The 576,716-nt window shown below is 35.6% G+C and overlaps 3 protein-coding genes across 16 annotated transcripts; all 3 read left to right on the forward strand.

Annotated features, from left to right (window-relative positions):
* The first annotated feature begins 14,685 nt into the window (after nt 1–14,685).
* Nucleotides 14,686–33,697, forward strand: LOC145694433 (uncharacterized). 2 transcript variants are annotated; one of them, XM_081770641.1, is made up of 2 exons: nt 14,686–15,250; nt 29,738–33,697. In XM_081770641.1, the coding sequence occupies exons 1-2, from the start codon at nt 14,892–14,894 to the stop codon at nt 31,137–31,139; spliced, it is 1,761 nt and encodes a 586-aa protein (XP_081626767.1). In that variant the 5' UTR covers nt 14,686–14,891; the 3' UTR covers nt 31,140–33,697. The 2 variants fall into 2 exon arrangements, with proteins under 2 accessions (XP_081626767.1, XP_081626768.1); XM_081770642.1 differs by having other exon boundaries at nt 29,764–29,895.
* A 74,120-nt stretch (nt 33,698–107,817) lies between these two features.
* LOC145694434 (uncharacterized) lies at nt 107,818–346,077 on the forward strand. 12 transcript variants are annotated; one of them, XR_014133009.1, is made up of 3 exons: nt 177,355–177,826; nt 186,160–186,401; nt 202,445–203,285. XR_014133009.1 is itself a non-coding variant. In XM_081770647.1 (2 exons), the coding sequence occupies exons 1-2, from the start codon at nt 108,025–108,027 to the stop codon at nt 203,424–203,426; spliced, it is 1,341 nt and encodes a 446-aa protein (XP_081626773.1). In that variant the 5' UTR covers nt 107,818–108,024; the 3' UTR covers nt 203,427–203,723. The 12 variants fall into 12 exon arrangements, 11 of the variants coding, with proteins under 11 accessions (XP_081626773.1, XP_081626776.1, XP_081626780.1 ...); XM_081770647.1 differs by lacking the exons at nt 177,355–177,826; nt 186,160–186,401 and adding an exon at nt 107,818–108,383 and having other exon boundaries at nt 202,445–203,723; XM_081770650.1 differs by lacking the exons at nt 177,355–177,826; nt 186,160–186,401 and adding an exon at nt 107,818–108,383 and having other exon boundaries at nt 202,366–203,285.
* A 154,293-nt stretch (nt 346,078–500,370) lies between these two features.
* Nucleotides 500,371–520,392, forward strand: LOC145694437 (uncharacterized). Of its 2 annotated transcripts, none has more exons than XM_081770660.1 (2): nt 500,371–500,947; nt 516,552–520,392. In XM_081770660.1, the coding sequence occupies exons 1-2, from the start codon at nt 500,589–500,591 to the stop codon at nt 516,553–516,555; spliced, it is 363 nt and encodes a 120-aa protein (XP_081626786.1). In that variant the 5' UTR covers nt 500,371–500,588; the 3' UTR covers nt 516,556–520,392. The 2 variants fall into 2 exon arrangements, with proteins under 2 accessions (XP_081626786.1, XP_081626785.1); XM_081770659.1 differs by having other exon boundaries at nt 516,526–520,391.
* Nucleotides 520,393–576,716: the final 56,324 nt, after the last annotated feature.

Raw genomic sequence — 576,716 nt, forward strand, 5'->3', positions numbered from 1 at the left:
TCTCCACTCGGATCAAAGCACATCTGCGAGTGTATACAGAAATTCCTCATCATATCACGGATCATGTCTCGTGGTATTGCCCCAGTCTCTGAAAACAGTTCACAAAACTCTTAAAGGTTTTTGTCAACCAGCTGTAGCACAATGGATGATAATATAAGTCTTCTTTCAAAATGCCACGCACTGATGTTTGCGACATGTGTAGTGTTCTTGCATTGTGACGAGCTGATCTTTGCGAACTTCGCTGCAAAGCCTGGCGTACACGATTGATGTTTTCTGGTGTACGGACTGTCCTTGAAGGTTCTTCATGCTTCTTCTTGATGACAGAACCAGTTTCTCTTCATTGCTTCATCCACTTGGTAATTGCTTTCCTGTTTTGTACACTAAAGCACCAGTCTTGCACACGTTGCAGTACCCATTGAGCAGCAAAAATACTCTTCTCGCGAACAAAGCCTTCCACCGCTTTAACACTGGCCAACGACTTATAGTAAACTAAATGGCAGACCTCTGTGATATAGTTGGCACGACAACTAGCGCCATCACGTGTTTCAATTTCGCAGTGTTGCCATTTCCAAATGTTCCATTTCCCCTGACTCAGCCTGTATTTATAGAATAATAATTGAAATGACACACATCTACAGAAACAAAAATTGTTAAACATAATTCAATATGTATAAAATATGAACTTTTACGCACTGTACTAAATAATACAACAAACAAAAATTACGCTCATAATCACACATACATATCACATACACATAGGTTACTACAAATAGGGGACGCGGTGTCTCAGTGGTAGAGCGTTCACCTCCGGTGCTTGGGGTCTTTGGTTCGATCCCAGCTCGCGCCGTGTGGACTTTGTGGTGGACAAACACCGTACTCGTGTGTTTTCTCGGGGTTCTCCCGTTTCCTGCCACTTTCTTCGTTCCACCATTTCATTCATTTATCATCATCACTGTCTCCTTTAGCCCAACCGGCATAAGCGTGGGACGTAAAACGGGAATATTGCATTTCATTTCATTACTACAAATAAACATATAATATGTTGAGATACATTTAGAGTGTGAAAGAACTAATGAAAGGTAAGAAGAATTAAAATAAACATTTTTGTCAGATATCTGTAAACCTAGAGAGACTCATGAAGGTTCATGCTCAATCGACTTCTTGAATAGATTGATTGATATTGTCGTATCCTGTGTGGAAGATCATTCCATGCACAGATAGTTGATGCAAAAACCGCATTTGAGTAATATTTTGACCAGTGTAGGAGGAGAGAAAGGTGTTTATACTTGATCTGGTATTGTGATCGTGGTGAGTATTTAATGGTTACAATCGTTCAAATAAGTAGGAATACATATGTAGACAAACATTCATTCAAAACTACATGATATAGTGTTCCTATTCCGTTTCAACTTAACTCTTTCCAGGGTGCAAAATTCAAGTGGTTGGGGAGAATTCTCTCCACTTAATATTCTTGAAAAAACTGTCCCCTCCCAATAACACATTGGAGGGAGATAAAGAGACTATTGTCAGAAGTTTGCATATTAATTATAAACAGCAAAAAATGAGGTGTTGAAATAACACAAAATGACTATCACTTTAGCGTGTTATTTGTGTGTCAATTCAACACCTCCCACATGGCCTTCAGAGCATATCAGAAATACCTCATTACTGGCTGTAAGTATTTGCATTGTTTTTTATTGTTTGGTATGAGCAAAGCTTTGCGAAACATACTTCGCATTTATGGCAAGTAACTAATAACATTCTGTTTTCTGTAATCGGTCACAATAACATTGTTGTAAACCTATGAATCATCTGACAACAGTTACACAGATAGCTGTGCTTCCATCTGTTATTCTTATGTTTTAGCATATATGAACATAAGATGGCAGAACTGTTGCCTATGTAACTGTTGTCAGACGATTCATAGGTTTACAACAATGTTATTGTGAACGATTACTGAAAACATAGAACATTATTCGTTACTTGGCATAAGTGCCAAAGATATTTCGCAAAACTTTCCTAATATTAAACGATAAATACCAATGCAAATTCTCTCAAGTAGAGCCAGTTATTTCCGATATGCTCCGAAGGCGATGTCCTGGTTCTGAATTGACACACAAGTAACACGCTAAAGTGGTAGTCATTTTGTGTTGTTGAAATACCTCATTTTTACAGTGTAATTACCATACTTCGTATGTAATTAATAAAAGGAAACATATATACAATATTAATTAATCACAAACGATTGAAGCAATAAATGTATTAATCTGTTGTGTAATGGTTTCGGCAATATAAAATGCCTTTATCAGATATGTTATGTTATAAACATGCTTACCATAATGTGCCTGATGGAGGCTATGTTACACGCTGAAATTGTTAGAAAAGAGTTATTAATAGCAGGTCTTCAAGTTTGTACTGTACCTGTTTGGTGATTCATGTGTTTTTTTCGATGTTCGTTCCTGAAACATTTCTTTAAAACTAATATCTGAAGAGCAATTAGTTAGTAATTGTCAGAACAAAACCAACTACTATATTAGTGTTCGTTCTGGTGGCAATCAATGTTTTCACTTAAATCAGCATCGCTAGAAACATAGAAAATGACAAATTCTATTTCACATTTTGTCACAGGGCTCAAAGAGACAAGTAGATCTTTTTAATTACAAACGGCCGCCAGTTTGTAACTTTATTGTTGAAATATGGTGATGTTCCTAATCGCCTATGGTGTTGCAATTACCCATTTTTGTTTCAAGTTTGATTCGTATCGGTTGATAATTGCGGATATTACGATTATTTGGAAAGTTTAAATGGCTGGCATTTTCATTTCTTTCGATGGATCGTTCCCATTTTCACCCCCAAGAATTATATAGTAAAACGCGCACTTTTGGGCCATTTTTTGTTCTAGTCCCTTAATAATTGTGAAAATTATAATTGTTTGTAAAGGTCGGACGGCCACCATTTTCTACATTTTTCATCCCATTTGACTGATGATGCTTGTATGCGATTCAGCGTACCAAGAAACCTATACATATACACCTTACACGCCTATTTCAGACAGTAAACTCCGTTATTTTCGCCTTCCCCCTCCAAAGCATTCTTTACTTAAAATTTTATGAACTCTTCGGTTTTGTAACCCTCATGTCTAAGGAGACATATTACTAAAGTTTCATGGATAAAGGAATTCTTCATTTTTAAAACTCTCTTTTATTTGTACTATCGCTACATATTCAAAAATTCGCAAAATATCGGAGCACCAGCCCTCCCCTTATTCCTCTATATCTTCGGAACGGTTGAGATCGAGGCTTTGTCCCTCTAAGGGGTTTAATAATACACAAAAACACTTCCTTTGCGCATAAACTCGACCACAATTTCGTGTCACACTTGAATCGGTTTTCTCGTTAGTCTTGTATTGGCATCCAAAATACAGGTACGTAATCTTGTAAAATATTCGAAGTGGTCTTTAGTTCGTCATTTTCCTTCTAAGGCGAACAACTTAGCAGAAAAGAGATCGTGAAGTGAAGATGTAAAGATCATATTTTACATTCATGCAAAATAACTAAAAGAGCTCTGAGATCATCGCTATTACGAACTAGTGATGAATCTTGCATACGCGTTAATATAATGCACATGACGCTCTAGGAAGAAATACAACTTCAATGTATTTTTCTGAAAGAGTTTCTTTTTTTTTTATTTTTTGCGATAATTGATTTGGTTCGGTTGAAGTTCATCTAACGTTTCTTTCAGAATGATGTTAGTTAGTCGTTGATGTAATACCCAAACGACATGAGGTCTAGCAGGAATCGAATCCGTGTCTTTCGCTTCAGAAGCAGGCAGGTAAGTAACACTATATATACATGTCTCTTGTGTATGTGTGTGTAATATATATATATATATATATATATATATATACAATAATTCTGTGCTGTTAGTTCTCGTGAGATCAGTAATGAACCAGTGCTGGATGTCGGTCAGAGGAAAGATGAATGACATTCGTGCTCACCAGATGGTTTTGGCATTGCGGTACTCACCCAGCGTCGTAAGGATAAATAAGGACCTACACCAGATTGTTGGCATTGTCACGTCTACACAGCGTCGAGAGGACAATTAGGGAGCTGCTTAAAAGAAAGAACTAGCAAAGTTGTTCCAGAAATCGAGAATTAATGGCAAAAGGGAGCCTTCATACCGACCACACATTACCTTAGAAACTTGAGTACCACAAGCCGTTGTAAAATCTACTCCCACCTGAGGGCAGTTGCATCAGGGGTTGACTTTGGTTTAATTTCATATTCTAAGCTTTACATCCTCAATTGTGCGCGGCTGTAATGTTATGACTCTCAACAATCTTCGTGGATGGACACATTTGTGGCTTCTGTCAAGAGAGAAAAGTGAAATTTAGTTCACATTTACGAGATCAGAAAAAAAGAAAGATCTCCGCCAGATCTCCAGGCTTGTACAAAGACGCTGTCTTTTACAAAGCCCCATAAAATGAAGTCGCATATTGCCATGTCTTTAGACCTTTCCCCGCTTTGTGAACCGACTTCATGGAGCTTCGTTGAAAGAATTGCCGAATACATTGTCCCCTCTGAATGGAAAGGACGGCCGCTGCTTTTGCCTTGGCATAAGCAACCTGTCTCCATGAGTTGTGTGTGTATGTCAATGCTTAGTGGAATTCTTGTCAGATGGAAGTGTCGTCGAAAGTTGCGTTTAACTGTGATAACAGACGTTATCTGTCACAGCACAATGCCTTGTGTTGTTGTGTGGGCGCCATCTTGAAAGAATTGTGGTCTTGAGAACGGCGAGTACTCCAATCAAAACTTAGCGAGTACCTAATAGCAATCATTGTCACTGACACCTCCCCGCACAATGGGCACCTAAAAAAAAAGAAAAGGATACATTATTTTCGGACACCCGGTATTCTAATGTCGTTTATTATTATTATTATTATTATTATTATTATTATTATTATTATTATTATTATTATTATTATTAACAATTAAAAATTTCATTTTTCACCTTGCTTATTTTACGTCTAAAGTGCGTCCTTAGGCCTAGACGTATTGATTATAGTGAAAAATAGTGGTAAACCTATATAAATCTAGCCCTCTGTATAAGTATAATGTATGATTGTCATATAAATATACGTATTCGTTTTCTGCGTTTAATAGAGTTGTTGAAACTGTTATGGAGTCTCCGATTTCAATAGTTGAGAACCATTGCACTGTAAGATTATTTACGAGTGAATACAGTAACATACATATACTAGAGGTCAGCATATAACACGGCTAATAAGCTGCCATATTCACCACCGAAGACAATAGAGAATGGTCGTTAAAATACACGTACCTTTCAATCTATTCCACTTGCTGACTTTCACAGCGCATTTTTTTGGTCCATTAAATCTCATGTGCTATAAGGTTTACATTTCGTTCTCTGAAGAATAATGGTCAGCTGTAATAAAAAAGGACATTTGCTATTGAACTGTTCATAAACAAGACAGAGAAAATGTGTCATGCCAATTGAAGGAGAAGCCTTAAACCAAACTTAAGATTAATGTTCAACTGGACTGATTAAGATAACGATATGAGCTTTCAATAATTTTATTAGCATATTAAACTATTCATTGTTTTTGAAGATTATATTCATTCAGGACGTTTATAACGCGCTGAAACAAGCTCTGAGGAGTGTAACGTCAACTTAGATAAAGCAAAAGAACCTGAAGAAGGGAAGAACGTAGGAGAAAAAAAAGAAAGAAGGAAGATACTTTGATTCGTTGATTTGTATCTATATTCTAATATCAGCAACATGGGCGCCCGAAGAATATTTTCTAGGGGGGTATCTCCCTAATCTTAAAAAAAATTAAGTTTTCGTGAGTCAGGGGAGACGGCACCCTTTTGGGGTTCCTCTGATTAGCAGAGAGGCTATACAGTTTATAATTGGGACGAGTTTCAAGTAGGGTTGCCACCTTTTCAAAGCAAAATGTAAGAATACTCTATGTGCTGGGTGAAAAGTGGCTCAGTGGTAGAGCATAGTGGTGGGGTAAGATTCCAACTCGCACCGAATGGGCTTTGTGGTGGACAAACACGGTGTTTGTTCATTTTCTAGGCCTTCCCCCGTTTTCTCCCACTTTATTCATTCCACCATTGCATTCATTTCTCAGCACCGTCTGCTTTAGCCTAGGCAGCATAAGCGTGGGACGTAAAACTTAAAGATTTCAATGCATTTCATATCCACGTAGCTCTTGGAGGGCCGAGGGGGGTGAAATGAAATAAAATTTTTCAGCTCATTCCGTGATTATGCGCTTCAGGCTAAGAGATACGATGATTAAGGCAAATGATTGATAATGGGAGAATGGGGGAATGAGAAAGTGGGAGGAAACAGGAATATCCCGAGAAAACCTACAGTCACCATGTTGTCTATCACAAGCTTACTTAGCCGGGGTTCGGACCATGGACCTCACATACCAGAAGTAAGTGCTTTACCACTGAGCCATCATGCACGCCAGGGAAGGAGGAGGAGGGGAAACACAACCGGTCCGTTTTGTGTAATATACTGACACAGTTTAAATCTCATAAACTGTACACAAGTTTATCAAAATGAATAAGCAATTAAAATACTATGTAAAATAAATAACAGTGCCACGTGTACGTCATATAAATTAGTTTGGTTTCTATGAAGTAATATTTTGTAAATTTATATTGAAACCGGAAGTGTAGTAGATTTCTACAACTTCCGGTTTTAGCAGGAAGAGTGGGATGAAGATAAAATATATTTTTGGAACGCTTAGTTGATTCCAGAAAACACATTCACGCTATGTATTACCGTTTTCACTCAGATCAACATCCAAACCGGAAGTGGATGATTTCTGCCGCTTCCGTTTTGAAGAGAGAGTTTAGAGTTTAGGCCGTGGGACGAAAAAATCGAAAGAGTTCATTCCATGAACTCGATCGAAAATTTGTTATCATGGAGATAAACACTGTTATAACGGACAATCTTCTAAGATTTATATCTGCGTAGATATCTCTAAAATGGAAATAGATAAATGATACGTTTGAGAATTTCGAGTGAGGAAAAAAAATCACCAAAACAACCAACAACCGTCAACTGGAACGGTTAACGAATCTTCCCCCTTTCTCCCTTTATTGACAGTCATGCAGAGACGGATAACCAACCTACAAGAAACTATACTTAAATATCAGAACTTTTTAATTGGATGTTTTCTTATTATATTAATTCTTTTCAAACATTGTGTACAAATTGACGAATGAAAAGAAAAATGCTCAGAAGTGGTGGTTAGTCTGCTTTCGTGCGCTTCCAAGTGCATTTAAGGAATATAATACATCAGAAAAAAAAATTAAAAAAATACAAGTAGTGGGTTTTTCAGGCATTCGCTGAGAATGATTTCCCTTCCCGGATTAATAGATAAAGTATATTGCGTAACACCAAAATCAACAAGACTGTCTCAGTGCAGTCTCGGCATACTCCTGCGGAAAAAAAAACATTCTGGAAAGTAGCCTAATTTAGTCGACAATGTATAAAATTACTTATATGTTGTACTATAATAATATAGTGTAATGTTTAAATACTAAACTGCCACTATTTGAAGAATATTTCATTAAACAGAAAGCTTTACATTTCTTTCGAATTTTACCTTAACGTTCCGAAACTATAATCCAAGGCTAGGGGAAACGGCATTGTTGATATTGAACGAAATGGCGCATTGAAGAAAGTGAAGAGGAACGAGAAATCTCCGAGAAAAATAAACGCACCTGGTGTTTGTTCACCGCATAGCTCAGTTGGCTCCAATTGCGATTAAACCAGGGACTCCACGCAAAACGGATGAGGACTTTACCATTAAGCCGCCACGTCTCCTAACCTGAAAGCTCTTTTCTTTTCGACTAAAAATCGGTTTCACTGAATCATATACATATAAAGGTAACCAAGAGAGTTCTGTCGCTTTTTGTGGAGGTCTGTGTTCTATTGGCCATCACACCGTGAGTTGAATGCGAATGGAGATAAGGCGAAGGTCAATTGTTCGTGTGGGTATATCCAATATACTACCTGATTGTGGAAGTTCAGTTACACCGTGAACTTGCGTCAAGACAGGGTGAACATGGCACTTCCACAGAGTGTCATAAGAGCGTGTATACTGTACGAGTTCAAACTGGGGTCAAAGGTCGCTGCCCGTTGCGAAATATATGCCAAACCATTGGTTATGGTGTCGTGACTACGCAGTCGATGCAGCGATTGTTTAACAAACTTAAAGATGGTGAAGAAACACTCAAAGACGCACCACGTGCCGGAAGACCAAAACATGTGCAAAGATAAGATCGTCAGTCTGTAATTGAGGCGAACAATAGCCAGGCATGTGAGGAACTGGGACTACAATTTAATGTGAGAGGAGAAACCATTCGGCAGCACCTCCATCAACTTGCGAAGCGTTACAAGTTGGGTCGATGGGTCCCACATGATTTGACTCAAGGCCAGAAGGCAACGGAATCTGTGTTTCTTTGCTGTCTCGTCTGAGTAAGGAGCCATTTCTGGACAGAGAGTTGCCATGTAGTGAGAAGTAGGTCTTGTACAAAACTTCACGGTGCCACCATCATTGCATCCCATGAACCGGCTCACAACAGCCGAAACCAGCACTGCACCAAAAGAAGGTCCTCCTGTGTGTTTAGTGTATGGCTCGCAGCATCGTGCATCGGGAACTGCTACCAGGTGGTCAGAGCATCAATGCAACTGTGTAGTGTCAGCAGTTGAGCCGTGTTCAAGAAAAACTCAAAACTCTGGAGCCAGCACTCCTGAATCGTAAAGAGGTCCTCCTGTTACAGGACAACGCTAAGCCCATGTGGGTAGGATGACCTGGGACACCATTCTATGCATTGGATGGGAAACACTACTTCATCCGCCCATCTTACATAAACCGTTCGATTATCACCTGTCCCATTCCTTGGACAATCACCTTAGAGTACGTCAGTTCAAATCCGTATTAGGGGTGCAAAATGCACTTGATACCTTCTTCACTTCACAGCTCACCAAGTTCTTCCGCGATGGATTCCATGACTTTCTAGAATGTTGGCAGAAGGCAGTCGATGCTGATGGGGATTATTTTTTATCTTCCAGGACACTCATGCCCAAAATGATTGTAGCATATCTATAACTGTCTTCTTGTAAGAATATAATTTGTTAATGATTTTGCCGGGTATTTTAATACTGATACTATGTGTATAATCGGAAAATGTATATTTGTGGTAAATTTCATAGGAAAAGAATTATAAATACGAAAATTAGAATGAGTAAAACAAAATGTTGCTAAATGAACCAGAAAGTTTTATTTTCGTTTTATTGTTCTTATTTACTGCTCTTTTAACATGAAATTTGCCACATACATGCCTTTGCCGATTATACACATACTAATACTATAAGAAATACTGGGCGAATTTGTTATCGCGTTTTGTTCATGATAAGGAATCCTGCTAGATTTCGCCTCTGCTGATTTTTTAGACTAAAACCCATATGATTTTTTCCACAGTGCAGAAAGTGTCATATCTATTTTTGGTTTAAATGTTCTTCCTATCAAAAAAAAAAAAAAAAAAAAAAACATTAAACCGTTCAAACCTTGAGAATAACTCTACAGTACGTAGGTTATCAAGTAAAATACAGTGCAGTACAGAGTTATCAACTTTTGCTAAATATATATATGCCTATATAGGTGCCTATAAAACACCTAAATGTAATCTTGATGCCATAGCGTTTAAAGTTTCTTGAGATATTTGGAGAAGGTTGGTGACTGTATACTTATTTTTGAAAACTGATATTTAATGTTAAATTGAATGGTCCTTATGCAGAGTCGTTTTGACATATGATTAGCGTCATACTAAAGGCCTGATTACTGCAGGAAACTTTTGTTAGTAAACTCTTTAGTATGGCACTAATCACGCTTCAGAACAACTCTGCATAAGGTCTAATATGTCTATGAATTATTAAGAAACTTACTAAATGCTGTTGCAATTGAGGAGTTTGATGCAATAAGGGCGTAAGTCTCAAACATGTAGTTGGAGAAAACCGATGTTGAAAATTTAAGTAGTTTTTTTCTTACATGTAATAAGCAGCATTTCATTCCGATATTGAATGGAAATGTTACCAAGAGGCTAAACAAACAAAAGCCACAAATGCGTTTGATGCAAAAAGGGCGTAAACTCGCTTAGTAACTAAGCTAAGTAAGTACACACGCACTTCACTGACACGTTTTGTCAAATGCATGCATTTTCATTAAGGCTCAATAGATGTCTCTGAGATTTTACATTGCGTAAACTTCTCTCAATAGATGGCGACTGTTACATTAAAAGACAATAATTTTTCTTCGTGAATTTGTTGATAAGAGAATTTATTATGACTTGGAAATGTTCATTGTTAACAACCAATTAAAAAGCCATAATTTTATTTAATGGAAATATTCATCACCTTTCCGTTCCCTGAAATGATAGAAAAGAAAAGAAGGAAACAAACGAGCTTCATGAAAGTAAGCAAACGACGTATTAATACAATCTACACTGAAACAAATAATATAACAATTCCATTCTAATGCTTCAAATACGATTTTATATCTTATTACCTTCTTCATTAAATGCGTGACAATGTAACAAAAACTAAAATTTGTTCAGGAATTAAATCTTAATTTGTCAGTGCCTTCTATGAACTACTACAAAATACTTTTCCCTTGTATTTTAATTAAGATGGAGCGAGAAAGGTTGATTTTTCAAAATTGGTCTTTTTTAAAAATTAGGTTTATTCCGTGGAACTCATAGTATAAGATTGGGAAGTTTTACTGGAATTTCGAAAACAATTTATTTTAAGAATCTGAAATATGTTCTGCTTTTATAAAAATCTACATATTTCTGAAATTAATTTTAAATGTGTGCAACTCTTCCCTGGGTCCCATAACTCACCACGAGATGATGTCTCAGTGTCAAGTTCTACCCGTATCCATCCCAATCAGCCTATATTTCGACACTATTTTCTCAAGTTGTTCGTTCGTTTTCAGATTATATTTCGAGAATTGGAATAATTTACCTTTCCTAAATGCTTAGTCTGATAAATCGATCTCGAGCTAAAACCCCACACATTTCTGAAGAAGCCTCGGTGACGGTAATTTAACGCATTTTTCACCTACTACGGCGAACGAAGTGGAAAAGAAATAAAAGAATAGGTAAAACTTTCCATAATAAGCTTTTGTAGATCATTCTTGAATACATAAAAATATGTCAAGGATGGATCTGCGAACAGTTATGTGATGTTGTTGGACCTCTGTCATTGCCCCGTCAATAATAATAATCTGTCCTCTCGAAGAGATCAAGCAGGCTGTACCAAATACTCTTCTTTGAATGAATGGGAAAACGAGATTATAATTAATTTTCAGGTGAAAGTTGAAGTAAATTCATGTATGACAACTACACACGACGAAGTCCAACAGGTAAAGAGACCTACTCAGAACAGTGGTGTATTGTGGGGATGGCGACAGGCCGGTAGCCAGCCCAAAAATGTAAGGGGGGCCGGTAGGAAATAACTAAGTTTAACGTGGGTGGTATCTTCTAAATTTAGGAGGGCATACACTTAGAAAGTGTAACCGTCTCACAAACCATCCACTGCTCAGTCCATTCTTGGTCAATTCTTAACCGGAATGTAATAAATGTAAAATATCATGAATATTTAATGTTGTTGTAGATTTAAGTAAAATTTTTGATATCGTAACTAATATTTTGAAAATATTTACGTGTATTTTTACCTGAATTTAAATTGTGTGCGATATCTTTTTTCATAGTAGTAATGATAACTAAAATAATACTACTAATAAAAAATTAATGAAAACGAATATACATTTATTGAGTTAGTTTTCCAATGTGTTCGAAGATGTTTCTAATGAAAGTAAATATTGAAAATGAATGTTTTATTATAGCAGTAATAAAATTAATTCATGTGAAACTTGAGAGTATAAGGCACTACATTAGTAAATGTTTTATCTTACTATAACTATACAAATATAATATTTTGTGTTTAATGGTAAACAATGCTAGTAATTAGTTATACAAATCCTCAAATATCCTATTTTGAAAGAAAATATTAATAACTTTGTTTATATTTTATGTGTTTAAAATTGTGGCACTTAAGTATATTAAAACAACAAATAATAATATAATAAAGACATTAATAAACTTTATTAGAATTATGGCCCAACCGTAATCCGAAATTTTTTTTGTATGGCCAACGTGTTTGTTACCGTACTTCCGAATGGACTTTTAAAAATGTTTTCGTCATACTAACACAAGAAGATTTAATCGATGTTAACCTTTTGAAGACCAGTGGAAGAAATTTGGTGACAATAGTGAAGTGGTCAGTACTGCAGGGTTCTGTTTGTTTTTCAGTCCCGTCAAAACAAACGTCTTGTCGAGCGCCTATGTAACCATATGGTCCAGCTAATCGAATATTGATGAAGAGAATTTTAATTTTTAAATAAACCTCGTATAAAAGCACTCGTAGAAATTTTTCTGTCAGCAAACAGATTAATATGTATATATGTGTGTGCGTCGCGTCTGTGACGGAAATCATGGTGATCCTCTCGTCTCCCCATATAAGATGCTGAACTTCAGCACAGGGAACAAACTTCGTCTCTAAATATTCCTTCCTATGGGTTGTCATAGCTATTTTTAGCTTTGATATCACCAGGCTATATAGAGAGCTTGTCCACTGCGTAGAATCGCGAGGAGACGGGGAGAAAAATTCAGTTAGTCTGACAATTGCTCCTGGTGTGACAACAACCAGTAGTTACCATGAAGGCTGGTTTGGACGAGTAAACGCATAACACTGAGTGTATTATTGTACATTAGTTACGTTGTTAAGTACAATGCTTTAACACATTAAAAGTGCGTTGACGATAATAAAAATGTTGCCTCAAAAGTTAAATCTAAAGTAATAGCGCAGCGTAAAATTTCCAGTCTATCAAAAGAAGACAAAATGGTAGGAAAGGGAATGCACCTCGCAACCTTCAGGACATCCCACTTGGAATCACCAAAATTATTTTACTTAAGCATCAGAGCGAGTTTAAAGTGCCAGTGTGAAATTGTAGAAAATAACGATGTAGCGAAATACAACCGGTAACCCGCAACTACCGCGTCTTCCGCGATTGCAATAAGAATAAGCGGGCCAAGTGTTAAATTCTACTACCATATTCAGTTATTCAAATCAAAGTGCCAAAATGTAAAGTAGTATGTGTTTGTGCAATTTTAGTGTTGTTTATTAAAGTGAAAAGCAAAATCTTGCATATCCTTTACCAAAATAATTATCATAATATAAATTTATATTTTCTAATTTTAAGAAATAACCTAATTTTATTTCCTTTCCAGCATAGATAACTAATGCCTACGCAACATAATAATTTTCACATTATTAAATTCCATCGGCATTGAGAATACAATTAGAATCAGCTTTTATGTCGATTACCCAGAACGTTCTGACCCGAACTCTCAACCGAGTTGTCCAGTGGCTATATGGTTAGCTTTGGTAAACGATCCGAACTGTTATTAAAGTTAAAGGAGACGCACAAAACATAGAGGGCGGTATTCAGAGAGAATTCGTTAGCCGAAGGTTAGTCACAGATTAGTTAGTAAGCATACTAAATATTTTCTAAGGAAGGTGCACTTTTTGGTATTCAGAGTCTTCTTTGAGTACAACTAGAATGATGATTTGAGTATGAATTACTTATAGAACCCCTATGCATCGGTGAGTAAAATAAATGTGGCAACTACGGAAAAGTAGATAAGCGCATGCGTAGTCTGTAAAAATGAAAATACATGAATTACGAAATACGAAATATTGTGTAACCCTAAACCATGGGTAAAAGATTTGTCTCTACTCTAGATTAATTAATCATATTTGATTAACTTCCTCCAATACTACGTCCTATTCAGAGACTCTGAATACAATTTTGATAATCATTCGTTAGGCAAACCCATAATATGGTGTTAATAAGACATCAAAACGACACTTCATAAGGCCCAGAGGATCGAATCCCGGACTGTTGTAATTGCCCAAGGCTCCCTAGGGAACTGCTGGACACGAACCACATACAGTAACAAAGTATTCCACGAAATTGACTTAACTTTGACGGAAAATCTTATACGTGAAATCTTTCAAATTTTGGCGGCCTTTACAGTGACTGCTTCCAATACCTCTAAAAAATAAATAAATAAATAAAAACCTTCGGTAATTAGAACTTATATTACCCTTTTACATTCTAGTCAAAATACGGTTAGATGTTCTATCTTACATTGCCAGTTGATACTTCCACATTTCTGTTCATGGTTTTGCCGATAGAGGACTGTGCAACTCTTTTCATATTTTGTTCAAAGTAATGCCTGATGTGTAAAGTAACCACGTCTTACGGTATATTAGCGTAATTTGTCCCCGTTGTTGGCTGGATATTCTTGAACTTTTGTATAAAAAAAATGTTAAGGAAAAAGTGAAAAAAATAGAAGCAAGAAATGAATGAAACGACTTTAGTCGATGTTTCCATGCTAAATTAATCATATCATGTATAAGTTCTTTCATAGTAATTAGGCACTCAACAAATAGGAAAAATTTTGTGTGAGGAAAGGGAAATTTTGTAAGGGAAACTTACCAACACTGATAGGCTTTTGGAAGCAAACAACGAAGTTCTTCAAACGTTTTGATTAAAAAGAGTAATTATTCTGTAATTTTTAAAGATCTGATTGCATGTTTGATTGCAAGTATAAAATTGCTTCTATGAACGTTCTTGTAAGTCATTTCATTAACACTGACAGCATAAAATAATATGGAAGTATCAAGCACAGTTGCGATTTCGTATTAAATTTGTAGCCATAATGGCTGGTGAAGCGTCTGTTAAGGTGGAATTTTTGTGCAAAGAAGAAATTGATTATGGTTTTCCTCAGGAAGATCCACTCGAAGGGAAAGGATGGACGTACGAAATAACTGATAGCAAAGAACTAATATTATCTACAACCGAAGGAGAGCAAACAAGAGAGAAAGATGTTGCTGTGTATTCTTCGGATGTTAAATTAAACCTTGATACGGTGAAATCTGAATTTGGAGTAAAAGATCCTGCCTTTGAAAATAATATAGAAACACTAAGAAAAGTAGAGGTTGAAGATACTTGCGCTTCTTACTGTGATGACTATAAGCAATTAACGACAAGTAGTTCAAATTCAGTTTGGCCAAAAAGGTAATGTTAAATTCTATACACACTAAGTGGTTCAGATTGATTATACAGTTACATGGGTTCGACATTTTATAGTTGTAAGCAATACTTTTCGAGAAATAAATACGGGAAATAGGCCTACGTCGAACGTAAATTAATAATCAACAGTTTGGAAGTGGCGCGGTCCACATAGACTATTTGTACCCGGAAACACAATTGGGTGCACCCATCTTAATGAAGGAATGATTACCTAATTATTGAATACACATTTCAAGACAATTCTTGTAGATATTGTTGATATGGGTACTTTGCGATAGTGTTCCATATATAGAGGCTTGTTTAAGAGAAAACTTCCGTGGCTGAATGGGATCTGAAAATTTCCGACATTCAAACGTGATATTTTTTATACCGGACCAAACGTATAGATGTTTGTAGCTTTATCCCCAAATTATCTCGAATACGCCAGTTTTCCGAAGATCTTCCATGGGCATTAATAAAACATAAGATATAAGTCTAACTAATAATAGGTGGATATTTAATGAAAAATGTTTACATAAATTCATGGGAAGGTTCTAGATTACTGGTCCCCCATATAGGTTAGTAGGTGGGTTTGTTTCTTTCTGTACTAAAGTATATATATTTAATTTACACAGTATTGCCGAGCGAGCGTTAGCAAGTAAAGGCGGGTTAGAGCCCTGCAGGGCACGTTGTTTTCTGTCTTTGTTACTACTGAATGGGAAGGGGGACCAGTAATCTAGAATCAGTTGCCTAAATTCATTGCTTATTTTACTTGATTTTCTGAAAGTCGGCTGTTTTTATTTTCAACAATGATTTTTGGGAGACGGAGTTGCATTCATGCATATACTTTCACATTATAGCACTCCAGTGCACATACACAGTAAGAATTATTATGTAAAAGTCACGAATCAAATTGTGGTAGTTTGCATGTTGGCCGGAGAGGTAGCGAAGTGTTGCGTCGTTAGGAAACAGGCGCGTTACCAAAGGTCAATTTACATGTGAAAAAAGGATAGGACGAAACAATGTATATGGCATAAAGTGTATTATTCTTCATGCTGAATTGTGTATTTGTACGCTAGTAAAGATGTTATATGAAACATTCCAATAAGATACCACTGCTTACATATTTGTGTTCCAATATAGTACGTTACTAACGAAAATTTTGCAATTATGTTGATACCTTTAGTCTCGGACATTTCTCTAGTAACGCAACATTTACTTTTTTACTTCAATTCACTTACAATGATTACTATCTACTTTGTTTGTGAATCAGCGCATAACAGGTTCGATCTTGATTAATTTATTTTTATGAAGGTAGGCATCTTACAAGTAAAAACACAACATATTTACGATATCTATGTACTAGTCTATTAAAATATTATTTCGAATTGAGTCAAGATTTTACTTTGACTCGGGCAGTGACTTCAATCGGTTCTTATGGGTTCAGTCACTTCCTGGAACTGTTTCTGCCTTAGTCAGTTGTTGGAACTGTTTGTGTCTTTAATGCTTTCACGTGGTATATAGTCCACTTTTCGGACGAAAATTCATTAACCATTTAAGGACCGGACATGTATCCACCGGTGCGAATTCTTCAAAATTTCCAATTTCTGTCCTTTTTTCACCCCTAGTTAAATTTCTGTTTTGATTTGTCGCGTACTACATGCCAAGATTTTCTAACGAGATTGTCCATTTTGAGAATAATGGTACCTGGCGTTTGCAGAATTCACGTCTTAGTTTTACTTTCACAATACTTTCTCTAATTATTTTATTAATTAATTACATTAATGAATTTCATACAGACTACGTTTCTATGACTTCATTACACAAACACACGCATATATATACATATACAAAATACGAATTGCGTATCTTCCCTACACATTACATATATATATATATATATATATATATATATATATATACAAATACTTAGAAGTAGAACAAGACATTGTTTTTACACAGGTCAAATTCAAATGTGTCTAACATTTCTTTTCTTGTTACATTTGTGGTAGATATTAGGCTAAATACATGTTGGAGGGCTCGATGTTTTTACGTATGAGTACACTTGCGTACCTACAAGCTTTTATTTTAGATATATATTTACTATTCTTGCTATTGACTTACTCTTAGTATATGTACATGTATTTATTAGTGTTTTTTGTAAACTGTATCTATCTAGTCCTTTTTAGGAAATTGAAAAACGTATATTCGGAAAAAAATGTTTTTTCAGTTCGATGCTAGTCATGAGTTTTGCTGAGCATAACTAACACTCTTTATTCAAGTCTTTGAAAAGATGTTTACAACCCATGGTACTATGTAACCTCTTTTGACACAGAAAACACATTTTTTTTTGTATTAGATTTGCGCACTACTCAGCGTTTTCGTGATGCATCTACAATGTAATGGGTATCAGATTTTCGAGCTTCGATAGTGATATGCGATCTTGGACCTGGCCTAATTGTTTTCATGTTTCCAATGCGAAGAAGACACATGGTAACTTCCGTCAAAAACTGTAGATGCGTGAATTCGTTGTTTGTGTAGAATTCGCAATGCAATTTCCAAGAAGTAACAACGGCTAAATTGAACGCATTGTTGAAAATATTCCACCACCATTCCTTGGATCTGAGTTTGGGTCTGTACGTTGCGAGAAGACGATCCAGAACGTCAACTCCTCCCATTCTTTCATTGTACTTTTGAATAACGAATGGTCGACTAATTGGAACCTTTTTCTTATGTACACGAGAGTATCTCCTCACTGATCCTAGTGGCAAGTGTGTAAAACAGTTTGATCCAACAGTTACAACCGCACTGTGATTCCACCTTACAAACCACACATTACCATCACTTTTGACGGCAAACTTTCCTCTTTCGTCCTTAGCAAGTTTTTCTGTGGAGTCAGAGGACACTGTTGAAGACGATTATCTTTTACTGTCCTTGTTGCTCGATTGCCTTTTCCTCCTAATTCTAAAGGAACATCAAAAGACATGAAGAAATTATAGAAAAAGTTTTCGTGCTGGTCATTATTTTTTATGATTGATGTGAGACTACGAATAACTCGTTGCTAATAGGATATTCTTATTAACGTTATCAGTCCTATTGTCTTTTGCACCATAGAGATCCATTGCGTATAGATAACCAATAGAAGAACATAAAAACCTTATTTGGTTACCAAAACGGATTGGTTTTCCTCTAATAAACATTTTGCAGGTGTGATGCCCATAGTACGGAACCATGTTTTCAGCAATGCTCAGAGATTGGTGAAAGATAGCAAACTGCTGCAAGTTCTGTAGTTCATCGCATATAGGTCTTATTTTCCCAAATTTGCCACCTCTTGGTAAGTTAGAATTGTCAACAATATGGAAATATTTCTTTGTTCGAAACGGGCTCTTTGCATTACGGATGACACAATCGGTTATAGGTCGTCTGCTGTACTCCAGTAGGACCCCTCAGAAGGAGAACATGATACCCACTGAGAAGTAATAAACCAAAAAATTGTAGTGATTGTTCATATGATATTTTTATGTGTGGAGCTCACTTCTGCTGTGCGTACAAATTAGACATTTGAACAAGGTGCTCGATGTATGATGAAGGCAAGATCTTGAAGAAAATATCTATCAGAGAACTAACATCAAGCTGAGGATGAGAAACCACAAGTTTTTCTGCTAAACAGGAAATGGGATTGAGGCTATTTTTCGCAACATTTTTCCACTTAGGCACACACTCTTTCCCTTTATTTTTAGATCATTAAGTTGATGGTATATTTTGGAGCTCATTTGCGTTAGATGTCATTATTCAATGCCACTATCAACTCACCACGTACGTCGTTATTCATAACAGGAACTAATTTTGTCTTCATTTATGTGTTCCTCGTCTGATATGTCATCTGTTTCATCTGGAGGGAGAATGGAAACATCCGTTTCCTCATTATCAAAAACACAAAGTGTCTAACGTGTCTACTATTTCATCCAGCGTAAGAAATTTCCTTGCCATTTTGCGATTTTAGACAACATATATTCAAACTAACTCGCTACGTACCGATGTTACCAAATGGGAACATTAAAGTATTTCAGTTGCACAATAAAAAACGATGGTCTCAGACGCACGTTCACTCACACTACAAAAAAGTACTCACATTGAACTCTCAACTGGCTACAAACATTCTTACCAACTTCTATATTACGTCGTAAGTACGCAGTATTGCAACCTGTTGTAAAAAGCACGAAAACTTCAATTGTAAAAAAAATCGAAAGAAACTATTTAATATACTTTGTTGTGAAATTAAGGCAAGTAAAATAATTAACAGTTGATTCGTTTATAATACCACTCAATGTCGGGCAGAAATATAGAAAATATACACCGCTAGAGCACTGAAAATTTCCTGTTTCCAAAAGGGAACAATGGTACCTAAACGGTTAACAAAAAAGTTAATTACGTATGTTACGAATTAACTGAGCGTTTGAAGGGAGTTAGAAGCTACGCAGCTGTAAAATCATCCCACGTTTACCACCATGATAATACCGCACGGCGTTACGTCACGATCTTGTGGAGCGAATGGAATGTAATTTCAAATCTGCTCCGGGAACCAGGTCAGAGAAATCGGTTGCACTGTCTGAGTCAAATTAAAACTTGCCCGAATTTGTTATATATTGTTTACAATTCTGTGAATTTTACAGTTAATCTGTAAAAAGTGAATGCTTGCGTGTTAATTCCTCTGGTATAGAAATTCACAGAGTAGAGTTTGAAAATTTTAAAGTAGTTATATCTAAAACATCATAATTTGGAAGAAATCGTAGCCTTTATATAAATGTTTGGTTTTAAACTTTAACTGGAGAGAAGGAAACATCAAAGTAATGTTGGTTCAAAATTTGCACACACTCCTATTTTATATATATATATATATATATATATATATATATATATATATATATATATATATATATATATATATATATATATATATAAAACTAATCAATCACATGTGGGACATGGAACTCGGTTCGTAGTCTGATTTCAATCACTGTATTGAAATACACATGTAAATTACGAATCAGGAGAAGAGTACTTTCAAGTTGAGAGACACCCTTGGGTTTGGAATGGGGGGAGATATGGAAATAATCGAAAAGGGCAGCTGTCCGTGTCGAGTCCATTGTTTCGGAGGTCACTAAACTAATCGGTGATAGATTCAGTAACACTAAGCCCAAAGTAAGTCAAGAACAATCTCAATTTGCAGATCGATATTTATTTTGTTCATTTATAATAATAATAAATATAATATTTATTATTGTTATTATTAATAGTGAATTGTAATTTTACCGAATCAGACACGGATAACGCAAAAATTTTACTCCCCTGTATTTATTTTCGTCAGTTGTTATAAAAAATTTTTCATGCAACTGCTGGTGTTTCAACTGGGGATTATGGAACAGAACTTAATGTCGTTCACAATAACCAACTGCAATAAAAATTATTTATTTTAAATTGGTTTTTGCAATAAAGCACACAAGAAATGTAATTGTAAATTTATATTGATAATCGTACTCGTTGAGTAATTAAGGAAAACACAGCATGCGGTTTATTTACTGATATGAAGAACAAATTTCAGAAATACTCTCGCTCTTTAATATTGAGAATGTCGCCAATGATCCGTAATGTTTTGAAACTTGTTTCAAGGAGAAAAGCTAGGAAATAGTTCGTGACATATCTAGGTCGATATTTACACTCCTATAGATTCTAGAAAAGATGTTAGCCCATTTCATTGGTCTAACAAAATTGACGTGATTTCAAATTGTACCCTATATTAAAAGAGAATATCCGCCATTAGTTGTTCAGAATTCTAGACGTGTATATAGTAGAACTATTGGTAATTTTTTCATGCGTAATACCTATGCATTCTTACACTTTTCCAAATTCTAAAAAAAAAAAAAAAGATCAATTTATTTCATTCTTGAAGTGTCAATTTGAGTATTTAAAATGAAACACTTCCATGATAGTTTGTCATATTGGCGTAAATAACAGGTCAAAATTTAGAAGAAATGGAAAATAGAAAAAAGGAAAGATTTTCGTTGCTGTTACCTAATGACATTTTTACAGTAGATTGGTTAAAATTATAGGAAATCTTTTGTTTTTTTTTTCACCCAGGTAATAGGTATAAGAAAATTTCTAATTATCTTTTGCGCTTAGAAGCAGAAAAGCTACCGTTACAAATTCGAAGTTCGATAAGACTTCAAATAGAATGATTGGTAACTTTTTCGTAACGTTTTCTGGACTTGTAGTTTTTAATCGGAACCATTCTACTTAAAAGTGCGAAATGTATAATTTTTTATCTTGTAATTTTTATGAGATAAGTGTAGTAAATTTCCAGCTTTACCTTTCCGTAATTGAGAAAAATATAAGAATGTACTTAGTTACAAGTTACAAAGAGAGTTTAGTTCGTTCTATATCAAACACATACGGGATTAGAATATCTTGTTTGCACCTTATTGGAACCCAACGTCGAAGTACATATTTGACATCATGCTAACTCTACTGGCAAGCTATGAGAAAATCCTGGATCGTTGTATATAATCTTGTTGGACGGTTGAGCATCTAAAGTGCTGCTTTTCGTCTTGTGTAACTACGGATGGTTCAAATTGAGATCCTTACATTTTTTTCGGTGAGTGACGTAAATTAACATCATTTTTGGGAATTTAAGAAACGTAAAAGATCCCTAGTACAGGCCACGAAAAATTTCCCGACTGCTCTATTTCAAGTATATTTTGAGCTTCAACCATCTACAATATTTCATTTTTCTTTTGCTTCTAACTCAAGAAAATGGAACCTGAGGCCAGGTATGACTTACTAGATGAGCAAAATGAATTATGTGTTGTTTTTTTTTCTAAATTTTGGGCGTGAGAATGACCCTAGATACAAAACAATCATTTTCTTATCTGTTTCGTTTCAAAAGTCTTTTCACATTATGCGGATTATTCTCTCTGTAGCTTTTAATCGTATGTACTTTCTGCCATATTTTACTTTTATTATAGGAGTGAAATAAATATTTTTGTGATCCCTTCACAGTGAATCAATCACACTCTGCATTTTATAGAAATGTTTCTTGTATGCTTTAGTAGAAAATATATTGTAAAATCAAGGATTTTTTTTTCGTTTCTTAAAATTTTTTCGAATCTGAAATTTGAAAATTGTTTCTTCTGGTTTCGAATCTCATATAATTCCACCTCTAATTTCTGAACTGTGCCTCTGCCTCTGCTATAATTCCACAATCTCTTTCATTTCTAATCATCACTGTCTCCTTTAGTCTAGCCGGCGGAAACGTAGAACATAAAACTTAAAGAATTTTAAAATGGGAAGTTGATCACATTTACAATTACGTCCAATTTCAGAACTGATTTTCTTACAGCAAAAGCGCTAAAAGATATTAACTTGCAGTTTCTTGCAATCGATTTGACATTTAAAAAACATGTCCAATTCCTCCGTTGAGATTCTATTCAAACAAGAAGTGATTAGAAATAACGATGTGTGGTTTCAACATTTTCCTTTACACAACAAACACGGTAATAGATAAGGAGAAGTATTTTCTTCAAACGGTTCAACGTGACTATTTACTGCACTATATTAAAAACAGAAGTCTTAGATTTACCATTGCGGTTTGAACACTGATTTCCGTAGATCCAAAACGCTAAAAAAATAGGGATGTGTTTTCCGAGTCGAGTTTGCTGGTCGAAAAACTTTACGTTTTCCCGTTGAAGCTCTATTCAAACCATAAGTGTTTAAAATTACCAGTTTCTAGTTTCAACTTTTATTGACATGAAACAAACATTGTATCTGATAGAGTGCAATTATTTTCTTTAAAATGATTTCAGCCATTTTCAACGTCTCAGAACAAGTTTGCCTAACTATCGACAACGCTGTTCCTAAACAGAAATTGTTTCATGCTTACCATTATTACCAGTTTAACACTTACATCTGTAGAGCAAAATCGATAAAACATATCGATATGAGTTTTAATTCATTTAGTTTGACAAGAATTCTCTACTCTAAGATGAAACCGAAAGAGGTTGAAATTGTGCATTTCTGGTTTCAAAGGTTATAATAGAACCCAAATGATAATAGATGTCGATAAATTATACTTGGAATGGATATAACTTCTGCTTCTTATATAAAACCTTACACCCCGGAGCAGCGTATCGAAACCAGAAGTGGTTGAATTTATTAATACATGTGGTGTCAGATTTTCATCGAGAAAAGCTCGAAAAGATGTAGAGGAAGTTTTTGCGAACTTTTTGCTGTCCCAAGTGTAGCTTTTATCTCACCCCTCCACCCTCTATTCAAATTGGAAATGATTCAAATTAACGATAGTTTTCAACATTTATCTGCATAGAATTAATAGAGTAAAGGAGACTAACGCCTTCTATACATGGAATCCGTGTCCAAGGAACAAACACTATCTTTGGCCCTGTTCTCTATTGCAACCAGTATTTAGAGATGTATTTCCTCCAGTCTGAATATTGAATTCGCTTAGTTTGGAAGTCTTAGTTTGACACTTCAAAACTATATTCACTTGTTTAACTTGTGTATTGGTACTGATATCTCGTGTAATATATGTCATTAGGTTGACTCCTAGTCATAGATGAAAAAATTCGAGTAGTGAAACAGATTTGTGGCAGACGTGCGAATTGTGAAGGAAGATGTAGCTCCTTCACCTTATTTCCTCCAGTGCCACCAGTTATTGTTATTTCAACTAGTGTCCTAAAGTAAAGCAACGATATTTAATTCGTTGTTAAGACAATGATATATGTGTTACCCACCCACATTCTTACTATTTCGACATTTACCTTGTATATTTCACACATTCGCTAACATTCCTATCACTTATTCAATCAATTAAAAGCATTTTACAAACTCGTTTAACTTGATCATTTGTAGTTTTCTTACTGTAAACAAAATATTTCTGAGAGTTTTTTAAAGAGCTTTTTATTTCCTCATTTTCATATGTACGCAATAATTTGTCTGCTTCTATCATTCTGCTAAATATCTTATAAATAAAAGCTAAAATTATTGGGCCTTATGCAGAGTTGTTCTGACGTGTCAATTGAGCCATGCTGAAGAGTTCGACGGCCTCTAGTATGACGGTAATCATACCGTGAGAACGACTCTGCAGCAACTTGCGATAAAGCACCGGACTTACAAGTGTAAGTTCGTGAGTTCGATTCAAATTTGGGTCACACTTTTTTGGTATGCAATGATATATTCGCTAGTACATGTGTAATTATATCTGTAAACTTTCGTCCCGTTCTATGAATTTTATTCATGTGTGTGTTACCAATATTCGCTTGTAAAATTCTAAAGCAAAATACCAGTGATGTGTTATAGAAGAAATTTCCTTTGGATGGATAATAACTTATGTAAGTGATAGTTGATGCAATCATGGAGATAAATGTAGTATTTGTATAGACCTATCACACAGCTACAGTTGTATTTTTAACATATGGCCTCTAAACATTACTTGCAATCGAGTAGAAAGGAGATACTGTCTGTTGACCAGATTCACAAGATATATCAACTGTAAATATTGCACATGCAATTCTACGTTCAAAGAAAGATAATTTACCCAACTATACAGCCTTTAATTGAGCTGAATAAAATTACATTGTGCAATATATTGTATTATATAGATGGTTAATAACATGCAGGAAAGAAGACCTACGAATTTTCAAAACAAAATTTTGAGTAAGTTACTTAACGTTATGTGAACTAAATGAAGGTTCACGTCGCTAAATGTATAGTTGAAATTTTCAAATGAAAGATATCACATATATTTACAAAGTAATGCAATCAAATTTGTCTAAGGTAGTAGATTCACTTTGTTTGCGATAGAAATATGCATGGGAATTGTAATATTCTTCTGAAAGTATAAAATTATGTTGACGGGTTTGTAGGTCAGAAGCGACAAGAGTATGTTATACAACAGGAACCTATGAAAGTGCGTGTTAGGAATCCAGGGTAGCTTGGTTTAATCGTAGATTATATCCAGGAGAATTCTTTTTTCTGACGCCATGAGCCTACGGGACCGCTTAATTACAGGGTGTCTGTGTTTTTTATATTACCGATGTGTACTAAATTTTAAAGATAAAGAGTATATTGCATTTTCTTCACTTTTCACATATGCAGGAAATATTACACAGCAAAAATTACTATCAAAACTTGTAATGGAACTCGGGTCTGTTGGAAATACTTAAATCTTTAGATCTTCATTCAAACTTTCCTGAACGTATGCACAACAAGTTCTTTGCTTGTAGCCAGCGAAACAAACACCTGATAGCGAGGGTGGCACTTTTAGAACAGTATGTCCAAAAAACCAATGGTTAACTTCAACTTTGGTTATTGTACCAGGGTATGGTTGTTGTACCCTGGCTCAGGATCGTTGCATTTTCCCAATCTTACTTTTGGCTGGATTGAAATATTGACCAGTTTCAAGACAAATTTCTACAAAGAAAAAAAAAACTTTAACTAAGGAAATATAAGTGTAATGTGTACTTTCTTCGGAATCCGTTGGTGAAGCCTCGAAATAAGATATGTTTTAAATTTTTATTTTAAATGTGTACTTCTTTTCTAGTTTCGGCCTTTTACATATTTATATATGTTAAGTGTTCATCACAACATTAAGATTATTGTATCATAATTTTCAATCCCTTTATCGTGTGTTTAAAAAGGTTATACCATGTATGAACCCTTAAAAATAAGTAGAAGTACTGCAGAAAAAATTTACACAAATTGTTCTTCGGTGAACATTTTTGTGTATTAACTCGCGAACAAAACCGGCAATTTGAACTAGATTTACTCAGGAAGAAATTGTGATTCTGTGACAGATTTTGCCAGTTCATATAAATAAACGGGAAATTGCGTTATTTAGATGAAAAATAATGAAAATACTTTGTTTGCCTGATTTTTTTTTTAATTTTGTGCTACGAGACCTGTAGTTGAAGATGTTTCACATGTTATAATACCGAAACTACTCTATATGTTGTGTTTAAGGTGTATGGGTTCACGGCTGAATTATTTTTCATTATATTCCAACGGAAATGTAGATATCCTAATTTTTTTATACATGCTGGCAAAGCTGCGATCACTAAACTCCATCAGATGATGTGTAATGGATATCTGTGAAATACATTCTATTAGGAGGGCAGATCGGAAAGTAACGCGCAATAAAACAAAGCACTAATAAAGTCAAGTATTTGATCCACTTTTCTACAGTCACCAACTTTCTCTATACGTTAATATCACCGTGACACCAGTTTCAAGATGCCTAGTTCGTGAAACTCGAGTATAGAATGTGCAGACTGCTGTTTTCACTTTCGCATCTGTCTCAAAATATTGGCCAGTGAGGAATTTCTTCATGAGACCAAACTGCTGTGAAAGTGTGAGACCAAAGAGACGTGTGGAATGGCAGTAATGATGAAGTTTGACGTTGTCGGCCTTATTGTAGCGGCGTTTGTCGCACCTGGCGCGCCGCAATATTAACCAAATTTTAATTTACGCTGCAGCATTTACAGTGGTCCCGTGTTTAACAAATTCCCCAATAAAACTACAAACGTCCCAGAACACTCTCACAAGAACTTTTCTCGCAAATTGAATCACGTTTAGTTTTTTTCGTGTTGGGAACCAGTATGTTTCCACTCCATAAAGACCTTGGTCTCGGGCGTCTAATATTATGCCCCAGACATATCACCATTGACGATTGCTTACATATGGCATAACGCGTTGGGTGATCCAAGCATGTCATCATTCGCTGACCTTCTTGGTTATCTTTCAGGTCCTTAAGCACCTAGCGAGCATCAACTTTACGGAATTGCAACGTGTCCCTAGCAAGGTCGTACACTACAGCATATGAAATGTTTAATTTCTGCGATAAGTTTCGCAGGTACACGACGGTCATTAAGGATTACTGGCTGGATGGCGCGGATAATCTGCGGTGTTGAAGGTGTAACGGGTACCCGGAGCGTGCCGGAATGCACAATGAATGGAAACATTGCAACAGTTCATACAATCGTCCCCATATACGGTACGCATGTTACAGTAATTTTCTCTTGGTTTCTGCCCCTTGATTCATTGAAATATAATCATAACTGGCTTCTTTTCACATGTGGAGGACAGTAACAGGATCCCATACTTGTTTCGTTGTACAAGTTTCTGTCGCTAGAGCTACATAGGAAAAGAAGGAAATCTCTTTAGCGCAAATTCCAAACTCTATCGACATCCAATTCCACCATTCCAGCTGGAATACCTGGGGAGAAAAAATTATTGTGGTTTACAATTAGCCCTCGAATTTAAACCATATGGTAATTTTATGTATTACGGAAACTACGGAAGTTTCCCGTTTTCGTTCCTTAAAAACAATAACACTTGCCCACTGGATTTAAGTAAATACCTTAACTACGAGGTCCGACAATAACGTAAGAAGAATTTCTTTTTTAGCTGATGCTGGCGTCCCTGCAAACTTAAACCGCCACTACAAACGGGGTGAGGGAACTTGTGGGAGTTAGTTAATATCAGACGCACATTTTCTTGATTTATGTTCAGTTCATCCGCAATCATTTTCAAGGTTAATCGTCTATCCAGTCGGAGAAGTTCCCTCTCTCTGTGCTCTCTTCCATTCATATAGTTTTGAGTCGCCTACTTCGATGTTCATCTTCGATTTCTGTTCTGCCTTCTGCAAACATTTTGTACCAACAAACATTTTGTACACCCCTGCCATTGATAACAATTTATTTCCAAAGCCTTGCTGAATCTTTCGGTACGTTATTGAGGCAATCTCACCAAGTTTCATACAGAAGGAGATTGCGTTGCACTGGTCAGTATAACGTGCTTCCGTTGTTGTGACGGGGGTCCAACACACGATCGCACCCCTTAACTTCTAACTTCACAATGAAAAATTCTTCGTGCGTGACACATGCTGCCCTATTGGAAAAGGCCCATGGGCACACGCTAGGGGACGGTTTCACACTGGAGCGGTGTCAGCAGAAGATGAAAAAATTTTCTTATTAGTTTATTGTCGGACTTCGTATGTTGTAAATTTCACCTTCGTAACATAATTCACTTGTCAGATACTTTGCTTTTGGCGTACAATTGAAAAGTGTTCTGTTACTCATAGAGCTTTGATTCTAATGATAGTAACGTGAAAATACAATAGAAAGTATAAAAAGGGGAAGACAGAGTGTTCATCTGTGTAAATTATTCTTTCAAGCTATTCATCCGTTTCCTGAAATCATAGCAGACAAGCTGTATCTCAACTGTAATTACTGATAATTATTATGCTGAATGTTTTTCTTCTCAATCTTAAATATAGCATTTTCCCATACACCTTTGCATTTGTTTTGCGTTTATTTTAAACGAAAAGCTTATGTTAAATTTTCCTTCTTTAAAAGAGAGATATATGAGATGATATTTTTGACGTATATTTCTTGATTCTCCTTCTCACTTCCGTAACATGATAAAAACTCAGTTAAAGGTACGTACTCAACATATGAGCTAACTTATTTCAAAAAGTAGAGCTGCCTTTCTTTTATAATTAAATGTACACCAAGCTTCTTTCATTTTCTTAATATTCACGGTGTAGCATTGTCAAAAGTTTTTATTTAAAAAGAGTGCTTATTCACTTAGATGAATATCCATAGACTTAAAGATTGTAATAGGATTAATATTTAATATTTCAGAGCATTCAAATGATTTTAGAAGCACTACTAGAGATTAGTATACTTTTTGGAATGCCATATCTTATTCAAAATTTTAAAAATGGTTATAGTCTTGTTTTCTTTTTTTGTCATAATACGAACAGTTTTTGGTAGCTGTAATTGCAAAAATCTCTCCCAATTACTAAATTTTCTACCACAAAAGTTAATGATATAGTACACAATCACTGTCAGTGAGTGTACCACCATTTTCACCTGTAATAATCAGATGTTCATTCCATGGTGTAACGTATGTATGTTAGTATGTATTTGAGTTAAATCCCGATAACTCATAGATAAATGTAGATTCGATTTGAGATAGTAAAGGAAAGGACATCCTTTGGTTTGGAGAGTTGAAATGATACTGAAAACCCTCAATAGTTCTCTTCTCTTAATATCTACAAGATTTTATGTAATATTATATAGTATTATAGATAAGTTTATCAGGCGAAAAAGCAAAACCTCGTATCTCCAGTTTTTATAAAGTTTAGATTTTGGTTGCACTAACTTTTAAAACCTGGTATCGCATATAAGATAATGTTAAAGCACAACAGTTTTATTGCTCCTGAAATTTTGGTTTTGATTAGTTACGAGGTTTTACACTTTCGCCCTTGTAAAACTTATGATTACCTTGAAAAGTCTCACGTTAGAAATGCAATATTTTTGTTGCTCTATTTTAGATGCAAACTTTTGCATTTCTTTGTTTTTTGTTGTTCCATATAGTGTACCTAGATTTCCACTCTCTAGTTTACTGAATTTGTTATAGGGTCCATACACATACTCTCTCCACAGTTGAAAAATCTCATTCTTGCAAGAAGTTTAACCCAGGAACTACTAGGTCACATGTAGCAAGGCATACGTTAACACATGACAGTGTTAAACATTTTCCTTACCTAAAGTGTGATAAAGTATTTTGTCGAAATTCAATTATGACAAGGAACGCGTTAATACATACCGGTGAACAATCCCACAAGAACCAAGAGTATTTAAAGGGATTAATTGACTCTTCAAATTCGGTTATACGTATGGGCATACATACAGGTTTAAAGAATCTGAAATGCGAAGAGTGTGGTAAGAAATTTATACAGCGCTCAAATTTAACTGCACACATGTCAATACATACTGGTGAAAAATCTCACACATGCAGTGAGTGTGGAAACAGATTTAGTCACCGTTCGGGTTTACTTAGACATATATTAATCCATAAAGGTGAAAAACCTCACACATGCGTAGAGTGTGGTAAGAAATTTAGACAGCAATCAGCTTTAAATGCACACAAGTCAATACATACTGGTGAAAAATCTCACATATGCGAAGAGTGTGGTAAGAAATTTAGACAGCACTCAACTTTAAATACACACATGTTAATACATACTGGTGAAAAATCTCACACATGCAGTGAGTGTGGAAACAGATTTAGTCACCGTTCAAGTTTACTTAGACATATATTAATCCATAAAGGTGAAAAACCTCACACATGCTTAGAGTGTGGTAAGAAATTTAGACAGCGCTCAAATTTAACTGCACACATGTCAATACATACAGGTGAAAAATCCCTCAAATGCCAAGAGTGTGGTAAGAATTTTGGTCAACGTTCATATTTGTCTGAACACATGTTAATACATACAGGTGAAAAACCTCACATATGCGAAGAGTGTGGTAAGAAATTTATACAGCGCTCAAATTTAACTGCACACATGTCAATACATACAGGTGAAAAATCTCTCAAATGCCAAGAGTGTGGTAAGAATTTTGGTCAACGTTCATATTTGTCTAAACACATGTTAATACATACAGGTGAAAAACCTCACATATGCGAAGAGTGTGGTAAGAAATTTAGAAAGCACTCAGCTTTAAATGCACACATGTCTATACATACTGGTGAAAAATCTCACACATGCAGTGAGTGTGGAAACAGATTTAGTCACCGTTCAAGTTTACTTAGACATATATTAATCCATAAAGGTGAAAAATCTCACACATGCAGTGAGTGTGGAAACAGATTTAGTCACCGCTCAAGTTTACTTAGACATATATTAATCCATATAGGTGAAAAACCTCACACATGCGTAGAGTGTGGTAAGAAATTTATACAGCGCTCAAATTTAACTGCACACATGTTATTACATACAGGTAAAAAAACCTCACAAATGCCAGGAGTGTGGTGAGAAATTTATACAGCGCTTAAATTTAACTGCACACAAGTCAGTACATACAGGTGTAAAACCTCAGAAATGCCAGGAGTGTGGTAAGAATTTTGGTAGACGTTCAAATTTAGCTAGACATATGTTAATACATACAGGTAAAAAGCTACACACGTGCTAAGAGTGTGGAAACAAATTTAGCGTTCAAGTTTAGCTACACATTAAACCATACAAGTGAGAAACTTCACATGCCAAGAGTGTGCTAAGGAATTTAGTTGATGTTCATGTTTAGCTGCACACATGTTAATACATGTAGGTATCGGACATTTAACCCACGTTGAGACTTGACTAAACATATCTTAGCACACACTTAAGAACCTTGTACACGACAAGACTGTGTGTGTGATTTGGTTAAACTGCTTTTTTTGTACAAACGTTGATACAAATAGATGAAATTCTCATTCATGCGAAGAGTTTGGAGTTGGTTTTTAGTTCAACGTCTCGTTCGAGAGACTATATGGGCCTTCTTATTAGCGTGTTATCCAAACCACGAGCTGCCGCCGGGAATCCAACCCGGGATTTTTCACACCAAAGTACCTACGGTAACCACTTTGCCATAAAGAAGCTCTCATGCTAAAAAGTATGTGAAAGGATTTGTGCAAAGTTAACGTTGGGCAGAACGCGTTAATTAACACAGAACAAAAGGCTCAGTGTGCGAAAATGGATTTAGTTTAAGTTCAATTTGGCAAATCATATGTTAGCACACACTAATGAGAAAGCTGATGTATCCAAGCAGTGTGGAGAAAAATGTTGGAAAAGAACAAAAAATGAGAAAGATATTAAAACATGAAGTTTATAAAGCTCAAATGCCATGAGTTTATAAAATTTTCTTGCCAATTCAAATTTTCCAAAACACCCACACAACACAGGCACTTCCAAATATGATCAAGGAATTTGGCTGACTGAGGTCGTCTCAATGTAAGAGAAACCAACATCTTACGTAGGTCTTGCGTGAATGAGAAAGTGAGCGTCCATTGATACTTCACCATGAACATATAGTGTACCTTAATAGAACACTAAGAGCATGTCCACTGAACGTTTGTATAGATCTTAATAGTACCCCATGCAACTTCCATTACATGTCCGCTTTTTGGAGAGCAAGTAGGTCAGTGAGGGACATTGCGGACGTAAAATGTTCATTATATATCATGGAGACATCGATGTCTACGTTTACAGACGTTCACTTGTCATCGATGTGAACCTTAATAGAGGTAAATCTTTTGTCGAAAATTTTCCGTCCACTGGAAGATTCATGCGTATATGGAGGGACGTCCACTAGATGTTGGACAATATGTGTGTGTTTGACTGTAGATGTGAACGGATGTCGAATGTCCAAACTAAAGGGAGCTCATAAGGGAAATCATGTCGAAGAAAATAAGGTTTTCTCGTGTCGAACTCATCCATTAAACCTACATTTTATTATAACAATATACAACATGTATTCAGTAGAAGAGGTTGGTTTTGTTTCCTTAGTTCCAAACTAGAAACCTTTTGGTTTTACCGAATTTTTTTCCCTTAAGAGACACCTCTAATTTTGCCTACATCCGACGTCTGTAGCAGTAAAACACAGCTAGTAATACCAGCGTAACTGTGGAAACAAAAATGTCAATCAAAATTTTGAAGTCTACAATAAAGGCTACATAAAAAGTGGATACCAATGGAGCAGCACTTGTAGAAACATTGTAAAATGTACTTCAGCAATCAGATCTTTGATTTTTACACGGTATTATATTTGTATTATATTAACTCTAGAATACGTTCAGTAGCTAAACCACTGTTAAGCATTACTCAACAACATTTTACAAATCTTTCACAAACAAAGAAAAAAGCGTATACGCCCTTGTTTTGGATTTACTCTTCAAGGAATATCTACTACAAAACAAAGCCTTAAACATGGATAATACGTGTAATTCTTCCTCACGTGCAGGCAAAGCGTGATTGTATAATTATGAATGTTTGGATTCGATGTAATTTATAATTGACAGAGGTGACTGTATTTACGTGATTGACTGTACAAAATTTACTTCAATTTTGGTTATTATGTCCACTTGCTTCACAATTTTTGCCCTACAAATGAACCTTACCTTTCTTTGGTCTAAACATTCTATCAAGTCAAAAGTATGGTAAACATTTAAATATCAAAAAGATCCACTAAAGGTTTTTTTTTGTTTTGTAATTTTCAACTGACTGTCTTCACCAACGGAACTAAAATAAAAAATCACTTATTAAGACATCAATAATGTCATTAATCCCTGCACACTCAGTTACACATACACATTCACCAATATAGTTATAATTGAAATTAAACAGGTAATTGGCATGAATAAGAAGACACAACACACACAGCATACATATGCCTTAATACGTCCAGCGAAGATTCAATGTACTTATAGAGTGCTTTAATCATGGGGTTGGGACACCCAAGAATGTGCCCTCTTACGACGCGCTAGTTTTCATTTACCGGCTACATCATTTTCTAGAGAGATTAAGTAGTTTGCCAAACAATCATACATGAAAAATTAAAGCATTTATTTGTTCTGTTAGATATTAATCAGATACTTTCCTCTGTATTTTTTAACTTTAAAAATTGAATATTTTATTTTGAGTGCGCTGTGTATAGTGCGAATTCTTCCTACATTTCCATGCCCAAACCTACTGCTGGACTCCATATTTGCGGAAGAAAAGTAAATTATTACGGAAAGATTTTGTAATTTTGAGATAAAAATAACCCAGCAGGCTATCTATTTCGGTGATCCTGTAAGAGTAATTCCATGGGAGTATATTTTTGTGTAAATTCTGACTCAACCTGAAATCAAATTTAGAACACTGTTGCTATTAAAATAACCATAATTTTAACGGTTATTAACGAAACGCATGTTAACAGATCGTCAAGAAGGTTAACATTAAGCTTTCTCACTCTCACACCCGACACGCTATATGAATATGTATATGTATCAAAGAGAGAGACAAAACACTTATCCATGCTCACCTTTTAACAAGATCCATGCTATGCGCTTGTACGTATATGTACCTCTTAGTTGTTCCGATCTGTTATGGATTTAGCAATGGGTGCGTTGCGACGTTGTCATCCAAATAAGTGTGTTTAGGTCCGTGGATGTAACCTGGACACTGCGGTAGCATGTGGATATTAAGACCATTTTGTGGGAAAAGGAAATATTTAGCAAATATGTATCCTGAATTAAGCATACTACTTTTACGGGTGCTTAATTTGAAAAGTATTTTCAAAGAAAGCTGTGTCGTCAAAGTAAGATTCTTGGGATGTTTCTCAAGGGTAGAACGAGTCCTGGGACCGGACGACACCCGTCTGATTTTAAAAGAAATAAAAATGTGAATTTTAGCTTTTTTGGAGAGAGAGATTGTAGGTAGGTGAGAGGTAAGGAAGAGAAAGAAAGAAATCTGACGTCACAGTACCTGTAGCTTCATCTTCTCTGCTGGGCTTCCTCCTGTTGTTCGTCTGGTGTTCAATATGTCGAAAACCGAATTATAAACTGTTTGGTTTGTTTTCCAAATTACTCCCGAAGTGCCCGATTGTCTGCCGTGCACTCCCCGGACCGACTCCGATAACTTCGCGACTAAAGACCTCGATAACCAACTCCAATGTCTCCAAGCGACTCCAAAGGTTCCGTGTGACTTCGAAGGCTCCGTGTGACTCCCTATTTCCGGGATGGAGGGAGTATTTAAAGACAAAGATCTTCTGGTAATCCTGCTGACTCCAGACACGTGTAGATGAGATGTTTTCGTCCCAACAGGTACTCATGACGTCAGAGATGGACAGATAGTTCGGAAAGTAGCTCTCTCAGCTTTATTACATAAAATACACATTGACATAATACATTATATAACATAAACAAACACTTCCACGATTTAGCCACGAAAACACAAAATTACGGAAGAGAAACGTAGACTAAATTCTCAGACATACATGAATTTCATAAACTAAGACATCCGAATAACTAGCGTTCTTCGACACATAAGAGATAGCTTTATGTTATTAGGAAGAAAAGAAAAATATAAGAAAAATCTCACAACACCGAAGATAAGTCTTAAAGAATAAATGATTTTGTGCGAGATCAACGAAAGTCAATAAATATTAGTCTCTTCACACTCCCACCGCTAAACTTAGACATGCGGTTTTAAAGAAAACACGCATCGTCGTAACCATTATTTTGATAATTGACTGTATATATTGTTTTGATTAACATCACTATACGAAAAATAAAATACATGAAGTGCACTGTAGCAACAAACAAAAACAAGAAAAAAAAGGAGACTGAATATCTGTTCTTCAGTATCTCATTAAAAAAATAAATAAATCACACGCAAAAGAAAACGAAGATAATCAATAAATCATTCACCAAACACTGCACATAAACACATAAAGCACTGAATAACATTCTATGTTTCCAATGTAGCTAATGACACTTGATGTCAACAAAAACATATGGAAAAGCACGTGTAGATGTTGAGTGAACTTGAATAACACCTTGGTTAGCAGAATTGAGCATCTTCACTGGGTCAGTGTTCTGAAAATAACGCAATGCTGGGAATGTACGTGGCCTTGTAGTTTGAGAAGAATCACTGGCAAGGTGGCCACAAGTTGGCAGCACTAATCAAACTTCTTGACATCCATTGTCTGAGAGGGAGGGGGGAAAAGATGACGCTAGCAGCCATCTTGACGGAAAGACCATCTTCTTAGAATGGAGGAACAATGATATTTTTTCGTTTATTTTCGTATATTTCGTGTTTGTATTTTGTTATTGATGAAGAGAGAAATAGAAAGTTGTCCAAGGGGCGTATAGGTGACGTCTTGGCTGATGAATCAGGTGAGAAATCTGAAGATTATAGTTAAAACTGGTGGGGGGGGGGGTCTGATGCTAAGTGTTGTCATATTGAAAAGTTCTTGGTTCGGGTCCATCCAAATTGCAATATGGAGAAGAATTAGTGTCCTCTTCATCACTTCTTAAAGCTGTGGAATCTTCTTGGCTTCAAACAAGCTGCGTACTGTGAGGGTTGAAGGGGTATAATTGTTAAAAATAAGGAGGTTATGGATGTGAGTAGGACCATGAGGGGGATGGAAATTTGAAATGTTCAGATTTAAAATTAGGGTTCATTTGGTACAGGGTGATTGAAATATAACGGGGAAGAGTCATCAAAATATACAGCAGAAGTGTGGTGGGTAAAAAGAGAGAGAAAAACAAAAATTTAATGGTGGGAAAAAACGAAAAAAATTTCTAAAATGGCGGCTGAGCGTTGATGCCAGTAAACGCAAGGTATTATGGGCTTAAAGATGGCGACGACCATGAAAGTGCAAGGCTAAATACAAGAACCGGTAAACTAATGTAGGTAGGATCTAGGAAGGGGGGAGGGAGTAGAAAAAGAAGAGAAAAACTCGAGCAGATATAAATACACATAAGTAAAACGATAAACGTAGTGCCCAAACTCTTAAATCATACAACTATTTATAATAATGACAAAACTCTAATTTCGGGGGGGGGGCATCATTATTTCCAACATAAACCTAACCCATTTCCTGATTAGGTTTTGAACTTAAGGTAACTAGAGGTTGGATTGGGTTTTATCGCCGAATACTCGATTGTGTTAGTAAAATTACGTTGGAAATAAAAGTTGGGGGGAGGCAGAAGGTCTCTAAATTCATAAAAATTGGTATGTGCGGTAATGATTCTCAATTTTATATGGTCGTGCGTATATACGTTCTAATATCTTCTTCTAGATGCTGTTTCACAAAATGCGTGAATTGCTCGACATCTCAGTTTCCGTATCCACTTTTAAGAATACACTATATAGTTGGAAATATACGAAGATTTTACGTTAGAATTCGTTAATTCCAAGACGGTAGAAGGCGGCACTATGATCTCTGTACCAAAACTTCCGTCACTAACTATCAATTTTTCCGGAGGAGGAGGTAAACTCAATTCTGACACTGAATGTGCATCCTCATTTCTGCTCGAAGTGGTGAACTTTTCTGGGGTCACTTCAGGTTCTTGATCTCTTTCTTCAGACCTCTCGTTACATATATTTTCAAAACTCTTCATCTGCAGTGGCGTATCATCATCAATTTTTTTCATTAAACTTTTCATTACTCTATAGAGCAAAATTAGACTTACAATTGCAATAACGGTTTGCACAATGTCTAAAAAGTAGCTCAACTCTTGCAAAGAAAATTCCGTAGACGCACTACATTTTCTACAAAACCATATAAAATTGAAAATCCCATGTTCCCTTAGGAAATAACTAAGTAGAAGAGTGATGATGATATTCCAAATAATAATAATTCCTGGTATAAAATACTCATGCTTATAGATAGGCATCTTAATGGGCGTCTGGTCAATTATCGTAAATGCTGATATATTCATATGTCGGATCGAAGAACTCCAAACATCGTTAAGTAAACATGAAACATTAAAAAATTCATTCCCTTTATACGTAGATCGTAATAGCATCAGATCATTAGAGACTAGCTGGCTCGGAAAAAGATGTAGAAATACAGGTTCTGTAAGATCATTGTCGAGACACGGAAAATCCGATCTGACGAAAAGATTTCTCTCCACAATTAATTTAGTATTGCATGGTATTCGAATTTTAAGGGCTCCGTATAATCTGGCTTCTTCTGGAACTCGAATAGTTGACACATTTTCTCTAATCTTCAAAGTTAGAAATTCTGGCGGGTGTGTTAAAACAAACTCATGCGATCCAATGTCTATAATCTGTGCCTCTTTCGAATCATAGCACGTATGGTCACAATTGTGTAATATTTCCCTGACTGTACTGGCAACGAAAGCTGCGTGAGCACAGTTTATTAAACGAGATCGTGTCACAGTGTGTGTAGGTATCTTACATAACTTTGATTGGCTGTAATGACAAGCAAGTAGGCTTGTTCCTGTTATTGGTATAAGATCTTTTTTATCTTGAACTACCATAACTAAAGGTTGGATATCAACGGTACAAGTTTGGTTGTATACAGCAAACGGAAGTGGCTGCACATCATATAACTCAAACGAAGGCTTTATTTCAACGATCGGAATTTTCATCTGTAGGTAAATGTACGTGTCGGTGATTGAACAAGTCAAAACATTAATTGAATAATACATCTCCAATAACGACTTATCTATGGCTAAGTTATATCCATTTGTCAAAATGATATTCTGAAATTCAGATAAATGTGCGTGCAACACTTTATAAGGAATAATATTAGGGTTCAGCCTAGCATCTGTACACATCTGAATTGTCAGATCATATTTAAAATTTTGTAGAAACTGTACAAACTGCGTTGAAATAGAATAAAACTCTTGAATGAACGAAATGACCTCTTTATGGACTCGATTTGCAAGCTTATTAAGATGATCTCCCAGATCATGTTCTTGATCCAATATTTTTGCCGAAAAGTTTCTAATTTTATGAAAATTATCCTGTATCTGATCTTGAAAACTTAAAAATTCTGAAGTTGTGTTCTGAATATATAAATTGTTTTTCAACAATTGTTTTTGTAAACCCAGTACTGTCTGTTCCAAATGAAATTCCTTCTTGTTTATCGAATCAATAGATGTACTGTCAGCTACGCCACAACACCAATTCAATGCTTTCCCAATGAACCCTAGCAGTGCATGCGGAGATCTGGTTGATAATCGATGAAATCGTGGATTTGGAGGCTTTAAAAAATAATCGTTAATATGGACTTGCAGATTATGTAGGTCTTTCGCAGGTTCGCAGACATCTGGAGCTAGAGTGTCATTTTTGTTGCAAAGCAGAGATTCAAAAAGAGAAGAAACCTTAACATCATGCGGAAAGGAAAATGTCAAATTAAAAGATATCGGTAAAGAGTGTTGGTACAAAATAACATTAGGGAGTTTACGGAAAAATAAACCAGATGTTATTTGGACCTCGGTGTTGTTAGACGTCACATGTGGGAAAGAGAAAGATAAGATAATGCAGCTTAAAACAAAATAGGTTATCTGAAACACAAATTAAATATAATGAGAAATTTAGAATTTTCACATGTTCTATTGATTATTATCTCTGCTAGCCTAAGTATATATGTTATTGTTAAATTGCGTTACTTATTTCAATGTTTCTTTTTTTTCTAGGTAAGTGGAGAATCTGAAATTTCTAAAATAAAGTTGTCCCAAAAAATGATAATAGGAGACGGATATGATGACGAGAGCAAAAGAAAACTGCATAGCACTGATGATGAATAACTATATCCTTTCCCATATTCTAAATATATTGCTAGCGTTAAGATAGCTTTAAGTCAATTAACCAGTAACATACTAATACTTTTTCTTCCAGCTATTTTATATAGGAAAATAGAGGTGCATAATTGTTCATAGATTTTTTGATTCTCTTTGTCATACTGCACGAACACTATTCTTTCGATAGAGTCAAGATGTTCTTCCAGGAAAAGACGTACTGTCTGTAAAGCAACGCGACAAGCATCTTCTTTAGGAAAACCAAAAACTCCTGTAGAGACGTTGGGGAACGCAATGGATGTTATATCGTTGTCTACTGCTAATTGCAACGTTTTTTCGTAACACATTTTTAACTTCTTAGGATTTCGATCATCAGGTGCGCTAACATGAATCACAAAATCCACGGGTAGATTGTAACCCTGTGTAATGCATACGTTACCCTGGGAAAGATGGGAAATTTTACGACATTCCTGCAAGACTTTCAATTGCTTCGTCCACGCCTCATCGTTGCTCTAGAAAGGAATTAGACGAGTTTACTATACAATCACCAGCTAACGTCGTGATTGAACCGTAATAAAGCGCAACTTTCTTATTAATGTCGTGGTTGATGGCAAACTTAGGTCTCTCCAAACCTTCCACTGAACTTGTTTTCGGACCCACCTGATCCCAAGATGGTAGATCGGACATGAAAACAACTTTCCTTATAAACAACGATTCTAATTGCGTTTCGTTATCTGGATCTTGGAATTCCATCAAGAAGGAATTTACCTTATCCACTTCTTGGAGATTTTTATCCGGTACTCCCTCTCCTACTACATCAAACTCAGATGTTTCTAATTTACGTAAATTTTTAGGCAGTCCTTCTGGAGGAGGATAATACTTTTTTAACCTGTCTATCGCTATAGAATCAATCTTTATTTGACCTCGGGGAGTTCGGTATTTTACATAGTAACTATTGTCATGCTTACGGGATACTATTTGTCCTGGTCCAAAATATTTTCCAGAGAACGCATTACAATCACCTTTCCGTTTCGTCGCATCGTAGATCCACACAAGTTGACCCTTGTTAAATGTCTGCTGCTCCCTCTTCTTATTATGTGACTTTATAGAAGTCAGATGTCTATTGTACAAGTTTTCCTGGGCCTTGTCCCTTATGTACTGAAGTTGCTTAATTCTGTCTTGATTCTCAGAAAACTGACATTGCGTGGCTAATATAGCAGAATGTAATAGCCGTGGGGAATATCCATGAAGGGCTTTGAAAGGACTAAAACCCATACTCAAGTTACCAGTCACGTTGTACTGGAACGTAACCTGTGGAAGTAATTCTATCCAATTCGACTGATCATATTTGTCCAAAGCTAACTTCAATTGCTGTTCTATATGCCGAATTATGACTTAACTGTTCCGATACCGTAATACCCTTGTACATCTGCAAAGTGTATCTTTGTTCCTAGGATGTGATAAAGCTCTTTAAACACAGCACTAGTGAAAGCTGCTTCGCGGTCACATGCGATCTCTGTTACTAATCCATATTTCAGAATAACGTTCTCGTATAGAAAAGAACTAACGGAAGCCGCTGAAGCATCTGGTAAAGATCCAGTGATACAGAGTCGTGTCCCTTCATCCACGACAACAATGAGAAACTTGTGTCGTAAGATATTATTACAGGGGTACACCCCTCCTAAGTCAACATAAACTCTATAGAAGGGTGGAACACAAGAGTGTGTCTGCAGACTTCCATAAGGTTTGCCACTACGCTTTTTCAATACTTGACAGCTAATGCATTGTTTGAATTTTTCATAAACGAATTTCTTCATGTTTACAAAATAAACAGATTTCACTAGGAGGTTATACGTCTTACTGAAACCAGCGTGATTGGCACCTAATTTCTCTGAATGGGCCTTCTCGAATACTACATCCCTTAACTTGGTGGGCACTGCTAATAGAAAAACTTTTCCCAATGGCGTCTTGTTAATGTTATACAGGATGTTGTTACGCAGGGCAAAATGCGATGCTCTCCTCTCATACTCCGGGTCTTTGTCGGGACTATCCTCCAAATACGCGATGATTTTACTCAGAAATCCGTCATTCCTCTGCTCCTTCTTAAGGTCAATGCTATCCAAGTCCTCGATCATGAAGATCCTTGGGTCTGAGGCACTCGCTTCTTCGTCCTCCTCGTCTCTTCGATGTTTTACAAAGCGGCTGATGGCGTCTGCTTCTAAATTCTCGGAACCAGCAACATGAGAAATCGTAAAGTCATGAGAATCAATCTCTGACAACCAACGAGCGAGTTTCCCTGTCAAGTTCTTACTATGGCGAAGAAATGTGATAGCCTTCGAATCAGTGTGAAGATGAAAATGACGTCCGAGGATAAAGTAACGAAAGGAGCGTAAAGCGTAGAGTAGGGCTAAAAGTTGCAAGTGATAGACGGACAAATTCTTCTCCGATGGAGCAACTGCTCTGCTCGCATACGCAATTGGCACCAATTCAGCATCCGGCTCATCTGTAGCTGGTTGTTTGGCTACACAGGCCAAACCTTTCTTGCAAGCATCTGTAAAAATGTGCAGCTCTCTTTCAGGCTTGTAGGCCATTAAAGTTGGACTCTCCAAAATCGCATCTTTTAATGCTTCGAAGGATTGCTGCTGTTCGAAACCCCAAATAAATTCTTCGTCGCGCCTCATCAATTTCTGTAAAGGGTGCGCTATCTGGGCAAAGTCCGTGACATACCTTCTCAGGAAAGAACAAACGCTGAGGAAACTCTTCAAGTTCTTCTTTGTCCTTGGGCGTTGGTAGTCCTTGATCGTGTCCAGCATCCGGTCAGAGATCTGTAAACCATATTTCGAAAGTTTATGGCCTAAAACCATCATAGAGTGATGTGCTATTTTCGTCTTCTCGGGTGACAATTTTAACCCACGTTCTCGAAGTTTTTGGAAGAGGATGGTGCACCAGCGTATCATCTCGTCCACAGTAGAGGCCACTACATAAAAATCGTCAATGTAATACATTATATTCGAACTCGGGACGCCTGCGAGAGTCAATTTCACTAATCTATTCAAAGCAGCTGCCGAGGACACATGGCCCATAGGCAGAACTTGGTAAACATAACTCGAAGCACCTGGTACGGAGAATCCTGTACACACCTGACTCTTTTGTGATAGGAATTTGGAAGAATCCCTGCTTCATGTCACTAGAAGTGTAAAGAAGACGTCCAGCCATACGGGCAAGCAAATCGTCAATCGATAGCGTCGCAAAGTTCGAGGGGAGAGATTGCCCATTGAGATGGCGCAAATCTGAACTGTCCATTGCGTTTTTTCACTAAAAGAATAGGGTGGTTCCATGGAGACGTCTGCTCACGAATCGTTCCTTGTCTTAGCATAGTATCCAGCTGTTGTTTGAGGACTTCACGTAGGTGGTAAGGTACTAAATAAGGTGTTTTGTTTACTGGCGTGGGGTTGGAAAGTCGTATTTTATGCTCAAAACCACGGGCGAGTCCCACATCGTCTTCCGACCAACTCCAAACATCGGCAAACTGGTGAATTAGGTCATAAAAACGCTCCCGGTCTTTTGGAGACAAATCTGGGTTGACATCTGTTCTTTGCGGGTCACATCTTTTTAGACTGTTCCAACTTCTCTAGAGACGGTAAAGATTCTTCTGACGCTGTCAATGTCCTTTTTTCTGGTTCATCTGGTACTTCCTCGAACTCCTCTGCATCGCCTATCTTCGTTCCTTGGCGCAACTTCACGGTGTTGACGGTGGGATTCGTTACAAACACCACTGGGAACTCACAATCTACTATTACCCTCGGGATAAAAATTCCCCACATTTCCTCTATACGCTGAGATGGTAACAGTAACGCCTTTTTCCCCGTAATGCCCCAACAGGAACGTAACTTCACTAAAGTGTGCCAACGAGGTGGTAAAACAGTATTCTCTAAGACTCTAAAAATATCTCTAGATTCCCGAGCGATTCTCGCTGTTAATACTTCAGATAAGTTGACTTCTAAATTCCTAGGTGGTAACTTCCTGGACGGAGGACGTCCAAAACGATACAAAGTCAAATTTTGCTTATCATAACTTAAGATGGCTCTATGTTTTTCTAAGAAGTCCGCACCAACCAAAGGACCATAATCAAAATTCGGGATTATCCTAAAAACGTGAGTAAAACACCTGTTGCCAAGGAAAAATTTCAATTAAGCAATTTCGGATACTTGAATGCTTTTTCCCGTAACTCCCTTCAATCTGGTGTTAAGACGAAAACGTCTTGCGTTCTTCGGAACGAGATTCTCCCCGAGATAACTTATTTGGCTACAAGAATCTATCATGATCTTAACTTGCTGACCATCTAAAAGGGCCGAAACATGTGGTAAGTCGTTAGAAGATACAATGGGGACTATAACGCACCTCCGAGCATATTCGTCCCTGTCATCTACTCTGTTTTTGAGTTTAAAGACGCCCTACAGTACCGTGCAATATGGTTAGGCATGTTATTTTTATAACAGACAATAGGACCCTTACTAGGAGTCGAACTCTGGGTCTGTGAAGAAGATTGCGTGGAAGAACCTGAATTGTTTTTATTATTGTTATTATTGTTTCTACGGTTTTGACGATTATCATTTCTCGTTATTACCCTGACCTACATTCCTTTGCTGACTTTTCTTATTTTGTCCATAATCGCTACCTTGATTGTCATCATTTGAGGTTAACGCGGATATCTGAAGAGTCATTTTAGCTAATTGCTGTTGCAAGTCATTCATTTGATCACTAATTGCCTTAGTCTGTTCTTTCTGAGCTGTAGCTGACTGAACAAAAATCTCTTGCCTGTACAGCGGACTTTGGACTGCTGACTCCGCACTTTTACATAACTGACTATCAACTTGGCTTGGCGGAAGCACTGACGAATGCAAGACCGCAGAATTCTTTTTAAAGAATTTTTCCAACTCTTTTCTCTTGAGTAATAGCCGAGTCTTTTCTTCCACTACTAAATCACCCAATAACGTAGCTACCGTATTATATTCTTTACGAATGACAACCTTGAAAAAGTCGGGCAATAACCCTTCTATGATCAGTTGTATTTGTTTTCTCTTAGGCGCGTTAGGATCTGCTCTCAGAATGAGATCCTGTTTTGCATATACATAATCAACGACTGACTCATCATCGCCCTGTTCCCGTCCTCGCATTTGGGTCTCTGTCAACTGAGGAACCAAATTATCCTTAAACGCTGTTATTAACGCCTGCTTAAATTGCTCATAAGACAGCTGAGCAAAATCCGGCTTTCTCTCCATAGATGTAAACCATGATTCAGCTGGACCCCTAAGCAAATTCCCAAGTACAAGCTTCCGTCTCATCCCATCCCAACCATTGATGTCAGCAATAGATTCATATTTACGCACAAAACGTTCCACGTCTTCCCCTAACCTAGCGTAGAAAGGCTCTGGTCTTACTATGGTATTAAAAATAGGCAACGGTTGGTTATCGCCTCCTGACGCCATGTCTAAACTGGGCTTCTCAACGGTAACTTCTAAAGAATCGGGTATAATATCGGATAAGACCTCAGAAAATTCTAACTTTTTCCGAAGCTGTTCTAAATAATTTCTGGTAAACTTAGCCGATACAGGGGACGAACAAGCCGCGGGATCGAAATAAATCGTGTCACTAAGATTTAAGAAGTCATCACCCGGTACTAAAAATTCGTCAACAAGACGTCGCAACATATACACAAAAAATTAACTAAAATGGGCACTAGTTTAACGAAATACACAGTGTACATATATAACTACTTAAGTCTAAATTACACATGCAAAAACTTAGAGGGAGGAAGAGAGATAACAGAATGTCTTAAAGCACAAGAGGTATTTGGGGTTTCTCCACCACTCTTCAAAGGATTGAAGAGAAAAAAATCTTGCGAATAAGAAAAAAAATAAACTAATAGCGTTTGAGAAGCGTAATACAGAGAGGGTGGGGGAGGGGTAGCGGTGGTGAAAATGATTAGAAAAAACTTAATTGAAAAGTTGTAAAGAAGAAACCAGTATATCCACAATTTTACGGGGGGAATAAAGAAACAATTACTGATAAAAGATCAGCATCTCCGCCATTTTACGGGGGGGATAGAAATTACTAAGAAAGAGCCAGCATCTCTACCATTTTACGGGTGCTTAATTTGAAAAGTATTTTGAAAGAAAGCTGTGTCGTCAAAGTGAGATTCTTGGGATGTTTCTCAAGGGTAGAACGAGTCCTGGGGCCGGACGACACCCGCCTGATTTTAAATGAAATAAAAATGTGAATTTTAGCTTTTTTGGAGAGAGAGAGTGTGGTTAGGTGAGACGTAAGGAAGAGAAAGGAAGAAATCTGACGTCACAGTACATGTAGCTTCATCTTCTCTGCTGGGCTTCCTCCTGTTGTTCGTCTGGTGTTCAATATGTCGAAAACCGAATTATAAACTGTTCGGTTTGTTTTCCAAATTACTCCCGAAGTGCCCGATTGTCTGCCGTGCACTCCCCGGACCGACTTCGATGACTCTCTTTTGATAACTTCGCGACTAAAGACCTCGATAACCAACTCCAAAGTCTCCAAGCGACTCCAAAGGTTCCGTGTGACTTCGAAGGCTCCGTGTGACTCCCTATTTCCGGGATGGAGGGAGTATTTAAAGACAAAGATCTTCTGGTAATCCTGCTGACTCCAGACACGTGTAGATGAGATGTTTTCGTCCCAACAGGTACTCATGACGTCAGAGATGGACAGATAGTTCGGAAAGTAGCTCTCTCAGCTTTATTACATAAAATACACATTGACATAATACATTATATAACATAAACAAACACTTCCACGATTTAGCCACGAAAACACAAAATTACGGAAGAGAAACGTAGACTAAATTCTCAGACATACATGAATTTCATAAACTAAGACATCCGAATAACTAGCGTTCTTCGACACATAAGAGATAGCTTTATGTAATTAGGAAGAAAAGAAAAAAAAAGAAAAATCTCACAACACCGAAGATAAGTCTTAAAGAATAAATGATTTTGTGCGAGATCAACGAAAGTCAATAAATATTAGTCTCTTCACACTACGTCAGTTATTTCCAACGGAATGTTCCGTGACATCACACATTGCTTCTCTGATTTTTAATGAATATTTCTCCCAGAGCAAAGAAAATGCAATATAGATGGCCAAGATTGTTTTGGCGTAGTCGCTAGTTTTACTGGTAAACTGCTCGTGCGACTAACGAAACAACCAACCTTGTTTTGTTCAATTCCATTTACTTAGTTTCCATCTTCTTTGTCAACATGTTCTCTTCAGTATCATAATAAAAGCAAGACACAGACGACTGAAATTAGTATACCAGAATATTCGCTGGATATCTTCTTCAACGGACCATGTAAGTTTCTGCAGATGAGTCCTTGTTTCTGCTATAACCTGAAGATGTTCGCAGAATAATTACGAAAGGAATCGTCCATTGAACACGACAGAATTCCTATTCCTGGTTAGTTTCGACTGTCGATTTACTTTAAAAATAAACAAACAAATGAACTCTAGTAAATACCGTAAAGAGGATCATGGTATATTTCTCAATATGGAAACCGGATCTTTTCTTCCGGTTTGAGTATAGAGATTAGTATTGATATGGGATATAATCTTGGGCACTTCATGAATTACACAAAAGCCTTTCTAGCTGCATTATACAGAGATTAACGTTAAAACCAAAACTGTCTTATTTCCCACACCTTCGGTTTTGGTAGAAAGTTAGGGTCGAGATAGAACATTCTTGAAATATTTGATTACACAAAACTCTTTTTCGCTATCTTTTACCATTTTTGATCTAGCTATACCGAAAGGTATCACCACTACAAATCGGAAGGTTTCTTCTTTTCACCACTTGTGGTTTGATTAGCAGTTTAACAGAGAGGATGATAAATACTCCCAGAACGCTAAATTGATTCCCAAAACAACAACTTCCTGCATCTTTACTTTATGATGTAGGTTAAACTGGAAGCGGAAGTTTCAGAGAACTTCTACCACTGGAGTTTCAGTGAATTTCTATTCCATAACGATACTCGCAAAATTTGTGGACTGCAATATGCAAAGAAAAACGTATTAAGCATAAATTCTATGTTGATATCGTCGAATAAAACACTCATTCCGTAACGATTTGCGTTGACGCTGAGAAAATTTGTGGTAATCTTAAACTGAAATTCGGTATACCTCGGGATCATTACAGCTTAGCGACATAAATTTGGTATTTACACTGAAATTCGCGATATATACCTGTTATCGCAAACTAAAACGTAAATTTTGCTATGCATTGATACCTAAGCCGTACGAATGTGGGTAGAATAAAACGCAGATAAATCCGCACTCATGATGACTCGTCTGAGAAACATTATACATTTTTCGGTCGAGTTGCACCCCAACGTACGGACACATTGGGGAAATAGTCGAGAGATGACATAGATAATTTCCGGTTAGCAGAAAACCGTGGACTATCGAACTGATCGGACGTGTTAGAAGCAGTCTCCGATAAATCAAGATATGGCGAGACTTAATCTTTTTGCTGACCCTCACTGTAGCATGTAGAGTTCGTCTTCAAGTAAGTAAGGTGCATCACTCTTCACACAGCAGAAGGTAGTCCAACACACTACTCTTTCCTTTCGAGTTTTATTCCAATCGACTATGTCTCTTTTCGCTGTCTCTTACTACTTTTCGCTCATTCCCGAAATTGAACAATAAGTTAACGGAATAACAGAAAGCGTGGACATATTCTTAAACTCGATTTACCTCCCACTTTCTTTATTTCACCATTTCATCCATCACTCATCATCACCGTCTTCTTTAGCCTAACCGGCATAAACGTGGAACGTAAAACTTGTCGCAGTACGTTTACACCCGTAGGTGAGGACAATACTCAGTCGGTATCAAGAGAATAAAAACTAACCGCGTAGAAAAGAAGAAGAAGAAGAAGAGAGGAATGGTAGGTGTTTTTCGGCCGACTGATGTGCAAAAAGGCAAACTGAAAGTATTAAGTTCTCCGGGCTATGACGAAGACTGTGTTATTGTGAAAAGTAAATATAGACAACGTAGATTGTGTTAGATATATAGTTTGTCAAATACATAGTAGTGTAAAGATTGTGAGTAAAACTTTTGTCACAGTGGGAACAGTGTGCAAGTAGTTCATGGCGCATGCACTTGTGTAAGCTAACTACGTAATTCCAATAAATCAAATGTGTAGAGGAATGTACATAGTTTATTACAACAAACACAGTCATTAATTTATAACAAGGTAAGTGGTGTTTCTGCACTGAACTACCATAACAGATTATCACACGCTAATCACGCGCCAAAGGTGAGTATAACAGCGTGTACCTGCTGCAGTTTATTCATACGTTGATTTACTCATGTTGTAGCACGTGACCTTCACGGGCTGTAACTTTCATCTACCGGCGGCGACATAAAGATTATGTTCGACTCAAAACTCACACATATCCGCGTGTGAATTAGTGCTATAAGTGTGTTTACATCTGAACGGTATTAGTGTGACAGTGCATCGAAGTTACTAAAGCCAACATTAGGCTTAGAAGTGGTAAATTATACAGTGTAAGTATGGAGGCGAGTGCAGACAACCAAACAACGACAGAAAACATGGACACTCTTCAAGTGTTGCTGAAAGATATGGCCGAACAGTTACACTCATTTCAACAAGACGCAACAGTAAAGTTGCAATCACTACAACAAGGTAATGAAAACATTCGCAAAGAAATTGGTGAGCAGTTCAAGTCATTCCAAGACGACACAGCACTGAAGTTACAATCATTACAACAAGGTAATGAAAACATTCGCAAAGACATGGCTGACCAGTTCAAGTCATTCCAAGAAGACACAGCAGTGAAGTTACAGTCATTACAACAGGATTTGAGTACCGACATTATGTTAGTGCAGGCTGAATTAAATAGTAATCAAGAAGAGGTGAAAAATCAATTACAGACACTCCGTGAAGAGATATCTGATTGCCGTGACACTACAGAAGAGCAGATAGCAGGCTTACGCTCCGGATTAAACGAAGTAAGTCAGATTATGCAAACAGTGCAAGAAGGTGTCAGTCGATTGTATATTGAAGTGGAAACACTGAAGACTACTAGCAACGAGCTGCAGGATCAGCAGCAGACAATGAGGAAGGACATGGAAGAGATGCAAGTAAATCAGGTGGAAATTCAGAAACGTCAAGGTGAACAGGAACTACAAATCCAAAATTTGAATCAGAAATTTGACCATATGATTAATCACCAAGTTGAACTACCCAATACATCGAAAGCGACAGAGGGACCATTGAACCAAATCGTTGATCCAAGCCCAGACAGTGACTCAGAGGGTTCTTCGAATCAAGATGAGTTATTTTCACGATGTTGTAGAAATAGAAAACACCGAAGACAGGAATCATCACACCATAATATATCAGAAGTAAATTCAATTACCCAAGATGGACGACCGAGTATTTCTGTGTGGTCTAATGACGAATCGCCAAACATGCCCAATTGGAACAATGACCAACCATTTAATGGTACACCCAATAAAAAGAAAAGAGTCTATCCAGGAAAAGTCGTAAAACATATTAACCATAAGGAACTACCGTGTTCAAAGGTTTCCAGTGGAAGTGTAACGCTATTGAGAATGAGTGATATCAAGCATCTTTCACGCTTCTCAGGTGAATTTAACGGTCCCTTGGTATCGTCATTTTTAAGCAAGATTGAAGAAGAAGCTAAAGTTATGAATATGTCCCATGCCCAGTTACTAAGTATCATCCCATTAGTACTTGACGAACCGGCACAGTCGTGGTTCAAACTACAACCGAAGCCATTTAAGACTTATCAAGAATTCAACATATCTCTTTTAGATACGTTTCAATCAACTCAGGTTATATCGAGTAAGTTAGCAGCTTATAAGAACACTAAGTTTGACCCAAGGGTGAACCAGTCTGTGAAGCAGTTTGCAATTGAACAGTTTGCGTGAATTGCGTGTTGCGTGAATTGTGTCCTACGTTATCGGAAACGTATCTGTTATCAGACGTCACTGCGTTACTACCATGGAAATACCGTGAGGTGTTTGTGATTAAACCAGCGCAGTCTTTCCCCGAATTTTTGACTACTATCAAGCGTGTAGAGTCTTTACGAAATTGTGAGATGAAGAACCGTCAAGACAAGAGTTACCATAAAGCGAGTCCTAAACCTAGTGTGCACCAAGTTGTGAAGAGCAAGCCTAGCAAGCGGACTGCACAAAGTGACGAGGAAGGAGGCTACCAACAGCAGAAGAAATCGACGCGGGGCAACAAACGCAAGGGGAAACGATTTCAGCGGAGAAGATACAAGAGTGACGGATCGGCATCCGAAGAAGGGATGAACGAAGAGATCAGGAACCAGTTTGAAGTAAGATCCAGACAATGTGATCCACCTGCGGTTAATAGCCTTTTGAGGGACAATAGTAATTTAACCCATCATGCACAATGGAATCAGACGGAACACATCAGAGGAAAAAACAGCAACCAACCGGGAAATGCATCGACCGTGGGTTGGTAGGCCCGCAACCCACGCCCACAGAAAGGCTTAGGGCCCCTCAGCAGAGATATCTAGTGTGCTTTTCACATGCTAGGAGTAACCCCGAAGAACGAAGTGATGTTGAAGATGATTATGATAAAGGACTGGTAGAAGAGGTGGTACACTCAAGTTCAAAGATTAAGGTTAAGGTAAACGGAGTGACATTAGTCTCAATCTTAGACACCGGAAGTGAAGTGTCATTGATGACTCAAGAAGCGTGGCAAAAGGTGAGTTATGATGTGTCTCATCCTCGGTTATTTCCTGCATCGGATATCACTTTAGTAGATTACTCGGGTAAAGGTAGAAAAGTTCTTGGTCAAATTGAAATCTTGGCAAACATCGAAGATATTGAAATGAATATACGAGTGTTTGTTGTTAAAAAGATGAGCCAAGACTTGCTATTAGGATTAGATACCCTGGAGAAGTTAGGAGCCATTATAAATTTCCGAGATAAGACTGTAATGTTGAAGTCGTTGACAAATAATAGTATATGCAAGATGATACCTATATTACCAGATGAAGAGAACGCTGAAGAAGTCTATCTGTGTCATAATCAGAAGAAGGACAAGTCATGCCAGTCATTGTATGACATGCCCAATGAAGAAGAGCTGAAAGAAGTGGTTCGGAATGCAGACGCCTTAGATGAAGACCAAAAAGGAAGATTATTTAATTTACTTAGCGAATATCGTGATATATTTAAGGATCATCCAGGACGTTGCAGAGGTTATCAGTATAAGATGGAGGTAAAAACGGATGGTGCAATTGTACGCCGGCAATATCCCATCCCTTTGAAGTATCGCCCACAGATTAGACAAGAGATACAGAAACTTTTCGTAGCAGGGTTAATCCAGCCCAGTGAGTCTATACATTGCAATCCGATCCTTGTCGTCCCAAAGAAGGGAACGGACAATATAAGAATGTGCTTAGACCTCCGTGAAGTGAACAAGCACGTATCTTTGAAACCTATTAAAGCGGAGCCTATCGAAGATATATTTCCTAAGATTCAGTATAAGCCCTACCAAACACAAATTGATCTCGTCCAAAGTTACCATGGGATACCATTACATCCCGAGTCCAGACAGTTTACCGCTTTCAATTTCGAAGGTGAAAATTGGGAATTTACCGTCGTGCCCTACGGTTATATTAATGGATCATCGGCTCTGGCTTTGGCTTTGCAACACGTGCTACCGATCCAACAACTTGGTTCATCGTTTGTCAGGTATATAGATGACCTTCAAATTGCAGACGACAGCTTCGATGAACATCTAAAACACCTCAGGATATTATTCCAAGCTATTCGTAAAGCCAATCTCAACCTGAATTTAAGGAAATCAAGTTTTTGTCGAATGGTTCGCCGTTTCCTAGGGTATCTTGTAACACCGAAAGGGATAAAGAAGGATCCGGAAGCCATCAAGCCAATACTTCAATATCCTCGGCCCACCAGTATAAAGATGCTACAACGCTTCTTGGGGTTCCTGCAGTACCAACATCGGTTCCTAGAGAATTTAGCTGAAGTAGCCGCACCTCTGTACTCTCTCCTGAAGAAAGGCAAGAAATGGAGATGGAATGAAGAATGTGAGCAGTCTTTCGAGAAGTTGAAGCAGATGGTAGGCGAAGATGTCATGTTAGCCCATCCTGATTTGAATAGTGAATTTATTATTAGAACGGATGCTTCACATGTTTCGCTAGCAGCATCCCTCCAACAGGTTCAGTGTGGGAAAATGAAGGTGATACACTATGTTAGTCGTACACTAACACCGGCTGAGAAGAATTACTGCTCTTCGGAACTTGAATGCCTAGCAATAATATTTGCAGTTCGAAAGTGGTCCAAATTACTGCTAGGACATAAATTCAAAATTTTATGTGACAACCAAGCCTTGTCCTGGTTAAGAAATGCTAAGAAATGGAACTCGAGGTTGCTCAGATGGAGCGTGGAACTGCAGCAATATGATTATGAAGTTGTGCACGTGAAAGGGACACACAATATAGGACTAGATGCTCTCTCCCGAGTAGCAGCCAAAGATGAACAAAAATACCACATCCATACATACCAGACGTTTAGAAATGAAGTTCTTGCAGTCAAACCACGTGAACTACAGGATGCACAGAGAAAGGATGAACGGCTCTTACCTATTATTCAGGCTTTGGAAGGACACAACGACTCAGAAGATAAACTCAGGAGATATAAAGAACACTATCAAATCGACCATGGAATACTAAGGATAAAGGACTATCACTTTCCTGACAAGTGGAGAATATGCATACCTAAGGTGTTGGTGCCATGTGTAGTGAAGGCATACCATGATAACGCTGGACATTGGGGATTTGACAGAACATTGGCCAAAATCCAAGAATCGTTCTACTGGAAGAGTTGCAGAGTTGACGTGAAGAACCATATAGCTAATTGTGATCATTGCATGAGGATAAAACCTGACTATCACCCTACGGCTCGTTTGTTGAAACCCATGCACCCTGACAGAGTGCGACAGTGGATTTGTAGGTCCTTGGCCTACAAGTCATAATGGCTATAAATACGTTCTAACTGTAACAGAAGGATTCACAGGTTATTTGGTAACTTATCCAGTTAGAAATGCAAACACGAACGCAGTCCTACGTAGTCTGGAAGATTACTTTAAACATTTAGATATCCCTGAAGCAGTAGTATGTGATAATGGCATGGTATTCAAAAGCAAGAAATTCGTAGATAGAATGGACCAATGGAACATCAAAGTTCACTATACCACTAGATACCATCCCCAAAGTAACTACGGTGAAAGGAACCACGGAGACCTGGTTAAGTTGATACGAAACTTGTGTAGCAGCCATCATGACAAGTGGTATTTTCATCTCCAACAGTGCGTCAGGCTGATGAACCATGCGATTTCTAGTTCACTGGGGACGTCGCCAGCTGCCCTGATGCTGAATATAGATGACAATGCAGCAGCCAATCGCTACTTCGGAATGCAAGACCAGATTATTGATCACGAAGTGTATCAGAGAGACTGGAAAGGAAAGTTATTAATGGCCAGCATGAGAAAGAAGTATAAGATAAACCGGGACAACGATCGCCATAACAGCCAGCAAAAGCATAGACCCATAGTCCATAGAGGAGACCTTGTTTTTGTCCGGCAGCATAACTTAAGCAACTTACCTCAATTGAAGATCAAGAAATTCTTCAACATTTTCAAAGGTCCTTATATATGTAGAGATATTTTAAATGATAAAGTTCTTCTTCTGGAAGATCCACAGAATGGACCAACCTTACCACTTGAATCCATGGACAATGTGAAAATTTGGAACCCAACCCCAGAAGTTAAAAGAAATGGTTGGAGCGGAGTGAGCAGAACCACAATGGACGTGTGTAAATAGTAATTGTTCGGACAGTCCAGAAAGTAATAAGTTGTATGTAAAGTGTGTTAATAGTGATTTTTCGTGTATCTTGCTTGTCTTTTCTTTGTTTTTTGTTCAAGTTAGTATGTTCATGTCTTAGTTTAGCAGTATTTAATTATGTTTCATACAGGGTGTCACTAAAGTAAAGATGTTGAAAGATGTTTATCCACAGTAAGGAGAGTGGGTTCGAATCCACAAGGATTTATTGATCATTGTGGAATAGCCCCGCTGGGCACCATTTGTCGCAGTACGTTTACACCCGTAGGTGAGGACAATACTCAGTCGGTATCAAGAGAATAAAAACTAACCGGGTAGATAAGAAGAAGAAGAAGAAGAGAGGAATGGTAGGTGTTTTTCGGCCGACTGATGTGCAAAAAGGCAAACTGAAAGTATTAAGTTCTCCGGGCTATGACGAAGACTGTGTTATTGTGAAAAGTAAATATAGACAACGTAGATTGTGTGAGATATATAGTCTGTCAAATACATAGTAGTGTAAAGATTGTGAGTAAAACTTTTGTCACAGTGGGAACAGTGTGCAAGTAGTTCATGGCGCATGCACTTGTGTAAGCTAACTACGTAATTCCAATAAATCAAATGTGTAGAGGAATGTACATAGTTTATTACAACAAACACAGTCATTAATTTATAACAAGGTAAGTGGTGTTTCTGCACTGAACTACCATAACAGATTATCACACGCTAATCACGCGCCAAAGGTGAGTATAACAGCGTGTACCTGCTGCAGTTTATTCATACGTTGATTTACTCATGTTGTAGCACGTGACCTTCACGGGCTGTAACTTTCATCTACCGACGGCGACAAACTCAAAGGTTTCATTTCATTGGCTCTCACCCTCGTTTACCCTTTCCGTCCCAAAGGGAATTGTCCATCGTCCCTCGCGCACACTCGTCTCCGTGGTGACAGCTATCACCCTCGTTATTATCGCCCTCATTCTGGAAACTCATCGCGTACACTCGCCCTAGCGAAGAGAGTTGTCTATCACCTTCGCCTCGTAGTGGAAGCTGGCCCTCGCCCTCGTTCATCCACGCTCTCGCAATGGGAATGGTCCATCGCCCTCGCTTGCCCTCGCAGTGAAAGTTAAGTCTCGACTCGTTCAAACTCGTCCTCGTGAGGATGGTTGTCCATCGCCCTCGCGTTCCTACTGGAAATTTCTCCTTGCCCTCGTTCATCGTCATCCTCACGTAGGGAGTTGTCCCTCGCCCTCATATCATTGTGGGCGAAGTTATTTTAGGGTGAGAAAGCCCTCGCGAGAAACAGATCCTCAATTTTGTAACATATTTCGTGAATTATTTTCTTAAAATACCTCCTAAACAAACAAAAACACCATCGTATAACTTACTCCGGATCACCTACAATGGAACAAATCATTCACCACTCGACGGTTAATAGTACCATGAATATGTTCAGGTAAAATTTGACTAGATTTTCCTTTACATCATTCGGTGCAAAACTGGTGTTTTCCATGAGACGTGTCGATACAAGAAATAAGAACACGGAAGTGAAATATTTGAGTTTTACGTCCCACGATATTGGGGGTTAGGCTGAAGTAGGTGGTGATGATGAGAAATAAATAAAATGGTGGAATGAAGAAAGTGGGAGGAAACGAGAGAACCCCGAGAAAACTCATTAGCACTGTATTTGTTACCACAAAGTTCACACAGTGCAAACTGGGATCGAACCAGGAACTCCATGCAACGGAGGTGAACGATCTACCACTGAACCACCGCGCCCCGTACGAGAAATAAGGTTTATTATTTCGTCTTGTACATTTTATAGACGCCTCGTCTCGTCTCAATTCTTCGAACCTTCTTTATTGTCTCGTTTCTCGAAAATTCCCTTCTCGTCTCGTTCTGTAAATTTACGTACAAAATGTATTACCTTATCTAGATGTTCTAAGAATACTTCTGCGTCACTAGAAATGTAGGAAGTGCGTATCTAATAAAATTTAAACCATATTTATTATTGGGATATATTGTGTAACGATTAGTGTATCTTTAAACGTTCATAACTGCTTTTCATTGTGATCGCACAATGTATTTTATCAATTTATAGGTTTTACACACGGATCACTTAGCAAAAAAAATGTGTTTGAGACCTAAGACTGGGGTTAATAGTGTTGATCTCGGGATTCAAAAAAAGTTTCGTCTTGCCTCATAGTGCAAATTAAAAAAGTGGTAATGGTGATGAGGTTTAAAAAGTGTTGTTTTATTATATTGTTTTTTCGATGAACTATTAGCGTATAAGGAAATATATAAGATTTACGTAAAAGATTGAGTTAGATATTTGCACGAAATTAGCTTGGTGAATTTTGTTTACAATTCCAGTAATTACACCTTTGTAGTATGTGGTATATATTTCTTATTTGCAAAAATAATTGGCCCATTTTTAGTGTTACTTTTGTGTGTAGAAGTTAGTTTCTATTTTTGCTAAGGTGATGAGGAAGACACCTCTACTAAATTCAAAGAAATTGTTGCGTCATTCCAGGACGAAGTGTCGTTTGCCCCTCTCTTTAGTGTTCCTATTGTGGTAGTTTCAGATCATCGGAGAAACCTTTCTCTGACCTCAAGGAGTACGTCGTGAATCCAGTCCTAGATTGCCTGTAGGCGTTAAAGCTGCAGATAAAATCTTTTCTTCGGGTACCATAAATTGAAGGTTCGTTCTGACAACTTTTCCAAAAAATGCGTATTGGTTGGTCAGTAGGTAATATTGTCTATTGTCTAATAATAATAATCATAATAATAATCATAATATGTGTCCGAACGAACTTTATACTACTGCATAAGCACTATTTAAGAAATTATCATATTTAATGTATTTTTTAGAAGGACAATATGTCTTCAAACACATAATTAAAAGTAGAGGCTGTTCTTAGTGTAGTCATAGTTACAAAGTTAAAGCTTTGTTGCTTCAAAGTAAGGGGCGGAAAGGTAATATTATGGACTTAGAAGATGCAAGGTCCGACTGGGAACACTATTCCGGGACCACAGGTTCTCAAGTAAGTTGCATATACAGTATATTGCATATACTGTAGTGCCCCAGGACACACACACACACACACACACTCACAAAATACACAAATCCATATACATACATACATACATATATATATATATATATATATATATATATATATATATATATGTAGATCAGTGTGTGTGTGTGCCCTGACCATATAAAACTTGGTTTTGTGTGGAAGAAGAGAAAGAAAAATCCAAAGAATTCTCACTCAGGATATACCATCGAGGTGTGTTCATGGACGTATCATATCACTTAATATCTATTTTTATAACAGAAGTTGGAAACGTAAAGAAATAAACTACTGCTCAATCAAATTCAGAACATATTGCTTCTTTCCAGAATCTTAATATGAACTATTCGTCCAAAAATTAAGCGCGAGACGAACTGAGAGAACTGAACCCGAGCAACCCCAGTGCAATATGGCAATCTATGATCAAAGCTTATTTCATCAAGTCTTTTTCCATCTTATCTACTGCATTATGTTGGTTCTCTCACTGCTTGTGTTTGTTGAGATATTAGCGCTCTTAAGATTATGTCATTTACTGCTGAATGACGTGAGTGACTGTCTGTCCATCAGTACTTTTTAAACGTGGGAGTGTAGACACTTTATAACTAAAAAAGTCTTTAGCACAGGCCAGACAACGAGGCAAACTCGCTTCTAAACGTAGCGCAATTTCTATCCGGAAACTTTTGTGACAAACATGTAAATATTATATTCATTTGCGTTATTATTTTTAACAATTATGTAGAAGTACACAAGAGAAATTGTCTACTGCAATTAAGTGAAAGAAAAAATATGACCATTCTATAATCTTACTATAACATCAACTATCATCTAGGGGACATTGCAGATTTTATTTTAAATATTATAATCTTCTAAAAGTGGTCAAACTGCAAATTCAAAGTAGTTGTTGTTAAGAAGACTTGTCCGTCTTCCTAGCTTCCCCCTTGTTCTAGCGATGGAAATTGTTCCTCTCCCTCGCGCAAACCACGCCCTCGCACACCCTCACCCTTCCAGTAACAATTGGACCTCGCCCTCGTTCACCCTCGTCCTTGCGAAGGGATTTGTCCATCGCCCTCGCCCTCGTGCTGAAGACGTAACCTCGCCCTGGCGAAGGTAGTTGTACATTGCCCTCACTCGCCCTCGTATTGGAAATTTCCCCTAGCCCTTGCGCATCCTTGCCATTGCTGCCGAAACTTCTCCTCACCCTCGCGCACCGTCGTCTTCTCGAATGCAGTTGTCAATCATCCACGCTCGCCCTCGCCTTCGTGTTGGGAATATCTACTCACCCTCGCGAACCCTCAACCTCGCTTCATTGTGCGCGAGGGAATTTGAGGGTGAGGATGCCCTTGAGAGGGCCACCCTCGCGAGGGTGAAAATCTCTGGTTTGGAATAGTTTATCGGGCAAAATTATAGACGTTAATCTTAGCGATTTATGTAATCACGACTCATAAAAAATTCATGTTTCACATAGTTATGTTTCCTCTCTTGCACTCATCTTGTATATCTATTCTAATATTGTAATAAACCCTATTATGTCTCATTGAACTTCTCCTAGGGGGATATTATGATAACACGGTTAGAGACAACAAACAACTAAGCTACGACTTCGATATGTATTCTCTATGAGCTTTACTTCATACCAGCGAATCAAAGAAGATAAGAGTATCTGGATTAAATGCGGGATGTTAACTAATTACAGTCCCGTTTGGAAGGAAGGAGAGAGAGAGAGAGATAACGAATTCCAAATCCATACAAAGCAAAATTCTATAATGAAAATTCTCCTAAATGGAATAGTATGTGCTCCTTGCCACGAACACACACTATGTGGTTCGTATCACGCCTCTTAATTACGGTGGAGCCCTCAGATTGTTAGTGATCGTCTGTCGGATTACAACCGGAGGACCGCGTCATCTTCAGTCACCAAATCAGTACACCACCGTAGAGGTTGATGGAATTTCGTCAAGTATGAATTGTGAACTCTACACAGTAACTATACACCCCAACTGTAATAGTTGGTGGCAACCGCCGGTGGTACTACTGTTTTATTTTTACACTCGTTACCTCGTTTGCCCAGGCTCGTGCATCGTTGAGGCCAGTGCTACAGAGGTAAAGTTTCATTTTTTTTATTCTTTGCGAATTACTTTATTTCTGCTGTATGCATGTTTTGTAGTAGGAACTAGGTTAAATCATAGCGTTGCTACGGATATATGTTGAGCGACTAACGAAATAAAAAGGGCAAAATTGAAGATTAGAACCATCAGTTTTCCGCAGTAAATAAAAACGCTGGCGCGAACTTGGAAAATGACATTGCCCAGCTGGCGATGGAAAACATTATTATATGTGGGATTCATACGGCAATGTTTATTGTTTATATAGTGATAAAGTTAAAGCAAAAGGACACGCTATTCCTCAATTTAGTCGATGGTAACATACTAATGCGCCGATGTATATTGATACGTGGGATAGAACCTTGTATTTAGATCCTTCCACTCCGACTTCTGACGTGCAAGAACCACCTGAGATCGGTTGTGAAACAACCCGCTTAGCAGTTTTTAGTCCTGCAGGACTTGCGCTTAATCCTGCAGAAGGAAACAAGAAACCGTTTCCTTTATTTCGGACTTTGGTTCTTGAATCGGAAATAAACGAAATACCGCCTGGAATGAATGCTAGGGACTTGAGAAAGAAAAATAATTTACAAGAGTGATTAGAAGTAACAGAATGTTGGCTTTTCAGGTAGATACGAGGATCACTATTGAGTTATAATCTACCCCAGGCGTTTTTCTTATTGTAGAGTCGAACCCAGTTCATCAGACAGGAATAGACAACGAAATTTTAGAAAATAAATCTCCTAAAACCGAAAATGGCAGTAGGAAAGAAGCTTACCAAAATTTGCGTGAACCTGGCAGTCCGGAAACAATTTACTTCCCAGTAGAGTACGAACAATCTGAGATTCCATCTAACCTGCGTTAGAACAGTTTGACTAGGAAACTCATAATACTGTTATTAGTAACGAACTTAGCGGTGTCTATATAAGCGTTAAACCTGACTTGGCTGATACGTGTATCGAACCCAGAGCCTCCAAACAGCAAGTACTAAGTTAATATAAAGAAAATGACCTGTACTACTCAAATATTAGTCAGAACGACGAAATAGTAAAACGACTTAGGACATCATTACAAACTGACTTATTGCCAGTGATAGGAGCCGTAGCACAACCAATGATTAGAGGAAAGAAAAATAAGAAGGTACATACCACCGTTGTTCGTTGCATGGACTAGGGTGTAGAAATATTATGGGTACTTTTTCTGGCAGATGCAATCATTCCTAACGAGCACTTATCACTAACATAACATGTAATAGGGAATATCGACATCAAGGTTCAAACTGAATATCCCATGCGGAAATCGAACCGTAGTGTTCAAACCGACTTTAGGTTCCCATAAATGATTAGCATCGAGACTAATCCGGATCTCAAAGCGTTATGTAGAGTTTCTACTCAAACCAAGCCCGCAAGCTTTCCGCTGAAAGAAAAACTGTCGCACCTAGAAGGCATAGATAATTTGCTTGGTGTAGCTAGGCGAGTTAGATGTTCAGACGGAACCGTTAGTAATTCCGAATCCGAGGATGATGATACTGTAACGGAAGCGCGGTTGGAATATAAATTCAACCGATTACAAGCTGAAGACGAGTCTCCCTCCGAGTTGGAATTAAAGCATTCCAACAGAACTAACCCAGAGTTAATTCCTACCTTATTGAGTAACGAAGCAGCGACGTTTACTCCGTTGAGCCCAGAAGACGACCTTACCTATTCTAATCGCACGGGACGGGGAAGCAATTTGTTGTTTTTATTAATTGAGAAATTACAAGTGTAAGAAGGAAATAACAGACAGCAATAAGACTTCCTAGTAGGAAAGGCAAATGAACTTAGAAAAAAAAATCGAAAAATGATTTAACATTAAATGAATAGTTATCCTTTTCATTGTAATGTTTTTTTAAAATAAAATGTCCCATAGTTCAAAATAAGATATTTTGTCATGTGTCTAAATACACATATCTTCACAGTACCATTGCTTATTTGATTACTAGCTAAGTTTCGGGATAACGATTTAATTATAATTTAAATCATATTATATTACAATTCATAGTGTTTTAAAGTATGTATAAGCACTCTAGCCTAAAACACACATTTCCCATTCCCTGTTGAAGCCATCTTTTATTATTCTTATGTTTATCTTTTCCGCAGCCAACCTTCGTTAGTACAAGTTTCAGTAAAGGCAACATTGTAAGCTAATTTGCAAACTGTGCTCGCTAGTGCAGCTTATCGCGCGCATGACCAACTGTCATTACTTCTCTAAATCATTTGCAGTTAAAATTATTACAATCCTAAATCGGCAATTTCAGCCGGATTTGGTTTACATCCACCTAACGCACGATTTTATAGAATCATTGGAAGCCATCTGCGTTGGTCTCATTGATAGGAACCTGTCAGCTGACGTTCTAACAGACGCTATTAGTGCCCTAACAGAGAATATTATAGCAGGGTTACACTATGTCCAGGGTCAGTCAATGGCCTGTACTTGTTATTGTCATCAGGAAATGGATGCCTCCAAGAAGTCCTAATCTGGAAATCCGTATTACCGTATTACAAGTAATAGAGGCAGTATCATTACCTTAGGGGTATGGGAGTACATAACATTTTCGGTACGGAAACGGAACGCAAAAACTCTTCGCTTTCATTCCTCCCAGACAAGCATCTAAAGTGTTACCACCCTTTTCCCCTAGTGTCTGCAACGATATCTTGCATTGAAATATAACAAGATAGGAAATTGTCTGCTATTCAAAAATGGCTACATACATTTGGTTCCCCAAGCACAATTTAGTTTGCCTTCTGTTTCATTTTGTCTTTTATTTTGATTTGAGTTTAACGTCCCCTTCAATATCGAGGCTATATGCGACCTGGAGTTACTGATTAACGTGGAATCCGAACCACATGAACTCCCGCCTGGAATCGAACCGGAAACTCCCAAGCAAGAGGCGCCTACGCTAACCGCTCAGCCAAGAAGGAGTTCCATTATTATCATTATTATTCTTATTATTATTGAGTTGATTTCAGTTTAACGTCCCTTTCAGCAGCAAGGCTACATGAGACGTGGACCTACTGATGAACGTGGAATCCGAACCACATTAGCTCCTGCCGGGAGTCGAACCCGAATCTCCCAAGCAAAAGCCGCATACGCTTGTTCTGTTTCATTTACTATGGAAGATGAATTCAAGAGATATTCCACAGTACCTGAACTCAAAAAAGACTCAATAGACTTAAGTAAGCAGCAAGCTGTTTACAAGGTTATGTTTTTTTTTTTTCAAAAATACGCTATAATAAGTGAGATTTCGTTCCTGTTCATTGTAAATTGGTTCGCTATGTAAGCTTTTAAGTTACCATATTATTTCGAAACTGCAGACATAGCAGAACATTAATCACTACCGTAATTTTTGTTAGGCTGCTGTTCATTTCTTAAACGTAATGTTAACTGACTACTTTCTAAACACACTAAATTTGTATGAACTAATTTAATGACGGTTTCAGAATGTATGGAGATGTAAGAGAATGTTGGAAAATTTTATGTTTTTTCAAAATTTTGAAAATATTGCTTTCTGAAGAATCAAAAGGTGAAAATTTTGAGAATTTTTGAATACAATTTTCTAAAAAAAAGAATTTGAGTTATATATTTCATATGAAAGTCTATTTCAGAAGATTTAGAATAAGGCAAAGATAAGCTCTTCAGGAGAAATGTTTACAGAGATAGAGTCATTTTTGTATACCAGGTTGTGCCAACTTTTGGCAATTTTTCGAATTTTCATTCATTTTAATTTCAAAAACTAACGGCTCGATAAATCTAAACAAAATTGGATTTTTCATATGCTCCTCAGGCTAGCTTACCAAAAATCATTCCAATCAGAAGGCGTGAGGTAGAAAAGGTGTTAAATTGACGCAACTCTTGAGTATCTCATTAATTTTGAATCGAATGAAATATTTTACGTAAATAGAATATGCAGAAATTCACAAATTTGTCCTAACCTGTACAAAATTACTTGCTGTTTAAAGGTTGGGTTTTGCATACCTTGTTTGTAATCAAAGTAATTAGTTTTGTAGTGGTTTCTATAATAAATTTGACGGTTATTTCAATGATCTGATACAAAGTTGGCGGTGGAGATTTTTTCATTTATCTTTATTCATAGTGTTGTGTGCGATTACTTGAAATGCAGTCCTGACTCATGTATACTGCTTATAAAATCAACGCAGAATAAAAATGGTTTTTGTTGGAATATTTTGGTTATTTTCCATACTTTATTAAGTTCGTTTGATAATATACTGACAAACTGCCAGTGTCCCTTTGGTACAATGCTGTACAGTCGTAAATTCCTACATAAAGGTCTTTTAACTTAAATGAAAAAGGTAATATTAGTATCGACGGTAAGGAATGTTGTGATGTGAGTTTTTACGTAAAAATCTCTTACTGTAATTGTCAGTCAACGCTATATAGTTCAAATGTATAGTACATTCATCCTTTTTTGGATATATCACACCAGCCTCTCTCCAAATACGCACAGTTATTAAAGTAACCGATAGGGAGCTTTTCCTTTGACCGTCTAGCAAGTATCTGATCCTTGTCCGTTTTTCTGATGTCACCAAAACCTGTTCATTTTGAAAGCTGTAGTCATAATTTTTTGGCTTTTTTAATGTACTGTTCCTCTGAAATTACGACAGTTCTTCATAACGAACTTTTGTTTTTAAGATAATACTATTAAAGCCACACAGAAATTGAAGCAAGCAGAAAGCGATTTAGAATTACTATCCGCAATAGAAGAAGGGGAAAAGAAGAAGCGAAAAATAAGGAAGAGAATATTGTCTTGTTCGGAAAGTAATTCAGATAGACCTGATGATGAACGTGAGAAAAGAAGCCGAGGGATAGGTCAAAATCAACTGAATGCCATCACCACTAAGTGCATCACATAAGGTCGTCATCTGAATTTAATACTTACGTAAGGACTGAGCAAACCTTGAATCGCAACGAGACTACTGAACACCTGTTTTCATCACCTGCCAGTAAGTTTGTTTAAATCATTGCAACTACTATTAGAATACATCAGTGTTTACACAAATGAATAAATTACGGTACCACATGATTTCATTTTAATAAAACATCTACGTTAAAGTAAGACTTCTCGCTTTAGGGAATCACACTCAAAGGAGTACCCAATACAACTATTCCAGCAAATTCTTTTCTGCATGCACAATTTTTCCCACAAATTCATTTGTCACAAAATCTGCATGGTTTGATAAGGTATGTGTAGAAACCTAAGCACTATTACCAAACCATAAAGTTTGCTGAAATAGAACCATTGGCTACAAGTTCCGCTGTGATTTGCTAAATTGGTACGGCTTTGTAGATATATTAAGCCATTTGTGACGATGCCAATACAGTTGTACGTAGATGTAGCTGCAAAACTTTCGAATTTTTATCGAGAACATTATTCTTGTTTTGGTGTGTGGAATTCAGGTTAAAATTTTAACAATTAATTTCTATCCATCGAGTATATATATATATATATATATATATATATATATATATATATATATATATATATATATATATATATATATGTGTGTGTGTGTGTGTGTGTATTTGCGTTCTTAAGATAAACCTTTAGCTCTTCGTTCACATGTTTATTCGTACTTTACACAGTTTCTAATATGCATCACAGGTTTTTCTTACATCTTGCCGATATATGTGTGGAAACAAAATAGCCTAAACAATAATTCAATGCAGATCATAGAGGATAAAGTTGTTTATAGAAATATATGATGAGTCATGAGAGTGTGTGTGTAGTCAGTTGTCTCTGTTTACTCATTTATTACTGTTTTGTGTAAATAGTGTGTATCTTTTAATAAAGTGAGAGGGATAGATGGCTATTAAGGGATCGAGTGATTAAGAGACCGTTAATAATTAAATACCGTCTCATTGAAGCACAGAATCTGTTGAAACTTCAACGTATGCTTGTAATGGGTACAGTCCGCGCCTTAGAAATTGTTACAAAAATTCTAAATCTACCCAGCCTTCTATAGAAAAATCGAACAAAACAAACTCCAGTTGAACTAAATTAACCTTGCTTTCTTATGTGCATTCTAAACATTCTAAATAGACAAGATAATTCAACGAAATATTCTATTCATTCTAAACTTGTATATTGACTTACAATTGTAACAGTAAACTGAAAAGATTTCTTAACACATTGATAAATTTGGTTACTTTTGGCACCATGCTATTCCCCCTCATACAATCACGGTAAAATTTAAAAATTTTTCTAAAAATACAATCACACTGTGTTCCGTTTTCAGGGTGTTGTTGGCTCATTACGACCACGATCAGTTTCTGTCTGCGCGCTGCCCTGTCGCGACAAAACGCTGTAACTTCGGCGGAGTAGTTTTGAGAAAAAGAGCCGTAAAGTCGCTACAGACCGGCTAATTTCCTACTTACATCGAAATTCTCATTGGTATATTTTCAAACGTATTTGACTCAGCTCAATGGTGGGCCTGGTGAACATAAATATCGGCAGCGGGAAATTCAAAAATGCTTATAGCGATAAAACAATGAAACTTAAGTTACAGCGTTTAGTCGCGACACGGCAGCGCGCTTCACGTCCAATATCTCTGTCTTTAATGTGGCGAAACCAGTTGTGTATTACAGAATACACTTCACATTCAGAAGCATTCGACGTGTATGGGTTTCTCCGAACTGCATCTGAAGACAACTACACAGAAATTACTGTCGCGGTTATGTTAACATATCCTAAAGTATATTACATGTAAAAATACAATGTGAAAAATTGACACACACTCTTAAGAAAAACTGTGAAGCACTGACATTTTAATTTGATCAACATATTACAATCAGGAATTCTATGCTAATGGAATTTTTTTTCGCCTCGCCCCTATCAACCACCTTCCATACTTTTCGGGACACTTTGGGACAGATGCATCTCACTCACTGGACTAACCTCGTTGAAACAGTTACTCTGTCGTCTACTCTGTAGGGGTTATTTTTTAAAACTATAGTTGTCCATTCACGGATGGCTTTGGTCTAGTTATTCTTAAATAACACTACCTCATTACAGGAGATTTTTGACTAACAAAGTAACTTTCTTACTTTGTGTTAACCAATATCCGTTAGCTATTTTTGTTTTGCTCCAAGATTAATTTTGCGGGATTCAATTATTTTTATTTAGCGATGTTTAGATTGGAGGAGAGAGTGAGATGGTTGGAAGAAAGCCTTATTAATACGGTACGATCGGGACATATGCCTGGTGTTGCTGAGGAAAAAAACTAAAAAATCTCAGCAAAGATAAAGTTATCCTCTTCATGCTTATCTCCGTTCTGTAGGTATGCCGAATTTATATAAAATGATGCTTCGAAAGACGTCATTTGCATTAATAGTAGTAATAAGTATATTAACTTTTGAATTTTTAGAGTGCTGTATGTAGCTTTGACTAAACCGATAAAACCACGGACACGGTGTTTTCCACCACCAGACCTACACGGCATAAAGCCGGGATCAAACCAAGGACTCTTAAATTTTACCGTGAGCGCTCTACCAATGACCACCCAAGCCCTGGACGCCGTACCGTAATAATGCTACCATAAAACAATTAAAGCCTCTTAAGTACAGGTGCTAAAAGAAACATGTTTGTCATAAACATATTTAGGAACAAACATATGGAATAAGAAATGGATAAATAAATGAAAAGGATAAATAAATGTAGAATGGAATTGAGGTATTTCAGTAAAAAAATGGATAACATGATTTGGCCATGTAAAAGCAATCAAGAAAGAAACGTTACCACAGAGAATGTTGGAACACAGGAGTAAAAAAATAGAAATACATGATTAAACACAGTTATAAATGAATGAAAGGGAGTGGAAAATGTGTACAGAGCAGAGGTTAAACGTAAAGTGTGATTGTAACGGTGGGTATGTAGAAAAACACAGCAAATTGGAGAGGAACAGACCTTGCCGAACCCAAATATTATAAATGACTATTTTATCACCGCGTATGACCGCACAAAAGATCTTGCAAGAAAATGGCAGTGAATTAGTCCTTTCCTGAACTGGTAATTAGCCTGATCTTTAACCGTGTGAGACAATGCTTCGCCCTGTTCACATTTGTTCAGGTCATAATATCGTGGCGGACCTCAAGTTCGATCTGTACTCTTTCTTCTTTTCGATCCGAATCATAAAGGACTGCGTTCTGTAACTTGTAATGTTTTTGTTTTCTTATTTTATATTCAATAATGAAAAAGGTACAAAATATGCGTTTTAAGATACACTTCCTACCTAAGTTTTTATATATCAATAGAACTTACATTTTTTATACAGTTTGTCAGTAAATTTTCATATGAGATTACTTACAGGGTAACTTTCATGTAAGAAGTAAAGACAATGTATAGGGATGATACCGGACTCCTGACATGCGTGTAAAACGCTACCACTTTTTAACAAGCCTAGGATGTTTATTATTACTCTAGTAAAATATGAATAAGAGAATGCTTACAGTTAATTAATTCACAATCTAATTGTTTTTTTAATAACGGGTTTCACATACTTATTTGAAACATGAATTCCCCGACTCTTCCATATTTTCCCCGAGTATTAACAAACAATCCCCTGTCCTCTTATTTACATTGTTCTATATTGTACAGTTCGCGGATTAGAAATTGTTACAAAAATTCTAAGTTCAAATTAATAACAAACTCTTGACCCGTTTTCTTATGCAATCCAGAAATACATGTCTCGATCGATTAGTTATTTCTTGTCTTCAATCCAACTCACTCCCTCCTTCACCTCTTCTCGTCTAAAGCAGCGTGTGCGACGTAATACACACTTCCCATTCAGACGAAAAAAGAAAACATGAATCAAATTTACAATGTTATAGCTCTAAAACAGTCTTTTCCATTCGTTTGTTCTGAAATATCTTTTAAGAGCCTATTCTTTAAAAATGTCACACAATCTTCCCATAGCTTCATTAATACCTTTAGTTTCATTTTTTCCCTTCTTTAAAGACTGTAAGCTTTAAATATGCTTTAAAGATGCTCCTTAAGAAATCCATGGAAATTGCCAATAACGGTATTAAGTTTTGTGCTTCCTAAAGTCTGTAATGCACGCACTGAGCTCGAAAATATCTACTGCCAGAAATGAATGATATTCAATGATTCATTTAATTTCTTTTCATGAATTACAAGCAAATGTTCCAATAGCGTCATTTGTGCAGGATAGGAGGGTGTAATTTCCCCTCTCTTGAGCTTCATAAATACATATTGTTTGAGCAAATATTTAGTAATACGCTAGTAAAAAAGTGAAAATTTTTTGTCGGCCGAAACTCTCCCCACCCCGAATAAAATCTAAAATGACGCTGCTTTTATCAAGAAACCTATAGAGTTACGGTAGCACATTGATAGAGAGCTTACAATTTGTTTCAAGAGTGGAAGGTTTGATCTCAAGCCATATGTGTTCCTGGACGACATTGAGAGAGACAGACTGAGAGTGAGATTGAAATATGGAGACAGAGAGGAATGATTTATATACATATATGTAGAACTGAGAAAAAATTATCGAACAGCATTGGTATTATGACAAAAATTGTGATTTTGTGAAACAGAAGAAGGGGAGGTTTCGAACTGCGAGGATCACATTAGGCAGTTGTCAAAATAAGGTGGAGAACACTTTTAACAGCATCAGATGATTACGAGTGGAGAGAAAGATCTTGAGAACTGAGGAATTAAGAATTTTAAAAAATCTGAAGGTTCCGAGATGGGTTTCGAACCGCGAACCTTGTAGTTCTCGAACCATGACTTTATCCATTCTGCTACGGAGAACTCTGTACTCATGCACATACGTTTCCTTTCGCTACGTTGAAAGCAAACTTAATGGAATATTCCAAAAATTGACTTGATGGATGCGCTATTCTGATAGGATATAAACCTCATGTAGCTTAGTTACAATGTGCATAATGAACTTCTTCTTGTTCAGAACACTTTTTAGGGCAGTACAATTTGTTACTATTGTGTTAATTAGGTTACATTTGATAGAACCACCTGATAAAGTAGTGCCAAACGGTGTGCGTCATCGTCTGTTAGGTGAATGGTTAATATAAGTTACTCCTACTTGTATGGTCCGCTTTCGAACCAAGACCATTCTTATTGATTATTTTCTTTGAGCTACGCTCACACTGTGCATTCCACAAATTCAATTTCGAAGTAATGTAGTCACAGCTAGTTTATTTCGAAATCATTTTCAAATATGATATTCGTTATTACATGCGTTTCTTTAACTTGCGATGTTTGAAACGATATTAAATATTACAACCTTAATGTAACTCATTTCTCTACGGCATATCATCATGAATGTTTGCACAACGACGACAGGCAGACGTTAATACAAAATTCAGTTCTTACTGGAATGTATATATATATATATTTAGAAAGTTTGACTTAGAAAAAAACGTACAGTGCATCATTGACTCTTGAAGGAATTTCAAACGAATTTACTATACGTATGAATTACCATCTCAACAATCTACTGTAGGGACTAAGACAATGAAACCATTCCAGGGAGGGAAAAGGGTTATAAGTTAAAAAAAAGTAATAGAATACAAAAAATATTGGTGTCAAATTCATAGTTTTCTGGTTCGAAGAGATGAATAGTGGCTACCAGATGGCACTCCTCACTTGTTTTTAGCCTTGCATAAATGGAATTTTTTTTAGAAGTATATTTTACATTCAAGTATAATGGTTTTAAAAAAGCTTCTCCTTCAACATTGTGATTTATAATTATTTTCTACTGTATTTGTTATTTATAATAACATATTTTCTATATACGCTGTATTCTATGTTATACGTTTCTTAATTACATTTTACGTTTTACATTTGAAGAGGAGCTTATGACAATTCAGAGCAGCAGGGACATACACAGAATACAGGCCTTGGCAATCCAGAGCTCCTGCCCCACGAAATCACTACTTGTCTGTAAATTATATCTAATTTTAGAGATGATGATAGAGATTTTAGTAAAACATGCCCTCAAAAAGCCTTGTACAAAGCAGTGAAATTTTAGAAAGTGAGAAGTTAGTAATGTTTCCCCAGAAGTTATATCTCCGTTTTTTCCGAGTGTGATACCAGTATCTGTGCATTATCACTTTTCACCCGCAGTATTGAAACGTACTAAAAAGAAACTGTTCTGAATTCCTTACTGTTTCCCCCTATGACCTCGGGCCAATGGGGACAACCTTGGACATATCCACATCTAAAATATCACCTTTTATCTCAGATATCACGAAAACTATCCATTCGACACAAATATAGGATATTTTCGATTCTTTTTGCCTGTCACTCTCCCATTGTCAACTCTATTCCAACCAAGGCTTAATTTGGACTTACGCAGCATCCACAGTGTCACTATTCACCTTTGCACATGAATTCGACACTAATATCGTTCGTATTTGACGTCTTTTACATGTCATCTTCACCTCTTGGTAGGGGTGGTTTCAGTGTCTCGCCCCCATAACTATGGAGAAATTTCAACCAACGTAAGTATAATTGTAAATTACCATTTGAAAAATAAGAGTACAGGCGATCTTTTTCGGAGAGGTATTCGTTAACAACTTTTTCAATATCAATGTATTGCCTTTTTTAAGGGAAGATCCTATACTCAAACACAAATCATGTCTTTCAAAGCTCTAATGCAAAACGAAACGAATCGTCGTATACATGTTACGTTTTTGAAAAGAAAAAGAGCAAAACACTGATTGCACAAACGTATAATGGTATCATTTGCATGCAAATTTATAACTTATAAAACGTGTTGGCTTGATAGATGAGGCGTTATTGAACGGGTTTTCTGCTGGTGATCCTACCTTCAAATCTCGTCCATTCCTTTTGCGTTTTTCTTTTAGCTGCACTAAGTCTGTGCATTCCAGATCTTCAAGCTTGAACCAAATCTAATACCAGTTAGTGAATTAAAAGTAGCTGACATTATTTTAAAATACGCTACGTTATTACATGCTCTGCGTTAGCTTACAGTACCCAACTTTGATATCAACTCTTTCATCCTTCATTTGATTCATTTCTTGACGTCTTTTGTTACAAAATTCATTAATCCTGACGGAATAATTGCTTTACCAGTTAATGGCGACTGCTTTGAAAGCAAGTGCAAAGTATTTGAATTAAATTTGTCATATCTGTAGTTTCGTGTGTAGAAGAAACAAACTTGTGAACCAAAGGTCTAAGAACAACTTAAATTATTAATATAAACTTTGCCGGAGATTATCCACTTATATCATCATAAAAGAAATACGAAAGACGTTCTGAAACGAAGAAATATAACATACAATTTAGCAAGCGGAGGCAAAGAAACCTAACGTAACAAGACTAAAGACGATTTTTTTACGGCATAGTGATCGTGGTTGAGTGCTCAAGACACAGGATCAGTAATCTAGAGCGTCGTAGTTCGAATCCGCATCGGGCACTTTTTTACTTTAGGTTTTTTGATGGTCATTGATCGACGATGACACACGTTTTATTATAATTAGATATTTGAATACTCGGATGTTTCAATACTTGAACTATCAAATCTTCAGGGATAATAATAGTAATAATAATACTTATTATTATCTCGTAAAAGATTAAAAGCTAGGAGCTAATTATCTCTGCGATCATACCGTTACAAGCAGAAACGTGACATTTGGCAGGAATATTTCTGTTTTGTTTAATGTTGCCCACGAGAAGAGAAATTTCTCATATTGTTTCTAAAACAAACAAAATAACATGAGAATTAACACTTTACATTTGAAACGGGATAAGGGTAATTCAAATTATCATGTCGCTTTAGAGATAAACATCCAGACGAGATGAAAAAGTATCGTAAACATTTCTCGTCTTGTTACGATTCTAGAAATAGTGCGTGTCCATTGTTAAAGTAACAATTGCTCTGTAGACGGAATCTTATAAGCTTTTTGTTACTTTGTATTTTACAGCTCATTGAATTATGGTCTGTGTAGGTATTTTTTTTAGCAAAGCTTTTATACTTACCTCTGGATATCCTAAAAATTAGTATATTATATCCCTTACTGTTGAGTGATATTTAATTATTTCTATTACATTTATGTTTCTTAAAACATACAGTAGAACACTTTCTACATGAAACGTTAGTGGAAAACGTTTGTTTAAAGTGCGGGTAGTTGCAGAGGTGTATCCTGAAGGTACGGAAACCCTTCTCCGAAATCCCTACATTTAAGTAAGATTTTCTAAATTTTAGACCTACTTTAAAACTTTTAATACCATTATTATTATTATTATTATTATTATTATTATTATTATTATTATTATTATTATTATTATTATTACTGAATATTTGAGACCTAAATATTACGTCTTATTCCAATGCAAATTAGCATACTGAAGTTAAGAAAAATAAAAAAAATTGTTGGACCCTCTATAAGGATGAATTGCTTTATGAAATACTTTGGAAGGAAAGGATTGGGGGAAAGAAGGTGTCAGCTACTAAACAATATGAAAATCGAACCTTCGGATGTCTTAACAGAAACTAATTAGGATTTATCTTTATCACGATGCATAGTAACGCCCTTTCTTTGGGTAAAAGACATTGGATTATGTTTGCGTTATATTCATATTTTAAGAAAATATATATACAAAGAAATAGTTTGTATTTAGCAATTTTGGTTGAACGAATATATGGAACGTGTTTGAAAATGACGAACGGAAATATTATTATTATTTTAAGTAAGAGTGGAAGAACGTAGAAACAATTTCACAATGTCGTTTCAGACAAATTTATGACTCATACTAGACCTTAAGGATGACCGTTTTGTATTCATGAATTCTTTGCGAAATACGTCGTTTTCAGACAGTAGGAATCGAGAGTGTAGACTGTGACGTCATGTTAGTTTTACCCCTGTGAAGGAAGTCGTTTCAACTCTAACTTGTAAGAACGAGGGAAATTAAATATGTTTTATGTTATTATACATAAGAAATATCATCTTTGTAAATTATAAAATGTTTCGGAATTTCGTCGTCGGGAGTCGAACCGCGGACGCCTGACTCACGGAACGACTGCTCAAGCCACCACCCTAGGACTGCTCTTCTAAGTAAGAGTCAAGAAACACTCGTCTATATAACAAATTGCAAACGTTTACGATTGCAATATTATATTAACGATGAAATACTGATTTCGGTCATGATAAAATACTATAATCCAGAGAATTTAAGTTTATTTTAAAAAAAGACCGAAAGCATATCCGTAAGTTATCTCTCTTATATTCTGTTATTCTCGTTTTACATTTATTTCCAGTAATGTTGAACGACAGGGACACGAACACAAATACATCGATGACGTGTAATAATTCAAAACTTCTTCCATCGGGAACGATGGGTGGGGTGCCTGGTTTGTTTCGAAGGCAAGTAAGCTTGAGACGGATAACATCGTGCTCGTGGGTCTTCTCGGGACACTCCCACTTTCTCATTTTACCAATTTGGCAATCATAGTTCACTTGCTTTAATCATAGTTTTCCTCAACCTAAAAATGCATAATCGTGGGACATTAAACGTAAAGATTACTTTTCCTAGCTGATAACCCAAACCAATCCGAATCAAAAAGCAGTTGCATATTATTGCTCATTAAAATGTTTTCACAAAAAATATGTAGAAAAAAAAACGGGGAATCCTAATCGTGTTTCGTTTTGGGTGAAGGTATTATGAGTCTGCTGTTTCACTTTTGAATGGAATTACGATTCCCCGTTTCTTTTCTACATACTTTTTGTGAAAACAAGTTAATGAGCTATAATATGCAACTGTTTCTCGATTCGGATTGGTTTGGGTTAACAGCTTGAAAATATATTTTTTACGTTTAATGTCCCACGATTATGCCTGTTAGGTTGAGGAAGACTATGATTAAAGGAAGTGAATTATGATGGACGAATTGGTGGAATGAAAAAATGGGAGTGTTCTAAGAAAATCCACGAGCACAATGTTGTCCGTCTCAAGCTTACTTGTCTTGGTGACGAACTAGGGACCTCATCCATCAGATAGTTCAGAAGGGGGGTCTCAGTTACGATTCCCGATGGGAGAGCCTATGTTGAAATGTTAAATGTCCTCGATGCATCTGTGTTCGTGTCCCTATCGTTCAACGTTACTAGAAATAAATGTAAAACGTGAATAACCAAATATATAATAGAGATACGTTACGGAGGTACTTTCGGTCTTTTTTTTTAATTAAACCTGAATTCTCTGGACTATAATATTTTATCATGCCCGGAATCAGTGTTTCATCGTTAATAGAATATTACAACCGTAAACGTTTGCAATATGATATATACATGACTGTTTCTTTACTCTTAAGTAAAAGAGCAGTCTTAGCATAGTGGCTTGGGCAGTCGTTTCGTGAATCAGGGGTGCGCGGTTCGAGTCCCTCCGATGAAATTCAGAAATATTTTATAATTTACAAATTTGATATTTCTGATGTATAATAATATAAAACAGTCAATTTCTTTCGTTCTTACGACTTCCTTCACAGAGGGAAAACTAGCATGACGTCACAATCTACCCTCTCGATTCCTACTGCCTGAAAACTTGGCGTGTTTCGCAAACAATTCATGAATACAAAGCGGTCATCCTTAAGGTCTAGTATAAGTCATAAATTTGTCTGAAACGGCTTGTTTCTACGTTCTTCAACTCTTACCAAAAGTAATAATAATATTTCCGTTCATTATTTTCAACACGTTCCATATATTCGTTCAACCATTATTGGTAAATACGAACTATTTCTTTGTATATAAATTTTGTTAAAATATGAGTATAATGCAAACATAATCCAATGTCTTTTACCCAAAGAAAGGGCGTTACTATGTATTGTGATGAAGACAAATCCTACTTATTTTCTGTATAGGCAATTGAAGGTTCGATTTTCATATTGTCCAGTACCTGACACCTTCTTTTCCCCCTCTTTACCTTCCAAAGTATCTCTTATAAGGCAATTCGTCCTTATAGAGGGTCCAAAAAAACTTCTTTTGTTTTTTCTTAACTTCAGTATACTTGTTTGAATTGGAATAAGACGTAATATTTAGGTCTCAAATATTCAGTAATAATAATAATAATAATAATAATAATAATAATAATAATAATAATAATATAGAAGACAAATTCGGTATGAGGACAGATTATATTGAAATCTGTAAAATCGCCCCTAAAACTCATGACCTTACTTAACGATCGTGTGAGAGATAACTTGCCCTTAGGTCAGGTTGAAATTTTCTGCTCTCTCTATTTGGATCCTGACTTGGAAGAAATAGAAGCAGTTTCTATTTTCTTCTGGACTTCGATACAACTACCAATCACAAAAGAGTAGCGCCTGACGACATTCAACTTTATTTCTCGCTGTAATTTCAAAACAATGCTGCCTGGACAAGAGAAATATTAATAGAATCATATGAAAAATATGAATTTTTAGATAATGTGAAGCACGGTTTATATTATTTTAAAAAAGCTGCAAGAATAAAGACCTTAGAGAAGGTATGCAGTGAAGTAAGTAGTGTCTGCCCGAACAGAACAGGTGTGAACAAATGTAATTAATTTTTTTAAAAGAAAAAAAGTAGCTCATTTAAGTATGTTGTGCACCTTGTATACCAAAAAATGTTACATGTTTTAAAAAAGCGTGCAGGTTTACTTTTGGCGCACCACTCAAAATAATTGTTCAAAAATTAGAATTCCTTTATTAATTTCCTTCTTATTGTTTCCTAAATGATTTGTGCTGGGCGACATGAAAATATCTACAATGCATAGTTAAAATTCAAGGTGGTATCATAAGCAATTGTTGAAAACTTATAATTTTACTATTTGCCTATAAATACAGCATCCGGATGCATGCATAAAAACTACAGCCCAAAAAATACAAAACTTGTGATAGGTCGCCACTAAAAAGCACGAATGCTATCTAACCGACGCTGGGAGGCCCGAGTGTTAGCGAGAGGGTGCGTCAGTGAAGGTGGGTATCCGCATAAGCGAGGGTAGTGGAAACGAATGGGTTTTGGCAGTGATATGAGTTTTAATAGCATTTGTCATGGTTTCATACTAGTAACGTTTCACTTTTAAACAGAATACAACTTCTGTACACTTTAACAAAAGAGACACTGACCAAAGCTTAAAACTTTACTTTATTTTAAATTATAATTTGTAACTGTAAAGGGCCCTTATAAGAACCAAAAATAAAGGAAGTGATTAATTGGAAAGTGGTCACGAAGACTTATAGGATGGGCTGAAGGTCTCGGTAAATAAGAAAAATAAATAAATAAATAAAAATAAAAAAGTACAACAATGACTCTATATATGACTGTTAAAAGAATTTAAAATTTTTTATAACAATGAATATATATATGACGGTTAAAGAATTTAAACTCTGTTATAACAACATTTATATATATGTCTGTATATTCATTAATTTCGATCGTGTCTGAAGAAGGATATGCTAGATATCCGAAACAGTTACAAATTATAATTTAAAATAAAGTAAAGTTTTAAGCTTTGGTCAGTGTCTCTTTTGTTAAAACAATTAATCCAAAGCCATGAATAGTCTTACTATTCTGTACACTTGTGCAGAAATTCACCGCCGGTGGAAAATAGTTTTTATTCAGGCATCTTTCATATGAACTCACTTATTTTATCCGTCGTAAAGCATTTGTAATAATTTTACACTAGTAATCCTACACATATAAACATAAAATTCAGGTGTGGTACGCGAAAAGTAAACCAGCACCAGAAACAGAAACAATGGGAGTTAATTGTCATCAATGTTGTGTGGCCTTCGTGCAATTTTAGGGAAGTCCTACAATGCTGGTACAATACAGAAAGTCCTGGTGTAGTACATGAGAGGAGTCTCGGCGCGGTATAAGTTTACTTTATGGGTTATGTGGGCATTTTTGTGGGTAGTGAGCTGAGCGGATACACTCAGTACCTATGCTAGAAAATTGCTCTTTCTTTATTTTAGCTTTCCGCGTCTGATAACTGTCCTCATTTACATATGTGGACAAGTCATTTGATGTTCCGTTCTACAATCTGGTAGATACAAGGATTAGAGATGCAAGGGCTCGAAAAGAAAACGGCTTTTTTGAAAAAAAACTCGGTTTTTTCTGCTTCGCTTTTTTGCTTCGGAAATTTTGGGCTTTTTTGAAAATTTTGCTTTAAACTGATAAAGCAGACTTTGTTTTGCTTCTCTACAAAAAAAAAAACTGGTTTAATTAGTGATTGATGCAAATAATAATATGAAACCTCGAAAATAAACCATGAATTACAAAAAGATTTTTTTTTAGTTCTTAACATATTTACATTATGAATTCCAAAGGATTAACTAATATATGTAATAATATTTTAACCTCTTATATACAATAAGTACTTTAAAAAAAATATACACAAATAACTACCAAAATTTTATGTAGTATTTTTACTTCAAAATATCACACACCGTCTTTTTGAAGCAAAATAAAGAAAAACATGAGAGAAATCTGCACATCAAGAGCTTCGTTTCGGGTGGTTCTGTATATTCTTGAAATTTTTCAGTTAAGTTTTAACATTCATATACATTGTGTGAATATTTCGAACAAATTTTGCACTGTTTGATCACATACGTAATAATATGTTACCACCTATCAGATGCTTCGAATTCGCAAAATCGGTAAAGTTCCGAATTCTGTAATGCACTGACTGTTCCTTAAGCTTGTTCAGAATCGGAAAAGTACTGAATTTTCTGTTCATGAATCATATGCGTAATAGACTGTTCATCGGAGCTTGTGGTTTCGTAGGCTCTAGAATATATAACCGCTATCATGGTTTACCTAGTCCTGAAGGTTTCTGAATTTTTAACAAGAAAATTCAATATATCATTACGAAACTTTTATTTATTTATTTATTTTATTTTATTTCATTTTATTTTTACAAAAAAAGAAAAACTATGGAATATATTTAAAAAGAGTGGAAGAATCAGTCACTGTTCCAGTTCACAAGAAAGACGAAAAAATTGATTGTAATAATTATCGAGGCATTTCTCTTAACATTCTATTAATAAGATTGACCCCATACGCAGATGAAATTATTGGAGATTGTCAGTGTGGATTTAGTCGAAATCGACCAGATATTTATCATTCGACAAATACTCGAAAAGAAATGGGAATATATTACCCAGTACATCAACTGTTTATTGACTTTAGAAAGGTTTACAACTCGGTTAGGAGGGAAACATTGTACATCATTCTTACAGAATTTGGAATACCGAAAAAGCTAGATTTATTAAGTTTTTAAATGAATCCCATAATAAAGTTCGAGTAGAAATATGCGAGCTTCCACGTCGAGATTGGCCTGAAACAAGGATATGCGTTATCACAGTTATTATTCAGCTTTGTTCCGGAGTGCGCTATAAGAAAAATAAAAGATAGGAACCAGGGCCTTGAGTTTACTGGTTCACCAGGTTATGGTGTACGCTGATGATGTAAATCTGATAAAAGAAAAATCGAAAGAAATGCAGAGGCCTTATTAAACACTTGCAGGGACATGAGTAAATGCAGAGAAATCTAAATACAGTAAAGTTCACAAGGGTCGTAATACGGCAAATTATGAATGCGTTAAAATATCAATTAATACTTTCGACACAGTGGATACTTTCAAATATCTTGGGTCAGTATTACCAGACCAAATCATACCCACAAAGAATTTAAATGTCGACTGAAATCAGGAAATTCAATGTTATTATTCAGTTCCAAATGTTTTTTCGTCGCGAATTCTGTCAAGGAATTTAAAGCTTCTTATATAAAATGATAATCATGCCTGTTATGCTTTATGGTTGTGAAACATGGTCGCTTAGGCTGAGGGAAGAACGCAGACTGAAATTATTTGAGAATAAAATTCTGGGACGAATATTTGGACCCAAGAGGAACGGGAATGGGGAAAGGCGGAAACTTCATAAGGAACAAATACATAATTTATACGGTTTACCAAACATCGTTAGAGTCATCAAGTCTAGGAGGCTCAGGTGAGTAGGTCATGTAGGCAGAATGGAAGAAAGTAGGAACGCTTTCAAAGTTTTAACTGTAAATCCAATCGGGAAACGTCCATTAGGAAACCCTAGGCCCAGATGGAAGGACAATATTAAGATGGATCTAGCTGAAATAGGAATACAGAGTAGAAACTGGATTGAATTGGATAAGGAGGATACGGACAAAATTTCGCGAGCCAAAACCTCGCCGCCCAAAACCTCGTGGGACAAGATCTCGCCGCCCAAAATCTCGCGTTACCAAAACCCCGCCGCCCAAAATTTCGTGGGCCAAAATCTCGTCTATTCAAAACCTCGTGGACCAAAATCTCGCTTGGCCAAAACCTTGCGGAATGAAACCTTTCCTTAAAATTTACTCAATGAGTTTGTTAATATGCAATTTTATATTAATAATAATAATAATAATAAAAAGAAGATAAAAAATATCGTGATCATGGGCTTTGGGCTATACCCGTTTCCTCCTACTTTATTCGTTGCATCATTTCCTTCATGCTGATCATCTACGTCTCCTTTAACCTACAAAACATAATTGAGGGATGTAAAAATTCAGATATTATTTCATACTTTCATAAATATTATTAGATTTTGTTAGAATTTCCTAAGGTCAGCGTCAAAGTGAAATAAAAACCATCCCACGTTCAAACCCCATATATGTTGCAAATTTGATCAAGACCAATCGAGTGGTTCAAGAGTTATTAAGTCACAAACGCAGCCACTTTCATTTTTATGTATCTCTATATGTCTCCACCTTCCCCTCCCTCTTCCCGTCAAAGTGAAATGATAAACACCATCCCAGGGTCTAACTTAATGTGTGTGGCAAATTAGATCGAGATTGGTCTCGTGGTTCAAGAGTTATTAAGTTTTATTTATATTTATATATATCCCCCTCCCCTTCGTTGTGCCGCCAAAATGAAATTCTAAAATACATCCCAGGCACAAACCTCATCTGTGTTGAAAATGTAATCGAGATCGGTCGAAAGGCTCAAGAGATATGATGTCAAAAAAATAGTCATTTTTATTTTTATATAGGTTAGATTTTCAAAGCACGCGTTAAAATATTTCTTCTCACTATTCAAAATGCAATTATGTGTTATTGCAAAATACATACAAACAGCAATAGAGCATTCAACATCGAAGGAATCATCGTGACGACGTTTTATACTGACGACATTTCCTCCACGCGAGATTACGTCCTGCATAGTTTAGACCAGGCGAGATTCTGTATCCCGAGATCAGGACCGCGAGGTTTTGGCCAGGCGAGATTTTCGGTATGACGAGATTTTGGGCGGCGAGATTTTCGCCCGCGGGTTTTGGATAGGCGAGGTTTTGGCCCGGCGAGATTTTGGGACGCGAGGTTTTGTACCCAAACCTGGATAAGGACAGAAGTCAATGGAGAGCTTTTGTCCTAGAGAGAGAGAGAGAGTACATTTAAGTTAAGCACAACTGCACAACAAACATGAGTGAGTGGTTAGCTTTCGCGCTTCTATCGTGAAGTCTGGGATTCAACCCCGCATTGGACCATTTTGACAAAAGTTTTTCTTAATTTCATCTGTGAATGTAGAGATAGTGAGTGTATTGTAAGTCCTGGCCGGCTTCCTTTGTAATCATTTTTAAATCTTTGTTATTACTAATTAGCAGCAGTGATGGATTTGCGAAGAGGGTTAGGGTGGGGATATCTTTCGGATTGAAGCCTCTACCCCGAAATTATGGAATTTCTAAAACAAACTAAATATTAGTTTTGCCTTTACTCATAAACTTCAAGCTGTCCTCAAATAAAAAAATAGGAATTTTTAGAAAAACTAAGCATTAATAAGAAAAGCCCCTCCCAAAATACTTTTCTAAATCCGCCACTGATTATCAGTATAAACTGGTCTTCAAGGTTGTATCTGGAAGATTATAGCTGAATATACAAACGAAACGAAATATTTGTTATGCCTGTACTCACAAACTTAAGCTCCTTTTAAATAAAAGTGTTTTAGATAAGAATTTTTAGAAAAACCAAACATTATTCAGAAAAACCCCTCCCAAATATTTTTCTAAATCCGATACTGATTATTTCTATCAAATCGTATTCAAGCTTGTGTCAGGAAGATTATTGTTAAATCATTGCACAACTACAGTATAACGGAAATCTGGAAGTACGCTTTTACGAATATATTGAAAAACGTTCGCTCTGACGGATATATTAAGAAACATAAGTTTAATTATGTGCTAGAAGCTAGAGTACTAAGCTCTAAGAATTGAAACACGGATGACTAAAAAGAAGTGATCTAGAGAAGAAAAAAATGTCGATAATTCAGAAGTTAAAATCAAGTTAAATAGCTTCTAAAATTGCCCTCAAATACTACGTATTTTATTTTTACTTTAATTCATAAACCATGTGCTCCATCCATCATGATGGTGAATTCCAGAGCGAAATATGGCATTCAGGTCATGGAATCTTACTTAACTTTAGAGTATACTATAAGGAAGCTATTTAAACAGAAAAATCATGAAAATGAAAAAAGCCAAAATTTCCAAAATTCTCGCTTTTTATGTGCAAAAAACCATCGATTGAAAAAAGCCGGCTTTTTTGCATCTCTAACAAGGATCTACAGACCTTTTTCCAACTGATACAGAACCCCTCTTGTTCGTATCTCGCTGCCGAATTTTGGGAGTTACTAATTTCAAAAGCGTGTGGAATTTTGAATAGTCCACTCTGTAGATTTTTTTTTATTTTTGTAGGAACGATGATCTTCTGTATGTAGTTCATTATTCACCATTGAAAATACGGTGCTTTACTGTGCATTATTGGGGCGAAGAATTCACTCCCTGACCAGCAGCTACTCTTTACTCTTTCTCTTTCGTTTTATGGGGGAGGGGAGGGCGGATTTTGTATCAACAACGGAGAAGATATCACTGCTACGGCTATTTCATCTTCGGATGAACTCATATTCTGAAATATATAAACAATAATATTTACATTAACGACAGTTGATTGCCATGTGCGTAACACATTCTTCAAGTGTTTTTGTCTGTTTAAAACATCGATCACGAGAGGCTCTGCTGGTAAAACTTAACTAGTTTTAAGGATCGTCTGAGACCCCTACATCACCTCAGGATAAAAGGAATTGTATGGAAGTTCGAGTTAAGCAACACTGTTAAGTTGTAGCCTGGATTGCGGCCCTAGTTCTGATCCGTGTGAGACGGGCTTTATTAATATAATAATAATAATAATAAATATTAATTCTTATTAATAATAATTATATCTAAGAATATTCCGCTCTTTCGAAGAAATTTTGGTGTATCTAAAAATAGCATTGTCTTCGTATAACACATTTATTTACAATCTAATTACAGAGCTTATACATAACACTTGAAATATATAAATTATATACATAATTTCCTATTAACAGTTTAGAAGTGCAATGAAGAATATACCGGTAAGTGTTATGTTTAAGTTCGATTAATCATTGTCATTAGAGACCATATGTTTAGGCATTAAAAACCTGGAAAATAGGTGGGCAAATAGGCACTTAAACTTTACAAAATAGGCAGTAAAATAGGCACTAAAATGTAACAGAAAACAATGAAGATAAATGCTCAATACAATTTTAAAAAAATAAGTGATAAATAATGTTCAAAGAATATAGAAACGTGTATACGTGGACACACGCAAATTATTATTATTATTATTATTATTATTATTATTATTATTATTATTATTATTTAGTAGACTGTGATAACAGATGCTTCAGTTTTTTTCTCCCTTGCTTCTTCGTCGCACTGCACTATGACCTTCCTTATTACTTCTATAGCTTCGGTGGGTATAGTTTGCCCTCTCCTACGCTGTGAAGCCATTGTCAAATGAATAATAAGCAACAAAACCGCGACCACAAAAACACCCAACAAATAATCAACTAGCTCTTCTGAATGACATTCATGTGACATTTTTTTTTACGACTGGCAACGCTGACAAAGAGTAGGAAGGTAAGGGAGTATCGCAAGAGTCAGGCAGAAAAAATGTTGAAAATTTTTCCCCTCTACCTCAACCCGGCTGCATATTTTTTTTTTCACGCCCGAGAATCCACAACCGGAGAAATTTCGCAGTTCTGATTGGTTGAATTGTTCATACGCTATAATTCCATTCTGTGACAGAAACGGAGTAGTGATACAAATCGAATCGTTCACTTGGATTGGAAGTAACTAGTGGAGTTGTGGAGGGCATAATGGCAGGAAGAGTAATGTATATTCTACCTATAAATATGAATTACGTGAAATTAGAAAATAATGTAATTAGATTTTGTATAAGAGAAAGGGAGGAATGGATCTCCTGGTTTAAAGAATTTGAAACATTAAATCGAGTTACATATAGTGATGGGATTTTTACCGGTAAATACTTTTTGGCTATTTACCTTGGGTAAATACCCAGGTATTTACCCAAATTGGGTAAATATAGGTTTTTTTTTCCTTTTCAATCATATCTGTGATACAAACGTTCTTGAGCAGCACATAAAAATAATGAAAAGGTAACATTAGATCCAGTAGGAGATAGAACAAACGCCAAAAGGCATTAAATTTATTATTTTCATTAATCGAAGTGAGTTATGTGGTCGTTCTTTTTTTGATATTTCTCCAAAGAACATATTTTTAAGAACTGATGACGCTGGAAAAGACTAAATTTATTTTTTCTACGAATAAAGAAACTAAACAATTACATGGAACGCGGAAAAGTGCTTTTCTTTTAATTTACATTCTGTAAGTGACTATGGGTGACAAATCATTACAACTGACGAGACTTGAAATATATTTTCTGTTACATCGTACATGCTTTACTAACTACGAATGGAACATAGTAGGAGTAGGAGTATATACGAGGACTTTCACACTTCACTACACTTGCTAGCTAGGTAAGAAATATAATTTAAAAAGTGAGCTGTCTGAAGCCAGAATGAAGTAACTGCATTTTCATGTTTGCTAGAAATTAGCATTCTTGAAATCAAAATTGTTAATATGCCATTTGATAATGGGCTTCATATGATGTTTACGTCAGTTTCTTTAATTAGTTTCTGATTGGGTAGCATCAGATTCATACGCCTAATTCAAATTATTTCATGTTTTAATTTCGAATTGGGTAAAGTTTTATTTAGTTAGTTTTCAAACACCTTAAATTGGCAGCATCAAGCTAATAAAAGCACAAAAGAATTACAGAATATTCAGAACTTAATAACGTTCTCGAAATATTCTATACACATAAGGGCAAAACGTTATCTCGTTATGAGATGGGATTTCTACCAAGATTACACATCATATTCATCGGATACATGAAACGAATATATGGAATCATCGCTGATAATGTCTCCATCTGTCTCACACACGGAAAAAGTGTCACTGTCACTGTGTTCTTCAAGGGTTCTCCTTTTTCTTGGTACCATGATGCATTTCAAGTGTGATGAACTTGTGTCTCCCGATAACTTATTTCTAAGTCTTTCTGCTGTTCTGACTCAACAGTCTTCTCAGTCTCTTTACGCTGTGTTGATACTTTTGGCTTCTGTTCCCGGTGATGCAACTTCCAGTTATAAACTATATACGTATTTTTTCCGGCTCTGGTAGCAGTCAGTCTATTCCTTCACTTGGTGTGAATTTTTGAGAAGGTACTGAAGGATCTTTCTGTGGCGGCTGATGATACCGATGTTGTTAATATCCGCTGTGCGACTTTAGATAATGGGTACTTCCACACAAACCTTGCCACCAAATTACTGGGTTCATTTCACCAGAACTTGTCGAAATGAACTTCTTGCCCCAAAAACTTTTTTTTGCCGTTAATGTGCGAAATCTTTTATAAAATTTACAAGATCTGTTTTCATGTTCTCTGCAACCTTGTATGTGAACTTCAATCAATGGACATGTTGTTCTGGAGTCAAGTCCCTGTGATGATGGATCTAGCAATGCTGCGGCATAGTAAATCGGTTGCAATGCTGTAGCTTTTCTGCTTTCGAAATTATTAAGAATATTTGTTTCTTCTGCTTTGGACAATGGGAATTCGGGAACAGCCTTTCTAAATTGTTTTTCGATTTCTTTGACAACAAGTTTGTTACATTCATCTCATTCTAATATATTTATCCAGGACACTTTTGGCTTAAGAACATATATTAGTTTTTCGACTGTCCCCCAGAAAACCTCATCATCAAGCAACCTTGCTTTGTGGTCTTTGATAAATGCTGTATACCTTGCAGTGGTTTCATGAACAGCTAAGTTCTGTAGAGTGATTTTTGTAGCTTTTGTAAGTTCTGTAGACTTTCAAGAGATTGTAAATAGCTTCCCAAGCGGGTTTTACATGGAAGAGTAAGAGAAGTGTGAATGTTTTTCTTATTGTTAATCGCATGAAAAGTGCATTCATTACCTGAGTATTACTAACCAGTTTAATGACGTCTACAACATTTGCCATAAATGATGAAATTGAAGAACACTTAAAAATATCACTGCAGATAAGGTTCAAGGTGTGTATTTTACATAACAATGGTTGCAAATGGATATACTTTTCTTGGACAAGAGAAAAAGCCTTCTGCATATTTGCTGCATTATCACCAGTGAGAACAAAGAACTTGCTGGGGTCGTATTTTCAATGACCTCAAATACTTGATCTCTGATGCACTCAGCAGTGTGACGGTTATCTTGCTTGTTGATAAAATGAACAAATATTGGATGGGGGTTTGTAATATTGAGGTTGATTATTCCCTCATTACGAACATTACTCTAAGCGTCACATTGAAGATTTAGGTACTTCGAATGTTTTAGCTCTACGCACAGCTGTGTTTGTATTTCATTAAACTGGGTATCAAGTTGTTCCTTAAATTTTTAACTTATTTGACTATGTGGCCATTATTTTGCAAAATATAAGCTATTTGAAAATACTTGCAAATTGTTTTACGAACCCTCTTTTCAGACATCGTTTTTTGACTCGTTTTACAACGTCATATGGCAAGTCCTTGAATTATATGAAATAAAATAAAATCACCTGTACAATAATAGAAAACACTTCCGCTGGGCTAGGGCAAATGCAATGGCATATATAAGGAATTAATTGTTGAATTTATTACATAAGTAGTTAACTATCCTTTGCCATTTTCAGTTTTTATCTGAACTTTGAGACAACTTATAGATACCGCAAGCCAGCAAACTACTCCCTTATCGTTCAACCCAAAACGTAACTTGACATGTGACGTGTGTGTGAGCTCATTAACTCATTAACTTACATGTGTTACGGTACGCATATATAGGGTACTTACGTTTTCATCAGCTGTCATTATAAATATAAAAGTGGTAATGCTACTAGATGAACATTGTATGTTGATGGAGGAACTCTTCATATATGAAACCGCATCAAAGTTTTATCAGCCACCCTCGTCACTAAAGAGGCATCAATGCTTTATTGTTACTACAACTTGTCACAGGTTGTTCATTTTCATTCACTTGTTCTGTTCCAGTATTTTGCCAACAATCAAACAAACTTCTCCCTTGTAAACCTTTTAAAATTATTTTCTTTAGACTTTCAGGTCACTTAAAACATTTACGCACATGATCTGACATTTCATTTACATTTGCGTGTTTATAGTTTTTACCACAGTAGTTTTGTTACTGATTTATCACTTCGTACATAATATGTGCTCCAAACATTACTTTTATTTCTACCCATTTTCAGGTTTTGTTCTCCCTGAATGACAGAAAACTTAGGATATTCAACTAAGATAAGAGGCACGTCTACTCTCAACAAGTCTCAAATCAGCACCAGTACTGAACTTAATTAGAAAAGGAATTGTTCGAAGCAATGGTACCAGATATAAATTATAAGTTTCCAGTGTTTGAGATTTGCATCTTTCTTTAAACGCATTTGTATCTAGAAGATTTTATTCTGCTATTTTAAAACCCACTGTGTCTTCTTATTATGTAATCTTGCAGTTTATAATAAATACCCATTTTTTGGGTAGGTAAATAAAATTTCGGTATTTAGCGGGTATTTACCCAATTTTTATTTACCTACCCAATGGGTAAATGCCCAAGTCCCATCCCTACTTACATATCGAGTTGAACGAGGAATTAACAATGATGGAAGACAAACAATATATAAGGTAAGTGAACTCAATGATTTGATTAATTATAACCCTGTAAATCTATTCCATAATTTAGTTGCGTATATAAGTTAATGCTATATACATTTCAGACAATATCTTATAAAAGAACACATTTAAAACAGGAGTAGTTTCCAAGTTCAACAGGCGTCACATTGCAAATACTGTGCAGTGTATAAACATTGCAATGGAAAAATTTAACTGTAAGTATCGTAGTGTAATTTTCAGCGCAATAATGGTGCAGATTTGCTGTACATGTTTGTACACTTTACAAAACAAATTCGTAATAATATTTTAATAGTCTAGTGTGTAAATCTAAATGGTTGTGTTCTTACCTATGAGACACGTGTCTACGTAGAAAACATTTAAAGTCGATCTTAAGCACGGATTCACCCATAAGGTAGCTAGTAAGCACAGGATACGAAGTGAAGTATCCGAAGTCAATGTACTAACTCATCACGCGCTACTATAGAAAGTCCGAGAGTTGAGCGATTCATGAAATTAAGAAATTTACGCTGGTAATGTGTTATGTTACTTTGCAACACCAATTTGTAATGTCTTTAGTAACGCACAAATGCATAATTCAATACGTAAAGTAAGAGATTTTAAGCCATATACAATGTCTTGCGCCAACCTCTATGTGTTCACCTATCTTCGCTGACGCGCCTGCTCCATGTTCTACGGCGAACGATGTGGAAAAGAAATAAAAGAATAGGTAAAACTTTTCATAATAAGCTTTTGTAGATCATTCGTGAATACACAAAAATATGTCAATGATGGATCTGTGAACAGTTATGTGATGTGTTGGATCTCTGTCATTGCCCCGTCAATAATAATAATCTGTCCTCTCGAAGAGATCAAGCAGCCTGTACCATTTACTCTTCTTTGAATGAATGGGAAAACATGAGATTATAATTAATTTTCAGGTGAAAGTTGAAGTAAATTCATGTATGACAACTACACACGACGAAGTCCACCAGGTAAAGATATCTACTCAGAACAGTGATGTATTGTGGGGATGGCGGCAGGCCGGTAGCCAGTCCAAAAATGTAAGGGGGCCTGGTAGGAAATAATTAAGTTTATCGTGGGTGGTATCTTCTAAATTTAGGAAGACGTACAGTTTAAAAAGTGTAACCGTCTGACAAAGCATCCACTGCTCAGTCCATTCTTGGTGAATTCTTAACCGGAATGTAGTAAATGTAAAATATCATGAATAATTAATGTTGTTGTAGATTTAAGTAAAATTTCTGATATCGTAACTAATATTTTGAAAATATTTACGATTATTCTTACCTGAATTTAAATTGTGTGCGATATATTTGTTTCATAGTAGTAATGATAACTAAAATAATAGTACTAATAAAAAATTAATGAAAACGAATATATATTTATTGTGTTAGTTTTCCAATGTGTTCGAAGATGTTTCTAATGAAAGTAAATATTGAAAATGAATGTTTTATTATAGCAGTAATAATCATGCATGTGAAACTTAAGAGTATAAGGCACTACCTTTGTAAATGTTTTATCTTACTGTAACTATTCAATATATATACAAATATAATATTTCGTTTTTTGTACAAATCCTGAAATATCCTATTTTGAAAGAAAATAATAATAACTTTGTTTATATTTTGATGTGTTTAAAATTGTGGTACTTAAGTATATTAAAACAACAAATAATAATATAATAAAGACATTAATAATCTTCATTAGAATTATGGCCCAACCGTAATCCGAAATTCCTTTTGTATGGCTCACGTGTTCGTTACCGTACTTCCGAATGGACTTTAAAAAAATTTTTTCTTCATACTAACACAAGAAGATGTAATCGATGTTAACCTTTTGAAGACCTGTGAGTAGAGAGGGAATTGGGATTCTGCAGAGAAATTTATTATTAGCCCATTTTAACTATATGTCACCCTATCATCTCTAATAACTTCTAATCTACCCCTAATAATTTCTAGCGCACTCCCTATCCCAAATAACTTCTATCACATCTCAAATAACTTCTATCTTACTCATAATAACTTCTAATGCATTCTATCACTAAATCTAGTTACAAAAATTACTAAATCTGGTTACAAAAAATCACTAAATCTAGTTACAAAACAAAAAAATCACTAAATCTAGTTACAAAAAATCACTAAATCTAGTTACAAAAACAAAAAATCACTAAATCTAACAACATTTAACAAGAATGAACAATTGCATTTTAAACTCTAATACATACTCTTTTAAATGCCGTTTGAATTATTAAAATCGGATAAAAAAATAACGAATTTAGCATTTTGCCGCCTGTATTTATACAACCCAACACAGAAGGTTTGTGCACACTCTAGCACATGCACATATATATCCAGTTTATAAGCAAGTTGAGAGAGGCAACAACATATATGTACATGAGATTTATAGTCTCTCTCTTTCCTTCTCCTAACACCAACAGAACTTTTTAGCTAGCACTCGTGAGATGGAGCTGTATACCGATGACGTTGTATAATAGCTGTTAGACGACGTCACTGAATCCACAAAAAATATCTCTCGAGTCTCTTTCTCTCCTTCCTTCCCATTAACACTCAGTGATAAACTACATGATATGCAACACCATCTATTGAGTAGGTGAGTAACTTATTGATCATAGCCACCTAGCTGGTAAATATAACAAAAACATTAATGTTCAAAAAAGAAAAAAAGTCTGTGTCTCCAACTCAATATTTTTTTCGGAACGTTCCAGGATTTTAATTTTTCAAGATATCGCTTTAAAACATATAGGGATGAATTCAACCCATTACTAATAAATATGATAATTGTTAAAAATGAGTTGGCAACACTGGAAGTCACCCCCAAATAACGTTATTATTTAATACCTCGATCCCTAATTAACAGATTTAAAAAATTCAAACGGTAAATGAATACTAATAACATAACCAATTTTTTAAAATGCATAAATCGTTGCATAACCCACAGCATATGTCTTCCTTTTTCAATATCTCTACAAAATTTCAACAAATCGAAAAAAAATACTACCATAATTACAATAAAATTTTAAGACTTTTTTAAAGAATAACATTTTCCCGAAAACTCAAAAATAAACCCGTAAAAAATCCCGAAATTTTGAACTTGTTATAATTTCGTCAAATATTAACCGATTTTCAAAATTCAAACGGTAAATGGTTTCTATTTTCTTACAATTTTTTTCTAACACGTTACTGGTTGTCTTTGTCTAAGGATAAAATTATAAAAAATCAAAAATCTTCACTATGTAAGAATGTATTAAGGAAATGTAAACAGGACATAAATACCAGACTACAAAACAATTATTTTCATGTATTACTGGTTGCCTATGTCTAAGGATAAAATTACCAAAACAACTTTTATGACTTAAAAATATAAATTTTACTTAAAACTAAACTATACATAATTACCCACTAACACCTATCAACTACACCACACATAAAAGTGAACTAAATTTTACCTAAAACTAAACTATACATAAAAGTTAACTAAATTTTACCTAAAACTAAACTATACATAAAAGTTAATTAAATATGACCTAAAACTAAACTACACCACACATAAAAGTTAACTAAATTTTACATAAAACTAAACTATACATAAAAGTTAATTAAATATGACCTAAAAGTAAATTACACCACACATAAAAGTTAATTAAATATGACTTAAAACTAAACTACACATAAATACATTTTAACTATATCTTATAATGCCCCCAAGCTAATGTACTTACACCATCCTCTAGTATATATCTTTTGTCATCATTTGAATCTAATGCTAACTTATTTACAGCTATGGTATACACACCATGCTTACAACTTCGAATTAGATTTATATTTTTATATGTTTTCACATCATTGAATAGGGTTTGCTTATAATCATCAAACTGTAACTCTTTTGCTACTACACATTTTGTTATTCCTTTTGCTTTTTTCTTCTCTTTATTTTCAACTTTAAATGCATACATCTTTGATCTTAACCCCGGAAAGCTAACATGTTCAAAAAGTTACGTTAAAGCTAACGTATCGTAAAATTTACGACTGGTTACTAAAACTTAACTACATACATATTTTTTGCAAACTGGGACTTTAATGATTACAGTTGATGAGAATACATATAAGTGAACATTTTTGCAGCCAGTTTGCTTTTTCAAACTTTTTCCGCGCAGTACACCCAGCATTTCCCACGATGTTCTCCACAGATCGGCCTTTTGCAGCAGCAGCAATACATTGGCGTCATTCTCCTCTTCGCTGATGGACAAATCCCACAAATTGTGCGAGTCTGGTTTTTAGACTGGACAACATTCTTCTCTGGCACCGGTATTTTCTGGATATCAGCAATGGATTGCCAGAGTTTCCGGGCAAATTTGAGTATTGAATCCGTTCTTGGAGCCATGGCTCAATAAGACTGCCGTGAATTTTCATGGCGAATTTTCTTCTAGAAAGAGGCTTTTGACCTATTTTCACAACATTGTGAACATAAATGAAGTAGGCATTAACCAGGGTTTTTTATCATCCCAAAGAAGACACATAAGGTCCATCGTTTGGTCTTACGGCTGCACGACACATTTGGTCCAGTGCATCAATGGTCACATCTGCTTTCGTTGCATTATAAGTCTCGATAAGGTCACTGTCACTAATACTCGTTCGATTCATTTTTTAACTTTCCTTGAATAAATACTATAAAATAAAACCAACATTTTCCCTAAAATGTATCTGTATGTTCACTCTAGAAGTAGAAAATAATAGTAAACAATATTAAAAAATCCAAGCGTTATTCCTAATGTATCGTAAATCTTACGACCAGCTAACGAGTTCATATAGAAATACAGCCGGAAACTAAGCAAAGTAAATACTGCCCAACAATGCAGGCTTATTAGAAAACGGAACTCAGCGGACTAGTCCATTTTCGCCGGGCGAGGGGGAAGGAACATCAAAATAATACAACTCGCTCGTAAAATTTACGACACGTTAGCTTTCTCGGGTTAACCCAATAAATTCTGTCATTATTTTACCATTGTTTTCATCCTTCATCTTTCCTAATACTTTTTTGTTTACTAATGGTATTCCATATTGATTATCCTTTCCATATTCACTTGTATCAAATAAATCAACCATTTCTCTTAAGTCTTTGTAGAAGTCATCTGTCTCAATTTCATATTTAAAACTATCAGTATCCATATAACATAAGCCTATATCAATATCATATTTAGGTTTCATAATGTTGTAATGGAAGTCATACATTAATAGTTTTGACAAATCTAGCACACTCATACCAACATATAAAGGTTTGTTGAAGGTCAATTTTTCTTTTCTCATATGTATCGTACACAAATCTTCAGTAAATATTGTTCTATAATCAAAGTTCGGTTTCGCTATTAACTTCTCCACCCTGGCTGGATCACATTCTAAGGTAATAGATGGTCTCTTTCTAATGTTTTCCATTGTCTTACCAAATATGCTATTGTTCATTAACTTGTAAAAATCTTTCTCGAAATCATTCTTAGCTTTTGTTCTCATATTTGTATTTAGATCAATATATTCCTTTAACCAGTTTGATTGCTTGAACTCCAATATTCTATGAATTTTCTTTAATATCATCCCAAGTGACATATATAGTTTTAAGTTTCTGTAGTGAATAACATATCTCTCTTTATTGTAAAGCGTTGTTAATAATTTTGAATGTTTCGATCCTGGTGGACACATATTTTCTGGAGCTAATGGTAGATCTGAATGTTTATCATGTAAGTATTCTGGATATTCTAAATCAACTTCTAATATGTAGCCAGTTTCTGAATCATCTGGAATATTCATTATGTTTATGTAAGGTTGAACCCATTTAAAGTCTTTGTAAGGCATGTATTGACTCATAGCCCATCCATATAAATTATTTGCATCTAGATATGCTAAATATTTTGAAGGTTCGTCTTTGTTATAATTTCTCATATACTTATTATTTGCTTTTACATATCTCTTACTACATTGTGAAATTCCACCTCTTAAACCTTTTTCTATCATTAATATTTTGTCATAGTCAGTTAACATTTCTAGTTTGATCTTAGTCATCTTTAACATTGAATCCCACGATAAACCAGGAGCAGTGAAATACCAAGCAGGATTTAAACCATATGCTTTTAAACACACATCTCTAAAACTTTCAAATACATCAGCTAATATTAATACATCTGTCTTGTTATAAAGTTCTGTATATTCACCTAGATTTTTAGTATTGAATAACTTCCAAACATTTTCCGCATGCTCATAATCTTCATTACTGATGTGGGTTTTAGTAAGTTTATTAAAGAACATTTCTTTTGAAGGTAGTTTTGTTTCTTCTAATCTTTCAATTGAGTCAATATAATCATATGGGTACACACCTTTTTTAATTACTAAATCTAACAAATCATTAGGGAAGTACTTTGATGTTTCTCTATATTGTTCTTTTGTAAGGTTATTTGCTAGTTCTGCTAAACTCCTTGGCATAAACCTAAATGAATCTAGAAATCGTAAATTAATTCCATTCTTTTTATCAACCTTCACATATTTTGAGTATGTTATATATTTTTCCTCATTATTTGCAATTAGTTTTATTTCATTCTTATCATAAGCAAGTTCTTTAACAAACAGGTGAGTATCATAACCACTTAAGTTGTGAATAAATACTGGAATAAAATTAGGATTTCGATAGCTTAAGTTACAATAACAGTGAGCTGCACCTCTAAACTTTCCAGTTAAATGATCATGATCTCTTACTTTTGCTTTATTTTTATTTATATCCTTTAAACATTTTCCTAATTCATGTTTCCATTCTTCTAACTTTTCAATCATGCTATCATTATCTTTAGCGAATTGTATTTTCTTATTTAACATATTTATTTGTTTTTCAATTGCTGGTGGTAAATCATTGAAGTTTCTCTCACATATATGACAACTATTGGAATTATTATATATCTCGTTCTCATCTTTAGTTAGGTTATTCATTTCAACTTTTTTGTTATATATTTTCTTTATTTCTATTGCTTCTTGTTTTAACTTCTTCACAAACACCTTTGCAGCATCTAAACCAATATAACTAACAGGACTTTTATACATACCATTTGAGTACTTGACGTAATAACAGAAACTCATTGGTAAATGCTTTTGATACTTCACAGTTTTAGAACAATTATGGTCTACTTCCATTTTACATAACAAACATTCAAAATCGGCATATATCGTAAATGGTACTCTTAATGATCTATTATAATTTTGGAATTGTATTTGATTGTCATATGGTTTTGGAAGTTCTATTCTAACAGATTCATGCTCCTTACAATATAGCTCATGTTGTTGTAATTGCTTCTCATTTCTAAAATGTCTTACCAAACATCTATCACAAAAGTACAATTTCTCCTTATGTTTTGTTACTTGACTTCTTATTAATCTCGATAAATCCTTTATCCAACAAAAATGACTATTATTTTCATCTTTTACATATAATAAATTGACGTGTTTGTCCTGCTTATTTTTTGTGATTTGAAGTGGGTATATATTATATTCATCATCATAACTATACACGTTAATGGATATGTTACTTCTCTCTTCAAACTTTACTATATCTTTTAATTGTACAGGAAATTCAATACCATTACAATATTTATCTTGCAACTCATTCACAATTTCTGTATAGTGTGAAGGTCGTTGATATTGAGAACATCTATCAATAAGTTTTAAATAACTTGCAATTGAATATAAGAAACATTTATTATCTTGATTTTTAATATTGATTACTGCTTTCTTATCTTTAATTGGTTTAGGAAGGTCAATATAGGAAGAAGCTCGTAATGGTACATATTTATTTAGTCTGATTTCTAAATGTTTAATTTGATGTAATGTCCATCCTGATCCTGTACCTTGAAATTCCTCCATCTCTTTACATAGTTTTTGTTTAGCATGGGTTATATATTCTTCTAAGTCAGTTGATTGTAATATTCTTTCATTCATAGTTTTAAAATTACGTTCTTTTACTTCTTTATCTTTAATATAATCACAAATGAATACAAGGTTGACTTTTAATGGGTGGTGCTTTAATTCTTCCTTGATTTTGTTAATAACTACTTTCCCACTTATATTTAAAAACTTCACCGGATCTTTATATCCTCCTATGTTTTCAATTGTGATAGTTTGTAATCGTTTCTGTATTGCCTGTTTCCTTTGTTTTTACTTTAATTGGTATTCGTTGTGGTTTCGATTCTTCAAAAACATCTTGTTTAAATGGAAATATGTTTCTAAGTTGTGATCTGTTTTGTTCATCTTCATATTTTTTAATACGGTCAATAAGTTCAGCCTTTCTTAATTTAGAATAACCTTTTATTCCTTTCCTTTTACAATGTTGTTTTAATTCATCAACTTTCATTGTGTATATAACTTTCAATTCATCTGGTTCATTTTGATATTGTTCGATTTTTTTGATTAATTCACTCTTATTTAAAGAACTATAGTTACGGATTTTCTTGACTTTACATATTTGTTTTAGTTTTGTAATCGACATCTCCTTCATCTCCTCACCAGTAAAATTAACATTATTTATACTCATTTTATATGAAAAGATACTGTGTCGTTCTTTTATATTTACCAAATTTTTTAGTTCATTTTCATAATATTTTTTCATGTTATATGTACCAACATTAGCATACTTATTTTTCCTAACACAACTGCTAATACTTGTACACTCCTGCCATTGTCTACATATATTAGTGTGTTGTGTTAGTATAGGGCTTTTATCGGATCACCCAATCAAAGTCATTATTAATATGATAAAAACTGAATTATTTTCATAAACTCACTCATCATCATAATTATCATTCACCTTCTTATCCTATTTACCTCTAATGAAATAACTATAAAAGATAACATTTAGAATATTATATTACTTTTATTTAATTAATTATTATGCAAATTATTAAACCCTAACCATTTAATAAACCCTAATTATTTAACAAACACTTTATTACCTTTTATGAAATAACATTTATAATATTATATTACTTTTATTTATTTATTTAATTATTATGCAATTATTAAACCCTAACCATTTAATAAACACTTTATTACCTTTTATGAAAATATTCATAAAAGTTAAGCACATTAAATTTACACTACAACATTTTCCTTATCTTATCAAACTATTATGTGAATTATTAAACCATAAAATATAACATTTACAATAGTATATTATTTAATCATTATGTGAATTATTATACTATAATTATTACATTTATTATATTATATTACTTTTATTTATTTAACTATTCTGTGAATTATTAAACCATAAAATATAACATTTATAATATTATATTACTTTTATTTATTTAATTATTATGTGAATTATTAAATCATAAAATATAACATTTATAATATTACATTACTCTTATCTATCCAACTATTATGTGAATCATCAAACCCTAACCATTTAACAAACACTTTATTACCTCTCTTTCTCAATATTTTTTCAACCAAATACTCATCCTTATATTTAGTTTTCAATAATTCTGGTTCATAAAATTTTCCTCTAACTTCTTCATTGTTTAAATCTTTAATTTTATATGTTGGTGGATTAGATGGTATAACCTCATTAATAATAAACACTTCTGCTGACCAATTAGGTGTATATCCTTTTCCAAACAAACCTTTAATTTTACTTATAGGAACATAATCACCAATCTTATACTTTAACTTAACAGACTTATATTCTTTCTTATACACTTTTTTCAATATCACATGCTCATTATTCTTATTCACTTCTACAGGTTTCACTCCAATTGTTCTATGTACTTTGTTATTATATTCATCAACCAAACCTTGCAATATTTTTAACCACTTATAATTACCTTGAACAGTAAATTTCTTCCACGTATTTTGTTTAAGTGTTTTGTTAAATCTTTCACAACAGCAGCTTTTTTACCACTATATGTTGAGTAATGATTGATATTGTTTTTTCCCATCAAATCTTCCAATTCTTTATTGTAAAACTCTTTCCCTTGATCTGTTTGTAAATTATTAGGTTTTCTTACTTTTAACACTGATTCAAATGCTTCTGTAACATTCTTACCACTCTTATCTTTAACAGGAACAGCAAATGCATATTTTGAAAACACATCTATAATCGTTAGCAAATACTTATACCTTTTATTGATTTTGGAAATACCTTTTAACACACCACTATCCATTTCCACAAGATCTGCTTGCCATAAATCATCTATACCTTTAACAATAACACTTAACCTAGGATAATTTTTTCTAGATGGTTTATGAATTTCTTCTATAATATCTTCTCTAATACCTTCACCTTCATATAGTCAATCGGGCTTTTTAATGAATTGGGATTTTTTAGTACCACATACAACACATATACCTTTCTTAACATATCTTCCATTCTTTGTTTGTTCTACTCCAATGTTATCTATTTTTGTATCTGTTGATTTCTTACACTTAACACAATACATCATTATTTATTAAAAGAAAATAATTAAGGTTCTCTTTCTATATACATAATAACTTCCACTAAAGGAAAATTTACCACTAAAGTATTGTTCAAAAATTTATCTAAAAAGTATTTATCCAAACTTAATTCCATATCCATTATTTTTCCATTGTAGAGAAACTCATAATCATTAGATAAATTAAATATTCTGAAGATTGGATTTGGAACATTTCTAGTTCTCAATCGACATAATAAATTTATAGTTTCTTTTTGCATAATTAGTTTAAAAGCTTCCTTCTTCATCATTTGGAAATCTTCTTTTGTTGTAAGTGTATTTAATTGGGATGATATTTCTGACTTATATTGATTAAATTCTGAAACAGGAACTTTTGCTTTAAATAGAATAGTAACATTATTATTGGTCTTTTTAAATTCTTCCATATATTCACCTTTTAAAACCTCAATATCATCTTTCTTTATATGTGTGTCTTGTAATGATTTTAATACATCTTCAAATTTGTTTCTATCACTTTCTAATTGGCTGTTAATATCGCTTTTCACTGACTCGAGCTGGTTTAACGTAATAGCATCTTGTTGATCAATACCATTAGTTATATTAACTATTCTTTTTTGTGTAAAATCAATCCACGATCTATAATTTGTTGTGAAAATTTTATTTAGTTCAGATTTAAAATTTGTACGACTCATTAAATTTTGATGTGTGTAATAATTTTCTCTTTTATATTTTTCAAATTCTTCATTCTTAACAACATTATCTAAATTCCTTAACTGTTTCAGCTGCTCTTCACTAATATCACTTACCTTACTTTTAACATTACCAAAAATATCCATGTTTATTATATAATAATTTGAGTTATTTAACAGCAAGTAAAACAGTTATACGAGCTCCACCAAAATCAATCAAATAACCATTCTCATCTTTAATTTAAACCTTGAAATTATTAAATTTATTGTGATGTATTGGGAAAAATATCTTTTCTTTAGGTTCATATATAATTGGTTCTCTAACCTCTGCATTTGTTCTAAATGTTGCAATTAAGTCTGTTTCGTTGTGTGTTGGATCATTGTGTTTTAAAATCGTACCTTCTGCTAAATCACAGTGAATATTTATAGTATCAAACGGATGAAACCCTGGTGGCTTATCTCCAACATGTTCTATCTTTTCAGTCAAGTTCTTTTCACTAAAACCTAATACAGTATTAATGGTATCTAAGGTTATATCACATTGCTGGCTAAATATTTTAACTCTATTTTTCCTTCTATCCTCAGTAAATTGAATATTTTTAAAAGGATCGTTGGTATATGGAAGGTTTGATTTAATATATTCTTCTAATTCTTGTAAACTATATTGACCAGGCTGAATTATGAGTTGTTTTGTAAATTTTAAGTTACTATTAAAAAATGTTAATTTGTTGTTCTTTTCTGTAGTGTTTGGAGTTAAGTATGTTGTGTAAAATCCTGCAACAGCTACTTCTAAATCGTTTTCAAATGGGTAATGCAATGACATGTTTAATACAGATGAATAACCATTTAAATTAAATACCTTCATTTATTATATAATAAATAACTAATATGGATAATTGGGATATTAAAGTAAGGTTAACAGAAGAAACGGCGAAGAGGAAGAGGAATGGTGAGTTATTACCTGATGATATAAAATTTTTAATAGTTGGGCCTAGTGGTTGTGGTGAAACGACGTTAATGATTGATAATTTTTTGTTGGCACCTAAATGGTTAAAATATGCAATTGTTTATATCTATTCTAAAAGTTTAAATCAACCTAAATACCAACACTTAATACAACTTTTTCGAGATATAGAACGTAATATTAAAGACACAGTAGCAATAATAAAAGGAAACAATGAAGAGATTATTCCATTAGATGAATGTGAGGACTATTCTGTGGTAGTATTTGATGATTTCATATTAGAAGAACAAAACCACGTTAGAGAATATTTTACTCGAGGTCGTCATAAGGGTTTGAACTGTTTCTATCTTGGACAAACATATTCTAAAGTACCAAAACAATTAATTAGGGACAACTTAAACTTTCTTTGAATATTTAGACAGGACAATGTAAATTTAAAACATATATATGATGAACTTGTTGCATCTGATATGTCGTTTGAAAAATTACAATTATTATGTAGCAAGTGTTGGAGTGAAGAACATGGCTTCTTAACAATAGATATGACTAGGAAGGTGAATAATGGTAAATATAGAAATAAAATTAAAGAATTTCTAAAAGTGTAAGCTAAACGTATATGAATGCAGGTGAACGTATATGTTATGTTACGTTATGTTTTTATTTTTTCTTTATATAATAAATGGATGTTAATAAAGCTAAGAAGTATATTAAGTTAAGAGAAGAACTTATTAAAAGATTTAAGGAAATCAAACAAAGTAATCGAAGTAAGTATGAAAAATTTAAAGAACAAGATCAGCCTGTTATTGATGCAATTAAAGATTTAGGGCAAGATATATCAAAAGTAGCAGAAGAAAATAAAAATCTAATTCAAGAGTTAGTTCCAGTTGTACATAAAAGTGCGAGAGTGGATTCAAGCTTATTAGAAACACCACCTATGTATGATAGTTCTATAAATGAAAGTGATACGCCTATAACAGAAGAAATAAAACACATGAAAAAACAAATTAAATATAAAGTAGAAGGAATAGAATCTTTAGCAACAACTCATTTTGGTAAGATTGCCTCAAGATATTATGCAACTAGAGATGATAAAAGTTTTGGAATACAACCATATGATGAAGATGGGAAAATTATACATATGATAGGAAATGCAGAAGTTAAAATTCATGGTGATGATTTAGTTATTAATAATCGACATTATACAGGAACAGAAGGTTTATGGGAATTATTGACAAAACATAATCCAGCAAATTATAATGATGATGATCTAGAAAAATATAAACAAATAGTAATTGATTCTAGTGTTGCATTTCATAATAATGATCCAAGTACAAGAAAAAAAATCTAGTAGAAGTAAAAAATATAAAGAGATTATCAAACCTATTTGGGATGAATATATAAAACCAACAACACCTTCAAAAAAGACACCAAAATCTGGAGAAGGAATAAAGGTATATAACGAATTATCAAAAGAATACATATGGATGGATGATGTGAGAAAACTGATTGATCGTTTGATTGTTATTGATGGGGAAGAAAAATCTGGAAATGATAACTTTTATAATGAGAAAGTAGGTATTATGGATATGTTTAATTCTAATCTCATACAATTTATTCCTAATGATCCAAAAGGTATATGTTATTTGATAAAGATATTGAATACGCTGCCACCAAAATTTTGGAATAGTGAAAAGTATGGAAAAGGATTAGTAAATGATTTGATTAATAAACTTCCATTTGAGTTGCATATTCCAGGATTTGGATTTTGCGGGCCTGGGACTAAGCTTCAAGAAAGATTAGAAAGAGGTGATAAAGGTACTAATCCATTAGATGAGGCTTGTAAAGAACATGATATATACTATAGGGATAATAAAGATACAGAATCAAGACATATTGCAGATAAGGAATTAGAAAATAAAGCTTGGGAAAGAGTTTTTGATAAAGATTCTAATTTAATAACTGAAAAACTACCTGCTCTTAGAACTGCTTTAGTGATGAATACAATAGTAAGATTTGGTTTAGGTTTATAAGTAATGAAAGTAAGATTTGGTTTAGGTTTATAAGTAATGAAAGTAAGATTTGGTTTAGGTTTATAAGTATTTTTTAGATTTAGGTTTATATGTAATTTTTATGGAAATTTTTCATAAAAAGCTTTTAATTATATAATAAATATGCAGTTAAAATGTTTTGCATTTACGATTCCTAATCAGGAACTTAAACAATTAAATATAGATCACATTTTAACTAACAAACAACTCAAACAAAAGGAAGCAAAACTAAGTAAAGGACAATGTATGTCTCTATCTCTTTCTATACCACAACTTAAGAAAATAAACAAAGAAATGAAGACAAATGATAATAAAGTTCATTATGGTGGTTTTATATTTACTATTCCAACGATTTTAGCTTTAATAGGTGCTCTAGGTTCTGTTGCTGGAGGTGCGGCTGCTATTGCTAAGACTGTAGATGATGCAAAAAAGAATAAAATGGAATTAGAGGGACAAAAGCGACATAACTTAGCAATGGAAGAAAAACAAGGTGGTAAGCTTTCAAAAAACGTAAACTCCAAAACAGTAAAGAAAAAGAAGAAATTAAACCTTTAAGTAATTTAGATCTAATACAACTTGTTAAAAAACTTAAGATAAGAAACTTTAGAGGTGTATTTATGAGTGAAGAATTGCCTAAACAACCAAGCAAGAATGAGTGTGGTATTGTTAATTTTGATACGTCTAAAAATATAGGAACGCATTGGATTTGTTATTGGAAAAAAGGAAATAGAAAGTATGTGTTTGATTCATTTGGAGGTAATCCGCCAAAAACACTCGTAAAATATCTTGGTCATAATATAGAGTACAATAGCAGCCGTATACAACATTTTAACGAGGTAATTTGTGGACATTTATGCATTACAGTGATAAAAATGTTTACAGATGGGTATAGTTTTTCAGAAATTATTAGTCAGGTGAATAGGAATAAGGATATTTGGAGAAGTTATATTTAAGTTTTTATGGGCTTAATTCATAAAACGGTTACAAATATTTTTTATAATAAATATGGATAAGATAGAATCATATGAATTACAATCCTTTAAACCTAATCAAAAAACAATCGAGAATTTAAATAAGCCAAACAGGTCTATTGAATTTGATATTGACGTGGGTGATGGTTTCATACATCCTTATTATGCTGATAGTTATGTAACTTTTGAAATTAGAGGTAGAGACGCTGATGGAGAATATACTACTGGTCAAAATATTAGACTTATTAATAATTTCTTCCCACATTTGTTTTCTCAAATTCAAGTTAGTAAGCATGGACAGATATTAGATATTATAGATTATCCTGGTTTAACTTCAACAGCTGTAAACACATGTACGATTTCAAAACCAGAGGCAAATCACTATGATGAATGTGGATGGGAAGGAATTACGTGGGCATGAACAGATGAAGAAATAGTGTTTTTGCTCAGACTTTTGCCAGGATTTTGTTCAGATTTTAAAGATATTATGTGGAAAGGTGGATTAAAATATATATTTAAAAGAAGTGGTTCTGATGATAACGCATTTGCTATTTGGAAAACAAAAAAGCAGGATGGAACATATGAGAATGATCAACCGCATCCAGGTAAAATTAAGATTACAAATATGGAGTTAAGAATGCCTATTGTTAATTATGAACCTAACTATGCCACCTTGTTAAGATCTAATATGTTAAAAGAAGGTAAGATTCCTATTTCATTCAACACGTATCAATGTTTGCAGAAGACTGTTAGTGGAAAGTATTTAGAATTCGATTTAACTACACAATTTAACTCAAGTGAATTTGAAATGCTTAATTTCTTGATTGCCTTTTTCCAAACTGATAGAAATGATAATCAAGAAAGAGATTCAAGCTATTTTGATTATTGTAAAGTTCAGAATATCCATTTTCGTAATTCCAGAAATGAATCTTTCCCATTAGAATCTTTAAATTTAGATTTTGCAAAACATAAGTATTTCAAAGTTTATGAAATGTATACGGTATATAAGCGAGCTACAATTGGAAATACTGAGATGTTTTATTATCCTAAAGAATTTTTAGAAAATAGGCCGATGTTCGTAATTAACACAAGCAAGCATAAATCAGTAACTGTAAGTGATAGAACTAATTTGAAATTAACTGTTAATTTTGAAAGCCATGTACCAGATAAAACAATTTGCTATGTTGTTATGATTGGTAAGAAAAATTTAGAGTATGATGTTGAGAAAGAAAAAATAATTGAGAGGATATAAATCAATTATATGTTTATTAGATTTGTTTAGTTTGTAAGTGTTTTTTTGACAATATCATAAAAACTTATTTAATAAAATGACTATTCCAGATAACATTCCACGTGAGAATTAAATTGTGTTAATTGAAGATACTATATTAAATCTTGAGAAGTTATTAATGAAAAACAAAAGGAAGTTCAAGAGAATAAAATGTGTTTATACTACTCTTATTACGTTATCAATTCTATTATCAGCTTCTACAGGGTTCATCAATGTATTTATTCCTGTTACAGTGTATTCAATTATTACAACTGCATTTGCTTCGGCTTCTGCTGTTATCACTGGTCTATCAACACGGTTTAATATAGCTTCAAAGAAAGAATATTATAAAAATATGGTGAATTGGGCTGTTTAAAGATGAGCTTAATGTAATTAAGCTCATGAATGGTGAATTAACAGATGAAAATGTAAGAGATATTGTTAACAGAATCAATGACATACTTAACGAAATTCGAGACTATTAGAAAAAATTCTATATAATAAATATGGCAAAACACGTTGATTTTTTAAATAAACTTGGAAGTCTTGAACAAAAACAGGTTATTGGATTAAGGGAATTAGAATTAAATACAGAATATAAGATTGTGAAAATGGAAAAGATTAAAACTAAGTTTGGAAAGAGCATTTTAGTTGAATGTGAAGAGTTTAAGGTGTTTCTTCCACCTAGATTTACAAAACACTTAACAGATAAAATGATTGATGAGATCGTTAAAGATGGAATAAAAATTAAATACACTGGTTTAAAAGATAATTATCCAACTGTTGAGTTCTGTATGTGAATCCAAAAAATAATAAAAATGATCAAAAATATGTCGTCAGAAGTAAAAAATTGAGTGGATAGAATGGATCCTCAAAAGAAACTTATACTTACTAATAATTTCAATGTAATTGTGAAAAATGTGCAGACCGAAGTTCAAGTAGTTTTTAATATTAACGGCTGTCTATTCAGCTTGAATTATGATCAGTGGACAGAGTTTAAGAAATCATTGTTTTCTATTGAGAATGAAGTTAGCAGAAGATTTCACTATCAATATCCTAATTTGTAACTATCAATATACTAATTTGTAACTATTATGTAATTATGTAGAATTTAGTTAACTTTTATGGTAAAATCATAAAAGTGTTTTTATAATTTTATTTTTAGTAAATTTAGTGATTTTTTGTAACTAGATTTAGTGATTTTTTGTAACCAGATTTAGTGATTTTTTGAAGTCAAAACCGGTTTTAACCAGATTTTGTAGCCAGATTTAGTGATTTTTTTATTTTTAACTAGATTTAGCGAATTTTTTGTAACTATATTTAGTGATTTTTTTGCTTTTGTAACTAGATTTAGTGATAGAATGCATTAGAAGTTATTATGAGTCATATAGAGAGTTTTTTGAGATGTGATAGAAGTTATTTGGGATAGGGGGTGCGCTAGAAAGTATTAGGGGTAGATTAGAAGTTATTAGAGATGATAGGGTGACATATAGTTAAAATGGGCTAATAATAAATTTGTCTGCAGAATCCCCATTCCCTCTCTACTCCAGTGGAAGAAATTTGATGACAAGAGTGAAGTGATCAGTATTGCAGGGTTCTGTTTGTTTTTCAGTCCCGTCAAAACAAACGTCTTGTCGAGCGCCTATGTAACCATATGGTCCAGCTAATCGAATATTGATGAAGAAAATTTTTATTTTTATATAAACCTCGTATAAAAGCACTCGTAGAATTTTTCAGTCAGCAAACAGATGAATATGTATATATGTGTGTGCGTTGCGTCTGCGAAATCATGGTGATCCTCTCGTCTCCCCAAATAAGGTGCTAAACTTCAGCAGAGGAAACAAACTTCGTTTCTAAAAATTCCTGCCTATGGGTTGTCATAGCTATTTTTAGCTTTGACATCACCAGGCTGCATTGAGAGCCTGTCCGTTACGTAGAAACGCGAGGAGACGGGGGAAATACTAAGTTACTCTGACAATTGTTCCTGGTGTGGCATAGCTCGTTACCATGGAGGCTGTTCTGAACGAGTAAACGCATAACACTGAGTGTATTATTGTACATTTGTTACGTCGTTAAGTACAGTGCTTTAACACATTAAAAGTGAGTTGACGATAATAAAAATGTTGCCTCAAAAGTTAAATCTTAAGTAGTAGCGCACCGTAAAGTATGCAGTCTATCGAAAGAAGACAAAATGGTTGGAAGGGGAATGCACCCCGCAACCTTCAGGACATCCCCCTGGGAATCACCAAAGTTATTTTACTTCAGCATCAGAGCGAGTTTAAAGTGCCAGTGTGAAATTGTGGAAAATAACGATGTAGCGAAATACAACCGGTAACCTGCAACTACCGCGTCTTCCGCGATTGTAAAAAGAATAAGCGGGCCAAGTGTTAAATTCTACTACCATATTCAGTTATTCAAATCAAAGTGCCAAAATGTAAAGTAGTATGTGTTTGAGCAATTTTAGTGTTGTTTATTAAAGTGAAAAGCAAAATCTTGCATATCCTTTACCAAAATAATTATCATAATATAAATTTATATTATCTAATTTTAAGAAATAACCTAATTTTATTTCCTTTCCAGCATAGATAACTAATGCCTACGCAACATAATAATTTTCACATTATTAAATGGCATCGGCATTGAGAATACAATTAGAATCAGCTTTTATGTCGATTACCCAGAACGTTCAGACCCGAACTCTGAACCGTGTTGTCCAGTGGCTATATGGTCAGCTTTGGTAAACGAACCAAACTGTTATTAAAGTCTAAAGGAGACGCACAAAACATAGAGAGCGGTATTCAGAGAGAATTCGTTAGTCGAAGGTTAGTCACAGATTAGTTAGTAAGCATACTAATTCTTTACTAAGGAAGGCGCACTTTTTGCTATTCAGAGTCTTCTTTGAGTACAACTAAAATGATGATTTGAGTATGAATTACTTATAGAACCCCTATGCATCGGTGAGTAAAACAAATGTGACAACTACGGAAAAGTAGATAAGCGCATGCGTAGTCTTAAAAATGAAAATACATGAATTAGGAAATACGAAATATTGTGTCGCACCCTAAGCCATAGGTAAAAGATTTATCTCTGCTCTAGATTAATTAATCACATTTCAGTAACTTCGTCCAATACTACGTCCTAATCAGAGACTCTGAATACAATTTTGATAATAATTCTTTAGGCAAACCCATAGTATTGTGTTAATAAGACATCAAAACGACTCTGCATAAGGCCCAGAGGATCGAATCGCGGACACTTGTAATTGCCCAAGACCTCCTAGGGAACTGCAGAACACGAACCACATACAGTAAGAAAGTGTTCCACGAAATTGACTTAATTTTGACCGAAAATCGTATACGTGATATCTTTCAAATTTTGGCGGCCTTTACAGTGACTGCTTCCCATACCTCTAAAAAAATGAAGACTTTCGGTAATTAGAACTTTTATTAAAAGTCGACATTATAGCCAAAATACGGTTAGATGTTCTATCTTACATTGTTAGTTGATACTTAAGGAAAAAATGAAAAAAAAAGTAGAAGCAAGAAATGAATGAAACGACTTTAGTTGATGTTTCCATTAGTATAGCTAAAATAATCATATCACATAACTTCTTTCATAGTATTAAGCACTCAACAAACTAGGAAAAAATTTGCGTCAGGAAAGGGAAATTTTGTAAGGGAAACTTACCGACACTGATAGGCTTTTGGAAGCAAACAACGAATTTCTTCAAACGTTTTGTTTTAAAAGAGTAATTATTGTGTAATTTTTAAAGATCTGATTGCATGTTTGATTGCAAGTATAAAATTGCTTCTATAAACGTTCTTGTAAATCATTTCATTAACACTGGCAGCATTAAATAAAATGGAAGTATCAAGCACAGTTGCGAGTTCGTATTAAATTTGTAGCCATAATGACTGATGAAGCGTCTGTTAAGGTGGAATTTTTGTGCAAAGAAGAAATTGATTATAATTTTCCTCAGGAAGATCCACTCGAAGGGAAAGGATGGACGTACGAAATAACTGATAGCAAAGAACTAATATTATCTAGAACCGAAGGAGAGCAAACAAGAGAGAAGGATGTTGCTATGTATTCTTCGGATGTCAAATTAAACATTGATTCGGTGAAATCTGAATTTGGAGTAAAAGATCCTGCCTTTGAAAATAATATAGAAACACTAAGAAAAGTAGAGGTTGAAGAGACTTGCGCTTTTTACTGTGATGACTACAACCAATTAACGACAAGTAGTTCAAATTCAGTAGGGCCAAACAGGTAATGTTAAATTTTATACACACTAAGTGGTTCAGATTGATAATACAGTTACATGGGTACGAAAATTTATAGTTGTAAGTAATACTTTTCGAGAAATAATTACGGGAAATAGGCCTACGTCCGTTCTACAATCTGGTGGATACAAGGATTAGAGATGCAATGGCTCGGAAAAAAACCGGCTTTTTGAAAAAAAACTCGGTTTTTTCTGCTTCGCTTTTTTGCTTGGGAAATTTTGGGCTTTTTTGAAAATTTTGCTTTAAACTGATAAAGCAGACTTTGTTTTGCTTCTCTACAAAAAAACTTGTTTAATTAGTGATTGATACAAATAATAATATGAAACCTCGAAAATAAACCATGAATTACAAAAAGATTTTTTTTTTAATTCTTAACATATTTACATTATGAATTCCAAAGGATTAACTAATATATGTAATAATATTTTAATTTCTTATATACAATAAGTACTTTAAAAAAATATACACAAATAACTACCAAAATGTTATGTAGTATTTTTACTTCAAAATATCACACACCGTCTTTTTGAAGCAAAATAAAGAAAAACATGAGAGAAATCTAGTAGGGGTGGGATGGGGATTCTGCGCCACCTCATCATTTCCAATAACAATCTAGCACACCATCAATAATAATAGCGCACTCCTAATAACAATAGCGCATCCCCCTACCTCCAAATAACTTCTAAACTACCCCTAATAATTTCTACCGCACTCCCTATTTCCCAAATAACTTCTATCACCATATCAAATAACTTCTATCTTACTCATAATAACTTCTAATGCATTCTATTACTAAATCTAGTTACAAAAAATCATTAAATCTGGTTCAAAAAATCACTAAATCTAGTTATAAAAATCACTAAATTTAGTAAAATAAAATTACAAAACACTTCTATGATTTTACCATAAAAGTTAACTAAATTCTACATAATTACATAATACTTACAAATTAGTATATTAATAGTTACAAGTTCGAATATTGATAATGGAATCTTCTGCTAACCTCGTTCTCAATAGGAAACAATGACTTCTTAAACTCTGTCCACTGATCATAATTCAAACTGAATAGACAGCCGTTAATATCAAAAACAACTTGAACTTCGGTTTGCACATTTTTCACAATTACATTAAAGTTATTAGTAAGTATAAATTTCTTTTGAGGATCCATTCTATTCACTCCATCTTTTACTTCTGACAACATATTTTTCATCATTTCTATTATTTTTTGGATTTACATACAGAACTCAACAGTTGGATAATTATCTTTTAAACCAGTGTATTTGATTTTTATTCCATCTTTAACGATCTCATCAATCATTTTATCTGTTAAGTGTTTTGTAAATCTAGGTGGAAGAAATACCTTAAACTCTTCACATTCAACTAAAATGCTCTTTCCAAACTTAGTTTTAATCTTTTCCATTTTCACAATCTTATATTCTGTATTTAATTCTAATTCTCTTAATCCAATAACCTGTTTTTGTTCAAGACTCCCAAGTTTATTTAAAAGTTCAATATGACTCGCCATCGTATTTATTATATTAAAACTTTTTAAAAATCAGTTTCTAATAGCCTCGAATTTCGTTAAGTATGTCATTGATTCTGTTAACAATATCTCTTACATTTTCATCTGTTAATTCGCCATTCATGAGCTTAATTACATTAAGCTCATCTTTAAACAGCCGAATTCGATTCACCATATTTTTATAATATTCTTTCTTTGAAGCTATATTAAACCGTGTTGATAGGCCAGTGATAACAGCAGAAGCCGAAGCAAATGCAGTTGTAATAATTGAATACACTGTAACAGGAATAAATACATTGATGAACCCTGTAGAAGCTAATAATAGAATTGATAACGCAATAAGAGTAATATAAACACATTTTATTATCTTGAACTTCCTTTTGTTTTTCATTAATAACTTCTCAAGATTTAATATAGTATCTTCAATTAACACAATTAAATTCTCACGTGGAATATTATCTGGAATAGTCATTTTATTAAATAAGTTTTTATGATATTGTCATAAAAACACTTACAAACTAAACTAATCTAATAAACATATTATATAATTGATTTATATCTTCTCAATTATTTTTTCTTTCTCAACATCATACTCTAAATTTTTCTTACCAACCATAACAACATAGCAAATTGTTTTATCTGGTACATCGCTTTCAAAATTAACAGTCAGTTTCAAATTAGTTCTATCACTTACAGTTACTGATTTATGCTTGCTTGTGTTAATTACGAGCATCGGCCTATTTTCTAAAAATTCCTTAGGATAATAAAACATCTCAATATTTCCAATTGTAGCTCGGTTATATACCGTATACATTTCATAAACTTTGAAATACTTATGTTTTGCAAAATCTAAGTTTAAAGATTCTAATGGGAAAGATTCATTTCTAGAATTACGAAAATGGATATTCTGAACTTTACAATGATCAAAATAGCTTGAATCTCTTTCTTGATTATCATTTCTATCAGTTTGGAAAAAGGCAATCACAAAATTAGGCATATCAAATTCACTTGAGTTAAATTGTGTGGTTAAATCGAATTCTAAATATTTACCACTAACGGATTTCTGTAAACATTGATACGTGTTAAATGAAATAGGAATTTTACCTTCTTTTAACATATTTGGTCTTAACAAGGTGGCATAGTTAGGTTCATAATTAACAATAGGCATTCTTAATTCCATATTTGTAATCTTAATTTTACCTGGATGCTGTTGATCATTCTCATATGTTCCATCCTGCTTTTTTGTTTTCCAAATAGCAAATGCATTATCATCAGAACCACTTCTTTTAAATGTATATTTCAATCCTCCTTTCCACATAATATCTTTAAAATCTGAACAAAATCCTGGCAAAAGTCTGAGCAAAAACACTATTTCTTCATCTGTTCTTGCCCACGTAATTCCTTTCCATCCACATTCATCATAGTGATTTGCCTCTGCTTTTGAAATCGTACATGTGTTTACAGCTGTTGAAGTTAAACCAGGATAATCAATAATATCCAATATCTGTCCATGCTTACTAATTTGAATTTGAGAAAACAAATGTGGGAAGAAATTATTAATAAGTCTAATATTTTGACCAGTAGTATATTCTCCATTACCATCTCTACCTCTAATTTCAAAAGTTACATAAATATCAGCATAATAAGGATGTGTAAAGCCATCACCCACGTCAATATCAAATTCAATAGGCCTGTTTGGCTTATTTAAATTCTCGATTGTTTTTTGATTAGGTTTAAAGGATTGTAATTCATATGATTCTATCTTATCCATATTTATTATTAAAAAATATTTGTAATCGTTATATGAATTAAACCCATAAAATAAACCCATAAAACTTAAATATAACTTCTCCAAATATCCTTATTCCTATTCAACTGACTAATAATTTCTGAAAAACTATACCCATCTGTAAACATTTTTAAAACTGTAATGCATAAATGTCCACAAATTACCTCGTTAAAATGTTGTATACGGCTGCTATTGTACTCTATATTATGACCAAGATATTTTACGAGTGTTTTTGGTGGATTACCTCCAAATGAATCAAACACATACTTTCTATTTCCTTTTTTCCAATAACAAATCCAATGCGTTCCTATATTTTTAGACGTATCAAAATTAACAATACGACACTCATTCTTCCTTGGTTGTTTAGGCAATTCATCACTCATAAATACACCTCTAAAGTTTCTTATCTTAAGTTTTTTAACAAGTTGTATTAGATCTAAATTACTTAAAGGTTTAATTTCTTCTTTTTCTTTACTGTTTTGGAGTTTACGTTTTTTGAAAGCTTACCACCTTGTTTTTCTTCCATTGCTAAGTTATGTCGCTTTTGCTCCTCTAATTCCATTTTATTCTTTTTTGCATCATCTACAGTCTTAGCAATAGCAGCCGCACCTCCAGCAACAGAACCTAGAGCACCTATTAAAGCCAAAATCGTTGGAATAGTAAATATAAAACCACCATAATGAACTTTATTATCATTTGCCTTCATTTCTTTGTTTATTTTCTTAAGTTGTGGTATAGAAAGAGATAGAGACATACATTGTCCTTTACTTAGTTTCGCCTCCTTTTGTTTGAGTTGTTTGTTAGTTAAAATGTGATCTATATTTAATTGCTTAAGTTCCTGATTAGGAATCGTAAATGTAAAACCTTTTAACTGCATATTTATTATATAAATTAAAGGCTTTTTATGAAAATTTTCCATAAAAAGTACATATATAAACCTAAAACTAAAAATACTTATAAACCTAAACCTAATCTTACTTTCATTACTTATAAACCTAAACCAAATCTTACTTTTGTATTCATCATTAAAGCAGTTCCAAGAGCAGGTAGTTTTTCAGTTATTAAATTAGCATCTTTAGCAAAAACTCTTTCCCAAGCTTTATTTTCTAATTCCTTATCTGCAATATGTCTTGATTCTGTATCTTTATTATCCCTATAGTATATATCATGTTCTTTACAAGCCTCATCTAATTTGTTAATACCTTCATCACCTCTTTCTAATCTTTCTTCTAACTTAGTCCCAGGCCCGCAAAATCTAAATCCTGGAATATGCAACTCAAATGGAAGTTTATTAATCAAATCATTTACTAATCCTTTTCCATACTTTTCACTATTCCAAAATTTTGGTGGCAGCGTATTCAATATCTTAATCAAATAACCTATACCTTTTGGATCATTAGGAATAAATTGTGCAAGTTTAGAATTAATCATATCCATAATACCTACTTTCTCATTATAAAAGTTATCATTTCCAGATTTTTCTTCCCCATCAATAATAATCAAACGATCAATCAGTTTTCTCACATCATCCATCCATATGTATTCTTTTGATAATTCGTTATATACCTTTATTCCTTCTCCAGATTTTGGTGTCTTTTTTGAAGGTGTTGTTGGTTTTATATATTCATCCCAAATAGGTTTGATAATTTCTTTATATTTTTTACCTTTACTAGATTTTTGTTTTCTTGTACTTGGATCATTATTATGAAATGCAACACTAGAATCAATTACTATTTGTTTATATTTTTCTAGATCATCATCATTATAATTTGCTGGATTATGTTTTGTCAATAATTCCCATAAACCTTCTGTTCCTGTATAATGTCGATTATTAATAACTAAATCATCACCATGAATTTTAACTTCTGCATTTCCTATCATATGTCTAATTTTCCCATCTTCATCATATGGCTGTATTCCAAAACTTTTATCATCTCTAGTTGCATAATATCTTGAGGCAATTTTACCCAAATGAGGTGTTGCTAAAGATTCTATTCCTTCTACTTTATATTTAATTTGTTTTTTCATGTGTTTTATTTCTTCTGTTATAGGCGTATCACTTTCATTTATAGAACTATCATACATAGGCGGTGTTTCTAATAAGCTTGAATCCACTCTAGCACTTTTATGTACAACTGGAACTAACTCTTGAATTAGATTTTTATTTTCTTCTGCTACTTTTGATATATCTTGCCCTAAATCTTAAATTGCATCAATAACAGGCTGATCTTGTTCTTTAAATTTTTCATACTTACTTCGATTACTTTGTTTAATTTCCTTAAATCTTTTAATAAGTTCTTCTTTTAACTTAATATACTTCTTAGCTTTATTAACATCCATTTATTATATAAAGAAAAAAATAAAAACATAACATAACATAACATAACATAACATAACATAACATAATATAACATAAGATAACATAACATAACATATACGTTCACCTACATTCATATACGTTTAGTTCACACTTTTATAAATTCTTTAATTTTATTTCTATATTTACCATTATTCACCTTCCTAGTCATATCTATTGTTAAGAAACCATGTTCTTCACTCCAACATTTGCTACGTAATAATTGTAATTTTTCAAACGACATATCAGATGCAACAAATTCATCATATATATGTTTTAAATTTACATTATCCTGTCTAAATATACAAAGAAAGTTTAAGTTGTCCCTAATTAATTGTTTTGGCACTTTAGAATATGTTTGTCCAAGATAGAAACAGTTTAAACCCTTATGACGACCTCGAGTAAAATATTCTCTAACGTGATTTTGTTCTTCTAATATGAAATCATCAAATACTACCACAGAATAGTCTTCACATTCATCTAATGGAATAATCTCTTCATTGTTTCCTTTTATTATTGCTATTGTGTCTTTAATATTACGTTCTATATCTCGAAAAAGTTGTATTAAGTGTTGGTATTTAGGTTGATTTAAACTTTTAGAATATATATAAACATTTGCATTTTTAACCATTTAGGTGCCAACAAAAAATTATCAGTCATTAACGTTGTTTTACCACATCCACTAGGCCCAACTATTAAACATCTTATATCATCAGGTAACAACTCTCCATTCCTCTTACTCTTCGCCGTTTCTTCTGTTAACCTTACTTTAATATCCCAATTATCCATTTTAATTATTTATTATATAATAAATGAAAGTATTTAATTTAAATGGTTATTCATCTGTATTAAACATGTCATTGCATTACCCATTTGAAAACTATTTAGAAGTAGCTGTTGCAGGATTTTACACAACATACTTAACTCCAAACATTACAGAAAAAAATAATAAATTAACGTTTTGCACTGAAGAACCTGAAGTTACAAGACAAGCCATAGTTCAACCTGGTCAATATAGTTTAAAAGAATTAGAAGAATATATTAAATCAAACCTTCCATTCTACACTGATGAATTCAAAGATACTTTTGAAATTACAGAAGACAGGAAAAGAAATAGAGTTAAAATATTTAGTGAGGTTTGTGATATAACCTTAGATACCATTAATACTGTATTAGGTTTTAGTAATAAAAACTTGGCTAATAACATAGAACATATTGGAGATAAACCACCAAGGTTTCATCCGTTTGATACTATAAATATTCACTGTGATTTAGCAGAAGGTATGATTTTAAAACACAATGACACAACACACAACGAAACAGACTTAATTTCAACATTTAGAACAAATGCAGTGTTTAGAGAACCAATTATATATGAACCTAATGAAAAGATATTTTTCCCAATACATCACAATAAATTTAATAATTTTAAAGTTTCAATTAAAGATGAAAATGGTGATTTGATTGATTTTGGTGGAGCTCGTATAACTGTTTTACTTGCTATTAAATAATTTGAATTGTTATATAATAAATATGGACATCTTTGGTAATACTAAAAGGAGGACTACAAACCTCAATCATGTAAGTGAAGTTTTTACATCAAATATAACATGGGTTGATTTTAAAAACAAAAGACTTGTTAATGTAAGTGATGCAATTGACCAACATGATGTAGTAACTTTACAACAGCTAGATTTAATAAATAGTAATGTTAATAGTCAATTGGAAGGTGATAGAAACAAATTTGAAGATGTATTAAAAACATTACAAGACACATACATAAAGAGAGATGATTTTCAAAAGATTAGGATGGATACTACTAAATTGATTATGCAGAAAGAAACTATACCCCTAATATGTCGATTGAGAGTTAAAAATGTTAAGGAACCAATCTTTAGAATATTTAATCTCTCTAATGGTTACAAATTTCTCTATAATGGGAAAATAATGCACATGGAATTAAGTTTGGATAAATACTTTCTAGATATATATTTAGGTGATACTTTGATTAAAAATTTACCTGTAAACATTAAAAAGGGTGATATAATTACGTTTCAAGCAAATAAGAATTCAGCTATGGAAGAAGGGCAACCATTGCAAGTTATTATGTATATAGAAAGAGAGCTTTCATAAAACCATATGCTATATTCAATCTATATAACAACATTCTAATTCAATATATATAACAACATTCTAAATTGAATTATACAGATGAATTATAAATTGTTATATAGATTGAATTATTGTTCGAATTATAGATTAAGTTATAGAATGTTATATTGATTAAATTATATAGATGAACAGTGTTTGAATTGTAGAAGTTATTAACAGATTGATTATAGATTGAATTATAGATTGAAGTTCATGATCAATTATAGTATTAATCAACAACAGCATTAATTACAGTATTAATCATCAAATACCGACACCTGTTAATTATAGTATTAATCATCAAATATCGACACCCGTTAATTATAGTATTAATCATCAAATATCGACACCCGTTAATTATAGTATTAATCATCAAATATCGACACCCGTTAATTATAGTATTAATCATCAAATATCGACAACAGCATCAAACAAACATATGCTTAAATTATAGTTTGAATTAGGCTAATCTTTAGAATTATATTGTTAGTTGAATTATAGTTTGAATTAGGTTGATCTTTAGAATGATGTTGTTAGTTGATATAGTGTTTCAATTATAGATTGAGGTTAATAATTTTCCATATAATAAATAGTATGATGTATTGTGTTAAGTGTAAGAAATCAACAGATACAAAAATAGATAACATTAGAATAGAACAAACAAAGAATGGGAGATATGTTAAGAAAGGTATATGTGTTGTATGTGGTACTAATAAATCCCAATTCATTAAAAAGTGCGATTGACTATATGAAAGTGAAGGTATTAGAGAAGATATTATAGAAGAAATTCATAAACCATCTAGAAAAAATTATCCTAGGTTAAGTGTTATTGTTAAGGGTATAGATGATTTATGGCAAGCGGATCTTGTGGAAATGGATAGTGGTGTGTTAAAAGGTGTTTCAAAATTAAATAAAGGTTATAAGTATTTGCTAACGATTATAGATGTGTTTTCAAAATATGCATTTGCTGTTCCTGTTAAAGATAAGAATGGTAAGAATGTTACAGGAGCATTTGAATCAGTGTTAAAAGTAAGAAAACCTAATAATTTACAAACTGATCAAGGTAAAGAGTTTTATAATAAAGAATTTGAAGATTTGATGGGAAAAAACAATATCAATCATTACTCAACATATAGTGGTAAAAAAGCTTCTGTTGTTGAAAAATTTAACAAAACACTTAAACAAAATATGTGGAAAAAATTTACTGTTCAAGGTAATTATAAGTGGTTAAAAATATTGCAAGGTTTAGTTGATGAATATAATAACAAAGTACATAGAACAATTGGTGTGAAACCTGTAGAAGTGAATAAGAAAAATGAGCATGTGATATTGAATAAAGTGTATAAGAAAGAATATAAACGTGTTAAACCTAAATACAAATTAGGTGATCATGTTCGTATAAGTAAAATTAAAGGATTGTTTGACAAAGGTTATACACCAAATTGGTCAGCAGAAGTGTTTGTTATTAATGAGGTTATACCATCTAATCTACCAACATATAAAATTAAAGATTTAAACAATGAAGAAGTTAAAGGAAGATTTTATGAACCAGAATTATTGAAAACTAAATATAAGGATGAGTATTTGGTTGAAAAAATATTGAGAAAGAAAGGTAATAAAGTGTTTGTTAAATGGTTAGGGTTTGATAATTCACATAATAGTTGTATAGATAAAGAAAATGTTGTAGTGTAAATTTAATGTGTTTAACTTTTATGAATAATTTCATACAAGGTAATAAAGTGTTTGTTAAATAATTAGGGTTTATTAAATGGTTAGGGTTTAATAATTTACATAATAAATAAATAAAAGTAATATAATATTATAAATGTTATCTTTTATGATTATTTCATAAAAGGTATAAATTGTTTATTAAATAGTTAGTGTTTATTAAATGGTTAGGGTTTAATAATTTGCAATATAATTAAATAAATAAAAGTAATATATTATAAATTTTATCTTTTATGGGTCTTTCATAAAAGGTAATAAAGTGTTTATTAAATGGTTAGGGTTTAATAATTTACATAATAATTAAATAATTAGGGTTTATTAAATGGTTAGGGTTTAATAATTTATATAATAATTAAATAATTAGGGTTTGTTAAATGGTTAGGGTTTAATAATTTGCATAATAATTAAATAAATAATTTGCATTAATAATTAAATAAATAAATAATTTGCATAATAATTAAATAAATAATTTGCATTAATAATTAAATAATTAGAGTTTATTAAATGGTTAGGGTTTAATAATTTGCATAGTAATTAAATAAATAAAAATAATATAAAATTATAAATGTTGTAATTTAATTTGTTTAAACATGAAAAATATTATGAAAATGAATTAAAAAATCTGGTGAATATAAAAAACGATACAGTGTTTTTTCATATAAGGTGTGTTATTATATGGAAAAACACTGTATCATTTTTTTATGTCGACATTAACAGCTGTATTAGAAAAATAAGTTGCTAATGTTGGGATAAAAATATTATGAAAATGAATTAAAAAAATTAGTGAATATAAAATTATGATACAGTGTTTTTCCATATAAAATGAGTATGAATAATGTTAATTTTACTGGTGAGGAGATGAAGGAGATGTCAATTACAAAACTAAAACAAATATGTAAAGTCAAGAAAATCCGCGGCTATAGTTATTTAAATAAGAGTGAATTAATCAAAAAAATCGAACAATACCAAAATGAACCAGATGAATTGAAAGTTATATACACAATGAAAGTTGATGAACTAAAAAACCATTGTAAAAGGAAGGGGATAAAAGGTTATTCTAAATTAAAAAAGGCTGAACTTATTGACCGTATTATAAAATATGAAGATGAACAAAACAGATCACAAATTAGAAACATATTTCCATTTAAACAAGATGTTTTTGAAGAATCCAAACCACAACGAATACCAATTAAAGTACAAACAAAGGAAACAGCAATACAGAAACGATTGCAAACTATCACAATTGAAAACATAGGAGGATATAAGGATCCGGTGAAGTTTTTAAATATAAGTGGAAAAGTAGTTATTAATAAAATCAAGGAAGAATTAAAGCATCACCCATTAAAAGTCAACCTTGTATTCATTTGTGATTATATTAAAGATAAAGAAGTACAAGAACGCAATTTTAAAACTATGAATGAAAGAATATTACAATCAACTGACTTAGATGAATATATAACCAATGCTAAACAAAAACTATGTAGAGAGATGGAGGAATTTCAAGGAAGAGGTTCAGGATGGTCATTACATCAAATTAAATATTTAGAAATCAGATTAAATAAATATGTACCATTATGAGCTTCTTCCTATATTGACCTTCCTAAACCAATTAAAGATAAAAAAGCAGTGATTAATGTTCAAAATAAAGATAATAAATGTTTCTTATATTCTATTGCATGTTATTTAAAACCTATAGATCACCAATCACATCCTCAACGGCCTTCAAACTATACATTAATTGTGGATGAATTACAAGAGAAATATTGTAAGGGTATTGAATTTCCTGTACAATTAAAAGATATAGTAAAGTTTGAAAAAAGAAGTAACATATCCATTAACGTGTATACCTATGATGATGAATATAATATATACCCACTTCAAATCACAAAAAATAAGCAGGATAAACACATCAATTTATTATATGTAAAAGATGAAAATAATGATCACTTTTGTTGGATAAAGGATTTATCAAGATTAATAAGAAGTCAAGTAACAAAGCATAAGGAAAAATTATACCTTTGTGATAGGTGTTTAACAAGACATTTTAGAAATGAGATACAATTACAAGAACATGAACTATATTGTAAGGAGCATGAATCTGTTAGAATAGAACTTCCAAAGCCATATAAGAATCAAATACAATTTCAAAATTATAATAGACATTGATGGTACCATTTGCGATATATGCCGATTTTGAATGCTTGTTATGTAAATTGGAAGTAGACCATAATTGTTCTAAAACTGTGAAGTATCAAAAGCATTTACCAATGAGTTTCTGTTATTACGTCAAATACTCAAATGGTGTGTATAAAAGGCCTGTTAGTTATATTGGTTTAGATGCTGCAAAGGTGTTTGTGGAGAAGTTAAAACAAGAAGCAATAGAAATAAAGAAAATATATAACAAAAGAGTTGAAATGAATAACCTAACTAAAGATGAGAACGAGATATATAATAATTCCAATAGTTGTCATATATGTGAGAGAAACTTGAATGATTTACCACCCGCAATTGAAAAACAAATAAATGTGTTAAATAAGAAAATAAAATTCGCTAAAAATAATGATAGCATGGTTGAAAAATTAGAAGAATGGAAACATGAATTAGGTAAATGTTTGAAAAATATAAATATAAATAAAGCAAAAGTAAGAGATCATGATCATTTAACTGGAAAGTTTAGAGGTGCAGCTCACAGTTATTGTAACTTAAGCTATCGAAATCCTAATTTCATTCCAGTATTTATTCACAATTTAAGTGGTTATGATACTCACCTATTTGTTAAAGAACTTGCTTATGATAAGAATGAAATAAAACTAATTGCAAACAATGAAGAAAAATATATAACATACTCGAAATATGTGAAGGTTGATAAAAAGAATGGAATTAATTTACGATTTCTAGATTCATTTAGGTTTATGTCAAGGGGTTTAGCAGAACTAGCAAATAATCTTACAAAAGAACAATATAGAGAAACGTCAAAGTATTTCACTTATGATTTATTAGATTTAGTAATTAAAAAAGGTGTGTATCCATATGATTATATTGACTCAATTGAAAGATTAGAAGAAACAAAACTACCTTCAAAAGAAATGTTCTTTAATAAACTTACTAACACCCACATCAGTGATGAAGATTATGAGCATGCGAAAAATGTTTGGAAGTCATTCAATATTAAAAATCTAGGTGAATATACAGAACTTTATAACAGGACAGATGTATTAATATTAGCCGATGTATTTGAAAATTTTAGAGATGTGTGTTTAAAGGCATATGGTTTAGATCCTGCTTGGTATTTCACTGCTCCTGGTTTATCGTGGGATTCAATGTTAAAGGTGACTAAAATCGAACTAGAAATGTTAACTGACTATGACAAAATATTAATGATTGAAAAAGGTATGAGGTGGAATTTCACAATGTAGTAAGAGGTATGTAAAAGCAAATAATAAGTATATGAAAAGTTATAACAAAGACGAACCTTCAAAGTATTTAGCTTATCTAGATGCAAATAATTTATATGGATGGGCAATGAGTCAATAATGCCTGACAAAGACTTTAAATGGGTTCAACCTTACATAAACATAATGAATATTCCAGATAGTTCAGAAACTGGTTACATATTATAAGTTGATTTAGAATATCCAGATAATTACATGATAAACATACAGATCTACCATTAGCTCCAGAAAATATGTGCCCACCAGGATCGAAACAATCAAAATTATTAACAACGCTTTACAATAAAGAAAGATATGTTATTCACTATATAATTTTAAAATTATATATGTCACTTGGAATGATATTAAAGAAAATTCACCGCGTATTAGAGTTCAAGCAATCAAACTGGTTAAAGGAATATATTGATCTAAATACAAATATGAGAACACAAGCTAAGAATAATTTCGAGAAAGATTTTTACAAGTTAATGAATAATAGTGTATTTGGTAAAACAATGGAAAACATTAGAAAGAGGCCATCAATTACTTTAGAATGTGATCCAATGAGGGTGGAAAAGTTAATTGCGAAACCGAACTTTGATTATAGAACAATATTTACTGAAGATTTGTGTGCGATACATAGGAAAAAAGAAAAATTGACCTTCAACAAACCTATATATGTTGGTATGAGTGTGTTAGATTTATCAAAACTATTAATGTATGACTTCCATTACAACATTATGAAACCTAAATATGATATTGATATAAACTTATGTTATACGGATACCGATAGTTTTATATATGAAATTGGGACAGATGACTTCTACAAAGACTTAAATGAAATGATTGATTTATTTGATACAAGTGATTATGGAAAGGATAATCAATATGGAATACCATTAGTAAACAAAAAAGTATTAGGAAAGATGAAGGATGAAAACAATGGTAAAATAATGACAGAATTTATTGGGTTAAGGTCGAAAATGTATGCCTTTAAAGTTGAAAATAAAGAGGAGAAAAAGCAAAAGGAATAACAAAATGTGTAGTAGCAAAACAGTTACAATTTGATGATTATAAACAAACCCTAATCAATGATGTGAAAACATATAAAAATATAAATCTAATTCGAAGTTGTAAGCATGATGTGTATACCATAGCTGTAAATAAATTAGCTTTAGATTCGAATTATGATAAAAGATATATATTAGAGGGTGGTGTAAGTACATTAGCTTGGGGGCATTATAAGATATAGTTAAAATGTATTTATGTGTAGTTGAGTTTTAAGTCATATTTAATTATCCTTTATGTATAGTTTAGTTTTAGGTCATATTTAATTATCTTTTATGTATAGTTTAGTTTAGGTAAAATTTAAATAACTTTTATATATAGTGTAGTTTAATTTTAGGTCATATTTAATTAACTTTTATGTATTTATGTGTAGTTTAATTTTATGTTATATTTAATTAACTTTTATGTATAGTTTAGTTTAGTTTTAGGTCATATTTAATTAACTTTTTTGTATAGTTTAGTTTTAGGTAAATTTAATTAACTTTTATGTATAGTTTAATTTTAGGTAAATTTAATTAACTTTTATGTATAGTTTAGTTTAGTTTTATGTCATATTTAATTAACTTTTATGTATAGTTTAGTTTTATGTCATATTTAATTAACTTTTATGTATAGTTTAGTTTAGTTTTATGTCATATTTAATTAACTTTTATGTATAGTTTAGTTTTAGGTAAATTTAATTAACTTTTATGTATAGTTTAGTTTTAGGTAAATTTAATTAACTTTTATGTCTAGTTTAGTTTTAGGTAAATTTATATTTTTAAGTCATAAAAGTTGTTTTTGTAATTTTATCCTTAGACATAGGCAACCAGTAATGCATGAAAATAATTGTTTTGTAGTCTAGTATTTATGTCCTGTTTACATTTCCTTAATACATTCTTACATAGTGAAGATTTTTGATTTTTTATAATTTTTTCCTTATACATAGACAACCAGTAACGCGTTAGAAAAAGATTATAGGAAAATAGAAACCATTTACCGTTTGAATTTTGAAAATAGGTTAATATTTGATGAAGTTATAGCAAATTCGGAATAGTATCCTTAGAGGTATGCAACCCACAATACATTCAGAAAATGGCAATTTTTTTTCTCTGTCGAATGTCGTTTGAATTTTGAAAATCGGTTAATAAACTACAAAGTTATAACGACTTAAAAAAATAACATCCCTCGAGTACGCCATTAAAACAGGGTTGGTTATCGTTTCCAAAAAATTATCATATTTACCTTATTTGGTACTAGTTCATTCGTAATAATTTCAGAGCTTAATTCATAATTTTAACAATTCTGGAAAAACATGATAAAAAGAATTAGTTTCCAACCCTGTTTGTCACGTGAAAGTAAAAATCATCACGTTACAACTAAGAAGTTTTAAAAAGTTTAAAAATTTTTCGACTGTGAAGAGAGAGAAAATTGTAACTGCATAACGTGACTATATAACGTGACGTGACAGTTTTGGTGTTGTTATTACTACACTTTCCATATACTGCTTGACTACTAAAAAGAAAGAAAAAATGTTGTTGCTGCTCCGGTTGACTGAAGAGAATGTGAGTGTGGATGAGTGTATGATGATGTAAGCAAGTCACGTTCCCATGCTAAGAAAGAAAAAAAGAAGGAGAATGATCGTAAATCTCATGTACATATATGCTATTCCTTCTCTCAAGCAAACTGAATTGTAAATGTGTGTGTGGACAAACCTTCTGTGCTGTGTTGGGTTGTATAAATACAGGCGGCAAAATGCTAAATTCATTATTTTTTATCCGATTTTGATAATTCAAACGGCATTTAAAAGAGTATGTATCAGAGTTTAAAACGCAATTGTTCATTCTTGTTAAATGTTGTTAGATTTAGTGATTTTTTGTTTTTGTAACTAGATTTAATGATTTTTTGTAACCATATTTAGTGATTTTTTGAAGTCAAAACCGGTTATAACCAGATTTTGTAACTAAATTTAGTGATTTTTGAAGTCAAAACCGGTTATAACCAGATTTTGTAACTAGATTTAGTGATTTTTTTTTGTTTTTGTAACTAGATTTAGTGATTTTATAACTAGATTTAGTGACTTTTTTGTAACCAGATTTAATGATTTTTTGTAACTAGATTTAGTGATAGAATGCATTAGAAGTTATTATGAGTAAGATTAATATTATTTGAGATGTGATAGAAGTTATTTGGGAAATAGGGAGTGCGGTAGAAATTATTAGGGGTAGTTTAGAAGTTATTTGGAGGTAGGGGGATGCGCTATTGTTATTAGGAGTGCGCTATTATTATTGATGGTGTGCTAGATTGTTATTGGAAATGATGAGGTGGCGCAGAATCCCCATCCCACCCCTACTAAATCTGCACATCAAGAGCTTCGTTTCGGGTGGTTCTGTATATTCTTGAAATTTTTCAGTTAAGTTTTAACTTTCATATACATTGTGTGAATATTTCGAACAAATTTTGCACTGTTTGATCACATACGTAATAATATGTTGCCACCTATCAGAATATGTTATCACCTGCTTCGAATTCGCAAAATCGGTAAAGTTCCGAATTCTGTAATGCACTGACTGTTCCTTAAGCTTGTTCCGAATCGGAAAAGTACCGAATTTTCTGTTCATGAATCATATGCGTAATAGACTGTTCATCGGAGCTTGTGGTTTTGTAGGCTCTAGAATATATAACCGCTATCATGGTTTACCTAGTCCTGAAGGTTTCTGAATTTTTAACAAGAAAATTCAATATATCATTACGAAACTTTTATTTATTTATTTATTTTATTTTATTTCATTTTATTTTTACAAAAAAAGAAAAACTATGGAATATATTTAAAAAGAGTGGAAGAATCAGTCACTGTTCCAGTTCACAAGAAAGACGAAAAAATTGATTGTAATAATTATCGAGGCATTTCTCTTAACATTCTATTAATAAGATTGACCCCATACGCAGATGAAATTATTGGAGATTGTCAGTGTGGATTTAGTCGAAATCGACCAGATATTTACCATTCGACAAATACTCGAAAAGAAATGGGAATATATTACCCAGTACATCAACTGTTTATTGACTTTAGAAAGGTTTACAACTCGGTTAGGAGGGAAACATTGTACATCATTCTTACAGAATTTGGAATACCGAAAAAGCTAGATTTATTAAGTTTTTAAATGAATCCCATAATAAAGTTCGAGTAGAAAAATGCGAGCTTCCACGTCGAGATTGGCCTGAAACAAGGATATGCGTTATCGCAGTTATTATTCAGCTTTGTTCCGGAGTGCGCTATAAGAAAAATAAAAAATAGGAACCAGGGCCTTGAGTTGACTGGTTCACCATCGGATAATCATGCCTGTTATGCTTTATGGTTGTGAAACATGGTCGCTTAGGCTGAGGGAATAACGCAGACTGAAATTATTTGAGAATAAAATTCTGGGACGAATATTTGGACCCAAGAGGAACGGGAATGGGGAAAGGCGGAAACTTCATAAGGAACAAATACATAATTTATACGGTTTACCAAACATCGTTAGAGTCATCAAGTCTAGGAGGCTCAGGTGAGTAGGTCATGTAGGCAGAATGGAAGAAAGTAGGAACGCTTTCAAAGTTTTAACTGTAAATCCAATCGGGAAACGTCCATTAGGAAACCCTAGGCCCAGATGGAAGGACAATATTAAGATGGATCTAGCTGAAATAGGAATACAGAGTAGAAACTGGATTGAATTGGATAAGGAGGATACGGACAAAATTTCGCGAGCCAAAACCTCGCCGCCCAAAACCTCGTGGGACAAGATCTCGCCGCCCAAAATCTCGCGTTACCAAAACCCCGCCGAGCAAAATTTCGTGGGCCAAAATCTCGCCTGCTCAAAACCTCGCGGACCAAAATCTCGCTTGGCCAAAACCTTGCGGAATGAAACCTTTCCTTAAAATTTACTCAATGAGTTTGTTAATATGCAATTTTATATTATTATTAATAATAATAATAATAAAAAGAAGAAGATAAAAAATATCGTGAGCATGGGCTTTGGGTTATACCTGTTTCCTCCTACTTTATTCGTTCCATCATTTCCTTCATCCTGATCATCTACGTCTCCTTTAACCTACAAAACATAATTGAGGGATGTAAAAATTCAGATATTATTTCATACTTTCATAAATATTGTTAGATTTTGTTAGAATTTCCTAAGGTCAGCGTCAAAGTGAAATAAAAACCATCCCAGGTTCAAACCCCATATATGTTGCAAATTTGATCAAGACCAATCGAGTGGTTCAAGAGTTATTAAGTCACAAACGCAGCCACTTTCATTTTTATGTATCTCCACCTTCCCCTCCCTCTTCCCGTCAAAGTGAAATGATAAACACCATCCCAGGGTCTAACTTAATGTGTGTGGCAAATTAGATCGAGATTGGTCTCGTGGTTCAAGAGTTATTAAGTTTTATTTATATTTATATATATCCCCCTCCCCTTCGTTGTGCCGCCAAAATGAAATTCTAAAATACATCCCAGGCACAAACCTCATCTATGTTGAAAATGTCATCGAGATCGGTCGAATGGCTCAAGAGATATGATGTCAAAAAATAGTCATTTTTATTTTTATATAGGATAGATTTTCAAAGCACGCGTTAAAATTTTTCTTCTCATTATTTAAAATGCAATTATGTGTTATTGCAGAATACATACAAACAGCAATAGAGCATTCAACATCGAAGAAATCGTCGTGACGACGTTTTATACTGACGACATTTCCTCCACGCAAGATTACGTCCTGCGTAGTTTAGACCAGGCGAGATTCTGTATCCCGAGATCAGGACCGCGAGGTTTTGGCCAGGCGAGATTTTCGGTATGACGAGATTTTGGGCGGCGAGATTTTCGCCCGCGGGTTTTGGATAGGCGAGGTTTTGGCCAGGCGAGGTTTTGGCCCGGCGAGATTTTGGGCCGCGAGGTTTTATACCCAAACCTGGATAAGGACAGAAGTCAATGGAGAGCTTTTGTCCTAGAGTGAGAGAGAGAGAGAGAGAGAGAGAGAGAGAGAGAGAGAGAGAGAGAGAGAGAGAGTACATTTAAGTTAAGCACAACTGCACAACAAACATGAGTGAGTGCTTAGCTTTCGCGCTTCTATCGTGAAGTCTGGGATTCAACCCCGCATTGGACCATTTTGACAAAAGTTTTTCTTAATTTCATCTGTGAATGTAGAGATAGTGCGTGTATTGTAAGTCCTGGCCGGCTTCCTTTGTAATCATTTTTAAATCTTTGTTATTACTAATTAGCAGCAGTGATGGATTTGCGAAGAGGGTTAGGGTGGGGATATCTTTCGGATTGAAGCCTCTACCCCGAAATTATGGAATTTCTAAAACAAACTAAATATTAGTTTTGCCTTTACTCATAAACTTCAAGCTGTCCTCAAATAAAAAATTAGGAATTTTTAGAAAAACTAAGCATTAATAAGAAAAGCCCCTCCCAAAATACTTTTCTAAATCCGCCACTGATTATCAGTATAAACTGGTCTTCAAGGTTGTATCTGGAAGATTATAGCTGAATATACAAACGAAACGAAATATTTGTTATGCCTGTACTCACAAACTTAAGCTCCTTTTAAATAAAAGTGTTTTAGATAAGAATTTTTAGAAAAACCAAACATTATTCAGAAAAACCCCTCCCAAATATTTTTCTAAATCCGATACTGATTATTTCTATCAAATCGTATTCAAGCTTGTGTCAGGAAGATTATTGTTAAATCATTGCACAACTACAGTATAACGGAAATCTGGAAGTACGCTTTTACGAATATATTGAAAAACGTTCGCTCTGACGGATATATTAAGAAACATAAGTTTAATTATGTGCTAGAAGCTAGAGTACTAAGCTCTAAGAAGTGAAACACGGATGACTAAAAAGAAATGATCTAGAGAAGAAAAAAATGTCGATAATTCAGAAGTTAAAATCAAGTTAAATAGCTTCTAAAATTGCCCTCAAATACTACGTATTTTATTTTTACTTTAATTCATAAACCATGTGCTCCATCCATCATGATGGTGAATTCCAGAGCGAAATATGGCATTCAGGTCATGGAATCTTACTTAACTTTAGAGTATACTATAGGGAAGCTATTTAAACAGAAAAATCATGAAAATGAAAAAAGCCAAAATTTCCAAAATTCTCGCTTTTTTTCCAAAAAAGCCGGCTTTTTATGTGCAAAAAACCATCGATTGAAAAAAGCCGGCTTTTTTGCATCTCTAACAAGGATCTACAGACCTTTTTCCAACTGATACAGAACCCCTCTTGTTCGTATCTCGCTGCCGAATTTTGGGAGTTACTAATTTCAAAAGCGTGTGGAATTTTGAATAGTCCACTCTGTAGATTTTTTTTTTTTTGTAGGAACGATGATCTTCTGTATGTAGTTCATTATTCATCATTGAAAATACGGTGCTTTACTGTGCATTATTGGGGCGAAGAATTCACTCCCTGACCAACAGCTACTCTTTACTCTTTCTCTTTCGTTTTATGGGGGGAGGGGAGGGCGGATTTTGTATCAACAACGGAGCAGATATCACTGCTACGGCTATTTCATCTTCGGATGAACTCATATTCTGAAATATATAAACAATAATATTTACGTTTACGACAGTTGATTGCCATGTGCGTAACACATTCTTCAAGTGTTTTTGTCTGTTTAACACATCGATCACGAGAGGCTCTGCTGGTAAAACCTATCTAGTTTTAAGGATCGTCTGAGACCCCTACATCACCTCAGGATAAAAGAAATTGTATGGAAGTTCGAGTTAAGCAACACTGTTAAGTTGTAGCCTGGATTGAGGCCTTAGTTCTGATCCGTGTGAGACGGGCTTTATTAATATAATAATAATAATAATAATAATAATAATAATAATAATAATAATAATAATAATAATAATAATAATAATAATAATAATAATAATAAATAATTCTTATTAATAATAATTATATCTAAGAATATTCCGCTCTTTCGAAGAAATTTTGGTGGTTCTAAAAATAGCATTGTCTTCGTATAACACATTTATTTACAATCTAATTACAGAGCTTATACATAACACTTGAAATATATAAATTATATACATAATTTCCTATTAACAGTTTAGAAGTGCAATGAAGAATATACCGGTAAGTGTTATGTTTAAGTTCGATTAATCATTGTCATTAGAGACCATATGTTTAGGCATTAAAAACCTGGAAAATAGGTGGGCAAATAGGCACTTAAACTTTACAAAATAGGCAGTAAAATAGGCACTAAAATGTAACAGAAAACAATGAAGATAAATGCTCAATACAATTTTAAAAAAATAAGTGATAAATAATGTTCAAAGAATATAGAAACGTGTATACGTGGACACACGCAAATTATTATTATTATTATTATTATTATTATTATTATTATTATTATTATTATTACTATTATTATTTAGTAGACTGTGATAACAGATGCTTCAGTTTTTTTCTCCCTTGCTTCTTCGTCGCACTGCACTATGATCTTCCTTATTACTTCTCTAGCTTCGGTGTGTATAGTTTGAGCTCTCCTACGCTGTGAAGCCAATGTCAAATGAATAATAAGCAACAAAACCACGACCACAAAAACACCCAACAAATTATCAACTAGCTCTTCTGAATGACATTCATGTGACATTTTTTTTTACGACTGGCAACGCTGACAAAGAGAAGGAAGGTAAGGAAGTATCGCAAGAGTCAGGCAGAAAAAATGTTGAAAATTTTTTCCCTCTACCTCAGCCCCGGCTAGTAAACAAGCTAGCTCCCTATAATATTCGTTTTCATGTCCGTGAACCTGGCCCCACCCACATCGGCACTAATTTTAAAACATATGCCAAAAATTAGTGCCCAATTAGTGCTGACGACCTGTAATGTTTAAAAAAATGTGTGCCGTTATACAGACTTCAAAAAACAGAAAGGATTTTGGGTGGGGCTAGGTTCACGCTAGCCCCACGCACTCAACCGATTGAGATGAAACCTATTCACAAAGCTACTGCTAAATCAGTGCTGTCGATACCGTATAAAAGGAAAATTAGTGCCATTATCTCAAGCCCAAATATATTGGAAAATCTAATATAGCGGCATCATCAAAGAAAACAATCGGTTCTCATTTTTATCGTACTATACATAGCACTAATTTTCTTTCTATATGGTATCGTCAGCACTAATTTAGCATTAATTTTTGGCATAGTTTACAAAATTAGTGCTGTTACACCAACGACAAAAAAAAGCAAGAATATGTGGGCGGGGCTAGCGTGAACCTAGCCCCACCCAATCAACCGATTGAGATGAAACCTATACACAAAACTAGTGTTAAATTAGTGCTGTCGATACCGCATAAAAAATAAAATTAGTGCCATTATCAGAAGGCCAACTATATTCGAAAATATAATATGGCGGTATCATCAAAGAAAACAAACCATTCTTCATGTTTATGATAAGATATATAGCACTAATCTTTTTTCTATGCAGTATCGTCAGCACTAATTTAGCACTATTTTTGGCATAATTTACAAAATTAGTGCTTTTACACAAACCGCAAAAAACGCACTAATGTTTCCTTTATTGCCTGAAGTGGACGTGCAGAGTTATATGTCATGAAACTCCCATATGAAATACATGGGGATATTTTATTGCGCCAAATCCTATCACATTTGAAAGCACTAATTACCTCTAATAGTGCAATTGTTAGTGATTCGTAAGTGCTTCGTAGTGCACCAACAACTGAAGTTAATGCTTTATTAATATAGGTGCTACAAATAAAATAAGTTTATACGTTAGGGTGAAGTTAGTGCTCCCACTTCAAGTACTAACTAAAAAATGGGTGGCATTCATTAGTGCGTCGTTAGTGCTTAAAAAATTAACAGTTTCAATAATGTTAGGCAATTAGTTTAGTTATGGCCAATTACATGTCACGAAATTCACATAAGAAATTTATGGGGAATTTTTCATTCCATCAATTTACGGCAAATTCAAATGCACTAATGATCTCTTCTAAGGAAATCGTTAGTGCAATTTTATTTCTTCTTTGTCCACCAACACCTAATGTTAGTGTTTCGTTAGTATGGGCCGTGCGTGAACTTGGCACCCCCACTTCAAGCACTAACGAAAATACTAGTACCATTCCTTAGTACATCTTTAGTGGTTGTATGAAACACTAACAATTTCGTTAGTGCTTCACTGTTAGTGTAATTATGGACAATTACATGTCAGGAAACACAGATTAGAAATGTATGTTGAATTTTTCATTGCGTCAAATTTTCTGCCAAATTCAAAAGCACTAATGATCACTTCTAGTGCAATTGTAAGTGCATCATTAGTACTTCTTAGTGCAGCAACCACTAATGTTAGTGCTTCATTCGTGTAGGTGCTAAAAGTAAAATATCTTTGGAGGTTTGCTTGAACTTGCCCCGACTTCAAGCACTAGCGAAAAAATTAGTTATATTCGTTAGTACAGGGTGAGCACAGAAACACTCCCAGGTTTCAAATTCGTGTAAATTTAATATGCGAAGGAATATTTTGCTGAAATTTTGAACAGTGATACATAAACTAAAAAAGTTTTTGTAGCAATAATTGAAATCACAAACATTAGATGTGCGCACCACCTGTAATGCGGGAAATATCGAGGCGGTAATCTAGCTTCAACCACACGTTGTGAAGCATATCCTGTGTGATGGAATTGACAGCATCACTGATGCGTTCTTGGAGATCGTTCAGAGTTGCGGGTAGTGGAGGTGCATTCACTTTGTCCTCACAGAAAGAAATCACAAACAGTGAGGTCAGGTGATCTTGGAGGTCACTTGCAAAGAACTTAATCATTGACTGCAGAGCGCCTTAGTCCATCTGTTTGGGAGGTTCTCGTTTAGAAACCTGCGTACAGCACGATGCCAGTGTGGCGGCGCTTCGTCTTGTTGTAGAACGAAGTCGTCTATCTTTGCATTACTAAGTTGCCGAATCAACCAGTTACGTAGCAATGCTAAGTAATTTTCACCTGTGATTGTTTGTTCCTTAAAGAAGAACGAACCGTGCACCCGACGCTCTGATACTGCACAAAAAAGCACTGATTTTCGGTGAGTCACGTTTCACATTTACATTTGCATGAGGATTCTGGGATCCCCATATCATTACATTGTGTCTATTCACCTTCCCACTTAAGTAAAATGTCGCCTCATCGCTGAAAATGATCTTCGTCAGAAAGTTTTCGTCGTTCTCCATGAAATTTTGCATAGTCTCACAGAACTCACGGCGCTTTACCTTGTCTTGTGGGTATAACTTCTGAACCAACTGCAGTCGGTACGGGTAACACCGCAAACGCTTGTGTAAGATCTTGCTTACTGTTGTTTGTAGCATCTGCAACTCTCTGCTAGCTTTACGTGTAGACTTCTGTGGGCTGTGTACGAAGGCTGCTTTTACGCGCTTCACAGTTTCCTCGGAGACTGGACGTCGCCCCACGTCTCAATAAACGTTCTATGCCACTTCACAATGGATTTGCATGTGGGTGGATCATCATTAAATTGTCGTTTGAAATCACGCTGCACTCTCACAAAACTGCTTGTTTTTGCAGATTGTAAAACGCACCAGCTTCGTTGCTGTGGGGTGAACGCCATTTTCGATGTTACTGCCCTCTAGCTGCTTTGGTCAGAACTAGGATTCTGAAAAGATAGATGGGAAAATACTTTGAGTTTACTGAGCTCTGTACAAAATTTCATGTAAATATTCAATTAAATTTTAATTATATGGCACTTTAAAATCAGGTACTGTTTCTGTGCTCACGCTGTATATCGATAGTGCTTCCATTAAACACTAACAGCTTGTATGGGATTTGATATTTCTGAACGGTGCGCCTCAATAAAATTCTTTAATAAATCACAAAATATGGTAGCACTAACGTTAATGCTTAGTACGTTTAAATGCACTAACAATGCTATAACGATTGACGTTAACCCCATGTTTCTACATCAATTTGTATAGATATGGATATTTCTGAAGTTGTCCCTCAACCAAAAATCTCCAATAACTCGTAAACACTGATACCACTAACGTTAGTGCTTAATGCGTTTACGCGCACTAACGATGCACTAAGGATTGCCATTAACCCCAAATTTCTACGTCAATTTATATGGAATTTGATATTTCTGAAGTTGGCCCCATCAAAAATTTTGATTAAATCCCAAAATATGGTAGCACTAAGGTTAGTGCTTAGTGCGTTTGAGTGTACTAACGGCACACTAACGATTGCAGTTAACCCCGTATTTCTACATCAATGTGTATGGAATTTGATATTTTTGAAGTTGCCCCCCACCAAAAATCTTCAATAACTCGTTAACTCTGATATCACTAGCGTTAGTGTTTAGTACGTTTAGTGCACTAATGATGCACTAACAATGTGCGACGTTTGTTGTAATTTGGAAGGTGGGGGGGGGGAAACTTGAACGTGCTTGAAGTTGGCTCCCCATCTCTTTCAAATTACACCAAACGTCGCATATCGTTAGTTAATCGTTAGTGCACTTCAACGCACTAAGCCCAAAGGGTAGTGCTATCTGAGTTTACGAGTAATTGAAGATATTTGGTGAGGGGGCGAACTTCAGAAATATCAGATTCCATACAAATTGATGTAGAAACATGGAGTTAACGACAGTCGTTAGTGCACTTAAACGCACTAAGCGCTAACGTTAGTGCCATCATATTTTGTGATTTATTGAATATTTTTGGTGGTGGGGCTACTTCAGAAATATCAAATTCCATATAAATTGACGTAGAAACATGGGGTTAACGGCAATCAATAATCCATCTTTAGTGGGGAGAATAACTTCATATGAAGTTAGCCCCTACATAAAATCTTCAATATCTCGTAAATTGTGATTGCACTAACGATGCACTAACGATGTACGACGTTTGTTGTAATTTGGTAGAGGTAGGGAGAGGGTAACTTCACTTCAAACACGTCGCATAGAAATAAAAATATTGCTATGTATACACGTGCTTGAAGTTGGCCCCCCACCTCTCTCAAATTATACCAAACGTCGCACATCGTTAGTGCATGGAAAGTGCAGTTAAACGCAATATGCAATAACGTTAGTGCTACCATATATTGGAATTTATTCAAGATTTTTGGTGAGGGCAGCTTTATAAATATCCAAATTTTTACAAATTGACGTAGAAACATGGGTTTAATGACAAATCGTTAGTGCATCGTTAGTGCACTTAAACGCACTAAGCACTAACGTTATTGCTACGACATTTTAGTATTTGTTCAAAGCTTTTGGTGGGGACCAACTTCAGCATTATCAAACTGTATACAAGCTACTAGTGTTTTCTTCTAGAACTAACGAACTTTCGCGCTGAAACAAGCTCTGAGGAGTGTAACGTCAACTTAGATAAAGCGAAAGAACCTGAAGAAGGGAAGAACGTAGGAGAAAAAAAAAGAAAGAAGGAAGATGCTTTGATTCGTTGATTTGTATCTATATTCTAATATCAGCAACATGGGCGCCCGAAGAATATTTTCTAGGGGGTATCTCCCTGCGTGCTATATTACGTTCGGTATTTTTGTTATTTGTATTAAGAAAACCTTAAGAAATTTAAGTTGTTTTCGTGAATCAGGGGAAGCGGCCCCCTTTTGGAGCTCCTCTGATCAGCAGAGAGATTATACAGTTTATAATTGGGATGAGTTTTAACCATTGGCGGATCCAGGGGGGGGGGCGATCGGGACGGTCCTCCCAGAAGAGGGAAGTTTTTTATTTTATATATAAATAAAACCCATCCCTGAGTTTGAAGCTCTTTAAAAGCAGTATTACAACCCACCGACCCCTCTCAGAAGTCCGTCCTGGATCCGCCTCTGGTTTCAAGTAGGGTTGTCACCTTTCCCAAGCAAAATGTAAGGATATTCTATGTTCTGGGGGAACAGTGGCTCAGTGGTAGAGGCTAGTGGTGGGGTAAGATTCCAACTCGCACCAAATGGGCTTTGTGGTGGACAAACACGGTGTTTGTTCATTTTTTAGGCATTCCCCCGTTTTCTCCCACTTTATTCATTCCATCATTGCATTTATTCCTCATCATCACCGTCTGCTTTAGCCTAGCCGACATAAACGTGGGACTTAAAACTCCAAGATTTCAATGCATTTCATATCCATGTAGCTCTTGGAGGGCCGAGGGGGGTGAAATGAAATAAAATTTTTCAGCTCATTCCGTGATTATGCACTTTGGGGTAAGAGATACGATGGTTAAGCCAAATGATTGATAATGGAAGAATTGGGGAATGAGAAAGTGGGAGGAAACGGAAGAATCCCGAGAAAACCTACAGGCACGATGTTGTCTATCACAAGCTTACTTGGCCGTGGATCGAACCATGGACCAGATATAAGCGCTCTACCACTGAGCCACCATGCACGCCAGGGAAGGGCGAGCAGGGGAAACACCACCGGTCCTTTTTGTGCAATATACTGACACAATTTAAATCACATAAACTGTATACAAATTTATTTAAAAAGTAGGCAATTAAAATACTATGTAAAATAAATAACAGTGCCACGTGTACGCCATGTAAATGAGTTTGGTTTCTATGAAGTAATATCTTGTCAATTAACATTGCAACCCGAAGTGTAGTAGATTTCTACGATTTCCGGTTTTACTAGAGAGAGTGGGATGAAGATAAAATATATTTTTGAACGCTTAGTTGATTCCAGAAAACAAATTTTCTCTGTCTATTACCGTTTATACCCTATACAGATCAACATCGAAACCTGAAGTGTATGATTTCTGCCGCTTCCGTTTTAAAGAGAGAGTTTAGAAATCTTTGAGTCTTACGTCCCACGCTTATGCCGGTTAGGCTAAAGGAGACGGTGATGATGAGTAATGAATGAAATGGTGGAATGAAGGAGGTGGGAGAAAACGGGGGAAACCCCGAGGAAACCCACGCACGCGGTGTTTGTCCACCACAAAGTTCACTTGGCGGCGGCTGGGATCGAATCCGGGACCCCAAGCACCAGAGGTGAATGCTCTACCACTGAGCTGCCGCGGCCCCTGAGTAGTAGAAAATGGATCGATCTGGATCAGACCTGAGCCAGTTTTAGCCAACTCACAAGCCACTGAGAAAATGACCATCATGCACCGTGAGCCCACGGTCTTTTACGACCTCCATTTTAGGGGTGAATTCGTTCTCTTTTATGACCACTTTTAAGGGGGTGTATTCATTCTCTTTTACGACCTCCATTTTAGGGGGTGAACTCGTTCCCTTTTACGAGCATATTTTTCAACTCCTATTTTAACATAGCAAAAGAACATGGTTTATTTCCTAACATAGCTGAGACTACGTAACACACAACAGCCTCCATTTTAAGTGGTGAACTCGTTCCCTTTTATGAGCATATTTTCCAACCCCTATTTTGAACATAGCAGATAACACATAGAACTATTTTAACATAGTAGGTAACATAAGATTACGAACACATATAAGAGCAGGGGTGAACTCGTTCCCTTTTCCAACCCTTATTTTAACATAACAGAGAATACACTGAGACTATGAACACACAGCACAACAGATAATACATAGCACAGCTAATAAAAGAACATGGATTATTTTCCAACCCCTATTTTAACATGACAGTGACTACGAAACATAGTGAAGATTAGATAACACATAAGAGTACATAACACAACAAGGGTGTATTCGTTCTCTTTTATGAGCATATTTTCCAACCCCTATTTCAACATGCCAGAGACTACGAAACATGGCGGACATAGCACAAGGGGTGTATTCATTTTCTCCACCTCTAATTGAACATAGCAGAAATTACACTGAGAGTACGTAACACACAACATCCTCCATTTTAAGGGTGGACTCGTTTTCCAACCCCTATTTTAAGACAATGAATACCTATGTAACATAGCGATTGGATACGCTCTTTGAACCGATTTGGATAAAACTAGGCATATGGGGGTTTTCGATCATGCTGGGTACGAATATCATACCATTTTAGGGGTGAATTCGTTTTCAACCCCTATTTTAACATAACAGAAATGACATAAGAATACGTAACATAGCAGTGGGCCTATTTTTCCACCCTTATTTGAGCATAGTCCATTTTAAGGGTGAACTCGTTTCCAACCCCTATTTCAACATGACAGAGACTACGAAATATAGCAGAGGTGAACACACAGCAGATACATAAGACTTGTTCCACCCTTCCAACCCTATTTGAATCCATCATTTTAAGGGGTGAACTCGTTCTCTTTTATGAGCACATTTTAAGGGGTGAACTCGTTCCCTTTTATGAGCATATTTTCCAACCCCTACGAACACATAGCAGAACATCAGACTACATAACATAACGAACATACAGCAGAGCAAATTGAACTCGTTCTCTTTTATGATCACATTTTAAGGGGTGAACTCGTTCCCTTTTTCAACCCCTATTTTAACATAGCAGAAATTACATAGCACAGCTAATAAAACTTAACACTACGTAACACACAGTAGAGCACATAACACTTTTTCAAGGGTGTATTCATTCTCTTTTATGAGCATATTTTCTTTTACGGGGGTAGCAAGACCCCCAACCCTCCTCCTTTCTCATCCAGGGCTTGGGACCGGCAATGGCGGAGTTTAAAAAAATAACATCATCATACTCTCATAAATGAATGAAGCATAATATCATTAGCATCAATAGTAGTGAGTGAGAATTTGTTTAAAAAATCCTGCATCGAATAACCAGATGCACGACATGCTAAATATAGGAAACAGTAATGTCCACAAAATTGAGATAAATCACCTTGAATACGTCTATTATTCCATGTATAATACAGACAGTTTCGTTTTAAAAACCTTATATGATGTTGTATATAGGGAGGTATACCATAGCTATCGAAATACTCTCCCACACACATATTAGATATATAAACAGCAACCCAATGTTCACCAGGCTTATCACTAGAATCAGTGTTTATAATTATAGCGGCTGGAAATGTATGAATAAACAAAGGTAACTCATCAGCAGCATACACACCAATAAAATGATCTTTAGGCAAATTTTGTTGTAATGCTTCATAAAGCTCAATTGTATTTAACATTTTCTTTCTTTAATTAATATATATTTTTCTCTGAAAATCAATTTCTAATTCTGAAGAGAATTCACCATAAATAATTGTTGTTACAGGAGATGGCAGTGCTTCTTTAAAATGAACCTCTAAACGTACACTTCCTTGCCGTTGTGGACTAGTATGAAATGCAGCACTTGCGCTTGAATCAGGAGTTAAATCAAACACCAGTAGAGTATAACCATTAGGATATTCAGCACGTGAAATATCATTACCTTGATTAGAATAATAAATACCTGAACCTGTAAATAACGTAGAATATGCTTGTACATATAGATTATTATCAAAATCCGTTTGTAATGGTTTGAAGGGGACTGGATTTCCATCAACATACAATGTAAAAAATGACATACTAAAATGTTGAAAATTGAATGGATTTGTTTGATAATTACCATTAAAAGCAGTATTAGTAACAAAACCAATAATAATACGTTTAGGCACTAGGCCTGAAAATAGATCTGGAAGTGTACTATCCATAATTCCTTGTGGCAGAGTTTCAGTCTTCACTTGCACTTTTGTTATAGGATATTTTACTCTAAATTTAGGATTTTGTAATACTTTATTTTGTGCTATTTTAACGGCCGGTGATACATCAACCTTTTTCACAAGCAATGTTGCATCTGTAATTACAACTTTTCCATCAGCATCTGCGTCGCCCATTAGACAAAATGTAGGTTTAGCTGGAATTAGTTTAATACGCAATTGTACACCATTCAGTAAAAATTTATCCTGATTGAAAATATCAGCATGAATATAGCCCAATAATTCAAATGACTGACTTAAAGCAGTGAGAAGAAAACGTTGTTTAAATCCTACATTAGCATCGGCCACACTGTCCATATGCCCTGCAGTATCTTTAAACCACATTGATGTTTGAAGATGCGTTGATTTAGCTTCAGTATTATAATTTAGTAGTTTTTCAATATACGATCGATATGGATATGTATGTGAAGAGTAGGAAATAAGTTGATTATTTAAATATACTTGCAATTCACTGAACATTGCATTGAGAAAATCATTTACAGGGCCGATTTTCTTATCGGCAGAAGTTAAATTAGAACCATCTGATTTAGTAATTTTACCTTTAACATATAACATTGTGTGCGGTAAGTCAATATAGTCATCCCCATGACCGGGGACTACAAATTCTATTGGTGCATTATCAGCTAATGAAGCCACAGGTTTATATGGAACTATTTTATTACCTATAATACTGGTTTGAGTGGGTAAACCAGCAAATAAATCTAATTCTGATTTCATACACTCACACTGCATTTTTTTTCTCTCTTTTCTTACTATTATATTCACACATGGTAAAATTTACAATACCGTATTACGTCTACGAAAATGTAATTTTACACATACACTACCATATTGGAAAGGAAGTGGATTACCTGTACTATCTCTTAAATCAATAATAATTTGATCAAATTGTTTACGTTGCACAGTGACATAATGAGGATTATCAAAAATATGTACATTATTAATACCATGCTCTGTAATATTTGTATTTATAATACGTAACAATGGAGCTACGGTGTCACCCACCATTTGTGGTTCTACAATATCACTGTAAATATACATAAGTGTAGGTAGCGCTTTTTGTAAATCAGGTGGATAACGAGCATGATGAACAACTGCAATATCTTCTTGTTGAATATGATCAAAACCTAGTATTCGGGCTAGTTCAGGAGATAGGCGTACTTCTATATGCTTCTCTTGATCTTTTATTACTCTATTAACCTCAATTCGTTTCACTGATGCTTTGACTTTTAATTGTAAATTTAATATATCACTTTTATGATTAACTTGAGATAGAATATCATCAACATTATAATAGTGTCCTGGTAAGATTTTAGTTATGTTCCAGCTTTCTGTATTTATGAGACGATAATAAATATTATTTGTATATTTGGAAACATTCTGAAATGAACTTGTATAATGCACTTCAACAACAGCTGTTTCCCACACTCCTTTCTCCAGTACAATAGGTTGATATAATTTAGTAGTATAACAAGCAAGAGTATTTTGAGGAAAATATTTCATAGAACTATTGCTAGGAAGTGTGAGATAAAAACTATCACTTTGCTCCATAATTAATCAATCAAAGATATCTTTGGATCTTTTTATCCGTTTCACACCAGCACCACCACTAAAATGAACGTTCTTTCTTTTTCTTCTTCCAGATCCTTCCAACACCTGATTTAATTTATTTTGAGCTTTGTTTTTTAAATTTGTTTTGGCTTCTTGCCATCGATCTTGTAAAGACTCTTCAATAGGTCTATTATTATCTAGTACATCTCCTGCTACATTAATTCCTGTACGTATCAATTCTTTACCAACAGTTTTTGCACCTTGTTTTAATAAAGGAAATACAGTACGAAATAAACCTCCTAGAAAACTACCAATGCCATAACCTTCTTGATATGGTGCACCTCTATACACGTTATAATCACTTCCTGCTTGGTGTATGTAGTAATTGAGATAGGGCTCATTCATCTTTCTTTCTTTCTTTCTATATACTTAAAAATATCAATAGATAACAATAGATTATTATTATTATTATTGCTTATAAGTACACCATTTGCGTTTACGGGGTGGAGGACCATCTTCTTCTTCGACTTCTTCGTCTTCTTCTGTTAGTTTTCTAATATAATCTATTCGTTGAGGATTACCAATGTACTCTAAAGGTATATTGGCTTTTGCTAATAATGTAGCAAAAGGTTTCCAGCCAGCAACTGAAATATTTTTCTTACGACATCTAACAAAATCGGATATCAAATCCACTATATTTGCACCTGGAATTAATTTATTATTAATATTCACATTTCCATTATCGTCCCATTGAATATTTGGATTTTGTTTCAATTTACGTAATAAAGGTCTCGCTTTACGTTTACAAATTTCAGGGAGAGTAGATATTATTTCATCATCATCCTCCTCATCCTCGTCCCCTTGTTCTTCCTCGGTAGTAGTAGTGGTAGTTGCTGTTGTTGTTGTAACTGCTGCCGGTTTTTGAATTATATTTAAATATTTTTGTAAGACTTCTCTATATTTTGTCCATTTATCTTCTACATTTAAACTTTTATTATTTAAAATTTCTTTCATTTCATCATCAAGATTAAATATCGTTTGATAATGATGTAATTTTTCTGGTGTGATTAAAATAAGTTTTTGTGCGTTTTGCATAATTATTTAATTAAACTAGATAGTATACCTCCAATAATAGGTGCAAGCAAAGCAGTAAGAAAACCACCTTTTTGTATAATTATTCGTTTTTTCTTTTGTTTTAATGACGGACCTTTTTTCACCAAATATCTCAGTTCCTTTTTATATTTTTTTAGCTTATTTATCTCTGTTTTATTTAATGGAACATTTCCCTGTAATACGTTATAGGAACATTCACAAATAGAGCGAATTAAATCAGGATCTGCATTTTGTAAAATTGCCTTACGTGCTTTCGGTTTTGACTTTGCTAAAAGTTTTAACATATGTGCATTTTCCTTACTAATCATTTTTACGGCTATTAAAGCACAAATAGTTGTTAGAATATAAACCATATTACAATTATTATTTTTTTACAGGTACATAAACATAATTAAAAGAATCTGTTGGAAAGATATTTGTTCGAACTCGCTGCTCATCAGGAGTATTTTGTTTTAAATCAAAGAGTAAATAACCATGAGCAATTCGAGTTGCATCTTGATATGCTTCTTGAATAAATTTTGTATTACCTGGATACAATTGTCGTGCGAGATAATTAATTTGAGCTTGGTCTCTAGGATTTTTAAAACAAACAATATAATGACAATTTAACGAAATATCCCGCATTCCTTTTTGTTGATGGAAAATATTCTGTGTGATAAATATTACACTTATATTTCTATGATGACTACCCTTAGTAAATATATCTACAATCCGATGGTCACACTCACGCATTAAATCATCTATAATGACAAGATGTGGACCCTCGTGTGCTTGAAATTCATTATTTTGAGGTAAACCTTCTTTAAACGTACAGTTTGAAATAGTATCATACAATGGTTGCCATTCACCATAACACCATAAAATATTTTTAAATAACTTGCTATAATGGTCAAGAAATGTTTTAACAAAATATGATTTTCCACAACCTGTGGGACCTGCTACCATACATGTAAAAGGAATTTTCCATTCCATCTCTATTACAGATATATTGAATTTATTTTAAATAGCGTTTTTAAATATTTTGCTTTCTTTTCTCCTTTACATAAAAAAACAGCGTTTGTGGAAGAACAAATTTGGTTTAATATACTTTTTACTTGTGATACTGATAGACCTCGTGATGATGATGATGATGATGACAATTTAACTAAGCAACGAAAATTTACAGTGTTGCTAGAATTTAAAATATAAAATTCACCTTTTGAAATTATAAAATCTACAAGAAATACTTGTGACGACATGCTTCACCTATAAATTCTTGACTTCTCTTTTTTTTTACAATATAGTATGTTTTAAATCGATCCAAGAATTTTCACTTTTTGGCAGACCTAACCATTTCACATAGGCCTTATTACTTTTCTTTCGCAACACTTTTTCAATTAAATATGTGTTTGGAAATTTCGTTAATTGTAATTCGTGTCCGTAAAATCTTCCTTCAATAGGTTTATTATTTGAGTCTACTAAGTGATATGTCGGAGGATTAGTGAAGAAAACTTTAGCAATTCGAAAAATTTCTGTACTCCAATTGCGTGTAAAACCTCTATCAAAACCAGGACGCTTAAGTTTACTAATTCTTACATATTCACCTATCTTAAATTTACTTTTTCTTTTTATCACAGAAAACTTTTTGCAATAGATGTTTGTCAATAGATGTTTTTCATTTTCTTTTTTAATAGCGTCGATAGGTTTCATTTTAATAGTGGAATGAATAGTATTATTATATTTATGTAGTAATTCCGGCAGAATGCCAATCCATTTATAATTTCCCTGCAGTGTAAATTTTCTCCACATTAAATTACGTAACGATCTATTAAATCTTTCAATAATACTTGCTTTCACATCACTGTACGTGGAATAATGTTTAATGTTATTTTGGTTCATCGCCTTCTGAAACTCTGAGTTATAAAATTCTCGACCCTTTCAGTTTGTAAAAATTTAGGGCTTTTGTTTGCTTCTCTCAGCACTGTTATAAATGCTTGTGTAATTTCTTTCCCAGTTTTATTTTTCACAGGAATAGCCCAAGCATATTTAGAGAATGTATCTATCACAGTTAATAAATATTTGAAATTTCGATTAATTTTTGCTAGACCTTTCAATTTTCCACTGTTCATTTCAACTAAATCAGCTTGCCATAAATCATGAATCCCTTTCGTTATAACGGGTATTCGAGGATAGTTTCGTCTTGCACTTTTATGTAATTCTGCAACTATTTGTTCTCGAACTGATTGTGACATTTTTTTAATACTAATATATCAAAAAAAAAATTTATATCGTATTTACAATATACAAATCGTACATTTTACATCTTTATTATTATAATACCCCCAAGGAACAGTGTGTATATTACAATTTAAAATTTTTCTTTTGTCATCATACGGATCTAATGCTAATTTTCTTACCTGATTTGTTGTTAAATTATGGTATTTACTTTTAATTTCAAATTGTGTTTTATAGATCGTTTCGTTTTTAAATATACATGATTTATAATCGTCAAACGTAATTTGTTCTTTAACTATATTTTTCTTGATCCCTTTACATTTTTCAATTCTTTATTTTCACCAGTTTTTATAGCATAATTTTTTGCTCGTAACCCAACATATTCAATCATAGGAACTCCACCTAATTCGTCTTTCATTTTACCCAAAACGTGTTTATTTCTTGTGCTATATAAAGAATTATTTTCAGGATAATTTGAGGTGTCAAAATACTCATTCATATCTTTTATATCGTTATAAATATTGTTAGTTTTAATTTGGTAAATGAAAGAGTCAGTATCCATATATGCAATTCTAATTTTATCTCCATATCGCGGTTTCATTATATTATAATGGAATTCATACATTGCTAATTTTGATAATTCTAAAACTGTCGCTCCTACGTAAATTGGTTTATTAAGGGTTACCGATTTTTTTACCATATGAAACAATGCCAAATTATCAGCCAATTTTACCCAATTTTCAAACTGATTTTGCGCTACTAATTTTTTACACTTTTTTTCATTGTTAATTAATTTTATATCAATTCGTTTTCGTACATTCTCCATTGTCTTTCCGTATACCGAATTATTTAATAACTTATAGAAATCTTTTTCAAATTCAATTGTAGCATTTGCACGGCGTTGAGTATTTTCTTGAATATAAGATGCAAGCCATTTAGATTGACGAAACCATAATATTTTATGTACTTTTACCAATATTAAACCTTGTTTTAGATAAAATTGTAATACTCTATAATGCAAAATATAATTCGATTTCGGTTTAAGTGTCAATAGTAATTTTGAATATTTACCATTCGGTGGAACTTCATTAGTTGGAGCACACGGAAAATCAGAATGGTATTCGTGTAAATCAGTTGGATACTCTAAATCCACTTCTAGAAAAAATCCCCATTCACTATCCGTGGGCCAATTGATAATTTTATGTTTGTCTTGCCAGTTGTCAATTTTATCCTCCCACCGAAAACCACCATATGGTAAATAGTCAATCATTGATAGTCCGTACAGATTATTCATGTCAATATACAGTAAATAAGATTTTTCTTTTTCCGCATCAAAATCATGTACGTAAGGATTATTAGCTTTGGCATACCTTAACACAGCTTGAGTAATACCTCCGCGAATCGATTTTTCTACAAACATATACATATTGATATCTGATAAAAGTTCAAGTTCAATTTTTGTTCTATATAACATGGCTTGCCATGCCAACCCAGGTGCAGTAAAACAATTAATCGGATCAATACAAAAAACATTTAAACATGTCTTTCTAAAATTCTCCAACACATCTGCTGTGAGAAGTACATCACATTTTAAATATAGATCGTGGTAGTCCCCTAAATTTTCACATTTAAACACACGCCAAATCAGTTTTGCATATTGATAATCAGTCTCGGAAATTTGTGTTCCATTCAATTTGCTACTAAACGCCTCTCTTCCAGGAAATTCAGTTTCTTTAAATGTATCTAAATTTGTTATGTATTCATAAAAATAAATTCCCTTACGGAGAATTAAAGGAAACTTTTCATCGGAAAAATATTGCTTTGTGTAGACAAATTGCTCAGGTTTTAATTTTGACACCAAATTTTCGAGACTATACGGTAGGAATTTAAATAAGTCTACAAAACGTAACTCGATAGGTCTACCATTAAAATTAAAGTGCTTAGAGAATGTTATGTATTTCTCAGTGCTTTCAGCAATTACAAAAATATTTCCCGGGGTGCAACCTAATTCTTTCACAAATAAATGTGCATCATACCCAGACAAATTATGGAAGAAGACAGGGATAAAATTACTTTGACGCTTAATTTGTAAATTACACTTGTTGCACACCGTGGCAATAAATTGACCAGTTAAATGGTTATGATGTTTAACTTTTCTATTGTCACTCGTATATTTACTATCACAAACTGAGCATTCAGTGGATAGGTTAAACTCCTGTAACTGAGAACTAGTTAATGGTATTAATGGTTTTTCTTGATCTAATATGTTTATGATTTTTCTTCATTCATTCTCCATAGCAGACATAAACTTCATCGATACATTTTCTCCCCGATAAATAACTAAATCTGATTTCATATAGTTGTTACTCCAACATACAATATAACCAAAACTGCATGGTATATGTTGGTGAATTTGTACTGTATGAGATCCACTTTGTTTATTTATAGGTTTTAATAAACTTTCCATATCTGCAATTATTATCACATCATTCTGTAATAACAATTTCAATTTTCGAAATTTTAAAACTTCTCCTTGTTTCGGCATGTTAATTTTGGTTGGAGTGTGTTCTTTACATAATTTGTCATGTTCATCTAATTTTGATTTGTTATAAAATGATATTAAACATCGTCTACAAATAAATGTTTGATGACTACCTAACTGATGTCTGACTAAACCATTTAAATTTGTAATTAAACAATAATGAGAGTTTAAATATAATAAATCAATATGTTTACCTACAGCTGTGTTTTCGCTTATATGTAATGGGAAAATAGTTTCATGATCATAATTAATGCCATATATATTAATGGAAATTTGTTCTTTAGGAAATACGGAATTATACATATGTTCAAATTTGCTTATGTGTGCTACTTCGACGGGAAATTGTATATTGGTTTTTTCAAATAATGGTAATAAAGTATTACTATATTGTATGTAATTATTCACACGATTTGTATTTTCTTTTACTGGATATAAAGCAGCTAGAATACTATACATAAAACTTCTGTTATCGTTATTTTGAATATTTAAAACACATTTTGTGGATAAAATCCATTGAGGCAATTTTATATGACTCTTCAATAACGCATTGATATTTTTTATTAGACAATAATGAGAGTTTAAATATAATAAATCAATATGTTTAAATACACCTGCATTTTCGCTTATATGTAATGGGAAAATAGTTTCATGATCATAGTTAATGCCATATATATTAATGGAAATTTGTTCTTTAGGAAATACGGAATTATACATATGTTCAAATTTGCTTATGTGTTCTACTTCGACGGGAAATTGTATATTGGTTTTTTCAAATAATGGTAATAAAGTATTACTATATTGTATGTAATTATTCACACGATTTGGATGTTCTTTTGCGGGATGCAATGCAGCTAGAATACTATACATAAAACTTCTATTATCGTTATTTTGAATATTTAAAACACATTTTGTGGATAAAATCCATTGAGGCAATTTTACATAAGTTTTCTCTTTATGACTCTTCAATAACGCATTGATATTTTTTATAAGACAATAATGATTGTTGCAATTTTCTTCACAATACAGTAAATCAATATGTTTAAATACACCTGCATTTTCGCTTATATGTAATGGGAAAATAGTTTCATGATCATAGTTAATGCCATATATATTAATGGAAATTTGTTCGTTAGGAAATACGGAATTATACATATGTTCAAATTTGCTTATGTGTTCTACTTCGACGGGAAATTGTATATTGGTTTTTTCAAATAATGGTAATAAAGTATTACTATATTGTATGTAATTATTCACACGATTTGGATGTTCTTTTGCGGGATGCAATGCAGCTAGAATGCAGTACATAAAACATCTATTATCATTATTTTGAATATTTAAAACACATTTCTTTTTGGATAAAATCCATTGAGGTAATTTTATAAAAGAAGAAGCGGAAAGCGGATCATATTTACTGATTTTAATTTCTAAGTGATGGTTTGGTTCAGAACATAAAGACCACCCTGATTTCTTAATTGCCCTATTTTCTTGTTCAACTAAAATTTTATTAAATAGTTTTTCAATTATAGAATTCAAATCTGTACTCGGCAAAATAATTTCGTTACCACTATTTACAAAGAATCTACATGTTTCTAAATCTACTGGTTTTACAAAAGTTGTAGCCAACGAAAAATTTACTTTAAACGATGTCTTAGTTTGTTCTTGTTGTAATATATCTAAACAGTCTTTTCTTTTATTCTTTAAAAAACATCCACTATCCTCATTTAAATCAGTATCACATTTTAAAATAAAATTTTTTAAATTATTATTAAATAGAGTATCAGAATTGATAATATTTGATTTAACCTTTTTTGTTGCCATTTTTTTTTAAAAAAACTAACTCTTCAAAGTTACTATAATAATTTTGAACTGAGTTTTTATAATATAATATTAATAGTATTATTATAAAATGTCTTACTTACAAAAGAAAACAAAACCACACTATTAATAAACCACACTAATAATATAAACGCACACACACAAAAAATATCTGAACTTTACGCTTCACACGGTAAACATGAAGTGATTACAAAAAAACATGTCGGTCAGTCTTTTATACCTGTCTGACAGTATTACGTCATGTTGCGCAATAGTATGAGTCATCCTCTGGGGGATTCCCCTCTTTTTTTTTATACCTTTGTGATTGATTACATTACGTTCAGGGATTCCTATCGTTGAATGACGACAAGTTATTGTCTGTTAAAGATAAAACTAGGTCAATGTTTTTTCAAATCCGGATGAATGACGTAATGAGAATTATCTACATATGGCGGAAGTTATTATGTAACTGATAACAAAACACGGAAGTTTCGCATTCTTTAAATAATCATCTCTGCTATGTTCAAATATAGGTTAGAACAAGTTCACTCCTTAAAAGAATCTTTGCTATAAGGTTCGAATGTATTATCTGTTATGTTCAAATAATGATTGAAAAATGAGAACGAGTACACCCTCCCTCCGTAGCTATGTATTATCTGTTGTGCTGTGTGTTCATAGTCTCAGTGTATTCTCTGTTATGTTAAAATAGGGGTTGGAAAAGGGAACGAGTTCACCCCCCTAAAAGACCATGGATTCAAATAGGGTGGAACAAGTCTTATGTATCTGCTGTGTGTTCACCTCTGCTATATTTCGTAGTCTATGTCATGTTGAAATAGGGGTTGAAAACGAGTTCACCCTAAAAATGGACTATGCTCAAATAAGGGTGGAAAAATAGGCCCACTGCTATGTTACGTATTCTTATGTCATTTCTGTTATGTTAAAATAGGGGTTGAACACGAATTCACCCCTAAAATGGTATGATATTCGTACTCAGCATGATCGAAAACCCCCATATGCCTAGTTTTATCCAAATCGGTTCAAAGAGCGTATCCAATCGCTATGTTACATAGGTATTCATTGTCTTAAAATAGGGGTTGGAAAACGAGTCCACCCTTAAAATGGAGGATGTTGTGTGTTACGTACTCTCAGTGTAATTTCTGCTATGTTCAATTAGAGGTGGAGAAAATGAATACACCCCTTGTGCTATGTCCGCCATGTTTCGTAGTCTCTGGCATGTTGAAATAGGGGTTGGAAAATATGCTCATAAAAGAGAACGAATACACCCTTGTTGTGTTATGTACTCTTATGTGTTATCTAATCTTCACTATGTTTCGTAGTCACTGTCATGTTAAAATAGGGGTTGGAAAATAATCCATGTTCTTTTATTAGCTGTGCTATGTATTATCTGTTGTGCTGTGTGTTCATAGTCTCAGTGTATTCTCTGTTATGTTAAAATAAGGGTTGGAAAAGGGAACGAGTTCACCCCTGCTCTTATATGTGTTCGTAATCTTATGTTACCTACTATGTTAAAATAGTTCTATGTGTTATCTGCTATGTTCAAAATAGGGGTTGGAAAATATGCTCATAAAAGGGAACGAGTTCACCACTTAAAATGGAGGCTGTTGTGTGTTACGTAGTCTCAGCTATGTTAGGAAATAAACCATGTTCTTTTGCTATGTTAAAATAGGAGTTGAAAAATATGCTCGTAAAAGGGAACGAGTTCACCCCCTAAAATGGAGGTCGTAAAAGAGAATGAATACACCCCCTTAAAAGTGGTCATAAAAGAGAACGAATTCACCCCTAAAATGGAGGTCGTAAAAGACCGTGGGCTCACGGTGCATGATGGTCATTTTCTCAGTGGCTTGTGAGTTGGCTAAAACTGGCTCAGGTCTGATCCAGATCGATCCATTTTCTACTACTTCCCTGAGACAGTTTAAAGTTTAGGCCGTGGAACGTAAAATCGAAAGAGTTCATTCCATGAACTCGATCGAAAATTTGTCATCATGGAAATAAACACTGTTATAACGGATAATATTCTAAGATTTATATCTGCGTACATATCTGTAAAATGGAAATAGATAAATGATACGTTTGCGAATTTCGAGCGAGGAAAAAAATCACCAAAACAACCAACAATCGTCAACTGGAACGGTTAACGAATCTTCCCCTTTTCATTTTCTATTGACAGTCACGCAGAAACGGATAACCAACATACAAGAAACTATATTTATATCAGAAATCTAACTGAGTGTTTTCTTATTTTATTATTTCTTTAGAAACTTTGTGTACAAAATTGATGAATAAAAAAATGCTCAGAAGTGGAGGTTAGGCTGCTTTCGTGCGCTTCCAAATGCATTTAAAGAATATTATACATCGGAAAAAAGTTTTTGTTTTAAAAAAAATATATTTTAAATGTGGGTCTTTCAGGCATACGCAGAGAACGACTTTCCTTTCCGGATCTGAGATAAATTACATTTCATAACACCAAAATCAGCAAGACTGTCCCAGTGATTTTCGCACATCTCTGCTCCAATTCCGATTGAATCCACGCACCAAGGATGAGGACTGCCCTTAAGCCACCACGTCTTCTAACCTGAAAGCTGTTTTCCTTCAGACTGAAAATCGGTTTCACTGAATCATATACATATAAAAGTAACCAAGAAAGTTCTGTCGCTTTTTGAGGAGGTCTGTGTTCCATTGGCCATCACACAATGACTTGAATGATAATGAGATAAGGCGAAAGTCATACATTGGTGTGGGTATATCCAATATACTACCTGGTTGTGGCAGTCCAGTTACACGGTGAACTTGCGTCAGGACAGGGTGAAAATGGGTCTTCCACAGAGTGTCATAAGAGCGTGTATGCTGTACGATTTTAAATTGGGTCAAACGTCGCTGCGGCGGAAGAAATGCCAGGCACTTGATTATGGTGTCGTGGCTACGCGAAAGTGCAGTGACTGTTTAACAAGCTTAATGGCGGTGACAAAATACTCGAAGACGCACCACATGCCGGAAGTTTAAAACATATACAAAAACATCTTCAGGCAGCTATTGAGGACAGCAGCGGCCAGACATGTGAGGAACTGAAACTACAATTCAGTTGTGACAGGAGAAACCATTCAGCAGCACCACCATCAACTTGGGAAGCACTATAAGTTGGGTCGATGGGTCCCACATGATTTGACTCCGGATGAGAAGGCAACACTAGCAGACACCTGTGTTTCTTTGCTGTCTTGTCTGAAGAAGGAGCCATTTCTGGACAGGATGTTGCCATGTAGTGAGAAGTAGGTCCTGTACAAAACTCCACGGCGCCACCATCATTGCATTCCATGAAAAGGTTCAAAACAGCCGAAACCAGCACTGAACCAGAAGAAGGTCCTCCTGTGTGTTTGGTGGATGGCTCGTGTCATTGTGCATCGGGAACTGCTACCAGCTGGTCAAAGCATCAATGCAACTGTGTACTGTCAGCAATTGAGCTGTGTTCAAGAAAAACTCAAAATTCTGTAGCCAGCTCTGTAAAGGGGCCCTTCTGTTACAGGACAACGCTAAGTTCCATATGGGCACGATGACCCGGGACACCATTCTATGCATTGGATGGAAAACAGTACTTAATCTGCCGTACTCATTGGACATGAACCGTCCGATTATCACCTTTTCCAATCCTTGGATAATCACCTTAGAGTACGTCAGTTCAAGTTTCTATTAGAGGTGCAAAATTCACTTGATACCTTCTTCACTTCACGGCTCACCAAGTTCTTCCGCAATGGAATCCATGGCGTTCTAGAATGTTGACAGAAGGCCGTCGATGGTGAAGGGGGTTATTTTTTTATCTTCCAGGTACTTTTAGGTTACATATCGACGTTCGAAATTGGTGGGTGAGAAAACGACAGACCTTTCTTGGTTACCTTTATACATACCTAGAATATGTAGATTGTACTTTGACATGCAAGTATTTTTTAAAGAAAATATTATTATTGATAAGTAGGTTACCTGACAAACCTAATTCTTGTCCTATCTGCTGTTGCCAAATTTTATCTTTTTCGGAAGTGACGAACTGAAAGTGACTATTGTCGTCACGTATTCACATTATTTAATTGTATCTATACATGAAACGATGTACCAAAGTTTGAACCATCTTCACCAATATGGGCACAAGTTTCTGGTGCAGCCACGTGGTTATGCGCAGTGACAAAACACAGAAGAATGCTTCGTCTTTTGTTCCATGCCACACGTTACTTCCAATCAAGTAGGACAAAAGTATTGCTAAAACCAAATGTTTAACATTCAAACTCTTTTATAATTACATACGTATTTCATTTGATGAGTGCGTTTAAGATAGTACTATGGCAGAGAAGTCATTTTAGACCGCAAGTCTTACCCTCTGGAATTTGAGGGGTATATATACGTTTTATGAATAGTATAGAGTAAGTTCGGGTATTATGGAATAGTCGACTAATACGGAATACCCTTTTCTAGCCTGGGATGTGTTCCAAGCTGAGAGGAAATAAACTACACCTCACGTTCCCATGATGCTCTACAGTCAGTCTTCCAGTGATTGTGACATTCGTTGTGTTGGTAGACGTGAAAATCTGATTTCTTATTCGTGAAAACTTTTACAGGTAAATGTTTTCAACCTGTAGTTTCATATTAAAATGTAATAGAACAACAATTCTTTATTTACTATGACATTGGATATATAGAGTGCTAGTTTGATAAGCGCCATTATCCTATACGCCTTCGGATGAGTTTGAGAGCTCTTTCGTTTCCAAGATAGCATGGAGGGCAATATGGAATACCCACAAGAAAAGCATGGTATTCCGTATTCCGTATGGTATTCCGATTACAAAAAATATCTATCGGTATTAGAGAATTAAACATACATTTATGATGATAACAATGCTAAGCGTATTTTATATTACAGTAAATTTTCTGATGATACAAGGAGTGAGCTTGGGTCCAGCGTTCATCATGTTTAATGTGAGCACACAATGACTGTGCCGATCCAGAAGCAGAGTATTATATTTATGACTTTTGAAAGTAATCACATTCAGTTATGGCTTGGCATTCAGAATTTTCATATATTGTCACTGTATTCATTGTATGTTCAAGAGAAAACTCATTTCTTTTCTATATAGCATTTGTATTCCATATTATCCGACTATTTCATATTACCCTCCAAAGTGGTTTCTTTACAAATTATAAATTTTGCCGACCCCTGTAACAAAACTTCTTTATCAAGATACGCATAAATAAAGCCAAATATGTAAAGCGTATACTTGTTTTCGTTTTTGTTTGAATTGCAATTATTAACTGAGTTACAAGCGAAACAAAAATGGTATTACATAATACCCAAACTTCCTCTACTTCTATACATCAGCTATTAATAAGAAGTCTTTTAATCCAAATGGGTTTCTACAATGCTAAACAGAACCCATAAATCACCTCCATCGACATTCGTACTTGGAACTACATGCTTCGAAGGTACGCATGTTAGAAAACAAGTTAATATTTTTCAAGATATATAGGCTGTAAAATCAAAGAATAAATCATTATTACAAATCTTGCTTTTTCAAAACCTAACGAACAGTTATATAAGTACTACTTCGTTGCTTGCAAAACAGTGGCGGATCTCGCCCGGGTCCGGGGGAGGGCTAGGCTCCCCAGTTTTTGAGTTTTATTATTTATGTATATATTTTTGAAAATCTATAATAAGCGTTCCCTTTAATTCTTTATTGCAAAATTTTTTAAGCAGATATAGTTTCAGTTGCAGTTTTTGTATTATGCAATGTGTAAAACAATACTTGAGGTCCTCAATGCCAACGTCTAACCTAGCCATTCTTTCCTCAGTGCAGAAAATGTTATATCTATTTTTGGTTTAAATGCTCTCCCTGTCAAAAAACCATTAAACCGTTCAAACCTTGATAACAACTCTAGTACATAGATTATCAAGTAAAATACAGTGCAGTACAGAGTTATCAACTTTTGCTAAATATATATGCCTATATAGGTGCCTATAAAACACCTAAATGTAATCTTGATGGCATAGCGTTTAAAGTTTCTTGAGATATTTGGAGAAGGTTGGTGACTGTATACTCATTTTTGAAAACTGATACTTAATGTTAACTTGAATGGCCCTTATGCAGAGTCGTTTTCATATATGATCAGCGTCATACTAAAGGCCTGACTACTGCAGGAAACATATGTTAGTAAACTTTTTAGTATGGCACTAATCACGCTTCAGAACAACTCTGCATAAGGTCCAATATGTCTATGACTTATTAATAAACTTACCAAATGCTGTTGCAATTGAGTTTTTATGCAATAAGTGCGTAAGTCTCAAACATGCAGTTGGAGAAAAACGATGATGAAAATTTAAGTAGTTTTTTCTTACATGTAATAAGGAGCATTTTATTCCGATATTGAATGGAAATGTTACCAGGAGGCTAAACAAGTAAAAGCCACAAATGCGTTTGATGCAAAAAGGGCGTAAACTCGCTTAGTAACTAAGCTAAGTAAGTACACACGCACTTCACTGACACGTTTTGTCAAATGCATGCATTTTCATTAAGGCTCAATAGATGTCTCTGAGATTTTATATTGTGTAAACTTCTCTCAATAGATGGCGACTGTTACATTAAAAGACAATAATTTTTCTTCGTGAATTTGTTGATAAGAGAATTTATCATGACTTGAAAATGTTCATTGTTAACAACCCAATAAAAAGCCATAATTTTCTTTAATGGAAATATTCATCACCAATCCGTTCCCTGAAATGATAGAAAATAAAAGAAGAAAACAAACGAGCTTTATGAAAGTAGGCGAATATAACGACTCTATAGAAAAGCGTCGTCAACCTGGTTCGTCTTGTAAAATATCAGTTACGAAGCGATAATTACTATTCTTTATACAAGAATCAACTCAGATATTCAAAAGATCATTAGTCTCACCTTTATTGCTTGATATGTCTTAAATATTCTTTTTAAGACCGTAAAATACATAAATTCACTTGACTAGGTCAACACATAACATGTACATAGCCATAACTATCCCATAATAATCTCTTACATATCTTAAAAACATTCTTCTTTTTCTGTTACTTTAAAATGAACATTCTACTAAGTATATTACATATTTATGAGCACTTTTTGCCCACGGTACAGGTAAATATTATACAAACTAAAGTATTTCGTTATAGAAAATGTCGCCCGACAAAGGGACTGAATATAAAAGTCATGAGTAGGCTTGGCTTTTATATTCAAGAACCACTGGTCTGATTAGATTAATGTTCGTACATTACATATGTTCTTTATATTTTGATCACACCTCGTATATATCTTCATTACTTTTTGGTTAACCCTCATATATATATAAAATATTAGTTATTATAATTCACATAAATACATTTACAATAAATCTTTGATTTCATTAATATTTCTCTTTTATTACATTATTATTTATTCTTTATCATTAAAAACATCGTCGCTTAGAAATATAATTAACGAGGGTGAAACACAAATTATCAAGATTACTAGTTTCGATCATTATTACAAACGATGATGTGACAAATAATATTTATTCTTTTCGGGCGCATTGTATAACAAATAAGTTAGATGTTGCAATTGTAATGTATACATAGTAGCACTAAGATGTCATAAATAAAGAAGAATTTCATTCAAGGTAGTTATTGAATAATTGATTTTATAGAATGGATCTTATTCTTAACATAATCTTTGACAATTAAACACAAATCAATCTGATATAAAGTAATTTTTGCCTTTAACTAATTATAAAGTGAATTATGATTCTTCACATTAATAAGAAAGAATAAAAATTAAACATAACCTACGTTTGAATAATCAAATGGAAATAAATAAATTTATTTTACAGAAACAAAAGACACCTTTTTGTTATTAAATAAACACATTTTTCATTATTATTGTTATTTTTCATTCTTATTTATTTGATCAAGAATGTTGGGTGCTACTAACTCTTTAACTAGATGCATTTCAAATATTTATAACCATCGTTTTCATTATTAATATTAACACAAACTTTAAAACGAAAATCCACAAGAATCTATAACCAACATGGGTTTAACCTAATTTCGTTAACGGTAATCATGTTACATTCGCACTGGCATATGAATCTAATAAAGTGCATTGTACCGCACAATCGTGGTTAGGTTCTACATTAGGTTGTACATGTCTTTCATCGTGATTTGAATTTGGATACGAAGTACCATCTCGTGAACAATGATTATATCTATACATAGGATTGATAGCATCTCTAGGATTTCGACATGTATTTCTATTATTTTTGTATCTACTTCGGTTGATTAGGTTAGGCGGATTCCTTACATAGCCTTGTCTATTTTGTTCATTTTGATTGCTAGAGTATACTCGTCTTAGGTTCGGTTCATTATTATTCACACTTCGGATATTCAAATTCCGAACAGGGACCAAATGATCAGAATTATTCTTATTTTTACCCATTCCTGATTGTGTTAGATTCATAGCATGGTATTGGGTTTCGTAGCATTGTACAAGCATTAATAAATGACTGAAACTCATACACTGTGTGGAAAATAAGATCTGCTGTAATTTAAATGGAAGCAAATTGCGAATCGATGCAATTATTCTTGATTCCGATTGCAAGGGATTAACAACCTTTAATTCATTATAGACATTTATAACAAACTCTACAATAGATTTGTGCAATCGAGGATTGAAATGTTGATTTCTAAGAGTGGCATCTCTGTTTGCCAGCAAAAAGTCATTTTCGTAATTCGCGATCAATGCCGCTTTAAATTCCTCATATGTACTAATGTGATCACGTATTGCCTTAAACCATAAGGAACAAGGTGGGAGTAATACATGGGGTATTAACTTCATGTATTGTGATCGGTCGATAGACATTATATTACATTCGTCTTGGAATTTCTCTAAGAAAGAACTAGCATTTTCATTGCACTTACCACTAAATTTACTCATGGCTTTGATTTCGCTCATCTTGACACTTAGCTTTACCTTTCTTTTCTCACTCCTTGTTCTTGTGGTGTGATTGTTCCGGTTCGTAGCGTGCTGTGTCATGATACCATTTATATTTCGTTCATCAGTGATCTTCGGACAATTTTCCTCTAATATAATATCCTCCTCAGATTCCGGCGAAGGCGTATTTATATCCGGTGATTGGGGAAACTCGAAGCGATCACTGCCCAGATTATTGCGATAAATGGTGTCTTTAGCCTGTAACGTTTTAATTTCTTCCTGCATAGTAGCCAACTGGATCTGTTGATGTTTAACGGAAGATTCTATTAACGTTAAATCCTTTTTTACAGCACAGATTTCATGATTTTGATGATCGTGCTTTTCTTGACACTCATCGGCTAACCTTTTTAACTTCTCTTCAAACTGCGAGGATATGTCGTTCATCACCTGGACGATTGTTTGTTTCGTATCGTCTGATTTCAGTTCTATCCGTTCTATTCGTTTACTTAATTCTTCATACTGCTTGCTAGCTTCATTAAATTTCAGTTCTATCTTCTGTTCCATGGTCTGGTTAGCTTCATAGAACTTCAGTTCTATCTTCTGTTCCATGGTCTGGTTAGCTTCATAGAACTTCTGTTCCATGTTGGTGTTAGATTCATTGAGCTTCTGTTCCATGGTTTGTTTTATCTCAGTCGTCATTTGCATAATTTGTCGCTGCACAGCTAACAAAAGTCGATCCTCAGATGACAAACTTGGTGTTGCACTAATTTCACCTGGATTACTGGTATTAGATTCCTGTTGCACTATTTCACTATCCATTTTTCTTTTGATGACCTTACCGCTTCGTAATACGGTTAAGTTCGTATTCATAAATGGTAATATCCAAGTAAATTCAGCCCTACTTTCCTTCTTCGGGAACTGAATTTTCAAAAGGTCCCGGGTTTGGTAAACCAAATTTTTATAACGACTCTATAGAAAAGCGTCGTCAACCTGGTTCGTCTTGTAAAATATCAGTTACGAAGCGATAATTACTATTCTTTATACAAGAATCAACTCAGATATTCAAAAGATCATTAGTCTCACCTTTATTGCTTGATATGTCTTAAATATTCTTTTTAAGACCGTAAAATACATAAATTCACTTGACTAGGTCAACACATAACATGTACATAGCCATAACTATCCCATAATAATCTCTTACATATCTTAAAAACATTCTTCTTTTTCTGTTACTTTAAAATGAACATTCTACTAAGTATATTACATATTTATGAGCACTTTTTGCCCACGGTACAGGTAAATATTATACAAACTAAAGTATTTCGTTATACGAACGACGTACCTATATATATATGGGATTTGATAGGGCCAGTACTGATGGATAGAAGATTAATTCTACGGCGCAAGTTACAAATGACAACCTTGCATAATGTGCTTAAGAGGCCTTATACAAGCGAAATTAAAATACCACTAATTTTACAGTATTTATGCGATATCTTCAAATAGATAAAAGACAATTGAAATGTGGAACAAGAGCGCTCTAGACAATATTATTTTGCGTGAGGTACCGTTATCACAAGTCACCTAGTAGCTTTCCGTTTTCAGCCATTTAGAAACACGAAAATAAATGCCGATTTTCAAAATGGCTTGAAATCGTGAGTCGTGATAACGGTATCTCATGTAAAATGATATAGTCTAGGGCGCTCTTGTTCCACATTTCGATTATATTTTTATCTATTTGAAGATATCACATAATTATTGTAAAATTAGCGGGATTTTAATTTCGCCGGGATGAGGCCTTTTAATTGGCTCGAAGAAATGTTCGTGCTACAAAAACCCCATTCTTGTTTTGAAATTTAAGTATAATTTGTTCTTCACAAAAATTTAGGAAAGTAAACAAGTTCAGAAAAATAAAGCGATGTAAGTGCCCTGTAGGTTAAAGGAAATAGATGATTTATGAAAGAAAACGAATATAAACGGAATGCATCTTTTGAAGATGTGCGAGAATCCTTACCTTGGAAAAGGACCAGATAACTTTTGCACCAGAGATGAGCAGTGCTCAGCCGTTGACAAAAGAAATATTTGGGTTCGAACAAAAATATCTGAATGAAAATTTATTTATAAGACTATTGCATAGCTATGAATGTGTTGGTGAGGGTAATTTTCCTGCAAGACTCCGCAAATGTTCGCTAGACGTCGCTGCAGTGGTCATTGAAGAAACCAAACTCAATGCAGGTATCTTAATTGGAAAATCCAAGTGAGAGTGAGGATGAATAACTATTAAGCGCACACTTAGGAAAAACAAGTTGGTCAAATGCTTGCAATTTCAATTGATATTCCGTAATATCAACTCTGAACGCCAGACTAACAAGGGAAGAGAGGGAGATTATATATCGAAGTGGAAGATGGTTCATACGCCAATCGAAAGCACTAAGGACACCTATTAAGAAACAGTAATCAAAGACCCTGTACATTGTAGCCACCGTTCTGCTGTTAGCAACGAAGCATTAGTTTATATAGTACTTCCAGAGAAAGTTGATTGTAGGTGATAGAGTGCTAATTCAGGATCAAATAGCTGTCGAACATTGTATTGACAACTCTCAGTTGCATTTTAGTAAATAAATAAATGAAGGATTTCTAGACAATGCTTTTAGTTTTCGTATGAAATGTTGAAAATATTTACTAAACTAGGTTTCAATGCGTTTATTTAAAGCCAATGATTAGGGCAACCCAAAAGCGTTAAAAGCATAAAAACCATAACAACAATTTACTCATATGGTTGGTACCTTAAACATGGGTGTGGTTGGCTAAGGGTCCAGAAGAAATTAATTTTAAAAGCATAATAAAGCATAATTTTAGAAAATAAAGCATAAAGCACAATTTAAAACATATAGCACAATTCTTGGAAAATTGTATTTAACTGCAAGTTTAACATACTGTATTAATATATGTTTTAAAACTAATATTTACAATGCAAAATCATTGAGAACATAACAATGCAACAATGAAAAGCTTATTTTAATTTCTGTAAATTTTCCGGTATAATCCTTTGATGTGGAGAAAAAAAGGAAAAGAAGAAGAAAACTTTCCACCATCAATGAATAGTACACAAGAACTCCACACTATATTGTTATGTGTACCTCTTGAACTTGAACACTTTCTGTACTTTTTGATAGCATCTTTCACTTTCCCTTTCTGTATATATGCACCTCTAAGGCTCACACAAGTGATAAAAAAAACCGACTGGCCTAAAGCATATATCTTTACAGTGCATTAAGTAGAAAGTTCATTAAATATGAAAGAAACTGGTTGCATAAAATATTAATAAATAGATCAAGATAATTAGAATATTTAATGTATAGTAAATATTATACATTATAAACAATTAATGTATAACAAGGATTGAAATTAACAATAAAGCATAATAAAGCATAATTTGGAAAAAAAGAAAGCATAATGAAACAAAAAATAAAGCATAATGTGGGTTGCTCTTCCAATGACTATTTAAAGCAACTAATTTTAAAATGAAGAAGCATAACACACCCTTTCAATTCCGCTTTATTTATTGAAAGAAATCCTCTCCCTTTTGGTGACGTTAGGTGCGAGGATGTTTAGAAGCGCGGCGCGATGGTTGAGAACTAGTGCTAAGAACAGCATCGAGTGTTGTTTTCGTGTCACTGTCGGAAGATTCTAGTTGTTCTAATATTGTAGCAATGTCTAAACATTAGATTCATCGTCCGTTTCAAAAGCATCGGAGTCGCTATCATCTATTATTTCCGTAATTCTCCGGGCGAAAATACGCCACTATCATAAGAACCACGACTTGTTGCGGTGGTATTCACGGCCAGAAGCTCAACTACAAAGAGGAAGTGAAGCCTAAGCAAATTACAAGAAGGATGTTGAAACAATAACACACACTTCCACTGGCTTATAAAACAGGAGAAAAAAATAACTACATGATTTTTTCCTTCTGAGTACTGATATCTTTTTGGGGAATATACATTTGATACAGCATGTCATATAAATCTACGCAGTACGTGACCTATAGGCATGAAGGTGATAAATATTAGTGAAAAGTAAACAAGGGATTAGCTGTATGAAGCTGTTGGCTTCTTTCGTCAACTGCGTGCTGAAGTGCGGGAGCTGACCTTGATGTGTGCACGGCAACTAAAGTTGTCTCCGGGACTGAACGCCTCGTAACAAGAGGGCAACTATAGTTGTCCATGGGTCTTTAAGTGTTAAAAGTTGCAGTTTAGATTGTCTAATCTCTTTACGCTTAATAAAGAACGCCATAAGTTATGTAGTTGTAGTGAAGCATTCCTGCAGTAATGCAGATGTATTGAGAATAGTGATATGTAAATGGAAATTACCAATTTAAGAACAACATAGCACAATTAACAATTCAGTAAAAGTTCTAGTGTTTCTTGTGAGTACTCTACAATTTGTTTCCTCCGATGATTTTTTGCCCCGAGATTTACTTGAATTTGTCCCTATGCATATTTTATAGACTTAAAATACTGGACAGTCACCAACAAATAATAAGTACGTATCCTACATATCCTCTCGTCAAAAACTTCGGAACGAGTCGAATCAACCAATTTTAATTAGTTTTCTTTGCTACAGAGAGTACCTGATCCTTTGCAGAATACTGAGATTAATTTGTTCGCAAGGTAATATAGAGGGTGTTTTTTTTTTGTTACTCAAAATGTTCTGCAAATAACTTCAATAACAATTGAAGCTGTTTGTTTTAACTTGAGCCAGGGTCGGATCCAGACTGAATGTTTGGGGTGGGCGGTCGTTCGAAGTCAAATCAACGTAAGAGTGTATTAAAAAAAAGTAAAACAAATTTAGAAAAGGAGAAGTAACTATTGTCTGCAATTTCTAGAACAGAAATGGCTACCTGCGATTTCGAACGTGGACATCTTTTTGAGCAAGAACGCAAAGGTAAATAATTTCTTGGTGTTTATTGCTTTATTTCTGCAACGTAAAACAAAAAAAGTAAGGCCTACCTATTTTAGGTTTTATTTTACCTTTATAATGCAAAGGTGAAAATTCTTAGGTTTTATTTTTAAAATAAAAAAATATTATATTCTATGGGTGGGGGCAATCGCCTCGATCGCCCCGCCCCCTGGATCCGCCCCTGACTTGAGCATATGCGTGAAGTGTTTTATTATGAACAGGACATAAAGAACTGTGATAGATTGATTACAAGTAATCCGGTTGGAAACACTGCTGCTTGCATTTTAGTTCCAAAAACGGCCGCCCGTACTCGTTCGCTGGTCAAGTAATAACATTGAGTATCGCATTGACCTAAACGTTTGCTTTTTCGTTGTGTTACCTCTGTCATACTCTCTAAACTAGAGAACGGAATATTTCCCATTTATTTCAATGAAAATATTTGACATAATTCGTTATCAGATTATCTAAAGCTGGATTTCCTTTCGACCAGCTAAACAATCAAAGCGATGTAGATGTGCCTATGAAGCTTCACATATTCTATTCCCTATTGACTTAGGATTGTGAGTGTTTTCAATCTCACGAGACTGTCGTGTTTCAATCTCGCGTGTTTATTAGTGACATAGAGTAAAGGTTTGTAGAGTCTTAAGGATAAACTATACCCACTAGCACATTCAGAGGCATGTACACACTCATATCCAAAATGATTGTCGCATATCTATGTCTTCTTGTAAGAATATAATACGATAATGATTTTGTAGGGTACTTTTAATACTGATACTATATATATAATCAGGAAATGTATATTTGTGGTAAATTTCATAGGAAAACAATTATAAATACAAAAATTACAATGAGTAAAACAAAAGGTGGCTAAATGGACAAATTTTTTTTTGTTTTATTGTTCTTATTTACTGCTCTTTTGACATGAAATTTGCCATGTACATGTCTTTGCAGATTATACACATACTATCATTATAAGATATACCGGGCGAATTCGTTATCAAATTATATTCGTACCACAACATATTTATAGACATGCGACAATAATTTTGAACATGAGTGTATCTTCCACAAAAGTTCATACATATATGTTCATTCGAACCCAAATACTTCCCTTAGTTGAAGTGGTTATATTTCTGGATAATTCATCAAACCTTATGAAACCTGCATTGGGAGAGGTTTCTGGTAACCTAAACTAACTTTTTATTCTACTCTTAATAGTAGAGTTTTATGACAAATTAAACTTGATAATTCTAGGCGTGAATAAAAGATACAAGCCTCAATGTGTAATTAGTTTAATAATTCTGATTATTGTTATCTGGTGTCTCTGAACTGTTGGTATGGTATGACATGCATAGTACTTGATAGATCACATTTAAGCACATACCTGCATATTTCCAATTGAATTGATTTTTTGCTAAGTTGGTCACATAGAACATAATCTCCGCACAGGTACTTGATCTAGTAGAAGTTCACAGTGATCGCTGCTTTTTGATGGTAACTGTCACTCTACCCAACGTTCACGGATATTGACGAAGATCAGGGGCGCATCCAAGTGGGGGATCCACCAGGTTCGGAACCCCCCAAACTTAGTAACTCGATATATACGTGTACATTTTCTTAAAATAATAAAAGTATTCTTGTGTAGCAAAGAAATGATTCGTGTAGCCTACGGATGTTGATCTTACATTTTATTTGTACTCTTTCTTCTCTTAAAACAATCTAGTTGTATAATTTTTCTCATAATGTAAATGGCAGTATTTAACAAGTACTTATTGTTTATGGGGTGTAAAATAACATGGATACATAGGTGTAGTGTCTTGAAGTATTGGACACCCCACACTTTTGGACCCAGGCCGGTAGCCAGCCCAAAAATGCAGGGGGGGGGTCCGGTAGAAGTTAAGGGCGGACGATCCAACCATATTAAAGTATATATCCATATTATAGTGTATTTGCAAGCCTACATGAACTATTCTAGGGGGCCGGTAAAAATTTTGGGGGGCGGCACCCTAGAGCACCCTTGGATACGGGCCTGTTTGGACCTCTTCCAAGAAAAACATCTGGATGCGCGTCTGACGACGAAGTTAAAAGTTGCAAGTTAAAATATAACACCAGTTACAGAGCGATATAAAGACAGCGCACGATGTAATATCCAGCTGCACACTATACCGTCCTGGAAGTATCTTAAGTTTTTATAGGTTGTTAGCCAAAGGCACTTGGTTATGACGTAGAGCTACTCGCTTCGAAAGACGGACCCAAATATCCCTGTTCATGTACAGATCGGAATTTGGTTCACACAATGAAATCTGTCAATGCAAGATCTATTTAATGAAGAAGTTCATTACATAAGTTCAACCGTCTTCAGCACATAAAGCGAATTCACAGACGAGGTTATATAATAATTCTTAACGTCTTATAATGTACTGTAAAAAATGAGGTGTTGAAATAACACAAAATGACTACCACTTGAGCGTGTTACTGGTGTGTTAATTCAGCACAATTTGTTTTTGTTCGTCGTCCCGTTTAAAGGGTTATGCCCTTTCTTTGGGTAAGTGCTGTAATGTAGATCAATTGTCTCTATGGAAATGTAGGTGGTCTAAGGGTTGTCAGGTTTATTATTTCTTTATTCATCATATTTATATAAAACATACATGGATTAAAATGATTCCAGAGGAAAAAATATATATATAACACAAGCAGTAATAGGTTAATTGCTAGAAGTGAATATTGGCAGTTATTACATAAACACAAATTATGAGAGGAAAATAAAGTTGAGGGCTGCAGTAAGAAAATTAGGAAATGTAATGAATGGATGAAATGCAGTGCTTTGGACGTCACATCACAAGGTTATGTTAGTTCAGACGAATGAAGCTATCTTCTGTTCCTGGGGCGATTCAGGAACTAATGAAGACGGTGGGGACCCTTGTTAATAGGTATTACTGTACATATGATGGATAGGTATGAGATGAAAGTTCATTCAGCACAAAGATTCTTTTTTGCCGTTTACCCAGTTAAAGGTTTTGTCCTTTCTTCGGGGAAGTGATTCATATACATTTTGGACTCCATAATATTATATTGGGTCTATGGGATTTTTCTTTATTCATTAATAATTAAATAATTTATACATATATTCAATACTGATAATGATTAATCAGGGGAACGATAACTAAACAATAACATTAATAACAAAAGGTAATAGGTGCACAAAAGAATTATAAGGTGATAGGTGCACAATGAGGCTAATAAAGGGAAAAAGCGGTGACGAAGTAGAAAACATAATATATAACTGAAAGGACGGTATGATGAAATGAATTGAAATGAAATAAAATGAAATTTTTGAGTTTTAAGTCCCACAGTTATGCCGGTTAGGCTAAAGGAGACGGTGAAGATGAGAAATGAATGAAATGGTGGAATGAAGAAAGTGGGAGGAAACGAGAGAACCCCGAGAAAACCCACGCACACTTTGTTTGTCCACCACAATGTTCACTTGGCGGGAGCAGGGTTTGAACCCGAGACCCCAAGCACCAGAAGTGAACGCTCTACCACTGAGCCACCGCGGCCCCCGACGGTATGATGAAATGATAATGAATGAATTGCACTAGACGCCACATCACGAGATTTTGTTAGTAGACAGATGCAGTTATCTTCTGTTCCTGGGGCCACTCGGGAACTGATGAAGACAGGGGAGGCCCACATTAGTTGGTAATCACTGTGCGTATGATGAATAAACATGAGGTAATAGATGACGTGGATGATACATGGCAAAGATCTCTGGGTCTCTAGTGGCAGGGTCCAATTGGAGGTGATATAGTGTCATATAGTGTTGCAGCGGAGAGTCGATGTATCGTGGTGGTGGATCGTCATGTCTATCGTAGCGTATAATGTCCTGTAACATTACATGGTGTAACTCAAACCGAGTAGTAATGTATCGGGTTCGAAGCTGCTCCAAGTGTGGGAGTAAGGACGGAAAATCGATAAGATCGTACAGGAGCCTAGTTGGACTTGGTAACCTGATTCTATACGCTAACCGTAAGGCATGTCTTTCCATGATACACAATTTTTGATAATATTTATCAGATGCAGAGACCCAAGCCGTGTGGCCATATGTTAAGGTACTTCGCATGAAGGCTTTGTAGGTATGTAGTACTGTAGAGGGCTGTAAGCCCCAGCTTGTACCAACTAGCCTTTTCAGCAAATTGAGTCGATTTTGAGCCTGGGTGATAACCTCCTTAACATGTGGGATCCAAGATAGTTTACTGTCAAAGACGATACCAAGGTAGGTCAGAGTCGAATGAACCGGAACTGGTGTATGCTCAACATGAAGGCGTAGTAAAGTCGGGTTACGGTACACTCTGGAGCGTCGTCCTGGTGGTAAAAATACAATTGATTGTGTCTTCTCAGAGTTAATACTCAGTCTCCATATGTTACACCAGTCGAAAAATCTATCAATAGCAGTTTGCATAAGGCGATTAATTTGCTGAATAGTACGGGCTGTTGAAAGAAAAGCTGTATCGTCAGCAAACTGATAAATTTGGATATTGGCTGGTAATCTGAGATCGGCAACGTATAACAGATAGAGGAGAGGCGTCAAAGACGAACCTTGAGGTACTCCAGAGTGTAAGAAGATTGGATGAGAAAGAGCGCTGATTAAATCGACTCAAAGTTTCTGAACAAATTACATTTTTTTTGAAACGGTCGAGCGGCAATTTTTTTCTCAGTCAGTATGGATTGACCCAGGTAGAAGCGTTTGGGTAAAATGTAATATGACTTCTGAAATAAGGGAGTCTCATTTCTCAGTATGGTATACTCCCCAACTATGCCAATCCAACATTAAATAGGAAACAGTGGATCTAAAACTTTGATGGATAAAGTCAGAGATGAAACTAAATCCATACATACTATAGGGCAGGGTAAAAGTGGATCTTAAAAGGTATGGAGACACTTTACGCCACGCCATTCTCCGTGCCCATCTTTGTCCAATGTAATTGTTTGGAAAGTGGGGAGATGCCATAGATACTTTTTGGAAGTAAGGAATGACGTCCGCCCGAGTTCCCTTTCACTTTTACCCCTGCTGTAGGCTCTCTATATAAACGTGTACAAAACCAAAGGATGAAACTGAATTTCGCTTGCTGTGTCACTCCCAACATACATAGATTGCTGAAACTTGAATCGTGCATAGAGTTACATTACGATGTGATACAGGAAACAACAGCAAGAAACACAGAATTAGAGAAACAAAAAAAGCACTTTTAAAAATCGCACTAGTCACTGCGACTCCTAGTACCTCTCTTACATTACAGAAAGAGTGCAATAATTCTTAGTATGAGCTGTAATCACCACTTATATGCGATGATCACAGAAAAGATAAACGGGACGGACGGACCAACATAACCATTCTACGGGACTTTTTATACTTAAGTATAGCTGGAAGTGTAATATATGTTTTGTTTATCATTATAAATGCATAGGAATTCTTACGTCCAGTTGATGACTCTTACTTCTTTTTCCATACGAAAACGTTAAATTTTCGATCTTCACTGGTCCCTTTCCTTCCCATCTAATTTCTTGAACTCTTACAAGGCCAATCCTATCTGTAACACTCGATACAGATTTTAAACCGTCTGTCCTTATAAAGACTTAATATTATCCATGTTTCAAATTTGGTGCCCATTTTACTTTGCTTAGGTCCTGCTAAGTTATCTGTTCTAATCCGCAACATCTATGAACGTTTTTGAACAAGTGTCTTACCTTTTGTTTCCGATGACGTTGATAGCCCACTGTCGTATTGGAGGATTATCCGATTTAGGATACGAGGTTTAAAAATACTTTCTTGTCTCTTGATTCAGTGACGGGAGTGTTCAGCTCAATTTGAAATTTTCAAATATAGTACTTCGACTGGACGATAACTAGTAAGTTATTTTTATTCTTTTACACAATAATATATGATTAAAAGTTTAGTTGCTGGAAATTTCGGAGTAATATTATTCAGATCGTCAAGCGCAGTCTTTGCCAACTGGGGATTCAAGGATCTCTGAGAATCCATGGAACAAATTTAGGAGATTTCTGGCGTTCTTTACGTCTCAAAATTTATAAAAGATATAAATAACTCAGTGAATTCCTGTAGATATGGAGTGCATAATGTGTGTTCCTGGAATTATGTTTCTTCAGCACAATTTTAGTGTTGTTTGAGTATCGGTCGATGGACCAATGATAGAATGCTCTGAAGGTTCGGGTCCTTGGTTCCATCCCAGTCTCCGTCAAGTAAACTTTGTAGGGACAAACATTGTGTGCGTAGACTTTCTTGGCGTTTTTCCGTTTCCTCCTTCTTTCTTCATCCCATCGTTCTATCTATCTCATTATTACTGCTCTTTTTGTCTGGATGCATTATCGTAGAACGTTAACATAATATTACCTGCGTTCTTCAAAAATAATTTTAAAAGCAATTGGAATTTTAGATTCTTACATGCTTATAGATTGAGCATACGGGGACAAATTTGTACAACAATGAAGGAACTCCGAAGATAATTATTTGAGGGGACTACAAGTCAATGTCGTTTGTCTGTGGTTATTGACTCCACAGGTCTATTCCTTGGTGAGAACCTAACGCTTTTGACCTCAGCGCATTTGAAAGGAATAATTCATTAATATACTTATGCCTAATTGAAACTAGCTTTTTATCATGTTCCCTTCATTGAAATCCACATCATAAGCGATTGCGTTATCAGAATTGTCAAAAATAGTAGAACGTACAAGCCCATAATTTAGGGATATCATTCGTGGAATATGACCTCATCGTTAGAAATAAGAATAGACACGTATTACACCTTTTCGAAAACAATGTTTATAGGGGAAGGGGAGCAATTTATATATTAAACTTTATCGTTATATGTTCAGAAAATGACCAAACGTGACGATTATTCTCGGAATTCGGTGTGATATTCGGTATTCGAACTCTTAACCAAAAATAATCGAATATGTATTTCAACATGCTGGAAATTGCGGTTCTAATGAAAATGGAGTGAATTTCATAATTATTAGAATCTACGACTATTCATTCTGAAAATGTCAAATAAGAGTATTCGCTTGCGATGGACGTGCGAAATTTGGTATTTAAACTCTAAACCAAGAGTAAGGGACTACATGTTTCGACGTTTTAGAAAATTCTGTTCGCTAAGAAGAAAAGACAATCTATACCATTATATGAAAGAGTAAAAGTGGCGCATTCATCGACACCAAGACCCTAATATGAGATAGTCTGAAGTATTTTGAGCCTTTGGAGTACGACATGTCGTTATCGTCCCAAGTGTTGCGGTTCATGGTTCGCTGCGATTCAAACCTAACACCATTTGACAGCTGATAGTTGAAAGTTGTAAATGTGAAAAAAGTTGGATTTCTGGACGGCAGACATGAGATACTGCGCTGTGTATATGTGTGAATTTTCCATAAAACTGCGCCACATTTTACAGTTGTAACAGGGGATAGAGTTGTATCCACCTGTCTCACCAAACGAACCCAAAACAAAAATAATAAGAATTAAGATCGCCTGATTGCTCCGGACTCACTCGAAAAGAACGTTCGGTAGACGAAGCTAAGATGGAAGCACAGGTCTCAGCCGATTGTTCTTTCCACAGTTATCTATGTTCCAATATCCTGATACACAATTAAATATTTAACAATGAAAAAACAATAACAAAAAAAAACAAGATTTTCAAACACTTTTGTTCAAGTGAAAATTGCGATGGTGAATATGTAGCAGCCAATGGTTAGTCTACAGTATATTCACTGTCAACAAATAAACGCAGATACAGTAAATCAAAAACTTGAAATCGATTAAATAGGAATTAGCATTAACAATCCTGGCTTCAATTTTATATGTAGAAATTCAAAATTTCCTATCAAGTCTCAAATCTGATTAATTCCGTTTTAATATACAAATCTCGAATCGATTAAACTTCAAACCTTACAAAATTTAACTATAAGACAAAAGTGTGAAGGTAAATATGCAGCCAATCGTTAGTCGACAGTATATTCAGTCAACAAAATACAAAATAATTAATGTATTCCAAATACACTTAAAACTTGTCAAATCAAATAACCATGAATAATTCTGGCTTTGATTTATTAGCATCAGTTCAAAATTCTTAATAAATTTCAAAACTGGAAACAATTTAAAAATCTCACGTCTTATTAACCTTCAATCATGACAAAAGTTTGCTACTTTCGTAACAAATATTTTGAAATTTATGAAAATCTCATAACAATCTATCGCAGGGTCCATGTAATGGAGTATACCTAAAAAATGTGGAATCTCTAACAAAACAGACGCAAAAACAACACAATAATAGCATTCCACTAAATGTATACAACCTTTGGAATCAACCTAAGATTCGAGAAAAATCTATTAGAATAATGAAATTCAGTTCTAACAAGAAAATCAGGCACTTCAATGTAAATATTCTAAAAATCAAGAATTTCCTAAAAATTATCTTTCTGCGTATAACTTCAGGAATATACATTCATAGTTCTGAAGAGTCTAGCCAAATAGAAACAAAATAAAGCAATAACATTATTCAGTAAATTTGAACACGAGCTTTTGAGTCATTCTAAGATTCGCTTAAAATTATTTAATCAGAAAATTACTCAAATCAAAATCACAATTTATATAGTTCATAAATCGGATTATTTCTATAGAAGCAATGGAAATTATTTAATCCTAAACTCTTTCTTAATTATTGTCAGAACGATAGAACAAAAGTAAATAGTGTTGAAAGCTGTAACTCGCGTTTTATGGCAAAATTATTACTTCTCTCCAAAAAAATATTATTTCTCTCCAAAAACTATTACTTCTCTCCCAAAAAATTATTACTTCTCTCCAAAAAATTGCGAAAACAGTTCTTACATCTAATTGGAAACGGGATATATTAGAATATTGAATCATACTGCGCGTTCACAATTTTCGAAAAAACAAATTATGAGGGGAGAAAAATCCAAAGGTAAAAAATAGCAAAACATGAGACAAGAAATCACAGAAAGGAGCGGAATAACTGATTGGATCAACAACTATACAAGCGAACTCATTTAGAAAAAAACACATTTGCACAAGTACACATTCAGTTTAAGTAGTTCTCTTCCAATGGTATTTTGATTCTTAATTTTTTACTCCTCCTGTCTTTTACCTGTCCAAAGTTATAAATCTACACCCTTAGGAATCTTCTTTGGCCTTTCACTTTCTGAACAACTGACCGTTCGAATAGGACGGCAATGTACCGTAGTTTAGTCAAAGTGAGCAGTTTAGAAGGAAACAAAAGTTTCGACAAATATGATAAAATCGAGAAATAAATTAATAGTAGTAACTGTAATAAATATTGAGCAAAAAGGCACTGAAGAAAGACAGAAACATCACTAATATTAGCTTGTAACACAGCTTGAAACAAGAACTCAATCAAACTTTGCTGCCCACTAGTATCATACACGCGACCCATTTCATTCAATTTAAAAAAAGAAAATAAAGAACTGAATTAATAATACTTCACACGCATTGAACAAACTATAAAAAGCACTAAATTTCATTATATGTTTGCGTTTTATAACTGCACTCACTTTCCAAACCACGTCACACTATCAGTTTGCCGCCAATTTTATCACACAAAAACGTAAATACAGTCAAGAGGAAGGCACGGGAATAGGAAAGAACTCGAGGCAAAGACATACTTTCCACACAAATGTCGGCAGACAACTTATCGCCTTTTACTTTCTGACTACCAAACGACAACTTGCTTTTCTGTTTTTCAAGGTTCCCAGCTCTTAATACCATTCACTCCTTTTTACTTTTTTTTTAAAAAAAGAAAACACCAAGCAATTAACAACAAAAGAACTCAACCATTTCATTCCTTATACAATTTTTGCTCAAATATTAACGTTCTTTCTAACGACCACAATTAATAACAAATCTATAACACGTAAAATCCTGCTAATTTCGTCACAATTAACAAACAAAATCCATAACTCGATTCTCCATTGGTCCAGTCCATTACAGAAAAAGGGAGATCTGGAATGCCAATGTAACAATTCGTTACGCAGTGTAAATGCTGTCCAGGTCCTGGAAAAATATGTGATGTATACGGGCAAGATACGTTATAAATGACAAAACACAAAAATTGGTTCGACTTCTTTCGTTCTAGAAATGTCGATGTCCAAGATGCTCCTCGCACTGGGCGACCAATCATAGCAAAAGTGGACATAAACTGATAGGCCTTTGTCAGCAGGCATTTCACGGTCAAGTACCTATACTTCTTTTACCATACAGTGTTACGTAAACCATTTGGAAGAAGCTGGCTAAAAAGAACAGCTCGATGTTTGGGTACCACATGATCTGACTCAAAAACACTTACACAATCGAAGGACCCTCGAACGTATATACGCAATTGAAATGATATGCAAAAGGGAAAAAGCAAGATTGAGTGTATAAAATTTAAGAAAAACTTTAGGGTACTATAATGATACAGGAAAGAAAAAAGAAAAGAAAGCAACACAGCGATAATATAATACGGTAAATATTATTCAATATCTCAGAGAACAATAAAATCGCAGAGTATTTGGTGATTCATGTGCTGTTATGAACTGTATGACGCGATCACTGTAATTATCATTTGTTTACATATTAGTTACATTTGTAATATATGCTAATTACATATAATATATCACCTTAATAAACTTCAAAACATTTGGTAACAGTCTCACTAAATTCACACAGACTTACACACCTTACCGAGTAAGCCATTAGCAATACAATTTTCTTTAAACAGTATTGAATAAATAATTCTACCACCTCAAGATTTCGTTTCCAATCTGATACAAAAGTTTTACAAGATAAAGGGGTTAGATGCCCTGTTTGAAGAAGCTTCCAACGCTCTCTGTCAAAAATTCGCATTCACTGTTTTCTGTTATTACATTCTCATCAGGAAGTTATTCATACGTTATTTCAAGTACGTCTAGGGGTAGAGATTTAATGTGTAAAAAATATTCAAGTATTTATAATTTACACTGAAACAAATAATATAATAATTCCATTCTAATGTTTCAAATACGATTTTATATCTTATTACCTTTTTCATTAAATGCGTGAGAAATGTAAAAAAAAAAAAACTAAAATTTGTTCAAGAATTAAATCTTAATTTTTCAGTACCATCTATGAGCTACTATAAAATACATTTCCCTTGTATTTTAATTAAGATGAAGCGAGAAAGGTTGATTTTTCAAAATTGGTCCTTTTTAAAAATTAAGTTTATTCCGTGGAACTCATAGTATAAGATTGGGAAGTATGTGAAGTTTTACTGGAATTTCGAAAACAATTTATTGTAAGAATCTGAAATTATATTCTGCTTTTATAAAAATCTACATATTTCTGAAATTAATTTTAAAAGTGTGCAACTCTTCCCTGGTTCCCATAACTCACCACGAGATGGTGTCTCAGTGTGAAGTTCTACCCATATCCATCCCAATCAACCTATATTTCGACACTATTTTCTCAAGTTGTTCCTTCGTTTTCAGATTATATTTCAAGAATTGGAATAATTGACCTTTCCTAAATGCTTAGTCTGATAAATTGATCTTGAGCTAAAACCCCACACACTTCTGAAGAAGCCTCGGTGATGGTAATTTAAAGCATTTTTCACCTACTACGGCGAACGAAGTGGAAAAGAAATAAAAGAATAGGTAAAACTTTTCATAATAAGCTTTTGTAGATCATTCATGAATACACAAAAATATGTCAAGGATGGATCTGTGAACAGTAATGTGATGTTGTTGGACCTCTGTCATTGCCCCGTCAATAGGAATAATCTGTCCTCTCGAAGAGATCAAGCAGGCTGTACCAGTTACTCTTGTTTGAATGAATGGGAAAACATGAGATTATAATTAATTTTCAGGTGAAAGTTGTAGTAAATTCATGTATGACAACTACATACGACGAAGTCCAACAGGTAAAGATATCTACTCAGAACAGTGATGTATTGTGGGGATGGCGGCAGGCCGGTAGCCAGTCCAAAAATGTAAGGGGCCCTGGTAGGAAATAATTAAGTTTAACGTGGGTGGTATCTTCTAAATTTAGGAAGACATACAGTTTAAAAAGTGTAACCGTCTGACAAAGCATCCACTGCTCAGTCCATTCTTGGTGAATTCTTAACCGGAATGTAATAAATGTAAAATATCATGAATAATTAATGTTGTTGTATATTTAGGTAAAATTTCTGATATCGTAACTAATATTTTGAAAATATTTACGTGTATTCTTACCTGAATTTAAATTGTGTGCGATATCTTTGTCTCATAGTAGTAATGATAACTAAAATAATAGTACTAATAAAAAAATAATGAAAACGAATATATATTTATTGTGTTAGTTTTCCAATGTGTTCGAAGATGTTTCTAATGAAAGTAAATATTGAAAATGAATGTTTTATTATAGCAGTAATAATCATGTGAAACTTAAGAGTATAAGGCACTACCTTAGTAAATGTTTTATCTTACTATAACTATTCAATATATATACAAATATAATATTTTGTTTTTTATACAAATCCTCAAATATCCTATCTTGAAAGGAAATATTAATAACTTTGTTTATATTTTGATGTGTTTAAAATTGTGGTACTTAAGTATATTAAAACAACAAATAATAATATAATAAAGACATTAATAATCTTTATTAGAATTATGGCCCAACCGTAATCCGAAATTCCTTTTGTATGGCTCACGTGTTCGTTACCGTACTTCCGAATGAACTTTAAAAAATTTTTTTCTTCATACTAACACAAGAAGATGTAATCGATGTTAACCTTTTGAAGACCAGTGGAAGAAATTTGATTTAAAATAGTGAAGTGATCAGTATTGCAGGGTTCTGTTTGTTTTTCAGTCCCGTCAAAACAAACGTCTTGTCGAGCGCCTATGTAACCATATGGTCCAGCTAATCGAATATTGATGAAGAAAATTTTTATTTTTATATAAACGTCGTATAAAAGCACTCGTAGAAATTTTTCAGTCAGCAAACAGATGAATATGTATATATGTGTGTGCGTTGCGTCTGCGAAATCATGGTGATCCTCTCGTCTCCCCAAATAAGGTGCTAAACTTCAGCAGAGGAAACAAACTTCGTTTCTAAAAATTCCTGCCTATGGGTTGTCATAGCTATTTTTAGCTTTGACATCACCAGGCTGCATTGAGAGTCTGTTCGCTACGTAGAAACGCGAGGAGACGGGGAAATACTAAGTTACTCTGACAATTGTTCCTGGTGTGACAACAGCTCGTTACCATGGAGGCTGTTCTGGACGAGTAAACGCATAACACTGAGTGTATTATTATACATTTGTTACGTCGTTAAGTACAGTGCTTTAACACATTAAAAGTGAGTTGACGATAATAAAAATGTTGCCTCAAAAGTTAAATCTTAAGTAGTAGCGCACCGTAAAGTTTGCAGTCTATCGAAAGAAGACAAAATGGTTGGAAGGGGAATGCACCCCGCAACCTTCAGGACATCCCCCTTGGAATCACCAAAGTTATTTTACTTCAGCATCAGAACGAGTTTAAAGTGCCAGTGTGAAATTGTGGAAAATAACGATGTGGCGAAATACAACCCGTAACCTGCAACTACCGCGTCTTCCGCGATTGTAAAAAGAATAAGCGGGCCAAGTGTTAAATTCTATTACTATATTCAGTTATTCAAATCAAAGTGCCAAAATGTAAAGTAGTATGTGTTTGAGCAATTTTAGTGCTGTTTATTAAAGTGAAAAGCAAAATCTTGCATATCCTTTACCAAAATAATTATCATAATATAAATTTATATTATCTAATTTTAAGAAATAACCTATTTTTTTTCCTTTCCAGCATAGATAACCAATGCCTACGCAACATAATAATTTTCACATTATTAAATGGCATAGGCATTGAGAATACAATTAGAATCAGCTTTTATGTCGATTACCCAGAACGTTCAGACCCGAACTCTGAACCGTGTTGTCCAGTGGCTATATGGTCAGCTTTGGTAAACGAACCAAACTGTTATTAAAGTCTAAAGGAGACGCACAAAACATAGAGAGCGGTATTCAAAGAGAATTCGTTAGTCGAAGGTTAGTCACAGATTAGTTAGTAAGCATACTAATTCTTTACTAAGGAAGATGCACTTTTTGATATTCAGAGTCTTCTTTGAGTACAACTAGAATGATGATTTGAGTATGAATTATTTATAGAACCCCTATGCATCGGTGAGTAAAACAAATGTGACAACTATGGAAAAGTAGATAAGCGCATGCGTAGTCTTAAAAATGAAAATACATAAATTAGGAAATACGAAATATTGTGTCGCACCCTAAGCCATAGGTAAAAGATTTTCTCTGCTCTAGATTAATTAATCACATTTCAGTAACCTCGTCCAATACTACGTCCTAATCAGAGACTCTGAATACAATTTTGATAACAATTCTTTAGGCAAACCCATAGTATGGTGTTAATAAGACATCAAAACGACTCTGCATAAGGCCCAGAGGATCGAATCCCGGACTGTTGTAATTGCCCAAGACCCCCTAGGGAACTGCAGAACACGAACCACATACAGTAACAAAGTGTTCCACGAAATTGACTTAATTTTGACCGAAAATCGTATACGTGATATCTTTCAAATTTTGGTGGCCTTTACAGTGACTGCTTCCCATACCTCTAAAAAAATGAACACTTTCGGTAATTAGAACTTTTATTAAAAGTCGACATTATAGCCAAAATATGGCTAGATGTTCTATCTTACATTGTCAGTTGATACTTAAGGAAAAAATGAAAAAAAAAAGTAGAAGCAAGAAATGAATGAAAAGACTTTAGTTGATGTTTCCATTAGTATAGCTAAATTAATCATATCACATAACTTCTTTCATAGTAATTAGGCACTCAACAAACTAGGAAAAAATTTGCGTCAGGAAAGGGAAATTTTGTAAGGGAAACTTACCAACACTGAGAGGCTTTTCGCTTTTGGAAGCAAACAACGAATTTCTTCAAACGTGTTGTTTTAAAAGAGTAATTATTGTGTAATTTTTAAAGATCTGATTGCATGTTTGATTGCAAGTATAAAATTGCTTCTATAAACGTTCTTGTAAGTCATTTCATATAACACTGGCAGCATGAAATAAAATGGAAGTATCAAGCACAGTTGCGAGTTCGTATTAAATTTGTAGCCATAATGACTGATGAAGCGTCTGTTAAGGTGGAATTTTTGTGCAAAGAAGAAATTGATTATGGTTTCCCTCAGGAAGATCCACTCGAAAGGAAAGGATGGACGTACGAAATAACTGATAGCAAAGAACTAATATTATCTAGAACCGAAGGAGAGCAAACAAGAGAGAAGGATGTTGCTATGTATTCTTCGGATGTCAAATTAAACATTGATTCGGTGAAATCTGAATTTGGAGTAAAAGATCCTGCCTTTGAAAATAATATAGAAACACTAAGAAAAGTAGAGGTTGAAGAGACTTGCGCTTTTTACTGTGATGACTACAACCAATTAACGACAAGTAGTTCAAATGCAGTAGGGCCAAACAGGTAATGTTAAATTTTATACACACTAAGTGGTTCAGATTGATAATACAGTTACATGGGTACGAAATTTTATAGTTGTAAGGAATACTTTTCGAGAAATAATTACGGGAAATAGGCCTACGTCGAACGAAAATTAATAATCAACAGTTTGGAGGTGGCGGGGCACACATAGACTAGTTGTACCCGGAAACACAAGTGAGTGCACCCATCTTAATGAAGGAATGATTACCTAATTATTGAAAACACATTTCAAAACAATTCTTGTAGATATTGTTGATATGGGTACTTTGCGATAGTGTTCCATATATAGAGGCTAGTTTAAGAGAAAACCTCCGTGGCTGAATGGGATCTGAAAATTTCCGACATTCAAACTTGATGTTTTTTATACCGGACTAAACGTATAGATGTTTGTAACTTTATGCCCAAATTATCTCGAATACGCCACTTTTCCAAAGGTCCTCCATGGGCATTAATAAAACATAAGATATAAGTCTTAACAAACAACAGGTGGATATATATTGAAAAACCTATACTTAAATTCATGGGAAGGCCCTAGATTATTTGTCTTCCATGTAGGTTAGTAGCTGGGTTGGTTTCTTTCTGTACTAAAGTATATAGATTTAATTTACACAGTATTACCGAGCGAGCGTTAGGAAGTGAAGGCGGGCTAGAGCCCCGCAGGGCACGTTGTTTTTGTCTTTATTACTACTCAATGGGAAGGGGAACCAGTAATCTACAACCTTGCCTAAATTCATTGCATATTTTGCTTCATTTTCTGAAAGTCGGCTGTTTTTATTTTCAACAATGATTTTTGGGAGACGGAGTTGCACTCATGTATATACTTTCACATTATACCGCTCCAGTGCACATACAGAATAAGCATTATTATGTAAAAGACACGAATCAAATTGTGCTAGTTTGCCACTAGAAAGAAGTAAGGCTATGTAAGTCAGGACAGGACCGCAACATGTTGGCCGGAGAGGTAGCGAAGTGTTGCGTCGTTAGGAAACAGGCGCGTTACCAAAGGTCAATATACATGTGAAAAAAGGATAGGACGAAACACTGTATATGGCATAAATTGTATTATTGTTCATGCTGAATTGTGTATTTGTACGCTAGAAAAGATGTTATATGAAACATTCCAATAACTTGCCATTGTTTACATATTTGTGTTCCAATATAATACGTTACTAACAAAAATTTTGCAATTATGTTGATCCCTTAGGTCTCGGACATGTCTCTAGTACCGCGACATTTACTTTTTTACTTCATTTCATTTACAATGATTACTAGCTACTTTGTTGTGAATCCGCGCAAAACAGGTTCGATCTTGATTATTTTTTTTTATGAGGGTAGGCATCTTACAAGTAAGAACACAACATATTTATGATATCTTTGTACTAGTCTATTAAAATATTATTTCGAATTGAGTCAAGATTTTACTTTGATTCGGGCAGTGACTTCAATCGGTTCTTATGGGTTCAGTCACTTCCTGGAACTGTTTCTGCCATAGTCAGTTGTTGGAACTGTTTGTGTCTTTAATGCTTTCACGTGGCACATAGTCCACTTTTCACACGCAAATTCATTAGCCGTTTAAGGACCGGACATGGATCCACCGGTGCGAATTCTTCAAAATTTTCAATTTCTGTCCTTTTTCCACCCTTAGTTAAATTTCTGTTTTGATTTGTCGCGTACTACATGCCAAGATTTTGTAACGTGATTGTCCCTTTTGAGAATATTGGTACCTGGCGTTTGCAGAATTCACGTGTTAGTTTTATTTTCACAATACTTTCTCTAATTATTTTATGAATTAATTACATTAATGAATTTCATACAGACTACGTTTCTTTGACTTCATTGCACAAACACACGCATATATATACATATACAAAATACGATTTGCATACCTTTCCTACACATTATATATATATATATATATATATATATATATTATATATATATATATATATATATATATCTTACATATATTAATACTTAGAAGTAAAATAAAACATTGTTTTTACACAGGACAAATTCAAATGTGTCTAACATTTCTTCTCTTGTTACATTTGTGGTAGATATTAGGATAGATATATGTTGGAGAGTTCGATGTTTTTACGTATGAGTACACTTGGATATCTACGAGTTTTTATTTTATATATATATCTACTATTCTTGCTATTCACTTACTCTTAGTATATGTACATGTATTTATTAGTGTTTTTGTAAACTGTATCTAACTAGTCCTTTTTAGGAAATTGAAAAACGTATATTCGCAAAAAAAGTTTTTCCAGTTCGATACTAGTCATGAGTTTTGCTGAGCATAACTAACACACTTTTTTCAGGTCTTTGGAAATATGTTTACAACCCATGTTTACTATGTAACCTCTTTTGACACAGAAAACACATTTTCGTGTATTAGATTTGCACACTACTCAGCGTTCTTGTGATGCATCTACAATGTAATGCGTATCAGATTTTCGAGCTTTGATAGGGATATTGGATCTTGGACCTGGCCTAATTGATGTCATGTTTCCAATGCGAAGAAGACACATGGTAACTTTCCTCAAACACTGTAGATGCGTGAGTTCGTTGTTTGTGTAGAATTCGCAATGCAGTTTCCAAGAAGAAACAACGGCTAAATTGAGCGCATTATTAAAAAGATTCCACCACCATTCCTTGGATCTTAGTTTTTGTCTGTACGTTGCAAGAAAACGATCCAGAACGTCAACTCCTCCCATTCCTTCATTGTACTTTTGAATAACGAATGGTCGACTAATTGGAACCTTTTTCTTATTTACACGAGAGTATCTCCTCACTGATCCTAGTGGCAAGTGTGTAAAACAGTTTGATCCAACAGCTACAACCGCACTGTAATTCCTCCTTACAAACCACACATTACCATCACTTTTGACGTCAGACTTTCCTCTTTCGTCCTTAGCAAGTTTTTCTGTGGAGTCAGAGGATACTGTTGAAAACGATTATCTTTTACTGTCCTTGTTGCTCGATTGCCTTTTCCTCCTAATTCTAAAAGAACATCATAAGACGTGAAGAAATTATAGAAAAAGTCTTCGTCCTAGTCATTATTTTCTATGATTGATGTGAGACTACGAATAACTTGTTGTTAATAGCATATTCTTATTAACGTTATCAGTGCTTTTGTCATTTGCACCATAGAGATCCATTGCATATAGATAACCGTTAGAAGAACATAAAAACCATATTTTGTAATCAAAATGGATTGGTTTTCCTGTAATAAACATTTTGCAGGTGTGATGCCCATAGTACGGAACCATGCTTTCAGCAATGCTCAGAGATTGGTAAAAGATACCAAACTGCTGCAAGTTCTGTAGTTCATCGTATATAGGTGTTATTTTCCCAAATTTGCCATCTCTTGGTAAGATAGAATTGTCAACAATATGGAAATATTTCTTTGTTTGTTCGAAACGGGCTCTTGGCATTACGGATGATACAATCGGTATACACAGGTCGTCTGCTGTACTCCAGTAGGACTTCTCAGAAGGAGAACATGATACCCACTGAGAAGTAATAAACCAAAAAATTTTAGTGATTGTTCATATGATATTTTTATGTGTGGAGCTCACTTCTGCTGTGCGTACAAATTAGACATTTGAACAAGGTGCTCAATGTATGATGGAGGCAAGATCTTAAAGAAAATATCTATCAGAGAACTAACATCAAGCTGAGGATGAGAAACCACAAGTTTTTCTGGTAAACAGGAAATGGCATTGAGGCAAGTTTTCGCAACATTTTTCCACTTAGGCACACACTGTTTCCCTTTATTTTTAGATGATGAAGTTGGTGGTATATTTTGTAGCTCATTTGCGTTAGATGTCATTATTCAATGCCACTATCAACTCACCACGTACGTCGTTATTCATAACAGGAACTAATTTTTTCTTCATTTATGTGTTCCTTGTCTGATATGTCATCTGTTTCATCTGGAGGGAGAATGCAAGCATCCGTTTCCTCATTATCAGAAACACAAAGTGTCTAACGTGTCTTCTATTTCATCCAGCGTAAGAAATTTCCTTTAGATTTCGCGATTTTAGACAACAAATACTCAAACTAACTCGCTACGTACCGATGTTCCCAAATGGGAATATTAAAATATTTCAGTTGCACAATAAGAAACGATGGTCTCAGACGCACGTTCACTCACACAAAAAAAAAAGCACTCACATTGAAATCTCAACTGGCTACAAACATTCTTGCTAACTTCTATATTACGTCGTAAGCACGCAGTATTGCAACCTCTTGTAAAAAACACGAAATCTTCAATTGTAAAAAAATCAAAAGAAATTATTTAATATACATTGTTGTGAAATTGAGGCAAGTAAAACAATTAACAGTTCATTCTAACGACCACAATTAATAACAAATCTATAACACGTAAAATCCTGCTAATTTCGTCACAATTAACAAACAAAATCCATAACTCGATTCTCCATTGGTCCAGTCCATTACAGAAAAAGGGAGATCTGGAATGCCAATGTAACAATTCGTTACGCAGTGTAAATGCTGTCCAGGTCCTGGAAAAATATGTGATGTATACGGGCAAGATACGTTATAAATGACAAAACACAAAAATTGGTTCGACTTCTTTCGTTCTAGAAATGTCGATGTCCAAGATGCTCCTCGCACTGGGCGACCAATCATAGCAAAAGTGGACATAAACTGATAGGCCTTTGTCAGCAGGCATTTCACGGTCAAGTACCTATACTTCTTTTACCATACAGTGTTACGTAAACCATTTGGAAGAAGCTGGCTAAAAAGAACAGCTCGATGTTTGGGTACCACATGATCTGACTCAAAAACACTTACACAATCGAAGGACCCTCGAACGTATATACGCAATTGAAATGATATGCAAAAGGGAAAAAGCAAGATTGAGTGTATAAAATTTAAGAAAAACTTTAGGGTACTATAATGATACAGGAAAGAAAAAAGAAAAGAAAGCAACACAGCGATAATATAATACGGTAAATATTATTCAATATCTCAGAGAACAATAAAATCGCAGAGTATTTGGTGATTCATGTGCTGTTATGAACTGTATGACGCGATCACTGTAATTATCATTTGTTTACATATTAGTTACATTTGTAATATATGCTAATTACATATAATATATCACCTTAATAAACTTCAAAACATTTGGTAACAGTCTCACTAAATTCACACAGACTTACACACCTTACCGAGTAAGCCATTAGCAATACAATTTTCTTTAAACAGTATTGAATAAATAATTCTACCACCTCAAGATTTCGTTTCCAATCTGATACAAAAGTTTTACAAGATAAAGCGGTTAGATGCCCTGTTTGAAGAAGCTTCCAACGCTCTCTGTCAAAAATTCGCATTCACTGTTTTCTGTTATTACATTCTCATCAGGAAGTTATTCATACGTTATTTCAAGTACGTCTAGGGGTAGAGATTTAATGTGTAAAAAATATTCAAGTATTTATAATTTACACTGAAACAAATAATATAATAATTCCATTCTAATGTTTCAAATACGATTTTATATCTTATTACCTTTTTCATTAAATGCGTGAGAAATGTAAAAAAAAAAAAAACTAAAATTTGTTCAAGAATTAAATCTTAATTTTTCAGTACCATCTATGAGCTACTATAAAATACATTTCCCTTGTATTTTAATTAAGATGAAGCGAGAAAGGTTGATTTTTCAAAATTGGTCCTTTTTAAAAATTAAGTTTATTCCGTGGAACTCATAGTATAAGATTAGGAAGTATGTGAAGTTTTACTGGAATTTCGAAAACAATTTATTGTAAGAATCTGAAATTATATTCTGCTTTTATAAAAATCTACATATTTCTGAAATTAATTTTAAAAGTGTGCAACTCTTCCCTGGTTCCCATAACTCACCACGAGATGGTGTCTCAGTGTGAAGTTCTACCCATATCCATCCCAATCAACCTATATTTCGACACTATTTTCTCAAGTTGTTCCTTCGTTTTCAGATTATATTTCAAGAATTGGAATAATTGACCTTTCCTAAATGCTTAGTCTGATAAATTGATCTTGAGCTAAAACCCCACACACTTCTGAAGAAGCCTCGGTGACGGTAATTTAAAGCATTTTTCACCTACTACGGCGAACGAAGTGGAAAAGAAATAAAAGAATAGGTAAAACTTTTCATAATAAGCTTTTGTAGATCATTCGTGAATACACAAAAATATGTCAAGGATGGATCTGTGAACAGTAATGTGATGTTGTTGGACCTCTGTCATTGCCCCGTCAATAGGAATAATCTGTCCTCTCGAAGAGATCAAGCAGGCTGTACCAGTTACTCTTGTTTGAATGAATGGGAAAACATGAGATTATAATTAATTTTCAGGTGAAAGTTGTAGTAAATTCATGTATGACAACTACATACGACGAAGTCCAACAGGTAAAGATATCTACTCAGAACAGTGATGTATTGTGGGGATGGCGGCAGGCCGGTAGCCAGTCCAAAAATGTAAGGGGCCCTGGTAGGAAATAATTAAGTTTAACGTGGGTGGTATCTTCTAAATTTAGGAAGACATACAGTTTAAAAAGTGTAACCGTCTGACAAAGCATCCACTGCTCAGTCCATTCTTGGTGAATTCTTAACCGGAATGTAATAAATGTAAAATATCATGAATAATTAATGTTGTTGTATATTTAGGTAAAATTTCTGATATCGTAACTAATATTTTGAAAATATTTACGTGTATTCTTACCTGAATTTAAATTGTGTGCGATATCTTTGTCTCATAGTAGTAATGATAACTAAAATAATAGTACTAATAAAAAAATAATGAAAACGAATATATATTTATTGTGTTAGTTTTCCAATGTGTTCGAAGATGTTTCTAATGAAAGTAAATATTGAAAATGAATGTTTTATTATAGCAGTAATAATCATGTGAAACTTAAGAGTATAAGGCACTACCTTAGTAAATGTTTTATCTTACTATAACTATTCAATATATATACAAATATAATATTTTGTTTTTTATACAAATCCTCAAATATCCTATCTTGAAAGGAAATATTAATAACTTTGTTTATATTTTGATGTGTTTAAAATTGTGGTACTTAAGTATATTAAAACAACAAATAATAATATAATAAAGACATTAATAATCTTTATTAGAATTATGGCCCAACCGTAATCCGAAATTCCTTTTGTATGGCTCACGTGTTCGTTACCGTACTTCCGAATGAACTTTAAAAAATTTTTTTCTTCATACTAACACAAGAAGATGTAATCGATGTTAACCTTTTGAAGACCAGTGGAAGAAATTTGATTTAAAATAGTGAAGTGATCAGTATTGCAGGGTTCTGTTTGTTTTTCAGTCCCGTCAAAACAAACGTCTTGTCGAGCGCCTATGTAACCATATGGTCCAGCTAATCGAATATTGATGAAGAAAATTTTTATTTTTATATAAACGTCGTATAAAAGCACTCGTAGAAATTTTTCAGTCAGCAAACAGATGAATATGTATATATGTGTGTGCGTTGCGTCTGCGAAATCATGGTGATCCTCTCGTCTCCCCAAATAAGGTGCTAAACTTCAGCAGAGGAAACAAACTTCGTTTCTAAAAATTCCTGCCTATGGGTTGTCATAGCTATTTTTAGCTTTGACATCACCAGGCTGCATTGAGAGTCTGTTCGCTACGTAGAAACGCGAGGAGACGGGGAAATACTAAGTTACTCTGACAATTGTTCCTGGTGTGACAACAGCTCGTTACCATGGAGGCTGTTCTGGACGAGTAAACGCATAACACTGAGTGTATTATTATACATTTGTTACGTCGTTAAGTACAGTGCTTTAACACATTAAAAGTGAGTTGACGATAATAAAAATGTTGCCTCAAAAGTTAAATCTTAAGTAGTAGCGCACCGTAAAGTTTGCAGTCTATCGAAAGAAGACAAAATGGTTGGAAGGGGAATGCACCCCGCAACCTTCAGGACATCCCCCTTGGAATCACCAAAGTTATTTTACTTCAGCATCAGAACGAGTTTAAAGTGCCAGTGTGAAATTGTGGAAAATAACGATGTGGCGAAATACAACCCGTAACCTGCAACTACCGCGTCTTCCGCGATTGTAAAAAGAATAAGCGGGCCAAGTGTTAAATTCTATTACTATATTCAGTTATTCAAATCAAAGTGCCAAAATGTAAAGTAGTATGTGTTTGAGCAATTTTAGTGCTGTTTATTAAAGTGAAAAGCAAAATCTTGCATATCCTTTACCAAAATAATTATCATAATATAAATTTATATTATCTAATTTTAAGAAATAACCTATTTTTTTTCCTTTCCAGCATAGATAACCAATGCCTACGCAACATAATAATTTTCACATTATTAAATGGCATAGGCATTGAGAATACAATTAGAATCAGCTTTTATGTCGATTACCCAGAACGTTCAGACCCGAACTCTGAACCGTGTTGTCCAGTGGCTATATGGTCAGCTTTGGTAAACGAACCAAACTGTTATTAAAGTCTAAAGGAGACGCACAAAACATAGAGAGCGGTATTCAAAGAGAATTCGTTAGTCGAAGGTTAGTCACAGATTAGTTAGTAAGCATACTAATTCTTTACTAAGGAAGATGCACTTTTTGATATTCAGAGTCTTCTTTGAGTACAACTAGAATGATGATTTGAGTATGAATTATTTATAGAACCCCTATGCATCGGTGAGTAAAACAAATGTGACAACTATGGAAAAGTAGATAAGCGCATGCGTAGTCTTAAAAATGAAAATACATAAATTAGGAAATACGAAATATTGTGTCGCACCCTAAGCCATAGGTAAAAGATTTTCTCTGCTCTAGATTAATTAATCACATTTCAGTAACCTCGTCCAATACTACGTCCTAATCAGAGACTCTGAATACAATTTTGATAACAATTCTTTAGGCAAACCCATAGTATGGTGTTAATAAGACATCAAAACGACTCTGCATAAGGCCCAGAGGATCGAATCCCGGACTGTTGTAATTGCCCAAGACCCCCTAGGGAACTGCAGAACACGAACCACATACAGTAACAAAGTGTTCCACGAAATTGACTTAATTTTGACCGAAAATCGTATACGTGATATCTTTCAAATTTTGGTGGCCTTTACAGTGACTGCTTCCCATACCTCTAAAAAAATGAACACTTTCGGTAATTAGAACTTTTATTAAAAGTCGACATTATAGCCAAAATATGGCTAGATGTTCTATCTTACATTGTCAGTTGATACTTAAGGAAAAAATGAAAAAAAAAAAGTAGAAGCAAGAAATGAATGAAAAGACTTTAGTTGATGTTTCCATTAGTATAGCTACGTTACGTTATAAATGACAAAACACAAAAATTGGTTCGACTTCTTTCGTTCTAGAAATGTCGATGTCCAAGATGCTCCTCGCACTGGGCGACCAATCATAGCAAAAGTGGACATAAACTGATAGGCCTTTGTCAGCAGGCATTTCACGGTCAAGTACCTATACTTCTTTTACCATACAGTGTTACGTAAACCATTTGGAAGAAGCTGGCTAAAAAGAACAGCTCGATGTTTGGGTACCACATGATCTGACTCAAAAACACTTACACAATCGAAGGACCCTCGAACGTATATACGCAATTGAAATGATATGCAAAAGGGAAAAAGCAAGATTGAGTGTATAAAATTTAAGAAAAACTTTAGGGTACTATAATGATACAGGAAAGAAAAAAGAAAAGAAAGCAACACAGCGATAATATAATACGGTAAATATTATTCAATATCTCAGAGAACAATAAAATCGCAGAGTATTTGGTGATTCATGTGCTGTTATGAACTGTATGACGCGATCACTGTAATTATCATTTGTTTACATATTAGTTACATTTGTAATATATGCTAATTACATATAATATATCACCTTAATAAACTTCAAAACATTTGGTAACAGTCTCACTAAATTCACACAGACTTACACACCTTACCGAGTAAGCCATTAGCAATACAATTTTCTTTAAACAGTATTGAATAAATAATTCTACCACCTCAAGATTTCGTTTCCAATCTGATACAAAAGTTTTACAAGATAAAGGGGTTAGATGCCCTGTTTGAAGAAGCTTCCAACGCTCTCTGTCAAAAATTCGCATTCACTGTTTTCTGTTATTACATTCTCATCAGGAAGTTATTCATACGTTATTTCAAGTACGTCTAGGGGTAGAGATTTAATGTGTAAAAAATATTCAAGTATTTATAATTTACACTGAAACAAATAATATAATAATTCCATTCTAATGTTTCAAATACGATTTTATATCTTATTACCTTTTTCATTAAATGCGTGAGAAATGTAAAAAAAAAAAAAAAAAACTAAAATTTGTTCAAGAATTAAATCTTAATTTTTCAGTACCATCTATGAGCTACTATAAAATACATTTCCCTTGTATTTTAATTAAGATGAAGCGAGAAAGGTTGATTTTTCAAAATTGGTCCTTTTTAAAAATTAAGTTTATTCCGTGGAACTCATAGTATAAGATTGGGAAGTATGTGAAGTTTTACTGGAATTTCGAAAACAATTTATTGTAAGAATCTGAAATTATATTCTGCTCTTATAAAAATCTACATATTTCTGAAATTAATTTTAAAAGTGTGCAACTCTTCCCTGGTTCCCATAACTCACCACGAGATGGTGTCTCAGTGTGAAGTTCTACCCATATCCATCCCAATCAACCTATATTTCGACACTATTTTCTACTACGTTTCTTTATTAGTAAAAAGATTCCACCACCATTCCTTGGATCTTAGTTTTTGTCTGTACGTTGCAAGAAAACGATCCAGAACGTCAACTCCTCCCATTCCTTCATTGTACTTTTGAATAACGAATGGTCGACTAATTGGAACCTTTTTCTTATTTACACGAGAGTATCTCTTCACTGATCCTAGTGGCAAGTGTGTAAAACAGTTTGATCCAACAGCTACAACCGCACTGTAATTCCTCCTTACAAACCACACATTACCATCACTTTTGACGTCAGACTTTCCTCTTTCGTCCTTAGCAAGTTTTTCTGTGGAGTCAGAGGATACTGTTGAAAACGATTATCTTTCACTGTCCTTGTTGCTCGATTGCCTTTTCCTCCTAATTCTAAAAGAACATCATAAGACGTGAAGAAATTATAGAAAAAGTCTTCGTGCTAGTCATTATTTTCTATGATTGATGTGAGACTACGAATAACTTGTTGCTAATAGCATATTCTTATTAACGTTATCAGTGCTTTTGTCTTTTGCACCATAGAGATCCATTGCATATAGATAACCGTTAGAAGAACATAAAAACCATATTTTGTAATCAAAATGGATTGGTTTTCCTGTAATAAACATTTTGCAGGTGTGATGCCCATAGTACGGAACCATGCTTTCAGCAATGCTCAGAGATTGGTAAAAGATACCAAACTGCTGCAAGTTCTGTAGTTCATCGTATATAGGTGTTATTTTCCCAAATTTGCCACCTCTTGGTAAGATAGAATTGTCAACAATATGGAAATATTTCTTTGTTTGTTCGAAACGGGCTCTTGGCATTACGGATGATACAATCGGTATACACAGGTCGTCTGCTGTACTCCAGTAGGACTTCTCAGAAGGAGAACATGATACCCACTGAGAAGTAATAAACCAAAAAATTTTAGTGATTGTTCATATGATATTTTTATGTGTGGAGCTCACTTCTGCTGTGCGTACAAATTAGACATTTGAACAAGGTGCTCAATGTATGATGGAGGCAAGATCTTAAAGAAAATATCAGAGAACTAACATCAAGCTGAGGATGAGAAACCACAAGTTTTTCTGGTAAACAGGAAATGGCATTGAGGCAAGTTTTCGCAACATTTTTCCACTTAGGCACACACTGTTTCCCTTTATTTTTAGATGATGAAGTTGGTGGTATATTTTGTAGCTCATTTGCGTTAGATGTCATTATTCAATGCCACTATCAACTCACCACGTACGTCGTTATCCATAACAGGAACTATTTTTTTCTTCATTTATGTGTTCCTTGTCTGATATGTCATCTGTTTCATCTGGAGGGAGAATGCAAGCATCCGTTTCCTCATTATCAGAAACACAAAGTGTCTAACGTGTCTTCTATTTCATCCAGCGTAAGAAATTTCCTTTAGATTTCGCGATTTTAGACAACAAATATTCAAACTAACTCGCTACGTACCGATGTTCCCAAATGGGAATATTAAAATATTTCAGTTGCACAATAAGAAACGATGGTCTCAGACGCACGTTCACTCACACAAAAAAAAAGCACTCACATTGAAATCTCAACTGGCTACAAACATTCTTGCTAACTTCTATATTACGTCGTAAGCACGCAGTATTGCAACCTCTTGTAAAAAACACGAAATCTTCAATTGTAAAAAAATCAAAAGAAATTATTTAATATACATTGTTGTGAAATTGAGGCAAGTAAAACAATTAACAGTTCATTCGTTTATAATACCACTCAATGTCGGGCAGAAATATACAAAATATACACCGCTAGAGCACTGAAAATTTCCTGTTTCCAAAAGGGAACAATGGTACCTAAACGGTTAACGAAAAAGTTAATTACTTACAGTTACGAATTAACTGAGCGTTCGAAGGGAGTTAGAAGCCACGCAGATGTAATTTCATTGCACGTTTACCACCATGATAATACCACACGGCGTTACGTCACGATCTGTTGGAGCGAATGGAATGTAATTTCTAATCTGCTCCGGGATCCAGGTCAGAGAAATCGGTTTCAATGTCTGAGTCAAATTAAAACTTATCCGAATTTGTTATATATTGTTTACAATTCTGTGAATTTTACAGTTAATCTGTAAAAAGTGAATGCTTGCGTGTTAATTCCTCTGGTATAGAAATTAACAGAGTAGAGTTTGAAAAATTTAAAGTAGTTGTATCTAAGACATCATAGTTTGGAAGAAATCGTAGCCTTTATATAAATGTTTGGTTGTAAACTTTAACTGGAAAGAAGAAAACATCAAAGTAATGTTGGTTCAAAATTTGCACACACTCCCACTTTTATACACTCCACACACACACCACACTCTGTATATATATATATATATATATATATATATATATATAAAACTAATCAATCACGTGTGGGACATGGAACTCGGTTCGTAGTCTGATTTTAATCAATGAATTGATATACACATGTAACTTACGAATCAGCAGAAGAGTACTGTCAAGGTGACAGACACCCTTGGGTTTGGAATGGGGGGAGATATGAAAATAATCGAAAAGGGCAGCTGTCAGTATCGAATCCATTGTTTTGGAGGTCACTAAACTAATCGCTGGTAGATTCAGTAACACTAAGCCCAAAGTAAGTCTAGAACAATCTCAATTTGCACATCGATATTTATTTTGTTTATTTATAATAATAATAAATATAATATTTATTATTGTTATTATTAATAGTGAATTGTAATTTTACCGGATTAGACACGGATAACGCAAAAATATTACTCTTCTGTATTTATTTTCGTCAGTTTTTATAAAAAAAATTTTCATGCATCTGCTGGTGTTTCAACTGGAGATTATGAAACAGAACTTAATGTCGTTCACGATAATAATTTTTTAGCTAACCAACTGCAATAGTTTTTTTTTTAAATTGGTTTTTGGAATAAAGCACACAAGAAATGTAATTGTAAAATGTATATTGATAATCGTACTCGTTGAGTAATTGACGAAAACACAGCATGCTGGTTATTTACTGATATGAAGAACAAATCTCAGAAATACTCTCGCTCTTTAATATTGAGAATGTCGCCAATGATCCGTAATGTTTCGAAACTTGTTTCAAGGAGGAAAAGCTAGGAAATAGTTCGTGACATATCTAGGTCGATATTTACACTCCTATAGATTCTAGAAAAGATGTTAACCCATTTCATTGGTCTAACAAAATGGACGTTTTTTCAAATTGTACCCTATATTAAAAGCCAATATCCGTCATTAATTGTTCAAAATTCCAGGCGTGTATATAATAGAACTAATGGTAATTTTTTCATGCGTCTTACCTATGCATTTTTACACTTTTCCAAATTCTAAAAAAAAAAAAAAAAGACATCAGTGAAACACTTCCATGACAGTTTCTCATATTGGCGTAAATAACAGGTCAAAATTTAGAACAAATGGAAAATAGAAGGAAGAAAATATTTCCGTTGCTGGTACATAATGACATTTTTACAGTAGATTGCTTGAAATTATAGGAAATCTTTTGTTTTTTTTTTCACCCAGGTAATAGGTATAAGAAAATTTCAAATTATATTTTTTTGCGTTGAGAAGCAGAAAAGCTACTATTAGAAATTCGAAGTTCGATAAGGTTTCAAATAGAATGATTGGTAACTTTTTCGTAACGTTTTCTGGACTTGTAGTTTTTAATCGTAACCATTCTACTTGAAAGTGCGAAATGTATAATTTCTTATCTTGTAATTTTTATGAGATAAGTGTAGTAAATTTCGAGCTTTACCTTTCCGTAATTGAGAAAAATGTAAGAATGTACTTAGCTACAAGTTACAAAGAGAGTTTAGTTCGTTCTATATCAAACACATTCGGGATAAGAATATCATGTTTGCACCTTATTGGAACCCAACGTCGAAGTATATATTTGACATCATGCTAACTCTACTGGCAAGCTATGACAAAATCCTGGATCGTTGTATATAATCTTGTTGGACGGTTGGACATCTAAAATGCTGCTTTTCGCCTTGTAACTACGGATGGTTCAAATTGAGATCCTGACATTTTTTTCGGTGAGTGACATAAATTGACATCATTTTTGGGAATTTAGGAAACGTAAAAGATCCCTAGTACAGGCCACGAAAAATTTCCCGACCGCTCTATTTCAAGTATATTTTGAGCTTCAACCAGCTACTATATTGCATTTTTCTTTTGCTTCTAACTCAACAAAATGGCACCTGAGGTCAGGTCTTACTTACTAGATGACTAAAATAAATTATGTGTTGTTTTTTTTTCTAGATTTTGGGCGTGAGAATGACCCTAGATACAAAACAATCATTTTTTTTATCTGTTTCGTTTCAAAAGTCTTTTTACATTATGCGGATTATTCTCTCTGTAGCTTGTAATCGTATGTACTTTCGGCCTTATTTTACTTTTATTATAGGAGTGAAATAAATATTTTTGTGATCTCTTCACAGTGAATGAATCACACTCTGCATTTTATAGAAATGTTTCTTGTATGCTTTAGTAGAAAATATATTGTAAAATAAAGAATTTTTCTTTTTCATTTCTTAAAATGGTAGCGAATCTGAAATTCGAAAATTGTTTCTTCTGGTTTTGAATCTCATAATTCCACCTCTAATTTTTGAACTGTATACAGAAGTCTTTTTGGTATGTTATTGTACATAATGTGCATAAAACCAATGCAGCTTTTGAGACTTTTAAACTGTTACGTGCATAAGTTGCAGAAGGATTATAGAACGGTTTTCTGTCCGTTCGTCTGTCAACAGCTATCCGAACAAAAATTGCAAAAGAACCGAGAAATGGATTTCGGAATCGGTTGAGCGTCCGAAGAATAGTTTCCATCTTCTCTGTTTACTGTATTCAAGCCTGAAGTGGTTAAAATTTTTCATTTTCAATTTAAACGTTTATTCATAACAGACGGAAATTTTAATATAACTAGAAGCGGACGTCTGTGCACGATTCATCGTCTTAGCACAACATTCAAGGCTATTCAGATTATTTATTTATTTATTTAACAATCACCAAATACAGCTCAGAGGGCATTTTATAGTGGATACCTAATAACCACAATAAAATTCAAAATTAATTGGGAAAATGTCGGCCAGGGCCTCTTTAGTTGGTACTAGCTTGGTATTTGCCTAGTAGGACAGAGGGAGACTGGAAAACCCCAGTCAGGATTGTCGGCAACGGGAATGGATGGAACCCACGACCTCCCGAATGCGAAGGCAACGCTTTACTACTTGAGCTATTTCTCCTCGGTTCTCCCGAAACCGAAAGTAGTGCAAATTTACTATTACTTCAGGTTAGTGACTGATTCCCGTGCAAGGTAAACGGTCAGTACTTTCAAGATTATTTTATTATGAGTATTTCAGTCTCTTTAGAATAGGTCCCATTTCGTCCGTTAACCCTGTTTTCAAACCGAACTTTATTCAGTTTAGTCATTTTGATTTTAGCCTTTATTGCCACAGAAGGTAGCTGTAACACATAACGAGAAGCGGTTGTTGGTAAATCATTCAGTATATGTATATGACATACGTACCATGACTGCCTATAACTCTGTCAAAACCGGTTGTTGTTCGAATTCACTATTACTTCAGCTTTCACATTTTCTGCTAACTCCTATTCAAACCGGAACAATTGAAACCGAGTATGATGCATTTCGGTTTAAATATTTTTCTCCATAGAACGGGGACGATAACAGATATTGACAAACAATTTTTTACATTCAATAGACGGTCTAAAGAGGACATACTACACGCGCAACACACTAGCAAATTCGGAAGTGTTTGAAATTTAATAATATAATTCGTTTCTATAATGACTTCTATATACAAAAGACGGTAAGGGATATCGAGATATGCTTTGTTACAATTGGTTCGGCTTTCAAAAAATAGGTTCCATCATCTTCGTTAACCCGCTAGTTTTTTAAATGACCGTTTCCAGTTTCAACATTATGGCTTCTGAACAAAGACAGACAAGCGTGTGTATGTGGATTTTTCTTGGTTCACCTTTTTTGTTCATTCCAATATTTCATTCCTTTCTCATCATTCCTTTGTCCTTTAGCCTAGCCGACCTATTCGTGAGACGTGAAACTCAGGAATTCATTTAATTTAATTTTGAATGGACACGGGTCAATGGTTGAACATTCACCTCTGATACACGGGGGCCGTGCTGCGATTCCAGCTCGCGCCAATCGGACTTTGTGGTAGACAAACACGGTGTAAGTAGGTTTTCTTGGGGTTCTTCTATTATCTCTGTTTCAATATTTCTTCCATTTCTCATAATCCCTGTCTTGTTTATCCTGGTCGGCATAAGCGTGTGACACAACACTTAGATTTCATTTTCGTATCAAAACGAGAACGGTAGCAGATTGGGTAACGCGGGTTTCTGAAAACAATTCGGCGTTTAATTGCAACATATGATAACGAGAAACACTTTTGTGCAGTGGATTCAGCTTCGGAACACAATGTATACTGACTATTCTCAACAATCTTAAAGTGAGTCCACACTGGCTCAGTATTACAGCTTTCGCTTCTGGTGCGTGGGTCCCTGCTTCGACCGTAAGTCTTGCCAAGTGAACTTTGTGTTGGACAAACACCGTGTGCATGGGTTATGTCGGGCTTACCCCCATCCCTCTACTATAATTCCACAATTTCTTTCATTTCTAATCATCACTGTCTCTTTTAGCCTAACCGGCGGAAACGTAGAACATAAAACTTAAAGAATTTTAAAATTGGAAGTTGATCACATTTATAATTACGTCCAATTTCAGAACTGATTTTCTTACAGCAAAAGCGCTAAAAGATATTAAGTTGCAGTTTCTTGCAATCGATTTGGCATTTAAAAAACATGTTCAATTCCTCCGTTGAGATTCTATTCAAACAAGAAGTGATTAGAAATAACGATTTGTGGTTTCAACATTTATCTTTACACAACAAACACGGTAATAGATAAGAGAAGTATTTTCTTCAAACGGTTCAACGTGACTATTTACTGCACTATATGAAAAACAGAAGTCTTAGATTTACCATTGCGGTTTGAACACTGATTTCCGTAGATCCAAAAGGCTAAGAAATAGGGATGTGTTTTTCGAGTCGAGTTTGCTGGTCGAGAAAACGTTACGTTTTCCCATCGAAGCTCTATTCAAACCATAAGTGTATAAATTACCAGTTTCCAGTTTCAACTTTTATTGACATGAAACGAACATTGTAACAGGTACAGTGTAATTATTTTGTTTAAAAAGATTTCAGCCATTTTCAACGTCTCAGGACAAGTTTGCCTAACTATCGACAACGCTGTTCCATAACAGAAATTGTTTCAAGCTTACCTTTATTACCAGTTTTAACACTTATATCTGTAGAACAAAAACGATGAAACATATCGATATGAGTTTTAATTCATTTAGTTTGACAAGAATTGGTTTTAAGTTTTACGTTAACTCTAAGATGAAACCAAAAGAGGTTGAAATTGTGCATTTCTGGTTTCAAAGGTTATAATAGAACCCAAATGATAATAGATGTCGACAAATAATACTTGGAATGGATATAACTTCTGCTTCTTATATAAAACCTTACAACCCGCAGCATCGTATCGAAACCAGAAGTGGTTGAATTTATTAATGCATCTGGTATCAGATTTTCATCGAGAAAAACTCGAAAAGATGTAGGGGAAGTATTTTGCGACCTTTTCAGCGTCCCAAGTGTAGCTTCTATCTCACCTCTCCACCCTCTATTCAAATTGGAAAGGTTTCAAATTAACGATAGCTTTCAACATTTATCTGCATAGAATTAATAGAGTAAAAGAGACTAATGCCTTCAGTACATGGAATCCGTGTCCAAGGAACAAACACTATCTTTGATCCTGTTCTCTATTGCAAGCAGTATTTACAGATGTATTTCCTCCAGTCTGAATATTGAATTCTCTTAGTTTGGAAGTCTTAGTTTCACACTTCAAAACTATATTCACTTGTTTAACTTGGGTATTGGTACTGATGACTCGTGTAATATATGTCATTAGGTTGACTCCTAGTCATAGATGAAAAAAATCGAGCAGTGAAACAGATTTGTGGCAGACGTGCGTACTATTTTGACATTTACCTTGTATATTTCGCACATTCGCTAACATTCCTATCACTTATTCAATCAATTAAAAGCATTTTGCAAACTCGTTTAACTTGATCATTTGTAGTTCTCTTACTGTAAACAAAATATTTCTGAGATTTTTAAAGAGCTTTTTATTTCCTCATTTTCATACGTACGCAATAATTTTTCCGCTTCTATCATTCTGCTAAATATCTTATAAATAAAAGCTAAAGTTATTGGGCCTTATGCAGAGTCGTTCTGGCGTGTCATTAGAGCCATGCTGAAGAATTCGACGGCCTCTAGTATGACTTTAATCATACGTCAGAGCGACTCTGCATCAACTTGTGATAAAGCACCGGACTTACAAGAGTAAGTTCGTGAGTTCGATTCTAATTTGGGTCACACTTTTTTGGTATGCAATGATATATTTGTTAGTGCATGTGTAATTATATCTGTAAACTTTCGTCCTGTTCTATGAATTTTATTTATGTGTGTGTTACCAATATTCGCTTGTAAAATTCTAAAGCAAAATACCAGTGATGTGTTGTAGAAGAAATTTCCTTTGGATGTAAAATAATTTATGTAAGTGATGGAGATAAATGTAGATATTTGTATAGACCTATCACACAGCTACAGTTGTATGTTTAACATATGACCTGTAAACATTACTTGTAATCGAGTAGAAAGGAGATACTGTTTGTTGACCAGATTCACAAGATATCTCAACTGTAAATAATGCACATGCAATTCTACGTTCAAAAAGGGATCCTTTACCCAACTATATTGCCTTTAATTGAGCTGAATAAAATTACATTGTGCAATATATTGTATTATATAGATGGTCAATAACATGCAGGAAAGAAGACCTAAGAATTTTCAAAACAAAATTTTGAGTAAGTTACTTAACGTTATGTGAAGTAAATGAAGGTTCACGTCGCTAAATGTATACTTGAAATTTTCAAAAGAAAGATATCACATATATTTACAAAAGTAATGCAATCAAATTTGTCTAAGGTAGTAGGTTCACTTTGTTCGCGACAGAAATATGCATGGAAATTGTAATATTCTTCTGAAAGTATAAAATTATGTTGGCGGGTTTGTAGTTCAGAAGCGACAAGAGTATATTATACAACGGGAACCTATTAAAGTGCGTGTTAGGAATCCAGGGTAGCTTGGTTTATTCGTGGATTATATCCAGGAGAGAAGTTTTTTTTTTCTGACGCCATGAGCCTACGGGACCGCTTAATCACAGGGTGTCTGTGTTTTTTATAGTACCGTATGTATACTAAAGTTTAAAGATAAAGAGTATATTGCGTTTTCTTCAGTTTTCACATATGCAGGTAATATTACACATCAAAAATTACTATCAAAACTTGTAATGGAACTCGGGTCTGTTGGAAATATTTAAATCTTTAGGTCTTCATTTAAACTTTCCTGAACGTATGCACAATAAGTTCTTTGCTTGTAGCCAGCGAAACAAACACCTTATAGCGAGGGTGGCACTTTTAGAACAGTATGTCCAAAAAACCAATGCTTAACTTCAACTTTTGAACTCCAGAGAACGTGCAGCATATACAGCCAGGGTATGGTTATTGTACCCTGGCTCAGGATCGTTGCATTTTCACAATCTTATTTTTGGCTGGATTGAAATATTGACCAGTTTCAAGACGTATTTCTACAAAGAAAAGGAAACTTAACTAAGAAAATATAAGTGTATTGTGTACTTTCTTCGGAATCCGTTGGTAAAGCTTCGAAATAAGATATTTTTTAAATTTTTATTTTAAATGTGTACTTCTTTTCTAGTTTCGGCCTTTTACATATTTATATATGTTAAGTGTTCATCACAACATTAAGTATATCGTATCGTAATTTTCAATCCCTCTATCGTGTGTTTAAAAAGATTATACCATGTATGAACCCTTAAAAGTAAGTAGAAGTACTGTAGAAAAAATTTCCACAAGGTGTTGTTCCGTAAACATTTTTGTGTATTAACTTGCGAACAAAACCGGCAATTTGGACTAGATTTACTCAGGAAGAAATTGTGATTCTGAGACATATTTGGTCAGTTCATATAAATAAACGGGAAATTGCGTTATTCAGATGAAAAATGATGAAAATACTTTGTTTGCCTGATTTTTTTTTTTAATTATGTGCCACGAGGCCTCCTGTAGTTGAAGACGTTTCACATGTTATATAACCGAAACTACTCTGTATGTTGTGTTTAAGGTGTATGGGTTCACAGCTGAATAATTTTTCATTATATTCCAACGGAAATGTAGATATCGTAATTTTTTTTTTATATATGCTGGCAAAACTGTGATCACTAAACTCCATCAGATGATGTGTAATGGATATCTGTGAAATACATTTTATTAGGAGGGCAGATCGGAAAGTAACGCACAATAAAGCAAAGCACAAATAAAGTCACGTATTTGATCCACTTTTCTACTGTCACCAACTTTCTCAATACGTTTCTATCACCGTGGCACCAGTTTCAACATGCCCTGTTCGTGAAAGTGGAGTATAGAATGTGCGGACTGCTGTTTTCAGTTTCGCATTTGTCGCAAAATATTGACCGGTGAGGAATTTCTTCATGAGACCAAACAGCTGTGAAAGTGAGACCAAAGAGACGTGTTGACTGGCAGTAATGATTAAGTTTGACGTTGTCGGCATTATTGTAGCGACGTTTGTCACACAGGGCACGCCGCAATATTAACCAAAGTTTTAATTTACGCTGCAGCATTTACAGTGGTCCCGTGTTTAACAAATTCCCCAATAAATCAACAAACGTCCCAGAAGACTGTCACAAGCACTTTTCTCGCAAATTGAATCACGTTTAGTTTTTTTTTCGTGTTGGAAACCAGTATGTTTCCACTCCATAAAGACCTGCTTGGTCTCGGGCGTCTAATAGTATGCCCCAGACATATCACCATTGACGATTGCTTACAGATGGCATTACGTGTTCGGTGATCCAAGCATGTGATCATTCGCTGGCCTTGGTGGTTACCTGTCAGGTTCTTAAGCACCTAGCGAGCAACAACTTTACGGAATTGCAACGTGTCCTTAGCAAGGTCGTACACTAGAGCAAATGAAATGTTTAATTTCTGCGATAAGTTTCGCAGGTGCACACGACGGCCATAAGAATTACTGGCTGGATGGCGCGGATAATCTGTGGTGTTGAAGGTGTTACTGGGGCCCGGAGCGTGGCGGAATGCACAATAACTGGAAACATTGCAACACTCCATACAATCGTCCCCATATACGGCACGCATGTTACATATACGGCACACCAGATTTTCTCTTGGTGTATGCCGCTTGATTCATTGAAATATAATCATAACTGGCTTCTCCTAAGATGTGGAGGACAGTAACAGGACGCCATACTTGTTTCGTAGTACAAGTTTCTGTCGCTAGAGCTACATAGGAAAACAAAGAAATCTCTTTAGCGCAAATTCCAAACTCTCTCCACATCCAATTTCACGATTCCAGCTGGAATACCTGGGGAGAAAAAATTATTGTGGTTTACAATTATCCCTCGAATTTAAACCATATGGTAATTTTATATATTACGGAAATTTCCCGTTTTCGTTCCTTAAAGCCAATAACACTTGCCCACTGAATTTAAGTAAAGACTCTAACTACGAGGTCTGACAATAACGGAAGATGAATGTCTTTTTTAGCTCATGCTGGCATACCTGCAAACTTAAACCGCCACTACAAACGGGGTGAGGGAACTTGTGCGAGTTGATATCAGACGCACATTTTCTCGATTTATGTTCAGTTCATCCGCAATCATTTTCAAGGTTTATCTATTCTCGTCTATCCAGTCGGAGACGTTCCCTCTCTCTGTGCTCTCTTCCATTCATATAGTTGTGAGTCGCCCACTGCGATGTTCATCTTCGATTTCTGTTCTGCCTTCCGCAAACATTTTGTACCAACAATACACCCCTGCCATTGATAACAGTTTATTTCCAAAGCCTTGCTAAATCTTCCGGTACGTTATTGAGGCAATCTCACCAAGTTTCATACAGAAGAAGATTGCGTTTCACTGATCAATATCACGTGCTTCCGTTGTTGTGACGGGGGTCCAACACACTATCGCACCCTTTAACTTCTAACTTCACAATGAAAAATACTTCGTGCGTGCCACATGCTGTGCTATTGGACAAGGCCCATGGCCACACGCTGGCGACAGTTTCACACTGCAGCGGTGTCAGCAGAAGCTGAAACAATTTTCTTATTAGTTTATTGTCGGACTTCGTATATTGTAAATTTCACCTTCGTAACATAATCCACTTGTCAGATACTTTGCTTTTGGCGTACAATTTAAAAGTGTTCTGCTACTCATAGAACACTGATTCTAATGATAGTAACGTGAAAATACAATAGAAAGTAACAAAAGCGGAAGACAGAATGTTCATCTGTGTAAAGTTTTCTTTCAAGCTATTCACCCGCTTCCTGAAATTACAGCAGACAAGCTGTATCTCAACTGTAATTACTGATAAATATTATGCTGAATGTTTCTCTTCTCCATCTTAAATATATTATTTTCCCATACACCTTTGCATTTATTTTGCGTTTATTTTAAACGATAAGCTTATGTTAAATTTTCTTTCTTTAAAAGAGAGATACATGAGATGATATTTTTACGTATATTTCTTGATCCACCTTCTCTCCTTATTATACCAACTTGAATGAAAGTAACGTAATAAAAACTGAGTTAAAGGTACGTACTCAACATATGAGCTAACTGATTTCAAAAAGTATAGCTGCCTTTCTTTTATAATTAAATGTATACCAAGTTTCTTTCATTTTCTTTATATTCACGGTGTAGCATTCTCAAAAGTTTTTATTTAAGAAGAATGCATTTTTCACTTAGGTGAATATTAATAGACTTAAAGATTGTAATGGGATTAATATTTAATATCTCAGAGCATTCAAATGATTTTAGAAGCACTACTAGAGATTAGTATACTGCTTGGAATGACGTATTTTATTCAAAATTTTAAAAATGGTTATAGTCTTGTTTTCTTTCTTTGTCATAATACGAACAGTTTTTGTTAGTTTTAATTGCAAAAATCTAACCGAATTACTAAATTTTCTACCACAAAAATTAATGATATAGTACACAAGCATTGTCAGTGGGTATACCACCATTTTCACCTGTAATAAGCATATGTTCATTCCATAGTGTAGAGTATGTATGTTAGTATGTATTTGAGTTAAATCCGATAACTCATAGATAAATGTAGATACGATTTGAGATAGTAAAGGAAAGTACATCCTTCTGTTTGGAGAGTAGAAATGATACTGAAAACCCTCAATAGTTCTCTTCTCCTAATATCTACAAGATTTTATGTAATATTACAATATTATTATAGATAAGTTTATGAGGCGAAAATGCAAAAACTCGTATCTCCAGTTTTTATAGAGTTTAGATTTTGGTTGCATTCAATTCCCCAAATTTGATTCTACGTTTGTGGAAAAGCTCCTAAACGAAAACTCGATTAAAAAAAAAAAAAAAACGTAAGAAAACTAAGTTTTAAAACCTGGTATCGTATATAAGATAATGTAAAAGCACAACAGTTTTATTGCTCCTGATATTTGGGTTTTGATTAGTTACGAGGTTTTCCACTTTCGCCCTTGTAAAACTTATGATTACCTTGAAAAGTCTCACGTTAGAAATGCAATATTTTTGTTGCTCTATTCTAGATGCAAACTTCTGCTTTTCTTTGTTGTTCCATATAGTGTACCTAGATTTCCACTCTCTAGTTTACTGAATTTCCTACAGGGTCCATACACATACTCTCTCCACAAGAGGTAATATGTTCAGAACACAAAGGCTAATAATTTCTCATTCAGATGAAAAATCTCATGCATGCAACAACTTTAACCCAGGAAATAGTAGGTCACATACACCAAGACATACGTTAACACATGACAGTGTTAAACATTTTCCTTACCTAAAGTGTGATAAAGTACTTTGTCGAAATTCAATTATGACAAGAAACGCGTTAATACATACCAGTGAACAACCCCACAAGAACCAAGAGTATTTAAAGGGATTAATTGACTCTTCAATTTCGGTTATACGTATGGGCATACAAACAGGTTTAAAGAATCTAACATGCGAAGAGTGTGGTAAGAAATTTAGTCGGCGTTCACATTTAGCTAATCACATGTTAATACATACAGGAGCAAGACCTCACACATGCGAAGAGTGTGCAAAGAAATTTAGTCAGCGTTCACATTTAGCTAGACACATGTTAATCCATGCAGGTGATAAACCTCACACATGCGAAGAGTGTGGTAAACAATTTAGACAGCGCTCAAATTTATCTGCACACATGTTAACACATACAGGTGAAAAATCTCTCAAATGTCAAGAGTGTGGTGAGAATTTTGGTCAACGTTCATATTTAGCTAAACACATGTTAATACATACAGGTAAAAACCATCATATATGCAAAGAGTGTGGAAACAAATTTACTGAGCGTTCAAGTTTAGCTACACATATGTTAATCCATACAGGTGAAAAACCTTACACATGCGGAGAGTGTGGTAAGAAGTTTAGACAGCGCTCAAATTTAACTGAACACATGTTAATACATACAGGTGAAAAACCTCTGAAATGCCAAGAGTGTGGTAAGAATTTTATTCAACGTTCACATTTAAGTGCACACATGTCAATACATACAGGTGAAAAATCTCACACATGCAGTGAGTGTGGTCGCAAATTCAGTCGTAGTTCATGTTTAGCTAGACACAAGTAAAACATACAGGTGCGAAACCTCACATATGCAAAGAGTGTGGAAACAAATTTAGTCAACGTTCAAGTTTAGCTACACACACGTTAATCCTTACAGGTGAAAAATCTCACTTATGCGAAAAGTGTGGTAATAAATTTAAAGACCGCTACACTTTAACTGCACACATGTCAATACATACTAGTGAAAAATCTTTCAAATGCGAAGAGTGTGGTAAAAAATTTGGTCAACGTTCATATTTAGCTAAACACATATTAAGAAATACAGGTAAAAACTGCACATTTGCTAAGAATGTGGAAGCAAATTTAGTCAGCAATCAGGTTTAGCTACACATGTTAAACCATACATGTGAAAACCTCACACATGCGAAGAGTGTGGTAAGAAATTTAGACAGCGCTCAAATTTATCTGCACACATATCAATACATACACGTGAAAAATTGACAAATGCCAAGGGTGTGGTAAGAATTTTATTCAACGTTCACATTAAACTAGACACATGTTAATACATACAGGTGAAAGCTACACATATGCTAAGAATGTAAAAACAAATTTAGCGTTCAGGTTTAGCTACACGTGTTAAACCATACAGGTGAAAAAATTTACACATGCCTAGAGTGTGCTAAGAAATTTAAGTGACGTTCATGTTTAGCTGAACACATGTTAATACATGTAGGTGTGGGACATTTAACCCGCGTTGAGACTTGACTAAATATATCTTAGCACACAGTTAAGAATCTTATACACGACAAGACTGTGTGTGTGGTTTCGTTAAACTGCTTTTCTTGTAAAAACGTTGATACAAATAGGTGAAATTTCTCATTCATGTCAAGGGTTTGGAGTTGGTTTAGCGTGTTATCCAAACCACGAGCTGCCGCCGGGAATCGAACCTGGGATTTTCACATCAAATTGTGTACGGTAACCACTTTCCCATGAAGGAGCTCCCATGCCAAAAGTATGGGAAAAAATTTGTGCGTTTTAGCATTCGGCAGAACTCGTTAATTAACAGGAAAAAAGGCTCAGTATGTGAAAATGGATTTAGTTTAAGTTCAGTTTTGGCAAATCATATGTTAGCACAGCTGATGTATCGAAGGAGTGTGGAAAAAAAAGATAAAAAAGTCGAAAGATATAAAAACATGCAGTTAATAAAACACAAATGCCATGAGTTTATAAAATTTTCTCGCCAATTCAAATTATCCGAAACAACCACAAAACACTGGCACTTCCAAATATGATCAAGGAATTTGCTGACCCAGGTCGTCTTAATGTATGTTGAACCAACATGTTACGTGGGTCTTGCGGGAATGAGAAAGTGAGCGTCCATAGATACTTCACCATGAACATATAGTGTACCTTAATAGAACACTAAGAGCATGTCCACTGAACGTTTGTATAGATCTTAATAGTCCCCCATGCAACGTGCATTACATGTCCGCTTTTTGGAGAGCAAGTGGGTCAGTCAGGGACATTGCGGACGTAAGATGTTCAGTATATATCATGAAGACATCGTTGTGTACGTTTACAGACGTTCACTTGTCATTGATCTGAACCTTAGTAGAGGTAAATATTTGTCAAAAATTTTCGACTAAACATTGAGGAAGTCGAATGTGTGACCAGTGGACACCAAATACGTATCTGTATAAAAGTGCAAGACATGTGTGGATGTCAGTAACTGAGTTTTATGAACGTACACAGACGCCCAATATTCTGCCCTAGACGTAAAATGCATGCAAAATGAACGTTGAGTGTGTATCAACTGGACGTTCCTAAGTATGTAGAGGTACGTCCACTGGAAGATTCATACGTATATGGAAGGACGTCCACTAGATGTTAGACAATATGTGTGTGTGTGACTATGGATGTGAACGGACGTCGAATGTCCAAACTAAAGGCAGCTCATAAGAAAAATCATATCGGCGAAAACAAAGTTTTCTCGCGTCGAACTCATACATTAAACGTACATTTTATTATAACCATATACAACATTTATTCAGTAGAAGAGGTTGGTTTTGTTTCCTTAGTTCCAAACAAGAAACCTTTTCGTTTTACCGATTTTTTTTTCCTTAAGAGACACCTCTAAGTTTGGCTACATCAGACGTCTGTAGCAGTAAAACACAGCTCGTAGTACCAGCGTACCTGTGGAAACAAAAATGTCATAATCAAAACTTTGAAGTCTACAATAAGAGCTACATAAAAAGTGGATACCAATGGAGAAGCACTTGTAGAAACATTGTAAAATGTACTTCAGCAATCAGATCTTTGATTTTTACACGGGTATTATATTTTTTATTACATTAACTCTGGAATACGTTCAGTAGCTAAACCACAGTTAAGAATTACTGAACTACATTTTACAAATCTTTCACAAACAAAGAAAAAAGTATATACGCCCTTGTTTTGGCTTTACTCTTCAAGGAATATCTACTACAAAACAAAGACTTAAACATGGATAATACGTGTAATTCTTCCTCACGTGCAGGCAAAGCGCGATTGTATAATTATGAATACTTGGATTCGATGTAATTAAATTATATTTGACAGAGGTGACTGTATTTACGTGATTAACTGTATAAAATTTACTTCAATTTTGGTTATTATGTCCACTTGCTTCACAATTTTTGCCCTACAAATGAATCTTACCTTTTTTTGGTCTAAACATTCTATCAAGTCAAAAGTATGGTAAACATTTAAACATCAACAAGGTCCACTAAAGTTTTTTTTTTTTTGTTTTGTAATTTTCAACTGACTGTCTTCACCAACGGAACTAAAATAAAAAATCACTTATTAAGACATCAATAATGTCATTAATCTCTGTACACTCAGTTACACATACACATTCTCCAATATAGCTGTAATTGAAATTAAACAGGTAATTGGCATGAATAAGAAGACACAACACACACAGCATACATATGCTTTAATACGTCCAGCGAAGATTCAATGTATGTATAGTGTGCTTTAATCATGGGGTTGGGACACCCAAGAATGTGCCTCCTTACGACGCGCTAGTTTTCATTTACCGGCTACATCATTTTCTAGAGAGATTCAGTAGTTTGCCAAACAATCATATATGAAAAATTAAGAGCATTTAGTTGTTCTGTTAGTTATTAATAAAATACTTTCCTCTGTATTTTTTGACTTTAAAAATTGAATATTTTATTTTGAGTGCGCAGTGTATAGTGCGAATTCTTCCTACATTTCCATGCCCTAACCTACTGCTGGACTCCATATTTGAAGAAGAAAAGTAAATTATTACGGAAAGATTTTGTAATTTGGAGATAAAAATGACCCAGCAGGCTATCTATTCCGGTGATCCTGTAAGAGTAATTCCATGGGAGTATATTTTTGTGTAAATTCTAACTCAACCTGAAATCAAATTTAGAACACTGTTGCTATTAAAATAACCATAATTTTAACAGTTATTAACGAAACGCATGTTAACAGATCGTCAAGAAGGTTAACATTAAGATTTCTCTCTCTCACACCCGACATGCTATATGAATATATATATGTATCAAAGGGAGAGACAAAAAACTTATCTATGCCCTCCTTTTAACAAGATCCATGCTATGCGCTTGTACGTATATGTACCTCTTAGTTGGTCCGTTCTGTTATGGATTTAGAAATGGGTGCGTTGCGACGTTGTCATCCAAATAAGTGTCTGTAGTTCCGTGGATGTAACCTGGACACTGCGGTAGCATGTGGATATTAAGACCATTTTGTGGGGAAAAAAATAATTATCAAATATGGATCCTGAATTAAGCATACTACGTCAGTTATTTCCAACGGAATGTTCCGTGACATCACACATTGCTTCTCGGATTTTTAATGAATACCTCTTCCAGAGCAAAGAAAATGCAATATAGATGGCGAAGATTGTTTTGGCGTAGTCACTAGTTTCACTGATAAACTGCTCGTGCGACTAACGAAACAACGAACCTTGTTTTGTTCAATTCCATTTACTTCGTTTCCATCTTCTTTCTCAACATGTTCTCTTCAGTATCATAATGAAAGGAAGACACAGACGACTGAAATTAGTATACCAGAATATTCGCTGGATATCTTCTTCAACGGACCATGTAAGTTTCTGCAGATGAGTCCCTGTTTCTGCTATAACCTGAAGATGCTCGCAGAATAATTACGAAAGGAATCTTCCATTGAACACGACACAATTCCTATTCCTGGTTAGTTACGACTGTCGATTTACTTTAAAAATAAACAAACAAATGAACTCTAGTAAATACCGTAAAGAGGATCATGGTATATTTCTCAATATGGAAACCGGCTCTTTCCTTCCGGTTTGAATATAGAGATTAGTATTGATATGGGATATAATCTTGGGCACTTCGTGAAGTACACAAAAGCCTTTCTAGCTTCATTATACAGAGATTAACGTTAAAACCAAAACTGTCTTATTTCCCCCACCTTCGGTTTTGGTAGAAAGTTAGGGTCGAGATAGAACATTCTTGAAATATTTGATTACACAAAACTCTTTTTCGCTATCTTTTACCGTTTTTGATCTAGCTATACCGAAAGGTATCAACACTACAAATCGGAAGGGTTTTCTTTTTCACCACTTGTGGTTTGATTAGCAGTTTAACAGAGAGGATGATAAATACTCCCAGAACGCTAAATTGATTCCCAAAACAACGACTTCCTGAATCTTTACTTTATGATGTAGGTTAAACTGGAAGCGGAAGTTTCAGAGAACTTCCACCACTGGAGTTTCAGTTAATTTCTATTCCATAACGATACTCGCAAAATTTGTGGATTGCAATATGCAAAAGGAAAACGTATTAAGCATAAATTCTATGTTGATATCGTCGAATAAAACACTCATTCCGTAACGATTTGAGTGACATAAACTTCGTATTTACACTGAAATTCGTGATATATACCTGTTATCGCAAACTAAAACGTAAATTTTGCTATGCATTGATACAAAGCCATACGAATGTGGGTAGAATAAAACGCAGGGAAATTTACACTCATGATGACTGGTTTGAGAAACATTATACATTTTTCGGTCGAGTTGCACCCCAATTTACGGACACATTGGGGACATAGTCGAGACATGACATAGAGAAGTTCCGTTTAGCAGAAAACCGTGGACTATCGAACTGATCGGACGTGTTAGAAGCAGTCTCCGATAAATCAAGATATGGCGAGACAATCTTTTTGCTGACCCTCACTGTAGCATGTAGAGTTCGTCTTCAAGTAAGTAAGATGCATCACCCTTCACACAGCAGAAGGTAGTCCAACACACTACTCTTTCCTTTCGAGTTTTATTCTAATGGACTCTGTCTCGTTTTGCTATTTTTATCTCTTACTACTTTTCGCTCATTCCCGAAATTGAACAATAAGTTAACGGAATAACAGAAAGCGTGGACACATTCTTAAACTCGAATTTCCTCCCACTTTCTTCATTCCAACATTTCATCCAACACTCATCATCACCGTCTTTCGCCTAACCGACATAAACGTGGGACGTAAAACGTAAAGGTTTCAATTCATTTTTAAACTCGATTTTTTTTGAACAGAATGTTAATTTTACTCCGACCTCACTCACACTCGTTCTCACAGTGGCAGTTGGCTCGCCCTCGTTCACCCTCTCCGTCCCGAAGGGAATTGTCCATCGTCCCTCGCGCACACTCGTCTCCGTGGTGACAGCTATCACCCTCGTTATTATCGCCCTCATTCTGGAAACTTATCGCGAACACTCGCCCTAACGAAGGGAGTTGTCTATCACCCTGGCTCTCGCCCCCGTTCACTCACGCTCTCGCAATGGGAATGGTCCATCGCCCTCGCTTGCACTCACAGTGAAAGTTATTTCTCGATCTCGTTCAAACTGGAAATTTCTCCTCGCCCTCGTTCATCGTCATCCTCACGTAGGGAGTAGTCCTTCGCCCTCGCCCTCATATCATTGTGGGCGAAGTTATTTTAGGGTGAGAAAGGCCTCGCGAGGAACTGCTCAATTTTCCAACATATTTCGTGAATTATTTCCTTAAAATACCTCCTATACAAAGAAAAACACCATCGTATAACTTACTCCGGATCACCTAAAATGGAACAAATCATTTACCACACGACGCTTAATAGTACCATGAATATGTTCAGGTAAAATTTGACTAGATTTTACTTTACATCTTTCGGTGCAAAACTGGTGTTTTCCATGAGACGAGTCGATACAAGAAATAAGAACAATGAAGTGAAATGTTTAAGTTTTACGTCCCATGGGTATGGGGGTTAGGCTAAAGTAGGCGGTGATGATGAGAAATGAATAAAATGGTGGAATGAAGAAAGTGGGAGGAAACGAGGAAACCCCGAGAAAACCCATTAGCACTATTTGTCCACCACAAAGTTCACACAGTGCAAGCTGGGATCGAACTAGGAACTCCATGCTACGGAGATGAACGCTCTACCACTGAACCATCGTGCCCCTTACGAGAGGTAATGTTTATTATTTCGTCTTGTACATTTTATAGACCTCGTCCAGTCTCAATTCTTCGAACCTTCTTTATTGTCTCGTTTCTCGAAAATTCCCTTCTCATCTCGTTCTGTAAATTTACGTAGAAAATGTATTACCTTATCTAGATGTTCTAGGAATACTTCTGCGTCACTAGAAATGTAGGAAGTGCGTATCTAATAACATTTAACCCATATTTATTATTGGGATATATTGTGTAACGATTAGTTTATCTTTAAACGTTCATAAATGCTTTTCATTGTGATCGCACAATGTATTTTATCAATTCGTAGGTTTTACATACGGATCACTTAGGAAAAAAAAGTGTGTTTGAGACCTAAGACTGGGGTGAACTAGTGTTGCTCACGGGATTCAAAAAAAAAAAAAAAAAAAATTTCGTGTGTCTCACAGTGCAAATTAAAAGAGTGGTAATGGTGATGAGGTTTAAAAAGTGTTGTTTTATCATATTGTTTTTTCGATGAACTATTAGCGTATAAGGAAATATATAAGATTTACGTAAACGACTGAGTTAGATATTTGCGCGAAATTAGTTTGGTGAATTTTGTTTACAGTTCCAGTAATTACACCCTTTGTAATATGTGGTATATATTTCTTATTTGCAAAAATAATTGACCCATTTTTAGTGTTACTTTTGTGTGTAGAAGTTAGATTCAATTTTTGCTAAGGTGATGAGGAAGACACCTCTACTAAATTCAAAGAAATTGATGCGTCGTTCCAGGACGAAATGTCATTTGCCCCTCTCTTTAGTGTTCCTATTGGGGCAACTTCAGACCATCGGAGAAACCTTTCTCTGCCCCCAAGGAGTACGTCGTGAATCCAGTCCGAGATTGCCTGTAGGCGTTATAGCTGCAGATAAAATCTTTTCTTCGGGTGCCATAAATTGAAGGTTCGTTCTGACGACTTTTCCAAAAAATGCGTATTAGTTGGTCAGTAGGTAATATTGTCTATTGTCTAATAATGATAATAATAATAATAATAATAATAATAATAATAATATGTGTCCGAACGAACTTTATACTACTGCATAAGCACTATTTAAGAAATTATCATATTTAATGTATTTTTTAGAAGGAACATGTCTTCAAACACATAATTAAAAGTGGAGGCTGTTCCTGAGTGAAGTCATAGATACAAATTTAAAGCTTTGTTGCTTCAAAGTAAGGGGCAGAAAGGTAATATTATGGACTTAGAAGATGCATGGTCCGACTGGGAACACTATTCCGGGACCACAGGTTCTCAAGTGAGTTGCATATACAGTATATTGCATATACTGTAGTGCCCCAGGACACACACACACAAACACACACACACACACTCACATAATACACAAATATACAAACATACATATATATAGGTCAGTGTGTGTGTGTGTGCCCTGACCATATAAAACTTGGTTTTGTGTGGAAGCAGAGAAAGAAAAATCCAAAGAATTCTCACTGAGGATATACCATCGAGGTGTGTTCATGGACGTATCATATCACTTAATATCTATTTTTATAACAGAAGTTGGAAACGTAAAGAAATAAACTACTGCTCAATCAATTTCAGAACATATTCCTTGTTTCCAGAAACTTAATATGAACTATTCATCTAATAATTAAGCGCGAGACGAACTGAGAGAACTGAACCCGAGCAACCCCAGTGCAAGATGGCAATCTCTGATCAAAACTCATTCCATCAAGTCTTTTTCCATCTGATCTACTGCATTCTGTTGGTTCTCTCACTGCTTGTGTTTGTTGAGATATCAGCGCTCTTAAGGTTATGTCATTTACTGCTGAATGACGTGAGTGACTGTCTGTCCATCAGTACTCTTTAAACGTGAGAGTGTAGACACTTTATAACTAAAATAGTCTTTAGCGCAGGCGGGATAATGAGGCACACTCGCTTCTAAACGTAGCGCTATTTCTATCCGGGAACTTTCATGACAAACATGTAAATATTATATTCATTTGCATTATTATTTTTAACAATTATGTAGAAGTACACAAGAGAAATTGTCTACTGCAATTAAGTGAAAGAAAAAATATGACCATTCTATAATCTTACTATGACATCAACTATCATCTAGGGGACATTGCAGATTTTATTTTAAATATTATACTCTTCTAAAAGTGGTCAAACTGCATTTTCAAAGTAGTTGTTGTTAGGAAGGCTTGTCCGTCTCCCTCGCTTCCCCCTTGTTCTCGCGATGGAAATTGTTCCTCTCCCTCGCGCAAACCACGCCCTCGCACACCCTCACCCTTCCAGTAACAATTGGTCCTCGCCCTCGTTCACCCTCCTCCTTGCGAAGGGATTTGTCCATCGCCCTCGCCCTCGTGCTGAAGACGTATCCTCGCCTTGGCGAAGGTAGTTGTACGTTGCCCTCACTCGCCGTCGTGTTGGAAATTTCCCCTAGCCCTTGTGCATCCTCGCCATTGCTGCCGAAACTTCTCCTCACCCTCGCGCACCGTCGTCTTCTCGAATGGAGTTGTCCATCGCCCACACTCGCCCTCGTGTTGGGAATATCTACTCACCCTCGCAAAATCTCAACCTCGCTTAATTGTGCGCGAGGAAATTTGAGGGTGAGGATGCCCTTGAGAGGGCCACCCTCGCGAGGGTGAAAATCTCTGGTTTGGAATAGTTTATCGGGCAAAATTATATACGTTAATCTTAGCGATTTATGTAATCACGACACATAAAAAATTAATGTTTCACATAGTTATGTTTCCTCTCTTGCACTCATCTTGTATATCTATTCTAATATTGTAATAAACCCTATTATGTCTCATTGAACTTCTCCTAGGGGGATATTATGATAACACGGTTAGAGACAACAAACAACTAAGCTACGACTTCGATATGTATTCTCTTTGAGCTTTACTTCATACCAGCGAATCAAAGAAGATAAGAGTATCTGGATTAAATGCGGGATGTTAGCTAATTACAGTCCCGTTTGGAAGGAAGGAGAGATAGAGAGAGAGAGATAACAAATTCCAAATCCATACAAAGCAAAATTCTATAATGAAAATTGTACTAAATGGAATAGTATGTGCTCCTTGCTACGAACACACGCTATGTGGTTCGTATCACGCCTCTTAATCATGGTGGAGCCCTCAAATCGTTAGTGATCGTCTGCCGGATTACAACCGGAGGACCGCGTCATCTTCAGTCACCAAACCACTACACCACCGTAGAGGTTGATGGAATTTCGTCAGGTATGAATTGTGAACTCTACACAGTAACTATACACCCCAACTGTAATAGTTGGTGGCAACCGCCGGTGGTACTGCTGTTTTACTTTTACACTCGTTATGTCGTTTGCCCAGGCTCGTGTATCGGTAAGGCCAGTGCTACAATGTACCAGAGGTAAAGTTTCATTTTTATTTTTATTCTTCGCGAATTACATTATTTCTGCTGTATGCATGTTTTATAGTAGGAACTAGGTTAAATCATAGCGTTGCTACGGATATATGTTGAGCGACTAACAAAATAAAAAGGGCAAAATTGAAGATTAGAACCATGAGTTTTCCGCAGTAAATAAAAACGCTATCGCGAACTGGGAAATCACATTGCCCAGCTGGCGATGGAAAACATTGTTATATGTGGGATTCATACCGCAATGTTTATTGTTTATGTAGTGAAAAAGCAAAAGGATACGCTATTCCTCAATTTAGTCGATGGTAACATACTAATGCGCCGATGTATATTGATACGTGGGATAGAACCTTGTATTTAGATCCTCCCACTCCGACTTCTGACGTGCAAGAATCACCTGAGATCGGTTGTAAAACAACCCGCTTAGCAGTTCTTAGTCCTTGAGGACTTGCGCTTAATCCTGCACAAGGAAACAAGAAAGCGTTTCCTCTATTTCGGACTTTGGTTCTTGAATCGGAAATAAACGAAATACCGCCTAGAATGAATGCTAGGGACTTGAGAAAGAAAAAATAATTTACAAGAGTGATTAGAAGTAGCAGAATATTGGCTTTTCAGGTAGGTAGGAGGATCACTATTGAGTTATAATCTATCACAGGCGTTTTTCCTATTGTAGAGTCGAACCCAGTTCATGAGACGGGAATAGACAACGAACTATAAGAAAATAAATCTCCTAAAACCGAAAATGGCAGTAGGAAAAAAGTCTTCCTCTATTTGCGTGAACCTGGCAGTCCGGAAACAATTTACTTCCCAGTAGAGTACGAACGATCTGAGATTCCATCTAACCTGCGTTAGAACAGTTTGACTAGGAAACTCATAACACTGTTATTAGTAACGAACTTAGCGTTGTCTGTATAAGTGTTAAACCTGACTTGGCTGATACGTGTACCGAACCCAGAGCCTCCAAACAGCAAGTTCTAAGTTAATATAAAGAAAATGACCCGTACTACTCAAATATTAGTCAGAACGACGAAATAGTAAAACGACTTACGATATCATTACAAACTGACTTATCGCCAGTGATAGGAGCCTTAGCACAACCAGTGATTAGAGGAAAGGAAAATAAGAAGGTACAGACCACCGTTGATCATTGCATGGACTAGGGTGTAGAAATATTATGGGTACTTTTTCTGGCAGATGCAATCATTCCTAACGAGCACTTATCACTAACATAACATGTAATAGGGAATATCGACATCGAGGTTCAAACTGAATATCCCATGCGGAGAACGAACCGTAGTGTTCAAACCGACTTTAGGTTCCCATAAATGATTAGCATCGAGACTAATCCGGATCTCAAAGCGTTATGTAGAGTTTCTACTCAAACAAGCCCGCAAGCTTTCCGCTGGAAGAAAAACTGTCGCACCTAGAAGGCACAGATAATTTGCTTGGTGTAGCTGGGCCAGTTAGATGTTCAGACGAAACCGTTAGTAATTCCGAATCCGACGATGATGATACTGTAACGGAAGCGTGGCTGGAATATAAATTGAACCGATTACAAGCTGAAGACGAGTCTCCCCCAGAGTTGGAATTAAAGCATTCCAACAGAACTAACCCAGAGTTAATTTCTACCTTATTGAGGAAGGAAGCAGCGCTGTTTACTCCGTTGAGCCCAGAAGACGACCTTACCTATTCTAATTGGGACACCTTAGTAGAATCTATGCCCTTGTGAACAGCTCGAGAAAATATAGTGACAGACCTAGTAGTAGTTTATTATGTGCAGCTTACACGAGCTCGAAACATAGTAACAGTTAATCAGCGGCCATTAAAGAAATGAAGAGGTGCAGGAAAGTGGACAGTATATCCCGCTAAAATAGTGCGGGCTCTTCCACTACTAGTGGGCCCAACATGTTAGAAAATGCAGAAATTAGACCGCAACAAAATACAGAGTCACAGAGTAGGGATTTGAGTAGGTTAGATTCGACGAAAACCTTCCACAGAAAAGTCAGAGTACATGATTACTGAATTTTCTTCGTATGAAAGCGATTGAAAGGAAATGATCAGCAGTCAAAGGTCAGATTCAATTCAGGACACTAGTTCAAAACAAAAACATAACATTACTAGTAAATCTGAAACATAATTTAAGACTAGTCCGGTTACAGAACGTTTCGTCTCAACCTCGCTGAGAGAAAGCTCAGATTCAAAATTTAAATTTAGAAGAAAATTGGCCATCTCCGCCACCGGCAGGTAGTCCGCATACCCTATTATTTTACTCAATCTCGAGCATATCGTATTTATCCGGATGTAAAAATCCCGTTATTTTCAGTCGGTACATGAGGTTTTAAAGAATTTTCTTTCTTCCTAGGAAATGACGGTACGTATATACGATTGGACAGCCCAGGAAATGGTGAAATATTTCCCTATTTGCTTAAAAGCCCGGACAACCACTTAGTAGTTTGTGGAAATAGCAAATCAGCCTACGTTAAACTATGCAGAGCTAAGAAGTAAGGAACAATTTGCGTTCCCGTCTATTCCTTATCGCGCTAATATTGAATATGACTTAGAACATAGACGAAAAAGGTAGGCAAAGATACCATACCTTTTTTAAATACTTGAGAAAGATTTTAAATACTTGTATGGAAGTACAGATGAGTCGGAAGTGTTGCATAGGCTCAGAGTGAATTTACTATCAGTGATTTTACAGCAACGAATGCTTAATGTCAAAGACATAGATAAATTAGAGCAATGCATAGAATACCTGCGAAAATATGAAATAGCGAAAGGAACTCGTGGACATATTTGCATACTAGTCCTGGCGTCATCCGAAAAAATGGTCGTGTAGACTGTCCTTGCTTGAAACTACTGTGCAATCTGAATCTGTTTCAGTTTGCTATTACTCTCCGGATTATGCATTGCCGAAAAGTGATCAGAAATACTACCGGAATAATTACTCTAATGACTATGAGCTGGGCGCTGACCGAGGTCAACTCAGTACAGTTAAAATAAATATAGGAGACCACTGGACGTCACATGTAATTGACAGGGGGATAACCATTTGATTTGTACATAATGAATTCCTGTCACTTAAGTTATCTGTGTTGATTCGATTGAAAGGTTACGTACGAATACAAGTAATAGTATACCAGCTTTCAGACTACCTACCGGAGGTCAGAACGGCATGCTACATAAAAGATCACTTAAAAACCACTTGTCGAAAGTGCATTGATGTAGTATGCCACCGCTATTCACCGTAAATATTTAGCTCTCGCGGATAGCGATGGAAACTGGAGAATAACGCTGGTTCGAGATTTCTCAGAATCTTTGAAATTTCCGTAAGAGCGCGGTCTGTAATCTAGATTTAACACCCGTTGAAAGATATACAAGAACAAAACAAGCGAGAGCTTCCGAGACACAGATATTTTGTGAACAATTGCGGGAAGGAAAAAAACTAACCACATATATCATACAACGATCCCAGTAATCCCCCTGCTCAAATACGGCACTTTAGGAACCAGAATTTCAGTAAAAAGAATCAAAACTTCTACAATTTGGAGGGACGCCATATAAAGATTTCGCAAGGGTAAAGGAGCAAAATGTCCGCCATACGACTATTTGGTCACGAGTACTTGTACGCTCAAGGGAGCCCCGTAAAGTGTCTTTTCCGAAGCCTATAATTACCTTAAAGAGGCCCTTTCAAGCGAAAGGAAGAGCAAATGGTTTCAGACACAACGAAAGGAATATTAACTGCAGACTCATGAACTGGATATTGGCAGCTCAATACGTTGGTAGAAAATGTTTCTTACTCTGTTAACGGTGGAAGAAAAACCAACAAGCCTGTCTCTTCGAAACAACTGAGGAAGAAACATTCTCCTAGAACCGCCATTGCCAACAGTTCGATAGAATCATCTACCGAGGGCTATCAGACTTGCTCAATAGGTACGAATGATGAAATGTGTGAAACATATTCTAATGAGAAGGCACCTCTAAACGGCGACTTGTCCGGAGGTAAATTTCTAGAAATCTCATAGCAGGGTCCCTTCGAAAAGGGCTCTCAAGAAACGAACGTTGGTCTAAGTGATTAGGTGGTAAAACTTTACACCAACAGCGTTTTTAAGAAACAATTACCAACCAACCTGCGTGTCCCAGCCAACGCATGCTAAGGAAGAGTTAGGTAAAGCTCTGAATATAGAGCCGAACTTAGAACCCCATGAGAAAGACCAATTATTGGACATGCGTATGGTATTCCGAGATGTCGTCGCCTGCGACAAACCGTGTCTCTCGGCGGCAACAGACAAATTTATGTGCTCGCTAGAGATAACTACAGATGTTCCTGTTTTTCAGCCTCCTTATATTGGTAGACTCCCGAAAAGAGGGAAATAATCACGGCAGATGTGCAGAAAATGCTGGATGGCAACATTATAAGAAGGAGCCAGAGCACATACTCCAGCTCCGTCGTTGTAGTTCCTAAAAATGAAATACGTATCACTTCTGTATCGGTTATCGAAAACTTAACCTTATTCTGAAGCCAAATATTTACTCGATACTGCGTATAGACGAGGTTCTAACGTTCCTCAATGGTACACAATGTACTACTACGTTGGACCGTTTATCGAAATACCACCAAATGCTCATAAAACCTAGCGACATAGAGAAAACTGCCGTATCAATTTAAGATTGAATATGTAAGCGGCAGAAACAACGTGACGGCCGACCTCTTATCGCGATGCCCACTAAAAAAGGAATTATCCTCTAAGTACGGACAAGAAGAGGGTTGCGTAGATATCTGTCCTCTGACCATGAGTCTAAGATAGATTGGAAGAAATTACGGTATGAAGATCCCCATATTAGGGAACTGATTCAGAAAGACAGCTAATACTACTGACGGTACGCTAAAACCCTATGTTTTAGTCGATGGCTATTACATCGAACCATGAAGGACGGGAATAAGTTAGTGGTACCAGACCAAGCTATTAACGATGTCTTGAAAGACGCTGATATCTCTCCTTTTTGCACAGGTCATTTTAGTTTTTCCCGAACATACTCAAAACTGAATGAGCGGTAGTATTTCCTGAACATGGGAAGAATTATCAAGGAATAGGTCTGCTCTTCTGACGATTGTCATAGAGTGAATATTCCGCCATAAAAGAAACAAGGGTTCTTCACCTCCTACCAGTGAAAGATGAGTTACTCACAAGATGGAGTATAAATTTTATTCGATATATTTGAATAAAATCACCGTAGTACCGGTTACCAGTATATATTAGTCACGCTCGAATATCTTATCAATTTCGTAGTGTTACTATTCTTAGGTAACGTAAAGGCACCCACCGTGACTGTAGGCATCTGGATTAATTAATTACCCGATATGGCCAAAAACTATTTTGACGGATCAGGCATCCTATCTCTTCAACTATAATGAAAGAATTGAACGACCTGTTCGACATAAAGCATGTGCGAATCGCAGCAATTAATCCTATCATTATGTCCTCTTATAATATGCACCTTTATGACCTGGAGTCCGGGCGGAACCCCATCTTTTAATAAGTAGATTTCCCATGAGTTGCATCTTTGAAACTCACTTTACCTTATGCTTTAGTATGTTTATTGGTCTAGTACTTAATTCTTATTATGCATTTTCTTATTGAAATCTATTTTTATTATTATTACCATTTATTTTCATTGAAAACACCAAATCCTCATACAAATGTAATAAATCAAAGTAAACTGAGTACATAACGCTATTATCATATTTTTTTCAAAATGTTCTTAATGTGCGATAACTTACTCTTAGCCACTTACTATCAGTATTCACCTACATATCATTTTACCAATTAGGTTTCAGCATTTTCTAAATGATCGTATGTTAACCTAAGCAACATATTTTCCAACTAACATTATTACAATAGGTTTTATCACGTACTAAATGTGCCATATGTTAACAGAACCTACTTACTACTAGTATTCACCAAGTTCAACATCATTTATTTCACATGTTTTATGTGTTCCGTGCGCAATTATCACATATTGTGTAGTCGTGTTTCGGACAGCAAGGAGTGAGGCAACACTTGCATTTTGTCTTCACCTTTCTATCCAAGGAACGTGGACACTGTTGGCAACGCATCCTTTTCTGGCTTTTCTTAACTACCAGTTTCAGCAGATGCAGCTTGCAATTTTGGAGTTTCCATCCCTAGAGATTTAAGTGATAGACGAACTCCAGACTGCAAGGTTTGTGGTTTCTGAAGTCTTAGTCGAATCTTGTCATTGACCAACTTGCTTCCAAGTTCTTTGAGAAATAGGCGACGTCTATGTCGCTTTCCACGTTCCCAATCTGGAAATTTGAAATCCAAATAATGTATAATGCTACCGCTACAAAAATTAGAAGAGAGCCAGGTAAGAGAGGAATACCAGATTGAAGTTTCGAATAGATTCTCGGTTTTAGAAGATTCGGAGTGCACTAGTGTTGAGGATACTTGAATTGAAATTAGAGATAGCATTAAAAGGTCAGCAATAGAAAAATTGGGACACGCGGAAATACGTAGGAACAAACCATGGTTCGACCAAGAATGCATTAAACTAGCAGAGAAGAGAAAACAGGCAAAATTACGGTGGCTACAAAATCCGAATGAAATAACTACACAAAATTTCGCAGACATCAGGCGGGAAACTTCCAAAACTTTTAGAACAAAGAAACGGGATTTTTTGAAAGCTAAAATTAAGGAGCTTGAAGATAATAGTAAAAATAAAAATATTCCGGACATGTATAAGGGGATCAGCGAATTTAAGAAAGGCTATCAACCTCGTGCTTATATTTTAAAGAAATCTGACGGTACAGTTCTCACTGATACGGATAGCCTCTTAAATAGATGGAAAGATTTCTTTGACGATTTGCTGAACACGCAGCCAAAAACTAATGTGCGTGGAGAAAAGGAGATACACACCGCAGAACCGTATATTCCAGAACCCAATCGAATAGAAGTGGAAGCCGCTATAAAGAAATTAAAGAAACACAAATCTCCGGGTGTAGATGAAATTCCGGCTGAGTTAATTTTAGCTGGAGGCGAAAAATTGTGGAATAAGATACACAAACTCATTCTCCTTATCTGGAACAAGGAAGAATTTCCACAAGAGTGGAAAGAGTCAATCATTGTTCCAATTGACAAGAAAGGCGACAAAACTGACTGTAATAATTATCGAGGCATTTCTCTTCTGTCAACATCCTATAAAATCCTTTCAAATATTCTGTTAGCAAGATTGACCCCATACGCAGATTAAATTATTGGAGATTATCAGTGCGAATTTAGACGGAATCGATCAACCATCGACCAAATATTTACCATTCGCTAAATACTCGAAAAGAAGTGGGAATACAATACCCCGGTACATCAATTATTTATTGATTTTAGCAAGGCTTACGACTCGGTTAGGAGAGAAACATTATACAACGTTCTTACAGAACTTGGAATACCGAGAAAGCTAATTAGATTTGTAGCGCCCCAGAGGGCCCTAATCCCTGGCAGGCTACGGCTAAGTTTGACGCTCAGTGCCTGAGCACCGAGTTAATAGATGAAAGAGAGGGGTCGCCACCTGTGAACTGCTTAGAACACAGGAAAGAAGTAAACAAACACCAAAAACAGGATAAACCTGCATTTAAATGATCTAAAAAAAAAAGACATAACACAACTATACAACGGTAAACGAATCCAACATGTGCGAGACTGTCCCCTGTACACTCTACGCGTGCACAGAGAACAGCCCTTTCCTCGTGTAGTGATTTCTTTACCTATAAGTAATCCAAGAAAACTCAGTCGCTAAAGATAACCCTGTAAAGCTTGGTTTCATGGAATATAACACTAGGGATTATGTGGGTTGTAATATTTATTTGGCTAAGTATATTTTCACAAATAAGATTGCTCATTATTCATTATACACAAGTAAATGGAATGATGTGGTTTACTGAAATTGAGACTAGAATCCGTCAATGAACTTTCTGTGACATTCTCAACTTGCACAGGCACATGACTAAATAGACTTATACCGGATACAACAAAACACTAATGATAAATTAAACATACTATATAGTTAAACAAACACGCAAATAATATACACTACAAGAAAATTGTTATGCTAATGAGTTCACCATAGTTTTGACATGTATTAGGACAAAATAGCTCGAGCAAATTAACTTTACTAACCACGACTAGTCGGGTGGACATAAAGCTGAGTAATACATAAGTATAAATAAACATCATATACCAATGAATTATTACTAGAATACTAATAAGCCCCCAAGAGAAACATCATGCTAGATTGGTTTTACTTATAGTAAACGTTGGCAAAACGAACAGTTGATCCTGACGGAGTGAAATTATCTAAGGTGGACAGGAGGTGGACAAGTTAGACGACACAGAATATAAACATTGCAGTACGTTACGTCGATTGACACTGCGACATGCCATAATAATATAGACATTAGGACACGAATAACAAGAACCCATGTAATCAATTTGCAGTGGCACACTGCTGTGGCTTAGACACTCTCAGGCAGAGATTAAAAAGAAAGAACTAGAGAGAGACCAGTATGAACTTGCAAAAGTTAAATCAGTTGTAATACCACTATAATAATCTACGAAGACAACACTCTTGACCAACCTGTGCTAAGTGGCCAAGCAAACTTTAAACGGTGGAGACGTGTTCGTGGCTTGACAATAATGCTCTTGAAGGATAGTTATAAGTTATACGCTCTACTTATAAGCTGATTCTGACGTAACCAAGACTTCTAACAAGTACAAGTAATTACCTGCAAATCAACATTTTAATGGCGTACTGGCAAATCCACAAGAGGGTGCAATATGTACACATTATGTCGATAGATCACTAAGAAAGTGAAGGCAAATTCTGTGCGAAGCAGAATTGTTAGCCGGCTGCGAAGGCGGGCTCTAATCACATAGGGTACTTACCCTTATGGCAGGCATTGGAATCATATGACATACTGTCAGATACTCAAGTACACTCTCTACACAAACAAGAAACATTTCCAAAAGAACACTGATTACACGAGACACAAGAATCACTACATCACTCACACACGAAACATTGATGCTTGGATAAATTGACCAATCACTACCGCTGGGTTGATCCTTCGGATTATTCAGCACAGGAATTTGATAGTAGGAAGACATACGCATCTCCGGTGACCTTTCCTGGGCAGGGAGAAGCTGGTGATGCATCCACTTCCAGGACGACAATGGACAGTCTCAATAATACGGTGAGGTTGCACCAATTTAAGATTATACGCCTGAGTGAACTATATGGAAAGCCTGAGCGCTGGGTTATCACAACCTGATTAAGGCTGGCTGCTTTATAAGATACTGAGTAAACTTCTGAATAGAATACACACAAATAAACTTCATGGCTTGGATCTCTACACCTCCAAAGTAGAAGATTCTACTCCATTCATGGGAATTATTGTTATATGTTCAACTTCACACATAGCAAACTAAAACAATGGCTTAGATTGACCACAAGGTTACACGAACTCTGACCGCTGGGCAATAAATTCAAAATTGTCATAAAGACGCGATGATCACTTAACCATACGGACTGAACACTTGGCTTGCCATGTAGGCAGCTTACTGGAATACACTTGCAGAAGACTAGTTTGTCCTTGATGGGTTGACAGTATACTCTTAGAACTTCCATGGTAGGCAGCTGAATCGTTGCAAAGTGATAATGCAGATGGACAGAAACTAATTAAACATTGCGTTGCTTCGTCGCCGAAGTGGATGGGTTGGGGGCCCCGCTACCAAAAGCTTAGCTGCATGCTGAGATTTAGTTTAAGCCACAAACTAAATATGCACGATAATACTGGCATAGTGACAAAGTCACTCCTTAAAACTGCACACTATATATGCGAATAAACTTCTACGAAACCACTGAAGATAGCTTGAGAAATGCACGCACACAATGTCGGCTCACGTGGTAGACTAAGGCAGGAATCTGTTTTCCAACTCCATCCAAATATTGCTGCTATTCTAACTAATTGCACAAACTAACTGTGAGGAATCGTCCTCTATATTGCAAAGTTAACTAAATCCAACTTGGATGCTCTGATGACCACTAATAAACAAGATTTGTCGAAAATATGTCGGCAGGCGAAAATTACTATCACCCATCACGTTTTCATGTTTCTGGCTGAGTACCCAGAATCCTTTTCGCGAACCCGCGAACATGATGTTTCGACAGGGTTGCCAAATGCAAAAGGCTACAAGAGGTATATTGTAGATTGTACTAGTAATACAATTGTAAATAAGTTATATAGGGGCGTTACAGATTAATTAAGATATGTTTAAGTGAATCCCAAAGTAAAGTCCGGGTAGGAAAATTTTTTGTCCACGAGCTTCCACGTCGAAAATGGCCTGAAACAAGGAGATGCGTTGTCGCCATTATTATTTAACTTTGTGCTGGAATACGCCATAAGGAAAATCAAAGATAGCAACCAGGGCCTAGAGTTGAATGGCATTCACCAGGTTATGGCATATGCTGATGATGTAAATTTAATAGGGGATGATAGGAGAACAGTAGAAATAAATGCAGAGATCTTATTAAACGCTTGCAAGGACATGGGTTTAGAAGTAAATGCAGAGAAAACTAAATACATGGAAGTGTGTCGGGACCGTAATACGGCAAATTGTGGAGGCGTTAAAATATTAAATAATACTTTTGATAAAGTGTTTACTTTCAAATATTTAGGATCAGTATTAACAGACGAAAATCATATTCGCGAATAAATTAAATGTCGACTAAAAGCAGGGAAGCTTTACGTGTAGACTTCTGTGGGCTGTGTACGAAGGCTGCTTTTACGCGCTCCACAGTTTCCTCGGAGACTGGACGTTGCCCCACGTCTCAATAAACGTTCTATGCCACTTCACAATGGATTTGCATGTGGGTGGATCAGCATTAAATTGTCGTTTGAAATCACGCTGCACTCTCACAAAACTGCTTGTTTTTGCAGATTGTAAAACGCACCAGCTTCGTTGCTGTGGGGTGAACGCCATTTTCGATGTTACTGCCCTCTAGCTGCTTTAGTCAGAACTAGGATTCTGAAAAGATAGATGGGAAAATACTTTGAGTTTACTGAGCTCTGTACAAGATTTCATGTAAATATTCAATTAAATGTTAATTATATGGCACTTTAAAATCAGGTACTGTTTCTGTGCTCACGCTGTATATCGATAGTGCTTCCATTAAACACTAACAGCTTGTATGGGATTTGTTATTTCTGAAAGGTGCGCCTCAATAAAATTCTTTAATAAATCACAAAATATGGTAGCACTAACGTTAATGCTTAGTACGTTTAAATGCACTAACAATGCTATAACGATTGACGTTAACCCCATGTTTCTACATTAATTTGTATAGTTATGGATATTTCTGAAGTTGTCCCCCAACCAAAAATCTCCAATAACTCGTAAACACTGATACCACTAACGTTAGTGCTTAATGCGTTTACGCGCATAACGATGCACTAAGGATTGCCATTAACCCCAAATTCCTACGTCAATTTATATGGAATTTGATACTTCTGAAGTTGGCCCCATCAAAAATTTTGATTAAATCCCAAAATATGGTAGCACTAAGGTTAGTGCTTGGTGCGTTTAAGTGTACTAACGGCACACTAACGATTGCAGTTAACCCCGTATTTCTACATCAATGTGTATGGAATTTGATATTTTTGAAGTTGCCCCCCACCAAAAATCTTCAATAACTCGTTAACTCTGATATCACTAACGTTAGTGTTTAGTGCACTAATGATGCACTAACAATGTGCGACGTTTGTTGTAATTTGGAAGGTGGGGGGGAAACTTGAACGTGCTTGAAGTTGGCTCCCCATCTCTTCCAAATTACACCAAACGTCGCACATCGTTAGTCAATCGTTAGTGCACTTCAACGCACTAAGCCCAAAGGGTAGTGCTATCTGAGTTTACGAGTAATTGAAGATTTTTGGTGAGGGGGCGAACTTTAGAAATATCAGATTCCATACAAATTGATGTAGAAACATGGAGTTAACGACAGTCGTTAGTGCACTTAAACGCACTAAGCGCTAATTGCCATCATATTTTGTGATTTATTGAATACACTAGTTAACAAAGGCTTTGTTACATAAAAGGAAATACCTGTTCTTAAAGGAACTTTTTTGCGCTGAATTCGAATATGCACTCGGTTTTTCTCCATCACGTACGATTTTCCCGTAAGACAGGGATTTTCGGGAAAATCCCTCAAAAATTTCCCTTTTCGTTTATTTTACACCCCAAGATCTTGTCCCCTTGCATATACTAACATAGACATTATACCTAAGTATACTTTGATTCATATTTAACAAACCCTCCAAGTTTCGTAATAATCGCTTTATTCTTTCTAGAGAAATAAATATGTTTGTATGTATACTGTGTGTACTGTTTATTGCACCTTATAGTAATGCTTTTAGATCTCTTAAGTTGAGGTAAAACGTTTTGCTTTATTACCACAAACACATATATAAAATATAATACAATATAATTTACAAGTTTGACAATTTATAATAAACAATAATACAAATGTACCAAAAGGTCATGAAAAGACAATCAAAACTATCACAATATATGAAACTTCCATTGGGTTACAAAAACGTACACTACTTCCTTCTTTTGTAAGAAATGTTGCATTCTCTAACAAGACCCCAACAATAGTCCCCCATCATTGAAGGATCCCATCGTCCCTGGTACCTTTTCTCCATTGCCATTATATCTTGGTGGAATCTTTCCCCCTGTTCGTCGCTGAGAACACCTAGGTTAGCAGGAAAGAAGCTGAGGTGGGAGTGCAAAAAGTGGATTTTTAAAGACATCCTACAACCCAACTCTTTGTATTTCTGTATCATGTCCTGTACGATTTCTGTGTAACTCTCAGCTTTGTTATTGCTCAGAAAGTTGCGCACAACACACTTAAATGCTGTCCAGGCAGCTAGCTCAGCACTGTTTAATTTGCTGTCAAAGCTATCATCAAGCATTAATTTCCTAATTTGGGGACGAATAAACATTCACGCTGAAATCTTAGCATCACTCAGGTTAGGGAACTTATCTCGCAAATACTTGAAACCTTCACCAGATGTGTCCATGGCTTTGACAAAGTTTTTCATAAGTCCTAACTTGATATGAAGTGGCGGTAGTAATATCTTATTAGGATCTACCAAAGCAGCGTATTTGACGTTGCATTCTCCAGGTACGTAATTCACTCTAGGTTCCCATTCCTTCACTTCATAATGTTTGTTATCAGCTCGGCTATCCCATAAACATAAAAAACATTGGTACTTCGTGTAACCGCACTGCAGTCCTAATAAAATACCAACTACCTTGAGATCACAACATATTTGCCAACAATGGTCCTTGTAATTTATAAGATTTAGCAAAGTTGACATGGTGTCATAGGATTCCTTAATCTTCACTGAGTGCGCAAGTGGTATAGAAGGTTTTTTTATTTCCATTATGTAAAAGGACAGCTTTAAGGCTCGCCTTTGGCGCGTCGATAAATAACCTCCATTCTTCTGGAACGTAAGGAATTCCTAGCTCCGCCATCAACCCATTTATATCCGTACATACGTACACATTATCTTGCATTGAGAAATAGCTTGAAAATTGAACATGCCTTTTCCTGTACACTGATATGTTCGTTTCTGCATCCAATAAGTTCCACTGCTGGAGCCTTGATCCTAGAAGTTCCGCCTCTTGTTTTGTCAGGTGCAAATCACGGACTAGGTCATTAAGTTCACATTGCCGGATGAAATGTGGCTCGCGAACACAGTCAGGGATGAACGTTGGATCCTTGGATGTATGTGTTGATGTCGATGGTTCATCAAGGTCATGATCATCATCAGAGTCTTTTAGCCATATCTCTTCCCAGTTGGTAGGGGGCTCGGGAAGTGGAAGTTCATCCCCGTGCGGAATAGGTCTAATTGCGGATTTAACGTTGGGATAACTTATTGTGTATTTGCTTTCTTTAGAATGTCCCTTAACTACTGTGAGACAAAAATAACAATCATCCAGATGGTTGGTGGGTTCTCTCCACACCACTGGTACAGCAAATTTCATGAACCTCCATTGGTACAGCAAATTTCATTAAAATATACGTTGGAAGTACATTCTATTTTTATACACGTTTCTAATTTACAGAGAGCAATACAAGTGTGTTGTTGACTATTGTAAATATTCATTTTTATGTCTGTGTTTGTAGTAATAAAGCAAATCGTTTTTACCCCAACTCAGGAGATTTGAAAGCATTACTATCAGGTGCAATAAACAGTGCACACAGTATACATACAAATATATTTATTTCTCTAGAAAGAATAAAGCGATTTTTACGAAACTTTTAGGGTTTATTAAATATAAATCAAGGTATACTTAGGTATAATTTCTGTGTTACTATATGTAAGGGGACAGGAGCTAGGGGAATAAAATATCTGAAAAAGGGAAATTTTTGAGGGAATTTCCCGAAAATCCCTCTGTTACGAGAAAACTGTACGTGATGGAGAGAAACCGTGCATATTCGAATTCAGCGCAAAAAGTTCCTTTAAGATCAGGTGATATATAATTTTGGTGGTGGGGCTACTTCAGAAATATCAAATTCCATACAAATTGACGTAGAAACATGGGGTTAACGGCAATCAATAATCCATCTTTAGTGGGGAGAATAACTTCATATGAAGTTAGCCCCTACCGAAAATCTTCAATATCTCGTAAACTGTGATTGCACTAACGTGCAATAACGATGCACTAACGATGTACGACGTTTGTTGTAATTTGGCAGAGGTAGGGAGAGAGCAACTTCAAACACGTCGCATAGAAATAAAAATATTGCTATGTATACACGTGCTGGAAGTTGGCCCCCCACCTCTCTCAAATTATACCAAACGTCGCACATCGTTAGTGCATGGAAAGTGCAGTTAAACGCAATATGCAATAACGTTAGTGCTACCATATATTGGGATTTATTCAAGATTTTTGGTGAGGGCATCTTCAGAAATATCCAAATTTATACAAATTGACGTAGAAACATGGGTTTAATGACAAATCGTTAGTGCACTTAAACGCACTAAGCACTAACGTTATTGCTATCATATTTTGGTATTTGTTCAAGGCTTTTGGTGGGGACCAACTTCAGCATTATCAAACTGTATACAAGCTATTAGTGTTTTCTTCTAGAACTAACGAACTTTTTCGTTAGTGCTTGAAGTGGCGGAAGTTCAAGCCGACCTCCAAAGATATTTTACTTGTTGCACCTATACTAATGAAGCACTAACATTAGGTGTTGGTGCAATAAGAAGCACTAACGATGCGGCAACGAATGGCACTATTTTTTTAGTTAGTGGTTGAAGTATCTGTAGCAGCGAGAAATTGTCCCACGAAAGGATTTTCCTTGTAACACCTTCACTTAAGAAGCACTAACGACGTCCCTGAACATAACCTCCACATAACGGACTAACGATAAATTTAGTGTCAATCGCTAGTGCATCGTTAATGATTCTTAGTGCATTAACGTCTATCGTTAGTGCTTTATTACTATAGGAGTTACAAATAAAAACCTTTTGTGGCGCCAAGTTCTCGCTGTACCTGCCACTCCAAGTACTAATGAAAAACTTCGATAATGCTTCCTAGTGCACCGAGAACTAACGTTGGTGCTCCATTAGTGTAGGCTCTACAAGTAGAAAAACATTTGGGGCTAGCGTGAATTTGGCTCCCATTTAAAGCACTAACGAAAAGTAAGTGTCATTCGTTCATGCATCGTTTGTGCTTCTAGAAAATACACATAGTTTCGTAAATGCTTAACTATTGATGTAAATATGGCTAATTACTTGTCACGAAACTCCATAAGAAATTCATGGGGAAGTTTTCATTGCGTTAAATTTCCACCAAAATCAAAAGCACTGATGATCCCTTTTAGTGCAATTGTTAGTGCATCGCTAGTGCTTCTTAGTACACCACAACCTACCGTTCCTGCTTTATTAATGTAGGTGCTACAAGTAAAAATAAATCTTTGAGAACAGCGTTAACTTGGCAGCAATGACGAAAATATTAGTGTCGTAAAATTAGTGCTAAATTAGTGTTCACGATATCGCATAGAAAAAAAATTAGTGATATGTATAGTATGATAGAAATGAGGATCGATTGTTTTCTTTGATGATGCCGCCATATTATATTTTCAAAAATATTTGGCCTACTGATAATGACACTAATTTTCTTTTTATGCGGTATCGACAGCACTAATTTAACACTAATATTGTGTATACGTTTCATCTCAATCGGTTGAGTGGGTAGGGCTAGGCTCACGCTAGCCCACCCATATATTCTTGGTTTTTTGACGTATGTGTAACAGTACTAATTTTAAAACTATGCCAAAAATTAGTGCTGATGATACCATATAGAAAGAAAATTAGTGCTATGTATAGTATGATAGAAATGAGGATAGATTGTTTTCTGTGATGATACCGCCATATTATATTTTCGAATATATTTGGGCTTGAGATAATGGCACTAATTTTCTTTTTATGCGGTATCGACAGCACTGATTTGGAACTAGCTTTGTGTATAGGTTTCATCTAAATCGGTTGAGTGAATTGGGCTAGCGTGAACCTAGCCCCACCCAAAATCTTTTTTGTTTTTTTGAAGTTTGTATAACGGCACACATTTTTTTTAAACATTACAGGTCGTCAGCACTAATTGGGCACTAATTTTTGGCATATGTTTTAAAATTAGTGCCGATGTGGGTGGGGCCTGGTTCACGGACATTTCGTTTTCTGCGTTTAATATAGTTGTTGAAGCTGTTCTGGAGTTTCCGATTTTAGGAGTTGAGAACCATTGCACTGTAAGATTATTTATGAGTGAATACAGTAACATACGTATACTAGAGGTCAGCATATAACACGGCTAATAAGCAGCCATATTCACCACCGAAGACAATAGAGAATGCTCGTTAGAATACACGTACACTTCGATCTATTCCACTTGCTGACTTTCACAGCGCATTTTTTTGGTCCATCAAAATCATGTGCTGTAAGGTTTACATTTCGTTCTCTGAAGAATAATGGCCAGCTATAATAAAAGAGGAGATTTGCTATTGAACTGTTTATAAACAAGACAGAGAAAATGTGTCATGCCAATTGAAGGAGAAGTCTTAAACCAAATTTAAGATTAACGTTCAACCGCACTGATTAAGATAACGATACGAGTTTACAATAATTTTATTAGAATATTAAACTATTCATTGTTTTTGAAGATTATATTCATTCAGGACGTACATAACGCGCTGAAACAAGCTTTGAGAAGTGTAACGTCAACTTAGATAAAGCGAAAAGAATTTGAAGAAGGGAAGAACGTGAGAAAAAAGAAAAGAAAGAAGGAAGATGCTTTGATTCGTTGATTTGTATTTATATTCTAATATCAGCAGCATGGGCGCCCGAAGAAAATTTTCTAGGGGGTATCTCCCTGTGTACTCTATTACGTTTGGTATTTTTGTTATTTGTATTAAGAAAACCTTAAGAAATTTAATTTGTTTTTGTGAATCAGGGGAGGCGGCCCCCTTTTGGGGCTCCTCTGATCAGCAGAGAGGCTATACAGTTTACAATTGGGATGAGTTTCAACCATTGGCGGATCCAGGGGGGAAGCGATCGGGGCTATCCTCCCAGAAGAGGAAAGTTTTTTAAAAAAAATGTTATATATAAATAAAACCCACCCCAGAGTTTGAAGCAATTTACAAGCAGTATTACAACCCACCGCCCCCCCTCCCAGAAGTTCGTCCTGAATCCGCCCCTGGTTTCAAGTAGGGTTGTCACCTTTCCAAAGCAAAATGTAAGAATATTCTATGTGCTGTGGGAACAGTGGCTCAGTCGTAGAGCCTAGTGGTGGGGTAAGATTCCAACTCCCACCAAATGAGCTTTGTGGTCGACAAACGCGGAGTTTGTTCATTTTCTAGGCGTTCCCCCGTTTTCTCCCACTTTATTCATTCCATCATTGCATTCAATTCTCATCAACACCGTCTGCTTTAGCCTAGGCGACATAAACGTTGGACGTAAAAGTTAAAGATTTCAATGCATTTCATATCCATGTAGCCCTTGGAGGGCCGAGGGGAGTGAAATGAAATGAAATTTTTCAGCTCATTCCGTAATTATGCGCTTTAGGCTGAGAGAGATGATGATTAAGGCAAATGATTGATAATGAGAGAATTGGGGGAATGAGAAAGTGGGAGGAAACGGGAATATCCCGAGAAAACCTACAGGCACATTCACAAGCTTACTTGGCCGGGGATCGAACCATGGACCTCACGTACCAGATATAAGCGCTCTACCGCTGAGCCACCATGCACGCTAGGGAAGGGGGAGGAGGGAAAACAACACCGGTCCTTTTTGTGCAATATACAGACACAAATTTAAATCACATAAACTATATACACATTTATTTAAAAAGTAGGCAGTTAAAATACTATGTAAAATAAATAACAGTGCCACGTGTACGTCATGTAAATAAGTTTGGTTTTTATGAAGTAATATTTTGTCAATTAATATTAAAACCGGAAGTGTAGTAGACTTCTACGACTTCCGGTTTTAGTAGGGAGAGTGGGATGGATATAAAATATATTTTTGGAACGCTCAATTGATTGCAAAAAACAACTTTGTTTTGACTCTATAAAGAGCAATGTCAAAAGCGGAAGGGTCTGATTCCTTCCGTTTGAAGCAAGAGTTGGAAGTTTAGGCTGTGGGACGTAAAATCAAAAGAGTTCCTTTCATAAACGCGAGTGAAATTTTGTTATCATGAAGATAAACACTGTTATAACAGATAATCTTCTACGATTTATATCTGCGTAGATATCTGTAAAATGGAGATAGATAAATGATATGTTTGCGAATTTCGAGTGACGAAAAAAATCACCAAAACAACCAACAGCCGTCAAATGGAATGGTTAACGAATCTTTATTGGCAGTAATGCAGAGACGGATAACCAATCTACAAGAAACTATATTTAAATATCAGAACTTTTATTGGATGTTTTCTTATTTTGTTATTTCTTTTCAAACTTTGGGTACAAATCGATGAATGAAAAAAAAATGCTCAGAAGTGGTGGTTAGCCTGTTTTCGTGCGCTTCCAAATGCATTTTAGTGATATTATATATCAGAAAAAAGTTTTTTTTAATGTAAGTAGTGGGTCTTTCAAGCATACACTGAGAATGAATTCCCTTCCCGGATTATTAGATAAATTACATTGCGTAACACGAAAATCACCAAGAGTGTCCCAGTGCAGTCTCGGCACACCCCTGCGGAAAAACATTGTGGAAAATAGCCTAATTTAGACGACAATGTGTAAAATTACTTTCATGTTTTAACATAATAATATACTGTCGTGTTTAAATACAAAAACGGCCACTTTTTGAAGAATATTTCATTAAACATAAAGCTTTACGTTTCTTTCGGTTGTTACTTTAACGTTCCACGACTATCTTCCAAAGCTAAGAAAAACGACATTCTTGATATTGAACGAAATGCTGCATTCAAGAAAGTGGAAAGAAACGGTAAATCTTCCAGAAAACATACGCACATGGTGTTTGCCTATCTCATACCTCACTTGGCTGCAATTGCGATTGAACCAGGACTCCACGCACCAAGAATGACGAGGACTTTACCATTAAGCCGCCACGCCTTCTAATCTGAAACATCTTTTCCTTCAGACCAAAAATCGGTTTCACTGAATCATATACATATAAAGGTAACCAAGAAAGCTCTGTCGCTTTTTGTGGAGGTCTGTGTTCTATTGGCCATCACACCGTGAGTTGAATGCGAATGGAGATAAGGCGAAGGTCAGTTGTTAGTGTGGTTATATTCAATATATTACCTGATTGTGGAAGTTCAGTTACACCGTGAACTTGCGTCAGGACAGGGTGAACATAGGACCTCCACATAGTGTCATAAGAGCGTGTATGCTGTACGAGTTCAAACTGGGGTCAAAGGTTGCTGCTCGGGGCGAAATATATGCCAAACCCTTGGTTATGGTGTCGTGACTACGTGGACGATGCAGCGATTGTTTAACAAACTTAAGGATGGTGAAGAAACACTTAAAGACGCACCAAGTGCCGGAAAACCAAAACATGTACAAAAAGATCTTCAGACAGCGATTGGGACGTACAATGGCAGACATGTGGGGAACTAGGACTACAATTGAATGTGAGAGAAGAAACCATTCGGCAGCACCTCCATGCTCCGGAACTTGGGAAGCACTACAAGTTGGGTCGATGGGTCCCACATGATTTGACTCCGGGCCGGAAGGCAACGACACCTGTGTTTCTTTGCTGTCTCGTCTGAGTAAGGAGCCATTTCTGGACAGAGAGTTGCCATGTAGTGAGAAGTAGATCCTACAAAAAGCTCCACGGTGCCACCATCATTGCATTCCATGAACCAGTTCAAAACAGCCGAAACCAGCACTGCATTAGAAGAAGGTCTTCCTGTGTGTTTGGTGTATGGCTCGCGGCATCGTGCATCTGGAACTGCTACTAGGTGGTCAGTGTATCAATTCAACTATGTAGTGTCAGGAATTGAGCCGTGTTCAAGAAAAACTCAAAACTCTGGAGCCAGCACTCCTGAATCGTAAAGAGGTCCTCCTGTTACAGGACAACGCTAAGCCCCATGTGGGTAGGATGTCCCGGGTCACCATTCTATGCATTGGATGGGAAACAGTACTTCATTCTCCATACACATCGGACATGAACCGTCCGATTATCACCTTTTCCGTTCCTTGGATAATCACCTTAGAGTACGTCAGTTCAAATTCCTACTAGAGGTGCAAAATGCACTTGATACCTTCTTCACTTCACGGCTCACCAAGTTCTTCCGCGATGATATCCATGACGTTCTAGAATGTTGACGGAAGGCCGTCCATGCTGATGGGGATTAGCTTTTATCTTCCAGGTATTTTAAGGTTACATATCGACGTTCGAAATTGGTGGGTGACAAAGCGATAGACCTTTCTTGGTTATCTTGATACATACCTAGAATATGTAGATTGTACTTTGACATGCAAGTATCTTTTTTAAAGAAAATATTATTATTGATAAGTAGATTACCTACTAATCCTAATTCTTGTTCAATCTGCTGTTGACAAATTTTATCTTTCGGAAGTGACGAACTGAAAGTAACAATTGTCGTCACGTACTCACATTATTTAATTATATCTATACATGAAACGAAGTACCAAACTTTGAACCATGTTCATCAATATGGGCACAAATGTCTGGTGCAGTTTCTGGTGCAGCCACATGAATACGTGCAGAGAAAAAACTCAGAAGAATGTTTCGTCTTTTGTTCCATGTCACACGTTACTTCCAATCAAGTAGGACAAAAGTATTGCTAAAATCAAATGTTTAACATTCAAACTATTTTATAATTACATACGTGCTTCATTTGATGGGTGCCTTTAAGATAGTACTACGGCAGAGGCGTCATTTTAGGCCGGAACTGTTACCCTCTGGAGTTTGAGGGGTATATATACGTTTTATGAATAGTATACTTCTTTGTATACATCAGCTTTTAACATGATGTTAAAAGTCTTAATTTAAATAGGTTTCTAACTGTCCCACATTGCTGAACAGAAACCATAAATCACCTACATCGACATTCGAACTTGGAACTACGTGCTTCGAAGATACGCATGATAGATATGGCGAAACAAGTTAATATTTTTCTAGATTTATATAACATCACCGAATAAATCATTATTACAAATCTTTTTCTATAAAGCTAACGAACAGTTATATGATCACTACTTCGTTGCTTCCAAACAAGTGGCGGATCTAGACTGGGGCCGGGGGCCTCGTCTCTCCAGTTTTTTAGCTTATTGCTAATAAAACTTCAACTGACCAAAGCAGTATATGTATTTTTTAAGATTATATATGTAAGTTACAGTTTCAGCTATGTAACATAGCCTTCCTCAGACACATTATGAGAGAAATATCCCATTTTGACAGCTTATATACAATCTAAATGCATGTCACGCCCACTTACTCTTTACAAAACGTAAACTTTTAATTGGCTCTAAAAAGTTAATTTTTAATTAGATTAAGTCACTTTCTCTTTTCGCGCAAATGTTATGAAACTTTTAATTAGATGTTTGTCACTTACACTTTCTATTCGCTAATGCCCATCTGATGTTCTTCATAGTATACCTGATCCAACAGCTCCTGTTGATCCTTTTAATTCTTTCTTCCTATTTTGTCTTTCATCTTTTCCCATAATTCATATATCACAAGTCCACTAGACCAATTCATCAACTTCTTCTTCCTGTATTTCTTAATTTAGTGGGCTTCTTTCCATTTTCTTATCACATTCCTTTTCTCCCTTTCTAATCCTTTTGTTCCTTCCCTATCTATCTCATGTCCCGTTTCTTTGATGTGTTTATATATTGCCTTATACTCTCTTTTTAGTCTAGCATCGTCCTTATCTTGTTTTATCATTTGCTCTAATCTCTTTCCCGTTTCCTCTATGTACTTCATATCGCACTCTTTACAATCAACCTGGTACACTACTCCTTCGTCTTCTAATCTTATCTCCATTTCTTTCTTCTTTATTTTCTCTCTCACTATGTCGATTATCCTGTTCCCCCTTTTCTGTATGTTTTAATCTCTTCCTTCCTGAACAGGTTCTTTAGTATTTCCGTTTTCTTGCTTAAACTTTCAATACCAAACCATCCTTTTTCTTCTTTCTCTGCTTCGTCGTCTTTCTTCCTCTTCTTCTTTCTTCTAAATCTTCTCTTCTGTATCCGTTTCCCTTTAATAACTGGCACAGTATTTCTATTTCTTGTTTCCTTCTTTCTTCGTTGCTATCTATAATTTCTATTCTCTTTTTCATGTTCTGTATAAAATTCTTCTTAGTTCCCCTGTCTAAGTCACTCCTCTTGTGGCAGTATACCCCGGCATCGCATTCTTTCCTGTACCACCTCGTTTCGATTTTTCCTCCTATTTTCTCTACAGCCATGTCCATGAAGTTGATTTTCCTCTCTTCTTCTATCTCCATTTCTAGCCTAATTCCTTTTTCTTCGTCCTCAATTATTTTAACAAATTTCTCAATTGTCTCTTTGTTCCTTTCTACATTCCAAGGCAATCATCTACATATCTACAAAACATTATATGATTTTGTCCTCCTTCTTCTTTTACTTTCTTTTCCTACCTGTTCATTACAATCTTTGCTAGTACCAAACTCAGTCTCGAACCTATGCTTAGCCCCTCTCTTATTTACACCAATTTTTTCATCAACCATGCATACACTATTCTTGCATATCAGTTTTAGGGCCTTCAACACCCTCCTCTTTTTCAACACCTTAATCTTATTTTCCATTTCTTCTTCTATTGTTTTTAACAAGTACTCCCTCTTGATGCTCGGAAACATTGCCTTTACATAAACACTGAACAATATGGTTCTCTCTCTTCTTCCTTCCACTCGTTGTAGGGCACGTTTTACCTCCTTTGTGTTTTCACTCTGCTACTCTCCTGTCCTTCTCTTATCTCTTCTGCAATCTGTATTATTTCTTCTTCCAACAGCTCGAAAATGTTGTTCCTACAATCCATCATCGGTCTTAATTTAATTTCTTTTTTTTTTATGTATTTTCGAGAAGCCTTTCATATTCGGTATTCTTCCTATTTTATTGATTAATTTCTTGAAACCTTGTTTTTCTTCCTTCTCAGTTATTTTGATTCGTATATATCATCTTTCACATCTCTTTATCTCCCACTACTTCATACGTGTCATCTCATAGTTCTTCCAGTTTCTTTTTGTACCATTACTTTTCCATTACCATTGTCGTCCCTCCTTTATCTTCTTGTTCTACCACGATGTCCTTTCTGGTCCTTAACATTCTTTAACCTTCTTTCTCTTCTTTCTTAAGGTTTCCTGCTTTTCAATTTATGATTTGTTTTACTATGGCTACTGCTTTCATTCTAATTCTTTCCCTCTGCTCTGGTTCTTTTATTTCCATAATTGCTTGTTCTACTGTGAATACTACTTCTTTTACTTCTATCTTCTCTTCTTTCACTTTAAACTTGTAGTCTTGTAAATTAGTTTTATTATTTATGTATTTATTTTTGAAAATCTATAGTAAGCGTTCCCTTTTATTCTTTACTAGTTGAATATACCCATGCTTCGCACTTGGTCTGTATTTGGAAGCCAACGACTGTGGGAGTATCACCATTGATCTCAGCGACCGCGAAAACTATGGTGATACTAATATCGGTCATTTTAGGCTATTTTTTGCATGTCTCGGTATTCCCCCCGGTGACTTCTGGCCTGCATAAGATTGTAACTAAATTTTCAAGTTATCGCTAATGTAAGTGTCGCTATTGATTTCAGCGACCGCGAAAATTATGGATTTGACACTAATATCGATCATTTTGGATTACTTTTATATGCCTCGGTATCTCACAGCCCCCTTCCGGTGACCCCCGGCCCGGAGCCGAATAGCGTGAATTTAGAAGTTAATGCGATCGGAGTTTCACCATTGATTTCAGCCACCGCGAAAACTATGAATTCGACATTAATATCGTCCATTTTCTACTACTTTTACATGAGACCCTCCTGGTTCGAATTTTGACAAAAACGTTTAACTCTGGTCTGGAGTCTGGACCAAGGTTTTCGTGACTAAAAGTTGGTAACTCTTGGTCAATTTGTCTGGTTCCCAAGCGTTCCGGTAAACGCCCCCACCCTGAGACCACCTGCTTCGAAATTAAAAAAAAAAGGCTTCGTCTTGATTTGGGGCCTGGGCCAGGGTACTCCTGATCAAAATTTGGTAATTCTCGGTCCACTCGTCTGGTCCCCAGGCCGCACACAGGCAGACAGACAAACACACAAACAAACGCTTTATTTTATTTATATTAGATAGATTGCAAAATTTCTGAAGAGATGTAGTTTCAGTTGCGATTTTTCTATTATACAATGTGTAAAACGATATTTGAGGTCCACAATGTCGACGTCAAACCTAGCCATAATATCTATCAGGAGAGACTTAAGCTGGGAACTTCTACAGGACGCATGAAGAATTGAATCGTTAACCGTATATAACATATAGGATTATTTTCATTTTTGGCAAGTAGAAAAATGTCAGTTCTACAGTCCGAAAATGAAAACAGCCCCATATGTCAGATACATATTGACTAATTTAGTTTAGTTTGTCACTCCTCTCAAATTAGCTTTGATGGAGATGAACCGCCTTTCGAACTCAGATTCAATTGTAAACTTAAGAAATACTTATCATAGTAGGTATTTCATAACACCTACTATGAAGACAATGAACCTTTACAGCTACCCGATCTCCAAGTGTCTTACGAAGGCCCTCGGTATTTATTGCAAACAGAACTTAATAAACCGAAGCGACCAACCTTCAATGCTGTGCACATTAATGCACAGAGCCTTGTCAGACATTATACTGAGTTCGAAGTTATTTTTCATTCCGTTGAGAACTTGCATGCAATATTAGTTTCCGAGACTTGGTTAAAGCCAACTCTTTCTAATGATCTGGTATTGTTAAATAACTTCAAAATTATCCGAAACGATCGCATTAACAAAGGTGGTGGTGGGGTTGTAATCTTTCTGCGAAATGACATTGACGCAAAAATTCTTTGTCAATCAGGTGATCATTATAGCTTCGAATCTGAGTACATCATAGTTAAGATATGTATTGAGAGCCAAAAATTACTTTTGGCTTTAAGAATTTCGAAGAAGATATTTCTCGTATCTCACCACTTTATATGCATAGTCTGATACTTGGAGACATGAACTTTGATTTATTGTCATCTAAACGTGAAGTAGAAACATTCCGCGAGATTACTACATCCTTAAATTTTCCCATCTGTCCGCTCGAAGCTACGTTTCATACTACCACCTCAGATTCACTTCGCGACTTAATCTTAACTTCCGACATTGATTGAGTTCTTCATTTCGGTCATTTTTCAGTACCTAGTATTTCGTGTCATGATCTTATCTTTGTTTGCTATTCTATTAAGACTCCCAAATTCAAGCCTAAAGTTGTTTTATACAGAGATTTAGCCAACATTAACAATGAAGCACTCTTGCGTGATGCTACGTTATTGCCTTGGCATCTAATAAGTTCTTTTCCTTCTGCGGATGACCAACTATCTTATTTCAATGAGTTATTTTTTATCTTCTTAATATTCATGCCCCCTTGAGAGAAAAACGTGTTTCTCATTCTCCTTCGCCCTGGATTACAAATGAAATTCGAAGTTTAATGGCTTGTCGCGACAGAGCGTATAGTAAATTTAAGAAAGTACGCAAATTGAATCTACCCAACTTAAATGACAAATTTGAGGAATATAGGATCATTAGAAATAGATGTAATCAAGCCATGCGTAATGCGAAATTAAAATTTTCCTACACCCTGTTTGAGGACAAGAATCCCTCTCATCTTTGGAGAAATTTGATGCTACTTGGCATTCGTAGCAGCAAAAAAGTCCAGCCGGATGTAGCTGCTCTTTTCACTGCCGATTATCTTAACAATTATTTCTGTAGAATTGATAGTTCTAGCTCACAGATAAATGCAAGATCTGATAATACAGGACAAATCCCTAATTTTGAAGAAAATGTTTTCTCTTTCACTTGTGTTACTCCACAGGATGTAATGAAAGCGATTAAGAGGATAAAAGCCACTGCTATAAGTGCTGATGAAATAAGCATAACATTGATCAAGAAAATATTACCTTTTTCCTCTCTGCAATTACCAATTTATTTAATCTTTCCCTTCCTACCGGAACATTCCCAGTTTTGTGGAAGACAGCACGAGTTCTGCCTCTCCCTAAGACTAAGGATGTCCGGTCTGCAAAAGACTTAAGGAATATTTCAATATTACCTGTCCTATCTAAAGCTCTTGAATATATTGTAAGTGATCAAATATGTGAGCACCTTCGAACGTATAACCTTTTAGACACTTTTCAATCCGGGTTTCGTAAACATTGCAGCACTTCTACAGCCCTTACCAGTATTACTGATGATATACGTTCTGCTTTGGACAAGAGAGAGATAACCACACTTACCTTACTGGATTATAGCAAAGCATTCCAGTCAGTAAACCATGACATTTTGCTACAGAAACTTGTACAAAAATTTAGTTTCTCTACTTCAGCTGCTAAGTGGGTCCAAAATTACTTATGCGACCGAAAACAGTACGTGGTGGTTGCCAACTTAGTTTCTGGTCAGCGTAACCTCCTTTGTGGGGTTCCTCAAGGTAGTGTTTTAGGGCCTCTTCTTTTCTGCCTTTATATTAATGACTTACCACAATCTCTAAAACACTGTAAGTATCACATGTATGCGGACGATGTTCAGTTGTATCTATCTTCTTCACCAAAGCAAATAGATACTTGTATAACAAAGATGAACGAAGACTTGAGTAATTTGGCTAAATGGTGAGCAAATAATTGTTTGATTATAAATCCAGTCAAATCAAAGTCAATTTTAATTACTTCTAAACGTGCAACGATGTTAATAGACGCTTCACTTGTTCCCAATATAACTTTAGAAGGCGTAAATATTCCCTTGAAAAATCTGTGAAAAATCTTGGCGACATACTTAACAAATATTTAACTTGGTCCAATCAAATTAACGCATCATGCAAGAAGGCTTTTGGTATTCTTCATTCTCTCAGCAAATTAAAAAATGCTAAATATATATGCCTATATAGGTGCCTATAAAACAACTAAATGTAATATTGGTGACATAGCGTTTAAAGTTTCATGAGATATTTGGAGAAGGTTGGTGACTGTATACTTATTTTTGAAAACTGATACTTAATGTTAAATTAAATATGTCTATGACTTATTAATAAACTTACCAAATGCTGTTGCAATTGAGCAGTTTGATGCAATAAGGGCGTACGTCTCAAACATGGAGTTTTTTTTACATGTAATAAGCAGCATTTTATTCCGATATTGAATTGAAATGTTACCAGGAGGCTAAACAAGCAAAAGCTACAACCGCGTTTGATGCAAACAGGGCGTAAACTCGCTTAGTAACTAAATTAAGAAAGTACACACACTTACGCACTTCACTGACACGTTTTGTCAAATGCATGCATTTTCATTAAGGCTCAACAGATGTCTCTGAGATTTTACATCACGTAACTTAAACTTCTCTCAATAGATGGCGACTGTTACTTAAAAAGGCAAGACTAATTTTTCTTCGTGAATTTGTTGATAAGAGAATTTATTAAGACTTGAAAATGTTCATTGTTAACGACCCATTAAAAAGCCATAATTTTCTTTAATGGAAATATCATTCATCACCTCTTCCTTAACTGAAAGAATACAAAAGAAAAGAAGAAAGAAACAAACGAGCTTTATGAAAGTAAGCAAACGACGTACCTATACATATATGGGATTTGATAGGACCAGTACTGATGCATAGAAGATTAATTCTAGAGCGGAACATACAAATGAATACCTTGCATAATGTGCTTATGAGGCCTCATACCAGCGAAATTAAAATACCGCTAATTTTACAGTAATTATGCGATATCTTCAAATAGATAAAAAGATAATTGAAATGTGGAACAAAAGCGCCCTAGACAATACTAATTTGCGTGAGTTACCGTTATCACAAGTCACCTAGTGGCTTTCCGTTTTCAGCCGTTAAGAAACGCGGAAATAAATGCCGATTTTCAAAATGGCTCGAAATCGAAAGCAGATACGTGAGCCGTGATAACGGTATCTCATCTAAAATAATATTGTCTGGGGCGCTCTTGTTCCACATTTCGATTATCTTTTATCTATTTGAAGATATCACATAATTGCTGTAGAATTAGCCGCATTTTAATTTCGCCGGGATGAGGCCTCTTAATTGGTTCCAAGAAATGTTCGTGCTATAAAAACCACATTCTCGTTTTGGAATTTAAATAGAATTTGTCCCTCACAAAAATTTAGAAAAGTAAACAAGTTCAGAAAAATAAAGCGATATAAGTGCCCTGTACATTAAAGGAAATAGATGATTTATCAAAGAAAATGAATATATACCGAATGGTTCTTTTGATGATGTGGGAGAATTCTTACCTTGAAATCGGACCAGGGAACTTTTGTACCAGAGATAAGTAGTGCTTAGTCATTGGCAAGGGAAATATTTGGGTTTGAACAAAAATATCTGAATGAAAATTTACTTATAAGACTATTGCATAACTGTGAATGTGTTGGTGAGGGTAATTTTCCTGCAAGACTCCGTAAATGTTCACCAGACGTCGCTGCAGTGGTCATGGAAGAAACCAAACTCAGTAGAGATATCTTATTTGGAAAATGCAAGTGAAAGTGAGGATAAATAGCTATAAAACGCAAAATTCGAGAAAAACAAGTTGGTCAAATGCATGCAATTAAAATTACAAATTCCGTAATATCAATACTGAACGTCAGACTAAGGCGATGAGACTCTAAAGTTACTTAGGAGTTCCTGAATATCGTATTATATATATATATATATATATATATATATATATATATATATATATATATATATATATATATATATATATATATATATATATTGTTGAGGAAGTAAAGTTAAATGGATTTATATTTAAAAATTTATAATAATTGGCTCAAATAGAGACTAATAAATGTGACAAAATTAAAGACAAAATTAAGAGATAAAATTAAGAGTCAAGAAATTACAACAACGCAGAATTAGGTTAAGAAAATAGATTTCAGAATTATGTTGTCCAAGTTATTGTTTTGGTTTATGTTAGATGTAAATACAGACATGTGAATGTGCAATGTTTTGATTACGAAGGACAACAAAGAAGTAATGCAGAGTCAGGAATATTGTGAGAGTCGTTGTAATATTTATTTTGTTATTTGTTAATTGTTAACATCAACACAAATTTTAGGATGTGAACAAAATTGTCAGATTACGGAGATAGACGTCTGGAGATTTTGTCTATTTGATGATCATTGCAGAAATGTGAATTTCGGCAATGAGATAGCAAACACGTGAAGTGACGTGAAGCAAGGTGGCAGTTTGGGAATTGACATGTTGGAAATAAATACCCTACCAAGATTGGAAGGGGATCATTCGGAGAACAGACTCTCAGTTCATTCATTCGAAGAAGCACAGTCTAAGAGGATCATTCCACGACAAGCATTCTAAGACGATCAGTCGAGGAATAGCTTTCCAAGTATTACGATTCGACGAGATTTATTTAGAGAATATTTACTAGCTACGGTGAACTGGTCTACAGGACAATTTCTACAACTATTCTACATTCTAACATCTTGGTAGCATCATCATTACAAGTTGTTGGAGTTAGCTCTGCTGCACCTTTGCTTCCTGAGGACCATCATCAACATCGATTCTGAAGGTATGTGTTTGCTGTCCGATCATCGTTGTCAAATAGAGAAAATAGTCAGACTTTGCGGATTGTGATCTGATAATGTTCTGTACATTTTCTACACAACACACAGTACACTTAAATAACGAAGTTATTTACTGAAAATACAATGTTTATTAATGAAACTTGGCATGTGTTTATTTTCTCGAAATTAGTCACTGAATTTTCCCGGACATTATAGAGAATGTTTGGAGGACAATCTCCCTGCGTTTTGAGTTACGCATTTGCTATAGAAGGCACACAAAGGGGGGTTGACAATATATATATATGTTTCGAAATAACGCCGACAATGTTTGGGAGGTGATTCCTGACATCAAGATAATGCAAAAACTATAGTCCAACCTCGATGCAGAAATCCGCCATTTGGACGTTATAAGCTGCGAAAATATGAATGAATGAACTCTAAAGGTCCATAGCTAAAATACTATGGGACCTACCATAGTCAAGTCAAGATTTCACTTAGAACTTGTCTGTACCCTATCCAAATATCAATGTTTCAGATTTCTTACTTTCACAACAATTTTTGTAGAGGGAATTGGTAAGTACTTCCAATTATAGGCCCATAGCCAAACTCCCTATATAAAAAGTTGTTGCAGAAGTACCTCAGGGTTCTTAAACATGGATATTTGGATAGGGCATGTACTCGTTTCTAAGCAATGTCTTAACTAGACTACGGTAGGTCCCATGGTATTGGAGCTAGGACCATTATAGTTCATTTCTTCATGTTTTCGGCAGCCTATAACTCGGAAATGATGGATTTCAGCACAGGGTTGTCTAAACTTTTTGTTTTGGCTTGGTGTCAGGAATTACTTCCGAAACGCTGTCACTCCCAAAACGCTGTTTTCAAACACCCTGTACATTGTAGCCACCGTTCTGCTGCTCGCAACGAAGCAATAGTTTATATAGTACTTCCAGAGGAAGTTGATTGTAGATGATAGAATGCTAATTCAGGATAAAATAGCTGTCGAGCATTGTATTGACAATTCTCAGTTGCATTTTAGTAAATAAATAAATGAAGGATTTCTAGACAATGCTTTTAGTTTTCGTATGAAGCATTGAAAATATTTACTAAACTAGGATTCAAGACATTTATTTGAAACCAATGACTACAGCAACCCAAAACCATTGAAAGCATGAAAAGCATAACAGCAATGTACACATATGGTTGGTACCTTGAATATGGTTGTGGTTATCTAAGGGTCCAGAGGAAACTAATTTTAAAAGCATAATTTTAGAAAATAAAGCATAAAGCACAATTTAAAATATATAGCACAATTCTTGTAAAATTCTATTTAACTGCAAGTTTAACATACTGTATTAATATATCTTTTAAAACCAATATTTACAATGCAAAATCATTGAGAACATAACAATGTAAGAATGTAAAGCTTATTTTTATTTCTGTAAACTTTTAGGTGTAATCCTTTCATGTGGAGAAAAGAAAAAAGGGAAAGAAGGAGAAAACTTTCCGCCAACAGTGAATATTACAGAAGAACTCCACACTATATTGTTATGTGTATCTCTTGAGCTTCACCACTTTCTGTATTTTTTGGTTGCATCTTTTACTTTCACTTTTTGTATATAGGGTGTTTGTGCCAGTCTTCGACCACCCTCTAGTTGCCGACCACTTTTCACTTTAAAACCATGTATTAGGCTTATTTTCCGATAAAAAAAAACATGCTTTTCAGTTATAATTGAATTGCAGCTTATTCTGAAAGAATCACAAAGATACTGTCAAAATATATTCCACATACATTCGGTAATAGCCAATCAAATGTATGCCTACGGAAGACGCACTGAGTTTTCGACTGTTTTTCATACTTTTCCATAGTTTTATCGCAGTAGGTAAGAAATGCACATATTATTCTGTTGCATGGAACTGCTGACCACATTTTAGTAATCAAATTTTGGTGATAACTGTAAGGTTTAAAGAATAAATCGATAAAATGTAGTGGTCGCTGGTCGGACAATGACTGATGAAGTTTTCTTTGTTAATTCTTTGTTCAAATATTTGTTGAAAAATTGTAGAAATGTCAATAACGACTATTTTTCAATTCATCTGCATGAAATGAGTTCCTAGTTACCAATTTTGAAGTTATAATGGAATACAAAAACATTTAACAGTGTTCGACCACTACGTTCCGTGATACATTTGTACTGGTCGAGGATTAACTTTTTTTTTCAATGTCCGACCATGACTTGCGTTTGTATTTTCTCGCAGAATTTCTTGATTCAAGCATTAATTCAGTGATCAATTCAATGTATAATCATCTGCTGAGTCTTACCGTTAGTACGTGAATATTCACCAAATGGCCGTGGCTCAGTGGTAATGGTGAAGAGGCAATCCATTGAGGGTTCGAAACCCTCTCAAGAGCAAGGATATTTTTAATTGTCCTCGATATTTCTGTGTTCGTGTCCCTGTCATGATTGGATTACCTCCAATTGGCTCGAGGAGCATTCAGGCTTAATGTCTCGGCTGAGACGAACTTTAAAAAAATAGTAAAGCGTTGGCTTAGCATTCGGAAGGTCCTCGGTTCGATCCCAGCGGTCGACCATCTTGACTGAGTTCTTTCGGGTTTTTCCTCACACACAGGCAAATGCTGGGATGATGCCTACAAAATAGGCCCTTGCCGTGTATCTTCCAACATCCTCTCCCCCACCCTATTCCGGCCGGAACCTCAGATGCCTAAAGGCCATAAAGTAAATTCAAATTCAAGTAAACTGAATATTCATGCAGTTTCCCAACATTTTCATGGAAAATTAACGACACTGTATTTTACATGGAAAATTAAACATTGTATTTTCAGTAAATAACTTCGTTATTTAAGTGTACTGTGTGTTGTGTAGAAAATGTACAGAACATTATCAGATCACAATCCGCGAAGTCTGACTATTTTCTCTATTTGACAACGATGATCGGACAGCAAACACATACCTTCAGAATCGATGTTGATGATGGTCCTCAGGAAGCAAAGGTGCAGCAGAGCTAACTCCAACAACTTGTAATGATGATGCTACCAAGATGTTAGAATGTAGAATAGTTGTAGAAATTGTCCTGTAGACCAGTTCACCGTAGCTAGTGAATATTCTCTAAATAAATCTCGTCGAATCGTAATACTTGGAAAGCTATTCCTCGACTGATCGTCTTAGAATGCTTGTCGTGGAATGATCCTCTTAGACTGTGCTTCTTCGAATGAATGAACTGAGAGTCTGTTCTCCGAATGATCCCCTTCCAATCTTGGTAGGGTATTTATTTCCAACATGTCAATTCCCAAACTGCCACCTTGCTTCACGTCACTTCACGTGTTTGCTATCTCATTGCCGAAATTCACATTTCTGCAATGATCATCAAATAGACAAAATCTCCAGACGTCTATCTCCGTAATCTGACAATTTTGTTCACATCCTAAAATTTGTGTTGATGTTAACAATTAACAAATAACAAAATAAATATTACAACGACTCTCACAATATTCCTGACTCTGCATTACTTCTTTGTTGTCCTTCGTAATCAAAACATTGCACATTCACACGTCTGTATTTACATCTAACATAAACCAAAACAATAACTTGGACAACATAATTTTGAAATCTATTTTCTTAACCTAATTCTGCGTTGTTGTAATTTCTTGACTCTTAATTTTATCTCTTAATTTTGTCTTTAATTTTGTCACATTTATTAGTCTCTATTTGAGCCAATTATTATAAATTTTTAAATATAAATTCATTTAAATTTACTTCCTCAACACGGCCCCCTTTGAAACTCAAAGGTGCTTCTCATCTGATCCAATCGAAGCATGAGATTGGAAAATACAAACATACAAACAATAATATACTATGAACCTTGTTCCATCACCGCAAATTTAACATACAATCATGATAATATTAACAAGATAAAAATCAAAACATAAGGTACTGCATTAAATATTTACAATTTCGCGCGTCTATCTACATAACTACAGGTATAACAATGTTCACAGGAACATTTTCCTGCCATCTGTCGGTTTATTTATGTATTACAAACACTTAGACACTCGCTGAGTTCTTGAACATATTGTTCTCTTCATTATTATATATATATATCTTTAATCTGAGGAGTCCTACATGAAAATTCCTTTTGCTCTTCCACATGCATTGTCTCCAACTGCTACATTTTTACTGAACTATCTCAGTTTTTATTCCACTACAACACACTGTAAAGATATACTAAATAAATTATTAATTATCAATTCCACACACTCGTAATAACACTTAATTATTTATATTTCACACTGATCATTTTATCTTTTCTCCATCACCACAAAATTTTATAACACCATAATTATTAGTAAAACTATGATAATCCATCATCATGTCTTTTGCAACACTGTCACTTCCGCAAACTTGCTGAGTGTTCGAAATTCTAAAGCTTGCCCTTGAACGAAATCAAGAACAAGTTTCCGCTTCCAGTGCGCGTCTCTTCTAGTTGCGAAATAGATCCACTGTGCGAGTACCTGCCTATTTTCAATAATTTTACGGTTATATCAATGATATTTCACAAGGCACGAAGTAACTTTTATTTGATTTTGTGTCCTTGACCGTCGATCCTGTTTTCACCTCATTCTCGGTCCGTGAACAACAAAAATCATCGTGTTTGGACGTACTCGTGGAATCCGCTGCTTTCTCTATACATTTAGTGGTGTCTTCTTGATCTTATTTTGTGGCTTGCTATCTGAATATTCGCTATCATGTGAAATAACCATTCTCAGTGAATTGTGATCTGTGTTACTGTGAATAGTGTTTTGGAAAAATAGTGTGTGTTTTTATATGTTCATGTGTTAACTTCTCTGTGCTTTTTTTATTATTCTTATTTACTTTTGCATATGTCGGTACAGAGATGTAATGTTTACTTATTGGTGGGCCTATAATCGGTTTTTCATATAAACCTTCAGAATTAGTTTCGCTTCTGGTGAAAAGAATCTTACAATTTTTACTGTCTAACTTCCTTATTTTAACCAAAATATAGCCTGTAATCATAATAATTATGATTACTAGTACAATAAGTATGACAATCGCAACGTAAAACATAACTTGCTTTTATCCATTATTCACGATAATCTTTAATAAACAGAGGAAAAACTATAAACTTTATTGACTTGATGGTACTATCAATTAATTTTAGATACTTAACAATAATATTACTCATATTTCTGTCTACCAACTCATTTGATCGTATTTTACAATCCCGTTATTCGTACGGTAGGCATTTCCTGTTCTCATTTCTCATTGCATTTCCTTACGCATAACTTTGCTTCCTAGATGCAATGCGTTTCTTATCGTTCTCCTATTATGTGTAACTTCTCATAGTACTAAAATAGTCTCTTGAATTACATATTTATTTTCGTCATTTTTTTCAACTTGCACATAACGCTACATTTCTGTTGTTATATTCCTAAATAAGCTTTATTTAAATTCGTATTTAAATATCTAATACTATAACTCAACCATTACTAACCCCCATATATGCGTGGTCCGGACGGAGAATCATGGCGTAGATTTTTTTAAAGGTTAAACCGATCAAAGAGTTATGCCCTTTCTTCGGTAAGAGGAAATCTAGATATAGGGTTTTACTTTATTCATAGTTGGGCATTGAGAGTTTGAGGAGCATTAAATTATTTTATTATTTTGTGGTCATTTTTTTTTCAGTATGGCTTTGGAGGCATTATTGGTATAAGGGAGGCATCAGTATCCATTTATTATTCACTATTGCATTAAGGAGGCCGGGCTATGGTTGTAAAATGAGAGATGAGGTGAAGTGCTGATAGACGCCACAACAAACACAGGGATATGGTTAGTGTAGTCAAATGAATGGTTATCTTCTGCCCTGGGGCGTCACAGGGCTGATGATGACAGATGAAGCCCGCTGCTAACAACATTGATGAAAACACTAGTGCAGAGATGGATAAATGCATGGACTAAGATGAGGTGGACGGTATATAGCAAAATCGGCCTTGTGCGGGTCATTATCGTCTAAAGTCTTATGGTAAAGAGTAAGAAGATGTTGAAGAGGTGTGGCTTGATGTTGAGGAGGGGTATCATGAATGATGTCCGGGTGAAAGGTGTCGAGGAAGAGCGGATTACCTTCGTTAATGACTTTTGTTATGTATTTTGTGCGGAGTGTTTCCAAGTGCTGTAAGATGGTGGGAAAGTTGATACGGCGATAGAGATCGGCAGTTTGTGCTGGCAGTCTTATGCGATATGCAAGGCGGAGAGCACGACGTTCGGATATTGCAAGTCTAGTATATAGTGCGTCAGGGGCAGAGATCCAGCATATATCGCCATGTGTGAGAGCAGGTCGAAGGAAAACCTTATAAGTCTTAATAACAGTGTCAGTATGCAAGCCCCAAGTGGTGCCCACGAGCCGCCGAAGAAGGTTTAATCGGTTTGTGGCCTGTGATCGGATTTTCTGTAAGTGAGGTTTCCAGCTGAGTTTTGAGTCAAAGATGATTCCGAGGTATGTTACTTGTGATGATGGGCGTATGAAAGTGCCATTTACGTGAATATGTAGAAGAGCAGGATTGCGATAAATTCTTGATCGACAGCGAGGTGGAAGAAAAATGATAGCCTGTGTTTTGGGGGGATTTATGGTTAGGCGCCACTTGTCACACCAGGAAGTGAAGGCATCAATTGCTGGTTGGAGTGTTCGATTTATGTGTTGAACAGTGTTGGCTGTGGTGAAAAAAGCTGTATCGTCGGCATATTGATATAATGAGACGTTTTGTGGTAGAGGGGGCATGTCTGTTACGTATAATACATAAAGAAGGGGTGAAAGAACAGAGCCTTGAGGAACACCACAGTGAAGAAAGATCGGATGTGAAAGTGATTGGTTAATGGTAATGTAAGTCATACGATTTGAAAGGAAAGAATGGATACATCTGATGTAGGAGAAAGGAAGATGAAAAGAGTGAAGTTTTGCGATGAGGCCGGCATGCCAAACTTTGTCAAAAGCCTTTTCAAGATCGAACAGTAACAGGCAGGAAGATTTGGAGGAATTGTAATGATTAGTTATGGCAGTCGTGAGGCGTAAGAGTTGATCGGAAATACTGATGTTTGGGCGAAAACCAGCTTGATGAAGAGGAATGAGGTTTCGTTCAGAAAGATGGGTATGAAGGCGACGGACAAGAATGCGTTCAAAGATTTTGCTGAGTACTGATGTCAGTTGTATAGGACGGTATGATGAGAGTTCTGTAGGAGATTTATTGGGTTTGGTGAAAAGCAGAGTTTTTGAAATTTTCCATTGTGGTGGATAAAAGCCGGTGCGGAGAATGAAGTTGTATATGGCTGCAAGAAGTGTATATAAGACGGGAGGAGAGGCTTTTATGAGTTTATAAGTTATATGGTCAAAGCCAGGCGCCGTGGTACGTTTCGATTTGATGAAGGCTGAGATATCTGCAGGAGTAATGGGATCATTAAGAGGTGAATCGGTGAGTTGATGGTGAATGTTGGGTTGTAGGAGGGAGGAATGCGGATTTGTAAGGCGTTCGACACGTCGGGTGACAGTTGGATGTGATAGTTGTACGGTAGGGGTAAATATTTCTTGGAAGAAGAAGGCAAAAGCATTTGCTTTATCAGTATGGGTTTGGAGAGCATGATGATGTGAAATGATAGGGTATGACGTATGTCGAGTTTGACCAGTTAACTGATCGAATTTTTGCCAGAATTTGGTAGGATGCGATGTAGTTGAGAGGGAGTTGCAGGTGGAGATCCAACGTTTTCTTTTATAAGCAGTATGGTAATTATGAAGCATGCGAGTCCAACGACGATGCTGTGCTAAGGATATAGGATTATGAGTACGTTGAAAGTCACGGAAAGAGCGGCGAGAAGCAGCAAGGATGGAATGATATTGTGGAGGGATCGGAGGTTTGTGTGGATGACGTATACGTAGGGGTATGTTATTGTGGGTGGCTGTGTCAAGAGATGCTGTGAGTTGGTCAACAAGATCATAGAGTTCGTGCTCTGAGGTAGGCTCGTGAAGATGTTGTATCGAATTTGTAAGATCCGCTTGGAAATTAGCCCAATTTGCATGATTATAATCAAAGTAGTGAAAGGGTGGTGGTTGTCATTGAGCTGAGTGGGTGAGAATAATATCGAGTAGGATTGGAGCATGATCGCTGCCGAAAGGTGGGAGAACCCTAAGATTTTGAATATTCAGAGACGCAGAGCTGATAACTATGTCTAGGGAGGTGTTGCTGATGGCGCGAGATGGCGATGGGAGATGATGAAAATCGGCGGTAAGGATATTGGAGATGTAGTTGTAAAACTGTTGTTTCTCAGCCTGCGGACGGCAATGAATATTTATATCTGCCATGATGATGTAATGCCTAAAAGTATTGTCAATGTATTGAAAAAATTCATATGGGATGGGGTGGCCTGGTCGAATGTAGATAGTGCATAGAGTGATGATTTTGGTGCGAAAATATAGTGTGACTATGGAATACTCCGGAAGGTTATGTGGCTTTGGAAAATAGTGAGTGCGTACAGGGATATTGTGATATGTTCCAATTGCAGTGCCTCCATTTCCTCGTTGGTATGGTCTAGAGCAATCATGACGGTGTAGTTGAAACTGTGGAAAACGGACATGATGTGTAGGTTTGAGATAGGTTTCGTTCAACGCAAAAGCCTGTATTTGTTTCTCCCTTAGGAGTTGTTCAAAAACTGCTTTGTGAGTGAGGAGAGATCTGATATTAAGGAAGAGGAAAGTGACTGCCATGAAGATTGATAGTGTTTTAGAAGTTGTTGGGCGATGGTTGTAAATTATAGAGATGGCCATTCTGGATCTGTTTTAGTAGAAGTGATGGAAAAGTGGGCATGTGGACCGGTGTAAGTGGCAGAAAGTTGCAGGCCAAATAGTTGTTGGGCTATGTGATCGACCTGCATAAGAATGTGTGGGCGTAAGAAGGGGTGGATATTTTGATGATCAAGAGTGGTGAAACGGAGCAAGTCTTCAGCTGTGATGGGTTCTCGTAAGGAGTTAGCAGGTGGTGTAGCGGAATCAGTGGTGCGGATGGGAACGGATAGTTCCGGTTTATCAGTTGGTGGAGCAGGTTTTTGATGGCATTTGTAACTATAGGTTGGGTGTTGTTGATGGCAGGTATTGCACAGAGGTGGTTTTTTCAGGTTAGGGCAGTTGTTAGTGGAATGGTCCTCATTGCAGTGTCCACAGCGGGGTGAGTTTGGACAGTTTTTAGTCAGATGTGAGGCATATGTTTGGCATCTTTCACAGCGGATTGGAAGTGGTGGTGAAGTGCGGGATGGTTCTACTCTATGGCGTCTGCGATAGATATAAGCACCATTTTGCAGCAGATCGTCTACTGTTTCCTTGGATGCTGTAAGAACTCGAACGAGATAGGTGGGACCTGACTGACACTTGATGCGAATGCATTTGTGTACTTCATAGCATTCGAGTCTTAATTCGTCAAGGATTTCTTCATCGGAATATGCTGGTGGAATATACGCCTTTTATCACCACTGAAAACATGGGTTGGCGTCGAGGTGGCGGTGGTTGCTTTTTTCTGGTTTGAGATAGAGCTTGGATGTTAGCTTTGTCGCCAAAGATGTGAAATCCTGCTTTGTTTCTTATTGTAGTAAGGAAGTTTTGATCTGGAGATTTGATAATTATTACGTTTCTAGTGAAGATGATTTCTGAAACATTAGCTCGCGGATTGTATTTCATAAGTTGAATTAGAATGTGTTTAGAATTAGAGTATTTGTTGTCACCATTAGTGAGAAGATAATTGAAGGTTGCTGGAGGTTGGTTCGAAGCGATGTCCATAGCTAGATCATATAGGTCACTTTCGGAAGCCTGACTGACAGGAGATCTTGATCGAGGACGAGGTTGCTTTTTCTGATTTTGTGATTGTAGTGTTTCACCTGATCGTTTTTGGGAATTGGGACCCGTTCTGGGTTTGGCCCCCTTGCACTCCATCGAGTTCACAGGGGACACACCCACGGATCGCGAAGACTGCGGAGTGGCCGAAGCCAGTACAATATAAGAAGAGAACAATGATCAGTCAGGATGATGGCGATGATATGATATGATGAAACGGTGTACAACGATGATGATGGTTTCACCCTCCAGCACTGAGAAGTACTGTCAATCCCAGTGAGAGCGTATGCGTGCTGGTCTCTATTGTGCGTATGCAACACAATATCCTCCAAAGCACGTTAACGATTCTCAGCTAGGCTAGGCTTGGTACAAAATACAGCTTGTGACGTATGGTACGTCTGGCTGTTAAGAGAGTAAGTGGCGTAGAAATTATATTTTGGTATAATATAAAATAACTAGTTACTACCCAAGAGAATTTGCATTGATATTTATCGTTTAATATGAGCAAAGTTTTACGAAATATCTTTGGGACTTCTGCCGAGTAACAAATAATGTTCTATGTTTTCAGTAATCGGTCACAATAATATTGTTGTAAACCTGTGAGTCGTCTGACAACAGTAGCACAGGCAACAGTTCTGCCATCTTATGTTAATATATGCTAAGACACAAGAATAACAGATAAAGAAAACAGATGGAAGCACAGCTATCTATGTAACTGTTGTCAGATGATTCACAGGTTTACAACAATATTATTGTGGCTGATTACTGAAAACGTAGAACATTATTCGTTACTTGGCAGAAGTGCCAAAGATATTTCGCAAAGCTTTCCTCATATTAAACGATAAATATCAATGCAAATTCTCTCAGGTAGTAACTAGTTATTTTTGATATGCTCGAAAGGCGATGTCTTTGTGCTTCATACATATTTAACCAAGAAGCCTAGCCTCTCTTGTGTTTCTTACGGTGTCAGCGAGGACCAAGTATTGCAACACGTACTTGCGAGCATAACACAATTAGGGCACTTAGAGGATTGACGAAAGTTTTCACTTTCGGAGGGCGCTTGCTTTTTGAATCTCATCTATCATCCTTCTTTTCGTTTGCATCTTCATTTGGGCTTCGGCCCCAGGTTCCTTACCTATCATGATGGATCTTAGCAATGCTCCCGGCTCATCGCATCTCGGTCAAAAAACTCCAGCTAATATAGGGCCAAACGGTCGGCAGAAAACTCAACCCCGGATTGTTACCGGAATGGTACGGTTAGGACCTACCAACACTGTTTCTTCTACTTACGCAGACTGCATTACTAAAGGGCAGCGCATTCGCTCTCGGTCTCTCTCGGATTGTGAGCAATCCATAGATCCGAAGAAACAGCGAGTTACATCTATTATTGATCCAAGTATGAGCAATACCATGGATTGGGCATCATCTAATTCCGTCGATAACTCAAACTCACATCACCAACCAGAACCTATATATAACTTCCTGCTGACAGATTATGACCAAAAGTATAACACCGTTAGAGCAGTTTTTCAGCAGTTGATTAAATATGTGCCTCGTCCTGAGATACACGAAATCGTCAAAACTCGCAGAGGCATTATACTAAAATCTACCAACTCAAATTTTGTATCGCATGTGCGAAACAAGGCCACTTTTGAGATCTTTGGACCAAAGGCTAAACTCTCCGCACTAACTCAAAGTGCACGTAAAACTCCTCCTCCTCCTAGGCGACTGCCAATGCTATCCGTTGTTATACGAGGAGTTGAACCAGATCTCACCGATGAGGAAATCTACGAGGAATTACATCAGGAAGGATTTCCTGTAAAGCGATGTATCCGGATAAAGAACGCTAACGGTGCAACATATCCTGTACGGGTTCTCACCGATCAGCCACAGTTGATAGACCAGCTTTTGTCCACTGGAGCTTACATCTATCGATGACGTTACAAAGTAGAACCTTCTCGCACACCTCATCCTCTTCCGTTAAGATGCGAGCGATGTCAACTCTATAATGCACATCCCACATCCGAGTGTACTAATGATAATAAGTGTGGCTATTGTTCATTACAACATGCTACGAAGGATTGCCCCAATCAAAAGGCGCCCCCACAGTGTAGTGCGTGTCCTGAAAAACATCCAACATACAGTTACAGATGTAAAGCTAAGGCACAACCGGAACCTTCTAAACCAGAACTTGTTGCACACATAAGGTCTGCTGACCGTCCCACTCCACCTGCAAACTCTTTACTTCATCCCGTTACTGTTGAAGATCTGCTCCGATTCCTCACGATTAGTCTACAGAACATTCATCCGTTTCTTCGCACTCACATTCTCAACCAAATCATCCATGCAGCTAAAATTCTGTTTAACCTTCAGCTCCATGCAACCTATTCTGGACCAACAGTTCATTTTCAGATCCAACCTATGGAAGTTTACGTTTAATATGGCAGCTTCCATTTGCAAATATTTTTTTGTATTTTCGTAATGACATATAGCTTCTTATTTATGAACATACGCTCACTATTGACACATCAAGTACTATTCACGCAGTTATTACAGGAAGAACACATCTCAGCCTAATAATCCACTAACTCAGGCTATAGACCCAGATGACATCAGAACTATTTTAGCAACTAAACGCAATACGGCGCCTGGATTTGACTCCATTACATATACTCTCATCAAACATACACCTCCTTCTTTCACTCTGATTCTCAGTCATATTTATACGTTCATCCTTCGAACTTGCTTCTTTCCGCTCGATTGGAAATACTCCAAAGTTCTTTTATTTCCTAAACCAAAGAAACCACCATCTGATATCCAGTCGTATCGTCCAAACCATTTAACAAGCTCTCTTTGCAAAGTATTCGAACGTATACTCGTTCGACGGCTTCACGAACACCTCCTTACATACAATCTTCTGCCAATCCATCAAGCTGGTTTCCGACCGCGTTTCAGCACACTAGATCAATTATTGCGACTTACCACTGCAATTTATAATCAATACAATAAGGGATTTGCTTCTTGTTTAGTTACATTTGATTTGGGAAAGGCATTTGATCTTACACTCTGGCATACCTCAAGGTTCTTCTTTGTTTCCATTGCTGTACTTACTTTACGTTACTGATCTCAGACTCACTCCTCAAGTCCAAGCCTATCAATTCGCTGACGACACAGCATTTCTAAGAACGGCTCGTACTTTCCAGCGTATCAACAGACTAATGCAGCCAGCCATCGACACATTTGTCCACTGGTGTGACGTATGGAGACTCAGTATTAACTCTGCGAAAACACAATCTATTGTATTTTTATCATCTGGTAGACGATCCAGAGTGTTTCGCAATCCAAATCTATTAAACATTCATGTGGACAACACGCCAGTTCCTCTTTCATTTTCTCTTACCTACCTTGGGGAGATATTTGACACAAAGCTCACTTGGAAGCTGCATCTTCGGAAAATTATTACTCAAGCCAAGAGCAGACTAAATCTCCTTAAACGCTTAGTTGGAACCAGCTGGGGTTTACTACCACCTACTGTACTCCATACTTACAAAGCTTTTATGAGGACTACTTTAACTTACGGCCATACAGCTTGGGCCGCTGCCCCCGACAAATTTTATAAACAACTATCTATAACGGAGCGATATGCTTTCAGATTGGCCTATCGAATTAAATTATCATGTCCAACTAGGCTCCTGTATGACCTCATAGATTTTCCACCATTGCTATCCCATCTAGAACAGCTTCGCATCCGTTATATTACGCAGCGTTTTGGCTTACAACACCCATGCTTCAGGACGTAATACGCTATGACCGAGACAGTGATGCACCACCACGATACGTCGATTCTCCGCTACAGCACTATCTTAGATTGTACCACTTGCAAATAGATCCTGCCGACCGAGACCCAGAAGTATTTGCTATATATCATACACGTCATCTGTCATCTTCCATATATCCATCATATGCACAGTAAATACCTACTAACATGGGCCTCTCCTGTCTACATCAGTTCCTGAATAACCTCAGGAACACAAGATAACCGCATCTGTTCACTAACAAAAACCTCGTGTTGTGGCGTCCAGAACAATTCATCCTCATTCCATCATCATTTCAAATAATTACTCCTATGAGTTCTATTATTCCTGTTATTATGTTTTTGCTATGAATTATTATTGCATTTTAATGTTTTCATATTTGGTGTCATATTCACGCACTGAACCTTTATGCACTGCACTAATTTTGTTATTTTGTTGTTTCATATTACTAATCGCCTCCATGCACATTTTTCTGTTATTATTCAGGAAAGGGACACAAAGGAACAGGGCAATTGGCCCTTGTATTCACTAAATCACATTCTTAATTCAAACTGTTTAGTTAATGCCCAAACTATTTATTGAAAAAATATAGGCCCCTTTCCTGAAGGGAAAAGAACTTTATGACAACTACACATTCAACCCATCCCTGCTGGAAGCTGTACCCCCAAGTTGGGAGTAAACAGGAGCCCTCTTGAAACTTTACACATGCATTATGGTCACTATCCTAACTACAATGAAATTAAATACCGCCATGTTACTTCTAGATAAGTAAAAAATCACATTCACTACATAAACGAACAGAAACTGCACCGGGACAGGCCTTACGTAACCCTAAAAGGAATAATTTTCAGGATAAAAGATTTTAAGGGAGAAACACTACTCTTCCGAAACTGTTTAGGGATCTTTAAGGACAACAAATAAACTGACGCACTTCACTTGGTAGAACCTGCCCATCACTAATTATATCTGCAAAACATGGCGTCACTGACTTACACTTTCTATTTCAGCTTTTCAGTCCGTTTTTTTTTACTCTGATTTTAGTAGATTGTAGTAGTAGTAGTAGATGACTCCCTGGCTTCCTGGATGGTATTTATTCAACTCTTAAACTAGATTTACCTTATTAATTCGGCTTTTGTAACTAATTTCTACCTTTTTCTGAGCCGAGAAAATCTGGGTCTGCTGTCTTCGGCTTCTTGGTGTATATATCGATGCTCTCGCGTCGGTAACTGCACCAATCAAAACAAAGGTTTTTGGCGGTGGAGCATTTGAAACGAATAAAAAATGGTAAAATCTGGATTAAACTAGATTTTAGACAGACATAGATATCTAAAAGTGGTCCAGACAATTCTGCCAAAATTTTAGATTGGTTAATTATTCTAAAATTTCGATCCAATGGTGGGCCTATATTTCCGAATAGCACTGACACTGTGAGATTTGTAATCAATACTTATTGCTTCTTCCTGAGCAAGTTTTCGAAGTGGTTTATGGGGGCTACGTTGCATTGCATCCGATATGTGTAGCATTTTTTCTTCATCCAGCACTGACGGTCTACCACTTCGATCATAGTCCATTACCGTTCCATTGTCTCTAAATTTATCGATCAGTGCCCTTACAGTGTAACGATTCAGAACAGATGTATCCGGAAACCTAGCTTCAAACTTATCTTTGACTGTTTGTTTGACTCACCTTGTTCACGGAACATATGTGTGTCAGAGACAGATAACTAGATGCAAAAATCACTTGAACGTCACTTTGCCGATTTGAATCTAAGAAAGGAACTTCACGCAAGGCGATAATATAGCAGTGTTGCAAACCTTCGCATAAAATTTTATTTCATGTGACTTTGAATGCGACTTTGACTTGCTACGATTCAGGTGTATATAGACTTTTTGAACGCTCTGTATAATGTTATTCTAGAGCAGAAAATATGAATCTGAAGAATTTTCAGTGTTGCTATCCATAGAAATTGCAGAGTTGCCATAATAACATTTCCTAAAAATCTAAGTTAAGGCTGGGACTAGAGGAACGAACTCAACGGCATTTGATTGCAAATCATGTTGTTTTCGTATTCTATGAACTATTTTTTTTAAATAATAGTTTTATTTAGTTTGTAATAAAAAATAGTTTTTACATATAGCTATTAAATAATAATGTTATTTAAAAGTAGTTCACAGGATACCAAAACAACATGATACGGAATCAAATACAGTTTAGTTCGTTCCTCTAATCCCAGCTTTAACTTAGATTTGGGTGAGAAATGTTATTCTGCCAACAGTGTAATTTCTATGGATAGCAAGACTGAAAATTCTCTCTTGAAGAATAACATTATAGACCCTGTATGATTGTTGTAGGTTGCATTTCATTACCTCCGTTCACTCATGCAAAACAAGCATAAGAAAAATGGTGTATTTTGTATTATTTTTTTAGAATGTTAGGCTTTTAAGTTACATATTTGCTTACACATGTCCACTAAAAGCGTAAAATGTACAAAGGTTTCTTATATCTTATAATAAAAACAGCTCCTAAAAGGGAGTTACTCATTATATGTGACATTTTGGCAAACTGAAGACTAAAATAGGAAATATGGATAGGTATACATTTGTAAAGTAAAAAGTAGCTACTTTTGTCTGAATGCTTTTTATGTAACAACTGCACAACTAATCAACAACTTTTTTAAGTTCTTATTTTCCTTATTAATTCATCAATGCCAATCTACACATCTATCTCCGATATAGTGACCTCCACTGCTTTACACGCCGCTAACCTACCTGTGTGATGGTTACAAAAAGAAGGAAATTCGGACAGTAGGAAATTTTCATTCGATTATTCATTCAAAAAATGAAGAACACTTTACATAGTTTATCGTCTTAGACAAAGAGAATACTTAGAAAACAGAAAATTAAAAAAAATGATGAAATTTGCTTGTATACTTTAGGCCTATAGGCCTATACATACTATATATGAGCATATGATGAAATAAAGCAAGTTATTTCGAATGGTCTACTTTGTCTCAAAACTTTCGTGCAAGTGCATTAAAAAATAACACATTATTTCCAGAAATAATCTTTCATATTAGTTATTAATAACACATCAATTGCTAATTGATTACGAATTGAAATCATTCTTTGCAACACATTTAGTTTTCTTTCATCGAAATGTGTATACATCTTTTTGACTAAGTTAATATTTTTATCGCATGACATGTAACAGAAAAGTTTAATAAACAATAAGATTTGAAACATATACAGAATACTTGGCATAAAAGGGTGGATTTGGTTTTAAACGGCTTTGGAAGTTTTACTGTTCGATTCGACAGTAGCCATCGGTCATTTTCGATCATTTTTAAAAATCTCCTCCTTCCCCTCCCCTAAGGTGCTCCGTCGAAGTGAAATGATAAGAACTATTTGAGAACCGAGTCTCATCTATGTTCAAAATTTCATCAAGATCGGTCTGATGGTTCAACAGGAAAGAAATCAAAAACATAGTCACTTTCATTTTTATATATCCTAGCTGAACATGCGCTCTCTACATAGCACTTCATTCACATATGAACATGAATCACCTAGTCATTCCTCACAACCTCTGTACATGTCCTTTTACAGCCACAAGTGAAAGACGTCTTGATAAAAAATGGCAAGAGGTATTATAAAGTGTAGATTTTTTCGATTATTTTTTCAATATCTCGTACCGTTTGCCATATTTGAGCCTACTTCCTACATGTATGATCAGTGTTTTCTTTCTTCTTGCATGCTGTATGTAATATGCAAACATTTTTTATTCCACTTAAACTGATGTTGCAACATTCTTCTTGCACCGTTTTTTAATGACAGAAACACTAAAGTGGGCGTCATAAAGAGCCACAACAAAGCATTCCCAAAACCGGTTTAGTTTGGGCGGCAGTTTGGTCACAGAGCGGAAACCCACACACTTGGAAACAAATTTATCACAACACTCACAACAATGGTCCTGTTTTGTGCATTATTGTTGTCCGCGCGGAAAAACAACTCCGTTCCCAGGAAGCCACTGTACAACACTGCAGGTCGCCACGAGCCAGATTGGGTGAGTCCATTCTGCCCGGAAGGGAAAAGAACAAAATCGGTCAAACGTAGGTTGAACAACCTCTGTATAAAGCATGTATTCAGATTTCAGAACATGTTCACGGCAGTGATTTGTAATACTGATAGGTACTAGTACTTCATCTACATCGCCTAATATATAATATACTTTACAACAGGTTCACCTCTGATTAATCTACCGTAATGTGAGTTTTATTCCCTTTCCCTAGAATAAGCCTCAAATCTGCCCACCTGCCAATGTTGAAGACAACCAATGGCGTATTTAGGATTTGGTTTCGAGAAGCTATGCCCAACACAAGGAAGGAAGTGGGCAATTGCCCACCTGAGTTTGAGAATTAAGTATATTTTAATTTATGCATGAATTGAAATTATAATGGCAAGAGTTGCAGACCGATAAATAATATATGATATGATACAAAAATTTACGAGTGAATCTAACTCTTTATTCTATTCATAGAAGAAAAAGGAAGCATCCTCTAGGCCTACCTAATTTGCCGGGCTAATTATTCCTCCATTTTCATTTTCTTTAAATCAAACATTTCCTTCTTTTAAAACTAACTAAACGATATAATTTTTCCTTTGTTGCAATAACTAAAGTCCCGTCATGTTGATATCCCTGAAGTTGGTGTGGAACACCAGTTTCGCTTATCAAGTCCTCTTAGTTTAGGTGTTACTGATGACGGCCGACTTGAATCACAGCTGACAACGGTCGATAAAGTATGATAGGCGAAACGAAAGATAGCAGCATCAAGAAAAAGAAACAGAAAAGTAGAAAGGACGAAAGAAAGAACAAAAGGACGCAGTTCTTACATGGAATGAAATTTAACAAATACAGTATTATTTCTGAACAAAGACCATAAGAAAATTGAAAGTCAATGACATTCTTAGAAATGCTAAGAAGGATTATTGTTGTACGTGGAATGCGAAAAACTAACAAATTTATTTCGGGGGGAGCTTGAGCCCGATAGCCCCCTAAATACGCCACTGAAGACAATTTGGCTCCCCTGATCCTCCACAGCATTGTTTTCAACTTCATAAATATTTTGAACATCACTTATATAGATAGATAGATATAGATATGGGAACGGTCTTACCCGTCTCCCCAATGTTGAAGACAAATTTGCGCCGATGGTTGGTACGGATTTAGATTTAGATTTGGAAGTAGGCATAATTGACCTCCCCAAAATGCTTGCTATGATAAACCTATCTCGAGGTAAGATACAACCCAAGTAGCACAGTCACGTCATAAACACGTCTTTTTTTGGGGTTCGAATTCAAAATGACGTCTTTTGAAAATTTGGAACGTCTTTATCACGTACCAAAATGGTGACAAAAATGACGTGTCAAACATGACCTAAATTGTACGTGTTTATCACGTGCCAGAATGGTACAAACAATCACGTGTCGAACAACACCAAAAATAGACGTCTTTTTTAGGTGCTAAAAAGCGCGGACGTTCCCCGTACTGTAACCACAGTTTGAGCAGTGCATGCTGGGAATCGTGAGCCATTTGCAGAATCGTGTTTTGATTGTATTCTTCGTGAATATAAATAATGTGTTTTGTTAAAGACACCTGTGATAAAGGTCAGCTTTAAGACAAGTAAGTATAATTCCTATCCTATTTCTATCTAGGGGCATTCTGTGTAAAATTCAGCAGATTGAGCATTGTAATTGTGAATATTAGCTCCTCATACAGCGTTGCCTACGGTTTCTTATTACAGTGTATTAAAATACCGTAGAAAGAACGAGGATACCTACATTGTTAACATTTGCAGACGCCTGTATCAAATTAAATATTTTAGGTAGAATACTATATAAAATATTAATAGTGAAGGTAGTAAAATGATAATGTATGTGTTTTTATTCTCAATAAACCGTATATGGGAGTGAATATGCATGGGAAAGTATGTCATTCTGTGGTGCAGTCTTACTATACAGATCCATAGATTGTAAAATGTACGAAAAAAAATTGACAAGTCGAGAACAGGACCAACCAACCTCCGCGGGGCTTCTAACCCGTTCCTACTACTACTATTTATACTATGAATCCGTATAATAAAAGCTGCACGCATTGTGGTACTATTTGCCAAGGCGAAAGACTGCTAAATACAAGCAAACAACGAGATGCCAGTAAGTGTATGCTTTTAGAGGCATTACTGGAACAGAAGGTTCTACTAAATTTTGATACATTTCTTACATTTTCAGGTTAGGTTAGAGCATTGTATTTCCTATAGCAGAATATGCACTAAATGAGGAGCTGCATTACTACTTGCAGATTGACTTCACGGGGGTTAGTATAAATATAGAGTAGACGCATGGGGCAAGGTTCTAGAACAGAGGTCCCCCTTTCCACTTAATTGTAACAAAGACAGAAAACAACGTGCCGTGCGGGGCTCTAACCCGCCTTCACTCGCTGACGCTCGCTCAACAATACTATGTGAATTAAATGTTAAACTTTGGTACAGAAAAGAACCAATCTAGCTGTTAACCTATATGGGGGGACTTGTGTTCTAGAACCTTCCCGACGCGTGGCATATTAAGTACAGTGCATAAAACACGAAACAACTTTTGCTAGGTGCCCACTAAAAAGCACAAATTCATTCTATTGGAATCAGTGCAGGAGCACAGCAAGAGGGCCCGAGCGGCAACGAGGGGGTGCGTTGGTAGGGAACAGGCACGTCAGCGACGGGGACTATGCGCGTAGAGAAGGATAATGGAAAAGCACACTTACGCTTACAATGATTTCACTATCACTCAAAATGCGGCTTCACTCGAGCAGCCGGTTCTACCAAATAGAAAATTTATAGGTAAAATATTATAAGAAACATTTTTCGTGAAGGAATGGGAGTGTGAATATAAGTAATTACTGTCAGTGTACAGCATATTGAAATGAATTTTAAGTGATCAGTGAAAGTATTGCATATGTAAGCACGAGCTGGGATCGAACCAGGAACCCCACGCACTAGAAGTGAACGCTCTACCACTGAGGCACTGCAGCCCGATCAGTAAAAAAAAAATACCTCATTGCTTCGAGGCTTACATATCTGCTGCCACCAAAAGGAAGGTGTGTACACAACAGGGGCGGATCCAGAGCAGGATATTTTTTATTTTTTAAAAAAAATAAAACCTACCCCAGAATTGGAGCTCTTGATTTTTTCAAGCTTGTATTATAAATTTAAAATAAAAACTTTTTTTTTACACGTTGCAGAATTTAAATGAAACAACACATAGCAAGAAATTACTTGCCTTGGTGTTTTTGGTCAGACAATGTCCGCGTTCGAAAACGCAGGTAGTCATTTGTGTTCTTTGTGTTCAAGATGCGATATTTTACGCTCTCACTCCGTTCTCAAATCTGATTCCTACTAGTTATGGGGCCGCGGTGGCTCAGTGGTAGAGCGTTCACCTCTGGTGCTTGGGGTCCCGGGTTCGATCCCAGCCCCCGCCAAGTGAACTTTGTGGTGGACAAACACCGTGTGCGTGGGTTTTCTCGGGGTTCTCCCGTTTCCTCCCACTTTCTTCATTCTACCATTTCATTCATTTCTCATCATCACCATCTCCTTTAGCCTAATCGGCATAAGCGTGGGACGTAAAACTCAAAGATTTTCCGATCCCTGCTTCTTGTTAACAACGGGCAGATAATAATCCATAAAATCTATCTGTCCACAAGTTTGTCAATATTTATTTTACGTATCTTTCCATTTAAGAAGTGGCCATTCCTGCACCGAGGTTGGGACGATTTCGGACTCTTCTTCACACCGTCCTTTACGCTGAAAATATCCAGAACAGAAAGCATGTGAAATTTATGGCTATTTTCCTGCGAACTCATTTTTCTTTCTATAAGCTCTTTTTTTTTATGATACAAAATGTAGTAAAAACCCACTGCTTCATTTCATGTTAAATGTATTTAGTCGTTGTAATAAGCCTAGGTGTAAATACATGTTATTTCTCAAAATAAGCCTTGCATGTACTCCCACTTTCCAGAGCGTGTGGCCAATGCTCCTGCAAATGATGAGTTGATCAACAGCAGACCACCTAGCACGGAATCTTTCTTAACTAAACTTGAAGCCGTTACCCTGACCCCTTTCTGCTCGTCGAGCTGCTCTAGAAATATCACTGTGGAGGATGATATACATACCAAAGATGCGACAGGTGAGTTTTTGACATGTTATTTTATAATACCCATGTAAGAAAATGCCGAGTAAAAAGAAAAGAAAGAAAGTAGTAATATTTTATTAGTACTTAACTAAAATTAAATAATTGTTGAACAAGGCAATACTTTTATGTAAATGAAATATTCAATTTAACGTTCCACGATCAGGCACTGAGGCTAAGGGAGTCGGTGATGATGAGAAGTGAATTAAATGGTGGAATGAAGAATGTGGGAAAAAATTGGAGAACTCCAAGAAAAGCCGCTTGAAGTGAGCTGGGATCGAACCATTGGCCCCAAGCACCAGAGGTGAACGTTCTATCACCGAGCCACAGCTGCGCCAATTTTATTTAAATGTAACTGTTTCAGCAACTACCTTTGTCTTCTTCAGGTACACTCTATTTATTTATTTATTATTTTAGATTTTTAAAGATTTCCTTGTTTATAAAATTTTATTCCTTCAGCAATTATTTTATTTGACTTGAGTATTTATATATAAGCAAAGCTTTAATATGGAATGCATCACATGTTATAGTGTTCGCGGTTTTTTTTTTTTGAATGGGTAAAAGTACCCCTCCCGAAAATATTTTTCTCAACAGAGGGGTAAAATATAATTTTCACCAAAGAGAAGTTTTATTATTATTATTATTATTATTATTATTGATAATAATAATAATAATAATAATAATAATAATAATAATAATAATAATAATAATAATAATAACTGCCGCAACTTCTAATCTTGCTCAGAACAAATAATGTGACGATTTTCACCCTACTGCTTGTGACAGAATTCTGGTTCTAGAAGTCTTATTTTTTAAAAATACTCCAGTAACAAGTAAGGGGGAGTTTGCTCACAATTTTTTATTTTTCGGAATACATAAGTTATGCACCATTTTGTTTGTAATTTTCACTTTATTTTTTGTCATATTTTGAAATGCTAATATATGTTTCGTCTTGCATCATAAATTTAACTTACTAAATCGTATCCAATCAGGATGAAATTTCTTATGACAGTAGAAGGATACCTTTACTGGTTAATTCCACCTGTGTGCATCTTGTCAGATTGCTGCATCCGATAGCGCAGTTCTGTCACGATATGTAAATGCGGAATTTTGACTTAATTTTGGGGGTTACATAGCAGTAGTGAAAGATAATACATGTAATTTCTATCGTTGTCTAGTTGTGTTTGATAAATGAGTAGCTATATTATTTTATTATTAGAAAGTTCTTTGTTTCATACCATAAAAACTATTCTTACTGCATGAGTCTGCATCAGTTATGATCCCAGTCCCCGCAAAGTGAACTTTGTGGTGGACAAACACAGTGTGCGTGGGTTTACTCGAGGTTCTCCCACTTTCTTCATTCCACCATTTCATTCAGTCTTCATCATCACCGTCTCCTTTAGCCTAACCGACATAACTGTAGGACGTAAAACTCGAAGTTTTTTGGGGGGGCGCGGTGGCTCAGTGGTAGAGCGTTCACCTCTGGTGCTTGAGGTCCCGGGTTCGATCCCAGCCCCCGCCAAGTGAACTTTGTGGTGGACAAACACCGTGTGCGTGGGTTTTCTCGGGGTTTTCCCGTTTCCTCCCACTTTCTTCATTCCACCATTTCACTCATCTCTCATAATCACCGTCTCCTTTAGCCTAACCGGCATAACCGTGGGACGTAAAACTCAAAGATTTCATTTCAAAGTTTTTTTTTTTGCATCAGTTGTAATATCGTATCAATATACTTGATCGTCACTTTTAGCTCACATCCTAAAGTTGGTCTTGAAGTGTAATTTTATATTGTGAGCACATACGTAACGTAGCCTTCTATGAGTGTTTCAGAATTATTTGTCATGTATCTGTGTATACAAAGTTTTATATCCCCCAACTTGTTTGATCCTCCTGAACAATCAGAATTAACAAGTGCAATAAAATCAAAAGTTAAGCTATTACAGAATAACTAAAATTAATGGTAGTTTAATTTCGCTGTATGGAAGGCCGTTAAAAGTGGGACTTCATGCAAGCGAGTGCAGTAACTAATCGTTTTATTGCGTATTGATTGTAGTTACACATGACGTATTGTAATTATTTTTTAAAATTTTCTTTCAACCTGAAAAATTGCACTATGATTGTTCATGATTTTTTTTCTGTTTCAGTGTTCCTATCTGTCATCGTTGGGAGGAAAAAGGACCTTTCTCTGATGCTTGGTTTCCAAAGAGCTGGCGATGAAATTTAACTCCCGCGGAAAAAAGAGCATAGTTCACGTTGTGCAAACTAGCCTTAAAGACACTTATCATTCGTGAGTAAAAATAAAGATTTTCAAATGAACAATTGCCACAAATCTTCAAAACGTTAGTAGAAAGATATTCACTTCCATCTGCCTTGTTGTTTGAGGATGAAAAGGATTCGGCATGCTTGAAACATGTTGACCTGTTCTTCCTCGCTTTGTTTGGAAATCAATGTAAAGGCGTCTCTTTCGAAAACTAAAAGATGGAAGAAACTGCTACTGGTATAATAGATGAAGAAGTGGGATATTTACCGCAGTCCCCATTTTTAACCTACTTAAGCACGTGAGGCTTTTTTGATATGATGCTACATTTCTGTACTTTCAATAACTATGAAAGGTGTTTTCCTTCATACGAAATTTATAGGAAAATTTAATTCTTTTTACTTTATATTATTAAAAGATCTCTGTAAGTTTTAGATTATAACCAACAGATTTGCATTGTCTACATATTTCTTGTTTGTATTACAAATCATATAGACAATCAGTGTTTCTTGTTGCATTACAAATAGTATGAATATTATTTTATACGACAAACCGTGCACATTGTACATATAACTAATAAATGTAGAATTCAAATTAATGGTTATGTGTTTTCGCTTTCATCCCTCAGAGATTAATTAATTTTAAAATGTACTTTCTTTTTCGATTTTTCACCTCCAAAATAAAGGTGTCTTAAATTGGAGTTATAAAAGTTTAGTCCTAAATTTTGCACTGTCAATAAAACCCATTGTTCTTCGTTCTTGATTATGTGAGTGTGTGTTGGATGTGGTGGTTGCGTTTGTGTGTATGTGTGCGCATACTAGCGTAATAATGGATAGCTATAAAATTTATGGAAGCACGTGTTGTACCGTAATTTCATTAAGAAGAAGGTACTAGTAAATGCACATGAATAAATTCTAGTGACAAAACGAGTGGATTCTTCTTAGTACTAAGGGCCGCGGTGGCTCAGTGGTAGAGCGTTCACCTCTGGTGCTTGGGGTTCCGGGTTCGATCCCAGCCCCCGCCAAGTGAACTTTGTAGTGGACAAACACCGTGTGCGTGGGTTTTCTCGGGGTTCTCCTGTTTCCTCCCACTTTCTTCATTCCACCATTTCATTCATTTCTCATTATCACCGTCTCCTTTAGCCTAACCGGTATAAGCGTCGGACGTAAAACTCAAAGATTTCATTTCATTTCATTTTCTTAGGACTGTAAGTACAATGTTCCTTTATTTTTCCATTTCATTCTTTGTTTTTACCATGTTTATTCGTCTTTTCTCATTCTTAAAAGTTTTGTAGGGCTTTTTATTCCGCCAAGGGTGAGTCTTACATTCGAGGGCTTTTTTTTATGTTTTTCAAGTCGATCCAATGCGTCTCGGTTTTCTTTTTAATGTATGGCTTTAAATTTATCCTTTCGCGGAGCAAGCGCTGGCGTTTCTTTCCTGTAGCACTACGTATATAATTATTCCTTGACAGCTATTGTATATTCGCTTCTTAATGTGTAGGTAAATATACCACACATTAAGAGGCGAATATATACTCTTCAATATGTTACTATCCAAATACTAAAAAAATATAAATCAACAACACTAGAGGTGGTCAATTGGATATGGAAATCCCCAATGCATAGATAATACGAACCTTCGGAGAAGCGAAATTTCCAAATTCTTGGTACAGACCAATCAAATAGACCACAATACTTTGACGTTCCCCAATGTTTGCTTCCGAGAGAGGGTGGTGATGTATTTCACTGTGGCAAGATCTAGGGTTCTTAGGGTCGATCCTGATCAATTATTTATTACAATAACCCAGTGGTCTTACTTATCTGGTATAGGAGCTTATAAATTATTATGCAAATTACAACACAATGGTGAAAAATCAAGCAGCAGCCACAAGGGTAAATTTATTTTCATTATTGTTTTTACTTATAATAATCGTTGTCAAGTTGTTATTCGTAGACTTTTTTTTTTACCCAAGAAAAGTGTTGCGGCCAGAGATCAGTTCAGAACTGTCAAGAAAAAAAACGCAGTTAAGAAAAAAGAAAAAGTATGATTTTTTCTTTTTTATCATTTTTTTAAATGTGTTGTAAGCTGTGTGTTTTAGAGTAGATATTATTATTATTATTATTATTCAGTTCCATATGTTCAAATAATCATAAATTGATGTGTATCCAGTGTTGACATTAGGAATCTCAATCTATGTATAGTAGGATCTCGATTATTCGACACAGTTTCAGGGTTATTTGTTTCAACCACTATTCAACCGATCTATTTCAAAATTTACGGGGCCAAAACTAGGTAGCCCTAGTAGCCTAACCCCTAACTTTGGTGCAAAACGATTGAATAGGGGCTGATAAATAGCCTCAAAAGTGTGGCGAATAATCAAGGTAGTACATGTATTGAAATTCCTAATATCAAAACTGCGGATGCACATCAATTTCTAATGGTTTTGACATTTGGAACTGAACAATCCTGTCAGACTTCCATGACATTTGAGGTAGCGAGAAGCAAAGGGGTGTAAGTGACATTTTCAATAGAGTATGTATGTCTCTAAAATGGATTCTGCATTGCAAAATATACAAACTGCATAATGAAGCTCGGCGTAGAGCATTCATGGGTAGACTTTCTATTGGACTGCGACGAGCTTCACCATCCAGTTTGTATATTTAGCTGTGCAGAATCCATTTTTAAGACATCCATACTTTATTGCAAATATCACCTACACCCCATTGCTTCTCGCCGCCTCATTTCGAGAACGCCCCCCCCCCAATTCACATGAAGGGTGTGAAAAAGACGTGATTTACACGTGGAAATCACGTAAAAAAGACGTGAGTTTCACGTCATTTCTATGACGTGTAAAAGACGTCATAAAAATCACGTCATATTCTATGACGTGTAAAAGACGTCATAAAAATCACGTCATATTCCCGGACATTTCCACGTGGGAAAAGACGTGTAAATCACGTCATGTTCGGTGTATTTTACGGTGTTTTACACCAAAAAAACCACGTCTTTTCGACGTCGGTGTGCCGCTTGCGAACTCACAGTTCTGCAGAAGCCTAAGGTGACGGTGATTTAATAAACATTTGAAGTGCTTGGGTATGATATGAGAAATGGATAACATGTGAATGGATAAGTCAACTTTCCCTAATACATTTTTGTATATCATTCTGCACTACATGAAATGATCCATGTACAGTTTTGTGATGTAATTTCATGACTGTCATTGCCCTGTTAATAATAATTTCTTTCCTCGCTTCAGAAACCAATCTGGCTGCGATTGATTTGCTCAGTGAACACTCATTTGCTGTAAATACTGATTGAAGAATGTATATCAAACGAACTGAAAACACTATCATGCATGAGTTAATAGTTAAAACAAGAATAAACAGGATAGCATATCATCGATATAGCAAACAGCAAGAACAATGAGTACTTGCGGACTTTTTGTCAAGTGTGCATTTTGACTTGTCTCGCTTTCTGATGATAACGGCATTCTTCACCAGTGCTGTTGCGGGTGTAATAAGATAGTGTTACAACTAGAGGAAAGAAACGAGCTTGAGAGCCTTGACTGGACTAACAATTCATTCTACTTTATTTTACTTCACAACAAAGAATTTCCAGATGAATTTATGAACAAAACACCTTCTTGTTAGAAGGGAAGCACAAGTCTCAGCTGATTGCTCTTTTCACAGTTATCTATGATCCAATATCCTGATACACAATGAAATATTCAACAATGAAAAAACAATAACAAAAAAATCAGATTTTCAAACATCTTTGTTCAAGTCAAAATTGCGATGGTGAATATGTAGCAGCCAATGGTTAGGCTACAGTATATTCACTGTCAACAAATAAGCGCAGATACAATAAATCAAAAACTTGAAATCGATTAAATAGAAATTAGCATTAACAATCCTGGCTTCAATTTTATATGTAGAAATTCAAAATTTCCTATCAAGTCTCAAATCTGATTAATTCCGTTTTAATATACAAATCTCGAATCGATTAAACATCAAACCTTACAAAATTTAACTATAAGACAAAAGTGTGAAGGCAAATATGCAGCCAATCGTTAGTCGACGGTATATTCACCGTCAACAAATACAAAATAATTAAGGTAGTCCAAATACACTTAACCCTTGTCAAATCAACCATGAATAATTGTGGCTTTGATTTATTAGCATCAGTTCAAAATTTCTAATAAATTTCAGAACTGGAAACAATTTAAAAATCTCACGTCTAATTAACCTTCAATCATGACAAAAGTTTGCTACTTTCGTAACAAATATTTTGAAATTTATGAAAATCTCAAAACAATCTATCGCATCGTCTATGTAATGGAGTATACCTAAAAAAATTCGTAATCTCTAACAAAGGAAACGCAAAAATAACACAATAATAGCATTCCATTAAATGTATACAACCTTTGGAATCAACCTAATATTCGCGAAAAATCTATCAGAATAATGAAATTCAGTTCTAACAAGAAAACCAGGCACTTCAATGTAAATATTCTAAAAATCAAGAATTTCCTAAAAATTATCTTGCTGCGTATAACTTCAGCAGTATACATTCATAGTTCCGATGAGTCTAGTCAAATAGAAACAATATAAAGCAATAATATTATTCAGTATATTTGAACACGAACTTTTGAGTCATTCTAAGATTCGCTTAAAATTATTCAATCAGAAAGTTACTCAAATCAAAATCACAATTCATATAGTTCATAAATCGGATTATTTCTATAGAAGCAATGGAAATTATTTAATTCTAAACTCTTTCTTTCTTAATTATTGTCAGAACGATAGAACAAAAGTAAATAGTATTGAAAGCTGTAACTCGCGTTTTATGGCAAAATTATTACTTCTCTCCAAAAAATTATTACTTATATCCAAAAACTATTACTTCTCTCCCAAAAAATATTACTTCTCTCCAAAAAAAATTGCAAAAACACTCCATACATCTAATTGGAAAGGGGATATATTAGAATATTGAATCATACTGCGTGTTCACAATTTTCAAAAAAAAAGAAAAAAAATGAGGGGGAGAAAAATCCAAAGGTAAAAATGTAGCAAAACATGAGACAAGAAATCACAGAAAGGAGCAGAATCACTGATTGGATCAACAACTATACAAGCGAACTCATTTAGAAAAAAATACATTTGCACAACTAAACATTCAGTCTAAGTAGGTCTCTTCCCATGATATTTTGATTCTTAATTTTTTACTCCTCCTGTCTTTTACCTGTCCAAAGTTATAAATCTGCACCCTTAGAAATCTTCTTTGGCCTTTCACTTTCTGAACAACTGACCGTTCGAATAGGACGGCAATGTACCGTAGTTTAGTCAAAGTGAGCAGTTTAGAAGGAAACACAACTTTCGACAAATATGATAAAATCGAGAAATAAATTAATAGTAGCAACTGTAATAAACATTGAGCAAAAAGGCACTGAAGAAAGACAGAAACATCGCTAATATTAGCTTGTAACACAGCTTGAAACAAGAACTCAATCAAACTTTGCTGCCCACTAGTATCATACACGCGACCCATTACATTCAATTTAAAAAAGAAAATACAGAACAAAACTGAATACCTGAACAAAAATAATAACCCTTCACACACATTGAACAAATTATAAAAAGCACTAAATTTCATTATATGTTTGCGTTTTATAGCTGCACTCACTTTCCAAACCACGTCACACTATGAGTCTGCCGCCAATTTTATCACACAAAAACGTAAGTACAGTCAAGAGGAAGGCACGGGAATAGGAAAGAACTCGAGGCAAAGACATACTTTCCACACAAACGTCGGCAGACAACTTATCGCCTTGGACTTTCTCAGTACCAAACGACAACTTGTTTTTTGCTTTTTCAAGGTTCCCAGCTCTTAATACCATTCACTTCTTTCTTACTTTTTTCAGAAAAAAGAAACCACCAAGCAATTAACAACAAAACAACTCAACCATTTCATTCCTTATACAATTTTTGCTCAAATATTAACGTTCTATCTAACGACCACAATTATGAACAAATCTATAACACGTAAAATCCTGCTAATTTCGTCACAATTAACAAACAAAACCCGTAACTCGATTCTTCATTGGTCCAGTCCATTACAGAAAAAGGGAGATCTGGAATTCCAATGTTACGCAGTGTAAATGCTATCCAGGTCCTGGAAAAATATGTGATGTATACGGGCAAGATACGTTATAAATGACAAAACACAAAAATTGGTTCGACTTCTTTCGTTCTAGAAATGTCGATGTTCAAGATGCTCCTCGCACTGGGCGACCAATCATAGCAAAAGTGGACATAAACTGATAGGCCTTTGTCAGCATCCATTTCACGGTCAAGTACCTATACTTCTTTTACCATACAGTGCTACGCAAACCATTTGGAAGAAGCTGGCTAAAAAGAACAGCTCGATGTTTGGGTACCACATGATCTGACTCAAAAACACTTACACAATCGAAGGACCCTCGAACGTATATACGCAATTGAAAGGATATGCAAAAGGGAAAAAGCAAGATTGAGTGTATAAAATTAGAAAAAAAACTTTAGGGTACTAAAATGATACAGGAAAGAAACAAAGAAAAGAAAGCAACACAGCGATAATATAATACGGTAAATATTATTCAATATCTCAGAGAACAAAAAAATCGCAGAGTATTTGGTGATTCATGTGCTGTTATGAACTGTATAACGCGATCACTGTTCTAATCATTTGTTTACTTATTAGTTGCATTTGTAATACATGCTAATTAAATATATCACCTTAATAAACTTCAAAACATTTGGTAATAGTCTCACTAAATTCACACAGACTTACACACCTTACCGAGTAAGCCATTAGCAATACAATTTTCTTTAAACAGTATTGAATAAGTAATTCTACCTCCTCAAGATTTCGTTTCCAATCTGATACAAAGTTTTACAAGATAAAGGGAGTAGATGCCCTGTTTGAAGAAGCTTGTAAAATTCGTATTTACTGTTTTCTGTTATTAAATTCTCATCAGAAAGTTATTCATACGTTATTTCAAGTACGTCTAGGGGTAGAGATTTATTGTGTAAAAATAGTCAATTTTTACAATCTACATTGAAACAAATAATATAATAATTCCATTCTAATGTTTCAAATACGATTTTATATCTTATTACCTTTTTCATTAAGTGCGTGACAAATGTAAAAAACCAAAATTTGTTCAAGAATTAAATCTTAATATGTCAGTACCACCTATGAACTATTATAAAATACTTTTCCCTTGTATTTTAATTAAGATGGAACGAGAAAGGTTCATTTTTCAAAATTGGTCTTTTTTAAAAATTAGGTTTATTCCGTGGAACTCATAGTATAAGATTGGGAAGTTTTACTGGAATTTCGAAAACAATTTATTTTAAGAATCTGAAATATGTTCTGCTTTTATAAAAATCTACATATTTCTGAAATTAACTTTAAATGTGTGCAACTCTTCCCTGGGTCCCATAACTCACCACGAGATGATATCTCAGTGTCAAGTTCTACCCGTATCCATCCCAATCAGCCTACATTTCGACACTGTTTTCTCAAGTTGTTCGTTCGTTTTCAGATTATATTTCGAGAATTGGAATTATTGACCTTTCTAAATGCTTATTCTGATAAATCGATCTCGAGCTAAAACCCCACACACTTCTGAAGAAGCCTCGGTGACGGTAATTTAACACATGTTTCACCTACTACGGCGAACGAAGTGGAAAAGAAACAAAAGAATAGGTAAAACTTTCCTAATAAGCTTTTGTAGATCATTCGTGAATACATAAAAATATGTTAAGGATGGATCTGTGAACAGTTATGTGATGTTGCTGGACCTCTGTCATTGCCCCGTCAATAATAGTAATCTGTCCTCTCGAAGAGATCAAGCAGGCTGTACCAAAAACTCTTCTTTGAATGAATGGGAAAACGAGATTATAATTAATTTTCAGGTGAAAGTTGAAGTTAATTCATGTATGACAACTACACACGACAAAGTCCAACAGGTAAAGAGACCTACTCAGAACAGTGGTGTATTGTGGGGATGGCAGCAGGCCGGTAGCCAGCCCAAAAATGTAAGGGGGCCCGGTAGGAAATAACTAAGTTTAACGTGGGTGGTATCTTCTAAATTTAGGAGGGCATACACTTAGAAAGTGTAACCGTCTGACAAACCATCCACTGCTCAGTCCATTCTTGGTCAATTCTTAACCGGAATGTAATAAATGTAAAATATCATGAATAATTAATGTTGTTGTAGATTTAAGTAAAATTTTTGATATCGTAACTAATATTTTGAAAATATTTACGTGTATTCTTACCTGAATTTAAATTGTGTGCGATATCTTTGTTTCATAGTATTAATGATAACTAAAATAATACTACTAATAAAAAAATAATGAAAACGAATATACTTTTATTGAGTTAGTTTTCCAATGTGTTCGAAGATGTTTCTAATGAAAGTAAATATTGAAAATGAATGTTTTATTATAGCAGTAATAAAATTAATTCATGTGAAACTTGAGAGTATAAGGCACTACATTAGTAAATGTTTTATCTTACTATAACTATACAAATATAATATTTTGTGTTTAATGGTAAACAATGCTAGTAATTAGTTATACAAATCCTCAAATATCCTATTTTGAAAGAAAATATTAATAACTTTGTTTATATTTTATGTGTTTAAAATTGTGGCACTTAAGTATATTAAAACAACAAATGATAATATAATAAAGACATTAATAAACTTTATTAGAATTATGGCCCAACCGTAATCCGAAATTCCTTTTGTATGGCCAACGTGTTTGTTACCGTACTTCCGAATGGACTTTTAAAAATTTTTTCGTCATACTAACACAAGAAGATTTAATCGATGTTAACCTTTTGAAGACCAGTGGAAAAAATTTGATTTAAAATAGTGAAGTGATCAGTATTGCATGGTTCTGTTTGTTTTTCAGTCCCGTCAAAACAAACGTCTTGTCGAGCGCCTATGTAACCATATGGTCCAGCTAATCGAATATTGATGAAGGGAATTTTAATTTTTAAATAAACCTCGTATAAAAGCACTCGTAGAAATTTTTCAATTTGCAAACAGATGAATATGTATATATGTGTGTGCGTCGCGTTTGTGACGGAAATCATGGTGATCCTCTCGTCTCCCCATATAAGATGCTAAACTTCAGCACAGGGAACAAACTTCGTCTCTAAAAATTCCTTCCTATGGGTTGTCATAGCTATTTTTAGCTTTGATATCACCAGGCTATATAGAGAGCCTGTCCACTGCGTAGAATCGCGAGGAGACGGGGAGAAAAATTCAGTTAGTCTGACAATTGTTCCTGGTGTGACAACAACCAGTAGTTACCATGAAGGCTGTTCTGGACGAGTAAACGCACAACACTGAGTGTATTATTGTACATTAGTGACGTTGTTAAGTACAATGCTTTAACACATTAAAAGTGCGTTGACGATAATAAAAATGTTGCCTCAAAAGTTAAATCTAAAGTAATAGCGCAGCGTAAAGTTTCCAGTCTATCAAAAGAAGACAAAATGGTAGGAAAGGGAATGCACCCCGCAACCTTCAGGACATCCCCTTTGGCATCACCAAAATGATTTTACTTCAGCATCAGAGCGAGTGAAAAGTGCTAGTGCGATATTGTAGAAAATAACGATGTAGCGAAATACAACCGGTAACCCGCAACTACCGCGTCTTCCGCGATTGCAATAAGAATAAGCGGGCCAAGTGTTAAATTCTACTACCATATTCAGTTATTTTAATCAAAGTGCCAAAATGTAAAGTAGTATGTGTTTGTGCAATTTTAGTGTTCTTTATTAAAGTGAAAAGCAAAATCTTGCATATCCTTTACCAAAATAATTATCATAATATAAATTTATATTTTCTAATTTTAAGAAATAACCTAATTTTATTTCCTTTCCAGCATAGATAACTAATGCCTACGCAACATAATAATTTTCACATTATTAAATTGCATCGGCATTGAGAATACAATTAGAATCAGCTTTTATGTCGATTACCCAGAACGTTCTGACCCGAACTCTCAACCGTGTTGTCCAATGGCTATATGGTTAGCTTTGGTAAACGATCCGAACTGTTATTAAAGTCTAAAGGAGACGCACAAAACATAGAGGGCGGTATTCAGAGAGAATTCGTTAGCCGAAGGTTAGTCACAGATTAGTTAGTAAGCATACTAAATCTTTTCTAAGGAAGGTGCACTTTTTGGTATTCAGAGTCTTCTTTGAGTACAACTAGAATGATGATTTGAGTATGAATTACTTATAGAATCCCTATGCATCGGTGAGTAAAATAAATGTGGCAACTACGGAAAAGTAGATAAGCGCATGCGTAGTCTGTAAAAATGAAAATACATGAATTACGAAATACGAAATATTGTGTAACCCTAAACCATGGGTAAAAGATTTGTCTCTACTCTAGATTAATTAATCACATTTGATTAACTTCCTCCAATACTACGTCCTATTCAGAGATTCTGAATACAATTTTGATAATCATTCGTTAGGCAAACCCATAATATGGTGTTAATAAGACATCAAAACGACACTACATAAGGCCCAGAGGATCGAATCCGGGACTGTTGTAATTGCCCAAGGCCCCCCTAGGGAACTGCTGGACACGAACCACATACAGTAACAAAGTATTCCACGAAATTGACTTAACTTTGACGGAAAATCTTATACGTGAAATCTTTCAAATTTTGGCGGCCTTTACAGTGACTGCTTCCAATACCTCTAAAAAAATAAATAAATAAAAACCTTCGGTAATTAGAACTTATATTACCCTTTTACATTCTAGTCAAAATACGGTTAGATGTTCTATCTTACATTGCCAGTTGATACTTCCACATTTCTGTTCATGGTTTTGCCGATAGAGGACTGTGCAACTCCTTTCATATTTTGTTCAATGTAATGACTGATGTCCAAAGTAGCCATGTCTTACGGTATATTAGCGTAATTTGTCCCCGTTGTTGGCTGGATATTCTTGAACTTTTGTATAAAAAAATGTTAAGGAAAAAGTGAGAAAAAAATAGAAGCAAGAAATGAATGAAACGACTTTCGTCGATGTTTCCATTAGTATAGCTAAATTAATCATATCATATATAAGTTCTTTCATAGTAATTAGGCACTCAACAAATAGGAAAAATTTTGTGTGAGGAAAGGGAAATTTTGTAAGGGAAACTTACCAACACTGATAGGCTTTTGGAAGCAAATAACGAAGTTCTTCAAACGTTTTGTTTTAAAAGAGTAATTATTCTGTAATTTTTAAAGATCTGATTGCATGTTTGATTGCAAGTATAAAATTGCTTCTATGAACGTTCTTGTAAGTCATTTCATTAACACTGGCAGCATAAAATAAAATGGAAGTATCAAGCACAGTTGCGATTTCGTATTAAATTTGTAGCCATAATGGCTGGTGAAGCGTCTGTTAAGGTGGAATTTTTGTGCAAAGAAGAAATTGATTATGGTTTTCCTCAGGAAGATCCACTCGAAGGGAAAGGATGGACGTACGAAATAACTGATAGCAAAGAACTAATATTATCTACAACCGAAGGAGAGCAAACAAGAGAGAAGGATGTTGCTATGTATTCTTCGGATGTTAAATTAAACCTTGATACGGTGAAATCTGAATTTGGAGTAAAAGATCCTGCCTTTGAAAATAATATAGAAACACTAAGAAAAGTAGAGGTTGAAGATACTTGCGCTTCTTACTGTGATGACTATAAGCAATTAACGACAAGTAGTTCAAATTCAGTAGGGCCAAAAAGGTAATGTTAAATTTTATACACACTAAGTGGTTCAGATTGATTATACAGTTACATGGGTACGAAATTTTATAGTTGTAAGGAATACTTTTCGAGAAATAATTACGGGAAATAGGCCTACGTCGAACGTAAATTAATAATCAACAGTTTGGAAGTGGCGCGGTCCACATAGACAATTTGTACCCGGAAACACAAGTGGCTGCACCCATCTTAATGAAGGAAGGATTACCTAATTATTGAATACACATTTCAAAACAATTCTTGTAGATATTGTTGATATGGGTACTTTGCGATAGTGTTCCATATTAAGAGGCTTGTTTAAGAGAAAACTTCAGTGGCTGAATGGGATCTGAAAATTTCCGACATTCAAACGTGATATTTTTTATACCGGACCAAACGTATAGATGTTTGTAGCTTTATCCCCAAATTATCTCGAATACGCCAGTTTTCCGAAGATCTTCCATGGGCATTAATAAAACATAAGATATAAGTCTAACTAATAATAGGTGGATATTTAATGAAAAATGTTTACATAAATTCATGGGAAGGTTCTAGATTACTGGTCCCCCATATAGGTTAGTAGGTGGGTTTGTTTCTTTCTGTACTAAAGTATATATATTTAATTTACACAGTATTGCCGAGCGAGCGTTAGCAAGTAAAGGCGGGTTAGAGCCCTGCAGGGCACGTTGTTTTCTGTCTTCATTACTACTGAATGGGAAGGGGGACCAGTAATCTAGAATTAGTTGCCTAAATTCATTGCTTATTTTAGTTCATTTTCTGAAAGTCGGCTGTTTTTATTTTCAACAATGATTTTTGGGAGACGGAGTTGCACTCATGCATATACTTTCACATTATAGCACTCCAGTGCACATACACAGTAAGAATTATTATGTAAAAGTCACGAATCAAATTGTGGTAGTTTGCATGTTGGCCGGAGAGGTAGCGAAGTGTTGCGTCGTTAGGAAACAGGCGCGTTACCAAAGGTCAATATACATGTGAAAAAAGGATAGGACGAAACAATGTATATGGCATAAAGTGTATTATTCTTCATGCTGAATTGTGTATTTGTACGCTAGTAAAGATGTTATATGAAACATTCCAATAAGATACCACTGCTTACATATTTGTGTTCCAATATAGTACGTTACTAAAGAAAATTTTGCAATTATGTTGATACCTTTAGTCTCGGACATTTCTCTAGTAACGCAACATTTACTTTTGTACTTCATTTCATTTGCAATGATTACTATCTACTTTGTTTGTGAATCCGCGCATAACAGGTTCGATCTTGATTAATTTATTTTTATGAAGGTAGGCATCTTACAAGTAAAAACACAACATATTTACGATATCTATGTACTAGTCTATTAAAATATTATTTCGAATTGAGTCAAGATTTTACTTTGACTCGGGCAGTGACTTCAATCGGTTATTATGGGTTCAGTCACTTCCTGGAACGGTTTCTGCGTTAGTCAGTTGTTGGAACTGTTTGTGTCTTTAATGCTTTCACGTGGTATATAGTCCACTTTTCAGACGAAAATTCATTAACCATTTAAGGACCGGACATGTATCCACCGGTGCGAATTTTTCAAAATTTCCAATTTCTGTCCTTTTTTCACCCCTAGTTAAATTTCTGTTTTGATTTGTCGCGTACTACATGCCAAGATTTTCTAACGAGATTGTCCATTTTGAGAATAATGGTACCTGGCGTTTGCAGAATTCACGTCTTAGTTTTACTTTCACAATACTTTCTCTAATTATTTTATTAATTAATTACATTAATGAATTTCATACAGACTACGTTTCTATGACTTCATTACACAAACACACGCATATATATACATATACAAAATACGAATTGCGTATCTTCCCTACACATTACATATATATATATATTTTACATATACTAATACTTAGAAGTAAAACAAGACATTGTTTTTACACAGGTCAAATTCAAATGTGTCTAACATTTCTTTTCTTGTTACATTTGTGGTAGATATTAGGGTAAATACATGTTGGAGGGTTTGATGTTTTTACGTATGAGTACACTTGCGTACCTACAAGCTTTTATTTTTGATACATATTTACTATTCTTGCTATTGACTTACTCTTAGTATATGTACATGTATTTATTAGTGTTTTTTGTAAACTGTATCTATCTAGTCCTTTTTAGGAAATTGAAAAACGTATATTCGGAAAAAAAAGTTTTTTCAGTTCGATGCTAGTCATGAGTTTTGCTGAGCATAACTAACACTCTTTATTCAAGTCTTTGAAAAGATGTTTACAACCCATTGTACTATGTAACCTCTTTTGACACAGAAAACACATTTTTTTGTATTAGATTTGCACACTACTCAGCGTTTTCGTGATGGGTATCAGATTTTCGAGCTTCGATAGGGATATGCGATCTTGGACCTGGCCTAATTGTTGTCATGTTTCCAATGCGAAGAAGACACATGGTAACTTCCGTCAAAAACTGTAGATGTGTGAATTCGTTGTTTGTGTAGAATTCGCAATGCAATTTCCAAGAAGTAAAAACGGCTAAATTGAACGCATTATTGAAAAGATTCCACCACCATTCCTTGGATCTGAGTTTGGGTCTGTACTTTGCGAGAAGACGATCCAGAACGTCAACTCCTCCCATTCTTTCATTGTACTTTTGAATAACGAATGGTCGACTAATTGGAACCTTTTTCTTATGTACACGAGAGTATCTCCTCACTGATCCTAGTTGCAAGTGTGTAAAACAGTTTGATCCAACAGTTACAACCGCACTGTGATTCCACCTTACAAACTACACATTACCATCACTTTTGACGGCAAACTTTCCTCTTTCGTCCTTAGCATGTTTTTCTGTGGAGTCAGAGGACACTGTTGAAGACGATTATCTTTTACTGTCCTTGTTGCTCGATTGCCTTTTCCTCCTAATTCTAAAGGAACATCAAAAGACGTGAAGACATTATAGAAAAAGTTTTCGTGCTGGTCATTATTTTTTATGATTGATGTGAGACTACGAATAACTCGTTGCTAATAGGATATTGTTATTAACGTTATCAGTCCTATTGTCTTTTGCACCATAGAGATCCATTGCGTATAGTTAACCAATAGAACAACATAAAAACCGTATTTGGTTACCAAAACGGATTGATTTTCCTCTAATAAACATTTTGCAGGTGTGATGCCCATAGTACGGAACCATGTTTTCAGCAATGCTCAGAAATTGGTGAAAGATAGCAAACTGCTGCAAGTTCTGTAGTTCATGGCATATAGGTCTTATTTTCCCAAATTTGCCACCTCTTGGTAAGTTAGAATTGTCAACAATATGGAAATATTTCTTTGTTTGTTCGAAACGGGCTGTTGGCATTACGGATGACACAATCGGTCACAGGTCGTCTGCTGTACTCCAGTAGGACCCCTCAGAAGGAGAACATGATACCCACTGAGAAGTAATAAACCAAAAAATTGTAGTGATTGTTCATATGATATTTTTATGTGTGGAGCTCACTTCTGCAGTGCGTACAAATTAGACATTTGAACAAGGTGCTCGATGTATGATGAAGGCAAGATCTTGAAGAAATTATCTATCAGAGAACTAACATCAAGCTGAGGATGAGAAACCACAAGTTTTTCTGCTAAACAGGAAATGGGATTGAGGCTATTTTTCGCAACATTTTTCCACTTAGGCACACACTCTTTCCCTTTTTTTTTTTAGATCATTAAGTTGATGGTATATTTTGGAGCTCATTTGCGTTAGATGTCATTATTCAATGCCACTATCAACTCACCACGTACGTCGTTATTCATAACAGGAAATAATTTTGTCTTCATTTATGTGTTCCTCGTCTGATATGTCATCTGTTTCATCTGGAGGGAGAATGGAAACATCCGTTTCCTCATTATCAAAAACACAAAGTGTCTAACGTGTCTACTATTTCATCCAGCGTAAGAAATTTCCTTGCCATTTCGCGATTTTAGACAACAAATATTCAAACTAACTCGCTACGTACCGATGTTACCAAATGGGAACATTAAAGTATTTCAGTTGCACAATAAAAAACGATGGTCTCAGACGCACGTTCACTCACACTACAAAAAAGTACTCACATTGAACTCTCAACTGACTACAAACATTCTTGCCAACTTCTATATTACGTCGTAAGCACGCAGTATTGCAACCTGTTGTAAAAAGCACAAAAACTTCAATTGTAAAAAAAATCGAAAGAAACTTTTTAATATACTTTGTGTTGAAATTAAGGCAAGTAAAATAATCAACAGTTCATTCGTTTATAATACCACTCAATGTCGGGCAGAAATATAGAAAATATACACCGCTAGAGCACTGAAAATTTCCTGTTTCCAAAAGGGAACAATGGTACCTAAACGGTTAACAAAGAAGTTAATTACTTACGTTACGAATTAACTGAGCGTTTGAAGGGAGTTAGAAGCTACGCAGATGTAAAATCATTCCACGTTTACCACCATGATAATACCGCACGGCGTTACGTCACGATCTTGTGGAACGAATGGAATGTAATTTCAAATCTGCTCCGGGAACCAGGTCAGAGAAATCGGTTGCACTGTCTGAGTCAAATTAAAACTTGCCCGAATTTTTTATATATTGTTTACAATTCTGTGAATTTTACAGTTAATCTGTAAAAAGTGAATGCTTGCGTGTTAATTCCTCTGGTATAGAAATTCACAGAGTAGAGTTTGAAAATTTTAAAGTAGTTATATCTAAAACATCATAGTTTGGAAGAAATCGTAGCCTTTATATAAATGTTTGGTTTTAAACTTTAACTGGAGAGAAGGAAACATCAAACTAATGTTGGTTCAAAATTTGCACACACTCCTCTTTTATATATATATATATATATATATATATATATAACTAATCAATCACGTGTGGGACATGGAACTCGGTTCGTAGTCTGATTTCAATCAATGTATTGAAATACAGATGTAAGTTACGAATCAGGAGAAGAGTACTTTCAAGTTGAGAGACACCCTTGGGTTTGGAATGGGGGGAGATATGGAAATAATCGAAAAGGGCAGCTGTCCGTGTCGAGTCCATTGTTTCGGAGGTCACTAAACTAATCGGTGGTAGATTCAGTAACACTAAGCCCAAAATAAGTCAAGAACAATCTCAATTTGCAGATCGATATTTATTTTGTTCATTTATAATAATAAAAAATATAATATTTATTATTGTTATTATTAATAGTGAATTGTAATTTTACGGAATTAGAAACGGATAACGCAAAAATATTACTCCTCTGTATTTATTTTCGTCAGTTTTTATAAAAAATTTTTCATGCAACTGCTGGTGTTTCAACTGGAGATTATGGAACAGAACTTAATGTCGTTCACAATAACCAACTGCAATAAAAATTATTTATTTTAAATTGGTTTTTGCAATAAAGCACACAAGAAATGTAATTGCAAAATGTATATTGATAATCGTACTCGTTGAGTAATTAAGGAAAACACAGCATGCGGTTTATTTACTGATATGAAGAACAAATTTCAGAAATACTCTCGCTCTTTAATATTGAGAATGTCGCCAATGATCCGTAATGTTTCGAAACTTGTTTCAAGGAGAAAAGCTAGGAAATAGTTCGTGACATATGTAGGTCGATATTTACACTCCTATAGATTCTAGAAAAGATGTTAGCCCATTTCATTGGTCTAACAACATTGACGTGATTTCAAATTGTACCCTATATTAAAAGAGAATATCCGCCATTAGTTGTTCAGAATTCTAGGCGTGTATATAGTAGAACTATTGGAAATTTTTTCATGCGTAATACCTATGCATTCTTACACTTTTCCAAATTCTAAAAAAAAAGATCAATTTATTTCATTCTTGAAATTTCAATTTGAGTATTTAAAATGAAACACTTCCATGATAGTTTGTCATATTGGCGTAAATAACAGGTCAAAATTTAGAAGAAATGGAAAATAGAAAACAGGAAAGATTTTCGTTGCTGTTACCTAATGATATTTTTACAGTAGATTGGTTAAAATTATAGGAAACCTTTTGTTTTTTGTTTTTTTCACCCAGGTAATAGGTATAAGAAAATTTCTAATTATCTTTTGCGCTGAGAAGCAGAAAAGCTACCATTACAAATTCGAAGTTCGATAAGATTTCAAATAGAATGATTGGTAACTTTTTCGTAACGTTTTCTGGACTTGTGGTTTTTAATCGGAACCATTCTACTTGAAAGTGCGAAATGTATAATTTTTTATCTTGTAATTTTTATGAGATAAGTGTAGTAAATTTCCAGCTTTACCTTTCCGTAATTGAGAAAAATATAAGAATGTACTTAGTTACAAGTTACAAAGAGAGTTTAGTTCGTTGTATATCAAAGACATACGGGATTAGAATATCTTGTTTGCACCTTATTGGAACCCAACGTCGAAGTACATATTTAACATCATGCTAACTTTACTGGCAAGCTATGAGAAAATCCTGGATCGTTGTATATAATCCTGTTGGACGGTTGGGCATCTAAAGTGCTGCTTTTCGTCTTGTGTAACTACGGATGGTTCAAATTGAGATCCTTACATTTTTTTCGGTGAGTGACGTAAATTAACATCATTTTTGGGAATTTAAGAAACGTAAAAGATCCCTAGTACAGGCCACGAAAAATTTCCCGACTGCTCTATTTCAAGTATATTTTGAGCTTCAACCATCTACAATATTTCATTTTTTTTTTTGCTTCTAACTCAAGAAAATAGAACCTGAGGCCAGGTATTACTTACTAGATGAGTAAAATGAATTATGTGTTGTTTTTTTTTCTAAATTTTGGGCGTGAGAATGACCCTAGATACAAAACAATCATTTTCTTATCTGTTTCGTTTCAAAAGTCTTTTCACATTATGCGGATTATTCTCTCTGTAGCTTGTAATCGTATGTACTTTCTGCCTTATTTTACTTTTATTATAGGAGTGAAATAAATATTTTTGTGATCCCTTCCCAGTGAATCAATCACACTCTGCATTTTATAGAAATGTTTCTTGTATGCTTTAGTAGAAAATATATTGTAAAATCAAGGATTTTTTTTCGTTTCTTAAAATGGTTTCGAATCTGAAATTTGAAAATTGTTTCTTCTGGTTTCGAATCTCATATAATTCCACCTCTAATTTTTGAACTGTATACAGAAGTCTTTTTGGTATGTTATTGTACATAATGTGCTTAAAACCAATGCAGCTTTTGAGGGTTTGAAACTGTTATGTGCATAACTTGCAGAAGGATTATAGAACAAAAATTGCAAAAGAACCGAGAAATGGATTTCGGAATCGGTTGAGCGTCCGAAGAATAGGTTCCAAATTCTCTGTTTACTGTATTCAAGCCTGAAGTGGTTAAAATTTTTCATTTTCAATTTGAACGTTTATTCATAACAGACGGAAATTTTAATATAACTAGAGGCGGACGTTTGTGCACGATTCATCGTCTTAACACAACATTCAAGGCTATTCAGATTATTTATTTATTTATCTAACAATCACCAAATACAGCTCAGAGGCCATTTTATAGTGGATACCTAACAACCACAATAAAAATCAAAATTAACTTGGAAGATGTCGCCCAAGGCCCCTTTAGTTGGTAATATCCTGGTATTTGTCTAGTAGGACAAGAGGGAGACTGGAAAACCCCAGTCAGGATGGTCGGCAACGGGAATGGAACTCAGGACCTCCCGAATGCGAAGGCAACGCTTTACTACTTGAGCTATTTCGCTCGGTTCTCCCGAAACCGAAAGTAGTGCAAATTTACTATTACTTCAGGTTCGTGACTGATTCCCGTGCAAGGTAAACGGTCAGTACTTTCAAGATTATTTTATTATGAGTATTTCAGTGTCTCAAGAATAGGTCCCATTTCGTATGTTAAGTTTGTTTTCAAACCGAACTTTATTCAGTTTAGCCATTTTGATTGTAGTCTTTATTGCCACAGAAGGTAGCTGTAACACAAAACGAGAAGCGGTTGTTTGTAAATCATTTAGTATATATATATGACATACGTACCATGACTGCCTATAACTTTGTCAAAACCGTTTGTTGTTCAAATTCACTATTACTTCAGCTTTCACTTTTTCTGCTAACTCCTTTTCAAACCGGAGCAATTGAAACCGAGTATGATGCATTTCGGTTTAAATATTTGTCACCATAGAACGGGAACGATAACATATATTGATAAACATTTTTTTACATTCAATGGTCAGTCTAAAGAGGACATACTACACGCGCAACACTCTAGCAAATTCGGAAGTGTTTGAAATTTAATAATATAATTCGTTCTATAGTGACTTCTATATACAAAAGACGGTAAGGGATATCGGGATATGCTTTTTTACAATTGGTTAAGCTTTCAAAAAATAGGTTCCATCTTCTTCGTTAAGCCGCTAGTTTTTTAAATGACCGTTTCCAGTTTCAACATTATGGCTTCTGAACAATGACAGACAAGCGTGTGCATGTGGATTTATCTTGGTTCACCTTTTTTGTTCATTCCAATATTTCATTCCTTTCTCATCATTCGTTTGTCCTTTAGCCTAGCCGACATATTCGTGATACGTGAAACTCAGGAATTCATTTAATTTAATTTTGAATGGACACGGGTCAATGGTTGAACATTCACCTCTGATACACGGGGGCCGTGCTGCGATCCCAGCTCGCGCCAATCGAACTTTGTGGTAGACAAACACGGTGTAAGTAGGTTTTCTTGGGGTTCTTCTATTTTCTCTGTTTCAATATTTCATCCATTTCTCATAATCCCTGTCTTGTTTATCCTGGTCGGCATAAGCGTGTGACACAACACTTAGATTTCATTTTCGTATTAAAACGAGAACGATAGCAGATAGGGTAACGCGGGTCTCTGAAAACAATTCGGTGTTTAATTGCAACATATGATAACGAGAAACACTTTTGTGCAGAGGATTCAGCTTCGGAACACAATGTATACTGACTATTCTCAACAATCTTAAAGTGAGTCCGCACTGGCTCAGTAGTAGAGCATTCGCTTCTGGTGCATGGGTCCTTGCTTCGACCGCAATTCCTGCCAAGTGAACTTTATGTTGGACAGACACCGTGTGCTTGGGTTATGTCGGGCTTATCCCCCATGCCTCTGCTATAATTCCACAATCTCTTTCATTTCTAATCATCACTGTCTCCTTTAGTCTAGCCGGCGGAAACGTAGAACATAAAACTTAAAGAATTTTAAAATGGGAAGTTGATCACATTTACAATTACGTCCAATTTCAGAACTGATTTTCTTACAGCAAAAGCGCTAAAAGATATTAACTTGCAGTTTCTTGCAATCGATTTGTCATTTAAAAAACATGTCCAATTCCTCCGTTGAGATTCTATTCAAACTAGAAGTGATTAGAAATAACGATGTGTGGTTTCAACATTTATCTTTACACAACAAACACGGTAATAGATAAGGATAAGTATTTTCTTCAAACGGTTCAACGTGACTATTTACTGCACTATATTAAAAACAGAAGTCTTAGATTTACCATTGCGGTTTGAACACTGATTTCCGTAGATCCAAAACGCTAAAAAAATAGGGATGTGTTTTTCGAGTCGAGTTTGCTGGTCGAAAAACGTTACGTTTTCCCGTTGAAGCTCTATTCAAACCATAAGTGTTTAAAATTACCAGTTTCTAGTTTCAACTTTTATTGACATGAAACAAACATTGTAACAGATAGAGTGCATTTATTTTCTTTAAAATGATTTCAGCCAGTTTCAACGTCTCAGGACAAGTTTGCCTAACTATCGACAACGCTGTTCCAAAACAGAAATTGTTTCAAGCTTACCATTATTACCAGTTTAACACTTACATCTGTAGAGCAAAAACGATAAAACATATCGATATGAGTTTTAATTCATTTAGTTTGACAAGAATTCTCTACTCTAAGATGAAACCGAAAGAGGTTGAAATTTTGCATTTCTTGTTTCAAAGGTTATAATAGAACCCAAATGATAATAGATGTCGATAAATTATACTTGGAATGGATATAACTTTTGCTTTTTTATATAAAACCTTACACCCCGCAGCAGCGTATCGAAACCAGAAGTGGTTGATTTTATTAATACATGTGGTGTCAGATTTTCATCGAGAAAAGCTCGAAAATATGTAGAGGAAGTTTTTTGCGACCTTTTTGCCGTCCCAAGTGTAGCTTTTATCTCACCCCTCCACCCTCTATTCAAATTGGAAAAGCTTCAAATTAACGATAGTTTTCAACATTTATCTGCATAGAATTAATAGAGTAAATGAGACTAACGCCTTCTATACATGGAGTCCGTGTCCAAGGAACAAACACTATCTTTGTCCCTGTTCTCTATTGCGACCAATATTTAGAGATGTATTTCCTCCAGTCTGAATATTGAATTCGCTTAGTTTGGAAGTCTTAGTTTGACACTTCAAAACTATATTCACTTGTTTAACTTGTGTATTGGTACTGATGTCTCGTGTAATATATGTCATTAGGTTGACTCCTAGTCATAGATGAAAAAATTCGAGTAGTGAAACAGATTTGTGGCAGACGTGCGAATTGTGAAGGAAGATGTAGCTCCTTCATCTTATTTCCTCCAGTGCCACCAGTTATTGTTATTTCAACTAGTGTCCTAAAGTAAAGCAACGATATTTAATTCGTTGTTAAGACAATGATATATGTGTTACCCACCCACATTCGCTACCCACCCACATTTCGACATTTACCTTGTATATTTCACACATTCGCTAACATTCCTATCACTTATTCAATCAATTAAAAGCATTTTACAAACTCGTTTAACTTGATCATTTGTAGTTTTCTTACTGTAAACCAAATATTTCTGAGAGTTTTTTAAAAAGCTTTTTATTTCCTCATTTTCATATGTACGCAATAATTTGTCTGCTTCTATCATTCTGCTAAATATCTTATAAATAAAAGCTAAAATTATTGGGCCTTATGCAGAGTTGTTCTGACGTGTCATTAGAGCCATGCTGAAGAGATCGACGGCCTCTGGTATGACGGTAATCATACCGTGAGAACGACTCTGCAGCACCTTGCGATAAAGCACCGGACTTACAAGTGTAAGTTCGTGAGTTCGATTCTAATTTGGGTCACACTTTTTTGGTATTCAATGATATATTCGTTAGTACATGTGTAATTATATCTGTAAACTTTCGTCCCGTTCTATGAATTTTATTCATGTGTGTGTTACCAATATTCGCTTGTAAAATTCTAAAGCAAAATACCAGTGATGTCTTGTAGAAGAAATTTCCTTTGGATGGATAATAACTTATGTAAGTGATAGTTGATGCAATCATGGAGATAAATGTAGATATTTGTATAGACCTATCACACAGCTACAGTTGTATTTTTAACATATGGCCTGTAAATATTACTTGCAATCGAGTAGAAAGGAGATACTGTCTATTGACCAGATTCACAAGATATATCAACTGTAAATATTGCACATGCAATTCTACGTTCAAAGAAAGATAATTTACCCAACTATACCGCCTTTAATTGAGCTGAATAAAATTACATTGTGCAATATATTGTATTATATAGATGGTTAATAACATGCGGGAAAGAAGACCTACGAATTTTCAAAACAAAATTTTGAGTAAGTTACTTAACGTTATGTGAACTAAATGAAGGTTCACGTCGCTAAATGTAGAGTTGAAATTTTCAAATGAAAGATATCACATATATTTACAAGGTAATGCAATCAAATTTGTCTAAGGTAGTAGAGTCACTTTGTTTGCGATAGAAATATGCATGGGAATTGTAATATTCTTCTGAAGGTATAAAATTATGTTGACGGGTTTGTAGGTCAGAAGCGACAAGAGTATATTATACAACAGGAACCTATGAAAGTGCGTGTTAGGAATCCAGGGTAGCTTGGTTTAATCGTAGATTATATCCAGGAGAGTTTTTTTTTCTGACGCCATGAGCCTACGGGACCGCTTAATTACAGGGTGTCTGTGTTTTTTATATTACCGATGTGTACTACAGTTTAAAGATAAAGAGCATATTGCATTTTCTTCACTTTTCACATATGCAGGAAATATTACACAGCAAAAATTACTATCAAAACTTGTAATGGAACTCGGGTCTGTTGGAAATACTTAAATCTTTAGATCTTCATTCAAACTTTCCTGAACAAGTTCTTTGCTTGTAGCCAGCGAAACAAACACCTGATAGCGAGGGTGGCACTTTTAGAACAGTATGTCCAAAAAGCCAATGGTTAACTTCAACTTTGGTTATTGTACCAGGGTATGGTTATTGTACCCTGGCTCAGGATCGTTGCATTTTCCCAATCTTACTTTTGGCTGGATTGAAATATTGACCAGTTTCAAGACGTATTTCTACAAAGAAAAAGAAACTTTAACTAAGGAAATATAAGTGTAATGTGTACTTTCTTCGGAATCCGTTGGTGAAGCCTCGAAATAAGATATTTTTTTTTAATTTTTATTTTAAACGTGTACTTCTTTTCTAGTTTCGGCCTTTTACATATTTATATATGTTAAGTGTTCATCACAACTTAATAATATCGTATCATATTTTTCAATCCCTCTATCGTGTGTTTAAAAACATGTTATGTATGAACCCTTAAAAGTAAGTAGAAGTACTGCAGAAAAAATTTACACAATTTGTTCTTCCGTGAACATTTTTGTGTATTAACTCGCGAACAAAACCGGCAATTTGAACTAGATTTACTCAGGAAGAAATTGTGATTCTGTGACAAATTTTGTCAGTTCATATAAATAAACGGGAAATTGCGTTATTTAGATGAAAAATGATGAAAATACTTTGTTTGCCTGATTTTTTTTTTAATTTTGTGCGTCGAGACCTTCTGTAGTTGAAGATGTATCACATGTTATAATACCGAAACTACTCTATATGTTGTGTTTAAGGTGTATGGGTTCACAGCTGAATAATTTTTCATTATATTCCAACGGAAATGTAGATATCCTAATTTTTTTATACATGCTGGCAAAGCGGCGATCACTAAACTCCATCAGATGATGTGTAATGGATATCTGTGAAATACATTTTATTAGGAGGGCAGATCGGAAAGTAACGCGCAATAAAACAAAGCGCAAATAAAGTCAAGTATTTGATCCACTTTTCTACAGTCACCAACTTTCTCTATACGTTTCTATCACCGTGACACCAGTTTCAAGATGCCTAGTTCGTGAAAGTCGAGTATAGAATGTGCGGATTGCTGTTTTCACTTTCGCATCTGTCTCAAAATATTGGCCGGTGAGGAATTTCTTCATGAGACCAAACTGCTGTGAAAGTGTGAGACCAAAGAGACGTGTGGAATGGCAGTAATGATGAAGTTTGACGTTGTCGGCATTGTTGTAGCGGCGTTTGTCCCACCTGGCGCGCCGCAATATTAACCAAAGTTTTAATTTACGCTGCAGTATTTACAGTGGTCCCGTGTTTAACAAATTCCCCAATAAAACTACAAACGTCCCAGAACACTCTCACAAGCACTTTTCTCGCAAATTGAATCACGTTTAGTTTTTTTTCGTGTTGGGAACCAGTATGTTTCCACTCCATAAAGACCTTCTTGGTCTCGGGCGTCTAATATTATGCCCCAGACATATCACCATTGACGATTGCTTATATATGGCATAACGCGTTGGGTGATCCAAGCATGTCATCATTCGCTGACCTTCTTGGTTATCTGTCAGGTCCTTAAGCACCTAGCGAGCATCAACTTTACGGAATTGCAACGTGTCCCTAGCAAGGTCGTACACTACAGCATATGAAATGTTTAATTTCTGCGATAAGTTTCGCAGGTACACACGACGGTCATTAAGGATTACTGGCTGGATGGCACGGATAATCTGCGATGTTGAAGCTGTAACGGGTACCCGGAGCGTGCCGGAATGCACAATGAATGGAAACATTGCAACAGTTCATACAATCGTCCTCATATACGGTACGCATGTTACAGTAATTTTCTCTTGGTTTCTGCCCCTTGATTCATTGAAATATAATCATAACTGGCTTCTTTTCACATGTGGAGGACAGTAACAGGATCCCATACTTGTTTCGTTGTACAAGTTTCTGTCGCTAGAGCTACATAGGAAAAGAAAGAAATCTCTTTAGCGCAAATTCCAAACTCTCTCGACATCCAATTCCACCATTCCAGCTGGAATACCTGGGGAGAAAAAATTATTGTGGTTTACAATTAGCCCTCTTATTTAAACCATATGGTAATTTTATGTATTACGGAAACTACGGAAGTTTCCCGTTTTCGTTCCTTAAAGACAATAACACTTGCCCACTGGATTTAAGTAAATACCTTAACTACGAGGTCCGACAATAACGTAAGAAGAATTTCTTTTTTAGCTGATGCTGGCGTCCCTGCAAACTTAAACCGCCACTACAAACGGGGTGAGGGAACTTGTGGGAGTTAGTTAATATCAGACGCATATTTTCTTGATTTATGTTCAGTTCATCCGCAATCATTTTCAAGGTTAATCGTCTATCCAGTCGGAGAAGTTCCCTCTCTCTGTGCTCTCTTCCATTCATATAGTTGTGAGTCGCCTACTTCGATGTTCATCTTCGATTTCTGTTCTGCCTTCTGCAAACATTTTGTACCAACAAACATTTTGTACACCCCTGCCATTGATAACAGTTTATTTCCAAAGCCTTGCTGAATCTTTCGGTACGTTATTGAGGCAATCTCACCAAGTTTCATACAGAAGGAGATTGCGTTGCACTGGTCAGTATAACGTGCTTCCGTTGTTGTGACGGGGGTCCAACACACGATCGCACCCTTTAACTTCTAACTTCACAATGAAATATATTTCGTGCGTGACACATGCTGTCCTATTGAAAAAGGCCCATGGGCACACGCTGGGGACGGTTTCACACTGGAGGTGTCAGCAGAAGCTGAAAAAATTTTCTTATTAGTTTATTGTCGGACTTCGTATATTGTAGATTTCACCTTCGTAACATAATCCACTTGTCAGATACTTTGCTTTTGGCGTACAATTGAAAAGTGTTCTGTTACTCATAGAACTTTGATTCTAATGATAGTAACGTGAAAATACAATAGAAAGTATAAAAAGGGGAAGACAGAGTGTTCATCTGTGTAAAGTATTCTTTCAAGCTATTCATCCGTTTCCTGAAATCATAGCAGACAAGCTGTATCTCAACTGTAAGTACTGATAATTATTATGCTGAATGTTTTTCTTCTCAATCTTAAATATAGCATTTTCCCATACACCTTTGCATTTGTTTTGCGTTTATTTTAAACGAAAAGCTTATGTTAAATTTTCCTTCTTTAAAAGAGAGATATATGAGATGATATTTTTGACGTATATTTCTTGATCCTCCTTCTCTCCTTATTATACCAACTTGAATGAAAGTAACATGATAAAAACTCAGTTAAAGGTACGTACTCAACATATGAGCTAACTTATTTCAAAAAGTAGAGCTGCCTTTCTTTTATAATTAAATGTACACCAAGTATCTTTCATTTTCTTAATATTCACGGTGTAGCATTGTCAAAAGTTTTTATTTAAAAAGAGTGCTTTTTTCATTATATGAATATCAATAGACTTAAAGATTGTAACAGGATTAATATTTAATATTTCAGAGCATTCAAATGATTTTAGAAGCACTACTAGAGATTAGTATACTTTTTGGAATGCCACATTTTATTCAAAATTTTAAAAATGGTTATAGTCTTGTTTTCTTTCTTTGTCATAACACGAACAGTTTTTGGTAGCTGTAATTGCAAAAATCTCTCCCAATTACAAAATTTCTACCACAAAAGTTAATGATATAGAACACAATCACTGTCAGTGAGTGTACCACCATTTTCACCTGTAATAATCAGATGTTCATTCCATGGTGTAACGTATGTATGTTTGTATGTAGTTGAGTTAAATCCCGATAACTCATAGATAAATGTAGTCTCGATTTGAGATAGTAAAGGAAAGGACATCCTTTGGTTTGGAGAGTTGAAATGATACTGAAAACCCTCAATAGTTCTCCTCTCCCAATATCTACAAGATTTTATGTAATATTACAATAGTATTATAGATAAGTTTATCAGGCGAAAAAGCAAAACCTCGTATCTCCAGTTTTTATAAAGTTTAGATTTTGGTTGCACTAACCTTTAAAACCTGGTATCGTATATAAGATAATGTAAAAGCACAACAGTTTTATTGCTCCTGAAATTTTGGTTTTGATTAGTTACGAGGTTTTACACTTTCGCCCTTGTAAAACTTATGATTACCTTGAAAAATCTCACGTTAGAAATGCAATATTTTTGTTGCTCTTTTTAGATGCAAACTTTTGCATTTCTTTGTTGTTTGTTGTTCCATACAGTGTACCTAGATTTCCACTCTCTAGTTTACTGAATTTCTTATAGGGTCCATACACATACTCTCTCCACAGTTGAAAAATATCATTCTTGCAAGAAGTTTAACCCAGGAACTACTAGGTCACATGTAGCAAGGCATACGTTGACACATGACAGTGTTAAACATTTTCCTTACCTAAAGTGTGATAAAGTATTTTGTCGAAATTCAATTATGACAAGGAACGCGTTAATACATACCGGTGAACAATCCCACAAGAACCAAGAGTATTTAAAGGGATTAATTGATTCTTCAAATTCGGTTATACGTATGGGCATACATACAGGTTTAAAGAATCTGACATGCGAAGAGTGTGGTAAGAAATTTATTCGGCGTTCATGTTTAGCTAATCACATGTTAAGCCATAAAGGTGAAAAACCTCACACATGTGAAGAGTGTGGTAAGAAATTTATACAGCGCTCAAATTTAACTGCACACATGTCAATACATACACGTGAGAAACCTCTCAAATGCGAAGAGTGTGGTAAGACCTTTATTCAGCGCTCAAATTTAACGGCACACATGTCAATACATACAGGTGGAAAACCTCACAAATGCCATGAGTGTGGTAAGAATTTTAGTAGACGTTCACATTTAACTGCACACATGTTAATACATATAAGTGAAAAACATCACATGTGCAGTGAGTGTGGAAAAAGATTTAGTTACCGTTCAAATTTAACTGCACACATGTCAATACATACAGGTGAAAAATCTCTCAAATGCCAAGAGTGTGGTAAGAATTTTGGTCAACGTTCATATTTAGCTAAACATATGTTAATACATACAGGTGAAAAATCTCTCAAATGCCAAGAGTGTGGTGAGAAATTTAGACAGCGCTCAAGTTTAACTAGACACATGTTAATACATACAGGTGAAAAATACTACATATGCAGTGAGTGTAGAAACAGATTTAGTCACCGTTCAAGTTTACTTAGACATATGTTAATCCATAAAGGTGAAAAACCTCACACATGCGTAGAGTGTGGTAAGAAATTTAGAGCGCGCTCAAACTTAACTGCACATATCTTAATACATACAGGTGAAAAATCTCTCAAATGCCAAGAGTGTGGTAAGAAATTTATACAGCGCTCAAATTTAACTGCACACATGTCATTACATACAGGTGAAAAATCTCACAAATGCCAGGAGTGTGGTAAGAAATTTAAACTGCGCTCAAATTTAACTGCACACATGTCATTACATACAGGTGTAAAACCTCACAAATGCCAGGAGTGTGGTAAGAGTTTTGGTAGACGTTCAAATTTAGCTAGACATATGTTAATACATACAGGTAAAAAGCTACACACGTGCTAAGAATGTGGAAACAAATTTAGCGTCAAGTTTAGCTACACATTAAACCATACAAGTGAAAAATTTCACACATGTCAAGAATGTGCTAACGAATTTAGTTGATGTTCATGTTTAGCTGCACACATGTTCATACATGTAGGTATCGGACATTTAACCCACGTTGAGACTTGACTAAACATATCTTAGCACACACTTAAGAACCTTATACACGAAAAGACTGTGTGTGTGATTTTGTTAAACTGCTTTTTTTGTACAAACGTTGATACAAATAGATGAAATTCTCATTCATGCCAAGAGTTTGGAGTTGGTTTTTAGATTAACGTCCCGTTCGAGAGACTATATGGGCCTTCTTATTAGCGTGTTATCCAAACCACGAGCTGCCGCCGGGAATCCAACCCGGGATTTTTCACACCAAAGTACGTACGGTAACCACTTTTCCATAAAGAAGCTCTCATGCTTACAGTATGTGAAAGGATTTGTGCAAAGTTAACGTTGGGCAGAACGCGTTAATTAATACAGAACAAAAGGCTCAGTGTGCGAAAATGGATTTAGTTTGAGTTCAATTAGGCAAATCATATGTTAGCACACACTAATGAGAAAGCTGATGTATCCAAGCAGTGTGGAGAAAAATGTTGGAAAAGATCAAAAAATGAGAAAGATATTAAAACATGAAGTTTATAAAGCTCACAAATGCCATGAGTTTATAAAATTTTCTTGCCAATTCAAATTTTCCGAAACACCCACACAACACAGGCACTTCCAAATATGATCAAGGAATTTGGCTGATTCAGGTCGTCTCAATGTAAGATGAACCAACATGTTACGTAGGTCTTGCGTGAATGAGAAAGTGAGCGTCTATAGATACTTCACCATGAACATATAGTGTACCTCAATAGAACACTAAGAGCATGTCCACTGAACGTTTGTATAGATCTTAATAGTACCCCATGCAACTTCCATTACATGTCCGCTTTTTGGAGAGCAAGTGGGTCAGTGAGGGACATTGCGGACGTAAGATGTTCATTATATATCATGGAGACATCGATGTCTACGTTTACAGACGTTCACTTCTCATAGATGTGAACCTTAATAGAGGTAAATCTTTTGTCGAAAATTTTCCGTCCACTGGAAGATTCATGCGTATATGGAGGGACGTTCACTAGTTGTTAGACAATATGTGTGTGTGTGACTGTGGATGTGAACGGATGTCGAATGTCCAAACTAAAGGCAGCTCATAAGGGAAATCATGTCGAAGAAAATAAGGTTTTCTCGCGTCGAACTCATCCATTAAACGTACATTTTATTATAACAATATACAACATGTATTCAGTAGAAGAGGTTGGTTTTGTTTCCTTAGTTCCAAACGAGAAACCTTTTGGTTTTACCGAAATTTTTTCTCTTAAGAGACACCTCTAACTTTGCCTACATCCGACGTCTGTAGCAGTAAAACACAGCTCGTAATACCAGCGTACCTGTGGAAACAAAAATGTCATAATCAAAATTTTGAAGTCTACAATAAAGGCTACATCAAAAGTGGATACCAATGGAGCAGCACTTGTAGAAACATTGTAAAGTGTACTTCAGCAATCAGATCTTTGATTTTTACACGGTATTATATTAACTCTGGAATACGTTCAGTAGTTAAACCACTGTTAAGCATTACTCAACAACATTTTACAAATCTTTCACAAACAAAGAAAAAAGTGTATACGCCCTTGTTTTGGATTTACTTTTCAAGGAATATCTACTACAAAACAAAGCCCTAAACATGGATAATACGTGTAATTCTTCCTCACGTGCAGGCAAAGCGTGATTGTATAATTATGAATGTTTGGATTCGATGTAATTTATAATTGACAGATGTGACTGTATTTACGTGATTGACTGTACAAAATTTACTTCAATTTTGGTTATTATGTCCACTTGCTTCACAATTTTTGCCCTACCAATGAACCTTACCTTTCTTTGGTCTAAACATTCTATGAAGTCAAAAGTATGGTAAACATTTAAATATCAAAAAGATCCACTAAAGGTTTTTTTTTTTTTTTTTTTTTTTTTTGTAATTTTCAACTGACTGTCTTCACCAACGGAACTAAAATAAAAAATCACTTATTAAGACATCAATAATGTCATTAATCCCTGCACACTCAGTTACACATACACATTCACCAATATAGTTATAATTGAAATTAAACAGGTAATTGGCATGAATAAGAAGACACAACACACACAGCATACATATGCCTTAATACGTCCAGCGAAGATTCAATGTACGTATAGAGTGCTTTAATCATGGGGTTGGGACACCCAAGAATGTGCCCTCTTACGACGCGCTAGTTTTCATTTTCCGGCTACATCATTTTCTAGAGTGATTAAGTAGTATGCCAAACAATCATACATGAAAAATTAAGAGCATTTATTTGTTCTGTTAGTTATTAATCAAATACTTTCCTCTGTATTTTTTGACTTTAAAAATTGAATATTTTATTTAGAGTGCGCAGTGTATAGTGCGAATTCTTCCTACATTTCCATGCCCAAACCTACTGCTGGACTCCATATTTGAAGAAGAAAAGTAAATTATTACGGAAAGATTTTGTAATTTTGAGATAAAAATAACCCAGCAGGCTATCTATTCCGGTGATCCTGTAAGAGTAATTCCATGGGAGTATATTTTTGTGTAAATTCTGACAACCTGAAATCAAATTTAGAACACTGTTGCTATTAAAATAACCATAATTTTAACGGTTATTAACGAAACGCATGTTAACAGATCGTCAAGAAGGTTAACATTAAGCTTTCTCTCTCTCACACCCGACACGCTATATGAATATGTATATGTATCAAAGAGAGAGACAAAACACTTATCCATGCCCTCATTTTAACAAGATCCATGCTATGCGCTTGTACGTATATGTACCTCTTAGTTGTTCCGATCTGTTATGGATTTAGCAATGGGTGCGTTGCGACGTTGTCATCCAAATAAGTGTGTTTAGGTCCGTGGATGTAACCTGGACACTGCGGTAGCATGTGGATATTAAGACCATTTTGTGGGAAAAGGAAATATTTAGCAAATATGTATCCTGAATTAAGCATACTACTTTTACGGGTGCTTAATTTGAAAAGTATTTTCAAAGAAAGCTGTGTCGTCAAAGTGAGATTCTTGGGATGTTTCTCAAGGGTAGAACGAGTCCTGGGACCTACGACACCCGTCTGATTTTAAAAGAAATAAAAATGTGAATTTTAGTTTTTTTGGAGAGAGAGAGTGTAGGTAGGTGAGAGGTAAGGAAGAGAAAGGAAGAAATCTGACGTCACAGTACCTGTAGCTTCATCTTCTCTGCTGGGCTTCCTCCTGTTGTTCGTCTGGTGTTCAATATGTCGAAAACCGAATTATAAACTGTTCGGTTTGTTTTCCAAATTACTCCCGAAGTGCCCGATTGTCTGCCGTGCACTCCCCGGACCGACTCCGATGACTGTCTTTTGATAACTTCGCGACTAAAGAACTCGATAACCAACTCCAAAGTCTCCAAGCGACTCCAAAGGTTCCGTGTGACTTCGAAGGATCCGTGTGACTCCCTATTTCCGGGATGGAGGGAGTATTTAAAGAAAAAGATCTTCTGGTAATCCTGCTGACTCCAGACACGTGTAGATGAGATGTTTTCGTCCCAACAGGTACTCATGACGTCAGAGATGGACAGATAGTTCGGAAAGTAGCTCTCTCAGCTTTATTACATAAAATACACATTGACATAATACATTATATAACATAAACAAACACTTCCACGATTTAGCCACGAAAACAAAGTTACGGAAGAGAAACGTAGACTAAACTCTCAGACATACATGAATTTCATAAACTAAGACATCCGAATAACTAGCGTTCTTCGACACATAAGAGATAGCTTTATGTAATTAGGAAGAAAAGAAAAAAAAAAGAAAAATCTCACAACACCGAAGATAAGTCTTAAAGAATAAATGATTTTGTGCGAGATCAACGAAAGTCAATAAATATTAGTCTCTTCACACTCCCACCGCTAAATTTAGACATGCGGTTTTAAAGAAAACACGCATCGTCGTAACCATTATTTTGGTAATTGACTGTATATATTGTTTTGATTAACATCACTATACGAAAAATAAAATACATGAAGTGCACTGTAGCAACAAACAAAAACAAGAAAAAAAGAAGACTGAATATCTGTTCTTCAGTATCTCATTAAAAAAATAAATAAATAAATCACACGCAAAAGAAAACGAAGATAATCAATAAATCATTCACCAAACACTGCACATAAACTCATATAGCACTGAATAACATTCTATGTTTCCAATGTAGCTAATGACACTTGATGTCAACAAAAACATATGGAAAAGCACGTGTAGATGTTGAGTGAACTTGAATAACACCTTGGTCAGCAGAATTGAGCATCTTCACTGGGTCAGTGTTCTGAAGATAACGCAATTCTGGGAATGTACGTGGCCTTGTAGTTTGAGATAAATGACTGGCAAGGTGGCCACAAGTTGGCAGCACTAATCAAACTTCCTGACATCCATTGTCTGAGAGGGAGGGGGAAAAAGATGACGCTAGCAGCCATCTTGACGGAAAGACCATCTTCTTAGAATGGAGGAACAATGATATTTTTTCGTTTATTTTCGTATATTTCGTGTTTGTATTTTGTTATTGATGAACAGAGAAATAGAAAGTTGTCCAAGGGGCGTATAGGTGACGTCTTGGCTGATGAATCAGGTGAGAAATCTGAAGATTATAGTTAAAACTGGTGGGCGGGTGTGATGCTAAGTGTTGTCATATTGAAAAGTTCTTGGTTCGTGTCCATCCAAATTGCAGTATGGAGAAGAATTAGTGTCCTCTTCTTCACTTCTTAAAGCTGTGGAATCTTCTTGGCTTCAAACAAGCTGCGTACTGTGAGGGTTGAAGGGGTATAATTGTTAAAAATAAGGAGGTTATGGATGTGAGTAGGACCATGAGGGGGGTGGAAATTTGAAATGTTAAGATTTACAATTAGGGTTCATTTGGTACAGGGTGATTGAAATATAACGGGGAAGAGTTATCAAAATATACAGCAGAAGTGTGGTGGGTAAAAAGAGAGAGAAAAACAAAAATGTAATGGTGGGAAAAAAAGAAAAGAAAAAATTCTAATATGGCGGCTGAGCGTTGATGCCAGTAAACGCAAGGTATTATGGGCTTAAAGATGGCGACGACCATGAAAGTGCAAGGGTAAATACAAGAACCGGTAAACTAATGTAGGTAGGATCTAGGAAGGGAGGAGGGAGTAGAAAAAGAAGAGAAAAACTCGAGCAGATATAAATACACATAAGTAAAACGATAAACGTAGTGCCCAAACTCTTAAATCATGCAACTATTTATAATAATGACAAAACTCTAATTTCGGGGGGGGCATCATTATTTCCAACAAACCTAACCCATTTCCTGATTAGGTTGGGAACTTAAGGTAACTAGAGGTTGGATTGGGTTTTATCGCCCAATACTCGATTGTGTTAGTAAAATTACGTTGGAAATAAAAGTTGGGGGGGGGGCAGAAGGTCTCTAAATTCATAAAAATAGGTATGTGCGGTAATGATTCTCAATTTTATATGGTCGTGCGTATATACGTTCTAATATCTTCTTCTAGATGCTGTTTCACAAAATGCGTGAATTGCTCGACATCTCAGTTTCCGTATCCACTTTTAAGAATACACTATATAGTTGGAAATGTACGAAGATTTTACGTTAGAATTCGTTAATTCCAAGACGGTAGAAGGCGGCACTATGATCTCTGTACCAAAACTTCCGTCACTAACTATCAATTCTTCCGGAGGAGGAGGTAAACTCAATTCTGACACTGAATGTGCATCCTCATTTCTGTTCGAAGTGGTGAACTTTTCTGGGGTCACTTCAGGTTCTTGATCTCTTTCTTCAGACCTCTCGTTACATTTATTTACAAAACTCTTCATCTGCAGTGGCGTATCATCACCAATTTTTTCATTAAACTTTTCATTACTCTATAGAGCAAAATTAGACTTACAATTGCAATAACGGTTTGCACAATGTCTAAAAAGTAGCTCAACTCTTGCAAAGAAAATTCCGTAGACGCACTACATTTTCTACAAAACCATATAAAATTGAAAATCCCATGTTCCCTTAGGAAATAACTAAGTAGAAGAGTGATGATGATATTCCAAATAATAATAATTCCTGGTATAAAATACTCATGCTTATAGATAGGCATCTTAATGGGCGTCTGGTCAATTATCGTAAATGCTGATATATTCATATGTCGGATCGAAGAACTCCAAACATCGTTAAGTAAAGATGAAACATTAAAAAATTCATTCCCTTTATACGTAGATCGTAATAGCATCAGATCATTAGAGACTAGCTGGCTCGGAAAAAGATGTAGAAATACAGGTTCTGTAAGATCAACTGTCGAGACACGGACAATCCGATCTGACGAAAAGATTTCTCTCCACAATTAATTTAGTATTGCATGGTATTCGAATTTTAAGGGCTCCGTATAATCTGGCTTCTTCTGGAACTCGAATAGTAGACACATTTTCTCTAATCTTCAAAGTTAGAAATTCTGGCGGGTGTGTTAAAACAAACTCATGCGATCCAATGTCTATAATCTGTGCCTCTTTCGAATCATAGCACGTATGGTCACAATTGTGTAATATTTCCCTGACTGTACTGGCAACGAAAGCTGCGTGAGCACAGTTTATTAAACGAAATCGTGTCACAGTGTGTAGGTATCTTACATAACTTTGATTGGCTGTAATGACAAGCAAGTAGGCTTGTTCCTGTTATTGGTATAAGATCTTTTTTATCTTGAACTACCATAACTAAAGGTTGGATATCAACGGTACAAGTTTGGTTGTATACAGCAAACGGAAGTGGCTGCACATCATATAACTCAAACGAAGGCTGTATTTCAACGATCGGAATTTTCATCTGTAGGTAAATGTACGTGTCGGTGATTGAACAAGTCAAAACATTAATTGAATAATACATCTCCAATAACGACTTATCTATGGCTAACTTATATCCATTTTTCAAAATGATATTCTCAAATTCAGATAAATGTGCGTGCAATACTTGATAAGGAATAATATTAGGGTTCAGCCTAGCATCTGTACACATCTGAATTGTCAGATCATATTTAAAATTTTGTAGAAACTGTACAAACTGCGTTGAAATAGAATAAAACTCTTGAATGAACGAAATGACCTCTTTATGGACTCGATTTGCAAGCTTATTAAGATGATCTCCCAGATCATGTTCTTGATCCAATATTTTTGCCGAAAAGTTTCTAATTTTATGAAAATTATCCTGTATCTGATCTTGAAAACTTAAAAATTCTGAAGTTGTGTTCTGAATATATAAATTGTTTTTCAACAATTGTTTTTGTAAACCCAGTACTGTCTGTTCCAAATGAAATTCCTTCTTGTTTATCGAATCAATAGATGAACTGTCAGCTACGCCACAACACCAATTCAATGCTTTCCCAATGAACCCTAGCAGTGCATGCGGAGATCTGGTTGATAATCGATGAAATCGTGGATTTGGAGGCTTTAAAAAATAATCGTTAATATGGACTTGCAGATTATGTAGGTCTTTCGCAGCTTCGCAGACATCTGGAGCTAGAGTGTCATTTTTGTTGCAAAGCAGAGATTCAAAAAGAGAAGAAACCTTAACATCATGCGGAAAGGAAAATGTCAAATTAAAAGATATCGGTAAAGAGTGTTGGTACAAAATAACATTAGGGAGTTTACGGAAAAATATACCAGATGTTATTTGGACCTCGGTGTTGTTAGACGTCACATGTGGAAAAGAGAAAGATAGGATAATGCAGCTTAAAACAAAATAGGTTATCTGAAACACAAATTAAATATAATGAGAAATTTAGAATTTTCACATGTTCTATTGATTATTATCTCTGCTAGCCTAAGTATATGTTATTGTTAAATTGCGTTACTTATTTCAATGTTTCTTTTTTTTCTAGGTAAGTGGAGAATCTGAAATTTCTAAAATAAAGTTGTCCCAAAAAATGATAATAGGAGACGGATATGATGACGAGAGCAAAAGAAAACTGCATAGCACTGATGATGAATAACTATATCCTTTCCCATATTCTAAATATATTGCTAGCGTTAAGATAGCTTTAAGTCAATTAACCAGTAACATACTAATACTTTTTCTTCCAGCTATTTTATATAGGAAAATAGAGGTGCATAATTGTTCATAGATTTTTTGATTCTCTTTGTCATACTGCACGAACACTATTCTTTCGATAGAGTCAAGATGTTCTTCCAGGAAAAGACGTACTGTCTGTAAAGCAACGCGACAAGCATCTTCTTTAGGAAAACCAAAAACTCCTGTAGAGATGTTGGGGAACGCAATGGATGTTATATCGTTGTCTACTGCTAATTGCAACGTTTTTTCGTAACACATTTTTAACTTCTTAGGATTTCGAGCATCAGGTGCGCTAACATGAATCACAAAATCCACGGGTAGATTGTAACCCTGTGTAATGCATACGTTACCCTGGGAAAGGTGGGAAATTTTACGACACTCCTCTTGCATTTCTTCTCCTGCAAGACTTTCAATTGCTTTGTCCACGCCTCCTCGTGGCTCTAGAAAGGAATTGGACGAGTTTACTGTACAATCACCAGCTAACGTCGTGATTGAACCGTAATAAAGCGCAACTTTCTTATTAATGTCGTGGTTGACGGCAAACTTAGGTCTCTCCAAACCTTCCACTGAACTTGTTTTCGGACCCACCTCATCCCAAGATGGTAGATCGGACATGAAAACAACTTTCCTTATAAACAACGATTCTAATTGCGTTTCGTTATCTGGATCTTGGAATTCCATCAAGAAGGAATTTACCTTATCCACTTCTTGGAGATTTTTATCCGGTACTCCCTCTCCTACTACATCAATCTCAGATGTTTCTAATTTACGTAAATTTTTAGGCAGTCCTTCTGGAGGAGGATAATACTTTTTTAACCTGTCGATCGCTATAGAATCAATCTTTATTTGACCTCGGGGAGTTCGGTATTTTACATAGTAACTATTGTCATGCTTACGGGATACTATTTGTCCTGGTCCAAAATATTTTCCAGAGAACCCATTACAATCACCTTTCCGTTCCGTCGCATCGTAGATCCACACAAGTTGACCCTTGTTAAATGTCTGCTGCTCCATTTTCTTATTATGTGACTTTATAGAAATCAGATATCTATTGTACAAGTTTTCCTGGGCCTTGTCCCTTATGTACTGAAGTTGCTTAATTCTGTCTTGATTCTCAGAAAACTGACATTGCGTGGCTAATATAGCAGAATGTAACAGCCGTGGGGAATATCCATGAAGGGCTTCGAAAGGACTAAAACCCATACTCAAGTTACAAGTCACGTTGTACGAGAACGTAACCTGTGGAAGTAATTCTATCCAATTCGACTGATCATATTTGTCCAAAGCTAACTTCAATTGCTGTTCTATATGCCGAATTATGACTTCAACTGTTCCGATACCGTAATACCCTTGTACATCTGCAAAGTGTATCTGTGTTCCTAGGATGTGATAAAGCTCTTTAAACACAGCACTAGTGAAAGCTGCTTCGCGATCACATGCGATCTCTGTTACTGATCCATATTTCAGAATAACGTTCTCGTATAGAAAAGAACTAACGGAAGCCGCTGAAGCATCTGGTAAAGATCCAGTGATACAGACTCGTGTCCCTTCATCCACGACAACAATGAGAAACTTGTGTCGTAAGATATTATTACAGGGGTACACCCCTCCTAAGTCAACATAAACTCTATAGAAGGGTGGAACTCAAGGGTGTGTCTACAGACTTCCGTAAGGTTTGCCACTACGCTTTTTCAATACTTGACAGCTAATGCATTGTTTGCATTTTTCATAAACGAATTTCTTCATGTTTACAAAATAAACAGATTTCACTAGGAGGTTATACGTCTTACTGAAACCAGCGTGATTGGCACCTAATTTCTCTGAATGAGCCTTCTCGAATACTACATCCCTTAACTTGGTGGGCACTGCTAATAGAAAAACTTTTCCCAATGGTGTCTTGTTAACTTTATACAGGATGTTGTTACGCAGGGCAAAATGCGATGCTCTCCTCTCATACTCCGGGTCTTTGTCGGAACTATCCTCCAAATACGCGATGATTTTACTCAGAAATCCGTCATTCCTCTGCTCCTTCTTAAGGTCAATGCTATCCAAGTCCTCGATCATGAAGATCCTTGGGTCTGAGGCACTCGCTTCTTCGTCCTCCTCGTCTCTTCGATGTTTTACAAAGCAGCTGATGGCGCCTGCTTCTAAATTCTCGGAACCAGCAACATGAGAAATCGTAAAGTCATGAGAATCAATCTCTGAGAACCAACGAGCGAGTTTCCCTGTGAAGTTCTTACTATGGCGAAGAAATGTGATAGCCTTCGAATCAGTGTGAAGATGAAAATGACGTTCGAGGATAAAGTAACGAAAGGAGCGTAAAGCGTAGAGTAGGGCTAAAAGTTCCAAGTGATAGACGGACAAATTCTTCTCCGATGGAGCAACTCTATGCTCGCATACGCAATTGGCACCAATTCAGCATCCGGCTCATCTGTAGCTGGTTGTTTGGCTACACAGGCCAAACCTTTCTTGCAAGCATCTGTAAAAATGTGCAGCTCTCTTTCAGGCTTGTAGGCCATTAAAGTTGGACTCTCCAAAATCGCATCTTTTAATGCTTCGAAGGATTGCTGCTGTTCGAAACCCCAAGTAAATTCTTCGTCGCGCCTCATCAATTTCTGTAAAGGGTGCGCTATTTGGGCAAAGTCCTTGACATACCTTCTCAGGAAAGAACAAACGCTGAGAAAACTCTTCAAGTTCTTCTTTGTCCTTGGGCGTTGGTAGTCCTTGATCGTGTCCAGCATCCGGTCAGAGATCTTAAACCATATTTCGAAAGTTTATGGCCTAAAACCACCATAGAGTGATGTGCTACTTTCGTCTTCACGGGTGACAATTTTAACCCACGCTCTCGAAGTTTTTGGAAGAGGATGGTGCACCAGCGTATCATCTCGTCCACAGTAGAGGCCACTACATAAAAATCGTCAATGTAATACATTATATTCGAACTCGGGACGCCTGCGAGAGTCAATTTCACTAATCTATTCAAAGCAGCTGCCGAGAGCACATGGCCCATAGGCAGAACTTGGTAAACATAACTCGAAGCACCTGGTACGGAGAATCCTGTACACTCCTGACTCTTCTGTGATAGGAATTTGGAAGAATCCTTGCTTCATGTCACTAGAAGTGTAAAGAAGACGTCCAGCCATACGGGCAAGCAAGTCGTCAATCGATGGCGTCGCAAAGTTCGAGGGGAGAGATTGCCCATTGAGATGGCGCAAATCTGAACTGTCCATTGCGTTTTTCACTAAAAGAATAGGGTGGTTCCATGGAGACGTCTGCTCACGAATCGTTCCTTGTCTTAGCATTGTATCCAGCTGTTGTTTGAGGACTTCACGTAGGTGGAAAGGTACTAAATAAGGTGTTTTGTTTACTGGCGTGGGGTTGGAAAGTCGTATCTCATGCTCAAAACCACGGGCGAGTCCCACATCGTCTTCCGACCAACTCCAAACATCGGCAAACTGGTGAATTAGGTCATAAAGACGCTCCCGGTCTTTTGCAGACAAATCTGGGTTGACATCTACTCTTTGCGGGTCACACATCTTTCTAGACTGTTCCAACTTCTCTAGAGACGGTAAAGATTCTTCTGACGCTGTCAATGTCCTTTTTTCTGGTTCATCTGGTACTTCCTCGAACTCCTCTGCATCGCCTATCTTCGTTCCTTGGCGCAACTTCACGGTGTTGACGGTGGGATTCGTTACAAACACCACTGGGAACTCACAATCTACTATTACCCTCGGGATAAAAATTCCCCACATTTCCTCTATACGCTGAGATGGTAACAGTAACGCCTTTTTCCCCGTAATGTCCCAACAGGAACGTAACTTCACTAAAGTGTGCGAACGAGGTGGTAAAACAGTATTCTCTAAGACTCTAAAAATAGCTCTAGATTCCCGAGCGATTCTCGCTGTTAATACTTCAGATAAGTTGACCTCTAAATTCCTAGGTGGTAACTTCCTGGACGGAGGACGTCCAAAACGATACAAAGTCAAATTTTGCTTATCCTAACTTAAGATGGCTCTATGTTTTTCTAAGAAGTCCGCACCAACCAAAGGACCATAATCAAAATTCGGGATTATCCTAAAAACGTGAGTAAAACACCTGTTGCCAAGGAAAAATTTCAATAAGGCAATTTCGGATACTTGAATGCTTTTTCCCGTAACTCCCTTCAATCTGGTGTTAAGACGAAAACGTCTTGCGTTCTTCGGAACGAGATTCTCCCCGAGATAACTTATTTGGCTACGAGAATCTATCATGATCTTAACTTGCTGACCATCTAAAAGGGCCGAAACATGTGGTAAGTCGTTAGAAGGTACAATGGGGACTATAACGCACCTCCGAGCAGATTCGTCCCTGTCATCTACTCTGTTTTTGAGTTTAAAGACGCCCTACAGTACCGTGCAATATGGTTAGGCATGTTACATTTATAACAGACAATAGGACCCTTACTAGGAGTCGAACTCTGGGTCTGTGAAGAAGATTGCGTGGAAGAACCTGAATTGTTTTTATTATTGTTCTTATTGTTTCTACGGTTTTGACGATTATCATTTCTCGTTATTACCCTGACCTACATTCCTTTGCTGACTTTTCTTATTTTGTCCATAATCGCTACCTTGATTGTCATCATTTGAGGTTAACGCGGATATCTGAAGAGTCATTTTAGCTAATTGCTGTTGCAAGTCATTCATTTGATCACTAATTGCCTTAGTCTTCTTTCTGAGCTGTAGCTGACTGAACAAAATTCTCTTGCCGGTACAGCGGACTTTGGACTGCTGACTCCGCACTTTTACATAACTGACTATCTACTTGGCTTGGCGGAAGCACTGACGAATGCAAGACCGCAGAATTCTTTTTAAAGAAATTTTCCAACTTTTTTCTCTTGAGTAATACCCGAGTCTTTTCTTCCACTACTAAATCACCCAATAACGTAGCTACCGTACTATATTCTTTACGAATGACAACCTTGAAAAAGTCGGGCAATAACCCTTCTATGATCAGTTGTATTTGTTTTCTCTCAGGCGCGTTAGGATCTGCTCTCAGAATGAGATCCTGTTTTGCATATACATAATCAACGACTGACTCATCATCGCCCTGTTCCCGTCCTCGCATTTGGGCCTCTGTCAACTGAGGAACCAAATTATCCTTAAACGCTGTTATTAACGCCTGCTTAAATTGCTCATAAGACAGCTGAGCAAAATCCGGCTTTCTCTCCATAGATGTAAACCATGATTCGGCTGGACCCCTAAGCAAATTCCCAAGTACAAGCTTCCGTCTCATCCCATCCCAACCATTGATGTCAGCAATAGATTCATATTTACGCACAAAACGTTCCACGTCTTCCCCTAACCTAGCGTAGAAAGGCTCTGGTCTTACTATGGTATTAAAAATAGGCAACGGTTGCTTATCGCCTCCTGACGCCATGTGTAAACTGGGCTTCTCAACGGTAACTTCTAAAGAATCGGGTATAATATCGGATAAGACCTCAGAAAATGCTAACTTTTTCCGAAGCTGGTCTAAATAATTTCTGGTAAACTTAGCCGATACAGGGGACGAACAAGCCGCGGGATCGAAATAAATCGTGTCACTAAGATTTAAGAAGTCATCACCCGGTACTAAAAATTCGTCAACAAGACGTCGCAACATATACACAAAAAATGAACTAAAATGGGCACTAGTTTAACGAAATACACAGTGTAAATATATAACTACTTAAGTCTAAATTACACATGCAAAAACTTAGAGGGAGGAAGAGAGATAACAGAATGTCTTAAAGCACAAGAGGTATTTGTGGTTTCTCCACCACTCTTCAAAGGATTGAAGAGAAAAAAAGATCTTGCGAATAAGAAAAAAAATAAACTAATAGCGTTTGAGAAGCGTAATACAGAGAGGGTGGGGGAGGGGTAGTGGTGGTGAAAATGATTAGAAAAAACTTAATTGAAAAGTTGTAAAGAAGAAACCAGTATATCCACCATTTTACGGGGGGAATAAAGAAACAATTACTGATAAAAGATCAGCATCTCCGCCATTTTACGGGGGGGGGTAGAAATTACTAAGAAAGAGCCAGCATCTCTACCATTTTACGGGTGCTTAATTTGAAAAGTATTTTCAAAGAAAGCTGTGTCGTCAAACTGAGATTCTTGGGATGTTTCTCAAGGGTAGAACGAGTCCTGGGACCGGACGACACCCGTCTGATTTTAAAAGAAATAAAAATGTGAATTTTAGCTTTTTTGGAGAGAGAGAGTGTGGTTAGATGAGAGGTAAGGAAGAGAAAGGAAGAAATCTGACGTCACAGTACCTGTAGCTTCATCTTCTCTGCTGGGCTTCCTCCTGTTGTTCGTCTGGTGTTCAATATGTCGAAAACCGAATTATTAACTGTTCGGTTTGTTTTCCAAATTACTCCCGAAGTGCCCGATTGTCTGCCGTGCACTCCCCGGACCGACTCCGATGACTGTCTTTTGATAACTTCGCGACTAAAGACCTCGATAACCAACTCCAAAGTCTCCAAGCGACTCCAAAGGTTCCGTGTGACTTCGAAGGATCCGTGTGACTCCCTATTTCCGGGATGGAGGGAGTATTTAAAGACAAAGATCTTCTGGTAATCCTGCTGACTCCAGACACGTGTGGATGAGATGTTTTCGTCCCAACAGATACTCATGACGTCAGAGATGGACAGATAGTTCGGAAAGTAGCTCTCTCAACTTTATTACATAAAATACACATTGACATAATACATTATATAACATAAACAAACACTTCCACGATTTAGCCACGAAAACACAAAATTACGGAAGAGAAACGTAGACTAAATTCTCAGACATACAAGAATTTCATAAACTAAGACATCCGAATAACTAGCGTTTTTCGACACATAAGAGATAGCTTTATGTAATTAGGAAGAAAGAAAAAAAAAGAAAAATCTCACAACACCGAAGATAAGTCTTAAAGAATAAATGATTTTGTGCGAGATCAACGAAAGTCAATAAATATTAGTCTCTTCACACTACATCAGTTATTTCCAACGGAATGTTCCGTGACATCACACATTGCTTCTCTGATTTTTAATGAATACCTCTCCCAGAGCAAAGAAAATGCAATATAGATGGCCAAGATTGTTTTGGCGTAGTCACTAGTTTTACTGGTAAACTGCTCGTGCGACTAACGAAACAACCAACCTTGTTTTGTTCAATTCCATTTACTTAGTTTCCATCTTCTTTCTCAACATGTTCTCTTCAGTATCATAATAAAAGCGAGACACAGACGACTGAAATTAGTATACCAGAATATTTGCTGGATATCTTCTTCAACGGACCATGTAAGTTTCTGCAGATGAGTCCTTGTTTCTGCTATAACCTGAAGATGTTCGCAGAATAATTACGAAAGGAATCGTCCATTGAACACGACAGAATTCCTATTCCTGGTTAGTTTCGACTGTCGATTTACTTTAAAAATAAACAAACAAATAAACTCTAGTAAATACAGTAAACAGGATCATGGTATATTTCTCAATATGGAAACCGGAACTTTTCTTCCGGTTTGAGTATAGAGATTAGTATTGATATGGGATATAATCTTGGGCACTTCATGAATTACACAAAAGCCTTTCTAGCTGCATTATACAGAGATTAACGTTAAAAACAAAACTGTCTTATTTCCCACACCTTCGGTTTTGGTAGAAAGTTAGGGTCGAGATAGAACATTCCTGAAATATTTGATTACACAAAACTCTTTTTCGCTATCTTTTACCATTTTTGATCTAGCTATACCGAAAGGTATCAACACTACAAATCGGAAGGGTTTTCCTTTTCACCACTTGTGGTTTGATTAGCAGTTTAACAGAGAGGATGATAAATACTCCCAGAACGCTAAATTGATTCCCAAAACAACAACTTCCTGCATCTTTACTTTATGATGTAGGTTAAACTGGAAGCGGAAGTTTCAGAGAACTTCTACCACTGGAGTTTCAGTGAATTTCTATTCCATAACGATACTCGCAAAATTTGTGGATTGCAATATGCAAAGAAAAACGTATTAAGCATAAATTCTATGTTGATATCGTCAAATAAAACACTCATTCCGTAACGATTTGCGTTGACGCTGAGAAAATTTGTGGTAATCTTAAACTGAAATTCGGTATACCTCGGGATCATTACAGCTTAGCGACATAAACTTGGTATTTACACTGAAATTCGCGATATATACCTGTTATCGCAAACTAAAACGTAAATTTTGCTATGCATTGATACCTAAGCCATACGAATGTGGGTAGAATAAAACGCAGGGAAATCCGCACTCATGATGACTCGTCTGAGAAACATTATACATTTTTCGGTCGAGTTGCACCCCAACGTACGGACACATTGGGGAAATAGTCGAGAGATGACATAGATAATTTCCGGTTAGCAGAAAACCGTGGACTATCGAACTGATCGGAATTGTTAGAAGCAGTCTCCGATAAATCAAGAAATGGCGAGACTTAACACATTCGAGTGGGAGGACATCTTTACTTGGTTTCTCCCTCAGGACGGCGGTTTTACCTTGTTTTTGGAATTTTGTAAAAAATCTGCTACAAGGAATACAATTATAAAATATTTTATTTCTGAGCATATACACGTAGGACTATTGAATACACAAATCTCAATTCATTTGTTCATTTCTATATATCTTTATTTATTTGTTATAAATGAGCGTTTTTGCAATTATAAGAAAAGTCCGACGAACAACACAATTGATTACTGGGGTATATATAATAACTTTTACAGGCAGTTACATCATTGATAATGAAATAGAAGAACCTTACAGTGATTGGATATCATGAAATTGCAAAATATTAGTTTACACTAAGAATTTAGTGCAAGGTTGATTTGTGCTGCAAATCAATCAAACCGGTACAAACAAGATATAGGAGTTATGTATGTTGATGAGGTCGAATCTCTATATACCCTATTGTATCTTGATAAGGTCCATTCTGTATATAAAATTTACAATGTTTTCCTTATAACAAAAAAGTAATTCGCCTTGCACTAAAATATTATATTCATTGCATTTACAATTACAAGGATAATTATTTATTTTGAGTGTACTTATTTTTATTCTATTAGTAATCAATCAAAACCGATACAACCTATATAAATCTGGAGGTTGCAAAGATTTCATGTACAAGGCACTTATTTTCAAAGTTTTAGTAATTAGCCTTGCACTTCATTGCTACACGCATTACGTGCACAAAATTGGCTGCTTATAAACTGATGACATTTTACTTTTCATAGCTGGTTCTCTGATAGTATATGTTGAAACAATCTTTCATACATAAAGTTACACAACATTGACCGCACTCCCTGCTTGTTTCTTTTCGTACCTTTCATCTGTGGACACTTTGAATTTATCTGCACTGACTTACATTCGCGGTAAATATATTTCTCCCAAAGCTCCCGAAAATATTTTTCTAGATACGCCACTAACTATGTAAAGAAAATGCTATAAACAGCCAGATGCAGGAAATTCTCCTATCAATGCCTGTAAACTTGAAACATTGGTACGACAAAATATCCAAGCGGTATGTCAAAATATCCGCGACTTCAATAAAATAACATTTCTAATTCAACACTCCCAAATATTTTTCTAAATACGCCACTGTCTGTCCGTGTGAATAGCTCCATATTTCAACACACCATTGCTGTATATTGTTGTATATTACAAAGACAGACTTTTGTCTCCATGCCAAAACCTTATTGTTCTAATTATTCCGGAGTAAATGAAAGAAGAACTTCTCTCGCATATTATCATCGTGTACGTAATCCGGATAATTGTGCCAGTCATCGATTTCAGATCCAGAATCCAAATCCATCTGATCTAGTATATTTTGTATCTCTTCTTCAACCAAATTGTCCATTATGAATGAAAACAATCTACTAAACAGCAAGAGCAATCATTCCCAGCTGCTTCGGTTGAACCACAATTGACAAATTCACGCGGAAACAGTCTCTCAAGGCCAACAACTCTCCCTCATTCTGGATTGGTCGGACTGCTATCTCGATTTTTTTTTACAAGTACTAGAGGCATCACAAAGTATAACAGAAAAGTCGAAACCCAGCTACGGACATGCGTTTGCCATTCGAAGTAACGAAACCTTGAGCCCGCCGGGTAGGCGGGCTCCGTCCACCGAAGAAAAGAAAAGTAGCCCGCCTACGTGGCGGGCTCCGTCTCGAATGTGTTAATCTTTTTGCTGACCCACACTGTAGCATGTAGAGTTCGTCTTCAAGTAAGTAAGGTGCATCACTCTTCACACAGCAGAAGGTAGTCCAACACACTACTCTTTCCTTTCGAGTTTTATTCCAATCGATTATGTCTCTTTTCGCTGTCTCTTACTACTTTTCGCTCATTCCCGAAATTGAACAATAAGTTAACGGAATAACAGAAAGCATGGACACATTCTTAAACTCGATTTACCTCCCACTTTCTTTATTCCACCATTTCATCCATCACTCATCATCACCGTCTTCTTTAGCCTAACCGGCATAAACGTGGAACGCAAAACTCAAAGGTTTCATTTCATTGGCTCTCACCCTCGTTCACCCTTTCCGTCCCGAAGGGAATTGTCCATCGTCCCTCGCGCACACTCGTCTCCGTGGTGACAGCTATCACCCTCGTTATTATCGCCCTCATTCTGGAAACTTATTGCGTACACTCGCCCTAGCGAAGGGAGTTGTCTATCACCCTCGCCTCGTAGTGGAAGCTGGCCCTCGCCCTCGTTCATCCACGCTCTCGCAATGGGAATGGTCCATCGCCCTCGCTTGCCCTCACAGTGAAAGTTAAGTCTCGACCTCGTTCAAACTCTGGAAATTTCTCCTCGCCCTCGTTCATCGCCATCCTCACGTAGGGAGTTGTTCTTCGCCCTCGCGCTCATATCATTGTGGGCGAAGTTATTTTAGGGTGGGAAAGCCCTCGCGAGGAACAGCTCAATTTTCCAACATAATTCGTGAATTATTTCCTTAAAATATCTCATAAACAAAGAAAAACACCATCGTATAACTTACTCCGGATCACCTAAAATGAAACAAATCATTCACCGACACTCGACGCTTAATTATACCATGAATATGTTCAGGTAAATTTTGACTAGATTTTACTTTACATCTTTCGGTGCAAAACTGGTGTTTTCCATGAGACGAGTCGATACAAGAAATAAGAACAATGAAGTGAAATGTATGAGTTTTACGTCCCACGTTATGGTGGTTAGGCTAAAGTAGGCGGTGATGAGAAACGAAAAAAATGGTGGAATGAAGAAAGTGGGAGGAAACGAGAAAACCCCGAAAAAACACATTAGCCTCCCTGTCTAAATGGTAGCCCCCCACCAACATGTCCTACTCAATCACAAATTGTCGCAATCGTTTCTACGTCGTTTGTACAGAACTGTACAGGCAAAATTTTCGTTTGTACGCAATTAGGAGCGCCGCCAGAACTGAAAAGAATGGTGGCTGTCTAAGTGGTAGCCCCCCCCATCACGTCCAATTCAATCACAAGTTGTCGCATTCGTTTGTGCATCGTTTGTACAGAAATGTGCAGGCGAAATGTTTGTTTGAACAATCTTAGGGGCGCCGCCAGAACGAAAAATAGTGGGAGGTTGTCTAAATGGTAGCCCACCCACCATGTCCAATTGAATCACAAATTATCGCAATCGTTTGTACATTGTTTGTACAGAAATGTGCAGGCCAAATTTTCTTTTGTACACTATTAGGGGCGCCGCAAGAACGAAAACAAATTGGGGGCTTTCTAACTGGTAGTCCCCCACCAGCATGTCCTATTCAATCACAAATTATCGCAATCGTTTGTACTTCGTTTGTACAGAAATGTGCAGGCGACATTTTCGTTTGTATACAATTAGGGGCGCCGCCAGAACAGAAAAAATTGGGGCTGTCTAAGTGGTAGCCCCCCCACTATGTCCAATTGAATCACAAATTGTCGCAATAGTTTGTACTTCGTTTGTACAGAAATGTGCAGGCGAAATGTATGCTCCCACGCAATTAGGGGCGCCGCCAGTACGAAATAAATTTTGGGCTGTCTAAGTGTTAGCCCCCCACCAACATGTCCTATTCAATCACAAATTGTTGCAATCGTTTGTACTTCGTTTGTACAGAAATGTGCAGGCGACATTTTTGTTTGTACGTAATTAGGGGCGCCGCCAGAACAGAAAAAAATGTGGGCTTTCTAAGTGGTATACCCCCCACTATTTCCAATTGAATCACAAATTGTCGCATTCGTTTGTGCATCGTTTGTACAGAAATGTGCAGGCGAAATGTTTGTTTGATCAACTTAAAGGCGCAGCAGAACGAAAACAAAGTGGGAGGATATCTAAGTTGTAGCCCCCCCCCCATCATGTCCAATTGAATCGCAAATTATCGCAATCGTTTGTACATTGTTTGTACAGAAATGTGCAGGCCAAATTTTCGTTTGTACACTATTAGGGGCGCCGCAAGAACGAAAACAAATTGGGGGCTGTCTAAGTGGTAGCCCCCACTATGTCCAATTGAATCACAAATTGTCGCAATAGTTTGTACTTCGTTTGTACAGAAATGTGCAGGCGAAATGTATGCTCCCACGCAATTAAGGGCGCCGCCAGAACGAAAAAAATTGGGGGCTGTCTAAGTGTTAGCCCCCCACCATGTCCTATTCAATCGCAAATTGTTGCAATCGTTTGTACTTTGTTTGTACAGAAATGTGCAGGCGAAATTTTCGTTTGTACGTAATTAGGGGCGCTGCCAGAACTGAAAAAAATGGTGGCTGTCTAAGTGGTAGCCCCCCCGTCACGTCCAATTCAATCACAAGTTGTCGCATTCGTTTGTGCATCGTTTGTACAGAAATGTGCAGGCGAAATGTTTGCTTGAACAATCTTAGGGGCGCCGCCAGAACGAAAAATAGTGGGAGGCTGTCTAAATGGTAGCCCACCCACCATGTCCAATTGAATCACAAATTATCGCAATCGTTTGTACAGAAATATGCAGGCCAAATTTTCGTTTGTACACTATTAGGGGCGCCGCAAGAACGAAAACAAATTGGGGGCTGTCTAACTGGTATTCCCCCACCAGCATGTCCTATTCAATCACAAATTATCGCAATCGTTTGTACTTCGTTTGTACAGAAATGTGCAGGCGACATTTTCGTTTGTACTTAATTAGGGGCGCCGCCAGAACTGAAAAAATGGTGGCTGTCTAAGTGGTAGCCCCCCCCGTCACGTCCAATTCAATCACAAGTTGTCGCATTCGTTTGTGCATCGTTTGTACAGAAATGTGCAGGCGAAATGTTTGTTTGAACAATCTTAGGGGCGCCGCCAGAACGAAAAATAGTGGGAGGCTGTCTAAATGGTAGCCCACCCACCATGTCCAATTGAATCACAAATTATCGCAATCGTTTGTACATTGTTTGTACAGAAATGTGCAGACCAAATTTTCGTTTGTACACTATTAGGGGCGCCGCAAGAACGAAAACAAATTGGGGGCTGTCTAACTGGTAGTCCCCCACCACCATGTCCTATTCAATCACAAATTATCGGAATCGTTTGTACTTCGTTTGTACAGAAATGTGCAGGCGACATTTTCGTTTGTATACAATTAGGGGCGCCGCCAGAACAGAAAAAATTGGGGCTGTCTAAGTGGTAGCCCCCCCACTATGTCCAATTGAATCACAAATTGTCGCAATAGTTTGTACTTCGTTTGTACAGAAATGTGCAGGCGAAATGTATGCTCCCACGCAATTAGGGGCGCCGCCAGAACGAAATAAAATTGGGGGCTGTCTAAGTGTTAGCCCCCCACCAACATGTCCTATTCAATCACAAATTGTTGCAATCGTTTGTACTTCGTTTGTACAGAAATGTGCAGGCGACATTTTTGTTTGTACGTAATTAGGGGCGCCGCCAGAACAGAAAAAAATGTGGGCTTTCTAAGTGGTATACCCCCCACTATTTCCAATTGAATCACAAATTGTCGCATTCGTTTGTGCATCGTTTGTACAGAAATGTGCAGGCGAAATGTTTGTTTGATCAACTTAAAGGCGCCGCAGAACGAAAACAAAGTGGGAGGATATCTAAGTTGTAGCCCCCCCCCATCATGTCCAATTGAATCGCAAATTATCGCAATCGTTTGTACATTGTTTGTACAGAAATGTGCAGGCCAAATTTTTGTTTGTACACTATTAGGGGCGCCGCAAGAACGAAAACAAATTGGGGGCTGTCTAAGTGGTAGCCCCCCACTATGTCCAATTGAATCACAAATTGTCGCAATAGTTTGTACTTCGTTTGTACAGAAATGTGCAGGCGAAATGTATGCTCCCACGCAATTAGGGGCGCCGCCAGAACGAAAAAAATTGGGGGCTGTCTAAGTGTTAGCCCCCCACCAACATGTCCTATTCAATCGCAAATTGTTGCAACCGTTTGTACTTTGTTTGTACAGAAATGTGCAGGCGAAATTTTCGTTTGTACGTAATTAGGGGCGCTGCCAGAACTGAAAAAAATGGTGGCTGTCTAAGTGGTAGCCCCCCCGTCACGTCCAATTCAATCACAAGTTGTCCCATTCGTTTGTGCATCGTTTGTACAGAAATGTGCAGGCGAAATGTTTGTTTGAACAATCTTAGGGGCGCCGCCAGAACGAAAAATAGTGGGAGGCTGTCTAAATGGTAGCCCACCCACCATGTCCAATTGAATCACAAATTATCGCAATCGTTTGTACAGAAATATGCAGGCCAAATTTTCGTTTGTACACTATTAGGGGCGCCGCAAGAACGAAAACAAATTGGGGGCTGTCTAACTGGTATTCCCCCACCAGCATGTCCTATTCAATCACAAATTATCGCAATCGTTTGTACTTCGTTTGTACAGAAATGTGCAGGCGACATTTTCGTTTGTACTTAATTAGGGGCGCCGCCAGAACTGAAAAAATGGTGGCTGTCTAAGTGGTAGCCCCCCCCCGTCACGTCCAATTCAATCACAAGTTGTCGCATTCGTTTGTGCATCGTTTGTACAGAAATGTGCAGGCAAAATGTTTGTTTGAACAATCTTAGGGGCGCCGCCAGAACGAAAAATAGTGGGAGGCTGTCTAAATGGTAGCCCACACACCATGTCCAATTGAATCACAAATTATCGCAATCGTTTGTACATTGTTTGTACAGAAATGTGCAGGCCAAATTTTCTTTTGTACACTATTAGGGGCGCCGCAAGAACGAAAACAAGTTGGGGGCTTTCTAACTGGTAGTCCCCCACCAGCATGTCCTATCCAATCACAAATTATCGCAATCGTTTGTACTTCGTTTGTACAGAAATGTGCAGGCGACATTTTCGTTTGTATACAATTAGGGGCGCCGCCAGAACAGAAAAAATTGGGGCTGTCTAAGTGGTAGCCCCCCACTATGTCCAATTGAATCACAAATTGTCGCAATAGTTTGTACTTCGTTTGTACAGAAATGAGCAGGCGAAATGTATGTTTGTACACAATTAGGGGCGCCGCCAGAACAGAAAAATTTGGGGGCTGTCTAAGTGGTAGCCCCCCACCATGTCCAATTCAAGCACAAATTTTCGCAATCGTTTGTACTTCGTTTGTACAGAAATGTGCAGGCGTAAAGTTTATTTGTACAGAATTAGGGGCGCAGCCAGAACGAAAACAAAGTGGGAGGGCAGTCTACATGGAAGCCTCCTACCATGCCTAATTCAATCACAAGTTTTCGCAATCCTATGTACGTCATTTGTACAGAAATGTGCAGGTAAAATTTTCGTTTGTAGACAATTAGGGGCGCCGCCAGCACGAAAACAAAGTGTGGGCTGTCTAAGTGGCAGTCCCCAACCAACATGTCCTATTCAGTCACAAATTGTCGCAATCGCATGTACTTCGTTTGTACAGAAATGAGCAGGCGAAATGTATGTTTGTACACAATTAAGGGCGCCGCTAGAACAGAAAAAAATGGGGGCTGTCTAAGTGGTAGCCTCCCACCATGTCCAATTCAATCACAAATTGTCGCATTCGTTTGTGCATCATTTGTACAGAAATGTGCAGGCAAAATTTTCTTTTGTACACAATTAGAGGCGACGCAAGGAAGAAATTAATGCGGGGTCTGTCTAAATGGTACCCCGTCCATCATGTCCAATTCAATCACAAATTGTTGTAATCGGTTGTACAGAAATATGCGAGCGTAATTTTCGTTTGTACACAATTAATGGTGCCGCCAGAAGGAAAACAAAGTGGAGCTGTGTAAATGGTAGCCCTCTCCATATCCAATTCAATCACAAATTATATCAATCGCTTGTACATCGTTTGCACAGAAATGTGCAGTCGAAATTTTCGTTTGTACTCTTTTAGGGGCGCCGCCAGAACGAAAACAATGTGGGGGATTGTATAAATGGTAGAAACATTAAAAAAAATGTGTCACATTTATGGAGTATTTTTCTAACAGGACTTTGTTCCACTTTTGTGTGGTTTGGTATGTTCACACTATCGTGTGATTCACTATATTGATCTTATCCTAACGATGATGGAATTAAATGTTTTTTTTTTGTTTTTTTAATATTTATACTTATATTAACAATCATTATTGCTGAGTTAGTTTTTCACTCCTCGGCTCTTATTATTAAACTTATTCATTATTTCTTACCTGAACTGAATCCTTATGAGAAGAATTTATTTTTTTCTTTCTATCTTGCGCAGAAACCGTTATTCTCATCTCGTACAGGAAATTGATAAGTGGAAGATATAACAAATTCACAAAGTAGACTGTTAAAGGGAAAATTATAACACAGTATTTTGTTTTATTTGATCATCTTCATTAAACTCATTTTGCAGAAACTATAGAATGTATGGTGAAATATTTTGTTGCATTCAGCATTCTGATTTACGAGTAGAGTTGCTAACTGGCCGGTATTTGCTGTGATTTTGATTAAGGCCGGTGAGCGGTACAAACTTATTAGCCCCCTTCTGACGGGTATTTTGGAATCTGCAATCCAGAATATAACATTAAACATCGAAATTTATCAACAGTGCCTTTACAAACACAAATTTCCGTTGTATTATACATTACCGATATTTTTTTAATGTATGGCAGTTTTTTTATTTATTTAACATAACAAATTTGATAACACTTATATTTTATTGTAAAAGGATTTTATACATTTATTGAGAGTAGAAAATGACATTTTAAAGCAATTTCCTTTGTTTGAAGTGTAAGTTTATAGAGCAAATTTCATTTTATGAATCAACTATTGTTACATAAAGATTAATATCCAGTCTTATTCATCTGTTTCGAAAATTTTAAACAAGTGGCAATTGCTGGTAAATAAAATAACGATCAATACAGTCTTCAGTTTCTCATTTGTACAGAGAATTTTGAGGGTCTGCCGGTAATTTTGTTTTCCTGAGTTGGCAACCTATTTACTAGGTTTTGTTTCAACTCTGCTACGTAGTGGCTCCGTACTGACACTCCGCATGCAAATAAGTATGTAAGGCTACCATACGCCCCGGTTTCTTAAAATTTGTTCCGGTGTGCAGAAATTTTCCTTCTTGTCCTGTTTTTTTTCTTTATTATTATTATTAATTACATATCAAAATTTCTGAAAAGATAATGAAATCGACTTATTCCTTTTGCTTTCAATTCCGACAATACTATAGGAACAATTTCATTCTAATCTTTACTATTATTCCAATCGCTGCTTCCCCGGATATAACATGCAATATTTAAATCCTCCTAAGTAGCACTCTTATCACTAAAAGTAAGAATGTATACCCCGAGGTGGCAACAAATTCTTGTGACGTTGCAGACCAGCCCCGAAAACATTTTTTTCTGCTTCAGAAAAAAAATTATGCAAATTGCTTTCTTTTAGTTCGCATTTTAGGTTAACAAAAATAAATCAGTCTATTGAAATTTGGAAACAACTTCATAAATCTGGATTTTTTTTTCTTTATAGACATGTAGAGCATGTAAAGGTGGTGTGTGTAATAATATTGAAAATATAATTTTTGCCTAAATATTGTATGTTCACTGATTGCGTTTATATTGTATAACAGCTTCTAGCTTGTATAATAATTTTTAGAACTGTTGATTAAGTATGGACTATATTAATACATTATTTTAAGTTGTATAACTAGTGCGATACTGTAGTAAAATTGGAAAGATAAAATTAATACAAAATGCAATATTTACTACTATTTGTAAGATGTCCCGTTCTTTCTGTTTTCAAAAAGTATGGTAGCCTTAAAGTATGCTAAACCATACAAAATAAATTGTACTGTAAATTGTACCCCTCTGATAGTGCTCTCAAACGGGTCGGGTCGGGTGGAGTCGGGTTACGGGTCGGGTCGGGTCGAGTCGGGTTGTCGGGTCGGGTCTTTCGGGTTAGCTCGTGTCGGGTCACTCGGGTTGAGTCGTCACATTCTTCACCTATTTTCTATACGGAATACTATAAGGAGCTTTGTTGTAGAATTCAATTCGAAGTTGGTGAATGAATGATAATTGTGACTAATTGAAGGTGAAATAGTAACAAAATTTTAATTTAACCCTATATTAACTAATTGGCATTGTAATTGTAATTAATATTACTACTGACTTTTTTCCTTTCTGCGTTTCTATGTCAAGTTGAATGTCACATTAAGTGAAATTGAAAGGAAATATCTAGTTAACGTCCAATGTTATGCAGCAACGCTAAGAGAGACAGCGATGATGAGAAATAATTGAAGTGGTTGAATGCAGAAAGTGGGAGGAAATGGGAGAACACCGAGAAAACCCATGCACATGGTGTTTGTCCACCAGAAAACTTACTTGGTACGAACTGGAATCAATACCCATGGATCTTCGGGTCAAAAATCTGCCTTTGGGCAGGACACATTATTATTATTACTATTATTATTATTATTATTATTATTATTATTATTATTATTATTATTATTATTATTATTATAACTTTAAGAGTGCCCAAGAAAGTTCCACCGCCTTTTCACCAACACCTTCGAACATTGGTATGTAACCTAAGACGTACCTGGAATATCAAAAATCGTCTCCATCAGCCTCGACGACCTTCTACCGACGTTCTGGAAGGCTATGGATTCCATCGCAGTCGAACTTGGTGGGACGTGAAGTGAAGAAGGTATCAAATGCATATTGAACCTCTACTAGCGATTTGAATTGGCGTCCTCTAAGGTGATTGTCCAAGGAATGGAACAGGTGATAATCGGACGGTACAATGTCCGTGGAGTATGGCGGATCCAATAGTGTTTTCCATTCAAGGCGTAGAATGATGTACTGGGTCATTTTCGACACGTGGGGCTTAGCGTTGCCTTGCAACAAGAGGACCCCTTTGCGATTCAGAACTGCTGGATCCAGACAGTACACAGTTGCATTGATGATCTGACCAGCTTGTAGCTATTCCCGATGGACGATGCCTCGAGCAGTCCACAAAATGCACAGGAGAACCTTATTCTGGTGTAGTGCTGGCTTGGGCTGTTTTCAACCGGTTCATGGGATGCTAACCAACAATGACGGCGCCGTGGATCTTCGTACAGGACCCACTTCCCATCACACGTCAACACCCTGTCCAGAAATTGCTCCTTCCTCAGACGAGACACCAAAGAAACACAGGTGATGCTCGCGTTGCTTTCTGGCTCCAAGTCAAATCATGTAGGACCCATCAACCCAACTTGCAGTGCTTCCCAAGTTGATGGTGGTGGTGCCGAATGGTTTCTCCACTCACACTGAAATGTAGTACCAGTTCCTCACATATCTGTCTTCGCCTCAATTCCTGCATGAAGATCTTTATTTTGAACATCTGTTTGTCTTCCGGCACGTGGTGCGTCTTCGAGTGTTTCGTCACCGTTCTTAAACCGTTATACCACTGCACTCTCCGCGTAGTCACGACACCCTCACCAAAGGTCTGTCATATCTTCCGCTCCGCGGAGCAGCAATTTGAACTCGTACAGCAAACAAGCCCTTATGACGCTCTGTGAAGGTCCCATGTTCACCCAGTCCTTACGCACGTTCACGGTGTATCTGAACAGCCACAACCAAGTAGTATGTTGGATATACTTACTAGTGTTGCTCACGAGACCAGGTTTGGGGCATTCTCGTCTCGAAAATGTGTCGTGAAGGTAGTTTCGTCTCGAAAAGTGCATATGTTTCTATTGAAAGAGCTCTGTCTCATCTCGTACCCCTTCATGAAAATTCTGTCTCGTCTCGTCTCGTCCAACAACTGACCTTCACATTACAGCCATTTGCATTCAACTCACGGTGTGAGGGCCAATTGAACACAGACCTCCACAAAGAGACAGAACTTTCTTTGTCATCTTCAGATTATTATTATTATTATTATTATTATTATTATTATTATTATTATTATTATTATTGCTGCGGTAGTGATTTGACTTTCTCCGCAATAAAATACTTGCTAATTTTATATAATGTTGCAAATATCTTCTAGATAAATTAATCAAGAAAAAATAAAAGGTAATTCCCTACAGAATGAAATTTCAGTGCAATTAGTTCCTTATGATTCTATCAGACAGCAACGCTGTTTTTAAATAGAAAAATCGAGATGTTAACGTGATGAAATTTTTGTTTGTTACACAGCAAAAAATATTAAAAGAAGTTCTATATACTTTCCTTACTAGAAAATAATGTTGTCTTCAGAACTTTTATTCTTTTAGTCTTCAGAACTTGTCTTCAGAACTCAGTCAAATTTTATTTTGATTTTCGAAGTTGATTGCCTAAATTTTAACCTTGGAAATTTGGATGTGGAGTAAAATAAAGAAGGTTAGCAGGGTAGAAAGGAAAACGAATTAGGAAATGCTGAAAAAATGCAAGAGACGAGAGCAATATTACACGATATAAGGAAGCGAAAAAATGGACGGATCACAAGTTTCGATCTTGCTAAGGGATTGCATTCTGAGAGATGTAGTAAAGGGGGTGATATCAGGAGAGCGAGAGTGTGTAAGAAGGTAGCAATTGATAGATTGTAATAAGGAGGGTGGTACTTTATGTTGGGTTGCGAGGCAGATATTAGCGGGAAATCGCAAAGATGGAAGCTTCTTACCTAGTTCACGGAAACTGGCCTGTCATTAATGGCAGAACACTGAGGAGGAGGAGGAGGATAATTATACTACAAATAAAAAAGCCGAAACAATGGTTTATGCATAAGAATTGGTCAGCATTTTTTTCTGGTGGCAGTTTTGTAAGGTTCTAGCTCTCTCAAACTGATTAGATTGTAAGGTCAGGTCACTCGGGTCGGTTGTCGGGTTAGGTCACTTCGGGTTGGTTCACTCGGGTCACTTTGGGTCGGGCCAATCGGGTCAGCTCTGGTCGGGTTGTCGGGTCGGATCAGTCAATTCGGGTCACGGGTGGGGTCGGGTCGGTCTTCAACACATATAATTTCCACGAAAATTACAATATACCACGGTTTATACCTCATTGGACTTCCAATAAAACATTTTCAATGATGTGTACACCATGTCACCATTTTTGTATGAGGAAATTTCTAGAGGGATTTTTTGGGAATTTGATGGAGTGTAGATTCCTGTGTGTGTGTGTGTGTGTGTGTGTGTGTGTGTGTGTGTGTGTGTGTGTGTGTGTGTGATACGTTACAGGATACAAGATGTCGAGGAAGTGTGTAATAAACCGGACAATTTCTGTTATGTATGTGGGGAGCTGATATTTAAATCACAACGTCGATGTTTTACTCCACTTGTGAGGAAGTGTTATCAGTTATATTTTGGTTGCTGTGTAGGAGACCAGGATAAGAACTGGGTTCCTCACTACATTTGTTGTACTTGCGGGAAACGTCTGACTGGGTGGGCAAATGGTGGACGAAACATGAACTTCGCAGTACCGATGATCTGGAGGGAACGAAAAGATCATTCCTCAGACTGCTACTTTTGTACGACACAGATAAAAGAAATAAGCAGTAAATCTAACCACACAGTACAGTACCCTAATTTGCCATAAGCAATTAGGCCAGTTTCACACAGTGCAGAATTACCTGTACCAGTACCTCCTCCTCATCTTACAGTAAATGAGGATTACGTACTTGAGGCAACTATTGAAGTTCCAAATGAAGCTGATGATCCTACTTATGTAGGAAGCACATCTACATTGGATCCCAATCTGATAACTCCGGGTGAACTAAATGACCTCGTACGGGATTTAAAACTCTCCAAGACACAGACAGAACTTCTTGATTCTAAACTTAAGGCTGGATTCTGCTCCATCGTGACACTAAAGTGTGTATTTTTCGAAACCTTCATACAGAGTTTCAAAACTATTATTCTCAAGAAAATGATTTAGTGTATTGTAATAACGTCTGTGCTGTAATGGATAAACTTGGACTTGCACATATAAGTACAGAGTAGAGATTGCTTATTGAAGAGATACCAGTGACAGTGAAGTTCAAAAATGCTAGCCGATTACTATTAGACACTTAAAAGAGATGTTCTAGAAACCAAACACAGAAGAAAGTCGACAACTAAAACATATTAGTTGAGGTAAGTAAGTGTCCATTTATTAAGAAGATACCGCTCACTTCTATTGTATTATTTATTAAGTAGATATAAAATGCTGACACGGTGTATACATCATTGAAAATATGTTTTATTTCAAATCCAATAAGATATAAACCGTGCTTATATTGTAATGGAAGTTATATGTGATTTTATCTGCACTAATGAATATTGTAAAATGAACAGTACACATAGCATATTTTTATATAAATATGTTTATTTCTCTAGATAGAATAATGCTACTTAGAGGGCTTACTAAGTATAAATCAAGCTAACATACAATATAATTTGTGTGTTTATATACCTAACGTACCCAAGCTACAAGTATGAAAATGGTTTTTAAAAAAAGAAAAAGAAAAGAAATTTGAGGGGAAATTTTCCGAAAACACCTGGTCACGGAAAAAACTGAGGGTGATAGAGAAAAACTGATTGCAGATTCGAATTGTACGTGAAAAGTTCTATTAGAATCAGGTATTTTCTTCCGTGTGCCAGAGAAAAAGAATTTTTTTTTTCGACTAGTGTAATAGGTACCATTTTCAAACTCAGCAACCGTTATTCAAACCGGTTAACGTTGATCGCAGATATTAAAAATACTCACATCCGTATATTATTTAATACAAACGAAAATTTTACCTGCACATTTCTGCACAAACGATGTATAAACGATCGCGACAATTTGTGGTTCAATCGAACATGGTGGGGCTAGCACTTAGACAACTCCCCTTTTTTTTCGTTCTGTCCACGCACCTGATAGCGTAGAAAAAAAAAAACTTTCGCCTGCGTATTACTGCCCAAACGATGTACAAACAATTTAGATAATTTTCTTTTGAATCGGAGTAGGGAGGTGCTACCAATTAGGCAGCCTATACTTTGTTATCGTTTTGGCGGGGCCACATTTATGTGCAAACGAAAATTTCAGCTGCACATTTATGTACAAAGGCGTACAAGCAAGTGCGAGAGTTTGTGGTTGAATTGAACATGGTGGGAGGACTACCATTTAGACAGCCCCCACTTTGTTTTCGTTCTGGCGGTGCCCCTAATTGTATACAAACCAGGGCCGGCGCGAGGGGGGGTCGAGCCGAGCCACCACCCGGGCCGGCAAGTCTGATGGGCGGCAAAATTTGAAAAAAGGAAAGAATACAGGGGCGGCAAAATTTGAGAAAGAAAACAATAAAAGGGGCGGCATGTGAAAGAACCGCCCAGGGCGGCAAAACTTCTAGCCCGGCCCTGGTACAAACGAAAATCTCGCCTGCACATTTCTCTATAACTATATTCAAACAATTCCGACAATTTGTGGTTCAATTGCACATGGTGGGGGGCTACCATTTAGACAGCCCCCACTTTGTTTTCGTTCTGCCGTCGCCCCCTAATTACGTACAAATGAAAAATTTCGCCTGCATATTTCTGTACAAACGATGTACAAACGATTGCGACGATTTGTGATTGAATTGAACATGGTGATTGGGCTATCACTTAGAAAGTCCCCCACTTTGTTTTCGCCCTGGCGGCGCCCCTAATTATGTACAAACGAAAATTTCGCATGCACATTTCTGTACAAACGATGTAGAAACGATTGCGACAATTTGTGATTGAATTGGACATGGTGGGGGGGGGTATCTTTTAGACAGACCCCCACTTTTTTTCCTTCTGGCGGCGCCCTTAATTATGTACAAACGAAAATTTAGCCTTCACATTTCTGTAGAAACGATGTGGAAACGATTGCGACAATTTGTGATTGAATTGGACATTTGGGGGGGGGGGAGGCTATCACTTAGACAGCCCCAATTTGTTTCAGTTTTTACGGCGCTCCCATTTATGTACAAGCAAAAATTTCGCCTGCACATTCTTGTACAAATGATGTAGAAACGATTGCGACAATTTTTGCTTGAATTTGACATGGTGAAGTGCTACCATTTAAACAGCCCCCACTTTGTTTTCGTTCTGGCGGCGCCCCTAATTGTGTGCAAACGAAAATTTGGCCTGCACATTTCTGTACAAACGATGTAGAAACGAATGCGACAAATTGTGATTGAATTGGATATGGTGGGGGGCTACCACTTAGACAGCCCCCACACTATTTTCGTTCTTGCGGCGCCATTAATTTTGTACAAACAAAAATCTCGCCTGCACAGTTCTGTACAAACGATGTAGGAACGATTGCGACAATTTGTGATTAAATTGGACATGGTGGAAGGGAATACCATTTAGATAGACCCCACATTGATTTCGTTCTGGCGGCGCCCCTAATTGTGTACAAACAAAAATTTCGCATGCACATTTCTGTACAAACGATGTAGGAACGATTGCGACAATTTGTGATTGAATTGGACATGGGGGGGGGCTACCATTTAGACAGCCCGCACTTTGTTCTCGTTCTGGCGGCGCCCCTAAATGTGTACAAACATAACTTTTGCCTGCACACTTCTGTACAAAAGGTGTAGAAACGATTGCGATAATATGTGATTGAATTGGACATTTTGGGGGGGCTAACATTTAGACAGTCCCCCACTTTTTTTCGTTCTGGCGACGCCCCTAATTGTCTAAAAACGAAAATTTTGCTTGCAGATTTCTGTACAAAGGATGTACAAACGATTGCGACAATTTCTGATTCAATTGTACATAGTGGGGGACTACCACTTAGACAGCCCCCACTTGTTTTCGTTCTGGCGGCGCCCCTAATTGTGTACAAACGAAAATTTGGCTTGCACATTTCTGTTCAAGCGATGTAGAAACGATTGCGACAATTTGTGATTGAATTGGACATGGTGGGGGCTACCATTTAGACAGCCCCCACTTTGTTTTCGTTCTTGCGGCGCCCGTAATTGTGTACAAAGGAAAATTTTGAATTCACATTTCTGTACAAACGATTGAGACCATTTCCGATTGAGTCTGATAAGGGGGGTGTGTCTAAATGGATGTCTCCTCACCTCTACTGTAATTAAATTCTTCCTCGAGAAAATCTGTAATCAACACTGTCAGTAGCTGCGTCGTCGACTAATATACCTTAACAAGTACAGCTTTATTTTCGTATATTTTTGAACAGTTAACTAATTTAAAACTATCGCAAACAAGAATATGTAGTCAACTTCTTAAATACTTCGCTCGCAGGAACCCGTTCAGCGCGTGCAACAAGCAAAAGCAACATGTTTGGCGTCTCACAAATGAAAAAGGGGAAAAAAGAAAAGCAAAAGCAGCACGGCAGTGCCTTATCGCAGTCAGAGCTGACAACATAGTTTCGGTCGTCACTAACGCCAATAGACCTACTAGCGGTGTACAAGAGTTATATAGTTACAATATACGTTGTGCCACAGTAGCGCTACAGGCGGAATGTGCACGAACTACAAATGAATATGTTCCCTTACAAGCATCAGACACTGTTGCACCCTCTTTACATTCTACACATCATTTTTTCTCCCACTTTTTGACCTTGACAAGCAGAAGTACCAGGCTTTCCGAGTTCACAACCATAAACTGTTTGTGTACAGAGTACGTTTTCAGTTCTTCCAATGACTCTGCGCGCGAAGAACAGGGGTGATGATCGGGCTACCGAATACGGCAGTCAGAGACACCCGGTTGCGACTTTAAATGTATAATACAAATATAGAGCCTTGGCAATGCCGTGAGGATGAATATATATATATATATATATATATATATATATATATATATATATATATATATATATATATATATATATAGATCAGTGTGTGTGTGTGCCCTGACCATATAAAACTTGGTTTTGTGTGGAAGAAGAGAAAGAAAAATCCAAAGAATTCTCACTGAGGATATACCATCGAGGTGTGTTCATGGACGTATCATATCACTTAATATCTATTTTTATAACAGAAGTTGGAAACGTAAAGAAATAAACTACTGCTGAATCAACTTCATAACATATTGCTTGTTTCCAGAAACTTAATATGAACTATTCGTCTAATAATTAAGCGCGAGACGAACTGAGGGAACTGAACCCGAGCAACCCCAGTGCAAGATGGCAATCTATGATCAAAGCTCATTCCATCAAGTCTTTTTCCATCTGATCTACTGGATTCTGTTGGTTCTCTCACTGCTTGTGTTTGTTGAGATATTAGCGCTCTTAAGATTAAGTCATTTACTGCTGAATGACGTGAGTGACTGTCTGTCCATCAGTACTCTTTAAACGTGAGAGTGTAGACACTTTATAACTAAAAAAGTCTTTAGCACAGGCAGGACAACGAGGCACACTCGCTTCTAAACGTAGCGCAATTTCTATCCGAAAACTTTCATGACAAACATGTAAATATTATATTCATTTGCATTATTATTTTTAACAATTATGTAAAAGTACACAAGAGAAATTGTCTACTGCAATTAAGTGAAAGAAAAAATATGACCATTCTATAATCTTACTATGACATCAACTGTCATCTAGGGGACATTGCAGATTTTATTTTAAATATTATACTCTTCTAAAAGTGGTCAAACTGCAAATTCAAAGTAGTTGTTGTTAAGAAGACTTCTCCGTCTTCCTCGCTTCCCCCTTGTTCTAGCGGTGGAAATTGTTCCTCTCCTTCGCGCAAACCACGCCCTCGCACACCCTCACCCTTCCAGTAACAATTGGTCCTCGCCCTCGTTCACCCTCGTCCTTGCGAAGGGATTTGTCCATCGCCCTCGGCCTCGTGCTGAAGACGTATCCTCGCCCTGGCGAAGGGAGTTGTACATTGCCCTCACTCGCCCTCGTATTGGAAATTTCCCCTAGCCCTTGCGCATCCTTGCCATTGCTGCCGAAACTTCTCCTCACCATCGCGCACCGTCGTCTTCTCGAATGCAGTTGTCAATCGCCCACGCTCGCCCTCGCCCTCGTGTTGGGAATATCTACTCACCCTCGCGAACCCTCAACCTCGCTTCATTGTGCGCGAGGGAATTTGAGGGTGAGGATGCCCTTGAGAGGGACACCCTCGCGAGGGTGAAAATCTCTGGTTTGGAATAGTTTATCGGGCAAAATTATAGACGTTAATCTTAGCGATTTATGTAATCACGACTCATAAAAAATTCATGTTTCACATAGTTATGTTTCCTCTCTTGCACTCATCTTGTATATCTATTCTAATATTGTAATAAACCCTATTATGTCTCATTGAACTTCTCCTAGGGGGATATTATGATAACACGGTTAGAGACAACAAACAACTAAGGTACGACTTCGATATGTATTCTCTATGAGCTTTACTTCATACCAGCGAATCAAAGAAGATAAGAGTATCTGGATTAAATGCGGGATGTTAACTAATTACAGTCCCGTTTGGAAGGAAGGAGAGAGAGAGAGATAACGAATTCCAAATCCATAGAAAGCAAAATTCTATAATGAAAATTCTCCTAAATGGAATAGTATGTGCTCCTTGCCACGGACACACACTATGTGGTTCGTATCACGCCTCTTAATTACGGTGGAGCCCTCAAATTGTTAGTGATCGTCTGTCGGATTACAACCGGAGGACCGCGTCATCTTCAGTCACCAAATCAGTACACCACCGTAGAGGTTGATGGAATTTCGTCAGGTATGAATTGTGAACTCTACACAGTAACTATACACCCCAACTGTAATAGTTGGTGGCAACCGTCGGTGGTACTACTGTTTTATTTTTACACTCGTTACGTCGTTTGCCCAGGCTCGTGCATCGGTGAGGCCAGTGCTACAGAGGAAAAGTTTCATTTTTTTAATTCTTTGCGAATTACTTTATTTCTGCTGTATGCATGTTTTGTAGTAGGAACTAGGTTAAATCATAGCGTTGCTAGGGATATATGTTGAGCGACTAACGAAATAAAAAGGGCAAAATTGAAGATTAGAACCATCAGTTTTCCGCAGTAAATAAAAACGCTGGCGCGAACTTGGAAAATGACATTGCCCAGCTGGCGATGGAAAACATTATTATATGTGGGATTCATACGGCAATGTTTATTGTTTATATAGTGATAAAGTTAAAGCAAAAGGACACGCTATTCCTCAATTTAGTCGATGGTAACATACTAATTCGCCGATGTATATTGATACGTGGGATAGAACCTTGTATTTAGATCCTTCCACTCCGACTTCTGACGTGCAAGAACCACCTGAGATCGGTTGTGAAACAACCCGCTTTGCAGTTTCTAGTCCTGCAGGACTTGCGCTTAATCCTGCACAAGGAAACAAGAAACCGTTTCCTTTATTTCGGACTTTGGTTCTTGAATCGGAAATAAACGAAATACCGCCTGGAATGAATGCTAGGGACTTGAGAAAGAAAAATAATTTACAAGAGTGATTAGAAGTAACAGAATGTTGGCTTTTCAGGTAGATACGAGGATCACTATTGAGTTATAATCTACCCCAGGCGTTTTTCTTATTGTAGAGTCGAACCCAGTTCATCAGACAGGAATAGACAACGAAATTTTAGAAAATAAATCCCCTAAAACCGAAAATGGCAGTAGGAAAGAAGCTTTCCAAAATTTGCGTGAACCTGGCAGTCCGGAAACAATTTACTTCCCAGTAGAGTACGAACGATCTGAGATTCCATCTAACCTGCGTTAGAACAGTTTGACTAGGAAACTCATAATACTGTTATTAGTAACGAACTTAGCGGTGTCTATATAAGCGTTAAACCTGACTTGGCTGATACGTGTATCGAACCCAGAGCCTCCAAACAGCAAGTACTAAGTTAATATAAAGAAAATGACCTGTATTACTCAAATATTAGTCAGAACGACGAAATAGTAAAACGACTTAGGACATCATTACAAACTGACTTATCGCCAGTGATAGGAGCCTTAGCACAACCAATGATTAGAGGAAAGAAAAATAAGAAGGTACAGACCACCGTTGTTCGTTGCATGGACTAGGGTGTAGAAATATTATGGGTACTTTTTCTGGCAGATGCAATCATTCCTAATGAGCAATTATCACTAACATAACATGTAATAGGGAATATCGACATCAAGGTTCAAACTGAATATCCCATGCGGAAATCGAACCGTAGTGTTCAAACCGACTTTAGGTTCCCATAAATGATTAGCATCGAGACTAATCCGGATCTCAAAGCGTTATGTAGAGTTTCTACTCAAACCAAGCCCGCAAGCTTTCCGCTGAAAGAAAAACTGTCGCACCTAGAAGGCATAGATAATTTGCTTGGTGTAGCTAGGCGAGTTAGATGTTCAGACGGAACCGTTATTAATTCCGAATCCGAGGATGATGATACTGGAACGGAAGCGAGGTTGGAATATAAATTCAACCGATTACAAGCTGAAGACGAGTCTCCCTCCGAGTTGGAATTAAAGCATTCCAACAGAACTAACCCAGAGTTATTTCCTACCTTATTGAGTAACGAAGCAGCGACGTTTACTCCGTTGAGCCCAGAAGACGACCTTACCTATTCTAATCGCACAGGACGGGGAAGCAATTTGTTGTTTTTATTAATTGAGAAATTACAAGTGTAAGAAGGAAATAACAGACAGCAATAAGACTTCCTAGTAGGAAAGGCAAATGAACTTAGAAAAAAAAATCGAAAAATGATTTAACATTAAATGAATAGTTATCCTTTTCATTGTAATGTTTTTTTTTTTTTAAATAAATTGTCCCATAGTTCAAAATAAGATATTTTGTCATGTGTCTAAATACACATATCTTCACAGTACCATTGCTTATTTGATTACTAGCTAAGTTTCGGGATAACGATTTAATTATAATTTAAATCATATTATATTACAATTCATAGTGTTTTAAAGTATGTATAAGGACTTTAGCCTAAAACACACATTTCCCATTCCCTGTTGAAGTCATCTTTTATTATTCTTATGTTTTTCTTTTCCGCAGCCAACCTTCATTAGTACAGGTTTCAGTAAAGGCAACATTGTAAGCTAATTTGCAAAATGTGCTCGCTAGTGCAGCATATCGCTAGTGCAGCTTATCGCGCCCATGACCAACTGTCATTACTTCTCTAAATCATTTGCAGTTAAAATTATTACAATCCTAAATCGGCAATTTCAGCCGGATTTGGTTTACATCCACCTAACGCACGATTTTATAGAATCATTGGAAGCCATCTGCGCTGGTCTCATTGATAGGAACCTGTCAGCTGACGTTCTAACAGACACTATTAGTGCCCTAACACAGAATATTATAGCAGAGTTACACTATGTCCAGGGTCAGTCAATGGCCTTTGTCATCAGAAAATGGATGCCTCCAAGAAGTCCTAATCTGGAAGTCCGAATTACCGTATTACAAGTAATAGAGGCAGTATCATTACCTTAGGGGTATGGGAGTATATAATATATTCGGTACGGAAACGGAACGCAAAAACTCTTCGCTTTCATTCCTCCCAGACAATCATCTAAAGTGTTACCACCCTTTTCCCCTATTATCTGCAACGATATCTTGCATTGAAATATAACAAGATAGGAAATTTTTTGCTATTCAAAGATGGCTACATACATTTGGTTCCCCAAGCACAATTTAGTTTGCCTTCTGTTTCATTTTGTCTTTTATTTTGATTTGAGTTTAACGTCCCCTTCAATACTGAGGCTATATGAGACCTGTAGCTACTGATTAACGTGGAATCCTAACCACATGAACTCCCGCCGAGAAACGAACCGGAAACTCCCAAGCAAGAGGCGCCTACGCTAACCGCTCAGCCAAGGAGGTCCATTATTATTATTATTATTATTATTATTATTATTATTATTATTATTATTATTATTATTATTGAGTTGATTTCAGTTTAACGTCCCTTTCAGCAGCAAGGCTACATGAGACGTGGACCTACTGATTAACGTGGAATCCAAACCACATTAGCTCCCGCTAAAATATAGCACATATGGTTCTGCACTATAATGAATGTAATAAGCTATACAGGGTGGCTGAAAACACTAGTTTATTTTCGCTCATTGTTCCCCTGTAATAACATTAACTCTTATCATATTTAGCAACACTAGTTCACATCCGGTCACTCTGGATGATGAAATACTTCTGAAGCGTCACTTCGTCATGGGGTTTGTTCCGTTAAAGACTCCATGCTACTCGAAAGTCTGATTTTTAGCGTTTTATGTAGAAAACTGGACTAAATCAAGCGAATTTTACATGGGACAATGCCAATATCATGTTGTAACTGAAGAAGTTCCCGTTGTATAACATTTTTATTGAATTTAACATATTTTGAACTGTTTTTAGGAACATACTTCTCCACTAAGTCCTGTTCGGGCGTGGAAATCAGCTCGGAAACGGTGTTCTGGCTCGACTTCTTTGCTTGTGCTGTGCTCCTAGTGCTTTCGTCGTGTGTCACTGCTGTGCTTTTTGTGGAATCTGTATTTTCAAAATTAAGTGTGTGCAAGGAATGAAGGGTGTATAAATTTGCTTGAGTAAGAGGGGAGGGGGGTGGTGGAAACGAATTTGAAATATTGTTCTGTTCGTTCAAGATGGCTGTATTGTGCGTTAGTGACTCCTCATTGTGCATAGTTGTGTGCGTGTCTGAATGTTCCCCCTTATTTGTGTTCGTGAATGAAGTAGATCCCTTTTCAGTGTCGCAGTGTTCAGTGTCAATGTAAAAAAGATTCTTGAATGAAATAATGTCGTCATCATTCTTGTGTGTTGTAGAGCTTATGCTATTTTGCTCTTTGCTTTGTGGTGAGTCCAGTATAAAAATATGAGGAATAGACGTCTCACAGGAAATTACCTTCTCCGCTTTTCTAGTTGCTTTCTTATAAAGAAATATTCCTATCGCTACTAACATAATGCCTAGGAGGGAGGTTACTGCGATTGCTGCCAAGAAAATAATTACTAATTTTTCCATTTTTCTTTTCTGTAATAAAGACAAAATATGTTTTCGTCAGGCTTGTTATATCCCTAAATATTATATATTGCTAAATTCTAAATACTTAATATTTTAAAAATAATATATTTATTTACATATTCATGTACTTAAATCTGGCTTTTATTAGCAACTGAATCTCGCGTCTCACGAGATCATGCATTGAGCTAATTTACATGTAGGTTCTGTTTCGATATTATATACTGAATCAACCTCAAAATTGATTTATTAGAATAATATCTATTTTGATTTCAGACTTTAACGTAGTTACTTTTGATAGGCTAATACCTCATCTATTGTCTACGTAATATTTTCTTCTTTTTTTTCATATTACACATAATAGTCAATACTTATCATTAAATACTAATATAATATAATGGTAAAATAAATAGTAATTGCCATTATTAGTACAAAATAGGGTATCTTAAACATCTAATACATATATATATATATATATATATATATATATATATATATATATATATATATATAAATTCTTGTTTCTATCACCTATAATAAAATATCAGGCCTATACTAATAAATAATAAATCATCAATCGATTGATAGGTGATACTAAATATCAATAATTATTGATTGATTGATTGATTGGGTATTGATTTATTGATTACTTATTATTTTTTTACAATCCATTACCAAATAACACATTCTTACTTTAATACTCTATTACGTATTTTAGCTTGACGAAAAACATATTTGTACTCTATTCATTGTAGCTTATTAATGTATAACTTAACCTAATGTATAGCTTATTAATGTATAACTTAATCTTTATCTACTTCTTTTCCTTTCCCGTTTTCCGCGGTTCGCGATTTCTTTCAGTTTTATATAGCCGTTCGGTAACGTACCATGCATGTTTTCTTGTTTGCCATTTTTTTATACTTGTTAATTTAATGTTTGGTTTCCTTATTTATTACATTTTCAGAACACTTCAATATTTCCAAATTATCAACTTTTATTTCTTTCTTTTCTTTTATTTTTCTCTACTCATTTCAAAATTTCATAATTAAAATATTTCAATTTAAACTGAATTTCCCACTTAGTGCTAAAACATTATGTAGATTCAATACAAGCAAAATACACTTGAACTCATTAGTGAAAATAGATTTTGCCTATGTAGTTTAAGTTTAATTTCAAATAACCTTATCACTCTATTAAAATATTATTCAAACTTTATTATTTCAAATCTATGTTCAAGAATTTTGGATATTATTGATAATATTTAAAGTAGTCGTAAAAACTTTTAATTCTATAATCGTAGATATAATTTTCAAATTGATAGTCAATTATTAAAAGAAATCCGCATGCATCTGCGCACTATGCAATTGGGATTCAAGTCATTGTTCGAGAATATATACATGTTAAAATCCCGAATATTAGCTTACAATTTCTCTGCGTTTGTTGGCCATTAAACAACAGACAATTTTGTTTCGTCTAAATTCAAGTTAGAACAGTATATATTGAATTTCCTGACATAATCGACTATTTATTGTCTATCTATAGATATTTCCTTTATTATTATTATTAGTACTTCTATTACATTATAGTTCATTAATTTATATTTATCACTTATCTTGCAAAAATAATTGTCTAACTTCAGTAATTATTTACTTCTAATGTCTATATTTCTATATGTTGTTATTCATTTACTTTCCTATTCCTAATATCTATGGTAATTAGTTGAATTGTCGATAATTTAACTTTATCATTTACGTTACATAACGCGACGTTGCATTTCAGAATCTAGTTCGATTTACTATGAACTACTCACAATAATGTTTATATTTCAAATGTTTATTAGTTTTTTAACAGTTCTAAGAGCTCATTAATAATTTAATTTTGACTTTTTGTATTCCACTGATCGTTTTTCTAGATAAGTAAGATTCTACAATTAAATAAATTATCACTGCTTTACAAGCGATCCAACGAGGCTATAATCTTACTATTTCTTCAGATGCATTTAGCTACCTCTTTCAATGTTGTCGCTGAAGACTCATGTGATTTGTAAACAAAAAATTCTCAATGAAGTGAGGTCCTATGCCATTCTTTTAACTTCCTGAGAAGTCGAATTCTTACCTATCTAGGGACTTATCTTAGGAAAAAGTTTGATCTAGACTTAATTGCTAAATATACCAATGATTTAAATTTTAATTTAATCGACAATTAACCTAACTTACAATAATCCACTGAATTCCGGAGTTTTGCGATACGATTTTCAAAAGAAAAAGGTCGGTTTTTTGTCCGGCCCAGATGGGGCTTTGGTTGAGGACGAGCGGCCCTACTCGCTCGCTAAATCGACTCGCAAAACTACGGTCATGTACCCTAAAGTACTTCATTATAATCACTTGGTGTTACTTTAATAACAAACATTCTAATTGACATTAAACATTTTCTTTTCTAATTATTAGTCTCTGTTTTTTTCTATGTTTATTCTATTTCTTCATCAGTTATGTCTATATGTATGTATATTTCCAGAATATTAATACTATGTGCATAAAATATAATATTTAATCTAATACTAAAAATAATATTTAACCTAAATATAAAATATCGTACTTTAATAAATTAATAACTTCCCTTAACCTATAATAATAACTATTTACATACTATATGCTAGATCTGTTTAATTGAAAAGCCATGCATTACGCTGCATGAACAGCTCGCCAAACGCAGCTAAATCCAAATGTGTTTGGTCGCTAGATATAACTATTTTTGCTTGTTTGTCAAATTGAGCAAAAGTCTGTACTAAACTAGCTATTTCAATAGCTGGAGAGCATTTAAAATTATTTCTAAATTTCTCTAACCATGTGTCTACTTTTAGTTGGTTTACACCAGCCCTAAAAATAGCACATATGGTGTAGTTTGGTTCTGTCGATTTGAGTGCAAAAAATGTTGCATTACGCAATGTCAAAGAGGTTTCAACTACTCCTGAAGCTGTAGACAAAAAATATCTTCTAAAACCCAATTCGATCAATTCCTCTAAATCAAAATTCCTTCTAGAGAATTGAATCAAAAACCACTTCTTATATCTTAGTGACAAAATATTGTCTCTAAAAACTCCTTCTTTGTTGCTAAAAGTTGGAGAATACTCTTTAAAATTACGTAATACCCCTAAATTCAAGTAGTAATATTTCGATGACGAAAACATCGTGGCTGGTTTTCCGTCATCTTTTGCCACCGGGTAATGAATTCTGTGATTGTTTCTTAAAGATAACATTTTTCCTTTAGCTAACTAAGTTCTGAACACAACATATTTCTAAATGGGATTAATATATTGACTAGGATGTTACTCAAGAAATTCTTATTGCTACTTTTACCTTATTAACTACCCATATAATAATTATTGTCACCAAATGGAAAATTTAGTCATTATTATTATTATTATTTAACTTCATCGCTGTTTTAAACATTTCGCGAGGGTGGGCGAGAGGGTTTAGCAACTGTCACGCAAGAGTGTGGGATGCAAACAATCATGCCAATGGCTAAATGTTTATAAGCATGGGATCTTAACAAAGGCGTAAGCCACCAACAATCTTTGCCATGCCTTGGTGGTTATACTAAACTAGATCTACTTATAATTCTTGCGGTGGTAACAACTAATTACGCCGGGAATCGAACCCTAAGCATACTCCACCATGCCAGGGTGGGTAGGGAGGGACTTACTATATTTACTGAGATCGCTACACGGCATAAGCCTCACAGCATTTCCACCATGCCAACCTGGGTTGGTCTTGATAAAAATTTAGTAAACCTTGAATATGTAGAGCACTCTGAGCTCCCCAGATTGATCTAATTTGCATGAAGCAAATCTATATTTACTTGCATTTATATGAGAGGTAAGTTTGGGGGATACTCCACCACTGGTTGCATTGATTGAGGGCCAACCAGAGCCCTATTAAAATGATAACAACAATGTCTACTTGAACATGTGTATTTTAACAGAACTAGTAATCATTTATGTGTGAAGGGTTGTTTGTGTAATGAAGACTTAAGAAAGTGTAATTTAATGTGTGAATCATGTATAACGAATTGGATTAGCACTTAATTTGGTTGTGACACATACCTGTTGTTGGAGATTAGTCGAACCAAGCATTGAATGATCGTATACCAGTGACAGCAGTCGGTTGTATTTCAACGTTGTTGCGTCTTAGACGATTCTCGTAGTAATAAAGTTAATAATGCTTAACTCGCTTGACAGAACTTTGAATGCTACTCTTCCAAGTATTGATCCTCTTGTAATGATGCTCTAATAATGATACCATTGAATAAAATAAAAGGTTTTTATACAACTCAAACTGCTGACGTTCCAGTAATACGGTTTCAGCACTCGGGCCGATTTTCATCCACGTGCGTCCCAGATCTAAAAAGATCTTATTCAACCAAATTCTCATAACCTCAATTCAATCATGATGACACGAAACAATGTCACTTTCTTGATGTCCTCATTGTCCGAAGAAAAGTGTGGATGTTAACAAATTTATTACATAACATTACAAGCTCTTGTTGATAGACTATAATTCATACAATTTGAAGTATACACATGCTGTATTTTTTGCACATATCTCTAGATAAACAAGAGTAAATTAGGTCTCCTGAAACTCAAGACCATACTACAATTAAACTAAACAAATTAAACCAATAATTGATAATTATCTATGGTCTTGACACTATTGATGTACAACGTATATGGATATAAGATTTACGTATACATCTGGATTTGCATAAAACTAGCAATGTGCTTGCTTTTCATAGATACCAATCAGCAAATGAAGACTTAATACCTCACAATCATTGGTATAAATAGCAATCATGTTTATGTCTATAAATAGCAGTCAGAAGTTTAAAACTTATATACGTATCAATCATTTATTTATTTATTTATTTATCGACGCAATAGGCATTACTGCCCAATTACAGTGTCTACATATGAACTTCAATACATAATGTTAGAGTATAACGTAAAACTTAAAAAAATAAATTATAATGAACATAATGCTTAAATATAGAATATCAAATTAAAATAATACATTTTACTTTAACTGTTTTTCTTACAGAACACTCAATAATGTCCGTCCATCCTTCTTTCTGGTCAGCTGGTCGTTCAAGTAGTTGAGAGTTAAGGGTTTGCGAAACCAGGGCAGGAAAACCAACGTTGCGAATACAGTAAATTTAATCAAAGTCGAAATTACTCTTCAACGGATTATCCATTGCAACTGATAACTACAACGTTTGCTAAGGCAAAGTGCTCTCTAAGTCAGAGCAAGGTGAACTTCTTGTAAACTCGGAATCGTGGTTCGTGCTTGTACATGTTGACTCGTCTCTCATACGATCCGGACTACTCCGTCCAAAAGTCTCTCAATGGTTTTTGTTCGATGTCCCTTCCTGGTTAATGTCCTGGGTCGTTGACTATTTCTTCAGTCCCGACGAAAAGTGCGTGCTCATAGATTAACCAAAGGTGAGGTGATGATAGAAATGCTGACAGTAAAACAATCTGTCGTTTTTATTGATTAAGAAATTACATGTATAAGAAAGAAATAACAGACAGCAAGAAAAGTTCCTAGTAGGAAAAGCAAATGAACTTAGAAAAAAAAATCGAAAAGTGAATCAACATTAAATGAACGATTATGCTTTTCACTATAATGAATTTTGAAATAAAATGTCCCAAAGTCCGAAATAAAATGTTTCGTTATGTGTCCAAATACACATATCTTCACAATAGTTTTTTGAATGACTTTTCTAAACAACGAAATATATCTACATCTTCATCTCTCTTAATGATTTTATTGTATGTAGCACAAATTCTCCATGTAGATGACATGTGCATTTGTACGTGTCTTCCTGCAGTAGAAGAGACCACTACTATTTCCCTTTTTTGAGGGTTGGTATTTTAAGCACCTTCTTGAAGGGATATCTTAAACACCTTCCAGCAATAGAACAGACAACTACTACTTCCGTGTTTTGAGGGATGGTATTTTAAACAACTTCCTGCAGTAGGACAGACCACTACTACTTCCGTGTTTTGTGAGATGTTGTTTTAAACACAACATCATTGTGTTTATACACAATCATCGATTTAAGTTTTGCACAGATATTAATGTTTATGTATTACAAATTGAAAGTTTAATTACATTATTAGTCATCCTTGAAGATTTATACAGACAGCAATAACATAGTGTTGAATTACATAGAGAACAAATACAAAGTGTTCTTCAACCGGTTTAACGAGAGACTTCGAAGTACTGTCATGTCGGTTTACTAGAATTTTTAAGAAAGAAGCAAACGTTTAAGTACATGGTGGTACAAAAAAAAAAAAAACGGGAAAATATCAATTGATGTAAAATGCACTAATCCATACAGGGGAAATATATTTGATGATTGGCATACATGTTGAGAGTATGCCATTAACAACTACATTAGCTATTTCACTTTAGTTCTTGAAGGCGACGTGCTCCATCTCGGCGTACCGTACACATTATGATAATATGCTTTGAGAATTCGTTGAAATATTCAGTGAATTATGTCAGTGAGTGCTTGTTTAAGCATAGGCTTTAGTTGAACGATGGTCGCAGTACGCATACTGTACTCTTTGGTTTGGAGATGTTCCCATAAATTCGCCACCGGGAGAAACTGCAAACACTGAGTTCGGGGGATCCCGTAGAATGTCACCGTTCTTATCAAATGCTTTCACAGCGAACATACGTTCCGCTAAACTTCAACGCTTCATTATTATTAAATGACAAAATCTTCTCAATACTATCTTGCCGGTCCCGAACAAATGTCTGTCACAGTGTTCCTAATTCTAGATTTGAAATTTCCCTTTTCTCTGCACCACCTGGTATAATGTCTTGATATTCTAAACTATTTTTGAAGAATGCTACGAGCTTGAAAAGGTTGGGCATCCTGTGTAATATAGTATTTGTCCTTTATTCAAAATTTGTGAGAAATGTTATTACTTACGTAACTAAATTATGATCTTTTAATAATAACTTAAGAAGCAACTAACACAATTTATTTTTAATTTTTCAGTTGAGCAAGCTCGACATCCAGCGGGAAGAACTACGCCAGACTATAATTAACTCAAGTTGATGTCTCACATACCCAAATTATTCATTGAAATTGAAGAATATAATCCTTATTGTAATAAAAAAGAGTAACTATGAATAATTAATCAAATTTGTAACTTGTAGAAATAATTTGTACAAAAATAATTTTAATATAATTACTACCATGCCAATGTAAATGTTAACTCCTTCAATCCAATCTAGAACTATTGATTTGTTTTCAAAACTAGGTTTCAGACGCGGTTCTTGAGGGAAGTTTCATCAGTAAACACTGAACTTTTGTAGCTTCAAATTAAGGTAAGAAAGTTTTCCAAATGTTTTAATTCTTACATACGGAATTAGTATACTGAGAAAAAAGGACTAAGATTTCCGTGTGGATATATCGTATTTACGTGAGTGCGCTCCGTAAGTAATGTAATTTCATGTATAAAAGTACAGCAGGTTGGAACACCATGCCAAGTCTGGAGTTCGGCGTCGTGTTAAAACATCTTTCCTCTCTTTCCTTCTCACAGAATGATATAACGTCTTATTACTCTCGTAAGGTAGGGAATCACAGATTTAGAAAGAACCAAGAGGGGACAGTCATAAGAAGGTGGTAACAACATTATATACCTAAGTTATCACCGTCGGAATGGGTATGGCGTTAATTCTAGATTTGAAATGATGGTCCCATAATACAAAATTTTCGCTGGACGGCGATGTAGATCGTACTACGGATGAAACAACATTACTTAATGTGGTGACGCGCGTAACCTGGTAAAAACAGCATTTACATGCCAACTGGATTATGCATTTTTCTCCGTGTACACTACTTAAGATTTCTTTCCTTATTTCAGGATTGCAAATAACCACTCGCCCGGGGCGTGTGCTTCAACGGTGCGGGCTAGTTTTTAAACAGTAAAGACTATACAAGACACGCTTGGGATGTGGGCTAATAGCTTTTTTCTTGGGCTAGTAAAATTTGGTTGCTTATTTGCATCCCTGCCGTAGTCCGAGCGGTAAGAGGTTGTTTTACCGATGTCTCTTGCCTCAAGAGTAGTCATTGCTAGAATTGTTACTATTATTATTATTACTTATTAGCAAACATTCATGGAGTTACTAAAACGGTTCAAAATAATCAAATTTAAGAATGAAATAAATATATAATTTTAATGTCCTGCTAATTTTCATACCCTACTTCTCTTATTATTTGTATAGAAGCTACGACAATAACATTCTCGGAATATATATACGAGGGCTGGAACTTAAATAGTGGCAACACTGCTGTGGAGACACTATGCAATGAAATGTACTAGTGGCGCTGATAGCGCACGTTGTTGACATACCTGCCTAACCTCCAAGCAAATAGACTCGCCCGTCCCACGTCACCGGAAGGCGCACAAGCGAGGGAAGCACAGTCATTTGTGAGCGAGCAGTCTAACGTAAAGGTGTCACTATGTTTTCGAAACTGGAACAACGGAGTTGGATCAAGATTGAATGTGCCAGAGGTCGTACAGCACGACAATGTCATCAATGGCTTCAAGAGGCGTGTGGGGAATCTTCATTGCCGTACAGAACAGTGGCACGGTGGGTAAAAGCCGTCAACGAAGGTCGGCAAACTGTGGCAGACATGCATCGGGCAAGTTGTCCTAGCGTCTCTGAAGAAGAGGTGCAAGCTGTTGCCGCGTTAGTGGATAGTGATCGACGCCTGACGATTCGTGAGCAGCAGTGTTGCAACTATTTAACTCTCGTGTATTTTATTTATTTAGTCGTATTTTACATAGCGAAGTTAAAACTAATTATGCTTTGTCTCCTACTTGACAAGGAATTATCATAATTAATATTACAGTTACAAGTGCAGGACGAGCCACGAGAAATGGAAAAAATTAAAACTTACATTAAAAATGATAGTTAGACCTACAAAACTTTTACTAGCCTCACTACATGTACAAGTATTGCCATTAACAGTATAATTTGCAAAATACCACAATGTCATTATTTTCGTAATATAACATCATCTAAATATTTTCCACTCGGATCAATGTACATTTGCAAGTGTATTCAGAAATTCCTCATCACATCACTTATCATGTCTCGTGGTATTGCTTCAGACTCTGAAAACAGTTCACAAAAATCTTCTTAAAACTTTTTCTCAACCAGCTGTAGCTGTTGCACAGTTTGTATCTTGTGTGGATGATAATATAAATCTTCTTTCAAAATGCCACGCACTGATGTTTGCGACATTTGCAGTGTTCTTGCATTGCGAGAGCTGATCTTTGCGGACTTCGCTGCACAGCCTGGCGTACACGATTGATGTTTTCTGGTGTACGGACTGTCCTTGGAGGTTCTTCATGCTTCTTCCCGATGACAGAACCAGTTTCTCTCCATTGCTTCATCGACCTGGTAATTGCTTTCCTGTTTAGTACACTAAAGCGCCAGCCTTGCACACATTGCTCTACACGTTGAGCAGCAAAAATACTCTTCTCGCGAACAAAGCCTTTCACCGCTTGAACACTGGCCAACGACTTGTAGAAAACTAAATGGCAGAGCTCTGTGATATAGATGGCATGGGAACCAGCGCCATCATGTGCTTTAGTTTGGGCAGTGTTGGCACATTCAAATGTTCCATTTCCGCTGACTCAGCCTGTATTTATAGAATAATAATTGAAATGACACACATCTACAAATACAGAAACAAAAATTGTTGTACATAATTCAATATGTAAAAAATATGAACTTTTACGCACTGTACTAAATACAACAAACAAAAATTACGCTCATAATCACACACACATATATATCACATATACACATAGATTACTACAAATAAACATATAATATGTTGAGATACATTTAGAGTGTAAAATACCTAATGAAAGGTAAGAAGAATTAAAAAAAAACATTTTTGTCAGATATCAGTAAACCTAGAGAAACTCATGCTCAATCAACTTCTTGAATAGATTGATTGATATTGTCGTATCCTGTGTGGAAGATCATTCTATGCACAGATAGTTGATGCAAAGAACGCATTTGAGTAATATTTCAACCAGCGTAGGAGAAGAGAAAGGAGTTCATTTATACTTGATCTAGTATTATGATAGTGGTGAGTATTTAATGGTTACAATCGTTCAGATAAGTAGGAATACATATGTATACAAACATTCGTTTGGAACTACATGATCTAGTGTTCCTATTCCGTTTCAAATTAACCCCTTCCAGGGTGCAAAATTCGGGTGGTTGGGGACAATTCTCTCCACTTAATATTCTTGAAAAAAAAAATGGTCCCGTCCTAATAACACATTGAAGGGAGATAAAGAGACTGTCAGAAGTTTGCATATTAATTATAATTACCATACTTCGTACGTAATTAATAAAAGGAAATAGATATACAGTATTAATTAATCATAAACGATTGAAGCAATAAATATATTAATCTCTTGTGTAATGGTTTCGGCAAAATAAAATGCTTTTATCAGATATGTTATGTTATAAACATGCTTATCATAACATGCCTGATGGAGGCTATGTTACATGCTGAAATTGTTACAAAAGAGTTATTAATAGCAGGTCTTCAAGTTTAATAATTACTTGAGACAAGCATCGCAATGCATTTGAACATGTCACCATGGAGTTCCTGGATCGTTCATGGATACAAATTGAATATCGACTGGACGTTATCCATGACAGTAGGCAGTATATCTTTGAGGCATGTTTTCTGGGGGCAATGCATCCCCGGAGGAGATAAGGTTAATACGTACTAAAATAGTACCAGCAGTGGGACATAGTTTCAGAATACAATAAATAAATAAATAAATAAGTATCTACTTATTTTAACGCTTCTATTTTACAAGTGTTCTAAAGCTGGTGCTGAAGCTATATATATATATATATATATATATATATATATATATATATATATATATATATATATACAGAGAGAGAGAGAGATTATATGGTACTTTATGTCTGGAACTGCGAACCTTGTACAGAAAAGTGACAATTCAATGTCTTGTTGCGCGTACTTTAGAAAAATACAAGGATCTTATAAAATAGAGGATCTGGCTATACAACAAAGTCTTGAAGCCATACGTCACAGTTTCGTCACCCCTACTCTGCCCATTCTGTCTAATAAGATCGCAATGTTTTGAGCCAACATTCATTTCGGAAATGAAAGTAGCCAATCAGACGATGGTGGAAACGAGAGTGGCCAATCAGATGTGCCGATGCTTGCTTGTTTTTCGGGTTCATTGAGTTAATAAAATGAAGATATATATGGACAAATCCTCTATTTATAACATCCATGGAAAAATGTAAGACAAGTAACCGTACACTTTATTAAGGCTCCGTCATACAAGCGAGAAAACTTAAAACCGAGGAACAGGGGTAAAAAGGGCGTGATTTTTGAGATGTTATTTGCGTTTTACCACTGACGTAGCAGATACGTCACGAGATTGACAGATTCTCTCAAGCCAAAATCCCTTGCACCGCCGCAATGGTCAGAGTCCGAGTCAGGAAATAGTCCGTACATTCTACACGTTGAAGCCCACGGCTCAGCTGACGAGAAAGTCTTGGACTTGGGGGTGAAACAAACTATTCTGTGTGGGGCGAGTGCTGCGGAAATTGTGGTGTGGACGAGAATCCGTGTAATCCCGGCGAAGACCTTTTTTGTCCTGTGTGCTCGCATATATCTGCTTCAAAATGCAACGGGCAGGGGGAGGGAGAAGTTGACACTTGCTTGCAGGGGGTAATGCTGAAAACCTGTTTGGCTCGAACATAGAAGCATCAAGTGCCCATCAGCCAACAAATCCATCCATACGACACGATTGCCGTGGCGCATAGAAGAGCCAGTTCAAATTGTTCAAAGTATGCGAAGAGAAAAGAAGGGTGAGGGCAGCCCCCTGCAAGATTATACCGAAGACTTTCTGACGACCCATAATCAACATTCTCCGTAGCAGAATGGTAGATAATTTAATTATAACTAGGGCAAGTATATATATATATGTCGGTAACAAAACAAAATACATTAGCTGTCCATATATTGAGAAAAATAACGCTCTTGACTTTCATCGTAAAAGTATTTTTGGCATTCTTGCTGTTTGCCTTTTTAGAACTTTTCTGCACATTTTTCGCACTTTTCAGTTTATTATTATTATTATTATTATTATTATTATTATTATTATTATTATTATTAAGAAGAAGAAGAAGAAGAAGAAGAAGAAGAACGCGACTACAGTTTCCCTATTGGTTTTCCACAAGTCGATATAACATTCGCACTATATAAAAACTGCACTACAGTTCAACAATGACCTCTCGTGTGAACCTATAATTTTGTTTCGCTGCATCAAACATATCATAAAAGTATTGCGTAGGTATAATTTTACGTTGCAAGGAGACGTACTTTAATTCTAACTTATTTTGACGTACTTTAATTCTAATATTTGTAGTAAATCTCAGCTAACGTACAGTGAAAATAGCATATTTTAGAATAATATTTGACGTCATAATATATTTTAAGGCTCTTTCAGTGCATTTTCCACGTTTATGACAAGCATTTTTTTACGCGTTTTTAGTTTATCGTATTTTTTAAAGAGCTAGTCGTAATTATAGCAAATATCTGAGCTCTAATTACAAAAAGGACTGCTATATCTGTGAATAATGTGTAAATGCATACAATCACCAAAAATTCATGAAATGGAAACCACTGTGTTACACACGTGCAATGGTTGCGTTTCCGAAAACTTAGGATTCATCTCTTATAGGGTTCATACACGATCCACGGTTTGTGCAAACAGTTTAACCGTGTATGGAGCTGTATGAACTGTTTGCGCAAACGTTTGTGCAAACATTTTCCACATCGAACTCGTTCGAAAATTGTTTACACGAACATGATGTTTGCGAGTAGTATCGTTGATACCAGTTCTGACGCACTTTCTCCATCCAACCCCAAACCCTCCACTGACCATAGTACTTAAACAAAGTTACAGAGCGCAAAAGTAGATTGAGTATTGTACCTTGTGTACTTGCTTTTATCACATTTTAAATGATAAAAACTTACATCTAAATCTTACATCTAAATCTTACATCTAAATCTTACATCTAAAATTACTTACATCTAATTTAACTCTTCTATTCGTTGTATTTCTCTTTCTTGTCTACTCTTAGCATATTGATCATATAACTCTTTTAACTTGGGAATCAAATCTTCTTCCCTTAATTCTATATTATAATGACCCCAAGCTAGAGTATGTATACCATCATTCAACATATATCTCTTATCATCATAAGCACTTAAAGCTAACTTGTTTTCTTCTACCGAGTATACATTATGCTTTTTACTACGAATATGATTTTGTATTCTATATAACTCTTTCTTTTCTGAAACACAGCTCTCATAATCCTCAAATGATATATCTTTTATAACTACACTTTTCTTTATGCCCTTTGCTTTTCTAATCGGTTCATCCTGATCTCCTTTCTTTTTAATAGCATACATTTTTGATTTTAGACCGACAAACTTTTCTATTACAACACCTTTCAATTCATCTTTAAATTTTCCTAATGCCTTTTTATTAACTAATTTCAATCCATATTCATTGTTTTCTTTATAATCAGAAGTATCTAAATATTCATACATATCTTTCATATCTTCGTAAAGGTCTTCTGTTTCTATATGTGCTATAACAGAATCAGTATCAGTCATTAACAATTTTACATTGTCTTCATATCTCTTTTTCAAAATATTGTAGTAAAAATCATACAAACATATTTTAGAGATATCTAGTACTGTCATTCCTACATAGATAGGCTTGTTAAATACAATTTTAGTTTTATACATATGAATAGCAGCTAAATTCTCAGAGATTATCGTTCTATCTTTAAAGTTAGGTTTACCTACTAAATCCTCTAACAAATTTTCATTATGTACTAATCTTACATTTATTCTTTTTCTTATATTTTCCATAGTTTTACCAAAGACAGCATTATTAGCTAACTTATAAAAATCCTTCTCAAATTCATTCTTTGCTTGTGACCGTATATTAGTATTTAGATGTATATATTTCTTTAACCAGGCTGATTGTTTAAAAGTTATTACCTTATGTATTTTCTTAAGCTTCATTCCTTGTGACAAGTAGAATTTAAGGTTTTGATAGTGCAGTATATAATGCTCTTTATCATATAGAGTTGTCAATAGCTTTGGAAGTTTTTTGTTATCAATATAGTTTTCTGGAGCTAAGGGAAAATCTGAATGTATATTATGGAGCTCCTTTGGATATTCTAAGTCAACTTCTAAAATATAACCATCTTCAGAATCATCTTCTGTTTCTAGTATTGTTTTTGCTAAATGTTTCTCATTATACTTATTAACATATATCCATTGAAAACCACCATACGGCATGTGATGATTCACCGCCCAACCATACTCGTTATTTGCATCCATGTAAGTTATATAAGAACTTTTTTCTTCTTGTCAAAGTTATCTAAGTATTTATTATTAGCAACTGCATATCGATTTGAACATTGAGAGATTCCACCTCTTATACCCTTCTCTATAAGTAGTAATTTGTCATAGTCAGTTAATAATTCTAGTTTTTGTTTTGCCATCTTTAACATTGCATCCCAGAAAAACCCAGGACCGGTAAGATACCACGCTGGATCCAATTTATATGTTTTAAGAGCTGTATCTCTGAAATTTTCAATAATATCTGTTAGTTGAAGAACATCTGTTTTGTTGTAATGAACAGTAAAGTCATCTATTAACTTCAGATCGAATTCTGTACAAACTCGTACATGAAGGTTATGACGCTCAGGACTCATTTTTTCTCCTGTTAATCTGTTTGTAAATTTGTCTGGAGATAATGGAACAGGCTCCTTTAACTTTTCCTTAGAATCAACATAATCATATGGATAATCACCTTTTGTAGTAACTAGATCAAGCTTATCAATTGGAAAAAACTTTAATGTTTCTCGAAATTGTTCTGGCTTTAAATTCTTTGCTAACTCTGCTAAGCTTTTTAGTAAAAATCTGAATGAATCAATGAATCTTAACTTGATAGATTTATCTTTTCCTTTTGCATCCTTATATCGAATGGTTTTTGAAAATGTAATGTAGTTTTCTTCAGTGTTAGCTATTACATCTATTTTTTCTTTCTCATCTCCACCTCCTAAGCTTTTTATAAATAAATGTGCATCATACCTAGAGAGATTGTGGAAATATACAGGAATAAATCTTGGATTTGTATATTTTAGATTGCAATAAGAGTGAGCAGCACCTCTAAATTTACCTGTTAAATGATCATGATCATGCACTTTTGTTTTACATGACTCTACTATTTTTAAGCTTTTTATATTCATTCTCACAATCTACTAGGACTTCTTTTATCTCTTTTCTCTGCTCTTTTATCTCTGTTATGCCATCATCCTCCTCATCTTCTATTTTGAGATGATGTTCTTCTTCCAAGTGTTTAGCTCCTTCTTTTATTTTCTTCTTTAAATACTCAATTTTAATCTTTAAACCTTCTATTTTCTTTACTAATAAACGTGGTAGATCTTCAAGACTTCCTTCACAAATATGACATATTGTGGCTGATTCATATATTTTTTCTTCCTCCTTATATAATGGAATCATAGGTGTATAAGTATCATATATTTTTGCTATTTTGATTGCTTCTTCTGTTAACCTTTTTATAAGCTCTTCTGCTACATTATCCCCTATGTATTCTACTGGCTCACTTTTATAGGATTCCAAAGTGCTTTTTACATAGTAAATAAAACTATTAGGTTCATGTAGTTGATAAGCATTTGAGTAGGATCTTTCAGGATCAGGCTGACATGTACTTATTCCTCTTAGTAATGATTCTAAGTCTGCTATTATTGTGAATGGTATTCTTAAAGAACGCCTATCATTTACAAATTCTAATATCTTATTCCACACTCTAGGCAAAATGATTTTAGCAGCAGAATGTAAACCACAGTATTCTTCATGTTGTTTTAATAATTCTTCTGATTCAAAATGTTTAGCTAGACATCCCTCACATAAAAACCTCTTATGTCCATCTTTTGTTATTTGACTTCAAACAAGCTTCCATAAATCATTAATCAAGCAGTAATGTGTTTTATCTTTTTTCTTTAGATATAAAAGACGAAAATGATTTTGTTTTCTTTCTTTAGGTATTTTAAGTGGGTAAACCATTTCATTATCATCTAGGGCAAAGACACTGATAGATATATTAGCTCTATTTTCAAATTTTGGTATATCTGTAATTTGCACAGGAAAGGGGTTATCTTTAAAATATTTATCTAATTCATGCTCATATTGTCTAGGAACTCTTTGTGGATCTTTATTAACAGGATGTAATGCTCTTAGAACAGACCATAAGAAACATTTTCGATCTTTGTTTTTAATATCAATGCATGCTTTTCTTCTTTTAATTGTTTCTGGAAGTTCTATATATGATGATCCATTCATTGCTACGTATTTATTAATTCTTAACTCAAGATAATTAACAGAATGCAAAGTCCAACCTGAACCCTTTCCTTGAAACTCTTCCATCTCTGTTCTAATTTTTCTAGTTGCATTTTCATAATACTCATTTAGATCGGTGAATTGAAGTATAATTTCATTTGATGTTTTAAAATTATGTTCTCGAATCTGCTTATCTTTTATGAAGTTACATGTGAATGACATATTTACCTTAAGTGCATTAAAATATTTAAATCCATTTTTAATCATACTTTTAACTGGGTTGCTAATTGAACGTAGGAATTTAGAAGGCTCTTTATATTCACCTGTGTTTTTTATTTTGAAAGTGTGTAATCTATGTTTAAATGCTGTTTCTTCTAATTCTACTTTGATGGGTATACGTGCTGGCTTCGGTCTTTCAAATACTTCTTCTTTAAATGGGAATATATTTCTAATCTGTTCATCATCATATTGTTTAAGAAGGTTTATTAGTTCTGCTTTTCTTAATCGGGAATATCTTTTGATTCCCTTTTCTTTACATAAGTTTTTAATCCAACAACAGTATGTTTAATTAAACTCATAATTACTCTATCGTTTTATATAGAAAATCTTACTATTAGTCAATTTTTTATCTTCGCCGAATTATTTCTAGTCATTTTTTTGTATTATTTTACTTCCATATATCCTAATACAACACTTAACATTGTACACTCCTGCCATTGTCTACATATTACGCGTTGTATTAGAACACGACTTTTATGGGAATAACCCATCAAAGTTACATATACACATATTAAAATTACATCATTTTTGTAAACTTATATTCATCATCACTATCCAAATCAGATGTTTTTTGTTGTATTATTAATAATTCTTTTCCTTTAACAGTATTTGCTTCTCTAGTAGTGCTGTTATGAGTTTAAGATCATGATGAATTAGTTTAAGTCTATCATGTAATAAATCAAAATGCGTCTTCATATTTATTATATAGAAAATTAGCAAAAATGATCATTATTTTTTAAAATTTATATATATATATATACGATAGAGTAATTATGAGTTTAATTAAACATGCTGTTGCTGAATTGAAAAACTTATGTAAAGAAAAGGGTATACGAGGTTATTCAAAGCTTACAAAAGCAGAACTAATAACCTTAATCAACGAACACAGAACAACTACCACAAGTTCACAACAACTAACTGAACTTATAAAAGACATGACTCAAAAATTAAATCCTGAACATATCGTAAACTACTTTGAAAATCCGCTTTGTAAAAATATAGTTATAGATGTACTTAATAATCGAAATGTCGAAGAATGGAGACAAATTTCAAAAATAAAGGATTTATCCGATAACTTTCTACATACTTTCAAAAACAAGATAAATTGGTATTCAGTTACATCAGCGCATAATCTATCACTTTCTTTTATTGAAAATCACAAAGAATACATTGATTGGGTTAGATTATCAAGAAGAAAAGATCTGACTAAACACGAATGCATTATTAGTAAGTATGGCGATATGATTTTCTGGGATGAATTGTGTGAGCCAAAGTTTGATTCAAGGAATGGGCGATATTCTCATCTAAAACCAGAATTCGTATTAAAACATAAAGAACATGTAAGACAACATATAAGATGGTATTACTACTCTGATGAATATGCTCGACAAATGACGGAAGACTTTCTTAATGAGTTTAAAGAAGAGATTGATTGGCCTGCATTCACTGAAAAAAATAACTGGAGAAAGCATACAGAGAAACAAGCTATTAATTTTTGTACACAATTCAGAGAATACTTATATTGGGAAATAATCTCTTATCTTACAAATTTGCTCACACTTGAGTTCCTAAGAACCTTTAAAGATAAACTCTGTCGGGACGCAGTTTCTAAAAAGTGTCATATTGAAAGAAAAGAACAAACAGCCTTCTTGAGCGAATTTAATTCTCTTATCAATTGGCGAGCTATTACACCGAAACTAGATGAAACACATGTAAGAAAATACCAAAATAAAGTTTATTGGCCATATGTTAGTTTAGATGATAAAAGCGAAAAATTCATTCTCGAGTTTGAAAGCAAAGGTTTAAATTTAAATGAGATAGCATATAATTGTTGGAATAGGAGCTTTTTGAAAGCTTTATAATGAGAATCAAAGACAAGATCAATATAGTTGAATTCTTAAGACTCAATAGACATGTTAGCGATAACCTTAGAAAGAAATTAATGTTACTTTCATCAGGTTTACGCTTAATAGAAAACTCAAAAGAATGTCCAATATGCAAAGAAACAAAAACTCAATTGTGTAAAACAGCATGCGAACATGTGTTCTGTGTTGAGTGTATGGTTACCTGGTTAGGAAATAATAACACTTGTCCTTTGTGTAGAACGGTTATATATAATAATAACAATTGATACCCGGTTTATTCTAGATATTGATAGCACGTTTTTATGAAAAATTAGGTTAGTGTAGATTAATGTTAAACTTACCTTTAACATAACCCTTACCTTTATAAATATCTCATCATCATCTTCTCCATCCACATGACAATCATACTTTTCTTTTACTTTATTTAGAAGGTTGATTGAGTTTGGGTACTCCCTTACAACTAAAACAATCATCATTCATCTTAGCTTAAACACAAGAGGAATGATTCACTATTCATACTAACCTTTTATGTAATAATAACCATAAAAGACATTATCTATTTACACTACAACATTACTCTTATCTATCCAACTATTATGTGAATCATCAAACCCTAACCATTTAACAAACACTTTATTACTTTTCTTTCTCAATATTTTTTCAACCAAACACTCATCCTTATATTTAGTTTTCAATAATTCTGGTTCATAAAATCTTCCTCTAACTTCTTCATTGTTTAAATCTTTAATTTTATATCTTGGTGGATTAGATGGTATAACCTCATTAATAACAAACACTTCTGCTGACCAATTTGGTGTATAACCTTTTTCAAACAAACCTTTAATTTTACTTATACGAACATAATCACCAATCTTATACTTTAACTTAACAGACTTATATTCTTTCTTATACACTTTTTTCAATATCGCATGCTCATTTTTCTTGTTCACTTCTATAGGTTTCACACCAATTGTTCTATGTACTTTGTTATTATATTCATCAACCAAACCTTGCAATATTTTTAACCACTTATAATTACCTTGAACAGTAAATTTCTTCCACATATTTTGTTTAAGTGTTTTGTTAAGTCTTTCAACAACAGAAGCTTTTTTACCACTATATGTTGAGTAATGATTGATATTGTTTTTTCCCATCAAATCTTCAAATTCTTTATTGTAAAACTCTTTCCCTTGATCTGTTTGTAAATTATTAGGTTTTCTTACTTTCAACACTGATTCAAATGCTTCTGTAACATTCTTACCACTCTTATCTTTAACAGGAACAGCAAATGCATATTTTGAAAACACACCTATAATCGTTAGCAAGTACTTATAGCCTTTATTTAATTTTGAAACACCTTTGAACACACCACTATCCATTTCCACAAGATCTGTTTGCCATAAATCATCTATACCTTTATCAATAACACTTAACCTAGGATATTTTTTTCTAGATGGTTTATGAATTTCTTCTATAATATCTTCTCTAATATCTTTACCTTCATATAGTCAATCGGGCTTTTTAATGAATTGGGATTTATTAGTACCACATACAACACATATACCTTTCTTAACATATCTTCCATTCTTTGTCTGTTCTACTCTAATGGTACCTTTCATTGCACCTGTTGATTTCTTACACTTAACACAATACATCATTATTTATTAAAAGAAAATTATTAAGGTTCTCTTTCTATATACATAATAACTTGCAATGATTTTCCTTCTTCCATAGCTGAAATTTTTGTGCTTGAAACATAATTGTATCACCCTTTTTAATGTTTAAAGGAAAACTTACCACTAAAGTATTGTTCAAAAATATATCTAAAAGTATCTATCCAAACTTAATTCCATATGCATTATTTTTCCATTGTAGAGAAACTGATAATCATTAGATAAATTAAATATTCTGAAGATTGGATTTGGAACATTTCTAGTTCTCAATCGACATAATAAATTTATAGTTTCTTTTTGCATAATTAGATTAAAAGTTTCCTTCTTCATCATTTGGAAATCTTTTTTTGTTGTAAGTGTATTTAACAGGATGATATTTCTGACTTATATTGATTAAATTCTGAAACAGGAACTTTTGCTTTAAATAGAAGAGTAACATTATTATTGGTCTTTTTAAATTCTTCCATATATTCACCTTTTAAAACCTCAATATCATCTTTCTTTATATGTGTGTCTTGTAATGATTTTAATACATCTTCAAATTTGTTTCTATCACTTTCTAATTGGTTGTTAATATCGCTTTTCACTGACTCGAGCTGGTTTAACGTAATAGCATCTTGTTGATCAATACCATTAGTTATATTAACTTTTCTTTTTTGTATAAAATCAATCCACGATCTATAATTTGTTGTGAAAATTTTATTTAGTTCAGATTTAAAATTTGTACGACTCATTAAATTTTGATGTGTGTAATAATTTTCTCTTTTATATTTTTCAAATTCTTCATTCTTAACAACATTATCTAAATTCCTTAACTGTTTCAGCTGCTCTTCACTAATATCACTTACCTTACTTTTAACATTACCAAAAATATCCATATTTATTATATAATAATTTGAATTATTTAACAGCAAGTAAAACAGTTATACGAGCTCTACCAAAATCAATGAAATCACCATTCTCATCTTTATTTGAAACTTTGAAATTATTAAATTTATTGTGATGTATTGGGAAAAATATATTTTCTTTAGATACATATATAATTGGTTCTCTAAGCTCTGCATTTGTTCTGAATGTTGCAATTAAGTCTGTTTCGTTGTGTGTTGTATCATTGTGTTTTAAAATCATACCTTCTGCTAAATCACAGTGAATATTTATAGTATCAAACGGATGAAACCTTGGTGGCTTATCTCCAACATGTTCTATCTTTTCAGCCAAGTTCTTTTCACTAAAACCTAATACAGTATTAATGGTATCTAAGGTTATATCACATTGCTAGCTAAATATTTTAACTCTATTTTTCCTTCTATCCTCAGTAAATTGAATATTTTTAAAAGGATCGTTGGTATATGGAAGGTTTAATTTAATATATTCTTCTAATTCTTTTAAACTATATTGACCAGGCTGAATTGTGAGTTGTCTTGTAAATTTTGAGTTACTATTACAAAATGTTAATTTGTTGTTCTTTTCTGTAATGTTTGGAGTTAAGTATGTTGTGTAAAATCCTGCAACAGCTACTTCTAAATCGATTTCAAATGGGTAATGCAATGACATGTTTAATACAGATGAATAACCATTTAAATTAAATACCTTCATTTATTATATAATAAATAACTAATATGGATAATTGGGATATTAAAGTAAGGTTAACAGAAGAAACAGCGAAGAGGAAGAGGAATGGTGAGTTGTTACCTGATGATATAAGATGTTTAATAGTTGGGCCTAGTGGTTCTGGTAAAACGACGTTAATGATTGATAATTTTTTGTTGGCACCTAAATGGTTAAAATATGTAAATGTTTATATCTATTCTAAAAGTTTAAATCAACCTAAATACCAACACTTAATACAACTTTTTCGAGATATAGAACGTAATATTAAAGACACAGTAGCAATAATAAAAGGAAACAATGAAGAGATTATTCCATTAGATGAATGTGAGGACTATTCTGTGGTAGTATTTGATGATTTCATATTAGAAGAACAAAACCACGTTAGAGAATATTTTACTCGAGGTCGTCATAATGGTTTGAACTGTTTCTATCTTGGACAAACATATTCTAAAGTACCAAAACAATTAATTAGGGACAACTTAAACTTTCTTTGTATATTTAGACAGGACAATGTAAATTTAAAACATATATATGATGAATTTGTTGCATCTGATATGTCGTTTGAAAAATTACAATCATTATGTAGCAAGTGTTGGAGTAAAGAACATGGTTTCATAACAATACATATGACTAGGAAGGTGAATAATGGTAAATATAGAAATAAAATTAAAGAATTTCTAAAAGTGTAAACTAAACGTATATGAATGCAGGTGAACCTTTATGTTATGTTATGGTATGTTATGTTATGTTTTTATTTTTTCTTTATATAATAAATGGATGTTAATAAAGCTAAAAAGTATATTAAGTTAAAAGAAGAACTTATTAAAAGATTTAAGGAAATTAAACAAAGTAATCGAAGTAAGTATGAAAAATTTAAAGAACAAGATCAGCCTGTTATTGATGCAATTAAAGATTTAGGGCAAGATATATCAAAAGTAGCAGAAGAAAATAAAAATCTAATTCAAGAGTTAGTTCCAGTTGTACATTAAAGTGCGAGAGTGGATTCAAGCTTATTAGAAACACCGCCTATGTATGATAGTCCTATTAATGAAAGTGATACGCCTATAAGAGAAGAAATAAAACACATGAAAAAACAAATTAAATATAAAGTAGAAGGAATAGAATCTTTAGCAACAACTCATTTTGGTAAGATTGCCTCAAGATATTATGCAACTAGAGATGATAAAAGTTTTGGAATACAACCATATGATGAAGATGGGAAAATTATACATATGATAGGAAATGCAGAAGTTAAAATTCATGGTGATGATTTAGTTATTAATAATCGACATTATACAGGAACAGAAGGTTTATGGGAATTATTGACAAAACATAATCCAACAAATTATAATGATGATGATCTAGAAAAATATAAACAAATAGTAATTGATTCTAGTGTTGCATTTCATAATAATGATCCGAATACAAGAAAACAAAAATCTAGTAAAGGTAAAAACTATAAAGAGATTATCAAACCTATTTGGGATGAATATATAAAACCAACAACACCTTCAAAAAAGACACCAAAATCTGGAGAAGGAATAAAGGTATATAACGAATTATCAAAAGAATACATATGGATGGATGATGTGAGAAAACTGATTGATCGCTTGATTGTTATTGATGGGGAAGAAAAATCTGGAAATGATAATTTTTATAATGAGAAAGTAGGTATTATGGATATGATTAATTCTAAACTTGCACAATTTATACCTAATGATCCAAAAGGTATAGGTTATTTGATAAAGATATTGAATACGCTGCCACCAAAATTTTGGGATAATAAGAAGTATGGAAAAGGATTAATGAATAGGATTTTAAACAGGAAAAGAATTCCAGAGTTACATATACCAGGTTATGAATTTTGCGGACCTTTTACTAAGTTACAAGAAAGATTAGAAAGACGTGATAAAGGTATAAATGCATTAGACGAAGCTTGTAAAGAACATGATATATACTATAGGGATAAAAAAGATACAGAATCAAGACATATTGCAGATAAGGAATTAGAAAATAAAGCTTGGGAAAGAGTTTTTGATAAAGATGCTAATTTAATAACTGAAAAACTACCTGCTCTTGGAACTGCTTTAGTGATAAATACAAAAGTAAGATTTGGTTTAGGTTTATAAGTAATGAAAGTAAGATTTGGTTTAGGTTTATAAATATTTTTAGATTTAGGTTTATATGTACTTTTTATGGAAATTTTTCATAAAAAGCTTTTAATTATATAATAAATATGCAGTTAAAAGGTTTTACATTTACGATTCCCAATCAGGAACTTAAACAATTAAATATAGATCATATTTTAAGTAACAAACAACTCAAACAAAAGGAAGCAAAACTAAGTAAAGGACAATGTATGTCTCTATCTCTTTCTATACCACAACTTAAGAAAATAAACAAAGAAATGAAGACAAATGATAATAAAGTTCATTATGGTGGTTTTATATTTACTATTCCAACGATTTTAGCTTTAATAGGTGCTCTAGGTTCTGTTGCTGGAGGTGCGGCTGCTATTGCTAAGACTGTAGTTGATGCAAAAAAGAATAAAATGGAATTAGAAGAACAAAAGCGACATAACTTAGCAATGATAGAAAAACAAGGTGGTAAGCTTTCAGAAAACGTAAACTCCAAAACAGTAAAGAAAAAGAAGAAATTAAACTTTTAAGTAATTTAGACCTAATACAACTTGTTAAAAAACTTAATGCAACGCATTGGATTTGTTATTGGAAAAAAGGAAATAGATAGTATGTGTTTGATTCATTTGGAGGTAATCCGCCAAAAACACTCGTAAATATCTTGGTCATAATATAGAGTACAATAGCCGTCGTATACAACATTTTAACGAGGTAATTTGTGGACATTTATGCATTACAGTGTTAAAAATGTTTACAGATGGGTATAGTTTTTCAGAAATTATTAGTCAGGTGAATAGAAATAAGGATATTTGGAGAAGTTATATTTAAGTTTTATGGGCTTAATTCATAAAACGATTACAAATATTTTTATAATAAATATGGATAAGATAGAATCATATGAATTACAATCCTTTAAACCTAATCAAAAACAATCGAGAATTTAAATAAGCCAAACAGGTCTATTGAATTTGATATTGACGTGGGTGATGGCTTCATACATCCTTATTATGCTGATATTTATGTAACTTTTGAAATTAGAGGTAGAGACGCTGATGGAGAATATACTAAGACTTATTAATAATTTCTTCCCACATTTGTTTTCTCAAATTCAAGTTAGTAAGCATGGACAGATATTGGATATTATTAATTATCCTGGTTTAACTTCAACAGCTGTAAACACATGTACGATTTCAAAACCAGAGGCAAATCACTATGATGAATGTGGATGGGAAGGAATTACGTGGGCAAGAACAGATGAAGAAATAGTGTTTTTGCTAAGACTTTTGCCAGGATTTTGTTCAGATTTTAAAGATATTATGTGGAAAGGAGGTTTGAAATATACATTTAAAAGAAGTGGTTCTGATGATAATGCATTTGCTATTTGGAAAACAAAAAAGCAGGATGGAACATATGAGAATGATCAACCGCATCCAGGTAAAGTTAAGATTACAAATATCTAGTTAGGAATGCCTATTGTTAATTATGAACCTAACTATGCCACCTTGTTAAGATCTAATATGTTAAAAGAAGGTAAGATTCCTATTTCATTCAACACGTATCAATGTTTGCAGAAGACTGTTAGTGGGAGGTATTTAGAATTCGATTTAACCACACAATTTAACTCAAGTGAATTTGATATGCCTAATTTTGTGATTGCCTTTTTCCAAACTGATAGAAATGATAATCAAGAAAGAGATTCAAGCTATTTTGATCATTGTAAAGTTCAGAATATCCATTTTCGTAATTCTAGAAATGAATCTTTTCCATTAGAATCTTTAAACTTAGATTTTGCAAAACATAAGTATTTGAAAGTTTATGAAATGTATACGGTATATAAGCGAGCTACAATTGGAAATACTGAGATGTTTTATTATCCTAAAGAATTTTTAGAAAATAGGCCGATGTTCGTAATTAACACAAGCAAACATAAATCAGTAATTGTAAGTGAATTAAGCTCATGAATGGTGAATTAACAGATGAAAATGTAAGAGATATTGTTAACAGAATCAATGATATACTTAACGAAATTCGAGACTATTAGAAACTGATTTTTAAAAAAGTTTAATATAATAAATACGATGGCGAGTCATATTGAACTTTTAAATAAACTTGGAAGTCTTGAACAGAAACAGGTTATTGGATTAAGAGAACTAGAATTAAATACAGAATATAAGATTGTGAAAATGGAAAAGATTAAAACTAAGTATGGAAAGAGCATTTTAGTTGAGTGTGAGGAGTTTAAGTTATTTCTTCCACCTAGATTTACAAAACACTTAACAGATAAAATGATTGATGAGATCGTTAAAGATGGAATAAAAATCAAATACACTGGTTTAAAAGATAATTATCCAACTGTTGAGTTCTGTTTGTAAATTTCAAATGAGGATCGGTTTTGTAAATCCAAAAAATGAACAAAAATATGTTGTCAGAAGTAAAAAATGGAGTGGTTAGAAATGGATCCTCAAAAGAAATTTATACTTTCTAATAACTTTAATGTAATTGTAAAAAATGTGCAAACCGAAGTTCAAGTAGTTTTTGATATTAACGGCTGTCTATTCAGCTTGAATTATGATCAGTGGAAAGAGTTTAAGAAGTCATTGTTTCCTATAGAGAACGAGGTTAGCACAAGATTCCATTATCAGTATCCGAACTTGTAATTTTAAGTATGTTTTAAGTATGTTTTAACTGTATAAGAGTTTTTATAGTATCAACACTATAAAAACTAAGGCCTTTGGATATACAAAACACAATGTCATTTGAATTTTAAAGATACATGTATGAATAAGGGATTTATTTGAGTTTTTTATAAATATATCCTTAGAGTTATGCAATTTATAAGGCATTGAATAGATAGGAAATTTATTTGTCTATTGATTGTCGTTTGAATTTTGAAAATCGGTTAATATTTGACGAAGTTACAGCAAGTTCAAAATTTCGGGAATTTTTTACGGGTTTATTTTTGAGTTTTCTGGAAAATGTTATTCTGTAAAAAAGTATTAAAATTTTATTTAACTTATGGTAGTATTTTTTTATTTTTCGATTTGTTGAAGTTTTGTAGAGATATTGAAAAAGGGAAACATATTCTGTGGGTTATGCAACCATCTGTGCATTTAAAAAAATTGGTTATGTTATTAGTATTTATTTGCCGTTTAAATTTTGAAAATCGGTTAATTAGGGGCCGAGGTATTAAATAATAACGTTATTTGGGGGTGGGACTCTAAGTGTTGCCAACTCATTTTTAACAATTATCATATTTATTAGTAGTGGGGTGAATTCATCCCTATATGTTTTAAAGCGATATCTTGAAAAATTAAAATCCTGGAACGTTCCGAAAAAATATATTAAGTTGGAGACACTGACTTTTTTTCTTTTTTTGAGCATTTATGTTTTAGCTATATTTACCAGCTAGATGGCTATGATCAAGAAGTTACTCACCTACTCAATAGATGATGTCTCATATCATGTAGTTTATCACTGAGTGTTGATGGGAAGGAATGAGAGAAAAAGACTCGAGAGATATTTTTTGTGGATTCAGTGACGTAGTCTAACAGCTTTTGTACAACGTCATCGGTACAGCGCTCTCTGGTGAAGACAAAAAGAGTGCTTGAATATGTATATATGACGTTGTCTAACAGGTATTATACGACGTCATCGGTATACAGCTGCATCTCACGAGTGCTAGCTAAAAAGTTCTGCTGGCATGAGGAGGCTAATGCATATATATGTATGTTGGTGTGGGAAGAAGGAAAAAGAAAGAGACTATAAATCTCAAGTACATATATGCTCATTCTTCTTCTCTCAACTTGCTTGTAAACTGGATATATGTATGCGCTTCTAGCGTAAGTGTATATGTATGTAAGAGCAAATCAACATACTTAACTTTAATTTATCATCATTCAGACATGTGTGGGCCGATTTCGATCAAACAAAAACTATTTTTCAATCAAAGACAGTACTATAAGTTATAAGTTTTAGATGTAAGTTTTTATGAGTAATTTCATAAAACAAATGTTTATTTAGCTTTACTCCCAATTTGAATAAGGCATCATCCTTACCCTCCATTTCAAAAATGCACTTATATAATCACTCCACTTCTTATTATTAATATGATTAATAAAGATATGATGGTTCTTAAAACTAAAATAGTAGTCTAAATTCTTATAGGGTAATGCATTATTCCACAGCTCGTGTATTTTATTAAGATGATATTTTGCTCTTTCATCAAGTTGAGCTTTCCCATTCTTGTAGTCGATGTAAAATTCTAAAAACATTAGTTTGATAACATTCAATTCGTTTTGTAAGTCTCTAAATTATTTTTCTGATAATTGTTCAGGATTTACAACATGATAAGCAAACGCGCCGATTTTTTCTGTTTCATCATTTTGTTTGCTCATTTTATTCCGGCATGCTTTACACTCATCTCGTCTTGTATTACCATTTCTAGAGAACTCTTGGTATTGTTTTAAATCTCCACAAATTACGCACTTCTTCATGATTTATTAAATATAAAATATCCACAATAGTTAGCTCATTTTTTGTTTGTTATAATTACATTGATTTACGCGATTTGATTCTAAATGTGATAAAAGCAAGTGCACAAGGTACAATACTCAATCTACTTTTGCGCTCTGTAACTTCGTTTAAGTACTATGGTCAGTGGAGGGTTTGGGGTTGGATGGAGAAAGTGCGTCAGAACTGGTATCAATGATACTACTTTTGCGCAATCACGTGGACTGTGTATGGGCATGTTTGTGCAAACACGAGGTTTATTTCTAAAGAGGCCCATAGATGATCCACGGTTTGTGCAAACATCATGTTTGTGCAAACACTGTGTTTGCGCAAACATTCGGCCATACACGGTTCAACTGTTTGCACAAACTTCAGTTCAATTTTGAGTTTGATCGCGAAAACATGTCCACTGAAGCAGCTCGTTTAGCGATAGTAATTGCTTGTGCTTTGGAAGCGGAAAGACCTGCGAAACCAAAACGGAAGAAGAGGGTGTGATGAAAGAGTGGTTCAAGAAACGGTCTAAGTTTAGTCATCGAATACCTATGTAATATTCGAACCTGAGATAAGTTCGACTGTGGACTATAAAAATTATTTACGAATGGATTCAACTACATGTGGTGAAATATTGGAAAATTGATTGTATTCCTCACTGACTATCTATCCGCCTTCTAATCTATTTTCTTCATTTTAGCCAACAATTTCTCATACGCCGCATTTTTCAGATTCCTGTTTTTATAATCTTTACTCTTTACCCTCCACAGTTCAGGTAATTTTCGATAAAGTTCAATAAATTCTCTCCAGAATTGTTGATTCCTATTCATTGACGCTATAGCGCAAGAAATAAGCGTCTGTACACTAGGCCTCTTACTCGGAAATAAAGCTCGTGTTTGCACAAACATGCCCATACACGGTCCACGTGTTTGCGCAAACATCATGTTTGTGTAAACAATTTTTGAACGAGTTCGATGTGGAAAAAGTGTGCACAAATGTTTGCGCAAACAGTTCATACAGCACCATACACGGTCAAATTGTTTGCACAAACCGTGGACCGTGTATGGGCCCTAGAGGTAGAAGACCTTATGTAGAAACGATTATTTCTCGCGCTGTGGCGTTAATGAATAGGATTCAAGAATTCTGGCAAGAATTTATTGAACTCTATCGAAATTTACCTGAACTGTGGAAGATAAAGAGTGAAGATTATAAAAACAGGAATCTCAAAAATGCGGCCTCACACGTTTCTATAATAATTTGTCCAAGCGTCTGGGGTGCAATGGCTGTTTCAAATTTAAGTCCTCGTACGTGTTTCCGCACGCAAGATAATGCAAAGTGTCAAAGAACCTCTGCTCGCGAGATACTCCATCTTTCATATTTGTATCCTGTTCTCGAATAAGAGGAGTACCCATTTCCAATATTTCACCAAATATAGTTGAATCCATTCGTAAATAAGACCACAGTCAAACTTATCTCAAGCTCGGCAACAACCATGTAGCCAAGGGGGGTTTAGGGGAGTCAGGATCCCTCCTTCGAGTCCAGAAATGAAAAAAATAAGGGAAGATTAAACAAAATGAAATGAGAAAAAAAAGGATCAGCGTTAAAAATAAACTACAGGAAGCTTTTGGTTACTCTTTCTCATGAGGAAATTTGTATTACTTGCAATACATGGTGGCGAGGTGAGCGAGATATCCTGGAAGAGACAGGGAATTTGCAATTTCTATAAAAGTTACGGAATTGTCAGAATTTCTGCTACTAGTCAGGGAGATTTCAAGTTTCCGAAAGCATAGTGCCGTTGTGTAATTGTGTGGACATTTTTTTAAATCATAATTTTTCATCGCATCCTTACAGTATGAAACATGTTATTTCAAAAACAAATTTCTACTGCTCTTTTGACATGTTATTTGGAACAGACAGTAGTTGACGGAATAATAAAAACAAAAATTTATGTGGAAAGAAAGTTCTGTTAACATTTGATTTAACAGAGAAACGAACGCAAATATAGTTGAGTTGAGTTTAGTTTATCGTCCCTTTCAGCAGCAAGGCTATATGAGACGTGGACCTACTGATTAACGTCGAATCCGAACCACATGAACTCCCGCCGGGAAACGAAGGAACGCAAATATTGTAAAATACTTTACAAGACATTATTTAGTATGTACTGTTTATAATAGTGAATATGTACTTTTTATAATAGTTATGGTCATAATGAAAGGAAAATTGTTATATTTGAATAAACAGAAGAAGGGCGTAAATAGTTTATAATTTTTTCAATACGTTTTTTTTTATTATTTTGCTCGAAATTTCTTCATAGTTTGTTATTAAATACTTGACAACATATCCTCATTTTATTGTCCTAACAAACCGATATATGTTGATAGTAAAGTACTTTAGATTGATCGACCACCGTATTTCATATCATGGCCCTCAACCATTACGAAATCCTGGCTACGTGCCTGTCGGCAATTAAATTTTGATGACTAAACTAGACCGTTTCTTGAACCACTCTCTCATCCACAACCTGTTCTTCCTTTTTGGTTTCGCGGGTTTTCCCCATTCCATGCACAAGCCATTATTATAGCTAAACAAACTGCTTCAGTGGACATACTTACGCGATCAAACTCAAAATTGAACTGAAGTTTGTACAAAGAGTAGAATCGTGTATGGCAGAGAGTTTGCGCAAACACAGTGTTTGCACAAACTTAATGTTTGTACAAACCATTGATCGTCTATGGGCCCCTTTAGTTTTGTGCCATAGTAGTTATGCCCATGGGTGAGGGATGAATGTAGATCGGATTACATTACACTAGAACAGGGGTGTAGCCAGCAGGTTTATCTAGGAGGGGCAGCTACAATATACAAACGTTAAAAAATTTGAGGCCTGAAAAAACGGAAAATTTTAGTATCCGTCCGAAAAAATTATATTTTTTTAGCTTTTTTCTTTTTTTTTCTCCATAAATATTATGTACCAGGTAGTTTTTATTCTGCTTAACCAAGAACTACTACCCCGGAAAAAACATAAATTTGTGTATAACTATTTCAATTTAAGCCCTTGTACACAGAACCTATCTACATAAGACTAAGATTTACTGACAAAAATATTTATTTATTATTCGTGATTAAAAAACACCATAATTTTTTTTATTAACAGCTATATCTCACTTCCTGTTTTACACCAAGTAGCAAAAAAAAGAAAAAAACCTGCAAAACAGAATAAAAGCGTTTCTCATCAAATTTTCCATCCAATAAAAAATATGTTTTTAAAACACTAGTTATAGCATATAAAAATATAAAGTACTTATAAAGCAGTTTAGTACCATTGTTTTATGGCAGTATTTATAGTACCTTGTTAAAACGTTTGTCTTCAAACTGTCAATAAGTCAAATAAATTGTGTAATCTGCTGTCAAAAAAAGTATTTTTCAAAGTCCATATGTTTATTATGCAGTTTATGTTGTCACAAAGCTAAAGAATTACACACTCGAAAAATTGTAAATGGTATGCAATAATATAGTTCTATTATCTAAACCTTTTCCTTTAAATTTGGATATAATTGAAGCACAAGTTTTTTTTTCATTTGGGTTAAAGAAGCTGCAACTTCCGTAAATTATTAATTATATGTACACTTTGTTATTTTTAAATAACTGAAGCGAAGTAATCTTAGGATAATGTTTTAGAAGTCGGTCATTTGTTGGATCCAGGAAATCATTTGGGGGACACGGATCTCTTGTTTTATATTTTTGATTTGATTTTAATTTAGCGTCCCGTTCAGCAGCGAGGCTATATGAGACGTGGACCTACTGATTAACGTGGAATCCGAACCACATGAGCTCCCGCCGGGAATCGAACCCGGGTCTCCCACGCCAAAGGCGCGTACCCTAACCGCTTAGCCACGAGAGGGCTCTCTTCTTTTATATTCTTTCCACCTCCACTTTCCCGGGTTGTGTAATCGCCGAAGAACCCAGACGCAGAAATATCTGCAGAAGATAATCACTATTGGGTTAGGCACGATTTCTTATAACTTAGTACAGGTACAAGGCACTGACTCAAATTTGTATCGGTAACAGGTATCAGGTAATAGATAGCCAAAGTACTACCCAAGATAGGTACTGTACAGGCACTGAATAATCAAAGTACCCAAGGTCCTATTCTTGGTACAAGATTCTAACCAATTATCTCCCTATCTGGAATAAAAGTAATAACAGAATTCGTCAAATTTTAAATATTTAATAATAATTCGGGGTACAGAATATACTGATTTATTTTACTTGTATAAGTAATAGTTCCATATATACAGTACATAATAGTGTTATTATTAATTTGGTTTCCTTGAAGTACAAATGACAGAAAATTCAAAAAAAAAGGGGGGAGGAAAGAAAAGGAAAGCTATGCTTAGCTACCAAAAATAACAGATTGCAGAAAACTCCAGAATGACGTCAAATTTCACCCTTCTGGAATGTCAAGTTTACAAAACTGAAATGTCAAACGGAGTGACAGTCCTTTCAACGTGTCACTAAGCGGGTGTCAATGTGACTAAACAAAAGTTCAAAAGAACTTTTTGGACGTTAAACCCAAAATCAACTCAACTCAAAAGAACTTTTTGTGTGTGAGAGAGGAATAACCTCCCAGAATTTGCCGTATAGATCTTGTAACACCCTGTGTATTATTACTAATTTAGCTTACGTCAAGTACAAATGCAATAGAAATGCGAGTTCTAAGAGGCAAAATATATTACACTAAACAACAAAAACATTTGAATCATTAGGTGAAAAAAAAAAACATACGTTTTTAAAATTCGTAAGAAACGTTCACTATGTAATACAATATTAATAAGTTTAAAGTGTTCCTATCTTTCCTCACATTTCGTTTTGTAAGCTCCATAATACTTTAAAAAACTTAATAAAGCTATATGTACATGTACAGGGTGTTCCAAAACGTATGCGACAAACTTCGGGAGGTTATTCCGGACACAATACATAATTTTGAAACAAACATTTGTAAATAGAAAAGATATGACTTCGACAGTAATTTAGGAAGCCGCACCCTCTACATTGAGTAGTTTTAAAATTATATTCCCTTGAAATTCAATTTCCTACGCATTCGGCATCTTGCAGCTCCGAAACTAGTTGCACTAAAGTTCAAAACGTCTTTCTTTCGTGTCCGGAATAATCTTCCGAAAATTGTCGCATAGGTCTTGTAACACGTATTATTACAAATTTAGCTTCCTAAGAAGAAATCACTTAGAAAGGAGACAATATATATATATACACACACAATATATATATATTGAAATTCATATACAGGAAACTTCATTATGCAATACAATATTAATACATTTAAAGTGTTCCTATCTTTCTCCACATTTCGTTTCATAAATCTACAGTATATTTACATGTACAGGGTGTTACAATCAGTGGCGGCTTTAGCGGGTAGGCACGGACCCACCCAAAAATTTTGAAAAATATATAAACGCAAGAAGGTACAATAAAGAGTTTAATATATTTTCCATTATTTATATTAATAGTAGATAATTATTTAACAAATAGTATCAACCACTACTGCAAAAGTAATTTCCTACTGTCATTAATCAATCAAATGTGTACAGACTTGTTCAAATTATTAGACTCACGCCCGTAATATGCAAAGCTGATGTTGCAGTCCTAATTTAGGAGTTCTAAAACATGTGAGTTAAGAGTTAAACCACCAATAGAGGATCCTTCATTTGTTTACTGTACAGTTGAAGTGATGATATCACAGTTGAACAGCAGATGACATTAGTGGAGGAGAAAGTCCTGAAAGTGGTGTCTCAGTTGTACACAGCGCAGATACCTGCACGAACCGGGCCCGATAAATTTTGAAAGTTTTATTTTGTAACATTTTTCACGGGCACACTTCTTCAGCGTTTGCCTTTATTCTAATTATCGTTTAACGAAAGTCAATAACTATTAAAGAAATGCAATAGTCGGCCCCAGCCCGGCCCGGCCCAAAGAAATAACAGAGTCCGAGCCCGGCAGGTCTCTAATACATCGATTGTGGTTTCTATCAACAAGTTACAGTCTGAAGTGTTGTGGTAGCAGTCGTAAGCAGTTACAACATTCAAAGCGTTCAACAGTTCGAATGGGCCAGTTTAAAGTGATCGTGACGTGTTTTGTGTATTAAAATTTTAGTCTCTGAAGTCCTGTAATCGCTGCATAATGTGAAAACCAGCGATCTTTCTCCACGTAAAGTGAAAGTTATCAAAACACTTCTGGCGGAAGGAAGATATACACAACGACAAATTGCTAGTAGAGTTGGTGTAGGGCAAAAATCTTTGAGTAGAATCTCGGTTGCAATGAGCAAAAAGCAAATGTATAAGCAAAAATCTAACTTATTTTTGCCTTGCTTCTGCGCTCATGTAGATACATCCCTACTTCCTTCCTTGGCTTCATGTTGGGAACTTCAGTAAACTCTTGAAATGCACACGTCAAAAAATATTACACCTGTCACACAATACACACAATAATGCTGCTTTTCCTTGCCAGCAGACGTCGCATGCGGATCTTCCCTCGCGAACTACTTTATTGTATCCCTCCGAATTCTACTGTGGGTGAAGCTTAGGTCCTGTCGAACTTTAAGCACAAGATGTCGCTACAGTGCAGAGAAACTTTACGCTGTTACTAGGGTTTCGTTTTCCACATACAGTATCGATATATCAAAACTGACATTACAAGTTATAGTGCGAATGTCAAGTGCAAAGATCAATGCACAATTCCTTCAAAACGGATTTTTATTAGCATGTGGGGTTCTGGAGATAATTGCATGTGAAAATGACGCTTATTCCCCTCTTTTATACCAAATTTACTCATTAAGGATGAAAAGTTTTAAATTTTTGTTCAGAAGGATTTGTGCCGACATGTTTTGTGAAGAATATAAAAAAAACTCCATAGTTCTATCTTTAGTCGTAACTGAGAAAAATGTTCAAAACGGAAGGTCTGTTGTGCGCGTTTTTGTGGAGGTATGGAGTCCTCTTAATACGTAGATTTAAAGTGCTCCACTCCGGCATTAAGAATGTCCCCACGCAGCACATGTTTTCTGAAAGAAACGCTACCACTAGCCCTTTTGGGATCCTATGGTACAATTTGTACATTACGCGTTTTTCATGGTACATTGCGTTATTTATCTTCTATTTGAGCTTTTTCGTCCGATTTGTTTTGTTTTCCAAGTCCAGAGGCCTTGTAGAAGACATTACGTATGGTTTCAGACCGTCCTGCGTCCAAACATAGGAGGTGATGACGTCATAAGTCAAAAATGTATTTTCTCATTTTCTAATCCTATGTTCAATATTTTTGGCGGGCTTATTTTTCTACGTAGAAGATTGAAATTTTGTACAAACATTCAGTCTACCGAGTAGTATTTACCAGATTTTTTGTTCCGATGTCTGTGATAAAACAGAGGGAGAACCAGAGGGGCAAAGAGGTAAAAAAGAGGGATTGTTTTACCCCCAAAATCCCGTTTTTCGTAATTTTCCCGCCTTACATACATGATAGGACCACGTGAGTCATACCATCTGAAAGACAGTTCCATTCTAAAGAGAACGACGGTTGAATTATTATCCTAGGATAATTAGGGATGTCTCAGGGAATTTTTAAAAAATATACTTCTATATAGGGAAAAATGGGGCACTGTTGGTATATATATTTTTTTGTCGGGCTTATTTTTGAATGTAGAAGATTGAAATTTTGCACAAACATTCAGTCCACCGAGTAGTATTTACCAGATTTTTTGTTCCGATGTCAGTGTTAAAACAGGGGGGGGGGAACCAGAGGGGCGGGCTTATTTTTCTAGGGTAAAAGTGGGGCATGGTAGGGAAATTTTTTCTGGCGGGCATATTTTTTCACATAGAAGATTGAAATTTTGCACAAACATTCAGTCCACCGAGTAGTATTTACCAGAAGTTTTTTTCCGATTTCTGCGTAAAAACAGGGGGGGTCCAGAAGGCAAAAGTTGAAAAAAGGAAAATTTTGCCCCAAAAAATCGCTTTTTTCAGGAATTTTTCGCCTTAGATACATGATGGAGACATGTGAATTGTACCGCCTGAAAGACAGTTCTATTCTGAAGAGAATGATTGGCGAGTTATAGTCCTAGGGTAATTAGGGATGTCTCAGGAATTTTTTCCCTGAGATCATAGTGTTTTATGGTAATTTGGGGCATTGTGGGAATTTTTGGTACAAATTCTCTCGTCCTTACTATTCAAGATAGAAACTTGAAATTTGGCACACACATTCAGTGTACCAAGTACTATTTATCAGATTTTTTCTTTAGATGGCTACGATCACACAGGGGGGTCCAGGGGGGGCTAAAGTTCTAGAAAAAAAATTTTCCCTCCAAAATTTTTACTTTGACATTTTTTCCAGTTTCTGGTATATGGTATAGGATATGGGTATGCAAGTGATACCATTTGAAAGCCAGCTCTATTCTGAAGAGAACGAGGTATGGACCATGATCCTAGGATAAATAGTGACTATGCAGTAGCTGCTTGACTGAAAGTCTAAAAAATAGCCCAAAATGGCAGGATCCTAAAGGGGCTAGGGATGCATACATTGGTGTGTATGAGGAAACAAAACTTTATGAGTTATCTTTTCACATGTTGATAATCGTTGTTGTTGTTATTATGTAGTACAGTTTTAAAGTTGATTAAAGCTTAAAGCTGTAAAGATAATATATGAACACAGGTGTATTTATTGCTTTGGCGTAGTCAGTTATGCTTTCTTAAAACATGTTGAAATTTTCCAAAGTCATAATGAGCGATATACAAGTTATAGGCCTAGAGTGCCTGGCTCTTATCTTATATTTTATATCTTACAATGAAACTGATTGAAGTGTGACACAAAATTGTGGACGAGTTTATGCTCAATCGAAGTGTTTTTGTGAACATTGAATTCCATTAGAGGGAAAAACCCTCGATCTCAACCGTTCAGGAGATATAGAGGGACGTAAGGAAAGCTAGTGGTCTGATATTTTGTGGATTTTCGGCTATATTGCGAGTGAATATGCTTGAAAATTGCATTTAGGCCTAAACTTTACGAAAGATGCACCAGAGCGAATAAAAGTTTTGTTGAATCTAGAGGTGAATACCGAAGACCACCGAAGACAATAGAGAATGCTCGTTAAAATACACGTACCCTTCAATCTATTCCACTTGCTGACTTTCACAACGCAATTGTTTGGTCCATTAATCTCACGTGCTATAAGGATTTACATTTCGTTCTCTGAAGAATAATGGTCAGCTGTAATAAAAAAAGGACATTTGCTATTGAACTGTTCATAAACAAGGCAGAGAAAATGTATCATGCCAATTGAAGGAGAAGTCTTAAACCAAATTTAAGATTAACGTTCATCCGTACTGGTTAAGATAACGATATAAGCTTTCAATAATTTTATTAGCATATTAAAAAGTCATTGTTTTCGAAGATTATATTCATTCAGGACGTTCATAACGCGCTGAAACAAGCTTTGAGAAGTGTAACGTCAACTTAGATAAAGCGAAAAGAATCTGAAGAAGGGAAGAACGTGAGAAAAAAGAAAAGAAAGAAGGAAGATGCTTTGATTCGTTGATTTGTATCTATATTCTAATATCAGCAACATGGCCGCCCGAAGAAAATTTTCTAGGGGGGTATCTATCTGCCTGGTTGCTATATCACGATTGGTATTTTTGTTATTTGTATTAAGAAAATCTTAAGAAATTTAAGTTGTTTTCGTGAGTCAGAGGAGGCGGCCCCTTTTGGGGGCTCCTCTGATCAGCAGAGAGGCTATACAGTTTATAATTGGGACGAGTTTCAAGTAGGGTTGCCACCTTTCCAAAGCAAAATGTAAGAATACTCTATGTGCTGGAGGTACAGTGGCTCAGTGGTAGAGCCTAGTGGTAGGAGTAAGATTCCAACTCGCACGAAATGGGATTTGTGGTGGACAAACACGGTGTTTGTTCATTTTCTAGGCGTTTCCCCGTTTTCTCCCACTTTATTCATTCCACTATTGCATTCATTTCTCATCTTCACCGTCTGCTTTAGCCTAGCCGGCATAATCGTGTGACGTAAAACTTAAAGATTTCAATACATTTCATATCCACGTAGTTCTTGGAGGGGCGAGGGGGGTGAAATGGAATGAAATGTTTCGTGATTATGCGCTTTAGGCTAACAAGCAACGTACAGAACAAGGCAGGATCAGATCCAACTCAAACTTCGCCCAGAGGACACATAATAGAAAAAAAAGAAAAAATGCAAAATTTTAGCTGCCCCCATCCAAAAGCACCGGAGATATGCTCCGCAACATAACGCACCACGCGACAATATGATACAAGATAAACGTCGCAAGATACCCATTTATATCAAAGAAGGAAGGGCAGCACTAAAATGATATCAAGAAATTTGATATGCTATAACACTAACTTGGCAGCCATCTTGAAAGCCGCGATCTTGGATATAGCGTAAGGTATTGAAATGAGAAGCGGGGTGAGTGATATATCAATGTAAGGTAAAATGCAAAAGGAAAACCAATGATGTAACCCGAAAAACATATGTGTAATGGTGTGGACGGGACGAAGTGTGGAATACTCGGGCAAAACAAACGTGTATTCGAAGGACAGAATAATAGGACAAGACCCCACGACAATGGTACATGACAAGCAACTGCAACAGTGTCTGTGCATGGAAGTGCATCCGCCTTGATAGATTATGTCTTTCGAGGATATTGGGATTCCGTTTGGGACAGTGAAAACAACAGTTACAACCCGCGATACGAGCTCTTGTTTGGAGACAGCATAAACTACAAAGGATTATCTCTTATGGAACAGTCATTTGGCATCTCGCTCCGGAGTGTAGAAGATATCATCTTGAATTTGTGAACAAAAGCACGACCTACCTGGGATTAATGCCCACTCCTACGCGGACAATGCAACGGACGCTGTATATAACAAGTTTAAGGACGGTGAAGAAACACTCGAAGACGCACCACGCAGTAGAAGATCAACACACATACACAATGAATATCCACTGCACCAGAAGAAGGTCATCCTGTGTGTTTGGTGGACTGCTCGCGGCATCGTGCATCGGGAGTTGCTATAAGCTGTTCAAAGCATCAATGCAACAATGTACTGTCAGCAGTTGAGCCGTGTTCAAGAAAAACTCAAAACTCTGAAGCCAGCTCTGTAAAGGGGCCCTCCTGTTACAGGACAACGGTAAGTTCCATGTGGGTAGGATGACCCGGGACACCATTCTATGCATTGGATGGGGAACAGTACTTCATCTGCCGTACCCATCGGACATGAACCGTTCGATTATCACCTGTTCCATTCCTTGGATAATCACCTTAGAGTACATCAGTTCCCGTGTAACGTGGGTTCCTGTCACCACGGCATGGCGCGTCCTCAGGTTGCGGATCGAGGAGAAGGCCTCTAGATATAGAGGTTAGCTGCGAATATACTGAATAAGCAGTCGCGGACAGACGACTAGGAGTGGTCCTCCAGCTTGGGGGTTTGGGTAAGGCTAACACCCTCATCCTGTAAAAAAAGGTACTTGTTCAGAAACATTCACAAAAGCCTCGGACAAGGACTGATAACTTGGCACGACATCAGCAAAAGAAAATGGACATGAGATTTGGAACATGGAATATTAGAAGTCTTTATAGGGCAGGCGCGTTAAAATCTGTAACGAGTGAGTTAGAGAAATACAGGATGGACTTAGTAGGAGTTCAGGAAGTTAGGTGGGAAGGAAATGGATCTGAGAATTCCGGAAATTTTACGTTCTTTTACGGGGAAGGAAATAAAAATCACCAGTTAGGAACAGGGTTTTTCGTTCACAAACGAATATTACCAGCAATTAAACGGGTTGAATTTGTTACTGACAGACTTTCTTTTATTACTCTTAAGGGACGGTGGTGTGATATTATTGTTTTAAATGTACATGCTCCAACTGAAGATAAGGATGACGATATAAAAGACAGTTTTTACGAAGAAGTGGAACGGATATTTGACCAACTCCCGCGATACCATATGAAGATCCTATTAGGGGATTTCAATGCGAAGGTAGGACGAGAGGATATTTTCAAACCGATTATAGGGAACGAAAGTTTGTATAAGGAAAGTAATGACAACGGTGTTAGACTCGTGAACTTTGCAACATCCAAAAACCTAATCGTGAAGAGTACAAAATTCCCACATCGCGACGTTCATAAATACACTTGGACATCACCAGACGGAAAAACACATAATCAGATTGATCACGTTTTAGTAGATAGAAGAAGACAATCTAGCATAATTGACGTCCGGTCGTTTAGAGGGGCTGATTGTGACACTGATCACTACCTGGTAGCAGCGATAATACGGGAGAGATTATCGTTGAATAAAGGTAATACTCAATGTCCGAAAACGGAGAGATTTAATTTAAAGAAATTAGAAGAGAGCCAGGTAAGAGAGGAATACCAGATTGAAGTTTCGAATAGATTCTCGGTTTTAGAAGACTCGAAGTGCACTAGTGTTGAGGATACTTGGATTGAAATTAGAGATAACATTAAAAGTTCAGCAATAGAAAAATTGGGACACGCGGAAATACGTAGGAACAAACCATGGTTCGACCAAGAATGCATTAAACTAGCAGAGAAGAGAAAACAGGCAAAATTACGGTGGCTACAAAATCCGAATGAAATAACTACACAAAATTTCGCAGATATCAGGCGGGAAACTTCCAAAACTTTTAGAACAAAGAAACGGGATTTTTTGAAAGCTAAAATTAAGAAACTTGAAGATAATAGTAAAAATAAAAATATTCGGGACATGTATAAGGGGATCAGCGAATTTAAGAAAGGCTATCAACCTCGTGCTTATATATTAAAGAAATCTGACGGAACAGTTCTCACTGATACGGATAGTCTCTTAAATAGATGGAAAGATTTCTTTAACGATTTGCTGAACACGCAGCCAAAAACTAATGTGCGTGGAGAAAAGGAGATACACACCGCAGAACCGTATATTCCAGAACCCAATCGAATAGAAGTGGAAGCCGCTATAAAGAAATTAAAGAAACACAAATCTCCGGGTGTTGATGAAATTCCGGCTGAGTTAATTTTAGCTGGAGGCGAAAAATTGTGGAACAAGATACACAAACTCATTCTCCTTATCTGGAACAAGGAAGAATTGCCACAAGAGTGGAAAGAGTCAATCATTGTTCCAATTCACAAGAAAGGCGACAAAACTGACTGTAATAATTATCGAGGCATTTCTCTTCTGTCAACATCCTATAAAATCCTTTCAAATATTCTGTTAGCAAGATTGACCCCATACGCAGATGAAATTATTGGAGATTATCAGTGCGGATTTAGACGAAATCGATCAACTATCGACCAAATATTTACCATTCGCCAAATACTCGAAAAGAAGTGGGAATACAATACCCCGGTACATCAACTATTTATTGATTTCAGAAAGGCTTACGACTCGGTTAGGAGAGAAACATTATACAACGTTCTTACAGAGCTTGGAATACCGAGAAAGCTAATTAGATTAATTAAGATATGTTTAAGTGAATCCCAAAGTAAAGTCCGGGTAGGAAAATTTTTGTCCACGAGCTTCCACGTCGAAAATGGCCTGAAACAAGGAGATGCGTTGTCGCCATTATTATTTAACTTTGCGCCATAAGGAAAATCAAAGATAGCAACCAGGGCCTAGAGTTGAACGGCATTCACCAGGTTATGGCATATGCTGATGATGTAAATTTAATAGGGGATGATAGGAGAACAGTAGAAATAAATGCAGAGATCTTATTAAACGCTTGCAGGAACATGGGTTTAGAAGTAAATGCAGAGAAAACTAAATACATGGAAGTGCGTCGGGACCGTAATACGGCAAATTGTGGAGGCGTTAAAATATTAAATAATACTTTTGATAAAGTGGATACTTTCAAATATTTAGGATCAATATTAACAGACGAAAATCATATTCACGAAGAAATTAAATGTCGACTAAAAGCAGGGAATTCGTGTTACTATTCGGTTCAAAATCTCTTGTCGTCGCGAATTCTGTCGAGGAATTTGAAGCTTAAAATATATAAAACGATAATCATGCCTGTTGTTCTGTATGGTTGCGAAACATGGTCGCTTACTCTGAAAGAAGAACATAGACTGAAAGTATTTGAGAACAGGATCCTGAGAAGAATATTCGGACCCAAGAGGAACGAGAATGGGGAATGGCGGAAGCTTCATAACGAGGAACTACATAGTTTATACGGTTTACCCAACATTGTTAGGGTCGTCAAGTCTAGGAGGCTTAGGTGGGCAGGTCATGTAGCTAGAATGGAAGAAAGTAGAAACGCTTTCAAAGTCTTGACTGGTAGACCCATAGGAAAACGACCATTAGGAAGACCTAGGCGCAGATGGGAGGATAATATTAAGATGGATCTCGCAGAGATAGGAATACAAAGCAGAAACTGGATCCAATTAGCTAAGGATAGAAGTCAGTGGAGAGTTTTTGTGAACGCGGCACTGAACCTCCGGGTTCCATAGACTACGTAAAAAATAACAGACGAGATTTTTGTTACAAGTGTGTATTTGTTATCTAATGTAAAAATAATAAATATTCTTTTTTATTTTTTAATTTGTATATATTAAGGAAATAAATACAGAAAACATACTTTTGTAGATTTTGAGCATTTCGTTTGTATAGGGGGAAGGGCGAGTACTGGAATTGAAAAATGAGTGATTTTCTAATAGTCAGCCCCCAGGGCTGAGTACTGGAATTATCACATGTGTGTGCAATTTCGTCCATCACATGCCCAGACCAAGTATTCACTTCCTTTCTGTTAATAATATACAGCATGACTCAGAAATCTTTGTTTTTCCAGTAGTCAGCCCGGTAGAAATGGAAAGGCCGAGTACTGGTGACTCGAAAGCCAAAAGTCAGCCCTGTTGGTAATTTTACTGCAATTTTAAATATGAACATTCACATTTGCTAAAACCAGGCTCCCACTTACTCACTTCATGTAAGTAAATATAAATGAATGAAAGAGAAAGAAAAATGGAAGTTCAGAAATGGAAATGGTGGTCAATTCACCAGTACTTAGAAGAGTCTCTCTACAATGCACTGAGGGCTGTAGAAAGTGGAATGATTATACGTGAAGCTAGCAGAACATTCAATGTTTCTCGCAACACACTACGAAATAGGATTCATGGTCGAGTACATGAAAAGAAAAGAAAATAGGACCAGATCCAGTGTTAGCACTACCAGAAGAAAATAAGCTAGTTCAGTGAATTACTGAAATAGCCAAAGTTGGATTTGGGCAAAATAAAATGGATATATTGAATACAGTATACAATATTGTAAAAACTGACAATAGAAAGAAACCTTTCAAAGAGAGCTATCTAGGAGAAAAATGGTATAAATTGTTCTTACGAGGAAACCCCCAACAGTCACCGAAGAATTTATTCGGAAGTGGTTGAAAGAACTCGAGGAATATCTCCAAAGCATTAACGCATCCGATATTCTTCAAGATCCCACCCGAATCTTTAATCGTGATGAAGCTAGCCTTTGCGTCGAAACTGGTAAAGTTATCGCATCGAAAGGTCTGAAAAATGTTTATGAAGTCCAACGTGCAATTGACAAAGAAACAATCACTGTTCCTCTAGTTTTCTCTGCAAACGGCGAAACTGTATTTCCAATGGTTATTTTCCTGTATGTTAGACCGCTGCGTGACATCATAGAAATTATGCCCAAGGTCTGGTTTTGGGGAAGATCAGAAACAGGCCTGGATGAGAATTGATACTTTTTATGAGTATATTGTAAATGGTATAAACAAATGGCTGGAAGAAATAACGTGAAAAGACCAATAATCTTATTTGCTGAAGGGCATCGCACACATCCATCTATGGAACTTAATGTGTTTTGCATCGAAAACTGAATAATTCTATATGCCTTACCACCTAATACAATACACATTCTTCAGCCAGCAGATGTTAGTGTCTTCAAACCCCTCAAGGTAGAATGGAAGAAGACAGTACATGACTGGCAAAGCCAACAAAATAAATAAATAAATAAATAAGTGTGTAACAAAATCTCACTTCTCTTCACTCTTGTCAACGGTAGTAAACCGTTCTTTTCTTGAAGATTCAATTAGAAATGGTTTCAGGAAATGTGACTTGTGCCCTTTCAATGCAAATGCTGTAGACTACTCTAAATGCATTAAAAATAGCTTAGTGAAAAGACGTTTGGGAAAAGATTGCAGTGTATCGGCTGACATTAAGTCACAACACTTTCAATCAGCTCAGTCAGTGATTCCATATGTATGATAAAAACTGGAAGAGAAAGGTGTAGATATTGAAAGTGTTAAGTGATCGAGGAGGAAGCTTTGATTCATAATAATTCTATTGAAAGAATGGGGAATTTATCAACTGTTAGTAACATCAAAGGAAAGCAGCGCCGAATTTCAACTCTGCTCATCTGCGAGTTGATTTCCTCGCAGATTCCTTCTCTATTTCCTTGTCAAGCAGATCGTACTGAAATATTGGTCCATAATGTAATGGAAGATGGTACGATGTTTTGAAAGATGGTACATTACTTCAAGTTAAAAGCGCCAACGTTAATATTGAGAACACAATCATAGATAAAGCTCCCGAAAAGAGTTCAAATAACAGTAGACAAGTCACCAAATTTTGAAAATAATTTATTTTGGCCAGGTCCAATTGCGAAGACTTCAAAGAGGAAATGGAGCAAAATAAAATACCAAGTGCCATATCGTCAGATGAATGGAGAAATATAATGATAGTCAAGATCTTAGAACGGAAGATAGCAATTGAAGCCAAACAAAAAAGAAAAGAGAGAAAAAAAGAAAAACATAGAGCAAAGAAGAAAATTCCAACTTCGTGGAATTTTTGTGAAAAGACAACTACTACAATTTTATTATTATGATTATTATTATTATTTGTGAGAAGTAAATGTTTTATTTGCGTTTTCTAACTTAATAAGGGTGTTCAAAAAATAATGGTGTTAAAATGATGGCTAAGACATATTTCTACTCTAGTTTATGTGAAATATTCCTAACTTCGTAGAATTTTTATGAAGACATAATTCAATTTTATTTCATACTTTTGTGAGTTTTTTTTTGCGTTTTCTAACTTTTAACTGGAGTGATCAAATGATATTGTGATATACTGGTCATGAAATTTGGCTATGATCTAACAACTTTAGTTCTATTTGAAATGTTTTAGCTTCATGGTTGCTTATAGTTCTACGAAGGGTCCGCTCAATACAATTTTGTTCCTTTTTTTCTGAGAAATAAATAATGTTTTTTTTTTGTTAAACAATTATAACGTAATCTGTTATATTTGTAGTGTCATGTAGCAAAATAAAAAAACGCTCCATGTTATACATCTGTTTTTATCATTAGTTTCGAATTTTGTTGGCTGACTTTAGGTTCCTTAATGGCTGAGTTCTAGAATGTAGTGGCTGAGTACTGGCATTTTTAGGAAATTTATAAATATTGTTAAAATCCTAAAAATGATATTAAAAACACTCCTTTCATTGTAAACTAGACTAAATAATGAATACATATATCATGAAGAAGTCTCATTCTGTTCAAAATTAAAATAAAAAATGACATTCAAACTTAAAATTTGAGTTAGGAGGTTGAGTACTGGCACATTCTGCCTATTGTCAGAGCCCTTCAAACCCAGGCCCGAATCTCGAGCCGGGCTCTAACCAGGCCGAGCCGGGCCGGCCCGACTCGGCCGTACATTGTGAAAGACGGATCGGAAACTAATGTTGGCAGCCTGTGTTAATCGTAACGTGTTTGGGAAATTAACTCTTTATTCAAGACTGTAAAGTAGTGTACTGCTACTGGATCGATGAAGTGTTCCTGGAACGGTTCGTAACAAGTAAATAACAGAGCTATATGACGAAATGCGAGGCAGTAAATTAAAACAAAATCCACAAATATCATTGTTGAACGAAAAATACCTCAAAAGTCCCCTGAATGAAAAATGTATAGATATCAGCTATCAAAAATGCCTCTTAACATCACATATAATAGAAGGGATAGTTGATATTAAGAAAATGAAAATATAACGTTTCCTAAGAAACCAATAGTTCAAAATGATAATCGCTTTACTGTATGTCCTTGTACGCATCGAATAGCACGGAAACAGAGTCAACAGTTTCAGGCTTTAGAGCATTTCTCCGTTCCTGAGTACTAAAAGCTCTTTCAGTAGACGCACTAAAAGCAGGGATGACGAGATACTGACGCGCTAATTTACACAATTTTGGTAATATTTGTTCTTGTTGCTTCCACCACTTCAGTATATCTAGTTCTCTTACACATGATGACATGTTGAGGTAGGTGTCTACTTATCATCAAATTCACCAGAGACTGAATGTCTATCTTCCCAATCCATTAGTTTATTCTTCTTGGTAGGTGGTTCCAAGTTATGCCAACTAGCCTAAAGGAGACGATGATGATGAGAAATAAATGAAATAGTGGAATAAATAAAGTAGAAGGAAACAGGAGAACGCCGCGAACCCCTCACACGGTGTTTGTCCACCACAAAGTTCGAGAGCTCGGATCAAACCAGGGACCCCATACACCAGAGGTGAACGCTCAACCACTGAGCCACCGTTCCAGGAACACCTAATCCATCCTGGCGATTTGGTGATTTATTTGATCATTATATTTTGTTATATTTGTAGCATCATACTCTAAACAATACATGAGCATGTAACACCATTCGATATTTGCCTTGCTAATTGAACATTACTACAAATTGCACTGATCTTATGAGCACGCCAGTTCATGGTTTTGCCCTCCGTGGTCCAATGGTAGCGTACCAAATTCTACTTACTAGGTCAAGTACTTGACTTTACCATACGTTCTTTAGGTAACTACGGCTCAGGCTGAATGGATGATGATGGGATGAATTGGTGGAAAGAAAACAGTGGGAGGAAGCGGGACCACCCCAGAAACTCCCACGCACACGATGTTTGTCCACCAGAAAGCTCACATAGCATGAGCAGGGATTGATCCGACGACCTCTAGCACCAGATGTGAGTGTTTTTTCTACTGAGCCACTGTTCTCCCTCGTAGATCAAGCATCGGTTCACATTCTACGCAGACCGGCCATAATAACTAGCACTTCTCCATTTTATTCTGTACTTAGAAGGTAAATTCGGTACCACCAGACATGTCAACTCTGACTTGCAGTAGTGTTAGCAGTGGTCGTAGTAGTAATAGTAGAAGTAGTAATAGTAGTAGTAGAAGTAGTAATAGTAATAGCATTACCAGTACATCGCAGTCTTGAATAAAGAGTCAATTTCCCAAACACATTACGACTAACATAGGCTGACAGTAAGACCGTACAAACACGGCAAAAATAGAAGTTGTGGAGGACATTAAATAAACAAATAGGCTGACAATATTAGTTTCCGAACCGTTTTTCAGAGTATCCGGGCCGATATGTGTCCGGCCCGGTTCGGCCCGAAATGTGCCCGGCCCGGTTAGGTTTCTAACTGTCCCACAATGCTAAACAGAAACCATAAGTCACCTACATCGACATTCGTACTTGAAACTACGTGTTTGGAAGGTACGCATGTTAGAAAACAAGTTAATATTTTTCCAGATATATAGGCTATAAAATCAAAGAATAAATCATTATTACAAATCTTTTTTTTCTTTCAAAAGCTAACGAACAGTTATATAAGTACTACTTCGTTGCTTGCAAACCAGTGGCGGGGCCGGGAGCCTAGGCTCCTTAGTTTTTGAGTTTTATTGTTTATGTATATATTTTTCAAAATCTATAGTAAGCGTTCTCTTGATGGAATATGAGAATGGTGGTACAAAGTGCTTAAGAATGTGACACTGACTGTTACTATGTAAAATGAGAGATCACCTGTGCAAATAGAATGCATATTAGATACAGTTTTGAAGATGGTTTGATCTTGTGATTCAAGATTACTTAGAAGATTATAAATGTAAGAAATACGATAAATATTGGAATGATATGCTAAGATAATTAATTTACGAATGATGTAGAGTTCAGAGATTCAGAACATAGTCAAGGTATAGATTGAAAATAAAGAGATTTAATATTATATTGTCTTTTGTGGTTATCGAAGAGTTTTGGTAGTGCCACGATAGTCATACACTTTTTGTAACGCAAGAGATCATAGAACTGATCTTCCTGTCTCTTTGTTTGGGTAGAATTAAATTGATTAACAATGGCGCAGTCGCACGGAAACGGAGCTACGTTTTCAGCAGCATATGAAGAAAAATACAAATCCTTAGATTGTGTTACGAAACGATGGATAATAGCGGAACTGGAGCAACGAGACGTACAGATAGCATTGTTAAAAGAAGAAATTTCAATCCTAAAACAGATAATAATGTCAAAGCATGGTGTCTCAAAGGAGAATCAAGGATTCAGCTACACAGGACATATTATACCGAATATTGCAACAGCTCATGTATGTAAAAGATGTAGTAGAGCACATGGAAACAATGTTTGCCCAGCTAAAAACAAAAGATGTCATCGTTGTTTATTTTTTGGTCATCTGGCTCGAGCGTGTCTAGCCAAAAGACTTAATCCAGCTTTTAAATATCATTAATATATCGAGGGTGATGAGGTCGGTTGTTTTCTGCCTGAGACGCCAGCTACCCAGGAACCATATACTAAGTCAACCAATAATAGAGTGCGATCCAAACCAAGAACAGATTCTAACAACTTAGGCGTAGGAGAAGATAGTAAGAATCTTGCACAATCTAATAGAATGGACGAACATACTAAAGGGTCGCCATCATCGTTGAAAAAACGCAGGAAGACTGAAGAAGGTAAGAAGATGGCTAATCAAAAGCAGTTAGATCAAATATTTTCTGAGGAAGTGACTGAGGAGGCAAAAGGTGGAATTCAACAAGCGTCTACGTCTGATCAACAGGAAGGAAAGAAGCGATTTAAACATGACTGGCGAAAGTGGCTGAATATTCCAAGAGGGACACGGGAAAGACGGAAGACTACTGAGAGAAGGAATACCAAGTGTAATTCTAGGGAAGCGCCGAAGAACATTTTTTTGCCGGAACAACGGCAAGATCGAGATGAACTTATAGGGTTGTTCAAGAAGCAGAAGCTCATGCAGGAACAGATGGACTTTCTGAGGCATAGATGGTACGAACGGAAGAAAATAATTAAGTCTGAGAAATGACAAGAAAACGAATTTTATTCTTAGTTTTAGATTCGGATTATTGTTTTCGTTGTAAGGTTCTGTTTCATGTGTATAAGTTCTCATTTTGTAGAGGGGGAAGAATGATGGAATATGAGAATGGTGGTACAAAGTGCTTAAGAATGTGACACTGACTGTTACTAGGTAAAATGAGAGATAACCTGTGCAAATAGAATGCATATTATCTCTTTTATTCTTTATTGCAAAATTTTTGAAGCAGGTATAGTGTCAGTTGCAGTTTTTCTGTTATGCAATGTGTAAAACAATACTGGAGGTCCTCAATGCCAACATCTAACCTAGCCATAACATCCATCAGGAGAGACTTAAAGTTGGAAACTTCTGCAGGACCCATGATGAATTGTAAACTTATGAAATACTTATCATAGTCTAGTTTCTGGCTGCTGCCCAGTTTATACCTTCTAGCTCAGGCATTGTTCCAAACCTGGAAAACGGAATTTTTAATACTTCAAACAATCCCTTCCGAATGATTCATTTACTATGTAAAATTGTGTTTAGTAGAAATATTTGTTACACACGTGCATACTATATCTGTCTAAAATTACGGATGATAAGTTAGTTCAGTTAAATTAAAAAAAATAATATATTTTTAATGAAAGTCCATTATCATACGAGGGTAAAAAAAATCCAATGGAAATTGTCAAATTCGGCAAGTTTGATACTTACTCACTCCCGAACATAACTTCGTCTTCTACACAATGATGAACGCCACTGTTGGTCACTGTTGGCGCCCGACAGAATTACAGGCGGTTATGTGTACATGTACTTATTCAAAATACATTGAGGCGAAATTTGCTGCCATTCTAATATTTGTGTTGACGGTGTGTGTGAATAGCCTCTAATGTTTAACAGAGCACGTTACCATGATTTCCTGTATCCTGCGTGCGCTGACGGAGATTAGCATCTATTTATTGTTGTAGAGAGGGGTCCTGGCAAAACAACAGCTCCGTACATAGCCTGGTACAGAAAATCTTGTGCGTGATACGGAACTTGCTAGATTACGCCTCTGCTGATTTTCTAGGCTAAAAACCATATGTTTCTTTCCTCAGTGCAGAAAATGTCATATCTATTTTTGGTTTAAATGTTCTCTCTGTCAAGAAACCATTGAACCGTTCAAACCTTGAGAACAACTCTACAGTACATAGGTTATTAAGTAAAATACAGTACAGTACACAGTTATCAACTTTTGCCAAATATATATGTACTGTAGCGTTGTTCTCAGTTGGAGTATTTAGGTACTGTATTTTACTTATACCTAACGAGTATACAGTTGGAGTATTTAGGTCACCAACTGTATAAAACACCTAAATGTAGTCTTGATGGCATAGCGTTTAAAGTTTCTTGAGATATTTGGAGAAGGTTGGTGACTGTATACTCATTTTTGAAAACTGATACTTAATGTTAAATTGAATGGTCCTTATGCAGAGTGGTTTTGATATATGATTAGCGTCATACTAAAGGCCTGACTACTGCAGAAAACATATATTAGTAAACTCTTTAGTATGGCACTAATCACGCTTCAGAACGACTCTGCATAAGGCCTAATATGTCTGTGACTTACTAATAAACCCACCAAATGCTGTTGCAATTGAGGAGTTTGATGCAATAAGGACGTAAGTCTCAAACATCAGTTGGAGAAAAACGATTATGAAAATTTAAGTATTTTTTTTCTTACATGTAATATACAGCATTTTATTTCGATATTGAATTGAAATGTTACCAAGAGGCTAAACAAGCAAAAGCCACAAATGCATTTAATGAAAAAAGGGCGTAAACACGCTTAGTAACTAAACTAAGAAAGTACACACTTACGCACTTGACTGACACGTTTTGTCAAATGCATGCATTTTCATTAAGGCTCAATAGATGTCTCTGAGATTTTGCATTGCGTAACAAACTTCTTTCAATAGATGGCGACTGTTATATTAAGAGACAATAATTTTTCTTCGTGAATTTGTTGATATAAGAATTTATCATGACTTGAAAATGTTCATTGTTAACAACCCATTAAAAAGCCATATTTTCTTTAATGGAAATATTCATCACCTCTCCGTTCCCTGAAATATTCATACTAACCTTTTATGTAATAATAACCATAAAAGACATTATCTATTTACACTACAACATTACTCTTATCTATCCAACTGTTATGTGAATCATCAAACCCTAACCATTTAACAAACACTTTATTACTTTTCTTTCTCAATATTTTTTCAACCAAACACTCATCCTTATATTTAGTTTTCAATAATTCTGGTTCATAAAATCTTCCTCTAACTTCTTCATTGTTTAAATCTTTAATTTTATATCTTGGTGGATTAGATGGTATAACCTCATTAATAACAAACACTTCTGCTGACCAATTTGGTGTATAACCTTTTTCAAACAAACCTTTAATTTTACTTATACGAACATAATCACCAATCTTATACTTTAACTTAACAGACTTATATTCTTTCTTATACAGTTTTTTCAATATCGCATGTTCATTTTTCTTGTTCACTTCTACAGGTTTCACACCAATTGTTCTTTGTACTTTGTTATTATATTCATCAACCAAACCTTGCAATATTTTTAACCACTTATAATTACCTTGAACAGTAAATTTCTTCCACATATTTTGTTTAAGTGTTTTGTTAAGTCTTTCAACAACAGAAGCTTTTTTACCACTATATGTTGAGTAATGATTGATATTGTTTTTTCCCATCAAATCTTCAAATTCTTTATTGTAAAACTCTTTCCCTTGATCTGTTTGTAAATTATTAGGTTTTCTTACTTTTAACACTGATTCAAATGCTTCTGTAACATTCTTACCACTCTTATCTTTAACAGGAACAGCAAATGCATATTTTGAAAACACATCTATAATCGTTAGCAAGTACTTATAGCCTTTATTTAATTTTGAAACACCTTTTAACATACCACTATCCATTTCCACAGGATCTGTTTGCCATAAATCATCTATACCTTTATCAATAACACTTAACCTAGGATATTTTTTTCTAGATGGTTTATGAATTTCTTCTATAATATCTTCTCTAATATCTTCACCTTCATATAGTCAATCGGGCTTTTTAATGAATTGGGATTTATTAGTACCACATACAACACATATACCTTTCTTAACATATCTTCCATTCTTTGTCTGTTCTACTCTAATGGTACCTTTCATTGCACCTGTTGATTTCTTACACTTAACAAAATACATCATTATTTATTAAAAGAAAATTATTAAGGTTCTCTTTCTATATACATAATAACTTGCAATGATTTTCCTTCTTCCATAGCTGAATTTTTTTGTGCTTGAAACATAATTGTATCACCCTTTTTAATGTTTAAAGGAAAACTTACCACTAAAGTATTGTTCAAAAATATATCTAAAAAGTGTCTGTCCAAACTTAATTCCATATGCATTATTTTTCCATTGTAGAGAAACTCATAATCATTAGATAAATTAAGTATTCTGAAGATTGGATTTGGAACATTTCTAGTTCTCAATCGACATAATAAATTTATAGTTTCTTTTTGCATAATTAGATTAAAAGTTTCCTTCTTCATCATTTGGAAATCTTTTTTTGTTGTAAGTGTATTTAACAGGGATGATATTTCTGACTTATATTGATTAAATTCTGAAACAGGAACTTTTGCTTTAAATAGAAGAGTAACATTATTATTGGTCTTTTTAAATTCTTCCATATATTCACCTTTTAAAACCTCAATATCATCTTTCTTTATATGTGTGTCTTGTAATGATTTTAATACATCTTCAAATTTGTTTCTATCACTTTCTAATTGGTTGTTAATATCGCTTTTCACTGACTCGAGCTGGTTTAACGTAATAGCATCTTGTTGATCAATACCATTAGTTATATTAACTATTCTTTTTTGTGTAAAATCAATCTACGATCTATAATTTGTTGTGAACATTTTATTTAGTTCAGATTTAAAATTTGTACGACTCATTAAATTTTGATGTGTGTAATAATTTTCTTTTTTATATTTTTCAAATTCTTCATTCTTAACAACATTATCTAAATTCCTTAACTGTTTCAGCTGCTCTTCACTAATATCACTTACCTTACTTTTAACATTACCAAAAATATCCATATTTATTATATAATAATTTGAATTATTTAACAGCAAGTAAAACAGTTATACGAGCTCTACCAAAATCAATGAAATCACCATTCTCATCTTTAATTGAAACTTTGAAATTATTAAATTTATTGTGATGTATTGGGAAAAATATATTTTCTTTAGATTCATATATAATTGGTTCTCTAAGCTCTGCATTTGTTCTAAATGTTGCAATTAAGTCTGTTTCGTTGTGTGTTGTATCATTGTGTTTTAAAATCATACCTTCTGCTAAATCACAGTGAATATTTATAGTATCAAACGGATGAAACCTTGGTGGCTTATCTCCAACATGTTCTATCTTTTCAGCCAAGTTCTTTTCACTAAAACCTAATACAGTATTAATGGTATCTAAGGTTATATCACATTGCTGGCTAAATATTTTAACTCTATTTTTCCTTCTATCCTCAGTAAATTGAATATTTTTAAAAGGATCGTTGGTATATGGAAGGTTTGATTTAATATATTCTTCTAATTCTTGTAAACTATATTGACCAGGCTGAATTGTGAGTTGTCTTGTAAATTTTGAGTTACTATTACAAAATGTTAATTTGTAGTTCTTTTCTGTAATGTTTGGAGTTAAGTATGTTGTGTAAAATCCTGCAACAGCTACTTCTAAATCGATTTCAAATGGGTAATGCAATGACATGTTTAATACAGATGAATAACCATTTAAATTAAATACCTTCATTTATTATATAATAAATAACTAATATGGATAATTGGGATATTAAAGTAAGGTTAACAGAAGAAACAGCGAAGAGGAAGAGGAATGGTGAGTTGTTACCTGATGATATAAGATGTTTAATAGTTGGGCCTAGTGGTTCTGGTAAAACGACGTTAATGATTGATAATTTTTTGTTGGCACCTAAATGGTTAAAATATGTAAATGTTTATATCTATTCTAAAAGTTTAAATCAACCTAAATACCAACACTTAATACAACTTTTTCGAGATATAGAACGTAATATTAAAGACACAGTAGCAATAATAAAAGGAAACAATGAAGAGATTATTCCATTAGATGAATGTGAGGACTATTCTGTGGTAGTATTTGATGATTTCATATTAGAAGAACAAAACCACGTTAGAGAATATTTTACTCGAGGTCGTCATAATGGTTTGAACTGTTTCTATCTTGGACAAACATATTCTAAAGTACCAAAACAATTAATTAGGGACAACTTAAACTTTCTTTGTATATTTAGAAAGGACAATGTAAATTTAAAACATATATATGATGAATTTGTTGCATCTGATATGTCGTTTGAAAAATTACAATCATTATGTAGCAAGTGTTGGAGTAAAGAACATGATTTCTTAACAATACATATGACTAGGAAGGTGAATAATGGTAAATATAGAAATAAAATTAAAGAATTTCTAAAAGTGTAATCTAAACGTATATGAATGCATTTGAACCTTTATGTTATGTTATGTTATGGTTTTATTTTTTCTTTATATAATAAATGGATGTTAATAAGGCTAAGAAGTATATTAAGTTAAAAGAAGAACTTATTAAAAGATTTAAGGAAATTAAAGTAATCGAAGTAAGTATGAAAAATTTAAAGAACAAGATCAGCCTGTTATTGATGCAATTAAAGATTTAGGGCAAGATATATCAAAAGTAGCAGAAGAAAATAAAAATCTAATTCAAGAGTTAGTTCCAGTTGTACATTAAAGTGCGAGAGTGGATTCAAGCTTATTAGAAACACCGCCTATGTATGATAGTCCTATAAATGAAAGTGATACGCCTATAAGAGAAGAAATAAAACACATGAAAAAACAAATTAAATATAAAGTAGAAGGAATAGAATCTTTAGCAACAACTCATTTTGGTAAGATTGCCTCAAGATATTATGCAACTAGAGATGATAAAAGTTTTGGAATACAACCATATGATGAAGATGGGAAAATTATACATATGATAGGAAATGCAGAAGTTAAAATTCATGGTGATGATTTAGTTATTAATAATCGACATTATACAGGAACAGAAGGTTTATGGGAATTATTGACAAAACATAATCCAACAAATTATAATGATGATGATCTAGAAAAATATAAACAAATAGTAATTGATTCTAGTGTTGCATTTCATAATAATGATCCGAATACAAGAAAACAAAAATCTAGTAAAGGTAAAAACTATAAAGAGATTATCAAACCTATTTGGGATGAATATATAAAACCAACAACACCTTCAAAAAAGACACCAAAATCTGGAGAAGGAATAAAGGTATATAACGAATTATCAAAAGAATACATATGGATGGATGATGTGAGAAAACTGATTGATCGCTTGATTGTTATTGATGGGAAAGAAAAATCTGGAAATGATAATTTTTATAATGAGAAAGTAAGTATTATGGATATGACTAATTCTAAACTTGCACAATTTATACCTAATGATCCAAAAGGTATAGGTTATTTGATAAAGATATTGAATACGCTGCCACCAAAATTTTGGGATAATAAGAAGTATGGAAAAGGATTAATGAATAGGATTTTAAACAGGAAAAGAATTCCAGAGTTACATATACCAGGTTATGAATTTTGCGGACCTTTTACTAAGTTACAAGAAAGATTAGAAAGACGTAATAAAGGTATAAATGCATTAGACGAAGCTTGTAAAGAACATGATATATACTATAGGGATAATAAAGATACAGAATCAAGACATATTGCAGATAAGGAATTAGAAAATAAAGCTTGGGAAAGAGTTTTTGATAAAGATGCTAATTTAATAACTGAAAAACTACCTGCTCTTGGAACTGCTTTAGTGATGAATACAAAAGTAAGATTTGGTTTAGGTTTATAAGTAACAAAAGTAAGATTTGGTTTAGGTTTATAAATATTTTTAGATTTAGGTTTATATGTACTTTTTATGGAAATTTTTTCATAAAAAGCTTTTAATTATATAATAAATATGCAGTTAAAAGGTTTCATAAACATCAACAATTCCTAATCAGGAACTTAAACAATTAAATATAGATCACATTTTAACTAACAAACAACTCAAACAAAAGGAAGCAAAACTAAGTAAAGGACAATGTATGTCTCTATCTCTTTCTATACCACAACTTAAGAAATTAAACAAAGAAATGAAGACAAATGATAATAAAGTTCATTATGGTGGTTTTATATTTACTATTCCAACGATTTTAGCTTTAATAGGTGCCCTAGGTTCTGTTGCTGGAGGTGCGGCTGCTATTGCTAAGACTGTAGATGATGCAAAAAAAGAATAAAATGGAATTAGAAGAACAAAAGCGACATAACTTAGCAATGGTAGAAAAACAAGGTGGTAAGCTTTCAAAAAACGTAAACTCCAAAACAGTAAAGAAAAAGAAGAAATTAAACCTTTAAGTAATTTAGACCTAATACAACTTGTTAAAAAACTTAAGATAAGAAACTTTTGAGGTGTATTTATGAGTGATGAATTACCTAAACAACCAAGCAAAAATGAGTGTGGTATTGTTAATTTTGATACGTCTAAAAATATAGGAACGCATTGGATTTGTTATTGGAAAAAAGGAAATAGAAAGTATGTGTTTGATTCATTTGGAGGTAATCCGCCAAAAACACTCGTAAAATATCTTGGTCATAATATAGAGTACAATAACAGTCGTATACAACATTTTAACGAGGTAATTTGTGGACATTTATGCATTACAGTGTTAAAAATGTTTACAGATGGGTATAGTTTTTCAGAAATTATTAGTCAGGTGAATAGAAATAAGGATATTTGGAGAAGTTATATTTAAGTTTTATGGGCTTAATTCATAAAACGATTACAAATATTTTTTATAATAAATATGGATAAGATAGAATCATATGAATTACAATCCTTTAAACCTAATCAAAAACAATCGAGAATTTAAATAAGCCAAACAGGTCTATTGAATTTGATATTGACGTGGGTGATGGCTTCATACATCCTTATTATGCTGATATTTATGTAACTTTTGAAATTAGAGGTAGAGACGCTGATGGAGAATATACTACTGGTCAAAATATTAGACTTATTAATAATTTCTTCCCACATTTGTTTTCTCAAATTCAAGTTAGTAAGCATGGACAGATATTGGATATTATTAATTATCCTGGTTTAACTTCAACAGCTGTAAACACATGTACGATTTCAAAACCAGAGGCAAATCACTATGATGAATGTGGATGGGAAGGAATTACGTGGGCAAGAACAGATGAAGAAATAGTGTTTTTGCTAAGACTTTTGCCAGGATTTTGTTCAGATTTTAAAGATATTATGTGGAAAGGAGGTTTGAAATATACATTTAAAAGAAGTGGTTCTGATGATAATGCATTTGCTATTTGGAAAACAAAAAAGCAGGATGGAACATATGAGAATGATCAACCGCATCCAGGTAAAGTTAAGATTACAAATATGGAGTTAAGAATGTTTATTGTTAATTATGAACCTAACTATGCCACCTTGTCAAGATCTAATATGTTAAAAGAAGGTAAGAATTCTATTTCATTCAACACGTATCAATGTTTGCAGAAGACTGTTAGTGGGAAGTATTTAGAATTCGATTTAACCACACAATTTAACTCAAGTGAATTTGATATGCCTAATTTTGTGATTGCCTTTTTCCAAACTGATAGAAATGATAATCAAGAAAGAGATTCAAGCTATTTTGATCATTGTAAAGTTCAGAATATCCATTTTCGTAATTCTAGAAATGAATCTTTTCCATTAGAATCTTTAAACTTAGATTTTGCAAAACATAAGTATTTGAAAGTTTATGAAATGTATACGGTATATAAGCGAGCTACAATTGGAAATACTGAGATGTTTTATTATCCTAAAGAATTTTTAGAAAATAGGCCGATGTTCGTAATTAACACAAGCAAACATAAATCAGTAACTGTAAGTGATAGAACCAATTTGAAATTAACTGTTAATTTTGAGAGCGATGTACCAGATAAAACAATTTGCTATGTTGTTATGATTGGTAAGAAGAATTTAGAGTATGATGTTGAGAAAGAAAAAATAATTGAGAAAATATAAATCAATTATATGTTTATTAGATTTGTTTAGTTTGTAAGTGTTTTTATGACAATATCATAAAAACTTATTTAATAAAATGACTATTCCAGATAACATTCGACGTGAGAATTTAATTGTGTTAATTGAAGATACTATATTAAATCTTGAGAAGTTATTAATGAAAAACAAAAGGAAGTTCAAGAGAATAAAATGTGTTTATACTACTCTTATTACGTTATCAATTCTATTATCAGCTTCTACAGGGTTCATCAATGTGTTTATTCCTGTTACAGTATATTCAATTATTACAACTGCATTTGCTTCGGCTTCTGCTGTTATCACTGGTCTATCAACACGGTTTAATATAGCTTCAAAGAAAGAATATTATAAAAATATGGTGAATCGAATTGGGCTGTTTAAAGATGAGCTTAATGTAATTAAGCTCATGAATGGTGAATTAACAGATGAAAATGTAAGAGATATTGTTAACAGAATCAATGATATACTTAACGAAATTCGAGACTATTAGAAACTGATTTTTAAAAAGTTTAATATAATAAATACGATGGCGAGTCATATTGAACTTTTAAATAAACTTGGAAGTCTTGAACAAAAACAGGTTATTGGATTAAGAGAATTAGAATTAAATACAGAATATAAGATTGTGAAAATGGAAAAGATTAAAACTAAGTATGGAAAGAGCATTTTAGTTGAGTGTGAGGAGTTTAAGGTATTTCTTCCACCTAGATTTACAAAACACTTAACAGATAAAATGATTGATGAGATCGTTAAAGATGGAATAAAAATCAAATACACTGGTTTAAAAGATAATTATCCAACTGTTGAGTTCTGTATGTAAATTTCAAATGAGGATCGGTTTTGTAAATCCAAAAAATGAACAAAAATATGTTGTCAGAAGTAAAAAATGGAGTGGTTAGAAATGGATCCTCAAAAGAAATTTATACTTACTAATAACTTTAATGTAATTGTAAAAAATGTGCAAACCGAAGTTGAAGTAGTTTTTGATATTAACGGCTGTCTATTCAGCTTGAATTATGATTAGTGGACAGAGTTTAAGAAGTCATTGTTTCCTATAGAGAACGAGGTTAGCAGAAGATTCCATTATCAGTATCCGAACTTGTAATTTTAAGTATGTTTTAAGTATGTTTTAAGTGTATAAGAGTTTTTATAGTATCAACACTATAAAAACTAAGGCCTTTGGATATACAGAACACAATGTCATTTGAATTTTAAAGATACATGTATGAATAAGGGATTTATTTGAGTTTTTTATAAATATATCCTTAGAGTTATGCAATTTGTAAGGCATTCAATAGATAGGAAATTAAGTTGTCTATTGATTGTCGTTTGAATTTGGAAAATCGGTTAATATTTGACGAAGTTACAGCAAGTTCAAAATTTCGGGAATTTTTTACGGGTTTATTTTTGAGTTTTCTGAAAAATGTTATTCTTTAAAAAAGTATTAAAATTTTATTTGACATATGGTAGTATTTTTTTATTTTTCGATTTGTTGAAATTTTGTAGAGATATTGAAAAAGGAAACATATGCTGTGGGTTATGCAACCATCTGTGCATTTTAAAAAATTGGTTCTGTTATTAGTATTTATTTGCCGTTTGAATTTTGAAAATCGGTTAATTAGGGGCCGAGGTATTAAATAATAACGTTATTTGGGGGTGGGACTCCCAGTGTTGCCAACTCATTTTTAACAATTATCATATTTATTAGTAGTGGGGTGAATTCATCCCTATATGTTTTAAAGTGATATCTTGAAAAATTAAAATCCTGGAACGTTCCGAAAAAATATATTGAGTTGGAGACACTGACTTTTTTTCTTTTTTTGAACATTTATGTTTTAGCTATATTTACCAGCTAGATGGCTATGATCAAGAAGTTACTCACCTACTCAATAGATGATGTCTCATATCATGTAGTTTATCACTGAGTGTTGATGGGAAGGAATGAGAGAAAAAGACTCGAGAGATATTTTTTGTGGATTCAGTGACGTAGTCTAACAGCTATTATACAACGTCATCGGTACAGCGCTCTCTGGTGAAGACAAAAAGAGTGCTTGAATATGTATATATGACGTTGTCTAACAGGTATTATACGACGTCATCGGTATACAGCTGCATCTCACGAGTGCTAGTTAAAAAGTTCTGCTGGTATGAGGAGGCTAATGCATATATATGTATGTTGGTGTGGGAAGAAGGAAAAAGAAAGAGACTATAAATCTCATGTACATATATGCTCATTCTTCTTCTCTCAACTTGCTTGTAAACTGGATATATGTATGCGCTTCTAGCGTAAGTGTATATGTATGTAAGAGCGAATCAACATACTTAACTTTAATTTATCATCATTCAGCCATCTGTGGGCCGATTTTGATCAAACAAAAACTTTTTTTTCAATCAAAGACAGTACTATAAGTTATAAGTTTTAGATGTAAGTTTTTATGAGTAATTTCATAAAACAAATGTTTATTTAGCTTCACTCCCAATTTGAATAAGGCATCATCCTTACCCTCCATTTCAAAAATGCACTTATATAATCACTCCACTTCTTATTATTAATATGATTAATAAAGATATGATGGTTCTTAAAACTAAAATAGTAGTCTAAATTCTTATAGGGTAATGCATTATTCCACAGCTCGTGTATTTTATTAAGATGATATTTTGCTCTTTCATCAAGTTGAGCTTTCCCATTCTTGTAGTCGATGTAAAATTCTAAAAACATTAGTTTGATAACATTCAATTCGTTTTGTAAGTCTCTAAATTCTTTTTCTGATAATTCTTCAGGATTTACAACATGATAAGCAAACGCGCTTATTTTTTCTGTTTCATCATTTTGTTTGCTCATTTTATTCCGGCATGCTTTACACTCATCTCGTCTTGTATTACCATTTCTAGAGAACTCTTGGTATTGTTTTAATTCTCCACAAATTACACACTTCTTCATGATTTATTAAATATAAAATATCCACAATAGTTAGCTCATTTTTTGTTTGTTATAATTACATTGATTTACGCGATTTGATTCTAAATGTGATAAAAGCAAGTGCACAAGGTACAATACTCAATCTACTTTTGCGCTCTGTAACTTCGTTTAAGTACTATGGTCAGTGGAGGGTTTGGGGTTGGATGGAGAAAGTGCGTCAGAACTGGTATCAATGATACTACTTTTGCGCAATCACGTGGACTGTGTATGGGCATGTTTGTGCAAACACGAGGTTTATTTCTAAAGAGGCCCATAGATGATCCACGGTTTGTGCAAACATCATGTTTGTGCAAACACTGTGTTTGCGCAAACATTCGGCCATACACGGTTCAACTGTTTGAACAAACTTCAGTTCAATTTTGAGTTTGATCGCGTAAACATGTCCACTGAAGCAGCTCGTTTAGCGATAGTAATTGCTTGTGCTTTGGAAGCGGAAAGACCTGCGAAACCAAAACGGAAGAAGAGGGTGTGATGAAAGAGTGGTTCAAGAAACGGTCTAAGTTTAGTCATCAAATACCTATGTAATATTCGAACCTGAGATAAGTTCGACTGTGGACTATAAAAATTATTTACGAATGGATTCAACTACATGTGGTGAAATATTGGAAAATTGATTGTATTCCTCACTGACTATCTATCCGCCTTCTAATCTATTTTCTTCATTTTAGCCACCAATTTCTCATACGCCGCATTTTTCAGATTCCTGTTTTTATAATCTTTACTCTTTACCCTCCACAGTTCAGGTAAATTTCGATAAAGTTCAATAAATTCTCTCCAGAATTGTTGATTCCTATTCATTGACGCTATAGCGCAAGAAATAAGCGTCTGTACACTAGGCCTCTTACTCGGAAATAAAGCTCGTGTTTGCACAAACATGCCCATACACGGTCCACGTGTTTGCGCAAACATCATGTTTGTGTAAACAATTTTTGAACGAGTTCGATGTGGAAAAAGTGTGCACAAATGTTTGTGCAAACAGTTCATACAGCACCATACACGGTCAAATTGTTTGCACAAACCGTGGACCGTGTATGGGCCCTAGAGGTAGAAGACCTTATGTAGAAACGATTATTTCTCGCGCTGTGGCGTTAATGAATAGGATTCAAGAATTCTGGCAAGAATTTATTGAACTTTATCGAAATTTACCTGAACTGTGGAAGATAAAGAGTGAAGATTATAAAAACAGGAATCTGAAAAATGCGGCCTCACACGTTTCTATAATAATTTGTCCAAGCGTCTGGGGTGCAATGGCTGTTTCAAATTTAAGTCCTCGTACGTGTTTCCGCACGCAAGATAATGCAAAGTGTCAAAGAACCTCTGCTCGCGAGATACTGCATCTTTCATATTTGTATCCTGTTCTCGAATAAGAGGAGTACCCATTTCCAATATTTCACCAAATATAGTTGAATCCATTCGTAAATAAGACCACAGTCAAACTTATCTCAAGCTCGGCAACAACCATGTAGCCAAGGGGGGTTTAGGGGAGTCAGGATCCCTCCTTCGAGTCCAGAAATGAAAAAAAATAAGGGAAGATTAAACAAAATGAAATGAGAAAAAAAGGATCAGCGTTAAAAATAAACTACAGGAAGCTTTTGGTTACTCTTTCTCATGAGGAAATTTGTATTACTTGCAATACATGGTGGCGAGGTGAGCGAGATATCCTGGAAGAGACAGGGAATTTGCAATTTCTATAAAAGTTACGGAATTGTCAGAATTTCTGCTACTAGTCAGGGAGATTTCAAGTTTCCGAAAGCATAGTGCCGTTGTGTAATTGTGTGGACATTTTTTTAAATCATAATTTTTCATCGCATCCTTACAGTATGAAACATGTTATTTCAAAAACAAATTTCTACTGCTCTTTTGACATATTATTTGGAACAGACAGTAGTTGACGGAATAATAAAAACAAAAATTTATGTGGAAAGAAAGTTCTGTTAACATTTGATTCAACAGAGAAACGAACGCAAATATAGTTGAGTTGAGTTTAGTTTATCGTCCCTTTCAGCAGCAAGGCTATATGAGACGTGGACCTACTGATTAACGTGGAATCCGAACCACATGAACTCCCGCCGGGAAACGAAGGAACGCAAATATTGTAAAATACTTTACAAGACATTATTTAGTATGTACTGTTTATAATAGTGAATATGTACTTTTTATAATAGTTATGGTCATAATGAAAGGAAAATTGTTATATTTGAATAAACAGAAGAAGGGCGTAAATAGTTTATAATTTTTTCAATACGTTTTTTTTATTATTTTGCTCGAAATTTCTTCATAGTTTGTTATTAAATACTTGACAACATATCCTCATTTTATTGTCCTAACAAACCGATATATGTTGATAGTAAAGTACTTTAGATTGATCGACCACCGTATTTCATATCATGGCCCTCCCCCATTACGAAATCCTGGCTACGTGCCTGTCGGCAATTAAATTTTGATGACTAAACTAGACCGTTTCTTGAACCACTCTCTCATCCACAACCTGTTCTTCCTTTTTGGTTTCGCGGGTTTTCCCCCTTCCATGCACAAGCCATTATTATAGCTAAACAAACTGCTTCAGTGGACATACTTACGCGATCAAACTCAAAATTGAACTGAAGTTTGTACAAAGAGTAGAATCGTGTATGGCAGAGAGTTTGCGCAAACACAGTGTTTGCACAAACTTAATGTTTGTACAAACCATTGATCGTCTATGGGCCCCTTTAGTTTTGTGCCATAGTAGTTATGCCTATGGGTGAGGGATGAATGTAGATCGGATTACATTACACTAGAACAGGGGTGTAGCCAGCAGGTTTATCTAGGAGGGGCAGCTACAATATACAAACGTTAAAAAATTTGAGGCCTGAAAAAACGGAAAATTTTAGTTTCCGTCCGAAAAAATTATATTTTTTTAGCTTTTTTCTTTTTTTTCTCCATAAATATTATGTACCAGGTAGTTTTTATTATGCTTAACCAAGAACTACTACCCCGGAAAAAACATAAATTTGTGTATAACTATTTCAATTTAAGCCCTTGTACACAGAACCTATCTACATAAGACTAAGATTTACTGACAAAAATATTTATTTATTATTCGTGATTAAAAAACACCATAATTTTTTTTATTAACAGCTATATCTCACTTCCTGTTTTACACCAAGTAGCAAAAAAAAAAAAAAAAAAAAACCTGCAAAACAGAATAAAAGCGTTTTTCATCAAATTTTCCATCCAATAAAAAATATGTTTTTAAAACACTAGTTATAGCATATAAAAATATAAAGTACTTATAAAGCAGTTTAGTACCATTGTTTTATGGCAGTATTTATAGTACCTTGTTAAAACGTTTGTCTTCAAACTGTCAATAAGTCAAATAAATTGTGTAATCTGCTGTCAAAGAAGTATTTTTCAAAGTCCATATGTTTATTATGCAGTTTATGTTGTCACAAAGCTAAAGAATTACACACTCGAAAAATTGTAAATGGTATGCAATAATATAGTTCTATTATCTAAACCTTTTCCTTTAAATTTGGATATAATTGAAGCACAAGTTTTTTTTTTCATTTGGGTTAAAGAAGCTGCAACTTCCGTAAATTATTAATTATATGTACACTTTGTTATTTTTAAATAACTGAAGCGAAGTAATCTTAGGATAATGTTTTAGAAGTCGGTCATTTGTTGGATCCAGGAAATCATTTGGGGGACACGGATCTCTTCTTTTATATTCTTTCCACCTCCACTTTCCCGGGTTGTGTAATCGCCGAAGAACCCAGACGCAAAAATATCTGCAGAAGATAATCACTATTGGGTTAGGCACGATTTCTTATATCTTAGTACAGGTACAAGGCACTGACTCAAATTTGTATCGGTAACAGGTATCAGGTAATAGATATCCAAAGTACTACCCAAGATAGGTACTGTACAGGTACTGAATAATCAAAGTACCTAAGGTCCTATTCTAGGTACAAGATTCTAACCAATTATCTCCCTATCTGGAATAAAAGTAATAACAGAATTCGTCAAATTTTAAATATTTAATAATAATTCGGGGTACAGAATATACTGATTTATTTTACTTGTATAAGTAATAGTTCCATATATACAGTACATAATAGTGTTATTATTAATTTGGTTTCCTTGAAGTACAAATGACAGAAAATCCAAAAAAAGGGGGGAGGAAAGAAAAGGAAAGCTATGCTTAGCTACCAAAAATAACAGATTGCAGAAAACTCCAGAATGACGTCAAATTTCACCCTTCTGGAATGTCAAGTTTACAAAACTGAAATGTCAAACGGAGTGACAGTCCTTTCAACGTGTCACTAAACGGGTGTCAATGTGACTAAACAAAAGTTCAAAAGAACTTTTTGGACGTTAAACCCAAAATCAACTCAACTCAAAAGAACTCTTTGTGTGTGAGAGAGGAATAACCTCCCAGAATTTGCCGTATAGATCTTGTAACACCCTGTGTATTATTACTAATTTAGCTTACGTCAAGTACAAATGCAATAGAAATGCGAGTTCCAAGAGGCAAAATATATTACACTAAACAACAAAAACATTTGAATCATTAGGTGAAAAAGGAAAAAAAAAAACATACGTTTTTAAAATTCGTAAGAAACGTTCACTATGTAATACAATATTAATAAGTTTAAAGTGTTCCTATCTTTCCTCACATTTCGTTTTGTAAGCTCCATAATACTTTAAAAAACTTAATAAAGCTATATGTACATGTACAGGGTGTTCCAAAACGTATGCGACAAACTTCGGGAGGTTATTCCGGACACAATACATAATTTTGAAACAAACATTTGTAAATAGAAAAGATATGACTTCGACAGTAATTTAGGAAGCCGCACCCTCTACATTGAGTAGTTTTAAAATTATATTCCCTTGAAATTCAATTTCCTACGCATTCGGCATCTTGCAGCTCCGAAACTAGTTGCACTAAAGTTCAAAAAGTCTTTCTTTCGTGTCCGGAATAATCTTCCGAAAATTGTCGCATAGGTCTTGTAACACGTATTATTACAAATTTAGCTTCCTAAGAAGAAATCACTTAGAAAGGAGACAATATACACACACACACACACAATATATATATATATATATATATATATATATATATATATATATATATATATATATATTTACATCAGCTAATGCTTCTGGCAACAAATACTATTCGAAGCTTTCTTGCACCCACTGGAAAACGTGAAGTATATTAATATTTATTTGCATATATTGTTATTGTAGACTGTTCCCATAATGCCCACCGACTTCGATTTTACAAAATTTGAGAAATAAATTTCACTTTTTATTTAGTGGTCAATTTGAAGGCATTTTGTTATACTACCATTAAGAAACCCATATACATCATATTACGAATCAATCATTATGGAACAATCTCATGTGTGACACGCAGCAGTGGTACCAATCTTTGAAAGTTTCATTTACAACTTTTTTCTTTTTTCTTTTTTAACTAATTTTGTGAGTAATGGTGCATTCAGTATAAAGGTACAACAAGATATTCTCTTTCTCTCTCTCTGTCCCTGTGTGTGTGTGTGTGTGTGTTTGTTTGTTTCTAGTTTCCGGCGTAAGCGTGTGGATACTACCAGGTATACTTTCGTGTGTACAAATGCTACTGTGTGTGTGTGTGGCGCGGGTATATGAACTATTAATTGGGATCGCGTAGTGGAACTTATCAATATTAGTACGTACATACAAACGGCTGTTACTTCACACGATAACTTTGGACGAATGCGAATTTTTAAATTCTGCTTTTTGCAATAAATAAGTAGAGTGATTCCTCTCGAGGGAGTTCCCCTAAATGGTAGCCCCTACCATGTCCAATTAAATCAGAAATTGCCGCAATCGTTTGTACATTGTTTGTACAGAAATGTACAGGCCAAATTTTCGTTTGTACACTATTAGGGGCGCCGCCAGAACGAAAACAAATTGGGGCTGTTTAACTGGTACCATCCAACATGTTCTATTCAATCACTTAATTATCGCAATCGTTTGTACTTCGTTTGTACAGAAATGTGCACCCGAAATTTTCGTTTGTACATAATTAAGGGCGCCGCCAGAACAGAAAAAATAGGGGCTGTCTAAGTTGTAGCCCCCCCACAAAACCAATTCAATCACAAGTTGTCGCATTCGTTTGTGCATCGTTTGTACAGAAATGTGCAGGCGAAATGTTTGTTTGAACAAACTTAGGGGCGCCGCCAGAACGAAAACAAAGTGGGGAGCTGTCTGAGTGGTAGCTCCCCCCACGATGTCCAATTGAATCACAAAGTATCGCAATCGTTTGTACATTGTTTGTACAGAAATGTGCAGGCCAAATTTTCGTTTGTACACTATTAGGGGCGACGCCAGAACGAAAACAAAGTGGGGGACTGTCTAACTGGTAGCCCCCCACCAACATCTTCTATTCTATCACAAATTATCGCAATCGTTTCTACTTCGTGTGTACAGAAATGTGCAGGCAAAAGTTTCGTTTGTACACAATTAGGGGCGCCGCCAGAACAGAAAAAAGGGGGCTGTCTAAGTGGTAGCCCCCCCACCATGTCCAATTCAATCACAAATTATCGCAATTTTGTACTTCGTTTGTACAGAAACGGGCAGGCGAAATGTTTGTTTGTTCGCAATTAGGGGCGCCGCCAGAACGAAAACAAAGTGGTGGCTGTCTAAGTGGTAGCCCCCCACCATGTCTAATTCAATCAGAAATAGTCGCATTCGTTTGTACGTCGTTTGTACATAAATGTGCAGGCGAAATGTTTGTTTGTACACAATTAGGGACGCCGCCAGAACGAAAACAAAGTAGGGTGCTTTCTAAGTAATACCTCCCCACCATGTCCAATTGAATCACAAATTGTCGGAATCGTTTGTACTTCGTTTGTACAGAAACGAGCAGGCGAAATGTTTGTTTGTACACAATTAGGGGCGCCGCTAGAACGAAAACTAAGTGGGGCTGTCTAAGTGGTAGCCCCCGACCATGTCCAATTCAATCACAAATTGTCGCAATCGTTTGTACGTCGTTTTTACAGAAATGTTCAGGCAAAATTTTCGTTTGTACACAATTAGGGGCGCCGCCAGAACGAAAACAAACTGGGGCTCTCTAAGTGGTAGCTTCCCACCAACATGTCCAATTGAATCACAAATTTTCGTAATCGTTTGTACATCGTTTGTACAGAAATATGCATGCGTAATTTTCGTTTGTACACAATTAATGGCGCCGCCAGAACGAAAACAAAGTGGGGCTGTCTAAATGGTAGCCCCCACCATATCCAATTCAATCACAAATTATATCAATCGCTTGTACATCATTTGCACAGAAATGTGCAGGCGAAATTTTCGTTTGTACTCTCTTAGGGGCGCCGCCAGAACGAAAACAATGTGAGGGTTTGTATAAATGGTAGAAGCATTTAAAAAATGTGTCACATTTATGGAGTATTTTTCTAACAGGACTTTGTTCACACTATTGTGTGGTTTGGTTTGTTCACACTATCGTGTGATTCACTATATTGATCTTATCCTAACGATGATGGAATTAAATGTTTTTTTTTATATATATTTATATTTATACTTACAATCATTATTGCTGAGTTAGTTTTTCACTCCTCGGCTCTTATTATTAAACTTATTCATTATTTCTTACGTGAACTGAATCCTTATGAGAAAAATGTCTTTTTTTCTTTCTATCTTGCGCAGAAACCGTTATTCTCATCTCGTACAGGAAATTGATAAGTGGAAGATATAACAAATTCACAAAGTAGACTGTTAAAGGGAAAATTATAACACAGTATTTTGTTTTATTTGATCATCTTCATTAAACTCATTTTGCAGAAACTATAGAATGCATGGTGAAGTATTTTGGTGCATTCAGCATTCTGATTTACGAGTAGAGTTGCTAACTGGCCGGTATTTGCTGTAATTTTGATTAAGGCCGGTAACTGGTACAAACTTCTTATTAGACCCCTTCTGACCGGTATTTTGGAATCTGCAATCCAGAATATAACATTGAACATCGAAATTTTTCAACAGTGCCTTTACAAACACAAATTTCCGTTGTATTATACATTATCGATATTTTTTTAACGTATGGCAGTTTTTTTTATTTATTTAACATAACAAATTTGATAACACTTATATTTTATTGTAAAAGAATTTCATTCATTTATTGAGAGTAGAAAATGACTTTTTAAAGCAATTTCCTTTGTTTGAAGTGAAGTTTATAGAATAAATTTCATTTTATGAATCAACTATTGTTACATAAAGATTAATATCCAGTATTATTCATCTGTTTCGATAATTTTAAACAAGTGGCAATTGCTGGTAAATACAATAACGATCAATACAGTCTTCAGTTTCTCATTTGTACAGATAATTTTGAGGGTGTGCCGGTAATTTTGTTTTCCTGAGTTGGCAACCTATTTAAGAGGTTTTGTTTCAACTCTGCTACGTAGTGGCTCCGTACTGACACTCCGCATGCAAATAAGTATGTAAGGCTACCATACGCCCCGGTTTCTTAAAATTTGTCCCGGTGTGAAGAAATTTTCCTTCTTGTCCTGTTTTTTTCTTTATTATTATTATTAATTACATATCAAAATTTCTGAAAAGATAATAAAATCGACTTATTCCTTTTGCTTTCAATTCCGACAATACTATAGGAACAATTTCATTCTAATCTTTATTATTATTGCAATCGCTTTTTCCCCGGATATAACATGCAATGTTTAAATCCTCCTAAGTAGCACTCTTATCACTAAAAGTAAGAATGTATACCCCGAGGTGGCAACAAATTCTTGTGACGTTGCAGACCAGCCCCGAAAACACTTTTTTTTTCTGCTTCAGAAAAACAATTATGCAAATTGCTTTCTTTTAGTTCGCATTTTAGGTTAACAAAAATAAATCAGCCTATTGAAATTTTGAAACAACTTCATAAATCTGGATATTTTTCTTTATAGACATGTAGAGCATGTAAAGGTGGTATGCGTAATAATATTGAAAATATAATTTTTGCCTAAATATTGTGTGTTCACTGATTGCGTTTATATTGTATAACAGCTTCTAGCTTCTATAATAATTTTTAGCACTGTTGATTAAGTATGGACAGTGGCGTATTTACGATTTTGTTTCGGGAGGGGCTTTGCTAACTTCCGGGGGTGCTTTGCCTGAAAATATGAAAATTTTGCAAGATATTTCATATACTTTACTATAGTAAGTAAGATTTCGGTGGGGGGCTTGAGCCCGGAAGCCCTCCCCCTAAATACGCCACTGAGTATGGACTATATTAATACATTATTTTAAGTTGTATAACTAGTGCGATACTGTAGTAAAATTCGAAAGATAAAATTAATACAAAATGCAATATTTACTACTAATTTGTAAGATGTCCCGTTTTTTCTGTTTTCAAAAAGTATGGTAGCCTTAAAGTATGCTAAACCATACAAAATAAATTGTACTGTAAATAGCACCCCTCTGATAATGCTCTCAAACGGGTCGGGTTACGGGTCGGGTTGTCGGGTCGGGTCAGTCGGGTTAGCTCGTGTCGGGTCACTCGGGTCGGGTCGTCACATTCTTCACTTATTTTCTATACGGAATACTATAAAGAGCTTTGTTGTAGAATTCAATTCGAAGTTGGTGAATGAATGATAAATGTGACTAATTGAAGGTGAAATAGTAATAAAATTTTAATTTTACCCTATATTAACTAATTGGTATTGTAATTGTAATTAATATTACTACTGACTTTTTTCCTTTCTGCGTTTCTATGTCAAGTTAAATGTCACATTAAGTGAAATTGAAAGGAAATATCTAGTTAACGTCCCACGTTATGCACCAACGCTAAGAGAGACAGTGATGATGAGAAATAATTGAAGTGGTTGAATGAAGAAAGTGGGAGGAAATGGGAGAACACCGAGAAAACCCATGCACATGGGGTTTGTCCACCAGAAAACTTACTTGGTACGAGCTGGAATCAATACCCATGGACCTTCGGGTCAAACATCTGCCTTTGGGCAGGACACATTATTATTATTATTATTATTATTATTATTATTATTATTATTATTATTATTATTATTATTATTATTATTATTATTATTATTATAACTTTAAAAGTGCCCAAGAAAGTTCCGCCGCCTTTTCACCAACACCTTCGAACATTGGTATGTAACCTAAGACGTACCTGGAATATCAAAAATCGTCTCCATCAGCCTCGACGACCTTCTGAAAACGTTCTGGAAGGCCATGGATTCCATCGCAGTCGAATTTGGTGGGACGTGAAGTGAAGAAGGTATCAAGTGCATATTGAACCTCTACTAGCTGTTTGAATTGGCGTTCTCTAAGGTGATTGTCCAAGGAATGGAACAGGTGATAATCGGACGGTACAATGTCCGTGGAGTATGGCGGATCCAATAGTGTTTTCCATCCAAGGCGTAGAATGATGTACTGGGTCATTTTAGCCACGTGGGGCTTAGCGTTGCCTTGTAACAAGAGGACCCCTTTGCGATTCAGAACTGCTGGATCCAGACAGTACACAGTGACAGTACACAGTTGCATTGATGATCTGACCAGCTGGTACCAGTTCCCGATGGACGATGCCTCGAGCAGTCCACAAAATGCACAGGAGAACCTTATTCTGGCGTAATGCTGGCTTGGGCTGTTTTTGAACCGGTTCATGGGATGCTAACCAACAATGACGGCGCCGTGGAGCTTCGTACAGGACCCACTTCCCATCACATGTCAACACCCTGTTCAGAAATTGCTCCTTCCTCAGACGAGACACCAAAGAAACACAGGTGTCTGCTCGCGTTGCTTTCTGGCTCCAAGTCAAATCATATAGGACCTATCAACCCAACTTGCAGTGCTTCCCAAGTTGATGGTGGTGGTGCCGAATGGTTTCTCCACTTACACTGAAAGGTAGTACCAGTTCCTCACATGTCTGTCTTCGCCTCAATTGCTGCCCGAAGATCTTTATTTTGAACATCTGTTTGTCTTCCGGCACGTGGTGCGTCTTCGAGTGTTTCGTCACCGTCCTTAAACCGTCATACCACTGCACTCTCCGCGTAGTCACGACACCCTCACCAAAGGCCTGTCATATATTCCGCTCCGCGGAGCAGCAATTTGAACTCGTACAGCAAACAAGCTCTTATGACGCTCTGTGAAGGCCCCATGTTCACTCAGTCCTTACGCACGTTCACGGTGTATCTGAACAGCCACAACCAAGTAGTATGTTGGATATACTTACTAGTGTTGCTCACGAGACCTGGTTTGGGGCATTCTCGTTTCTAAAATGTGTCGTGAAGGTAGTCTCGTCTGGAAAAGTGCATATGTTTCTATTGAAAGAGCTCTGTCTCATCTCGTACCCTTTCATGAAAATTCTGTCTCGTCTCGTCTCGTCCAACAACTGACCTTCACCTTATATCCATTCGCATTCAACTCACGGTGTGAGGGCCAATTGAACACAGACCTCCACAAAGAGACAGAACTTTCTTGGTCACCTTCAGATTATTATTATTATTATTATTATTATTATTATTATTTCGGGTAGTGATTTGACTTTCTCCGCAATAAAATACTTGCTAATTTTATATAACGTTGCAAATATCTTCTAGATAAATTAATCAAGAAAAAATAAAAGGTAATTCCCTACAGAATGATATTTCAGTGCAATTAGTTCCTTATGAGTCTATCAGACAGCAACGCTGTTTTTAAATAGAAAAATCGGAATGTTAACGTGATGAAATTGTTTGTTACACAGCAAAAAATATTAAAAGAAGTTCTATATACATTCCTTACTAGAAAATAATGTTGTCTTCAGAACTTTTATTCTTTTAGCCTTCAGAACTTGTCTTCAGAACTCAGTCAAATTTTATTTTGACTTTTGAACTTGATTGCCTAAATTTTAACCTTGGAACTTTGGATGTGGAGTAAAATAAAGAAGGTTAGCAGGGTAGAGAGGAAAACGAATAAGGAAATGCTGAAAATAAGCAAGAGACGAGAGCAATATTAAACGATATAAGGAAGCGAAAAATGGACGGATCACAAGTTTTGATCTTGCTAAGGGATTGCATTCTGAGGGATGTAGTAAAGGGGGTGATATCAGGAGAGCGAGAGTGTGTAAGAAGGTTGGAATTGATAGATTGTAATAAGGAGGGTGGTACTTTATGTTGGGTTGCGAGGCAGATATTAGCGGGAAATCGCAAAAATGGAAGCTTCTTACCTAATTCACGGAAACTGGCCTGTTTATTAATGGGAGAACACTGAGGAGGATGAGGAGGATAATTATACTACAAGTAAAAAAAGCCGAAACAATGGTTTATGCATAAGAATTGGTCAGCATTTTTTTTCTGGTGGCAGTTTTGTAAAGTTCTAGCTCTCTCAAACTGGTTAGATTGTAAGGTCAAGTCACTCGGGTCGGTTGTCGGGTTAAGCCACCTCGGGTTGGTTCACTCGGGTCACTTTGGGTCGGGCCAATCGGGTCAGCTCGGGTCGGGTTGTCGGGTCGGGTCAGTCAATTTGGGTCACGGGTGGGGTCGGGTCGGTCTTCAACACATATAATTTCCACGAAAATTACAATATACCACGGTTTATACCTCATTGGACTTCCAATAAAACGTTTTCAATGATGTGTACACCATGTCACCATTTTTGTATGAGGGAATGTCTAGAGGGATTTTGTGGGAATTTGATGGAGTGTAGGTTCCTGTGTGTGTGTGTGTGTGTGTGTGTGTGTGTGTGTGTGTGTGTGTGTGTGAGTGTGTGTGTGTGTGTGTATGTATGTATGTGTGTGATACCTTACAGGATACAAGATGTCGAGGAAGTGTGTAAATAAACCGGACAATTTCTGTTATGTATGTGGGGAGCTGATATTTAAATCACAACGTCGATGTTTTACTCCACTTGTGAGAAAGTGTTATCAGTTATATTTTGGTTGCTGTGTAGGAGACCAGGATAAGAACTGGGTTCCTCACTACATTTGTTGTACTTGCGTGAAACGTCTGACTGGGTTGGCAAATGGTTGACGAAACATGAACTTCGCAGTACCGATGATCTGGAGGGAACCAAAAGATCATTCTTCAGACTGCTACTTTTGTATGACACAGATAAAAGAAATAAGCAGTAAATCTAACCACACAGTACAGTACCCTAATTTGCATCAGCAATTAGGCCAGTTCCACACAGTACAGAATTACCTGTACCGGTACCTCCTCCTCATCTTACAGTAAATGAGGATTACGTACTTGAGGCAACTATTGAAGTTCCAAATGAAGATGATGATCCTACTTATATAGGAAGCACATCTACATTGGATTCCCATCTGATAACTCCGGGTGAACTAAATGACCTCATACGGGATTTAAAACTCTCCAATACACAGACAGAACTTCTTGATTCTAAACTTAAGGCTGGAATCTGCTCCATCGTGACACTAAAGTGTGTATTTTTCGAAACCTTCATACAGAGTTTCAAAACTACTATTCTCAAGAAAATGATTTAGTGTATTGTAATAATGTCTGTGCTGTGATGGATAGACTTGGACGTGCACATATAAGTACAGAGTGGAGATTGCTTATTGACTCTTTGAAAACTAGTTTTAAGGCTGTCCTTTTGCACAATAGCAACACATTTCCTTCAGTGCCTTTGGCTTATGCAACTAATATGAAGGAAACTTATGAAAACATCGAAATAGTGTTAGAAAAATTCAGTATGAGAAATACAAGTGGACCGTTTGCTGTGATTTACAAGTCATTTCTTTGTTAATGGGTTTGCAGCTTGGTTATACGAAATATTGTTGTTTCCTCTGCGAATGGGACAGCAGGAACAAAGCGGAACATTACATCAAGAAGGAATGGCCAACGCATGTATTAACTCCTGGACAGAAGAATGCTGTTTATTCCTCACTGGTGAGCCCTGATTAGATAATTCTACCTCCTCTTCACATAAAGTTGGGGCTCTTCAAAAACTATGTTAGGACAGTGGACAAAAGTAATGCAGGATCTTGTTACCTCAAGGAAAAAATTCCTCGGGTTAGTGACGCTAGGGATTTTTGTAGACCCCCAAATAAGATGTTTGATTCGTGACCAAAAATTTGAGGATCTCTTAACTCTGGTTGAGAAAGCAGCTTGGTGTCCATTTAAATGTTTAACAGAGATTTTTTTAGGAAACAAGAAAGCCACAAATTACCGTGAAATTGTGAGTGATTTCCGGCAATCATTCAATGAAATGGGTTGCAACATGTCCCTTAAAGCTCACTTTCTAGACTCCCACCTGCATTTCTTTCCTGAAAAGCTTGGTGCTGTTAGTGATGAGTATGGGGAACATTTTCATCAGGACATTTCCTCCATGGAGAAGAGGTACCAGTGACAGTGTAGTTCAAAAATGCTAGCTGATTACTGTTGGACACTTAAAAGAGATGTTCCAGAAACCAAACACAGAAGAAAGTCGACAACTGAAACATATTAGTTGAGGTAAGTAAGTGTCCATTTATTAAGAAGATACCACTCACTTCTTTTGTATTATTTATTAAGTAGATATAAAATGGTGACACGGTGTATACATCATTGAAAATATGTTTTATTTCAAATCCAATAAGATATAAACCGTGCTTATATTGTAATGGAAGTTATATGTGATTTTATCTGCACTAATGAATATTGTAAAATGAACAGTACACATAGCATATTTTTTATATAAATATGTTTATTTCTCTAGATAGAATAATGCTATTCTTATGAAACTTAGAGGGCTTACTAAGTATAAATCAGGCTAACATACAATATAATTTGTGCGTTTATATACCTAAGGTACCCAAGCTACAAGTATGAAAATGGTTTTAAAAAAAGAAAAAAGAAAAAGAACAGAAATTTGAGGGGAAATTTTCCAAAAACACCTCTGTCACGGGAAAACTGAGGGTGATGGAGAAAAACTGATTGCAGATTCGAATTCTACGTGAAAAGTTCTATTAGAATCAGGCACTTTCTTCCGTGTGCCAGAGAAAAAGAATTTTTTTTCAACTAGTGCAATAGGAACCATTTTCAAACTCATCAACCGTTATTCAAACCGGTTAATGTTGATCGCAGATATTAAAAATACTCACATCCGTATATTATTTAATACAAACGAAAATTTTACCTGCACATTTCTGCACAAACGATGTATAAACGATCGCGACAATTTGTGGTTCAATCGAACATGGTGGGGCTAGCACTTAGACAACTCCCCTTTTTTTTCGTTCTGTCCACGCATCTGATAGCTTAGAAAAAACATTTCTCCTGCGCATTACTGCTCAAACGATGTGCAAACAATTGAGATGATTTTCTTTTGAATCGGACGTAGGGGGTGCTACCAATTAGGTAGCCTATACTTTGTTATCGTTTTGGCGTTCCCGCAATTGTGTACAAACGAAAATTTCGCCTGCAAATTTCTGTACAAAACCGTAACAAACAAGTGCGACAGTTTGTGGTTGAATTCGACATGGTGAGAGGCCTATCAATTAGAGAGCCCATAGTTTGTTATCGTTTTGGCGGGGCCACATTTATGTGCAAACGAAAATTTCAGCTGCACATTTATGTACAAAGGCGTACAAACAAGTGCGACAGTTTGTGGTTGAATTGAACATGGTGGGAGGGCTAACATTTAGACAGCCCCTCACTTTGTTTTCGTTCTGGCGGCGCCCCTAATTGTGTTTACAAACGAAAATCTCGCCTGCACATTTCTTTATAACTATATTCAAACGATTGCGACAATTTGTGATTCAATTGCACATGGTGGGAGGGCTACCATTTGGACACCCCCCCTTTGTTTTCGTTCTGAGGTCGCCCCTAATTGTGTACAAACGAAAATTTTGCCTGCATATTTCTGTACAAACGATGTACAAACGATTGCGACAATTTGTGATTGAATTGAACATGGTGATTGGGCTATCACTTAGAAAGCCCCCCACTTTGTTTTCGCTCTGGCGGCGCCCCTAATTATGTACAAACGAAAATTTTGCATGCACATTTCTGTACAAACGATGTAGAAACGATTGCGACAATTTGTGATTGAATTGGACATGGTGGGGGGCTATCACTTAAACAGCCCCCACTTTGTTTTCGTTCTGGCGGCGCCCTTAATTATGTACAAACAATAATTTAGCCTGCACATTTCTGTACAAACGATATAGAAACGATTGTGACAATTTGTGATTGAATTGGACATGGTGGGGGGCTACCACTTAGACAGCCCCCCTTTGTTTTCGTTCTGAGCTCGCCCCTAATTGTGTACAAACGAAAATTTTGCATGCATATTTCTGTACAAACGATGTACAAACGATTGCGACAATTTGTGATTGAATTGAACATGGTGATTGGGCTATCACTTAGAAAGCCCCCCACATTGTTTTCGTTCTGGCGGCGCCCCTAATAGTGTACAAACGAAAATTTGGCCTGCACATTTCTGTACAAACAATGTACAAACGATTGCGATACTTTGTGATTCAATTGGACATCGTGGGGGGAGCTACCACTCAGACAGCTCCCCACTTTGTTTTCGTTCTGGCGGCGCCCCTAAGTTTGTTCAAACAAACATTTCGCCTGCACATTTCTGTACAAACGATGCACAAACGAATGCGACAACTTGTGATTGAATTGGACATGGTGGGGGGCTACCACTTAGACAGCCCCCATTTTTTCTGTTCTGGCGGCGCCCTTAATTATGTACAAACGAAAATTTCGGGTGCACATTTCTGTACAAACGAAGTACAAACTATTGCGACAATTTGTGATTGAATAGGACATGGTCGGGGGCTACCACTTAGACAGTCCCCATTGTTTTTCGTTCTGGCGGCGCCCCTAACTGTGTACAAACGAAAATTTCGCCTTCACATTTCTGTAGAAACGATGTACAAATGATTGCGACAATTTGTGCTTGAATAGGACTTGTTGGTGGGGGGCTACCATTTAGACAGCCCCCACTTTGTTTTCGTTCTGACGGCGCCCTTAATTGTGTACAAACGAAAATTTCGCCTGCACATTTGTGTACAAACGATTGAGACCATTTCCGATTGAGTCTGATAAGGGGGGGGGCTGTCTAAATAGACGTCTCCTTTTCACCTCTACTGTAATTAAATTCTTCCTCGAGAAAATCTGTAATCAACACTGTCAGTAGCTACGTCCTCGACTAATATACCTTAACAAGTACAGCTTTATTTTCGTATATTTTTCAACAGTTAACCAATTTAAAACTATCACAAACAAGAATATGTAGTCAACTTCTTAAATACTTCGCTCGCCGAAACCCGTTCAGCGCGTGCAACAAGCAAAAACAACATGTTTGGCGTCTCACAAATGGAAAAGGGGGAAAAAAGAGAAGGAAAAGCAGCACGGCAGTGCCTTATCGCAGTCAGAGCTGACAACATAGTTTCGGTCGTCACTAACGCGAATAGACCTACTAGCGGTGTACAAGAGTTATACAGTTACAATATACGTCGTGCCACAGTAGCGCTACAGGCGGAATGTGCACGAACTACAAATGAATATGTTCCCTTACAAGCATCAGTCACTGTTGCACCCTCTTTACATTCTACACATCCTTTTTTCTCCCATTTTTTGACCTTGACAAGCAGAAGTACCAGGCTTTCCGAGTTCACAACCATAAACTGTTTGTGTACAGAGTACGTTTTCAGTTCTTCGAATGACTGTGCGCGCGAAGAACAAGGGTGATGATCGGGCTACCGTATACGGAAGTCAGTAACACCCGGTTGCAATAATAAATGTAAAATACAAATATAGAGCCTTGACAATGCCGTGAGGATGAATATATATATATATATATATATATATATATATATATATATATATATATATATATATTGAAATTCATATACAGGAAACTTTCATTATGCAATACAATATTAATACATTTAAAGTGTTCCTATCATTCCCCACATTTCGTTTCATAAATCTGCAGTATATTTACATGTACAGGGTGTTACAATCAGTGGCGGCTTTAGCGGGTAGGCACGGGTAGGAAAATTTTGAAAAATATATAAATGCAAGAAGGTACAATAAAGAGTTTAATATATTTTCCATTATTTATATTAATAGTAGATAATTATTTAACAAATAGTATCAACCACTACTGCAAAAGTAATTTCCTACTGTCATTAATCAATCAAATGTGTACAGACTTGTTCAAATTATTAGACTCACGCCCGTAAAATGCAAAGCTGATGTTGCAGCCCTAATTTAGGAGTTCTAAAACATGTGAGTTAAGAGTTAAACCACCAATAGAGGATCCTTCATTTGCTTACTGTACAGTTGAAGTGATGATATCACAGTTGAACAGCAGATGACATTAGTGGAGGAGAAAGTTCTGAAAGTGGTGTCTCAGTTGTATACAGCGCAGATACCTGCACGAACCGAATTTTTCGGCCCGGGCCCGATAAATTTTAAAAGTTTTATTTTGTAACATTTTTCACGGGCACACTTCTTCAGCGTTTGCCTTTATTCTAATTATCGTTTAACGAAAGTAAATAACTATTAAAGAAATGCAATAATCGGCCCCAGCCCGGCCCGGCCCAAAGAAATAACAGACTCCGATCCTGAAGTGTTGTGGTAGCAGTCGTAAGCAGTTACAACATTCAAAGCGTTCAACAGTTCGAATGGGCCAGTTTAAAGTGATCGTGACGTGTTTTGTGTATTAAAATTTTAGTCTTTGAAGTCCTGTAATCGCTGCATAATGTGAAAACCAGAGATCTTTCTTCACGTAAAGTGGAAGTTATCAAAACACTTCTGGCGGAAGGAAGATATACACAACGACAAATTGCTAGTAGAGTTGGTGTAGGGCAAAAATCTTTGAGTAGAATCTCTGTTGCAATGAGCAAAAAGCAAATGTATAAGCAAAAATCTAACTTATTTTTGCCTTGCTTCTGCGCTCATGTAGATACATCCCTACTTCCTTCCTTGGCTTCATGTTGGGAACTTCAGTAAACTCTTGAAATGCACACGTCAAAAAATATTACACCTGTCACACAATACACACAATAATGCTGCTTTTCCTTGCCAGCAGACGTCGCATGCGGATCTTCCCTCGCGAACTACTTTATTGTATCCCTCCGAATTCTACTGTGGGTGAAGCTTAGGTTCTGTCGAACTTTAAGCACAAGATGTCTCTACAGTGCAGAGAAACTTTACGCTGTTACAAGGGTTTCGTTTTCTACATACAGTATCGATATATCAAAACTGACATTACAAGTTATAGTGCGAATGTCAAGTGCAAAGATCAATGCACAATTCCTTCAAAACGGATTTTTATTAGCATGTGGGGTTCTGGAGAAAATTGCATGTGAAAATGACGCTTATTCCCCATTTTTATACCAAATTTACTCATTAAGGATGAAAATTAATAATTTTTGTTCAGAAGGATTTGTGCCGACATGTTTTGTGAAGTATATAAAAAAAAACTCCATAGTTCTATCTTTAGTCGTAACTGAGAAAAATGTTCAAAACGGAAGGTCTGTTCTGCGTGTTTTTGTGGAGGTATGGAGTCCTCTTAATACGTAGATTTAAAGTGCTCCACTCCGGCATTAAGAATGTCCCCACGCAGCACATGTTTTCTGAAAGAAACGCTACCACTAGCCCTTTTGGGATCCTATGGTACAATTTGTACATTACGCGTTTTTCATGGTACATTGCGTTATTTATCTTCTATTTGAGCTTTTTCGTCCGATTTTTTTTTGTTTTCGAAGTCCAGAGGCCTTGTAGAAGACATTACGTATGGTTTCAGACCGTCCTGCGTCCAAACATAGGAGGTGATGACGTCATAAGTCAAAAATTTATTTTCTCATTTTTTAATCCTATGTTCAATATTTTTGGCGGGCTTATTTTTCTACGTAGAAGATTGAAATTTTGTACAAACATTCAGTCTACCGAGTAGTATTTACCAGATTTTTTGTTCCGATGTCTGTGATAAAACAGAGGGAGAACCAGAGGGGCAAAGAGGTAAAAAAAAGGGATTGTTTTACCCCCAAAATCCCGTTTTTCGTAATTTTCCCGCCTTACATACATGATAGGACCACGTGAGTCATACCATCTGAAAGACAGTTCCATTCTAAAGAGAACGACGGTCGAATTATTATCCTAGGGTAATTAGGGATGTCTCAGGGAATTTTTAAAAAATATACTTCTATATAGGGAAAAATGGGGCACTGTTCGTATATATATATTTTTGGCGGGCTTATTTTTGAACGTAGAAGATTGAAATTTTCCACAAACATTCAGTCCACCGAGTAGTATTTACCAGATTTTTTGTTCCGATGTCAGTGTTAAAACAGGAGGGGAACCAGAGGGGCAAATGGTTAAAAAAGGGATGTTTTACCCCAAAAATCCCGTTCTCGTCATTTTCCCGCCTCCCATACATGATAGGACCACGTGAGTCATACTGTCTGAAAGGCAGTTCCATTCTGAAGAGAACGATGGTCGAAATATTATTCTAGGGTAATTAGGGCCATCTCAGTGCATTTTTATCCAAATATACTTCTGTATAGGGTAAAAGTGGGGCATGGTAGGGAAATTTTTTCTGGCGGGCCTATTTTTTCACATAGAAGATTGAAATTTTGCACAAACATTCAGTCCACCGAGTAGTATTTACCAGAAGTTTTTTTTTATTTCTGCGTAAAAACAGGGGGGTCCAGAGGGGCAAAAGTTGAAAAAAGGAAAATTTTGCCCCAAAAAATCGCTGTTTTCAGGAATTTCCCGCCTTAGATACATGATGGAGACATGTGAATGGTACCGCCTGAAAGACAGTTCTATTCTGAAGAGAATGATTGGCGAGTTATAGTCCTAGGGTAATTAGGGATGTCTCAGGAATTTTTTCCCTGAGATCATAGTGTTTTATGGTCCGCACTCATGATGACTCGTCTGAGAAACATTATACATTTTTCGGTCGAGTTGCACCCCAACGTACGGACTCATTGGGGAAATAGTCGAGAGATGACATAGATAATTTCCGGTTAGCAGAAAACCGTGGACTATCGAACTGATCGGACGTGTTAGAAGCAGTCTCCGATAAATCAAGATATGGCGAGACTTAATCTTTTTGCTGACCCTCACTGTAGCATGTAGAGTTCGTCTTCAAGTAAGTAAGGTGCATCACTCTTCACACAGCAGAAGGTAGTCCAACACATTACTCTTTCCTTTCGAGTTTTATTCCAATCGACTATGTCTCTTTTCGCTGTCTCTTACTACTTTTCGCTCATTCCCGAAATTGAACAATAAGTTAACGGAATAACAGAAAGCGTGGACATATTCTTAAACTCGATTTACCTCCCACTTTCTTTATTTCACCATTTCATCCATCACTCATCATCACCGTCTTCTTTAGCCTAACCGGCATAAACGTGGAACGTAAAACTCAAAGGTTTCATTTCATTGGCTCTCACCCTCGTTCACCCTTTCCGTCCCAAAGGGAATTGTCCATCGTCCCTCGCGCACACTCGTCTCCGTGGTGACAGCTATCACCCTCGTTATTATCGCCCTCATTCTGAAAACTTATCGCGTACACTCGCCCTAGCGAAGAGAGTTGTCTATCACCTTCGCCTCGTAGTGGAAGCTGGCCCTCGCCCTCGTTCATCCACGCTCTCGCAATGGGAATGGTCCATCGCCCTCGCTTGCCCTTATAACGACTTACTAAGAGTAGTCGTCAACCTGGTTCGGCTAAGTAAGATATACAAATCTCGAGTGGTAATAACCTTTAATAATTATAGACTATTTATTCTCACCTTTTCTATCAGAATGATAACGTCGATAAACAGTGTTAAAAATGGTTTATTAGTTGATATACTTTATAATATATTTTCCTTAACACTGTCAAGCACACAAACTTGCTGACTCGGTAACCATAAACATGTACATAGCAACTACTATCCCATAATAATATCTTACATATCTTAAAAACATTCTTCTTCTGTTATTATTAAATTAACATTCTATGAAGCATAGTGCATATGTATGAGCACTTTCTGCCCAAGGTACAGGTAATTATTAACCTATTCAAAGTATTTTGTTATATAAGAATGTCGCCCGACAAATGGACTGAATATAAAAGTCATACGTGAGTTTGGCTTTTATATTCAAGAACCACTGGTCCGTTTACAACAATGTTCTTAAATTACATATGTTCTTTATATTTTGATCACACCTCGTATATATCTTCATTACATTTCATATATATATATATATATACATTTATAACAAATCTTTAATTTCATTACTCCTTATCTTTTATTACATTAATTATTATTATTATTTATTTTATTATCATTAAAAACATCGTCGCTTATTAATATAATTGACGAGGGTGACACACAAATTACCATGATTAATAGTTTTGATCATTATTAAAACGGTGATGTTATAAATAACGTTTGCTCTTTCAGGGCGCATTGAATAACAAATAAGTTAGATGTTGCATTTAATGTATACATCGTAGCACTAAGATGTCATAATAAAGAAGAATTTTGTTCGAATAATTATAGGATAGCTCATAAAAACAGTCGTCGAATAATTAGTTTTATAGAATAGATCTTCTTCTTAACGTAATCTTTGATAATTAAGTTTTCAACACAAATCAATCTAATATAAATAATCTTTGCTTTTAATTAATTATAAATCGAATTATGATTCTTCACATTAACAAGAAAGAATAAAAATCATTTGAAAATTAATTTTCCAGTCTACCTAAAACTCTATTTAAGCACTTCAAGTATTTATAAGAATCGTTTTCATTATTGATATTAACACATAAACTTTAAAATGAAAATTCACATGAATCTATAACTAATATGGGTTTAACCTAATTTCATTAACGGTAATCAGGTTACATTCATACTTGCATATGAATCTAATAAAGTACATTGTACTGCACAATCATGATTAGGTTCTGTACTATTTTGTACATGTATTACGTCGTGATTCTGGTTTTGGCACGAAGTGCCATCTCTTGACCTCTCATTACGTCTATCCACGTAGTTCGCTGTATTCCTGGAATTTCGCCATACATTCCGTCTATTTTTAAACCTATTTTGATTATATGATCTAACATATGGATTGCTACGACTAATTAGGTTAGGCGGATTCCCTACATAACTTTGTCTATTTTGCTCATTTTGATTGCTAGAATTTACTCGGCTTGGGTTATGTTCCGTATTATTCACACTTCGGATATTTAAATTCCGAACAGGCACAAAATGATCTGAATTATTCTTATTTTTACCCATTCCTGCTTGTTGATTCATAGCATGGTATTGAGTTTCATAGCATTGGACAAGCATCAATAAATGGTTGAAACTCATACACTGTGTGGAAAATAAGATCTGTTGTAACTTAAATGGAAGCAAATTTCGAATCGATGCTATTATTCTCGATTCCGATAGCAATGGATTAACAACCTTTAATTCGTTGTATGTATTTACAACAAACTCTACAACAGATTTATGCAATCGAGGATTGAAGTGTTGATTTCTGATGGTGGCATCTCTATTTGCCAGCAAAAAGTCATTTTCATAATTCGCGATCAATGCCGCTTTAAATTCCTCATATGTAGTGATGTGATCACGTACTGCTTTAAACCATAATGAACAAGGTGGGAGTAATACATGAGGGATTAATTTCATATATTGTGATCTATCTATACACATAATATTGCACTCGTCCTGGAATTTCTCTAAGAAAGAAGTAGCATTCTCGTTACACTTACCACTGAATTTACTCATGGTTCGTATTTCACTCATCTTAACACTTAATTTTACCTTCCTTTTATCATTGCATGTACCCATTGGGTGACAGTTCCTATTCATGACGTGATGTGTCGTTGCACCACCTATGTTTCGTCCATCTGTACTCTTCGGATGCATTTCTTCTAAAATGATATCCTCATCAGATACCGGCGAAGGTGGGTTCATCTCTGGTGAGTGTGGAAACTCCAAGCGATCATCACACAGGTTATTGCGGTAAGTGTTGTCCTTAACCTGTAGCATTCTAATTTCTTCCTGTAACGTAACTAACAATTGTGTATTTGCACGTATATTGTTAGCATTACTGATGACCTGGATCTTTTGTTGTTGCACGGAAGATTCTGTTACTTCCAAATCCTTTTTTATAGCACTGATTTCTTGGCTTTGGTGATTGTGCTTCTCCTGACAATCCTCGGATATTCTTTTTAACTTTTCCTCAAACTGTGAGGAGATATCATTCACCACCTGGACAATTGTCTGTTTCGTTTCGTCTGATTTCTGTTCTATCCGTCTACTTAATTCTTCATATTGCTTGTTAGATTCGTCGAACTTCTGTTCCATTCGTCTACTTAATTCTTCATATTGCTTGTTAGATTCGTCGAATCGTCTACTTAATTCTTCATATTGCTTGTTAGATTCTTCAGAGTTATGCTTCATCGTCTGCTTTAATTCAGTAGACATTTGCATTAATTGCTGCTGTAAGACTAACAATATTCGATCTTCTGATGATGTCATTTCTGGTGCTACATTATGTTCACCATTGTCACTATTATGGGATTCCTTTTCCATTGTTTCGTTGTCCATTTTTCTTACAATTATTCTACCACTGCTCAATACGGTCAAATTTGTATTCATTAACTAAATTGCAAAAGTAAATTCACTCCTACTATGCTTCGGGATGAGAATTTACAGTATGTCCCGGGTGAGATAAACAAAAATTTTTATAACGACTTACTAAGAGTAGTCGTCAACCTGGTTCGGCTAAGTAAGATATACAAATCTCGAGTGGTAATAATCTTTAATAATTATAGACTATTTATTCTCACCTTTTCTATCAGAATGATAACGTCGATAAACAGTGTTAAAAATGGTTTATTAGTTGATATACTTTATAATATATTTTCCTTAACACTGTCAAGCACACAAACTTGCTGACTCGGTAACCATAAACATGTACATAGCAACTACTATCCCATAATAATATCTTACATATCTTAAAAACATTCTTCTTCTGTTATTATTAAATTAACATTCTATGAAGCATAGTGCATATGTATGAGCACTTTCTGCCCAAGGTACAGGTAATTATTAACCTATCCAAAGTATTTTGTTATACCCTCGCAGTGAAAGTTAAGTCTCGACTCGTTCAAACTCGTCCTCGTGAGGATGGTTGTCCATCGCCCTCGCGTTCCTACTGGAAATTTCTCCTTGCCCTCGTTCATCGTCATCCTCACGTAGGGAGTTGTCCCTCGTCCTCATATCATTGTGGGCGAAGTTATTTTAGGGTGAGAAAGCCCTCGCGAGAAACAGATCCTCAATTTTGTAACATATTTCGTGAATTATTTCCTTAAAATACCTCCTAAACAAACAAAAACACTATCGTATAACTTACTCCGGATCACATACAATGGAACAAATCATTCACCACTCGACGGTTAATAGTACCATGAATATGTTCAGGTAAAATTTGACTAGATTTTCCTTTACATCATTCGGTGCAAAATGGTGTTTTCCATGAGACGTGTCGATACAAGAAATATGAACACGGAAGTGAAATATTTGAGTTTTACGTCCCACGATATTGGGGGTTAGGCTGAAGTAGGTGGTGATGATGAGAAATGAATAAAATGGTAGAATGAAGAAAGTGGGAGGAAACGAGAGAACCCCGAGAAAACTCATTAGCACTGTATTTGTTACCACAAAGTTTACACAGTGCAAGCTGGGATCGAACCAGGAACTCCATGCAACGGAGGTGAACGCTCTACCACTGAACCACCGCGCCCCGTACGAGAAATAAGGTTTATTATTTCGTCTTGTACATTTTATAGACGCATCGTCTCGTCTCAATTCTTCGAACCTTCTTTATTGTCTCGTTTCTCGAAAATTCCCTTCTCGTCTCGTTCTGTAAATTTACGTACAAAATGTATTACCTTATCTAGATGTTCTAAGAATACTTCTGCGTCACTAGAAATGTAGGAAGTGCGTATCTAATAAAATTTAAACCATATTTATTATTGGGATATATTGTGTAACGATTAGTGTATCTTTAAACGTTCATAACTGCTTTTCATTGTGATCGCACAATGTATTTTATCAATTTATAGGTTTTACACACGGATCACTCAGCAAAAAAAAAAAAAAAAAAAATGTGTTTGAGACCTAAGACTGGGGTTAATAGTGTTGCTCTCGGGATTCAAAAAAATTTCGTCTTGCCTCATAGTGCAAATTAAAAAAGTGGTAATGGTGATGAGGTTTAAAAAGTGTTGTTTTATTATATTGTTTTTTCGATGAACTATTAGCGTATAAGGAAATATATAAGATTTACGTAAAAGATTGAGTTAGATATTTGCACGAAATTAGCTTGGTGAATTTTGTTTACAATTCCAGTAATTACACCCTTTGTAGTATGTGGTATATATTTCTTATTTGCAAAAATAATTGGCCCATTTTTAGTGTTACTTTTGTGTGTAGAAGTTAGTTTCTATTTTTGCTAAGGTGATGAGGAAGACACCTCTACTAAATTCAAAGAAATTGTTGCGTCATTCCAGGACGAAGTGTCGTTTGCCCCTCTCTTTAGTGTTCCTATTGTGGTAGCTTCAGATCATCCGAGAAACCTTTCTCTGACCTCAAGGAGTACGTCGTGAATCCAGTCCTAGATTGCCTGTAGGCGTTAAAGCTGCAGATAAAATCTTTTCTTCTGGTACCATAAATTGAAGGTTCGTTCTGACAACTTTTCCAAAAAATGCGTATTGGTTGGTCAGTAGGTAATATTGTCTATTGTCTAATAATAATAATCATAATAATAATCATAATATGTGTCCGAACGAACTTTATACTACTGCATAAGCACTATTTAAGAAATTATCATATTTAATGTATTTTTTAGAAGGACAATATGTCTTCAAACACATAATTAAAAGTAGAGGCTGTTCTTAGTGTAGTCATAGTTACAAATTTAAAGCTTTGTTGCTTCAAAGTAAGGGGCGGAAAGGTAATATTATGGACTTAGAAGATGCAAGGTCCGACTGGGAACACTATTCCGGGACCACAGGTTCTCAAGTAAGTTGCATATACAGTATATTGCATATACTGTAGTGCCCCAGGACACACACACACACACACACACTCACAAAATACACAAATCCACATACATACATACATACATACATACATACATACATACATATATATATATATATATATATATATATATATATATATATGTAGATCAGTGTGTGTGTGTGCCCTGACCATATAAAACTTGGTTTTGTGTGGAAGAAGAGAAAGAAAAATCCAAAGAATTCTCACTGAGGATATACCATCGAGGTGTGTTCATGGACGTATCATATCACTTAATATCTATTTTTATAACAGAAGTTGGAAACGTAAAGAAACAAACTACTGCTCAATCAAATTCAGAACATATTGCTTCTTTCCAGAAACTTAATATGAACTATTCGTCCAACAATTAAGCGCGAGACGAACTGAGAGAACTGAACCCGAGCAACCCCAGTGCAAGATGGCAATCTATGATCAAAGCTTATTTCATCAAGTCTTTTTCCATCTTATCTACTGCATTCTGTTGGTTCTCTCACTGCTTGTGTTTGTTGAGATATTAGCGCTCTTAAGATTATGTCATTTACTGCTGAATGACGTGAGTGACTGTCTGTCCATCAGTACTCTTTAAACGTGGGAGTGTAGACACTTTATAACTAAAAAAGTCTTTAGCACAGGCCGGACAACGAGGCAAACTCGCTTCTAAACGTAGCGTAATTTCTATCCGGAAACTTTTGTGACAAACATGTAAATATTATATTCATTTGCGTTATTATTTTTAACAATTATGTAGAAGTACACAAGAGAAATTGTCTACTGCAATTAAGTGAAAGAAAAAATATGACCATTCTATAATCTTACTATGACATCAACTATCATCTAGGGGACATTGCAGATTTTATTTTAAATATTATAATCTTCTAAAAGTGGTCAAACTGCAAATTCAAAGTAGTTGTTGTTAAGAAGACTTGTCCGTCTTCCTAGCTTCCCCCTTGTTCTAGCGATGGAAATTGTTCCTCTCCCTCGCGCAAACCACGCCCTCGCACACCCTCACCCTTCCAGTAACAATTGGTCCTCGCCCTCGTTCACCCTCGTCCTTGCGAAGGGATTTGTCCATCGCCCTCGGCCTCGTGCTGAAGACGTATCCTCGCCCAGGCGAAGGGAGTTGTACATTGCCCTCACTCGCCCTCGTATTGGAAATTTCCCCTAGCCCTTGCGCATCCTTGCCATTGCTGCCGAAACTTCTCCTCACCCTCGCGCGCCGTCGTCTTCTCGAATGCAGTTGTCAATCATCCACGCTCGCCCTCGCCCTCGTGTTGGGAATATCTACTCACCCTCGCGAACCCTCAACCTCGCTTCATTGTGCGCGAGGGAATTTGAGGGTGAGGATGCCCTTGAGAGGGCCACCCTCGCGAGGGTGAAAATCTCTGGTTTGGAATAGTTTATCGGGCAAAATTATAGACGTTAATCTTAGCGATTTATGTAATCACGACTCATAAAAAATTCATGTTTCACATAGTTATGTTTCCTCTCTTGCACTCATCTTGTATATCTATTCTAATATTGTAATAAACCCTATTATGTCTCATTGAACTTCTCCTAGGGGGATATTATGATAACACGGTTAGAGACAACAAACAACTAAGCTACGACTTCGATATGTATTCTCTATGAGCTTTACTTCATACCAGCGAATCAAAGAAGATAAGAGTATCTGGATTAAATGCGGGATGTTAACTAATTACAGTCCCGTTTGGAAGGAAGGAGAGAGAGAGAGATAACGAATTCCAAATCCATACAAAGCAAAATTCTATAATGAAAATTGTCCTAAATGGAATAGTATGTGCTCCTTGCCACGAACACACACTATGTGGTTCGTATCACGCTTCTTAATTACGGTGGAGCCCTCAAATTGTTAGTGATCGTCTGTCGGATTACAACCGGAGGACCGCGTCATCTTCAGTCACCAAATCAGTACACCACCGTAGAGGTTGATGGAATTTCGTCAGGTATGAATTGTGAACTCTACACAGTAACTATACACCCCAACTGTAATAGTTGGTGGCAACCGCCGGTGGTACTACTGTTTTATTTTTACACTCGTTACGTCGTTTGCCCAGGCTCGTGCATCGGTGAGGCCAGTGCTACAGAGGTAAAGTTTCATTTTTTTATTCTTTGCGAATTACTTTATTTCTGCTGTATGCATGTTTTGTAGTAGTGTGACAGTTCTTTTAACCTTATTTGTAATTTGGAGAAGATATGTGTTTGTTCCGTAGCAGTTTTGTGTTGTAAGCCACCGCTAATTGTTTTATTCTATACACGAGCGCTGGTGAACGATTATTAGTGAGTGAGACTTCGGAGTGTTAGGACGTAAGAAACGCCTGTCAGCTACGTGAAGTTATTGGCATGTTGTTATTTTATTTTAAGTGTCAGTGTTATGTGGTGTTCTTCCAGTATTGAAATCATCAGGACAATTAAATCAGCAGATAAGTACTAAGCTCTTATTTTTATTTTGAGATACCTTGATTGGCTTAACTACATTCCCTTTTCAACTGATTGATCTTCAATAGTGAATAGTGAAAAATGGTGCCGAAACCCGGGAGTTCAACAGCTTCACGTAGATTCCATATGGCACTCATCTGCGTCAAGAAATCCATGCCCAGTAACAAGTCTTCATTGATTACCTTCAACACAATGACTGGTACCCATACTTCGATTTCTCCTATCTTCACTGGTATTTCTGTCCTTCCACGAATCTTCCTTTTCTTCGAACCAGTAAAATCCATCAGGTTAAGATGACTACACTGTTCCAAGCTTGCGGCATAAATATCCTTCGTTAGTTTCGTCCAAATTTTATAACTGAACAACGATGTATCTGCACCTGTATCCAATATAGCTTTAAGGCGTAAATTATTTACATCTACATTGATAAATGAAGTAAGATGAGTCTTCAAAAACTTTATGGTGGTCGGGTCGTTTATTTCACAATTAATCGATGTATCTGATTCATCAGCGATAACTTCATTGATAAGACCACAATAATGTATGTTGAAACAATACTTTGGGTCATTTCTGTCTTCATCTGCGTGTCTCTGACCCCTGAGGACGCAGTCCTCTAGTTTCCCGAACGAGGGTTTGTCTGGTATGTCACTCTGTTTGGACTTGGTGAGGGTCTATTGCGTCTCTCTCTCGTGAGAGGTGGATCATCTCTAGTTTCGCTTGTCGCTTGTGTGAACTCTTGAGGGTCACGATAAGCATGTCGCACTCCTTCATCCTCGTTATTCCGTGCCCATTGATCAGCTTCAGGCTCTCGCTGATTCTCGTTGTGGTATGCGTTGAAGTTCCTCCACTGGTTCTTACGTTTTCTATACCATCGTTCTCTTCTATTTCTCTGACGTCGACCTGTTTGGGACGTAACTCCTCCTCGAAAGTAATCGTTCCTGGAGTCTTGGAAACGCCGTGAACTTTCTCATGATGTGAGACCTGGATCTGTTTGTTGAGACGTATTTACATTACGAACCCAATAATTTTGTCGTTGTCCATGGCTGGTATTTTCTTGCTGTCGACCTACTTCTTGTGTCATACGTGAGTCTCTGTTCCATCCCGTAGACTTAGGTGGATTAATATTGAAGCTTTCAATGTTGCGAATTGCACAGACAAAGTCATTCATCGTGTGGAAAGGAATTCCGAGTATTGCTTTCTGATATTCATAGGGTAGGAGTCTTCGTAAACCTGCTAACAGAGATGGATCACTTAAACCGGGTTGAAGTTCTTTCATTTGTTTAAATTTCTCTATACAGAAGTCAACAACCGACTTATCTAGCTTCGGGTTAAATCGTCTGTTGCGGATGGCTTCAAGTTGCTGTGCAGTTGCCGTCTCACTATGGAACTGACGCAAAAATGCAGAAACAAAATCGTAATAGGAGTAGAAGTTACCTTGTTCCAATTTAAACCAATGAAGTGGACTTCCATCTAGTAACAACGGTATTATCTTCAAAAATTCTTCTTCCGGAATGCCCTGGATACGAGCTTGGGCTTCGAATCTTTGGATAAATCTTTGAGCGGTCATTGAGCCGACGTAGCCATCATAACGGACAAAATGTCTCAAATCTCCCAAATTATACGTTCTAATTGGGCGACGGTTATGCTTTCGCTGCCTGTGATGTGATCTTAAAAATAATTCTTCGTCACTCACCTTCCGCCGGTCAACATCACTATCATCTTCAGATGTACTGGTAGCGGAATAATTCAGTTTTCTTTTTTCTCGTGACTTAGGCATGGAAGTTATTGGTAAGTCCAACGCTGGTTGTTTCATCTTTCTACAGTCAAATCTTGCGAGTTGTTCCGGATGCTCTTCAATATGAGATCTTACTGTTCGAATATCAGTTCTCAGTTTCTGAATTTGCAATTCAGCTTCTGTTCGGATTTCCCGAGCATTTTCTTCAGAAGTTTCTTGCAATAAACGAAGATCCTTTTCAATAGTGTTTTGTTTACTTTGTAGGTCCTGTAATCCTTTCTGCAATGCGGCCATTATTTGTTCCTGTATCTTCTTTTGTTCTTCTTTCATTTGTTCTCGTGTCTTCTCTTGTTGCTCTTTCATTTGTTCTCGTATTTTCTCTTGTTCTTCTCTTATTTCTTCTTCTTGCTTTTTTATTTGTTCCTGTATCTTCTTTTGTTCTTCTTTCATTTCTTCTCGTGTCTTCTCTTGTTGCTCTTTCATTTGTTCTCGTATTTTCTCTTGTTCTTCTCTTATTTCTTCTTGTTGCTTTCTTATTTGTTCCTGTATCTTCTTTTGTTCTTCTTTCATTTCTTCTCGTGTCTTCTCTTGTTGCTCTTTCATTTGTTCTCGTATTTTCTCTTGTTCTTCTCTTATTTCTTCTTCTTGCTTTTTTATTTGTTCCTGTATCTTCTTTTGTTCTTCTTTCATTTCTTCTCGTGTCTTCTCTTGTTGCTCTTTCATTTGTTCTCGTATTTTCTCTTGTTCTTCTCTTATTTCTTCTTGTTGCTTTTTTATTTGTTCCTGTATCTTCTTTTGTTCTTCTTTCATTTCTTCTCGTGTCTTCTCTTGTTGCTCTTTCATTTGTTCTCGTATTTTCTCTTGTTCTTCTCTTATTTCTTCTTGTTGCTTTTTTATTTGTTCCTGTATCTTCTTTTGTTCTTTCATTTCTTCTCGTGTCTTCTCTTGTTGCTCTTTCATTTCAAGGGACATATTCTCCATTTGCTGTTTCAGTCCAGTCAATAATTTCTGAATGTTTTCTGCTTCCATTTTCTTTGATCTCGTGAGAACCGGCATACAAGATTTATGGCATATATAAATTTATTCTCTTTACACTATAGATATGTATATATCTGCATAAATATCATTAATAACACAATAATGAATTAATATACACTGAATGAAATAACATAGACTAGTTGGTTAAGATTATTATAAATGCGTGTTAATAGACCTGACCTCGTATATGAAAAAACAAGATTTGATATGTTGCGTGAGATTAAGGTTTACCGTTTCTAATTAAAATGTTTTAGTTCTGACAATAAAATACAGTCAATTATTAAGCTCAAAAAGTTCCACTAGTAAGGATTATATAAATATCTCAATGTTATAATCTATTTTGTTAACGTAAGCTTTTAACTTGACTTTCCTGCTTCTTAAAATACAGTAGCAAGATCGGCTTTCTTTCTTTTCAACTGCGAGCTCAACAATAGAGGTAATTGTTACAAGCAGTTCTTTTTTCTTTCTTTCTTTAAATGTGAAATGTCGTGCAGTCGATAGCAATACACAGTATATGACTTTAGAAGTTAATATATGAATGTTTTTGAATGTTCCCTCGATTCTTCCTCCTTAAAGGTATGTTTTTCTAATCCAGAAATAACCTTCCTTTGGTTTCGGCACCATTTTTCACTGAAAAACAGATCTTGAGGGAGCATGCTCCCCGAGAAAGTACGGTACCGTTAGACAGTATTCACGACACAGATCTTATAAACAGATGCTTTATCGAGATCTTACGTCACGATGGAGGATAACACGATTAGAGTTAACCTAAATAAAATTATCAACGGAGAGAAAGACGCAGGAACTCCAGAAGAATTGCGTATCGACCGTGAAGAATTTATTCGGGCTCAACGTAATGATCCAGAATACTCTCCTATTATCAAACATCTGGAAGGAACTCAGGAAGATTGCTTTGAGTCTGGGAGATCATGGAAGAAATATTACAGGATCGAAAAAGATATGCTGATGATTCAAGACTTTCATATTGATAATAGGTGGAAAGTTTGTGTGCCATCCTCATATATTGACTTGATATTGCGTCGGTGCCACAATGGTTTTGGTCATTTCGGTTATACGAAAACACTTGACATAATTTTACAGTCGTTTCACTGGAAAGGAATGAAAAAACACTTGAAGGACTTCCTCAGGGACTGTCAGTTATGCGCTATAACGAAAGGAGACAGGCATCCACATCAAAAATTACTTTTAAATATTGAACCTGACAGGCCTAGGCAAATGTTATTCGTCGACCTGATGGGGCCATATTGTCCAGGGAAAAACAAGGAAAAGTATGTTTTTACAATGCTTGATGCATATACTAGATTTTTGAAAGTGTATACTTTAAAGACATCAACATCCCAAGCAGTCTTGTAATGCATTGAACTATATATCCAACATCTCGGGAAACCAGAAATGATCATCTCGGATAATGGTCCACAGTTTCTGAACAAGATATACATAAGAAGGCTAAACGAACTAGGTATCGAAGCGCGTTATATAACGAAGTACCATCCTCAAAGTAATCTTGTGGAACGGATGCATTCAGAAATTGTACGATTAATCCGTTTATATTGCCACCAAGATCATCGTACCTGGAATATATATATTCACAAGATTCAGGATTTTCTAAATCACACTATTTCAGAATCTCTGGGAATGACTCCGGCAGAACTGTTTCTGAATTTGAAACCATCTAACCCCATTGCTAAAGAGCTAAAAATTGATTCTGAAGATGCAACAAATACTCCGGATTGGGATGATAAATTAACCATGGCTCACCTAAAACAAGTTCAGATAGCTCATAAAAGAAACAGAAGATATAATGAGAGACAGGTTCAACGACACATGATTGACGAACATGATCTCGTTTTCCAGAAACAACATAATTTGAGCAGTGCAATTGAAAATAAGGTTGCTAAGTTTTGTATTTTGTATAAAGGACCATTATTCTGTATCAAGAAAATCAACGAAAAAGTAGTGGAACTGGTAGATCCAAAGACAGGAAGATATGTTGGGTTATGTAATGTTGACAACCTGAAACGATGGAATTCAACTAAACAAACCAGACATCAATGGTTGAAGTTGGTACGAAGATATGTGAATGATGAAGTGTGGGCTAAAATAATACAGAATCATCGAGTTCAATATTAGTTTCATAAGATATTCAGTATAGCCGTTATGATGTGTTATCTTGATTCAAGTATTGTTACATTATCGTATATTCATACAAATATTTTATCATAAACTATGTGAATAATAATCATATCATATTCTAACTTAGAAGAATGTTACGTATAAAGGAATTAATGCTAAGTGACTGAAATAGTTACGTTTTTTTACTTTTAATAAGAAGTTTATTGACTCATTTCATATGTCAGTTGTATGTGTAACGGTCATAATATATTGTCTCTTTTGTAGTTTATAATGTAATGTCTACCAGAGTTGATTTACTAGCATATTCGTTTAACTTTCACACATGCCAGAGTTCTCGAATATGACTCAATTTTACAAATGTGAGCATATCCGGTCCCACGTTCGGACGCTAAGTTGTGACAGTTCTTTTAACCTTATTTGTAATTTGGAGAAGATATGTGTTTGTTCCGTAGCAGTTTTGTGTTGTAAGCCACCGCTAATTGTTTTATTCTATACACGAGCGCTGGTGAACGATTATTAGTGAGTGAGACTTCGGAGTGTTAGGACGTAAGAAACGCCTGTCAGCTACGTGAAGTTATTGGCATGTTGTTATTTTATTTTAAGTGTCAGTGTTATGTGGTGTTCTTCCAGTATTGAAATCATCAGGACAATTAAATCAGCAGATAAGTACTAAGCTCTTATTTTTATTTTGAGATACCTTGATTGGCTTAACTACATTCCCTTTTCAACTGATTGATCTTCAATAGTGAATAGTGAAAGTAGGAACTAGGTTAAATCATAGCGTTGCTACGGATATATGTTGAGCGACTAACGAAATAAAAAGGGCAAAATTGAAGATTAGAACCATCAGTTTTCCGCAGTAAATAAAAACGCTGGCGCGAACTTGGAAAATGACATTGCCCAGCTGGCGATGGAAAACATTATCATATGTGGGATTCATACGGCAATGTTTATTGTTTATATAGTGATAAAGTTAAAGCAAAAGGACACGCTATTCCTCAATTTAGTCGATGGTAACATACTAATGCGCCGATGTATATTGATACGTGGGATAGAACCTTGTATTTAGATCCTTCCACTCCGACTTCTGACGTGCAAGAACCACCTGAGATCGGTTGTGAAACAACCCGCTTAGCAGTTTCTAGTCCTGCAGGACTTGCGCTTAATCCTGCAGAAGGAAACAAGAAACCGTTTCCTTTATTTCTGACTTTGGTTCTTGAATCGGAAATAAACGAAATACCGCCTGGAATGAATGCTTGGGACTTGAGAAAGAAAAATAATTTACAAGAGTGATTAGAAGTAACAGAATGTTGGCTTTTCAGGTAGATACGAGGATCACTATTGAGTTATAATCTACTCCAGGCGTTTTTCTTATTGTAGAGTCGAACCCAGTTCATCAGACAGGAATAGACAACGAAATTTTAGAAAATAAATCTCCTAAAACCGAAAATGGCAGTAGGAAAGAAAGCTTACCAAAATTTGCGTGAACCTGGCAGTCCGGAAACAATTTACTTCCCAGTAGAGTACGAACGATCTGAGATTCCATCTAACCTGCGTTAGAACAGTTTGACTAGGAAACTCATAATACTGTTATTAGTAACGAACTTAGCGGTGTCTATATAAGCGTTAAACCTGACTTGGCTGATACGTGTATCGAACCCAGAGCCTCCAAACAGCAAGTACTAAGTTAATATAAAGAAAATGACCTGTACTACTCAAATATTAGTCAGAACGACGAAATAGTAAAACGACTTAGGACATCATTACAAACTGACTTATCGCCAGTGATAGGAGCCTTAGCACAACCAATGATTAGAGGAAAGAAAAATAAGAAGGTACAGACCACCGTTGTTCGTTGCATGGACTAGGGTGTAGAAATATTATGGGTACTTTTTCTGGCAGATGCAATCATTCCTAACGAGCACTTATCACTAACATAACATGTAATAGGGAATATCGACATCAAGGTTCAAACTGAATATCCCATGCGGAAATCGAACCGTAGTGTTCAAACCGACTTTAGGTTCCCATAAATGATTAGCATCGAGAGTAATCCGGATCTCAAAGCGTTATGTAGAGTTTCTACTCAAACCAAGCCCGCAAGCTTTCCGCTGAAAGAAAAACTGTCGCACCTAGAAGGCATAGATAATTTGCTTGGTGTAGCTAGGCGAGTTAGATGTTCAGACGGAACCGTTAGTAATTCCGAATCCGAGGATGATGATACTGTAACGGAAGCGCGGTTGGAATATAAATTCAACCGATTACAAGCTGAAGACGAGTCTCCCTCCGAGTTGGAATTAAAGCATTCCAACAGAACTAACCCAGAGTTAATTCCTACCTTATTGAGTAACGAAGCAGCGACGTTTATCCCGTTGAGCCCAGAAGACGACCTTACCTGTTCTAATCGCACGGGACGGGGAAGCAATTTGTTGTTTTTATTAATTGAGAAATTACAAGTGTAAGAAGGAAATAACAGACAGCAATAAGACTTCCTAGTAGGAAAGGCAAATGAACTTAGAAAAAAAAATCGAAAAATGATTTAACATTAAATGAATAGTTATCCTTTTCATTGTAATGTTTTTTAAAATAAAATGTCCCATAGTTCAAAATAAGATATTTTGTCATGTGTCTAAATACACATATCTTCACAGTTCCATTGCTTATTTGATTACTAGCTAAGTTTCGGGATAACGATTTAATTATAATTTAAATCATATTATATTACAATTCATAGTGTTTTAAAGTATGTATAAGCACTCTAGCCTAAAACACACATTTCCCATTCCCTGTTGAAGCCATCTTTTATTATTCTTATGTTTACCTTTTCCGCAGCCAACCTTCGTTAGTACAAGTTTCAGTAAAGGCAACATTGTAAGCTAATTTGCTAACTGTGCTCGCTAGTGCAGCTTATCGCGCCCATGACCAACTGTCATTACTTCTCTAAATCATTTGCAGTTAAAATTATTACAATCCTAAATCGGCAATTTCAGCCAGATTTGGTTTACATCCACCTAACGCACGATCTTATAGAATCATTGGAAGCCATCTGCGCTGGTCTCATTGATAGGAACCTGTCAGCTGACGTTCTAACAGACACTATTAGTGCCCTAACACAGAATATTATAGCAGGGTTACACTATGTCCAGGGTCAGTCAATGGCCTGTACTTGTTGTTGTCATCAGAAAATGGATGCCTCCAAGAAGTCCTAATCTGGAAGTCCGAATTACCGTATTACAAGTAATAGAGGCAGTATCATTACCTTAGGGGTATGGGAGTATATAATATATTCGGTACGGAAACGGAACGCAAAAACTCTTCGCTTTCATTCCTCCCAGACAATCATCTAAAGTGTTACCACCCTTTTCCCCTATTATCTACGACGATATCTTGTATTGAAATATAACAAGATAGGAAATTTTTTGCTATTCAAAGATGGCTACATACATTTGGTTCCCCAAGCACAATTTAGTTTGCCTTCTGTTTCATTTTGTCTTTTATTTTGATTTGAGTTTAACGTCCCCTTCAATACTGAAGCTATATGAGACCTGGAGCTACTGATTAACGTGGAATCCTAACCACATGAACTCCCGCCTTGAATCGAACCGGAAACTCCCAAGCAAGAGGCGCCTACGCTAACCGCTCAGCCAAGGAGTTCCATTATTATTATTATTATTATTATTATTATTATTATTATTATTATTATTATTATTGAGTTGATTTCAGTTTAACGTCCCTTTCAGCAGCAAGGCTACATGAGACGTGGACCTACTGATTAACGTGGAATCCAAACCCCATTAGCTCCCGCCGGGAGTCGAACGCGAATCTTTCAAGCAAAAGCCGCATACGCTTGTTCTGTTTCATTTACTACGGAAGATGAATTCAAGAGAAATTCCAACAGTATCTGAACTCAAGAAAGACTCAATAGACTTAAGTAAGCGATCTTTTTTTTTTTTCAAAAATAGGCTATAATAAGTGAGATTTCGTTCCTGTTCATTGTAAATTGGTTCGCTATGTAAGCTTTTAAGTTACCATATTATTTCGAAAATGCAGACATAGCAGAACATTAATCACTACCGTAATTTTTGTTAGACTGCTGTTTATTTCTTAAACGTTATGTTAACTGACTACTTTCTAAACACACTAAATTTGTATGAACTAATCTAATGACGATTTCAGAATGTATGGAGATGTAAGAGAATGTTGGAAAATTTTTCTTTTTTCAAAATTTTGAAAATTTGGCTTCCAGAAGAATCAAAAGGTGAAAATTTTGAGAAATTTTGAATACAATTTTCTAAAAAAGTTTTTGAGTTATATATTTCATATGAAAGCCTATTTCAGAAGATTTAGAACAAGGCAAAAATAAGCTCTTCAGAACAAATGTTTACAGAGATAGAGTCATTTTTGTGTACCAGGTTGTGTCAAATTTTGGTAATTTTTCGAATTTTCATTCATTTAAGTTTCAAAAACTAACGGCTCGATAAATCTAAAAATTTTGGATTTTTCATATGCTCCTCAGGTCTAGCTTACCAAAAATCATTCCAATCAGAAGGCGTGAGGTAGAAAAAGTGTTAAATTGACGTAACTCTTGAGTATCTCATTAATTTTGAATTGAATGAAATATTTTACGTAAATAGAATATGCAGAAATACACAAATTTGTCCTAACCTGTACAAAATTACTTGCTATTTAAGGGTTGGGTTTTGCATACCTTGTTTGTAATGAAAGTAATTAATTTTGTAGTGGTTTCTATAACAAATTTGACGGTTATTTCAATGATCTGATACGAAGTTGACGGTAGTGTTTTTTTCATTTATCTTTATTCGTAGTGTTGTGTGCGATTACTTGAAATGCAGTCCTGACTCACGTATACTGCTTATAAAATCAACGCACAATGAAAATAGTTTTTGTTGGGATATTTTGGTTATTTTTCATACTTTATCAAGTTCGTTTGATAATATATTGACACAACTGTCAGTGTCACTTTGGTACAACGCTGTACAGTCATAAATTACTACATAAAGGTCTTTTAACTTAAATGAAAATGTAATATTAGTATCGACGGTAAGAAATGCTGTGATGTGAATTTTTACATAAAAATCTCTTACTGTAATTGTCAGTCACCGCTATATAATTCAAATGTATAGTAGATTCATACTTTTTTGGACATATCACACCGGTCTGTCTCCTAATACGCACAGATATTAATGTAACTGATAGGGAGCTATTCCTTTGACCGTCTAGCAAGTATCTGATCCTTGTCCGTTATTCTGACGTCACCAAAACCTGTTCATTTTGAATGCTGTGGTCATAATTTTTTGGCTTTTTTAATGTACTGTTCTTCTGAAATTACGACAGTTCTTCATAACGAAATTTTGTTTTTAAGATAATACTCTTAAAGCCACACAGAAATTGAAGCAAGCAGAAAGCGATTCAGAATTACTATCCGCAATAGAAGAAGGGGAAAAGAAGAAGCGAATAATAAGGAAGAGAATATTGTCTTGTTCGGAAAGTAATTCAGATAGACCTGATGATGAACGTGAGAAAAGAAGCCGAGGGATAGGTCAAAATCAACCGAATTGCCATCACCACTAAGTGCATCATTAGGTCACACTAGGTCGTCATCTGAATTTAATACTCACGTAAGGACTGAGCAAACCTTGAATCGCAACGGGACTACTAAACACCTGACTTCATCACCTGCCAGTAAGTTTGTTTAAATCATTACAACTACCATTAGAATATATCAGTGTTTACACAAATGAATAAATTACGGTACAACATGATTTCATTTTAATAAAACATCTACGTTAAGGTAAGACTTCTCGCTTTAGGGAATCACACCCAAAGGAGTACCCAATACAACTATTCCAGCAAATTTTTTTCTTCACGCACAATTTTTCCCACAAATTCATTTGTCACAAAATCTGCATGGTTTGATAAGGTATGTGTAGAAACCTAAGCACCATTACCGAACCATAATGTTTGCTGAAACAGAACCATTGGCTACAAGTTCTGCTTTGATTTGCTAAATAGAGATATTAAGCCATTTGTGACGATGCCAATACAGTTGTGCGTAGATGTAGTTGCCAAACCTAAGAATTTTTTCGAGAACATTATTCTTGTTTTGGTGTGTGGAATTCAGGTTAAAATTTTAACCATTAATTTCTATCCATCGTATATATATATATATATATATATATATATATATATATATATATATATATATATATATATATATATATAGATAGATAGATAGATAGATAGATATAGATATATATATATATGTGTGTGTGTGTATTTGTGTTCTTATGATGGACCTTTAGCTCTTTCGTCACATGTTTATTTGTACTTTACACAGTTTCTAATATGCATCACAGGTTTTTATTACATCTTCCCGATATATGTGTGAAAACAAAATAGCGTAAAAAATAATTCAACGATGATCATAGAGGATAAAGTTGTTTATAGAAATATATGATGAGTCATGAGAGTGTGTGTGTAGTCAGTTGTATCTGTTTACTCATTTATTACTGTTTTGTGTAAATAGTGTGTATCTTTTAATAAAGTGAGAGGGATAGATGGCTATTAAGGGGTCGAGTGATTAAGAGACCGTTTAAAATTAAATACTGTATCATTGAAGCAGAGAATCTGTTGAAACTTCAGTGTATGCCTGCAATAGGTACAGTCCGCGGCTTAGAAATTGTTACAAAAATTCTAAGTCAAAAATTCTAATTCTACTCAGCCTTCTATGGAAAAATCAAACAAAACACAACTTCAGTTGAAATAAAATAACCTTGCTTTCTTATGTGCATTCTAAACATTCTAAATAGACAAGACAACTCAACGAAATATTCTGTTCATTCTAAACTTATATATTGACTTACAATTGTAACAGTAAACTGAAAAGATTTCTTAACACATTGGTAAATTTGGTTACTTTGGCACCATGCTATTACCCCTCATACAATCACAGTAAAATTTAAAGATTTTTCTAAAAATACAATCACACTGTGTTCCGTTTTCAGGGTGTTGTTGGCTCATTTCGACCACGATCAGTTTCTGTCTGTGCGCTGCCCTGTTGCAACAAAACGCTGTAACTTTGGCGGAGCAGTTTTGAGAAAAAGAGCCGTAAAGTCGCTACAGACCGGCTAATTTCCTACTTACATCGAAATTCTCTTTGGAATATTTTCAAACGTATTTGACTCAGCTCAATGGTGGGCCTGGTGAACATAAATATCGGTAGCGGGAAATTCAAAAATGCTTATAGCGACAAAACAATGTAACTCAAGTTACAGCGTTTAGTCGCGACAAGGCAGCGCGCTTCACGTCCAACATCTCTGTCTTTAATGTGGCGAAACCAGTTCTGCATTACAGAATACACTTCACATTCAGAAGCATTCGACGTGTATGGGTTTCTCCAAACTGCACTTGAAAACAACTACAAAAAAATTACTGTCGCGGTTCTGTTAACATATCCTAAAATATATTACATGTAAAAATACAATGTGAAAAATTGACACACACTCTTCAGAAAAACTGTGAAGCACTGACATTTTAATTTGATCAATATATTACAATCAGGAATTCTATGCTGATGGATTTTTTTTTCGCCTCGCCCCTATCTACCACCTTCCATACTTTTCGGGACACTTTGGGACAGATGCATCTGACTCATTGGACTAACCTCGTTGAAACAGTTACTCTGTCGTCTACTCTCTAGGGGTTATTTTTTAAAACTATAGTTGTCCATTCACGTATGGCCTTGGTGTAGTTACTCTTAAATAACACTACCTTATTACAGGACATTTTTGACTAACAAAGTAACGTTCTTACGTTGTGTTAACCAATATCCGTTAGCTATTTTTGTTTTGCTCCAAGATTAATTTTGCAGGATTCAGTTATTTTTTTTAATTAACGAGGTTTAGATTGGAGGAGAGAGTGAGATGCTTGGAAGAAAGCCTTATTAATACGGTACGATCGGGACATATGCCTGGTGTTGCTGAGGAAAAAAACTGAAATATCTCAGTGAAGATAAAATTATCCTGTTTATGCTTATCTCCGTTCTGTAGGTATGCCAAATTTATATAAAATGATGCTTCGAAAGACGTCATTTGCATTAATAGCAGTAATAAGTATATTAACTTTTGAATTTTTAGAGTGCTTTATGTAGCTTTGACTAAACCGATAAAACCACGGACACGGTGTTTGTCCACCACAACGCCCACATGGCATGAGCCGGGATCAAACCAAGGACTCTATGCACCAGAGGTGAGCGCTCTACCAATGACCACCCAAGCCTTGGACGCCGTACCGTAAGAATGCTATCATAAAACAATTAAAGCCTCTTAAGTACAGGTGCTAAAGGAAACATGTTTGTCATAAACATATTTAGGAACAAGCATATGGAATAAGAAATGGATAAATAAATGAAAATGAATAAATAAATGTAGAATGGAATTGAAGTATTTCATTTAAAAAAATGGATAACATGATTTGGCCATGTAAAAGCGATGAAGGAAGAAAGATTACTGAAGAGAATGTTGGAACACAGGAGAAAATAAATAGAAATAAATAATTAAACACAGTTATAAATGAATAAAGGGAGTGGAGAATGTGTACAGAGCAGAGGTTAAACGTAGAGTGTGATTGTAACGGTGGGTATGTAGAAAAACACAGCAAATCGGAGAGGAACAGACCTTGCCAAAAGCAAATGACTATTTTATCACCGCCTATGACCGCACAAAAGATCTTGCAAGAAAATGGCAGTGAATTAGTCCTTTCCTGGACTGGCAATTAGCCTGATCTTTAACCGTGTGAGAACGAAATTTATGACGTGTACTTCACTTCCGCAAAATAAACATAGAGAAGTTTCCTGTAATTGTTATGCCAAAAAAAGTAATGTAGGTTATGTGTGTTGTGGTATGCCCTCTTGTATCTCGGATCTAAATGTTGTAGATAATGTAAGTTGCCAAAGTACTACTCCCCTACTAAAAGCAGTAGATATAACTACCAGTAATGTTTCTAATCAAAAAGTAGAAGACGTAAGCGAGTTTAAAAATATCAGTCTCCAAATCCTACAGCACAACGTCCAAGGATTAGGAAATAAAATAATCGAATTAAAAATTATTTTGGAAAATGAATTAAGTAAAATTGATGTCTTGTGTATATCGGAGCACTGGCTGAATAAAGAAGAAATAGAAACAATTTCACTCACAGGTTTTAAACTACCCGCGTACCATTGTAGGAAAAATATATCCCATGGCGGTATTGCCATATTCGTCAAAGAGGACTTTCGTATCAAAATTCTAAGGAATACCCTTACATTGAACGTTGAGAAAACTTTCGAATCTGTAGCACTTGAATTTTGCGATCATAATTCAATACTTATCTGTCTCTATCGCACGCCAGACAGTAATGTCAGTGACTTTTTGAATAAATTAGAAAGGCTTATATCGGAATTCTCGTCCTCTAAAAAGTCGTTAGTAATTTGTGGTGATATTAATATTGACTTTTCACTAAATAATAGCAAAGAAAAAGAAATTTTCATTTCGCTCTGCACATCATTTAATCTGAAACCTATCGTAAATACTCCTACCAGAAGAGGCAAAACAAGAATCTCTGCTCTTGACCAAATTATAATTCCATGTGATGATTTCGTATCTCATGTTGATGTACTAAACCTAGGCTATTCTGATCATAATGCTCAACTTCTTTATTTTTACACAGACATAATTAATAAGAATACAAGCATGGGCGTGGAATAGTCTGAACGGCATTCATTTACACCCACTAACGTGGCATATTTCAGATACTTGTTGAAACCTGAGTCGTGGGAAGATGTTTATATTGAATGTAATGTTAACGACCAATTTAATTCCTTTTTATGTATATTTACTCATTATTTTAATATTGCTTTTCCTAAACAAAAATTTAAGATAAATAAATCGGTAAATGTCAGTTCGAAGTGGAAGACTTTTGGAATAAAGGTTTCTCTAGAAAAAAGGCGCTATTTACATCAATTATCCCGACGGTGCGGTACTCCCGTGTTTAAACGAGACAACAAAACGTACAGACGAGTTTTACATAAGGTCATAAACGGGCAAAAATGTTAGAGAATGATACTTACATTGGGAAAGCTTCCAATAAAATGAAAGCATAGCAAAATTATTCGGAAAGAATCTGGGGAACGAAAACCCTTCTCTAAGATAACTAGCGTTTCTTGTCAAAATAAACTTATTAAAAAACCGACTGAAATTGCAAATGCTTTTAACGATTACTTCACGAATGAAGTGGAAAACATTATCACTAATAACGTGAACAATAAACTATCTAGCAAAGAATACGTTAGTAGACACAACGATATTTTCGAAAAATCATTGTTCTTGCACCCAATAACTAGTCAGGAAATCTTAAATACTACACAGAAAATGACAAATAAGAGTTCTTCAGGATATGATGAAGTTCCTTATAAATTTCTAAAGCAATGCTCTTATGAAATTGCTGATATCTTATGCTTCATAGTAAATAACTCATTTAGTAGTGGCGTTTTTCCTGAGGCATTGAAGCTAGCAGTTGTTAAGCCCTTATATAAAAGTGGAAGAAAGATCTTACATCGAACTATAGACCAATATCATGTCTGTCTACCTTCTCTAGACTTTTTGAAAAACTTATGTATATAAGACTAGTTAGCTTTCTAGATAACTTTAACTTAATATCTCCTGCTCAAAATGGCTTTAGATCAAATAAGTCTACTGAAACTGCTCTTTATTCCTTTCTCTATTCCGCTTTAAATTCAATAAACGCTAAGAAATATACAACCGGCATATTTCTTGATCTTAGCAAAGCTTTTGATACAATTGATCATCAAATTTTACTTAAAAATTGCAAGATTATGGTATTAGGGGAAATGCTTATGAGTGGTTTAAATCGTATATATCCAACAGAAGGCAAACTGTTGAAATTAACTGTCAGACTCGAGATACTCAGGGAGTAACCAAATGTTATTCAGATACCAAAGAGTTAAAATTTGGAGTTCCTCAAGGTTCCATCTTAGGCCCTATTCTATTTTTAATATATATAAATGACTTGCCACAATGTTTAGACTCTGCTAAAATTGTTCTATATGCTGACGATACAAATATATTAGTAACCGGAGAAACTTACGTTGAGTTATGTAATGCAGTAGATTCCACCATGTCTGCCGTCAGTGACTGGATGGATAGAAATAAACTAATACTAAACACAACAAAGTCTTCGTGCATGTGCTTTCACGTAGTAAAAAACGAGATAAGAAAACGCCCTTGTGTAACAATTAACGGCAAAACGTTGAATTACGTCTCGGATATCAAATTTCTTGGTCTTTGAGTGTCAGATACATTAGATTGGAAAATTCACATTCAAAAATTATCTAGTAAATTGGCTCAAACCTGTTACATGTTAAAGCTTTTACGAAATAGTGTCAGTCAGCATGTTCTGCTCACAACTTATTTTGGACTTTTTCATTCTAAATTGAAATATGGTATCATATTCTGGGGATTTACTGCACTGCTAAATTCCATATTCGTTTTACAAAAGAGAGCTTAAAGGTTTATGACCGGAAGTAAACCTCGAACTTCTTGTAAACCTCTATTTAAATTTCTTGAAATCTTACCTCTTCCATGTTTATATATATGTGAACTTCTAAAATTTGTTAGAAAATATATACGGATAGGTACAAGCATCTTCCGGTTGAACTCAGATATTCATATGCATAATACAAGACAAGTGTCTGATCTTCATATAGAGTCCTCACGTTTAAAAGTGCATAAGAATAGTACACTCCCTATGGCAGTGAATATTTATAACAAGCTTCCTTCCACTTTAAAAAACAAAACATCCGGTTTCAATAAAGCAGTCAAGTACTACCTACTCGAGCACTGTTTCTATTCTGTAGAAGAATGTCTTGCCTGTAGTAAATAAGGTTTAAAGTATATATATATATTTTGTATATCTATAATGTAAGGTTTTATTAACTGTTATGTTGTTTTATATCGTTGTATGTAAATTAGAATAATGAAAAATTGTACTTTTTTTTTTTTTACATAAATTCGCAATATTTTAATATTGCATGTAGATTTAAATGTATACATATGTAGACATTCAGTGTTCTTATGCCGTGTCCAACTCATACGTTCACGTTATGAACAATTTGTATGAAAAAGGATGAAAATAAATACAATACAATACAATGCTTCCCCCGGTTTACGGTTGTTCAGGTCATTGCATGTGACGGACCTCAAGTTCGATCTGTACTCTTTCTTCTTTTCGATCCGAATCATAAAGGACTGCGTTCTGTAACTTGTAACGTTTTTGTTTTCTTATCTTATATTCAGTAATGAAAAAGGTACAAAATATGCGTTTTAAGATACACTTCGTACTTAAGTTTTTATATATGTATAGAACTTACAATTTTTATAAAGTTTGTCAGTAAATTTTCATATGAGATTACTTACAGGGTAACTTTCATGTAAGAAGTAAAGACAATGTATAGGGATGATACCGGACTCCTGACATGCGTGTAAAAAGCTACCACTTTTTAACAAGCCTAGGATGTTTAATATTACTCTAGTAAAATATTAATAATAGAATGCTTACAATTAATTAATTCACAATCTAATTGTTTTTTAATAACAGGTTTCACATACTTATTTGAAACATGAATTCCCCGATTCTTCCATATTTTCCCCGAGTATTCACAAACAATTCCCTGTCCTCTTATTTAAAATACATTGTTCTATATTGTACAGTCCGCGGATTAGAAATTGTTACAAAAATTCTAAGTCCAAATTAATAACAAACTCTTGCCCCGTTTTCTTATGCAATCAAGAAATACATGTCTCGATCGATTAGTTATTTCTTGTCGTCAATCCAACTCCCTCCCTCCTCCGCCTCTTCTTGTCTAAAGCAGCGTGTACAACGTAATACACTCTTTCCATTTAGACGAAAAAAACAGGAATCAAATTTACAATGTTATAGCCCTAAAACAGTCTTTTTCATTCGTTTGTTCTGAAATATCTTTTAAGAGCCTATTTTTTTTTAAAAAAGTCACACAATCTTCCCATAGCTTGATTAATACCTTTAGTTTCATTCTTTCCCTTCTTTAAAGACTGCAAGCTTTAAAGATGCTTTAAAGATACTCCCTAAGAAATCTATGGAAATTGCCAATAACGGTATTAAGTTTTGTGCTTCCTAAAGTCTGTAATGCACGCACTGAGCTCGAGAATATCTACTGCCAGAAATGAATGTTATTCAATGATTCATTTAATTTCTTTTCAGTAATTGCAAGCAAATGTTCCAATAGCGTCATTTGAGCATGACAGGAGGGTGTAATTTCCCCTCCCTTGAGCTTCATAAATACATTAGTAATACGCTAGTAAAAATGTGCAAAATTTTTGTCGGCAGAGACTCTCCCCACCCCGAATAAAATCTAAAATGATGCTGCTTTTAGCAAGAAACCTATAGAGTTACGATAGCACATTGCTAGAGAGCTTACAATTTGTTTCAAGAGTCGAAGGTTTGATCTCAAGCCATATGCGTTCCTGGGCGACATTGAGAAAGACAGACTGAGGATCACATTAGGCAATTGTCGAAATAAGGTGCAGAACACTTTTGAGAGCATCAGATGATTACGAGTGGAGAGAAAGATCTTGAGAACTGAGGAATTAAGAATTTAAAAAATCTGAAGATTCCGAGACCGGTTTCGAACCGCAAACCTTGTAGTTCTCGAACCATGACTTTATCCATTCTGCTACGGAGAACTTCATGCACATACGTTTCCTTTCGCTACGTTGAAAGCGAAATTAATGGAATATTCCAAAAATTGACTTGATGGATGCGCCGTTCTGATAGGATATAAACCTCAAGTAACTTAGTTACAATGTACATAATGAACTTCTTGTTCAGAACACTTTTTAGGGCAGTACTATTAGTTACTATTGTGTTAATTACGTTACATTTGGTAGAACCATCTGATAAAGTATTTCCAAACCGTGTGCGTCATCGTCTGTTAGATGAATGATTAATGTAAGTTACTCCTATTTGTATGGTCCGAGTTTCGAATCAAGACCATTCTTATTGATTATTTTCTTTGAGCTACGCTCACACTGTGCATTCCACAAATTCAATTTTGAAGTAATGTAGTCACAGCTAGTTTAATTCGAAATTATTTTCAAATATGATATTTGTTATTACATGCGTTTCTTTAACTTGCGATGTTTCAAACTTGATATTAAATCTTACAACCTTAATGTAACTAATTTCCCTACCGCATATCATCATGAATGTTTGCACAACGACGACAGGCAGACGTTAATACAAAATTCAGTTCTTACTGGAATGTATATATATATTTAGAAAGTTTGACTCAGAAAAAAACGTACAGTACAACATTGACTCTTCGAGGAATTTCAAACGAATTTACTGTACGTATGAATTACCATCTCAACAATCTACTGTAGGGGCTAAGACAATGAAACCATTCCAGGGAGGGAAAAGAATTATAAGTAAAAAACGTAATAGAATACAAAAAATATTGGTGTCAAATTCATAGTTTTCTGGTTCGAAGAGATAAAAAGTGGCTAGCAGATGGCACTCCTCACTTGTTTTTAGCCTTGCATAAATGGAAAATTTTTTTAGAAGTATATTTTACATTCAAGTATAATGGTTTAAAAAAAGCTTCTCCTTCAACATTGTGTTTTATAATTATTTTCTACTGTATTTCTTATTTATAATAACATATTTTCTATATACGTTGTATTCTATGTTATACGTTTCTTAATTACATTTTACGTCTTACATTTGAAGAGGAGCTTATGACAATTTAGAGCAGCAGGGGCAGACACAGAATACAGGCCTTGGCAATCCAGAGCTCCTGCCCCACGAAATCACTACTTGTCTGTAAATTATATCTAATTTTAGAGATGATGATAGAAATTTTAGTAAAACATGCCCTCAAAAAGCCTTGTCTACACCCCTGCAAAGCAGTGAAAATTTTAGAAAGTGAGCAGTTAGTAATGTTTCCCCAGAAGTTATATATCCGATTTTTCCGAGTGTGATATCAGTATTTTTGCATTATCACTTTTCACCCGCATTTTTGAAACGCACTAAAAAGAAACTGTTCTGGATTATTCACTAGTTCCCCCTATGACATCATGCCAATAGGGTCCTCCTGTGTGTTTAGTGTATGGCTCGAGTTTCGTGCATCGGGAACTGCTACCAGGTGGTCAGAGCATCAATGCAATTGTGTAGTGTCAGCAGTTGAGCCGTGTTCAAGAAAAACTGAAAACTCTGAACCAGCACGCCTGAATCGTAAAGGGGTCCTCTTGTTACAGGACAACGCTAAGACCCACGTGGATAGGATGATCCGGAACACCATTCTATGCATTGGATGGGAAACACTACTTCATCCGCCATACACATCTTACATGAACCGTCCGATTATCACCTGTTCCATTCCTTGGACAATCAGAGTACGTCAGTTCAAATCCGTATTATAGGTGCAAAATGAACTTGATACCTTCTTCACTTCACAGCTCACCAAGTTCTTCCGCGATGGAATCCATGACCTTCTAGAATGTTGGCAGAAGGCAGTCGATGCTGATGGGGATTAGTTTTTATCTTCCAGGTACACTCATGGCCAAAATGATTGTCGCATATCTATAACTGTCTTCTTGTAAGAATATAATTTGTTAATGATTTTGCCGGGTATTTTAATACTGATACTATGTGTATAATCGGAAAATGTATATTTGTGGTAAATTGCATAGGAAAATAATTATAAATACGAAAATTAGAATGAGTAAAACAAAATGTTGCTAAATGGACCAGAAAGTTTTATTTTCGTTTTATTGTTCTTATTTACTGCTCTTTTAACATGAAATTTGCCATATACATGCCTTTGCCGATTATATACATACTAATACTATAAGACATACTGGGCGAATTCGTTATTGCGTCTTGTGCGTGATACGGAACCCTGCTAGATTTCGTATCTGCTGATTATCTAGACTAAAAACCATGGGCCTTATGCAGAGTCGTTCTGAAGCTTGATTAGTACCATACTAAAGAGTTCGACTATCATATGTTTCCTGCAGTAGTCAGGCCTTTAGTATGATGCTAATCATTCTTCAAAACGACTCTGCATAAGGCGGTATATGTTTTTCCCCAGTGCAGAAAATATCATATCTATTTTTGGTTTAAATGTTCTCCCTATCAAAAAAAAAAAAACATTAAACCGTTCAAACCTTGGGAATAACTCTACAGTACATAAGTTATCAAGTAAAATACAGTGCAGTACAGTTATCAACTTTTGCTAAATATATATGCCTATATAATAGTCCGTCAGTTAGACCACCAAAAAGTAGAAAATAACATTACAAAGAGGGAGGAGCTGGAACCAGTATAAAATCGTTCAACATAATCCCAACAGTGAAAAAATGCATGTTGCTCACCGTGAATCGGTAGCTTTCCCAATATGGCGGCCAAAAACAAAATGGTGGTATCGATTCTTAAAATCATCATAATTTAATCAAATAACATATGCTTTAAAAGTTTTGCAGTTCAATTACATGGTTTTCGGGTTTAAGGAATATGAATTTTGATTACAAAATATATTAACTGGCTTTATTGTATGTAAAGTGCGTAAATTTACCAAAACACAATGGATAAAACAATAAATTGACTCCAAAACTACGTTTATTTAATTTTCCTATATATTTCGGAATTGTGTGTAAATTAGATAACGTTCTTAACATAGCTAATATGCTTCACGTAGATATAGTATGAAATCTCTTAATATAGTATTTTACAAATATGTGTACCACATTAGTAGCACCTTCATTTTAATTTAATCAGGAATGCAAAATAACATATTAAATGTAGTTTTAACTCGGTAAGCTGTGTGTGGTATTAATGACTCTTAATCTTCCAATATAAATCGAAATTTCCAGTTCTACTTGCAAATATAAGGTTAATAAAATTCCAACTGACCAAAGCAGTATATATATTTTGAGAGTATATATATATCTATGTTGCAGTTTCGGCCTATTTAACATAAATATATACTCCTAAAATATATATACTGCTCGGTCAGTTGCAGTTTTATTAGCGATCTTGAATTTTCCAAAGCTACAATAAATAATTTATAAGGTTAAATGCCAATTTCACAAGATTGAGGTAACTCATCCAAAACTTGGCCTAATAGCTATCGCCTATTTCTAAGTTCCTAATGAACTCTAGTAGGGTTTTCATCCAATCTATTGTGATTCTATTATGCTGCAGCGATTCATATGTAGTCTGGCAGATGTTCATTTGAAATTCTTCAAGAAGTGTCATAAATTATTCCTGTAATAAGGACTATTGTGAGATGAGTTCTGAGTCCTGGAATTCTTGTATCAGCAAGGAACCTAATGCCTCATAAACTGCTTTATGCATTCCAATAGCTGGATTGTAGCTTTTCCCGGCAAGTGCATTGTCAACTGACCCCTCCAATACAATTCCACTCTTGGCAATTAGATCTTTTAAACCAGCAGCTCCAAACCTACTACCAATTATGCCTGACGGCATCATCAGTAGGTGGAATCCTTCCATCATCAGCACTATATTCCTTGTGCTTCCAGTCGAAAACACAAATCACAATAAATAACTTCATCTGGTCTTTTATTGCAGTTCTCTGCACAAAACATCACAAGCTGTTCTTATATCAGTGGCTGACGAATCAACAGTACCTAGATAACCAATTTTTGTTTTTATGTCAAATACAAGATTCCGTAATGTGATGGAGAACCATGTCCAGCCTGGTACCAGGAGACTTGGATTAGATTTGAGTCAACGGTAATCCATAACATGTACTGTACCTCTGCAGAACTGAAACTGCTTTGTAGCTGGTAGAATTCTCTAAATTTTGAACGTGTGTCAATTTACCAAGTGGAAGATGATGCAATGTAGTATTCTGACATTTTCCTCGTCGGCAAATCTTCAGGTAATGATTTCTTTGGCCGTTTTTGAGGCGGTTCTATTGGAGTATTACATAGTTGTGTAGTTAGTTCTGTGGCAGTAGTTGATGAAGTTCCAGGTTCTGAAGACAAGACTATTCTTTTTGCCTTTACAGTGATTCACCAGTTTGTCGCATAGCGATTATTGAATTTACATGATGTGATGTGCTATCACTTGTTCTAAATTGTTAATGTTATCTTCAGTCAGTAGGGTAACAACTCTCTCTGGATTCATTGACACTAGAAATTTATCAGGAAGTACCACATGTCCTTGTTTTTGTTTAGATATAACAATCACATATTCTGTTTAATGAATATTCTGTTCTAGTTTTTCATTGATATCATAGCTGATACCACGACCATGACTATTCAGGAACTGTACACTGTTTTGTTACACAGAGCTTTTACTACAGATGAGAGTAAAACACTTTTAGGGGGGTTAATTTCACATCGAGAAACATTATACTCGAGTCCTAGGTCAAAGAATTCTTTGAACGCATAACCTTTGCACTACATTGTGTGGAATTAGATGTGCTACTGAGTATAACCGTAAATGTTACATAGAGAGAAATGCATTCAGGATGCAAGTCGTTTGATGTTGGTGGCCATGGTAGCTTCTAACTAACATTTGAAATGTCTTTCTTAGCGCTGTAAGATGCACTGTTCTGTTTTCTGCTTGCATGTTGCAAATTGTTTAAAAAGAATAAGTCGAGGATTCTTGACTGTTTTCTCCTTACTTTAAAAAACTTCAACAAATGCAACATTTTCACAATCCATTTCAAAATTGTCAATGCTTGACTCTGAGTCATTTTGTTTGTGTATTATCCTAACAAAATTTCTGTAACATGTGAAATGTTAAGCTTCACTTGACGCTATGTCTCTAGTAGCAATACCTAATATTTTCATAATTAATTCTATTTGTTCAGTGTTTAACCTCCAATGTTCATTTGCTGCTGAGCGAACTGTGGTATTAACTCTCAGTTCACAACTGTCAGGTGGTCCCACATCATATGATTGAATATTTTTTCTTGTATTTTCTGAAGCTTTTGTTTATGTGTAAAGTCCTGGTAGAATTTTCACTGGTATCTAATGTCTGCAATACTGGTACAATCATCACTGAGCTCATTTATTCTATATGATAATTTCCTCGGGGTTTTGCAGCATATTTCAGTCTCTCCAAGGCAGCTTTCACATCCTTTGGTTCAGTGAGGTCAGTAGCAGATGCTAAACATATACCACACCTCCATCATGCTTCTATCTTGAATCTGCTGAGAAAAATCTGTTAATAACATGGAATTTAATTCTCGCAGTCAGTTAAAATAACACCAATTTTTATTTTCAACTTTCAAATTATTATGTAATGATCATAAAACATATTTGAACTATGTTTTACAATGCACTAATAGATTCCTCGATCCAAAAAAAAACATGGAATAGAAACAAAAAAAATAATAAAATGGATGTTAATTGGGAGACTGACGACGATTTTAAGAATTTAAGCCGCCATTTTAAGGAAGCTACTCTTCCAGAGCGGGCAACATGCCTTTTTCCACTGTTGGCACTGTACGGAACAAGTTAAAATATGTTGCAGCTACTCCCTTTAAGTGATGTTAAATTTTGCTGAATCTGATAGACTATAAGTGCCTATAAAACTCCTAAATGTAATCTTGATGGCATAGCGTTTAAGGTTTCTTGAGATATTTGGAGAAGGTTGGTGACTGTATACTCATGTTTGAAAACTGATACTTAATGTTAAATTGAATGGTCCTTATGCAGAGTCGTTTTGATATATGATTAGCGTCATACTAAAGGCCTGACTACTGCAGGAAACATATGTTAGTAAACTCTTTAGTATGGCACTAATCACGCTTCAGAAGGACTCTGCATAAGGCCTAATATGTCTATGACTTATTAATAAACCCACCAATTGCTGTTGCAATTGAGCAGTTTGATGCAATAAGGGCAAAAGTCTCAAACATACAGTTGGAGAAAAACGTTGATGAAAATTTAAGTAGTTTTTTTCTTACATGTAATAAGCATCATTTTATTCCGATATTGAATGGAAATGTTACCAGGAGGCTAAACAAGCAAAAGAAACAAATGCGTTTGATGCAAAAAAGGGCGTAAACTCGCTTAGTAAGTAAACAAAGAAAGTACATACTTACGCAACTTCACTGACACCTTTTGTCAAATGCATGCATTTTCATTAAGGCTCAATACATGGCGACCATTACATTAAAATAAAATCATTTTTCTTCGTGATAAGAGAATTTATTTGTTGATAAGAGAATTTATCGTGTCTTGAAAATGTTCATTGTTAATAACCTATGAAAAAGCCATAATTTTCTTTAATGCAAATATTCATCACCTCGCCATTCCCTGAAAGGATAGAAAAGACAAGAAGGAAACAAACCAGCTTTATGAAAGTAAGTAAACGACGTACCTATACATGTATGGGATTTGATAGGACCAGTGCTGAGGGATAGAAGATTAATTCTAGGGCGCAACTTACAAATGAATACCATGTATAATATGCTTAAGAGGCCTCATCCCGGCGAAATTAAAATCCCGCTAATTTTACAGTAATTATGCGATATCTTCAAATAGATAAAATATAATAGAAATGTTGAACAAGAGCGCTCTAGACAATATTATATTGCGTGAGACACCACTATCACAAGTCACCTAGTGGCTTTCCGTTTTCAGCCGTTTAGAAACGCGAAAATAAATGCCGATTTTTCTAAATGGCTCGAAATCGAAAGCAGATAAGTGAGTCGTGATAACGGTATCTCATGATATTGTCTAGGGCGCTCTTGTTCCACATTTTGATTATGTTTTATATATTTGAAGATATCACATAATTATTGTAAAATTAGCGGGATTTTAATTTCGCTGGGATGAGGCCTCTTAATTAGCTCGAAGAAATGTTCGTGCTATAAAAACCATATTCTTGTTTTGAAATTTAAATAGAATTTGTTCTTCACAAAAAATTAGGAATGTAAACAAGTTCAGAAAAAATAAAGCGATATAAGTGCCCTGTAGCTTAAAGGAAATAGATGATTTATGAAAGAAAACGAATATAAACCGACTGAATCTTTTGATGATGTGGGAGAATCCTCGCCTTTTAATCGGACCAGGGAACTTTTGTACCAGAGATGAGCAGTGCTTAGCCATTGACAAGGGAAATATATGGGTTAGGACAAAAATATCTGAATGAAAACTTATTTATAAGACTATTGCATAGCTATAAATGTGTTGGTGAGGGTAATTTTCCTGCAAGACTCCGCAAATGTTCGCTAGACGTCACTGCAGTGGTCATCGAAGAAACCAAACTCAATGCAGATATCTTAACTGGAAAATCCAAGTGAGAGTGAGGATGAATAGCTATTAAGCGCACACTTAAGAAAAACAAGTTGGTCAAATCCCTGCAATTTCAATTGCACATTCCGTAATATCAACACTGAACGCCAGACTAGCAAGGGAAGAGAGTGAGATTATTATCGAAGTGGAACATTGTTCATACGCCAATCGAAAGCACTAAGGACACCTATTCAGAAACGGTAATAACATTTTTCCGAATGCATATACTGTGTGAGCTTTGCCACCCTTAGAAAAAGCAAACGGTGAGTCAGATGCCAAAACAAGAAAACACGTGTTTGATCATTTTAATAGTACAACATAAGAAAGCAAAAAATGTTGCCTCAGAGTCAGCCGCAGGGTCCCAGGTGGGGTCCAACTCAAAAATTTCAGATGGTAACGGGATCAAGTAGCATATTGTTTGAAATCTGTTGGGAAATGAAAGAAAAAGGTAGAAGTCTTGACTCTAAAATAACCCTGTGCGAAATGACGGCTGGTCAAAATGTTAGCAAAACGTCATTGTAAAGTCTATGGCTATCCCCAGAAAACTGAAACGGTGAGACAGATGTGAAAAGAGGAAAATACGTGTTTCTTTGTTTCAAAAGTACAATGATTTATTTATGTATTTATGTATTTTACCTGTTTGGCCTACAATATGGAGAGTATCTTCTATAAGTTCTACAGTTGTCATATGTTTATAAATGCAAATTGTAATTACAACTTATAACACCATTTGTAGTACAAAATTATAAACAAACATCACATGTTAAATTTGTTACATCATTACATCATATTCATACATCTTTATCATTTGCAAATTTCTGAACTGAATAATATGCTTTAGAAAGTAACAGAGTGCGAATTTTGTTTTGGGTATTAAAATTTACCTCTTTATAATGTGATGGTAAAGTCTCGTACAATTTAAATATACATTTTTTTTTGGTATTTGCAGTAATGTTGTTGTACTACGTAAATATCGTTTAATTGCAGCGTGTTGTGTGCATGAATATCTCTTGTTTGTATAAACATCTGTTTGTTTTGTTTCACGAAGTGTATAGATTTATATATGTATAGGCTTGGAAGGGTTAAAATTTTTTGTGATCTAAATATTTTTTTATAGGATGTTCTTTTATTTAGTCTGAATATTATTCGTAGTATTTTCTTTTGTATCTGAAATGTTTTCTGACTGCATGCGGCTGATCCCCCAAATAATATTTGTCCCACGATCCACCACAGGGTCCCAGACGAGGTTCTACTCAAATCTCACATAGCAAGGGGGTCAAGTAGCATATCATTTAAAAGTTGTTCTTAAATGAAACCAGATGGAACAAGACTGGACACTAAACGATAACCCTGTGCAAATATCACGATAACTATAGCACTACTATAGCACTGTGCACTTTTATCACGGAAGTCTCTAGGAAATCAGTTTTAGACTATATATAAACCATTTCCGATGCGTTCTGATACGATATTCCGTGGAAATAGGAAACCTTACAATTAAAAAAGCATATGATTCGCAGAGTACATGCATTTGGAACTATAATATTACAATTCCTTAATAAACATAATTAGTATTTTCGATTGGTGTATAAACAATCTTTCACTTTATATGTAATCTCCGTCTCTTTTAGCTTTCCTGTTCTTGTCATATCTTTTCTTTTCTGTCTTTCTTTCGCACGATCGTTCTTTCTTTCTTTCTTTACACATTATTGGGCCTAAAGATAAGAATCTCACATTGGGGCATTTCCTTTCTTTACGCTGAGTATACAAATTAAAATGAAAACAAACTAAAAACCGACCAGAGAAAGAAGAACACACAATATTTTTGCACAGTATTATCGTATAACTTGTTCCATACTTGTTCCATCTGCTTTAATTTATCAACAGCTTTCAAACGATATGCTACGTGACGCCCTTGCCATGTGAAAATTGAGTAGGACCCCGTCTGGGACCCTGTGGGGGACCGTAGGACAAATATTTTCACTTTAAATCATTGTACTTTTGAAATTATAAAACACGTGTTTTCCTCTCTTGACATCTGTCTCACTGTTTAATTTTTCTTTGGGTGGCCATAGACTTTACAATGACGTTTTTGCTGCCATTTTTACCGGCCGCCATTTTGCACAGGGTCATTTTAGAGTCAAGACTTGTGCCGCCTTCTTTCATTTTTCAACAGCTTTCCGACGATATTCTACTTGACCCCCTTACCACTTGAAATTGTCAAGTTGGGCCGCGCCTGGGACCCTGCGGCTGACCCTGAGGCAATATATTTTGCTTTGTTACGTTGTACGTTTAAAATGGTCAAACACGTGTTTTCCTGTTTTGGCATCTGACTCACCGTTTGCTATTTCTAAGGGTGACAACGGACTTTCTGGACATCCTGTATATTCAGATAACTTACACAGTATATGCATTCGAAAAAAAATATATTACAGTTTCTTAATAGGTGTGCTTAATGCTTTCGATTGGTGCTTGAACCATCTTCCACTTCGATATATAATCTCCCTCTCTTCCCTTGTAAGACGACGAGACTTTTGAAGTTACCTAGAAGTTGCTCAATGTAGTATGATATACATATGTCTCGAAATAACACCGACAATGTTTGACACCAAGATAAGACAGAAACTACAGTGCAACATCGGTGCAGAAATCCGCCATTTCGAAGTTATAGGCTGCGAAAATATGAATAAATGAATTTAAATGGTCCATAGCTCCAATACTATGGGACGTACCGTGTCAAGTTGACTTCACTTACGAAGTAGTATGTACCCTATCCAAATATCAATGTTTCAGTATTCTTACTTTCACAACAGTTTTTTAAAAAGGGAGTTGGTGAGTACTTCAAATTATATGCCCGTAGCTAAACCCCTCCCTATAAAAGTTGTTGCGGAAGTACCGCAGAATTCTGCAACATTGATATTTGGATGGGGCACATACTAATTCTTAAGTGAAGTCTTGACTTCTCTACGTTAAGTGCCATAGTATTGGAGCTATCGACCTTTTAAAGTTATCCCTATCCTTATGTCCAATTGAAACATCAATGTTTCAGAATCCTGCGGTACTTCCGCAACAATTTTTATAGAGGGAGTTAGTGAGTACTTCAAATTATATGCCAGTTGCCAAACTCCCTCTATAAAAAGATTTTGCGGAAGTACCGGAGGGTTCTGAAACATGGAAATTGGATAGGGCGCGTACTAGTTTCTAAGTGAAGTCTTGACTGAACTGCAGTAGGTCCCATAGTATTGGACCTATGGACCTTTAAATTTTATTTCTTCATGTTTTCGGCAGCCTATAACCCGGAAATGATGGATTTCTGCACCTAGGATTTTCTATACTTTTTGTCCTATCTTTGTGTCAGGAATCACTTCCAAAACGCTGTCAGTGTTGTTTTCAAACACTTTGTACATTGTAGCCACCGTTCTGCTTCTAGGAACGAAGCATTAGTTTATATAGTACTTACAGAGAAAGTTGATTGTAGATGATAGAGTGTTAATTCAGGATAAAATAGCTGTCGAACATTGTATTGACAACTCTCAGTTGCATTTTAGTGAAGGATTTCTATCTAGACAATGCTTTTAGTTTTCGTATGAAATGTTGAAAATATTTACTAAACTAGGCTTCAAGGCATTTATTTGAAACCAATGACTAGGTAACCCCAAAGCATTAAAGGCATGAAAAGCATAACGGCAATTTAGACATATGTTTGATACCTTGAACATGGTTGTGGTTGTCTAAGGGTCCAGAGGAAACTAATTTTAAAAGCATAATTTTAGAAAATAAAGCATAAAGCATAATTTAAATTATGTAGCACAATTCTTGTAAAATTCTATTTAACAGCAAGTTTAACATACTGTATTAATATGTGTTTTAAAACCAATATTTACAATGCAAAATCATTGAGAACATAACAATGCAACAATGAAAAGCTTATTTTAATTTCTGTAAACTTTCCTGTATAATCCTTTGATGTGGAGAAAAAAAAAGGAAAAAAAGGAAAAAGCTTTTCACCAACAATGAATAGTACACAAGAACGCCACACTGTATTGTTATGTGTACCTCTTGAACTTCGGCACTTTCTGTACTTTTTGATAGCATCTTTCACTTTCCTTTTCTGTATATATGCACCTCGAAGCCTCACACAAGTGATAGAACACACCGACTGGAGTAAAGCATATCTCTTTACAGTTCATTAAGTAGAAAGTTCATTAAATATGAAAGAAACTGTTGCATGATATATTAATTAATAGATCAAGGTATTTAGAATATTTAATGTATAGTAAATATTGTACATTATACACGATTAATGTAAAACAAGGATTGAAATTAACAATAAAGCATAATAAAGCATAATTTGGAAAAAATAAAGCATAATGAAACAAAAAATAAAGCATAATGCGGGTTGCTCTACCAATGACTATTTAAAGCAACTAATTTTAAAATGAAGAAGCATAAAACACCCTTTCAGTCACGCTTTATTTATTTATTGTTTATTTTGAAAACAAAACTGTTAACATTGAGTATCGCATTGACCTAAACATTTGCTCTTTCGTTGTGTTACCTCTGTCATACTCTCTAAAATAGAGAACGAAATAATTCCCATTTATTTCAATGAAAATATTTGACAAAATTCGTTATCAGATTATCTAAAGCTGGATTTCCTTTCGACCAGCTAAACAATCAAAGCGCTGTAGATGTGACTATGAAGTTTCACATATTCTATTCCCTATTGACTTAGGATTGTGAGTGTTTTCAATCTCACGAGACTGTCGTGTTTCAATCTCGCGTGTTTATTAGTGACATATAGTAAAGGTTTGTAGAGTCTTGAGGATAAACTATACCCACTAGCACACTCAGAGGCATGTACACACTCATATCCAAAATGATTGTCGCATATCTATAACTGTCTTCTTGTAAGAATATAATACGATAATGATTTTGTAGGGTACTTTTAATACTGATACTATATATATAATCAGGAAATGTATGTTTGTGGTAAATTTCATAGGAAAACAATCATAAATACAAAAATTACAATGAGTAAAACAAAATGTGGCTAAATGGACAAAAAAATTTTTTTTGTTTTATTGTTCTTATTTACTGCTCTTTTGACATGAAATTTGCCATGTACATGTCTTTGCAGATTATAACATACTAACATTATAAGATAGACCGGGCGAATTTGTTATCAAATTATATTCGTACCACAACATATTTATAGACATGCGACAATAATTTTGGACGTGACTGTATCTTCCACAAAGGTTCCTACATATATGTTTTTTCAACTTTTGCCCCTCTGGACCCCCCCTGTTTTTACGCAGAAATCGGAAAAAAACTTCTGGTAAATACTACTCGGTGGACTGAATGTTTGTGCAAAATTTCAATCTTCTACTTGAAAAAATAGGCCCGCCAGAAAAATTTCCCTATCATGCCCCACTTTTACCCTATACAGAAGTATATTTGGATAAAAATTCACTGAGACGGCCCTAATTACCCTAGAATAATAATTCGACCGTCGTTCTCTTCAGAATGGAACGGCCTTTCAGACGGTATGACTCACGTGGTCCTATCGTGTATGTGAGGCGGGAAAATGACGAAAAACAGGATTTTTGGGGTAAAAATATCTCTTTTTACCCCTTTGCCCCTCTGGTTCCCCCGTTTTAACACTGACATCGGAACAAAAATTCTTGTAAATACTACTCGGTAGACTGAATGTTTCTGCAAAATTTCAATCTTCTACATTCAAAAATAAGCCCGCCAAAATATATATATACCGACAATGCCCCATTTTTCCCTATATAGAAGTATATTTTTCAAAAAATCCCTGAGACATCCCTAATTACTCTAGAATAATAATTGTACCTTCATTCTCTTCAGAATAGAACTGTCTTTCAGACGGTATGGCTCACGTGGTCCTATCATGTATGTGAGGTGGGAAAATGACGACAAACGGGATTTTTGGGGTAAAAATATCCTTTTTTTTTACCCCTTTGCCCCTCTGGTTCCCTCCTGTTTTAGCACTGACATCGGAACAAAACATCTGGTAAATACTACTCGGTGGACTGAATGTTTGTGCAAAATTTCAATCTTCTACGTTCAAAAATAAGCCCGCCAAAAGATAATGAACATAGGCTTAAAAAGGGAAAAATACATTTTAAGATTATGACGTCATCACCTCCCATGTCTGGACGCAGGACGGTCTGAAACCGTAATGTCTTCTACAATGTCTCTGGACTTGAAAAAAAACCCGGACGAGAAAGCTCAAATAGAAGAGAAATAACGCAATGTACCATGAAAAACGCGTATGGTACAAAATGTACCATAAGATCCCCAAAGGGTTAATCAATGCCTTCTTAACCGGACGTATTGCATACCTCTCTATTAACAACGCTCTATCACACCCAATTTTCTTACACTCTCGCGTACCTCAAGGTTCTTCTTTGTCTCCATTGCTGTACTTACTTTACGTTGCTCATCTCAGACTCACTCCTCACGTCCAAGTCTATCAATTCGCTGATGACACAGCATTTTTAACAACGGCTCGTACTATCCAGCGTATCTACAGACTAATGCAGCCAGCCATCGACACATTTGTCCATTGGTGTGACGTATGGAGACTCAGTGTTAACTCTGCGAAAACACAATCTATTGTATTTTTACCATCTGGTAGACGATCCAATGTGTTTCGCAATCCAAATCTATTAAACATTCATGTGGACAACACGCCAGTTCCTCTTTCATCTTCTCTTACCTACCTTGGAGTGATATTTGACACAAAGCTCACTTGGAAACCGCATCTTCAGAAAATTATTACTCAAGCCAAGAGCAGACTAAATCTCCTTAAACGCTTAGTTGGAACCAGCTGAGGTTTACGCCCACCTACTGTCCTCCATACTTACAAAGCTTTTATGAGGACTACTTTAACTTACGGCCATACAGCTTGGGCCGTTGCCCGCGAAAAATTTTATAAACAACTATCTATAACGGAGCGACATGCTTTCAGATTGGCCTATCGAATTAAATTACCAAGTCCAGCTAGGCTCCTCTATGACTTCATAGATTTTCCACCATTGCTTACCCATTCAGAACAGCTTCGCATCCGTTATATTACGCAACGTTTTGGCGTACATTACCCTATTCTTCAGGACGTAATACGCTATGACCGAGACAGTGATGCACCACCACGATACGTCGATTCTCCGCTACAGCACTATCTTACATTGTACCACTTGCAAATAGATCCTACCGACTGAGACCCAGAAGTATTTGCTATATATCATCCACGTCATCTGTCATCTTCCATATATCCATCATATGCACAGTAAATACCTACTAACATGGGCCTCTCCTGTCTACATCAGTTCCTGAATAGCCCCAGGAACACAAGATAACCGCATCTGTTCACTAACAAAACCTCGTGTTGTGGCGTCCAGAACAATTCATCCTCATTTCATCATTATTTCAAATAATTATTCCTATGAGTTCTATTATTCCTGTTATTATGTTTTTGCTATAAATTATTATTCCATTTTAATGTTTTCATATTTGGTGTTATATTCACGCACTGAACCTTTATGCACTGCACTAATCTTGTTATTTTGTTGTTTCATATTACTAATCGCCTCCATGCACATTTTTCTGTTATTAGTCAGGAAAGGGACAGAAAGGAAGATGGCCAATTGGCCCTTGTATTCACTAAATCACATTCTTAATTCAAACTGTTTAGTTAATGCCCAAACTATTTATTGAAACAATATAGGCCCCTTTCCTGAAGGGAAAAGAACCTTATGACAACTACACATTCAACCCATCCCTGCTGGAAGCTGTACCCCCAAGTTGGGAGTAAACAGGAGCCCTCTTGAAACTTTACACATGCATTATGATCACTATCCTAACTTCAATGAAATTAAATACCGCCATGTTACTTCTAGATAAGTAAAAAAATCACATTCACTACATACACGAAAAGAAACAGCACCGGGACAGGCCTTACGTAACCCTAAAAGGAATAATTTTCAGGATAGAAGATTTTAAGGGAGAAACACTACTCTTCCGAAACTGTTTAGGGATCTTTAAGGACAACTAATAAACTGATGCACTTCACTTGGTAGAACCTGCCCATCACTAATTATATCTGCAAAACATGGCGTCACTGACTTACACTTCCTATTTCAGCTTTTCAGTCCGTTTCTTTTACTCTGAAATTTAGTAGATTATGGCTCCCTGGCTTCCTGGATGGTATTCATTCAACTATTAAACTAGATTTACCTTATTAATGCGGCTTTTCTAACTAATTTCTTCCTTTTTCTGAGCCGGGAAAATCTGGGTCTGCTGTCTTCGTCTTCTTGGTGTAGTATATCGATGCTCACGCGTTGATATCTCGCGTCGGTAACTACACCAATCAAAACAAAGGTTTTTGGCGGTGGAGCATTTGAAACGAATAAAAAATGGTAAAATCTGGATTAAACTAGATTTTTAGACAGACATAGATATCTAAAAGGGGGTTGAAGAGAGGTCCAGACAATTCTGCCAAAATTTTAGATTGGTTAATTATTCCAAAATTTCCATCCAATGGTGGGCCTATATTTCCACATTGACACCGTGAGATTTGTAATCATCCATTTAAAATATCCATATACGAGATTCATAATTAATTAATATATGAATAAAGATATTAATCCCAAAAAATATAATTCCTAATGAATTTTTACCATCTTCCATGTTGATTTGGAATAAGATAACAAACGAAGACATACATTATATAAACAGAAATAAATTTTTGCTAAGTGGGAAGTACAGTCGGTGCTAAAAATTTCTGGCACCCTCCCATCAAAAATATCATTACATCAGATTGTAATTGTACATTACAAGTATGTGATGTCAGCGTGATGCTGTAAGGCTAATGCTGTAAGATTGGGTGAACATAGGTGTTGATATTGAAATATTTAAAACTCCAATTAATAGAATTCGATTCACAATATAATGTATTTGGCTTGTTATTAATTTTCGAAGCAACATAGATGGCCAGTATTGACATCTCTTGTCTGAGTGATACACCTTAAGGTAGGCACTAACTTACCCTACAGGACAGGCTAATAGGCCAGTTTCTTTCCAGTGTAAATCGAAATGGTACATACATAGAGAGAGTAAAAGGCTAGACTAGAAGGGACACTTGAGAAATAGGATTTGGTATACCACATGCATACAAGAGATAGTTCGTAACAATGAGATCTTAAGAGCCTGACATACTAAAAAAATAATAGAAAATGTACAATTTTTCTTTTGCTTTTTTCATAAGTGAAAGGATGTAATGAAATGCAACTTACAACAATCATATTACATCGGTACGTTGTATATTATTGTAAATATGTATTTGTTTATGGTTTTGGGCCATAAGATATTTCAAATTTGTACTAGGCTGGCTGATTTTTACTAGCTGAAGAAGAAAAAGAAATGTTTAAATAATGAGATTGTGAATACATGGTTGGCAGGGCAACTAAATAATATAGAATATAAATAAATGGAATCAAACTAAGGAACGTAGTGTATTATTGATGGCTCAAATATTTTATTATTATAAAAAAAAAGAACCACTGTATAAAAATATCGTTGTAATATATGCAGAGGGCTCAGAAAGTCTCTATACACCTGAATTGTCACATATTCAAAGCAACGAGATAATTATTTTACTCAAAATTTATTATATTTTATGGCATAAAAGCACTATATACAGGGCGTTGCATACACACACACACACACACACAATTTAACACACATTTTCACAGCAAATGTTGGAAATGTCCCCCATGAGCCTCCAAACATGCTTGCACACGTTTCTTCTTGTTCTCAAATACTCTCACAAGTTGTTCATGAGGAATGCTATGAGCAAAATCTCGAATAGCTGTTTCGAGTTCTTGTAGCGTTTGGGGGTTCCTTTTATAAACAGAATTCCTTGCATAATCCCAGAAGTAAAAATCCGGAGGAGACAAGTCAGGAGACCGAGGTGGCAACAATCCCTTTTAAATTATTCGATCTCCAAAAACCTCTTGCAGTAATCTCATGGATTGGCGAGCTGTATGTGCCGTAGCGCCATCTTGTTGTATCCAAGCATTACGAATTTCGTCTTCCGTTAGTTCTCCCATGAACTGGTGAATAATTTCACAATAACGAGTTGAACCTATCGTTTGTCTGAAAAATATGGGACCGACTATTCTTCTTCTGGATATTGCAATTCACACCCCTACCTTCTGGTCATGCAGAGGAACTTCATGTATGACATGTGGGTTTTCTGCACACCACAAACGTGAGTTCTGGGCATTGACGTAACCTGATAAATGGAACCAGGCCTCATCAGTAAAGAAAAAAAAAAAAAAAACATTATCCAAAACATCGTCAGACTTGTCCATAACAAACCGTGTAAACCATTCACACTACTGCACTCGTTTTACACTGTCGGGAGGAAGTGCCTGTTGCACCGCTCTCACCTTATACGGGATAAGACGCAGTTTCTTACGAACCGCCTTTTGTGCCGTACCAACACTTATTGCTTCTTCCTGGGCAAGTTTTCGAAGTGGTTTATGGGGGCTACGTTGCATTGCATCCGATATGGGTAGCATTTTTTCTTCATCGAGCACTGACGGTCTACCACTTCGAACATAGCCCATTGCCGTACTAATGTCTCTAAATTTATTGATCAGTGCCCTTACAGTGTGACAATTCGGAACAGGTGTATCCGGAAACATAGCTGCAAACTTATCTTTGACTGTTTGTTTGGCTCACCTTGTTCACGGAACACATGTTCAACCAGAAATATTCGTTGTTCCAAAGTTAACACCATTGTTTCAGAGACCGCTAACTAGATGCAACAATCACTTCAACGTCAGTTTGCCGACTTGAATCTAAGAAAGGAACTTCACGCAAGGCGATAATATAGCAGTGTTGCAAACCTTCGCATAAAATTTTATTTCATGTGACTTTGAATGCGACTTTGACTTGCCACGATTCAGGTGTATAGAGACTTTTTGAACGCTCTGTACAATGTTATTCTACAGCAGAAAATATGAATCTGAAGAATTTTCAGTGTTGCTATCCATAGAAATTGCAGAGTTGCCATAATAACATTTCCCCAAAAAAATCTAAGTTAAGGCTGGGACTAGAGGAACGAACTCAACGGCATTTGATTGCATATCATGTTGTTTTCGTATTCTGTGAACTATTTTTTAAATAATAGTTGTATTTAGTTTGTAATAAAAATAGTTTCTGCATATAGCTATTAAATAATAATGTTATTTAAAAGTAGTTCACAGAATATCAAAACAACATGATACGGAATCAAATACAGTTGAGTTCGTTCCTCTAACCGCTGCCTTAACTTAGATTTGGGGGAGAAATGTTATTTTGACAACACTGTAATTTCTATGGATAGCAAGACTGAAAATTCTCTGTTGAAGAATAACATTATAGACTCTGTATGGTTGTTGTAAGTTGCATTTCATTACCTCCGTTCACTTATGCAAAACAAGCAAAAGAAAAAGAGTATATTTTGTATTATTTTTTTTAGTATGTTAGGCTCTTAAGTTACATATTTGCTTACACATGTCCACTAAAAGCGTAAAATGTACAAAGGTTTCTTATATCTTATAATAAAAACAGCTCCTAAAAGGGAGTTACTCATTATATGTGACATTTTGGCAAACTGAAGACTAAAATAGGAAATATGGATAGATACACATTTGTAAAGTAAAAAGTAGCTACTTTTGTCTGAATGCTTTTTATGTAACAACTGCTCAACTAATCAACAACTTTTTTTAATTGTTATTTTCCCTATTAATTCTTCAATGCCAATCAACACATCTATCTCCGACATAGTGACCTCCACTGCTTTACATGCCGCTGACCTACCTGTGTGATGGTTACATAAAAAAGGAAATTGGGACAGTAGGGAATTTTCTTTCGATTATTCATTCAAAAAATGAAGAAGAAAACTTTACATAGTTTATCGTCTTAGACAAAGAGAATACTTAGGAACAGAAAATTAAAAAAAAAAATGAAATTTGCTTGTATACTTTATGCCTATATACATACTATATATGAGCATATGAGGAAATAAAGCAAGTTATTTCGAATGGTCTATTTTGTCTCCAAAATTTGGTGCAAGTGCATTAAAAAAATTAACATATTTTCCAGAAATAACCTTTCATATTAGTTATTAATAAGACATCAATTGCTAATTGATTACGGATTGAAATCATTCTTTGCAACACATTTAGTTTTCTTTCATCGAAATGTGTATACATCTTTTTGACTAAGTTAATATTTTTATCGCATGACATGTAACAGAAAAGTTTAATAAACAATAAGATTTGAAACATTTACAGAATACCTGGCATAATAGGGTGAATTTGGTTTTGAACGGCTTTGGAAGTTTTACTGTTCGTCTCAGTGAGCCCGCGATTCGACACTCCCCATCGGTCATTTTCGATCATTTTTAAAAATATCCTCCTTCCCCTCCCTTTAGTTGCTACGTCAAAGTGAAATGATAAGAACTATTTGAGGACCGGTCTCATCTATGTTCAAAATTTCATCAAGGACGGTCTGGGGGTTCAGCAGGAACGAAATCAAAAACATAGTCACTTTCATTTTTATATATACTAGCTGAACATGCGCTCTCTACATAGCACTTCATTCACATATGAACATGAATCTCCTAGTTATTCCTCACAACCTCTGTACATGTCCTTTTACAGACACAAGTGAAAGACATCTAGATTTTTTCGATTATTTTTTCAATATCTCGTACCGTTTGCCAGAGTTGAGCCTACTTCCTACATGTATGATCAGTGTTTTCTTTCTTCTTGCATGCTGTATGTAATATGCAAAAATTTTTTATTCCACTTAAACTGATGAGGCAACATTCTTCTTGCACTGTTTTCTAATGACAGAAACACTAAAGTGGGCGTCATAAAGAGCCGCAACAAAGCATTCCCAAAACCGGTTTAGTTTGTGCGGCAGTTTGGTCACAGAGCGGAAACCCACACACTTGGAAACAAATTTAACACAACACTCAAAACAATGGTCCTGTTTTGTGCGTTATTGTCGTCCGCGCGGAAAAACAACTCCGTTCCCAGGAAGCCACTTCACAACACTGCAGGTCGCCACGAGCCAGATTGGGTGAGTCCATTCTGCCCGGAAGGGGGAAGGAACGAAATCGGTCAAACGTTGGCTGAACAACCTCTGTATAAATATGCATGTATTCAGATTTCAGAATATGTTCACGGCAGTGATTTGTAATACTGATATGTACTACTACTTCATCTACATCGCCTAATATATAATATACTTTACAACAGGTTCACCTCAGATTCATCTACCGTAATATGAGTTTCATTCCTCTTCCCTAGAATAAGCCTCAAATCTGCCCACCTCCCAATGTTGAAGACAACCAATGGCGTATTTAGGATTTTGTTTCGAGGGGCTATGCCCAACACAGGGAAGGGAGTGGGCAATTGTCCACCTGAGTTTGAGAGTTAAATATATTTTAATTTTTGCATAAATTGAAATTATAATGGCAAGAATTGCAGACCGATAAATCCTATATCATATGATACAAAAATTTACGAGTGAATCTAACCCTTTATTCTATTCATACAAGAAAAAGGAAGCATCCTCTTGGCCTACCTAATTTCCCGGGCTAATTATTTCTCCATTTTCATTTTCTTTAAATCAAACATTTCCTTCTTTTAAAAATGACTAAACGATATAATTTTTCCTTTGTTACAATAACTAAAGTCCCGTCATGTTGATATCCCTGAAGTTGGTGTGGAACACCAGTTTCGCTTATCAAGTCCTCTTAGTTTAGGTGTTACTGATGACGGCCGACTTGAATCACAACTAACAACGGTCGATAAAGTATGATAGGCGAAACGAAACATAGTAGCATCAAGAAAAAGAAACAGAAAAGTAGAAAGGACGAAAGAGAGAACAAAAGGACGCAGTTCTTACATGGAATGAAATTTAACAAATACAGTATTATTTCTGAACAAAGACCATAAGAAAATTGAAAGTCAATGACATTCTTAGAAATGCTATGAAGGATTATTGTTGTACGTGGAATGCGAAAAACTAACAAATTTATTTCGAGGGGGAGCTTGAGCCCGATAGCCCCCTAAATACGCCACTGAAGACAATTCTGCTCCCCTGATCCTCCACAGCATTGTTTTCAACTTCATAAATATTTTGAACATCGCTTATATATATATATATATATATATATATATATATATATATATATATATATATATATATATTGTTATATGATGTTGTTTTCTTGTTTTGAGGTTGGCATTATATTTGTGTACACTTTCTTTTGTGAAATCGTATTTGAGATCACTCCTCTACTCTCCACCCAGTATTACAAAGTTGGTTCGGAGTCCAACTCCCTTTTAGCCTCGGTCTTGAAAACGTCTTTGGCCTACTGGTTCGAAGATGATGAGAAAGTGCACTAACAGTCTCAATAATGGGGGGAGACTCGTATTTCAGTGGTAGAGCTTGTACTGGAAAACGAAACCCAGGTAACATATGAAGACTGTGAGCTGAATCTAGATAGGGAGGGATAGCTTGACTAAATTAAACAGACCATTCCATTTGACATTTTATTTAAAAAAATAAAAATGAGAATACAGATGAATTTCACAAATCGGTTACTTGGAATTACAACTTGAAATTCTTACTACATCACGTAATAAGGGCACAACCCCTACCTTACTCCATGGGTGCTAGAAGGTTTTTATGCTAAGTCGCGATTTATTGAAAAGAGTGAAATTGAATCTTCGAACATTGCACTTGCATTGGCCCGAAGGGAAAAGTGTTAATTCTGGAAGAGGGAATTTGGTCTCGACTTGTAAGTAAAACTCATATTGGTCTCTAAACACTCTCAAAGTATTTCTAACAAATCTCTTGGTACTCATCCCGAGTCGAGGGGGACTTAGAAAAAATATCACATACCTGATTTTCTGATGACGAGCGGCCGTAACAAGGGGAGACACACTCTCGTAGACAGCTGGCTGCAGAATCACCCGAGCCAGCGAACAGGCCTCGCTTATAAAGGCGTTTCGTCCCACGCATTTCTGCCAGTCTGACGTCGCTCGAAAGCGACGTCACGAGCCTCGTCGAGCTTGGAGAAACTTCTTCACGCGCATGCTCAATAGTGGTTAAGACGTCTAGTGTTTTCTATGATTTTTCCCTATCACGCCGGGGTGGAAATTTCTATTTTACATTTTCTTTTATATTTGAATTTCACGCATAGCTCTAAATACATAATGTTTTCCATGTACTTATCGCTTGCGTGGTATTAACTAAGTGGCATCCGGGACCCGGCACTGTGATCTGAGTAAATCAAAGCCAGGGTCATACCACTATTACATGCGTGTGGGTTGGTGTCAATGAGGCATCAGGTTGCTAATTCAATCTGAGCCTCAACTGACTCCGTTCTCCCTTTCTCTCTTTTCCTTACTGCACACACAATTTGAAAAGCGCGGGCGTCTCGCCCCATAATTTGAGTCCGGCTTAGGACTTCGAGGCATAACTGTGTAACAGTTATCCGCCGACCTCGGTAAAAAAAATAAAAAAAAAGAATGTTGAAAGTTATCTTTCTGATATTTATATCCAAAGACAGAAACGATTGTCCAAGGCAAGTTGCTGGGATTTAAAGGGTTAATATGGAACGGGCCTTACGTAAGGCGCTAAGGAACGAAAAACAAACTTTCCTGAGAAGTTTGGAGATCATGAACGAATAAATTGCAAGAGAGCGGGATTGTAAGATTTCATGTGTTTTGACTATACTACATTTAAGTGCTACAATAGGTCTACTAACAAAATAGTAGATAAAGAACCAGGTCTAGTATTACCATGTTTAGTATGAAGCTTTATGATTTGAAATTGGTAGAATGAAACCTTACAATCACAGTATCCTTCTAGCTTAAAATTGTCAAGAGGTTTCGTGTGAACTCACAATAGTAGATTTTTTTTAAACCAATTCCTAACCATAGTATTAAACATGACTTTGAACCAATTACGAGTACAACTTCTAGTATCATAAAGAAAATTAAGATTTTGTGAGTTTACTGATTTGCTAAGGACCATTATATTTACTGTACTGAGTACAATTATAGTCATACGTGATAAATGCGATTTGTCTCAGGCTACTAATACAATTCAACTAAAAATGAAAGAAAATCAATATTAAATACACTCAAACAAAATTAGCGTGAAGCGCGTTAAGGTTTGACTGAGATGGACGATAAAATTACAGGAACAGTTTTCATTGGTTATAGTATAAGCCAAATGGGGAAACATGCAATGATATAGAATAGTACACTCAGTTGTGTTGCGTTAATTCTTAAATTATTGCGGGGTTGTGCCTTACAGTTTGTGAACAAATTCCTTATGTTGTTTCAATATACCATTTATAATTCATAAAGCATAGGCGATACTCTACTTTCCTATAAACCCAGAATCAAGTAAATATTGAATATTTATGACATATAAGAAAAATATAATTTGGAAAGTCTTTTGATTACCATGTTACATATCCTGTAATATAATTCTTGTAATACAGAGCGATTGCATACCAAATGCTTAAATCGCGTGTATAGTGCAACTTGAATAATGAGCGACTAACGATTAATACACAATGCTTAATAAGTATTTTCAAGTGCGTCTATAAACATTTTATATTAAACTCATTCTACTGTTATTGAAGAATAAATCTCACATTATTAGCTATTGCTCTCTACATTGGTTGCAATAAGTATAATATATTACAAACTTACTGTATAGCTCTGTCCTATACAAGTGATCACAGTATGTATATCTGTTTTTTTTCTCTTCTACTCAGTTTGTTTGCTTATTGAGACCTCGGTTTGGTTTCTCTCATCCTGTGTGGTATGCATTACGCTAGACACATTGACATTTACGTATATTGGCAATATACAGACATTACCAACTGATTAGCGCATTTTAGCGCACCTAGGGATTACAGACAATCACTCTAGATTTCATTTCCATGGGAGGTTCTGTTAGCAAGGGGGGAGACTGAATGATTGAAAAACTGACCCTATGGTTAGTGTGTTAGTTTATGCCCTAATGGCCTATGGGAATAACAGATACGAGTTCTAATAATCAGGGATGCAGTTACATTTTCTATATTCAGAGTACATGTTTTTGCCGGGGATTGTATAACGTTTTCGCGGGGGGGGTTGTTAGGGGGGTGTATAGTTTAATATTGTTAGTATTCCTATCCTTATTATTATTAAAAGGAGTCTTGGTCTTAGCATTCGTAATTTATCTTTTTTTTTATACAGAACGAATTAGAGAGGGATTTCTTTGTGGTTAGAAAGGAAATTTACGAAGTGAAGTTACATCATGTTCCATCATGTTGGTGGTTTTTGTTGTTTTATAGTATAGATTTTTAAACACAAAAGTTAACCACAACAAAGCTATGGTTGAGCTAGAGAAAATTTTTTGAGGAAAAAAAAATCACCGGAAGTATGTTCCGTTCTTTCCTTTAATTCAACTAACCTTGACTGATAACAACCATAGATTTCCGTTGGTGGTGATCTTTCCTGTTTTTAAATCTCAAACATACAGTGTAAGTGATTTAGTTCTTCAGAGAATAATTCTACATAGAGACGACATACATGGTAACATGTATGTATCCTGTTGTTGAGCAACAGTTGAATGCAGATATAATTAAATTCAATGTGCAATGGATAATTTAATAAAATACTTCCTTGTCTTTCGCTTCGGTGTTTGCCAAAAGATAAACATACATAGGTTCCAAAACTTACGGTCTTTAACATGGTGGAATGAGAATGTGGAAACTCGATTACCATACTCACATATAGGCTTCTTTAAATGTCTAAAACAAAACTTGTGCATTTACTTGACCAAACAATAGGAATTTAATTTTTAAATTTAGACAATAACTTTCCATGGTTTTTGGTACGTTTGATCGTGGTTATTACAATGAAATTGAGTTATTTCATATATTAAGAAAGTTTTAAAGTCTCTTGATGTTGCTTACAATCTTCTTATGATTTGTCACAACGCTGATTTGAAAGGAGTTTTTATTCCTTTTATTTTGAGTCTTATCACTTGTCCAAATTGTGTGTTTGTACTGGTACGAGAAGAGTTTTTTCACCTGTAAGCAATGAACTGAGGTAGGTCAATGGGAGTCTGTCCGTAGATAAAAGAGCTTTCCTTTTCACTGCAGAAGGTTATAATTCTTGAGGCACAGAGAAAGTTCTGTATCCGGATGGAAGTTTAGATTTTAGATATCTGGTGTCCAATAATAAACATTGATGGATCGAACAATAATAATAATCGATTTCCATATCGTCCCTATGGATCAGCCCTGGATGGGGCCGATAGACTGTGATCTGGATCCTTGGGTACCTCCAGATACCAGGACGGTAGGGGGGGGGCTTACTCTAGACATCACACTGGGAAGGCAATGGATAGAGATCTGCAATCAAAGAGACTATTAGACTACATAATCATTAATGCGTTATATAATAACCTTGGCTTATGCAGAGTACTTGTTTATATAGGAAGTCCACTGAATCATTCTTGTAATTGTTCATTATATATATTTTTAACGGGGCTGACCACACATCAATTTTAAGAAAGGTATAGCGATCGATGGAACCTGCAAGGGTTACCCAAAAATGAGGCTATTCGAAAATAAAAGTCGAATACAAAATGTTGTTCATTCAGATGTCCTGGGTGTGCTGTCCACACATCGTCAAAGTCTAGGTATAGAAACCTGTTTAATTAATGTAGGTGATTGTAGTAATATCACAAGAATCAATTTTGTACCATGAACAACTAAACCGGAAGCCTAGAAATAAGTGTATGTGCGCTGACCACACATTATTGTTAGAATGCCTCTTGTGTTCAAGCTGTGACTGTGGGTGAAGATAAAGATAATCATCATGGTAAAACAAGTTCTTCACAAATTGATTGATGTACCTGACTCGGTTGTTTCTTTGTGAGAGGAATGATAATGATGGAGGAAATTGAATTATTAAATATTCTTTTCATTGACTGCAATGATTAATGGGTGATGAATCATATGGTGAGTAAATCCAAGGTACTTTACAAGATGGGCAATACCTGGTTTGTTATGAAAACGTCAGGACGTAATTGCCATATTGACATACATTTGCCGTATATTTTGTTTTCAGATGTAGTTTGGTTGAGGAATAGCGTGTTAAGAGGAAATTTGAATTGAGTCAGCGAGGCGGAAGTTAGCTAATTATACAGCTTGGTATAATGATAAGTGGCTTGTAAATTATCAGCTCAGCTGACGAATGTTCGGAGAGAGAGGGGACAAGGGGGTTTGGACATCGCCACTGAGAGAATACATCTAGTCTACTGTTACAGACGCCGGCTTCAGACCAGGGACATCTTAACATTGTCAGATAAGTATTTTTGCATTGTTTTTCTAATTTAGAGGATAGGAGTGGTCAGTCGTTTGAATTGCTATGCATGAATACAAAAAGTTTGTGTATACGATCTTTTATACCTTGAAATGTTAATATTACCTACCCTTTTTTTTAAATTGAATTTTAACAAAGATAAAACTTAGCAAGTTGATGCAATGCATTTAAGTTACTTCGTAAACCACAGAACTATTAAACAGAGTTTAGATTCAACAAGATTTGATTAACGTTAATTATACCTTTACAAATATACCAGCTAAGAGGATTAGTTCCAAAGTATCGTCAAAATTTCTGGCAATTAATTGAACTAAAAATTTAAAACAAACTCAAGAAAAACTGATATAAATTTTGAACATGTAGAATTTCATAATTGACATTCATTTCTAGTTTACCCTTTATTACACCTTGTGTACCCATAGTGTTCAAGATAAGACTTATCTCACAATAGGACAATCCAGCACTGGAAAAATTCTCATTTAACGTGCATGTTTTTTTTCAATGTATGCTGATTTCCTCTTTTTTTTAAATAGTGTCGTACTAGATCTTTGAGGATATGTTGTCTCATTTCTTACAGATTTCTTGAATTAATATTATAAGATTTTTGAGCCTTGGTGCAGCCCTATAAAGTTAATTATTGACAAATGAGGCCCTCAGAGGAGGCAGTCTTATCTTGGGCACATTGTGATTTGTTTATTATATTTGCATGCTTACGTAGGTAGCTTAGTAAGAATAACAAAAGAAAATGTCAAATTCCCTTGTCAAAGTAAATTGACAATCAAGTGATTAAAAATTAATAACTTTTAACAAAAAATATAAAAGGAAAAAGAATACTCAGTTATTTCCAATGCGCAGGTCCTGTCACTTCTCTCACCTGGGCAGGTTCTGCTGTTAGGCTTCTGAAAGGAAAGGCCTGAAACGAAAAATTCTCACACCCACACATAGTATTATAGATTGGACGCGGGGACCTGAAGTTGAGTGTAGTGTCCCGACTACTTATTAGTCGAAATTTAAGGAACTTGGTAGTTAAACTTTACTGGATTTAAGTAATAGTTACATTGTAACTGATTATTAGGTATAGTAACAAAGGAGTTTAAATAAGTTCTTAACTTTGTGGTTCATATTTTTCAGCTTGTTGGAGTATACGTATCATCTTTTGCTCGAAGAACGCAAAGGAAGGAGAAGGGAAGACTTACGTCTCCAACGACAATGAGGGGAGGTCTCCTGTTACGGGGTAAGTACCATCTCCCTGAATGGTTAGTGTATTATTCTTGAAGCATGCGTTTTCCAATGTCTTCATCATCAAGATAACAATTCGTTTTACTAGTGAGTGTTAACATAGTTGAGTGCTGAACTCGAATGCAACGAAAGTGCAGTTTGTATCCTGGGAGTATCCCATACCGATTTTTATTACTACTGAATTAAGTGAAAACTACAATGAAAGATAGTGATCAAAGTTACTATGCAATACCTGTGTGCGTTTTGCAATACCTGTGAATTTAGTCAGTGTTTCCTTAAGGAAGAACGAAAACAAAAACGGTGTTTTGTGCGTGTCACTCACACAGAAAGTACGTGAGTCGGGATTCGATTTCCGACTTATCTGTTTCCTTTCAAAGATAGATACAATTGCGTAAACGCCAATAATCACCGATAATTGAGATTATTTTTACAACGGTATTAAGTTTGACAGCTACATTCCGGGTCTCGAACTCGGGACCCCTAGTGTAGATAGTGATGATATGTGGTAAACTAAGTGTCTATTGAAAGTATTTGATTCTAACCTACTTTCACATAACCAATTCAAATATAAACTTGCGCTCGTGCGGAGCGATAATTTAGATATAGGATAAAAGAAATGATCCATCGGGGGATCGAACCAGGAATCGCTAAGAATCAATTGCTCAACTGATACCACGGTGTATCCCAATCGTGATGATTTATGGGGCAACCTTATTATTATTATTCATTTCGTTGTGATGTCATTTCCCTATTTTTTTATTTATATATTTTCCCGTTATAAATGTTGGTGTGTATAGAAGCTACACGCAACAACATCCTGAGTCCTTGTTAGCAGCTGGACTCACTTCCGTCACCCGATAAGAGGTGATTTGCTTTTAGTTTTAATGCAGAATGAAAGACAGATTTTGAGGAAGTATCCGCGAACAACTTAAAGAACATTTCATAAAGCACAATAATATTCAATTAGCGTTTAAGTTTTAAAGAGTACACTTTTGTTTGTTTAGTTTGACATTTTATTTCACTTAAAATTATAATTACCGTCACGTTCTTATATTTATATCCTAAAAGTCGTGTGCGCCATGCGCTGTTGTAAAGCAGTATTTTCCACCTATGAAACAGGGCCGCTTATGGAGGGGGCCGCCAAGTTTTAAAAGTCTCCCGACTTGTAGTTTTAAATCTTTGACGGGTATTCTCATAAGGTTTTATTCTGAATAGAATTAAGTTATTGTATACTAGATTCATTAAAAACAAGTTGACAGAGTTCGAGTGTTCTTAATAAGTGTCCTGTAATTTATGAACGATTCTATTATTCGAGTATTGAATCCTAATTACGAAATGATGTACACTTAATGAGTTTCCTTCAGTGTTTTATTAATATCATCATTATTATTATTATTATTATTATTATTATTATTATTATTATTATTATTATTATTATTATTATTATTATTATTATTATTTTACTGTACCAGGGAAAGCGTGATTTAATGCCACTCTGCGTTGAATTATCAGCGTTGTGTGCCTTTTAATTTAAACAAAGCTAAGATTTTAACTTGTATGAAGGCAGTTACACAGGGATGATTGAAAAACACGAGTATAGTGGTGTAGTGGTAGAACAACATCTGGGAAGTTACTATAGTCCACAATGATGTCGTTTTTGTAACCGTGACTTTACATAACATGCCGATAGTAATATGATCAAGTTAGTTACAATCAGCGGGTTCTAGCCCATTACCCAATGATGGGAAGACATAAAAAACGGGGGGGGGGCTCGATCTACACCCCATGTCCGTACAAGATACATATAGTTACCTTAACACTAACCTAGGTTTAGCTTGTCACAATGAACCAGAAATAGTGATACAATATGATACTATCAATTAATTCGATAAATATTATTAATGCCCTTAGAATTCAAAACATTATTCTAGAATGAGCATCACTGTTAATACTTGATCATAATTCAACATGACTGAACATAACTATAGGTAATGTAATCTTACTGACTAAAGGTAGCGAAGTATAGTACACAGGTAGCTATTTACATTCTTTAAAAAACAATGGCCGATACATATATAAATGTAAATACATTATGTACAATATGCGCAGTATGTCAGTACATTGCAATAGTTTGCCAATAAATTGGCCATTTTTACAGCAGCATAAGGTCACTTGTGTTCACCCAGAAGGGGTCGCAGGAAAATTTCACATATATATATGGATATGAAGTCCACAGCAGCAGCAGAGAACAACATGTCAGAGTCTAAGGTGTAGTTTTCCTTATTTCGTTTTCTATTTTATTTTTTCTTAATGTCTCCGATGTACTTCCCGCCCGAACTACGGGAAAAAAAATAAAATATAAAAATAATAATCGCTCAAAGTAAAAACAGGGCAGGCATTGTATGGAGTAGCCTATGTAAATATCAGGTGGGGGGGGGGAATACGCTCCTTTTTTTTCACAGGTAGATAACCCGGGTCAAAAGAAAGCGACACGGAAACAACGCGTGTATCATAAGTAGGCATAAATTAGTAACGGATCAACCTAAAACGAGCAATATTGACTGTGCTTTAATTTCCAGGTTAATGCAGTCCTAGACATGAAGAGGGAGAGCGGCGAGTTTCTCGAAAGAGAGAAATGAAATAATCAGGCGGCGGCAACGGATGGGATCCTGTACTGTGACTGAGGAGTTTGCATCTGCATGACGTATATTTAAAATCGCAGTTGAGTATACAATAAAAGACATGTGTACCTATTAATGTTAGTAGCTACCAATAACATTTTACTTTTCAGCTATGTCAACACTTATTTTCCTTATAGGTTCTCTGTGTTTGTCAGCATATTGGGAGTCTTATAGGAGAAGAAGAAGGGTAACTCATTCGTGGCCGACCACATTCACACAAAGAAAAAAAAACTTATCCCAATATGTTGGCAAACCATTTCTTTAGTTTCAACTCGACATAACCTTTCTGTGACGCGTCTAACTTTTCCCGTGGTATGGTAATTATGGTAGGGCCCTGATTCTAAAAATGACTTATTTGCTCCTCGATTCAATTTTAGCGCCGCCGACTAAGATGAGTGCCTATTCCCATAGTAGGCCATGGGTATCTAATGCCTTTTACAGCATCGAAGGGAGAGGGGGAATGGATCCCAGGAAGTAACTGTTTGGTTCTGACTGTTGAAGACTATACGAAATAGTTTTTGTTTTTCTAATTTCACAACGTATACCCTTAGACTCTATCTATAGCCCTGTATGCAAGTGTTCCGGTATGCCAGAGCTCATGTGTGACTACATGTACTCCACTTTTTGGAGGTCTATACGATATATGAGACATTCGACACACTCACTAGTTAATATCCACCAATGTTTTTTTTCTCTCTTTTTTTTTAAGTTCGTCTAAATTGAGGCGGCGAGGCCTCATGGTTGACTTGTACGATACACTTAACATTCCTCGTCCTCACTATCGCTAGAGTCTTCGGGGGAATACTCCTTTAACCTTTCAATAGTTACAATCTGAGTGTGGTTAGGGTTTGCTACTAATTCGATTTTACAGGCATTTGTGGGAGAAATACTCCTTAAGTAATACGGCCCCATAAACTTGGGCGTCAACTTAGGAGAAATATCCTTCTTAGGTAGATAATCTCTACACAATACTAAGTCACCAACTTTTAGCTTAATAGGTTGTCTAGTACGATCCACTCGTAATTTAGTCTGCTGCTGTGCATGCGTCATAGCCTGCTGGGCTAGTTAACGGATTAACTTTAGTTGTTTCTGATGTTCCTGTATTTTCGTGAATTGATACTGGGTGTCCAACTGAGTGGGGAATCTTGCCTTTTGACCAAAGACAATCTCATATGGAGAGTATTTCCTAATAGGTGAGGTTGATATATTGTAAGCATATGCACACAATCGGACATATTCTGCCCACTTAGTAGGCTGTTTAGCCGTGTATTTCGTTAGAAAATTTGCAATGACAGAGTTAAATTGCTCACACAGTCCGTTCGTTGACGGTTTAAATGCTGCAGTTCGAACATGTTTAATGTCAAATAAGTCATTTAGTTCGGCCATTATCGCTGAGAGAAAATTTGTTCCTCTATCCGTCAATACCTCTTTTGGGGGGCCAAAACGGGTGATTAACTCGTCCAACATGGCTCTAGCCACTGTCGGAGCTTTCATATTTCGTAGCGGGACCAATATCGCGAAATGGCTAAGATATTCTATCATGACCAGGATATAACTGTAGCCTGCGCTACTATGTAGCGGGCCAAAAATATCTAAACTCCAGCGGGAAAACAATTCCTCTTTTACAGGTAGAGGGTGAAGAAACCCTTTTTTCTTTTCTCCAGGGATGTTCACACTCTGACATTCGTCACACGAGCGAACATACTCCTTAACTATTTTCCCCATGTTAGGAAAGTAGTATCGTTCGTTCACTTTAGAGTAAGTGCGAGAAAATCCCGTATGGCCTCCACACAGCGGAGACGAATGGGCCTCTTGTAAGATGTCAGGGATAGCCTTTTCCGGTATCACTAGTTTCTTATCTTTATTCATGACTCGATATAAAACATCGTCAACTACGACATAGGGTTTTAGAGCACGATCAGTAGGGTTATCTTTCTTCTTTTGTATTAGATCTCTTATTTTATCGCCCTGTTTTTGCATTGTTTTGATATCTATTTTGGGACATAACACTAGGTTGCACACGTCTGCACAATCTTCCTGACCAAATTTTGAGGGTAACTCATCCTTTAACGGACACCTTGACAAAAAATCTGCGGTCACGTTATTGCGGCCTTTGACATGTTCAATCGTAAATTGGTAGGGTTGTAAACGAATGGCCCAGCGCATGAAACGAGAATTTAGCATCTTATTATTTCTTAGGTAACATATGCCGTGAGCATCGGTCCGCACAATAAAGGGACGGTCTGCCAATAGAAAGTGGAAATGCAAAATCGTCTTAGTAACTCCTAGCGCTTCAAGCTCAACCGTGGAGTAGTTGAGCTCCGCTGGAGACAAAGATTTCGAGAAATAGGCTATTGGGTGTTCTTTGTTATCTTCTTTAATTTGTGCGACATATCCACCTATTCCGTCTCGACAGGCATCCGAATAGACTATGGCGTCCTGATTTGGGTCAAAGTGTGCAAGGACTGGGGCAGATATAAGACAAGATTTCAAGGTATCCCATGCTTGTTTCTCGGTTTCTCCAAATTCGAATTTGGCGTTCTTTTTAGTCAATGAAATGAGTGGTTTTGCAATAGTAGAAAATCCTTGAACAAAAGCTCTGTAGAATGAACAAAGTCCAATAAAACTACGTATTTCTTTGACTGTAGTAGGGTATGGTACCTTTGATATAGCTTCCGTTTTTGCGGGATCTACACAAATTCCTCGTCTACCGACGATGTGACCAAGCACAGAGGCTTCTTTGTAACCAAAGTAACATTTCTTAGGGTTGAGTTTTAAGTTGGCCTCCCGGAGTCGAGATAAAATAACTCTCGTTATTTTAATTAAAGCTGGGAAGGAAGGACTAGGACAAACCAAATCGTCTAAATAATAGATTACATACTTCCACATAATATCACCAAAGATAACATTCATCATATTTTGAAAAAGGGCCGGGGCCGTGCTTAGGCCGAATGGTAGTCTCAAAAATTCGAACTTTCCCCGACTGCAGATGAATGCAGTCTTCTCTATATCGCACGGACGGATAAGCATTTGATGATATCCATTTTGCATGTCCAAAGTATTTATGAATTTGGTCCCGTCTAAGAACGCTAGTATCTCATCTATGCGCGGCACTGGCGTATAATAGGGCCTTAATATCTTGTTTAACCCTCTAAAATCCGTACATATGCGCGGGGAGCCAGCTTTTTTAGGTACTATCACAATTGGTGCAGAATATGGGCTCTGACTTTTCCGGATAATATTGCTGTCTAACATTCTCTGGATCTCTGCCGCGACTATCTCTCTCTGTTTTGGTGTTTCTCTATATGCGGGGTGAGAAACAGGTATATCTGTAATGACCTCTAAGGGGCACATAAATTTATCGGTAGCCACAGTCAGACGAGACTTGTCCCAGGCTACAACATCCCTAAATTCCATCAATAAGTCCAGTAATTGGTTTCTTTCTTCTGGGTTTAAGTTTGGGCCAATATTTAGTACTTGAGCTAATTCTTCCTTTGTTTGGGGGACTTTCTGGGCTTGTCCAGGGATTTCCACGTCGTCTGTTTCATCTTTGTTAGTAAGGTGTATGATCTGATTAACGGCCTGTACGTCATTGTCCGTTTCGTCATTTAGGGACTCGACCTGGGGAACAAGTTTCCCTAAATAAAGATTTTTAGACAAAGATCTGGTTCGATCTGAACTATTAAAAATAGTCAGAGTAATATTTCCATTATCAGTAAAAACTGGACTTCTGGGGATCAAACAGGAGTGCCAATATCGAATTCCTTTGGACGGTAAGAATTCCCAAATATGCACGTTCCGGGTTGGTGCGGTAATTTCTATGTCATACGAAGCCTTTGACGGCACGCGGACATTTGCTGGAAGGTGTACTTTATAGGTAGTGTCCGGATAGATATCAAAAAGTTCGTCGCCTAATCCCAAGGGGTTTGACACGACCTCTTTCTTACTATGATCCTGCGCAGAACTCTCTAGATCAGAGAGAGTTGCTGGATCATTTACACTTCCTTGCGTTGCCAAAGGTTTTTCTAATGTTTCTAACTGTCCTTTATTTGATTGGTCCTCTACAGGCTCATAAGGCGCCTGTGAGGCCAGGGGTGGCTTTACAGAGTGTTGGTTCTTTTTGCTATATCTTGTCGCATAAAACGCATTCTTTTTCTTTCTGGGAATAATCTCTATACTCGAACTTTCTGTAGAACTAGCTACCAAAGTTCCACTAGGGCCTGGTTGAGGGTCAAAGTTGGATAGATTCTTTTCCTCTTTTTCTAAGTTAGGTGAATTGGTAAGTTCCAGCTCAGGAGCACTGGACGATACCTTACTTTTCTTAGTTCTTTTACGTCTTGCCTTTTCACGACTAATGACTTTTCTATTCGTTCTATTCGTAGGCTCCGAGGGAAATTTTGTAGTTTCCCTGGAACACACGAATACGCGAGATGTAATTTCCTTAGCAGGGAGTTTTTGTCTCTTATCAGGTACACTAACAACGGGATTTATGTGATTTCCGGTGACCAATTTTGGAGACGGATACTTACCTCTAAGTGGGAGGTTCCGTTTCCTAAAGTTGGTTTGTTTCTATGAGGGGGGATAGAGAAACCGTTTGTCTAGCATTATCGTTCTGTCTTGATTGGGAATCGTTAAACGATCTTTTTCCTACCGACGGTGGGTATCGTTTAACATGTTTTAAGTCTAAGGTATCATTCAGACCTTGACGATACCCATATGTACCTTTTGGGACTGTAAACCATAGGTCTTCATCGTGATTCCCGTCTTTATCTGCTAGTTCCAAGTATTTGGAATGAATGGTTGTGACATACTTGTGCAAGAAATCTATCCCAAAAATAACGTCATAGGCGCAAAACTGTGGGTCAACTATAGCTACGTCTAGAAATCTTCGTTTGGTTGTTTTCAAGTGATCCTTGAAACAACACGCTATTCTCACCACAGGAATGTAATCTGTGGGCTGGGCACCTACGCCACGAAGCTTTACATAACCCTTCAGTCTTTCAGCTAGTGGAAATCTTGGGGGTAAGAGGGTTTTCGAAGCCAGCGAAATTTCCGAGCCTGCGTCAATCAGAGCTTGCGCCCAGCGGTCTCCTATTTTCATCTTGACTGTACATAGCTGCGCCTGCCCATGGCCAAGGCCATAGGTATTTTGGTGATTGTTCCTATACATTTTGTAACCCGGTTCTGCTACTACTTCGTCTGAGTAACAAGAACTAATCTGTACAAATCCAGGTTGGTGTTGTTCTTTAATGCGTGACCAGTCCAAGCGGTCATTTTCCCATATTACGTCATGGCTAACTCTGACTAACTAATCTTTGTGCTGTGTGAAATTTTCTAAGATATTGTAGGCACTGTTCGAGATTATCGCAATCATCCACTTCAAGCATCAGCTTATTTAGGATGTCAGGTAACAAACTCATTCTAAGCTTACTCATCAATTCACTTTCATTAACCCAACCTCGCAAGAATTTCAAATCCTTTATTAACTTATAAATGAACGCTAAAGTACTCTCATGGGGTTGTTGTTTTCTTGTATCAACGTCATATTCTAATCTTGCAGTATACTCAATACTAGGGAAAGCCTTTTTAAGTTTTTCCTTCATCTCGTTATAGTTTAAAGGTGAAAGGTTTGCTAGGTCTACTAAATAGAAGGAGAAAGCTTCCCCTTTCAGACAGTAAGGAAGGTAATTTCCTATCTCTAGTGTTGACCATTCGTATATGCTAGCCACTAATTCATATTCTTGCAGGAAAAGTTCCACACACTCATGTCTATTACCAGAGAAGGAGGGAATTTCAACATTTGGATAAATCTTAAAGGCTTGTGGTTTAGCACTAATAGTAGAATTTTGATTGTCTCCCTCGGGAGGAGGGTTGCTAACTTTCCCTGTTACCACCGTATCCGTAAATTTAGGTTTCTCAAAACTATATGGTATAGATGGCTCGGTAACCGGACTAGTTTTAATTTCTTGCTCAGATTTTAAATTTATATGAGGCTTATCCTCAGGATCTACTTTTAAAAAGGACGAAAAATTTGATTTTTGCTTATCAGAGGTCTTATCTTCACTTGATGAGTGTGAGACGGGCTCATCTTTCAGATCTACGGACCTGTCTAAAGAAGCCGAGGTATTGAAATTTTCAGAGACGGACCTATAGTCGGTATCGGTTACGCTTCTATTTTCTAACTCGGAGGTTTGTTCTGAACTATATTCTGATGTATAGGATCTATTTTGTTCGCTACATACTGATTTTTCTGTCTTTTTCCTTTCGCTAAACTCTAATTTCTCCACTGGGGTCGTGGGTATAACTACGCTACTAGGTGGCGAATCAAACACTATCTGTAAGGGATCTAACTTTTCCTCTTGTTGGTACTTTTTCATTTCCTTGGTCGCAGGTGATTCACCAGTTTCATTATAGGAACTAACTTTAGAACTAGCACTAGCTGAAGGTTGTAAATCAATATCCTTAACACTATCAGTTTGTTTGTTAGAGTCACTTTGGGTTGGAGAGGTTGAGGGATCGTCTCTATTTTCTACCTCATCTAAACAAATTACTGACGCACCAAACTCCGCGTAGTCAAAGATTTTACCAATGTTTTCGTTTATTCTACTCTCAGACCAGGAATCGTTGTCTTCTTCTTCTTTTTCCATTTGCTTCTGGTGGTCGGAATAAACTGAGGGGAAAAACATCACTTTTCTTCTTATCTTCTAACATCCTCTCCACTAGAGCAGGGGCGACGAAGTCATTTCTCTGGTCAGCGTCCTCTGCGGGAGGGTCTTGGTTCGCTGCTTGGGGAGTAGAAACCGTGGGAGGATCCCAATGGTCATATCGGAGTTCTTCTTCGGAGTTCCAAGAAGGTTTTGACTCATCCTCTAGGGATGACGCAGGAGGAGACTCCGGGTTGTCGTCTTGTAATTGCGTTATTTCTTCGTTTTGTAATTTCTGTAGTTCGTATCCTAACCAATCGTCTTTCAACGATTCACCCCCATCTGAGTCGGCACTCCTAATATTTCCATTTGACCACCTAACTTTACTAACTACACTGAGTATGTTATCTATACTGTCCAAATATTGCAGTTTCTCTTGGAGGGTAAGGCTATCTTCAAACATGACAGGGTTGGCTTGAGTAGGGGTTGTCCGAAGAACCTTAAGTTCACGATCTGTGTCAATCCTTATCATTTTAGGAAACTTATATTCGGTCTGAACGCTAACATCTTTCTTTTGAAAAACATCGGTCTGTATTTCCGTGTCAAAATTTCCAACTACATTTTCCTCAGGTTATAAATCTTCAAAGGGGGCTGAGGGGTCAGCTTGAAATAAAATACCTAACTTCTCTTCGTCGTCACCTTGGCGACGAACAACTGTGACCTGCACTTTCTTGTTCCGTAGTTGTTTAGTTAAAGGTCGAATTAAGTTTCCTACTGCCGGGGATAGTTCTGTTTGTAATGAATGCTTAATCTGGTCTATTGACGCTTCATCGTTAGGTTGTGTCAGAGAGCGCGATTTATTTTCATTATTCTCGTCAGGGTTCTCAATTTTCGTTTCCCTTGGTTCGGTTACTATATTTGCATAAATTGGCTCTTTATTCGTGAAAGCCTTGGGTTCGAGACCAATATTTTCGTAAATTGGCTCTTTCTTCATTGATATTCGTGACTCGGTATCTAAGTTAGCATACATAGTTCTAGGACCGATCTCAGCATAAACCATTTCATCACTACTACCAGCATAAAAAGATTGAAAGGTCGGTCTTTGCATTTCTAACGGCGTTGTATGATCTGACAGTTCGTATTTTATAGGAAAATATAGCGCTACTGGGCTATCTGGTCCTTTTGATACACCTATATCTTTATTTTCTGCACTTAACACTAAGTTACTTAATCTATTTTCCTTATCAGCTAACTTATTATTATCTAATGGACTTTGGTTCGAGGGGACATCAGGTATTACACCTGCTGTTGTTTCTATCTCAATTGTTGCTTGAGGGCATTCCTGACCTGCAGTTATTAGTTTTGCTATTTCTAGTTCATCTTTTAAATTTACTTCATTCACTAGAGATTTTGGATCTACCCCCGGTGGGGTCTCGTCAGTATCAGAATTTACATATATCGTCCTCGGAGCTGGCGTTGGTTTTTCACTTGGACCAGCACTTTGTATTTCTGTATCACTTCTAGTCGGGATTGGGCTAGACGCAGCAAGCGGCGTTAGATCGTAACCACTCGCCGGGCGTCTGGAGTTTGCGGACTAGCGGTCGCTGGTTCAAGATATCTGGGCTGACTCCACGTATCCAAGTATCTCGGTAATGGATTCTTTTTCCAACGGCCAAATTGCGGAGGAGAATGCCCATGAACTTTTATTTTATTGCATTCAATGCAATAGTAATTATTCCACCGATCCAAAATATAACGGTGCTTGCCCGTGGGTGTCTTAGGACAATGGGATTGCCCTAAATCTAATAGCTTTTCTTTTATTTTCTGCGCGAAACTCATTTTTGATGAATAAATCTGTTTTTCAAGTCAGTGGCCTCTTAAACCGGGGCAGTGGGTAATCAACCTATTTCGTCTGATATAGTAAGAATTTAATCACTGATAGCGAATTCCCTCGGAAATGCTACGTCAATTTTTTACGTATTATGAGACTTATTATTATTTTAATTTCTTTATTTAGCTTCCTTTGAACTTGAAATACTCAACTTCCCTTTCTCTATAAATTTTGCTTTACTTTTTAGAACGGGAAACGGAAAGTGACTAGACAGCTGTTTGTAACAGAAAATGCTCATTTCTTCACTCATGATGATTTTACTTTTTACTTCTAATCTTTAACTTGTTTTCTTTTTTTTAAACTTCATTTTTTTTAAACTATTTTTTTTAAATTTACACAGGGGGATTACGAACATCCAACCATTGGATCATGTACCTGCATTTTGATTTTTGGTGTTGCATTTGCATAAAGGTGAGTTTTAGGCAGTTATTCCCAGGCAGCCGTCGGGCATGCACCCCTAGTGCAGGGGGGCCCTGCTGGACCAAAAGAATAAGATACCTGTGGCCCCAAGCGTTGCATGGGAAAGGATTTTAGACACTTATCGCCGGACAGACTAGTCGAACTTTCATCCCGTAAAACGGGAGGTTCTGCTGTCTAGAAATAAAACTGCCTGTGATCCTTCCCAAATAAGTGGTAAGGGTATTAGCCACTTATCGCCGGACAAACGAGTCGAACTTTCATCCCGTAAAACGGGAGGTTCTGTTGCCCAGAGATAAAACTGACTGTGACCCTACCAAAGCTAGCAGAAGCATAAGCAGATTTAGGGTTTTGCAAGTACATGAGACAAAAGCTGAATTCTGTCTTAACACTCGCGTCCCGATTTTTTTTCATTTTCATCACTACACAAGAAAACGTCGGGAGGTGAACTGAGTCTTGCTCTGCGGAACCTAGCAACTATTCCGCTGACTTATAACAACTTAAAGCGAGAGAAGTTGAGAATAGACAATTTTCGTCGCTACTTCACTCCTTGTAAAACGCACGATTTTAGAGCAGAAAAATTATACTTGTATATCAGAGTCATAGGCTGAACACCGCCTAGGCCAAGTACACCACTGAACTTTACTGACTTTACATAGTACCGATACACCACTTGACTTGTCAAAAGAAAACTTCGCGTACACTGTGAACTTTTATATATTGAAAACTCTTCGATAAAAAAAATCACTCCCGATTTGCCCTAAAACGCAACTGAGATTTTTGGTTCCCCTATAAAGTAAATGAGCACCAGAGATTTGTTTAGAGATTCAAGAACACACAGTTCGTTACCCGGCGAACACCGAACACCATAAAACTGTTATATGATGTTGTTTTCTTGTTTTGAGGTTGGCATTATATTTGTGTACACTTTCTTTTGTGAAATCGTATTTGAGATCACTCCTCTACTCTCCACCCAGTATTACAAAGTTGGTTCGGAGTCCAACTCCCTTTTAGCCTCGGTCTTGAAAACGTCTTTGGCCTACTGGTTCGAAGATGATGAGAAAGTGCACTAACAGTCTCAATAATGAAGGGAGACTCGTATTTCAGTGGTAGAGCTTGTACTGGAAATCGAAACCCAGGTAACATATGAAGACTGTGAGCTGAATCTAGATAGGGAGGGATAGCTTGACTAAATTAAAGAGACCATTCCATTTGACATTTTATTTAAAAAAATAAAAATGAGAATACAGATGAATTTCACAAATCGGTTACTTGGAATTACAACTTGAAATTCTTACTACATCACGTAATAAGGGCACAACCCCTACCTTACTCCATGGGTGCTAGAAGGTTTTTATGCTAAGTCGCGATTTATTGAAAAGAGTGAAATTGAATCTTCGAACATTGCACTTGCATTGGCCCGAAGGGAAAAGTGTTAATTCTGGAAGAGGGAATTTGGTCTCGACTTGTAAGTAAAACTCATATTGGTCTCTAAACACTCTCAAAGTATTTCTAACAAATCTCTTGGTACTCATCCCGAGTCGAGGGGGACTTAGAAAAAATATCACATACCTGATTTTCTGATGACGAGCGGCCGTAACAAGGGGAGACACACTCTCGTAGACAGCTGGCTGCAGAATCACCCGAGCCAGCGAACAGGCCTCGCTTATAAAGGCGTTTCGTCCCACGCATTTCTGCCAGTCTGACGTCGCTCGAAAGCGACGTCACGAGCCTCGTCGAGCTTGGAGAAACTTCTTCACGCGCATGCTCAATAGTGGTTAAGACGTCTAGTGTTTTCTATGATTTTTCCCTATCACGCCGGGGTGGAAATTTCTATTTTACATTTTCTTTTATATTTGAATTTCACGCATAGCTCTAAATACATAATGTTTTCCATGTACTTATCGCTTGCGTGGTATTAACTAAGTGGCATCCGGGACCCGGCACTGTGATCTGAGTAAATCAAAGCCAGGGTCATACCACTATTACATGCGTGTGGGTTGGTGTCAATGAGGCATCAGGTTGCTAATTCAATCTGAGCCTCAACTGACTCCGTTCTCCCTTTCTCTCTTTTCCTTACTGCACACACAATTTGAAAAGCGCGGGCGTCTCGCCCCATAATTTGAGTCCGGCTTAGGACTTCGAGGCATAACTGTGTAACAATATATATATATATATATATATATATATATATATATATATATATATATATATATATATATATATATATATATATATATATATAGATAGATAGATAGATAGATAGATAAAGATATGGGAACGGTCTTACCCGTCCTTCCAATGTTGAAGATAAATTTGCGCCAATGGTAGGTACGGATTTAGATTTAGATTTGGAAGTAGGCATAATTGACCTCCCCAAAATGCTTGTTATGATAAACCTATCTTGAGCTAAGATACAACTCACAGTTCTGCAGAAGCCTAAGGTGACGGTGATTTAATAAACATTTGAAGTGCTTAGGTATGATATGAGAAATGGATAACCTGTGAATGGATAAGTCAACCTTTCCTAATACATTTTTCTATATCATTTTGCAATACATGAAACGTCAGGGATAGATCCATGAACATTTTTGTGATGTAATTTCATGTCTGTCATTGCCCTGTTAATAATAATTTCTGTCCTCGCTTCAGAAATCAATCTGGCTGCGATTGATTTGCTCAGTGAACACTCATTTGCTGTAAATACTGATTGAAGAATGTAGATCAAACGAACTGACAACACTATCATGCATGAGTTGACAGTTAAAGCAAGAATAAACAGGATTGCATATCATCGATATAGCAAACAGCAAGAACAATGAGTACTTACGGACTTTTTGTCAAGTGTGCATTTTGACTTGTCTCACTTTCTGATGATAACTGCATTCTTCACCGGTGCTGTTGCGGGTGTGGTAAGATAGTGTTACAGATTTTAAACCGTCTGTCCTTATAAAGACTTAATATTATCCATGTTTCAAATTGTGTGCCTATTTTACTTTGCTTAGGTCCTGTTAAGTAATCTGTTCTAATCCGCAACAATTATGAACGTTTTTGAACAAGTGTCTTTCCTTTTGTTTCCGATGACGTTGATAGCCCACTGTCGTATTGGAGGATTATCCGATTTAGGATACGAGGTTCAAAAATACTTTCTTGTCTCTTGATTCAGTGACGGGAGTGTTCAGCTCAATTTTAAATTTTCAAATATAGTACTTCGACTGGACGAAAACTAGTAAGTTATTTCTCTTCTTTTACACAATAATATATGATTAAAAGTTTAGTTGCTGGAAATTTCGGAGTAATACTATTCAGATCGTCAAGCGCAGTCTTTCCCAGCTGGGGATTCAAGGATCTCTAAGAATCCATGGAACAAATTTAGGAGATTTCTGGCGTTTTTTACGTCTCATAATTTATAAAAGATATATATAATTCCGTATACTCTTGTAGATATGGAGTGCATAATGAGTGTTCCTGGAATTTTGTTTCTTCAGCACAATTTTAGTGCTGTTTGAGTATCGGTCGATGGACCAATGGTAGAATGCTCGGAAGGTTCGGGTCCTTGGTTCCATCCCAGTTTCCGTCAAGTAAAGTTTGTAGGGACAAACATTGTGTGCGTAGACTTTCTTGGCGTTTTTCCGTTTCCTCCTTCTTTCTTCATCCCATCGTTCTATCTATCTCATTATTACTGCTCTTTTTGTCTGGATGCATTATCGTAGAACGTTAACATAATATTACCTGCGTTCTTCAAAAATAATTTTAAAAGCAATTGGAATTTTAGATTCTTATATGCTTATAGATTGAGAATACGGGGACAAATTTGTACAACAATGAAAGGACTCCAAAGATAATTATTTGAAGGGACGACAAGTCAATGTCGTTTGTCTGTGGTTATTGACTCCACAGGTCTATTCCTTGGTGAAAACCTAACGCTTTTGACCTCAGCGCATTTGAAAGGGGGCTAACACATTTGAAAGGAATAATTCATTAATATACTTATGCCTAATTGGAACTAGCTTTATATCATGTTCCTTTCACTGAAATCCACATTATAAGCGAATGCGTTATGAGAATTGTCAAAAATAGTAGAACGTACAAGCCCATAATTTAGGGATATCATTCGTGGAACATGACCTCATCATTAGAAATGAGAATAGACACGTATTACACCTTTTCGAAAACAATGTTTATAGGGGAAGGGGAGTAATTTATATATTAAACTTTATCGTTATATGTTCAGAAAATGACCAAACGTGACGATTATTCTCGGAATTCGGTGTGATATTCGGAATTCAAACTCTCAACAAAAAATAATCCAATATGTGTTTCAACATGCTGGAAATTGCGATTCTAATGAAAATAGAGTGAATTTCATAATTATTAGAATCTACGACTATTTATTCTGAAAATGTCAAATAAGAGTATTCTCTTGCGATGGACGTGTGAAATTCGTTATTTAAACTCTAAACCAAGAGTAAGGGACTACATGTTTCGACGTTTCAGAAAATTCTTTTCGTAAAGGAGAAAAGACACTCCATACAATTATATGAAAGAGTAAAAGTGACGCATTAATCAAAACCAAGACCCTAATATGAGATAGTCTGAAGTATATTGAGCCTTTGGAGTACGACATGTCGTTATCATCCCAAGTGTTGCGGTTCATGGTTCGCTGCGATTCAAACCTAACAACATTTGACAGCTGATAGTTAAAAGTTGTAAATGTGAAAAAAGTTGGATTTCTGGACAGCAGACATGAGATACTGCGTTGTGTATATGTGTGAATTTTCCATAAAACTGCGCCACATTTTACAGTTGTAACAGGGGATAGAGTTGTATCCACCTGTCTCCCCAAACGAACCCAAAACAAAAATAATAAGGATTAAGATCGCTTGATTGCTCTGGACTCACTCGAAAAGAACGTTCAGTAGACGAAGCTAGGAAGGAAGCACATGTCTCAGCCGATTGCTCTTTCCACAGTTATCAATGATCCAATATCCTGATACACAATTAAATATTCAACAATGAAAAAACAATAAAAAAACAGATATTAAACAGTTTTGTTCAAGTCAAAATTGCGATGGTGAATATGTAGCAGCCAGTGGTTAGTCTACAGTATATTCACTGTCAACAAATAAACGCAGATACAATAAATCAAAAACTTGAAATCGATTAAATAGGAATTAGCATTAACAATCCTGGCTTTAATTTTATATGTAGAAATTCAAAATTTCCTATCAAGTCTCAAATCTGATTAATTCCGTTTTATTACACAAATCAAGAATCGATTAAACTTCAAACCTTACAAAACTTAACTATTATATAAAAGTGTGAAGGTAAATATGCAGCTAATCGTTAGTCGACGGTATATTCACCGTCAACTAAATACAAAATAATTAAGGTAGTCCAAATATACTTAAATCTTGTCAAATCAAAAAACCATGAATAATTCTGGCTTTGATTTATTAGCATAACTTCAAAATTCCTAATAAATTTTAAAACTGGAAACAATTTAAAAATCTCACGTCTAATTAACCTTCAATCATGACAAAATTTTGTTACTTTCGTAACAAATATTTTGAAATTTATGAAAATCTCAAAACAATCTATCGCAGCGTCCATGTAATGGAGTATACCTAAAAAAATGTAGAATCTCTAACAAAACAGACGCAAAAACAACACAATAATAGCATTCCATTAAATGTATACAACCTTTGGAATCAACCTAAGATTCGCGAAAAATATATTAGAATAATGAAATTCAGTTCTAACAAGAAAATCAGGCACTTCAATGTAAATATTCTAAAAATCAAGAATTTCCTAAAAATTATCTTGCTGCGTATAACTTCAGCAGTATACATTCATAGTTCTGAAGAGTCTAGCCAATTACAAAATAAAATAGAGCAATAATCTCATTCAGTAAATTTGAACACGAGCTTTTGAGTCATTCTAAGATTCGCTTAAAATTATTTAGTCAGAACGTTACTCAAATCAAAATCACAATTCATATAGTTCATAAATCGGATTATTTCTATAGAAGCAATGGAAAATATTTAATTCTAAACTCTTTCTTTTTTAATTATTGTCAGAACGATAGAACAAAAGCAAATAGTATTGGAAACTGTAACTCGTGTTTTATGGCAAAATTATTACTTCTCTCCAAAAAATTTTTACTTCTGTCTAAAAACTATTACTTTTCTCCCAAAAAAGTATTACTTCTCTCCAAAAATTATTACTTCTCTCCAAAAAATTGCGAAAACACTTCATACATCTAAGTGGAAAGGGGATATATTAGAATATTGAATCATACTGGGCGTTCACAATTGTCAAAAAAAAAGCAAATTATGAGGGGGAGAAAAATCCAATGGTAAAAAAAATAGCAAAACATGAGACAAGAAATCACAGAAAGGAGCAGAATAACTGATTGGATCAACCACTATACAACCGAACTCATTGAGCAAAACACATTTGCACAACTACACATTCAGTCTAAGTAGGTCTATTCCCATGGTATTTTGATTCTTAATTTTTTACTCCTTCTGTCTATTATCTGTCCAAAGTTATAAATCTGCACCCTTAGGATCTTCTTTAGCCTTTCACTTTGTGAACAACTGACCGTTCGAGTAGGACGGGAATGTACCGTAGTTTAGTCAAAGTGAGCAGTTTAGAAGGAAACAAAACTTTCGACAAGTATGATAAAATCGAGAAATAAATTAATAGTAGCAACTGTAATAAATATTGAGCAAAAAGGCACTGAAGAAAGACAGAAACATCGCTCATATTAGCTTGTAACACAGCTTGAAACAAGAACTCAATCAAACTTTGCTGCCCACTAGTATCATACACGCGACCCATTTCATTCAATTTAAAAAAGAAAATACAAAACAAAACTGAATTAATAGTCCTTCACACGCATTGAACAAACTATAAAAAGCACTAAATTTCATTATATGTTTGCGTTTTATAACTGCACTCACTTTCCAAACCACGTCACACTATCAGTCTACCGCCAATTTTATCACACAAAAACGTAAGTACAGTCAAGAGGAAGGAACAGGAATAGGAAAGAACTCGAGGCAAGGATATACTTTCCACACAAACGTCGGCAGACAACTTATCACCTTTGACTTTCTGACTACCAAACGACAACTTGTTTTTTTGTGTTTGAAGGTTCCCAGCTCTTTATACCATTCACTTCTTTCTTACCTTTTTTAGAAAAAGAAAACACCAAGCAATTAACAACAAAACAACTCAACCATTTCATTCCTTATACAATTTTTGCTCAAATATTAACGTTCTTTCTAACGACCACAATTATGAACAAATCTATAACACGTAAAATCCGCTAATTTCGTCACAATTAACAAACAAAACCCATAATTCGATTCTCTATTGGTCCAGTCCATTACAGAGAAAAGGGAGATCTGGAATGCCAATGTAACAATTCATTACGCAGTGTAAATGCTGTCCAGGTCCTGGAAAAATTTTTGATGTATACGGGCAAAGTACGTTATAAATGACAAGACACAAAAATTGGTTCGACTTCTTTCGTTCTATAAATGTTGATGTTCAAGATGCTCCTCGCACTGGGCGACCAATCATAGCAAAAGTGGACATAAGCTGATAGGCCTTTGTCAGCAGGCATTTCACGGTCAAGTACCTATACTTCTTTTACCATACAGTGTTACGTAAACCATTTGGAAGAAGCCAGCTAAAAAGAACAGCTCGATGTTTGGGTACCAAATGATCTGACTCAAAAACACAAAATTGAAGGACCCTCTAACGTATATACGCAATTGAAAGGATATACATGCTAATTACATATAATATATCACCTTAATAATCTTCAAAACATTTGGTAACAGCCTCACTAAATTTACACAGACTTACACACCTTACCGAGTAAGCCATTAGCAATACAATTTTCTTTAAACAGTATTGAATAAGTAATTCTATCTCCTCAACATTTCGTTTCCAATCTGATACAAAGTTTTACAAGATAAAAGGGTTAGATGCTCTGTTTGAAGAAGCTTCCAATGCCCTCTGTCAAAAATTCGTGTTGACTGTTTTCTGTTATTAAATTCTCATCAGAAAGATATTCATACGTTATTTCAAGTACGTCTAGAGGTAGAGATGATTTAATGTGTAAAAATATTCAAGTATTTACAATCTACACTGAAACAAATAATATAATAATTCCATTCTAATTCTTCAAATACGATTTTATATCTTATTACCTTTTTCATTAAATGAGTGACAAAAGTAACAAAAACTAAAATTTGTTCAAGAATTAAATCTTAATTGGTCAGTACCATCTAGGAACTACTATAAAATACTTTTCCCTTGTATTTTAATTAAGATGGAGCGAGAAAGGTTGATTTTTCAAAATTGGTCATTTTTAAAAATTAGGTTTATTCCGTGGAACTCATAGTATAAGATTATAAGTTTTACTGGAATTTCGAAAACAATTTATTGTAAGAATCTGAAGTTATATTCTGCTTTTATAAAATCTACATATTTCTGAAATTAATTTTAAAATTGTGGAACTCTTCTCTGGTCCTCATAACTCACCACGAGATAATGTCACAGTGTCAAGTTCTACCCATATCCATCCCAATCAACCTATATTTCGACACTATTTTCTCAAGTTGTTCCTTCGTTTTCAGATTATTTTTCAAAAATTGGAATAATTGACCTTTCCTAAATGCTTAGTCTGATAAATCGATCTCGAGCTAAAACCCCACACACTTCTGAAGAAGCCTCGCATTTATCACTTCTGAAGAAGCATTTTTCACCTACTACGGCGAGCGAAGTGGAAAAGAATTAAAAGAATAGGCAAAACTTTCCATAATAAGCTTTTGTAGATCATTCGTGAATACATAAAAATATGTCAAGGATGGATCTGTGAACAGTTATGTGATGTCACTGGACCTCTGTCATTGCCCCGTCAATAATAATAATCTGTCCTCTCGAAGAGATCAAGCAGGCTGTACCATTTACGCTTCTTTGAATGAATGGGTAAACATGAGATTATAATTAATTTTCGGGTGAAAGTTGAAGTAAATTCATGTATGACAACTACACATGACGAAGTCCACCAGGTAAAGAGATCTACTCAGAACAGTGGTGTATTGTGGGGATGGTGGCAGCCCGGTAGCCAGCCAAAAATGTAAGGGGGCCCGGTAGGAAATAATTAAGTTTAACGTGGGTGGTATCTTCTAAATTTAGGAGGGCATACACTTTAAAAAGTGTAACCGTCTGACAAAGCATCCACTGCTCAGTCCATTCTTGGTCAATTCTTAACCGAAATCTAATAAATGTAAAATATAATGAATAATTAATGTTGTTGTAGATTTTAAGTAAAATGTTTGATATCGTAACTAATATTTTGAAAATATTTACGTCTATTCTTACCTGAATTTAAATTGTTTGCGATATCTTTGTTTCATAGTAGTAATGAAAACTAAAATAATACCACTAATAAAAAAATTAATGAAAACGAATATACATTTATTGTCTTAGTTTTCCAATGTGTTCGAAGATGTTTCTAATGAAAGTAAATATTGAAATGAATGTTTTATTATAGCAGTAATAAAATTAATTCATGTGAAACTTGAGAGTATAAGGCACTATATTATTAAATGTTTTATCTTACTATAACTATACAAATATAATATTTTGTGTTTAATGGTAAACAATGCTAGTAATTAGTTATACAAATCCTCAAATATCTTATTTTGAAAGAAAATATTAATAACTTTGTTTAATTTTATGTGTTTAACATTGTGGCACTTAAGTATATTAAAACAACAAATACTAATATAATAAAGACATTAATAAACTTTATTAGAATTATGGCCCAACCGTAATCCGAAATTCCTTTTGTATGGCCAACGTGTTTGTTACCCTACTTCCGAATGGACTTTTAAAAACTTTTTTCGTCATACTAATACAAGAAGATTTAATCGATGTTAACCTTTTGAAGACCAGTGGAAAAAATTTGGTGACAGTAGTGAAGTGGTCAGTATAGCAGGATTTTGTTTGTTTTTCAGTCCCGTCAAAACAAACGTCTTGTCGAGCGCCTATGTAACCATATGGTCCAGCTAATCGAATATTGATGAAGAATATTTTATTTTTTAAATAAACCTCGTATAAAAGCACTCGTAGAAATTTTTCTGTCAGCAAACAGATGAATATGTATATATGTGTATGCGTTGCGTCTGTGACGGAAATCATGGTGGTCCTCTCGTCTCCCCAAATAAGATGCTAAACTTCAGCACAGGGAACAAACTTCGTTTCTAAAAATTCCTGCCTATTGGTTGTCATAGCTATTTTTAGCTTTGACATCACCAGGCTATATAGAGAGTCTGTCCGCTGCGTACAATCGCGAGGAGACGGGGAGAAAAATTCAGTTAGTCTGACAATTGTTCCTGGTGTGACAACAACTAGTAGTTACCATGAAGGCTGTTCTGGACGAGTAAACGCATAACACTGAGTGTATTATTGTACATTAGTTACATTGTTATGTACAATGCTTTAACACATTAAAAGTGCGTTGACGATAATAAAAATGTTGCCTCAAAAGTTAAATCTAAAGTAATAGCGCAGCGTAAAGTTTCCAGTCTATCAAAAGAAGACAAAGTGGTAGGAAAGGGAATGCACCCCGCAACCTTCAGGACATCCCTTTTGGGATCACCAAAATGATTTTACTTCAGCATCAGAGCGAGTGAAAAGTGCTACTGCGAAATTGTAGAAAATAACGATGTAGCGAAATACAACCGGTAACCCGCAACTACCGCGTCTTCCGCGTTTGTAATAAGAATAAGCGGGCCAAGTGTTAAATTCTACTACCATATTCAGTTATTCAAATCAAAGTGCCAAAATGTAAAGTAGTATGTGTTTGTGCAATTTTAGTGTTGTTTATTAAAGTGAAAAGCAAAATCTTGCATATCCTTTACCAAAATAATTATCATAATATAAATTTATTATATATTTTCTAATTTTAAGAAATAACCTAATTTTATTTCCTTTCCATAATAGATAACTAATGCCTACGCAACATAATAATTTTCACGCTATTAAATTGCATCGGCATTGAGAATACAATTAGAATCAGCTTTTATGTCGATTACCCAGAACGTTCTCACCCGAACTCTGAACCGTGTTGTCCAGTGGCTATATGGTTAGCTTTGGTAAACGATCCGAACTGTTATTAAAGTCTAAAGGAGACGGACAAAACATAGAGGGCGGTATTCAGAGAGAATTCGTTAGTCGAAGGTTAGTCTCAGATTAGTTAATAATCATACTAACTCTTTACTAAGGAAGGTGCACTTTTTGTTATTCAGAGTCTTCTTTGAATACAAATAGAATGATGATTTGAGTATGAATTACTTATGGAACCCCTATGCATCGGTGAGTAAAATAAATGTGGCAACTACGGAAAAGTAAATAAGCGCATGCGTAGTCTGTAAAAATGAAAATACATGAATTACGAAATACGAAATATTGTGTCACCCTAAACCATGGGTAAAAGATTTGTCTCTACTCTAGATTAATTAATCACATTTGATTAACTTCCTCCAATACTACGTCCTAATCAGAGACTCTGAATACAATTTTGATAATCATTCGTTAGGCAAATCCATAATATGGTGTTAATAAAACGTCAAAACGAATCTGCATAAGGCCCAGAGGATCGAATCCCGGACTGTTGTAATTGCCCAAGGCCCCCTAGGAAACTGCAGGACACTAACCAGATACAGTAACAAAGTATTCCACGAAATTGACTTAACTTTGAGGGAAAATCTTATACATGATATCTTTCAAATTTTGGCGGCCTTTACAGTGACTGCTTCCAATACCTCTAAAAAAAAAAAAATAATAAACACTTTCGGTAATTAGAACTTATATTACCCTTTTCATTATAGTCAAAATACGGTTAGATGTTCTATCTTACATTGTCAGTTGATATTTCCACATTTCTGTTCATGGTTTTGCCGTCAAAGGACTGTGCAACTCTTTTCATATTTTGTTCAAGGTAATGCCTGATGTGCAAAGTACGGTACATTAGCGTAATTTGCCCCCGTGGTTTGCATGATATATAAAAAAATGTATAAAAAATGTTAAGGAAAAAGTGAAAAAAATAGAAGCAAGAAATGAATGAAACGACTTTAGTCGATGTTTCCATTAGTATAGCTAAATTAATCATATCACATAACTTCTTTCATAGTAATTAGGCACTCAACAAATAGGAAAAATTTTGTGTCAGGAAAGGGAAATTTTGTAAGAGAAACTTACCAACACTGAGAGGCTTTTGTAAGTAAACAACGAAGTTCTTCAAACGTGTTGTTTTAAAAGAGTAATTATTCTGTAATTTTTAAAGATCTGATTGCATATTTGATTGCAAGTATAAAATTGCTTCTATGAACGTTCTTGTAAGTCATTTCATTAACACTGGCAGCATAAAATAAAATGGAAGTATCAAGCACAGTTGCGATTTTGTATTAAATTTGTAGCCATAATGTCTGGTGAAGCGTCTGTTAAGGTGGAATTTTTGTGCAAAGAAGAAATTGATTATGGTTTTCCTCAGGAAGATCCACTCGAAGGGAAAGGATGGACGTACGAAATAACTGATAGCAAAGAACTAATATTATCTACAACCGAAGGAGAGCAAACAAGAGAGAAGGGTGTTGCTATGTATTCTTCGGATGTCAAATTAAACCTTGATACGTTGAAATCTGAATTTGGAGTAAAAGATCCTGCCTTTGAAAATAATATAGAAACACTAAGAAAAGTAGAGGTTGAAGAGACTTGCGCTTCTTACTGTGATGACTACAAGCAATTAACGACAAGTAGTTCAAATTCAGTTTGGCCAAAAAGGTAATGTTAAATTTTATACACACTAAGTGGTTCAGATTGATTATACAGTTACATTGGTACGAAATTTTATAGTTGTAAGGAATACTTTACGAGAAATAATTACGGGAAATAGGCCTACGTCGAACGTAAATTAATAATCAACAGTTTGGAAGTGGCGCGGTACACATAGACTATTTGTACCCGGAAACACAAGCGAGTGCACCCATCTTAATGAAGGAAAGATTACCTAATTATTGAATACACGTTCCAAAACAATTCTTGTAGATATTGTTGATATGGGTACTTTGCGATAGTGTTCCATATATAGAGGCTTGTTTAAGAGAAAACCTCCGTGGCTGAATGGGATCTGAAAATTTCCGACATTCAAACGTGATATTTTTTATACCGGACCAAACGTATAGATGTTTATAGCTTTATCCCCAAATTATCTCAAGTACGCCACTTTTCCGATGATCTTCCATGGGCATTAATATAACATAAGATATAAGTCTAACAAATAATAGGTGGATATTTAATGAAAAATCTATACATAAATTCATGGGAAGGTTCTAGGTTACTGGTCTCCCATATAGATTAGTAGCTGGGTGGGTTTCTTTCTGTACAAAAGTATATATATATATATTTACTTTACACAGTATTGCCGAGCGCGCGTTAGCAAGTAAAGGCGGTTAGAGCCCCTCAGGGCACGTTGTTTTCTGTCTTTATTACTACTCAATGGGAAGAGGGACCAGTAATCTAGAATCAGTTGCCTAAATTCGTTGCTTATTTTACTTTGTTTTCTGAAAGTCGGCTGTCTTCGGAGACGGAGTTACACTCATGCATATACTTTCACATTATAGCACTCCAGTGCACATACACAGTAAGAATTATTATGTAAAAGGCACGAATCAAATTGTGGTAGTTTGCATATTGGCCGGAGAGGTAGCGAAGTGTTGCGTCGTTAGGAAACAGGCGCGTTACCAAAGGTCAATATACATGTGAAAAAAGGATAGGACGAAACAATGTATATGGCATAAAGTGTATTATTCTTCATGCTGAATTGTGTATTTGTTCGCTAGTAAAGATGTTATATGAAACATTCCAATAAGTTACCATTGCTTACATATTTGTGTTCCAATATAGTACGTTACTAACGAAAATTTTGCAATTATGTTGATCCCTTTAGTCTCGGACATTTCTCTAGTACCGCGACATTTACTTTTTTACTTCATTTCACTTACAATGATTACTAGCTACTTTGTTTGTGAATCCGCGCATAACAGTTTCGATCTTGGTTAATTTATTTTTATGAAGGTAGGCATTTTACAAATAAGAACACAACATATTTACGGTATCTATGCACTAGTCTATTAAAATGTTATTTCGAATTAAGTCAAGCTTTTACTGTGACTTGGGCAGTGACTTCAATCGGTTCTTATGGGTTCAGTCACTTCCTGGAACTGTTTCTGCCTTAGTCAGTTGTTGCAACTGTTTGTGTCTTTAATGCTTTCACGTGGTATATAGTCCTCTTTTCAGACGAAAATTCATTAACCGTTTAAGGTCCCGACATGTATCCACCGGTGCGAATTCTTCAGAATTTCCAATTTCTCTCCTTTTTTCACCCCTAGTTAAATTTCTGTTTTGATTTGTCGCGTACTACATGCCAAGATTTTCTAACGAGATAGTCCATTTTGAGAATAATGGTACCTGGCGTTTGCAGAATTCACGTCTTAGTTTTACTTTCACAATACTTTATCTAATTATTTTATTAATTAATTACATTAATGAATTTCATACAGACTACGTTTCTTTGACTTCATTACACAAACAGACGCATATATATAATATAGAAAATACGCATTGCATATCTTCCTTACACATTACATATATATTATTTTATATATATTATATATATATATATATATTACATATATTAATACAGGTCAAATTCAAATGTGTCTAACATTTCTTCTCCTGTTACATTTGTCGATATTAGGGTAAATACATGTTGGAGGGCTCGATGTTTTTACGAATGAGTACACTTGCGTACCTACAAGCTTTTATTTTAGATATATGTTTACTATTCTTGCTATGGACTTACTCTTAGTATAGGTACATGTATTTATTAGTGTTTTTGTATCTATATAGTCCGTTTTTGGAAATTGAAAAACGTATATTCGGAAAAAAATATTTTCCAGTTCGATGCTAGTCATGAGTTTTGCTGAGCATAACTAACACTCTTTTTTCAAGTCTTTGAAAAGATGTTTACAACCCATGGTACTATGTAACCTCTTTTGACACAGAAAACACTTTTCTTGTATTAGATATGCACACTACCCAGCGTTTTTGTGATGCATCTACAATGTAATGGGTATCAGTTTTTCGAGCTTCTATCGGGATATTCGATCTTGGACCTCGCCTAATTGATGTCATGTTTCCAATGCGAAGAAGACACATGGTAACTTTCCTCAAACACTGTAGATGCGTGAGTTCGTTGTTTGTGTAGAATTCGCAATGCAATTTCCAAGAAGAAACAACGGCTAAATTGAGCGCATTATTGAAAAGATTCCACCACCATTCCTTGGATCTGAGTTTGGGTCTGTACGTTGCGAAAAGACGATCCAGAACGTCAATTCCTCCCATTCCTTCATTGCACTTTTGAAAACGAATGGTCGACTAATTGGAACCTTTTTCTTATGTACACGAGAGTATCTCCTCACTGATCCTAGTGGCAAGTATGTAAAACAGTTTGATCCAACAGTTACAACCGCACTGTGATTCCACCTTACAAACCACACATTACCATCATTTTTGACGTCAAATTTTCCTCTTTCGTCCTTCGCAAGTTTTTCTGTGGAGTCAGAGGACACTGTTGAAGACGATTATCTTTTACTGTCCTTGTTGCTCGATTGCCTTTTCCTCCTAATTCTAAAAGAACATCATAAGACGTGAAGAAATTATAGAAAAAGTCATCGTGCTGGTCATTATTTTTTATGATTGATGTGAGACTACGAATAACTCGTTGCTAATAGGATATTCTTATTCTTCTTCTTTCAAAGGAAATATTTCTTTGTTTGTTCGAAACGGGCTCCTGGCAGTACGGATGACACAATCGGTCACAGGTCGTCTGCTGTACTCCAGTAGGACCCCTCAGAAGAGAACATGATACCCACTGAGAAGTAATAAACCAAAAAATTGTAGTGATTGTTCATATGATATTTTTATGTGTGATGCTCACTTCTGCTGTGCGTACAAATTAGACATTTGAACAAGGTGCTCGATGTATGATGGAGGCAAGATCTTGAAGAAAATATCTATCAGAGAACTAACATCAAGCTGAGGATGAGAAACCACAAGTTTTTCTGGTAAACAGGAAATGGGATTAAGGCTATTTTTCGCAACATTTTTCCACTCAGGCACACACTGTTTCCCTTTATTTTTAGATCATTATTCAATGCCACTATTAACTCACCACGTACGTCGTTATTCATAACAGGAACTAATTTTGTCTTCATTTATGTGTTCCTCGTCTGATATGTCATCTGTTTCATCTGGAGGGAGAATGGAAACATCCGTTTCCTCATTATCAGAAACACAAAGTGTCTAACGTGTCTACTATTTCATCCAGCGTAAGAAATTTCCTTGCCATTTCGCGATTTTGGACAACAAATATTCAAACTAACTCGCTACGTACCGATGTTCCCAAATGGGAACATTAAAATATTTCAGTTGCACAATAAAAAACAATAGTCTCAGACGCACGTTCACTCACACTACAAAAAGTACTCACATTAAACTCTCAACTGACTACAAACATTTTTGCCAACTTCTATATTACGTCGTAAGCACACAGTATTGCAACCTCTGTAAAACGCACGAAAACTTCAATTGTAAAAAAATCGAAAGACATTATTTAATATACTTTGTTGTGAAATTAAGGCAAGTAAAATAATTAACAGTTCATTCGTTTAAAATACCACTCAATGTCGGGCAGAAATATAGAGAATATACACCGTTAGAGCACTGAAAATTTCCTGTTTCTAAAAGGGAACAATGGTACCTAAACGGTTAACGAAAAACTTAATTACTTACGTTACGAATTAACTGAGGGTTTGAAGGGAGTTAGAAGCTACGCAGATGTAAAATCATTGCACGTTTACCACCATGATAATACCACACGGCGTTACGTCACGATCTGGTGGAGCGAATGGAATGTAATTTCAAATCTGCTCCGGGAACCAGGTCAGAGAAATCGGTTGCACTGTGTGAGTCAAATTAAAACTTGCCCGAATTTGTTATATATTTTTACAATTCTGTGAATTTTACAGTTAAACTGTAAAAAGTGAATGCTTGCGTGTTAATTTCTCTGGTATAGAAATTCACAGAGTAGAGTTTGAAAATTTTAAAGTAATTGTATCTAAAACATCATAGTTTGGAAGAAGTCGTTGCCTTTATATAAATGTTTGGTTGTTAACTTTAACTGGAGAGAAGGAAACATCAATGTAATGTTGGTTGAAAATTTGCACACACTCCCACTTATATATATATATATATATATATATATATATATATATATATATATATATATATATATATATATAACTAATCAATCACGTGTGGGACAAGGAACTCGGTTCGTACTCTCATTTCAATCAATGTATTGAAATACACATGTAAGTTACGAATCAGGAGAAGAGTACTTTCAAGGTGAGAGACACCGGTGGGTTTGGAATGGGGGAGATATGGAAATAATCGAAAAAGGCAGCTGTCAGTATCGAGTCCATTGTTTCGGAGGTCACTAAGCTAATCGGTGGTAGATTCAGTAACACTAAGCCCATTTCATTGGTCTAACAAAATTGACGTGATTTCAAATTGTACCCTATATTAAAACAGAATATCCGCCATTAGTTGTTGAGAATTCTAGACGTCTATATTATATAACTATTAGTAATTTTTTCATGCGTAATACCTATGCATTCTTACACTTTTCCAAATTCTAAAAAAAAAGGTCAATTTGTTTCATTCTTGAAATGTAAATTTGAGTATTTAAAATGAAACGCTTCCATGATAGTTTCTCATATTGGCGTAAATAACAGGTCAAAATTTAGAACAAATGGAAAATAGAAGGAAGGAAAGATTTTCGTTGCTATTACCTAATGACATTTTTACAGTAGCTTGGTCAAAATTATAGGAAATCTTTTGTTTTTTTCACCCATGTAATAGGTGTAAGAAAATTTCAAATTATATCCTTTGCGCTGAGAAGCAGAAAAGCTACCATTACGAATTCGAAGTTCGATAAGATTTCAAATAGAATGATTGGTAACTTTTTCGTATCGTTTTCTGGACTTGTAGTTTTTAATCGGAACCATTCTACTTGAAAGTGCGAAATGTATAATTTTTTATCTTGTAATTTTTATGAGATAAGTGTAGTAAATTTCGAGCTTTACCTTTCCGTAATTGAGAAAAATATAAGAATGCACTTAGCTACAAGTTACAAAGAGAGTTTAGTTCGATCTATATCAAACACATACGGGATTAGAATATCTTGTTTGCACCTTATTGGAACCCAACGTCGAAGTATATATTTGACATCATGCTAAATCTACTGGCAAGCTATGTGAAAATCCTGGATCGTTGTATATAATCTTGTTGAACAGTTGGGCATCTAAAGTGGTGCTTTTCGCCTTGTGTAACTACGGATGGTTCAAATTGAGATCCTTACATTTTTTTCGGTGAGTGACGTAAATTGACATCATTTTTGGGAATTTAAGAAACGTAAAAGATCCCTAGTACAGGCCACGAAAAATTTCCCGATTGCTGTATTTCAAGTATATTTTGAGCTTCAACCATCTACTATATTGCATTTTTCTTTTGCTTCTAACTCAAGAAAATGGAACCTGAGGCCAGGTATTACTTACTAGATGAGTAAAATAAATTATGTGTTGTTTTTTTCTAGATTTTGGGCGTGAGAATGACCCTAGATACAAAACAATAATGTTTTTATCTGTTTCGTTTCAAAAGTCTTTTCACATTATGCGGATTATTCTCTCTGTAACTTGTAATCGTATGTACTTTCGGCCTTATCTTACTTTTATTATAGGAGTTAAATAAATATTTTTGTGATCCCTTCACAGTGAAATGAATCACACTCTGCATTTTATAGAAACGTTTCTTGTATGCTTTAGTAGAAAATATATTGTAAAATCAAGGATTTCTTTTTCATTTCTTAAAATGGTAGCGAATCTGAAATTCGAAAATTGTTTCTTCTGGTTTCGAATCTCATATGATTCCACCTCTAATTTTTGAACTGTATACAGAAGTCTTTTTGGTATGTTATTGTACATAATGTGCATAAAACCAATGCAGCTTTTGAGACTTTTAATCTGTTACGTGCATAAATTGCAGAAGGATTATAGAACGGTTTTTCTGTCCGTTCGTCTGTCAACAGCTATCCGAACAAAAATTGCAAAAGAACCGAGAAATGGAATCGGAGTTGGTTGAGCGTCCGAAGAATAGGTTCCATCTTCTCTGTTTACTGTATTCAAGCCTGAAGTGGTTAAAATTTTTCATTTTTAATTTGAACGTTTATTCATAACAGACGGAAATTTTAATATAACTAGAAGCGGACGTTTGTGCACGATTAATGTCTTAGCACAACATTCAAGGCTATTCAGATTATTTATTTACTTATTTAACAATCACCAAATACAGCTCAGAGGCCATTTTATAGTGGATACCTAAAAACCACAATAAAAATCAACATTAATTTGGAAGATACCGGCCAGGGCCTCTTTAGTTGGTAATATTCTGGTATTTGCCTAGTAGGAGAGAGAGGGACTGCAAAACCCCAGTCAGGATGGTCGGCAACGGGAATGGAACCCACGACCTTCCGAATGCGAAGGCAACGCATTACTACTTGAGCTCTTTCGCTCGATTCTCCCGAAACCGAAAGTAGTGCAAATTTACTATTACTTCAGGTTCGTGACTGATTCCCGTGCAAGGTAAACGGTCAGTACTTTCAAGATTATTTTATTATGAGTATTTCAGTGTCTTAAGAATAGGTCCCATTTCGTCCGTAAACCTGTTTTCAAACCAAACTTTATTCAGTTTAGTCATTTTGATTTTAGCCTTTATTGCCACAGAAGATAGGTGTAACACACAACGAGAAGCGGTTGTTTGTAAATCATTCAGTATATATATATGACATACGTACCATGACTGCCTATAACTCTGTCAAAACCGTTGTTGTTCAAATTCACTATTACTTCAGCTTTCACATTTTCTGCTAACTCCTATTCAAACCGGAGCAATTGAAACGGAGTATGATGGATTTCGGTTTTAATATTTGCCACTATAGAACGGGAACGATAACAGATATTGACAAAAAATTTTTATATTCAATAGACAGTGTAAAGAGGACATACTACACGCGCAACACTCTAGCAAATTCGGAAGTGTTTGAACTTTAATAATATAATTCGTTTCTATACTGACTTCTATATACAAAAGACGGTAAGGGATATCAAGATATGCTTTGTTACAATTGGTTCAGCTTTCAAAACATAGGTTTCATCTTCTTCGTTAAGCCGCTAGTTTTTTAAATGACCGTTTCCAGTTTCAATATTATGGCTTCTGAACAAAGACAGACAAGCGTGTGTATGTGGATTTTTCTTGGTTCACCTTTTTTTGTTCATTCCAATATTTCATCCATTTCTCATCATTCCTTTGTCCTTTAGCCTAGCCGACATATCCGTGATACATGAAACTCAAGAATTGATTTAATTTAATTTTGAATAGACACGGGTCAATGGTAAAACATTCACCTCTAATACACGGGGGCCGTGCTGCGATTCCAGCTCGCGCCAATCGAACTTTGTGGTAGACAAACACGGTGTAAGTAGGTGTTCTTGGGGTTTTTCTATTTTCTCTGTTTCAATATATCATCCATTTCTCATAATCCCTGTCTTTTTTATCCTGGTCGGCATAAGCGTGTGACACAACACTTAGATTTCATTTTTGTATCAAAACGAGAACGGTAGCAGATAGGGTAACGCGGGTCTCTGAAAACAATTCGGTGTTTAATTGCAACATATGATAACGAGAAACACTTTTGTGCAGAGGATTCAGCTTCGGAACACAATGTATACTGACTATTCTCAACAATCTTAAAGTGAGTCCGCACTGGCTCAGCGGTAGAGCATTCACTTCTGGTGCATGGGTCCTTGCTTCGACCGCAAGTCCTTCCAAGTGAACTTTATGTTGGACAGACACCGTGTGCTTGTGTTATGTCGGGCTTATCTCCCATCCCTCTACTATAATTCCACAATCTTTCATTTCTAATGATGACTGTCACCTTTAGTCTAGCCGGCGGAAACGTAGAACATAAAACTTAAAGAATTTTAAAATGGGAATTTGATCACATTTACAATTACGCCCAATTTCAGAACTGATTTTCTTATAGCAAAAGCGCTAAAAGATATTAACTTGCAGTTTCTTGCAATCGATTTGACATTTAAAAAACATGTCCAATTCCTCCGTTGAGATACTATTCAAACAAGAAGTGATTAGAAATAAGGATGTGTTGTTTCAACATTTATCTTTACACAACAAACACGGTAATAGATAAGGAGAAATATTTTCTTCAAACGGTTCAACGTGACTATTTACTGCACTATATTAAAAACAGAAGTCTCAGATTTACCATTGCGGTTTGAACACTGATTTCCGTAGATCCAAAACGCTAAAAAAATAGGGATGTGTTTTTCGAGTCGAGTTTGCTGGTCGAAAAACGTTACGTTTTCCCGTTGAAGCTCTATTCAAACAATAAGTGTTTAAAATTACCAGTTTCTAGTTTCAACTTTTATTGACATGAAACGAAAATTGTAACAGATAGAGTGTAATTATTTTCTTTAAAAAGATTTCAGCCATTTTCAACGTCTCAGGACAAGTTTGCCTAACTATCGACAACGCTGTTCCAAAACAGAAATTGTTTCAAGCTTACCATTATTACCAGTTTAACACTTACATCTGTAGAGCAAAAACGATATAACATATCGATATGAGTTTTAATTCATTTAGTTTGACAAGAATTCTCTACTCTAAGATGAAACCGAAAGAGGTTGAAATTGTGCATTTCTGGTTTCAAAGGTTATAATAGAACCCAAATGATAATACATGTCGATAAATTATACTTGGAATGGATATAACTTCTGCTTCTTATATAAAACCTTACACCCCGCAGCAGCGTATCGAAACCAGAAGTGGTTGAATTTATTAATACATGTGGTGTCAGATTTTCATCGAGAAAAGCTCGAAAAGATGTAGAGGAAGTTTTTTGCGACCTTTTTGCCGTACCAAGTGTAGCTTTTATCTCACCCTTCTACCCTCTATTCAAATTGGAAATGCTTCAAATTAACGATAGTTTTCAACATTTATCTGCATAGAATTAATAGAGTAAAGGAGACTAACGCCTTCTATACATGGAATCCGTGTCCAAGGAACAAACACTATCTTTGGCCCTGTTCTCTATTGCAACCAGTATTTAGAGATGTATTTCCTCCAGTCTGAATATTGAATTCGCTTAGTTTGGAAGTCTTAGTTTCACACTTCAAAACTATATTCACTTGTTTAACTTGTGTATTGGTACTGATGTCTCGTGTAATATATGTCATTAGGTCGACTCCTAGTCATAGATGAAAAAATTCGAGTAGTGAAACAGATTTATGGCAGACGTGCGAATTGTGAAGGAATATGTAGCTCCTTCACCTTATTTCCTCCAGTGCCACCAGTTATTGTTATTTCAACTAGTGTCCTAAAGTAAAGCAACGATATTTAATTCGTTGTTAAGACAATGATATATGTGTTACCCACCCACATTCTTACTATTTCGACATTTACCTTGTATATTTCACACATTCGCTAACATTCCTATCACTTATTCAATCAATTAAAAGCATTTTACAAACTCGTTTAACTTGATCATTTGTAGTTTTCTTACTGTAAACAAAATATTTCTGAGAGTCTTTTAAAGAGCTTTTTATTTCCTCATTTTCATATGTACGCAATAATTTGTCCGCTTCTATCATTCTGCTAAATATCTTATAAATAAAAGCTAAAATTATTGGGCCTTATGCAGAGTTGTTCTGACGTGTCATTAGAGCCATGCTGAAGAGTTCGACGGCCTCTAGTATGACGGTATTCATACCGTGAGAACGACTCTGCATCAACTTGCGATAAAGCACCGGACTTACAAGTGTAAGTTCGTGAGTTCGATTCTAATTTGGGTCACACTTTTTTGGTATGCAATGATATATTCGTTAGTACATGTGTAATTATATCTGTAAACTTTCGTCCCGTTCTATGAATTTTATTCATGTGTGTGTTACCAATATTCGCTTGTAAAATTCTAAAGCAAAATACCAGTGATGTGTTGTAGAAGAAATTTCCTTTGGATGTATAATAACTTATGTAAGTGATAGTTGATGCAATCATGGAGATAAATGTAGATATTTGTATAGACCTATCACACAGCTACAGTTGTAATTTTAACATATGGCCTGTAAACATTACTTGCAATCGAGTAGAAAGGAGATACTGTCTATTGACCAGATTCACAAGATATATCAACTGTAAATATTGCACATGCAATTCTACGTTCAAAGAAAGATAATTTACCCAACTATACCGCCTTTAATTGAGCTGAATAAAATTACATTGTGCAATATATTGTATTATATAGATTGTTAATAACATGCAGGAAAGAAGACCTACGAATTTTCAAAACAAAATTTTGAGTAAGTTACTTAACGTTATGTGAACTAAATGAAGGTTCGCGTCGCTAAATGTATAGTTGAAATTTTCAAATGAAAGATATCACATATATTTACAAAGTAATGCAATCAATTTTGTCTAAGGTAGTAGAATCACTTTGTTTGCGATAGAAATATGCATGGGAATTGTAATATTCTTCTGAAAGTATAAAATTATGTTGACGGGTTTGTAGGTGAGAAGCGACAAGAGTATATTATACAACAGGAACCTATGAAAGTGCGTGTTAGGAATCCAGGGTAGCTTGGTTTAATCGTAGATTATATCCAGGAGAGAAGTTTTTTTTTTCTGACGCCATGAGCCTACGGGACCGCTTAATTACAGGGTGTCTGTGTTTTTTATATTACCGATGTGTACTACAGTTTAAAGATAAAGAGTATATTGCATTTTCTTCACTTTTCACATATGCAGGAAATATTACACAGCAAAAATTACTATCAAAACTTGTAATGGAACTCGGGTCTCTTGGAAATACTTAAATCTTTAGATCTTCATTCAAACTTTCCTGAACGTATGCACAACAAGTTCTTTGCTTGTAGCCAGCGAAACAAACACCCGATAGCGAGGGTGGCACTTTTAGAACAGTATGTCCAAAAAACCAATGGTTAACTTCAACTTTGGTTATTGTACCAGGGTATGGTTATTGTACCCTGGCTCAGGATCGTTGCATTTTCCCAATCTTACTTTTGGCTGGATTGAAATATTGACCAGTTTCAAGACGAATTTCTCCAAAGAAAAAGAAACTTTAACTAAGGAAATATAAGTGTAATGTGTACTTTCTTCGGAATCCGTTGGTAAAGCCTCGAAATAAGATATTTTTTAAATTTTTATTTTAAACGTGTACTTCTTTTCTAGTTTCGGCCTTTTACATATTTATATATGTTAAGTGTTCATCACAACTTAATAATATCGTATCATAATTTTCAATCCCTCTATCGTGTGTTTAAAAACATGTTATGTATGAACCCTTATAAGTAAGTATAAATAGAAGTACTGCAGAAAAAATTTACACAAATTGTTCTTCCGTGAACATTTTTGTGTATTAACTCGCGAACGAAACCGGCAATTTGAACTAGATTTACTCAAGAAGAAATTGTGATTCTGTGACAGATTTTGCCAGTTCATATAAATAAACGGGAAATTGCGTTATTTAGATGAAAAATGATGAAAATACTTTGTTTGCCTGATTTTTTTTTTTTTTAAATTTTGTGCCACGAGACCTTCTGTAGTTGAAGATGTTTCACATGTTATAATACCGAAACTACTCTATATGTTGTGTTTAGGGTGTATGGGTCACAGCTGAATATTTTTTCATTATATTCCGACGGAAATGTAGATATCCTAATTTTTTTATACATGATGGAAAAGCTGCGATCACTAAACTCCATCAGATGATGTGTAATGGATATCTGTGAAATACATTTTATTAGGAGGGCAGATCGGAAAGTAACGCGCAATAAAACAAAGCACAAATAAAGTCAAGTATTTGATCCACTTTTCTACAGTCACCAACTTTCTCAATACGTTTCTATCACCGTGACACCAGTTTCAAGATGCCTAGTTCGTGAAAGTCGAGTATAGAATGTGCGGACTGCTGTTTTCACTTTCGCATCTGTCTCAAAATATTGGCCGGTGAGGAATTTCTTTATGAGACCAAACTGCTGTGAAAGTGTGAGACCAAAGAGACGTGTTGACTGGCAGTAATGATGAAGTTTGACGTTGTCGGCATTATTGTAGCGGCGTTTGTCGCACCTGGCGCGCCGCAATATTAACCAAAGTTTTAATTTACGCTGCAGCATTTACAGTGGCCCCGTGTTTAACAAATTCCCCAATAAAACTACAAACGTCCTAGAACACTCTCACAAGCACTTTTCTCGCAAATTGAATCACGTTTAGTTTTTTTCGTGTTGGGAACCAGTATGTTTCCACTCCATAAAGACCTTCTTGGTCTCGGGCGTCTAATATTATGCCCCAGACATATCACCATTGACGATTGCTTACATATGGCATAACGCGTTGGGTGATCCAAGCATGTCATCATTCGCTGACCTTCGTGATTATCTGTCAGGTCCTTAAGCACCTAGCGAGCACCAACTTTACGGAATTGCAACGTGTCCCTATCAAGGTCGTACACTACAGCATATGAAATGTTTAATTTCTGCGATAAGTTTCGCAGGTACACACGACAGTCATTAAGGATTACTGGCTGGATGGCGCGGATAATATGCGGTGTTGAAGCTGTTACGGGTACCCGGAGCGTGCCGGAATGCACAATGAATGGAAACATTGGAACAGTTCATACAATCGTTCCCATATACGGTACGCATGTTACAGTAATTTTCTCTTGGTTTATGCCGCTTGATTCATTGAAATATAATCATAACTGGCTTCTTTTCACATGTGGAGGACAGTAACAGGATCCCATACTTGTTTCGTTGTACAAGTTTCTGTCGCTAGAGCTACATAGGAAAAGAAAGAAATCTCTCTAGCGCAAATTCCAAACTCTCTCGACATCCAATTCCACCATTCCAGCTGGAATACCTGGGGAGAAAAAATTATTGTGGTTTACAATTAGCTCTCGAATTTAAACCATATGGTAATTTTATGTATTACAGAAACTACGGAAGTTTCCCGTTTTCGTTCCTTAAAGCCAATAACACTTGCCCACTGGATTTAAGTAAAGACCTTAACTACGAGGTCCGACAATAACGTAGGAAGAATTTCTTTTTTAGCTGATGCTGGCGTTCCTGCAAACTTAAACCGCCACTACAAACGGGGTGAGGGAACTTGTGGGAGTTAGTTAATATCAGACGCACATTTTCTTGATTTATGTTCAGTTCATCCGCAATCATTTTCAAGGTTAATCGTCTATCCAGTCGGAGAAGTTCCCTTTCTGTGTGCTCTCTTCCATTCATATAGTTGTAAGTCGCCTACTTCGATGTTCATCTTCGATTTCTGTTCTGCCTTCTGCAAACATTTTGTACCAACAAACATTTTGTACACCCCTGCCATTGATAACAGTTTATTTCCAAAGCCTTGCTGAATCTTTCGGTACGTTATTGAGACAATCTCACCAAGTTTCATACAGAAGGAGATTGCGTTGCACTGGTCAGTATAACGTACTTCCGTTGTTGTGACGGGGGTCCAACACACGATTGCACCCTTTAACTTCTAACTTCACAATGAAAAATACTTCGTGCGTGACACATGGTGTCCTATTGGAAAAGGCCCATGGGCACACGTTGGGGACGGTTTCACACTGCAGCGGTGTCAGCAGAAGCTGAAAAAATTTTCTTATTAGTTTATTATCGGACTTCGTATACTGTAAATTTCACCTTCGTAACATAATCCACTTGTCAGATACTTTGCTTTTGGCGTACAATTTAAAAGTGTTCTGTTACTCATAGATCTTTGATTCTAATGATAGTAACGTGAAAATACAATAGAAAGTATAAAAAGGGGAAGACAGAGTGTTCATCTGTGTAAAGTATTCTTTCAAGCTATTTACCCGTTTCGTGAAATCATAGCAGACAAGCTGTATCTCAACTGTAAGTACTGATAATTATTATGCTGAATGTTTTTCTTCTCCATCTTAAATATAGCATTTTCCTATACACCTTTGCATTTGTTTTGCGTTTATTTTAAACGAAAAGCTTATGTTAAATTTTCCTTCTTTAAAAGAGAGATATATGAGATGATATTTTTGACGTATATTTCTTGATCCTCGTTCTCTCCTTATTATACCAACTTGAATGAAAGTAACATGATAAAAACTCAGTTAAAGGTACGTACTCAACATATGAGCTAACTGATTTTAAAAAGTATAGCTGCCTTTCTTTTATAATTAAATGTATACCAAGTTTCTTTAATTTTCTTCATATTCACGGTGTAGCATTTTCAAAAGTTTTTATTTAAAAAGAGTGCTTTTTTCACTTAGATGAATATCAATAGACTTAAAGATTGTAATAGGATTAATATTTAATATTTCAGAGCATTCAAATGATTTTAGAAGCACTACTAGAGATTAGTATACTTTTTGGAATGCCATATTTTATTCAAAATTTTAAAAATGGTTATAGTCTTGTTTTCTTTCTTTGTCATAATACGAACAGTTTTTGGTAGCTGTAATTGCAAAAATTTCTCCCAATTACTAAATTTTCTACCACAAAAGTTAATGATATAGTACACAATCACTGTCAGTGAGTGTACCACCATTTTCACCTGTAATAATCAGATGTTCATTCCATGGTGTAACGTATGTATGTTAGTATGTATTTGAGTTAAATCCCGATAACTCATAGATAAATATAGATTCGATTTGAGATAGTAAAGGAAAGGACATCCTTTGGTTTGGAGAGTTGAAATGATACTGAAAACCCTCAATAGTTCTCTTCTCCTAATATCTACAAGATTTTATGTAATATTACAATAGTATTATAGATAAGTTTATCAGGCGAAAAAGCAAAACCTCGTATCTCCAGTTTTTATAAAGTTTAGATTTTGGTTGCACTAACTTTCAAAACCTGGTATCGCATATAAGATAATGTATAAGCACAACAGTTTTATTGCTCCTGAAATTTTGGTTTTGATTAGTTACGAGGTTTTACACTTTCGCCCTTGTAAAATTTATGATTACCTTGAAAAGTCTCACGTTAGAAATGCATAATTTTTGTTGCTCTATTTTAGATGCAAACTTTTGCATTTCTTTGTTGTTTGTTGTTCCATATAGTGTACTTAGATTTCCACTCTCTAGTTTACTGAATTTCTTATAGGGTCCATACACATACTCTGTCCACAGTTGAAAAATCTCATTCTTGCAAGAAGTTTAACCCAGGAACTACTAGGTCACATGTAGCAAGGCATACGTTAACACATAACAGTGTTAAACATTTTCCTTACCTAAAGTGTGATAAAGTATTTTGTCGAAATTCAATTATGACAAGGAACGCGTTAATACATACCGGTGAACAATCCCACAAGAACCAAGAGTATTTGAAGGGATTAATTGACTCTTCAAATTCGGTTATACGTATGGGCATACCTACAGGTTTAAAGAATCTGACATGCGAAGAGTGTGGTATGAAATTTATTCGGCGTTCATGTTTAGCTAATCACATGTTAATCCATAAAGGTGAAAATCCTCACACATGCGAAGAGTGTGGTAAGAAATTTATACAGCGCTCAAGTTTAACTGCACACATGTCAATACATACAGGTGAAAAACCTCACAAATGCCAGGAGTGTGGTAAGAATTTTGGTAGTCGTGCACATTTAACTTCACACATGTTAATACATATAGGTGAAAAACATCACATATGCAGTGAGTGTGGAAACAGATTTAGTCACCGTTCAAATTTAACTGCACATATGTCAATACATACAGGTGAAAAATCTCTGAAATGCCAAGAGTGTGGTAAGAATTTTGGTCAACGTTCATATTTAGCTAAACATATGTTAATACATACAGGTGAAAAATCTCTCAAATGCCAAGAGTGTGGTAAGAATTTTGGTCAACGTTCACATTTAACTACACATATGTTAATACATACAGGTGAAAAACATCATGTGTGCAGTGAGTGTGGAAGAAAATTTATACAGCGTTCAAGTTTAGCTACACACATGTTAATCCATAAAGGTGAAAAACCTCACACATGCGTAGAGTGTGGTAAGAAATTTAGAGCGCGCTCAAATTTAATTCCACACATCTCAATACATACAGCTGAAAAATCTCTCAAATGCCAAGAGTGTGGTAAGAAATTTATACAGCGCTCAAATTTAACTGCACACATGTCAATACATACAGGTGAAAAACCTCACAATTGCCAGGAGTGTGGTAAGAATTTTGGTAGACGTTCAAATTTAGCTAGACATATGTTATTACACACAGGTAAAAAGCTACACACGTGCTAAGAATGGGGAAACAAATTTAGCGTTCAAGTTTAGCTACACATTAAAGCATACAAGTGAAAAATTTCACACATGCCAAGAGTGTGCTAAGGAATTTAGTCGATGTTCATGTTTAGCTGCACACATGTTAATACATGTAGGTATCGGACATTTAACCCACGTTGAGACTTGACTAAACATATCTTAGCACACACTTAAGAACCTTATACACGACAAGACTGTGTGTGTGATTTTGTTAAACTCCTTTTTTTTGTACAAACGTTAATACAAATAGAAGAAATTCTCATTCATGCCAAGAGTTTGGAGTTGGTTTTTAGTTTAACGTCCCGTTCGAGAGACTATATGGGCCTTCTTATTAGCGTGTTATCCAAACCACGAGCTGCCGCCGGGAATCCAACTCGGGATTTTTCACACCAAAGTACGTAAATTAACCACTTTGCCATAAAGAAGCTCTCATGCTAAAAAGTATGTGAAAGGATTTGTGCAAAGTTAACGTTGGGCAGAACGGGTTATTTAACACAGAAAAAAGGCTCAGTTTGCGAAAATGGATTTACTTTAAGTTCAATTTGGCAAATCATATGTTAGCACACACTAATGAGAAAGCTGATGTATCCAAGGAGTGTGCAGAAAAATGTTGGAAAAGATCAAAAAATGAGAAAGATATTAAAACATGAAGTTTATAAAGCTCACAAATGCCATGAGTTTATAAAATTTTCTTGCCAATTCAAATTTTCCGAAACACAGGCACTTCCAAATATGATCAAGGAATTTGGCTGACTCAAGTCGTCTCAATGTAAGATGAACCAATATGTTACGTAGGTCTTGCGTGAATGAGAAAGTGAGCGTCCATAGATACTTCACCATTAACATATAGTGTACCTTAATAGAACACTAAGAGCATGTCCACTGAACGTTTGTATAGATCTTCATTGTACCCCATGCAATTTCCATTACATGTCCGCTTTTTGGAGAGCAAGTGGGTCAGTGAGGGACATTGCGGACGTAAGATGTTCATTATATATCATGGAGACATCGATGTCTACGTTTACAGACGTTCACTTGTCATCGATATGAACCTTAATAGAGGTAAATCTTTTGTCGAAAATTTTCCGTCCACTGGAAGATTCATGCGTATATGGAGAAACGTCCATTAGATGTTAGACAATATGTGTGTGTGTGTCTGCGGATGTGAACGAATGTCCAAACTAAAGGCAGCTCATAAGGGAAATCATGTCGAAGAAAATAAGGTTTTCTCGCGTCGAACTCATCCATTAAACGTACATTTTATTATAACAATATACAACATGAATTCAGTAGAAGAGGTTGGTTTTGTTTCCTTAGTTCCAAACGAAAAACCTTTTGGTTTTACCGAAATCCGACGTCTGTAGCAGTAAAACACAGCTCGTAATACCAGCGTACCTGTGGAAACAAAAATGTCATAATCAAAATTTTGAAGTCTACAATAAAGGCTACATAAAAAGTAGATACCAATAGAGCAGCACTTGTAGAAACATTGTAAAATTTACTTCAGCAATCAGATCTTTGATTTTTACACGGTATTATATTTGTATTATATTAACTCTGGAATACGTTCAGTAGCTAAACCACTGTACTCAACAACATTTTACAAATCTTTGACAAACAAAGAAAAAAGTGTATAAGCCCTTGTTTTAGATTTACTCTTCAAGGAATATCTACTACAAAACAGCCTTAAACATGGATAATACGTGTAATTCTTCCTCACGTGCAGGCAAAGCGTGATTGTATAATTATGAATGTTTGGATTCGATGTAATTTATAATTGACAGACGTGACTGTATTTACGTGATTGACTGTACAAAATTTACTTCAATTTTGGTTATTATGTCCACTTGCTTCACAATTTTTGCCCTACAAATGAACCTTACCTTTCTTTGGTCTAAACATTCTATCAAGTCAAAAGTATGGTAAACATTTAAATATCAAAAAGATCCACTAAAGGTTTTTTTTTTTTTTTGTTTTGTAATTTTCAACTGACTGTCTTCACCAACGGAACTAAAATAAAAAATCACTTATTAAGACATCAATAATGTCATTAATCCCTGCACACCCAGTTACACATACACATTCACCAATATAGTTATAATTGAAATTAAACAGGTAATTGGCATGAATAAGAAGACACAACACACACAGCATACATATGCCTTAATACGTCCAGCGAAGATTCAATGTACTTATAGAGTGCTTTAATCATGGGGTTGGGACACCCAAGAATGTGCCCTCTTATGACGCGGTAGTTTTCATTTACCGGCTACATCATTTTCTAGAGAGATTAAGTAGTTTGCCAAACAATCATACATGAAAAATTAAGAGCATTTATTTGTTCTGTTAGTTATTAATCAAATACTTTCCTCTGTATTTTTTAACTTTAAAAATTGAAGATTTTATTTTGAGTGCGCTGTGTATAGTGCGAATTCTTCTTACATTTCCATGCCAAAACCTACTGGTGGACTCCATATTTGCGGAAGAAAAGTAAATTATTACGGAAAGATTTTGTAATTTTGAGATAAAAATAACCCAGCAGGCTATCTATTCCGGTGATCCTGTAAGAGTAATTCCATGGGAGTATATTTTTGTGTAAATTCTGACGCAACCTGAAATCAAATTTAGAACACTGTTGCTATTAAAATAACCATAATTTTAACGGTTATTAACGAAACGCATGTTAACAGATCGTCAAGAAGGTTAACATTAACCTTTCTCTCTCTCACACCCGACACGCTATATGAATATGTATATATATCAAAGAGAGAGACAAAACACTTATCCATGCCCTCCTTTTAACAAGATCCATGCTATGCGCTTGTACGTATATGTACCTCTTAGTTGTTCCGATCTGTTATGGATATAGCAATGGGTGCGTTGTGACGTTGTCATCCAAATAAGTGTGTTTAGGTCCGTGGATGTAACCTGGACACTGCGGTAGCATGTGGATATTAAGACCATTTTGTGGGAAAAGGAAATATTTAGCAAATATGTATCCTGAATTAAGCATACTACTTTTACGGGTGCTTAATTTGAAAAGTATTTTCAAAGAAAGCTGTGTCGTCAAAGTGAGATTCTTGGGATGTTTCTCAAGGGTAGAACGAGTCCTGGGACCGGACGACACACGTCTGATTTTAAAAGAAATAAAAATGTGAATTTTAACTTTTTTGGAGAGAGAGATTGTAGGTAGGTGAGAGGTAAGGAAGAGAAAGGTAGAAATCTGACGTCACAGTACCTGTAGCTTCATCTTCTCTGCTGGGCTTCCTCCTGTTGTTCGTCTGGTGTTCAATATGTCGAAAACCGAATTATAAACTGTTCGGTTTGTTTTCCAAATTACTTCCGAAGTGCCCGATTGTCTGCCGTGCACTCCCCGGACCGACTCCGATGACTGTCTTTTGATAACTTCGCGACTAAAGACCTCGATAACCAACTCCAAAGTCTCCAAGCGACTCCAAAGGTTCCGTGTGACTTCGAAGGCTCCGTGTGACTCCCTATTTCCGGGATGGAGGGAGTATTTAAAGACAAAGATCTTCTGGTAATCCTGCTGACTCCAGACACGTGTAGATGAGATGTTTTCGTCCCAACAGGTACTCATGACGTCAGAGATGGACAGATAGTTCGGAAAGTAGCTCTCTCAGCTTTATTACATAAAATACACATTGACATAATACATTATATAACATAAACAAACACTTCCACGATTTAGCCACGAAAACAAAATTACGGAAGAGAAACGTAGACTAAATTCTCAGACATACATGAATTTCATAAACTAAGACATCCGAATAACTAGCGTTCTTCGACACATAAGAGATAGCTTTATGTAATTAGGAAGAAAAGAAAAAAATAGAAAAATCTCACAACACCGAAGATAAGTCTTAAAGAATAAATGATTTTGTGCGAGATCAACGAAAGTCAATAAATATTAGTCTCTTCACACTCCCACCGCTAAACTTAGACATGCGGTTTTAAAGAAAACACGCATCGTCGTAACCATTATTTTGACAATTGACTGTATATATTGTTTTGATTAACATCACTATACGAAAAATAAAATACATGAAGTGCACTGTAGCAACAAACAAAAACAAGAAAAAAAAGGAGACTGAATATCTGTTCTTCAGTATCTCATTAAAAAAATAAATAAATCACACGCAAAAGAAAACGAAGATAATCAATAAATCATTCACCAAACACTGCACATAAACACATAAAGCACTGAATAACATTCTATGTTTCCAATGTAGCTAATGACACTTGATGTCAACAAAAACATATGGAAAAGCACGTGTAGATGTTGAGTGAACTTGAATAACACCTTGGTCAGCAGAATTGAGCATCTTCACTGGGTCAGTGTTCTGAAAATAACACAATTCTGGGAATGTACGTGGCCTTGTAGTTTGAGATGAATCACTGGCAAGGTGGCCACAAGTTGGCAGCACTAATCAAACTTCTTGACATCCATTGTCTGAGAGGGAGGGGGGAAAAGATGACGCTAGCAGCCATCTTGACGGAAAGACCATCTTCTTAGAATGGAGGAACAATGATATTTTTTCGTTTATTTTTGTATATTTCGTGTGTGTATTTTGTTATTGATGAAGAGAGAAATAGAAAGTTGTCCAAGGGGCGTATAGGTGACGTCTTGGCTGATGAATCAGGTGAGAAATCTGAAGATTATAGTTAAAACTGGTGGGCGGGTCTGATGCTAAGTGTTGTCATATTGAAAAGTTCTTGGTTCGGGTCCATCCAAATTGCAGTATGGAGAAGAATTAGTGTCCTCTTCTTCACTTCTTAAAGCTGTGGAATCTTCTTGGCTTCAAACAAGCTGCGTACTGTGAGGGTTGAAGGGGTATAATTGTTAAAAATAAGGAGGTTATGGATGTGACTAGGACCATGAGGGGGATGGAAATTTGAAATGTTAAGATTTAAAATTAGGGTTCATTTGGTACAGGGTGATTGAAATATAACGGGGAAGAGTTATCAAAATATACAGCAGAAGTGTGGTGGGTAAAAAGAGAGAGAAAAACAAAAATTTAATGGGGGGAAAAAACGAAAAAAATTTCTAAAATGGCGGCTGAGCGTTGATGCCAGTAAACGCAAGTTATTATGGACTTAGAGATGGCGACGACCATGAAAGTGCAAGGGTAAATACAAGAACCGGTAAACTAATGTAGGTAGGATCTAGGAAGGGGGGAGGGAGTAGAAAAAGAAGAGAAAAACTCGAGCAGATATAAATACACATAAGTAAAACGATAAACGTAGTGCCCAAACTCTTAAATCATACAACTATTTATAATAATGACAAAACTCTAATTTCGGGGGGGGGGCATCATTATTTCCAACATAAACCTAACCCATTTCCTGATTAGGTTGGGAACTTAAGGTAGCTAGAGGTTGGATTGGGTTTTATCGCCCAATACTCGATTGTGTTAGTAAAATTACGTTGGAAATAAAAGTTGGGGGGGGGGCAGAAGGTCTCTAAATTCATAAAAATTGGTATGTGCGGTAATGATTCTCAATTTTATATGGTCGTGCGTATATACGTTCTAATATCTTCATCTAGATGCTGTTTCACAAAATGCGTGAATTGCTCGACATCTCAGTTTCCGTATCCACTTTTAAGAACACACTATATAGTTGGAAATGTACGAAGATTTTACGTTAGAATTCGTTAATTCCAAGACGGTAGAAGGCGGCACTATGATCTCTGTACCAAAACTTCCGTCACTAACTATCAATTCTTCCGGAGGAGGAGGTAAACTCAATTCTGACACTGAATGTGCATCCTCATTTCTGTTCGAAGTGGTGAACTTTTCTGGGGTCATTTCAGGTTCTTGATCTCTTTCTTCAGACCTCTCGTTACATTTATTTTCAAAACTCTTCATCTGCAGTGGCGTATCATCATCAATTTTTTTCATTAAACTTTTCATTACTCTATAGAGCAAAATTAGACTTACAATTGCAATAACGGTTTGCACAATGTCTAAAAAGTAGCTCAACTCTTGCAAAGAAAATTCCGTAGACGCACTACATTTTCTACAAAACCATATAAAATTGAAAATCCCATGTTCCCTTAAGAAATAACTAAGTAGAAGAGTGATGTTGATATTCCAAATAATAATAATTCCTGGTATAAAATACTCATGCTTATAGATAGGCATCTTAATGGGCGTCTGGTCAATTATCGTAAATGCTGATATATTCATATGTCGGATCGAAGAACTCCAAACATCGTTAAGTAAAGATGAAACATTAAAAAATGCATTCCCTTTATACGTAGATCGTAATAGCATCAGACCATTAGAGACTAGCTGGCTCGGAAAAAGATGTAGAAATACAGGTTCTGTAAGATCATTGTCGAGACACGGAAAATCCGATCTGACGAAAAGATTTCTCTCCACAATTAATTTAGTATTGCATGGTATTCGAATTTTAAGGGCTCCGTATAATCTGGCTTCTTCTGGAACTCGAATAGTTGACACATTTTCTCTAATCTTCAAAGTTAGAAATTCTGGCGGGTGTGTTAAAACAAACTCGTGCGATCCAATGTCTATAATCTGTGCCTCTTTCGAATTATAGCACGTATGGTCACAATTGTGTAATATTTCCCTGACTGTACTGGCAACGAAAGCTGCGTGAGCACAGTTTATTAAACGAGATCGTGTCACAGTGTGTGTAGGTATCTTACATAACTTTGATTGGCTATAATGACAAGCAAGTAGGCTTGTTCCTGTTATTGGTATAAGATCTTTTTTATCTTGAACTACCATAACTAAAGGTTGGATATCAACGGTACAAGTTTGGTTGTATACAGCAAACGGAAGTGGCTGCACATCATATAACTCAAACGAAGGCTGTATTTCAACGATCGGAATTTTCATCTGTAGGTAAATGTACGTGTCGGTGATTGAACAAGTCAAAACATTAATTGAATAATACATCTCCAATAACGACTTATCTATGGCTAACTTATGTCCATTTTTCAAAATGATATTCTCAAATTCAGATAAATGTGCGTGCAACACTTTATAAGGAATAATATTAGGGTTCAGCCTAGCATCTGTACACATCTGAATTGTCAGATCATATTTAAAATTTTGTAGAAACTGTACAAACTGCGTTGAAATAGAATAAAACTCTTGAATGAACGAAATGACCTCTTTATGGACTCGATTTGCAAGCTTATTAAGATGATCTCCCAGATCATGTTCTTGATCCAATATTTTTGCCGAAAAGTTTCTAATTTTATGAAAATTATCCTGTATCTGATCTTGAAAACTTAAAAATTCTGAAGTTGTGTTCTGAATATATAAATTGTTTTTCAACAATTGTTTTTGTAAACCCAGTACTGTCTGTTCCAAATGAAATTCCTTCTTGTTTATCGAATCAATAGATGAACTGTCAGCTACGCCACAACACCAATTCAATGCTTTCCCAATGAACCCTAGCAGTGCATGCGGAGATCTGGTTGATAATCGATGAAATCGTGGATTTGGAGGCTTTAAAAAATAATCGTTAATATGGACTTGCAGATTATGTAGGTCTTTCGCAGCTTCGCAGACATCTGGAGCTAGAGTGTCATTTTTGTTGCAAAGCAGAGATTCAAAAAGAGAAGAAACCTTAACATCATGCGGAAAGGAAAATGTCAAATTAAAAGATATCGGTAAAGAGTGTTGGTACAAAATAACATTAGGGAGTTTACGGAAAAATAAACCAGATGTTACTTGGACCTCGGTGTTGTTAGACGTCACATGTGGGAAAGAGAAAGATAGGATAATGCAGCTTAAAACAAAATAGGTTATCTGAAACACAAATTAAATATAATGAGAAATTTAGAATTTTCCCATGTTCTATTGATTATTATCTCTGCTAGCCTAAGTATATATGTTATTGTTAAATTGCGTTACTTATTTCAATGTTTCTTTTTTTTTTAGGTAAGTGGAGAATCTGAAATTTCTAAAATAAAGTTGTCCCAAAGTTGGATATGATGACGAGAGCAAAAGAAAACTGCATAGCACTGATGATGAATAACTATATCCTTTCCCATATTCTAAATATATTGCTAGCGTTAAGATAGCTTTAAGTCAATTAACCAGTAACATACTAATACTTTTTCTTCCAGCTATTTTATATAGGAAAATAGAGGTGCATAATTGTTCATAGATTTTTTGATTCTCTTTGTCATACTGCACGAACACTATTCTTTCGATAGAGTCAAGATGTTCTTCCAGGAAAAGACGTACTGTCTGTAAAGCAACGCGACAAGCATCTTCTTTAGGAAAACCAAAAACTCCTGTAGAGATGTTGGGGAACGCAATGGATGTTATATCGTTGTCTACTGCTAATTGCAACGTTTTTTCGTAACACATTTTTAACTTCTTAGGATTTCGATCATCAGGTGCGCTAACATGAATCACAAAATCCACGGGTAGATTGTAACCCTGTGTAATGCATACGTTACCCTGGGAAAGGTGGGAAATTTTACGACACTCCTGCAAGATTTTCAATTGCTTTGTCCACGCCTCATCGTTGCTCTAGAAAGGAATTGGACGAGTTTACTATACAATCACCAGCTAACGTCGTAATTGAACCGTAATAAAGCGCAACTTTCTTATTAATGTCGTGGTTGACGGCAAACTTAGGTCTCTCCAAACCTTCCACTGAACTTTTTTTTCGGTCCCACCTGATCCCAAGATGGTAGATCGGACATGAAAACAACTTTCCTTATAAACAACGATTCTAATTGCGTTTCGTTATCTGGATCTTGGAATTCCATCAAGAAGGAATTTACCTTATCCACTTCTTGGAGATTTTTATCCGGTACTCCCTCTCCTACTACATCAATCTCAGATGTTTCTAATTTACTTAAATTTTTAGGCAGTCCTTCTGGAGGAGGATAATACTTTTTTAATTTGTCTATCGCTATAGAATCAATCTTTATTTGACCTCGGGGAGTTCGGTATTTTACATAGTAACTATTGTCATGCTTACGGGATACTATTTGTCCTGGTCCAAAATATTTTCCAGAGAACGCATTACAATCACCTTTCCGTTTCGTCGCATCGTAGATCCACACAAGTTGACCCTTGTTAAATGTCTGCTGCTCCCTCTTCTTATTATGTGACTATATAGAAGTCAGATGTCTATTGTACAAGTTTTCCTGGGCCTTGTCCCTTATGTACTGAAGTTGCTTAATTCTGTCTTGATTCTCAGAAAACTGACATTGCGTGGCTAATATAGCAGAATGTAATAGCCGTGGGGAATATCCATGAAGGGCTTCGAAAGGACTAAAACCCATACTCAAGTTACAAGTCACGTTGTACGAGAACGTAACCTGTGGAAGTAATTCTATCCAATTCGACTGATCATATTTGTCTAAAGCTAACTTCAATTGCTGTTCTATATGCCGAATTATGACTTCAACTGTTCCGATACCGTAATACCCTTGTACATCTGCAAAGTGTATCTTTGTTCCTAGGATGTGATAAAGCTCTTTAAACACAGCACTAGTGAAAGCTGCTTCGCGGTCACATGCGATCTCTGTTACTAATCCATATTTCAGAATAACGTTCTCGTATAGAAAAGAACTAACGGAAGCCGCTGAAGCATCTGGTAAAGATCCAGTGATACAGAGTCGTGTCCCTTCATCTACGACAACAATGAGAAACTTGTGTCGTAAGATATTATTACAGGGGTACACCCCACCTAAGTCAACATAAACTCTATAGAAGTGTGGAACACAAGGGTGTGTCTGCAGACTTCCGTAAGGTTTGCCACTACGCTTTTTCAATACTTGACAGCTAATGCATTGTTTGCATTTTTCATAAACGAATTTCTTCATGTTTACAAAATAAACAGATTTCACTAGGAGGTTATACGTCTTACTGAAACCAGCGTGATTGGCACCTAATTTCTCTGAATGGGCCTTCTCGAATACTACATCCCTTAACTTGGTGGGCACTGCTAATAGAAAAACTTTTCCCAATGGCGTCTTGTTAATGTTATACAGGATGTTGTTGCGCAGGGCAAAATGCGATGCTCTCCTCTCATACTCCGGGTCTTTGTCGGGACTATCCTCCAAATACGCGATGATTTTACTCAGAAATCCGTCATTCCTCTGCTCCTTCTTAAGGTCAATGCTATCCAAGTCCTCGATCATGAAGATCCTTGGGTCTGAGGCACTCGCTTCTTCGTCCTCCTCGTCTCTTCGATGTTTTACAAAGCGGCTGATGGCGTCTGCTTCTAAATTCTCGGAACCAGCAACATGAGAAATCGTAAAGTCATGAGAATCAATCTCTGACAACCAACGAGCGAGTTTCCCTGTCAAGTTCTTACTATGGCGAAGAAATGTGATAGCCTTCGAATCAGTGTGAAGATGAAAATGACGTCCGAGGATAAAGTAACGAAAGGAGCGTAAAGCGTAGAGTAGGGCTAAAAGTTCCAAGTGATAGACGGACAAATTCTTCTCCGATGGAGCAACTGCTCTGCTCGCATACGCAATTGGCACCAATTCAGCATCCGGCTCATCTGTAGCTGGTTGTTTGGCTACACAGGCCAAACCTTTCTTGCAAGCATCTGTAAAAATGTGCAGCTCTCTTTCAGGCTGGTAGGCCATTAAAGTTGGACTCTCCAAAATCGCATCTTTTAATGCTTCGAAGGATTGCTGCTGTTCGAAACCCCAAATAAATTCTTCGTCGCGCCTCATCAATTTCTGTAAAGGGTGCGCTATCTGGGCAAAGTCCGTGACATACCTTCTCAGGAAAGAACAAACGCTGAGAAAACTCTTCAAGTTCTTCTTTGTCCTTGGGCGTTGGTAGTCCTTGATCGTGTCCAGCATCCGGTCAGAGATCTGTAAACCATATTTCGAAAGTTTATGGCCTAAAACCACCATAGAGTGATGTGCTATTTTCGTCTTCTCGGGTGACAATTTTAACCCACGTTCTCGAAGTTTTTGAAAGAGGATGGTGCACCAGCGTATCATCTCGTCCACAGTAGAGGCCACTACATAAAAATCGTCAATGTAATACATTATATTCGAACTCGGGACGCCTGCGAGAGTCAATTTCACTAATCTATTCAAAGCAGCTGCCGAGGACACATGGCCCATAGGCAGAACTTGGTAAACATAACTCGAAGCACCTGGTACGGAGAATCCTGTACACTCCTGACTCTTTTGTGATAGGAATTTGGAAGAATCCCTGCTTTATGTCACTAGAAGTGTAAAGAAGACGTCCAGCCATACGGGCAAGCAAATCGTCAATCGATAGCGTCGCAAAGTTCGAGGGGAGAGATTGCCCATTGAGATGGCGCAAATCTGAACTGTCCATTGCGTTTTTTCACTAAAAGAAAAGGGTGGTTCCATGGAGACGTCTGCTCAAGAATTGTTCCTTGTCTTAGCATAGTATCCAGCTGTTGTTTGAGGACTTCACGTAGGTGGTAAGGTACTAAATAAAGTGTTTTGTTTACTGGCGTGGGGTTGGAAAGTCGTATTTCATGCTCAAAACCACGGGCGAGTCCCACATCATCTTCCGACCAACTCCAAACATCGGCAAACTGGTGAATTAGGTCATAAAAACGCTCCCGGTCTTTTGGAGACAAATCTGGGTTGACATCTGGTCTTTGCGGGTCACATCTTTCTAGACTGTTCCAACTTCTCTAGAGACGGTAAAGATTCTTCTGACGCTGTCAATGTCCTTTTTTCTGGTTCATCTGGTACTTCCTCGAACTCCTCTGCATCGCCTATCTTCGTTCCTTGGCGCAACTTCACGGTGTTGACGGTGGGATTCGTTACAAACACCACTGGGAACTCACAATCTACTATTACCCTCGGGATAAAAATTCCCCACATTTCCTCTATACGCTGAGATGGTAACAGTAACGCCTTTTTCCCCGTAATGTCCCAACAGGAACGTAACTTCACTAAAGTGTGCCAACGAGGTGGTAAAACAGTATTCTCTAAGACTCTAAAAATATCTCTAGATTCCCGAGCGATTCTCGCTGTTAATACTTCAGATAAGTTGACCTCTAAATTCCTAGGTGGTAACTTCCTGGACGGAGGACGTCCAAAACGATACAAAGTCAAATTTTGCTTATCATAACTTAAGATGGCTCTATGTTTTTCTAAGAAGTCCGCACCAACCAAAGGACCATAATCAAAATTCGGGATTATTCTAAAAACGTGAGTAAAACACCTGTTGCCAAGGAAAAATTTCAATAAGGCAATTTCGGATACTTGAAGGCTTTTTCCCGTAACTCCCTTCAATCTGGTGTTAAGACGAAAACGTCTTGCGTTCTTCGGAACGAGATTCTCCCCGAGATAACTTATTTGGCTACCAGAATCTATCATGATCTTAACTTGCTGACCATCTAAAAGGGCCGAAACATGTGGTAAGTCGTTAGAAGATACAATGGGGACTATAACGCACCTCCGAGCAGATTCGTCCCTGTCATCTACTCTGTTTTTGAGTTTAAAGAGGCCCTACAGTACCGTGCAATATGGTTAGGCATGTTATTTTTATAACAGACAATAGGACCCTTACTAGGAGTCGAACTCTGGATCTGTGAAGAAGATTGCGTGGAAGAACCTAAATTGTTTTTATTATTGTTATTATTGTTTCTACGGTTTTGACGATTATCATTTCTCGTTATTACCCTGACCTACATTCCTTTGCTGACTTTTCTTATTTTGTCCATAATCGCTACCTAGATTGTCATCATTTGAGGTTAACGCGGATATCTGAAGAGTCATTTTAGCTAATTGCTGTTGCAAGTCATTCATTTGATCACTAATTGCCTTAGTCTGTTCTTTCTGAGCTGTAGCTGACTGAACAAAATTCTCTTGCCTGTACAGCGGACTTTGGACTGCTGACTCCGCACTTTTACATAACTGACTATCAACTTGGCTTGGCGGAAGCACTGACGAATGCAAGACCGCAGAATTCTTTTTAAAGAATTTTTCCAACTCTTTTCTCTTGAGTAATAGCCGAGTCTTTTCTTCCACTACTAAATCACCCAATAACGTAGCTACCGTATTATATTCTTTACGAATGACAACCTTGAAAAAGTCGGGCAATAACCCTTCTATGATCAGTTGTATTTGTTTTCTCTCAGGCGCGTTAGGATCTGCTCTCAGAATGAGATCCTGTTTTGCATATACATAATCAACGACTGACTCATCATCGCCCTGTTCCCGTCCTCGCATTTGGGCCTCTGTCAACTGAGGAACCAAATTATCCTTAAACGCTGTTATTAACGCCTGCTTAAATTGCTCATAAGACAGCTGAGCAAAATCCGGCTTTCTCTCCATAGATGTAAACCATGATTCAGCTGGACCCCTAAGCAAATTCCCAAGTACAAGGTTCCGTCTCATCCCATCCCAACCATTGATGTCAGCAATAGATTCATATTTACGCACAAAACGTTCCACGTCTTCCCCTAACCTAGCGTAGAAAGGCTCTGATCTTACTATGGTATTAAAAATAGGCAACGGTTGGTTATCGCCTCCTGACGCCATGTCTAAACTGGGCTTCTCAACGGTAACTTCTAAAGAATCGGGTATAATATCGGATAAGACCTCAGAAAATTCAACTTTTTCCGAAGCTGGTCTAAATAATTTCTGGTAAACTTAGCCGATACAGGGGACGAACAAGCCGCGGGATCGAAATAAATCGTGTCACTAAGATTTAAGAAGTCATCACCCGGTACTAAAAATTCGTCAACAAGACGTCGCAACATATACACAAAAAATTAACTAAAATGGGCACTAGTTTAACGAAATACACAGTGTACATATATAACTACTTAAGTCTAAATTACACATGCAAAAACTTAGAGGGAGGAAGAGAGATAACAGAATGTCTTAAAGCACAAGAGGTATTTGGGGTTTCTCCACCACTCTTCAAAGGATTGAAGAGAAAAAAATCTTGCGAATAAGAAAAAAAATAAAGTAATAGCGTTTGAGAAGCGTAATACAGAGAGGGTGGGGGAGGGGTAGCGGTGGTGAAAATGATTAGAAAAAACTTAATTGAAAAGTTGTAAAGAAGAAACCAGTATATCCATAATTTTACGGGGGGAATAAAGAAACAATTACTGATAAAAGATCAGCATCTCCGCCATTTTACGGGGGGGGATAGAAATTACTAAGAAAGAGCCAGCATCTCTACCATTTTACGGGTGCTTAATTTGAAAAGTATTTTCAAAGAAAGCTGTGTCGTCAAAGTGAGATTCTTGGGATGTTTCTCAAGGGTAGAACGAGTCCTGGGGCCGGACGACACCCGCCTGATTTTAAAAGAAATAAACATGTGAATTTTAGCTTTTTTGGAGAGAGAGTGTGTGGTTAGGTGAGAGGTAAGGAAGAGAAAGGAAGAAATCTGACGTCACAGTACCTGTAGCTTCATCTTCTCTGCTGGGCTTCCTCCTGTTGTTCGTCTGGTGTTCAATATGTCGAAAACCGAATTATAAACTGTTCGGTTTGTTTTCCAAATTACTCCCGAAGTGCCCGATTGTCTGCCGTGCACTCCCCGGACCGACTCCGATGACTGTCTTTTGATAACTTCGCGACTAAAGACCTCGATAACCAACTCCAAAGTCTCCAAGCGACTCCAAAGGTTCCGTGTGACTTCGAAGGCTCCGTGTGACTCCCTATTTCCGGGATGGAGGGAGTATTTAAAGACAAAGATCTTCTGGTAATCCTGCTGACTCCAGACACGTGTAGATGAGATGTTTTCGTCCCAACAGGTACTCATGACGTCAGAGATGGACAGATAGTTCGGAAAGTAGCTCTCTCAGCTTTATTACATAAAATACACATTGACATAATACATTATATAACATAAACAAACACTTCCACGATTTAGCCACGAAAACACAAAATTACGGAAGAGAAACGTAGACTAAATTCTCAGACATACATGAATTTCATAAACTAAGACATCCGAATAACTAGCGTTCTTCGACACATAAGAGATAGCTTTATGTAATTAGGAAGAAAAGAAAAAAAAGAAAAATCTCACAACACCGAAGATAAGTCTTAAAGAATAAATGATTTTGTGCGAGATCAACGAAAGTCAATAAATATTAGTCTCTTCACACTACGTCAGTTATTTCCAACGGAATGTTCCGTGACATCACACATTGCTTCTCTGATTTTTAATGAATATTTCTCCCAGAGCAAAGAAAATGCAATATAGATGGCCAAGATTGTTTTGGCGTAGTCGCTAGTTTTACTGGTAAACTGCTCGTGCGACTAACGAAACAACCAACCTTGTTTTGTTCAATTCCATTTACTTAGTTTCCATCTTCTTTCTCAACATGTTCTCTTCAGTATCATAATAAAAGCAAGACACAGACGACTGAAATTAGTATACCAGAATATTTGCTGGATATCTTCTTCAACGGACCATGTAAGTTTCAGCAGATGAGTCCTTGTTTCTGCTATAACCTGAAGATGTTCGCAGAATAATTACGAAAGGAATCGTCCATTGATCACGACAGAATTCCTATTCCTGGTTAGTTTCGACTGTCGATTTACTTTAAAAATAAACAAACAAATGAACTCTAGTAAATACCGTGAAGAGGATCATGGTATATTTCTCAATATGGAAACCGGATCTTTTCTTCCGGTTTGAGTATAGAGATTAGTATTGATATGGGATATAATCTTGGGCACTTCATGAATTACACAAAAGCCTTTCTAGCTGCATTATACAGAGATTAACGTTAAAACCAAAACTGTCTTATTTCCCACACCTTCGGTTTTGGTAGAAAGTTAGGGTCGAGATAGAACATTCTTGAAATATTTGATTACACAAAACTCTTTTTCGCTATCTTTTACCATTTTTGATCTAGCTATACCGAAAGGTATCAACACTACAAATCAGAAGGGTTTTCCTTTTCACCACTTGTGGTTTGATTAGCAGTTTAACAGAGAGGATGATAAATACTCCCAGAACGCTAAATTGATTCCCAAAACAACAACTTCCTGCATCTTTACTTTATGATGTAGGTTAAACTGGAAGCGGAAGTTTCAGAGAACTTCTACCACTGGAGTTTCAGTGAATTTCTATTCCATAACGATACTCGCAAAATTTGTGGATTGCAATATGCAAAGAAAAACGTATTAAGCATAAATTCTATGTTGATATCGTCGAATAAAACACTCATTCCGTAACGATTTGCGTTGACGCTGAGAAAATTTGTGGTAATCTTAAACTGAAATTCGGTATACCTCGGGATCATTACAGCTTAGCGACATAAACTTGGTATTTACACTGAAATTCGCGATATATACCTGTTATCACAAACTAAAACGTAAATTTTGCTATGCATTGATACCTAAGCCATACGAATGTGGGTAGAATAAAACGCAGATAAATCCGCACTCATGATGACTCGTCTGAGAAACATTATACATTTTTCGGTCGAGTTGCACCCCAACGTACGGACACATTGGGGAAATAGTCGAGAGATGACATAGATAATTTCCGGTTAGCAGAAAACCGTGGACTATCGAACTGATCGGACGTGTTAGAAGCAGTCTCCGATAAATCAAGATATGGCGAGACTTAATCTTTTTGCTGACCCTCACTGTAGCATGTAGAGTTCGTCTTCAAGTAAGTAAGGTGCATCACTCTTCACACAGCAGAAGGTAGTCCAACACACTACTCTTTCCTTTCGAGTTTTATTCCAATCGACTATGTCTCTTTTCGCTGTCTCTTACTACTTTTCGCTCATTCCCGAAATTGAACAATAAGTTAACGGAATAACAGAAAGCGTGGACATAATCTTAAACTCGATTTACCTCCCACTTTCTTTATTTCACCATTTCATCCATCACTCATCATCACCGTCTTCTTTAGCCTAACCGGCATAAACGTGGAACGTAAAACTCAAAGGTTTCATTTCATTGGCTCTCACCCTCGTTCACCCTTTCCGTCCCAAAGGGAATTGTCCATCGTCCCTCGCGCACACTCGTCTCCGTGGTGACAGCTATCACCCTCGTTATTATCGCCCTCATTCTGGAAACTTATCGCGTACACTCGCCCTAGCGAAGAGAGTTGTCTATCACCTTCGCCTCGTAGTGGAAGCTGGCCCTCGCCCTCGTTCATCCACGCTCTCGCAATGGGAATGGTCCATCGCCCTCGCTTGCCCTCGCAGTGAAAGTTAAGTCTCGACTCGTTCAAACTCGTCCTCGTGAGGATGGTTGTCCATCGCCCTCGCGTTCTTACTGGAAATTTCTCCTTGCCCTCGTTCATCGTCATCCTCACGTAGGGAGTTGTCCCTCGCCCTCATATCATTGTGGGCGAAGTTATTTTAGGGTGAGAAAGCCCTCGCGAGAAACAGATCCTCAATTTTGTAACATATTTCGTGAATTATTTCCTTAAAATACCTCCTAAACAAACAAAAACACCATCGTATAACTTACTCCGGATCACCTACAATGGAACAAATCATTCACCACTCGACGGTTAATAGTACCATGAATATGTTCAGGTAAAATTTGACTAGATTTTCCTTTACATCATTCGGTGCAAAACTGGTGTTTTCCATGAGACGTGTCGATACAAGAAATAAGAACACGGAAGTGAAACATTTGAGTTCTACGTCCCACGATATTGGGGGTTAGGCTGAAGTAGGTGGTGATAATGAGAAATGAATAAAATGGTGGAATGAAGAAAGTGGGAGGAAACGAGAGAACCCCGAGAAAACTCATTAGCACTGTATTTGTTACCACAAAGTTCACACAGTGCAAGCTGGGATCGAACCAGGAACTCCATGCAACGGAGGTGAACGATCTACCACTGAACCACTGCGCCCCGTACGAGAAATAAGGTTTATTATTTCGTCTTGTACATTTTATAGACGCCTCGTCTCGTCTCAATTCTTCGAACCTTCTTTATTGTCTCGTTTCTCGAAAATTCCCTTCTCGTCTCGTTCTGTAAATTTACGTACAAAATGTATTACCTTATCTAGATGTTCTAAGAATACTTCTGCGTCACTAGAAATGTAGGAAGTGCGTATCTAATAAAATTTAAACCATATTTATTATTGGGATATATTGCGTAACGAGTAGTGTATCTTTAAACGTTCATAACTGCTTTTCATTGTGATCGCACAATGTATTTTATCAATTTATATGTTTTACACACGGATCACTTAGCAAAAAAAAAAAAAATTGTTTGAGACCTAAGACTGGGGTTAATAGTGTTGCTCTCGGGATTCAAAAAAAATTTCGTCTTGCCTCATAGTGCAAATTAAAAAAGTGGTAATGGTGATGAGGTTTAAAAAGTGTTGTTTTATTATGTTTTTTCGATGAACTATTAGCGTATAAGGAAATATATAAGATTTACGTAAAAGATTGAGTTAGATATTTGCACGAAATTAGCTTGGTGAATTTTGTTTACAATTCCAGTAATTACACCCTTTGTAGTATGTGGTATATATTTCTTATTTGCAAAAATAATTGGCCCATTTTTAGTGTTACTTTTGTGTGTAGAAGTTAGTTTCTATTTTTGCTAAGGTGATGAGGAAGACACCTCTACTAAATTCAAAGAAATTGTTGCGTCATTCCAGGACGAAGTGTCGTTTGCCCCTCTCTTTAGTGTTCCTATTGTGGTAGCTTCAGATCATCGGAGAAACCTTTCTCTGACCTCAAGGAGTACGTCGTGAATCCAGTCCTAGATTGCCTGTAGGCGTTAAAGCTGCAGATAAAATCTTTTCTTCGGGTACCATAAATTGAAGGTTCGTTCTGACAACTTTTCCAAAAAATGCGTATTGGTTGGTCAGTAGGTAATATTGTCTATTGTCTAATAATAATAATCATAATATGTGTCCGAACGAACTTTATACTACTGCATAAGCACTATTTAAGAAATTATCATATTTAATGTATTTTTTAGAAGGACAATATGTCTTCAAACACATAATTAAAAGTAGAGGCTGTTCTTAGTGTAGTCATAGTTACAAATTTAAAGCTTTGTTGCTTCAAAGTAAGGGGCGGAAAGGTAATATTATGGACTTAGAAGATGCAAGGTCCGACTGGGAACACTATTCCGGGACCACAGGTTCTCAAGTAAGTTGCATATACAGTATATTGCATATACTGTAGTGCCCCAGCACACACACACACACACACACACTCACAAAATACACAAATCCACATACATACATACATACATACATACATATATATATATATATATATATATATATATATATATATATATATATATATGTAGATCAGTGTGTGTGTGTGCCCTGACCATATAAAACTTGGTTTTGTGTGGAAGAAGAGAAAGAAAAATCCAAAGAATTCTCACTGAGGATATACCATCGAGGTGTGTTCATGGACGTATCATATCACTTAATATCTATTTTTATAACAGAAGTTGGAAACGTAAAGAAATAAACTACTGCTCAATCAAATTCAGAACATATTGCTTCTTTCCAGAATCTTAATATGAACTATTCGTCCAACAATTAAGCGCGAGACGAACTGAGAGAACTGAACCCGAGCAACCCCAGTGCAAGATGGCAATCTATGATCAAAGCTTATTTCATCAAGTCTTTTTTCATCTTATCTACTGCATTATGTTGGTTCTCTCACTGCTTGTGTTTGTTGAGATATTAGCGCTCTTAAGATTATGTCATTTACTGCTGAATGACGTGAGTGACTGTCTGTCCATCAGTACTCTTTAAACGTGGGAGTGTAGACACTTTATAACTAAAAAAGTCTTTAGCACAGGCCGGACAACGAGGCAAACTCGCTTCTAAACGTAGCGCAATTTCTATCCGGAAACTTTTGTGACAAACATGTAAATATTATATTCATTTGCGTTATTATTTTTAACAATTATGTAGAAGTACACAAGAGAAATTGTCTACTGCAATTAAGTGAAAGAAAAAATATGACCATTCTATAATCTTACTATTACATCAACTATCATCTAGGGGACATTGCAGATTTTATTTTAAATATTATAATCTTCTAAAAGTGGTCAAACTGCAAATTCAAAGTAGTTGTTGTTAAGAAGACTTGTCCGTCTTCCTAGCTTCCCCCTTGTTCTAGCGATGGAAATTGTTCCTCTCCCTCGCGCAAACCACGCCCTCGCACACCCTCACCCTTCCAGTAACAATTGGTCCTCGCCCTCGTTCACCCTCGTCCTTGCGATGGGATTTGTCCATCGCCCTCGGCCTCGTGCTGAAGACGTATCCTCGCCCTGGCGAAGGGAGTTGTACATTGCCCTCACTCGCCCTCGTATTGGAAACTTCCCCTAGCCCTTGCGCATCCTTGCCATTGCTGCCGAAACTTCTCCTCACCCTCGCGCACCGTCGTCTTCTCGAATGCAGTTGTCAATCATCCACGCTCGCCCTCGCCCTCGTGTTGGGAATATCTACTCACCCTCGCGAACCCTCAACCTCGCTTCATTGTTGCGCGAGGGAATTTGAGGGTGAGGATGCCCTTGAGAGGGCCACCCTCGCGAGGGTGAAAATCTCTGGTTTGGAATAGTTTATCGGGCAAAATTATAGACGTTAATCTTAGCGATTTATGTAATCACGACTCATAAAAAATTCATGTTTCACATAGTTATGTTTCCTCTCTTGCACTCATCTTGTATATCTATTCTAATATTGTAATAAACTCTATTATGTCTCATTGAACTTCTCCTAGGGGGATATTATGATAACACGGTTAGAGACAACAAACAACTAAGCTACGACTTCGATATGTATTCTCTATGAGCTTTACTTCATACCAGCGAATCAAAGAAGATAAGAGTATCTCGATTAAATGCGGGATGTTAACTAATTACAGTCCCGTTTGGAAGGAAGGAGAGAGAGAGAGATAACGAATTCCAAATCCATACAAAGCAAAATTCTATAATGAAAATTCTCCTAAATGGAATAGTATGTGCTCCTTGCCACGAACACACACTATGTGATTCGTATCACGCCTCTTAATTACGGTGGAGCCCTCAAATTGTTAGTGATCGTCTGTCGGATTACAACCGGAGGACCGCGTCATCTTCAGTCACCAAATCAGTACACCACCGTAGAGGTAGATGGAATTTCGTCAGGTATGAATTGTGAACTCTACACAGTAACTATACACCCCAACTGTAATAGTTGGTGGCAACCGCCGGTGGTACTACTGTTTTATTTTTACACTCGTTACGTCGTTTGCCCAGGCTCGTGCATCGGTGAGGCCAGTGCTACAGAGGTAAAGTTTCATTTTTTTTATTCTTTGCGAATTACTTTATTTCTGCTGTATGCATGTTTTGTAGTAGGAACTAGGTTAAATCATAGCGTTGCTACGGATATATGTTGAGCGACTAACGAAATAAAAAGGGCAAAATTGAAGATTAGAACCATCAGTTTTCCGCAGTAAATAAAAACGCTGGCGCGAACTTGGAAAATGACATTGCCCAGCTGGCGATGGAAAACATTATTATATGTGGGATTCATACGGCAATGTTTATTGTTTATATAGTGATAAAGTTAAAGCAAAAGGACACGCTATTCCTCAATTTAGTCGATGGTAACATACTAATGCGCCGATGTATATTGATACGTGGGATAGAACCTTGTATTTAGATCCTTCCACTCCGACTTCTGACGTGCAAGAACCACCTGAGATCGGTTGTGAAACAACCCGCTTAGCAGTTTCTAGTCCTGCAGGACTTGCGCTTAATCCTGCAGAAGGAAACAAGAAACCGTTTCCTTTATTTCGTACTTTGGTTGTTGAATCGGAAATAAACGAAATACCGCCTGGAATGAATGCTAGGGACTTGAGAAAGAAAAATAATTTACAAGAGTGATTAGAAGTAACAGAATGTTGGCTTTTCAGGTAGATACGAGGATCACTATTGAGTTATAATCTACCCCAGGCGTTTTTCTTATTGTAGAGTCGAACCCAGTTCATCAGACAGGAATAGACAACGAAATTTTAGAAAATAAATCTCCTAAAACCGAAAATGGCAGTAGGAAAGAAGCTTACCAAAATTTGCGTGAACCTGGCAGTGCGGAAACAATTTACTTCCCAGTAGAGTACGAACGATCTGAGATTCCATCTAACCTGCGTTAGAACAGTTTGACTAGGAAACTCATAATACTGTTATTAGTAACGAACTTAGCGGTGTCTATATAAGCGTTAAACCTGACTTGGCTGATACGTGTATCGAACCCAGAGCCTCCAAACAGCAAGTACTAAGTTAATATAAAGAAAATGACCTGTACTACTCAAATATTAGTCAGAACGACGAAATAGTAAAACGACTTAGGACATCATTACAAACTGACTTACCGCCAGTGATAGGAGCCTTAGCACAACCAATGATTAGAGGAAAGAAAAATAAGAAGGTACAGACCACCGTTGTTCGTTGCATGGACTAGGGTGTAGAAATATTATGGGTACTTTTTCTGGCAGATGCAATCATTCCTAACGAGCACTTATCACTAACATAACATGTAATAGGGAATATCGACATCAAGGTTCAAACTGAATATCCCATGCGGAAATCGAACCGTAGTGTTCAAACCGACTTTAGGTTCCCATAAATGATTAGCATCGAGACTAATCCGGATCTCAAAGCGTTATGTAGAGTTTCTACTCAAACCAAGCCCGCAAGCTTTCCGCTGAAAGAAAAACTGTCGCACCTAGAAGGCATAGATAATTTGCTTGGTGTAGCTAGGCGAGTTAGATGTTCAGACGGAACCGTTAGTAATTCCGAATCCGAGGATGATGATACTGTAACGGAAGCGCGGTTGGAATATAAATTCAACCGATTACAAGCTGAAGACGAGTCTCCCTCCGAGTTGGAATTAAAGCATTCCAACAGAACTAACCCAGAGTTAATTCCTACCTTATTGAGTAACGAAGCAGCGACGTTTACTCCGTTGAGCCCAGAAGACGAACTTACCTATTCTAATCGCACGGGACGGGGAAGCAATTTGTTGTTTTTATTAATTGAGAAATTACAAGTGTAAGAAGGAAATAACAGACAGCAATAAGACTTCCTAGTAGGAAAGGCAAATGAACTTAGAAAAAAAAATCGAAAAATGATTTAACATTAAATGAATAGTTATCCTTTTCATTGTAATGTTTTTTAAAATAAAATGTCCCATAGTTCAAAATAAGATATTTTGTCATGTGTCTAAATACACATATCTTCACAGTACCATTGCTTATTTGATTACTAGCTAAGTTTCGGAATAACGATTTAATTATAATTTAAATCATATTATATTACAATTCATAGTGTTTTAAAGTATGTATAAGCACTCTAGCCTAAAACACACATTTCCCATTCCCTGTTGAAGCCATCTTTTATTATTCTTATGTTTATCTTTTCCGCAGCCAACCTTCGTTAGTACAAGTTTCAGTAAAGGCAACATTGTAAGGTAATTTGCAAACTGTGCTCGCTAGTGCAGCTTATCGCGCCCATGACCAACTGTCATTACTTCTCTAAATCATTTGCAGTTAAAATTGTTACAATCCTAAATCGGCAATTTCAGCCGGATTTGGTTTACATCCACCTAACGCACGATTTTATAGAATCATTGGAAGCCATCTGCGCTGGTCTCATTGATAGGAACCTGTCAGCTGACGTTCTAACAGACGCTATTAGTGCCCTAACAGAGAATATTATAGCAGGGTTACACTATGTCCAGGGTCAGTCAATGGCCTGTACTTGTTATTGTCATCAGGAAATGGATGCCTCCAAGAAGTCCTAATCTGGAAATCCGAATTACCGTATTACAAGTAATAGAGGCAGTATCATTACCTTAGGGGTATGGGAGTACATAACATTTTCGGTACGGAAACGGAACGCAAAAACTCTTCACTTTCATTCCTCCCAGACAAGCATCTAAAGTGTTACCACCCTTTTCCCCTAGTGTCTGCAACGATATCTTGCATTGAAATATAACAAGATAGGAAATTTTCTGCTATTCAAAAATGGCTACATACATTTGGTTCCCCAAGCACAATTTAGTTTGCCTTCTGTTTCATTTTGTCTTTTATTTTGATTTGAGTTTAACGTCCCCTTCAATACCGAGGCTATATGCGACCTGGAGTTACTGATTAACGTGGAATCCGAACCACATGAACTCCCGCCTGGAATCGAACCGGAAACTCCCAAGCAAGAGGCGCCTACGCTAACCGCTCAGCCAAGAAGGAGTTCCATTAATATCATTATTATTCTTATTATTATTGAGTTGATTTCAGTTTAACGTCCCTTTCAGCAGCAAGGCTACATGAGACGTGGACCTACTGATGAACGTGGAATCCGAACCACATTAGCTCCTGCCGGGAGTCGAACCCGAATCTCCCAAGCAAAAGCCGCATACGCTTGTTCTGTTTCATTTACTATGGAAGATGAATTCAAGAGATATTCCACAGTACCTGAACTCAAAAAAGACTCAATAGACTTAAGTAAGCAGGAAGCTGTTTACAAGGTTATGTTTTTTTTTTTTTTTTTCAAAAATACGCTATAATAAGTGAGATTTCGTTCCTGTTCATTGTAAATTGGTTCGCTATGTAAGCTTTTAAGTTACCATATTATTTCGAAAATGCAGACATAGCAGAACATTAATCACTACCGTAATTTTTGTTAGGCTGCTGTTCATTTCTTAAACGTAATGTTAACTGACTACTTTCTAAACACACTAAATTTGTATGAACTAATTTAATGACGGTTTCAGAATGTATGGAGATGTAAGAGAATGTTGGAAAATTTTATGTTTTTTCAAAATTTTGAAAATATTGCTTTCTGAAGAATCAAAAGGTGAAAATTTTGAGAATTTTTGAATACAATTTTCTAAAAAAAAAATTGAGTTATATATTTCATATGAAAGTCTATTTCAGAAGATTTAGAATAAGGCAAAGATAAGCTCTTCAGGAGAAATGTTTACAGAGATAGAGTCATTTTTGTATACCAGGTTGTGCCAACTTTTGGCAATTTTTCGAATTTTCATTCATTTTAATTTCAAAAACTAACGGCTCGATAAATCTAAAAAAATTGGATTTTTCATATGCTCCTCAGGCTAGCTTACCAAAAATCATTCCAATCAGAAGGCGTGAGGTAGAAAAGGTGTTAAATTGACGCAACTCTTGAGTATCTCATTAATTTTGAATCGAATGAAATATTTTACGTAAATAGAATATGCAGAAATTCACAAATTTGTCCTAACCTGTACAAAATTACTTGCTGTTTAAAGGTTGGGTTTTGCATACCTTGTTTGTAATCAAAGTAATTAGTTTTGTAGTGGTTTCTATAATAAATTTGACGGTTATTTCAATGATCTGATACGAAGTTGACGGTAGTGGTTTTTTTCATTTATCTTTATTCGTAGTGTTGTGTGCGATTACTTGAAATGCAGTCCTGACTCACGTATACTGCTTATAAAATCAACGCACAATAAAAATGGTTTTTGTTGGGATATTTTGGTTATTTTTCATACTTTATCAAGTTCGTTTGATAATATATTGACACAACTGTCAGTGTCACTTTGGTACAATGCTGTACAGTCATAAATTCCTACATAAAGGTCTTTTAACTTAAATGAAAAAGGTAATATTAGTATCGACGGTAAGAAATGCTGTGATGTGAATTTTTACGTAAAAATCTCTTACTGTAATTGTCAGTCACCTCTATATAGTTCAAATGTATAGTAGATTCATACTTTTTTGGACATATCACACCGGTCTGTCTCCTAATACGCACAGATATTAAAGTAACTGATAGGGAGCTATTCCTTTGACCGTCTAGCAAGTATCTGATCCTTGTCCGTTATTCTGACGTCACCAAAACCTGTTCATTTTGAAAGCTGTGGTCATACGGTAATTTTTTGGCTTTTTTAATGTACTGTTCTTCTGAAATTACGACAGTTCTTCATAACGAACTTTTGTTTTTAAGATAATACTCTTAAAGCCACACAGAAATTGAAGCAAGCAGAAAGCGATTCAGAATTACTATCCGCAATAGAAGAAGGGAAAAAGAAGAAGCGAATAATAAGGAAGAGAATATTGTCTTGTTCGGAAAGTAATTCAGATAGACCTGATGATGAACGTGAGAAAAGAAGCCGAGGGATAGGTCAAAATCAACCGAATTGCCATCACCACTAAGTGCATCATTAGGTCACACTAGGTCGTCATCTGAATTTAATACTCACGTAAGGACTCAGCAAACCTTGAATCGCAACGAGACTACTAAACACCTGACTTCATCACCTGCCAGTAAGTTTGTTTAAATCATTACAACTACCATTAGAATATATCAGTGTTTACACAAATGAATAAATTACGATACCACATGATTTCATTTTAATAAAACATCTACGTTAAGGTAAGACTTCTCGCTTTAGGGAATCACACTCAAAGGAGTACCCAATACAACTATTCCAGCAAATTTTTTTCTTCATGCACAATTTTCCCCACAAATTCATTTGTCACAAAATCTGCATGTTTTGATAAGGTATGTGTAGAAACCTAAGCACCATTACCAAACCATAATGTTTGCTGAAATAGAACCATTGGCTACAAGTTCCGCTGTGATTTGCTAAATAGAGATATTAAGCCATTTGTGACGATGCCAATACAGTTGTGCGTAGATGTAGTTGCGAAACCTTCGAATTTTTTTGAGAACATTATTCTTGTTTTGGTGTGTGGAATTCAGGTTAAAATTTTAACCATTAATTTCTATCCATATATATATATATATATATATATATATATATATATATTGTGTTCTTATGATGAACCTTTAGCTCTTTCGTCACATGTTTATTTGTACTTTACACAGTTTCTAATATGCATCACAGGTTTTTATTACATCTTGCCGATATATGTGTGAAAACAAAATAGCCTAAACAATAATTCAACGAAGATCATAGAGGATAAAGTTGTTTATAGAAATATATGATGAGTCATGAGAGTGTGTGTGTAGTCAGTTGTGTCTGTTTACTCATTTATTACTGTTTTGTGTAAATAGTGTGTATCTTTTAATAAAGTGAGAGGGATAGATGGCTATTAAGGGGTCGAGTGATTAAGAGACCGTTAAAAATTAAATACTGTCTCATTGAAGATGAGAATCTGTTGAAACTTCAGTGTATGCCTGCAATAGGTACAGTCCGCGGCTTAGAAATTGTTACAAAAATTCTAAGTCAAAAATTCTAATTCTACTCAGCCTTCTATGGAAAAATCGAACAAAACACAACTTCAGATGAACTAAAGTAACCTTGCTTTCTTATGTGCATTCTAAACATTCTAAATAGACAAGACAACTCAACGAAATATTCTGTTCATTCTAAACTTATATATTGACTTACAATTGTAACAGTAAACTGAAAAGATTTCTTAACACATTGGTAAATTTGGTTACTTTGGCACTATGCTATTACCCCTCATACAATCACAGTAAAATTTAAAGATTTTTCTAAAAATACAATCACACTGTGTTCCGTTTTCAGGGTGTTGTTGGCTCATTTCGACCACGATCAGTTTCTGTCTGCGCGCTGCTCTGATGCAACAAAACGCTGTAACTTTGGCGGAGCAGTTTTGAGATAAAGAGCCGTAAAGTCGCTACAGTCCGGCTAATTTCCTACTTACATCGAAATTCTCTTTGGAATATTTTCAAACGTATTTGATTCAGCTCAATGGTGGGCCTGGTGAACATAAATATCGGTAGCGGGAAATTCAAAAACGCTTATAGCGACAAAACAATGTAACTCAAGTTACAGCGTTTAGTCGCGACAAGACAGCGCGCTTCACGTCCAACATCTCTGTCGTTAATGTGGCGAAACCAGTTCTGCATTACAGAATACACTTCACATTCAGAAGCATTCGACGTGTATGGGTTTCTCCGAACTGCACTTGAAAACAACTACAAAGAAATTACTGTCGCGGTTCTCTTAACATATCCTAAAATATATTACATGTAAAAATACAATGTGAAAAATTGACACACACTCTTCAGAAAAACTGTGAAGCACTGACATTTTAATTTGATCAATATATTACAATCAGGAATTCTATGCTGATGGATTTTTTTTTTCGCCTCGCCCCTATCTACCACTTCCATACTTTTCGGGACACTTTGGGACAGATGCATCTGACTCACTGGACTAACCTCGTTGAAACAGTTACTCTGTCGTCTACTCTCTAGGGGTTATTTTTTAAAACTATAGTTGTCCATTCACGGATGGCTTTGGTCTAGTTATTCTTAAATAACAGTATCTTATTACAGGAGATTTCTGACTAAAAAAGTAACGTTCTTACGTTGTGTTAACCAATATCCGTTAGCTATTTTTGTTTTGCTCCAAGATTAATTTTGCAGGATTCAATTATTTTTTAATTAGCGAGGTTTAGATTGGAGGAGAGACTGAGATGGTTGGAAGAAAGCCTTATTAACACGGTACGATCAGGACATATGCCTGGTGTCGCAGAGGAGAAAACTGAAAAATCTCAGCGAAGATAAAATTATCTTCTTTATGCATATCTCCGATCTGTAGGTATGCCGAATTTATATAAAATGATGCTTCGAAAGACGTCATTTGCATTAATAGCAGTAATAAGTATATTAACTTTTGAATTTTTAGAGTGCTTTATGTAGCTTTGACTAAACCGATAAAACCACGGACACGGTGTTTGTCCACCACAACACCCACATGGCATGAGCCGGGATCAAACCAAGGACACTGTGCACCAGAGGTGAGCGCTCTACCAATGACCACCCAAGCCCTGGACGCCGTACCGTAAGAATGCTGCCATAAAACAATTAAAGCCTCTTAAGTACAGATGCTAAAGGAAACATGTTTGTCATAAACATATTTAGGAACAAGCATAAGGAATAAGAAATGGATAAATAAATGTAGAATGGAATTGAGGTATTTCAGTGTTTTATTTTTAAAAAAAATTGGATAACATGATTTGGCCATGTAAAAGCGATGAAGGAAGAAACATTACCGAAGAGAATCTTGGAACACAGAAGTAAATAAATAGAAATACATGATTAAACACAGTTATAAATGAATAAAGGGAGTGGAAAATGTGTACAGAGCAGAGGATAAACGAAGAGTGTGATTGTAATGGTGGGTATGTAGAAAAACAGCAAATCGGAGAGGAACAGACCTTGCCGAAAGCAAATATTATAAATGACTATTTTATCACCGCGTATGACCGCACAAAAGATCTTGCAAGAAAATGGCAGTGAATTAGTCCTTTTCTGGACTGGCAATTAGCCTGATCTTTAACCGTGTGAGACAATGCTTCGCCCTGTTCACGGTTGTTCAGGTCATTGCATGTAACGGATCTGTACTTTTCTTCTTTTCGATCCGAATCATAAAGGACTGCGTTCTGTAACTTGTAATGTTTTTGTTTTCTTATTTTATATTGAGCAATGAAAAAGGTACAAAATATGCGTTTTAAGATACACTTCCTACTTAAGTTTTTATATATCTATAGAACTTACAATTTTTATAAAGTTTATCAGTAAATTTTCATATGAGATTACTTACAGGGTAACTTTCACGTAAGAAGCAAAAGCAATGTATAGAGATGATACCGGACTCCTGACATAGGTGTAAAACGCTACCACTTTTTAACAAGCCTAAGACGTTTATTATTACTCTATTAAAATATGAATAAGAGAATGCTTACAGTTAATTAATTCACAATCTAGTTGTTTTTTAATAACAGATTTCACATACTTATTTGAAACATGAATTCCCCGACTCTTCCATATTTTCCCCGAGTATTCACAAACAATTCCCTGTTCTCTTATTTACATTGTTCTATATTGTACAGTCCGCGGATTAGAAATTGTTACAAAAATTTCAAATTAAAGTCCAAATTAATAACCAACTCTTGCCCCGTTTTCTTATGCAATCCAGAAATACATGTCTCGATCGATTAGTTATTTCTTGTCTTCAATCCAACTCCCTCACTCCTCACCTCTTCTTGTCTAAAGCAGCGTGTGCGACGTAATACACTCTTTCCATTCAGACAAAAAAAAGAAAAAAAAGAAAACAGGAATCAAATTTACAATGTTATAGCTCTAAAACAGTCTTTTTCATTCGTTTGTTCTGAGATATCTTTTAAGAGCCTATTTTTTAAAAAAGTCACACAATCTTCCCATAGCTTCATTAATACCTTTAGTTTCATTCTTTCCCTTCTTTAGAGACTGCAAGCTTTAAAGATGCTTCTTAAGAAATCTATGGAAATTGCCAATAACGGCATTAAGTTTTGTGCTTCCTAAAGTCTGTAATGCACGCACTGAGCTCGAGAATATCTACTGCCAGAAATGAATGTTATTCAATGATTCATTTAATTTCTTTTCAGTAATTGCAAGCAAATGTTCCAATAGCGTCATTTGGGCAGGACAGGAGGGTGTAATTTCCCCTCCCTTGAGCTTCATAAATACATATTGTTTGAGCAAATATTTAGTAATACACTAATAAAAAAGTGAAAACATTTTGTCGGCGGAGAGTCCCCCCCCCTCGAATAAAATCTAAAATGATACTGCTTTTAGCAACAAAGCTTTAATGTGTTTATTACTAAACATTGAGCTCTTATCTGGCTATTTGAAATGTACATAAATCTTAATTTATGATCCATAGCATGGGTATAAACTTTTACTTGGTGTTTATATGTTTTGAACGAACAAAACAATTGAATGGCGCATTAATGAATGTACATTCGAAAAGAAAAAATGTTGCAGAAGACTGGTCATTATGCTTCTGTACACTGCGTCTGATACCATTGTTGTGTCTGAGAAGATTTTCTTTTTCTATGGCTTTAGATATAAAGTAATTTTCAGGTAATTATGATTAGTTTCGGCTTACTTTGTCGATAACAAGTGGCAAAGCATTCACAGGATATAAACGTGTAAGAGTCATTTTATGTTTGGGTTTTTCCTTTATTACACCGCCTGCGATGCAGTTGCGTGCTCCGACGCACTGTCAAACTTTTCTTTCTTTAAGTTCAAGTACAGTGGAGTTTCAATGATACAGACGCTATGTCTAGGGTTGCCACATTAAAAAAATCATGCAGTAATAGAGAAGAACAGTGTATATGCATTTCTATTTATGTAATAACGTAATACAGGGTGTTTCAAAACAATACCGACAACGTTTGGGAGTGATTGCTCACACCAAGATAAGACAAATGGTAAGATTTACCTGGGTGCAGAAATCCGCCATTTCGGAGTTATAGGCTCCGAAAAGAAACAAAAAAAAAAAGAACTTTAAAGGTCCATAGCTCTAATAGTATGGGACCTACCGTAGTCGGGCCAGGACCTTAGTTAGGAACAAAGGTGAGTTGATTTTGAGTTTTAACGTCCCGTTCAGCAGCGAGGCAATATGAGACTTGGACCTACTAATTAACGTGGAATCCGAACCACATGAGCTCACGCTGGGAATCGAACCCGGGTCTCCTACGCCAAAGGCGCGTGCGCTAACCGCTTAGCCATGGAGGAGCTTATCACTTAGAAACTAGTATGTGTCCTATCCATATATCAATGTTTCAGAATCCTGCTGAGGTTCCGCTACAATATTTATAAAAGGTAGTTGGTGAGTAGTTCAAATTATTTGCCCGTAGCCAACTTCCTACGCGAATGACATACTAGACAGAAAGAGACTGACAGTGTTAATTTCTGTGATGGGTCGAAGAGTATACGAACGTTTGAGACAAATTGTGGCACCAAAAAAGTTGCAGATATGAGGTATTCTGAACTAGCGGAGTTAATGAGAAAGCAATACATTCAAGCCATGAACTTTACTGTGGAACATTATAACTTTGATTTCTTGCCTCAAGAGAAAGGATAATCGTTCTGAGACTTTTTCGTTAAAGTAAAGCACCAAGAAAACAGATGTACCCCTTATAAGAGATGAATTGTTGATGTGAGTGAAGAGTCAGTCACATGAGTTGTCAGTGAAACCATAAGGAAAAATTTGCTGTTTGAGTCGTCACTTACGTTGGCAAAAGCTCAAGATATTCAAGATATTTGTGTTGGAACGAGAAAAACGTGTTTATATATATATATATATATATATATATATATATATATATATAAGGCAAAGGAAATAGTATAGCAAAGTTAGTCAACAAGACAAAAAGAGCAGATTTCAGGAATAAGTTAGCAAAAAAGAAATACAAGAGATGTAGGAATTGTAAGAACTACCATATACCGAATAAGTGTCCAGTATATAGTGTTAAATGTTATCACTGCAAGAAATTAGTCACTTTGCAAAGTAGGAGATATAACTAGAAAATGACTGCAGACAGTGAGAAAACTGGGAACTTAATGGAGTCCAGAGAAAGTATAAGCATATCGTCGGTGACAGTGGATGCCTTTTATATCGTTGGAACAACTGGGCGTAATAAGTTAGTAAAAGCAAGTAAGAAAGAAAACAGGAAAAAGAGTGTAAATTTCAGACTTTGTCATACAGTGGTACGGATCAGGCAAAGTTTAGTAGCACTGATACGTCAACAGAGACTGGTAATAATGGAGTCAAAGAGTACAGAAGAATGAAGAGTACCAAGTGTAATAATTCAGGGGTTAAAAGAAGAGGAAAGACAAGAAGTTAACAAGGAAGAAGAGAGAGATAGAAGAATGAGAAAAGTTACAATGTAATAAGCATGGCAGAAGAGGAAGAAGCATTAAAATATTTATAGTTGGATTGTATGAATCCATAGTAGAAGATAAAAGAAATCCGACTGACAACTGTTGGGTATGGGTTGATGTAGGTGGAAAGTCATTGCAGTTTGAAAAAATGAAATGAAATCTATAAGTTTTACGTCCCACGGTTATGCCGGTTAGGCTAAAGGACACAGTGATGATGAGAGATGAGTTAAATGGTGGAATGAAGAAAGTGGGAGGAAACGGGAGAACACCCACACGAGCACGGTGTTTGTCCACCACAAAGTCCAGACGGCGCGAGCTGTGATCGAATCAGGGATCCCAAGCACCGGAGGTGAACGCTCTATCACTGAGCCACCGCGCCCCCCTCATTGCAGTTTGAAACTGATACTGGTGCGACCATTACAACCATCTCGTATGGAACATATAAGAAGAGTTTTAATGACTTGGAACTACAAACAACACATTGTACAATAAACATTCAATGTTCTGTATAAAAATATGGTGGTAGTCGAGACACCATGTAAAAGGTGGTAGTGAACGACAACATTCAAACGTCCATAATTGGAAGAAATCGGCTACATAAGTTATGTCCAAATTGGAGGAATATATTTGGGAAAGTAGGTACATTTGGCATCTATCTTAGTAGAGAGAACGATGGTCAATGGACTAGACCAGTAACTGAGCACAGAACAAATTGTAAGGGCAAGATTGATGGAGATAGGAAAAAGACCTAGAATATTGGCAAGAGCAAGACCGATGACGTCCTAGGCTAAAGACTGTTACACGTCTTAACTTGTTTGAAAAAGAAGGAATTATAAATTGTGGTAGAGCTGCTGCCCACTACCATAATATCTCTCTCTGTGTCTGGCTCGTACCCCTAAAGACTTGTCCCGCATGGGGAGCCCTCTGATAGCAAAGCTATCTTGTCATTACAGCACGCAAACCTACCCTCGCCGTGGGAAGGTACAAATATTGAGGAGGGAGACTACCCCTGTTTTGGAAGTCTAATGGAACACATAGACGCACACACTTACATGACCAACACGAATGATTTTTGCCCACACACGTACCAACTTGCTGTCCAACCTACTAGAAGAATGAATCGGAGGGAAGAGTCTCGTAATTTCTTGCGCTGTCGTGATTGGCGGACCTAAATATAAAACAACCAACTTGCATGAACGGTCCCATACACGATAAACATGCATGAAAAACGGAAAAACCATCATCCATGTTTACAGATTTTGTAAATTTTCAACATGCATGAACGAGGTCATACACAATCAACTTGCCTGTGGTTTTATCATTTTTTATGCACGTTGGAAGGTTCCTTCTTGCATGTGTCTCCGTGTGTGGGTCCCTTAATATCCTCGACGGAGGAAGTGAAAAATAAGTAACTTCAAGAATAGTGCAGACTAAACAAACATCCAAGAGGAAAAGAAGACTACTTACATCAAGAAATGTGTCGTTGGACGTTCGAAAAGACAGGTATTTATTAAGACTCTAGTATGGAGCGTGACATTTACGGATCAGAGACGTGGACACTGTGAAAGGCTGAAATGTCCAAGCTGGAAGTATTTGAAATGTGGTGTTGGCACAGAAAGCTATGCATATCATGGACCGAAGGAAAAGGAATGAAGACGTACTAAAGGAAGCTAATGAAGGAAGACAGATCATGAAGATAATAGGAAAAAGAAGAAACAGCATGCTTGGTCATCTTATTCGTGACCCCGATTGGATAACGGTGTTGATAAATGGAAAGACAGAAGTGAAACTAGTAGAGGAAGATCAAGGATAGAATATCTAGATGCAGTTACGAAGAAGAGACTTTATAAAAGTATGGAGCAGCTCTCCTATGGCAAAAGAAAAGTTTTAAAATTTCCATGTTGCCCACCAACCTATGCTTGAGGTGAACAAGAAGAAGGTATCTATTATAAGGCATCTATGCATTTCGATGAGATACTTATTGAAGCAGTTTCTCGATATAAAGGGTTTTGAATAAAAATCAAGTTTTAAGTTCTTAATTTTTTAATTCATTTGAATTTCTTCATACCACGATCATGGTACAATATTAGGGACTAAAGTACTTCTTGTATAGTGGCGTCGTCAATTTTACTATTAATGCTATAGAATCCACCAAAGTTTGAATGTTTGTTACGCTGTTGCGTTCTTAGTTTACAGCACTAGGTAACAAATCCGTTGTAAGTGTACATTTAACATGTAGATTCAAAGTACACCGTGTTTGAATAAAGAATGACCTGATTTTGAACGGTAATAATTACAGAGCATGGAAAGTGCCGGCAAGGAAATGAGTGTTGTTTAAATGGGCGTGGCCTATAGTTTTAGAAAATTGCCGTTAGATGTCAGTCAATACGTCTTCTCCGTTTGCAGTCAGTCAGAAGTTAGATGGTGTCAACTCAACAAACGGCGTTTTGTGTGTTGAAGTTTGCAAAGACTGTGTCAGTGATTTCGGTCCAGCGTGCTGTTCGTCGGCCATTGATATTGATTCGCCTGCACCCAAAAACATTCGTCGTTGGTATCACCAATTTGCTTGTGCAAAATTAAGAATTCAGCTCGGCTACATTGTATAAAGTTTATGACAAATTTAGCTATTATCTAGATGCTGTACGTTTTGCTGCTGGCGGACACATACAGCATTCGTAATGATATAGCTACAACTTGAAAATCTTTCGAGTATTTTACAATTTATCCCATTTTTGTAGTGTGTTTTATCAATACATATGGACTTTTAAATTCAGGCCATTCTTTTTGAAACATCCTGTATATAATAACTTCACCTAATGGTATTTAGAAAGATATATATATATATATATATTTTAACTAACAGTTCTCGAATTGGCGCAGGATGTGGACCAGGTGAAATTCGTGGTCATTTCCCTAATAGATGTGAAAGATTATGTTGTACTCATCATAAATGCCCAAATATGTGTCTTTTACCGAGAAATGAATGTGTTTGCAGACGCCACTACAAATTCGATTGGAAAATCATGCAATGTGCACCTTGGTTTCTATGTACCTAACTACTATAATTCTCAATGTAACTGTATGTACAAATTTATTTATTTATTTAACAATCACCAGATACAGCTCAGAGGCCATTTTACACTGGATATCCAACAACAACAATAACAATGAAAAGGATTTGGGAAGGTATCGGCCAGGGCCTGTTTAGTAGGTACCATCCCGGCATTTGCCTGATAGGACTGAGGGAAACCCTGGAAAACCTCAGTCAGGATGGTCGGCAGCGGGATTCGAACCCACGACCTCCCGAATGCGAAGCCAACACTCTACCACTTGAGCTACTTCGCTCGGTCGCAAATATTTTCAATGTAATTCTAAAATCAAATATTCTTAATGTAATTAAGCATGTATAGATATTTTCTATATAATGACAAATACAGTCATTTTCAAAGTACAGTTATTGGGAACTTGCAGAAGTTGATAGTAGCATTTTGTTAAATCAATATTAAAGACAATGACTGCCTTATTTATTAGATCTGTTATGTTTCCTGCCTAATTTTCTTTTACACGGATTCAGCGTCCGGGAAACAAATTTTATCTTTCATCTTATTCCTCTATTGCAACGAGTATCTATAAGATGTATTACTGCAAGTTTCAGTATTAATTTCTCATGATTTGAATACTACCATTGCTTCACACTGTAAAAGAAAAGTTACTTATTGTATTCTAGTCGGCTGATATAAAAGTAACGAAAAAACTGATGTCGCTTTTTGTGGAGGTCTGTGTTCAATTGACCCTCACACCGTGAGTTGAAGCGAATGAAGATAAGGCGAGGGTTACTTGTGGTGTGAGTATATCCAACATACTACCTGGTTCTGGCAGTTCAGTTACACCGTGAACTTTTGTAAAGATAGAGTGAGCATCGGACCTCCACAGAGCGCGCATGCACGAGTTCAAACTAGGGTCAAATATGGCGGAAGATATCCCAGTCCTTCAGTGAGGGTGTCGTGACTACGCACACAGTGCCACGGTGGTTTAACAAGTTTAAAGACAGTGACGAAACACTCGAAGAAGCACAACGTGTCGGAAGACCAACGCATGCACAAAATGAAGATCTTCAGGCAACAATTAAGGAGAACAGTGTCCAGATATGTAAGGAACTGAGACCACAATTCAGTGTGAGTGCAGAAATCATTCGGCAGCACCTCCATCAACTTGAGAAGCACTACAAGTTGGGTCGATGGATCGCGAACAGACACCTGTGTTTCTTTGCTGTCTCGCCTCAGCAAGGAGGCATTTCTGGACAGGTTGTTGACATGCGGTGAGAGATGGGCCCTGTACGAAGCTCCACGGCGCCGTCATCATTGCATCCCATGAACCAGTTAAAAACCAGAGAAAATCAAGACTGCATCAGAAGAAGGTCGTCCTATGTATTTGGTGGACTGCTCGCCGCATCGTGCACCAGGAATTCCTACCAGCTGGTCAGAGCATCAATGCAACTGTGTAGTGTCAGCAGTTGAGCCATATTCAAGGAAAACCCCAAAACTCTGGAGCCAGCACTTCTGAATCGCAAAGGGAGTCTTCCTGTAACAGGACAACGCTAAGCCCCACGTAGCTAGGATGATCCGGGACACCATTCTACGCCTTAGGTGGGGAAGACTAATTGCATGCGCCATGCCCCCTTGGACATTGCACTGTCAATTATCACCTGTTTCATTCCTTGGACAATCACCTTAGAGGACGCCAGTTCAAATCCCTAGTAGAGGTGCAACATGCACTTGATAGCTCTTCACTTCATAGCTCACCAAGTTCTACCGCGGTGGAATCCATGCCCTTCCAGAACATTAGCAGAAGGTCGTTGATGCTGACAGGGACTGTTCTTGCTCTTCCAGGTACAGTTCGATGTATAGAAAATGTTACAAAAAGTTAGCAAGTCGAACTTAGGAACAAACTCTTGCACCGTGTGGAAATTGTTAATCATGGGAGTTGGTTTTGTTCTTTCCAAAGTCTGTAATGCGGGCGCAGAGCTCTAAAACTACTGACTGAAATGAGTATTATTAATTTCTTTTCAGTAATTGCAAGCAAATGTTGCAGTTGGCATCATTTGGGGAGAATAGAATGGTGTATTTTCCTCACTCTCTTGAGCTTGGTAAATACATATTGCTTGATCACACGTATAGTAATGTACTAATAAAAACTAGTTCGATCCCAGCTCGCGGTAAGTAAATCTTGTGGCGGACAAACACCGTGGATTGTCCCGTTTCATTTCATTTTCTTCATTCCGCCATTCCCTTCATTACTTATCATCACCGTCTCCTTTAGTCTACCCCGAATAATCGTGGGACGGAAAACTTTTAAGATTTCATTTCTTTTTTTTACTAATAAAAAATGAAACTATTATGTCTCCTCCCCGCCCAGGGCAAAATCTCAAATGACGCTGCTTTTACCAACAAACCTATATAGTTACGATAGCACATTGCTAGAGTGCTTCAAGATTCGGAGGTTTGGTGCCAAGATTTGGAGGTTTGGTGAGTTCATGGACGACATTGAGAGAGAGAGAGAGAGAGATTCAAATATGGAGGAATAAAGGAACGATTTACATATACATGTTTAGAATTGGAGGAAAAGTAATCGGACAGCATCCGAATTATGTTGAAAATTGAGGGGTTCGGGCGTAAAACTTGATAACCCACAAAAGTGAGATTTCGAGAAAATCGCATTTTAATTTTTGTGAAAATCTGTATTGAAAAGTAAACATAAAAATAAAATAATACAAACATGAAATAACATTGAGTATATCTCCTTTCAAGTTATGACATTTAAACTTAATATTATTTGCAATGAAAAAATTTAAACGCCTTCTTGCCTTTAATGTGAGTGTAAAACGTGGCTTATCAGGTTTTACAGAAATGAACAAAAGTGTACCACACAATTATACTACTTGAATAATATTACTACTTACAGTTGAGGAAGTCCGTTAAGGTACAAAATCACTTCGAGGCATCAATATAACAAGTATTAATTATTTGTGATAATTTTAGCTGTTTGTAGAAATCACTGTACACTGGAGGTAATCCTTTATGGCATGTAACTTTGTGTTACCGATAGATCTCCGTGTGGTGTATTTTTGTTGCGGAGAAGTTCCTGTAAATCCAACCGTTTCTTTCTTTCTTCCGTAGATTTAGTCTTTCCCCAACATCGGGATTGCACGAGTAACTAACGAAGAGTACGTACGGTTCCGAATGACAAAACGTGAACCTTTGAGACATTTACCTCTGTCCGTGTGGCTCTTCTTTTATATGGCTTGTTTTAGGTGAGATGTTTGAAAGAAGTATTTCGTTGTCATTTCAGTGACAATAAATGAGTTTCTTGATCACTTCAATAAAATGCTTGGGAAAGGATCTGGCTTCGTGAGATCGTGTGGTTCGGATTCCATGTTAATCACTAGGTCCCATCTCATATAGCCTCGCTGCTGAAAGGGACGTTAAACTCAAAATAAACTCAACCATTGCTTAAGTTATACACATTTTGATAGTGACGTTTGACACAGTTTTCTATATATGCAAAATCTGTATCGCTAGCCATATTTTGTGGCCGATGACTGGGAAAATTTGCGACACCGACTGAAATCTATCACTGTATGTACAAGACTACAAAGTGCATTATAATTCATTGCTTGTAAAACATGGTAAAGCACAATCCCACTACAAGAGAAATACAGCTCGATAAAAAAAATAACGAAGTATGTTCCTTTTACTAAAAACATTCTATATCCTTAAAATATATCAACACGGAAATCAGGCTGCTGATAATAAGGGTAATTTAATTATTTAACAGAAACAAAGCCCATTTTGACGTAAAACTTGATATCCCATCAATGTGTAATTGCTTACACATAGGGTAGCGTTTTCGTACCTTATGATCATGATATTCCTTGTTCTTCCTGCTACAACTTGTAGAATTTTCGGAAATATAGTCAGGGTCTTCATCGCTATCGTCAACAACACTAGACATCACCAAATCGACTTCCATACTCTGTGGATGCCGGCATATTGTCCTCTATTTCCACCATATTGATTGTGGCTTACCATGTTTTACTTGAAACACATTGTGGTTTCCCATGGTTTATGTAGTCACCTACAACATCTACCGACGAAATTTTCAACTATTTGAAATGACAGTCTTACGCGTTCACCCAAGACAAGGTAATTACAGTTCAGAACTCAATTTCTCTCGGTCGGTGGGTTACCATGTTTTACGCCCGAACCCCTCAATTGTGACTTTGTAAAACAGAAGAAGGAAAGTTTCCGAACTGCGAGGATCATATTAGGAGTTGTAGAATTTAGATGGAGAACTCATTTTAGAGAATCGGATGATTACGAAGGGAGAGAAAGTTCTTAAGATCTGGGGAATTAAGAATTTAAAAACTCTTTGGCTTCCGAACCAGATTTCGAACAACGAACATTTTAGTTATCGAACAATGACTTTATCCTCTCAGGCACGGAGAACTCTATGTAGTCTGTCACATACTTTTCCTTTAACTACTAGAATGGGATATTCGAAAAGTTTACTCGATGGATGCGCCGTTCAGATGGAACGGAGACCTTTTGTAGCTTAGTTACAGGGTGTATAATGAACTTCTCTTTGTTCACGAACACTTTTTAAGGTACTAAAATTTAATTCCTATTGTGTTAATTAAGTTATATTTGATATAACTATAAGATAAAGCAGTGCCTTAAAAAGTGTTCCTAAAGAAGGAGGAGCTCATTATACACCCTGTAACGACGATTAATACTTTGCGTCGTGGTCTGTTACATAAATGTTTAATGTAAAGAATTCCTACTTGCATGGTCTTAGGTTCGAATCCTGGCCATTCTTATTGAGTTTTTCTTCTAGCCACGCTCATACTGTCCACTCCAGAAGTTCAAGTTTGAAGTAAATGTACTCGTAGCTATTTTAACAAGAAATTATTTTCAAATATGATATTTGCAATTATATGCTTTTCTTTAACTTGGATCTTTCAATGTTGATATTAAATCCTACTACCTTAATGCAAATCATTTCTCTACGTCATATAATGCTGATGTTTGTACAACGACGACAGTCGGACGGCAATTGTAAAAAAAAAAATCCATTTTTACTGTAATATATGTAACTTACAAATTTACGCAAATTTATAACTTACAAATAGCTATGTTTACATCGTGGCTTGTCAGATAAGAGTTTAGTGGACGGTATTCCTACCCTGGTGGTCTTAGGTTCGAATTTCGTTAATTCTTGTTATTTTTCTCTTTTAGCTTCTCTTACTTTATGCATTCAGATCTTCGGGCTTGAATCAAATATAATAGCAGCCAGCGAATTAATTGTAGCTGAGTTAGGTTCAAATATGACACGTTAATACTTGCTTGTCATTATCTTACAATAATGACAGCTACATTTAATTCACTAGCTGCTATTATATTTACTTCAAGCTTGAATATCTGGAATGAGTAAACTAAAGAAGAAAGTAACAAAAGTGGACAAGATTTGAATTCGGGAACACCAGCGTAGAAATCCCGTTCACTAACCCCTCATCTTTTTTTTTTTTTTTTTTTTTAATTTCCTGACATTTTCTACTACAACCACTTTTCAGGACTACTAGACACGACAGGGACACGAACACAGAAATATCGAGAACAGTTAAAATTTTACCCTTGCTACTACAGAGGGACTCGAACCCCTAATGGGCTTTACCTCGCGATCATCAGCCTAATGCCTCAGACCGCTCTGCTACACCCACCGGCCTATCAAATAAGCCGTGATGTAAACATGACTATTTGTAAGTTATAAATACGCTTCCAAATGACACCATTTTTGCTCTTTTTCTCTTCAAAATCGTTACAAATTTAAGACGATTTGTTTCATTTTTCACTAGAACTTCGAAAAAGCTGATTTGTGTTTGAGTATATTGTCTTCTTATCATACAGGTCTACCAAATACAACTCAATTCGCACAACAGTATAACAAAAAAATTACTACCTTAGAAAATGTTCCTAAAAAGGAAAAGTGCTTCATGTTCCCTGGAAGATGGCTTAACTAACTGGAGCACGGTGCGAGAGCTTCGAGGCACAAGGGAGCCCATTTAAGTTTCGTAATTTCTCTTTGTAGGTTTATATATAATTTCACATTTTTACCTCAATGTCTAAAATGCACACTACTTTAGCCTTAGAAGAAGAGGAAGTTGTGAAGGAGGTATAGACTGTAAAGTCTATTCAAAACATTTATCACCTCTTCGCTGCAACAACTTTAGCGGGCAGTAATGAAGGAAAGGATTGCGTGAAATTTCAACTTAGAATGAATTAGTAGTGTTCCGTATTTGTGTAGTCCCCTACTCTTTTGTAACTATATCTCACTTTTCCTGCGACGACAGCAGCACCTAAGCGAGCATTCAGTGAACTAAACAACATTAAAACCTATATTCATACTGCAATGGTGCAGATGAAGTTGAACTCTTTGGCAATCTTCAGTATGAAAAAAAAAAAAAAAAAGCCACCACTTTGGTATTGAAAAAGTAGTCAACGAATTCCTCTCCGAAAAAGATCGCATGCACAGTTGTTTTTCAGATGGTGGTTTATAGGTATTTTTTCTATACTTAAGTTGGTTGAAATTCTTTCATAGTTAGGGGCTAGACACTGAAACCATCCTTAATAAGGGAGAAAGGTGACATGTAAAAGTAGTCAAATACTTAGTGTTGAATTCATAGTTTTCGGGGTCGCAAAGATGAATAGTGACACTATTGATGATGCTTAAGTACGAGTTAAGCCTTGGTTGGGTCAGAGTGAGAGGGTAACAGGCACAAAGAATTGAAAACGTTCTAAATTTCTGACTAAAGCATAGTTTTCGGGATCACTGGCATAAATAGTGGCATTCCAGATGTAGTATTTCTAAGGTCAGACCCATTGGCATGAGAGTCAGAGGGGAGAACCAATGAAGATTTCCGAACAGTTCTTTTTGCATGAGTTTCAATACACTGAGAGTGAAAAGTGGTAATGCACAAATATTAGTGTCACATACGAACGTATCAGAGCTATGATTTCTGGGGAGGCATTACCCGCTGATCACTAGCTAAAATCTTTACTGCTTTGCAGGAGCATAGACAGAATTTTTTTTCAGGAATAAAAAGCTTTATGATTCGTCCAAATTCAATAGGAGGACATACTGTACTAAAATGTCTAACAGCATCTCTAAAAATAGGTAAAATTTACAGATAAGTAGTGATATCGGGGGACAGGGGGCCCTGGACGGCGAGGCAGACATCCTGTGTATGTCCCTCCTGCTCTCAGTCGTCATAAGCTTCTCTTCAAATGTAAAAGACATACGAGCATTAAGAAATGTAGAACAGAATAAAATATAAATAGAAAATATATGTAATTATAAGTAAGAGGGAGAAAAAATAAATCTAACTAAAGTTTAAGGACAAGTTTTTCGAACAGTCATACCTAAAAGGAAAAATATATGTATAAAATTATTTTCAACTTATGCAGACTTAGAAACAAGTGAGGAGCGCTACGCTGAAGTGCCACTATTCATCTCTCCGATCCAGAAAACTATGAATTCGACACCAACAGCTTTCGTATTCTATTAGCTTTTTTTTCCCATGTCGTCATCTCTTCCCCTCCCAGGAATGATTTCAGTGTCTTACCACCCACAGTTAATTGTTCAGATGGTAATTTATACTTATACTCAATTCGTTTGAATTTCCTCCAATCAAAATTATAAAATCAAACCATAATGGGGGAAACCATAATGGCGGACACAAGTCTTATCATTTATCTGTCATAAAAGTGTCAGATAATTGGTTAGTCGAAACGAGGATTAGGCCAAACGTGGCGACACGATATTGACTTAATACGGCACCAATACGTTTTCGAGGAGACAAGTCATTTACTCATTTCCAACACGTTTTCTATCCTTTTATTGGTTCGGCCCCTCTTGCCATCAGCTCCCGCGGCGACCGCCCAGCTCGCCCCTCTAACTAGGGCTCTGTACTCAATAATAACATTAAAAAAATACGTCAATTAGAAGTAATTGTTGCTGTTTTGCAGGACAATCTTAGTAATGTTGTCATCTGAGAGACTTTTAAAAAAGAAGACCCTTTTAGATTTCATAAATAGATTTATATTACCTGACAAATTTGTTAATGGCATAGCAAAGAATAGTAACCGTAATTGGATGTTTTTAAAGCCACATTGCCACATTAAATGAATCTTGTAGCTGTCATAAAAAAAAAACTTTCAACCCGATCTTTCTATTTACTCTTTACATGTTACAACTTCTTGAAGGCAAGAAAGGTTTCTCCACACATGCAGCACTGCACTCTAGTGGACAAACAGTGAACCTCCTCATTAGGAGTTCCCCTCATGAACCTTCTCAAACAGCGCACTTCCCCTCCCTGTCAACAATAATCCCTTGTTTCGGAAGCGGCGAAACTGGTTTTTCTGTTATGTCAGCGGGAGGGCGATAGCAGGTAGCAAGCAAGACGTCCCAGAAAGTTGTGCATCGTTCAACTCCTTGCAAGATGGAAAAAATGTTTTATGACCCTTCCAAGACTATGTGCACACGGTGAAATACGGTAGGGCTTCAAGATTTTTTTTTATGACAGCTACAAGTTCTTCTAACGTGACAATGTGGCTTTAGGTAGAAAGTTTGTAAAATTCTCCACCGATATAAATCCTAGTTCACGTTTCTCATTAGTACATTGCTATTTTGTCGATATGTATAAACTTAAGGAGCAATTGCCCCTGACCTTCCTAGTATATTTGACTATGAAAAGTTTGTAGAATTTGTGAACATAATGAATACTCTGTAATCATAGACGCAACTAGGCTAGTTGTCGGCAGGGGCAAGAACTCGCCTTAGCGTACCGCCTCCCCAATGACCAACCAAACCAAAACACTCGCCGACTACACCTGATATTGGCATCATACAGTAATTGTCTTATTCAATTATTTCTTCAAGTGCTAAACCTTGATTTGAAACTGCAGTAGATAATTTAATTTTTAGTACAAGATACAATACCAAATTAATTAGTAGTTCATTGCCAAATAATCTGAGAGTAATATCCTTGACATATGTTTATAGTCTTTTCATAATAACTGCAAATTACAATGTTTTTGGAATTATATCGGGATGTGCATATGTGTAGAATGAATCAACAGTCTGTTGCTTTAGAATAGAATATTTAATAACGACAAACAGTCAAGCTGTTGTCTCGAGGATTATACTCGGACATTTTACAAATCTCTTAAATCGATGTAAGTTAAATGAAAACACAAAAAGCTGGAGTTGAAATTTAACTTTGCGAACTCTTTTGACAGCAGTCCGCAAAGTTAGCTTTGAAACGAACTTATGCTCCCTGGATATGATCCTAAGGTTGGTGATTCGTTGTTGTCCTATTAAGTTTTTAAGGTATTTTTTTAATGATATTTAATTTGCTAAAACTCCTATTCTTGCCTTATAGTGGAAATAAATATTTGTCCAGTTTTACCCGCTCCGATTCGACGGCCAGAGAACAAGAACCGATTGACCCCTTTAGTTACGTCACTCTCTGTAATGAAAATCTCAATAATATATTAGTTTTGTATTTTTTAATGCTCCCTTTTACTTTCTGCAATGTAAAAATATAAATCAATCTCTCCTTTTTATTACTTGTCATTTTACTGTTTAATATCATAAAAATATTTTATAGTGTCTCCTTTATGTCTCTGTTATATAAAACTCTGTTATATATGAAACTTGTAACACATGGTAATTTATAACGGAAAATTATATCCCAGTTCTTCGAAACAAATTCCAATTGTAAATCAAATGAAATGAATTCTTGCAGTTTAATGTTTCACAAATATTGTCGTTAGGTTAAGGGAGTCATATGGTTAACGCAACGAAATTGATGGAAACATCAGTGGAATGAGGATGTGCGAGGAAATTATGGTACCTTGAGAAAACCTAAGTACATGATACCGTCCAGCACAAACTTATATCGTCGGCGAAGAGGCGAAGTTACGTATCTTGATTTTTATAAGTTTTGTGGAGAGCGATTTAAAATGCCTCGTTCAACGTTCTGCTGTGCTACACAATTCTAGATAAGTAATTTTCCGAACGTTTATACATCCGTTATTATAACGAATTCCGGCATGAAGGATGGATTATGGTTGTAACTCAAAATCCCGTTTTCAAGTTACGCCACTTCGTTCCTTCCCTAACGACATGGGCAGGGATCGAGCCAGGGACCTCATGCACCAGAGGTAAGTGGTCAACCACTGAGCCGATGCGTCCCATGAAATTCCAATTGTAATCGTAATTGTATTTATCAATAGTAATATTATACGGCCCAATGCAATGTATATGCAAATAGGATCTAATTTTCGTAACAAAGCATTTGACATAAGAACAGTGGCGGCTGTTGAGGAAAGTTAGATCGTTATGAACTTAGATTCTATTGCTATAAGCTAAGAAAACATTTGATTTCATTTCATTTTGAGCTTAGCGTCCGTTTTGGCAGCGAGGTTATATGAGTCTTGAACCTACATCTTAACGTGGTTTCGAAATACATGAGCTCTTGGCAGGAATAGAACCCGGGTCTTCCACGCCAAAGCTCAGCTATGGGAAGAAAGCTTCATACAGTTTCAGAGAGCTGTGTGTAGAAACGATTACAATAAGTAAACTTTGTGTCCTTAGTTTTGAAGTGATATAATTTAAATATATATGGATGCGACTTTCCTCTTGATCCTAGGCCCATGTCTCATATAGCCTCGCTGCTGAAAGGGACGATAAACTAAAATAAACTCAATCCATTTGAAAATCACGAATGAATCCATTTGTTGCGTTGCATGATTATGTAACAAGTGTATTTATTATAGAGTGACGTAACTGACCATCAAAAAATCTTTTATAATATATTTTATAATTATTTTATAATAATTTAAAATATTAAGAAATATTTTATAATTGCTTATCGCCTTTTCGTGTGCAGAATATTACCAATTCTGTATCACTTACAGTATACTGACAAAACATTGTAGACGGCGTACTTAAAAAGATAGGTTACATGCGCAATTCCTGTAGTTTTTGGACTTAACGTACAGCAGACGTATAACTGAAAACGAATGTTTTATAATACTTTCTGTGTTCCATCTATACGTACTTTCCATATAAAACAATGTAGGCGGTCAGGATCTCACATACAAATGGACGTATATAACATATAGCTGACGAAGGTAACGTAAGTATATGCATGTGTTATACGAAAAGCTGTTAGATGTCAGACATCCTGCAACGGCATGATGTAACATCTAAAGGCATAGCGTATGTAACATATGTATAGCGTATGCTTCATACTGATTTCTATACTAAGCAGAGGATACCGTATATTTGTACAATATACCACTGTCCGGAGAACGGATTCTTCTTTGTGTAGTGTTGAACTCCCCCTAAGCCTTGAACCCTCCCCCCAACAACATTTCTGGGTGCACACCTGCTTCCGTGCAGTATTTCAAAATTAATGTAGTAATTGTAAAAAATGAGCAAGTATATGATTTAAAATTAATTCAATGTTACTATTTTTTTTCTTTTCCTTTATTTCCAGAACCCATTGCCAGTTCTTAGGAGTTGGAACAGAAGTTAACTTTAAATCTGTATTGCACAAATTGCATGTCTACTTGCTGGGTAGAAAATGCGATTTAATCTTCTGTATGTACGATTAAAATATTTGGAATTAAAGATATAAAGATATATCATTTTTTTAAAAAATAAAGTATTTGAAAAAGATTTAGTCCACGACCTCAGAAACATTATTTGTTTTCCTGTATTTTCAACTATAATAAGGTCACTTAAAAAGAGAGCTAGATGCTAAACAACAGAACACCCCGTTCATTTCACACGAAATTTGTGGCACGGATGTGTGTCTATATTGGACGGGAATTACTGAATTCATACGTTGTATGGTTGGCAACCAACCTACGAGGTATATTAAAAAACCGAAATTTTGTTATAACATCTTTATTGTTCATTATACATTTTAAGTACTGTCCCCCTCAAAGTAGTATACTCTACTCGAAGTACAATGTTCCCAGCGCCTCTTCCATTTTTGGAAAGCTTCCTGGAATGCACTTTGTGGGATGCGCAGGTCTCTTGTCGCATTGCCCTTAATTTTGTCTATGGCTTGGAAACGACGTCCTTTCAAAGTGGTTTTAAGTTTGGGAAATAGCAATCCGCCTGCTAGGGCTAGGTCCAGAGAATATGGTGGATAACCACCAGCTATCTATTTCGAAACGAATTCTTTCATAGTATGACTCTGAGTATCACCAGCACGACTCGATCTATTCTTGAGTCAATTTGGATAAGTAATGAAGGAGTGGTAAGAAAGGGGAGAGTAATTCATAAAAAAACAAGCCTTCACAAATATGAATGATGGTAATACATACGATATTTTCATGAGGTTCGAGGGTGCGCTCCTAAAATGTTCAGATTCTGTTTTTCAATTCTTCCATAAAGAGTTAGGCAATATTTTATTGTAGTATGTCTGGAAAAAGTGATACTGTCTTTAATTGCGTAAACCAAATTAAACATACGCAAATTTAAAATTCAAAATGGTCCAGAAGTCCAGAACAAATGCTGTGAGCAAGTAGTGTGCATATTTTGACTGAACAAACACTGAAATGGTCATTCTGGTGAGAACTAATATTTTGGTCACATGACTTTCTTGGGTCGAAATTTTGGATTCAAATTCTGTAAAGTGAAGGAGCATATGATATATAGATTGGTACTAACAAAAGGCATAACTCAGGAAAACGCACAGTAACATTAATTAGTGGTTGACATTTGATGTCTTCTGCTATATTACGGATACAGAAATGTAGACTGCATTAAAATTACATGAGAAGAGTGAATTAAAATCATTCTGATATCAGGATAACAAGGTTCTGTTTTATTCTTGAAGATTTCAATCATCAGCATCCTTAAAATGCTCCTATCACTAGCAGTGCTCTCGTTATGCTCTTGCAAAAGTTTTCCAGACTGGTTCCTGCCAACAAGCTTTATTAAAGGGCAATCATAGACTTGAACGAATGATGTAAAGGCTTCCGCCAATCTGACATCAATGTGAGTGATCCCACAGACGGTGGGTTTCCATTCCTCGAACATCTGTTACGAAGTAGCAATAGGCAAAGAAATGGCTTCCCTACAAGCTAAAGATGATAGAATATTTCAAGGAGGTTGATCCCAATCATCGGATGCAGTTAACAGAACACATCAATATCATATTCAGTATGAAGCCGAACTACTTACGAAAATTGTTTCTAACACGAAACTTAATTTTATGTCAGGGATGATGTAAACAAGTAAAAAATTACGATGCTAGGTGGACAGAAATGATCCTTGTACTGAACATTCAAAGGGACATGGAGGTTGCGTCACACGTGTTGCAGGTTTTGGGATATGCGTCACACGTCTTCATTGAGCATATTCTGAACGAAACGCAATACCAGCAGCTGTTCGAATAGTTCGAAATTATCTTCAGACGATGGATCATTTCCCCAATTCTTCCAGCAACATAACGCGCGACTTAGCACACCAACGTGGTGCAAAGCACCTGTAAATGCAGTTCCTGGAGCATTAATAGGCCGTCGAGTACCACATGAAACGTGCCTTAGGTATGGCTCCGTCGTGGGCCACCTGCCGTTAATGACCAGAACAAAAATCTATAAAGGGAAACATGCCCTACAATAAAAATTGTTAAATGAGGGAAATTATGCGAGATCCTCCTAGTGCAAATCTTAACTATATTTTCTATATGAATTCTCATCTATAGGATTTCTACGTGTTTCAGCTTAGCAAAACAAAAAACCACGATGTAAATAATCAAAAAGATGCTGTTAGGATATTTAAATAAAAGCTTATATATGTGAATTGAAAACTTTATAACAATAATTCAATCAAGCAATATATACTTTCAATGGATTTGAACAAGAATAGTAGTTTCTACATATGTAAATTTATATCCTGATATATATACTAGAAAAAACTGTTTTTACTGTAAGTATATATATTTAAGCAGTCTAATAGAGTAGCAACATCTACCCTACCACAATTCCATATCATTAATTTTCTTTTTTTTTAAAAAAAAATATTCAAAATTGTTTTAATAACACGCTGTTAAATAATTCAAATAGATATAAAATATATTTACTCCTAACTAATGTAATACCTTAAATCAGAGAAGATAACAAATTAGTATAACAACTCACCCATTTACAAAAGTGATATATAATTCCATTCACTCGCGATTTAATTAAGTTGGTGACACAGTAAAGAACTTTTCATCCATCCAATATCGCCAAACCGAAATAACACTTTTCGGAAATTAGATACCAATACTTCAGAAAATATATGAATATAGATTTCTTTGGATATAGTATACATGAAGCTGCATCAGTTCCCGAAGGAGCAGGACGCTCATACTTTCAGGGATTATTCATTGAGTATGTACGAACTTACAAAGGGGTAACAAAGCGACTTTTATTTACTTATCGACTGATACGAAAATAAAAAAAGAACGTACCTGTACTTTATATCTGCATGTGTAGTGCCCTTGTACTTTATCTATGACTATGTGTGTCTGTGGGAGGGGGGCCTTAACGCATATCGCATGTCTTGTGCACATGGATATTTCTTACTATTGCACTACGTAGAAAATTTATGGTATTTCATGTAGAAGTGGTAATAGAACACAGAAGAAACGCAGATCAGGGGGTTCCCATGTATACTATCACCATTTCTTTTTCAGGAATAAACTGTAAAATTCACTAATTCTGAAACGCGTGATATATAATAACCTTATACACAGTTGAATATAGTAGAACAGATAGTGCCCACTTGCACAGTAGCAATCGAATGGCTAAGCCATCCTCTTCAAGCACCGTCGTAGGTACGTAATTCACAACTTTCCGCCAGAGGCGCTAAAAATTTCATCTTTATTTCGTGTTGCATACTCCTCAGGCAATACACTCCAATATTTTTTTAAAAGTGTGGATAAAATATCCGCACGTAACACACATCGCCCACTCAGCGATAAAAAGTTGGCACAACTTTTTATAATAAATTTTGCAACATGTAATTACCCTTATTTTCTTAATTATGAATAGAATTTAATTATCGTTAGTCCTTGTCAGTCGCTGTTAGTAATTTAACCCCTCTAATCTACATATATTTATTTCTAACTAACTCATTCTCACCAAACTCATTCACTTCAACTAAAGAAAATCAAACTAAAGAAAAAAAATCCTCCAAAATACAAAAGCTCTTTCACTCATTACTATAGTCACAACTACTCACGTTAGTTAAAGAAAAGTCATCAGTTGTTATCCTATTCATAAAATACACAAATTTCAAAATGTGACTTTTTCGAAAGTTTAATATCAATAACCATTTTAATTATATATATATTATATTATCAAAGGTGAATTTATCTAATTGTATTAATTTAATATTACTCTCCACAATTCATAATAATAACAATAAAATATTCCAATTTTATCATAGTACTCATCTCACACCCATTCTTGCTCGCTACATGAATTGGGCATTTTGATATATCTTCCATAAAATTTTCGGAGAATTACCATTACATTGGACAATTAACAAAACCATGACAATTATACAACACATCCAGATCTGGAAAACTAACAAAGACAAATAAACACATTAAAAATTAAATATATTCACATATATATTTTTAATTTTAAAGCTGGACCATAAATATCATTTCTTTATATCACAGATTCTCTATATCACCTATCTAATTAATAGTATGAGAGGTATTTAATTTATGATTATTTTACAATTTTCTCCTTTCCCTAAATATCTTTGTCTGACTCACATGACACTTTCTAATATCTCTAGGATTTTCCCTATTTCTAATTTGAACAGTGTTTCCACCCAAGAAACGTTCTATGGAATAAGGGCCACTCCATTTTGCACACAAAGATTTTGTTCTCTTATCACTCAAAGAGGAAAGAAACTGAGTTTTAATCAAAATTTTATCCCCGATATTATAATTATGATCAACACGCCCTCTATCATATAATTTCTTTTTACGTTTCCACGCATTGCTCATATTCTGAAGACCCTATGACCATAACTCCGGTTCACGAGTATTTCAATCTGAAGCTCTTATATGCCATTTAATATCCAATGGATTACATACATCATAACTAAAAATTAAATCCATAGAACTACATTTTGTTTCTTCGTGAATAGCACAATTTACTGAATACTCAATTTCCCAGATTCCTTTATCCGAAGATGTTTGTTTTTGTCCAAAATATATTCTCAAATAATTTTTTATCGTAGACACGTATCTTTCACTCGGATTCGACGCCGCGTGATATGGTGATATACTTATGTCCGTAATTCCATTTGCATAGAGAAAATCTTTAAACTTAGCTGATGTATACGCCGAGTGATTGTCATGACCTATTGAAAACACAAAACCGTTTATACACATTAATTTATAAAGTTTATTGATTATGCTTTGACTAGAAATAAATTTTATTGGTTCAAGAAAGCCTCTTTTTGAAAATGAATCTACGACTATCAGACAATAACGTCCTGACTTACTTTCTACCATTGGGCCTATTAGGTCAATTTGCCAACATCCATTTACTATCTTCTCATACTGAGAAATCAACTTTCCTGCAGGTTTTACATTATTACTTTTATTTAACTGACATTCCTTACAAGCAGAAACATATTCCCTAATATCCTTTTGCATCTCAGGCCACGTAAAGCGTGCACAGATCTTGCCAATAGTTTTACTTATTCCGGCATGAGATCCGGGTAAAATACTCGCGTGGAAGAACTCAATTATACTTGGAGCTAATATTTTAGGTAAACAAATCTTATACGGATTTCTAATAGCTTTAGTTTTAGGACACAATATATTGTTAATCAACTTATATCCCTCAATCACCCTTTTTGCTTTTAAATCCCTTATAGTCTTATTTAATTCAGGATCATTTAACTGATGATCTCGTATAGACATATTTACATAAGGCATATTCCACAGATTAATCAAAAAATAATTTGTTACTTTATCCGCATGCGAAGGTTCTATCTCTATCTCCTCAAAGTTACTAATGTCATAAATCTCGAAATAAAATCTGCAGAGACATTCATATTAGTAGAAATTGATTTTACTTCAAAATTAAAGGCAAAGAGACGGTATAATAACGATCCATATCTTTTCACTCTTTTCATATTCCTTAAGGCATACACTAAACCGGCGTGATCCATTCTTAGCTCAAAAGTTTTATGCAGATAAGTTCTATAACGTTCCATGGCTTCAATGGCCGCTAACATTTCCAACAAATATATAGGCTTCTTGAAGTCGTATTTCTTTAGACGTCTACTATAAAAACCCACTGGAACTAAGTTATTATCATCATCATATTGTTGGATCACCCCTCCCAAACTTCTTAATGTTGCATCACTGTTAATTATAAACTTTTTATTCAAATCGGGCAATTTTAATACAACATAATTTTCAAATAGTTCTTTCATATTATCTAAAGCCTTTTGTTGTTCTGGTCCCCACCTAAATACTGCAGAAGCTGCCCTTAATCTTTCTATTGGTTCCATAACCTCATGAAATTGTGGAGCAAACTTTGCATAATATTGTAAAAATGAAACTAAAGATATCAAACCCTTTTTATTCTTTGGAGCGGGCAATCTTTTAATAATCTCAAGTCTAGATGGGTCCATTTTCATTTTTCCATCTTCTATAACAAAAAACAGATAAGAAATTTTACGTGAAAAACATGTACACTTCTTAGTCGATAAAGTAAGTCCTTTATCCTGTAACCTTTTTAAAACTTTATCTAACAGAACATTATGACTCTCTATATCTTTACTTTTACAAATTAGATCGTCCATATACCACTCTACACTTTCATCTTTTAACGGATATAACAATTCAGTTAGTATTTTTGATAACATATGACTCCCTGCAGCTAATCCAAATGGAAGTACCTTAAATTCAAACAACCCCTATGCGTAAGAAATGCCATCAAATGACGACAATCCTCCGTCAATGTTATTGTTAAATATGCTTTTCTTATATCAAGATGGGTATAGATTTTAGCATCTGATAATTCAGCTAAAATATCCTCAATCCGAGGTGTAAACTGTGTATTCAAACAAAGATGCCGATTCAAAGCAGAATAGTTTACGACCATACGTTTAGATCCATCGTTATTATTAACAAGAAACAGGGAAAATCATATTCACTATTACTAGGTTGGATTAAATTAGATTTTAACATCTCATCAATAATTTTATCGAGTTCTCTTTGAGATGCTCGTGACATGGGATATGCTTTCTTACGAATAGGAGTGTAATCATTTAAGAGAATTTTATAATTAAAATCCTTAATTTTTCCTACATTGGGTGAAAATACATTAGGAAATTTATCAAGTAACTCATTCACATACCCTTGTAATTCCGGATATTCCTCCGAGACGTCCGGATCCACTCTCAATTGACATGGATTCTCGATAGACTGCTTATTTAGACTGGTATTAGAAAAACCATTGGTCTCCACTGAGCTAGCAACACTGGAATGTCCCCTGGTTGGTTCCTGAGTAAATTCCCTAACGTGTGACTCCCGACCAACGTTTGGATGTAACACACTCAAAAATGTTTCCCTCAAAAATAATTTTGTTGAAATTTGGGATGGGTCTCTGCAAAACAATTCAACAGCACAAGTATCTTCACGTAAATCAGGTGGGGGGTCCCTTAATGAAAAGTTCAAAGAAACCACAGAGTTCTCTAAAGGAAGAATTAACTTGTTGGTTACTAAATCGATCTTTGCCTTTAACTGCATAAGTTCATTAATTCCCATAATAAAACTGGCTCAAGATTTTTCACCAAAAAAAAAACTTTAATCGATACACTCGATTCTTTAATTTAATGGGAATCCTCACACATTGTTCTAAAGTTAACTTCTGTTTATCTATCCCTATTCCTGTAAACTTTTCATTAAACACTTGCACAGGATATTTTAAATTTTGATTCCACCTATCAAAGTTTTGTTTATCAATAAGCGAAGCTGATGAACACGTGTCTAGTCCCCCTCGCCGACAAGTTCCAAGCACAAAAGCATCGACAAAAGCTGCAATTAGTTTTCTTGAAGTATTATTTTCTATTGTTCCAACCTTTTTTTTAATATTCACTGTATTTCTATCAACAAATTATCGGGGTATTGTTCCTCCCTCACCATGAACTTGTCTCAAAATAGGAAAGTTCTTACTACTTTCATTATTAGCTTGTGACGAACTAAAAACGTTTAAGTTCGCATTTTCTACACAATTCCGAGACACTGAAACTCGATTCCCTTTACAATTACCACTATGCATTAAATTACTCACTGGTGTAGATGAATAATGCTTTGTTTTTATGTTGTTAATTTGAGAAACTTCATTATAAACACCATCACTCACGTTAGGGTGTCCATGTTCAATATTATCTACCGGGATTCGAAATTCGGACCTCTCCATAGGAAACTTATACTGCTGCCGATCACTGTTAGCTGCAAAGCGTCTCTTATTACTCCTATCACTATTCATAAACTGATTATTGAAAGAATTTGAAACACCCGCACCATTAGAAGATTGAACACCGGACCCAAGTTCCTGATTCAGAGCCCCTGACCGGTCACTATTCCCTGCAAAGCGTCTTTCCATATTCATCCCCATGTTCACTTTTAACAACTTTTTATTCAAAAAACACTGTTTATTAGCAGGACAATTGGCTACTCGGTGCAGTCCATCACAAAAATAACAGGAAACCTGTTTACGCTCTTCACCTCCTCTACTTGAAACCTTGGTTAATGCACTGTATACCTCCAAACTCCTTTGATGTAAGTCGTATTGATTTAAATCACTCAACAACTCATCTAATGACGTTGGGTAACGATACCTATATATATCATGTTTTAAGTGGGGATTCATTCCTTCCATAATAATTTGTATAACTCCTTTACTATTCCCATAATTTAGGGATCCATAACAAACAATATATGAGTCTATTATTTTGTTTACATAATCTAATAAATTCTCTTCTGGTTTTTGCATAACCTTAATATATCTATTTATGATGGCTCGCTTACCTAATGGTGTAATGTATTTTTGAAACAAATGACTTGTAATATGTGACCATTTGATAGTCATTTCATATAATGAAATTAATTCCTAATTTAATCTACCTTCCGCTTTTCCTAACGCAGCAATCAGAACGGTTTCTACAGGAAATAATTTCAATTTAATAATACCATAGATTACACTCATAAAATGAAAAAGCTTTACATCATCTGATCCGTCTATTACAGGAATTCTACGTACGTGTTCATTAAACAAATTACAAGAAGCATTAACCGTTAATTTCTCCATATTAAAATTAAAAAGGCACAAAACTATTCAGTAAACGTACGTGAGAGGTTCATTACGCATAACTTCAACTTTATTTTTATCGCAAAATGGATTTGTACTTTTCTTTTCTTTCGCAATCATCTCCTCAGCTGATTGATCAAGGTCAATAAACGGATTCAGTGAGCTACGACTACTTGTTGTAGACAGACACAAAGGTTCCAACTCGTCCCTCAACATTCCGCTGCTATCAGAAAAGTCAGAACACACACCTGTTGAAGACAGGTCAGTTACATTATCAGCAGTGAACGACGATAAATGTTGCCTACTTGATTCTGCTTCCCCTTCCAAATACGACAAATCCCAACCTTGACCTATATTAGGCGGAATAAATACTCCCCTTTCTCCTCCTACAAACCCATTTAATACTAACTGACCAGGCCTTCCCGCATGATTTTCCATATTTATGAATAATGAAGAAATAAAAGTTAATGCTATAATATACAAAAATATTCCCACCAGAAAAAATTTTCTGCCTAATAGCGACTGCACACTTACAAGCATTTGTTTCGTACAAGAAATCCAGTTTTACCATACAGCGTTCTAACCATCGAAATTCAAACCATTTTTTTTTCTACAAAAACAATGCGGATATATTTAACAACTACAACAAGAAACCAACAAAGTAACAAACAAACAAATGTATATATATGTATTATGTTGTACGTTCCCTCCTATAGTCTCAAGAAAACGGACTTTACTCCAGCACTTTAAACATATCAAGTATGTAAGACATGTACCGTAACTAATATCAACAACTAATGTAATACCTTAAATCAGAGAAGATAACAAATTAGTATAACAACTCACCCATTTACAAAAGTGATATATAATTCCATTCACTCGCGATTTAATTAAGTTGGTGTCACAGTAAAGAACTTTTCATCCACCCAATTACGCCAAACCGAAATAACACTTTTCGGAAATTAGATACTAATACTTCAGAAAATATATGAAAATAAATTTCTTTTTTTCAGGAATAAACTGTAAAATTCACTAATTCTGAAACGCGTGAAATATAATAACCTTATACACGGTTGAATATAGTAGAACAGATAGTGCCCACTTGCACAGTACCAATCGAATGGCTAAGCCATCCTCTTCAAGCACCGTCGTAGGTACGTAATTCACAACTTTCCGCCAGAGGCGCTAAAAAAAATTTCATCTTTATTTCGTGTTGCATACTCCTCAGGCAATACACTCCAATATATTTTTTTAAAGTGTGGATAAAATATCCGCACGTAACACACATGAGTAACCACTATTATTATCCGACATCAATTACTGGACTTCTGTTTATAGACCCTTTGAAGGCAATGATTCATGCTATAATTACCCGTAACATTCATCAGCTACGTTGTAGCATTCATTGGGCACATGACATTATAATCTGACGTGATTCATTGTCAACGTACCCATTTTGCTCATCAATCAAGTTTTTTCGTATGCGATAGGAAAAATGGCACAACAGTTAACATTGATTTATCGTGAGACCATTTTGGGAACGTAATTTAAGAGTCATTATCTCCAAATGTTCCTCCATAAAGGCTTGATTAAGAGCCACATCGATTAGTTCAGGTCAGATTTGATACTACCATTGTTTTTTGAACTTTTGCTAGTATCAATCCATATAACTGTAATCCATATCTCCCTTTGAATTTAAAACAAGGGAGTTTGATTAAAGATGATGGACATTCAATTTAGCTTTCAACTTGGTTATCTGACAAAAAGAAATTGCCATCACCACAGCCATAATTTCGGTGTTTTCCGAATGACTTCCGCATTTACTTCATAACATCTATTGCACTTTAGGTACACAGACGTGTGAATAACTTGTTGATACGTAAATCAAGAGCATTTTTTTTGTTTGGCCATTGCTAAGGAAAGTTTAATGGTCATTAGTTGATTATTTGAGAAACTAAAAAAAAAGCATTCAATGAAAGTCTTTGTAGACGCCGTGATTCCCAATATAGGGCGAACGCTTCACAAGAGGAAGTTTTATTTTGTAGGGGGGGATCCGAGTATTTACGTACATAAAACAAGTTTTAACATGAAAATTCAGAAGTTCACAGTCAAAAATGATACGAAAATATAAATTGTCTTTTCTTTTCTGTTACATTAGAAGGGTGACATAATATAACCTTCCACTTTTTGATTGGTTGCAAAGCTTTCAGCGGATAGACGAGAGTATTGGGAGTCACTTTCGCTTACCTCTCCTACAGTTTCCAGTCGTCATTATGGTTTGCTTTAGGAGCTCATCGATCTTACGCAGTCGAAATGTTTTTTTTTTTATTAAGTTTCAGTTCAATATGACACTGCAAAGAGGTTTTTGGTACTTAAAGCTTCTTATTACAAGTAAAGAAAACATTCCTAATCGGAAAACTATATTGCAGTGAGTCTAGAATTTTAGAACACCAGATTCACTTTATAGCTGGTAGACCTAAAAGTGCTCATATGCCTGAAAATATTCAGGCTGTAAGACAGTAAGTTCTGCACTGCCCTAAACATTCTACAAGGAAGCATGCCTCAGCTGTTGGTCTTTCTTGGGAAAATGTAAGAAAAATTTTCCAGAGAGATCTACAGTAACTTCAAAATGCTACCAGTAGCATTTTATATTTCTGGATAAAGAACTTTCTATCTCCAATACTTTTTGTTTTAATAGCCTTTAAAATATAAGGTCACCCTTATATAGAGGTAAGTAAGAAAGTTCTGTAGCATCCTCACCCACTACCTTTGAACATCAATATGTCACCTAAGACGTACCTGGAAGATCAAAAATAGTCACCATTAACATCGATGACCTTCTGCCAACGTTATAGAAGTTCATGAATTCCCTCGCTGTAGAACTTGGTAGGCCGTGAAGCGAAGAATGTATGAAGTCCATTTTGCATGTCCACT

This window comes from Thermobia domestica, chromosome 9 (assembly GCF_964235325.1).
Source record: "Thermobia domestica chromosome 9, izTheDome1.hap1.1, whole genome shotgun sequence".
Taxonomy (NCBI): domain Eukaryota; kingdom Metazoa; phylum Arthropoda; class Insecta; order Zygentoma; family Lepismatidae; genus Thermobia; species Thermobia domestica.

Coding starts and splice junctions, on each gene's coding strand:
- LOC145694437 (XM_081770659.1), top strand. CDS start 500,589: ATGTCTGGTGAAGCGTCTGTTAAGGTGGAATTTTTGTGCAAAGAAGAA. Junction 500,948..516,525: donor AATTCAGTTTGGCCAAAAAG/GTAATGTTAAAT, acceptor AATTTCTTATAG/GGTCCATACACATACTCTGT.
- LOC145694433 (XM_081770641.1), top strand. CDS start 14,892: ATGGCTGGTGAAGCGTCTGTTAAGGTGGAATTTTTGTGCAAAGAAGAA. Junction 15,251..29,737: donor AATTCAGTTTGGCCAAAAAG/GTAATGTTAAAT, acceptor AATTTGTTATAG/GGTCCATACACATACTCTCT.
- LOC145694434 (XM_081770645.1), top strand. CDS start 177,468: ATGACTGATGAAGCGTCTGTTAAGGTGGAATTTTTGTGCAAAGAAGAA. Junction 177,827..296,044: donor AATGCAGTAGGGCCAAACAG/GTAATGTTAAAT, acceptor AATTTCTTATAG/GGTCCATACACATACTCTCT.